General features: G+C 42.7%; 11 protein-coding genes and 1 long non-coding RNA gene across 35 annotated transcripts; 3 read left to right on the top strand and 9 right to left on the bottom strand.

Moving 5' to 3' along the window:
• Positions 1–32,601: 32,601 nt before the first annotated feature.
• Positions 32,602–123,659, bottom strand: LOC117602310 (uncharacterized). 4 transcript variants are annotated; one of them, XM_034320160.2, is made up of 5 exons: positions 123,238–123,659; positions 64,698–64,897; positions 42,607–42,801; positions 38,388–38,545; positions 32,602–35,601 (listed from the first exon to the last, which is right to left on the bottom strand). In XM_034320160.2, exons 2-5 carry the CDS (start codon positions 64,771–64,773, stop codon positions 35,056–35,058), a joined length of 975 nt encoding a protein of 324 aa, XP_034176051.1. In that variant the 5' UTR covers positions 64,774–64,897; positions 123,238–123,659; the 3' UTR covers positions 32,602–35,055. The 4 variants fall into 4 exon arrangements, with proteins under 4 accessions (XP_034176051.1, XP_076547883.1, XP_076547882.1 ...); XM_076691768.1 differs by lacking the exon at positions 123,238–123,659 and adding an exon at positions 117,231–117,356; XM_076691767.1 differs by lacking the exon at positions 123,238–123,659 and adding an exon at positions 51,683–51,948 and having other exon boundaries at positions 32,603–35,601; positions 64,698–64,885.
• A 5,114-nt stretch (positions 123,660–128,773) lies between these two features.
• Positions 128,774–138,778, bottom strand: LOC117602311 (uncharacterized). Its single transcript, XM_034320161.2, has one exon. It carries the CDS (start codon positions 132,125–132,127, stop codon positions 131,159–131,161), a length of 969 nt encoding a protein of 322 aa, XP_034176052.1. The 5' UTR covers positions 132,128–138,778; the 3' UTR covers positions 128,774–131,158.
• Positions 138,779–139,111: 333 nt separating this feature from the next.
• On the top strand, positions 139,112–141,618 carry LOC117602309 (galactose mutarotase). 2 transcript variants are annotated; one of them, XM_034320152.2, is made up of 7 exons: positions 139,112–139,938; positions 140,026–140,156; positions 140,239–140,432; positions 140,508–140,681; positions 140,770–141,014; positions 141,157–141,298; positions 141,370–141,618. In XM_034320152.2, the coding sequence occupies exons 1-7, from the start codon at positions 139,841–139,843 to the stop codon at positions 141,568–141,570; spliced, it is 1,185 nt and encodes a 394-aa protein (XP_034176043.1). In that variant the 5' UTR covers positions 139,112–139,840; the 3' UTR covers positions 141,571–141,618. The 2 variants fall into 2 exon arrangements, with proteins under 2 accessions (XP_034176043.1, XP_034176044.1); XM_034320153.2 differs by lacking the exon at positions 141,157–141,298.
• A 53-nt stretch (positions 141,619–141,671) lies between these two features.
• Positions 141,672–162,470, bottom strand: LOC117602305 (fibrillin-2). The gene is made up of 42 exons (XM_076691766.1): positions 162,113–162,470; positions 160,680–161,028; positions 155,033–155,115; positions 154,528–154,635; positions 154,319–154,453; positions 154,133–154,235; positions 153,874–154,058; positions 153,560–153,808; positions 153,335–153,490; positions 152,906–153,190; positions 152,687–152,809; positions 152,363–152,611; positions 152,164–152,283; positions 151,864–152,079; positions 151,599–151,798; positions 151,321–151,501; positions 150,945–151,250; positions 150,528–150,869; positions 150,083–150,208; positions 149,629–149,962; positions 149,381–149,547; positions 148,994–149,322; positions 148,083–148,509; positions 147,657–148,010; positions 147,482–147,595; positions 147,262–147,420; positions 146,986–147,200; positions 146,568–146,925; positions 146,329–146,474; positions 146,140–146,248; positions 145,792–146,079; positions 145,290–145,715; positions 144,912–145,160; positions 144,652–144,855; positions 144,466–144,591; positions 144,103–144,342; positions 143,869–144,041; positions 143,595–143,789; positions 143,413–143,517; positions 143,182–143,334; positions 142,911–143,114; positions 141,672–142,838 (listed from the first exon to the last, which is right to left on the bottom strand). The coding sequence occupies exons 2-42, from the start codon at positions 160,832–160,834 to the stop codon at positions 142,620–142,622; spliced, it is 8,616 nt and encodes a 2,871-aa protein (XP_076547881.1). The 5' UTR covers positions 160,835–161,028; positions 162,113–162,470; the 3' UTR covers positions 141,672–142,619.
• A 3,171-nt stretch (positions 162,471–165,641) lies between these two features.
• LOC117602306 (androglobin) lies at positions 165,642–171,264 on the bottom strand. Of its 2 annotated transcripts, none has more exons than XM_034320137.2 (9): positions 170,587–171,264; positions 170,425–170,525; positions 170,269–170,346; positions 169,882–170,071; positions 169,537–169,758; positions 169,351–169,470; positions 168,949–169,289; positions 166,385–168,877; positions 165,642–166,309 (listed from the first exon to the last, which is right to left on the bottom strand). In XM_034320137.2, exons 1-9 carry the CDS (start codon positions 170,711–170,713, stop codon positions 165,671–165,673), a joined length of 4,311 nt encoding a protein of 1,436 aa, XP_034176028.2. In that variant the 5' UTR covers positions 170,714–171,264; the 3' UTR covers positions 165,642–165,670. The 2 variants fall into 2 exon arrangements, with proteins under 2 accessions (XP_034176028.2, XP_034176029.2); XM_034320138.2 differs by having other exon boundaries at positions 169,351–169,449.
• A 149-nt stretch (positions 171,265–171,413) lies between these two features.
• On the bottom strand, positions 171,414–175,978 carry pins (G-protein-signaling modulator pins). Its single transcript, XM_034320151.2, has 8 exons — positions 175,585–175,978; positions 174,647–175,012; positions 174,428–174,570; positions 174,106–174,345; positions 173,557–174,028; positions 173,266–173,483; positions 173,049–173,193; positions 171,414–172,978 (listed from the first exon to the last, which is right to left on the bottom strand). Exons 1-8 carry the CDS (start codon positions 175,627–175,629, stop codon positions 172,775–172,777), a joined length of 1,833 nt encoding a protein of 610 aa, XP_034176042.1. The 5' UTR covers positions 175,630–175,978; the 3' UTR covers positions 171,414–172,774.
• Positions 175,979–177,031: 1,053 nt separating this feature from the next.
• LOC117602307 (uncharacterized) lies at positions 177,032–181,217 on the top strand. 9 transcript variants are annotated; one of them, XM_034320145.2, is made up of 8 exons: positions 177,034–177,655; positions 177,845–177,954; positions 178,268–178,919; positions 179,025–179,173; positions 179,247–179,454; positions 179,540–179,734; positions 179,799–179,928; positions 180,003–181,216. In XM_034320145.2, exons 3-8 carry the CDS (start codon positions 178,317–178,319, stop codon positions 180,908–180,910), a joined length of 2,193 nt encoding a protein of 730 aa, XP_034176036.1. In that variant the 5' UTR covers positions 177,034–177,655; positions 177,845–177,954; positions 178,268–178,316; the 3' UTR covers positions 180,911–181,216. The 9 variants fall into 9 exon arrangements, with proteins under 9 accessions (XP_034176030.1, XP_034176036.1, XP_034176040.1 ...); XM_034320144.2 differs by having other exon boundaries at positions 177,035–177,655; positions 178,258–178,919; XM_034320142.2 differs by having other exon boundaries at positions 177,035–177,655; positions 178,250–178,919.
• A 2,576-nt stretch (positions 181,218–183,793) lies between these two features.
• SK (small conductance calcium-activated potassium channel) lies at positions 183,794–310,086 on the bottom strand. Of its 6 annotated transcripts, none has more exons than XR_004580815.2 (12): positions 309,680–310,086; positions 275,953–276,467; positions 271,195–271,465; positions 223,425–223,841; positions 209,319–209,414; positions 199,447–199,868; positions 196,907–197,042; positions 195,586–195,696; positions 194,292–194,419; positions 194,143–194,212; positions 191,395–193,271; positions 183,794–191,324 (listed from the first exon to the last, which is right to left on the bottom strand). XR_004580815.2 is itself a non-coding variant. In XM_034319106.2 (12 exons), exons 2-12 carry the CDS (start codon positions 276,420–276,422, stop codon positions 192,645–192,647), a joined length of 2,973 nt encoding a protein of 990 aa, XP_034174997.1. In that variant the 5' UTR covers positions 276,423–276,467; positions 309,680–310,086; the 3' UTR covers positions 183,794–192,644. The 6 variants fall into 6 exon arrangements, 4 of the variants coding, with proteins under 4 accessions (XP_034174997.1, XP_034174992.1, XP_034174994.1 ...); XR_004580814.2 differs by having other exon boundaries at positions 183,794–191,541; positions 191,662–193,271; XM_034319106.2 differs by adding an exon at positions 262,567–262,791 and having other exon boundaries at positions 183,794–193,271.
• A 6,574-nt stretch (positions 310,087–316,660) lies between these two features.
• LOC117602068 (otoferlin) lies at positions 316,661–330,642 on the bottom strand. The gene is given in 27 exon segments (XM_076691747.1): positions 316,661–317,208; positions 318,461–318,561; positions 318,825–318,997; positions 319,062–319,297; positions 319,531–319,718; positions 319,956–320,086; positions 320,184–320,509; positions 320,770–320,899; positions 320,962–321,106; positions 321,695–321,822; positions 321,824–321,953; positions 322,020–322,249; positions 322,705–322,921; positions 323,030–323,299; positions 323,437–323,598; positions 323,671–323,805; positions 324,010–324,126; positions 324,920–325,249; positions 325,580–325,894; positions 326,460–326,647; positions 327,068–327,236; positions 327,730–327,932; positions 328,473–328,662; positions 328,738–328,906; positions 329,806–329,959; positions 330,027–330,168; positions 330,253–330,642. Coding segments are annotated over 27 exon segments (5,025 nt in total). The 5' UTR covers positions 330,418–330,642; the 3' UTR covers positions 316,661–317,027.
• An 18,987-nt stretch (positions 330,643–349,629) lies between these two features.
• Positions 349,630–361,466, bottom strand: LOC117601926 (LIM/homeobox protein Lhx9). Of its 2 annotated transcripts, none has more exons than XM_034319298.2 (5): positions 361,189–361,466; positions 358,097–358,270; positions 356,857–357,089; positions 353,105–353,355; positions 349,630–352,812 (listed from the first exon to the last, which is right to left on the bottom strand). In XM_034319298.2, the coding sequence occupies exons 1-5, from the start codon at positions 361,464–361,466 to the stop codon at positions 352,558–352,560; spliced, it is 1,191 nt and encodes a 396-aa protein (XP_034175189.1). In that variant the 3' UTR covers positions 349,630–352,557. The 2 variants fall into 2 exon arrangements, with proteins under 2 accessions (XP_034175189.1, XP_034175190.1); XM_034319299.2 differs by having other exon boundaries at positions 353,105–353,340.
• On the top strand, positions 358,181–372,393 carry LOC117601928 (uncharacterized). Its single transcript, XR_004580834.2, has 4 exons — positions 358,181–358,301; positions 361,210–361,581; positions 370,906–371,266; positions 371,329–372,393. It is a non-coding gene; the product is annotated as an uncharacterized LOC117601928 (long non-coding RNA).
• Positions 372,394–403,743: 31,350 nt separating this feature from the next.
• On the bottom strand, positions 403,744–437,475 carry LOC117601836 (LIM/homeobox protein Lhx9-like). Of its 5 annotated transcripts, none has more exons than XM_034319054.2 (6): positions 436,519–437,475; positions 426,534–426,846; positions 425,924–426,329; positions 409,939–410,468; positions 407,738–407,955; positions 403,744–404,542 (listed from the first exon to the last, which is right to left on the bottom strand). In XM_034319054.2, exons 1-6 carry the CDS (start codon positions 436,564–436,566, stop codon positions 404,327–404,329), a joined length of 1,731 nt encoding a protein of 576 aa, XP_034174945.1. In that variant the 5' UTR covers positions 436,567–437,475; the 3' UTR covers positions 403,744–404,326. The 5 variants fall into 5 exon arrangements, with proteins under 5 accessions (XP_034174945.1, XP_034174946.1, XP_034174947.1 ...); XM_034319055.2 differs by having other exon boundaries at positions 426,534–426,825; XM_034319056.2 differs by having other exon boundaries at positions 426,534–426,822.
• Positions 437,476–445,976: the final 8,501 nt, after the last annotated feature.

Genomic DNA, 445,976 nt, shown 5'->3' with positions numbered 1-445,976 from the left:
GCTTGGGGCGGTTCCGAACGAAATCGAGATCGGTCTACCTTCGATACTCGAAAGGGAAGGAACGCGTGTATAGACAATAATATCGGTTATAAATTCCGGGTCGTAAAGATGTCCGTAGTCTTGTAAGAAACGGGGTGAAAATGGGCCAGTCAGCAGGGAAATGAGACGATCGGTGCAACGACACGTTCGATTCATTGTCTGATCGCGATTTACGAGTTCTATCCCTTTATGCCCTTTCGATCATGCCCTCCTAGCCGTGGAATCGACGTTCGTGATGCCTGAGCTCTCTATTCGACTGGGTCATAAATACAAAGACGTATTGTGGAGAACACCGTGGGCAGAGCTTGCATCTCGCGAGAATAAATAAGGGTGAGTATCCTCGAGGATGTGGGAAATTAAGAGGCAACCTTCGAAATGAAGACGTAGAGCCATGTGACATTTGATAGAAAGTATATCGAAATTTTCGATACATCTCTTCTTGAATCTGTTAAAAAGTAAAAAAAATCCATTTTTCCGTCTTCTCGATTTCGAATTACCCCGTCGACATTAAACAGCTCTCAACGGATCCGCGGCTACAAAATACTACTGGTGGAAAAAGCTTACCCTCCTTCTTTCTCGCCCCTCTCAGCCGACGCGTCGAAAGGAGAACCGGTAAAAGGTGTATACTCCGAAATCGAGCCAATATTTATGTAACAGAATCGCGTTGCCTCGCGACACCAAAGCCTCCGAAGGTAAACACAAGAAAGAGATTCCGTCGTCGTTTCCGCGAGTCGGAACGAGAGACGTGGAAAAAAAAATGGAAGAAGAAGAAAGAGGGAGAGAGAAAGTAGAAGAAGGGTGGACTGGTTATTATGAAAACGACAAAGGGTGAGAGGGGCTCGAAACTGGTGCATTTCTAGGGACGAGGATCAAAATGACGGTGGTTGGTGTTGGTGGCACAATACCGCGTTCAAATTAAATTTAAAGTGTCATCCCCCAGCGTCATATGAGGTAGCCATTGTGTAGTCGAAGATACGAGGGATGGGCACACGGCGTTCGGGGGTTGTTCCTGATCGAACCGCGAACTTCGTGATTTAAGAGTCGAACGATATTCGATCGAGCTTCCCATGAGAAACAACCGAATAGAAATCTGTGTTATGTCTTCTATCGATAAATCGTTTCGATCCGAGGGCTGTTGCAATATCCGTTTTCCCAGAAGGGATTGTCGTTGGTCAGCCAACTTTCGTTTTCTAATTTATAACTAAAGTGCCATTTGATAGACTTTTCTGTTTCTTACCTTTATTTCAATAAATTCATATTACCCCTCCAATTTTACGATAAGAAAATATTTGTCAGCCTATCAACGACTTCCGGTAAATATAGTCCCAATTTGAAGCGTCACAATGCATTTATCAAGCGGCGTTCGCGAATAACACACGCGAGGAACGTTCGGGTCAATACGTCGAGCAATCTTGCGCAAAGAAAGCGATCGAGAAAGGGTCGTGGAGATAAAAGAACGGCCTCGAAGACAACGAAGAAAAGAGGACCAAAGGGGGTGGCAGAAGGTGAAGAACAGCGGAGAAGAGGAAAGTGGAAGAAAAGGCTGGAGAAGAAAGGACACCAGCTCGAAGAAGACATCGGGTCCGAGTTTCTTCTTCTTCTTATTTTAACGACGTTCCCGTTTCTACGAGTTTTCGCGACAAAGGGGAGGCCGGTTCGAGCCGGAAGCGCGAGAAGAACCGGCGATGCAACTACGATCTTTGGGAAAGGAGGCTGGTGGAAACGTGTTACGAGATTAAGTCGAGCATCCTTTGATCTTGCTACGATTACAGAACGCGTTTCTCGAAAGATTTGTATGGAAGAGTAGAAAAAAAAGAAGGGGTGAGGACGAGATTGTTTCTCGTTCTCTTGATTTCTTCCTCGGGAATAATAGTCAAGAAAAAGTGATTTAATTTAACGTTATTACTCGGAAGGGACTCGAGATGGTCTCGTAACGACGACTTCCGTTTCGAGTTGCTTGTAAATTAAAGAACTTCGTCGAAGGGATGAAAACAGGGTCGTTGAAAGTAGCAGTTGAGGATGCACGGGAGGAGAAAGCATATTAATTCTTTTGGAGCATAATTCTGCAGGGAAGAATTATGTTGGAAGAGATTGTGCTGTTACTTGGAAAACTTGGTCAACTTTTGTGATATTTACAGATCATTGTAAACAAGAATGTAATGCGAATGAAAATAAAATCTTACGTATAAACTCAAAGTGAAACGTATAATATAGAAGGGTTAATTGGAAAACTTGTGTTGGAGTTCTTTCTGCTCAAAAAGGCCATTCACCTTCTTAATCCCTTTATTCGCCTTTAATATGAAGGCAATGAGCATTTAGCTCGAACAGACGTAATCGCCGAGATAACGAACAGGCAAGGGGTTAAGAAACAAGAACGAGCCAATCAGTGAGTCAACATCGTTCCTCTGTCGTCCACGTTAGCAGAAGCACTTTTTCGTTCACAGCATTCGAAAGCGTGCTCCAGCAACGAGCCCTCCACTCCATCAGCTTTACATCGAATAAAAAAAAAAAAGAAGTAAAACCTCGAGAAACAATGTGCCATTCTGGCGTGACGTCTTTGCGATTACCGCTAACGAGCTGAAAACAACCCGTTACATCGTCACAATTCGACCGACAAAGGGTGCAACGATATTTGCACCGGTACACCCCTGTTTCGCCATTCTTCGTCTTCTACTTCCTCATTTTTTTATTTTTCATTTTCGTATGTGTGTATGTGTGTTAATTCTGCCTCGTTTTCAATTCCAACAGAGCGATGCATTGGCTACATCTACGTGCCGATTTCACGGGGCAACTGAGGATAGGGGGTGGGATACACGCTTTCTGTTCAGTGAAATTAGAAGTGCGCCCGTCCTCGTCTGAAAGCAAATAGCACTCGAGCCACGCTCCTTTTCAGGAACAATGGAAATGTTAAGCTAACAGCGACCGGCAATTGACACAAGTGCCGCCCGCGACTCGCTCTCTTTATCCGTGGAAAACTTTTTTCCAGTGCCTTTTCTTCCTTTTTTTCTCTCCATCCCCCTCGCCCGACCACTTTTCGTTTCCATGCCTTTCGTTCCTCCTTTCGTCCACGGTTTGCCTCTTCCTCTCTCTCTCCTAACCTTCTCGTGAAATCGTTCATTCGTACTTCTCTTTTGTCCTTCCTCCTTTTGTCTACCCTGGTCTTCTCCTTCTGTTTCCACGCTCGCGTGTAGGATTGCAATTTTTATTTCAACGTGATACGTGAAAAATCATTGAGAAAACGCAGTGTTTCGAGATTCCTTTCGAAATTTCTAAGCAGAACCGTTAGCAGAGGACCGTGTCTGGACTCGACGAGCCATGGTTCAATGCAAACACCAAGTTTCCCACCGTTATCCCAGAGAATCTCAAGATTTACAATTCGGATGACGGCAATATTAGCCGGAAGCTATTGGCAAATCCTCTCCTCTAACGATACAAACACGATCCTTGAGACATCCGCTCTGTTCCTCGTGGAACAGGAAACGGTCGGTTGCTTCCGAATCGAGATCCATTCGAATTCGTTCGAGATCGTCGAGTAACCGGAAGCGTTTCGAGCGTAAACAGGTCTCGAAAGACACGAAGCTTCGAATCAGGCTTCTATTGACACAATTGCGATTCCCAAAGAGGTTCAATGTACTCGATGCGAGAATTATAAGGAATGAGTACATTTTGATGAGTTTGAGTGAGTTGGGTGGCCTCGAGGGTGCTCTGCCCCTCTAACACCCTTGTTTTTCAGAATTAACGCATAAGTATATAAATTTCAAATTCACCAATTTTTGTTTCTTTGCATATTCGTTGCATCCTCAGAAATCCATTAAGTAAATCCACCCACGAGTCTTTCAAAGAGCAAACGTAATCAATGTATCTTTCACACCCTCTATTTAAACGTCTGCTATAGGCTCTAAGGCAAAAAAAAGAGATATGTCACCCCCGGTTACCCTTTAAAACAGGCCAAGTTCTTACGTCACCGCAGGAAAATACAATATGGACGAACACGTATGACTGAAGAGAGGGTAGCTGAGACTTCTATTTGCCATTCGTGCCTGAACAAATACTGGCCTTGCCACATGCCACGCATCCGGCACGCTCGGCTACATGTAAAATGCAAACATTTATTATCAATCGAATTAAAGGGCTCGTTCTCTAGCAACCACACTCTTATAAAACCTTCGTATGATCCCCTGTTTCGAAAATTGAATGTCTCTATTAACGCGACAATGTTTGATTTACCAATTTCTCTCAACGTTTATTCGATATATTCGAATTTTTATCTAAATAAATAAATAATTCTTCCTTTGATTATTATTAGTTATAGTCAGCCGTGAAAATGCTACATCCTAGTCCTATTTTTCAAACTCGTAAATTTGTTAGAAAGATTACTAGCTGTATGACAGGTCGGATCAACGCTGCCAATCCACCCTTCCGGTCCCTTCGTCATCTATCACACGAAATGCTCACCCTCGCCACTCGCCACAAGGAGGCTAACAGCGATCCGGCGTTTCACGGATGACAGAACCTCGTCGTCGTGGTCGTGTATTAAACGAGCGTACGTCGTGGCTCATTGCAAGACGATCTCGCTAATGGGGCTAGAAGTCACTCGTAGCCACGTGGCCAAGTAGTTTCGCGTACATCTCGTTGCGAGCTGAAAAATGTCGACTATATTTGCTGCTGATTTATCGAAGGGTTAATTGCCGATGAAAATATTCCCAGTATACCACGCGTCTTAAAATTCCAAATTGATCCCTAATTCAAACTACGCGTGTACATAATTTAAATTACAACTCGAGCTTATAAAAATAACGAGAAAAGAAAAAAGATTTGAAGAATCTTTGAAGTTATCGATAAGGCAAAGAGGGTAGGGTGATCCAGATGCGCCCACTGAACCGAGATCCTCCGATAGAACAGGTATTCAGGTGATTACAATCCACACCCACGCAGCGACACGCTGTGCCCATATTACACGTGCACACTAATCGGGATACGTGCATTATACAGGCGGGGAAGAGGTTGGAATAGGGACATTAGACACGTGCACGTGACCGTACTCATAGAACCGTGTGTTCGTTGTCCATGCTACACAATCGCGATATGAATTACACGAAGCAGCCGTGAAGAATGCGGATGCAACATCTTTATACGGATTCCCCTCACGGGACAGAGTCCACAGCGCGATTCATCATTCCCAATCTGGATTATTCATTGTACAGGGTGATCCTGACGGGCTTGAACACCGACTAAAATTGGATTCCTAAACGCGTAGAGCAAAGCTGGATATCAAACACGAATAACTATAGTCATTCTTCTTTTCCATTCTTACAGCGACTGATCAGTGGAAGTGTAATTGATTATTTATTAAAAATCGTGATATTTTTAAGTATTATAAAATGATGGGAACGATGCAGTTTATTGCTATATCGAATCTTCCGTTTCCATTTTCCGGTCTCGCAAGCGAGCACGATTTTCGACGACGAGAATATGTAATCCCCCTTCGTTCCTTTCCGCCGTGGCATCGTCAAGGTAACAGTACGGTTTCCTGTTCACTGATCGTCGACAAAAGTTGTACGTCGAGAGAACCCCTTTCCGACAACGATCCGGTAAACGACGAATCGGCTTTTTCAACAATTCGCTTGTCACCGGTTTCATGGGATTAACATTTGTTAATCTCGCGCGGTTTTCAGTAAAAAAAGAAAAAAGAAAAGGAGGGAAGAAAAGGTAGCACCGTCTGTTCCATAGAAATCCCCTTATTCCGTCGATACCTTCAACCCTGCTTTGCAAAGAAGCATAAATACAATGTATCGGTGGTGAGATACGAAAGGGTGTGTTGAAAATATTCTATACTTCATGGGAATTAATTTGGAAATTCGTAAAAACATTTAAGGAGGTGTTTGAAAATTTTGTAACGAACTAAATGTACGATCAGTAGAGAAGAAGTTTGATGAAAGTATAAAAAGAAGAAAGGATAGAAGCAACAGAGAGCTGTTTGAAAGCCGTTTCTTTCGTTCGATCGATTAAACAAACCTGATAAATTATGCGGAAGCTCTCTGGACAGCTTCGACCCCTCTCCTTTCGTTGTCTCTATACATATAGGACGGACGACAATCGACAAAAACTGACGGCGGAACGAGGCAGGCATTGTAGGTCGCGAAGTGGAGACAGTAAACAGCCATTGTACGAAGCACAATGTGTTACTCCGTCGGTTCGATTCCTTTTTGCGCCACAATCCTATACCTGCCCGTTTCGATCCACCCCCCCGCACACATCCCCTCCCACATCCTTCCTTCTACTTTGCTGATTTTGTCGCCGGACAAAACGATCCATTCTGATACGCGTGTTCCTCATTCCCCTTTTTCATCCTTCCACCAACGGAATTATTTGGACAAACGAGCTTCTAATGGAGCCAAAGTCCACTACCGTGCTTGTAATTAGAGTGTACGGGAATTCAAGCTGGCTTATAGGACGTTTGATTAATTGAAGAACCATCTGGAGAAATTCTAGCCAGATTTTCCATCGAAATGGTTGACGAAATATTATTTGTTTCATTTTCGAAAGCTTTTTGCTTAAAAATCTAAGCTTAATCTTGAAAATTCTAACTGCAAATTCTATTTATTTCGATCCAAACCACCCCTATTTCAACTTTTCTCAAATTTCTCGCTCCCTATTCTTAAAGTTTACATTTATAATTGAATAAAGATCAATTGAGTTTGGAATCGAATAGCATCACCGTCAATCTCAGAATGCTCTCCAAAAATGGCATGGAATTGAATTTTCGAGCGGAATGGGGGTAGCAACGGGTAGCCATAAAAATCAAAGGATCAAAACACTCGACGTAGACAGCGTGCGCCAGGCTGGTGGTGTCAGTGGCTCGCAAAGGATCACGAACAACCATTCGTTATCCTTGCACAATGGCCCGTACAATGGGGACCGGTTTTCGCGCACGCTTATGACGTATTATGGGAGAAAAGCGGAAACGTATGTTTTATCCCAGTTTTCCCCCGTTTAGTGGCATTTAGTTCGCTCCACTGGCTCGTATTTATTTTTCCTCCCTCCCTTTTTCCTCTTCACTCGTTCAGTCCCATTCTCTGTCTCTCGTCGACGCCTTTCTCGCTCCTCTCGACGCTGACATTTATCATTCGACCAGCGTCGTTCGGCGTCGTTGTCGCTCGATATTATGGCTGTTAACGTGGACGTAATGGCATTATCTGGCCATTGTTCGACGCACAACGTAAGGGAAAGGGAAGAGGATGATGCCTAGAGGGTTGCTAATTTGTGGAAATCGAACCGACGATGATGCAGGGTGGTGAGAACAAATTCTGGTTAAATCTTAAGAGCATTGCAATTTTTCTATTGCGATACTGAAAATGGGTACTTTTAATTTTCAAATTGGATCATAAGAAATAAGAGCCTTTCAAACTTTGATAAATATTCAGGGAGGTGTTTAAAGTTGAATAATCTTATCAAACAGCCACAAGTTCTGTCGTACGTATTTCAATCAAAATACGAGCGAAGGGGTACTGAAAATTTTCATTTGAAGAATTTCAATAAAATTTGCAAAACACCACAAAACTTTAACTTACATTCGTCTCGGAGTCCTTTCTAAAGGACACAAAGGTCGTCGAAGAGAAAATGAAGACAAATAGAGGCGAAGAAAAGTGGTCGTTCGAAAGGAAGAAATGTCTAACTATCATTCTAATGACCAGGATACAATGGCGGGAAAAGACTTCTTGCCGGTGTCAATTAACGCAACGGCGACGAAAGGCGCAGCACGAAAGAGTTTCGGCTCGTTTCAACGAACTTCGACGCGGAGCGGAGGCCAGCTTGGAAAACGGCCAGAAAAGACGCGGAACAATGGTAGCCAGCGCGGCGGTACAAGCCACTAATTATAAATCCATTGTTACGCCCATTTTTTCGCCTGGCGTCCTTCCTGTCCCGCTTCTGGAGACTCCGAGGGAACAAGAGAGAGAGAAAGAGGTACGACCATTCTCTGTGTCGCCTGGTGGCCGTCGTAATGCCGCCATTGTCTCGCTATTGTCGCGACATTGTCGCACGATAAAGCGCGAAGACAAAGCCGATCTACAAAGGTCCTGGCTCGCGTAACAAGCTGTCTTTGTCTTTTCTCCGCTACACCGTCTTCATCCATCCTTCCTTCTTTTCCATAGTCTTTCTCGATCCACGAACGCCCCTACTCGTCGAACCAGCCTATTTTCTACCACTTACTTCCGCCTCCGGTTCTTCTTTTCGTCGCGAGCGGACGTTCGACAGGCCGTTGTTCTCTTGCCGATCCGTCTGGGATAATGTTGAGGGGTTACTGTATTATTTCTTTGTTATCTACGGGTGTGTTACCATGGGAGGAAGTGTAATTAGCGGATATACAAGTGTTTTCTTATTTTCTTGTTCAGGAAATATCGTAGTTATTTCTGTACTGTTGTAATAGCCGTTCATCAACCCTTACACCTATGCTTTCCGAAGATCTACGAATCGTTCGTCAAAAAGTCAGCAACAAAGAGAACCGAGAAACTACGACAAAATGGTCCCCGGTTGTATTTGTAAAGCAGCCTCGCGAATCGATCATTCCAATAATAAAAGATAAGTTAACGGGACAGGAGACAGGAGGTGAGGAATATTGGTAGACATCGTTGCTACGAGAGAGCCAGCTATCCCCACGTCCCTATCAGCCCGATAACGAGTTACCGTTCGTAGTGTTGTATGCTTGGCTTCAATGTGCCACGACAATGTAGCCAACGTTCAGGCATTCAGCGGTGCACAATGCCAGGAACATAATGTCATAATGGAGCGGGGCGTCCGGCAGGACCCACCAAGAACAGAGCGAACAGAAGGAAACGAGAGAAGAGAGGGATGAACCGGAGGCAGAGAAACGTGGTAACGGAGCAGGCGAATCGAGTTGGTTCGGCCAAAATCGTCCAAAGTGAAGAAAAAAAAAAAATAAATAAATAAAGGGTTGCTCGAAGAATAGGAAAGAGAGGGTTGAAGCACTTCAGGGTTGGAAAAAATTGAGTTCCGTTAACTATCCATGATCGAGAACCACTCATCCTCGCCTTGTCAACGAGGGAAGAAACTTGAACCCTTCTCTACTCCTCCCCCGCTGTCTTCCCTGACAAGGGATGCGTTTCATAAATTGGGAATTTGTTAATAATAGAATACCTTGAATAATTCTACTAACAGAGTAGTTATCCCACTATTACCTCAAAGGCCCCTTGAGTCCTGACGATTCACTGACCGCACGGTTAATTATTTGCTTTGTCTAAGGTCCTCGATAACCCTGGAAACGATTCGGTATTAGAAGCTTTCCACGAACGCTATTGTCTAATTGTCATTGTCAGTCGTTAGGTAAACCACCCTCTGTCGAAGACCGATAAGAGGGTGCGAGCGACTGGTAGCGGCCATTAACGATAAACCCTGTTGCCGATCGTCGATGGAATCGGGCCAACTAAACCGATTGAAATCGTTCGATGTCAACCACGGATTCGTTTTACAGCTCTGTTTGGGGATTGTTATACAGGGTGACCCATACAAATAGGACAAGCTGTATCATTAAATATTATCAAGAGAAAATTGCAAACAGTGCAACTACAAGAAAACTGAAAAATTGTATGGGTTAATATTACCCAAAATATAGGATCTTATTAGAAACGAAGAAAGATGCAACTGCACTTTTACATATGCATGCACTAAAATGCATGCACTAAAAAATAGGACAAAAAATTAATTTAAAAGAAACTTTCCAATTAACGAAAAGGTGCTGGTCTTTCTTTTTTCATTTTTACACCATCTTAAAGGTGTAGCTCGTCCCAGTTACATGGGACACCCTGTACAGTCCGCGTGTTACGGGTATAAAATAGGGGATGATTAAAATAACGAGGCTGCGAGGAGGGTGTCCTCTAGAGAACCTCTCCCCTCTAGCCAGCAGGAGAAGAGAAAGGGGAGCCGCGTTGCGAATCACGATGGTGATGGGAATGGAAGAGGGTGCGGGGGTGATATTGTGCTGAAACAATGTGGCGCCCGACACCCCTGTCGCTGGTAACTCGTACTGGCGAGCACAACATCAATTGACGCCCTTGCACCGACTCGAAACCTTCAACCCCCCCACCCTTCATCCCTTCAACCACCGGCTAGACTCCGGCTGGAGAGGTTGGATAAGGAGGATGATGTTGCTTGCATCAATGGTCACCTTGCTGCAAGGACTTCGGGGGTGATTTAGCCCTTTCCGGACCAGACGTTTTTAACCGCACTCATTATGACTTTTCGGCTTTCTATCACGATGCTCCCTTAAATGCCTTTTGTCTTTTTAAATAAATGTATATCTTATTTTCTTAGGGTTGACCTGAATTTGATGAATTTGGCCCTAGTTGTTACTTATAATTTTAATTAAAAGTACCAAATCCGATTTGGAAATAAAAAAATTAGTACTTAATATCCTTGGGAACTTAAATTATCCCATGTCTGACTATAGATGATTGTTTCTACTGCGACTATTAAATGATTATCTATTGTTGCAAAGATTAATTTAAAAAAATAATCGTGTAATTACAGATTTTAACAACTTTTGCTAGTAAGCTCCCGGATAGGAATCACGTGTTTTTCGTCATCTCCCTCGAGTGTAAGCGAAGAGTAGGTATTCCCGAGCCATTTCTCTCGTGGAAAGTCTCATTACGTTCGGTGAGATGGATGAATCTCGTTACACGAACTGCGAAAACCATCTAGCCGGAAGCTCGTAAATAGATTAAATTCGACACCCGGAAATTCTCGGATATAATCCGTGAAAGCGCGTTGGCTTGTTAAGAGGATTACATTAATCGTTACGAAATTCTTACTGTTCCTAATTGACTTGACTGATTTAGTGACAGATTAAAAGAAGTTCGATGATCTTTATTCAACGCCGATGATAATTGATGCCCGTTAAGAAACCCCCGAAAATCTACCTGCAAATCCAAAGTAATCAAACGAAAGAAGCGTATCAACAAGATCCTCGACGGTGTCCACGCGTATTCCACAAACCGCAACACCATCAGTGGTCCGTTCAAAGGTTTTCAAAAACCACCCTCCGGTTGACGGTCGCGCGTCAAGCATCCGGGGTGCCATTTCTCTCCGGGGAACGTCTCATTACGCGCAGACGAGACGAATGGATCTCGTTACGATTACGAACGGGGGCGAGATCGTGGTGGTCGGTCGGCGTGGCGCACCGTCAACAGAGAATGGACGACGAGCGACGTAACCAACGTTATTTCTTTTTCTTCTTTTCTCTCTCCTACTCTCTTTTCTACCGCGGACAGAGGCGGCTGGTGGTTGCAGTGAGAAGAAGAGATCGGTCGAAGGGGTGAGCGAGGCGAGGTGAGGCGAGACGGGACGAGAGGAGGGGAGAAATAATTTAAAAGCTGAATTGAATTTTTCGTCCTCGGAGTCTTTCGTTCGGGCATTGGGAGGCGGACAATGGCTCAATGGCGATGTATCAAGGAAAGTCGACTCGCGGGAGAGGCCAGCATTGTATCGGCCTTTCCTCGTGCCTCCCTGCCTCTATCCCACCCGGCACACACTCACCCAAACATCGACGCTTTCACTCACATCGTTGCCTTCTTGCTCGCTTCCTCGATGCAGGTCCACTGCAACCCCTCGCTCAACCACCCATCGTTCCACACCGATCCCGTTGCTGTGCCACATTCAGATACCAGCTTTGTTTCCGGAAAATTTCGCAACGTTTCGAATCAAAATTTCACTCTAGATGCAAGGGTTAATTACGAACGTTTCATAAGAACTTGTCGTATGGTCGAAATCATCCTCTTTAAGCGAATCGACGTTAAAATTCAAGGATTCGAATAAATACTGCCAGTACATCCTGCGATTCTTCTTCGCGTAAGCTGACGGAACTTCGGCCCCGAGGACCAAGTCTCTCCCCCGGCTTGTTCCGCCCTTCCGTACGAGGGAGTAACAGCACGGGAACATCGGCCATTCGTCTTCGTAGAACAAAGTGCGGCGATCTACTTTCCTGACCGAATGCGAATCCAATGCAAATCCGTACGACGGATCCTGACAATAGGCGAGCTAGCGATATGGTAATGTCCTCCCACGTCGATTTCAACGATCGACCCTGTGTGCGTGTGCAACTCCAATGTAACCAACGGCACCCACACAACCATGGATTACCAGCTCGTGGTGAGAAGGGTTTGTGGAAGAGATTGTGGAACGCGATACGATGGTGGGCGTACGTGGATATTGCATTGGATAATGCAACGTTTGCGTACAGCTATGCAGATACGCGCGATGAAGATCTTTCGAGGCGCTCGACCGCGAACAAACGGTGAATGCGAGACGATTGGCGGCACGCAGGACTTTGCAATCGTTTTACCTTCTCTTTCTTTCTTTTCGACGCATTCGAACGTCCGTCTTTGAATATTCTTCACGATTTAGGTCGCGGTTTTTATGAAATGCAATAATTAATGAAACATATTTGCACGTCGTAAAAGAGAACAACCCCGTGGAGTAAGAGAAACGGCAGAAAATTCGTGCAATTTAATTAACAGTTTCTCGAATTACAGCCACGATTGGAAAACAAAAGGGAGCGAAAGAATTACAGGGGCATAACTTTTCATTCGATCCCTCAACCCTGTACGCGCACCCTGCTGTCCCGTTTATCTCTTTATCACCCTTATTCTCTTTCTCCGTCCGCTCATCTGTTCCTTTCCCTCTTCGCGATGTCGCCTCGCGCCCGCGCGAAGAGGCGAGAGATCCGGCCACGGAAAGGTACAAAGGGTGGAGACAAAAGGAAGCGCCGCCCTCGAGATACTAGAACAATGGAGGTCGAACAAAGGGCTGATGCTGGAAATTTAACCGATGATCGAAAGTGTCCCCTTGAACCAACTATTTTCCATCCAGCCTGTCCCCGCTCGATAATGCTCTTTCTTATTCGACCAACAACCCCTCGCCTCGCCTTTTGCCTCACGAATTAATTAATCCATGGAACTAATAGGTCTCTCTTCCCCTACAGGGGATGATCGTTAAATGGCAAACTTCCTTGGTATCTTAATCGTTAAGAAAACAAATGCGAGAGGCTTGTTTGTGATTTCTTTGAATTCGAAATTTCAATTAGACACTTTTTCATTTATTAAGATTAGGGTGGAAATATTTTAAGGAGTCATACCATCGGGTCACTATGACCAGATGGAGGAAAACATCAGGGTTAAAGTTGGGCTCAAGTTGAACGGTCCGTTCCGAAAGAGAAAGCGAACAAAGCTTTTTGCCAGCAGCCAACGCTTCTGAACGCTCGTTCACGCGGCTGTATACGTTCTCATGAGAGAGTTCGTAGTGGTTTGACAGTTTTTATCGGACTGGCTCGGACCAGCCGGTACACGAGCAACGGCAGTATGCTCTCGAGTTCCGGTTCGACGGCCAACTTTGCCATACGTATCCTCTTTCCTTCATCCGTTCTCTCGTTCTGTCTCTGTGCACCCTCTCGCGCGAGCCCTCTCATAAACACTCGATCTCCATTAAACTCGCTCTTTTCAAGGGACTGACCAGCTACCGATACTCGGTTATCGTAACATCCTACTGGACCTCCCTGTGTATTATTTTTTCCACGGATAAATTCGTCTTTTCGAGGAAACGTTCGAGGTCCTTGCGCGGGGCAATTTCACACCCTTTGAAATTGTCGCAGTAGAAACGAACAATTATGGGTATTTAATTTGAAGATTTAGCACGCGAACATGATAAGCTGTCGAACGAGTATAATCATCGACCCCTTCCCCATTTCGTGATAATTCCTTGGAAACCCCAGGCAGTTTGGAGGTAACGACAACCACCCCCAGGGAATCGGTTCGAAGAAAGCAACCTTCGAAATCAAGCTCAGTCTCGTGACTGGAAACATCGGGAAAAAGGAGCACCCCTTACGATTCCTAATCAGAGATCAGTCCGCCGTAACCGCAAGCGTGGTGCGTTGGCGGTAACGACAAAGCGGTGACAATGCCGGTCGGAAGACGACAGGTCGGGCCACCCCGTGACATCGCACAAAGAGGTTCGTTGTACAGGCGCGTTTGTACTTACAAATGCAAAAGCGGCCAGGCGAACACGTGAAATCGATTTCAAGCAAATAATCGGATACTCGCCGGCTCAGGGGCGGCTACGAGACTACCTAACGCTTTGCATGTGCCACGCGTACGAGTGTACAGCGAAGAGCAACAATCAACCAATAATACTGTTCTACTAGAAAATTCTTATGAAATAGATTGCTTCGCGAGGCGAGAGATTAATTAACTGCTATATTAGCCATTTGATAATTCGATGTTTGGGACTCTAGAGATGGACCTTTTTAAGAAATAGGGAATTATCGAGCTATTCTAATTAGCTAAATGTAACCAAGTTTAAATATTCAATTGTTTTTTAAGTTGAAACAGTCGCATATCTCTGTACCTACAGATGAAGGTTTTCTGTTCCGTTTCATCGATACGTACGGATGAAGAATAATTTTCTGAAAAATATGGTTTCATTGGTACAGTTTTGCTCGTTGGTGTACGCGGAGGAAGAAGTTGGAGTGGGAGAGCGTAGTAGGTGGTGGCGGAGAAGGTTGGAGGAAGTCGCCGGGTGGACGGGGTTGAAGAAGAAGTAGGAGGAGGAGGAGGAGCGTAGTCGCATAATTCAGAATCGACAAAGCGGCAGATTATGGAAATAGAGTCCCTGAGTCGTAGCCAGAGTTCTCTCTGTCCTCGTGTTTGCTTCTCCCTCTATCCACCTTTCTTCTCCTCCACCTACAAACTTCCTTCCTCTGTCGGTTCTCTTGCTCTTTCTAGCCGCGTTCGAACCCGTACGGTGTTACCATGACGACCATTGTGCCACACTCTCTTCCACCTCCACCTTCACTCCACCTTCTGGTTCAACCCAACCTTCAACAGCGCCTCCACCAACGCAATTTCCCCTTCCCTCGTCCACGACTACAGCGCCACCGTGCCCGCCCCCCTCTTAACCGCCCAACAACCGATCCACCAACCCCACCGTGTGTACCTCATCTCTCTAACGACTTGTTGTTAATGTTGTATCAACTCACCCTGCAAACAGCCTCACCCTTCCTCTCTCTCTTTCTCTCTCTCTCTTCAGATGTCTCTTACCCTCACCAGTGTCTTCCCTTTCTCGGTCTTGCTCGTGGTTCCCCTTCTGCCCTTCCGCCCTTCCGCCCTTGCACCCGCTGTCTGTAAAGCAACGAGTTCGTGTAAGTACGTTTGTGGATGTGGGCGAGCTAGGTGAAAGAGGGTGAACGAGGTGAGGGGGTGTGTTCTTTCGAAGGCGTAACTGGTGTTCGAATTTTTCACAGGCGTCAAGTTCTTCTGCTTCCCCTCAAGTTTTCGAGCTTTCATATATGTAGGTTGATTTTTCGCCTTCTGTTGGCTGTGTACTCGGTTTCCTTTTGTCGGACGGCTCGCTTTGTTTTCCCCGATAATCGGGGATGATTTTTTTTCTTCCGGGACGGTGTAAGCTCGCCGTAAATTCTCGGATGGAGGATATTTCGAAATTGGACTCGTCATCGATCGCGTCATTTCGTTGGAAATAATTTGTCAAGAGCGTCGAAAGGACGGGAAACGAATCTGCATGATTCTGCGGGACTTGGGTATCGGTTCCAGAAAATCGGTCACGAGAAAAAGGGGTCACGGCACGTCAATATAATTAATGACCCATCTGGTTGTTTCAGGTCCCACAAAAGGAAGACGGTTCTTGCGGATGGTCCTCCGGAAAAACATCGTTTACCGGCGTGACGTCGGCAAAGAGACTTCGATTCGCAATTACGCACGTGCGGCGTTGATGGACGTGCGAGGGTTGATGGATATTTATAAACAGGTATCAGTCGTCAAAGACCTGGCCCGTTGAATCAACTTTGCGATCGCCGATAATCAATAATCAGTGTCGCGACGGTGCCACCCCCGTGTTTCATCCATTTTCCAAAGGAACTTCGTCGTGCTGTGCCCGGATGAACGTAATCGCGACAGTAAGAGGCGACAATGAGCGCAGTTAGCGTACAAGGGTACAGCAGGATGCCGGTACAGAACGCAGAAGAGACGGACGCGTAACGCCGGCGTCGTCGTCGCGTTTCATTATATAACGACAGAGAACGGATTAATCCTAGCGGCGGCGTCGCGGCGGCAACTCGGCCAGCATAATAGATATGCTCTTTCTTTGTTTCGTCAGCTCATAATGGCCGCGCCTCGCAAGAAAACGCGAAACACGGAGCATTATGCAGCAAGTCCGTCGAGACGAACGAGAATAAACTGGGACTGAATAGCTTTCTGAGTTTGTTTCCTTTCCTATTCCCCTCTTTCTCGCCGCTCTTTCTTTTCCTTTCCCTTTCTTTTCTCTGTTCTTCTTTGTTTTTCCATTCTTTTTTTCTTTCGCAGAAGAAGGATACACCAGACTGACTCCAGCTTTTTCGAAGCTTTTGTCTCGCACGCCGAAGGGGATGATCGGTAAGATGCTTCGGTTCGATTCTTTCAGCTCCACTTTTACGGATCGAGCAGGTCTTTCGGTTTTCGTGTCATTTTCTTTGCAATCGAATACAATATTAAAGATACTTTGTATTGAAAAAAAAGGTAGAGAAATAAAGTAATCATTAGGCTCACCTGTTCCAAGTATTCGCAAAATGGACACAGGTTACACGCGATAAATCGTGAGTTCTAAAAACGAGAAGTATAAAAAGAAAGGGAAAAGGACGAGCAAAGGATCGAAAGTGGTCCCACATTGAAGTGGTGTCCCTGTTCCTTTGCACGCGTACCGTTCATGCGGATCTATGGTTCAAAGGAGGGTCGTCTTAACGACCGTATCAATTCGCATTTTCTCCCATTCATGGACCGCCTAATCCTCGACACGGCTGTGCACGGGCGTGCACAGTGTCCTGGCCCGCGTCGTGTCCTGCGGGAGGACCTTTATGCCTATTCCTGGACGAGCTATATCTACGACAACCGACATAAATCGTCGCGGGACTCGACTTACTTCGAAACGACCGGAATCGCCCTATCTTCTTCTTCCCCATTCGGTTGAAAATAAAGGGGGTTCGAGAAAAAGGAATTGCAACAGAGGATTCGATAAAAGATACTTAGATAATTATGCAGAATAGGGTTTACGTTGGCATACGATGAAATAGAAAGTCAGAAATAAAATTAGGTCTCAAGAATTTTTAATTACAACCCCATAAAAAGAGGCGGCTGGGTGATAGAGTCGTCGAGAGTTATTATAAAAATTGCCTCAGATTTTAATGCTTATTTTACAATCAAATGCCACGATATTTGAAACCTAATATCCTCTGCCAGGAAAGCAAGTCGTCGCGTTTTTAATTCGATGAAAGTATCACGAAAATCTTGGTTCGTCCACAATGAGCGTAATTTTGAAGAAACTTAAGTCGTGAAAACACTTTGTGACCCGTTTGTTCGGTTGAAAGGTATGCAGGGCTGAGAGCCAATTTCGACCACGCGAGTCGAATCGCTCATGGAAACGATCCGGAAGCTGGAAGCACGGAAAGCTTCTGCCAGTCGTTACATCGAACTTTCCGCTTGTGATCGCTTCGCTGGTCGAGACAGAGCGTCGCGAATGGAACGTTTCTCTGCTTCGCGAATCCTGCTCGAGACTCAAATGTCTCGTAAACTCCCTAATCGAGTGGCTTTGGGAAAGGATGGAAAATGTGATGCAAGTATATTTTTAAGCTTCCCTCTTGCACTTTTCAAACGATGGTCTTTGTGGATACTTGGAAATTTTAAACGAAAACTTTCGAAATCCTTTTATCTATTCTATTAAACTTTCTATTAGATATATTAAAAAGTGTCATAGATTCCACGTTGACCTCTGTTAAGAAATTCATCCTTTGTAAAAAGGACCAAACATTTCATTTTTTCCCTATCTTGAAAGCACTAATAGACATAAAAGAGCCGAGACAATTGAGAAAACACGAGCAAAGGATAATCAGAAGAAGGGAAAAATTCCGCAGGCAAAAAAGATGGTGGAGGACGACGACAGTCTCTAAACTGGAGCTTAGTGACGCAATGCCACCCTTTCGGGGAGCAAGTGGTAGGAAGGATGGTCGGCGGTTCAGGATAATGGGTAATTACACGTCTCCCTGGTGCTCCTGTGGCTCGACAACAGGACAGAGCCTTTAGAAGTAGAGAGGTCTGTGCACGTGCCAGTTTTCGGCTACGGCGGTGCTATTTAAACCGAGAAAATATGTAAATCTCGTCGCTTATAAAGCTGTACATCAAGCTCGCCGTTCTCTCGCGTGGAAAAGGAAGAATGCGAGGAAAGAAGGGAACGTAGGGGTAAAAGAACGAACCTATGAAGAGGAGAGCCTGAGGAACCTTCTGATGTTGTAGTACTTGTAGCCCCCAAAGGGATCGTCTGTGATATTAATTTTCTCGCAAGTACTCAGTTAACTACCTATCTAATCTGCATAATAATTCCCACTTAATTCTCAAACTGTAATTAGAACCAAAGGTACCAGAACTTACAATAAATCCTTAAGTGTGAAAATTTCTTCTTCGTCTTTTCTCTCACCCTACGCATAGCCTAACGACTATAATTCCTTTCTTACGCGGTTTTCCCCTGCCAAATATGTCCCCGTTCGCCTTGCAAGACTTTGTGTCTGGAAATGGGTTCGTTTGCGTTAACGCCGGCCCTCTGATAACGCGGCGAGCCATTGTACCCCTGCCAAAAGGGGGCAGAGACGTCGATACGAGGGTGCAATAAGACGAAAGGGTAAGGGAAGAATATGCTTACAACAAACGCGTCATAATACTACGACGAGACAATGGTCGTTTGTCGTGACGAATTGTTCGTTTGATGCACGACACAGATTTTATGTTATTTTATATACAATCGGCTTCGAGTTTCGCGCATGCAGATCCGCGCGAGGGATGGCGGTGGATTCGAGACAATGCGCATGAACGCCAGGGACAAAAGCTATTGAAATAAGAACGCGGTGGAACACAGGGTGGGGAGATTGTGTTACATTGAAAAATTACATCGTTGCGACGCGATTTCGAGCGTGTTCTCCCTTGTTACCCGCACAATCGTATCTCGCGGAGGGGGGTAAAAATGTAGACAAGCCTGGGAATTTATACCGTTCGCTGGATTGATTCTGTTTTGCTCGCTGGACTGAACGTTTTTAATATTTCTTTCTGTTTGAATAATTGCAAATATCAGGTGTTCCATAAGGATTTAGAGAAATAAATTCATTCGCGCTTATGTAAAATAAATTCTACTATAAGATACTTATAGTATTTTGATCAGAAACGAATCACCTGTACTTCGTTTATTAAAAAAAAGGCAATTTAAAAATTTCAAACTCGTGTTTTACAATTAAAGCCACAAATTTTTTGCAAAATTATTCTGAAAATACCTAGCAAGCGAGGGTTGGTCGCGAGAAGAATGACGTCTGTGTCGAAGGGGTGAAGAGAGAGAGATAGGGAAGAAGGGTGCAGGAAGGTAGACAAAGGCGAATTGAATCTGCATGCCAAAACCACGTCTCCCTTGGATGCCTGCGATGCTGAGTCCGATTCGTATCACGTGGTGGGTTTCTCTCCTTTAAATCGACGCACTCAGCCGAGTATCGCGTGTAAGGGACCAAGTTTGTCGCGTGCTCGATAGAGAATAATTCCATTCAACGAATTTTCCGACTGACCGATCGTTCGTCAAAGAGATCTGCTTGGAAAAGTATGGAAAATTCGAACGATCCGCGGCTCTACGCGTCTCTTAACCCTTTCGCGGACAATTGGGCTATTCGTTTCGTCAATTTTCAAATTTTTGCATGGTGTTATTCAAAAAAGAAAAAGGAGGAAAAGAGAAAAAAAGAAATCTTCATCCGTAACATCGGATCTCTGAATTTTTCAATTCCTCGACGTTTCCCTTGGAGGAAAATTCAGGCAGACTGGTTACGTAGCAGTTACCCGGGGCTGTCCTTTTGCCCGCGACTCGATTCACGTTCCGGGCGAGCAGCAAGGGGGAAAAAAATATCGGTCGCGGTCGCATCGGTGAGCAAGGAAGAGGAACATCTCTATACAGCGGGACGGGGGAGGGTGATAGGGGGTGAACGAGCTCGTTCGAGCAGAGTCAGCCACTTGGCATCCGTTCGCCTCGCTCGAAATGCTTTTTTATTAACTCGCACCTGAATGACTTTCCTCTCTCTTCCGTTCGCCTTGTCCCTTTCTTCTAGGACGATTCAGCCGCCGGCTGAATACATTCTCCGGCTCAATAAGGCGAGCTGCCGCGTACCGTTATTCGAAAACGCCGCGCCGACGAGCGAAGAGAAGAGAAGAGAAACGGAGAGGAGAAGAGAGGAGACGTCGCCGCTCCTCTTGTCGGTAATTATTTGCCGAGTGGTAATAAATTGAAAGCGAAGCAGCGATAAGGCGGCCAACCAGGCAACTTCAGCCCCTGCCTCGGCAACGCGCCAAGGGGTACGGGGGTGTACCGTACAACTTTTCAACTTAATAAGTCGAACGAGGGTAGAGGGGATGCTCTTTCTGCTTGTGGCGAAGGTGTCGAGCTTGCCCCGCGATGGATGCTCCTCTTGTTCCCCGGGTTTCCTTCGAATCTCGAGGAACATTTTAGGAGATCATCTTCCAGAATGAATTCTCTAACAGAGGGTGTATATATAGAAATTAGAAAATTGATATTTCTCTCCATCCCTTGTTTGATATTAATCGAAATTTTTAAGAATATCAAGTAGATCGATTCGAAGATTAAAAGGTACCGAGGTATAAATTTCAACTAAAGTATTATGTTTTTAAATACTCTTTCACGGTGAACGTCTAAAGAACAGGAGTTCTTTCGCACAATAACGCGTCGTCGGCACAGAATCCATCGTCATTTATCAAAAACTGTAAAGCAATACAAAAAGCATTATTAAATGTACACGTATTATTCTCGTTTTCATATGAAACGCTTAAAAGGTAGCCATTCAAGAAAGGTCTCGTTTCAAGCATCGAAAGAACATGCACACGAACCGCGCGAATACACGTCGAATCGTCGATGTCGATCAAGCATTTTTCTTTTCATTCGCCCATTCACCATACACCCGCGTTCTCCCATTTGAAAACGTAAACTACACTCTCCCTTAACAATTCCAACGCGAGCGTATTTCCATAATAAATCACGAATTCTAGAATCACAATACACGATGCGATACAATGCTCGTGTTCGAAGGGCGGCAACATTCGCGCAACCTGAACGCGGCCATTGTGCCGATCTCGTTTAATTATTATTATTATTATATTCTGGAAAAAATGCTTCTTTTTATTTTATATATATACACACTCGGCGATCGTTGAAAAACACGCCCTCCCCTATAAGGTCTCTGTTTCCTTCCGTGGCTTTTTCTTAAACAATCGTAATAGACGGAGCAGCCTGCAAATCCACGGAATTGTTTCCCTAATTGCTTTCTATACTCAACTTTTCTTTCGTCTACAGAATCACAATGGCTCGTTATTACACATTGAACATTATACCCCGATTCAAGCCGTTTTCGTCAGCGGGATTCAACATTGTTCCACACTGATGTCCTCGATAACGACATAGAAATAATATTAGAATGAACAGAGTGTTCTAATGTTTTTTTCTTTTAATAGTACTTGTTTAGATTGGAAATTATTATTTGTTGAATATCAACGAGCATAACGATGTTTAGTTTGTTCGAAGGAAAAAATGAGAGGTATATCTATTTCAGCCATGAGCATGATGTTTTTTCGAATACGTCTTCTCGCAACTGCGCGCACGAAAAATCGAGCAACGAAATAAAGAAAGGAAGGAAGGAAGGAAGGAAGAGGCTGATGAAAGGAAACAACGGGCTGAAAACAGCGGCTGAACAGGGGATTTTGCACGACTTGGCTGAGGCACGAGAAAAAAGGGAGAATCGGCGAGAAGGGCAACAGGAATTTCTCGTCGTCCCGGAAAAACGTGCATTATGTGCACGCACCGCTGCAACTTTGCTCGCAACCCCTTACCCCTCTAACCGTTGCGCCACGAGACGACTCAGAGAGGGTAAAATTCCGAATTTTCGTCCCTGTTTTCCTTCCTTTTTTCCCCCTTTCTTTTCGTCGTTGCACTCCACCTCGACGAACGCGGGGCTTGTCGTAATGCGTGTCGTTTGAACAATGAAATTCCACTCCTCTTGGAGCATCCATATAACTTATAAGCAAAGAGGGTGGCACTGTTCTCGAATAAACAGCAGCTCGTATTTCTGAGGTTTCATGGGATTACGAAGAAACGAATGGAAATTAAGTAAATTAAAAACAAACGTAGAAATCCTTAGAAGGGTTAAAGGTAACACAAATTTCAATTATGAAACAATGTCATAAATTTCATAATTTAAAATAAGAAACCTGAAACAAGTCATTTTCATCCCTTTGGCAGTTTCAGTGTTAATTCTTTACTTTGGCAGTTTTAATTGACACAAAAAGCCTTCCGTTTGAAATCGCTTTGTGAAAACAGAGTTCCATATTTAAAAATAAATATTCCATAACTATGCGTTGAAAGTATTGAAAAGGGCATCCAGAAAGAAGCAGTGGAATCGGTCGTTGCACGGGTTAGCCGCTCCCTGGCCCCGAAGGGTTCAGCAGGTTTCGTGGCCAACCTAATTTATTGAAATAACGCTAATTTATCGCGTATCCCGTGACCGGTCCGGTACGCCCTCCAGGTATCCACGAAATCTATCGAAAACGTATCCCCCAGGTCGCGTAATATCGTACAAGCTGCTCGTTCGCTCCACGAGAATTAACACGGCGTGACGCGCGCCCTTATCGCACCTCTATATAATTCTTTCCAAGTGGCCATTACGTGCTACAGGTGCCTCATGGTGTCCCGTACCACCATCGCCAGACGATGTACACGGTGGTCGATTCCGTTTGAGAGGAATTTTCAGATTTCAATATCAACAGTTCGTTGGAATCATTATTTTTAAAATTTTATCAATGTCACGTAGGTAGGTACTGGAATTATTAAAAACAAAAGAAATAAAATAAATGAGAAGGCAAAGACTTATTGAAAATTTGTTTCACGCAATAGAGTAGAAGATTCTAATAGCGTTTAAATTATTCCAATTATTACTTGACACCGATGGTCTAAAGAAATCAACCTTGTCCCAGGTGAAAAAGAAATGGAACAGAAAAGGGGATCCGTTGCACCTTTAACAGAATATGAAGTGAAGAAAAGGAAATTAAAGGAGTCCGATTGCATGGAAGCGAGAGGAGAGAATTAAAGACGAAGTGAACGGGTGGCTCGCAAAGGGTAGCGAAGCGACGGAGAAACGGAAGATAAGAAGAGAAGGAGAGATTTAATTTAGTGTCCGAGTGCACGCGGCCTCGGTATAAATATTTTTATTCATCCAACCGAGCAGTGTCCAGTGTGTGACGATGGTGGTGGTGTGTCCGCGGAAATAAGCTGGTAATTTACGTCCACGAGGCGGCCAGGGATACCCCCGGTGGGAATTTTCGGTCGATTTATGAGATTCCAGCGTCGGCCACGAAAGTGGAGAATTAAAGAACACATTGTGCTTGCTGGCTGCATACACGCGAGCGCATCGCTCGATAAAAACGCGGATTAGAGGAAAGACGAACAAACGATCTCTACCCTACAGGTTCGATCGATAGGTACGACTATTCCCATCTTTATCGCCGATCATCATCGATAATATACAATTTTTTTTTCTAAGGATTTAACTGTTTACAGTGACAGTGAAGTTAAAGTTACTCGATACTAGTTTCCGATTCTATTACACAAATTTTGCATGAATATAAAATAAAAATAAAATATGATCAATTAATTTTCCACGATATCATCTTCAAATATGATAGAAACTTTGACCGTTTCATTTTGTAAGATTCTGTACAATAAAATGAGAGTGATTAGCAAACATTTCTGTCGTCATTTTCCCCTGAAACGTTTCACGAAACTTGTTCAGTATTCGGTATAAACCAAAGAATCGCTACGAGCTGGTTATTCTAACCTGTCGGCGTACCCCAAACCCTGCTTCCACCCCCGTCTACCCCATTCTCCGCCTGTTAACCCCGTGTTCGACAGGGTTTCATTAGAATTTCCAGCTAATAACGCGCTCGGGCTCGTTATCGCGAGTCACACGTGCATTAGCACGAAGCTAAGGGAACTCGTGTACGCTCCACTCGGCGTGTTTCCTTTGACTTGTTCGTCGTTTCACTGGTTGAAAATTGTTTATAAGTGAAAAACGGAGAAATAGCAGGGGGGGCTTTGGGGAAGCGAGAGATCAGGGGAGGCGAATAATCCGAGCATGTTTCTGTCGTTAAACGCGGTCATTCGCTTCGCTAAAAAGGGGAAAGAAAACGAAAGGCTGCGAGTTTCAAACGTGTAAATTAGATCAATGTAAGTGGCAATAAAGCACTTGCATATACTAATCTAATTTGAAAATAGGATGGTTTTTAGAAAAGAAAAAGAATTTCAACTTCGTTTCTGGGGAACAGAAGGAAGTAGAACGTGGCGCTACTTGCACGACCGGGTGCCCTTTTCTCAGTCGAATTTCATTGTTACGATGAAAAAAAAAAAATGCTCGATGATTCTGTTTCGATCAATGACAACCCCCTGGCCACGATCGATTCTTTTCTTTCTTATTCGTTGCTCTGAATATGTGTCGAAGATAGAAAACGAAACGGGGTTTAGGGTTGCAAGGTGCACCGTCAGGCAGAATATTATTTTCTTCTTTAGCCGAGAGGAACCCTTTTCCGACAGAAGGGGTCGCGATTCTTCGGATAAACAATCCGTTCTCCGTTGCCTCGGGATTTATTTCGCTTTTGTGCGAAAAGAAGGCAACCCGGATTTCTCAATGCTTCGACACGCGTGATTGGATTTTAACGATCAACCCTTCTCAGTAACGATTGAATAATCGATTATGCGAAGCCGGTAAATTTCAAATTGTCTTTTCTTTTCAATTTCCAGTAAGAAATACTTTTGATACTTTCTCGATGATTCGAATCGGTATCAAATTTGAATCTTTCGAAGTTTCCTCGTGAAACAGGGCCGATCGGTGATAAAAGAGCCGTTAGAGCCTCTTTCGGAGCGGAAAAACGAAGTTAACGTTTCAGAAATCCCGTGAACGTCTGAACGAGGCTCCGCTATTGTTCGGGGACTCATTAGAAAGGGACGAAGCGACAAAAAACACGGCTCGAGAGAGAGAAAGAGAGAGGGAGAGTAAAGGGTAGAGGGAATAAGCGGGTGAAACCGATCGAAAGATTGTTCAGCAGAACGCGAAGAACGAGCGAATCGAGGATGGATGTAGCGCGCGAATAGGTTCGCCGGCTGCGTTCATTAATCAGTAAAGACCCTTTTGCATCCGCCAGTGCCATAGAGATATCGATTGCCTCGGTTCAACGGGCTCTATACAGCTACTTAGTTCGCGTAGCAGCACCTCGAGCACGCCGGATTTCCAATAAACGTCATTAACACTCGTCAGCTCGTGCAGGAATCCGCGAGCGCGACTCGATATCAACCGGATCAACGATGAAAATTAACTGCGAGCCTGAAGCGGAGCTCGAATTTCCAGATATTAGTCGCCTTTCATTCGTTTCGTTTCTTCGATTACGCAGAACCGATGGAAATTAGGGGATGAAGCTCCCTTAGCCATGCAAAAGAAATTTGTTTTTTTTTTTTAAATAAAAATACCAAGAGAAACGTATGAAAGTTTTTCGTCTGGGTCACCGTTGTTCGAGGGGTTAATTCATAAATTATATCGTCGCTTTGGGACTACCAGCCACCCCGTCCGGCCACAAACGTCGCTAATTGCAATTAATTCGAGGGTCCAGACGCGCGATGGCAAGACAAAAAGAGGAGTCCGCGAAGGACGAAAGGATCCAGGACGAAGACGCATATTATATCTGGTCGATGGGCTACGCTGGACCCGTCGTTTGTCATCCGGATCGCTCTTACGGGCCATTCGTGTTTTCTAAGCGCGAGAAAAAGAGACGAAGAAGAGACCCGTCCGCATTGTCGTGGTTCACAAAGCTCACAAAGGAGAACGTGTGAATCAGCAGTAATGGGGATAATGCAAAACTAGGAACGGGTGTGGGGTGGATTTTCGGGGACATCCAAGCGATTCGTGGAGAACCGTCTTCCAGAAGATCGTTCTGCCACTTTGCCGATCGATGGACACTCGCTTTCAATCTCGGACCTTTTAAATCTTTTTCATAGCACACGGTATTTTTCTTAATTTTGTGCAACTTGAAGAGCATCGCTTTAAAATAAAGCGAAACTTGATATTACGGATTTTAACCCTTCAAATGTCCCAAAAATTTTCAATTAAACCATGAGAAAATATTTACTAATTTTTAATTCAGCCCAGTCGACCGAAATTAAAAATCGATAGCCGATCGATCAGTTCTGTCGGTACTTTGAAGCGTTGCCCGTTGATTTTCGGATTCCGCTTGTCTCGGGGTGAAATGAAAGCCTCTCGAATAACACCGGTGGCCCCTGCTAGACACCCACTGGGACTTATTAAACGATCTACAATGATTGTTGCCGCGTCACCCATCTCTACCGGCACCCTCAGAAGCCGTAATCAAATTCGTCGGCCGGACAATTCGAAACGCAGAAGAATCGCTCGCTTCTCGCCCGGTCACGTTCGCTGCCGAGCCTTTTGTTGTACCGCGAAAATGAGCTTCTGTTTCTGCCCTGGGGCCACAATGAGAAGGGCCCCGATATAATATTGATAGCCGATCGATGGAATCACGCTTGGTAAATTAACGTTCGATCGACGTTGGAGATCTGTCTGCCGTCGTGATCGATTTTTTCTTTCGTTCCGAATGCTTGAAACATTCGGATCGAACTGAAATTTATTACAAAATCTCTAAACTCCCGCCTTTCATTATATCTCATCGAAACAATGTGTTTCATTTCTTAACAATATCTTTCACTCTCCGCCGTCTGGCCGACAATGTTCTCGTTCTGTTCTTTCAACGACGTGCCGGTGAAAAGGAGAAGAAACGAGAAATTAGTTTCGCGCGAGGTAGAAAAATGCTTCTCTGTCTATTCCGGTGTTTCATTACCCGGTGAGAGGAGGAAACGCGAACGAAAATTCGGAGGCCCGGTGTCTTTCTTCACGAATGTACCGGGTGTAATCGCGTAAACGCGTATCGTTCGTAGCCGACGGCCACCTGGGAGCGATCGAACATCGAACAATCGTAACGCAGAGTCACGATCGGCTCGAAGAAAATGAACGAACGAGAAGGAAACCAGCCGAGAATCGAATGAGAAAGAGAGAGACAGAGGGGGGTTGGGCTGTCATTATAGGGCGCGGGAGAGAACACAAAACGAGGCCGCCCGCTAAAGAAACGGAACTGCTGGGATGACGATCGAAACCAGCGTTTAACGATACTCGATTGTCGGGGATTCCGGCACCGAAATTGCCTCCTAGGACCACCTGTACTTTCAAACAACCGCGAGTATGTTGCCGGATCGACAGAAGATACATATTGTTTAGTCAACACTATAAGGGAAGATTGAGATCCATCCTGTGCTTTCTGCAATTTTATCAATCAACTTGTGTTAAAGATTTTCTTTCACCATTATATTCTCGATGAAAAATATAAAGTAGAACCTAGAAGATATTTTTCGAAGAAGAATCATTTTATATTTTTAAACACAGCAAATACAAGAAAACTAAAGTTACTATTTATGTTTTCAAGACGAGCTAAGTTTAAGTCTAATTGCAGAATTCTATTTGCCTTATGATACTGCGCAAATACGAGTCAAATTATTATACAATAATGATCCATCGTAATCGTCTGTTTTATAATTTTTAATACAATGGTTATAATAGACGACTATAATTGTTCGAAACGCGTTTATAAAAGAAACGTGCATCTGTAACAAGTGTTCCTATCGTGTTGTCCAATCCCTGTATAACAATACCTGTTACAGCAAACAGAATGTTTATTCGATGACACAAGATGTCTTATGAATTTTCAAGTAAATAATCCATCTCTGATGTAACTATGAATTCTTGATTACCCTTTCGCAAATTCGACATGGATTCTCAAGTTATTTCGAGTTAATGGAGCCAGATCGTTGAACGGTCACGTGCGACCGATCGGTCCTTACTTTTCAATCCTTCATCCCTCGAAGGATCCTCGGAGGATGAGTCACTAGGTAATCGACTCGACGATCGATCGTTTACGCGACAGAACGGCGATCAATAATCGAGCCGACAGGCGAAAAAAACTTCCTATAGAAACGTTGAACTGTGCGAAAATACGAGAAATAAAATATGTTATACGAATCGTGATAAAAGTAATAATAAATTTATGGAGTGAGTGAAATTTTGAAAAAGGAATTGAATTTGATGTTGAGAAACCGAGATCTCGGAAATAAATTAAATAAATCCCCTGAATAATATCTGAAAAAAAAAGTATCCATCAATTTTTTTACGCGAAATCATCGATATTTTATTAATCCCATTTCTTCGCGCGTTAATCCGCCCGTTAAAATAACGCCAGGTTCTGCTTCTAGCTCGATAAAAACGAGCCTAATCGTCTCGTAAATCTAGGGGGTAAATTTCTTTTCGAAACATTAATTTACATCTAAATGGACACCGAATTAAGATATGGAAGGATGCGGAGGTAGGCAGCGAATCAAAAGGGAAACTGGAGGATAGGAGGCTAACTCGAGGAGACTACCATGGAATGCAGCTGCACAATGCAGCAGGTTCACCCATCGACGCGCAACTTCTAGATCCATGGTTAAACGCGACACGTGTGTGGAAAAGGACCCACCTAAGTAGCGATAGATTTCATTCGATACGATCGATGGAATTGATTCTAGTTGCTGGAGAACGGTACTCATTGTACTAGAGGATTAGAAATCCTCTTTGATCATGGTGAAACGAATCGAAAATCGTGGACCGATCAGATTCATCTCGTCTTTCATTATTAATTTTCATTGAAACTACTTCGTCTTGCAGCTGCTCATCGAGGCCTTTTATAGCTTTTTTGAAAATTGCTTAAAAGAATTTTCAAATATATTTAATTCTGAATTTAGATTCTTGGAATATTGGGAATTTTTCTATCGTTTCTTTTTCAGATTTTCAAATTTAATTCCACGGTTCGTTTCCTGGAAACTTACAGTTTCGAGTTGGGTCAAAAACTGGAAGCATTTCGAGGCGGCTCGAATCCCACCGCTGCGTACGAGCGCGAGTGCAGCGGGAGGCCACGACCAGGTGTACGGGTGTGAATAGACCACCGGCTAATTTACATACACCGAAACCGGCGTGCAGGCTTCTCGATGGCCTGGAATTCCCGGCAACAAAGCTTCTACGTTTTATCCAGCCGGTGTATCTCGCCTGCCGCGTGGAAAATGAGAAATTCACTAGCTGCTGCTTTCGACGAAAAACTATCGCGGAAGAGGTTCATGGATCACCTTTACCCCATTTTTAGATCATTGAAAGTTTTAAAATAAAACTAAATAGAACTTTAATTGTTTCGCTTTAATCATTTTCCAAGTACCACTAACTCTTCCATTTTCAATTGTAATTAAAACAACTATTGTGTAAGAGATCAAATGATCCTTTGATACGGAGTAAGAAATACTGATTGAATACCTTTCCAAGAAATACGATTTCCTTGTGTTACGATTAAAAGAAATAAGGAAGGGGGAAATAATAAAGCGAGCAGAAGAACAGCGTGGTTAAAAAGCGTTGCACGGTGAAATTTCATACAAAAGCAGGGAATTTCAATCGGGCTGATTTTTTGTTCTGTCAACGAATAATGGGATTTCCTTTTGAATCAGGTGAACGTTGAAATTCGCGGCCATTGACACCCATTTTCACGGATGGTTCACGGTCTTTACTTAACTCGAATTGTCACGCACGTGCCCCGGGCGACGCCTTCGTAAACTGCAAGTTCAACATACTCGCATGCGAACACGAATGCAGGCATATGCAAATTAGTCGGAAAGATAAAAACACTTCGCTCTCGGTCGCGACGTTAATATGCTATTTCGAAATTTAATGGTTTCTGTTAAACGTTATTGAATTATTTATGATTCAATATCATTCGTTTCGATATTCTTTTTATAATGTACTTACATGTTTCTTATCTATTATTATTTAACCATAACGTATTTCCACATATCGGTTGATTTTGAAATTTAAACAAAATAATAATTTTGTTAATTGCTGAAGACACCCTAAGCTAAATACTAAATTTGGTATAGATGATTTTTCTAAATACGCTTGATTCGCAAAACTCTGAATAGAAAAAGCTGGAGGTAAAAAATAGAATGAAGAAACCAGCACACCATTTTATTTACCAACTTCTACACCATCAAGTGGATGTAATGTCTGGCAGTACGTGGCACGTTAAAAGAAATCGCAGAAAAGAGAAGCGCGAAGGAAGTAAACGATCGACTCGATCGAGGACTAGTTGGAGATTTCCGTCAGCCTTTCTGAACAATGATTAATTATACCGGTGGGATCGGGATCGTTCGTGTAAAACGTGCACTTCAGCCACCGCGAATCGCCAATCAAAGAATTACGCGAGAAAAAGGGGCGCACCTTTGTTGGCTTTGGGCGTTGGCTGCTCCAGGAGCGAATGAAAATACTTTGCCAATGAATTCTGGGCTCGGTCTTTAGCAAAAAAATGCTGTACGTAAAACTGGTGAAGGGATGCAATAGAATATTCGATGATAAGACAAGTAGAATTACTTTTATACTTTTCGCAAAGTATCAAAGTAACATTAACTAAAATTACTACAATTTATTCAGTATCTTTGAAAGTTAAAAAATTTCATTTAAAACATCGCTGATTATTTATATTGAAAGCTCCTACACCTCATATTAAATAGCATAAAATACTCGGTTAAAATATTTCACGAACTCTTGAAGCTAAATCCTGTATTTTTTCCTAAACGAATGTTGTTCCTTTCAATTTGCTACCAATGTATTTTAATTACGTTTCGAATTAACGCGACGGCGATTATGAATTTTCATCGAGCCCTATGCCTCTTCTCTACCACGAGCAATGAAACAACCCCCCATTTCTCCCCGACCGACTCGATCTCGAAACAGTAATTAATCCTTTAAACGTTCGGAATCCCGGTTGCAGAAAAATCATCGACCGGAAGTAGAGTCGCGCGAGCAGAGGGAACAGGAGATACCGTACGAGAGGCAGCTGCTTGCAGCCTCGAATATTTCCAACGACCTGAGCTACGCTAATGAAGCCATGGGGGTGGAGGAGGAACATCTAGCTACACGACCGATTTACATTCCGGTTAAGTGATTCAAGGCAACCGGCGAAAGCCACTCGTTCAGCCCGTAGTAGATTGCTCGTCGCTCTATAATGAATTTAATGAGAAAACGTCTGTAACGTCTTTTGAACGATGATGAAGAGACGCGACCTCCTGTCGGTTCGGCTTCGATCCACCGACTGACAGGACGTATAATTAGTAATTAAATTACGAGTCGGTTCGCGTTCCAAGTTGCTAGCCGAATTTCTAGACAATTACCATCGATCGACGAGCAGAAAAAGGAGATAATTCTACCACTGTTCTTCGAACGATGACGTTCTGGTTTGTTCATTTCTGGACGATGGACTTTAATGACCATGTGCCTTGTTTCACGCAATAACGACACGTAGTGTTAAAAATTTCATATAGATACACTATTATTAATAGCAAGTAAAACAAATTAATTTCCAGTAAAATGATACTTGAACAAAATAATGGCCCTAAATTTGGTAACTCAAAGAATGGTTGAAACGACCCATCGTAAACAAAAGCTATTACTATGAAAGCTTATCGCGTGTCTCTCTTTGCTTGTTCAGTGAGCCAGAAATTAGGAAGGGCATAAAAAACAAACGCCTAACACCTCGGTCAAGCGTAGGTTCTCTACACGGGGCATTCCAAAGTCAGCAGGTACTAATGAAGTCGTGAGAGGTTGGCAGGAACGGTGCAGCCCGGTTGAACGTCCGCTCAGGATCCCCGCAGGATGATTTAGATTTCACCTAAACGATCTGTCTAACCCAGAAGAGACTCAACTGACGGCCTCCCGTTCGTCTCGACTTCATCGTTGCTCACTCGCTATAATGGATTTAATGAGAAGGTAGCCAGCATCTCATCCAACGGCTCTTCTCCGGTCCGTGGGTAAGCAGCTAGCGTGTGTCGTCCCTTCGCTGCGAGTAAACGACAACATAATGGCCCTTCAGAGATCAGAAACAATGGCGGGCAACCCGAGTGGATAACGACGGTGAAAATTGTCGGTTTGTCGTGACGAGAGGCGTGCATAAGCTGGTTGATCACTGTTCTTGCGACAGACGTCTCATTATCTTTCGACTGCTACCGTGTATGATAATCTTTTTTTTCTTACTTTGCTGTATAAATTGTGGTAACAAATAGCTTGACTAACAGCTTGTTATTATCTTCAATCTTATGTCCATATAATCTTCTTCAACTTTTAAGTCCAAAAATTTTTAAGGTAATGATAGGATTTTGTCCAATAGCTTGATTTCTTCTTAAATTTTGGGTCCAAAAATTGTTAACGTAATGATAAGATTTGGTCCAATAGCTTGATTTCTTCTTAAATTTTGGGTCCAAAAATTGTTAACGTAATGATAAGATTTTGGATGCCTTGGAAACAGGAGTAGGTATCTCGTCTAAAAGATCAAGTATATTTGGTTCACTTGTTTCATTCGATAAATGAGAAAAGATTGCTGACCTCTTATTTGTCAGAAACAAAGAAACAAACCGAAATGTAAAGAAACGAGAAAAGTCGGGAAGTCGTCTGAGCGATTACACGGTGGTTCGATCACTTTTCGAAGGATAATACTTAACGTTTATTTTGCTTTCTCACTTACAGTACAATATTTATAGATTACTTTTTTTCTGCCGCTTGAAACTTCGTAATACTCGAATAATCGGGTATAGATTTAAGATTTATCGTAACGATACAAATACAAAGGTTACACGTCTTACAGCGGGTCGTGGACGTTTCACGAGAGCGATCCTCTTCTTCGCTATGCTCACACCTCCTATCGTTTATAATATAATCTCTGTTCTCTCGCGAAACGTCCTTAAAAGCTCTCTCTCTCTCTCTTTCACTCTTATTTTCAAGAAATCGATCAACAAAACGAACGAAAACAACGAAAAACCAACCAGGAGAGTACTATGTACTCTCTTTGTGGGAACAAACGAAAACAGCGAGGAAGAAAAGAAAATAAGAAATGCAACAGCGAATGGGAAAGGATATTTTAACGCGATTCTCGATAATCTCGAAACTCCTTCGATGATCAACTCGCGACAGGAAAAAAGAAACGTCGATAATAAATAGCTGAATATCGAGAACGAGGGATGAGAAACATTAGCTATAATCGAGGGGAAACGAGCGTTGCCGTCTCGAAGGACAGGGGACGAGATCGAGACGAACGATCGTTCGCGTTGAGAAGTACGAGAATCGGGAAAACATCGAAACAGGAGGCAAAATATTTTTTCAACGGAAACGGGAGGGATCTATGTACAGCGATTACGAATCGAACGATCGCACGGGAAAACGCGTTCTCCTTATTATTTACCTGGTTCCGTTGAACACCATCGTCCTGCTACTTTGATTAGTCAAAAAAGGATCAACTGAGGCTTTTATCGTGATCGTCAGTCGCGAGCACACTTGCAACAGATTAGAATAACAACATGTAACATTGATTAATCCTTTGATTTGTAACATCGAGTCATACTCGTGCGAATCACGATACAAATACAGGAAACACGAGTTACACTCGTGCCGTATACAATAATTTATTTAATCCTTGTTGCTTCTCAATTTGTTGAAAATAACGAGTAAATATCTACGTATAAATGTTTTTCAAAGTTTTGTACCATGTGTGTTAATGCACAAACGATACACTGTTAAGATATGGTACTATAATCCAAGACGCATCCGGTGCGTCGTGTGCAGGTAGTACAGGACGCACCAGGTGTGTCGTGTATAGACAGTACACTCCGAAACGTGTTAGTTTATTGCTCAAGGAGATTCGGAATTTTGATTCACATCGTTGCAAGCATAAACGCGAAAGGAAATAGAAAGGAATGTATGGACTTACTGTGCTTTCTGTGGTCGGAGGCAGCATGTCTGTGAAGGAAGAAGGAAGGTACGCCCTGGAATCGTCGTGCTCCTCTTGAACACGGTTTCGTGGATCCTGGATTAGGTGAAGGGGCGAAACTGGTCGGGAACAAGGGCGAAGGAAAACCGTTTTCGGGCGTCGTACGGTGATAATAATCCTTGCTACACTATTTACACAGGGACTATGTACAATTCTTCGTTATGCCGTCTTAAGCGACGGGAAACTATGTCTGATAAATAATCGTCGCGTCGATTAACTCGACGCGCTTGGAGATAGTTGGAACGCGGAGAGTATCGACGTTCGTTGTCGCTTTCAACGACCTGCACCAGCATTGCTGGCCCTGTCCACGTCTTCGATTTGCAGGTGGACATGTTCCTTCGGGTCGGTTTGGTCTCTTCATGGTTCTTTCATTTGGTGTACATCGAGAGGTTCTCGTCCTATGGCTCGAGGTTTGTATACTGACAGATAACACTGGAAGATTCGATGATTCCTGAATTTGTTTTGAATATATCTCTGTTTTCATTTTCATTTTTGTGTAACTGCATGATTCTAGTGTTCTGTGTAATTTATTCAGAGAAATTGTTTTTCATTTTCTTTATTGTAGTTCTTGACGAGTATTGTTTAAACTTTTGGAGCTCCTTTTTCAATTTATTTAAACAAATTTTTCGTATCTTTCGTGATTCTCCTTGTAATCTTGCGGAAAATCATTGGTAAAAATTTCAACAACAGCGTCACCTTTTCTTCCACTTTCCAAAACCTCAAAAACTTTTCCGAATCATTTTCAAACATTCCACCACAGCGAACCTCTCTGTCTTAACAACACCATCCACATCCGTCCCACCGTGAAACGTCTTCAGAACACGCTACTCTCGGACTAAATTCAGGGCATCTGTTGCTCAAAGATGGATCAGAGCTACGTTCTATCGGGTCAGAAGATGACAGTGAGCGGTCGCCTGAAGGATTCGTTACCAGGCGGAGGAGCAGTTTGGTATCCACTGTACTGGCTCATCTGAGGTCCTAAAAGACCGCTCGTTTGCACTGGACCAGGATAATAGGCTGGTAAACTTGCCCCAGGACTAGCAGCCGACGAAGTCGAGGTCGAACTAGCACTGGACGAACCTTGCTCGGTTCGTTCGTGTTGTTTGTTCATGTCTGGTGACTCTGCGGCAGGCGACCTCGTCGGTCCACCACCACCCACCACGCTACCAGGACTGGATTCGTCGTAGAGCTTGTGCTCGTAGCTGGGTCGGTTGTAGTCGCTTATCGTTGGTTTCTGATCCATGTACAACTTGGACTGTTCGAAGTACGCCTTCGCCGAGTCCAGATAGCTGCGATCCAAGTATGACTTTGGATTCGAGTCCAGGTACTTCGGGTCGGAGTACATGCTCATCGCTAATGTACTTGGTGGCATGTACGCGGCACGATACTTGTCTGCCTCCATCGAGTACTTCATCGCGTCCATCGAACTCACCACCTGCAACATTTAATGACAAGATGCTTTGAGACCGTGTACGTTGTCTGTAAGGTTCGAAAATTAATTATCTCTTAGAGAAAGTTCTGCGAGTTGTCTCCTTGTTGCATTTTGCAGGACTCAAATATAATTCGCCTGCGGTTGAACGCAACATGCAGAACAGCTGCCCTTTGCAACTGTGTGCATCGATTACACATAATGAGAACAATGTTGAAATAAAGAATTCTTATTGGTGTTAAAAATTATTGCTATTATACATTGTGATGTTAATTTCTATTGAATAAATTATTTCTTGAAACAAAAAATGTAGTGTTCATTTAAGAAAAAATATTCGCTCCTGTGAATTCCTGTTTGATTCTAGAAATTCCTATTATTCCTATTTCTTCACCAACCGTTTCTAATAAATCTGTGCGAGACCGATTCGTCTCGGTTGCGAGGAGGAATCGCGAAATCGGCGGATCCGCGACGGGGACCCAAGGCTCGAAGATTTGTTCTATCCGGAGGACAAAGCTGCCAATGGCTATAAATTTCGTAATATTCGGTCGACTGAAACGCAGCCGGACGATACGCCGCGTGAAACTACCACGGACGTTTCAGGAAAGAAGGAAAAAAAAAGGATGAGAAAGGGCGAAGAGGAGGGTGCGTATTCCCGATTCTATAATTCGTGGACGAGGATCGCGCGCGGGACCCTTTGTCGGATCGTTAAGCGGCTTTGTCCGGATGATTTACACGCAGTCTTAGCCGCCTCGCTCGTCTTCTCTTCTTGGCTACGTCCAATTGATTACCGCTCGGTTCCTCTCGTCTCAAAATCCGCCAGCGTGTCTCGCGAATCGGCCTCGCCGTTGCGCACGACTTCTCGTCCCTCGGATGGATCCGGAAATTAAGCGTTCCTCGAGTTCCAACTACCCTTTGTGGTAGACTAAGAACCGTGGCTGTTTATTGCATCGTGAACGCCATTGAGTTACCACGGCTTGATTTAGATTGAATTTAAGAAAATAGACCACATGTTTTTTGTATAAAATAATATTTTTCTGATCCTTCCCCTTAATCCCTATCAGTATATCAAACCGACGAGCACTTCTGTGTGCCATTGTAGCTCGCGTCGAGATTACCGGGGAAAGTTGGTTGGAACTAGAGTTTCGAGGACAGAATGCGCATAAATTCGCGTGGAACAAAATCGACTTCATCCTGGAATCTCCATGGTCGAGGAGAAATATCGACGAGCCGTCTCGACAATGCCCTCGGTTGACTTTCTCGCTGAACCTTTCTGGTCCCGGGAACAGAGAGGAGCCATTTGGAAAATAAAGTGCGTTCCTAGCAAAAGACATTTCACTCTGTACCTTTCTCTATACCTTCTCGGCTCTCTGTCACTTCGTGCTCCGTTCCGTTCATCTCTTTTCATCGTCGACGACACATGGCAGAACGCGAAGAATGGTTGCTTTTGTGAATGAAAAAACAGAAGAGAAACGGTACGACGTTATTGTACGCTCGAACGGTGACACCGTGCCGGTGCAGGATAATTAAGTCGTGCTTGGACGAAGAAGAACCCGATGGTATTTCTTTTTCTTTCTTTCAACGTTCCTCGAACCATGGAATTTTGATGGCAGCAAAGAAAAAAATAAATGAAAGGTAGTATGTATAGTGATTTGTTAATTAGATATAAAAAATTGGTTTCGCTCGAAGGAAGAGTTCGGCGACATTCTAGTGAAATGGTCAACGCAGTCCTCGGGACGGTGATGACGGTGATGACGGTGCCGTTTCGTCCAAGGGACGATAACGCTACGCGTTGGAATTCTTCGCTCGTGCTCGCCGGTCCGCCAATAATAGTCGGCTGTATCGCGTCGCTGCGTCGTTCCAGACGCGTCGGCCATTCAGCCGTTGAATGCAGAAATAACTAGCTATCTGTTTGTCTCCCGTAGCCAGCTGCGGAAATTCATACACAGACCACGGTCTCCGGTTTCTGTTTGCGAAGCTACCCGGGGGCCCCTTTGTTGCGACAACGAATGAAACGTACCTACGCTCGTCCTCCACCTCCATTCCCAACCTCATCCTCCTCCTCCTACTCTTCTTTCTTTCTTTCATCTCGTTCCCGTCGTTTCTCTCATCAGCGATCTGTCTCCCTATTTCTGCGACGTTTCCTCCTTTTCAGCCAGGACCCCGTGGACCATTCTACTCGTGACCGTTTTATTGGGGTGCACGGATACGATCGAGAAACTTTCATTTCGTTCCTCCGCCAGGGATGATTACGAGATATCCATCGAATTTAGAAAGCTACCTAACCCTTTCGTCATTTATTTACTTACGTTTCTAAACAGACCCGGCTGGATTCGCGAAAGAATACCAACACAACGTGCGTTGAATTCGGTCGAAACGCGAGCTGACGCGTGCCTTCCGCTTAACAATGCTTAGTTAAAATTCCACGCAACCGTATCCGCTTTGTTGCAATCTCTCAAAACAGTTATCCCGTCAGTGTATCGTTCCGTGTCGTTGTAAAGAGAAGAGAATTCTATCTATCGTTTCTCACGGAAGTGGCACGGAAATTATAGCGTGTCGATTTCACCTTAACGAATCGCTAACGACTATTCATAAAACAACTCTAAGAATGCTATATAGTAAATAATTTATACTAGAATTTTTCAATTAAAGTTTAGTCGAACCATTTTGTCACAGGTGCAAGGATGCGCTTAAGAAATGGAAGCGCATTTTTGGCTGGATATATAATTCATTTTTAATTATATGACACTTCCGGCTGATAAGTTTGAAGGTGTTTACATGAAACATGGACTCACCTGAGCAGGTGCAGCAAGGCCTGCGGACATCGCCGCTGCGGATTGCTGTGCAGCCGCAGCCGCTGCTGCAGCCATACTGGCCGCGGAAAGCGAACCATAAGCAGCCGCGGGACCATAATACGAGCCCATTCCCGCTTGTCCCATTCCGCCAGCCATTCCTGTAACAGATCGTTCAAAATACGTTAATCAGATTTTCCATGCCAGTTAACGAGTTTTCTTAATTCGTCGTATCTTACATATCAATCGATGATTTCGAAACATACTTAGCAACTCTGACACAATTTCATGAGATAAAAGTATCGCAAAATAGAAATTATTATACATCAATTTGAAGCTTAAGGCTTAAGGAAAATGACCATATAAATCTTTCGTTATTAGTCTTAACACAAAATGACTGATGTTCAGTTATAACGAGTAGCGACCGATTTCGAAAGATATAAAATCTAATACAGTTTCATGACATAAAAGTATTAGAAAATACCGCTTATGATACATCAATTTGAAGCTTAAACTTCAAAGAAAATGACTATATAAACGTTTCATTGATATTTCTATCACCAAATGTCTGATCCTTCGTTGGAGCAAACAATGGTTCGGTTAATTGTCTATTGTCAAATATTCAATTTACAATCGTTTATATTGTTAAACGATATTGAATTCTTTTATACCATGCGTTATGAAGAATTTGCAATTTTCTTAGACGACAATAGGGTGATCGAGCGAACCGATCCTTCCCCACAGCCTTCGATCCCGAACCTCTCGAACGATCGACAATGCCAATGATTAACCGTACGTTTTCGTTGAGATTAATATCGAGAGGCATCGCGTAACAGCGCCGGCTTATCGATCATCGATCGTTGTCGAACGACGGAAACGCGGCGAAAGAATAACCCCGGCAACGAAGCATCATTGTCGGAACGTCGTTGAATCACCCCGATGACGAAGAAACGTCGCTCGGATCGTAGTAAGAAGAACGGGGATGATTGGCGGCGAGATTTATGACCGGCAACGAAGAATTCACACGCGTTCGATTATTAATCGAGATTTTGTAATCCGCCGAGTGGAATTCATAGACGGTGGAGGATGAGATGTTGAAACGAGTTAGATTGTGAACAAAAACATTCGCTAACGTTTTGTAGTTTACTCAGGTAAAAATTGTAAGCACAATGTTTCGGTTAATTGGAGATTCATCGTTGACTACATTGCTTTTAGAAGTAAGTTCTGAAAGATAATTTTACCGTGATTTTATAGAATCTTCCACAATCGTGAAACGTTATTCGAAGAGAATCATTAGCTGCCTTAAAGGGGGTTCGCCGTTTGTGCGAAATACGATAAATAAATCTGGTACTAAATGGAAAATCCAAGAGCCGCCATCAACTTCTACACGCAACACGATCGTTTAGAGATAAATCCTGAAAGATCATTTTATTCTAATTCCATAGAAGCTCTTTTCGAATCAATGGCCCGAGGCAGGTCGTAACTTGTTTTACGTTCACAGACATTTTTCCATCAAGATGTCCTCGTTCATTCACAATCCCTCCTTCGCCACGATCTTGCAGCATAAACGAACAAAATTATTAATTCCGGCAATGGCAACGGACCGATTAAGGACAGAATTTATTCCGTCGCCCACGCGACACCTCGAAAGGTGATCGGTAATCCCCGATTTATCGCTCGTATTCCACGTTCCCTCTACTTATCCTTTTACTTCTTTCTTTAGTACCATCTTTCGACCGTCTCCTTCTTCTGCGAATACTTCTTCAACCTTTTCCTCTGTATTTTGTCCCATTAATTATACGGGCAAAAAAAAAAGGGAATGGCAAAAGAAATTTCAAGTTCTTCGGAGGAACAGGTGTTTCTTAACGCCAAGGTTTTCAAGATATTTTTCAAAGATTAACTTTCGTGTAATTATTTTTATCTATAACGGAAAGGATGCAATTTATTTAGTTAGTTAGAACAGAAATTCTGAAGTAAAGTTTTAATTATAATCACTGGAAGGAGGATTATCTTAATTAGAGCATCGATTATTTTTTCTAACGACTTTTACACAGTGCTATTATTCTCTCTGGTTTTAACTCACAATTAGATCGCTGGCGAACACGTTTCTGCACAGTGGCACGCGAATAAGACAAGTGCGTGGGTGGCTGGGATAAATTATCAGCTTAGGCTGGAATTTCTGACCAAAGTTTCCGCTCGTTCAGATAGCGAACTTAAGGACGTGAATTAAGGGTTAACCGTGCTGGCCGGAAATTTGCAATGTTTTCTTCTGTATTTCAAACAATGCCGAGGAAGATGTAATCAGTTATCGTAGGAACAAAAACGTTGACCAACTTAAGAATACTCTTGTACAAAATGTCAAATTTCTTTTCCTTATTTTCTGTTGAAATATATTTATAAACGTGTCTTCATCTAAAGGGTGCACGAAATTGAAACTCTACATGAAATATTAAACGATCACGCAACGACCACCGCGTTTGTTTTTGAAAACACACAGGTCGAAAGTTAACGCGACTCCTTTTTTTTTTTTTTATCTCGCAAGGATCGAGGCTGGAAGGGCCAGTAATGAATCGTCGCATAATTCCCTTTGGCGCGGAAGGTCCGTGCTTCGTGACCGCGATTCATTGAGCTTATGCACGCGAGAGCATAAACATGTCGCTGGCTCATTATTTATCGAATTGTCTTATAGTCGTGGTGCTGTTACGCGTACGATTGCTCTTGAGCGGAAGCGTGTGACCCCCTCGGGAGGATTATAAATCCGTCGCCAGGGAGAAGGTGGACGATCAAACGAGAGATTTGAAAAATTTACATTCATTGTGTTGCCTTCGCTATCGTGCTCGATTTCGATTGTAAAAGCGATATTAATTTATCTATGTGTGGTCCATCTTGATGAGACTCGATGCGATTTAACGGAGCGATTGTGTAACGAGTTACAGGGTAATTACTAATTGTTTAATATGGAAATGTTTCTAATTTAAGACGCGTTGATTATAGCAACAGCGATTTGACACGAAATCATGAGTTTTGTTTATGGAAATCACGCAGGTCTGTCGCACCCCTTTCGTTCACGATGATGATTTCGCGCGATTCTCCCATTCCGCTCGGTTTTCTTTGACCCCGCCAAGAGAAATTCAAAATTACGTAATCCGGTAGGAGACGGGAAACAATGGACACAATAGGGAGGCCGGAACGTCAAACAGATCTATGTAAACCGAGGGGAGCGACGGGCACGTATGTACGCGAGTCTCGATTCATCGAACATCTGTTCGTCGACGATCTCGCGGGGAAACTTTTACGACGATAAGGCGTGGATCGAGATCGACAGATGACGAATTCGTAATTAAACGCGACGATCGCGATCAACGGTGCCGAGAGAGAGTTAGCGAAAGGGTGAAGTGGGCGGGGGTTGAATAATGCGAAATTAGAATTGGCAATTAATTCGTGATTTTTTCTATATATCTTGCTTGGAATTCTAGAGCAGAATAAAGCAAAAATGAATTAACACAATTCATTAGCACAGTAGGCCTATCATGCTCGACACTGTACACTCTCTGTCTCTGTATTTACCAATGAATCAGCTAAACAAATTTTATCTCAGGTTATTCACTTCGGTCCGCGACAACAGGATCATAAATTATCAAAGAAGAAATTGATTAAATGCAACGTCGAGGAATAATAATGGTAACAAGGTGTTTCTGAAGCGACTGTTTGCGCAAGTGTATCGAGGAGCCACGATAATAACACGTTTGATGGCCGGCCAGCTGGTCTGTCTTTGACGCGAAAACGCGCGAGCCATTAACGGAGACGGCGAAGAAAATGACAGAGGAAACGAGGGCTCGGTGAACCTCGAAGAAATCGCCATTAGAAGACTTCCGACCATGGATCCCGAGGGCATCGCCGAACAACAATGCGGCTGAAAACGCGAGCCGAAAAGATAAGAATATCAAAGCCCTACCAGACGAACTGTTCTTTTCCTATTGTATTCTTGCCCGCGACTGGAGCAACGCACCTTCGAATCGATTCAACTTTGTCTCATAATCGTGTTGTTTTCTTGAAAGTGATCCCAGAGACTGGGAGGGTTCGTAATTGGAAAAAAGCATTCAAACCTTTTCTTTCTTTCATTTCTTTCTTGTCTCAATTTCGCATTTAATCGATATTGATTACCGTGATTTGCTAATGTGACCAGTATGTAACAAAGTTGAGAAAAAATATTTCTACTCACCAGCTCGAAGCGCATCCATGGGCACACTGGGGTATGGAATGCTATAGGGGTAGCCCTCCTTCCGCAAGGTTTTCGGCTTTCTTCTAGGTCTGTACTTGTAATCGGGGTGCTCCTTCATGTGCTGCGCCCTTAACCTTTTCGCCTGATCGATGAACGGTCGTTTCTCGTCCTCCGTCAGGAGTTTCCATTCAGCACCTGCAACAACGTATCTTTTCGTTAATTCAATTCGAAAATAAACAATTCATGTTAGGAAGTTATCAAGTGTAATTTGCCAAAATCTTTCCACGGTTTAATCGATAAATTTGCTAATCAAATATGCCAAAAGAAGTTCAATTGAGCGAATAATTTTGCCGGCAAACAAATTCGAGCAGATGTTGATAAAAAGAGAAAAAAGATCACATACATTAAAAGTTCTGACATGTATAGATACAAGAAAGGAAGAAACGATCGTGCCGGTTCTGTCGACCGCGTGTTTGCAGTTGGTATAAAGCAGTTTGTAAACGAGCGATAGGCACTTGGATAACGCGTTCGATCAATGAGTATAAAAGGCATTCGGACGCTCTGTGTTTACCCGATGAAAACGGCCCTGTTGTGTGCCACCACCGGCAGAACCAGCCGTTATGCTTGAATTATCGACGAGCCCGTAATCGCGCCTCATTTTAAATCCACCCCGTTCGCGATTGTCCAAGCGGAAAATTGCATTTTCATTTTTCACCGCGAAATTTCACCAAACTCTACATTCGCGTGGTAAAAGTTGAAAAATATCGTCGAATTAATAGTAGGATTATAGAAAATCTCGAACAGTAAAACACATCAGAGTAAAAGGTTTATTTTTCCAAACGTAATTTATGACTTTTACTTATAAATTCTTTAGGAACGTGATCTCTACAGACCCCGTTCGATCGGTACACGATATTTCAATTCAATTTATAACCTTCCATTAATCTACATAGTAGAAAGGAAAAGCAATTCGCAAACCTCCTAGCGAGGACAGAATAAATAATAACAGAAAATTTCATTGAACGCCCTAACGACGCATGGAGAACGCTAACAATATCTAGAAACTGTCGATACCGCGATGTTGCTTTGGAAAAGTAAATTCACTCGAGCATAGAGATACCCCCGCTACATAGTTAACATCCGTGAACCTGCAAATCTCTATCATTGCAGTGCATTTGTCATGTCCACGTTCGACAGAGCAATCGTAAATATGCTGCAAAGTGGATTATGTCACAAAGAAATACGAACGCGAAAGATTAAATCACTTTTCCACCCACTATCCTTCGTCTTCGTTAAATTCTAACAGGATACGCGTTCACCATCCAATCGTCGCATTGAAAAATGCCAGTTACCAAAATTGAAGTCCTAATCGTTTCGCAAATAAAACCGATATTTCCAAAACGAAACCCTTCCACCGTTCCTCTTCCGCCCTTCGTTCCTTCTGAACGGTACCGTACCGATTGTTCCGCGCTAGAATTAATTACCACTTGTTGTGGAGGCTGGTTGCGCCTGTGTAGACAAAGCGCGAAGCCCGGAAAGTGAGGCTGGCTCAAACGAGAAAACGACGCACCACGTCCGCGTCGCGCCGAGTCCGTTTTCTGCAGCCATGGGTGCAACAAAGGTCGCGCGGGTTGCCTGTGCGAATAATGGCCGCTGGCTGTCTTTCCACGTCGATCCTCGACGGTGAACGATGGATTAAAAAAAGAAAGGACGTCTTTGATTTATTTTCGAAGGCGACGATAAAGAATCAAAGAGTTAAGTTTGGGAATTTTTTGAAAAATTACTCGTTTGCGAAAGGAAATGAGAAAAGGAAATAAAATTTGAAGACAAGAGAACAGATGAATGAGAAGATATGAAAAACGGGGCCAAGGAGAGGCTGAGCGAGAGTAATATCAAGAACGAGCTGGTTCTAAGTGAATCGCTCAAGGGGGATGAAAGTTCTCGATACAGAGAGTAGATACACTAGCGGAAATTCGAGGCGCACCGGAGCAGATACGAGGCAGAGAGGATGGGGATCCGCGTAGCCCGATGGATCTTTTACTCTGCTCGTTATTGTTGCTGACAGCAGGCAACGACAATGGAAAGAGTTGCTCGCTATAGTTGCGAGCACACGAGGAAAGAGAACGGGGAGAAAAAGAGAGGATGAGCCGGCTAAACAATACGGACACGTGGTGGTTCACAATGTACCTCGAGGAACGTTGCGAGAAAGAGAGAAGCGGAAGAGGGAATCCGAGATTTTTGTCTTCCGGGACAATGTGGAACGCTGATAACGCATTCGAGCCGAGCGACTGGTGTCGAGCCATTCTTAATCCTTGTTCCAGCCATTCAGAGTGACTTGCCGGGGAAAGAATGAATATGTAGCGTTTCAGGATAATAGTTCGATGCAAAGCTCTCTTTGTTTATTTGTACCTTTCAATGATATACTGACTGTGGATTAGGTGTACAATGATTTTAACCCTTCCAACATTCACATTCCTACCAGTGGTACCGACACACGAATTTTCATAGACTGCAGAAACTTTGCCTCGTAAGATAATTTGATGGCTTATTATGTAAAGCTTAAGTAATTATTGGAAAGCATAGGGTCAAAAAGGGGTTGATTCAGCAATGGCTGTCAAACGAGTGAAATGTGATTTCTGGGAAGCCGAGCAAACCTACTACTCTTAGGTCCTCGCACCCCCTACAATTTATCATTCAAGTTTGATCGATTTTGAAGAATATCCAATAGATCGCATGATCGACCGAAATGATGCTTTTCCTTCGACTGTATTTACATTATAGCCTATCCCAATCGATACACGTTTCAGCCGATCTAAAAGGCAGGTGGCAGCGTCGAACAAGGGGTTAGAGACGGGTTTTGCTCGACGGGGGTGGTGTGTTTGTTTAGAACAAAGGCTTCCCGGCACCGACGGTATTAGTAGGTAGGTATTCTCGACCAGTACTCCTTCCATCTCTTTCCGTGCTTTTGGAGAGGACCACGACGACGACGATGACGACGACGACGACGACGACGACGAGGAGAACCGAAGTTCAAGCACAATGGCGCCTGCTTTTCAGTCCTTTCGTTGGCGAACAATGCCGTTTATTTAACATCGTTTAAAAGTACAAAGCCTGTTAATTAATAGACGGCGTCGAAGAAGAGGGACGCGGAAGCCAGAGAAGAGAAGAGGACGGACGGAGAGAGGACAGCCATGGCGACGGAGAACCATTGCTAGCACGGCTTTTACCACACCGACAACGAGCTATTGACTCGACATTACTATTTCTGAAGGCGGCTGGTATTAGTCGAGCCAACTACCAAGCCGCTGCTTTCTTCTCTTCTTCTTTCTTTCTTTCATTTTTTCTTTGCTCGTCTTCATTGTCGCTGGCAAAACTAGGCTACTACCGCCTGCACCCACTGCTGTTCTTATCGAGCTTTCTTGTCCTTTATTTCTCTTGTTATTTTGTTTTATTCCTCTACCCCCTAACGAATTCTTCCGATTGTCTTTCAAATTTTTCGCGGAAAGAATGGTACCTGCCGCGTGCCACTCTATCGCGCACCCTCTTCTTTCCGCACGGGTTCTTTCCTCGATAATTAATTGTGTTACTGTTATATTATAATTAAAATATATTTGCAAATGCAGAACGCAATTAAGTGATACTGAAAATTAAGTGAATATTCACTTCGTTTCCTTCTCCACGAGTTAAAATTTTGAATAACCCTAGTTTCGTGAAAACATAATACGTACAAGTCCCTGCTAAGTTGTTCGTTAAGCTGCTGAATAGATGTGAATTTTGACGACAGACAGTTCAGTCTGAAAACACTCTGAACGGAGAAAGAAGTCTGTTGCAAGCGTAGTTTTCCAGAAGAAGAATCTCTGCTTGGAAGACTAATTTTCTTAGCAGCATTTCCAAGAAGGAGAATCCCCTTTTAGAAAATATCCTCCACAGAAACACTTGCAACAAAAAGGATCGCTTAACACCGAGAACACTTTTCTGAGCTAACGCTTTTAAGAGAGAAAATTTCATTCAACGTATAATATTCGAGAGAACGGGTGTCTCTTTAGTTCTCGCTTAAATGTTATAAATCATCTCACGGGAAAGATAATGGGACGATTTTCAAAAGAACACCTCAACCAACACTCCCTGCAGGGAATTAAGAAATAAACGGTCAGCAAAGTGTGTTGCCGGAGCAGTTCCTACATCGTCGATCGATAGACACACTTTTCTTGACTACTAAACATAGAAACTAGAAAATTTTTAAACATAGATACTAAAATTCTTTAAAAATCAAATTTGCAAATTGAAAACAAGAATTTCTCTGAATTATTTGATCGTATCAATTTATGGTACCGGCCACCGTTAGCCCCTAAGGGTCTAAACCATTCAACGTGTTAACAATGGCCTAGAATGATAGAAATCGAATGATCAAATAAAAAAACACTATTTCTGTCCTTCCGATCTACCTCTTTCTTCTTATAGTAACAACAATCCGTTCGTCGAGCACAAAGTAATTTCCAAAGTCATCCGCGTGTCAGAAACGTATACTAGTAGCGTATAAATTAGCGCCTCCTCGAGCAACGTTATCTCGATGGATAGGTCCACGTGGTCCGCGCTGTTGGCGGGAAACAATGGCATGTTTATCGACCTTAACGATCTATTATTCCACGCGGAAGACTGCTGGACGCATTAACGAGCCGTGCACGAATTGCAGATTAATCGGCCGCGTTATTGTAATATTTCTTCGTGTCGCAAAGAATCAAAGCAAGGATGACGATGAAATATTAAAAATATCGAACATTAATTCTATTCAATTTCTCGATCCTTTAAAGAACCACCCTCGATCGTTACGCGTCGCAAGTTCTCTGAGTAAAGAAAACGAAGATAAAAAAAAAGAATTCGAGGACGCTTTCTCAGTAGCGCAAAATGAAAGCTTTCTCCCGCTCTGTCCACGCTTACGATCCGCGGGCAAGTTGCTCGCGATAGGCGTGTATCCGCGGTGCAATAGGAGGAGAGCTTTCATCCTCGAGAGCTTTAAGCTTGCTTGGGGACGATCATTTTTAATCACGCGGAGACGGTGAGCGAGATTCAGGGAGCGGTAGCAGAGAGGGGGCGGTGTAACGGCGCGTGTACCTGTGTGCAAGGGCGTTTTGTGCTTCCTCCTTTGTCGCAAGGGCGGCATTGTTCTCGCGATTCTATAGGATTCGCAGTGTCGGGGTCCTTCGCGGATTGTTTTCTTCTTCGCGAGTCTTCCTTCGCCAGCTATCCTCCTCGTGTCCTGGACACGATTAGGTCCACTTTCCTTCGGATTACCAAGCCCTGACAACCTTTCGACCCTTTTTGTTCCAACCCCAAACATTCGTCGAAATTTTTCGACTACAATTGAATTGCAAACAGAATGGAAACAAATGGTATGGCCCGCTGTTTGTCTGACTGATCGAAAATAGAATCTAAATAGAAGAGTGATTTCAATACATCTCGTATAAAGATTTTGAAAGGACTCGATGAGAAAAGACAATGGATTTTATTGCTGGTTATTACAAGGTTCAATGAGGAAATTTAATAGATAAGGGTCGCTCTGTTGATAGAAATTTACGCTCGGATTGGACACTGTTTGCTTGGTACTTTACAATTACATGAATTTAACAAGATTGAAAGATATCCAGCCAATCTGAACCTCGTAAAATTTTCACCTTCATTCGTTGTAAACATCCATCAAAGAACATGGAAAGAGAAAGAAGAAGAGTTAAGGTAAGAAAATAAGCGTTCGCGTTTAAACGGATAAGCGAGAAAACAGCGAACCAATTTGAGATAATCAGGTCTCCTAAGCGAGACGGGTAAAATCGTCGAAGGGAAGAAGAGAAAACGTTCCCGAGTCCGGAGCTCGGCTTGTTCCACAGCCTCGAAGGGTTAAATAGGGTTGTCCTTCGTCCGCGGGGGAGGATGAACTCCCTTCTGCTCGGCTCGCTTCAACGTCGATGAGCGAGCAAACCGACAAGTCGTTTCTTTGGCGAAAGAACTCCGTAGGACGAAACGAGAGAAAGAGAGGCTCTACCGGGAACCGGCAGAAATACTTCATTACGATGAAAGCTTTGCTTCTACCTTCTCAAGTCTCCTCCATACCCTTCCTCCTCCGTTCTCCGTCCTCTCTATCTACGAGTAACCGTGTGTTTCTCCATCCCTGTTTGTACGTAAAACGTGCACCTATACACACGTTGCAATCCACCACCTTCTCCTCTTTTTCTTTTTTTTTTTTTTTGTCGACTTTCCTTCACCCTCCTCCTACCGACCCCTTTCTTGCTCCATCTTCGTTTCGCGCACGCGAAAATGCGTGTCTTCGAGTGTGAGAGTGCGTGCCGTGTTCTCGTGCATTTTTTTCTCTCTTCCTTTTTTTACAGGGTAACAATGAGACCGGGTATTTTAGACGATGGGAAAAGGAGCGGAAACGCGAGGACACGAAGGGGAATTACGACGATCGATGCTCCTCGTCGGGACGACCGGATCGTCGCGACGAGCTTCTGAGTAATTGAGTCCGACGAACGGGACACGGAGGGTGTTTGTGGGAGGAAAGATTTTCAGATTGTTTCTTTATTCTAAGCAGCTTTATAAAATCTTTATTCTAGGATTGATTTTAATTATTTCATATTGGAAAGAGAGAATTAACAAGTTTGTTACTGTTTTGATTTTCAATCAGGTACTTTGGGTTTGTTAATACCGATAGTACAGGGTAGTTTTGTAAAATATAAATAAGTAAATATCAGTCATTTATGAACAATTACACACCTATTCCACGTTTTTTACCGCATAGAAAACGAAAAAAAAGGGATAACAGCACAATGCTGATCGAAAGAAACTCGAATCTCCTGAAGAAACTTCGCATCACCGTAGAGCCCGCCAGTCTAATCGATTCTCATTCAATTAACAATCCACCCCAGCCAGTCTCGCAGGAAATACGAGCGAAGAAGCAACCCCTTCCCAGTAGAGTCTAGCTCGGCAAGATGAGGAAGGGCCCCAGACGAGGAGAGAATCGAAAACTTTTCAAGCACGAACACTCACACGACTTACACGAACGTCCAATAACCAGATTAGCTTTGGCTATTTCCCGATGGACCGTTTGTTCGATACCACCCTCAATCCTGCTTCCGGTACAGTTTTGCGGAGGATCGTGAAACGTGTCCAACAGTCCGAGTGGAAGATAAACGGAGACGGTCATCTTGCTAATCGACGTCGTAAAATTGCCGTTCAAAATTTGTTTCGTTGTTCAAATGCAAGTCTAATCGCGAAATACTAAAAACTATAATGATTTAAAGAAGGTATAGCAAAATAGTTAATTACGAATAATAGGAAATTATCACCTTCCTGTAGTAAAAATATCTGCGACTGCAACGGGGTTAAAAGTTGACAACATTTTCTGTATTGAAATTACATTTGCAACCGCTTCAACTTCTAACTGGTTAACCATTCCGGTAAAGAGAAAAGTATGCATCTACGCGTATGCGAGACTGCAAGCGCACGCATGCATTCAACTGCATAGTTAGTTGGACAACTAAAAAGTTTGCACTCGGTCGCGAAGCAACTAAACGGTTGGTCAACTGCGGCACCAGCGGCTTAACGATTGACTACTTTGCGAGCTTTTTATCGTTCCATTACACGACTGTACTAATCGAGGTGGAAAATTGACGTCGCGGCGAACGCCAAGTGAAAATTAAGACGTTTACGTAAGCGGTAATATGTTTGCAACCCCCCGTGAGATATCAGTATTTCGCACTTACAATTTACAGTACTCTCGAATGCGTTATAATAAACAGTCGTACCAACACTCGAGCACTATTTCTCACCATGTTCCCCTTAACCTTCCCCCCCAAGAAAAAATGAACCCTTTAAGAAATTCCTGTCACGATCAAAATCCGATTTCCCTGACGACACATTACGCTTGCCGGCGTGCCAAATGGCACAGCAGGAAGTCGGCTCGCGAGTTAACATTTTCCCCGGAAGCCACGGGAAAGAGCACGACGAAGAAAACGGGTCCGCGGTTGCATTCCGCGCGAGATTCCAGCGAGCGAACGAGTCGAGGGTGCTCCTGCGGAGTACATCGGTTCCTCGAATCTTTTGTCGTGCCGATTGTGGGAAGGGGTGGCAGGTTGGCAGAGGGTGGTGCGGATCGTTCGGTGAGCATACGAAGGAAAAGAGACGAGGAACGGGCTGATGGTGGTGGTGGTTGCAGGATGAAATTTGCAAATGCTCCGACAAGCCAGCCACGAGAGTTCCAGCAGGCTGCGGGGGTGGGGGTTGTACATCAAGCAGAAATGTACGTGGTGCCAGGGATACGGCGGTAAAAGAGCGACGAAAAAGTGTCGCTTCGACAAAGGGTGCAAGCTGGAGAAGAGAACAAGGGACGAGAGGGGCGGACGAAGAAGAAGGGGTGTAGGAGGAGGAGGAGGAGGTGGAGGAGGAACGTAGAGAGAAGCAGAGGCAGAAGGGGGTGGTTCGAGCGTGCGCGCATCATTTTTGCCGAGGAACAGGCACTTCCCTTATTCGCCGTCGCCGGGGGAACGTGAAACGGGGGTAGAAGAACCGAGGCGAGGAAGAAAATGACGGATAAAGAAGCTTCGAGGGGAGCTGCGGGAAACGGGCTTTGTCGATTCCCGGGTATTTAACGGAAATACCAACCGGAATACCTTCGTCCCCATTCCTCTTTATCTCTTTTCTGCTCCTTCGGTACACACCCCGCATCCCTACAGGACCAGCTATACGAATCACCCGAGCGTGTGTCGAGGCTCGCCGGACCGACGACGAACCAAAGGGTACTACTTACGTTTTCGCGTAACATTAACTGCTGTGGCTTTTACTGCCGCGACGTTGTGACACTTTCGGATCGGAACTCATGACCGTTGGCTATCGTGACACTGACATGTTTTTCGAGTAACACATTCTTTGTAACTTAAAGTATTTACAAAATAAAATAAATAACAATTTAATTATATGTTCTTTACAACAATGAACCTAAAGAAACTCAACATTCCCCAACATCTTTCATAGAATATAAAGTATCTTCTACCTAAAGAATAAATTTTCTTTAAAAATGGAAAAAACTCACCAAGCCTCTTGGAGATCTCGCTGTTGTGCATTTTCGGGTTCTCCTGCGCGATCTTTCGTCGCTGCAACCGGGACCAGACCATGAACGCGTTCATCGGCCTCTTGATGTGCTCCACCTGCGCCTTCTTCGTGGTCGGGCCAAGAGGGCTGCCGAGGCCAACCCCCATGGGACCGACCCCCGCGCCGCCGGGAGGCGACGTACCCGACATACCCTGCATACCGCGCAGGGTCTCCGTGAAGGAGCCGTCGCACATGTTGCCGCCGGCTCTGTAATTAAACGCAGCCACCAATTAGTAACCCCAACGGCTACGTTAATGGAGGGACACGCCCACGTGAAAACAGCCTCGACGACCTCGAGTCCGACTGACCGAGGAGACCTCCAGCCCGTTCGGAGTAAGCCCTATTGTTTTCGACACCGGACAACACGACGAACCTCGACCCTACCGTGATTTACGATCTACGCGACGTTATCTCGGTTATTTAGACCGTTTCTGTGTGTACATCTTCGACTTTATGTTTCCCTAAATTCTATGACGAGGATGGACATTGAAATAGGATTATGGTACTTGAGAATTGCTGTCTTAAACCACTACCATACGAGTCCTTTGCAACAGGGTAACATTGAAAATCTAATAATCCTTGTGAATCGTTATTAAACATAAAAGAATATTTATTAATCGTACCGTTATTAAGTGTGTTAACTAATGTCATTCTGAAGAACTATAGCCCCTAGTGCAGATCATTTTATTTCCTAACAAAAACTGTAGTCACTTGTTAAAATTTTGCATTATTTAACGATAACATGATTTATTAACAGAGCACGCGAAAAGTTTCCAGTTTCACTCTTAATAAATTACAATGTTAATTTTGCGAATAGAGAGTAGAATGTTACGAAATAACTGGAGTCAATAAATACACCGTATTACGACACTCGTTTCAATTATAATCGAACAATTTTATGCTAAGCTAATCAAGAATAAAAAGCCAACAACCGCATCATTAGTTTCTGCTCTATCAATTTTCAAACGTACAATTTGATGCTTGTCACGTTGTATTGTTACTGTAACACGTTCACGACAAGTTTCCTCACGGACACGAACAAATTACCGAGTCCTAAATTGTAAAGAGTATGAAAAAGTTGAACACCGTCGCGAGGATAACGAAAGATCTCCGAAGCGAGCGAGTGATTCACCTGACGCTCCTTTTTTCTCCCTCATAAAAGGTGCGAATCTTAAGCGTCAAAAGCTACCAGAACGAGATTAAAGTCGTCAAGAAAGTGCTGAATAATCTTCTAAATTGAGGGACGCGTTGCTTCAATCGTCATTGCGTTCATTCTGGTGCAACAAGTTCTTCTACCAAACGTGTACATAAAAAAAAGAGAGACCTTCAATTACCTTATTTTGATAGAGTTGCAACTACTTCGAAATAGTGAATACGGTGAATAGTAACTTTGTTGCGAAAGAGCAATAAAAGCATTAAGAATAGTATCGAACACTTCATTTAACACTTTGATGGCCTTAAATTTCTGAAATCTTTCAGTTACGCATTCCTTTTTATACCTAATAGAAGATTGTTCATAAAATCGTATTTAGGAACCTCGTATTTAAGCGTACACTTTGAAATTTTAATTAGTATATCTAACCCTCATTGAGCAAAAAAAATGGCGAAATTACTGTTTTCTACGAATTCAATCGACTAATATTAATATTAACTAATATTAATCGACACATCGTTTCTGCAATCGAATTTCTCCAAGCATCTCGGGAGCAAATTTGAAACCCTCTAGAACCCCATCTCGCATACCGTCGCTTCTCGTGGCTTTTTTTTTTTTTTAATTGTGCACCAGCGACACGTGGAAGAACCGAGCGAGGGTACTCGTTGAACCACTCGTCACGGTCCCGGTAATTGCTTATTCGTTTGCTCTTTGATTCATAAGCAAATTAATCTTATCCTTTCCTCGTATCAAAGCCATTAACCAATCTCGGCGCGTTGCTGCCTCCGTTACGCTCTGCTCCGTCTTTTTTAACCCCTAAATGTCACCCTTCGGGTAGAGACTCTCTCTCTCTTTCGCACGGTTTCTCCTCTCGAACTAACACAATTACACGGGGATCTCCTTGAGCATTCATTAAGAAAGGAAGGAAAAATGAAAGAAGACGGAGAGAGAAAAATCTGTAGTGGTTGAGGGAGTTAACCCCGGGGGCGGTAGTTACGATTTCGCGGGGTTAGAATCACCCTCGGTCCGGGCCACCCTCGAGTGTCATTCAGGCCGGATTAATAGATACGTTGGTTAGAGACGTTCGAGTCGTGAAGGGATGCGAGAGACGGCAACGTGGTCGCTTTAGAGAGGCCCCAAGGGTGCTCGGGGGTGGTTCAACGGAGAAGATGCTGGAAGTAATGGCTGTTGACAACGAGCGACGGGGGATTAGGAAGTGCTAATTGAATGTTTAGGCTACGGACTCGAATACAGCAAGCGGCAATTTATTGCTCCGTATTCGGATATTTTCTGACGGCAGGACAAAAGTGTCGTCGAAGGATCCTCGAGGAGATCGCGGAACCGTGCTAAAGTCGATTTACATTTTAATAGAAATTTTTCAACGACCAGATTACCCGATGTCGATTGTGATTTCCTTGAGAGGGTCAGTGACAGAGGAAGCGACGAATATTTACTCAAGTGGATTTGAAGAGTTTCGAATAACGAGACTGGTTTTCTCTTGGCTTCCGAAATCGTAACTATGTACACCTTTTCGGAGCAACTAGGTCACCGTCGCTGTCGACAAAAACCTACCCAACTGTGTTTACATCTTCAAAATTCAATTGAACTGTTGAGATTTCGAGCGACCGTGTTGGAACGGAAACATTACAAGGTTTAATTTGATATTACGTTGTATAAGATTGAGAATATTTCTATTAGGCAACTGTGACTTATATACGAATATTTAAAGACATTTACCTATAGATTTGATATGTTTCTTTGGTAGAACATAATAGAACTTTATTAGTAATCCAAATTATTAGTTACCAAATTATCTTTCAAACGCTTTGGTACTTTTATACATTCTAACGGCGGATCAACGAAACGTGCACAACTCTACCTACATAGACAAAATTGTCTACCCAAATTTCGAAACGAAATATCTTAATGTATTGAAAATATAACGATTAGAATGAGAATTGCAATCAGATTCAGCATGGATTTAAACTTAGATTTATAGTCTATTCATTTAGATTAGCATAGATTCGGCTCGACGTTAAAATTCAATTTCTATCCTAAAGAAAATTACCTTACAATCTATAAATTACTCCTTGTTTTATTTGGTCCCAAAAACACCGACAACACAGAATCACAAAAAAGTCTTACAACCACGTCTAGACTCACCTCATAAAGTGGCCGGCGGCCCGTTGGTGCAAGTCCAGCTCAATTTTGCTGCCGTGGTTGAGACTTTCGTCTCACCTGGTGCTGGACGAAAGTGCTCTTCAGAAAATGGCCAAACAGGCAAACGTAAAACAACAATAACCAGCAAGTCACTGCACTGTCATATCAGATCATCCACTCGAGTCTCGATCACTGTGTCTCACTTTTCCTGATTACCGATCAGACGTTCGTGTCGCGACCCGGAATACGATTCGACGACGACATTTTCAAAATTTCTTTTAAATGTCAATGACGAACTGTTCGCGTTGGAAACGGAGCTTGAAACAACACACGAGGACGAGCGCACGACGTGAACGGCGTTCGGTGTGCCTTCGCGGACGATAGTTTGGGGAGTGTGCACGCACGATCCGACGCCTGGTGCCGATCCACGGAGTCCTCGCGTTCGTCTTCCCCCACCGCTCGAGTTCGAACGGAGAAAGAACGGACCGGCCAATGGCGAAGCTCGATGGGCGGTGACAACGAGGTAAACGCGGTATCGCTGAGTCTGCTGATTGGCTGGTGACTCGAGACCGTCGATAACCAAGTCGACCCGTATTTCCCGACTCCCCACTCCTTACTACGGATCTACACCGTCTCCCTCCGAATATACCTGATTTTCCCTCTTCGTACAATACGACGACGGTTCGCCCTACCGAGTTTTCCTCGTTTCGCCTTCCTTTTCGCGAACTACCGGCGAAATTTCGAGCCTGCTATCCCTGTTTCTTACCGCGGATAATTTCTGACTGATGCGCGCTTCAATGCTTTCCTTCTCGCGACACAGGTGGCACAGTTATGCGATTGATGCTTGGAGAAATGTATCGTACCTTAATCCTGAAGTAATCTTTCCTTAAGCTTTTGAAATTCTAGATAATAATATTCTGAAGAAGTGTTTTCGTGTCTACTTGTCAGCCCCTTAATTTGAATCAAAGACAGTTCGTATTATAAATAAACTCACAATTTCCCCTCGCACTTACTCTGATTTTAATCTACGACAATTTTCAGCTATTATCACGAAGCGAAGTTTATTAGTACCAGAAGATAATTTTCCGGCAATAATTTTTGGTTCCAAGCGATAATGAATACCTAGGCTGTTTACGTCTAGATAATACAGTATCGGGGGTGGATCAAGCGTTCGAGCAAGGGAGAAACACGAAGGGACACAGCACCCTTGGAATGAGGAGAAGCGACAGGGAGTGGGCGAGGAGACAGGTAGAGTTGCTACCGCCACCTCCACCTTCACCGACCACGGGTACCAACCGACCCAGCCCATGCGTGGTAGAGAAGTGGTGGAAGAAGGTGGGACGCTTCGAGATGGTGGCCGTTGGTATTGCCGCGTCGAATTCGAAATAACGCTGCTAAGAATGGAAATAAGAAAGTGACTTCTCTCCTCGATACTGTTCACTGCCTTTCCCTTCCCCTCTGCCACAGCTGAGGATCCCAAGCATTGCCTCCGCAGACCTCACTGCCGGCGAGGAGTCACTCTTTCCACCGGGTTCTGTCTCTCCGAGAAAGGAGGACATTGTGTGCTCGATCCACGAGGCGGCCCGCTCCCGTACAAAATGGTAGCTCCCGGCGTTTTGCTCTTTTAAACGACTCCTCAGGGTAGGTCTTCGCGTACCGCACCCCCTGATGAACGATGTCGATAGGTGGACCACCAGTAGTGCTAATTCGCATAGTTGCTTTTGTTTAATAGCTTTGAATTTTTATATCTTTGGACATATTAAATTTCTGAGAATATAATCCTGAAAGAATTCCTTGATACTCGACCAATTTAGGCATTTTCGAGAGGGTTATTCGGGGGAGCTTAGCGGTTGAAATGGAAAACAAGAAGCATTTTGTTGGGATATCGATCAACATCAGGCAGAGTGGTTTGAGTGACAGACGAGGAGAATCCAACGATTTCATCGTTTCCACGTAACGGTGAAAAGGTGGCAGCCCGAAGTGGCGTCGATTACAAAAGAATTTATAGACCGTCCGTTTTCTCTATAGACACTCGATTCAACCCTCCTAGCTCATCGATCGCCTCTTGTTTATTCCCAAGTGGGCGACGAGGGTGCGCGGGCCACGTTTCGGCACCCCCTTCGATGCTAATCTGATAATTTCCTCAGCTCTGATCGTTTTCTCTCCGATTGACAGTGAAAATAGACGTATCTACATGTTTTAACCCTTGGATGAGGGATGCTGGATCATTCAAGATCCAGTTTTAAAATGATATTATAATAAAACTGAACATTTTGCTGCCTCGATAATAAATCAGCACAGAAATAACTGTAAGGACTTTCTATTTTTCTACCAAGAAAAGCATCAAAGTTTAATACAACTCGCGTTATGGAAATGTTTGAAAGGTCAAGAAATGTTGAAAAATTGACTAGAGATTATCAAATAATTTCCAGTCGACTCGTCGAGTACTCGTCCAGTGTTTATCACATAGAAGATTTATTTCCCCTCGGTGGCCGTAGCACGTGCTGTCTCCCCGTGTACGCATCAGGGTAGCCTCCATATTGTTGTACGCGTCGTGGAACATGTAACATATGAATATCTAATGCACCCCGTCCACAATTAAATTCGGACAATATGTTTTGTTTCGCGAGGGTCCGGGACCGCCACCCTCGAGAACCGCTCCCCATTCGGGATCCTCGACATTGAATAACGCCCCAAGTGTAAATCTCACGCTGTACAACGCCGATACCAAGAGAGACGATAATAACTTTCGGGCTAAATCAGGCCAAACCGCAGCCTCTCCAACTTGTCGAGCGAATGAAATTCGACATGATGATCACTGAGGTCGAAGCACGGAACACCCTCCTTATTAATCACCCGGTTCGTCGTTTAAAGAATGTAATTTATCGCTTCGCGAATTTTTCCTCGAGTGGAACTATCCGAAGAATGGATACTCGTTAAGAATGTATCAGTCTCAGCCGAAAGAGTTTCCTCAAAACTTCTTCCCTTCTAAACAATTATCTCAAATTTTTGCATTAACCCTTGAACAGCGAGCCTAAATCAATAATAAAATAAATTCATATTTAAATTCATTTAAATGAATGAATTTTATATATAGGAGAACGAATAGTTTAAAATTTAGAGAATGAAAATAATATGAAATACGAAATTGAATTAAAATTGTGGATCTCTCCATGGTCCGCCGTCCGAGGGTTAATGATGAAACAATCAAACAATCTCAAGTGTCACAAGGACACTACCAGACTGCCTGTTCGAAAAATCATGGAATACGTCCTTCCAGGTTCCGTGCCATCACCTGGTGGAGTTGCATCGTCAAAGGTGGGAACAACCGTGTCATCCCAAGCCATTGTCTACCCCGAATCCCGCAGTTTTGTGGTGATGAGTCGAGTCGGATCGTAAACGCGAGCCAGCCGTTGGGACAAAAGACGGCCACCAGCTTTTGCAGCAGGCAGCCTGATTCTCCTTTAAACGAACCAGCCGGGACAGGGAACGAGGGGTGCTGTTTAGCGAAAATGAAAAGGAATTTTATTAGCCCCCGGTGTCGGGTCGATTTAAGAGGCGAAACGAACGGAGCCGAAAGAAGGTGTCAGCACCACCCGCGGAATGGTGGTTAGGCGTCCACCTTCGGTACCGAGCAGCTGATCTCCTTGGAAATCGAGGATCGTCTCTCGTCGACCTTACCGCCATTGTCTCGCCTCTGTTTTGCCAAGGTGCAGGTGTCGCGGAGATAAGCAACAATGGCGACAATGGGCAGCCACCGGTAAAACTGAGCTCGTCCAAAAGGCCGGTGAGAATTGTCGGCACACAGCGGGTCGTCCATTTTGCTCTATTGCCGGCCGGTGGCTTACTTGTTTCCTTCTTTTCATAGACCCTGGCCGAGTAACTTGGGTGTAACAGTTTAATAAAAATGACCGGCTTCGAGATCTCCCGGAGGACCATTCAAGCACCGAAGATACTTGAACATTGTTGGTGCTGGGAGATTAGCAGAGTACAGTGTTGAAATAAAAATTCTATTTGTTATTCAATCTTTTTCATTTATCCCTCTCAAATCTTTCCCTAAATATCTCATTTTTATCGACGCATCATTGTCCATGTTCTATAGCTGCGTATCATAATTAGTAATTTGTTTGTGTAAAACTCTTCCATCCTCGATTCCCTTATTAACACTTTCACCGATCCCTTTCGTTCGTCAGCGTGTAACAGTCCCTCGAAAGAGCCCGAGCGCCATATTGTTTGCCGAAAATCACCTCGTTGTTCCGGTAGCTGATTCGGCGGTTGTTCACGACGGTAGGATAATCGGTTCGCTCGTGGTCTACAGGTGTTCTACAGGCTCGTGGCCCTCCCGACCATGGGCAGGCCGCAAATAATTAATAACAGTCGAGCGACAAATCCCGGAAGCTACGTCGTGTAGGCATCAGGCTGGAACAAAGGGGAACAGGAGGGCTAATGCCCGGCTAATGCTCCCTCTAAGCCCTTTAAAAGCATCCGACGGCGAGCCAGGGATCCGTTGGGATCCATCCTTCTGCCACCTACTTACATGCGAATTTGCACCTACAAAAGCCCTCTTCCACGGGGTTAGGTTAACCCTACAGCCTTGAAAAACGTTCACGTGTTTTTCCCGAGCACACCACGGGTGTCGTTAAAGCGTTCGATCAACCGAAAAACACATTATTCGCCATTATACGATCGAATTCCGCACAATGGTTTCCGCAATGAGCGCACCAGTTTACTTGGTAATTTTACGATCAACTGTAGGTGGATTATTCGAATATCCTTGTCTCTCGGGGTTAAAAGACGTTGTTCACCATTGAATTGAGATTTAACTGCTTTTGGAGAATCGAAGAAGAAACGATGGGGTTGCGAGATTGTTTCCTCCGAACTTCAACGAGGACAGTCTTGGACCTGAATGCGTACATTCTCTGTTTGCTCATTGTTCGGTCACTTTGTCGTGAAACACAATGGGACAGTATAGCTGGCTTTTGTACGCTTTTCAATAAAAATACTCGGATTTATATTTGACAGATTATACCAAGCGTTTACCTGAAACTCCGTACAAACTACCGGCAATTATTCGTGAACAGGATCCAAGTGTGTCCTATGGAGTACAGTTAGACGCAAGTTTCAATTGTTCTATCGGCACAAACGCGAACGGTTACGTTGCATCAGAGATCGTATATCATTTCGAAATTTACTATTCGACACTTTCAACCGCGATATACATATGTAACGTGTTCGTTAAAATCTGATACTTATATTTAGCGTCGATGCCTAAAATTCACCAATTTTCACGATACGAAGGAAAGGTAGCGTGAAAAGGACTCGATACGAATAAACTGAACGAATGGCAAGGAATTACAACGACAACGAGCTCGACAATCAGGTAAAAGAAAAAAGAAAATCTTCGATCCAGCTATATACCACCTCGTCTTCAGCGTTCTCTTCTAGCGATACGTGGAATTGATGGATGAGAATACGACGACACGAATACTGAATACACCGCCGGTTGGTATTCCCAACGCGGAATACACGACGGCTCTCAAGCTTTTAGCCCGGGCAAATAAATCGCGGGTTGCGAGCACACGCGACATTCGTGGATAAATTTTCGTCTCTCTCTCTCACTCTTTCTCTTTCTCACCCCTGTGACACCTTACGGCGTTGACGTGTGTCGCCTACTCGAGAGAAGAATTCCACATTTGTGTACCAGCCTGACGGAATACATCCCAGTTGGTCCGTCGAATTTTCAGCCTGAAATGCTTCCAAACCGCGAGCGTTCTCTTTCAGCAAAGCTGAATTTCCAAACAGGCGCGCATTGATTATTATTTTAACTCTGAACGATAATTCTGAGGAAGTCTCAATAGGTGAAAGTTTGTTCCGGTCTTAGAAGCAGGTAGTACATTTAATTGGAGTTAATCGTTAGGGTTTTTGCTTTTCTTGTTCCAAGCACCTTGAAACGGTTCCAGGTTTTATGAATATCATAAAACTTGAACTTCAGAAATCGCTTTAGAAACGAAGGTCTTAGAAATATAAGAAATCTATTGAATTTCTAGCTGGAAGTAAACGATACTTATTATCTGCGAAAGATCAACTTTACAACGTATAATAAAGCTGCTTTCATACACCTTTGATGAATTCCATTAGTCTACAAAATAAGTGCCAGTAATCTTAACATTTTTCTCTATAGAAAATGGTTAAGGAAGGTATAAAATCAAACGTTCGGAAATAACCGGAAAATTATTTTATGGTTTATGAATTTTGCACAAAGACGAAATTAGTCGCATGGTGAGTTTGTGACTCAGGTAAGATGGCTAAGTTATACTGCTTTCAATTTTACAGTTACCCTATACAACTGTTCAAGCATACCTAGCGAATTCAGAACATTGAAATTTTCCTTTGTCATTTTTCGTTTTAAGGCGGTAACGCGACGAATGTAAGTCGCAAACTGACGAACGAGTGTATTCTCGCGGAGCGGACACGCGCGATGCGAGAAGGAAATCCGGGATAAGCCGAATTTAGGATCAAAAAGTGGATTCTCTTCATCGTGGCTAGAATGTCCATCGAGAATCGTGTGTGTCCGTCTTTTTTGTGCGCCGCGGCTTTCGAGGATCCGACCAAATTAAGCTGGTATCCTTTGGGATCCTCTTACGATATTATCGAACCCGCGCGATCCTGCTCTTCGTTTTCTCGCGGACCTTTGCCACCTTTTTGTCGCGACCAGATTTGAACCGGATCTACCCTTATTCCGAGACAGTGTTCACTTTACGATAGCAAGTAATCAATGAATTATTATCAAATTAATTAAAATTTCACCAAAAATTATATCAATCAACAAATAATTATCGATTCACCAATTTGATCGAGGGAAAATACGAAAAGTCTAATTTAATCCCAGTCATAGATGGAGCCACGAGGAAGGGATGGAAATGAATGCATTGAGCTGAAACTCCTTCCAAAAATGTCAATTTTTTTTCACGTACAATACCTATCCAAAAATATTCGAAACGCAAACGATGGAACTCGCGGTTTGGACTAAGTATTTCATCGCGGAAAAGCGCGGAACCCGATGCGAAACAAAACGTTTCGTCGTTCAACGTCCACGTATATCCACTATTTTTTCCGTGCATCAGGAAAAATCCGATTCTAGGGGTTGTTCCGGGTATACACACAGATGAAACGCGCGGGCACAGGCTCGTGTACATCTCGGGACATCTCATTACGCCCGAAGAAAGGAAAGTCGAAGCCACCGAGTGATCCGCATCGTGGCGGTGGCTGAAGGATCTCCTACTGTCATTTAGTCCTTGGCACAATGGACCGGGCCGTCTGCTATCCGATTGTTTGGCTACATTTTTTCCCACAAAAGGAGACGAGGGAGCCGCACACGCGGCCCCGAAAAACGAACGCGTACGAGGAACGGAGAAGGAGAGAGTCAAGCCGAGTCAGTCGATCGCCAATTGACTGACGTTATCGCTCCATCTTTCAGATTAGGAAGATTGCTTAGAAGAGAAGGCTGCCCACCGTGTATACGAGCATCGTGTGTCTCCTTTTATTCTTGGAAATCCTGGATATTGCCTCTCGATCGCGATTTCCAAGCTGACGAAGGGAGGAATAGACGCACGGATCAGGATTCGGGGTGAGTTGTTCTGGAAGTACTTAGGAGAAGATTCGATTACCAGAGACGGACCTTTACGAACAGCTGTTCCGAGGATCCCAGATCGCTTTCTAAAGTGTATACTTGCTGTTTGAATGCAGTTTCGGTGCAGTTTAATGGTCAAATCAGAGGACAGGTTTTATTGAAAAGAGAAATACTGCAAGAAATAATTCTGCATCCTTCTATGGCGCGTATTACTGTTTCGATTCAGATTTTTTAATAATTTTTCAGTTAATATTATTGTTTACGTATAAAATGGAATCCCAAGACTTTTGTTAAAAAATAAGTAAACAAAACTAACAAAAATCGTCGACAATATACGAAGACAGTTTCGATTCACCTTCATTCACCCTTAAGACACATCATCGATCAATTGATCCAATAAAATGAAAAAAAATTAGCATTCCCATGAAGGAACGATCGTCATGGCTTCGAATCGGAGGTAAATAAGATTATACAGAGAGTTGAAGAGAAAAAGGAATCGAAGGGGGAGGAAGAGAGCGCGGTTAGAGCCACAAAGGGCCGCCGCAAAAGAGAAGACTTTACCGGGTCGTTGCACGCTTTTCCGCGAGGATCGAAGCAGATAAGAGATCTACGAGAGAATAACTTCCCTATTGTGGCGGGTCGAGCGAGCGTGTTTGGCCCTGCTTACGGCCCTGTTCGACGATTTAAAGTTACACGTACGCGCAAAACGCGTGTACGCGCTGGATAATCCGATCGCAGACCCATTGTCGAGGATCCGCTCGACGCCCACCGGTTCTCCGCGCAAACTTTACCAGGCTTTTCTTTACCCTCCCCTTTGCCCCCTCTCGCCCTCTGTCTCACCTCTCGCTCCTTTATTCACGCTATTTAATCGGTAGCCACGGGGTTAACGTTCGCGATCCCGATCGCGTAATCCTTTTACTTCCGCGGATCTGAACCTGGCTGATTTGCGATACTCCTCTCGAGCCTTATCTTTCACAAACAATTAAGTATCTATAGAATTGATCTCGAATAAAAAATCATTTGATTCATGAAATTTCAATGATTATTGCAGGAAACTGAAATAATTAAATAGACCACGATGCAGTTAATTGAAAATCGAAAGATCGACTGCGAGAAATCAGGCTGTCGGACTCTCGAGATTCCAACCGGACTGGATCGTGAAATACGCTCGTGTCCGAAGCGTCCGTCAAATACCTGTTCCATCGAGGCATTAACAATCGCCTTCTGGATCGTCTGAATGGCCGTTGGTCGTTCCCGCCAAAAACTGAAAGCGGAGACGAGGGAGAGCGCGTAAGGCGCCCAGCGGTCTGGCCGACGGAATGCGCGTGGGTTCGGATTTTCAGGCCATTAGAGGCCGTTTCTACCCACGGACTCGTCTCGTTCGATCAACCACCCTCAATGAAACCTGACGCTTTCTTCCTACTTCTTCTCTCTTTCTTTGGGGAGGTCACCTTTGGGGTGCGTTCGTAGAACAGAGAGAAAAGGCGAGACTTTGCGCAGGTAGATGGACCAAGTTTCAAACGGAAAGGTGTTTCGTGACACGTCGAGAGGGCAGGTGTTGCTGCTCCGACACCCTCGCACGGAAGGTGGCTGAACGATTACTTTTCCCATAGTTTATATTAAAAATTATAGACCTATCAAACTTTGCTCCCGGGAGCTCCTATAATTTTGTAAAATTTTATACTTAGAAGTGACAGTTAATTCAGAATAATTGAAGTAATTAAAATTTGTTTCAGAAGATGAACAGTTCAAGTAAGAGGGTGGAAGGAGGGTAATAAAAACGAGATGCAGGAAGCTAAAATCAGGCTCGTTCGCGGTCGAACGGTAAGGAGAGAGATTTAGTTTCGTCTAACGGGGCAACAATAAATTCGTCGTGCTGTTAATAAATCCCATTGCCGGCGAGAAGAGAGATCCTGAGCCGCGGCACAAAGGCGCGGATGAACGAAGGATACAACACAGAGGGCGGACCCTTTTGCAGCATTTATTGTAGGAAGCGAGCTTAAGTATTGTTACCTGCTGCTACCGGCATCACTCCCTCTCCTGTTCGCCGTTTTTCTCCTCCTTTTCTTCCAGGATCTCCTACTGCCATCTCTGTTGCTCCTTCCAATCGGAATACCACTCTTTTCGTGCCTTGAAATTCGTTCAGAACGATTGCTGCTTTACTTTCACGTCACTATTCACTACTGTCGCGTGGGAATGCTCGGCTTATCCATCTAAAAACAAATTCAGAAGTTTGTTAATTATTAAGACTCGAAAATAATTATTTTTTATTCACTTTTAAAGCCTCTAACCAACAATCAAAAACAGAAGAGTGCCAGAAAAATCTACTACTCATCGTATAACCGTTCAAATTCAACCCATACGTCGAATTACCTATGGGGGAGAGGCGTTAACGGCCGATTAGAAATTTATTCATACCACCCGGAGGATCATGGTATCCCGGCGTCGCGACGCGTCGGTCGTAAGCGTGCGCGTATTACCTGCTCTCGTCGAAAGAATTCGTAACACCGGATCCCCTGTACGATTTTTTTCTCGTCACGACTTTCGCCACCCTTTCGTGGCACAAGGCAAGTGGCATATGCGTAGCAAGGATACCTTTTCTTCGGCAAGGAAGGAGGAAAGCGGTAGGTACGAGCGAGACGGAAGAAAACGCTGGAGGAGCACGCGGTTGGAAACATCGATTCGACTCGATGCGATTTCGCGTACCGCCAGCCGACACTCGCCAACCCCCTGCATCCCGTTCAATGGCAATCGGAATCTCGGCAACCGAGATTTGTGTCGCGGTTTTGCATGACAGTGGACCCGGGCCCCGGTGTAAGCGACGTCGAAATGGCACACGCTGCGCCAATCGTCGGAATAGACGATGTCAAATCGCTCGAATCGACGCGCGACGCCAATTTCCCGCTGATTTTACACTCCCAGCCACCATATTGTTCGACGAGCGTCTTCAGCCTGATCCTTCGGCTTAGTTAATCGCTTCGAAAAGATCCCTTTATCTAATTATCGAAATTTGCCATTTGGCTCTATGTAAAAAATCTGAGCAATAAAAAAAGATATCACAATTTTTAATCTTGCTTTTAATATTCCATTTACCGATTAACCCCTGAATCTATCATTCTCCATTTACACCCCTGAAAATTCATTTGCACCCTATGTATTCATATTTTATTCATACTATTAACAATAATAAAAACTACGGTGCCCCGTCGATAAATCGAAGAAGAAACGATCGTTTCACGTGCACAGAGGGAAATCGATATACCTTGCGGCTCGCATCTGGCTCCGATCGGTTCATATGAAATTCATAACCAATCGTTCGCGGTGGAATCGAGGATACAGGGTGGTGTTCGTTAAACGACAAGCAGCCAACGACTCAATCGATCTCGGCTGGCGAAACCCGCCCACCGATAAATAATCGTTTATTGCGATGCTGGCGACTCGAGATCGGCTGCCTTCTACGGGCCACGCCTCGATCCGAGACCCACAAAAACTTCACACAAACGCGTACGGTGTATGCGCGATTCAAGAGTAACCGGATCGATTTCGCATTCATTCGCCGGGTTAATAAATCCCGCGGCGGATCACCGCCCATCCAGCATCGTTCTTTCCTGCCCTCGGATTCGGATGTTAATTTTTCCCGGCTCGCAATAATAAGTCGCGACTTTGAATTTCAATGAGAGCAATTTTCCTTGCGAACCCGATAGATCTACACGGGCTTTGTGCCGGGCTCCGCCACCTATGTCTGCGTTTCGAGAGAAATGTAACGTAAAATTCGTTCGAATAACCGTACACACTCGAGTATAATGCTCGTATACGAAGGATTCGACGTTTAACAAACGGATACATCCTGCCGCCGTACGTTGAAAGTGGCCGTTTCTCTCGATGGGGTTGCCGAGTCTCGGGGATGAGTTTTGATTAATACATTTGCATCGACAAACGGAATATTTTGTATAATATAGAGTAACGTATACAGCTGAAGACTCTTATGCAGTGATTGGCCCCATTCCTAGAAAACTAAGAAATATAACAACACGTTTCCTAACCCTCGGACGGCGGACCATGAAAGAAGACACAATTTTAATTTAATTTTGCATCTCATGTTATTATTTTTGTATTATATTATATTTTATACATTTTTGGGAGCCAATCTCGAAAAAAATAAAACACCTGACAGAAATCTCTTAAATTGGAGACAGTAGAATTAACTGTGACTATAGTCTTATAATCACAGCTTAATACTTCGCTTCAATTTCCATTTCTCAATAATCCAAGTCTCAGCTCGAAGAACCTCGAATCTTTCCTGGTTAATTGTATCCTCGCGAAGAAGCCAATCTACCGGCGCCCGACAAAAAGGATATCAAGAAGGTACGAAAAGAGCAACCTCTTCGACGACGAACAGTCGAAAACGCGATATTATTACCTTCGTCCTGTTCCCATTCTCCAACCTTCCATTCACCGTTTTCCCGTCCGTGCTTCCATGAATGGGGAGGATCACGTCCCGAGGCAGCACAATTTCATCACCGATGACCGTCCATCCCTCTCTTTCACCCTGGAAATCGTTCCCGGTGTCGTTTCACTCAGGGTCTCGGCTCTTTTCTAACGGCATTGTCGGCTTCCTAGTGACAAGGCGCGCGACAATGTCCCTCTTCCACCCACAATGAACGCGTTTTCGGGAATTCGTCTCGGCGGTCGCAACAGAAACAGCTTTTTGTCGCGCGAGCACCTAGTTAACGTCTCGAAGGGACCACGGTCTTTTGGGCTTGGATAAGCATAATGGACGAGGTTTACGGACGGAACGAGATTTCGGCCGCACTGAAAGACGTCGAAAGTCAACGGGAAGTCGAGTGGTGGGCGGTATTCGACGAGCATAGACAGGAAGCTGCGAGGATGGTCCGAAAGTAGAAGCATAGTTTACCGGTCACTGGTTGTTTCATGCACCGTTTGTGAAAATTCAAAGAGAAAAAAAAGCATCTCGTTATATTTCTTTCGTAGCGAAACGTATCTGCCTTAACTAGCGGGATCGATGGCGCAACTGAGCTGCAATTTTCAAAATGCAATTGCACATGGCCGTGGCGGCATTGTACCGCGCATCGGTCGTCGACGTCACGTTGTTTCTGCCACTGGCCATTAAATATCTCCTGAAAAGCGTGGCTCGTCAAACGAGGCAAACAGACGATTCAATTAACGCTCGCATCGTGCACTTTTGCGAACGGATCACTCTTCTACCCGCGCACTCTCGACCGAGTTACGATAAATTTTCCCGTCCGGCTCGTTTGTCCGTCGCCTTCGTCGCGCGCGACACCTAGAAATTATAATCCGTCTGTTGAATTTCACGCGCGACGATGCTCGATTCGAGCGTGAACATGCTAGTTTTTAACTCGTTTCAATAATCTTTTATATTCGCTATTAAAACCGTACGATTAAGCGTGTATAATTCGTTTTCCATGAAATTCTAAAATCAAGATAATTGCTTCGTTCTTGCAATACAATTTATCAATTTCCTCGATTCCTTTCCAATCTTTCCTCGCATTTCCTTCGAGTCGAAACGATCGTCGAGGCGAAAAGCTGAAGAGGTTTCTCGGTAAGAGGAAAGACAAAGCTCGCGCGATTTAAGTATCGGGGCAAACAACATTTTAATTTAAATCCGCCGCGGTGGTCGAACGGTGTCGGTGATTGTCATGGTAGGATATGTAAATAGACTAGGAACCAAGCCCCGATAATTATCCGTTTTTCCGTGCTGGATCTGTTTGTCGGCCACTTGTCCTGCCTTCCCCTGGATATCACTTTTATCAACTGGATTGGATCGTCCGGGAGAGAAAACTCCACGGCATTGATTAAGATATCCCTGACGTCGAAGCCACCCTCGATATGCCGGATTATTTTCTCCTGTCAACGATCCGGCCCGTTGTTCGCTAGTGCTTGCCTGCCATCGCGAATTTGCATTACGGATTGATCGAACCGATTCCGCGAAAGAAGAAGAGGTTAGAAGATTGGAGGAAGCTTCTTCTTCTCGCGGTGCTTTCTCGCCCGTAAATCGCCTAAATTCGACGTTTAATTTACTCTGGAGGACGACGGTCTCCTTGAACGCGACACCTATTACCCTGGTGGTATACCAAGATTGCTGCTTCTTCAACAAGGAGAGCGATTCGATTCGATGACACCTTCCATCGTTCGAACAATCGACGGGGATGCCGGTGATTTCCAGCGATTCCGGCAAGGAAACAAGAATTTGTTTATTGGGGTGGTCTTCGAGTACCCAGATTTATCGTGACGCTTGATGGATTCCGACTTGATTCTATTTAAATTCCTATCGTCAGAGTCTAGACGCGTAAATGATCGGAGCCTCTTTTAAATATTTTCTTAAGAAAAATTTTATTCGCAAGTCAGGTGAACGAGAAGTATGCGAAAAGTGCAGGTGCAAGGCGACGCTGACCCATCTCCCTTTTCTTTCTTCGAGAAGGGAAATCTATCAATGGATTTACGGTGCTAATGGTCCGTGACACGCTCCGCACGGGCGTCAATGAAAATTGAAAAAGGGAGATCGGGAATGAATGGCGGACAGCTTATTAAAGGACACGTCCCCTTGGGAGAGACCAGCTCTGTGTCCCTTCGAAGATGACCCAGCATCGTTCTCGCCTCCAACGCGAAGCACACTGAGAGAAGATGCAAATTTTTCTTTCGAATTTCCTCGAAACCTTTGTGTCGATGAAAGCGAATTGTCCTGTCTGAACGGGAAAACGTTAAGAAAACTGGATAGACAGGAAGGCCATAAAGCTTTCTGTAAACAGATGACTATAGAGGATTTCTATTGACAATAAAGTGGTTTTCTGAATTTTTCTATGAAACTTCACAATTTCCACGAAAGCTTTAGAACGATATGAAGATCCACGTCTGAACGACGATTAGCAAGCAGATAACAGGAAATCCGCGTTAGATTATAAGGCGAACGTATCAGGACCAATTTCGGCGCGGTGACATCTTTAAAGTAGCGCTCGAGCACCGTGGTGACACGTGTTCCTGACACTTGTATACGTCCCTGCACCGTCGTACTCGTACGACCGACTCGACGGGTGAAAGGGGTGGGCGGGGGGGGATTGGTCGAGACTTTCGACACCCTTATTTCTCCCGAAGCTTTTTTCCCCGGCTTTCTTCGCGACACGATGCCCCTGACAGACGTTCCTCTTTCTCTCGTTCTCTTCGAAATCGGTCTGAATCGTGTGGAACGCTGGTAACGTTAGCAGTCGACGCCCCTCGACGCCCATTGCTTGCGACTACAGTCTGCATTGTGAAGATTTTTCACCGACACTTTATTTCACTCGCGATCCTGGCCACGATCTTTTCTCTTTTTTCAAAAACGTGGACAGTTAAAGAATCAAATTCGCCAGTAACGATGGTTTAAAAGATGATTGTGATTTCTGATCTTCAAACAGATCATCTTTAGAAATTTAAAAAAAAATACTCATCTTACTACTTAATTGACAAAGATTGTTTGGATGTGATTCATATGTAGCTTGTATGAATAGATTAATTTATGAATCTCTAATACTTTTCTGATAGTGAATGATGTGTCTAAGAAGATGATGTAAAGTCGGAGAAAGGAATCTTGAAACTTGTTGCAGATACAGCTATATTTTCTTTCATTATGAAATTTGATTAATTGTTTCCTTTCTACAGAACAAAATAGCTTGAATCAACGAACAGTTTGTTGCCAATGAAATAATACTGATTAACACATTGATTTCCACGGCGTTTAATATGGTATATAGAGTAACATGAATTATTAAAAACGTTTGCTACCACTATGATGATTCTCTATTTCTGATATTTAATATTCTTCTCTTGTTTAGGAATTATTTAATCATCAAGGCAATCAGTGTCTTAAGACTGAACTGTCCAATCTAATGGTTCAATTATTAGTATAATTGTATTTCTCATTTTCTAATTTCGAAATCACAGCACAACCATCAGAGATACCTATGATAAAGAGATATTTTATTCAAATGCTCTCAATCATCGACATGCATAAGCAAATCGAGCAGAAGCTCGAACCGAGATATCGCGTTCCCATTATGACCAAGATTTCTCGATGATGAATATCAATTAGCGATCAAGATTCGACTCCGGTGCCGTCTGTGACTGTTGGATTTCAATCGAATGTCCGCGATCGTTCTCACGGGGAAACGGTTCTGTAACACGACACCGGGTCTTCTTCAATAACCGATTTCCCTGCCTCGCGTTCCAGAAACAGTTTCCACGTATCGACATCTGTCCCATCGACGACGACGATCACCGTTCGATTTATGCAAAAATAATATTTTCTAATAATCAGACGCGAACGAGAACGGCACTTGGTTCACGGATCAACGATGCGACAATGTACGGAACAACGAAGAAATCGCATTGTCGCGAATAAAAGGGAAAAAAAGCGTGATAGTCGTTGCTCGGGAGGCTAGCGGCGGATCGAAGAGGAAGCGAAAAGGGGATGTTAAAGAAGGAAGAACCCTTCGACGGGACGACATTGTGACCCGTAAACGTTCTTATTGTGATCCACGTGTGTTACAAATTCCCTTTCGTGCCCTTTGGCCGGGAATAAACCCTTTCCTTAATTAGCATTGTATGGAATTCCTATCGGCGAATCGGTATCTGCCTTCGTTCGGCCGTTCGGTTTCTCTCTATAGACTCACCGATACCGGTGTATCGATAGGTTGATACCCAAGGACCTCGTTCCGATGTTATTTCAATCCACGGGGTAAGAAAAGTACATCGACGACGAGGGGTTCTTTTCTTCGATAAAAAGAACGGTGAATCGATGCTCGACAATTGTCACCGAAGAAATCATATATTCGAGATGTCGGAATTACGTGACTCGGATCGCAGTGAATTGAAATCGATACTTTTCGATGCCTTCGTAGAGCTCATCCGCCGAGGGAAATCGTTGTGATTTATATAAACGAGCCTAGCGAGTTTGGGAACATTTTAAATCAATGAAACTGACGTGGACTTATGCATCGAACCGATACGTTACAATCAACTACCACTTCTTCCACGTCCTCTCACGAGCTGTCGAGGTTCACGCGTTTCACTTCGAAAAGTAGAAAAAAGCAGAAGAAAGTACCGTATCGCGTGTAGCATGACCAAATCCGCTGGTACTCAGGGTCAGTTTGACGGGTTCGCTGGCTGTCAGATGTGTCAGGATAGTGGCAGATCGGATCTGACCGCGGGAGAAACGATAGCTGCTAATGTACGTACCGGTGAACAAAGGTGCCACCCAACGCGTCCGATAGGAAGCGTCTTTGATCGTTCCACGGCGATCACCGGTGTGTCCCATGTCTATCTAGTTAAAGGAACTCGACGCGGAGATTTCTGTCCAGCTGTCCATCCGTGGACGCGAACTCGTATAATCATGATGATTAGCTCGGACGCGAACGCGTATCGATGCCTGCTCGCGTTCCCATTGTGCGAGAAACGGATCTGGATGCTGGGACGGGCATTGGCTTCCTGGGTTTTGATTAAGAACCAGATTTTCCTCCTTGCGCTAAGGATACTTGTATATCTCTTCTGCCAGTCTGTTCTACTTATTGTTAGTTATCGAACTGGTACGATTTTGGACGCGTTTAGTCGCAGAAAATATTACAAATCATTCCGAATTTTAATACACGATTTCGAATCGATTTAAACTCTCGATCAATACCCTGAAAAAGCAGCCAAGTCAGAGCTCGATTTCCCACAACAGCTCGATCTGAAGATAGCCACGAGCACCGTGTAGACGGGAGAGATATCGCGGGGGGTCAATCGATGATCCGTACGACACGAGGAACACGTTTGACGTGACGGTGCGTGGCATCGAGTTCAAACAGCAAGAAACGGTGCCCGGTGAGCGAGCGAGCAACACCTGCGAGTACCAATCACGTACGTCGTCGTACGGGGTCTCCCGGTGATAAATCAACCGGCACCTTTTCCACGTACGAGTTGTACGTGTGCCCGCGTGCACGGGGTTATTATTTATGGGCGTTCGTTAGCGTGGCAACAGTTCCGAAACGTGTCGAGTCCGACACCTTCGGGACTCTGTGTGGCCCCTTTGGATCCGCGCGTCATCGCGATTGCAGCTCGTGGTAATCATCGTTGAAGGAGTCACGATTGCCCTTATGCACTGGGTTATCGATAACCAACGGTTAATTTATGAACGACGCCACGATTTGCCCGGTGATTGGAAATTGTTTGCTGCCGTCAACCGAACCGACCTTTACCTTCCGCCGGCTGAAATATGTATTGTTTTTAATTTGCTTCTTTTTCGGTAGAGAGGAAATGATGATGGGGTGTCTCTGCGACAAACGACGCGATAAAAGAATCATAAGACCCTTGAAGGTTTTGTTGGATTTTGAGATTCATGAAAAGCGATCCTTCATGATATAAAATGTTGATATCGAAATTTTTAATATCACCTTAAGTAACATGTATGCAATTATTTCGCTCACTGAAGGATATTATAATGAAAAAAATTCTTCGGATCCAATGATGAAAATAGTCCCCGCTACCTTGCACCCTTCGATCCACCCAACCGAAACGAAACAACTCTTTTTTCAGCGTCGCAGAAGGCATCGCGAATCAGTTTTCAGCAAGCAGCGAATTCATCAGCGTCATTGAAAGAAACGCAAACGCGTCAGAGGTGAATCGCGATGAAACCAGTGCCGTCGACAAGAGTGCCGTTTAATATAAATAATCCGTGGATCGTCAATGAGGAAGCGCGCGGATCTTGGAGTTTTCACGCCTTTTGCCGGGAGAAAAATTAGCGTGCAGCTTCGAAAGGCTCGCATTGGAAGCGTGGAAACGCTCGAGGTGGGTGAGGCGCGAGAAGAGAAAAGGAAAAGGGGCGAAACGAAGGTACAAAAGGAAATATTGAAATTGAAATCTAACGTTTCTATTGGTCTCTGTGCCGGTTTTCTCTGGCTGGTCGGTCTCGTTAGTCGCGTTTCTCGCGAGCACGTGACGAAGACAGAATCGTTATGTCGGCAGCGAGTCGCTTTTGTCCGTCGAACCGCGTCGCGACGCGACGCATCGCGACACGGGCAAAGCGCGAGGCCAGGTTGAACCTGGTGAAAAAGAAGGGAACAAACGAGCACGGAACGACGAAGAAAGAAAGAAACGGGGGTGGAGAAAGAAACGAGGCCTATGGGAGACGCAGGCTTCGCTATAATTACGATATATACGGGTATTACCGGTATTATCGTATTAATAACGCGGCGACGTATATACCCGTCGCATTATAACGCGAATCTATGGAACCGCTATGCAGCCTGATGAATATTACGAATAACATTTGCCTTTTTGTCCACCGACGCCTTTCTTTTCTAACATTTTACCCTCTCTGGCAGCCTGAAAACGCGTCTAACCGCTTCTACAGGGAATCCAAAAAATTAAGTTTCAAGAGTAATACTCGGTTAATAAACATGGGAATAAAAATCATTAATTTTACAAAGATATCACTTAAATCGGTAAAAAAAATGATCTTAAAAATATGCAAGTGAGCCTAATTTTTAATGAAATACATTATGTTGATAATTTTTTATTTTAGAATCTATTGATAATTGAGCACTCGTTGAATTTTATTTATAATATCTGATTGTTAGACTACCGACACACCCCATATATTCAACACCTCTTCCAAACCAACCAACCAAGCGTACAGTATCCATCTATCCATCCATATGCGACTGGATACGCAGAAATTCCAAGTCTACGGATTCTATGCGCGACACTCTCGTCTCTCTTACTTTGCACGAGTATGTGAGCGTGTGTAGCTCGCGACAAATACACGAACGGTTCCTCATAATACCAGCTTTATCCCTGGAGCTCATAATTAGACCGCGGCTCCGTGAATATCTTTCCTCTTCCTCGCAAAAGTTTCAATCCATTTCTACCCACCACCACTCGACTACCGTGCATCGACCAATGGCAACCGACTAAACAGTTGAAGTGTTAAATCTAAATTTTGCATTTTTTTCCTGCCAACTCATCTTCATCCTTATTCAATTTTCACACGATCCCATATTCACGTGATATTTTCCCATTGGTCGATGGATGTTTATTAAGGAGAAAAGTGTGAAAAAGAACGTGACTGTTCGGTTTTCTCACCCCCTGTCCAAGAGAACATGATTAGTCATAAATCCATTACAGGTAACAGATTCTTCTATAAAAAATTTAGAATACGTGTACGAATCCATAGTGTCCGACGAGATAAAGAAAAATTAAAAGAAACCAGCTTTATTGAAAGCTACCAATTTTTATCATCCCCGAATTAAAATGACCGTTCCCCTGAATCGAGTCTACTCTCCGTGGAAAAACATTTCATCCGTCCATATCGCGGGTCCATTTTCCAGCTGGAACGTTATTTTTCGAGGCACAGGCATCGAAAGGGATGGGGATGGAAACGTGAGAAAGAAGGTGAACAGGGATGACTATTAATTTCACTGGTGGGCACTTGGCCGTCGATGGCATGCATTAACGGACTGATTCGTGCCTTCGGACATCGAACATCCAGCGAATACCGAATGCTTATAGATAGCTTCTTCGAAGAGAGAAAAGGACGAGCATAGGCTGGCTCGAGCGAATAGAAAGAGAGGGTGGAAGGGTGGCGTTTGCAAAGATTGATAGGACGGAACTCTACCGGTGGATTCGTAATGGATAGCCCGTGTCCGAATTCACCGATAACCGAACTCCACTGTCCGCTTCCCTTGCACCCCCGAACTCCTTTCTCTATCTTTCTCCCGTGTACCCAATACCTTCTAATGGAATCCACGATTGTGTTCCTTATCAAAGGGAGCCGAGTAGTGCGCCTCTCGTTGGGGATAGCGATCCATTATTGAGCGGCGAGCTTCCGGGCGCGATATAACTTATTTTTACCCGGTTCCACGTGCATACGCGATTTTCAAAGGGAAATCAGGGAATCAAGAATCGGTAGAATTATTTGAGATCAAACCTGAAGACTTGTAGAAAGTTTTATTAGTATGTAACTTAATTAGCCTTGGGAGTTGACTAATTATTTTAAGTTAAATTGAAAGGAGGAATATTTCCAAGGGTTAATATAAAAAAAAAAATCTTAAATAATTCTCCCTGTATTAACTATAACTCGTACCTGCATGTTGCGACAGATTTTCCCTTTAGGAAAGCTTGACTCCCATCGCTACGGCAATTAGAGCAAAATATATATACCTAGACGCCTTTTTGTCGAATGGATAAACAGCTAGGGAGTAAAAGGCGAGCGATTCGCAACAGGCGATACGTTCCATGCTGTTTTGCATAATATGAATCCTATATAAGAAGGGGCAGCGGGCGTGCGTGTATGTACACCTCGTGCGAGGAACATCGCGGCTCTGAAATATCACGGCTGGACTACTTTCAATGGCAGCCTCCCGGTCTGATAGTTTACGAGCTTGCGAGTCGCCAAGCTTCTTTTCTCGTTCGGAACACCCGATAGAGGAAGGCACCTTTTGTCAGGGCCCTTTGCACGCCACTAAACTATTTCACTTTCAACTTTCGACGCGTTAAAGGGTTTACGGCCTCCACGGGGAGGGTGAACGTGCATTGGCTGCAAAAAAGCTCGAAGTCACCGAGGATGATTGGTGTACGGCGGCGTAACAAGGTGAAAGCGATTCGAGGATTCATTTCTTTCTTTTTTTTTTTTATTCTCTTGTTACTCTTGCACGTCGACTGTGAAGAATTTCGAATTTAATGGATTCCTTTTTGTTATTAATAATCATCTTTAATAGATAAGAAAGAATAGATAAATATGCATCCCAGTGCTTCATTTAAATAGCGTTTTCTGTAGAACGTCCGTTATAAAAATTCTTCAACACGAAACCGTTAAAAAATTCAACTCCTTTCCCGACGACACGCGCGACACCCGCCAACCACGAACTTCCGTCGACCGTTTCTCTGAAAAAAAAAAAAATTCGATATCCGTTGGCCTCTTTTCCACAATAATCCTCGTTCCATCTGTCGCGCAACGTTAACAGTCACCGAATTTCCTTGCGAACGTTTCTCAATCGGGGATCGATCGTTTTACGCGGCTTCTCTCGCGAGGGGAAAGGGTTCGACGCGGAGTCAGCCCTCGATGAGTCGCGTGGTCCTCGGTTCGGGACCCTTCGTTTTTCCCGCAGAAATCCCAGGAACCCTTTAATAACGGTCACTCACGAAGTTAGCAGGTGATCGTTACCCTTTTTTTTCCCGATCCGTGTGAAACTTCGCCGATCTCCTAACCCTTCGAGAACGGGCCTATTTTTATTTTCTCCTCCTTTCACCTCGCCCCGTTCCTTTCCACGAAATCAATTCTCGATCTTCGCTTCGCTTCGTTAACCGAAAGAATGAACATTTCCACGGAACGTTAAAAGGCGACACGCGCGATAATGTATTCTTTTCTGGGGAGAATGAAACGGAGAAACGAGAACCGTTCGCGGCATTCACCGTAAGAAAAGGCAGAAAATGAGAGACGTCGCGCGAGGGAAAGGTGCAAGGGACCCGCATAAATATTCCCTCGAGACTTGGAAGGAAGGAAGGAAGGAAGGTTTGTTACTGGACGAGGAAAAAGGAGATCGAAACACGAAGAAAGCGACAACACGGAGGCGAAGTAGGCAGAGTGGGACTCGATTTTATTCGCGGGAGGCCCCGTAGCCGCGGGTCCTTTTCGAACGATTAATTCGGTTTTATGGCCTGCTAAGAGTTACGACGGAAACCGTGTAAATCACGCGGCAACACGAAACCAGAATCTCTGTCGAACACCCACGTGCACCTATGGAATCGCGCGTAAACGTATACCTGTACCAAGGACCGGTACACGTGTCCGGTTGCGCACAACACTGCCAGTACGGCGACCTGTCGAGACAGCAATAAATTCCACTTAGCCATTTTTCTCAGCCTAGTGTTTCGACTCGCCAATGACAACAACAACTCGTCATTGATAACGTTAACCTTGCACAGTTTTAAGATCATTTACTGAAAATTTTAATTAAAAACAGAACTAATATTAATAATATGTCGCAACCGGTTGAACACCCTGGCCGAGAGTTTCGTCTGAGAAGATATAAGAAAACTCGGGGAATAATCGAACGTGGCAACCGTGCGGCTCGCTCGCTGCCACACTAGATTAATGTTATTTCAATGGGGATTCAGGGGTATCGCCATAACTGACCCCGATTTGCATTAGAATCGGGGTGAAATCGCGAAGGGACGGTGAGCTGAAACGCGTCGCCTTTGGGAACGCGCCAAACCGTGTGCGTGTTCCCCGAAACACATCCCTGTGTCCGGTTTCTCACCCCCTTAACCCCCTCGTACATCGTCTTTCTCTGCACCTTTAACGCGCGCGCCTTTCGACCAGATTAAAATCCACCTCGTGCTACGCGCATAGAAAGAAATTACTCGTTTGGAAGAGAGGATCTCTCGCAACCCTTTCGGAGAAGCATAATCAACGTTCAGAGATACATTGTTTCCTTGTATGTGGCTATTAGAGTCGAAGGGGTCGAAAAAGAGTTTGACATTGATACTGTGAATGAATAAAAACTAGGGTTGGAGTAAGAAAATATTTCCTTCTTGAAGAATTTATAATAAATTGCAGGAATTTATTTTGTAATAAAAGATTATTTGAAGCTACCGTAGGAAAGAAATGAAATTATTAAATGAAAGAGATAAGATATCCTCTGAAAACGAACGCAGGAAGTGAGTAGTAAAACAGCGGCCACTACGGTCGGCAGCACAATTAACGAGTTTAAGTGAGGCTCGATCGTTCGAAGCGCATCTTTATAGTTTCTCAGATAAATCTACGGGCTTTGTGGGAATCACGAGTCCATGAAAGTGACTAATTTCGACCGTCGATTCGGTCGTAAAGTCTTGAAAACACGCTGTAAACTGCGCTAAGATAAAGGGTCTAATGTGACTCTACCTACTGAAAGCCTTCCGAGATAAACAGGCTTTCACGTTTCGTTTAACGAATTGATTTTCACAAGAATGAAAAATGGACGATGACGATAATCTCGACAAACGAATTTTCATTCGTTAAACGAAAGTCGAAAGGATAAGCGAAAATTAATGTTCCAACGTTCGAACGTGTTAATTGACGAAACCTTAAGAAGCTGAAATAAAATGAGCAAATATATATAAAATTTGCGCCGTTTATAAAGCAGAAAACCATCAAACGTCTCACGATCGCTATTCCCTGCACCCCTATTCATCAGCAACCCCTCGATTTGTCTCTTTCCTTCGCCGTTGTTTCATCGAAGCTGGTGAAAAAGAAAAAAGTGCTCGCCATGACAAAGGCACAGGACGCGGTAGCAACGGCGGAAGTGACTAGTCGAAAAGCGGCATTATGCAAGCAAGTTCCCGTAAATTGGAAACATCAGTTTCAAGAGGGATCAGATCGTCGCGTAACGTTTGCACAAGCGAGTCGATCGATGGCGCGGAACCCAGCATCGTTAATATCCGGAAAATCACGTCCGGTGGACCATCTTCGCTCGACGACGCGCCTCGTCGAAGCTCGGAAGACGCCTCCGTTCATTTTTCATCCGCGAGGAAGAATGCGGAGCAGCGACGGGACAACGACGCCTCGTTAATTCACGTAGCAGTCTCAGCAAAGGAATAATGCGTGTCGACGACCGCTTGGCTGGGATCTCATTAACGATAGCAGACGCCTATTACCATCACACTGAATACTTTTCACCGGTTGCAAAATTATTAAGAACACGAAAATCGTTGATTTTCCATCGTTCAACGGAAGAAGTTGGACAAAATAAATAAGAAGGAATTTCTATGAAAAAGTTGAATAATTTAAAAGTTAAAATGCCAGTCGATCGGGATGAATTATTCCAAGCTTTCGAAGGTAGACAGACGTAACGGCAAACACTTAGGATCCCTCTTTATTTCTATTTATTTCTCTCTCCCCGTAGAAATTCGTGCGCGTGTGCGTGTCGGAGAGTTTAACGCTCGCAGCACGGGTCACACAATGCCGTGTATGGACACTATGGGCATTGTGCGAAGCGAGAGCGAATGAATATGCGCACGATGCATCAAAGAGTTAAGACTCAATGGCGGACCACACAGACCCCGGAATCGAGAGGACAGTCGGGCTTAACGGTTAACGTATTATTATACGGATCCACGTTGTAGCTGGCCATCGGAACGGTTATCATTGTCTATGATCCTTTCCTTCTGGAGGAGAGGTCAAACGCGACCCCGACCTCCGTACCGAGGGATCCCCGAAACGAATGCCTCGAGACATCAACCGTGATTCGATAATTAAACCGTGGACGCATGTGTTTGAAACGCGCTTTGTCGAGTTTGATATATCTGTCCAGCGGCGCCCTTTATGAAAGGGGTGAACGTTATAATTCTAATTGAAAATTATTGTCATCTGTGTGTTTGCGAGCGTGCGTATTATAGAATTAATAATAAAGAATTCATCTAATTAAAAATACTAATTCTTTGTTTTAAATTGTGACACATTCTATCGGACATGCTTTTGCAAGCAGAAAGTACATATTGAGAGTAACGAGAGGACAGAAAATATTATCCTACCCACTCGTTGCTTTTCCCAAACGTCCCCTTTGAATCCTTCATCCCGATGATCTTGCTCGTTACATTCCTCGATACACACCTTCGTTCGAGGTTCTTATGTTAGACCCTGGTACACATTGAATCGAAGAAAAGAGAATGTTTGCGCAGCCCGGTGCAGGACATCGAGTCTCGGTTTATCGTTTTCTTTGCCCCCTTTCTTTGGGCATCGAGGGTGGAACACTGTTATTATAAATGACGTCAAGAGGGAGCAGTAACAACAAAGTGACCGGTAGCTCGAACGATTCCTCTGTCGAAATGTCAGAATTATATTCTCTGAATGACCATAGATGGGTACAAGTTGCTCGTGTCTATTGAAAAAACGAGAGGAGTGCAAGTTTCGGGCAGAGATACTTAACGAGATGAATATAAGTTAGTGCTTTCAATTCGACAATGGGAGTTTCGTGGCAAGAAAACGATTGAAATTGGTATACTCCTTACTTATATTCAAAACAATTCTAGTTGCGTGTACCTGAATGTACCTGAAGGTTAAATAATTAAATAAGAAACCTATCCCAGTCACCATCAAACATTATCGAATATACATCCCTCCCTATCTCACAATTCAACAAAACATTTCTTCTATTTCGTTAAAGAATTCGAATGCGAAGAAAGAGAAACGTTATAATACCCACCACCCTTCGACCAGCACCCCTACCTTCTCATGGACGATTAAAAAGAGAAAGAGAACTGTTATCTAGAGATCCATCAAGGATTTCCTAAATTGAGTTTTCCAAGCCGTTTAACAATCTCGATATCAACTCGACTTCGCGTACGACTTCATACGAGCCCTCTGTTGGGAACAGAGGGGGTAAAAAAGGTCAGAAGGTGAGGTAGCCCCTGCGGTTGTGGCGCAACGGGGGGTGGGGATGCACACTCGACATAGGCACCAGGCTGTCTGCCTCGAAAAGCAAAGCAGCCGGACCATCCGGGGCGTTCTCGTGTTCGTGGACACCCATATACACCCATCAGGGTGTAGATAGTACGAAGAAGAAGAAGAAGAAGAAGAAGCACCTACCTCCACGAACGGTCCGGTGTAAAAATAGAAAAGCCAACCCGGGAACCCGTCCAACTGCATATTACTTCGGACATCGGAATGCACGGCCCTGTGAGATGAAACACACGTGTGTTTCACGCCTTCCTCTTGTACCTCGCGTCCTTTTCGAACGGTTCAAATCCGAAACAGAAAATGAAGACTCGCAGTTAGATTCGGCTAAACGATAGGTGTCGATTCGCACGGGGCATCGAAATACATGATCCTATATTTTTAAGAAATTCAAGCCAATCTCAATTCACTTCCTCAAAGGAAGGAACTTCCGAAAGAAGAAAGCGAACAAGGAACTCTATTTTCATCTTCGTTCGGCGATCGTGCCGCGAACGTTTCAAAAATCACCGACCAGGGCCATAAACGGTGCAGTAAAAATCAAGCCGTGCGTTTCGGCCGGCTTAATGGCTGATTCAGCAGGATCTCGTTTGTCGTCCATTATGGGGGCCAGCCGATCGACAGTATCTTCTCCGAGCAGCATTGTGCGGAATTCTTCACGCCTGCCAATCGTGCCTCACGGATGCTCCGCGGGACGGATCGTCCGTCAGCTACGAGGGAACATAATCCCACGAACCGAAAGAAGAAGAAGAAGAAAAAAAAGGGGGGGAAGGAAAAAGAAAACAGATCCATCGGTCCGCGGAGGGGATGCACCGATTATGCGGTACGAGGATCGGTGCATTCAGCGGAACCGCTCGAGCGCGAGATATTGGATGTTTTGGAAACATATACGCGTACAATGCGGAAGGGTGAGAGCGGAAAGTAGTTACCTTACGATCCTCCGCCCCGGTGGACCGGTTTCCTCGGACCCGAGGGATGAAAAGAGGACTCGAGATCCGCGTCGAAAGCACGCGTGAACGAAGCTTAAAGTGAGAGAGGCCCGTGGCATCTGGCTTAGCCTTGTAGGAAGCACGCCTCGGCGAGCCTGATACTCAGTTGCGGCTTTTTCGCTAAAGGAACCTCGCTTTTCCTTCGTCCGGCAAAAAATCCGTACGCTCTTTGTAGCGGGATTTGTAATTAAAATCGTTGCGATCTAACCTATTCTATTCGATTTTTTGCTGTTCCACGATCCAAAGCGAATTAGACGTTTCACGAGTGACCCTCTTCTGCGATCTTGATACGCGTCGCGACTGTTATTAACCCTCGATAACCCGGGTCAATCTCGGACCGAGGGCTACGATTTCTTTATGGAGAAAGATGATGTATCCCTTAGAAAAGTGAAAGTATCGTGATGCAGAGGTCCGAATTCTCACGGTGGTCAGAACAATGTAACACCGTTCGAATTTCGAGAGGCACCGCCACCCGGAGGAGGAATTTAATACGCTAGGTGGACCAGTTTCATCCGTAGAGGAGGAAAAATTCGGCAAAGGTAGGTAGCCGAGCACGATTCACGAGTACAATGTATCAAGCCACGTAGATGTTATCTGGCTTTGATCGTAGCAAGGGTATCCCGCAACCCCTTCCTCGAGTCTGGTAACGAGCCAAAGCAACCCTTTCCTCTGCTCCTTTTTCCCCGTTCCGATCGCAGACTGTGTAAAGAAGGTACGCGATGGCTTCTTCAGCCTCTTCTATCGTTACTTCACCCGGCATCCATGGTCCACTGGCCTCGATCTCTATTTCGCCAGGTACCCCTCGATTCGTGAAAGTATCGTGTATCGGTGGCCGCAAAAAACAACTCGACCCGTATTCATATACAGATCGTTACGTCGAGGATGTATCTCTTCTTTACTCGACCACTCTTGATCCGCGTAGGACGATCTCGAAAAGGATTAACAGGTACGGGGGACTCGTAACGAATTCAGGGCTCGACGATCAGAGTTTCATGGCTGACGAATTCTTTTCTTTCGAGGGATGAACGGTGTTATTATTAGAGGAGCTTGTAACCGGTGGAAGATCTTTAGATGTTATAAATTTTCTTTGGTAGAAATTTTACTAATTCTTGCACCCTTTCTTCTAGTGTGTTCTAATCACAGCATCAACGAATTTTTCAGGAATAGAAAAAAATGAAGGAGACACGGTTAATTGGTGTCTTTAATCGTCTCACTTGCGTCGAATAGAGGGATCGCTTTAAAGAGTTATTAGGTCTGCGGGATCGAAGAACGGGCTTCTGTGGAAAGCGAGGAGGCAAACCGCGGTCTACTCGAGAAAATCATGGATAAAAGGCCGCTTTGATGTGAAGCGGTACTTCAACTAGCCTCCTTTCAGGAATTCCACCGTGAAGCCGTTTCACCAATTACTTCATAATGTCGCTACCGGAAGAGGAAGAATTCCAGGGAAGAAATAATCGCGCACGCTTCGCGAGTTGGAAATACCATCCCCTATTTTCATCCGTTTTCTATTTCTTCCACGTTCGTATTTTGAATACTTTCTTTCCGAATAAATCAATAAAAATCCAAAGTTAATTCGCACAGTGATTTTATCCAAAGATTTTAAAACTTAGTCTTCTTCCCATCGATCAGAGAGAATCTGTATATCGAAACTCAGGCAGCGGATGCGTAATCCGGTCGGGCTCGAATCATCCCGTTTTTTTTTTTATTTCGAGCTCCTTTATTTATCTATATTATAATCCGCCATTGTGCGCGTCGCTTTTATCGAGTGAACAGCATTGAATCGTAATCTTGGTAGCGGCTACGCGGAATGAAAATAGAAGGAGGATCATTCCTTAAGCCCCGTGTGGAGCTGTCGGTCGTACAATGCGATCTAAGCACAAATCGATCGCCACGGACGAAAAAGATACATCGATCCCGTGGTCGATCTGTCCTTCTATTCTCTCAATGGGCCAACTCTAGCACAGCATCGTGGAGGGAAAATAAAAAGAGTGTCGCGGGGAACACCTTGAAAAGGAACGCCGCCACATAAATGTATTATATATTTATGCCACGTCCCTGTGGATACCTGGCATTGTGCCTCGACCTCGTCTTTCTCTTTTCTCCACCGTTCCTGACACCCTGTCGCCCCTTTTGTTTCGTGGATGATTCCACTGGCGCAGGACACGTCCGTGAGATAAGCCAGACAATGGCTGCTTTCTCGTCTAAAGGAGACAGTATCGCGATCTCATCTTGTCCGATCCGTGGGCAGAGTAGAAGAAAAAAAATAAAAGGAAATAAAGAAAGAAGAATCTCATTCGGCATGCTCTAGTCTCTTATTTTTGGGATTATTTCATCCCGCGATTGCCCGGCCAAAGATCTTACGTTTCAGACTGGCGGTTTCGGGCTCGATCGGAAGGTCCTTCGACCTGGAATTTCTATTTAGAAAGGTGGAACGACGCGATGATCAAGGTTCAAACGTAGAGCAATCGAACGCGTTCAGAAGGAATCAAAGTTTCGTTGTTGCTTAGCTAGTCGGTCGCGGTTACTTCTGGGCCGAGCAGAAGCTGATGTCCTTGGGGGACTCCCTGCTGGCAGCGTGCGTAAACCGAGCACGAAGGAAAGCAGGATGAAAGGGAGATAGAACGCGGCCCGAAAAGGGTGTTTGTCGAGACGAGAATCGAGAAAGGCGTTGCGGTGGGCTCGAACCGCGTCCGTACCTCCCACGAGGCACACCGACCAATTGTTTATCGGCAATTGCCATGAAAATCCTTGACCCTTCGGGTCTGACTATCCTGGAGCAAACCCTTCGAGGAATATTTAAGAGGCCGGCAATCCTTTATGAACGCAATTCACTTTCGCACCTTGACAATAGCCCGGGGGTGGATATCACTGTTTGTACAGCGATAATCGGTCTTCCGTTTTCGAATCTGCGACCAATGGGCGGGTGGGACCTGATCTTTTCATTCAAACGTCGACGAGTATTTGTTAATTGAATTAGAAAATTGACTACGGAAATGGAAAGGTTTATACCTAGTCGGGATGAAATTTATGATTGTTTGCTGATATTCATGTTTACAATATTAATAAAGTATAGTATTTGAATATAAATATACAGAGGTGTATGTATCAGAGGATGCATTGCAATTCAATGAATTTAAAATTAAAATTGACGAAAAGTAAGTAATAAATAACCTACTTATCAAGTTTCATGATTGCACTAACGTCGGCAAATAACGTCGGTAATATTGTGTCTGCCCTAGATAGAGGGTGAATACCACCCTGTGTGCTCGTCGTTGGTCGAACGATCACAAACTAATGTCACTTATCGCGGTTCACCCAAAGACCCCGTTCTCTCCTCCCTTGATTGGCTTTCATCCCTAACCAACGATTTGCGGACCCTTCGAAAACTGGCCGACCGCGAATCGCCACGCCACCGTGAACAAGAACGTATGCTGCGTGCACTTACCCCCTTGACTTTATGGGGACACATATGCGGTGGGTTGAAACGTTCAAAGCTTCAGAAGGGTTGCATTAGTGACTTGAAAAATGGACGAAACAATCATTTATTCAATTATTCGTTTAGAAATTGCAGTCAAAAGTTGTTCATCGTTTGGAAAAATGAAAGAGAAACAGCTGAATTTTAACGAATGCACTTTTCATTGCTTTCGAATTACTATCAAAATGAATAATTCGCATAATCGTTTTTCATTCGGTCGAAAAATCGGGTCCAGTTGTTTTCGAGTTAGCTCAGAAAAGTTTCTTCCCGATCCGAACGCGAGTTGACCTGTCCACGTTGAACAATGACCGATTCAACGTTGCGAATGCTGAAAATGTTGGCCCATTGTCCAGAACGGCGATACAAAGGAAAAATCCACGAATGGCATAGGAAGTACGGTTGCCAGTAACCTTTCTCACAAACGACGTTGCCTTGTGGGAAACTTACAAACTCCCTTCCCTAATTCTCCCGCACCGGTTTCATCTTTTGCCAAAACCTCTGCCGATTCTTCAATGAATTCTTCCGTTTTCAAAAAAACAACGACCACACTTGCGGTAATTCGAAATATTCTACTTAACCAAGATACTTCAGGCAAAGACGAAAGATAGCTTAGTATCGTGGTAAAAGGTGTTTCGAAAGGCTTACACCAATCCTCTCGGAATGCAAGTTGGAAAATACATACAAGATTGTCGTAGCCTGTTCATTGATAGTTTGGGTCGAGTAGAACGACGGTGGGAAATGGCGGGAAGAAAAGGGGACCCAGGGACTCGTTGGGGGTGGAGTCGTCTCACGACGGGGTGCCAGGAATTTTTAAGATGGCCTTCGTTACGTTTCCTTTGCTTTGGGTGGAAATCGTTTTCGAAGGGAGTGGGAGTCCTGTCTCGTCCAGACAGACTGGCACCAGCAACCACATAGGCGTAGGTTATTCAACTTTTTCATCCTAATAATTTCTTCCAATAAAAAGAAAAAAAATTCGAAATCAATATTACGGCAATATTAAGACTCGCATCCTATTTGCATATTGATCCCCATTCACCGAGTTCATTTTACGAATAAATTATTTGCCCTGAATATTTCAACGAAGAAAGGTGCATCCATGGAAACGGAAAAAGAGAAAGAGAGTTTGAACAGTAATGTTTGCCAGCATTCTTACCGCTCAATTGAACCAGCACAAGTTTGCTAGAGAACAGAACGCTTCGCAAAAGAGGATGAGTCGATGGATGGTGGAAGGGAATATCTCGTCGAGACGAGGCAACATCTGTCGGTCCTCACAAATCATTCCCGCGCCTTTAGAGATCGCATACTAGGCACGAGGACCGGGCTGCTGACCGCCGATTATTTATAAGTCCAAACTCGTCCGATCGGTCGTGTAAGAAACCCGTGACCGTGTCTCGTCGCGTGTGACCGGTAGGCACGCCGGCCATTAAATTTGCAACCATCGACCGTAAGTGTCGTAATAAACGGGGATTCTTTTAATGGGAGTATAAGTGTCGGCTGGCCGCCTCGAAACACGAGGGTGCGAACGGGTTTCTATCACCTAGAGTATGTTGCTCGCCACACGACTGGTATCTGGTTATGAATTTTTCAGACGATCCCTTGCCGATCGTTTGAAATTCTTTAATATTAATAAACGAGCGATATTTCTAGCCTATTTATATACGATCGATGAGTTGAAAGGATGGAAGGAAAGGAGCCAATGATCCCATGGAGAAATCCCGTAACGACGCGTATAGGTGCATCCCGTTTATCGATTGAAGCGACCGAAGACACGGATCGAAATGTACGTGGCACACCCATGAACGCATATCCGTGATAACAATAGGTGAACACACAGGGGCCGGTGCGGTGGCGCAACTCGCGTAATGTAATTATGGTACACGAAGCGCGGAAGGTAGTCACCGCCATAATGGGCAATTGTCCCCGTCGAATGGTGCCACAATGGCGGATTTCATTGCCGTTAACAACTGACTGCCCAAATACATACATCGTGGAGCCCGCGTCAGGACAATGAACGACCGCTGTCCGGATCAGGTTCTCTTTATAGCTCGGACGTTGTTTATCAGCATCGCCTGGACGAAGAGATCCTCTTCTACTCTCCCTTCGTTTGCTCCGAATCAGTTTCCAGCGATTCAAGTTTTTCCTTTCCTTTTCTTCAGATGCTACCTACCCCTCTTTGCGTGTCTTTGCTCGCCGAGAAACAACCCCTTGACAAGCCTTCAGATTTGTACGAGGATTATGTTGACCTTCTATTGCCTCCGAGGGGACGACAGGTTCTGGCGTCGAGCCTGGACCGGCGCTGGGACTTTGGGAATTCGAATGATCCAGGTCTGACGCTCGTTGATGTATCCGATCCTATCTCCTCGTATTTTCCATCCACGGTATTATAACGCGGCGCGAAAGTGAACTTGTGATTAATAATTTTTTCCGAAAGCTTTCCGGATTGTAGACGCCTTAAGCTATAAGGAATCTTAAGAATCAACGATCCCCGACCCCTCGAGGAACCACCCTCGAGAGGATCAACACGCGTTTGTTCCTGTTTTAATCAAGTTCCTTCGACGGAACAATGCTGGCCACCCCGTTCGCGAGCAATAATCAAGGAGAATGAAAGCAGCTTCTCGGTGTTCGAGATGCGAGTCTTATCGGGAATCGAAGCGATCGAGCCGAGGATAATTCGCACGGACGAACAAAACCGGGCGATATTCGAGCGTGGCATAGGTGAGCGTAATTATATCCTTTGAAATGACGCACAATAGGTCCGGGGCAGTCATTGAAAGTCGAGTACCTGTGCCTCTTGTGAAGTTCCACCGGTGCGGCCGTGTTCTCTCTCTCTGCAAGGCGGTTTCCAGCCGACGTCCAGGGAAAAGAGAGGGTGAGAAACGTCGAGAGGGATGTACGCTCGCGATCGTTTAATGCGTAATTAAATTCTGTTCGACACGGCTACCTCGGATTCGCGGCGATCTTCTTTTTCGCGCTAGATCGCCGATGACGAGCGAAGAATCGCGATTTTATTCTTTTCCATGAATGTTCCAAGCCTGGCACGGAATCCACGCGCGAGCCACGCGTTTTTATTTTCAACACGCCGAACTTCTCGCTCGGCGAATTTGTCTTGGATTCGTACATCCTTCGTTCCGCGCTTTAATTAATCCCGTGACTTCAAAATTTTTAATTAAACCGATTCGTCGTAACTTCAACGATTTCATCCCCTAACGATGGCTGGACTTCAAGAACGCTTCGTAGGAACGAAGATCGAAAGGACCGATACCTTTCTTTTTTTATGCTTATAACGCTTGAATTTGAGGAGAATTTCCGAGGAATTGCAACGAAGTAAAGACTTTAAAGAATAAATAAAAATTGAAAATTAAATGCCTCTAATTTCTCCCGAGTAGGTGTCAGGAAGCACAGTAAATTCTTCGATGACCCTTACGTTAAAAAATCAACGAGGTCTCATTTCTCACAAGAGAAAAGTTCAACACCATCGAGATCACAATAGATCGACGTACACTTCAATCGTCAACGATGAATGAACAATTCCAGGAACCCACTTTGCCCACCGAAAACCCGTACCACTTATAATTCATAACTCTTCGCCGATTGTTGAACATAGAAAGAAGAAAACAAAGGCGCTCCGCGAAAAGATCAGTATCGTTTGAGCTGTTTCTTAACCCTTTTCTTCTCTCGTAAAACATTCCTCTCCCTGCACTTGGCCCGTCGTAACGTGGACGATCGCGAACGATTCATTGTACACGGCAAATAAGGCTATTGTGATATCATTTAAACATCGAATACGTTAATGACCAGAGGAAGAGAGAGAGGTCCTGTGAAATCGAGCATATTGCACGTTATTTCTTTATTTCCTCTAGGAAGAGAGGGAGAGAGGAGAAAAGATGGAGAAGTCGAGTGGTGGCAGGCCCTCATACGGTTTAATAGAAGTCGAGAACAGCTTTGTCCATTGGTACGGACCTGGCTCTCCGACCAGCTCGACCATTGTTAGAGGAGTCGAGTTTGTTCTACTCTATTCGATCGTCCCAGATCGAGATCTTAATAATATTTTTCTTAGGGGTTGCTTTCGCTAGGGATTGATGAAGAACGTGCCCACCTTGGATTTCAATGTTCAAGATCATTCAAGGAACTTGTTTCATTTGGAAAATTTAAAAGTCTTGTTAAAGAGATGGAATTTGGAGCTTAGAATTTAAGTTTGTAAGGAGCCAACGTTAACCCTTTTAAATAAATCTGACCATAAACCACGAGACGACGATGCAACAGCGTTGGACCATAACCATGAAGAGACAGGACGCAAATTAACCATTTAGTCTCCTCGTACGAAATGTCTGCAGTGCGAAAAATGTGCGGAAAAAAGGGCAGAAAAAATCTGCTCGTAAATAACCAGGTGTTTATTTGCTATTACGTTTCTTAGAAGTCTCCCTCGTCCCTCCTTTAGGGATTGTCGTTCATTCTTGTCTTGGTCGACTAGAAGAAAGTCCGAGACTTTAAATTTAATTCATTTAATTCGAACGTAACAAATCATCGAAATACCTGATAAAAGTTCCGACCTACCTTTCATGGTTCTTATTTTCCCAAGATAAAGGATTCTTCGTTTTTATGGTTCGAGAATAAATTGCCCTTGGCCTCGAATAGAGCGATACGTTTCCACCGAAAAATTACAAGCACCCCCGTGTTAATCTCCATAAATAACGAAATAATACGTTCCACAGTGGCCTAATTCACCGATTTGGCTGGCCAAAAGTCAATTTCAAAAATTTTACGTAAATCATAAAATGTTGGTTATTTTAGATAGTTGAATATGTAAATAACAATGCACCAATATGATTTTTATCATTTGTACACTCATGAAGTGCTGACCTTTGTCGGAAGTGAAGAGTTTTTATAGTACACGTATCGCTTTTCAAATTCTCCGAAACATCGTTTACTTATAAGCAATGATTTTATGCTTTAAAGAAGTTGTACAAACTTCGTTGCGATACAAAAAATTTTCAGGAAGGTATGTTTTATATTCTTGGATAATCTGCAGCCTTCTACTATGTGTTGTTTTGCTTTTATTGATATTTGAAAATGACCAGGATATCAGTGATGTCTTCGATAATTTTAACATTTCGCAGATGATTTTGTTATACTTCCGGGTGAGTCCCGGCATTTGTTTGAGCATCATTACACTTGGCAAAGATTTACATTTACAATAAAAAAGGAATTGGGCGCCCAAACGCACCCCTTTAGTTTTTAAAGCATTTTCTTTATCGCGACACAAAGCGGTCGGAGCAGTAAAACATGTCGTGTGCAGTAGATTTTTGGGACTGTCTGCAACTCTGGCTGGCATTCACGCTTATTAATGCGTATTTGATGAAAAAGGTGAAAATCTTTTCAATAACTTTTCTCTTCGATAGATATACAGAATACAGACTGACTGTTTTCTAATACTTCGGAATTTCGATATACATTTAATTCGCTAATCATTTGTCATAAGAATATGCAAGGTTTCATTGCCTTGGTAACGTAACAAACGAAATGTATTGTTAATTTCTTTTGTCGAGTCTCATTGATCATTGTCGTGTCGAAAAATCATTAAAACGAGATATCTCGTAAACTGAAACGTGCAAATAATTACATTAACTTACAGTTATGGAATCTCCTGAAGCAGGTATGTAGCGTAGTACAATAATTGAACCTTTATTTTAGTTACCTTTTGGGTAATTTCACACCAAATCGATCACTTTGTTTATCGATGTTTCGGATTTTGTTCTAAATGATATATATTGTAGTGAATCTAATCTCTCGGAGACGCTTAGTGGACCTCATGTTGGACAGAGAAGATTTACAATTTTCTGACAAATTGGAGTATATTGAAAGTTACATTACAACCTATGATAATTATTCCAGTGAACAAGTCCAGGACATTAGGAAGAGATTTTCATATATTAAGTCTGAACTGAAACGAAGATGGTCGGAAGCTCAAAACACAAAAGATAGATTTTACAAAAAGAACAACAACTGGTTAAATGGAACATTTGAATTACCAGTGGTTACAGTACGATCTGGTCGGCCATCAAAATCATTCGAGGAATCAAGTGATAGAACAAAGAGGAGGAAAACGGCAGTCCTTCGAAGCACTACAAATACGGATGAATTAGTTTTTTCTGCTCAAATGAAATTGCAATCTTCAGGAAAAAGAAGTGCTTCGACAATATTGAAAGAAATTACTAATTCTCCTGAACGAGCAAAAAAGTATAAAACTGCTTATTCAATATTCCAGCACAGATCTAATGAAACATTGCAATTGTCGTCATTAAAAGCCTTGTCAATGTTTGTTGAAGCTGGTCTATCAAAACACCAATATTTAATTATCAGAAAGTCAAATCATTTATTCTATCCATCGTATAACAAATTACTAAAGGAAAAACTGAATTGCTACCCACAGAAAGAATCGTACCAAGTGACGTCCACATGTGCTGAAGTAAATCTTCAAGACTTGCTCAATCATACCGCCACCCGGTTGTTAACATATTTAGAACATGTTTTGATAAATCTAGATGAAGACGAGTGCAAATCATTGTCTTTAATATCAAAGTGGGGTTGTGATGGATCACAACAAAGTCATTTCAAACAGGCATTTGACAATGAATTCGAATCTGATGAAAATATATTTCAATCTTCATTTGTACCTCTACAATTGAATTGTGCTTTAAGTGGTAAGAAACTTGTATGGCAAAATCCAACGCCTTCGTCTCCACGCTATTGTCGCCCTATCAGAATTAGATTCGTAAAAGAGACATTTGATGTAATAACAAGCGAAATTGATTACATACGTAATGCAATAAATTCACTACAACCCACGAAATTGACACTTTTCGGAAGAGATTTTTCAATCCAACACAAAATGATTTTAACCATGGTTGATGGTAAAATATGCAATGCCATCACTCAAACATTGTCCACACGAAGGTGTTATATTTGCGGAGCAACGTCAACCGAATTCAATGATTTGACGAAACTGCAAGTGAAGGATATAAATCCAGATTCATTAGAATTCGGTTTATCCATTTTGCACGCTAGGATTCGATTATTTGAAAGCTTACTACATTTATCATACAAAGTTACCGTTAAAAAATGGATTATACGTAAGACAGATGTTCAACAAAAAAAAATAATTGAAGACCGTAAATTGAACATACAGAAAGAATTTAAAAGTAAACTAGGTTTACTCGTTGATATTCCAAAACCAGGATTTGGAAATACTAATAATGGCAATACTAGCAGAAAATTCTTTGCCAATCCTGATTTGTGTGCTGAAATAACGGGATTAGACCGTGATTTGATATACCGTTTTGCAGTAATTTTAGAATTAATTTCAAGTGGTCATAAAATAAATACCAAAAAATTCGATACATACACTCTAGATACTGCAAAATTATATATAAATTTGTATTCTTGGTATCCGATGACACCAACCATGCATAAGATTCTTCTTCACGGTTCAATTATAATTGAACACGCTTTACTGCCGATTGGTCAGTTATCGGAGGAAGCAGCTGAAGCTCGCAACAAACATTTTAGACTATATAGGCAAAATTATTCAAGAAAATTTTCCAGAGAATCATGTAACCTAGACGTAATTAACAGATTACTTTTAACATCAGACCCACTATTAACTGGTATACGAAAGATGCCGAGAAAAAGGACAAAGCAATTTCTGAAGGAGACTATTGAAATGTTCCTTCCAGCAGAAACTCCACGTACTGCAGAAGATTCTTCATCTGATGAACAACTTTCGGACGGAGATTTATAAACATGATCAAGTACCCTTATAATTGAAAAAAATGTACTATTTAAATATTAAAATTTTGTACTAGTTTTTATTGGTTATTTCAACAATTTATTTTTTTGTTTCATTTGATTAACATAATTCCTGTTTAACACATAAAAAAATAATTTTTTTGAAGGAAAACTGTATAAGGCATTATTGAGAAGCATCCTAAACCTATTAAGCATCATAAATAATTTTGGCCAGCCAAATCGGTAAATTGGACCACTGTGCGTTCGGTCGAAGAATTCCGGAAACAGTGAGATCATTCATCGCGTTTGAAAACGATGACTAGAGGGTCCATCGCTTGGTGCACACGAGGCGAGAGTCTGCCTGGCCAGACTGTTTGGCACCATCGAACAATACGTAGCTAGCGCCCCATGCCGTTGCGGCATGGGGTCCCATAAAGATTCTCGGAACGGGCCGAATTCCTTCGCTTTCCCAGAATAACAGGCGAACGGCTATCTTTCATTCTATTCGACAGTGGCCACTCACTAAAAACGTAGCCGTTCTCGACTCAGGCCAACATCAGATGTGTTACGTAGCGTTTCGAGAGTTGGACTGAGTTTCCGGTGTTCCAACGAGACACACCTGTGCGCCAGAGAACAGGTGACGCAACCAATTAGTTTCGTAACTTTCCACGGGATAATCAGATATGGTTTTGTCTTTGTAAGATTACGTGATAAGGTCTAAAGGGTTTGGGATCAACCCTTATTTTTTCACCCCTCTGTACTTCAATGTCACACATTATTTCGAAGATCCTGTTAGAATAATTAGTTTCTCAATTAATTTCTCTACTAATTTTCTTGAGCTTTTAGTCTTTTAGTCCTGGAAGTCTCTAAAGACTAAAATTCTATTCTTCTCCAGATTTCTGCCTTTTTTAAATCTGTTTTCGTACATCCAATCCCAATTAACTTTACAATCTTTCAACTCGATCAAGTCGATACCCGGCATCGTATGAACCGGGGAACAGCAAAGACCACCGTGTATCCGTCGAGGAGCGAACTTTGAAACAGACCGGTGTGTGCAACAATCGACATTTAACAAGTATCCTTCTGTAGCTGCTTACACCGGCGACCGAACGATAGCGACGAAACGTCGGACAAAAGGATTGATGGACAATGTAGTCCGGTCGACGTTGAATCGATGTAATTTCGTGAACGTATCGGCAGGAAGTGACTGAGCGCAAAATGATTCGGAAAACAAAAATATAGTCCGGCCGAAGAAAAACAGAGATCGGCTTCTGGCTTCTTTTTTAATTCACACATTGTGGGCCACGTTTGCTCGTCACAAAGACGTTCTCACGAGCGGCCAATGAGTTGGCAGATATAACAAAAACATTGGCCGAAAGCCGATGGTCCTTCGTTCGCCATCTTCCTTCTTTAATCTCGTCCTTTACGAAACGCTCTTCCTCTCTCAATTCGGTCGCCGAATTTACGGTGTAAACGGCGCAGTCGTTGCTTTCTTTTGTAACGAGAAAAGAAAGCAACCGATTTTCGTTGCCTCCATCAAAAGCACGTGGCTCGAATCTTCCAATCGTCTACCATTCTTGTTTTCAAAGGATCTTTCGAATCTCTTCCATCAATTTTTTCAAGGATGCGACAACTTTTACGATCTCGATAGGCTACCGAAAGGTTCATCAATTTTGATATAGAAATATTTTCAAGACGTTGCTTTTCTAGGAGCTAGATTAATATTCTGACGTTCGAATCAAATATTTTTCTTTCGAATCGAATGTCAATGGAATTGATAAATGATTGCAGATCAAATTAATTTGCATTTACAACTTCGTTAAATAATGACGCTCTACGTATAAGGTTAATTCGATATTTTAATCGTTTAGATTGTTTAACAAACAAAACGAGATTGATTTCATCGATTAAGGAGCGCGAGGTCGATAGAGGAAACGATTACTCGGTGTTCGCGGAACGATACCCGACAACAGGGACGTCCGGTAATCGATTTCAATCGAAAACGGTGCAACGGGGCGGTTTTGTCTCTGGTGTTCCGTGAACAATGAGACGACCTCGACCCACCTCATCCGTTCGGTTTTATTAGGTGTGGAATGCTACGAGCACGAGCCACAACGAGTTATTCCACCTTCAATCGACGCGATTTCTACCTTTCCATACAATCCAGACAACGCGTTCCTTCTATTCACTCTAATCGTGATTTCCTGTCATCAGATTTATTCAATTATTCATCTATATTAGGATTAGAAGATTTGATAATCTAGGAAATTATTCGTAATGAAGTGAAACCTAAGAAATTAGAAAACTAAGAATTTCAAGAATCTTTTGTGAAAATTTCAAGAGCAAAGCTTCAATTAAAAACTTAACCATTACCACTTCGTTAATCGGCGAACCCTTACTCCGCGTCGCGCGCGTGCTCTCGCGAGTTGTAAACGATTTTCGAGCGGAAAGTGCGGTTGTCCCGGGGTTCGGGCACCGAGTCGCTTAGAAATGCAACGAAATCGTCGGTCGAACGAGCTGGTACGGTGATCGACTCGCCACGGGTGGGCCGTGCGGCGAGCGAGAAAAAGAAAAGCGAACGAACGGCCAGCCCGGAAAGAAACAACAAGAAAAAGAGCAGCAACAGCGGCAGCGGAGCAGCAGCAACAACAACGGCAGCGCGAGCATTACTCGGTCGGACGCCCACGGGATTGTTCCAGTATTGTGCACCCTGGCAGGTGATCCTTTGTGCCGAATGGCACGTCATTTCTGTTACGACGAAGCGATTCGACGAGTAATTGAATTCTCTTTTTCGACGGGCCACGAAAAACCGGCTGCCGGGATACGCTGCTACGCTCCGCGAGACACCGGCTCACCTCGTCGATTCTACCTCTATTTCCTCTTTCTCTCTTGCAAACGCGCGAGCTTGCCGACCGACGAGAGAAGATCATTAATTTTACTTTCGCTGAATAAACATGTTGATGGTCCATGCTTGTGCCCGTGGAGCACGTACACACGCAAGCATTATCGATGCATTCAGGACCAATAGACACCCTCCTTCATCCTGAGGAATCCTGAAGGTGCATTGGTACACTTACGTAGATAAAATCGAATCTTATATTTGTAAAAAATATTTTACCTTCTGTTTGTAATAAACACATGAATTATTAATATATTTTGCAGTGTATTCTTCGATGGGTAATTAGCGCGTTCGTTGAATACCGAGGATATTGATGTAATTATGATGATATTAATTGGATTCGCATTGATTGTTTATTTTCAGCAATATAGAATTCCTGTGAAATATCACAGGAACAATAGTTTAGATTGATGAAAAGTAAAATGATCGACGAGACAGAGGATCGAGAAAACGTGGCGAGATGAACTTTCGAAGATGTCTGTACATAAACGTATGCACGAGGAGATGTGAAAAGGAAGGATGCGAAGTGATCGCGGCTGGACGAAGGTTCGCAGGTGAAGCGAAACAATAGAAGCTTGATGGTGTTTGATGGATACGACCCCATGACCCGGCTAATAAGCCGCGTGAAAATAAAGGATTGCGATACGAAGACCGCCCTCGGGTCCACGAGGATCGTTATGCAAGCGAAAATAACGAGAAGACAATTGGCATCGGATACCGACCATCATTTCTTCTCCGCCGCGGCTGATTGACAAAATAATTACGTTGTCTGCGCGGACAATTAATGAATATTAGATACATCCTCTGACAGTTCGCTTTCGACGATACGATTGATATATGCTCGAACGTGAGAGGTGTCAGCGTCCATGTGCATACACGTGTAAATAAGTTAACGAAATAATCGAAGAAAACTTTGAAACCTTTCAGCATCGACAGCTTGTGTGTTGTAATCAGCGGGAGTTTCATTTTTTTTCCAAACGATTCGTCAAGAGTAATAAATGATTACGGTCTTTTTTCTACCGGCAAAACGAGATTTTCCGTTTCTGAATGCAGTTCATTAACACATTCGTAATCAAATAAGTAAAAGATAAAATATTTCCTTCAAAAATTCTGTGTACCATTATTATTACTTATATTAATTTCGTAAGATAGCAAGTGAAATATTCAAATTAGAAAATGAAACGAGTTTCAGGTACGTGCCTCACCCTGTATATATTACAATCTCGATATAATTATAGCAAAGCAAAGTATCAAGGTACAATAGTAAAGCTAATCAATAAGAAAGTTGACATTTAACACGACATTTAACTTGACACTTCGGTATAATTATTATCGTCCAGGTTTCTACCATCAATTAAACAAACTCGCCAACAGCGAGTGTCGTAAACACGACGTGTCAAACTCTTTGAAACGAAAGCAACCTAACAAGTTTTGCTCGATAATTCGAACGGTAGACACTTAGACAGGATCTCGTAACGCGTAACAAACAGTCGGAGCAAAGAAAATTTCAGAAAATTCCGGCTGAGCGATTCTATCGCTTCAGCTGGCGCGCGATGTCGCATCCCGCGGCTGTATTTTGCAATATTATCTCCAAGTGCAAGCGCATCGATCCACTCCCTCTTTCTCTACCCTTTCTCTATCTCCCTCTGTGTTCCCCTTCTATCCTCTTCAGCGACGTTCCACAGCGTAGAATCGTGGCTTCGTACCTTAACCATTCAATCTTTGAATCACAATAACAGCCAGCGTGATGTATAGCAGCCGCGACTCGGCATTAACATAGGATCCAAATATGTAATCCCAGACATCGCTGGCGGCCATCTGATATGTTCATTATATATTATACCGCGAGAGAACGTGTACCTCGTGCACCGCCGCCGCGGAACAAGTAGGTGCACCGCACACCCTTCTACACCCCCTCCAACCATCTTGTATGCAACACGCTGCAACGCGTCTAGTTAGATGCATTTCAGGTGCGCACACGTGCACACGAATGCTCGAGCCTTGCCTCTACTCGTCGTACTTTCAGCGCGCAATAATAAAGGGAAAAGGCGGAGGAGAAAAGCGACGACGTCGGAGAAAGGGAAAGGGATTAATTATTGTCGCGTGGATAATGAAATTTCCGAATTTAATCGCGCGAACGCTTGTATTTACTTTTTATTTTAACAAATACCGTGAAGACTGTTCGAACCCTTTGTATGGAAATCGGATAGGATTTTTGGCAAAATTTATTTTAACATAACGCAAGCACGTTTTCCATGCAGCACGAACGGAAGAGGAATAAAAAAAGAAAAAAGCACGGTGGCGCGTCGAAGAAGGAACCTCCATCAGGGACAGATCGTCGAGTGTGGGCGCGAAATCGATCGCCCCACGTCCCTTTTATTATTAAATCTGTTTCATCGTCGAAATAGTAGGCACGAGGCTGCACTTTAGACATCTTTCGAGATCGTAGGATAAGGTTTGTCGACCGTGCCACCAGATTTCCATCGGGCGATCAGCACGGCTCGCGAAAAAAAATCAACAGCCTCTGGAATGCTTTTAAAATGCTAAAACGATCGACGCTCAGCGATCCACCATGGGACACACCTTCGTCCTAGTCGAAGAAACCCTCCAACAGACGTCATCGTTCATTTCGCGGTTTGACCAGAAAATTTCAGAATCAAAAGTAAGACGTAGCTTGCTCGTTGGACGAGAAAATGAATCCTAAAGGGTTAAACGAGTGATTGAACTTCAAAATTCGTGTAATATCGTAATTTTCCGAAACGAAATTCCGAGGATTCAACGTTACATCGAGGAAGTAACATTTTGACCCACCCTAAGACACGATTCGTTTCTAAATCGAGCGCGAAGCAGGGATCTCTCGAAGCCCTTAGTTCACACAGGTGGCATATACGTATTTGTAAAAGCCCGTATGAGCAGCTTCCTGTCTCTCTCGAACTTATACAGCCTGTTCCATCGGGAAGCATCATACGCCCACCTCGTGTCAGATAGGATCTTTTCAACAGCGAACAGCAGCCACAGCAGCGGCGATGGAACAGGGGCGAACCACCCGGTGCGAAGCACCACGGCCATCGTCCATTTCGATGGGATAAAAGTTTCACGGCGTCGGGATCGCGTTTTGTCCAGGCATCGACGAGGTGTTGGCTAACAACGTGACATCGACAAACCGACACGTTGCGTGAGCACCTGATTATGTGACCCAGGAAACAACGAGGATCGAATGTTTCTACGAAATCAGAAAAGATTTACCGGATAAAGAAACGAAAAACATCATCCCTCTAAAAGATACTCTAAAAGAGTATAAGATCAACGATGATCGTTGCCCGAGGAACGATCACCTCTTCCCAACAATGGGTACCAATCAGAGGAAAGCACGGTGTCAAGTCGCCTGTTAATTGTGGCATGCTGACAATAGAGAAAACGACATGGGCGTGCGATTCGCTTAAAACCGTGGCCTGTCCTCTGCCGAAGCTGGCGTCTAATGGGTTTTGTATTTCGTCGATTAACGTTTGCGAATGACATTCATAACCCTCCCCCTTTCCTGGCCACCCCGAAACGTCCCCCGTTTTGCAGCAGGAATATTCATGGCTCGAGGCCTTGATCGTTGGGGTCCACGTTGCGGTGTTCCACACTCTGTCGGTGAACACCGACGGGGTTCTTCCTGAGAAAAGAAGAAGCGAACGATCGAAAGAGAAGGAAGTCGGGAAAGAGAAGCCAGGACGCTCCTCCCAGATACACCGAGGAAACTGGTTTCATCCCTCTTTCCCCCTGGTTCACCTCTGTTTTCTTCTTTATCCCTTTTTTTTTTACGTCTTTCCCTTTCCCTGTCTCTGTTCCAGCGACGCCAATGGGTTACCTTTGGAAACTCGAAAGGCCAAAAAATAAGGGGGTCTGTGCGCGCCTCAGGAACGAGATTCACAATGAGAATTGAGTTTCATAAACGGGCCACGAGAGCACAATGAGACGAAATTGCGTTACAACGAGGGTCCGGATTTATTATATCGACGGTCCACGTGGTGCTGGGTTTCGCACCGGCACCATGGAACATGTGTTTCCTTCGTTGTTGCCACCGAAGGAATAATTAACCCTTTCGTTGCAGAAGAGGGCAAGGAGAAAGCTGTCGGGGTGTCGATAATGGCTCGGTAATTTTCAGAACATCGACCTCTATTTCCTCGCGAGTTACGGAATTTCATATTTGTCAAATATGCGAAAAAGTAATTATTACAATTTCACGATGGGCAGCTGTTCATCGAACCATTGTGCTGTTGGAAATTTCTATGCCGTGCTAATGACTATAATTTTCACGCCATCGATACAGATTTCATCCGAAGTTTCGGGAAATGTCGGGCGACTTCGAGAGAGAGAAAAAGAGACGAACGAGGGTGACAAATTATACCGTGCGAATCTGTTCCACGACCGAACAACAGACCGAAGGCTAGACCCACCTACTTCCCAAGCGGAACTATCGTCCATTCACAGCACAATGGTCATCCATTCACAGATACTGTCGCGATCAATGGTGTACCGTTACGAGTAACACTTCCTCGTGCGGTTAGATTGCGTGGGAAAACAAACTACCGTCGACTAATTGCGAACCTGTCGATCGTTTCAACAGTTTTCCTAATTAACTTCCTGTCTCTCGTTCGATTGTATCCCGTAATGAACTGAAACAATTTCTTGCTTCCATTCATAGTGGCTAACGCATTGACGACTGTACATTTTACAAAATCTATGATTCTTCTAATTTCACGTTCCTCTCGATCTCAAAGAAAACGAAAACTTTCATCCCCATCCACCGTCGTACAGTTCTCCCAGAAAACCGAACTCTAGAACCGCAGATCATCCCTTGTCGACGAAATAATCCGTGAAATCGGTCAATTAAAGGTCGCGAGTGCAGGGACACAGGGAATCGAACAAAGTCTGAAGAACAGTCGAACGACGATTCTGTGCTGGTCCTTTGACGGCATCGTCGAGGAGCAACGACGCGTGCAAGGATCCTCCTCGAATTCGTCTTCGTCTAGAAGAGGAGACGCGATGTCCTCGCGGTAAAACAGCGACGACAAACGATCGAATGGATGAACAGGAGCGGAATAAAGGAGAGAGAGAAAGAGTGGACTGATTCGAGGAGACAGTGATCGCGGTGACCTAGTGACTAGCATCGGTTCCTATCGTTCGTGTGCTACGCATCTGCGGATCATCCTACGAGCCGATGCATCCGGATCATCGAGGGTTTTCCGGTTAGACGGGGGAAAGGAAAGCCGGTAACAGCAATGAATGACATAATTGAATTTCACGGAGCTTTGGTTCGTGGCACAGGAGATGCGATCCTCTGTAACCGCGCACCAACTCCCATGGATCCTTTTAATGCCTGGGGATTTGACTTTCGGGATCGAGGAGGGATGATTGTTCCAGAATCTCTTCTACGATTGATCGATTTCTGCACTCATGTTATAATAAGATACGGTATAAATATTTTGGATTAGACGAAAATAAAAAGCGGCACAGTTTGTGGTTTAACAGAGGATAAAAGGGATGTTAATCGGAAAATAATAAAGAAGAAAATAGTATATTAATGTTATACTTTGGTTGATGAAGTTTTGGTTAACGGTACACGTAACTACCCCCTCGGCAGAGAATTTCGTAGATTTGCAAACAGGCGTCACTGGCAAAACCGTGGTTCGCAGAAACCAAGCTACACACTATACTTACACGATGTGTGTAAGGAACAAACGCGTCGGATGAATAGTGTTTCGTATGTTCCGTCATTGACTGTAATAGCGGGGTGGAACCCCCAATAGAAGCCGCTCGTATTCACCGGATTGAACGCGCACCGTGAGCATTTAGCGCTTTCCCATTGTCCGTTTGTCCGGATGTCAGCATCACTCTCTGATTGGCGGAGAGTGATGCTGACATCCAATCGCCATTGAAAATCGTTAACTGTTGACTGTGGGGTCAACCTGCCCGACATTCGAGCGTTTCTCCCTCTCGTTTCACCCTAAATAAAACCTAACCGTGGCTAGTCAAAACATTGTCGAATAAATTTTTCACCGATCTTAGAATTTATCGTATCGATCAATTAATATTACGACATAGTAGCAAAACGAGGTAATTAGACTACAGGTACCATCTTCCATCAGTACCTAAAAATTTCCAAACACCAAGGGTATCCCTGACCTTTTGCAGAATAACCCTTTAATCCGACGAAAGAAAAGGTAGAAAAGGTATATGAAAGAAAATACGAGGAAAGAATAAGCTGAGAATATTTATTCGAAGCTTTCAGATAATCAAAGAGCAATCGATAATCCACGGGAAGAGGTGTATCGATTCGACAGACAGGTCAGACTTCCTGTTCGCCGTGTACCTAGCAACAAGGGCGGATTACGCGCGCAATCGGTTCACCTGAAAGAGGAAAGGGTTGCACCCTGCTGAAAACTACCGCTTCTAAAACGTTCTGTTTCCATCGTCGTTCGCCCATACGTGTCAGACACGTCGTTCACCCTTGGTAGGGACAAGGGGTGCGTATCCACTCCCCTTCTTTTTTAATCTAGCCATTGTGATGGTAATGCACAGTGTTAGTTTCACGGAAAAGAGAAATAGGAGGGGGTTGAAGACATTGTATCGCGCGAGGAGGGGCACGCACCGTGTTTCCAGCCTGTGCATATACGAGTCTGACGAACGCTCGTGTATGAGTTTTGTAAGCTTGTATAGAGCCGCAAGGACTGCTCTAATTTCAAGGGAAGGGGGAAGGGGTTTGTTTTACGAGCACTTCAATCCCACGGAAAGCAATACGGCCTGAGTAGGACCTGACGTCGTTGTAAACAATTCGTTCGCGGCTCTCCCTCTGCGTGCCTCGTAATATCAAATAGGGAAAATTTCTTTTGACTTTTTTACGCGACCGTTACACGCACAATACGACGCAATGCTGTTCTCAAATATCGGCCCGCCACCAGACTCAGACGTTCCATCAATCTTGAAATTGCGCTACTTCGGATACCGGAAGAGGGTGATTAATAGGGTTGTTCAAGACGCAGCCAGGTCCCAAGTGTTTATTTCTATTGAACAAATAATTCTTCTGTTTTACACGAAATATCGAATTGGAAAGAAACTGAAATTGCAAGCAAAAAGTTTCGCAAATAGAAGGAGGAAGATCAAGTTTCCTCGGTAAGCGTTTCAAGCGTAAAATCCCTAGGCCCGATCAATTTTCGTATATTTCCATTGAGAATGCACAAAAGAAGAATCTCGAACAATATAAAACGTACCTGTCGCGAGGACGCTTTCGACAAAGAGCCAAGAATATCATCAGTTTCAGCGACACTCGAGACAAAGAGTGGAGGGTAAACGGGGTGGCGGCGAGGGCGAGAAAATTCCGGCGTTAAAAAGCACACCGGGCGTTATACGAGTCGCCACGACAATGGCCGGTGCGTGGAAATGTGTCCATAACCAAGCAGCCAGCCATGGGTAGCGACAATGGACGTTCGAAGAAACGTATGTTTGGGCCGCACAATGCTGGACAAAAGAACGATCTAAGTGCCTACATGTTGCACGCCGGTTCTGCTACAAATACCCGGATGTGTGCCCGATGGATCCTGACGGGAGTAGCATCAACCGCGCGTCTCGAGAACGTCTTCGATTGCGATGAAAGGAAACGCATCGCCACCAGATGACCGAACAACCGATCGCTTTTGTGATCGTCGAATCGTTCTTGCTACTGTGAGGTGAAGATTACGGGATTTAAGGCAAGGGAAATACGATGTATAACCTACATGACGGGCTCCCTTAGAGGGTTGCAACGAAACCTGAAGACTCTTCAACGAATACTTGATCGTCTAATTATTAACAGTACTCGAAAGCTTCAGCTCTAAACGTAATGAAATCCAATAGAATGGACAATTTAGTAGTAGCCTTCCATCGTTCAAAAGGACAGACTTCATCCCGTAATAGGTGCACAACTAACGCTCGTAAAAGTCTCTTTTGAAAATTTCACCCCGGATCACAGGGAAATTACCATCTCGTCCGTCGAGCCTCCCTCATTAGCAGCGAAATACGGAGAGGAACAAGACGAAAGAGAAAGAGGAGCCATTAGTGTAGAACGGTCGGTCGAGCCGAGAGAAAGGGAGAGTGGAAACGTTCACAGATTTATGGTGTTGACGGGACGAGATGAAGAAAGCGGCGTTTACTGACGCTTCGAGAATGGTGGCGAACGGGACCGCAATATGGAAAATATGGCTCGATCTACGGGGGTAGTAACGTTTAATGGTCAACGTTGTAAAAGCAAATGGTCGGTCCAAAAGATCTTCGCGTTGTAAACATTTGCTTTGAAAGCTGTAAACACCTATCTACCTAGTCGAGGTTCTCCTGTTGGTCGCAACCCCTAATAAACATCCGCGCGCGGACTTGGTACCCTCAATATCTTTTTCGTGACTTTTCGTCCGTTGACTTCTTGACTCTTGGACACACGCAGGCCACGTTTTACGAGGGGATTTTTTCACGATCATCGAGAATATGTCCCTCAACGAACGGAACGATCAGTTGGCATGGTGGTAAAACCTTTTTTCCAAAAGACAATAAAATGCATATTTTTGGCAGCAATCGAATTTTCTGTCGCGTGATTTTCCGACAGAATTCACAAACAAGGAAGAATTTTCCGCGTTCCTGTGCTTCGGTAGCACGCGCTGAAAAGAAATAGAAAGAGCGGGATGGTGAAAAGGGACGAGAGACGTAAGCGGGACGTTCGAGCCCGGTCACCGTTGATTCGCGCTAATTACAGCGTTTCATACCACTCGAGCTCAAAGAGGGTATTAGTTAAGGCGTTGTAAAAATTCCGTGTGTTCTCGCTACGGTCCGTTGTTCGAGGGAACAGACGAACGACCCAGCCTCTGAGTTCACCCGTCCAAGACCCGCTAGGCAATTGCGCCACGCAACAAAACGACCCTCGTCGCGTTCACGATGTTTATGTTCCTTTGACGTCGCCCGCGACCCTCGTTTTCTCCGCGGTAATTATTTATATATTAGGATCGAATTATATGTTAATCAGTTGTAAACGAAAATCCTTCTTCTTATACCGTCCAAAATATGTCCCATAATTTAATAAAAAATATACTCATTAAATCAAAAGTATTTCGCTTCATCCTGAATTTCCTTAATTTAATTATTAACGAATTGTCTCAATAATCGGTATAATAAGCTTTCGCAGCAAAGCAGTTTACCTTTCGTTCACGATTCTTGTCCTCGCGAGCCAGCTTTGAACCGGACGACCGGTCTGTATCCCATCTGTGTAACTACCCCCTTGGTACAGGGAATGCAAAAGGCAGCCCTTCTTCCGCGGAGTCGCTTTAATTAATTACTCGCTAGTTTTGTGCACCTTCTCTCGTTCCCGACACGCTTTGAGCGGTGCTGCGACTCGCGGATCGTCGAACAGACAGACCTTCAGGAGGCTGCCGGCTCTCTCGCCGCGAAGGAGAAGAAAGTACCAGCCGTGGGGTGGTTTAACGTGTACGTTAAACGGGTCGCGGGTATTTACAGAGGGTCGGGTACTTAGCTATCGTCACCACCTTTTTTCAATGCCAATTAGCGACGCCCACGCTCCGGTTGGTCCTACTGCGCGTAATCCCCGGAGACGAAAGGTGGGAAGAAAAAGAGAAAAAGGTGAAAGGGCGAGAAGCAGCGGGCCATTCAGAGAAAGGGCCGCCACTTCCGCCCAGCGGAATCGCCCGTCTCTTTGTTCCTTCGCTGATAATGACAAATTATGCTGGTAAATTATAGTTATTTACTCGAAAATCTATTGTCAAATTTTGGAAAGTTTTTAAGATGGTTTTTTTTAAGAACTTTGCCGGAAGATCGAATTGAATCAATACTGATTTATAAACTAATTACATACAGCGTAAAGACGAATAGCCAAAAACATGACCCAATCACTTTTCAATTATAAAATTTAATGTCTTCATTTTTGTAAAAAACGTCGAATAAACAAAGAAGTCTCTTGTCGTTGAAGAAACGGACTCGCGCGTCCTTTCAATTATCCACACTTCTTCCCAGTGATGATGTAATTCGCGAAACAAACGATCCAGAGGCAAGTGAGCCGCTTAACAAGTTAATAAGTCGGATCGCGCGCGCACGCGCGTACAGGCGTTCGCGCGAGTAAACGCCAATGGCAGCTCGCGTGAAAGCTTCCTTTCGCCCGTGCGAAACGGTTTTATGGCTCGTCGAAGAAGGGTTCGCCACGAAATTCCACCCTCTACCTCCGTCGCTTTTCACGTAATTGGCGTTGATCCCTTTGAAGTCTGGCGCTGGTGTTTTCGCTGTTTTCTGCGCGCATGGCGCGGCGCACACGCGGTTTTCTTTCCGCCTTTGGATTGTCGGCGATTACGCGGCAGGCGACAGAGGTTACACGCCAGGCGGAATTTTAAAATCAAGCCCCAGTTTCGAAAAAACACGCCCCTTGATAACGCTCGGCGCTCGTCTACCCGGAGGGTCGACCAGCGGTGCCGCGATCAAATTAGAGAAATTAACGACCCTTCTTTCAGCGGCAATTAAAAGAGGGGTCGATGATTGGATTGCGTAAGGCACTCACCGCGGATATACATATGTGTACTGTTTTCGGTCACATGGATAAAGGTTCGCGGCCACGGATGAGCGAAAATTAGTCGTTAGCCGCCACGCTCCTGAAACGTCCATAACAAGCAACGCGTTTTCAATGCCGAACCGGCTGAAACGGATTTCTTTTTCGCGAACAGAACAGAGCGCCGTTCATGGTTACCTGAATCCTATCAACCTGGCGAAACTTAATAAGCACGAAAAATTAACGGACTATGGATAGGCAAAATTAGTTGTAAATTTGAAAATCGAAGATTCGAAAAATTCTAAATATTATAGTAAATAAAAAATTTCACTTGGAAAATAAAACGATCCTACTTTATCTAATATTGAATGATCTTATCAAACAATGAAATCTATTTTCGACATCCCTATTACAACTTCAGTGTAACCCAACAAAACCGCAGATATATGAAGAAAGAATGCGACAAAACGCATCGACGCCTCCGTTACACCACAAAGAGATTGTTCGACGCTTTTCAGTGAACTTCTTTGCGCGAACGATTCTCGAGCCGACTAATAACCATCCCTGAACACGTACATAAGGACGCGGTTCGACAGTGGAACGCGGTCGCGTATTAACGAGCCGGCGTGAATTGTCGAGCGTGCGAGCAACGGGCGAAAAGAGGTGACGCGCGCGACGAGGGCGACAAAGTGGCAGGTCGCGTACAATTAGAGTTACACGGTTCTCGCCTGCTTTTAGACGTCTTGAACAGAGGCAGCCGCTTCAAGTGACAGAAAGAGAAGAGCAACCGCGGAGGCGAGCAGATAAAAGGAAGGGGTTAGAGGACGGGAAAGAAGGTGGCAAAAGGCAGACGCGTCAGGAATCCGCGTGCCTCTCTCTGATCTTCTCTTTTCCCTCTTCCCTTTTTTTTCTTCTCTCTCTCTCTCTCCGTCACCATCTCGTTTCTTCTCTTTCTTTCCGGCTGTGTGCCGCACACTGGGTTTCAAACTCTCTTTCTAGGTTGACACCTTGCGATTCTTGCGCTGCTTTCACGCGCTCGCTTCGCCTCGTGCAGCGGTTCGCTGGGCTCTGAAATCGCCCCGTTGAAAGCATTTAATTAAAACGAGCTACCCGCGACGATGGAACAGGGAAAAACTGGGCTCACGGGGCGCGAGAAAGCCGCGAGGAAAACGAGATGCCGGGTACGGGTCGAACGAGGAGAGGATGCGAGGGTGAAACGAAGACGAGAGACGAGCGTGTGTGCGGATGCGAGCCGCAATCACATCGACGACAACGGTGGCGAGAAACTGCTGAAAACATTGTCTCTCTACGTGGTGCGCGCAAGCTGCCAGGCATTTACTTAATTAGAGGCCAAACCGTACGTTCGCGGTTGCCGTTTAGAGGGTGGAAAATATTCAGGGAGAAGGGGAGAAAGAAAGGGTGAGAAAAGATGCGTCGCCGCGCTTCTCGTTTTTTTGTCCGCTGTTTCGCGTCGCGTTTCAAGGCAATTCCGTGGAACAACCGCCTTAAGATCACAGAGATTACTTCTCTTAAATCGTTCCTACGCGTCGGAAGCGTTTCAATTCAACTTGCACGATGCTTTTCTTAAGGTGAATAAAAAATTCAAATTTAGAAGACGAGAAGAAGAAACCCCTAAAGAGAATTATCTAAAATTTTAAACAAACACCTGATTGCTCTAAACATCCGAAATCGATTTGCTTTTCCTTTCAAGGTGTCCCGTTTGTACATCGTTCGAAGGATCTGTTGATCCAGGTATTTTCTCGATCGTTTGTTTGTCGCTTCGTGACAATGCATCAGGAACACCGAAATACACGAGAGTTTTTCGACGCCCGCAGCGAGTGGACACGGGGAACAGTCTAGCAGCGAGAGGAGGTGGAAGAAAAAGAAGAAGACTAAAAGGTAAGCGAAAAAGTGGAAGGGAAGCAGGCAACAGCACCTGGCGGAGATTCCGCCACCGAGACTGCGCGGCATTATATTTGGTGACAATGGATGAAAAACATGGCTTCGCACAACTCGCGCACTCTCCTTTTCTGGACCTTCTTTATTGCCGGGGATAATGTCCCTTTATCCCTTCACGGCACCTAGGACTCGTTTCGCCATTGTGAACGGGCACCTCGCTGCAGCCTCGAGACAGCATCTATCCATCGGTCACCATTTTTCTCTTTCCCTCTGTCCACCGGTCTTGTTCCACGAACTATCGTGGAACGCGCATCGAACGCGCGGATAATTCATCCCTTCTCATGGAAATCTTATTCCTTGTCTCGAAAATCATCGAACCTCTACGTAATTCTCCACCCACGTTTACTGTATAAGAGATTTTATTCCTAACCATATCCGAAGTCACCCAAATATATTATTGTAATATTAAAAATAAAGATTCTCAAAACGGCCGATGGAGAAATTTAGACTATCCAAAGGTTATAACTTTTACCCTGGGTCAAAAGCAAGAAACTCGCGAAGGGGTGAAGTATAACTGTTCTCAAGGGCACAACCCTTTCCAAGGTTCAAGAAAATTGCTTTACCTGCAATGTTTATAGCACAGACGTTTCAGACGATGGACAATTCGGCTCGTGAACGCTATTAAGCACAATAAAAGCGAACGGAAGATCGAACGGTATGGTTGGTGCATTGTAACTCGATGGGCTACAATCGACGAAACGAACTATGACTTCGTAGAAACATTTGCATTCTTCTCTATTGTCCGCGAAATTGACGGCAATTCGGTTTATTGTTCCGCGCAAGTGGATTAGGGTGAGCCGGCGTTTACGACTCTAGAAAGCTGCTGCTCTTTTTCGGACCCTGAGTCAAGCCGGTGGAAAGGAAAAAATCTATTGTGAGACGCGAAAATTGTTCGAACTTCGACGAATCGTTTGTCCATGCTGCTCGAGTGTTCAACCGAACCAGCAATTATTCACAGCTGGAACCCCTTAAGTTCAATAAACACTGACAACACTTGTTCCTTTGTAAAAATTCGATGAAGCGTTCTATGCAAAATTTCCATCTTAACATGGAATATTGTAACCAGCGAATAAATTGAAGAAAGGAAAGATAAACGCAATGACAAAAGGTTCGCCGAGTTTCGCGAACCGTGCGGCACGTGATCCGCCAACAACGATATTATTCGTGGCGATCGAACCGCGGCTAAAAATTGTTATTATGCCACGTACACGGTCGTACAACGAATACAAATTCCCGTAGAGAAAAGAACGCGAGCACGACGTCAGAGCGGCAATGAAACAACCGCGCGTGCATCCCCTTTTTCGCCGTCTGTCCTCTCCTCTTCGTCGAAGGAGAGGGTTGGCCGATAATGCCGTACAATGAGAGCCGCCCGCGTAACCACCCCTCTGTCCGCAGCGACGACTGCAGCAGCGTTCATAAACGGGAAAAAGTCGGGCTTCGTCAACGCCGGTAACCGTGCACGGCTGAAAAGCCACGTATCTTATCGTCGTCAATCCGCGTGCGAAGGCATTCACCGTACGCCATTCTGTCGCAGCGGCGGGAAAAAAAAAACGCTTGGACAATCCGCGCGGAACGGCCTGGCAGTTGGATACGCGACGACAAACCGGTGTAATTAAATACGCGGCGATATTTCAGATTCAACGCGTGAATACGCCGCGCCACACAGACAGCAGAAGGAGGGGGAGGAAAAATTTTCCGATGATTTTCTGAAAATGCTCGCCTGATTGTATGGCGTTTACACGGGCGAATTCTCGCCGCTGCGATTGTTCGATTCGAGACGTACGTTTCGTTCTGGGTTACATCGATGCAAACCGGAAACCGAGGAGGCTGATTTACGCTGCGCTTCGTTACGACTCTGTGACGTTTCAATAGCTCGGTAATTTGCACGCCAGAGGAAACAGAGAAACGAAGGAGAAAAAAGAAATAACTAATTCGTCCAAGTTCCCGTGTACAGCCATGCAAATTATCAGAGAGTACACCGGGACCATTTCAAACATGTCCCCGCTATTGGTCCCATCCACGAATCCAACCAACCCACCGCGTACTTATTCGAGCACGATTGCACGCGGCGCTTAGCTCGCGATAAATCCGAAACTGAAACTATCGACGGGAATAACGTGGAACAGGACGAATGGGTGGCTTTTGTAGGAGCGAACGAGGCAACCTCTGACCGAGAGGTACGTACAGGGGAGCCGGTGTACACCGTTGAAAGAAACGAACGCTGGTTCTTGAACCGGTTGTTTTGGACGTTCTCCAAAAATGCTGATATAGGCGTCGTGCGGGCCTTGGGCGGATCGGGCGCACGTGGATCGCGATGCCGTTAGATTCGAAAACGAAAACCGGGAGCCGACGAAGAGGGTGGTTGGACGGCGGTCGGAACGCAGAGGGTGGTGGTGGCATGACAAAAGCTACGGAGGCCTTCGATCGACCAGTCATCTAGGCAACAATGCAGCTGACAATGGGCAGCGGGCCAGCGGTGTTTCATTAAAACATGCATTGAATTCGAGAGAGCCGACGAATTGGCTGAAACCGAGAGAGCCGGACAGGACGGACCGACCGAACGGACCACCCATCCCCGAAAACTCTAAGCGACGTCCGCTCCTGGACCGGGCTATCAGCTTCGTTGGACTACGAACGACGGTCATGTCTGATTGAAATGTCGAAAAGTCCGTTTCTCTTCCTACCACCCTCCCGCCCTACCCCATGTTTCCCGCTTGTTGTTGCCGTTGTTGTTTCTGTCGGAGGGGGAGAGAAAGAGACTAGCCGGTAGGGCAGTGAAGAGATCGAGGTTCGAGAGAGGAGAGGTTAGCTTGTCCGGGTTAAATTGGAATTGTCATGTGAGGGAGAGCGAGGCGAATCAAAAGAAAAACAACTTGTATAGGATTGAGTTTAATTGTGACCCATCCATCCTATAGAACCAGCCCTCCGAAACCCCGCTAGCTACTGTCTACCCGGACCACCCGACCCCTTCTGGGTGGTATTCGCCACCGTCCTCCTAGCTAACCCACGAGTTGGCGGAAGCTAACGAAACAGACTCGGAACCGAGTTTAGTCGACTGTGGCTCGAAGAGAAAAAAGGAAGAATGAACGGAGAATAGACTGGTGGAGAATGCAAGGGAGAAGAGTTCAGTCGGGGTGGAACGAAGGTAATGGAAGACCTATCGGAAACTGTTCCCGATAAACTGGTAATTAGAAAACCGTTGTCTCGTTGCTCTAAGGAGCGCGACCATTCACGATCTTTTCGTGCATTTAACGCGCGGTCGGGGTTGACCATCTCGTAGTTCGATAAAGGAGCCCTTACAATTTTGAACGTTGGAAAAGTTACGAATCTTCTATTCTAAAAGGTAAATGTAATCAAGGAAATTTTATGGAACGGGAGAATGACATCTATACGTTTGATACTCGAAGAAAATAAAAAACAAAGAAAAATGGAATTGAAATTTTGTGAAAGCTTTTAAACCAGGATGGTGTTTCCCTTTAAGGAGCTCGGTTATTGAACTAACAATGAATCAACGCCTTTCTAAACGCGGCAGTGTAAAAATCATTTTCTGAAATCCCCGAGAGATTTATCGATAGAATCGATATTCCTCGATTGTTGACGGTTGATGTGGTCGCATTGGCCCCGTCTTTCTCTCTCTAAATGAAGTTCTTTGTTGGTTCGGTCCGCAAGGACAGCCCTCAAGACAGTTCAACAATGAGCACTCCCTGGACATAGCAACGCCGCCCTTTCCTTTCCAATCGGTACACTCTCCTTCTCTTTCTCTCGGTTACTCTGCCGATTTCACCAGCTCTTTCTACCGTTCTCTCTTGTATTTTCGACATAACGTACCCCCACTTATCCCGTCTCTATCGTTCTCCCGGTACAATCGGTTCTCTCCACTCTCGGCGCAATTTTGTTCTCAATTTTGTTCTACGTCGTCTTCGGCCCCGACAATCGCCAATAAGCCGCCCAACTGAGATCCAATTTAAACCGTTAATTACCACAGAGGCTGGCTCCTCTTTCCGGCCAGGCTCGTCGCCACCCTCTTCTCTTCGACCACCCACCAAACCACCCCAGCACATTCGTTCCCTTTTCGTGCTATCTCTTCTCTCCACCAGCCTCATTCTACGGCCACTGTATTTTTCCAATTTAAAATCCTATCTCTTAATTTCCTACGTGTCACCGCTACGTCTGGGGATTTTTATGGAAACGATCGTATCTCCTGCTCTCTTTCACTGTTCCTATGCAGCGCACCGATATCGTCCGCCATTCCGCCGATTTCATCGATGACTCTTTTTCTAACTCCCGTGTAACCGTGCTTTCACTCGCTCGCGGGATCGCGGCTCGTTCTGCCAGCACGAGGGAAATTGCACGCGCGAAACAGTCATTGGATACACCAGTGAAATCGACATCCCCGATGCTAGTCATCGCGTACTCTCGTCGCGACCGGAGTGTGTCGGTTAACCCGTTCGCTTGCAATATCAAATATTAGGACTTCTAACGTTTCGAGGAAAAAAAAGAATTGAAAGGAAGCATGGATAACCGTGTCTCCCTACGGTATCACCCTAGCCAAGCAGCATCAACGTGGTCCGGTGCTACCACCGTATTACCAGCACGAACGAGCCAGCCCTTGGTATCCGCCCGGTAATATCCACACCAGCAACAATCACGGATTAATGCCATTGTTCGCGCGTATCTACTCGAAATGTACGGGCGCGCAGCGCAGGTCTATGGGGTATATACGCTGCTGATGCATCGACAATGGCAGTGGGTCTGTTCGACGACCCAACGAGGTATTACCGACCGAACAAGCATGCAGTTTGTCCCCCATTGTCGCCTCTCGATACACTGGGAATAACGCCCACCCGCTGTATTTGCAGTATTCGGCACGGTTTCGTCCGGTTGCTGTTTGCCGTCGGTCCCGTCTTACTCGACATTATATCCGATTTGAAGGATGCCCATTGTACCAACCATTGTCCGCCCGGACGATCGGTAACGCGATCGCTGCAACCGCAACATCGAGAGAAAAAAGCAGAGGAGAAAAAAGGAACTTGGATCCGGAATTGTTGCGCCCTCCCGTCCTCGTGGGTGGAGATACGCGTTTCTCGGGGGAAAGAGATTGGTACAGCAGCGAAGAGGATCATCCGATGTTTATTAGGACTTTTCCTGCTTAAATCTTGAAATATAGCCGCGCAGGAATGGGAAGAGTATTGTATGGACCAACGGGGAAACGAGACATCGCTTCTTTTAATAGAATGTTTCAGTCTTTTGATGTTCCTAGATCGCATTAGGAGAGTTAGTTGGAGTTACTTGATCGCTAATACTGTTCTTTATGATTCTATGTAACTAAGAGAATATTCGAATGCAACTAATGTTCCTCGTTATTTGAATTTTCAATGAGAAGATAATAGCTGTTTCTCAGGTTTAATCGGAGAAACGTCGATTTCGTTGAATATAAAACCGGAAATCGGCGACGATAACCGCGCGCAGTCCAGCCGGCGAACAGGGGTGTCGAGAGGAGAAAACACGAGGACGATCGCGTGCAGTAGGTAGAGCGTGGATTTGACGCGGACCGAAGCGCATCTGCCTGTAATCCGTAGTGAGACCGTTCGTTGTTTCGCTGATCCCTGCATTATGACGTCGCTTGTATACTTCATTGTTCCGCATTCGGCGTCCATTGTTCGCAGATTGTGTACACCTACCACCGCCGAGCTCCTGCGCCATTGCACGCATCTACTCGCGTACAAACGCGTTTACTCTCTTCCTATCCGCCCCTAACTCATTTTCCTTTTCCCTCTGTCCAGACGTGTTTCTATATTTTCCGTCCTCCCCTATTCGATCCAAAAACTATACTTTTAAAATAATAAACAGATGCAAATAATTGAAGATTTCTAATAAACCACCCTGAAGGATCAACTCTGAAGTAATAAGACTACTTGAAGACCTTCGAAAGACAAGGTTTGAACTCAGAAGCATCCATCAGAAACAACTCTGAGATATCAGGTAATAAAAGTCTTAATCCTTAAGGATCAAGGGTTCATCTTGGGTCGTGAAGTCCGAAGCAAGTCAACGAAACCCTGTGAGTTAGGGTTATTTGTATCGGAAAGTGTTTGAATAATGCTAACAAGAGTAAGAAATATTCAACGAATAAGAAAATTTTATAACAGATGAAGCGTATCACGTACGTAGACAGAAGAAGGGAGGTAGTTTAACGTTCGAACGAGATTCATTCTTCGATTGGACAATAAAATTCTTGTGCTCCTCGGCTCCTTTCAGTCCGACAAACAAAAGTTTAATCTATCTGGCGATCTATTCATTTTGTACCTCCCCTTTCTGTCTTTTTCGTTTATCCTGCGCATCATCCGCGTTCGTTGGGATTAGTCAGAGGTGTTCCGATCCGAAACGAGTCGTCTCGAGGTGAGTGGATCAGCCAGGACTGTTTAGTGGCTGCTAATCGTGCCGAATTGGGCACAATAGACGGATGCACCGTACGACACATGCCCCTTTTGTGAACGCACGATAGAACACCCCCCTCTGATCCTCCACTGATTCCTAACGATGGGATAAGACAGCGCGATTCAATCGGCTGGAAATCCAACCAAGGGGACCCGTTCAACGATAGTTTATTCCTGTACACGACACAAAGCCCTGCTCAACGAGCTGTCCCGCGATCAGTTTGTAATTAGTTCGAATATTTCATGCGCTGTTGAATATGGACGATGGCTTTGTTCGTGAGAGAAGTTAGCAAAAATTTCGAGACAGAGAAAATGAATTTTTCCTAATCTATCATTTCCAACGAAACGAATCGTTACTTAATCGAACAACGAGGATATATCGTTCGTTCTCGATTTCCAGATCCTGCAGGAATATTGCTTGCGAGAGCAAATCACGCGGCGAGAATACATAGTATCGAACTTATCCAATTCCGAAAGAATTCAGCTCGGTGTCGTGAGTGGCCGCACAAAGACGGTCGCACCGACACGTGCACACACGCGTGTCTCCGATTCCATCGAATGGAAGGGCAACCTTGCCCTGTCTGTGCATAAACAAAATGGCCCATAAAACCTGGAGGCGCTAATCCGCGCAGAATGCCGCCGCGAGGATATTGTCAAACCCTCCTGCGGACCCGTTCACTCCGCAGGAAGACCAGCTGATTCATGCGGCCATATTTCACGTCTTTATGCATTCGCGAATATTTCAAGCCTCTCCGCGCCGGCCAGAAGGAGAGACAACGAAAAGAAAGAAAAAAAAAAGAAATGATGGAAAAGGAAACGGCAGAGAGCGAGACGAGAGGAGGGGGATTAGTTGCCATCGGGCCTCACGTCCGCGCGAAATTTCATATTAAGGGTCTATTGATCCGCCTATGGCGAAGAAGACGTTCGTGGTTTACGTCCTAACCGCGATCCCCTGTCTCGTTCCTTTTTATCCCTTGCCTTTTCTTTTTCATCGGCAACCCAACGGCGAGACACCGTAGGTCGTGACCAGCTCGTTTCAATTTCACTGGAACGGGTTAACACGTGAGATTTGAAGGTAATACGATCATTAACGGCATAAAAATGTTAGTTTCCCGAAAGCAGTCTAACAGCCTTAATGGCAACGTGAAATTCAAGATAACGATCTTTTATTAGATATACCTTGTGATCAAGAGCCTACTGTCGACAAATGCCCTCCAACTTTCATAAATTAGCATTATTAAATTATTAGCTGACTATTTCAATATTTCCAACTATCTACTATAAAATTAATATTACAATAAAGCTCGAAGATTTCGAAATAAGATCTAAGGACGTAATTGAATTGTTTGATACAAATTATCCACACCCACGCTCATGTGATGGACGATAATCTATTAGAAAACATAGGAACGAAGCGAGAAGAGATAAATTTCACAAAAGGTAAATAAAGCCGGTGGAAGAGTTTCGAACACACTTCTGGACAGGTGCGTAATTTCGTTTTAACGTAACCGATGAGGCAACGGTCGATTTAAAGCAGGGATCATCGGCGGGGCTTACGCGTAGATTTAAAACGTGATGTACGTCGTTAGGATAGCTTTTAGACTCGGATATAATCCACGCTGGATTTATTATTTGTCGTTGTAAACATCGCGCGACTACGTGGCTACTCGAAAAATGTCCCTTAAATGGCCACGGTATAGGGAGGTCGTTCGTTCTAATGTGATTCACACCAACGTGTAAAATTCGTCACATACCGAGGACCACGGGACAGTAACCATGGGATCTCGTGTGTCCGACCACCAAACACCGTATCGCCTGCCCGGTCTCTTGGTCGGATAGAAAAATTCGAGGAATCTCGTCCTCCGCTGGCAACGCAAACCTGAATCCCTCACAATCCCGTCTTCCGATGAAACATTTTAAAATAGCGGTGGAAGTTGCAATTTAAATTTTGAAAATTTCAAAATATACTAACTTGTCTTTCTGGTCCAATTAAAAAATTGTCCTTACGTAGATCGTAGAATAGGAATCGATGAACTCTGTTTATTCGGTGCGTTTCGTATCGCGCACTGATTCGAGGAAGACTCAAGAACGAATGAAGCTCACCGCCGCTCGCCGATAATCTGAGTGTTTACACAAAGGGATTATTTCTCGAACACAGTACGATACCAGCTCCGCCGATTTCGTCAGTAAAACTTCGTCTATCCGTGCATGTACCGAGCAGAATAAATTATATTTCGCGTCCGCGCATCGATGAAGATTCGCGGTCGATCCAACAACCCTGTTTTCTAAGATGTTCGCGTAACGAAACACCAAGGCCTACTCTTTGTCCTCTGGCAAACACAAGACAGGAGCTCTTCACGTCCGCCGATCGCTAAGTGGAAGAATCATCGCGATGGAAGGAAAGCTTCTCCTTGTAGCGGGCTACGACGTTCTAATGGTCATTATCATTTCCAAACATCACGGCCTGCCTTCTCCGGCCAAGGAATACGCCAGTTGTTTGCATAGGTTGCAAGTGTTCGCGTAGAGGCTCCTCCAGTGGCTAGTGCTTTGTAAACCTATCCTAGCTAACTAAGCCACTGTGTACCTAGTGTGTTCTATCGGTAATGCGATACGAACTCGCGTGTTGCGTGGACGCGTCACTTCCAGAGCACGATAAATATTCATTTTTGATATAAATATCGAGAGTTCGAAAAAGAAATGACTCACAGAAACGATGGAAAGTTTTCAAGAAACTCTAGTCGGATGAAAATAGAAATCTTTCAAGTATTAATTCTGGCAAACACGTCAACGAGACGCTAACGATTAATCACCCGATCGGTTGATTTTCCAGCTGGATGCCACCCAACGACCAGAATGTACGTAACAATGTTTCTCGTAATTACAATTGTACGAGGAGGATTCAAAAGATGAGTGATCGTCGCGTCTGTATTAGCGAGCAACGTAAAGCGAGCGTATTCACGTGAAAAGTTCGTCACGAGGCCGGTTTGTTAAAGAGTTAATGAGGCTTGTGTTTCTGACAAAGAGTATATGGCATGGAAATCAGTCACGCATTGTCCGCTAATACTTTACGAGGCAACCGAGCGTGGGCCTGGACTGACAGTCATGGCTGTTTCAAAACGACAGCTAAGGAGATTGCTTATCCATTCCCGGTTGCGTCCTCATCGGCCAGACTTTATCGCCTTGACGAACGGCTAACGCGAAATTACACAGGATCCTTTCGTTTATTCGAAACAACTACGTAACATCTCGTTTGCTGATAAGCTTCGTAAGAATAAAGGGTAAGTGATTTGATTTGTTGCGAATTGATCTGGGTTTGGTCCTCGAACGAATACACCTTTCTTTCTAATGGTATTAAGCGCGGACCAGGTAGAGAAGCGTACAAGATTGATCTTGTACCCACGAGTATTTAGATTTATAAATCCCTTGGCACGAATGGCCAAAGTCATAAGCAGCTGTACGACGTTACATATGTCATACGGTCCATTATATTCGGATAATACCCTGAAACGTTTGTTTCCGTAATCTGCCGACGATACGGTCCATGATCTCCCTCTGTACATACTCTATTTAACCGATACAATGGCTTACCAGGCATTTCTTTAATATACTCGAACGAATTAATCTCACGGATTGTTGGTGAATCAAATTTAATGCGATATTAGTCAACAATACACGTAGCAAATTTCAATGCAAACAAAAGGAGACACGGTTCGAGGACAGTCTTTATCTTCAAAATTACATTCTTTTTCTCCGTTTATTAGGAATAATTCTACTCATAGAGTTGACACGGCAAGTTGAAAGGAATACAAATTTTTTAAGTAAACTTAATTACTCGACATTGATTACCGACCACTTCGATCTCGTTAACGTCGTCAACGTCTACTGGAAGAAAGCGAAGGCTGTTCGAGGAAAACGGTAGCAGAGGGGTAACATTTGTCCTCTGACAGGAAAGTTTTGGTGCCGGTTTTAATAGAAGAATAAACACCGCCTGCTCCGACAGTTTTTCCATAGAGAGGATACGTCGGTGCTCGTACGCAAACAATGCCAGTCTAACTGGTGAACGTTGCTCGATAAACAAATACAGCCAGAAACCTGCATTTACACTTGGCCCCCGTGTCAATGGGACAGTTCGAAAGAATTCTGATCAACCGTGACGATCCTACCTTTATCTCAACAATCGAGCCTTTCTTTTATTATATTCTTCTGGCCGATGCATTATGTATTCACTAGAAATATCGTTAAACGAGGGTAAACAATATCTACTGTCGACGAAGAAAATAAATTACAGCCCATTACACGAAATATCGATAAACCATTTAACTATCTAAAGCTACAATAAATCTTGGGAACGATATTTAAAATTTCCAAAAAATATTTGAAATATACTAGCGTGAAAGAGAGAAAGAAAATGGTGATAGCGCAGAAGCAGTTGCAACCGACCGCAGACTAAATATGCATTAACACGAAACACGGCTCGAAAAATTGTCGCGAGAATCGGCTAATTAAATTAATTCGCTCGTCAAAGCCGGGCGAGAGAGCAGCGTAGAAAGCGTTGATTTTCCGAGTTGACGCGCGACCGCCATCGAACGATATCGTTCATTATTTCGCCTCACACTTTTTTCTTCCCGTTTTATTTTATTTACCCCCTTTTTTCTCCATTTCTCGTCTCCCTCCGCTTTGAACTTTGGATCAAACGTCGACTTTGTCGCGAGAAAAGTCGTACACGCGACGGGCGCGAAATAAAACGCGGAAGCCGCGGTTGCGGCAGACGAAACCGTCGCTCACAATCCGCAGATAATTACGACGTCCAATTAGTATTAATTACTGACCTCTTTCTAATTAGAGGCACCGGTTGAAATATCGCCGATATCGTTCCCTCCGCGCGATTCGAGTGGCCCTTTTTCGCAGCCAGCCTCTGATAGCGAGATTATCTGATACTCTAAAGCGTCAGATATCTCTTTTAATCGCACGTTATCCGTGTTTCCCTTTTTTATTTTTTTTATTTTGCACTCTTTTCCGCCCCACGATTTATCTCGTACGATTTAGTTTCGTTCGATCGCGAGCAAGGGTGTTAATAATTTGACTCGAGGCAAAACAGTTCGCTATTGTACGAGCAGCAGACACGTTTGATCGGTTGCCAACCAGGATGTTGAATAATTTGGTGATTAAAATCCGTGATACATCACAGATCGGGGGGTAATTACGAGAAAAAAAGTGTCTCTGTTATGATTTTCAGTAGAAATTCACGTTTAATGATATACCGCTTTCGATAAATTTCTTTTAATTATGAAACAAGATGTTCGTGCCTAATTCACCCCTCATTAATTATTATTAAATTGATTCCTTCGAAAATTTTTCTTTGAAACAGTCATTAGAATTCATCGTTAGAAAGGAAAGGACAGTAACAAAAAGTCCGAGTACCAAATGTTCGACTTGTCGACATTAGTACCATAAAGTTTGCAAGCTTTCTGTCACCCTTTGACGAGTGACCAGCCGAAGTGTCGTAAAGCCGAAAACTAAGGTCAGTTTATTAACCGGTGGGTTATTACCTCTGACCTTCGACAATGCCTGTCGAGAGGAAAAAAAAGGGACGGACAGTGACGTTGTTTGCAATATCGTGACCTCACAAGCTGAAAGGTACACGACAATGGATTGCCGCGTCGTATAACGACCCTTCGAGTAATGAGATTATTCGCAGAAAACAGTTACATTGGGAACGCAAACACCGGGGAAAGTTAGTCTGGCCGGTTTACTGCCCTTCTACCTTCTACCTGGCCCTCGAGCTTTCTGGAGTACACGTGGCATGAGGTATGCTTCGACTATATCGACTCAAAATGGTAATTCTCTTAGAAATTAATGAAGAACAATGAAACGCTAATAGGTTTGAGAATGCCAATTACATTATTCGGAAAAGCTAATTATATCAAGATAATTGAAACGTTTATCATTGAAAATAATAAAAGTAACGAAAGAAAGAAAGTATAAAAGAGTCGAAAGCATAAAAACGGAAGAAAATTGACCGATGCGCATGTCGTTCCCTTTCATTGTTCACGAATTAATCCAAGAAAGGATCGTCTCAAACAAATCTAGCCATTTCAGAGGTAATAGCCAATAAACCAGACGCGCTTGTAATAAGACAAACAGCCGTAAATGGACATTATATTAAAGGTCGCATCGGTGCAGGCCATAATCTTAACTGTAAGTTTATGGACGGCTAGTTGACTTTTCCCCGGTCGTAGTTAATTATAGCCAGCAATCCAAAAATCGTCGTCGAGAAATTCTCTTTCCAGCATCAGAATCAATAAATCAATAAATTTTTCCTATACAAAGATCCTACCAATTCCCGTGGAATCTCATTTGTTAAGAAACTTGAACATTCAAAGGAAACAGTAATCGTCGTGTCTACGATTCTCTGTTCGTAACGTTTCTATCGCGAAGCAACTTTCTTGTAATTCGTAGACGCATTAACGCGTTAATTATTCATGCAGACGGGTACGATGTACAATATCCGTCGGACAAATAAAGACAGCAGCAAGAGACGAGCAACAACGAGCACCCTAATGATCGGACCCGGACAGAAACAACGTCGCGGAGTAATCCTAATAAGTAACGCGGTAACAGAGTTATTATTCATCCGAGCCGTTGTCTATTGACCCTCCAAAGTGTCTCTAATAAAATACCATTAACCGCATCATCAATCATCGCCGCACAATCGGAGACAAAACATACGCTTTTACGTTCCGCTTGTCCTCTACTCTTTCGCTCGCACCCTGTCCCATTGTATCGCATTGTCTCCCTTTCTCTCTCTCTCGTTCATTCTAGTTGGACCCATTCACCGTAACCACCGCACCATCGTCATCATACAGCGCCATTTATTCGCATTCAAACGAGCGAGGAGACACACTGTCATATACATTTTTTTTTCCTTTTTTCATTCAGCCCGCAGGAAGGGGTGCAGGGTGGACGATGGCAGTAAATCCGCGCACTGATTCGATTAGTTTGTCCGACGTTGACAAGCGACTCATTGTTGCGCATCCCCGCCACCAAAACGGGGGTCGCGAATTTTCGAACGAAATGACGATTTTCGATAAATCATCGCTCGCCCCTGACTGACCGCGAACAATGCTATTGTAAATTGTGTAGGCTTATGGACAACTAGTCGCCAAATACACACCGGCCATTTTCTTTTTTTTCAACTGACGCGCCATCGTTTTTTTTGGCGGGTACTTTTTCTTCCGCGAGCTTTATTAATGCCTATCATGCGCGATTAATGGTGGTTCGGGTTTCTATCGTACATTATCTCTTGTTTTTATAAGAGAAGTTATCGAATTTCGAAAGATAAAAGTTGAATAATATGGTAATTGTTCAATGGGTATCAGGTCACTTTTATAAAAACGAGAGTAAGAAACATGACGTCAGTCGATGCAAGCGACACTTGCGATACTTGTAATTCGAACAATTACATTGTTAATTACTCGAACAAAAGTAACGTTTAATTTTATAACGGAGCATTCATTCCGAACAATACCTATTCTTTGTACTTAACCTCGATACTTAACCTATTAAGCTAAATTTCAACTCACCAATGGCAATTAAGATGGAAATATTGAAAAATAATGAAATATTTAATTGAAATTCGATCGGTACCAACTTTCTAATATCCTTCTTCAATTATATTTTCTCTTAATCGAATAATAAGATGCAATTTTCCATGCTAATATATTAATTTCTATGAAAATCGTCGAAAGATTCTCAAGTCACGAAGTACGGTCGCACGAATGAACCGTTCTAAAAGATACAAAGAGTCACGACGCGACCGTACTTTCTCACCGCGACAATATTTTCATTGTGTCGCGTTTTTGGCTAGCAGCTGCTAAATAAATGCAGGTTTACGTTGCCATTGGTGGTTATGACCGACATAACAATGCCGCCGGGTGTGAAAGAATACACGTACGATTATATGCATGAACTACACTTACCCGTACGCGTCCATGCCCTCCCGCAATCTCAGAGGCGGAGCGTGATTTTAACCGCAATGGATAAATCTGCTGCGAGCACAGGGGTCCCCTCTTTGTTCACCGGCGTCCCGTTGTTATTGTTCGAGAGTCTGCTGTCGCAAGAGCCACTTCTAATCACTATTGTCACCCGCACTCGCGCGTTAGAGAAGTAACACTCTTTACTGTTTGCTTTCACGAAACTAAATGACGCCACCCGCATGGCGTCACTCGGTCAGCTTCGCGAGAACACTGAGATCGATTTGAATCGATCGAAAATATCGAACTCGTGTGAAGTTAATCGCATATATGCGCGCGCATATTTTCGTGTCACATAAGTTAGTTCACATTGTTCGCGAGTCACTGTCAATGTTTCGTGTTTGTTTTGTCAAATGAAAGTGAAAATCATGTGGAAAAAGTGACCTAGGCTTGTTTTTCATCGCTGAAGACAGCTTCGCATCGTAACAGGTTAGAGCATACGTTTAATTTAGAAATATTGTTGCGTGAAAATATTGTAACGACTTATTGCACGATTAACCTCTTCATTGGAAAATGTTGGAAAATGAATCATGAACGATCAATGAATGATCACCATCTTTTGTATGAAAAAGCTTTACGAGTACAAGTTGAAAATCTGATAAATTAATTTGTAAAATATATCGTTTCGCTGACTCAGTATCTCGTTCGCGATAATGAAAATAGCAAACCGGCGGGTAGAAGTTGTGTTTAGCTTAAAAAGAAGGGACAAAAGGGTGGTATCAAGAACGATGGAACGGTGACTCTCGAATAGAGAATATGATCCACTCGAGGGTGAAAAAACGAAAGGACCCCATCGCGTTTTCATTCGTGGGGGCCAAAGGTCAATGCTTGCACGCACTCGACATCGCGAATCGTAAGAACGAGGTATAATGGCGTTCGAAAAGAAGGAAGGAATCAAAAAAGGAGACTTCGACCGGGGGTTGGGGGGCTGAAAGAGGGCAAGAACCCACGGCCCACTCGAAAACCCCGGTCATATTATGCCAAAGCTCGGTAGAATCTTGACTCGCGACGATATTTTTCAAGTGGCGAGAAACCAAGCTCTCCTCCGACTTCTCCCCTTCCTTCACCGAGCACCGATAATGCTGAAAGAAACATTTATGCGCGAACCCTCGAATGTTTTTCCAAAGCTTTATGCAGCTAAAGGGGCGTTCGTGGATGGTGCCGCCTCTTTCGAACGTTAAACGCTCGTCCCCCATAATTTTCGTCCTGCGTTAATTGCATGGACGATCGTTTGCCGATTTAACGCTAGTTCACCCTTTGTTTCGCATTATTTTTTTGTTAAACGCGTTTTAAAATAGTAATCGATCGAAAATCGAGTTCCGTTTTGAATGTCACGTTGATTTGATCCTTTGGGAGGGAAGAAGCGATTATAGTAAAATGCAGGAAAACGTTATAAACGCTTTCATCGTCGGGGCAAATGTTTATTAAACATCACCCAGGAAATCTATAAATATTAGATTGGCAAACATTTCTTTTCTTTAACTTCTTTGCTGTACATCATGTAAACTGAAGATTTAATGTGCCCGCTCTGAAGGAGATACTCAATCTACAGGGCGTGCAAAGGGTGCATTTTCTTCTTTTAATCATACGAAACATAAAAACATGTAAAAGTGTCCTATCCATTTTATCCCGGACTGAACGTCCTCTACGCGTACTCGCGAATGATACGTGGTACCGGTGGCATCAGTCGCGGTTATTCATCCTGAAAGAGAAAAAGAGAAACGAAATTCTTAAAAGGGTCCCGGACGCGCAGAGACCATTAAAAGGTTTTTACATTCACGAACTCCTTTTCTCTTCCCCGGTCGAGGGTCAAGGGATGCGTTTTCCCCGAAAGAGGAGAACCGCCAGTGTCCACAGAGAGTGGCATCTCGCTGCTTCTCCCCCCATCCCCCTTTTTACCTTTCTTTTCGCCTTCGCAACCCTTATTCACCGCACTGCAACCCCTCTATCCAAGAACCGTCTTCGGTGGTTTACGCACATCCACCGGTACCGCTGAAATTTCTATCCCTGCGTGTCGGTGATTGTCGGTGGAACCGACTGCCGAGGACTCGTGCATTCATCCGATGCACTTGATGCGGCCATTGCATCGGCCGACTTTTTTCGTGCAGTCGTTGCTACATGTCGGCTCTGAAAGGCTCTTCTCCTTGATGCGAGGCGGATATCCCGTAAATAACACGCACGAGGGTCCTCGTACAGGGAGAAACGTATCGTCGGGCGAGGGACCAACGATCCCTCGGCGTTGCAAAGAAATTAGTGAGGAAGAAATAATAATAAAAAAAAAGAAACATCCCTTTCTGTCGTGTAAGCGCTCGCGATACCTTAATATGGATACGCAACTGAGGATGTTATTAAGATCGTGTGCATTGTACTTAAGAAGAGGTTGAAGCATTCTTAATTATAGGGCGAGCGAAAACGATGTTTTAATAATAGTTAGGTTCTTTCTAAATTCTTTCAAGATGTAACATAATTTTATGTGTGTAAAACAAATAGAAAATGAGAAAATGTGTTGGACAGGCTTTCTTCTATTGTCAGGAAAATGAAAGAATATCGGGACGTAATGATGTTTCTTTCATCGAGGTACAGGCTCGAAAAGTCTTTAATCATTTGTTTCGAAAAGTTTTGTACGAATAAACTTGGGGTGGAAAAGTCTCGGTGAATTTTAAGGATTGTTCTCGACTGTGCCACCTCAGGCTCCGTTTCGTTACTATTTCACGAATCTATACCGTATCGTCGGGTTGAAAAGCCGCCGGCTGAGAATGCCGTCTTGCAACGTATCGGCACAAAAGTTGAATGCAATTTACCAACGTTCATTCGAGCGATTCTTCGAATTATGTTCAACACGATTCGAGCTCGTGGCTACGTTCTTGATTTTCAAAGGTCTTTCGCGGAGAGAGAGAGAAAAATATAATCCTTCGCGATATTGTTCCAAGGCACAACCGACTTCCTCGAGGAAAGCTTCTCGCCGCGGAAGAAATTCGCCCGGCCGATTGTCGTTTCGAGCGTCGCGGTGCTCGAGAAATAATTGTCGTGACGGTAACAACGGCGCAGGAAGTTCAGCGAAGGAAAGTAGCGCGGGAATAAGGCGACCGGTATTGTTCGAAATGGGAAAGGCTTGTTTTTCGAGGCTTGGTACTAAAAGTGGGCCAAGAACAGGGCCGAATGCCATCGGCGACGACTTTTCGCGCGTTTCCGACCCCCCTATGCCTTCGAACGAAAACAATCGCACCGATGGCAAAGGGACTTATCGCTTGATAAATGTTGAACCCTTTATACCCTCGACAGAGAAAGGGTAACTAAGTGGTTTTCTTAATTATTTAGTTCAGAAGTTCCCTTTAGAACTTCGAAAGTTTAAGCATTAAACTCACTTTTTACGAGTTGTATGCACATCAAAGTCGTCTTTAGATTGTTCTAAACATCCCTTGCGCGAATATTGCCAATTCCTTCCCCTGGAAGCAGTTACACAACCTTGCTCCGTTTCATCTTAACGGGAAAGGTTGAATTCATCCATTAGCAAGGAAAAAGGGGTGACGGAAAGGGTGAGCACGTGGCGTCGTCTGTTCCCTATTTTTCAATCAATCTCACCCGCATCCAAGAGGTTTCCGGTTTTCCCAGCAAACGACGCGGAGGAACGCCTTTGTGCTCGAACGGATTCCGTGGCGCGGTTTTGCGATCACTCCAGCGACGTTTAATTAACTAATCATCGCAAGGAGAACGGAATCCCCCCTCCCCCGCCACGGTTTCTGATAACCTTCTGAATCCACCGTCACCGTAAGCGCAATCGTTTACAATCTAGCCATAAGTCGCGGCATATGTTGTTATTCGTGAATTCATCGTAACGTTTCGTGGCCCGTTCTTGAACCAAATGTCCGGGAATACCATCAGAATGGTATTCAGAATGAAGTGACAAGGTTTCACAAAGAACGACGCTTTAATAATGCAACCGAGTCGAGAGGAAACGAATTCGTTTCTCGTAACCACCCCCTCGAGGCTGCTTTCCTCGGTTGGCGCTACTCGGGATGCCACTTTTCCATTTACGACAGCTACCTCGAGCACTCGACGTCCAGGCATTGCAAAACAGTTAAGTGCATTATATCATTCGAAGGAGAGCACTGCTGTGCCCCAAGTGGACATTGTTTCAACCCGTTCGACGCAAACAATGGCCGGAATCGAGTGCCGACTAGTACCTGGCTGTACATACGTTTGAAACACTTTTTTTTTTCTTGCCTACCAGTCAGCCTCGACAATGATCTCGTTAAAGAGCCCTGACCGGACCACTTTGACTACGATAATGCTTTTCTTTTCTGCCTCTTTCATTTTTTTATTTTTTTCACTCACCCCTCTCGATTGTTTCTCGACCGAGTCGAGCCACGGTTTGTCAGTTTCCTCTTTTGACTTCCCTGGGTCGTAAGTGTACTTATAGCAACGGACGTCAATCGAGGGGTTTCAATGTGAAGAGCAACTATGACTTTTGAATCAACTTTCGACGCGTATCCTGCGACGATTCGTTCGTTTATTTGATGTTTGCGAGTTTGAATCGTTACACGGTGAAAAGTTTTCGAAGAAATAAATCCAGAAAGGAATAGAAGCGTTCGAACAACCCTTATTCCTCTGCTTATTCGCGATACGTCTTCGGTTTCTCCCTCTTCGCGGAAGACCGTTTGAGAACGTGGAACCGTGACCGAAGGGTGGTCAAGAAGTCGGACCGGAAGCGGAGGGGTGAAAAGGGAATTCTCGCCCCGGAGGTTATCGGTACGCGAGAACGCATAAGAGTACGCGTATAATGTACACACGAGCTGAGCGAGTAAGGGCGGAAAGAAGAGAGAGAAAAGTGCGCACCCTACCGAGGAGACAGGCCAACAGAGCCAGCGGGGTTTCTTAGGGTGAAAAGAGTAAAAAGGTCCCCGCGCCGATACAATTGGCCTCTAAACAGAGGGTAGTTATAGCGAAACGCAATGCCCATTGGGGTGACGTGGTAAACGAAGAGAAGAGATCGTCTCTCTTGCTCGCTATTGCGCCCCATAATAGCAAAGGGTGGTCACCTTCTACGAAATCAGGGCGAGACTTTACAATGCACCGACCGAACGTGCATAGAAAAAAGAAATAATAATAAAAAAAAAAAAGAGTGTATACACGCGAGAAGGGTGCACGAGGAGAGGTGCCGTTTGACGAGAACCTGACGTCTCCTCTGCTGCTTCTTTCTCTCCTTTATTTTCCATTCTCTTTCCCTGCTGCACGGCTTTCAATGGTCGTCAGCTTCTCCAGTGTCGCGAAAGGAAATTCGAGGTTACGAATTTCGTCTCGGGACCTGCAGCTGGCGCGTTCTCCGTGCGAATCGCACCTCGCCCTTCCACCGATTTCGATCTTGATTCCCGATCGCTTTAGATTCATTCGATACCTGACACTCGATCGATCTCGCCTAGACCAAGAGGCTCGATGCGAATTCGAGCGAACGGTATCCATCTTAGCTGACATCGCGCAGCGGTTAGGGGTTGAAATGAGTTTCAAGGAACAATCACTCGATAGCTATAGTCGTTTCTTGTTCATTTTCGAGTGCTTTCGTTCGTTTCCTTTCTTCTTGGATCTTGGTGGAAATGATAGATAGAGGCGAATTAATGAAATTCATAGAGTCATTTATTACTTTGATTCGTCGATAATAATAAATATATGCACATATACGGTAAGAGACAATTGTTCCTTTCTGTTTCGTCGTTCTGTTCGGTCGCTTGGTGATTATCAGGATCATTCGATAATTGTAGAAACCAATAGATGTGATTCGGAAGAAAGGAGGGCTAATTTTTAAACGCTGATCCCTGTTCTGCTTGTATAAGAAAACTAAATAATTATAACGAAAGATTATTATTACATTTACTCGTGTCTGTCCCTTTATTTATCGAATGATCCCTCTATCCGGTGCTCAACAACAACGAGCATCATTTTTACAATAAAATTCGCTGACGTGAATTCAATGAACATCGTTCGCGTTACACGATCGCTACCAACAAATAATAACAATTTATTTATGAAAAACAAAACGCAACGTACAAAGCGACGCGTCGACAAAATTTTTTCACTCATTTCTACGGACTAGCGTGTTTCATGAATCCTCGGACGACAACATCGACGAGTGTGCACAAATATTGTATATACATATAAATACATGTCGTGTGTGTGGGTGTGCAAAAACAAGACGAAGAAAGTATACAAGAGAAAAATCGAACAGCGAGAAACAGCGATGAAAAAGAAGAAACAAATCATTCGCTGGACACGATCGTTCTTCATAAATAATAATCCTATACACGGTGCAACAATTTCGCGTACGCGCTTCTTGTGTGCTCTAAACGTTAATGTTACAACAAGAGGTACGTGGCGACTTTAAAATCTACGAAAAAAACGACACGTACACGTGGATTGGTTGCTTTGAAACCGCGAACGCTCTCGCGTGAACGCGCGCGCTTGTTACGACGTAACGAAATCACAGTTAACGATTTGGTCCATTTACATTCGGACCACGGCGACGAAAATGCTTTTCGGAGAAGAGCTTAGTAAAATAGCGTTGCGAAATTATGAGCGAGAAACGCTTTGTGAAATTTCAACTTCGCTCGAAGAAAAATTTGGAAATGATTCTACTAATGATAACGACCCGAAAACAAAATTGCAAGCGCATCAAGCAAAATTCCTCAAAGCGTTTCCTGTTCGTCGCTTGAAATTCTACCTTCTGGGACAGACTTGAACGACCTCGCGAAAACACGAACTCGCGAAATCATGGTTAAATCGTGAATCTCGAGTAACGCGGGCCACTCGGACGATCCGCGGATTAAACGCAGAGAGTATCACATACGAGTTTGCTCGCCGGCGAGTGCTTACCATCCTTCGGAGGTGTTGGACGAAACACGATCGTTCGCTAAAAAGAAAAATCTCCAGAGGTGTCCCCGAAATTCGATCATCGATGTACTATCGTTCCTCGGAACGAGCGTTGTTCGCGTGTTTGTGGGCGATGCAAGACTTAACCCAGACCGAACGAGCCGTCCCACGACAACTATTCCGTTCCTTAACCTACGCCGATTGTATATTACGATCTATTTACATCCGTATAAACGATATATTAAAACGAACGGTTAACGATGCCCAAGAGCCAACAATTTCGCCCTGACTACGGCACGAACATCGTCCACGTAGGTGACACAAGCCAGCTCGAAATCAAAGGAGCGGAACAATGGATCGTAAGGCGGTTCGAATGTTTCCTAAACCTCGACGAGTTTTTCCGAGGCTGGCTCTATTGATCTCGATGACCAGGCGACAGGTAAAAGGCACATCCGCAATTAGAAAACATTATTTGAAAACAATACCCTCCACCTCCCGAAGGGAGAGGACCGGGTTCCTGTTCCACGGGGCAGCGCGTCGCACAATGCAGCCCATTCAATAAAGCAAAACGAATCCGGTCCTAAACGGCTCTTTTGTTCCAACGCATTAATATGCTAATTCAATTATCCGCGTGGTTGCCGGCGAACCTTCCCCGAACGCCGCTTCGGTCGATTCGCAATCGGCCTGGGTCAACCTTGAAAATCTATCATACTTCCAACCGCCCCCTCGGAATTTGCCTAAAGAAACAACCAAGCGAAAAAGAATTCTCACGGTGAATGCCTCCTCTCTGTATCCGAATCCCTGTTGGCTCTCGAGCATCGCGATTATAAATACAATATCGTCGAGTTTCCCGCGCTTTAGAACGTACTTACACACGCTTGCGTGTGATTTTGAAAAAGTAAGCCTGCGCCCGCTGTTGCGTCCCACGGACGTGGTTCTCGATGCGCGTTTATCTATCAAACCCTGAACGAGACGCGTCTCGTTCCCTTTAGACGGATCTACGGGTCTAGAATATCACGGAGACCGGTCTGCGCAATTGTTCCAAGTCCAGCGTGGTCGACGTGGTCGGTGTGGACACCTGCTGATGGGACGACGGAATCGGAGTGGAGCCTGGGCTACTGCCCGGGCTGCTGGTGGTGGTTACGATACTCCCAGAGCCGGTCGTCGACGAGGATGAGAACATGAGGGGTGGATGCGGCCCTGTCGCAGCCATCGTGTGATGTCCGGTAGGAAACAGTGGTCCCAGGTGAGACGCCGTCGTCGGATACGGCTTACCTGCTGTCGTCGGCGACGAGTAGAATCCGGAGTAGAAGCTACTGACCACAGCAGCCGCGGATGCCGCGTTGTTGTTCGCCGCGTCGGCAGCCGCTGCTGCAGCGGCCGCTGCCGAGGAGGTCGATCCAGTACCGCTGCTGCCGGCCACCAGCTTGCTCAGGTGGACGGCGTCGAAGGCGGAGCCGAAATACGGTGGTAGTGGCGGATAATCGAGCGGATGTGGATGGTGATGGTGATGAGAGACCGGGGCGGCAGGTGCGGCGAAGTACGGCGGCAAAGGGAAGCTGGGGAAACCACCTGGACTCATGGAACCTCCCTTGCCTGGCACCACGGACACCGGCACCTTCGGTTTCCTTCGTGGACGGTACTTGTAGTCAGGATGTTCCTTCATGTGCATGGCGCGCAGACGCTTCGCCTCGTCGATGAACGGCCTCTTCTCACTGTCGGACAGCAACTTCCACTCGGCACCCAGTCGTTTCGATATCTCTGAATTGTGCATCTTTGGATTATCCAAGGCGATCTTCTTCCTTTGGATCCGCGACCACACCATGAACGCGTTCATCGGCCTCTTGATGTGCTGCTCCTGCGACGACACTGATTGTTGATTTACATTCATGTCCTGGCTCACGTGGTGCACCGAGTGCAGGTCCATGCCCGAGAGAAACCCGTAGCCGGGATGTTGTTGATGTGAGCTCATCATGGTCACAGCTGTGTGTATCGACGAATCGATTTTTATATAGTTTCACCCCGTCAAGCTTCTTCTATTTCAAACTTTTCACACACACGCGAGCGGACCTTCGTCGCGCTCGATGATCGTCTTTATCCTCGCGGGCATCCACTGATCAATCTTTTCTCGTCCTTCCTCGTTCGAAGGATCGCCGGAACGGAAGTAACACCGGATTCGAAGAGAAAAAAAAGAAATAAACTTATTAACAATGAGCAACGAGATCGACTGGACGTTAGAGAGCGCGGCAAACAGTCGAACGTGCTCGAATGGAGTGCCGGTGTCGACTGAGCGTGGACTGTCTGTAGGACCGGTCCACGACCTGCTGGAGGGATCCATTCTTTCTCTCTCTTTCTCTCTTCCTTTTTCCCCGATGGTTGTCCCTGTCTGGTTGGATTTCGAGGGCGGAACCGACGCAGCGCGTCGTACGCCGCGCCCACGAACCGACCCTCTTCACGCTATTCGTCCAAGTTGCTTCGGTGCACGCGTATACCTTTTCTACCCTTTCTCCCCACTAAGTAACACCAGCACACCGAACCAGCAACAGCAACCCCTCTGTACCACATCGAACTAAGGAGGGCTGCTACTGCTGCTGCTGCTGATGCTGCTGCTGCTGCTGCCTCGGAGACCGCGAGCTGCAATTATTATTATCGATTACCTCGATACGATGAAGTACAAATAGCGTATAGGCTACCCGTTATTGACTACTTCTGTTCCTCTACCGCTTTGCACGCCACCATCGGTGCGATTTCGCGCGATAATTGGTTACGCTCGCTCCCATCCCCTCAACCCTTCTGGTCCGTCGCGCCGTCTAGAGAACGCGAGGAGGATTCTTGGTCAACGAGCTCGAGGATCTTTCATTGAATTAAGTCCTTCTCTTGGATCTCCTTGCACCTGCGCTCTGCTGACCTCGATAGACCACGATTTCAATTGTTCCACAAGGGTGCGTGGAATGTTTGCTTGGGATAGAGTCAGACTTCCAAGCAAAACAACTTGTTATTTCTACTTCTCTTTTTTACATGCACATTTCGAGTGTAATATTTTTTCGAAGAAAGGGTAACAATTTGTTATTGTTGCAACGAGCAGTTTCAGCGAAGTTCCTTTCTTTTTATTTGCAGCACTGAAATACACAGTTTTTCGAGTGCTTCCCATTTTTAGGCGCATTTATGCAACGAACTCGAAGCAATTCGATGAAAATACTATTTTGTTGTTGAATTTTTAATTCGACGGAATCAATTCGGTTGGAAACGAAATGATCTGACACGATTACGGGATGAATCATTAACACCGTTTCTCTGAAGGGGATGAGTGACTAATCCGAGGTCGTTTCGTCGAGTAATTAATCAGAATTCGCATTCGTTCGCGTCCTTCTTTTCTTCGTAGAAACAATGATGGGCTGAAATCTGCCGGTTCCTTTCCTGTGGGAAATCTCAGGAACAATGCAAAAAATCTCTCGACGACAGGCACTTGGATTAGAATGGAAAGCAACAGCGGAGAAAGGAGCGAGCGGTGCCCCTTTCCCAATCTCGACTCACCGCGCCCTCGGCTCCCAAAGGACATTCAGCAATGCGAACGAATAAAAGCTCTCTCTATATCTTTCTCTCTACCTCTCTCCGTTGCTTGAACTGCATTAGTCGTTTATCCTTTTGTGTCGCGAAGGCGCGTACGCCTCGCTGCGGTGTCTCCTTACTTCGATTTCCAAATAATCGATTAAGCTTCCTGCGTTTTCGAACGGAATGCCATGCCTCGTCGTTTGACTGGCAACAGACGTTCCGTACACTGCACGCGCTAATATTTCTGTAATTTCACAGAATTGTTTATCGAATTAACAAAACCACCCCTTTCACTTTATACGGGTGAAGTTTTCATAACGCCGAAAAGGATTAAGGATAATTCCTTGATATAATTTTAAATTGAATTTTTAAATAGATATCGTATAATGTCGACGATCTATGGAATAAAATATCCTGGTTGAACAAAAGCCCGTTATCAAAATCTCTTCCCATTTAAAAAAATTCGTCTATGGCGTACGTTGAAGCCGAGGGGGTGAGAGCGTAGCCAATAAGAGAACGGTAAACAGAGGGAGGAAACGATTAGAGCGCGAAAAAAGAGGGAAAAAATGTGGAGCCGGACTCTTGCCGGGTAGGAGAGAAAAAAAAAAATCCCGTCGACGGATGGTCGCCATTCCGTTAGGTCGGATTCTGCGAAATACGTGCACGTCCGAGCGGGCGCACACAAGTCGCGCGGGCTACGAATACACCCCTACTTCTCTATGCAGTTGGGTGCAAATTGGTATTGAAAAATCTCGAAGTCAATTAAAACTCGAGATACAAAGGATTTGGCGAGACAAAATACCAATTATCTCGTGTCCTCCTCCTCCTACGTCGTCCCTTCGACTCCTACCGAGGGGTGCCACGGATTGGGCGGTGGGCGAACCGGGTGACTAGCTCGGGGGATGGCGACGGAGGGATTGAGGACGCTTACAAGAACTCAATTCCATTAAGCGTTGAACTGAGTAAAACGAGGCAGCTCCGTGTGAATGGACATCTACACTATTGCTCAAAAGTATTTACCCATCTTTGAAAATGAATTATTACTAAGTATTGCAAAATTAATTTAGAGCAGCGTTGTTTTCTTATACCTCCTTGAATGATATTTAAAGTATTTATTAAACGTTTATTTAACGTGCCAAAGTCTAGTTACCGAGGTGATACTTTGAACCTTCGAGGCATCAAAGGTGTTGCTATCAATAATCAATAATTTCCATTGATAATATCGTCAATATATCATTAAGGTTACTAAGAGTAACGGCTGCTTTATCGAAATGAAATATAACGCGTAAAAGAGGAAGAATCAGAAGCGTATTAGGTGAATACGAAAAAGTAGGGATGGACAAATACTTTTGAGGGTTAGTGTATATAACGTAGTTCGCATCTCGGTTATCTACCTAATAAAGGTCCGATTGCCGCCCCTCCGTACCTCGTCTCTCCGAGCCCCGCTACGACATAAAGCATATGCCAGTGGAGGTGTCTACGAGACAATCCCTCGGGATGACAATGCTTATCTCACGTATGAATGCCAGCGATGCTTCCTAGGTAATTTAAGTATAGACCCCCTCTTTCTCTTCGCGCGATAGATACACCCCAATCGTGGCAGCCTTCCTTTTCACTCATCTCGCGATCCACGAGGTCGCGGCATATCTTCGCGTTTGCACGTATGAAAACCCGTTGTCCTCGTTTAATGATTGCCATTAGCGACGAAATCTTTTCGCAGCCCTCGTCCTCTTCCGCAAAACCGACCGCTACCCTACCCCGGTTACTGTGAATTTCGAATGGCTCGGTGAAATCTGTCTGGGGACTCTGTGTCGACGTTTTTGTGCCCTATCGAGCTATTGCCAAGGTCGATCTCAATGGAAATGCCGCGAGAATCGTGGGGAACCGAACAATAACCAGCTTTGTTTCACCGGAGATTACGATTTCGAGAGTGCAAGCTCGCGAATACTTTTTCGCATCGCTCGCGGCTCATTTTTCTTCCTAGTTTCTTTTCATCCTCTATTTCGACCTCCATTTGCCCTACGATCTTTACTGAAGCATCCGGATGAAAAAGAAGATCAAATGCGATATACATAATTCCACCGATCTTCCGTCTTTCATTATAGGACGTACTCGATAAGCGCAAACGCTTGCGGTCGAACAGTATGACCGATTAATTAACGCCCGAACAATTAGTCAAACGCGTAACGTTAATTGATTGCCTATGCTATAGACGAACGTTGAAATCAATTCATCGTGCAACGATCAAACCATTTGGTAGAGAAACTTTGACGAACTTTAACTATACCTACTGGAAGATCTCGGAATTAGATGTACGGTACACGCACTCCATTCAAAATTTCTCAAATAAAATTACAAGATAATACTGCATCACTGAAAAAGAATCAGAGAACAATTAACAATTGAACGTCATTCAATTACTAAACAAGCCGAGAAAGCCAGTCTCATCCGAAAAGCGGATCCCGGTTGCACGAAGGATCTTCCCCCTTCGAGATCCCGTGTCTCGTATGGGTCGGTTCTCGTTCAGGTGGCAAAATCCCAGCTAATTAGTAATCATCCTCCTCTGTTAAATCCGCAGGTGCTCGGCGTATCCAGCCGGCACACCGAGCGTGTAATACGGATGCGACGGATTATCTGTGAGACGTTTCGACGTTGATCCTGCAAATTAAGTCGACTGCTCGACGCGAACGAGCTAGCAGAGGCAACCTCCTCGTCGACACCGGAGGACTAGGGAGAGGAAGGGATCGGAAGAGGAGGGGTGGTTTGTCCTGGAAGCAGGTGGGGCAGAACGGAACGTAATCGCAATGTGCTTTGGATGATTATAGGCAATCGTAAAAGTACCAGAAAGCGACGTGGTAAGAGGGAAGAAGATAGAGTTAGGGGCGGTAGAAAGGACGAGGGGGTGGACGAGGGATATACGGGCCCATGACGGTGCCACGTTGCCACCCCGACGTACACGCTCGAACGCGTTGCGTAATTAGCGACTGCCTCTCCGGTTTTGTGGGTGGATGAGGGGGGTCGTTGGGCGGCCTGGATGCCGAGGGTGAAGTAGGTGCACTGTTACCGTGCGTCGGGATTGGGGCACCCCCTGAAGAACACGTTCGAATAACCGGCAACCGGGCTGAAGCCCATCGCCATGCGTGAGCACACGTGCCATGTACTGGGTGGTTCTTCGTGTAAGATGCTAACTTTTCCAACGATTGTTTATTCGTTATTAAACCCTTTTGATGCTACGGATGATTAAACGCATCTAGTAATTATAGTAAGCACACACAAGCAATTTTCAATATCGAGACGAGCCAAAAATGATAGGGAGCTTGTTAGAAATATTTTAGTTAATCTCCTATACAATCGTGTAACTTTGATGTAACGTATAAAATCTCTGCTATAATCTTCCGCCATGACGTATCGAACAATTCGGTTCACCTTGTGTACGAGCCGCAGATTCGGTCGCGGTAGCTCAGCACTGCTTGAATCACTGCGTCGTCTCGCAGCTACTTCGAGGAAGCCTCTCATACAAACGGCTCGTAACGATCAATTATCGAGCATAACGCACGACTGGGAATCGTCACAAAGCCGCCAGCGGATTTTACTACGTAAACACCACCGTCTTGGAGGGCTTGATTATCGCGTTACTCGGTCGCAGATCTGATTTTCTCGAGGAGCGAAACGCGAACGAGAGGGGTTAGAGGGGGGCGAATTATGCGGTTCGTGGTGTCGACACTAATCCCTGTCGAAACACCCCCGTATCAGGCGACGAATCGACGAGCTGCCGGAGGTGGTGAGAGGGGTCCACATAGACCGACGTAGACGCAATTAATGCAGAAACCAGCCGCGGACGTCGAGGGAGTTTCGACGAGGGCATCGAAGCTATGCCGTGAGACGTAATGACTAATTGAGATTGGAAAAGAGAAGTGAATAATACGATCCGGGTGGTCACGGTAAAACGCACTTTTTCCTTCCTCCTTCATCCTTTCGTTCCCTATCCCTCCACTCTTCTCTTCGCTCCTCTAACCCTTTCTCGTGTCGATTACAAAGGATCTCTCGCCTGCAGGCACACCAATGGAATTACCGGCTGCGCGATAGCGTTCGCAGCCTCCGATAGGATCACTGGCTCGATTTTAATGCAATCAAAAATTTATCGACATCTAAGTATCTCGAACAGACGGATTTATCAACTTCCTACGTTTATTTTTCTTTTACGAGCGATAGCGAGGAAGTATTAGAAATCTTAAGACTCTGTAATCCCCGTTATTCCTATAACAAATTTGGAATTACACTTTTAACGTCAAACGAATTTCATTATAAAAGAAAACCTTTACACCCCGTTACAAATCTCAAAGAACTCCGGTACCATTCAACAAACTCTTTCTGAAGCATAAAAAAAAATCTACCCCGAGTCCACACTCGACCAAAGTTCTTCTCTTCGCAACAACAAGTTCACCTTTCTGCGAGCAATAAACCAAGACCCGCGTTTCAGTCGCTTACGAGACGCATTCATCAGCATTCACGAAGACAATTCCGCCGTGTGTTGTGACACGATTTGTCACGATATCGCGGCAACGGTTCGCAGCATCGATATTGTGCTACGTACAATCCGCATCCAAGAGTGAAACAACGAAGCTCTGGCAAGCAAGTAAGGCAGGCAGGAAGGAAGGAAGGTAGGAAGGAAGGAAGGAAGGAAGGAAGGATGGAAAGCAAAAGGAAAGGAACTGCGAGAAGGGGTAAAGCAGGCGAGTAACCAAGCCAGGAGGATACCTCTCACAAGGCAGCCAGAGTCGCGCGAGTGTTCTCCATTCGTCGCCGCTCAGCTCGTCGACATTAAGATAATTACTTTCCAGCAGGACGTGCGCGCTTATTGTTGCCGTTACCGCGGCAGAATGGCATTATGCATTGTCGAGAAGAAAGCTACGGGGTGTGTGTGTGTGTGTAGTTGGAGGGGGTTGACGTAGCGCGAGGTGCGACAGCAGCAAGCAACGGTAGGGGTGGGTGGGGTGCACCCACTCGTTGGTACAGTGCTTGCCAAAAGTTTCCAGCTAAACCAACGATTCATTTATTTATTTATAAGAAACGATCCTATAACGCGTAACAAAAAGAACGCGAGAAAACTAATTAGCTAATTTTTTAATGAGGTTGATGCAATCAAGGGGTTAAACTACCTTGATCAGTTCAAAATTACTGCGTCTTGGTAAATTTATTTCTAAACGATAAAAATATTTCTTTTAATCGAAATTGTTCAAAGATACTTCGTGGAATGGAATTATCGTTATTGGAGACTGATTTTTTAATAATCTGGTAAAAAACATAGTTGACCAGAAACTTTTGGAGATCACTGTATACCTTAGCCCGTGGGTGGAGCATTATTCCGTCAGTTCCATGTTTCGCCATTGAAACTAGCGGGAGCTTGCTTTCCTCGAGGAACACTGTCGTCAGAGGGTGGGCATCCATCGATGTATCCAACAGCTTTCTCCCGGCCCGACGCCATTAATGTAATTATTTCCAGCGAGTGTTTCACAGCCTCGAAACGTTTCGCGGGAATTGAGACTGATCAGCCGGGCCTGCTGGCAGAAAGAAAATCCACGTTCTCAAGGGATACCCTTCGCGGTTCTCCCGTTTTCCTTCCACCCTTCACCCATTGCTCGCTCGTTCCTCTTCTAGAGGATCGCTCGTCACAGCGGCGACGAAGCGTTAAAACGAGACACGCTTGTCGGATTTGTGTCGCTCGCTTGCAACCGCGATAATACCATGATTTCTTGTAATGGCTTTTACTCGCGGTCCGTTGCCTTCCGATTCTTATCTCAGCTGTTTCAAAGTTGACAGAGAATTAACAAACTTCATACTTAATTGTACCATGAGAGAATGGAAGAAAATTGTAAATCTCCCTTTTGAAAATCGACGGTTCGTTGTGTACACTCAATTTCATTTTTCCACGCGAAGTTGGCCTCCAATTTTGAACAGGTATGTCGAAATTTCGTAACCTCTTTGGCGGAAAAATTCTCGTGTAAACAGGTTCGGTGAATGGTGATCTGAAACCGGAAATTCAGTGAGATAGACATGCAAGGAAGGTAAATTCAGCGTGAAGAATTAAATCGTTCGGAAAAGGGGAGTGGGATAAATTTCTTGTTCACGTTGCATCATGTCCGCGGCGGATACCTTCATCGAGGAGGATGGTTTTGGATTTGTACCCAGGCCGATTCGCGACGAACAGAATAAACCGTACGAAATCGTTAAAAGGTATATTGCTGTTCGATATCACAGAGAAAGAAAAGTAAATATTTCCTTTAGTACTTTCTTCAATCGTTTTGTTACACGCTCGATCAGATATACAATGACCAATAAACACAAAGCATCGGTGCAATTGATATCTTGGGGTGCTGGTATTCAATCGATCAAGATTCCGAATAAACTGGGAATTCTGGGCGACGTTGTTTTAGGATTCGACGACATGAATGGTAAAAAGAAATTTTTTTATCTGAACGGGGTGTGTCTATCCTGGTCTCGAGGATTCTTGAACATTCATGAAAATATAATCAGGTTATTTGGAGCACAGGTACATAGGAAGCATAATCGGTCGGGTGGTGAATCGAATTTCGAATGGTAAAATGAACGTCGAAAACAAGGTTTACTCGTTATCGATCAACGACAAGGATTGTGCTACTCATTTTAACGGTGGTTTTGAAGGCTTCGACAATGTTAATTGGAATTCTTACATAATGAACAAACACGTGGTGCGAAAACGATTAAGTACTCGTATTTCGGCACCTAAGAAGGTTACATATTTTTTCAAATATTGTTCCGAGTAGGTGATGTCTCATTTAAGTCCAGCAAACAACGAAGGATATCCAGGAAGTATGCTAACGCAAATTAAATACTCTTGGACGGATGATAATCAGCTTCACATTAACATACGAGCGACAGCTACTAAATCAACACCTGCTAATATCACTGCTAATTGCTTGATGAATCTCGCTGGCCACGTAATCATTTACCAACGATTTCCATAAGGAAAAAAAAATAAAATTTAAAATAATTATTTTAATTGAGTATCCTTTGTATCTGTTACAGGCGACTGGACCAAATGAAATGAAGAAACACCTGGTATCGATGAACGCAGCAAGTTGGACCTTCGCGGACATCAAAGCCAACTATTTGCCGACAGGTGCTATACATCCGGTTGATCGTACAGTCTACGATCTACGTTTACCGACACGGTTAACCAGGAGGCAGCTTTACAACGTACCAGGGGGTGGTTACAATCAGAACCTCTGCATAACCGGTCCCAGTTGTTGGGTCTATCGATTCCATGCAAGGTAAGTGAAAATTAGATATTTCTCAAATTTCGAATTTCAATGAAAATAGATGTTTACGTTGAAAAATGTTACATCGTCAATTTTATAAGGGGTTGGTAATTATTTTTTATATCGGCTATGGTTCTCCGAAATTTTCATCCAGAATTCTGCATCCCGATTCGGGAAGAACTTTAGAGATATATTCGAATCAACCAGGCTTGCAATTTTACACTGGAAATGATCTACCAGACCCCGATCGCGTTTATCCTCCTGATTTCGAGGATTATTGTAACATCGAGGACGAAGTTAGACAATTTGAATTTTGATCAATTAGGATTTTTAAAGGTTCAGAAATGTCGAATAAAATCCATTACAGATACCGGAAATGTACGAAGAACAAAAAGAAATTTGGGGTAAGGATGGTGTTCGGTATCGAAGACACGGTGGATTCGTTATGTCACCCCAGAACTACCCCAATGCAATTAATATAAGCAATTTTCCTTGCTGCATACTTTACCCCGGTGAAGTTTATGCTCACGATATGACTTATAAATTTGGTTTATTGTCTGGGAAATAAATGAAAACTTCAGACTCGTTAATTAAAAAAAAAAACAAAAAAAAACAATATAAAACTAATTACTGTGCTCGTTATTCAGAGAGCTTGTATTTTATTTCACGCATCAATTTGCTGTTTCTTAATTTATTCATGGTAATACTTAGTCGAGAAATGAAAATTATAGATTTATAACACATATATTTGTGAATCGTCCCGGTTGGAATAATCCTCGCATTCGCGATTGATTGTACAAAATTATCCATCATAGTTTCTATTCACATATCTATCGTAAAGACAATCGTACAACTTTCCTCTGTGTTTTTAACTGACACGATTAAGGATGATTAACGATCGTCTCCTAAAATTGTACATATATTATCTGATCGATTATCGTTACTTGCCTTATATAAATTCTCTTTTAATCGTCCTGAAGGCACTTAAACGCGACGGTGCAAGACACGCGCAAACCAGGTACCCAGGTCTGCGAATTCTACACGAATTTCACTATCTTCTAGCCGTCTATAAACGTTATATAAATATATAAAGCTACGTCTGTGTATGTATACATTTCATCGTTAAACTTAGGTATAATAGAAATCTTCGTTTTTCGTTTGTACATTCCTAGAGTGTTCAATTTCTACGTGTAACATTTCAACAAATGACAGTAATTCTGCAGGCAGTTTCCGATCTGCATTTAGTCTTCTTTTTAAATTTCATAAGTTTCACGAGTATTTCGAGGCATTGTTGACGTAGATTATGGTTAGTTTCGAAAAAGATAAAAAATAAAAATGAAAAAGTTTTAAACACGAACAAGGCAGAGGCAGTGTTAAGGAATAATTAATGGTATACAGCAACGTTCTAGATACGCGAGAAAAGAAGAAAAATAATTATTTGGCAGTGAGTCGAGGCTACAAATGAACACAAATTAAAAAGCGTTTTAAGGCTTCACCTGCCCGAACGAATATCCGAAAGTTTCGTGCCATAATACTTCTAGCTCGGCTAATTTCTCTCGTTCCACGTGGCGACATGAAAAATTGACTAAAAGAACGGAAACACCGTTCCTCTAGGAATTACTCCGTCACTATTAAGTGCACTCTAAAGGTGAGTGGCCTTTCCCAGACTTCGTTCTCCTCGTTGGTGCCATTTCTCGAACGTCCATGAATCAACAGCCTGAATCGATCGGGTTTCTTCAATCGACTACGGAAGTGCAACGCGGATATTCCGTGCTCGTTCACAATCTCGAAATGATTATCTTCGTTTCCTTTAATAATCTTGTACTCTATGTCGTCCTACGAACATCGATAATCGTTTGTTACTTAAATTTTCATTAAAAGATGAAATATAAAAAAGATTTCTCTTACCTTGACAGCTGGCTGCAGTTTGATGATTCTCATCCGGTGCCTAGTCTGTCGCAAACTGATCTTAAGAATGTATTCCTCGCCGTGATGATGCCTCTTCGCAGCTCTGACGAATCGTTTCTTCATGAATTCATTTCGTCTCGCGGTCATCTCTGCGTCCATTGATTTCGTTCGAACACCCCTTCTGTGTCTTCCTTTCCCGTTGATCTATTAATTAAAAAACATTCAAATTTGAATGAGTATATAGCGAAAAAAGAGGTAGATTTTAGGGTACCTTGCAAGAGAAACAACCCTCCGTTGATATAGTCTTATCATCCGCTGGTGGTATGTGATAGGGATCAGGATTGATCACAAAAGTCGGTGCATTGCTGATATCCTCACCGTAGTACCCTTGCGATAAGGGATTTATCGTTGAAAGACAATGACCCTATTTAAAATTACATTATAAATCTTCCACATGTTTCCTTCGAATGAATTGACTTTTTTTAAAATTTTAATTACAAACCTGACCAATTCGCTGGTAACCACTCGGACATCCACAAATGAATCCATTCGCTCCATTAGGGGTGCATCCGAATGCACATGGACTTCCCATGCACCCAGCACTCACCTAGATCATCAATTTTTCTCTTTCTTTAATATCAACTACTGATTCATCTTACGATAGTGAAGGTGCAAATCTGTTACCTGAACACAAATCTGTAGATTATTGTCAAATTGATAGCCATCAGGGCAGCCACACTTGAAGCTACCAATTGTATTGATGCATGTATTGTCACCGCAAGGAGACGTGTTGCATTCGTTCTCGTCGATGCATTGATTGTAGTACAAGTGTTGGACGAAACCCTCTGGACAACCACACCGATAGCTTCCCATAAAATTCTGTGTAGAAAAATATCCATTTTCGCACAATTATAAATTTTGTTAAATTCGCGAATTTAATTGGTAGCTTAGTAATCACCTGACAGCCATGCTCGCAGGTGGAGTCCTCAGCACACTCGTTCTGATCGACACAAAATCTACCACTCTGATCGAGTTTGAATCCTCTCGGACAGATACACCGGAAGCTTCCAAGAGTATTAATACAAGTACCCGGTTTGGGACAAGTTCCATGCTGTTCGCATTCGTTTATATCTACATAGATAGGAAATAATTAGCACCAGTAAATTCTGGCTGCTCGATAATGATTACTTACCATGGCAAGCGTCTCCATCTTGGGTGTATCCTTCCTGGCAGCCACAAGTGTAGCTTCCTTGAGTGTTGATGCAGTTCTGTTGACACAGATGATTCCCGGTCGCACATTCATCCAGGTCCCTGCAGCTGACCCCGTCGGGATTCAGAATGAAACCCGCAGGACACGAACAAATGAAACTTCCTTCTGTGTTCTGGCAGTTGTACTTGCACGGTTTCGGTACCGTTTCGCACTCGTTTATGTCTACAATTTATTATTTAATATTTAACGTTTAAACGTGTAGGGCTGCTAGATCAGGGCTTCGATTCTTCATTTACAATCCAACCCATATCCAGATTATTTTTCTCCATCATTTTCATTACTTACCTACACACTGAGTACCAGATTTGTCGGGCTTGTAACCCTTGTTGCAAACGCATCTATAAGACCCCAAAGTGTTAATACACAGCCCGTTTCGGCACAAATCAGGAATCGTTCTACACTCGTCGATATCTGAAAAGAATTTCCGGTTACGTACCGATAAGAATAAAAAATTATTCATTATTTAAGTACCTTGACCGTCTACGGAGAAACCTTTGTCCAAACACAGTTCATTATAATTATCAGAATCTTTGGAAGGACATATTTCACAATGAGGACCCCAAGCTGCACCCATTGTGCAACAGCAGTCCGCTTTTGTTACTGTTTTCAAGTCGGAAGTCCTCGCTGTGCATCTACCACCGATCGTTTGCAGGAAACAGTATCCCACTCTTCGATCTAACGAAAGATTCGATCAATCTTTTGTTTATCTTTTATCTTTCTTTTCTACATACCTATGCAAGATTTTCCATCTGGGCTTTGCTCGAAACCATCGTAACAGTAGCATTGATAACTCCCTTCTAAGTTGACGCATTGACCATTTCGACATAGTCCTGAATTGATAGCACATTCATCGATGTCCTTGCACTCATCGGTCATGCCGATTTGTTGGAAACCAGGCGGACAGATGCACATGAAACTACCGATCAGGTTCTTGCATTGGTATTTGCAGTTGTTCGCTGGCGTTGCACACTCGTCGACGTCTGAAACAGTGATTAGCTTCTTATGTTTTAAATGTTCTTGGGTTTCGTTGCAATTTATTTGTCTAATGATGAAAAAGAATGAAAAGATAGTAATTCTACAGTCACCTCTGATTCTAAACATTCACCCACCTATGCAGTGTCGTCCATCAGGCGCCAAAGTGTACCCGTAAGGGCAAATGCACCTGAACGATCCCGGTGCATTGTGACACCTGAACGCACACTGGTTGCCCATCTCCAGGCACTCGTTCACGTCCTCGCAGACCTGGTTCACACCAGGTGTGAATCCTTCGTTGCAAGAGCATTCGAAACCACCGTCTATATTCGTGCACGTCCCATTACCGCATATATTCTGCACCGTCAGACACTCGTTGTTGTCTATGCAGCGTCTTCCAGTCGCGTCCAGCATGTATCCTGAGGGGCACTCGCACCTGAAGGAACCGTCGGTGTTTATGCACTCACCACCGGCACATGCATCCGGCATGAACAGGCACTCGTTCAGATCGATTCCTGTGTCGTCTCTGCCTGGTCCCTCAGGACACAGTCGTTTGAATTCCTCTGGAAACATTGGATTTTTCAAATTGCCTTGACACTCTTTAGTTGGTGTGAAATAATTTATAAATTAGATTCTCACCACTGTCCTCCGGAGGGCACTGTTCACAGTATTTGCCCCAAGCCTTCCCCATAGTGCAGCAGCAATGTTTCTTCGTCATGGCCCCTGTTCGAGGATAGGTACATCGTCCTCGCAGATGTGATACGTAACGATCGTAACAGAATTCCTCTCTAACATCGATACATCGCATCGAGTTTGGTTTGTCGCTTAATTTATATCCAACCGGACACTCGCAGATCACACCACCCTCCGTGTTGATGCAACGACCGTTCTCGCAAATTCCTTGAGTCTCCACGCATTCGTCGACATCTGTACAGATCAATTTCAATCGCATCTATGTTTTATCCGTTTGATTCTTTCTTCACTTACCGACACATCTTTTCTTCGTGTGATCCAATTCGTAACCCGGCGGGCAATTGCATATGTAAGACCCCATTAGATTCTGACACTTCCCGGGCGGTGGACAGAGACCGGGTACCTAACGTAGTTTTTCATTAATATTTTAGCTCATCAAGGTTTTCGGACAATTATTTGTATATTTATTCGTGGATTGCTCACTTCGCGACACTCGTCCACGTCTCTGCAATGTTGACCATCTTGGGCCAAAACATAGCCATCGGCACATTCGCAGATAAACGCGCCAACAGTGTTTCGGCATCTTCCGTTGCGGCACAGGAAAGGCATGATTCGACATTCGTCGATATCTGTCCCAAGATTTATTCGTTTCAATTACAAATTACTATTAACTTCTTCGAACCAACCTGATCGAGTATTTTTATTGAAAGTCTTTCACTCACCCGCGCAATCGTTATTAGGACTAAGCTTGAATCCTTGATAACATATACATTTATAGGAACCCAGGGTGTTGACGCATGTTCCATTATTGCAAATGTTCGGATTGCGTTGACACTCGTCTATGTCCACGCAATTGTCCCTGTCCCTGGTTAACGCGAAACCAGGATGGCAAACGCATTGGAAACTGCCTTGCAAGTTGTTACAGGCACCGCTATTGCAGATTCCAGCTCTCTCGTAGCATTCGTCGATGTCCACGCAGTCTCGTTGACTCAGTCCAAGTTTGTACCCTGCTGGACAAGTGCACTCGAAGTAGCCTTGCTTGTTTATGCACTGTGCGTTGCCACTGCAAGGATTTGGAATCTGTAACAAAAGAAGAGTTGAAATAACCTGTTATGAATTAATCGATTAAAATCATCGTACCTGTAGACACTCGTTTTCATCGATACATTGATGAGAATCCTGATCGTACACGTATCCACGATCGCACTGGCACTCGAAGCTGCCAGGAGTGTTCATGCAACGACCGTGAGTGCACATGGTCGGCATAAGCGAGCACTCGTCAATTTCTTCCGTGTGATTGGTTATGGGATTCATTATTTGACCGGGTACCATGCCGCAAAGAATTTCGTGTTCACCTTCAAGAATAACACATTCGTGATCTGTCTCTTTACGAAGAATTACGTTTTATACACTTACGAGTCCTTTCCGCGGGACACCGTTCGCAAGGACTTCCCCAAGCAGCTCCCATGGAACAACAACACAACATTTTCGTTTGCGGATGCATCATGGGATTGAAACACTGGCCATTGTCATAGTCGAGGTAACAGGATTCTTTTCTCATGTCGACGCATTCCTCTGAAAAAACGAGGCAGAAAAATAGAAAACTTTGTACCTTCTGATAAAATAATTCACTCACTTCCTCCTGGCATAGCCATGTATCCTTCCGGGCACTCGCAGTGGTATTTTCCTTGATCGTTGATACAGTAGCCCACCCCGCATATTTGTGGATGCAAGTCGCATTCGTTTATGTCTGCAAATGCCAGAGATTTAATTTCCTCGTTTGATAATTTCAAGTAAATCTTCGAGATTACCGATGCAACTGGTCTTGGTGTCATCCAGAATGAAACCCTCGTTGCAGGAACACATGAAGCTACCGAAGGTGTTGGTACAGTGTCCATTCTGACAGATATTCTCGTGTTCCTCACACTCGTTGATGTCCTCCAGGATAACAGTGACTCGATTAGGTCTGTATCCAGGTCCTCCAGGGCATAGTTCCTCGAATTCTCTCGTTCCTATCTGAGGGCACTCCTCGCAATTGTTGCCCCAAGCGTTGCCGATGCTGCAGCAGCACGTCGCCTTTGTCACCGCGGATGACAAGTCGAAGATGCATTGAGGTTTTCCGGTGCCGTGTTCGAAACCGGTGAAACAAAACGATTCTCTCCTATCTAGAATATTATCGTATTATAAAACTACAGTTTAAATAGTCCTGCAAGGATGAAAAATATGCAATTGCTCACCAACGCATGCGTTTCCAGCTTCCACCAGCTCGTGATGAGGCGGGCACTTGCATATATATTTCCCTTGCGTGTTTATACACGTGCCGTATTGGCAGGATTGCGGATTTTCACATTCGTCGATGTCCGTGCAATTCCCTCCCGAACCGTCCAGTTTGTAGCCCTCGTTGCACTCGCACCGGAACATGCCAAATATGTTCTCGCAACGACCGAACACGCAGAGATTACTGAACATCTCGCACTCGTTTATGTCCACGCACATTTGCTCGTTGTTCTCGTCGGGATGCATGAAGCCCATTTCGCATTCGCAACGAAAAGAGCCTGGATAATTGAGACAGTGTCCGTTCTCGCAGAGGGTGTTATCGTTCGCGCACTCGTCGATGTCTTTGCAGGTGTATCCATCGCCACGGAAGCCAGCATCGCAGACGCACTGAAATAATTGAATTTTTTTTTATAATTTAATTTAATAGAAAATTGATGATATAGAGAAATTTATTTAGTAGGATTTTCAAGTTTAGGGTAGGATTAGGTTTTTCCCAATTTGCACAGTGCTAGAACAAAATGTCAAATAATTATACAATAAGATCATTCAAGTTATGTCTTTTTAATTTCATATCTATGCGCGCTCTGGAAATAGTACCACTGGTACCATCTGACGGTAAGCGGGGAAATTAACTATACAGAAAATTACATACTTTTTATTAAATAAACGAGTTCTGTACTTCTGTGGTGCCGTTGCATCTTATCACCTCAACACAACTTAAATGATGGCAGGAAAATTCATTCGAAGCTTTGGAAAAGTAATTTTTCTTTAATTAGTTCCGACGCTGAAAGCTAGATAGTGCCAGCGGTACTGTGTTCAAAAGGATCTCGAGATCCTAAATAATTTTTCTTAAAAACGAAATTGATATTACCTTGAACGATCCTTCGGTATTGATGCACTGTGCATTAGAATCGCATCCTCCGTTATTCGTCAGGCACTCGTTGACATCCCTGCACTCGACCCCGTTGCCCACGAAGCCCTCGTGGCAGGTGCACTCGTAGGATCCTTGAGTGTTCTGGCACTCGGCGAATTCGCTGCAGGAATACGCGTTCAGTAGACACTCGTCGTCGTCGGTGCATCCGGGACCTGCATCCGGTTTCACGGAATATCCTTCTTCGCACCGACAGTTGAACGAACCGATGGTGTTGTAACATTCACCGTAGCCGCAGATCTGGGGCTGAGTGGTGCATTCGTCGACGTCTAAAAAAAAATGCATCGATAACAACGTTCAAAAAGAATCAGATTATCTTTTACATACCTACGCAAGATGCGCCATCCTTCCCTGGCAACAATCCATCGGTGCAGGTGCATATATAGCCACCTGGGATGTTGGCGCATTTGCCTCCGTTGCAAATTCGAGGATTCTCTTTGCATTCGTCCACGTCCACGCAGGATCGACCATCAAGATTCAGAGCGAAACCGGTGCTGTTGGGAAAAAATTCAAAAGCCATTGCGACGATGACGATAATCACGAACCAGCTTGTACATAAATACCAAAGTACATACCCGCAGGAGCAAGAGAAGCTGCCTGGCGTGTTCAAACAAATATCCTCGCATCCTCCATTGTTGGTCGCGCACTCGTTTATATCCTCGCAATGGGACTTCAATCCAGTCTGTTGATAACCATCGTCGCATATGCACTGATAAGTGCCCATCATGTTCTCGCAAACACCGTTCGAACAAATTCCACTGGTTCTCGAGCATTCGTCGATGTCCTTGCAAGATTGCTTGTCAGGACTTAATTCGTGTCCAGGAGGACAGTGGCACTTGAAACTGCCCTCCGTATTGATACACGTGCCTCCCAGACACAATCCTGTCGTTTCCTCGCACTCGTTTATATCTAAAATCAATGATCACGAGTTAATTACCATCGATCGATCGTGTACGTTTGTTCCATTCGATTCTTCTTAGCTTATCCAGTTGGTTAGTCTCGCGCGTAGTTCCGTCCGGTGCTACGTACCCATGCAAATTTTCATAATATCGCTGCTGCGATATCCAGGATTGCAGTCACACTGGAAATTGCCAGGCGTGTTCCTGCAGGTCCCGTTTCCGCACACTCCATGCATGATCTCGCACTCATCGATATCTGCGTACAAACGATAGAAATATTCACGCCATTGTCCCGTTTACGTGAAATCGAAGGACGCGTTAACGCGTCAAACGTCTCTAATAAACTTAAATCATAGTTGGCTTGGACCCACGGTTAATTCATTTTTTTTACCATAAGTTTCATTTGGAAATTCAATGATATTTCAAAGTAAAGTTAAACAAAAATATAATCCCTAATCGAATTAGAGTTACACAAATAGAGTTAGTAAATACCACAAATGTGTAGATCCTCCGAAACACGAAAGATCCCATTCGACCCAATAGCCCTCGACATCGAACGATTATCGATCACTCACCGTTACACTTGATCCCATGTTCGTCTAACGCGAAACCCTGGTTGCACTTGCAACCGAAACTACCAACTGTGTTCTTGCACCTTCCGTTCAGACACATGCTAGGAAACTCGATGCATTCGTTGATGTCCTGCCTGTCGGTGAAGCCCTGTCCCCTGGGGCACAGTTCTTGGTGAACGTGGGTGCCCGGTTTCGGGCAGGACTCGCATCTTTCGCTACCCCATGCGCGACCCACGGAACAGCAACAGAGACTCTTGGAAAATTGACCATCGATCGCGTTCGAGCACTGTCCGTGACGGTACTCCATGTAACAGGTCTCTTGTCTAGTGTCTATGCACGTGGTGTCTGAGGAAAATGTTTATAAATTTAAATATCGCGTTAGTTATGTTGTTAAAAATGATCATCGCGTACAGAACTTACGTGTTGCGTCTAAAGTCAAACCAGGTGGACATTCGCAGCGATAGGAACCATCGGTGTTAACGCAAGTACCGCCTCCCTTGCAAATTCCGCTGTTCAATTCGCATTCGTTCACGTCAACGCAATCTTTGCCACCGAATTTCGCGTATCCTTTCGAGCACTCGCAGAGGGAGTGATCGCAAAGTTCGCAGGGGCTTCCCCAAGCGACCCCTACCGAGCAACAGCACTCCGATTTGAGTGCCAGCCTTGGTAAATTGTACTCGCAACGACCGTCTATCATTTTCGTCCAGCAGGAACCTCTCCTATTATCTGAGAGAAATTTCAATTATACTTTCGTTTCTTTTACAAAGAATTCATTTGCTCAAATTTCTGCTTGTACCCATGCATATGTGCCCGGTATGATCGAGAACGTATCCGGGAGAACACTCGCACTCGTAGGAAGTCGGAGTGTTCGCACAGATCCCGTTTAAACACACATCCGGTCCGAGTTCCTCGCATTCGTCGATGTCCTCGCACATGTGGTTCTGCGTGTTGAACCTCGTTCCACTTGGACAGATACACTGTGTGAATATAGATTTGATAATTATCGCATTATTCGGAAGTTAAATTAATTCGCCAAGTGTCGAAATATAAAATCTGTGACGTTTGTTTATTTACCTGGAAGCTTCCGGGTGTGTTTCGACACTGACCACCGCTGCAAAGAGATTCCTCTAATTCGCATTCGCTTATGTCGGTGCAAATTTTTCCTGTCGAGTCCACCTCGTAACCACTGTCGCAGATGCAACGATAGGTTCCCATGAGATTCTCGCAGCCACCGTTCACGCAGATGTTGGGATTCTGTGCGCACTCGTTGATGTCTGTTTAGTCAAACAGAATAATTTTTTCAGTTTTATTGAATGATCTTCTATCTTCGATTAATTACCATCTCCATTGTAAGTCATCCCAGCTCCATGTGGGCAAAGAGCATCGAATTCGCTCGTGCCAGGAAGTGGACAGGCTTGACAGGTACTTCCCCAGCCCATAGGTTGTCCCAAAATCACGGTGCAACAACAGCAGCTCGATTTTGTCACTGCTGTTGACGTTGGGTTCGAACACTGTCCATCTTTGTATTGCGAATAGCACAGGTCTCTTCTTGTGTCTATTAGAAATAAAAATTTGTTAAATTTGTTCATTTTATGTATTAATTAATATCATAGAGTTAGGATTTTCATTAATGATAAACCTAAGCAGGATCTTCCATCCGGTCCTAAATTGAATCCAGGATGACACTCGCACCGGAAGCTACCAGGAGTGTTGATACAGCGACCACTTTGACAGGGTCCGCTTAGGCACTCGTCGATATCTGATTAATATAAAGATTTATCGTAAAATTTTCGATATGATAAATTAAAATTTGGAAAAAGTGCAAGTGCAACACGCACCGATGCAATGACTCTGATCTGGTCCAATCCGGAATCCAGAGTCGCAGACGCATTTGAAAGAGCCCTCCATGTTCACGCATTTCCCGTTTTCACACATACCACTGGTGGAACACTCGTCCATGTCCACGCAGAACGTATTATCTCGCGACGCCGTGAATCCAGATTGACAGATGCAGTGATACGATCCCGGTGTGTTCTCGCATCTTCCGTTTAAGCAGATACGAGGATTATCAGCGCATTCGTTGATATCTATGAACGGATATATTTGTTCGTTTAAATCAAAGTAGAAATATGTGTATTGTATCGTTGGAAGAATATTTTTACCTATGCAAGTATTCTTTGTCGGTGATAGAGCGTAACCATCGTTGCACTTGCATTTGAAGGATCCATTCATGTTGATGCAATGTCCGTTGTTGCACATCCCTGTATCCTGGCACTCGTCATGGTCTGCCAGAAAAAAAAGTGAAATATTTAAGAAATTGAAAGGTCGTTCGAAGATTAGAAAATTTGATAAATTAAAGGAACGAGGAAAATGAAAATTACCTGTACAATATCTTCCTTCACCCGACACGACGAATCCTGGCGGGCACTGACAAGTGAAACTGCCCTCGTAATTCTGACAAGTGCCACCCTGACAATATCCCAATAGACACTCGTCGATATCCTCGCATCTGCCTGCCTTCTTGGTGAAACCAGGATAACAATCGCACTCGTATCCATCCTTCGTGTCGATACACTTCCCGTTTCCGCATATATCCGGTCGTAGAGCGCACTCGTTTATGGCGGTGATGGGTTGCAGTTGTTGCAAGCATAGCCTGTTGTAATCGTCTATAATTGAGTAATAACACGGTTCCCGTTACTCGCAATTACCGTAAACATTGTCCGTGCCTTCTGGGCGACTTGATTTTAAACGAAGACCGTTCTACTTGCAGCTTCTCCCTTGCCAGAGGTATGTCTATTGTTTCTACGTACCACTTCCGGGATTGGGACAAATGTAGCACTCGTCGCCCCATCCTCGTCCCATGTTCTTTCCACAGCAACAGTCTTTCTTGCTCAATCTCATCGATAACCGATTTTTGCATTGACCATTTCTATTCACAGACGTGTAACATAAACCTTGTCTTCCATCTGCAAATATTTATATCAATGAAAAAAAGAAACTAATAATGATAGAAGAATTTTCAACCACTTTCGTACCGATACAGAATCTTCGATCCTGGCTTTGAATGAATCCTGGATTGCAGAGACAATAATAGCCACCGTTTGTGTTCACGCAACGTCCATCCTCGCAGATTCCCTCCTCCTGGCACTCGTCTCTATCCTTGCAAGCATTCGTCTCAGGATCTCTCGCCTGTCCGTCAGGACATTCGCAGGTGAACGAACCCGGTGTGTTCAGACACTTGCCACCCTCGCATAGCCCTGGTATCGCTTCGCACTCGTTGATATCTGATCAACGATAGATGAATTTTTATCGATTTCGTAATCAATAGCATTCATCGGTAATTACTCACCGACGCATTGGCCTTGATTGGTCTTCAAGTGTCCCAATTCGCAGTCCAGTCTAGCCGGACACCTCTCGCAGGGGTGACCCCAACCCTTGCCCACGGTGGCGCAACACAACTGTCGCGTACAAACGACGCCCTGAAGGTTCGCCAAACATTGTCCATTCTTTACTTTCGTGTAACAGGGACCGGTCCTTGAGAAATGATAAACGAAACACTAATTCACTTGGGGCGAATCAGAAGGTTAATTTGAAAAAATGCAGTTTACCTGTAATCAGTTTCACATCGTCTACCTGTGTACCCGTAGATGCAAGCGCAACGATCTGGACCGATGCATCTTCCTTGGTTCAAACATGGCTCTCGACAAATCGCTGTCACAGAAAATTTTTTAGAAACCTTTGGTTGGGCCTTGGATATTTTTATTATCGCGATGATTTCTAGGGTAGTAACTCACGTTCGTTACAGAATTCTCCTTGGTACCCACTGCGACATTGACACCTGCCATCCACGCAGTTCCCATTTATGCAATGCGCCCTGCATCTACCAGACTCACCCCTTTCTAACGCGCTACTACTATCGTGGCTGGCAGCTATTATAAAATTAATAATATATATTGTCGCGTGTTTGGAAAATGTATCTCTTAAATATTCAATGAGAGATTACCTTTGCTTTGACTGCTAGCACAAGACGAGGCCACCGTGCCACCCTCGCACAAACAAATGTTTGGTCTGATGCATCTGCCTGCCGTACCGCATCGTCTTGTGCACACAGCTATAAACGATATTAATCTAAAATATTTTATATAATATATACATGATAATTCGACAAACAAGCAATTTCCATATCAATCGATAAACTAACAAATCGTGATTAGAGGAGACAGTACGATCAGCAGGAAGCGTGTAACACACTCTATTAAAGCAATTTTCTTCGAGTACGGACATCCATTTATCCGCTGATTGCGTAACGTTACAATTATTTATCGTCGTGTAAAAGCGTGCTCGATCATCGCGATGTTACCTTCCAGGCTGCTCGATAATCGACGCTAAAATTGAACGTGCTCGAGAACGAACGACTTATGAGATCACGTCCAATTACGAGAGGGGGAGAATTCAGCAGGGATTATAATTGAACTTTTTAATTCCAAGTGCCGCTCGCTCTTACTTACGGATTACACAGAGACCGGTCTCGGGCTTCTTCGTCCATCCGGGGCAACAGTAATTCTTGTATCTTGACCTGCACACGTTCGGCCTGGAAAATGAAACCCTTCGCTAATGATGATTTACAATTGAAAGCTGGATAACGGAAGTATTTGCGAAAAAGTATATGTCAGCAGACGTATTTATATTTCAGATAAATAATCCTCTGCTCTAAATTATAGCCGCGAAATGGCTGGTCATGCGAATGGAAAATGAAAAAAAGGGGGTAGTGTTTACGGTCCTGTAAATACGCGTAAGCGCAGCAAGTTGCGGCGCCAAGGCGCGTAAGTGGAAGTACTCAGAGATTGGCTATATAGCAGCTGACGTTAATTACGAGCCGGGCCGTGTGAATGGCCGCCTTGTTCCGAGGTGGCACACCACGTTCGCTTCCCATTCTTTATTCTTGTCAGCGCGTGCCACGGCACCGCGTTACCGTCACGCTCGCTTTGCAAAAATTCCGTTTCCGCCTTTTGATAACGCAGCGACCTCGTTTCAAAGCGTTATCATCCGAATCGCAAGCGCGTTTAGTCTTTCTTCTATCAACGTTCGATATACCGATATTAGTAAAGAAAGTTAATCAAGCGTTTTGCAATAATTAGGCAATATTTGTAACTTTCACTTATCACTCTCACTGCGATCGATAGGTAATTGGTTAATGTTTAACACGATATTTATGCAACAGATTATACACCCGTTAAGAAAGGGTCTCGTTAGAGGCAGCTGTTCATTATTTCATAATTACAACCTACAAGGTACCGTTGTAACGACGTAATGAAACGATTTCTAATTTGATAATGAACCAATTTTTCGAAAGGGCAACCGATCTGCATACAAATTGCATGGTAGATTTACCTGTCGCAACGTTCGCGTGAACTATAATTTTCCAATTAATCGTGACGGATAAAAATCAATCATCGCGTCGACGACACATTTCTATACTTTGAATATATTCGTGAACAATTTATCTTTTGATGCAACGATATCGGTATGTTCTAACCGGGTGTTCAATAATATTAATGAGAAAAAGCGTATTTATCGCGATATGGAAATGATGTTGGAGGCAGCTGCTTGAATAATGTCACTTGATCAGGTAATCCTGTAATAAATTTAAACATCACTGTTTAATTATGGTTTGAGGTAATCGATTTGAGTTATTTAAGTGTTAAATGTCGTACTATCGAATATTACAAATTATAAATATTGAATATCGCTAAATCATTCTAAATAATATACCAAAGGTAAGAGAAGAAAAAAAATGGGGTTGCAAAATAATCGCTTGCTCGTCGATTTCATCGGTTTAATTCGTAAAGCGGTTCGCGGTATGCGTGCTCGCGCAATAATCCAATAAGCTAACAGCACAAACCCTGATGCGTGTCTAAACAGCCTTAGCAGCGGGTGTGGGTTTAAAAGTTCAATTGGAAAGTGCACTTAATGGATCTGAAACGGCCGCTGGAATGGCTCTGTCGAGATGGCGGATTATGGTCCATTAACGGTTAAAGCGATCAAAAGGCGACTAATAAAGTCGACCGTGTTGAGCTTCTAAGCTCGAGAAAATGAGTTAGTACGAACGAACAGAAAAAAAAGTGGGATGGGAAGAAAAATGAACGAGGTAGAACAAACAAACACTGACCACTAATTTATGGCCTCTTAAAGCACCATCGAGGGATTAAAGCAAGTTATTGAGGACAGTCGGTGTTGTTACGAAACAACCGACGATGTAATATCAACCGGTTACGATGAAAATTTATTGTATCGTTTATTACACTCTGCCATTGATAATTAGAGGAAAGACGAAAGGGTGCGTTCGACGCGGAATCGGTGAACCTTCGTTACGCACCCAATTGTCGTAATTGACGGACCTACGTATGTGTTCCATTTTCGAACAAACTATGATTACCGCCTTCAATGCACCTTGACTTTTAAATTAAAAATAAAATAAGCAAAATTCATTGTATAGGTATTTTAACAAAAATAGTTTAATAACTTTTATCATTTGAAATAAGAAACTTAAAACAATTCATTTTAACCCTAGTGTTAAAGACGTAACATTTTCTAATATAAATTTTTTCATATAAATTTGGAATATTTGAAAACGTAATTTTGAGACAGTAGACTCTACCATATCATTAAGTAGTTTATCACTATGAGAAATGTGTTTGTTTTACAACCATGAACCAACTTAAAGTCATCCCATAAATTAAGTAATAATTCCCTTCACGAACGATGAACACTTTAACACAGGAAGTTAAGAAGATACCAAGGGTGTTCCCACAAGTCGAGGATGGTCGAAAATAGGATAGGACCTATTTCACGGCTAATGGGATCATCGCTTATATAATTATCCACGGTTAGTCTGTCAGTTGGATTAGTCGAAACTAAACGAACTCCTTACGTAATAGAAAAGGAAGTGAAAAGAAGGAGGAACCCGGGGGGAGGAAAAGTGACGCCTTCGTTGCATACTGACACGTTTCGGTTGATATGGTCGGCAACGAGGATTGCTCGCCAATTAGAATCGATTCGTGAAACGGGGTCGGACGTAACTTAGATTCGGCGAAATCTCAATTTGAAGTGATAATGGTTCTCGGGCGCGATAAGAATAACGTCATGTACGAAATTTGTTCAAATGAATTTTGAGAATCAGCAGCAGTGCAACGGACCATTTAAATTTGAACTGTTCTAATTGTAAGTATAATACCGCGATAAATTCGCTCCGGAACATTGTTATCGTCGCGTTTAAAGAAGTACAAGCCGATAAATGACAAAGTTCATCGATTGTAGGGCACGAGTTATCTAACTAGCCGATTACACGCCTTCGACTAGCCAGCCTCTTTCTTCATTGCCATCATTTTTCTACGATCTTGGAAACGTCTTTCTCTTCGTTACGATGTTAACATCAACCCTTATTTTTCTTATTCTACAGTGATTCTAACTTCGAATATCAAGAGAGCGTGAAAGAATGTTAAAAACCTTGCTCGTTAGAAATTCATTAGAATTGATGAAATTAGAAGATCATTTTTACGAGCAACCTTCTACAAAGTAACTTGTTCAAGAGTATAGGCGTTAAGTATCACGAAACATCCTCCGCCCGGCAATTACACGATTTAATCGAGGAAAATTCGCGTCAATCATCCAGGATCGTGCGATAATCGACCCTGAGATAGAAGGCCATCGAAAATCGAGCGAATCCAACGTGCTTCACACTCTAGCTACTTTTTCATTAATAAAGACGCATTAGAGGGATGGTATCTTGTCACGGCCAATTAGAAACACGTTTCACGTGACTCCGCCTAACCGGTGGCGATCAATTGCGCCATTAATACGTCGCATCGATTATCGTTTCGCGGTTGAAACGCGTCTCGAACGGTCGATCAAAGTGGTCGATGAGAAAAGAAACGAGCGATCTCGGATTAAACGATCGAAATCATTGATTCTTTAAATTTTTTTCAACTTTCATAAGATTAATGTATTTTGCTGGAAAAATTCGAATGCGTACAATGAAGAAAGAGTTAAGTGGCAACAATCTCGACGACGTTCGCGAAACCGCCGACTGGATTGACGTTATCGCCTCGGCTAATGTCCCGTATTAAGTGAAATCACGAGATCGTCGTTATTCCGATTATACTTATTTTCCCTTCCCCGTATCGAGATTCACCGGCTACGACGTCGGGAGAGATCCCCGTGGTGCCACTATCGCGTGCAACGAGCTGCCAAGAATCTTTTACCGTAACAAACTAGTTCCTCTGCTCCCAGTTATACGATACCCCTTGCTAATGTCGATTACTTTTCCGCGGGACTAGCTAATACCGTCGGCTCTCCCGGCTTTTCTACAATAAACCGTCGCAACCTTCCATTTACACCGCATTCCAACCATCTATCCATAGTAGATTGATCCTTAAGCGTGTTCGAATTGAAACAATTCGTTTAACACACTTAACAAACGCTGGTTACTTGAAATTTTAATACAGTGTCAAAATATCGAATAATTAATTTCAAAATACAATATAAATCAATCTTTTGTGCCTTAAAAATGATCCACCAAAGAGATTACTCGAAAGCTGTGAGATTGAATCCCGTTTTCGATATTGGTGTCAATATTCCAATTAAGCAAGTAATTAAAGCGTCGGTTAAATTTACACGAATATACGTTAATCATGTTTTGGAGCTATTTAAGATACTCGAGGACATCAGGTATTGCGAAATCGCAGATTCTGTCTGATCTAGTAACTCGCAACGAAACAGCACCGATAACTCTTCAAATTGGGTTATCTGTTTGTTACGTTATACGTTGCTTTATTATTTTTTCTTCTTCTCTCGTCGTTTATCCAATTTCAAAGGGGAAGAAAGTACGAATTTGAACACCGTCACCGTGTCACGAAAATCAAACAGTCGACGAATCATTATTATTATCCGTCAATTACAGCCAATTGACCGTGGCGCGCGTTTCAAAGCGGAAACGTTTTCCGCGAATCGCCTGGGAACGCTTGATTCAGTCGCGCTTCTTACTTGACCTTCGCGACCAGCTTAACCCTTTGATTGCAACGGACGTATATATACGTCTGCTGATATACACAAACAGCGTGTGTAATCAAACGTCCATTGACATGTACTAAAGACGTATACGTACGCTTTAAAAATCGATAGAAAATCGATTGAAAATTGTCAACACGGTGTTGTTAGATTTCAAAGTATCGAGTAGACGCGGATATTAAATTTAGAATGTTTTTATTTGGAAAATTTCTGAATTCTAATGTATTATAATTTCAAACGCTTTTCCTTCTGCATCGTCTATGAAATAAATTTAAGCACCACATGTAACATCGAAGAATTCAGTTGAAGAAGTTAAAGAAACTGGAGGAGCTCTTTTCTTTTTTTATTTTTTTTCTTTGCTTTCCAGCAGTGTGCTCGAGGGCGAACACAACGAAATATTGGACACGTGATAAACATAACGCCGTTCCAAGACATGCGACATTACGTCACTCGGATGGGAAAAAAACGAAACTAGAGCAGAAAGTAAGTTGTTGAAGCGATTTCATTAGATTCCTGTCTCCCAGTCGGCAAGTAAAAATAGAAACGAGCTGAAAACAACTTTATCACTGGCATTCCCACGTCTGGAAGTGTTCGGGACCTGTCAAACGACTACCACTCGCAGCGTGAGAATTCGATCACGAATCTGCTTAATCGATTTTCCTTCACGATCGTTTCCGTTGCTGGAATACCAACACGTTCGTACTAAAATTAAAAAGATTAATCGTCTTTGGTATTTTAATCACTCTTATGATCACTGTTATACGGTCGAGATGACTTGGCATAAAATGAAAACGAAAATGAAAATGAAAGTAAAGAAAGTAACGAAAGTGAAATTAAAGAAAAATAAGTTTCCCTCGATCGCCGTGAAATAAAAATAAAATGTAAAATGTGAACATTGGACGGCTGATTATCCTCGAATTCCAAGCATACCGCGGCCTATCTTTTCCGATCACATGCCACGAAAATTACTGTCTCGTGCTCATCGCCGTGGTCTCGATCTCGATCTCGATCTCGATCTCGATCTCGATCTCGAGGCACAGATCGGCCCGTTTCACGGTACACGGATGTTCGATAAATCGATATACTCACCCAAGAGGTGGTACTGATTGCAGAGTATTGTCCAGATCTTGGGACGGGCTGGTGGTGTAACGTTGTCCCGTTGCCGTGATTCCTCGGGGAACGATCACCAGCAAACACGTCGCGAGAAACAACACTTGGTTCGGCATTTTCACGGCCGGTATCATCGATTCGTGCGACAAACTGTTCGAACACGATCTAGTTACTCGTTGCCTCGTATCACACTCATGATTCTAGATCACTCTTTACTTATGAACACTATCGAACGATTCAACGGTGCTTCGCGATCAACACCACCATCGGATCCTCGATCATGGTTCTTGATCGACCGAACGATGGGTAATCTGACACGCGAGGAATTCTGCAACGAACGAGAAAAGAGAGATCTTCTTCTGGTTCAGGGTGGCAAGAAATTGAGACTAGAAGGGCTTTTCAGTGAAGCTTCGATAGAGGTTGGTGTATTATATTACACTCGAAAGTGATTAAAATTACCTTAATTATCTCTAAATAGTATGCGGAACGATGAAAAAAAAATGCGAGTAGTTCTATTTCTTTTCCTAAGATTGAATATAATACATTTCTAAAATAACGTTTTATTTTCGATTATTTCAACGTGGCAAGAATTTCGCCACGTCAAACGAGTGGAAAGACAACGGGGTGATAATTGCGATTCCGAGCTGGCTATGACGCCTTTCCGGAAGCGCCAAATTAGTACGATGAGATAGATGGAACTATCTTCTGATATAAATATTCACAATAGCTGCTCCTCCGCCATGACGGAGGCCAGTCAGGAACTATGAAATTAATTTTTCAACTCTTTTATCATTTTTAGCAACTATCATTCTAATTTTCTTTATCTGAACATTCTTTTTGCTGATTTCATTATCTATCTCGAAAGGAATTCAATTCTTTTGACAAAAAGATCTGAAGAAGCTATATTTCTTTTGTATTAAAATTCATTTTCTCTCTTTTTAAATCTGAAGTCCAAGTTTTGGAAAAAGTTGTTCTTCGTAGGAAACAAAAATGATTTCTTTGGCAATTCGTCGTTCATCGATATACGCTCCGCTTTCACTCGTTATCATAACGCAAAAGCAAACCGAGCAGAGGCTATCATTAAAGCTTCCATAAAGTTGGTATATTCGTTAAAAACTCGCAGAAAAAGAGATCAGTTTTGTTCTATTACGACGATTTCTAATTGTCACATTTACGAGAGAAAAACAAGTGATCTGTTTGTCACTAATTAACCTACGGCTAATTAAGTGTTAACTTGTTATGACAACTTTACCTGTCCAGTAATGAACAAGCGTTTGAATTTTCTACAAATATTTCATTTTTCCATTTAAAAGAAACCAAACGTACCGTACCTCGGGGGCACCCTTAACGAAGCATCGCTCGACACCCTTCGAGTAACCGGCCCTAATTAGTCCATATTTAATCAGCCATACCTGTCAACGAAGGTAACATCACTCCACCACGATCCACCACTACTCCCGTACAATTTTACCAAACCAGATCTCATCCATGTGAACTCCAATGGTGTCCAATCACCACGCACCCTCCCGCGAGAAGAAAAATTCTACGCCCCTCAACGATTCACCCTATCCGACTGATAAATTGAAATTGAAACGATCAAACTTCACGATTGCTACGCGTATACCCTTCCGAAGAAGATTATCCAAGAAAAATGAAATGAAATGTTGTTCGGTTGAAACACGGCACGTTGTTCGACGAAGGGCGAAGAGGGAAGGAGCCCCGAAAAGATGCGCCTACGGGACTCGACGCGAGACTGGAGCAGCAGATTGTGGACGAGCCGCACCGAAAGAGAGCTCATCTGGAGAGAAGAGGCTCTCTCTTCTCTCGTCTTCCCGTCTCTCCTTCCCTCGTCGTTCTTCCCTCCCTTCTTTTCCAGCCCGTTTGCTCGCGGCCGTGTCCAGCTGACGAGCAAGAACGCCGCGCGAGAAGAAGAGCATCGATGGTCCCACCCCTTCCTTTTTCTCTTCTTCGATGCTGTCAACACGCTGCGCGTGTGTGGGACGCGTGTTGAGGCACGCGTGACGACTAGCTTCGGATACTTGCACGGGACATGGGTGGAAAACGCGGTTGTTTCGCCTTTAGAACCTGCAGTTACGATCTTTCTCTGAAAAGGGTGCGCCTAACCTTTCTACAACTAGCAATTAATAATTTTATTAAAATTATACGACCACCAAGTTATTATTTTGCATTATATTCATAGTGCATTGTTAATTACTTTCGCCTTTATTGCAAGCCATGAAACGAAACGCTCGTGTATGGAGTTTATCACGAAGCATGTTTCATTCTCTCCGTCCACAAAGAGGAAGCGTATTGTGCTACAAAATGCATATCACTCCGGAGTATTCCACACATCATTAGCGTGAAGAAGAAGGGGATTATGAGTCTCTGTAACACCATTAAGTCATTGTAATACAAAGAAAAAGGAAAGATAAGTTATGGTTAACAAAATAATAACAGACTTATTTTTTTATTTTCTTTTTTATTCGAATATGTATGTATATGCAATATTCAGAGCGTTTCAATTAAGGAAACTTTCGCAACAATGTATAGCCGAGCGTTATCAAACGAGGCTGAAGCATCGATTGAGAAACGCAAACGACATTGGCCTCTGTGTTCTGGACTAATAATCGTGTTAAGAAGTCATCACTTCCGCTCGTTTCGATTAAAAATATCTATTGTCAGCTGGCAATATCGATCACGTTGCATTTTCAAGCAAGAAGATAAATTTGTTTATCCAAAGTAACTTAAAATTGATTGCTTGCAATGAGGAGTAATTCCTCGTGAATTGAAACAATATTATCTATGCGAAACTTTTCAAATCCAAATTGACAGATTTCATTTTCCATGCAGATACGGTCGTCAATGAAACAACGTAATTTCATCGTTTCCCTTTATTATCATTGCGTAATCATTCCATTCTAGTGAAGTCATTCAATTCTTTTCAACGAGACTTCCTTTTGTTAGCCGTTGAAGTCATGCGGGTGGCAATGATAACGAGCAGATGCAGAGCAAACCGAGTTTCCTTGACACGTTTACTTCGGCACCAAGTATATCACTTCCTTGTTTTTCATCGCGACTGTGTTTGTCCGTCGATCGTTTATTCTCGGGGAATAATTAGAAAAATTTTCTTGCAAACGCGCATTTGTAATTAAAGCAGTGATTTATGGTAGGCGTGTACGAGGCTTGAGACGGACCGCAAAGGAAAGAATAAAGCAGAGATGGGACAAAGGTAACGGGGACGCATAAATCGTGTTGTAACTTTTGTCGAGGCACTGCGGCTTCGAAAAATGCCCGATAAAAGGATCGTAAAATGCGATTTTCCGTAACATTTCGCGACGACGAAAATTGTCGGCCGATTGAAACGCGGCTTCCAAGGGAAATCGACGGATGATTAACGACGTTTGACCTGTTCTCTTTTTCATCGGTGGCGGTAGTAAAACGAGATACGAGCCACGGAACGAGTACAGGGAAGTTTTACTGCGGCGGCTTCATTTGCCGCGAGTTATGTTTTATATCGTAGCGCGCTCTCTAACGTGTTTCGCAAAAAAATAGAGTTGAATTTGTTAATCATTCAAAGTCCATCAGAAAAAATTCGAATCATTCGAATTTTCCGTCATCAAATTTTCATTTCAAATAGAAATTTGCACCGTCCTTTGCAAGCTCTCTATGTTAAAATTATTTTGCTTGCGAAAGAAGGTTGCTGGGAACTTCGCTACCTTCGAATGACAGGAAATACGGGATTTCAAACTGAAAGTCACGATGATGCGGAGTAATCTACACTTGAATTCTATTTTCTGCATCGGACATCTTGAAGACTCGAGTAAAATCCTTGTGATAAAAATGAAAACATAAAAGCGAACTTATTAATTGTGTTCGTCGGTTGAAAATCGAAAATACTTTCTGAAATCACGAACATCAGTAACCCATTTATCAATTCTTTTCGCTACTGACAACGAAATCAAGCATCTCCCTCGATCCAACAAAAATCCCCGAGGGAACTAATAATCAGCGTCACGAAAAACGTGCAAAAAGCAGTGGAAAAGCAGGCAAAAAGATCGACATCCATTACGCGAAGGATAAAATCGACCTGTTCACCGTCCCTCGTTCGCGCTCTACCCGTTCTTGCGCTTAACCTAGACCTCTTCCTCAGTTTCTCGGGCAGTTTTGTAATAATCTTGCTAGACGACGAGGACTGGTCCCAGGTGAAAAATGAACGGAACGGATCGGCGTACTTTTCTCTTCCCGTCGCGAGTGAATAGGTGGGCACATTAACACGTTCCTCGCTAACGACGCACACGGTGCGTCGTGTGCAATCAGCAGCTGACGCACCCGGTGCGTTCTACATTAAATAATGCTCAACGCAACCATTGGCCATTCTCTACGATTCGTACTCGATAAAGTAAATGGAAATAAGGTTAAATTGTTAAAAAGTGACTTTAAAAATTCAAAAGTCTGCGTATGGGGACTTGGGTGCTGGAAATGTTCCTCGACCATAACGATGAAGAATTGGTTCCGCTTAAAAGCCCCGCATTGAATCATCGATCGTTATCGACTAATCCGATATTTCGCTGGAAGAGTGGTTCTACAGAGTTTCTTGACTGTAGAACCTCGTGGAATCTATTCCGAGGAATGTCGCTGTACCGGAATACGCGCCACGATTATTAAGGACAAGGTTCAGACGGTAATTAGAAACGTTTTTTGCCAGCTATTACGATAAACGTGATGTATGTAGTCGTTGGTGAATATTTCAGAGGGCTTTTTTTTTAGACAGGTTGGAAATGCTGCGGTGAAGTATCGGCCTTCGAGAGCGTAATTTCTACGAAGGGTTATTAATTAACAAATTAACGTTACATCAGAAATCTACAAACCTCAGCCACGATTATACTGAATTATTTTAATCACAGTTTCAGCTATTCGACGATTAATCAACTTACACTTCCATTAAAATCTACGAATTGCTAATTATTAACTTAAGTTTTCTTAGACTTCTTGCTCTTTCTACTGCTTGCTTTTTTACTAACTGGAATACGTTCTCTTTTCATATTACTGACATAAGAATTCCTTGCTTCGTGCGCTTCCTCCATCAAGATTTTATACTCCCAAAAGAGGTCTTTGTAATCGCTGAAGACCTGTTTGTATCTATCTTTGCGAGTCTGCAAAATGTCCTGCAAGTCCGCGACAAAATGGGCGTGATCTTCTTTTGCATAGATGATATTCATCACGCGACTGCTCCTCAACGTTTCCTCGTCCTGTTCCGTTCTGACCCACGGTATATCCTCTTCGTCTTCTTTCACTTCGTAGATGGTTAAATCCAACGGAGGAAGTCTTCGAAGAAACGAGGGTGGTTTCAAGGTTCTCGGCTCGTAATCGAGTAACGAAATCATTCTGCTATCCGTGATCGACGTTCGATGACACTTTGTCAGGGATTTCTCAGGGGTCGTTAAAGATCTTCTTTTCAACGATGCTAACGAATAATTGGATTTTATTTCATGCTTCTTCAAGAAAGCTGCTCTGAGTACTCTGCCTCGTGCTAAGCTGTCGGGATTCTCCTTCGCCCAATCCTCCTTCATCTGTGCTATTTCTTGTTCTTTCGTTCTGTCTTGAGATATCTGTTTAAAACAGAAAATACAAATTTTGGAATTTCCAATGAATTTCACGTTAATTAATCATCTATAAATCCATACTTCCAAGCCGCTACCAACATCGGTGACCACCTGCAGCACCCAGTAAGGTGGCTCTAGATTCTGACCATCCATCTGTTGCTTCGAACTTTTCTTCCCTTTCGCGAATTCAGACTTGATTAATTTGCTCACTTGCGAAACAGAGGACTGTTTCGATCTAATATCAGTCATCGCGGTGCCCTCCCTAATCTCCATTACAACAATCCACTCCGACTGCGTCAAAGGCCAACTATCGTCCAGTACCGTAGCCTGGACGTAATAAGTTTTATAATCCAACGATTCCCTGCTTCTACTTTCCATCGAATCCTCTTCGTTGTTGCGTCCATTTGGAAGCTTCTTATCGGCGTTATTCTCTATCTGATTGGATTCCTCGTCAAGTCCAAGATACACCATCGGCAGTATCACGACCGACGTACTCGTCACACGAGCAACTACGTTCCCTTGCTTATCGGTTACAGTAAATTTCATTCTCACGTTCTCGTAAGTCGTCTTCAATCTAAACGAGACGATACTAGGCTTGGCTACTCGAACGATCAGCTTTGAGATGTAATTTTGAGAATTGGGTACGTAATTGTTGGAGAACTCTTCGACCATCAGAATGGGTAGAGCAGTGGTCAAAGACAACGGGCTTTCCGTGTCCGTGGAGTAAAAAACGGGCTGCTGTTTCACGGTGATCACGTTCAAACTCCAAGGCAACTCTTTGAACGCGAATTCCTTGCTCCAACCGTAACAAACTATCGTATAGCCCAGCCTGGAATGCTGGTACCAGGTGGACACCACGTTGTTAACCACTCGTGACATTTCTCGACCGGTGTCGTTGTTGAATACCCGCACACTGTACCTGGGCAAATCGACGAACATGTCAATCCCTGCCAATACTGTCTCCGTGACACGACAGTTCACCACCAGCCTCGGCATGGGTAACCATTGGTTCGGTTTCACGTTCGTCAGGACCCCTTTCACCTCCTGCACCTGCAACGTGTGCTCGCAGTCCTTGGAAAAAGGATAAGCATCGCTGAGCCTATCGTGATGCTTCAGTATGTTCCTCAGCAATTGATTGGCTAAAGATTCTCGCTTATCGTAATTGAAAAGTTCGACAATCTTCGAAAGATTGTCCAAGACCCTTTGATGTTGTTTATGCTGAGGATCGTGTATTTGTTTATACTTCCTGATGATCAGCATCTTGAAGAACGATTGAATAATAGTCGCAGCTTGGTCCTCCTCAAGCTTTTCTTTGTCAGAGTTGTCGTTGTTACTTTCAAAGGGGTCTTTGGATTCGTTTAGATCCTGAAGACTCTCTATTAACCTGGAGATCACGTTGAAACGTTCCAAACCAATTGTAGGATTCAGGAAGAATATCCTCAGGGATCTGAGCACGTCTGGAACTTGTTCATCGGTGAAGGCCTTTCTTATTAATTGTACCTTTTCATCTAAGAAATAGTCGTGTATCTGATCATAGAACAGTTTGTTTCTCTCCTCGGGATCTTGGATAGGTGGCAAGTAGCTTCTATAGTAATTCTTCAAGGCTTCCTGGTACTTTTCAGTACCGAACGATTGATAAGCATTACTGACACAGTTGCTGATGTGCTTCGTTAAGTGATCGATCCTCTGAGATTCTCCGGACATCAATTGGTACATCTTTCTTCTGTCTCCAACGTGAAATATAGTGTCAGATGAAATTGTTATGAAACAATTCGATTCTGAACGACAGTACATTCGCAACAGGTGCCTTCCAGCATCCAATTCAATCACAACTGACTTGGTTCCAGCAGTCAACATGGACAACAAACGATTCGACTTCTCTGGTCTACGAAACCAGTTATGTTTCTCTAGGCTCAGATAATCCATATCCCCTGTTTGCATAGCTGGAGAATTTGTTTGGATATCATTTTCTTTCGGTGAGTTGACTACTTGAAACGTGGAAAAATCGATGAGGAAGAATTTCTCTTCCAGGGAATCAGTCAGAATATACAGTGGTTCGTTTCTGGTTCTCGACATTTTCTGAGGCCAATTGTATGTACCGATGACTTCTGGATCCTTGTACGTCGCTCTTGAAGGAGAACTCTTTCTGCTGTTCTTCTTCGTCTCCGATTTCTGTTCACTGGATTGATTGTTCTTAAAACGGTCTGAGAGTTTCACAGTGTACTGAAAGTAGTCTAACTTGTAAAAGAAATGGATGTCTCTGACGTGAGGTTCCATTTTGTTGAAGTCTGCCCAGAAACTTATCTCTTCTTCAGTTTCTTCTATAGAATTTTTCTCTGGTGGTTCTTTCGACGAGTTAATGAGTTTCGATTGTTGATTAAGCTCGTTCTGAAGATTTTGTTCCATGTTTAAGTCGTTGTACTTGTTGATCACGCTTTCCTTGCATTTCTTCAGGGGGCTAACTACTTTTAGAGAACGAATGGGTACGAAGTACTCGGCTGGGTCGATTATACCCTCGTTGATGGCCCATCTTAGCCAACGATACAGTTTCCATCTTGCCAATGGAGGTTTCACCTAATCATATATTTCAATAATTTTAGTATAAAACTTAAAAATTTATTTAACAATTTTGTAATTTAACATACGTCTTTTGGATCCAAAGGGATGTCACGAGACTGTTCGACGTAGATAAAATGGCCCCAGCAGGGGGATAATCCAGGCACAACTTCCAAAGGCACTTCCCTCATGTCTTCCAAACCCAGAAATAAAGTCACTGGTTGAGGTTTGCTTAACGCTTTCAATTTCCGAGCCTGTCCCGATTTTTTCGTCCCCTCGGTGTCCTTTGACTTTTTCGACCGCTCAGTGTCCTTAGATTTTTTGCTTCGACTCGTGTCCTTAGATTTTTTACTTCGACCCGTATCCTTCGACTTTTTTGAACGCACCGTATCCTTCGACCTCTTTCCTTTCTTATTTACTTCAGCAGCTTCTATTTACAAAGCGTCGAAATGTATCGTAGAAGATTGAAGAATAAGAAAAACGAAACTGACCTTGATTCTCTTGTTCCGGGGTTTCCGCCTGCCATTCGAAATGGTCAGCGTACTTCCTCAGGAAGTCCCATTTGTCTTGGGGAGACAGATACGCGATGTCTAAGCGCAAACAAACCCATCCTGGATTAAACATAGGAGGATGAATAACAGAAGCACTAGCCTTGACATACGAGGTTTCGTTTTTACCAGTTAAGCAAGTGACCGGATGAAAATCGACGATTTCACGGTGCTCGGTCCATGTTAGAGAGGCCAGTTTTAATAGTGCCTTTGAAAGAAGCATAGGCCATAGTTCGAAATCGTTAGAAGTACGAAGTAGAAGTGGTATCCCTTCTGTATTCACTGGTATCGTGTCATCTACCTCAACGTAACGCCAGCATCCCAAAAAATACACCCTTATCACGTATTTCCCTTTAAAAATTAATAATATTCATGGGATTCTTGAAATTTTATCCCACCAATTATAAGTAATGACCCCTTAATGAACTGATCGCTGATAATCAGATGAAATTAATCTAAACGTGGAATACACACCATTTAGATTTACACCAGGCTTATGCTGCACCCCTTTACCAGCTTTGTTCATTGAATACACGTTCATCCAACCACGCCAGCATTGGTACCGCCCATTCCAAATGAAATTGCTGTTCTCGCCACTTATTTCCAATCCATTCCGTCCGCAGTGCTCGAGATTTATTAGCGCGGAAACGAACCATCGCGCGAACTGAAAGTTGTTTCTAATTGAACCGCGTTCAATTGCCAACGAACGAACCTTCTTAATCAACAAGGAGTCCGTGGCAACAATTGTTCTCGCAACGGATCAATTTGTGAATTGGATTAATTATTTCTAGATCGGTTCCATTTCTTAAATGCTAGACTTTTGAAAAATGCATGAAACAGACGTTTTTATATTGTACGTACTTCACTGTGCAATAAATGTTTGTTGTTTGTGATTAGGTCCGAGTAGCCTGATCCGGGAACATACACCGTCAGCGGTTCCTAAATGATCATCAGTCATGAAAGTATTAAATTTTAATACTTTATTCATTTTCTGTTTAATGATATAAAAAAACCTACGATTAGATTTGGTAAATCCTTCGCCCTTATCCATTCATGAGGCACCAAGGATGGTGGTAATGGAACAGGCTGTGCGTCAAGAAACAAACTGTCCGGTCCGTCTACAAAATTATGTTATAAACTATATTTGAAATGAAAATTTTTATTCTTCTATAATGTTACTTTTAGAAGCTGCCCAGTTTTCCTTATTCAACGCCGCGTCAGACCATTCTGGCCATAAGAGTGCATCATCGTTAAATGAAAGCCTCAAGCTCTCAGGCTCCGTTACCTTTTTAGATCTTATGGACATGTTTGAAACTGTCTCTTATCGATTATACGCAATTGTCTTTTTTTTAATCAAAAATAATATAAACACACTTGAAAGAAAAGTAATACAGGTGGGAGGATAGGAAGGACTAAGAGAGATGTAAATAATTGAAGGCTACAAAAATTTATGGAAAAAGTATATATATTTATTGAATCTCTGTATTATACATAACTATATGAAAATGAGATGCGAATCTAAGTCAAGAAAAGACTGGATTAAAAAAAAATTACAATCCAAAGAAACTCGTTAGTACCTCCTAGTTCGCTAACGACCAGTATGGTCCGCGTTAAGAAATTAAAACTTACGTTAATGATATAGAATGTAGTAAAAATGTAACGTTCTACGAAAAAATAGCGTCATACGGATCTGTCGTTATATTATCAACTCGATAACAAATCAATAATATATCTCTTTTGAACAACGACGATGATGAGAGATGAAGTTGTACGTTAAAATTTGAACGAAGTTTAACTTGTTTGTTACGTTCACATAGTTACACAGGTTTTCCTCGATAACAAGAAAAATAATACTACGTTCGTACATTCAGAAGTTACAATTAGCTCTCATATCTTTTTTCTTTTCTCTCTTACTGTACGATACTAATATTCTTCCTTCAACAATATCCCTACAGCTATATAGTCGCTCGATCAGGCTCGGTTTTTATAGTCAGTTTCACAGTGAGTTATCAATTTTTTTCTTTTTTTCTTCTTTAGTATGTACATACATCTGAGTAGGCGTGAAACGCTTGTACATACATGTAGGTCGATAGAATTGCATTAACTTATTAAGGCAATTGATTCATTTACCATGTTTAGGGTGAAGATTGTTGACAGAAGCGTTTTATCGCGTATTTACAGACAAAACAACGCGAAGGATTAACAATAATTTAAGTTACTTATCGGATAGATACCCTTTATAAGGTATAAATATATCATAAAATATTCAATGGAATGTTGAAATGCGTTTTTCTTGTTGAGTTTACTTGTTCTTTCTTTAACATTGTTTGGAACACAAGGAGATCAGGCGATTACAGTTACGCTATACTGTATCAAGTTGTAAGTATCTTGGGAATAATTAAGTTTGTGGATAAGTTCCAGCACTTAACAGTACCGGTATTTACTAGACAAATGTTAATTAGGTACTATTGGAATTAGATATACGAATGATCGATCCAGTCTATCCACAAATACTGCCTTAACATTCCGTTTACTCAGAATGCGCAAAGTACAACGAAAATTGATTACGACACTGTAATCAATTAAACTGGTAACGTTCGTTGTAAATTAATATAATTGTACGCGTTAATGATTCTGTTCAACATACGTTTATCATAACGTACAATACACATATAACAATTAACAAATTTCTTTTTTAATACTTGATGTTTGAGATTCTAACGTATCAATTATTTTTGGCACCAATTTCATCATGCTATCGGAAAAATAATCGACGACTAAACAAATTGTGCAAGATCGGATATGCAAGACATAACGCCAGGATTAATAAATCCTTACCATTCAATGTTCATGATATAATAATCCGTCAAAGTGTTTGCAATATTTCCATTCTCAACCTGGCAGTGTTTATAATATTTTTTTATATTTCTTTTCGAACCATTTTCTTTTGCCATTTTCTAACTGTTAATAAATATCGTATTTAAAAAACAATAATACAAAATTATTTTGTACCTAACGCCACGAAACATGTGTCTGTCGAATAACTTAGGCTCATATATTTGGCACCATGTCTTGGATATTCAAGCGAATAAGAAAAAATTTAAAAAAGAAAATGATGTACCCATCGTTGTTGTAAAGTATACAGTGGGGAATTGATACCAGTGGACGGTATGATAGTATACAATTTTTTTAGAATGTGAATCATACTAATGATTTCATAGACTGTGAGTGGAATGCACTAATCGAATACGGCGAACGCTTCGTAATTCATAAAACGAGCCGACGAAAAATCGCGTGGAAGAATAGCTGCAAAATATCAAACAGTTTCATTACCATAGAACTTGACACAACTGTACATATTAATGTTTTAACAAGTTTTTCCGGGTCCGGAGGCTCTTTGATCTTCCATTCGACCAGCTTGAAGTCTTTGTATTAAAGCAAATAGATCCTCCTCTGGAACCGTCGATCCTGCTTGAGTAGCTCCGTTTGATCTTTGGCTGTGTTCCTCTTCGGCGTCGTGTACCGTGGATGCGGCTGGTAAAGGACTACGCTGATCTTCTAGACGAGAACCCTAAAGAATTTGTTCAAATAATATAGCGTATTTAATAAAATAGTACATACAAGGTAAATGTAATACATACCTGGCATCTCACAAGCATTTCAATGAAAGAATCATCGGCATCTTGATTACTGTTTAGGCCTGGTAAGTAAGGCAGTGTCACTCGCTGTTCGTCCATCCTTTTACTTTGCATTCCAGCTATTAAATCTAGTAGATCTTCTCCGTCTCTAAAAATGAAAACGATAAATTACAGTATGCAATATTAATGTACGGCATAATCTAGCATTAGAAATACATACTTCTCGTCGGAATCGCATACTTCAGGAGTAATAGTTCTAAATTTCTGGCTACGATTTGTGTTAAGCGCACAACGTTGGTCATCCATTCTACCAGATTGAAAACGAGACAGAAGATCAAAGAAACTATCTTCTTCTTTTTGAGTAAGTTGCGGGGTTACATTATTACTTTTATCGATTTGAGATTCAGCTTGTTCTTTCAATTTTGTATCTGGTGTAAGCTAAGCACAAATAATAATTGTTATTAAACTATAAAGTCGAATGCTAATTAATTGCATAAGATAATCAAGTTACCTTAATGAGATCCAAATTATCCATACTTTGTCGTCTAAGTCTATATCTACAGGGTGAAGATATATTTATGTTTGAGCTTGTATTGGTCAAAAGTTTTTGTGCAATATTTTCTTTATTATTCTCCTGTTGCCCCTTTTCTAAACCCAGAATTTTTTGTAAATCATCAACATTCATTTGTGCAGTAGCTTGTCCCATTGGATCCTCAAGCTCTTTTGAAATATTTAAGTGTAGATTTGCATAATGCAATGCCTTTTCATGATTGCCCATTGCAGCATACGCATTGCCCAGAGACCAGCAAGCTCTGCCTTCACCTACTTGATCTTTAAGTTGTTGAGCTATTTCAAGATGCCTCAAATGGTATTCTATTGCAGTTGGATAGTCTCGAAGGAGAGTGTATGTGTTTCCTAGAGAATAGCATGCTTGTGCTTCTACTTCTCTATCTCCTAATTCTTGTGCAAGGACTAGAGTTCTCCTATGATACAATGGGGATTAATGTTTACTTACACAATAACTGATTGGTCAGAAAAGAAAGGTAATGAAGATACACACTTGTAATGTTGTGCAGCTTTCTCAAATTCACCAAGGAATATGTGTGAATTTCCCAAATTGCTATTTGCTCTTCTCTCAGCAGCTTTGTCACCAAACTCCTTGGCAATCTTTAATCTTTCATTATGATAATAAATTGCTTGTTGAAAATCTCCCAGTAGGTAAAATGTATTCCCTAGGTTTCCACAGGCTCTGCCTTGGGCAGCAGAGTCCTCCAATTCCTTCATCAACTCCAGGTTTTCTCTACAAAAAGAATTCATGACATTTATGTACTCATCATGACCTATCTTCTAGCTTTGAAAACTTAATGTTTTTATCTTCTTACTCATAATAGCGAACAGCTTGTTGCAAACATTGTCTAACATCCTCAGAGAATTCTCCAGGATCTTGATGACCTACTCTACCAGCTTGTTTTCCTTTAGCATGATAAACATTTCCTAAATTGTACAAAGCCCTTCCTTCACTGAGCTGTGTAATAAAATGACTTATATAAATAACTGGATAATTGAAGGAAGTTGAAATAGTTCAATAGTCTTGCACACACCTTATCTCCAATTTCTCTAGAGATCTCCAAGTGTCTTTTGCAACATATCATAGCCTCATCAAACTTTCCCATAACTTTTAATGTATTTCCCAGGTTTCCACTGGACTTAGCTTCTCCTAACTTATCTCCCATATTACGTGCAAGACTTAAATCCAGTTTATGGTATTGCATTGCTTTTACATAATCTCCAAGATAAAAATATGCATTCCCTAGTTGGCTATAAATTGCACTTAATATCCTTAAGTCATCTGTGCCTGCTTGAATTGCAGCTTGAAAGAATGCCACACCAGATTTGCAATCTCCAGCCTTACAAAGGCGCTCACCCTCCAGTGCCAATTCAAGGCACATGTTCCACCTTTCACTATTCTGTCAAACATAACAAGTTTTTCCATCACATGCTTACCCATTGTTAATTCATATTATGTATTTGATGGTTTAAGATACATGAGAATCTTGTAATAGAATGATACAGGAAACAATTACAAAATAATTAATACATGATTACAATATGCTTCACTGAAAAAAATGTAGGAAGGCTAATGGAATGATCATGGGAGTGGCTGGATATGAAACTATAATAAACTAATTACATACAAGTGATCATAATATCATTTTACATTCTATTTTGCCATTGGTATAAAATGAGTAATATATTTATCGAAAATAAACGCTTCATTAAAAATAAACGTACATATCAATTAATAGATATATAAACATGTATGGTAGGCTAAATGAAAAAGCGCATGTAGTGTGTGATATTCTTTATTTCCGCTTCAATGTAACTTTTATTATGTACAGAAAGAGTTACAAATAAATGGTAACAAAAAATGAACCGAATGATTTGCGAATTAAAGTATTAATCGTACAGAGTAATGATGATCAGAGGACTGGTATGAGTCACGCATGGAAAAGTGTAGTAATTAATATGGTTCACTTACTTGCCCTTCCGACGATAAATTTTCCGCGCTCGCACTCAGAGACATCGTGTTCCTTTTCTTTTTCGTTCCCCTTGCAAATTAACAATCGATCCTTGCGACTTTTACGAGCATAAATAACGCGAATCTTTACGTATACGGTTGGCGATTATTTGGGTTGCAATAATAACTTGACTTGCACAATCTTTTATGCATCGTGATTCAAAAGTTTCCCGTCCGGCAATTTATTTTCTCACAGCATCATCTCCGCGTGCTTTTTACGAAGAATACCCGCGTCGCTTTTCCCTCCAACCTCACACTCGCCGCACTTTCTCAATGTAACTGATGAACAATTCCAGCGTCCAAACAAATGGCGCTCGATGCACTTTACTTGCATAACGTTCATTCAACAGTGACTACAGATCCAAAAGAGACTCGCCTTGCCTTTATTCTGAAGGTGATATCGGGGGTCCTAGACACCCCCAGGTAAAGATACGTGCTGCATGAGCACGTTTGGCAACCCTTTACAGAAAATGGCGGTTTAAGTCAGCAGAAGGGACGGTGTCCACGCCACAGGGGGATTAAACATACACATGCCCTTATTTTATTTTCTGCTTTGTTTTGCTGTATTTATCTTCTTAGCTTACTGAATAAACGCATTAGCAGAATGAACGTGTTGATTTCATTACTCCTGTGTACCCCGCCTACTATCTTATCCCTTTATTCATTACCTTACCCCTATTCGAAGGCCTTACAGGGCTCCTATATCTCCGCATCCCTTATATCCCTTAAACCTTTATAATAAATATATTATAAAAATTGGTTCGAGTAAAGGTAAGTAAAGGTAAGTAAAGTCTTGTGAGATCGCAACAATGTTGCAAAAATGCGAGGCCGGGGTTGCGCTTCGCAGCAATGTTGCAAACAACGTAAACGCCACTTGCAAAATCGCAGCATTGTTGCGAACGCACAACCGCGGCCTCACGTTTTGCAACATTGTTGGGTCCGCGACGATCGCTTGCCTCACAGCGAAATTCGAATTCTATGAGGCACTTTCGCTATTCGTGCGCCACAAGGTTGCAAAACGTGGGGCCGGGATTGCGCGCCTAGCAACATTGCTGCGGCCTCACAAGATGCGAAAAATTCTGTGAGGCAAGTGCTCGCCGTGTACCCGAAAATCTTGCATAACGCGAGGCCGGGGTTACGCGTTTGCAGCATTGCTGCGACCTCGCGGGCGCGTCTTGCGATTTGCAACATTGTGGCGAACGCGCAATCGTGGCCTCACGTTTTGCAACATTGTTGGGTACGCGGCAGGCACCCGCCTCACAGCTAAATCCGAATTCTGTGAGGCACTTTCGCTTTTTGTGCGCCACAAGGTTGCAGAACGCGAGGCCGGGATTACGCGGTTGCAACAATGTTGCGAGGCTTTACTTACCTTTACTTACCTTTACTTACCTTTACTCACCTTTACTCGAACCAGGTTTTATAATGTGTTATTATATTTATAATGTTTTCATTATAAGAATTGCAGGAATATAATGGTTGCAGGAATGAAAGGGATACAGAGATAATGGGTGCAGGAATATAAAGAATTCAAGGATATAAGAAATACAGAGATATGAGGGATCCAGAAACTTAAGTGATATAGGGATGTAATGAATGTTGGGATGTACGGGAAGAAGCGATGTAATGGTTGCGGGTTGAAAGGGGTACAGGAGCTGGTCAAACAGGCACGATTATACCGACTGTACTCTCTGCGTGCAGATCTAACTTCATCCAGGGGTATCCGGGACCCCTAAATAATGACCCTTTCGAGAACAGGCGTGTCCAGTCTTTTTGTATCTGTAGGCCACTGCTGCAAGAGTAGAGTTTGGTGTGTGGAGGGCTTGGTGTTCGATTGGTGAAATTTGACAGAACGTGAAAGCTGAAATGATTTTGCTTTCGTACATTTAATTGTTGGTGAATTAAGTCGGAAATAAATCGAGAAGAGTGAAACGAGCTAATTGAAATAAATATTCAGTGGTGAAGTGAAGGAAGGAACAACTCAACTTGGGAAGATTTCTCATTTCGAATGGATACACAACCTCTCTACTGAATGGTTTTCATCTCCTTGATTTGCTTTTTTGTAAAACTAAGATATTTAATAATAACTGTAGCTGTTCTTTGTTAACACGTATTTATAATTAACGCGTAGTTTAGTACATAAAAGGTATATTAGATTAATAATGAACGATGGTAAGAAGGTAGGTGAAAATTCCAGTAGTGAGGTTGTTAATCAATTTCGAAGCTGTAGGGATCTTAGCGATATCGTGCCTCTCTATATACCACGCGCACTTTATTTAAAACCAATTGCGAAAATAAATGTGTCCGTTAATCTTCCCCAATTAAAAGTTCCAGGTAAAATTCCTTAAAAAACCGTGATTATTTTGTTTTCCTCTGTATTGTTATTTTTCGGGAATGTTGTCAGTTTAATTCATTATCTTGTAAAATTTTATTAGCCATATGTATATATTCTTGAACTATCATTATTCAGTATTTAAACTATTGAGAATTCATCCCCATAACTTAATCCTCCGAGTTTTTCAGGCATGGTAGATATTGATAATAATAGTAATATTCATTTTTGTAACAGGGAATATATGCAGTTATGTTAAATTATGCGCAAATCTATAAATATATATAATATTTTTAGCATAGTAGGTTTTTACAGAAAATTAACTGCGATATAAACAGGAAAAACGATATCAACATGGGAAGTAATGGAGAAGATACGTGCCTTTATACTACCGGACGAGTTTGCATCTCTGAAGGTAGCGAAGAGTACGCTGGAATTTATCAGATTGGAAGGAGATTTACAAGACAGGTGCAGACTGCAGCGTGTACTAGCAAGATTGGATTCTCAGCGTTTGAATCTGTCCGGATTTCCGAATGTGTTAAAAGTCCGGGCAGCGGAGGCAAAGGATGACTTTCCCACCAGACATAGTTGGGATTCTTACTTCAGAGATGCCAAGCATATGAACGAATTGAAGCCTGGAGAAAGGCCTGACACTATTCATATGACAGGATTGCCTGTTAAATGGTTCATAGAGGATGGTGGAACACTCCCTAGCGAATCCTTGATCACTAAAATCTTTAAGAAATGGGGAACACTCAGAAGGATTGATGTACCTGCTGCTGATGCTTATAGATCTAGAATGCGTCTTGGCACAAATATTAACAAGTTTAGCTATGAGGATGGAATATTTTTTGATGCATACATTCAATATGTCGAATATATGGATTTTGTTAGAGCTATGGATGCTTTACGCGGGATGAAACTTCTTAAAAAAGAAGGAGAGAAAGCATTCACAGCTGCCATTAAGGTGTGTTTAATATGTGAGTTTGCTGCATGAATTGTGTAGATTGTAACTGTAACTTGTAATTGTTATAATAAAGAATATTATTCCCATTTTCGCTATTTCATCTAGATCGATTTTGATAAAACAAAACATATGAGCGATAGCTCTGTTGCTCACAGAGAATTCGAAAGAAAACGCCTTATAGCGCAGGATACATTAGCGGCAGAACGACTTCGTCGGAAAGAGGAAGCTGAAGAGAAGCGTCGCGAAGAACAAAAGTAATTAGAAGTAAAATATAGCAAAGAGTTGTGAACTTAACGCAAATTACATTGTATGCTTCTGTTTCTGTAGAAAGAAAGAAGAGGCTGATGCAGCAGCTAAAGAAATTAGACGACGAAAACGGGAAGAGAAAAGAAAACGTAAAGTTCTGACTAAATTTCGGAAAAAGGAAGAGGATAAAGTGTCTATGAAAATCGCGAGGGAGGGACAAAAATTAATAAAAGCACAAAGGCAACTCGAAAGTATTCGTCTTTTAGATGAATTATTTGATAGGATAAAGGTATAATTTAATGAAGCTCTGATTATTATAATCTACTGCTTTCTACTATGAAAATTAACCTGATATTCGTGTATATTATTTTAAGATAAAAGTAGAAAACAATGAAATTACAATAGAGGAAATATCGAATGCGGATTTAAAAAAGGATGAGAAGAAGAATAATAAAATAGATGATGGCACGGAGGCATTAAGTTCTGACGATAATTCGAAAGAAGGCAAGAAAGACAAGAAAGCGAAAAAATCGAAGAAGAAGAAGTCGAAAAAGGAGAAAAAGAAAAAGGTAGGAAGTTCTTTTTTCTTATATTTATACATTGTATTAACGAAATGTTTTCGCGTTTCTACAGAAAAAACGTAAAAAGGGAAAAGACTCTGAAAACACGGCAAGTCTGAGCGAAGATTCAGGTGCAGAGGAACAAGTGAAAAAATTAAAAAGCGTACTGAAACAGAATGTTGCATATCCATCCTCGTCTACAAGTAAGTATCACTAGCAGTAAGGACAAATATCAAATCATAAAATATATATGAACTAAATAATTTTAATGTTCCAGCTGCCACTTCTTTGGAACCTCTTTCTTACCCGACCCTTTATCCCCGATTTCCACAACCATGGTGTTACGAAGCAGCACTGCCTATGCTTTATCCTAGTTTTCCAAGAGGTATGCCCAGGGGTGGCCGTTTTCTGCGCGGAAGGGGTAGAGGATTTTCATGGCGTAACGCTGGAAATCCTCGCGCAGTACACACGTTTAATCCTCATCTATATAACGAGCAGTATTACAAGTACTTCGCTCATTTAGTAGGTCAGGATTATCATTCTTTCGACTACAGAAGTTCACGGTCGCGTAGCCGTAAGGGTTCGTTGAGTAGATCCAGGTCGAGAACAAGATCGAGGTCAAAATCGCGATCGAGGTCGAGATCCAAGTCCGGTTCAAGATCAAGATCCAGGTCGCCGAGTAAATCAAGATCGAAATCACGGTCGCGATCAAAGGTGCGAACCAAATCGAGATCGAGAAGCAAGAGACGTAGTAAAAGTAAAAGCAGATCACGATCATCTAGAAGAAGACGAGGCAGATCGAAAACGAGATCGAGATCTTCCTCGAGGGTAAGGTCTCGATCGCGTCGATCAAGGTCCAAGAAGAAATCTCGCTCGAGAAGTCGTTCTAAGGTCCGAAATAACATTAGGAGTCGCTACAGACGAAGAAGAGAAAGATCGATATCAAAAGTAAAGATCACCAGAGCTAAATCTCGCAGTACGTCGCCTAAGAGAAGATCTCGCAGCAGAACGTGGTCGATGCCAAAGTCTCCTGGAAGAAGAAGAAGAAGCTGTTCCTGGTCGAAAGGCGTTGACGCTGTTGATCGTAAAGCAGAGACTGACAAATCATTGCAGACGACAAAAGAAAAAACTGAGAACAAAGAAGCATCACAAGTATCTCATTTGGAGAACATAACTTCCGACTGACAAGAATTGATGACAATTCTTTCTTTTTTATGCCTCTGATCCCATCGCGTAAGAAGAACCGCGTCGTAAGAACTTGTACAAAGCTTGTAATCGTATTCATGCATACTAACATCTGTAGCATTTATTTCATATAGATATACCTTTAGAAGATATAGTTTTGTTCATGCCATTGTATTTTCCTTATTTCAAATGACAGTTTAGTCACGATAGGGTAATCATATGAGCAATTCATTGATCTCCGAAGCTTGTCGCATTAATTGATTTTGTATATACATTAAAGCAATCGACATTTAATAAATCAATTTATAACTATCTTGTTAAATTATTTATTGACCCAAATCTTATATATATAAAGCGCAAAGACGTCCGTTCGTATCACTTTTCAATTTGAGAATACTAGGGTTAGAGTTAGATAGGTGCGCAGAGAGTCACCGGGGTCTCTGACACCCCAAGATGATATTTTGTCGGTACGCAGAGTTGCCGGGGTTCCTGATACCCCAAGATGATATTTGGTGGTGCACAGAGGGAGTCACCGGGGTCCCTGACACCCCAAGATGATATTTTGTCGCTACGCAGAGAGAGTCACTGGGGTTCCTGATACCCCAAGATGAATTTGCCAGCGCGCAGAGACACTCACCGGGGTCCCCGACACCCCAAGATGATATTTTGTCGCTTCGCAGGGAGAGTCACTGGGGTTCCTGATACCCCAAGATGATATTTGGCGGTGCGCAGAGACAGTCACCGGGGTCCCTGACACCCCAAGATGATATTTTGTCGATGCGCAATCGCCGGGGTCCCCGACACCCCAAGATGGTATTAAATCGGTGCGTAGAGAGTCACCGGGGTCCCTGACACCCCAAATGATATCAGGTCGGTATACAGAGAGCACCATCGATGCATCGGGGTCGCTGACGCCCCGGATGCCATAATGTCGATATGCAAAGAGGATAACCCGTGCTTCGGGGTCGCTAACACCCCAAGCCGTGGCCATTGCGCCATCTATATAAAAGCGGCGTAAACTATTCGTTAACTTACCGACTATCGAAGGTTCGATTACCGACTGTCAGAAGTTTGGTTGATAAGTCGGTAATTTATTGACTAGTTTCCGCTGGTTTTGTATAGATGGCGCAGCGATCGAACTTTAATAATACTTAGTTTTAGGCGGTCTTTTCAAAATTTAAGTTTGTCAAATAATTATTCTAACAATTTTTCGTTCGTGTATATATATATACTGAAAGTTCATCTTACCGTTTAATATAATTATTCTTCAAGAGATCCTTTAGTTACAAGGGTTCTGAAAAACAAATTCAAAATTAAAAACACCTTCAGGGTAAGTAAAAAGATACTCAGATCCGACTTGCAAATTTTATTTGTTTTCGGCATGAAAATGCATTGGTTCATAAACATTGTTAGTCATTATACCCCTATCCCTTCGTAAGGTTCGAAGATCGTTTTTTTTTTCTTTTTAGCAGCGCTCCTCGGAGATACACGCTACGATTAGAGATTTACTTATCAACTGGTGCTTCGCTTGATATTAATTCGCCTATGATTAACAAGGATCGAAATTCATCGGTTCACATCTTTTTTTACTTTATATTAGTGCCATGATTAGCACCGCCTCTGTTTACTCGACGTTCTTCTTAAACACGCATGTTTTTCTCTTTAAAAATATCTGCTCGTTTGTCTATCATTCTAATCGCTCAGGATAAGTCAATGGGGCCCTTTATACAATAACAATATAAATAGAAACAGAATATTCTTATAAGTTACTTAATAATACAATTTTATAATAAAAAGAAATGCACGGCGTTGTTTAGATTAAATAATTCAGGATTATTTCGATATTTCGGCAAATGAAAATTATTCTATACGATTCAGCCCTTTCGAATAAGACTTTCTTGTAAAATCGAATAAACAGAAGATTATTTCAATTTTTATCGACTCATCCTGTACATTCAGTACCGTCTTTACCTGCTGTTCCTGTCATCGCTTTCTTTCACACTGGTTTCTCAATTACCTTCTCTTCTTTTATTTATTTTTTTCATTTTAAATCGTAACTACCGCTACGGTATCTTCGGAATTGATTAGATATTGACTACTTTCAAGATTCGTTGCGTGGGAATTGTTTCATATTTATTTTCTTCTTAGTTTCTCCTCTCAAAATTGAATCGTCGCGCGACGATAGCGTTCGCGAACGCTCGCGAGATTCGCGATCATATCGCGCATTTATCGAGGGCAGGAACGAGATCTAGCTGGCGACGAAATTACAAACATTTTCATAGTTTTTTGGTCTTGCTTGACCGGCGACGAGTAGTAGAACGAACGCTATCGTCTGCGTTCATTGAATCGGTAACTGGAGGAACGAACTCCTTGTTTCACGATCGACTATCATTTAATATGCAACAAACTAATTCTTTGAAATTCTAAGTAAGGAACCGATTTCTAAGTTAATAATTACCAATTTCATTCTTTTATCGTGCCATTTCTTAAAACTGTTTCGTAGAAAGATTCGAATACACAGCATGTAACTCGATATTGTAGTTCGTTAGGTTAAATACTCGTCCATAAAATGGGTGCAAAAATCCGCTTGTTCCTCGAGTCACCGAGGCAATTCTCCTCGAAATCGCTCTGGATCATTCGCACGCTCACAGAGGTACCACCATATCGTTTGCATCAATCTCGTTTCATTCGTCACGGTGTACACTCTAATAGTGAATCGTCCATTTTCCAATGGTAAAGCCTCTAAAGTTTACTCAGTCGTTGATACTACGTACAAAAAAAAGAAGTCCCGTGAGATACAAGGGAGAATGAAATGCGGGGCAAACAAGTTCGAACGAAACAGCTTAAATTTGTAGAGTACAGCTGCGCGATCGATTAAGCTCAATCCTTTGACTGTTTTTTTTTTTCACAAAAATTCGATTTCACTGATAGTCGAATATTAAAAGATTTCCAGAATGATGTTCCTCCAACGAAAGAAGGGTATTTTGTTAGAAACTTTATTTATGTACGTACGTACGGTTCCCTATGTTTCTAGAAATTAAATAATTTTGCAGGGTGTTGGATTGAAAACAGTCAAAGGGTTAATTCTTTAACGCGATGAACGATATTATATTTGGCTACGAGGTTTACTGGCCCTTTCGAATATACTATTTACTATTATTTCTCTATTAAAAAGTTTCTATCTAGCTCTCTTCGATTTATCTTTTTTTTTTTTACAATCTTTTCATCTGTGTATGCGCATGTATGTACGTGTGTTTTTATTTCTGTTTCTTATAATAATTATGGAACAGTTCAATAGAAAATTAGCGAAGATACAAATTTCTCTGGGTTCCTTTGAAATTCGACCGGCACGTCGAGCGTTTGGGAAATGAACGACCCAAAAGTACAATTTTATTATTTTTTTTTTTCACTTTGAGCAAGCATCACATGCTTTTCATCATCGCCAGACATTGTTCAATATCATTGAAGTGCTAATGCGACACCCTGTGGGCTATTTCCTTCGTAATCTACACCTCTTTAGACGGGCTGTGTTACATTGAACGGACACACGGAAGTTGCAACCTCTTTCTATTGTAAAAATAGTTATTAAAGTTTTTGCGAATTAAAGGTTTAGTAATAAATTAAAGATGGAACTTTGATTTTAATTCTTTTGCACCGAGTGTCATTGAAACGGGTTGATTTATTATAAATTATTGAATCCGCACGTAAATTGTTAAATTTTAATGTAAATCTAATTCTATAATACTCATTACAATTGTTGCAAGTGAATTAGACAGAGAATTATATTAATGACATCACAAATTTCAGTAGTACGAGTCAATCACTTGTTAGGCATCTCTGTATCACCGAATTTTGACACTGCAGGAACGTGATATTTGATAATGATTGCAATCACCATTTAAAATAATGATAAATAAAATTTCAGGATTGATGTATCACTGTTAAATCGTTCGTTTCCGATGACAGCCGATAGAATCCTTCTTTCTTATGAAATAAATGTCGCAGCAAAAATTTCAGTGATACGAGTCAATCATTTGTCAGACGTCCCCCTCTGAAACAGATTTTAATCACTAAATTTTGGAACACGATGTTCAATAACCCTCTAAAATAATAATAAATGAAATTTTATCACTGTTAAATCATTTATCTTCGTTGCATCTTCCGGGTCTTCCTTCAAAACTTACTAACAGAGAAGATAGATAGATAGAGAGAAAGAGAGAGCTCGTTAAAAAAGACTGTTTCCCCCTTAACACGTGGTCGACTAGATCATCCTATGTAGATTAATAGGTAGTACTTTACTTTAGTAATTTTTTGGTCATTTTACGTAACAAGTTACACGGCGACAGCCCGCTAGGTAATATTGGTAAAGATCTTAATAAAGTGTCTGAGAGTTAAAACCGTTTAAACGCTACCGTAACGTTATTCGTAATAATAGTAATGACGATGATGGTAATAATAATACGCGATAATAATAATAATCATTCGTAATAATGACAACAATAATAAACGATTAATACGTGGCAATAACATAGTAACGCTCGTATAAATCGCTCGGAAATATATTTTCCGGCATTAAATCGACTCCTTTCTTCTTCTTCATCATCTTTTTTTTTGTTGTTGTTACCTTTTACGCTGTTTCTCGTATAATTTACCACCGTTGCGCTCTTAAAGGAGGACCGATTGAACCGTTTGCGATCATTGAATGGCTCTTTCACGTCGTTTACCCACTTTCACGCTTCGCGTGTTTCTTTATTCTCCCTTAAAGCCTCCTCTTCTCTTTCAACATTTTACTCGAACGCAAATATTCGATCTGTCAGCCCATCGAATGGAAACTCGCGACATAAAGGAAGAAAGTATACGAGAATAACGTGGAAATAACATGTCTCTGTTCGCTATGCTTATGTACAAAGATAGTTGGATTTAGCCTACGCGTTTCGGTTACGATTTTTCCTTTTCTTCTCCCTCTTGTTCAGCGTTTACAACGTGCCCTATTTTTTTTTTTGCGTAATAAATTTCAAATCTTTTTTTTTTATTTCACACTTGATATTTCTGTTTCGAGCCACGGACGCGTTCTCGTGACCGACAACGCTAAGAATCCCGCGAAATAAAGGCCGCTGCATCGTTGCGCGCTGCAACCTGTCGTAAACGATAGTTTTCTTGTTTCCTTGGAACAAGAAACCCGTTCCATTATGGCAATGGGTTGAACGTGACGCAACCGCACGCTGGTGTAACACAGGCTCGTTCGAAACGCGGTTGCACGTCGATCGATCGAAATATACTGCAAATGTTTCGTCTAAAAATCAATTCAAACTTGGCAAATCATTTCCCTTCCATTTCTAATTTTCAGAGCGATTTTACAGAGTCCTTTCTCACCACCTCTTGATGGAGTATTCGAATGGGTGGTTTAGGTATTTATTTGTAATGACTATTAAGATACTAATAAAATTACGTGAAAAATACTTAGAAAAAAAGAAGAAATAATTGAACTAAAAAGACATTCTATGACATAGAACATTTTTCATTTATGGTGACTCGTTGAACACGTCCTCCTAATCGAGAGTGTTAAGGGCTGTAAACGAATATCCTCGCAAAACATTTGCATTGCTTGTATCGTCAACGTGCAAACTGAACGTCAAATGACCATTATTAACATTGTACATGAGAACGTTACGCAACAAAGGGGTAGGAGCACTCCCATTCTCAACAGCAGGGCGTCCGTGCACGCCGTTGTTCCCGTGTTTTCGAACCCATTGAGCGTACAAAATACCTATGTACACATATAAAGTACAACATTTAAACACACGCGAAACATTCGACGTGTTCGAAAACACAGTGACCGGACCGGCGTCGTTCGAACTCACCCCTGAACACAAAAGCGCCCCCCTTTGGATCCTTACAAGAGACGTGTATAAACTCTGCTCAAAACAAAGGCCATAATGCACGCTTCGATATAATATATATATATACACTATATACTATAATATCGGGTATATTACATAATATAGTATACACATATGTACAGGTATAAACATACAAATCAATCTCGGCATATTTATGATGGGACAGAGGATTCGTTCACCTGGAACCGTTCCATTTTTCTGAACAATAGGAATGAATAATTGTCAGCTAAGTGGTTGAACATTTTAGCAACTAAACGTTTGAAGGATTAATTCCTAACTGAATTGAAACAATGTTATTAGGCTTACAAATATTATTTGCAAATGGAAAAATGGCACTCCGTTAGGGGATTAATGTCGTTAATAGACAATATTGATAGCCGCGCTATTAGTAGGTATTTCTACTGATTTACCTACGTCGCGACGCGTCGTTCAGAATAATGGCAATACTTCAGACGAACGAATCGCAACGTCCCATGCACGCATACTGTATGATTCTTGATGGTATATGAACGCACGAAGGAGAGTCAATGAAGCAATTTCACTCGGGCAACGTACAGATCGCCAGTATAAGGTCCTTTCCGTGGGATATCACACTGTAAACCATCCCCTTTGTCCTGCTGATCCTTCAGCGTAAACGCGGATCGAACACCTTTCCTTTTATATACGTACATGTCTAGCTGCATCTGATGGAAAATCGATTTCCTTCAATTTTCTCTATCGTTCGATGTTTCGAAAGCTACTTTTACTTTAACATAATTATCGATTAAACGAGAAATCATGGAAACTTTGATCCAATTTAAACGAATCTTGTTTTCTTCTTTTTCTTTTAACTTTCCTCTCCACGATCGAACAGAATTCATTCTAATCGGGTTTCAATGTCTACGTAAGAGGCTAATTAATGACTCGAAGCAACAATGGTACCGATCAGTCCAATCGAAGCCACGCAAATCAAAATCATCGATTTAAATAACTGATGGTTAAAGATCATTTGGCTTCGAATCGTTTCTCATCCACGTTGAACATTTTTCTTTTTTAAACCTTTTCGTGATCAACTCATCGTCAATGATCTGGCTACTCGTATTTATACTATATAATACTTATAGAATCGTCTCCTCTATCGCCTAAATGCATCGATATCGAGATACGTGTACATGTATGTTTGTGTGTAGTTTTTTTTTAATTATCTATTTCTTTTCTTTTTTTTTTGTAACTTGGCGTGGTCTTCCTGGCACTATAATGCACTTTTAAGAAATCTATATAAAAATATCGTGTGGAGTTGTGTCCGGTATTTTGAGCCGCGACAGAAATAGGTAGAGATAGAGATAGTAAGAGAGACAATTAGAGGAAGAAAGAAATGGAAACGAAGAACAAGTTATTAGGAGATAGAAAGAGGCAGCTAGAGAGAGTAGAGGATAGAAGACAGAAGGGGAATGAGAACATTGTGACAATTGTGTCTTTTTGTTTCTTTTTTTTTTTTTCTTTGGTCCCGTTTCGCGTTTCGGAGTGGCCGCGAAACAACGCTTTCGAAATGAAACGATAAACGGACAAGACAAACCAGGTCCCAACATTTTCCGCCGGAAACGAACGTTCGATCATTTTTGAGGGCAGAAAAGTCTTCTGTCCACCCCTTCTGCTCGTATCTTCGATCCTGACTGTAGAGAAGTCTTCGGCTTTCTTCTCCGAGTCCTTTGTCTTGTTTCCTTTCATTGTCTTCACAGAGTGATGGCTCTTCGAGACGTGGTCGAATCTGCCCCCAAAAATCTCGATCTTCAGGTTCTCTTTTCCTGCGTGTCGATCGTGTGCAGTTTTATCGTTTTCTTTTTTTTTTTTTTTTGGTGTGGTTGCTTTTATTTGTCTCCTTTCGCTTTTCTCTTAACGTTATCCTCGTTTCACGGGTCGTCGCTGAGCGTACGGCTCGCTTTTCGGAGCAGTGAACATCTTCCGGGATCAATTTCCGCACGACGAACGCGTGTCAGCGACTCGCAAAATTAATAAACAACGTGTACACGATTAATTGTGACAGTATTTCTGAAAGGACACTAACGGAATTATTTCAAGAATTATTTTCAACATTTTTTTTCTAGCAATAATTATCATTAGAGAATGATTCGAATCTTTGAAATTTGTTAATTTATTCAACGATAGTCATACTTTAAAACGATTTCATTTAAATACATATTTTACCAGCTAATGTCCTTCCATCTGTCATATATCTCTGTATTTTCGTGTACACGCGTGTATATATGTATATATGTGTTTGTATAGAACGTATATATCCGATCGCGTCGAAGAAACGAATCGTCACATGGGGTGACATGATTCATTCCGTCGATGCGACTCGTTTTCCCCCAATCACCTAGTGAACCTCAACGTTTACTATCAATTAACGTAATTAACTCGATTCGCTCGCGCGTACGTAACGCGTTATCCGGCACGTTTCCGTATCGAGACATCGATGTGCCGTGGATCGTGTTTGCTAACGGATGGGAACGTCACGCGACCGGAAACTCGATCATTTGCAAAGATTAATCCTCGCAAAACTAGGTTTCAAGATTTACATTTAAAACTATGCGACGTACAAAATAGCCTAATTTCTTGTACATCACTTTAAATAAAAAATTATGTTTGCAAATTTATTTTAGAAAATAATTGATCCAATTTTCTAATCAAAATTTTGTTCATTTTATGGAAGAGCCAAGAAAATTCATTTGATTGCGTAAACTGTGGTTAGAAGGGAGGAAACAAAGAAAAGATTTATTTATGAAATTAGATTGAAAAGACCTCGTATAGTTCTATGACGGTTAATCGCGATAGGCTTGAATCACGGTCGCGTGTGCTTCCTGCCAAACCGTACACTTTTTACGACCACGAAGAATACGAACAAAGGGTTTCAGGACTGCCTCAGATGCTGCTCTTAACAGGAAGCGGTAAATTGAATATCCTGCTGAGGAAACGTGTCTCACAGGAGAAGGATAAAATGAAGTGTCGTGGAAAAAATTGATGGAGAACTGAAGGTAAGCTTGTCGCGACTGAAATTTAAGGAAACTTTTTATGCGACATAACAATCTAGAGGTTTATCATTAATTTGGCTTTCAAAGTTTATAATCTTTGGAATTTTAAGGATGTTCCGTGGAGGATCGAAAAATGCGGAAATATTCTATACGAAATTTATTATAGAAATTTATTATCTTCCAGTTTGAACAATTGAATACCAAATTTGTTCAAATCGGAATTGAAACTGTACCTATAGCTAATACAGGCTTGTATTAATTTTTATTTTTTTCAATATCAAAGTTTTTTCAAAGAAAATTCAATGCTATGATTTAGTTAACATAGTTTCCTATATTTTCACCCACCGCTTCCTGTTCGAGCTACTACATCACCCAGTCCTGTCGCGGATATTGAACGAAACATCGTTGACGAATTATTCCCCATTTATCTACTGTTATTTCGTTCGATTAAGCTTATCTCATAACAACAGCTTCGTACGTGTGCGTGCCGTTTGATCCAACCAATCGCGTAACACTGAATATTAATCTTCCAGGGGGGGGAAAAAATCATTGTACGCGAGAAACGATTCAAAGGAGATCATCCAACAACCGGCTCAGAATCCTTTTATGCTTCCTCTTTCATCTGGCTCCCTTTGGGATTTTTCGTAGAAACCGAATTCATTTCCATAATAAGAAACGTGGTATATTCCGAAACGACCTCGAAAGAAGTTCGTTCATATATGAAGACGCGTTCCTCGAGTGACCCAGGACCGACCTATATTTTAAGATTTCTAAGTGATCGCCAATATCTCATCCGCGCGAAAGTATTTCATCCTTAACAAGGAATATTTCCGAAATTTTCTAGTAAAAATTTTTGAAGACGCATTTTCGAAATTGCACGGTTGATTTTCTTGAAAGTAGAAGAAGTCGGGTCAGGGTCATAGGTAGATCGTTTTTCAATGAATGATCAAATTCGTAGGTAAGCACCGTTTGTGTTATCCATTACAAAAATAAATTCGTTCTCTGTTAACGAAACGCCAGAGAACTTTGACACGTTCCAGCGAACCTTACATGGTGCATCCCCTTTACGTCTATCTACAACATTTCGTTGGCAAGAAATTTTCGATAAAATCAATATTTACGAGTGGACCACACAGTGTGCACACGCGTACACTGTTGTGCTTAGACCGTTTATTAAATAAAAAAGAAAAAAGAATTTCCTCCCCCGTCGGTGGAAACGTAGCCTTTGTACCCGTGCACCGTGTACATACACCTTGTATACGCTAACAATATAATATCCTATGTAACCTACGGACGTTAAAGCGGATAAGATCACTTTGCATTCTCCTTCCGTCAGCCCCGGGGATTGTTTCGTGGTCTCTTGGTGGCCCTTGAAGCTCGTCCAGCGTCACTTGACTCGGGGGTGTGAGGGGCGGCGATTCAATGTTCGTGTCGATTCATCTTTGTTTCTTTGATGCGATCTTGCATGATGAAGTGTCTTCTGTGTGTTCGAACGATCGTTACCTGATAAACAATTTGCGATCACAAGGCGGAAAGAGTAAAAAAGAATAATGAACGATAAAATTTCATTTACCATCGATCGAGCTGATGCGACGTGTCGTTGATCGAACGATCGACAACGCGAAATTGCTTCGTGATCGCAATTTGTACACCGATATTCTGAATTCTCTCGGCGAAGAAATTCGGGAAGTGTGTAAAAATGATGTCACGTGTATCGAGGCTGAACAACGTAAAATTATAATGGATAATTCTAGGGTAATCGCGTGGCCAGAAGAGTACGCATTTAAAATATACCGCAGCCCGTTGCGCGCACGATTCGAAACGAAATTAAAATTCTTACCAAGGTACGCGACGTCTCGCAGGAAACGACTTAATCCTCTAGGAAACGCTTCCGGTGTGCGTTCGTCGTCAGTTCAAGAGCCACCGTTTTCTTCTCGCCGAGGCGAGACGTTCTCCGCGCGCATTGAATGCACACACAAGTGGTGCCTGTCCTTTTCATTTTTCTTTCTTTCTTGTTCACGAGGTATACAGCGATTAGATGGAGTTCGTGTGTGTGTGTGTGTGTGTGTGTCGAATATAATATTTAAATATTAAGAAAAAAGTTTTCAGGCACGCAAGTTGGGCAGGGGAGCAGCTCGCAGCGAGTGGAAGAGGACACTCGCGTCCCTTAGTCCCTCCCTTCGTTTCGCACGTTTCCGTGAATCTCCAACCGGGGATCGATCTCGTCCCCGAGCAAAGATTCTTCCTCTCGGCACGTGCGCGTCTTCCCTATCCCTTTTTATCCTTCTTCTCTTTCTCGTTTCGTTTAAATAAGAAGACACAGTCAATCGGGAAGAGGATTGGACCCGTTGTTTACGCAACTGCAGCAAGACTTTCGTTTGATCTGCGCTTAGAAAAGTAGGCGGCTTCTTCATCCCCGCGAATAATCGAAGGAAAACTCGAACCTTCAGGCAGTCTGTGCGTTTGTGTGTATGTGTTCTCTTTTCTTTTTCTTTTACATCGTTCTACTTCTTCGCCAGGAACGTATAATTCACCGTCAGGTCGACGTGAAAGCAGCACAAAACCGAACGACTCTATCCACTAGAGTCAACGAATTCACAGTACACCTGAACATGGACCTGAAGATACTTCCTATCCCCGAAAGAGAGAGACACACTGAGAGAGAGAGAGAGAGAGAGAGAGAGAAACGAGAGAAGGATTACAAGAGAGGTCGGATAAACGATCGTAGAGGAGGGACTTGAGGAGACGCGAGCGTCGTTGAGGTGACCGAACATCAACGGTTCGGTTCCCTTAATACGAATGCTGCGGCTGCAAAGACGAGACTCAGCTGTGTGCAGACGTGTCGGAGCCCTGACTGTTGCCCAGTCCTCCCATTCCGGGCTGCGAGGTGAGCCTGGTGGCCGACTGCGAGGTCGTGGTCGTGGCCACCGTGGAATGTGCCAGGCTGTGGTGCCTTCCGGTCTCTGGCACCAGGTGAGGCGTACGGCTCGAGACCGGTGGTAAGATCGAACTGGCCGGCCAAGGATGAAGGGACGCGGTGCTGGGTGCGCTTGGCACGCTCCTCGAGTGCGGCAGCGAGTTCGACAAGTTGGCCAGAGGATGATGAGCCGACACGGAGATGCCCATCGTCATACTGTTTACCATTGGCACACCGCCACCGCCGCCCCCACCGCCACCCCCGCCACCCCCGCCGCCACCGCCGCCGCTACCCGAAGACGCCATCGCGACCGCGGTGTCCGGGTGAAGGAAGTTGCGTCTCTGCTCCATCCTCTCGGCGTGCTGGGCCAGACACCTGGTCAACTCTTCCGGCAACAGCTCCAGCTGAGCCTGGAGACCGGTCAGTTTCTCTTCTAGGCCGATCAGCCGATCCTCCAGACCCACCAAACGTTCCTCCAGCCCGTCCTGACGGGTGCTCATGTCGGACACGATCTCGTACACTGTGTTCTGCGTCTGTGTGAAAAATAATTAGTCCTAGTTATGAGCCCGCCGAGGAGGCGACGCGAGTAGTACGGAACTACGAGTGGTCGGACGAGGGGAAAGGGATTGGTATAAGGTTGTACAGGCGGATATTTTCTCTGGAGTGAGGCAATGCGAGTGGAATAGGATCCTTCGTGTTCAGGCAAGTAGAGTAGGCCTGTATGTTGTCAGACAAGTGGCCTGGCTCTGTGTTTGGTCATATAAGTAGTATAGGCCTGTGTGCGGTCAGACAAGTAGTCTATGGACTGTAGTATAGGTGAGTGGAATAGGAGCGTATGTAGTAAGGCAAGTGGAGTAGGCCTGTGTGTTGTCAGACAAGTATCCTGGGTCTGTGTTTGGTTATGTAAGGGGTATAGGTCTGTATCTGGTCAGACAAGTATTCTATGGACAGTAGTATAGGTGGGTGGAATAGGGCCGTATGTTGTCAGACGAGTAGTGCTGGTCTGTAATTAGTCGGACAGGTAGAATAGGGATTTCATAGTCACCCAAGTAGAGTAATCAGTGATTAATGCTGTTTGGCGACTAGAAATCTTTGTACCAGTATAATAGTCCATTTTCAACGGTCGGATTAAACAAGACAAACCGGACGATTGAAGTTCCATTGAATTGAAGTTTCCGTGAATAGGTGTGACAATTGACGAACAATTCACTGGTATGGTCAGTGTTTCATCGCGGTCATCCAAAAAAAAGACAATATTTCTTCTGTGTCGAGAACGATCGATTCGCAAACGAAGAGCTTGTTCCCGACTATAAAGGACGTTTGACCGACACACGACAACGATGCTCCATCCATAAGGCGGATACGGAAGTTTAATTGGATTCAAAGTTACTTGCGTGCTGGTACCTTGGCCATATCTGTGATGGTGTTGGCATTGTCCATTAATTTTCGCTGATCCATTTTCACTTTCCTGAGCCTGAAAGTTCGTATTACGGATGAGGTTGTTAATTATCCCCGGTGCACAGGTGTCAATCAGAAGTCGCCTATTGACTTACGCGTAAATAGCCAATAAAAACTTCCGTTGATGCGTTCGAACACGACCCGGATTGACACGCTTCACCAGCCTAGTGTGCTTGTAAATTAGCCACGTCTCACGCAACACGTTCGCCGCTGCGTTTTTCAACTGAAATATAACGTCTCGTTAATTAGAATCTACACCTTTTCGTATTCTCAGCTTGACAACTACACTTGTCTCCCTTTTTCTCAAATTTACACCAATCGAAGATTTTCATTAATTTGTTCAATTTCAATTAACAGATTAACGCTGCCTCTTCGTTCATCACCATTCTAAAGTATTTGCATATTTTATAAAATTCAAGAATTAAAGAAAATTAGAAATATTCAAAAAATTTTCCCTCGCCTTCGAGTGGCAATAAAGCATCGTGAAATGGTTCAATTACAAGCATGTCAAAAGAAAGCGTGTCCATCCTGATAAAGTGAAAGCAACATATGTTCACGTACTTTGAGTACTTATAGAACAGCTGGAAGATACTGTGAACTTTTTCCTGAATGCCAGCAATCCTTTATCCCTAGCTATTTCCGAGCTTTATACATATCACAGGCTATTAATTAATTCAAAAGCCGAAGCGTTCGATCTAGAAGTAGAGACTGGACGGCTGTCGTTCACATGCCGTTTGTCCACTGAAACAAGTTAGATATGAATAGTTCATATCTAAGAAAATAGTCTCGATGAAAAATTTCACAATGACATGAACGACATCATATGCAAAGTTAATCAATAAATTATTAAATCATGAACCATTCGCTTATTATAATAATTTACTACATAATCGTATTATCTACGATAAAAATTGTTATTTTATCCATTTTAAGGAATAACAAATTGATCCCATAAAAAGAATTTCATATTTAGCGTTCTCAAATAACGTTGAGCGACTGGTCTATCGTTTCTTCCCTTCATTTTTCGAGTTTTTTTTTTTATTCCCCATCGGTGGAAGGTCGATGCAGTCTTTGTCTCTTAAAATGCGATTCTCTTGTTCGAGCAGCGACTATCGATCGCCACGCTTGGACCATCGGCGACAGAGAAAAATGATAATGACATATTGGACGAGCTAATTTTATAACGTGCTCTAAATCATCGAACGTCGAATTAGATGTTAGAAAAATTTCAAAAGTTACGCTATTCACACCCTTATTATCTTCTCTATAATTTTGAAGGGTTAACTTTTGTTAATTGATACATGTTTTTCATATTTTTCTATCAGTATCAATAACGATAGAGGCAGCGAATCGTGCACACTAGTTCACACCGTGACAAACGCGTCTTACCCTTTTCGTTAATTGTGTATCCATCATGAAGTTGTGAACGTGTTTCTCCGCTCTCGTTAACTCCAGCTTCCTGGAAACAACCGCTACCAACAAGGCTGTGCATCCGGCTCCCTAAAAGCACCATCAAACGTGCCTGTGAACTCAAAACAGCTTCAAATCGTATACTAATTATTATTATTAACACATCAGAAAAAAGAAAGACGTCGAGTTAATTCTTCATTGGAGTCACGTGAAGGTATCGTTGAAAAGTAAACTCTCTTCGAGCTTCAATGTCTCAAAGCGAACAAAATTACGTGTACCGTTAGCTTTTTCGTAAACTAACGTCAGACTCGTACTTTCATTGAGTTTATTTTCGCCAGGTTTCTAAGCATCACCGAACCTTTTTCAGCTCGTTAAAAGAAATTCTTGTTCGCCTTCGTACGATAACGAATTCCAGTCGCGAGCAGAGGGTAACTTTCGACTCAATTACAGACAAATTTCTTCTTTCCAAGTGACTGCTGACTGAAATTATATTCACTTTGGTCTACTCGTTCGGTCTCCCTTTTCTAACTGACACGTAATCTCCTTTTCTTCAATGGATTTCATCTCAAATGTCACGAGTAATACTTGCGAACCACGAGGAAAATCAACCGGATTTATCAAATTTCATGTTTTTCATTCGCTTAAACAAATAGCCTCTGTTACGAACTCGCGGTCATTAGCTCAAATTACTTCGAGTCATAAACTCCGTCGTTAATTAATAACGCAAACTAAAGATTGACAGCTAGTGAAAGATTGTGTAATTAACGAGACTGTTTGCGTTAAGAAATTGACCAATCAACGATGTCTTTCTCAAGTTTCCAAGCTCGGTTTCAAAACTTTCCCCGGGCAAAACGAAGATCGTCAACTTTTCAGTATACATCAATTAGGCTAGTTCTTCCTACACCGTTTCTGCCAAGGTTTTAGATTAACTTTCTACGCTTCGTTGATCCCTGTTCATAAATTTACCTTGAAACCATCCGTGAATATATTCGACTTTATTTGACACCGGGACCATCGTTAAAACGACAGCTTAACACCTTTATTGGTATAAGGCTGTTTCTTTCTTTCATCAAAAACAATTTAATAACGTTTTATATGCGGCGTGTGACCATTTTTTGGAGTAATAAACATAAAATGAAATTAACGGTTACTGTTCGGTATAGTATAAGATTGAACGGCAAAAGGTAGCGGGAATCTCTGAAAACACTTAATAAAGCTCGCTTTCGACGTGGCGTCTGTACGGGAATGGGCATGCAAATCTCGCGAGAATTTCCATATTAAACTTCGGGTCTGGTCTTACCATTATTCCAGTTGAAACTGCTATACCTCGACCGCAGTACGTGTTGGGTACGATGTCACCGAAACCGACGCTCAGGAACGTGATAGCTATGAGCCACATAGCATTAAGGAGATTCGCGTGCTCCTCGTCGTGAAACCTGCAGCCACACCAGAGAAAACAGGGTTGAAATATTGAAGAACCTTCGACCAGAATATTTGATTACACCCTCGGTCAATTTCTCCCGAATCTGAATTTCTTAATTATCCAGCATACTATCCCAATTATAAACCGAGATTCTTCGTGTATATTAATGAGATTCGATATCAGTCTTCTCCTTCGTTACCTTTTGGCCAACGCGTCTGACCAGGTATCGTCTTATACTACTTACAAGTTTCTCCCTGTACTCTTCTCGATATTTTTCTTAATCGCTACAAATATAAAAAGTGCCTCAGGTAAAAATTGTCAGAATGATCTTTACAGAGCTTTTTTATGTTTTCAAAAGCTTTTAAAATTTTTCCAAACAAATGCACCACATATTTTACACCGTAACACTCTGCGGAGTGTCAGACAAATTTATATTTCATGAAAAACACCGAATAACAGGCAAACACCTGTATTTAAATATAATCCAGTGACGTTAAAACACACTGAAATTCCCGGGATGAGATGAAAAGTGTTATGAATGAATATTTTTCTAAAAATATAAAACGATATCTGGAAAATTTCGAACGATCAACACCACTCGAGTTCTGACATGATAATGACGTCGCTTCGAATCTCGATCTCTCGTTCGTTATAAATAGGTGCACAAGTAAACGAGTGCTTTTTTCTACCTCATCGAGTCGACGAAATTCATTATCGGAAATCGTTAAACCGGTGGAACATCAAAATAACACGCGCAGACTGATCCAACTTGTTAAACCGTCCTGTTCTAATGGAACAGCTAATATTACAACGGATTCCTTTTACACAGAGATTTATTTTACCGCCGGTGAACTTCGTCGAAGATCGACTACGTCAATCAATTTAAACAGTTTCGTTAATCTGGATTTAAAGTGAACAAAATTGTGCAAATGTTGCACCGATTTTCGTTACTCCGGTAAATAAAAAATGTAATAACATCAATGGATATGGTTACAATACCAAAATAAGTGTTTTCTAGCAATATTAGCCTGTACGATTTTGTTGATCTCCTGAAATCCCCTTGGCAATTCAAAATTATCTGTTGCAATTCACAGTTACGCGTTCTCTTCTCTTATCTTGACGATTCTGTCGGCTTAGCCACGGCCGTGCTGTTAAACGCAATTAAAATTAATTTCGCTCGTTCCGCTTTATCAATTGCCGCACCTTTTTTAATTACGCGACGGCATTAAGCCATTTAATTGTGTTACACGGCGCAGAGTTTCCTTATGAAACTCCAAAAGTGCGATACCATTTCGGAATAATTGAAACGATGAAGGGAAGACGAGGAATCGCGGATGAAATCGTCGATGGACGGCAAGAAAAGAGAAGAAACTTGGCATAAAGAAACGAATCTTGCAACTTTTTGTATTTCGTTGTAATTACTATCGCTTGAAATTAGGATTCTTTCAAACAGACACGAATTGTTTTCGATTGTTAAAAATTCATATCATTTCGAATCTTCTTCTTATTTTTATCTTTCTTGAAAAATAGGACAAGATCCGATCTTCGGCATCGTGTGCAACCGATCGCGACGTGCACGGGCCGACGAAGATTCGAGCAAGCTTTTATCCGAACAAGAGCGAACGGAGTTCCGTGAACGTCTTGTTTAAGGGAAAAAGACCGGAAGAGGTCCATTCATTGAGGAGAGGAAGAGAAGAGGTCGAACGAAGGTTTTATCGAGGCCGTGAGAGGAAAGCAAAAGAAAGGTTCTCGAGAATCTGTACTTGCTTGAGCGTAACAACGACCAACTTCTCTACACGGTGTCATAAGAAGAACATAGTTGAAGACACCCTAAACTGAATCAGTGCTGTACTCTAATACTGTTTTATGTAAAAAAATTTTAAAGAATCGGTGTAAATAAAAAAATCTTGCAATTAGCCCTGTATAGATTTTATCACCAATACCTTTTGAATGCTATTCAACCTATCAACTATTGAACCCTTTCTCTTTTGACATCCATTATACAAGAAGATTGATCGTTCCTGTGCCCTCTATAGATTTCCTAAATCGACCGCGTTATTTACGGAGAATTTAATTATACGTGGTTCGAGCAATCTCGGCCCCGTAGTAAATCCTTCATTGCCATCTTAACTACGCGCCAGCCCCCTTGTCCGATACGAAGATTTACACCCTTGTCCCGCAACCGTCCTATTCTCGACGCTGTTAACGGGCTCAGGATCTTAGGGCGGCACACCTCAGATCCCCGGATCTCGGATTTTCGGGTGCTTAGAAAGCTGTTAGTCACGATCCTCGACTGATCTGAGGATGATTTTAAGAGGGCGAAGGAAAAAAGAAAACGAATGACGATGACAAGGACGATGATGATGGAAATTCGAAACTTTTTTCCATAGAATTTAATGAAATTTAATAAAGCTTACCTCTCACACTGGCGTAACGTCCACGAAGCGATGATCCACAGGGAGACCATGAAGACGAGCAACACGGTACCCGGGCAAATGGTCATCAGAGTCTTCAGGACGAATCTGGTGTTGAAGTTAATACGATTCAAGGCCCCTATGCTGCGCGACGAGGCGTCGGTGAACAGCTTCGAATGGAGCAGCATAACGCGACAGATGAGGTAGAGTCTGAAGAACATCGGTAGCGAGAGGGTGACGTCGTACGGCACCCATTTCGACCCGAAATCACCACCCTTGTTCGCCAGTTTGGTCGTCCACAGGAAGTAGTATTCCCCCGGGATCGGGTGGACCGCACAGATTACTAATTCGAGGGAAATCTGAGCGATCCTCTGCCAGGTCATCGCGATCCTCCAATCGTCCGCGCAGTTATCGATCATGAACAACTGTCGACAAAAATTCAACGTTAAAAAAAGAACATTATCGGATTTGTAATATTTATTTATCAAACGCGAAACTATAAATAAATCATAAATCTTCGTTTAGAACGATCAGTTTATTACTCCTCCACCTTAAGAATAACCCAACACCACGAGTTCACGAACTCGTAAAAACGTTCTGTAAATGAAAACTAGCCTCTGCGACTACCATTCGCCGAGGCCATAAATATTTATAGAGGGAACTCGTTATTACTGTCATTATACTTCGCTAAGTTTCATTTTCGCAACTCGTTCACCGGCTATTATCAAGTTTCGAAAGTGCATTATATCGGCGCGGCTAATCACGAACTCGCTGCTATAGGTAATAACCTTCCGGTATCGTAGTCTTTCGTTAATTTCATTAAAGTTATTTCACACACGGCTATTCCAAGTGTAATTTTGAAAATATGATACATAATTATCGTAAAACGCGGTGCATTAAATCGCGAACTCGTTTTATTGTCTGTTCTGGCTCGTATCGATAAAACGAATTATAGCAGCCCCGAAGAGATCCTGGAAGAAGTTACAAGAGCATCGACCAAGGCTTCACCCTCGATACGAACTGTCTTACACTTTACTGTCAATTTGTAGCGTACCACTGCAGCATCAACGTGGAAAAATATCTCGAACCTTCTCTGTTTTATATTTCACCCTGCTGTATAATTTCTTATAATTGCTCCCGTGCCCGAATAAAATGTGCGCTTTAATGTGTCTTCTGCTTTTAAAGAAATTGAAAAGGTTGATTTCATAATTTTTTACAATAAAAACTTCTACCCAGGAAGTTTGATCAAAAAATTTTCCAATCCTTTAATTTCGAGCATAAAAAGTACCACTTGAAACGGTGCTATTATTTCAAGTACGTTTTTGAAGTATTGAAGCTACCATCTCTATTTTAACGTCTTCGATGATCAATACTATCACTCGAAGAACTTTGTCGAGCTTCAGCTTCGTGAAGTGGAAGTTTGAAGGATTTCGTCGCGCTTCAACTTCTCCAAGTGGAAGGGAACAAAGAAAAGAAGATGATCGATACGAAAACGTCAGGGACTTTATAATCGTTTGAATTGTATTTTCGAAAAATTAACCCAGGATTTTCTGGGATTCTCGTACGAGTTCTAAATAATATTTCAGAAATTTCTAAACTTTTCCGTACCGCTTTCCACTAATTCGCTAATAACGAGGGAAAAGCCGGCCAGTGAAGCGGACTGGCACCAATCGAAAATCAATAAATCTGCCATGCTTCCGAACGGGACAACAATGCATCAACGTTTGGAATTCTGTCGGGGTTGGGGGATTGCTACGTCGATCAACGCACCCCTCGAGATACAACCCTTTCGTTTCGCGGGCCAGTCAGGTGATCCCGACGAATCTGCGCATGCAAATCGTTGATAAACGACAATCAACAGGTGTTGAAAGGTCAACGGGCCATTAGGCTGGTATCCAAGCGTCGTCGACGACGACACTGTGAAACCTGTGCTCGCGGATCTCCTCGTTTCTCTTCTCGTTCGTTTGCCAGAGGACTCGTACACTCTCAACTTCTGTTAGGTAAACGTTCGTCGAGAGCCGGTTAATTCGATGGGAATGTGTGCGTAAGTCGAATCGCGTGATTCGTTTCCATTTCACCTACATTCCGCTTCGAAACTTATAGGACGCTTATCATTTTATAATAAACAGGCTGAGATTATATTACGAAAATTTTTCATATTTCCATTTGCATAATTGACATCTACCCTTGAGAAATTTAATCTTAAACGCTTTCTCCTCTATCTAATAAAATAAATAAGGAACTTTTGAAAGCTGGTCAAGAATTTCTACAAATATTATATTAAACGTTAGATTTGCTCTCCTTCTCGAGTGTCATCGAAAACGTACCTCTCGGCCAACTTATTACACTGTCATCTCAGGTAACATATTTTTCGATGCGCTCGATGGTAACGGGGAATGGAGAAATATTTCTTCGTGACAGACGCCGTCTCGAATATCGATCAAAAATATCGAGAACGGGGTCGACGCGGTATTGCATCAAAATCGATCAAAGTGAGCACTGTCATTTTTCAACAGTGGAACGAGACAATAGTTTCGTTAATAGAATTCCAAGCAACACGAAAGAAACACTGAAAGCAGTTTACCTTGGTTCATTTTCTAGAAATGAAAAAGAAAAGTGTCCTGAAAAGTGAAACCGTTCATGGTCCATCTTCTGACGGTTAAAACCATAAAGATTAACTTATCGTTAGTAAATTATTTATGAAATACGATTATGATAATTTGTGATAATGAGATACAATTTTCCGGTCGCAACTCATTACTATTTATTACTATTCATTACACGGTAATTGGGTTTAACTGTTTATCCCGATTACACACGATTCCGAATGTAGAGATATCATCAACCGGTGACTCCATAATTTGCCCTTTATAATCAACGAACAATACTACACAAACGGCAATATTAAACATTGCACAGTAGCAGGAAATAGCAGTTTCCTGAACATCGATATCCTCTCATTGTCCGCATGCAATATACATGTAATAGCTAATCAATTTTACAACAGAGGAATTATTACCCAAAGATACCAGAGATTTGATCTGGTTCATTCCGATTCTCCTTTGTCCTTTATCAACGATTAATAGGAAACGAAGTCAAGGATGAATTCATCGGTGATTTCTTTGATGTAGAACCTTGTGTCCTTGGTCGAAAACTGGACACGACAGAAACACCGTTCTAAAAGTGATCGTCGAAATTAGAACCGACCGGGATTACAACGCGGACCACGTTCCCGGTTTTCCTTATGAATATACACCGTTTCTGGATAACTGGAGCCGTTTAGACGACCACGAACAAATCGGCTTTCCCGTACACGTGCCACGTTAAACATTCCGACGTCTTTCGCCGAGGATTACTGTCGTAGATCTGTACGACCATCCGAGTGTTACGTTTAATTAAACGGAGAACACTTAACCGCGATCCTCCGAGTACTCTTTGTTGTCTACATACGACTAAAGCCGGCTATCGGAAAGCTGTTTCGTGCTTCCCATTCGTTTCATTCCCTTTTGCTTTTGTTCTTTGGTTGTTAGAGTGTTCTACTTTCTATCAATAGGGTCATTCACCGTGTCATTGTAACAGATTCGGATTTTTTAAGAACGAAACTTTGTAACTTCGACGAATTGCGTGTTAGTTCATTCTTGCGCCGATAATTCGTACGAGGAGCTTCGGGACTGAATAATCAAAGCGAAGTGTTTATCAAATCGTCTGAATTATGCAGAAGACAATCGGAAGCGTGTCACGGTCATTCAATCAATTCCACTTCGAATTACTCGATATCGTTCCCCCTCGAAAGAATACCTTTCGGACGTAAGATGATTACATAAAATCCAGATAACAGTAAAATACTGTAGAATCAATGATTGAAAAAGGATCTGAATATTAATTACTGGATTTGTAATTCCAAAATAATATCTTATCGATTATAAACTCTGAATTTCATTGGAGAAGGAATTAAACTTAAAGACGAAGGTACATCGAACAAGTACGTCCCATGAGATTATCGTGATCTTCGAGGAATCGCGTGCCGTGGATCCATTAAAATTTGTAATACCGGTGATAGTTTACAGTTTACAACGCTCGTTTCCGAGGGATTAGCCGTTGTTACGCCGGTTCAAGAACGGGTTACGTAGCTAGTCACGGATCGCGGTTTATGACCGATGCTTATGTAAACTCGGCGAGCCGAACGTTCTGTTGGGAACGTGCCCTACGGAAGCATGCAAGCTGAGACCGTCGAGTATTGCAGAAACTCGATTGTTTTGCGGCAGTTTGAGAAATTCGCTTTCTTTGACGTTTCATCGATATCAATTAACGCGTTGATTGCGACGGGCTCACCGTTTCTTGCATCCCTTCGAGTTTTGCATAATTATATCATTTCCATAAACCTCGGACAGCTTTTCATAAATTTGCTGTTACGATTTATCGTTCCTTTTAAGAGCAAAATTTCACGATATCTGGAAACGAACGAGCGATCGTTCCTTGGATTATGATTGTGTAGAAAACTGGGACAAGAAAAGCCTACGAGGACATTTGCTGATAAGCGATGATCGATATGCAAATTATCGTGTTCCTGAACGCGCGTACCCAACAGCGTAATGTTAAAGAAAAAGCAGCATAAAGAAGCGATATATTGGCTGCTTTACATCGTCATTTTAGGACATCTTCAGGCTGTGTTTACAAGTTTATGTAGTAGTAAAGGCATGATTATTTGTTGTAACTCCCAGTACGCACTTGATGTAACAAGACTTCAAATCCTAAGTGTATATTCAAAGGAAAGGAAAGACTTGTTATGGGTACAGTAAAGTATTAAACGTCTTCCCTATTTGTGTTCCTCTCATTCTGAAACGACATCGACATCGACAGTCGCTCGTAAACGACGTAATCGATAAATTTACGTGCATCGCGAAAGCGATTCTTTGAAAGTAAAGAGTCGCTCGGTGTCCATAGGAACGCAAATGATTTTTCGAATGTCGATGAACCACCCTTTTTCCGTAGAACATGAATATTCTAACAGCGGTAGTGTTCTTATCGCAGAGAGGAGTTTCTCGTAATCCCCTTGAAAATTGAACGAAAACGCGCAATAATCAATCCAATTTCTGTGTCGAATCTAGTTTCCAATCTTTAAACAATTACCAGTTGTCGACGTAAGGAGCACTCGGCACAGAAGAAGAAAAAACACGTAGAATCACTTCTTTGCAGAAAAATGTTTTTACGCTCCTCGGTTCAAGATGCTAATCCCGGTGTCTCGTAAACTTTCTTGCCTAGACCCATTCAGTGCATGGGATTAAATAAAGCGGAGTTCGCGCGTATCTCTGCCCCTTTCCTCTTTCTCGTTCCTTAGAAAGCGTATTTCCCCAACAAGGATTCGCGGACTGCATTATTCGCGACCCTTTTTGCGAATCCGAGTCCCGCTTCTGCTCTGATATACGTAGCTTTTTCTGTCAAGATTTACGGAAAACGTCCCGCGCCCGTAAACCAACTTATTCTATAAAATTACCGTGAAATTCGGTTCGCCACGGAATGAATCAATTTTCTCGGTACTGAATATAATAAATTTAAAGCAGTTCGATCAAACAAACGAATTTCCACGAACAACACGAATTTCTAGAAAACAATAGACGTAGAAATATGCTGACATATTGTAGAGAATTGAATTAACAATATTGTAATGGAAGCATGGAAATACTTGTACGTATAATTAGTTAATAAGTTGATAAGTCTAAATAAAATCTATGAAACGAGTTTAAGGTCTTAATTATATCATAACATTTATGTGTAATGTAACATCTTCATTGAAATCATCTGAAATTAGATTCGTTTCTTCGTTTAATCATTCTTCTTCTGCTTTTTATATTACACCCTATGAATAAATCATGAGGGAGAAGCTAATAGACAAAAAGTGATCAGTATTCAGTATTTCAACAACATATCCACGGTTTCTTCTAATGTTTTATCAGGAATCTATCTGGAAGATTTATCGATTGCTTATATTACGTTTTTGGAGGAAGGAAAATAGAGGAGCGTTTGTTTTAATAATCGAAGCAAGTTTCCAAGGAAACTGCTCCTCCCTTTACGTTCGAAATCCCTCTTAATAAGTTAGCCACGGATAAAGGGATGTCGGATGCGTGTTACCTCACTTGGGCAGTTTCCGCTTGGCACATTTGAGAGCCAACTCAAATATTGATACCAAAGAAAGATGTTCGTTCGAGCGGTTCTCAAACTCGAAACGTCGGAGTCGTGTTTGCACGAGCTAACAGGCCGTTCTTGATTTCAAACTTTGATTTACCATCGGACGGTTGCGCATCCTGTTGCGAGCAAATACTATCGATCTATAAATCGTTCTCGTTTCTTTTTCATCGTTTCCCTCGAAACGTTGTTGGATTTATTATTGAACAAGAAACATTAGCGGTAAATGAGTTTACTATGGTGTATCGGGTAAATAACAGAAGAGGGTCGAGGTATGGTGTATACGTAATTAAATGTTATAAATTCTCTAATTAAGGGTAATGAAGTTTTTAACGTGAGTGTGTTATGGTATTATGGCGTTTATACGAAGCTTGTTACCGTGGAAATAGGACGCATACGGTTTCTCGAATGTCCTAATTAATCCTGTTAATTTTCGAAACTTCCAAGTGGATGTTATAATAACAGTGATATGGATATTAAAACTTGGGTATATGAAAATTGTTTTGGTGTTTGGGAGCTTAGAAATTTGAGAACTTAGCAGTTTGGAAACTTTGAAATTTGGGAACTTAGATACATAGAAACTTAGGTATTAGAAAGCTTAGAAATTTAGTAAACTTTGAACTTGGGAACTTAGACATTTAGAAACTTAGGTATTTGGGAACTTAGATACTTAGAAATGTAGGTAATTGGGAGCTTAGAAATTTTTAAACGTTGAACTTGGTAACTTGAACATTTAGAAACTTAGATATTTGAGAGATTAGATACTTAGAAACTTTGATATTTGGGAGCTAAGAATTTGGAAGCTTTGAAGTTGGGAAGCTGGATATTCAGAGACTAAGGTACTTAAGAACTTAGAAACTTGAATGTTAAGAAATTAAAAAGCTTAGAAATCTAATCAATTAAAAATGTAGAAACCTCGAAGTTTCGAATCGATCGAAATGCTGATAATTTAGAATTACCAGAGATCGAAATTAGAATAAAATTGCTACAATCCATAATTTTGGCGTGACCGTGAGTGTTAATCGCGTTTCGTCAGGATCGTCGATCAATGTAGGAGCTTAATTACACCGTAAGCGAATCCTACACAAGTGGTATCGTTTGACCAGCGATTCTCTGCTCGAGATATTTGACTCTCGTTCCGGCTCTAATGCAATTCATTCAGCTTGATATATGGTCCGGAGATTATCCCGATGGGAATTCGAAGAAACCGTCCCGTTATCGCTGTTGCAGCCCGAGCACGGATCCTCCCGTCTGACTTATGACGGTTCATACTACTGTGGATGAATCTACCAACGTACCGACCGGACCATTCGTGGTCCTATCATCAATTACGCTCTTCCATCGACCTGATACCTAGATAACGGGGGTAAATCGGTTTCGTTGGACAAATCAGATATCCGCTAGCAGCACTCTGTCACGTACTATACAAATGAGTTGGTAATTAATTCCTCTTATGAGAGAATCTTCACAGTTGTATGCTTAGCTACTGTGTCATGCTTAGAAGCGGCGAGATTTTGTATTTTCAAGAAGATGGACGATGTTTGAGGAAACTAAAAGGATCTTTTACCAGGGAACAATATGTTCAGAATTACTTGAGATGTAACTTTTTGGTTGTTCATAGTGCAACTATTAATTTCTATTTAATTTAGGACACTGTGTATCTCTTTTCAAGAAATTACTTTTTAAATACAAATTTTCAGAGAAGAGAATAATTTAGAAATACATTCGCTTTTTTCTATTTATGATGAGAGCTATTCACTTCACCGTGGTTCGAACAAAACCAGCCATCTTTTTTCGAAAGATTCGCTTTCACTGTTGGTCCATTGTTAGCGTTCCCAGTGGCTGATCACATTTGTCAGCCACAGAACAGACGCAGCTTCGTGGAAACCGTGTCGTTTTCGCGGTATTATGCAGTGGGTGTGCAACAGGGCACGGTAACGCAATTAGAACGCGCCGCGCCGCTCGCCATCGGTCCGTCATCGCGAACAATTCGCAATTTTCTCGCTGGTAGGGTGGCAATCGAATTACCGTACAATGCGATACGAAATTCAGGGACGCGAAACGCTCTGGTTGTCACGATTATGCTGCTCGTAATCGCGACATCAACGAGCATACCTAGCGAAATTCGCCAGCCGGTGACCGGCTTTCTTTCGACCATCAGACAGCCGAATCATGGATCTAAATCTAAATTCACGGTTGATCGAATTATTGATACGGCAATTGGTTCCGTTCGTTCGACAGAACATCGAATCTCTATTCCTCGCGAATATCGATTCTTTTGCAATATTTCGACGTTGCTTCTCCTCGTGATTTTATTAATTATTATATCGTATAGAATCACTGTACTTGAAAATAGTAATCAACCTCATCGATGATACCACTGAATCGATTAAGTCAATCTAACTCCGAAATTCGTCGGATAACAGCTTTTCGGAAGCTCGTTAAATCACTAGAGCCAGTGCCGTTCGTTCATTTGCGTTCGGGGAATTAAAATAAAATTGCCTTCATGAAAATTCAAGCGACGCTTAACGGTGGGTGAGGTAGAGATTTTAACGAGCAATTTACGCGTATTGTAATAAATGCGGATCGTTTTACTACGGGGCCAGAGATATCGGACAATGTCGATTTTAATGAGGTCGTGCCTATTTAACGACGAAATTCATGTATCTCTGACTTTTGTTTCCGCAATTTCGGTATTGAAATTTTAATAAAGTAGAAAATTAAATATCGTATATGAATTTTCATCTGTCGAGATTTCGATATTTCGATGGCTGTCTGGTCGACACGAAACATGAAAGGAAATCCGAGCCCGTGACGGGTACTCGTTAGATCGTCACTTACTTACTGGCCCGACAAATTATCTTGCTCACAATTCATTATTCACCGATCTCCCGTTAGTAGGGTATCACTTTTGTGCCGGCGTAACTTCACGGTCATTAATCAGATCTAATCAAGTGGTGGCGGAAAGTAACGGGAAACCGGTGAAATTAGTTTTCAATTACTCGATTAATCATCATTAGATATTCATTAAGGGGACGGTTCTAAGCATAATGTACGCTTAATAGGCGAGTCAATTCAACACAGGGGGAGAGAAAGAAGGGTTGGAAAAGAGGAAGGTAAAATAGGTGAGAACAGAGTTCAGAATTGTTCAAGTAATCTTCTGATACGTATTTTGAATAGAATGAAAATATTAAAATATTGTGTCAGAAGATTATTTAAAATAATCTAAATAATTATTTAGAATAATACAAACTGTGGTACGATTTGGTCGCCGTAACAAAAAATCTTTCAGATGAAAATTCATCACTATTAGGTAAAGAATATATTTTTTATAATAAATTAAATTTAATTTGAACGTTTTAATTTTAAAATAATTTTAGTCAAATCCCAAAAGAAAAAGGGAAGCAAAAATTAAATTTAAAAGAGTTACTAACTTTCCAAATCTTTCCATGACGTTTGAGCCACCCTGTGTTTCATTCATTCAATTGAGACTTCCCTATTGCCCGAAAGTACTATGTTCCGCTGAAATGAAACCTTGTAGCTAGAGATACACGGGTGCAAATGCCACAGGTTTATATCGTGCACTTTTCTCATGCTCGTACCATGGAATTTTTCCACGGGAAATTGTTTACATGCACGCTACAAGGACTTTGTATTGAGCCTATTGGAGTCTTTTCTTTTTTTATACGCACCTGAACTTCTAAGGCATGGTAAGCAAATATGAGGCCAAGCAGTATCACAGTAGACACAGAGATCAGGGTTTTCAGTGCTGTCGAGTAAAACGAGGCCTGCAACAAATAAAACGTCGTCCTCGTAAATCCCAGTTCCGTCATGGTACATCGTTTTTATTCTACGAGCGTCGAAATTTCCCTGCTCCCTATATTATACGAAGAGAAAACCACAGGAAAGAAAGAATATATTCACGGATATGCTTCTTTCTTTAAACTGCACAATTGTGTTCTAAAAATTCATCATTCCGCCAACTGAATCGAGACATGGTATTTAAAGTTAAATATCTTCATTTCGAAATGGGCAAAAGGTAATTATAAATTTCAAATTGAAACTGCGAAAAAATAATTCGAATCATTCGTTCGAAAGAACGAACACGCTGGTCGTTATAAAAGCGTTCTTTTAGTTTTCATAAAAGTTCCTAATGAGTCCACCGACCAACGAATTATTTAAAAAATTGTTTCTAACGTGTTAACACGATCGATACGCGGCACGTGAATAATTAAAATTGTGCTCGCGCGTTTGATGATGCAGCAACGATGGCCGTAATTTGAAAACACAGTAAAAATGGTATTTCTTACTAAAAAATTCATATCGTCACGTAGAAACGGACGGGCGACGATTAATCTTTCTGAATGTATTCAATTTTCACATTTTATCTGGGTATTAGTATCGTAAGATAAACAGCGCAACGCTTCAAATAATAATTCTGAATAGAATGATTGTGAACGAAGGAGATTTCACGATAGAAATGATTTGAAAAATTGAGACAATTGAAACTGCACCGAATGAACTTCTGTAGTAAAGTGTCACGATTACCACTTGTCCGAAACGAGTAAGGACAGTGCTCTGTTAAAATTCTCCCGAGTGCATTCCCTCTAAAAGACTAATTAAGACCGCGACGAAGAAAAAGGATGCACACTCGTAGATGCAGGATAATGAAAGATCGAGATGGTTGCCTAAGGACACTTATTGCCGGCTCGTAAAAGTCGAACGGGAGTCACGCTTTTACCGGTCACATTAAATCGTCTTGACCGCGTTTTCGAAGCTCGTAAAGTGGAGCTGACACTCCAACTATATCCACGGGAAAATAAAATATCACTGCCCCGTGTCCTTTGCTTTCTTTCGCGTCATTTCGTTAAAGGATCTTCGAGGATTACGAGTCTAGAAAGAACACTTTTATATCCTTTCCTTTCATGACTACTCGTATTATAAACATACAAATTATCCAATTTCCTCGATCACAGAAAATTCATTGGTGGTTCAAGAAAGCGGAAGTTCCAAAAGGGACACACGTCGAGGATTGTTAAACCTTGGATGAAGAGTCCTCGAATCGCTCGAAGCTCTTTGAGCAATGAATATTCTCTATGTAATTAATTGGCCAACATCGAACCGAAGTTATTTCTTAAACGAGTTTAAGTTCATTTCTTGCTGCTATTTGGATACATTGAAAAATGATTATAATCCTTCATTGCAGAGATCAGCGATATTAATGTTCTAATTTCACTGTTCAACAAGTAGTAGGTACTAGCATTTAGTGGCCAGTTTCCGGTTTCGTGGTAACGAATCTGTGGTTTTCATAATGGTCGCTAGTCGGTTAATTAATTACATGTAAGAGGAATATAAATTATCCACAAGAGGGTTGTGTAAAGCGTGCATTTCGGCTTCCTACGATCGGTGCTATTGGGATTCGAATTTAATTGAAATATCGCTTGCTGAATGAAGCTTGGTTGATGATCGATTCAATTATGGCAATCTTAATGATTCTCGCTTCTCTTTAAACGCTTCGAAGAAGGAGGAACACCTTGTCGTTGTGTAGTACGACGATAAGAGGAATCGCTTGCAAAGGCAGAGGCGACAGTTTTGGACGACGACCAAAAGGGTTCTCGTTCGTCTCGTTGACAATACCGCGAGACGTAATCCGGTACGTGCAGAAATCCGCTTCTCGAATGAACCAGCGAGCGGGGATTATTGATTTCAAATGAAATACAAGCCGGGGAAATGGAAGCTTTGTCGCTTGATAACTGCTTTCGCCGCGACTGTATTGTCGACGAACGGGGAATTATTTTTCAGTGAAACGCTTCGATTTCGGCTGACGTTGTAAGGAAACGCGAGGTCAGCGTATTTCGAACCGATTTTGGCAACATGAACAATGAGGAATTGTTGTTTTGCAATATTTTCCATCGAAACAATACCTAACAGCATTGTCATTCATTTTTCTAATTTATTTTCAATTGAAAATTGAGTAACACTCAACGTGGGTTATTTTAGTTCTGAACAATTCAATTCATACGTTACTATAACTGTACAAATTCAAGAATTACTCAGAACTCTGTCTACAGTTCTGCAACTCATATTTATGGTGTATACAGCCGGAGCACACACACATTGTGCAGACGGTTATTTTCAACGCTGGTGTTGCTTGTATATCACGTTTGCAGAAGGTTCAGGACCGAGATTAGTTATTGTTTCCTTCGACATTATTGTTTGCCATCGACGTGGCTCGAACGAGCCCGTCATTTGGCTTATTAAACGATCGTAAGTCCCTGAGTGGTTCGATATTAGTTCCGTCATTCCGAGGCGATCGTTTGGTAAACATGACGCGTTATTAATTGTTCTCCTTCTGATAGAAAAGACGTATTGACTGTATCTTAATTGAAATCTTGTCAATTTTAATTTCATACGAATCTTTTCGCAATTACCAGACTCTGTTAATTTGAAAAAAGATATTTCGGATAAAAGTATTATAAAACGTGTTTTATTGATTGTTAATCGGATTAATAGATAATGCGTTGGAAAATAGACCGCGATTCTGGGATTTTATTATATTAATTAGGTCGTTTACACTGGTCGGTTTCATTATCTTTGTTCTAACAGAAACAAGCACTGTATCTCATCGGAACACAATAACGAGCAATAATCGGGTTACAAATTTATTGTAAAATACCGAAAAGAGGTCGTTGCATAATTTTGACCGATGGAATCAGAATAATTTCAAACAATCTTTATTTTGCAGGGTTTTTTTTGAATTTAAAAACTCTCAAAAGTAAAAGGATTTTACCAGAAGTGATAAAATTCTTCTAAAAATGAAGATGCTTCTTTTTATATAGTAATGCAATTTCATCGAGATTTCATATTGAAAAAAGAACATTCAATTTCATCTAGATGGTAGGCAAATATTGGATGAACTTTGTCTGCGGAAATTCGGAATTCACTCGCCGATATTCATATTCCGGATATTTCGAAGGTTTAATTATAAAAGTGCAGGTGTGCCGATGATGTATCGTGGCCAAGTCGAGATTTAGTTAAAAAATGAAAGAAGAACTAGGAAAATTAAGTGCGAGAATACTTCACGAAGGCTTTAGTCGGGGGGAAAGTTGAACCGCTTCCAGGTAATTATCAACTCGTTAACATGGCCTGCGGCATATTCTTCATGAACTTTTACCTGGTCGTGCGCGATAATTGTAATTTACTTCCGAAATGTTGCTTCTTGCATCGGCGATGTTAAATTGAAAATAATTAAACCGGAAACTTGTGCTTTATTTCACTGAAATACAATTTGAAACTAATTATCAAAGGAAGTAACTATTTATTAAAAATTTTATTCTAAGTACTCATTTTATAAGTTATCTAACACTTTGTAAGTGACACTGTTTTATTTAATAAAAACTCTATTTAATAAAAGTAGAAAGTCTATTTATGCTTTTCCCTCAGTCCCAATTTCAGTTCCTTTAATCAGCTGATTTGTAATTCAGGTGGAAAAAATTAGATGGGTTATGGGTCATACGTGTCGCGTACGTGTCAACGTTTATAAATAAAGACATTTGACGATCTTCGGGATGCATGCCTTTAAGATTCACAACGTTTCTATGGCGACGGTATGATCTGTAGCTGCGCATGTCGGGTTCGACCGTAGCGTTCGGTTACGCCCTTGGAAATTAGTGGAATACGTCCATTTGGTCATTGTTTGTTCAGCCAGTATTCACGCCACGAAGACGAATCTCGATTGTTTGACACGCTGCTATGAGAGATCCTCTAATTACCTACCCTTCTTCGTTAATTTAAGAGGGGATGGTTAAAGGCATTCGTGTTTGCCTCGACAATTAACTCGATTCAATCGTCCTTTGATTAATAATTCGTGTACTAATTAGTGGAATGCAGCTACCAGTGGCTTATACAGTGTTCACGTTTATTTCCAGCTGTTAATTTAACACAGTTTTCTTTATTTCTTTTTTTACAAAAAATTGTTGTCTTCTCATGTATAGATGAGTTAAGTCCTACATTAAGTGGCATTTATTATTTTTTCTTTCTTAAACTATTTTAATTAAAAGTTTTTGTAATTTTACGAAAGATTACTCTCGTTTAAGAAATCTGTATTAATATTTAATTATAATAATTAGTGTGATTAAATGTCGTAAGAGCCACTGGTAGCTATCACTATGAATTCAATATGATTTATGCAAAGATTAAATTGAAAAATGGAACAATGGCATTTTAAATAATTGCAATTATGGTGTCCGACTATACACGGTCATTTCCACTTTCACATTCAACGCTGTTAATGCATACAGCTTAAATAGAGGGAGAAAACGAAACGCAAGTAGAATAGGTCCGCGTTTAGTCAGACACAGTTGTAATCAATATGACAGAAATCGTATACCCTTGTGGTTACTGATCCTCGAATTATCTCGAATGAAGATCATCAGATAAAAATAACTCGTTTCATATATAATCCCTTGAAAATGGTAGCAAATGAATGTGAAATATTTTATTCAATTTCAGAATAAAAATGTATATCTGTCACTTTGAAAGGGTTATTTTTCAAATGACTGTCTCGTTGTGGGGGGATTCAACGAGGGTAGGAAAATAAGTGTGCAGAACATGACATATTTAGATCAATTTTTTTTTTTGCTTCGAGCTGTTACAGGCAATCGCATGAAATATGATTCCCAGGGAAAATGCTATGAATAGTTTTGTCGCGGAAACGCAACGCCATGGAAACTTTAAATGATGGAGGACGTCGAATCCGGAATTTTGCGATCGGAGATTTATGCCTCGTGTTCGAATTGTAAATTGAGGTTCATCGAACACCGTTATTGTTAAATATTTATCGTACCCTTTACACTGGTAGCGTCATATTTTCCACTGTTGTAACCTTATTGAATCCCTGGAAAATGGATCGAGAATAATCTTCCGACATCGTGAGATCATTGTATCACGTTTTATCATGTAAAATAAAATTCAAATTACAATTCAACGATCCATTCTCCATCGTGTAGACGTAATTAACGTTAAGTACTATATTACGGTAAATGTTTAAATAGAGAATAATGCATTATGCGATTAATTAGAATATCGAAGATGATACGTATTTTTATCATGGCGTGGATCGGTTAATCTTGTTACACTGAAATAATTTCCCGCGGGGCTTCGATTCGAATCAAGGATCGTATTTTATCATCTTGTGTCAGCTCGAGCTTCAGGAACATGTTAATCCTGATATAAAAAGATCTTCTTGAACCAGAAAATTGTGCCGAGTGCTGGAGAAAACTAATGATTGATCGTGATGAGATTACTATCTTAAATATGCCAGTTTTATTTTTATCCTCTCTATCGAATACTAATTAAAATTTAAAAATCAGAAATTTTCCAACATTTATTACTAATTTTTTATCACGCATGACAAGGATTTCATGGAACGTGTAAAGAAAAACGTCAAAGTGTTAGGAAAAAACGCGGAAACACTTGAAAAGTTATTTCGCGGAAAGGAAATCGTAGCGATTCGATCTTCGTTCGGATATTACAATGCAGGGAGCAATTGCTTGCGACATCAAAGGGGCTGCTACGAAAGAGAAGTATGCAAATAAAAAACATGCACAGTCCCTTGCTGCCTTTTTCCCGGCGTAGGGGAGAGAGAAAAAAAAGCCGCCAGCTTATTTTCTTTGACATCGTGCCTCGGAGAGAATGCACGCACGCTGTGGGGTTATTGCATGAGATGAATGAGGAACTTCCAGTGGAAACTTGGTTGCACGAAAACTGGAAGAGTGGCTGCGTGTATGTCGAACGAAATAATAGCCTGGCATTTGAAAGGAATATCTTCCAGGATTGCTTTTGCAGAATTTATGGATGTGCATTAGGGAGTTCCTTCATCTGACGAAAATTACATCCCCGTTTTTATGAGAGTTCTATGTTGCAAAGGATATATTAGAGGTGCGCGATATACAAATAAAAATGTTACGTAAATTTTAGAAATTTACCGGCAAGAAATTTGTTAGCAGAAAATAATCGATTCAATCGGTCATTCGAGGAGAACAGAGAAAATTTCCTACCGGGGGATAAAAAGCATTTGCAGAAAGTTGGAGCCGGCAACGTTTTCTCCTCGAATCTACACGACGATTCGCCAGCTGAAAATTTATCGCCGCAAAAAGCTTTATCGCCGAGCTGGCTTAATCCTCTCCGATGACTGGCACACCGGAAAACACTCTGGCCTCGCGTACACGATAAGAAAGCGCTTCCGGCCGATTCCCTCAAGGACCATTTCCACGTTTGTCCAACCACTGAGACGAAGAAACGTTCCTAGAGGAGATTGAAACCCATGGAAGAGAACCTTTGTAATTCGACAACGAAGACCTATGGAGTGTATACAACCAGTTTTCTTTTTTATCTAGTTAACCCATTTAATCCATTTTCAAATAACATCATTAACAAAATAATTATCAATGATTACACAGTGATACGGGTGAAATATCGTCATTGGTAATCTACACTGATGCATAATTCAGGGAAGATTAAGTTGTATTAAATTTACAGATGTAATAGGAAGTTTAGAGGTTTAGAGAATTCCATTTCGTGTTGTTTCATTGAATTGCGGAACGTTTCGGATAATTAGTAGATGAAGTTCTAATTTGTATCCAAGCTTCATGATAACCGTGATAGATGGAATAAATTGATTTATGTTACAACTGGTCTTTATTTGTTAACGTTTATGAACGGTGGATACCGTGTGCGACTGAAAATTATAATTAATTTTAATTGAGCAGCTTAACTAGTCAAATTGAGTGAATTTCATTTGTGATTTTAATTGCACGCATTCGGAAATTTAGCAAATTCGTGTACATTGGTCTGTTTCGTTGGCTAGTAATTAATTAATTTAATCCATTAGTTGTTGACGGACATATTGTTCCAGGTGGGAATAGTTGATTTGTTTAAAAATTTTTTGGATTTGAGTGAAATCTAAATAATAAATATTTTATAAAACAATAAATTATTAAATGTCTAAAATTGTTTCCTGATTTCCTCTGAAAACAAAGCTTCTGTATTCTTTATTTCAGACATTCGTCTTTATAATCGGTTCCCGATGCGAGATAACGTTATGGAAACCAGACTTTAAATTACGAGAGGTTCGATTTGAAATTACATCGGACCAGAAAGCAATCCAAACGTTTTCTGAATTTCTTGAACGAGAATATACGCTCGCCATGGGAGACCGCCCAGTCTCGTTTTGCCGTCTCAGCTCTTCAATAGACGTACGATACACCCGGTATCCAAAATCGTAAATTGTGGACCACCCTTCGAGCCCTTCCAGGTCAGCACCGTTTAAATTGCAAAACAGAACGCCAAGTAATCGCAATGAAACACGGACACTGTGAAATCTGTTACAAAAGCCAGGGAAAATGTGAAAAAAGCGAACGGAAATTGGAACAGCTAAAAAAGATACGATTCTACCGTTTTTTACTTTTGTGTTTCATCGAATTCCTTTTTCACGTCAGTATTGTGCTCCTTGGGATAAAACTGTGTCCGAAAACACTTCTTTGTACATTTCAAAATTTCTATAATCGAACATTTTAATCATAGAAATTACAAGCTTGATATTTAGAAATATATGTGACAGAATATTCTACACTCTAAAATTAATGTAACTAATCTTAATTAAAAAGTTTGATCAAATTTTCGAAACATTTCATGAAACTACAGAAATTCTATTACGTTTCTAATCCAACCCCCAATGAATTGAAGCGTGATAATTATTTTTTCCATTTCTTATTTCAAACTGAAGATAGAAAAATAAAAAGAAGGGAAAAAGGAATCGTGTAATCTACACTTTAGACTACAATTTCAACAGTTTCATCGGTACGATCCATTTCGAAGCAAGGATTATCCTCTCGTATTCGCTTCTACTCTTTTTCCCCACGATACTCAGTATTGCGTTACGCGACAAAGAAGGGAAAAGGAAGAAAATAGGAGGGAAACCAACAGAGCTTTCTCATTTCGATTTCACGTCAGACACGTCGGTTACTGTGGTCGATACAAGCTCCGACTTTTCGCCAGGCTTCTCGTTCGATGGTCTACCCTTATAGACTTTGTACGTTATGCAAGGATTAGGATCGCCGGATGCCGGTGTCTTCGTTGTAGTGGCGTGATAAAAATGGGTCAGAGTGCTTTTACCTCCGGCTTCTGATACGGATTAAAGAACGGAGCCGATGCGACGACGTCTTATCTTCGACCTTTCTCGCGAAACTCTATCGAACGAAAATTCAGCATCACCCTAACGAGTGCTCGAGATTATTTTTTTACTATCAACCTTAATTAGATGAAAATTTACGAGACATTCGTGCAATGCCAATGTTAATTAAATTCACTCACAAGGTTTAGTTATTTTATAGAGGTATAACACAGAAATGAAAACCACAGTGTGAAAATATAATTTTAATTTCGAAGTTTCACGTTAAAATACGGATTCTCGGGCTCTGTTGTACTGAATAATTTAAGGGAACACCTTTTTTGAATTTATCGCTTCGACGAAATGAGATTCGTAACGTTGCCATTAATTCATAAGGCTGATATTGTTCCTCGAAATTAATGTCGCTTTTATTCGAATAATTTTCGACCAGTTACAATGCCTCGAAATGATCGTAATTAACCGTAGAGTATTACGAGTTCGGCTACAAACATTAAGAGGAAACCCCGTTAACACGTAGAATTGTCAACGTAAATCACTGATGTTTTATCTCAAGGTGTCAACTGAAATTTGTACTCTTACAGTAGCAAGAAGCAGCGACAAGAAAAGAATTGTTGCCCTGGTAGAAGTTAGCCGATGGGGTTGAAAAATCGTGGAATCGCGTAGAAACAAATAGAAAACCGTCTAGCTTGGCAACTCGTGCGATCCTGGCGCCAGAAGGAGATCGGAGAGATACACGCCAATGAGCATGAACTAGTTACTTAAATCTACCTCCACCCCGTTTGTCATTGGCAACGGTCCAACGATACGTACCGCATGTGGCTGCCACCAATCTACCGCGGTTATCTCAGGAATTCCGTATAATAATACGTGTTACCCGAACTTTCTGCCTGGGAAATCGAATTTCCTTTGATTCACTTCAGCCAGACGCAGCGAACGGGTTGAAACAATTTCTCACCGATCGATCTTTCGACTAATGCTGATTCCTCTTCTCCTCAACTTCAACTTCTTCGTAGCAAGAAGTGTCAATATAAATGGTATAAGAAATGAAAGTTACGAAGAATGTTACAACGGTGAGATATTAATCTTCGTTTCGTCAAACATTGTCACCGTGTTAATTGGCGAGCCTCTACTCTCAGATTACTCTGCAGCAATTAGCTAGTTTCTCCTTGGGGGATCTTCTTCACGCTTGCAGTTCGTTTGTCTGCCTTTCAGCCTCTGTTTTTCAACGTTTGTCAAAGTCGAGATACGAGTAGGGATTTTAGTGGTCCTCTCGCATCTGGGACAATGTCAAATAATTATTAAGCTACCTTAATGACAGTGTGAGTTTTTAAGCGAGATGATCCTTACGGTAGGTGTGAAAGCATTTTTCGGAGAGAAAAACAGAGGGTTTCTTCGTTGGCTCACTGTGTGGAACGACATTCTAATCTACTTCATCTTGAAAGGTTTCTTTCATAACTGACAAGCTTCAGTTTGTAATAACATTAGTCACCTGTCGTAATTATGAGGGTGTTAAACGAATTAGAGAGCCAACAGTCTTCGTGTTACCAGAATAGCGGAATTAAGAGAAGCCGCCTACTAAGATATTCGAATATTTGCATATATAAAATGATCGAATCGTTTCTCGTGAAAATTAAAATTGAAGATGTTTGTTAGACGTATATTAGATAAGGGTGGAATTGATTCTCCCGATTGCTAGTTCCATCCCTTCGAAACCTGTTAATTCTACTCTAACATGGCGCACGTGGAAGACCGATATTATCGTAGCATTTGAATATCGACATCGCCGTCCCGTATCACAAGTATTGGCTTATCTGGCAGAACGTAATATCGGGAACAATTGCATCGAATTCCGGTATTTAATTATACAACAGCTTCGTGCCAGTGAAACTGCACCAACAACGGATTCCACCAAAGTATTGTGCGACGCGAGCAACCCTTCGGTTCACCCTTTGTACAAAACGCGACGTACCGTAAATTAAAATTTCCTGTTACTAAATGAAACGTCAGCCTTATATAATCACCATACGAAACTCGTAACACGACCGTTAATTTTATAAAATTCCATAAACGATAAAATATTGCATAATTTTAGAAATTTTAATGTTGTGAACATTACTCGATACTTCACTTTGTATCATTATTAACTTACTTTTAATACTTTGAACAAAAGAAAGCAAGTATCATAAAAATTCGACGATCGTTGACTCCTTTTTACTTTTAGTTTTCCCTGTTTATACCCAGACGAAATCTGTGAGTGACATTGCAAAAAAGAGGGAAAAACTGGAGCCGAGTGAAACAGGACGCGGTAGAAATTCCGATACAGTGGAATCTTTCCAGCAAGAAAAATGATACATGGCGTTTTCTTTCCTCGACTTAATCGGTAAGGATGTATCGTTGAAATTCAGATGCATCTATGATGGCCACTCGAAAATAGTTTTGTACCGCACAGAACGAACATTTCAGTCGTTAAACAGATTGCCGTACACTGTTTTGCAATGTAAATCGAAGCGCAGAGAATTAGAACCATTGTGTTCAACGCGATATGGAAATTTCATAATTGCGTACTGATAAAAATTCATATGTTCCATAGTTTTGCTTCATGGTTCTCTATAGGGTGTTTCCAAATTTTTTTCTCTTCCGTTCAGTACAGCATCGAGTAAAGTAGATTTACGATTAATAAATTTATCTTTTGTTTTCAAGTATATAAATATAAAAGACGAAGAATATTGTTCCAATTTTCTTTAGTTTCTCTAGGAAACGCAAAGGAGCAACGATCCCCAAAGCAATGCATAAAGAATGAAGCTCGATGCGATCGACAAGTTGTCGATTTTCGGAATTTCCTTCTCAGAATATACTCCGCCGTCCCTCCCAATATTTGCAATTCGATTCGTTCAGTATATAACAGCGCAACAGCGAGAATTTTCGAATTCTTCGAAAAGCCACGCGTTGCCAACCAGCGAATCTGATAACCGAGAGCAGGCGTAAATATCTCGACACGTTACACGTACAAGATATTTTATCGGGGTTCTAGTTACGGTAACAGTACATTCTTCTTCACTGACACACTTTCTACATTGTGTTTCTTGACATTTTACCCTCTCATTGTTCCAGATTCGATCTATCTCTCGAATCTGAATTCGTTAATCCTTTTTCTTCTTCATCAAACACCGATACAAATCAACTAAAAGTCGAACTAATTAATTAAATTAATAGCGTGAGGAGCAAATTCTGTCGTTACTTAGAAACATGACACGTGATTGATTAGCCTATCGGAAACAAATTGAAAGATTATTTTAAGAAAGACACCCTGTATAAGGGTTGCACGTCGATCATGCTTCCCCGATATGTACGATTTGGCCCAGAATCCCGTCAGAACGTTCACGGTTTGAAAGAAAGGGAGCAATCGAATGCATCCCCTGGCCTTCTTTCCGGCGAGCACAGTCGACAGTCTGAAATATTTCTCCAAGCCCCGATATACAGGGTGCTTAACGATACAACAGAAAAAAGGCTAATATTCTTTGTTAAAAAGCGAAATAAAAATATAGAACGCAATTTTCCCATACGTGGCTCTGTTTTGGAGAAAATCAACTTTGAATGTACACTCGAAATTCGAGCCCTTACATTTTTTTATCAAAAATAAAATTTTAATCTTTCTGATCGCATCACCCTGTATACGAATATTGTTAATGTATTCGCTGCTTTCTTGGCACGATCTCAGAGAGAAGATTGCAATGGTCAACAACGTAATTTAGTCGTCAACCAAGGCGTTCCTCTGCTCACGCTAGATTTAACTAACCCGATGGGGAATGGGGTGATTAGGGGATGAATGGGCAGAGAGAAAACGGCTTCGTTAAGGTTCCTTTCGAGTGCTCGCTAAAGGGTACGTTTGAGCGGTACGAAAAGACGACTCAGGGGGGGAATAAACAGGGCAATAATTTCAGACGACCGATTCGAGGGACGTTTGTAAGCTGAATTATTCGTTTTCCGGTAGTTTGCAAACGAAATCAAGCGAGATAGTAAGAAACAAGATGTTCGGTGAAGATTGACCAAAACAGGAGGCGTTCGATCGCGAAATGATCGTTGGATGTAAGTTTTATCGGTTATGAAAAGCAAAACGTCATGTAAGAATAATGTTCAGCCAAGTGAAACGCTTAATTGATCATTTATAAACGATACTGTTTAATTCACGGTGTAATAGAAAATCTGTAGCTAGGTAAGAAAATGTCAACTCTAGAATAACGTCAGAAAATGAAACAATTTTCTCACCAGATGATCACGCGTGACATTTAATTACGATTCCAAGTTATGGCTTAATAGTAATTTTATTCTGCTCTCCATTCGCTTGTTGGCTGGTTAATCGAACGAAATGCGAACACCTTTGAATTAACACGGAAATTACGGGTCGTAGAGGAAAATGAAAGAACAAAGGTACCATTGTTGTCATCGACAAAAGGTATAAAGCAAGATGCCTTGGTAAAACCAACGATACTTCTGTTTAAATCTACTTTTCTACAAAAGTATACTGTCGTTCCGTGTTAATTGCAAACTTAAAAGGGGGAAGTTTCCTTTTTTCCCTAAAAAGGTAAAACTAACTTTGGAGCGTACTTTATAAACATTTGCAAAGTCATTAGCTTATTCCGCGTGCCTCGCAGTTATTACCTTTGCCAAAGACTCGGTCATTTTGTTTGCAGGGTTTATAACGTTGTTTGTTGATCATTCTGAAATGTTTTGCGGAGAGTTAACCACTCGAATGCAATTAAAAGATTCAATGTTTTGTTCGAGGACGTGATGGGAAAAATGTACCGACTACTGTTTCGAAATTCATTTTTCATGCACTCGCCTGTTAAACGGTAGATAAACATTTATATTTTATTAGAAAGGATCAGCTAACTCTAATTCGTTTATAAAATCTCAATTAGTGCAGAGCTATTGAAATTCTATTTTTTAGAACAACTCTATCTATCTAACGTGTCAGGTCGTTCTATAAACTATGATGTTTCTAATTTTCTTTACGTTGTCACCATTTAATGTGTCTCCAATGTAGGTCATTTTGTAATTGGTTCAATTTAAATTCAGTGTTCGCACAATCCTAGCGTGTTTTGTGCTTCCGACGAATTGTTGAAACGAACTTCCACGAAACTCATTTATGAATTTACATCAAAAAAAAAAAAAAACAGAATGTAACCGTACGATCACTGTAACGATCAATTGGTCACAGTTTACTACGTGATTTATATTCGGATCTTATCGATCGCTATCGATGTACTCGTAATTAGCCAAGGATCGATTCGAATAGAATCGAATTTGCTTAATGTTGGAAGCGTACATAAACAGGGGTGGTTTTCGTTTCGTAACGTAGGGAGAAATGGGTGTTTAAGCCGTCGTTCGCTGCAGGCTGTATGCTAATGTACTTGACTGTTGTGCTTTCTATGATAATTTTACGCGAGAAGGGCACATTAGGGTGGATAAAAGTAAACGGTCTAGGAATTTCGCGGAGTTCTTTCGCTTGATTGTCTTTGATTTCTTTTAAAAGAATTAATGCTGTGGATTTGAGATACGAATCTCAGAAAATGATATTCCTACTAAGGGAGAGGGTTGTTCAACTCACCTTGGTGTAGACACCGGCGCTGGACAGTTCGTTCTCGATGACCATCACGATGATACCGAACATGCCCATTACGAGCGCGTAGTCACTGATACGTTTCCTCTTCTCGAACAGGGCCTTCCGTCTGCCCAGCCGGTAGCCGACGTTCGGTTTGTGTTTCGAGCCCGGCCCTATGCTGCCCGAATGGCCCTTCACTTGACCACCGCCGGCAAGCAGGCGGTCGTCCATGTACCGTGGGTATTCGGAATGGACGCCAACGAGGGCGATTCCGGCGTCCTCACCGGTTCCGGTAGCAGTCGCGCTACCGCAACCAGCACCCCCGCCAACGCCCCCGGCGATCACCACGCCACCCCCACCGGCCACGCCGCCGCTGTTCTTCATCGCCCCCGGGATCGAGAGTGTCGACACTGGCTTCCGCAGCTGCAACAACAAATAACACCTTTAGCACTTCCACTCGACTTTGCAGGACCTTTTTTTTAGGGATGCAGGGGAACATTTCCTGAACAGATGCGATTTATTACATAGAATTTGATAAAGTTTCTTATATGGTCGAGTTGAACTACTTATAACAGTTAACTTGTATTTCTGCCGACTGTAGGAATCCAAGATATCTCTATCTGGGTTTCTCTTATTTTTCTTGGTAAATTTCTGGGACAAACGCACAAAGAACGCAGTTTTCATGGCACGTTTTAATCTTTGTTGTTCTACTTTCTAGGACGATTGCGAGTAGAATCTCTCCCTTATGGAACTTAGTCGCGGCGATTGTAGAGTAGAGATTTTCTGCTGCATTTTCAGTGCATTTGAAGTTTTCGAATACGGGAATGTTTTAATATAGAGTAACTAGAAGAAACGTAGAATACAGTCTACCTGATAGGATTCAATTTTCGTCGCTTCATTTGCAAGGCTAATCATCAAGACGTTCTATCTTTGCAATTAACAGGTTATAGCAATTTTCTTCAAAGTACGAAGTTCCCCTTCCTGGTACATTTTAATTTTCTCTGCTCCACTTTCAAAAGCGATCGTAGAACGAAAAAGTTAATGGTTCCTTCTATCATTGACCTGTACTACTTCCGATAACATCAGATAACGTTCCTTTTGATCTGCTCGAGCTTTTGAATTCTAACGAGAAAATTTCGGTATAAACAAGCAGGTGCCTGTATAAATACGATGCGCGCGGGACAGTATTCAGTAAAGGCACAATTTCAAAGGAATTATTCCGAGGGGCGGCTGATAAAACGGAGCGAAGTCGTTTCGACAAAAGGATTCGATACGTCTCGTCGACGTTGGGGATAACGTTTCGCAGAAACGAGGATCGCGCTGAACGAGAACACGGTTATTTCAACGGCATCAAACCGAACGAAGCTTTTCTAGGTTAATACCGCCACGGTTTGTTTGAGTGGAGGCATAAAGTACCGATATCCCGAAGGATGTAGGAACGTGTGGCGGAAGAATGTTTAGTACGACGTAACTGGTAGCAGTAAGCGTTTAAAAAAGCTTCGAAGTAGACGTTTTGACATTAACGAGACTGCACAAACTACGTGAAACGTCATAAAATGAACAGCCAAATATAGGCCACCCTTGAAAATTAATCCCTAACCATATCATTTCTTTTTGTTGACTGCCGTTCGTTTCGGGAGCCTTAAAACTTGACAGTAAAACTCGAGCCAGTCTTTCGATACTGGTCAATAAAATTATCAGATTCTTATGGAAACAGAATATGCATCGTGCTAGTGTTTATCGAAGTATAATTTTGTTTGTTTTCTAAAAATAATCTATAAAATTTAATAAAAGCTTCTTAGATAAATCTGCTGTGATCCAATGAAACACGTAACCAAGGATGATTTGATCCTGGACCGTTGAAAATTCGAACGACCAAAACTTACCAATTGCTGGCTATAAAAATATTTCAGTCTATACCAGCCGTGCAGCATTCGATCTCGTTTAAAAGCGAAACAGCACCGAACGTGAAATTTACGAGAGAATAGAACAGAAATTCCAGATTTCACCGGGCCGTTGAAACGTTAAAGGAAAACGATTTCCTGGGAAAGTGGAAAACCGTGGAACTTAGGCAGCAAGTAAGTTGACGAGGGGATACATTGTTCACGAGCGATTCTTCATTCGGGTTGGCCGGAAATCCGGTCAAGGAGACGGTGATCAGTATCGTTATGCCTCGTGGAATCTCGATTGACGAAGATCGATCGTGGTCACGGCAAATGACGAATAAAACCGAAAGTTAACGGTTCAATTTAGATCCAGATTTTCTTTTAATGTACCAGTAAAATGAAAGTAATAAAACGAGGCAATTTGGAAAAGGTCAAAAGTTTGACTACAACGAAAATAATCAGGAAACTTATATGTAATTTTATGTCATCGAATCGAATTATGTCGAAACACGAAGTCATAAATATTAATTCAAGCAATTTCCCGCAAACCATAAACGAACGGAAAGATTCATTTCACAGGACGTACGATGAAAAATTGGTTAAAATTAGGAAGACCTTGCTCGTTCTCGTATCAAGATTTATAGCCTAAATTAATTTCATTACACGTTCGAGTAAGCTCGTAACTTTCCCGAATTTCTAGCCAGTTTAAAAAGTATATCCCTTCCGGCCACTGTTCGCAACACGTGGAACGAAATATTTAACGCGACTCGCGAAAGCATCGTTGGCCTTTTAGCAGAGGGTGACATCGTCGTGCACAAAGGAGCTTTCGTGGCACAATAACGAAGGCCGAAACCCGGCTCCGTTCGTGACAACGAAATCGACCAACAAAGGGCGCTCTACCCGCTAAATTGCATCTCTGCATGGTTAAAATGTCGACGCGTGGCGGGAACGCGTTTAACGGTGGCACCGCGACGCGACGCGGCTTATTCATCGGCGGAAATTGCGTGACTCCGATATGTTCCGGGCGCGCCGTCTAACGGGGTTGATTCATCGAACGATATATCGCGACTTTCGCCGCGAAAATCTACGGGTAACACAGGCGAGGCGAAAAATTCCGTCTAAAAGCGTGCCGGAAATACGAACTGGAAATAGAAATACAATCTGAAAGCGTGCTACCAGAGAAAATTATAGATGTCGGGAAACGTGGCTGGAGTAAAAATGGTAGGAAAAACTACGAGTTGTGACCGAAAAGTGTTGACATCATGCCTCGAAAATCTGTATCCATATCAACATACGTTATTTGTCTAACCAAGGGAAGAAGGTTGACTGACGTTGATAATATTCATAAACGTCGCGATAGAAGAGGGCAGCATTTATCTAAAATAAACCTGGAGTCGTTTGATGACGGATGGTTCACAATGCAAATTGCTCGGCGAGTAATCCAAGTTTTAAACGTACGACGCACGGAAGTAAAAACTTAATTCCCGGTGATGAATTTTCATTCGGAAAGTAGCGCAACAGGAGCACTTAAACCCTCTCGTCTGTCCCCCTCTGTTCCTCCCTGTTTCCCGCTAACGAGTACCAGATGCAGCTGCGACTGCACCAAACCACGCCCCGCAGATGAAACTTCATTTAGTCCGAAGAATATCAAGCTGTTCCTTTTAATTTCGCGCGTTTCAATTACACTTCTACAGGAGAATCGTAAACGTCGCGACGATGGACGCCCGTGCAAATAGCGCGTCACGTTTCCTTGAAAATTTGACGCGCGAAAAAGTACCGCGACTCGCCAGGGAATTACGTTCCGAGCTTAACTTTCTTACCGAGACGGTAAAATTTCCTTCTCCGGGTTCCCGCCTTTTAAAACATTTTCCAGCTGCGAAAGCGGCAAACCGTAAGAGAAAAAAAATATACATCAGTGTGCTATTATCGTAGAACGTTGCCTAGAATTTTTAGAAATAACCAAATTTTCGAGTAGTACTTTTTGTTTGGACCAATTGTTGAGCGTGGAATTGAATTTTCAAATTTATCTCAACGTTGCCGGATAAAACTGTTTACGTACGGTGCTGGAAACCGCTGGAAATACTAGAATGCTCTTTCAATTTGAACCGTCGGTGATCCGTTTGAATTCAGAGAAATAAAACGAAGCCACGAAACGAACAATTCGATCCAACGTTTAATCCCGACTTTTCGCAGCATGATTAACGTAGTTTCGAGTTACGGGAACCTACTCTCGGTTATTAAATCGAGGAACTGTACATTCGGTGAATCGTAGTGATCCCGGAACAACATCGCTGAAACTTTCTTCTTTCATTCGAGAACACGCAATTTCATCGAATGCGATTCTCGTTCGCAACGAACGAATATTTGAGATTGAATTTCTCACTTCTCGCCGTTTATCGGAGTAGAAATAGAAACATCCGTGTCGCGTCGCGAGGTCCCCTTTTCTTTGCTGCGAAATTTAAGGAAACATTGTTTTGATCGTATTCGCGCTAGGTTGAGAAACACTTTCAAAATCATGCTCGCGTGCTACATAGAATCTCGCATCAAGTTGTGCTTATATAAATAACGAATTAATTATTACGTAGATAAAGGCGCTTGATATAAACTTTGCTGATGGAAACTTTTTTAATCTGTTTGGGATTAGAAAAAAAAGAACACGTTATTTATAACGAAGGTTGCATGATTTGCAATCATTTTCATCGATATTTTCGTAGTTTCAATGTTGCAACATGTAAACCTTTTGAAAGTTGAAAGAAGTTAATTATACAAGAGTTACAAGAAGTTGTCTAAAAAAAATTTTGGAAAATATTGATGTTTATAAGCGTAAAGACAAGTAGAACAAGAATATAAGTGTTCAGTGAAGTAGTATAAATCCATAGATAGTCAGACAAGTAACTCGAAATTGAACAAGAAAATATTTCTGACTTTCGTGAAACTTATAATCGTATCAGGTGATCACGAAATGCAAGTGAAATGATTTTACATTAGTCGACCTGGTGACCTTTCCCTTTGAGCAGAGAGGGAAGAGGTAAGATGAGTGGTGATATTGGGAAAGGACAGAAAGGAGGATACAGAAATGGGGATGGTAGTCATGGTAACCGTCCCTAGAGACTACATCTGCCTTAATCTAAACCTTGATTGGCTAAGGTGATCTTAAACTTGTCCTCTCGATAAAGTTTCTCACCTTAACTCCAATTTCGAGCGGTTCACGGTTTCGCGAGTCGAACGACGCGATGGTACGCGAGAACGTTTGCGACAATTTGAAGAAACGACAAGCAACCCTTAATCGATCCCGGTAGCAAAGGTTGCCCTCGATTCCGTGGGGTATCGAGTTTCATTGACGAATAAAACTTAGTGGAACGTTTCTACACGGAATTTCGTGAGGACGTAGAATTTTCAAGGGGTTTCCTTCCAAGAAACTGCGACCTCGTTCGGCCTCTGCCAAGTTTCGATGACATTTGTCGGCCCGTTATCGTTTCACAGAATCGAGCGAAGATTCGGCTGAAGAATTGAATTTGATAGCGCGCCACTGCGGTCGTAAGTTTCTCGATAATGAATAAGGTTAATTTGTTGGAAGGAAGGAAGTTATGGTAAAGCTTCAACGATGTCGAATTTCCTGATAAGGGTTTAATTTCTCTGAACCGATACTTCGCACGTCTAACTGAAGTTCGTTACGTATAAACTATCGTAGCTTTAAGGGTAACTTTAATATCGAGTTGAAATTGTTCTGTAAGAAAAATGATTCCAATTGAACGCCAGTGATAAACGTGTTAAACTTGCTCGAGTATTAGGAGAAGGAAGAAAGAGAGAAAGGTATCGTAAATTTAACGCCACAACATTAAGTCAATCGCCGCTCAAATATGCCACCCATTTATCGGCAGCATCCGCGAGTTTCACAACTTCTTCCCTGACCGAAATTTCCGTCCCACTTTCAGTAAGGGTAATAAAAGGCAAACTCCGGGTAAGCGTTGGAAATCCGGTTAGAACGATGCCTGAATATTGTGAAGATTATATTAACAGTTTGACTGGTAATGTCAGGTACACGTGACGGTAATTAATCTTTCTATAACGAACGAAGTACGTGTCGTCATCTGTAAAGAAAAATAAATTGAAGTGAAATTGTGTCTATGGTATTAATGGGGACACGAGAAGAGTCAACTGTAATTTTTCTAGGTGAAGTTTGTAAATTGTCAGGCAAATGGGATAACACCACGTGTCATCAGGCAAGTAGAACAAAACCGTATATGATTAAACAAATGTATAAAACCGTAAGTCATTAAAGAAAAGACGAATAAATCGGTATGCGGCGAGACAGGCGCATTAGAGGGTAGATAAGTATAATAAGTACATACATGATTAGACATGGTTACATTACAAACTACATAAAAGTAAATGGTACATACAGAGTGTTCGACTAGAGGTGAGCATCCTTGGAAGGGGTGGTAGCTGGGGTAATTCTGAACAACGTTTCCTTCACCAAAATGTTCGTTAAGGGTTAGTGTTTCAATTATTAAATTATTAAATAATAAAATAATAATAATAAATAATAATAAAATAATAATATTAAATGAATAATTATGAAATAATGTAATCAGAGCATGCAGCCGCGAGAGTATTAGCTACAACAACCGTGCTCGACCGTGGTTGTAAACAAACTACTCGATTGCGTCGCGCTCGACTCGTAACCGACACTCCCGAGGCTGAGCCTGCGCGATCAAATTGCTCGGCCTTTCTTATTAATAATTCAAAAATTAAGCCTTAACGAGCATTTTGGTAAAGGAGGAAGTTGTTCCGAATCATTCCAGCTACACCCTTTGCAAAAATACCGACCCCTAGTCGAACACCCTCTATATAAAATACTCTAATATAAACTTGGATTCTAAATAGTCATTACACGACTGCAAATTATCCAATAAAAATTCTGCACAATATTTATAGCAGCAGATGGTTCAAAAATTCATAACATGGCTGATTAAAACAGCGATAAATTAATGATATACTTTATGAAGCTTATAAAAAGAAAAGATTTAGTATCATTCCACTCCATGAATAATTAACACCTAGCAAAAAACGACTGAAGCTAATTATCATTCGACAAAGATGTAGCGCTTCGCGATATCGCGATGCAAAATATCAAGATATAAACTTATTAGAATATTCGTTCTGTGGTTGATTAAGTTTCGTTAATTATGCACCACGAACGTGGTTTCGTGGTCGATTCCAAGACGTAGCAACTTTTAAGAGAAAATCACTCTAACCAGTTTCAGGAAACGTTGGTTAATTCACTTGGTTGCTTCATTGAATTAGTTTCAAGGAGCGAGGTTCATCGTGTTAATCATCCAGCGATTGTACCACCTTCCCGTCGTGCGTTCTCGAGAACCTTTTTAGCTTCGCACCAAACAGATAATGGAGGGGTTAAATAGAATTTATGGTATCACGTTTGCGAACAACTCGCCCTCAGAATTTATACCACTGTTGGTGCGGATCGTGAGAGAGTCAGGGTAATTTGTCAGGGATTAAATAAATAAATAGATGTTAGTTTAATCGAGAAAGATGTTGTTCATTGGTTTCCAATTTCTTTTAAACGATCTCCAAAGGATTCAAATATTAAACTCTACTTCTTTATACATTTATTTTGTTGTAATTGAAATATTTGACTTCTCTGCCGCTTCATCATTTGGAACTTTTCCTTATCCCCATCAATTTCTTCGGCTCGAATGATAGAAACGGAGATCCCAGGGATCGAGCTACAAGACAAAGTCGGCGCCTGGCAGAAATTCTTTCAATTCACACAACATTAAACATTCAACCACGACCCGCTGAGAGGTATCAGTACGCCAAGGCACGTACTGGCGATTTCTATTCAATTTCATTCCGTTGCACGACGATCAACCTCTCGAGCCGCGAGGATAATCTCGCTAATGGAAACGAAATGTTCCAGAAGGACAATGCTCTGTCTCTAGGAAGACAGAGAAGTATCCTCGATGACTAATTATTCAGGTGATAGGCTCGAGTCGATACGATTTGTAAACATCGTTGACCAAAATTATGGATCCATTTTCTTCGAGAACAAATTTTATAATATACACGAGTGTGAAGTCCTAAAATTATTATCTGTTCCTCGTTAATGATACAAAAATTCCGCTTCTAAACACGATGAGATATGATATTAAATTTCGTACTCGTGAATTAAACGCACGTTAAATACGATCAAGAGTTGGATATTTAACATCGTTTCGATAAATAAGGCGGAAAATCGAGGTCGGCGCACGTCAAGGCGGAATATTAACGCGATACGTTAATACCTCTCATTTGAAGAGGAATTCCAATTTCTATCACGCGTTGAACAACGAGATTCACGAGCGAGTGTCGCGAGCGATATCGGATTATTTCCGTTGGAATCGTTCGACTGAAATTCCGCTTCGATCTAGGATGTCTCAATAAACGACAGGATTTCGCGAAGGTTCGCGTCCGTGAATATCGTCTCGGGGATTAAGGGGTTCTCTTCGTCTAATTTTATGTATATATTCCATAACCCATACCGAATCCCTTTTGCATTTTAACGCCGGCAAACCAAGTTCCGGCTCATTGAATTTTGACAGGCTTTTAGAGGGTACCTTTAGAACGACGTTCTTCTACGACTCGTGGAACCGCGATTATTAAGTTTCCTCTCTTCACCGAATCCACGGAGACCATGTTTTTTTCATTATCGATGCTGCACACGTCGAACACGTATCCGTTTGCAAATTTTTACCCAGATATTTACGACTCATAGAGGGTTAAAAATATTAAAAATTAACTCCCATGATACGTGTATCGACTAAAATTAGCTATTGGAATTTCCAAACGAGATTTTTGTATACCGAAATTATAATATTTAAACGATCCGAATGAGAATCCATTTAAAATTAATTTATTCCCGGTAGAAATAAAATGAATGAGAACCAGCATCGGAAAATTGAATCCAGTATTCGAGTAAACGAGTTCAGAACGATCCATCTGTCGCGAATTCAATTTATAAAAGTTCGATTCCCATGAGTTGTGCCTGAAGTTTTCGAAAATGTTACCGAATTTTGTCTGTAAAATTCGGTGAAAAATGTAGCCGACATTTCCGAGTGGAAAATATTTTCAAATCGATCAGAGAAATTACTGTTGAATATGGTGGTTGATTAACGAATGTTCAACCGAGTGAAATTAACAGGTAAATAGCAATTTCACGAATTTCGATTGATTTGCGAAGATACGCGAAACCGGGTATTCAATCTCTGACACTCGGGTCGTTTTTCAATCGGAAAATTCGCTACTGTTAACTGGTATTTTCGTTCGAACGTTTTCCAATTACCGGCTTCGCGTTCGAATTACCCCCGATTATTTCAAATATTTTCGCGCGTGAAAAATCAATGCAGCCAGGTGCGATATTGTCCGTCGAATAATTCCCCAATATTAACAGCGTCTATAGATTAAACCAATCTATCAGTGTCTGTGTACAACTTGCAATTTTTTCGCAACGTATCCTTTTTTTACACAAAAATATATTTGATTACCATTTAATCATCAAATATAAGATAGGAAACAACTCTTTCGTGAAAGTCATTAATTAAAACAATTAATTAGCATGAAATTCATGCTCCACATAATTCGACGGGAAAAAGAATTTCAGCATCGAAACGAATTCTTTCTAGCAGAAACGTTAAACACCGCGTATCGCGAACGACTTTCTCTACGTGGTATTTCATGAATCTCGCGAACACCGCGAGAATTCATTCTGCGAATAATTTAATTAGGGATGGTTTTAAAGCATCCTAGAGTACACGTACGATATTATATCCGCAAATTATAATAAAACACAGACTGTAAAAATCATGCCCCACGATATTACAATCCTTGTGCTTTATAATTGAGAATGAAAAGGTTGAATAATGAGAAATTGTTTAGTTAATTATCATAACATTATATCCAATTATAAATTATCATGGTTAATTATGCAATAAATTTAAATTAATAACAATATGGACTGAATACAGTGAGAAAGAGAGGTGTTTAAATATCGTAACTGTCCGAATTTATAATGAAGGATAGACTGCTGGTGCAGTCTGATTTATTTCTGACCTATACTACTTGCACAGAGAATTCTATACTACTAAATGTTGTATTCGAGTATCTAACTTTTATGTTGTCGCGTTCAGTTTCTTTACTTTCAGTGATCAGTGTACTACAATAAGTGCCATTAAAAGTGTAATAAAATACAAAACAGATGTTTTTCATCTTCTTACACGGTATTTATCATATTCAGAGCAGCGGGGTGGGCAGAAACTTTTGTTCGAAACTCGACTTAACAAGAAACTCATTTCGCAAGAAGTTGAATGTGAGACGAAGCAACATGTACAATACCGATAAAAAGTAGAGAATCATTTATCAAGAAAGATGTCGAGCGAAATCCTTTCAAACCTATCCACTTTTCCCTACGTTCGAAATCTACCGAGAAATAATTATTATTCATCGCGACTGGTGTCACAAAATATAATCTCGAATAAAATGGTTTCATATTTTTCACCGACAGCCAATTCGTTTATATTTCCGAACTCGTGCCGAATCGTTCCTACACACCATAAACAAAAGGAAACCGATGCAGACATCTTTATTTCTTCTGGCATAGAAGCGAAAAAGCAATTAAAAAGGTAGATCTAAAAGCTACTGTGCCATGATACCGTCAATATTTGCCTTCAAAACCGACGTTTCATCTGATATATCGTTGCGAATTTAATCTTGCAGCAAGTTTTCGATATTCCCGGCACGAATCAAAGAAAAGCCGGAACAAAGATAAAACTATTCGTGTTTTGGCTATCGGTTCGCGCTTCCCTTCGCTCTGAAGTGTATTCGCGATGGGATTATTTCACCTTTTATTCTTACAATCGAGAAACTACTTGATGGATCTGAACGTTAGACGAAACATTATTGTTACTCCTCGAATAATGATGGATAGAGGAACGCTTTCTTCGCGTTCTTTCACATTTTACACGATTCACCATCGTTAATAGTCTGATGCGTGTGCTCGGTGAAAAATTCATCCGATAGCTTTCTTTTCTTTTCGAGTGAGAAACAGTATCCATTGTTACATGCAAGTATCCCTCTTTTCTATCGAAGGAAAGATCGTCTAGTCACTTTATCATGCTCACAGTTCGACTATTCTTCTTTTTCAATTATTCCCTTTAAGGGGGATTTCATTTCCTTTTATTCTATTTCTTTGAAAAAAAATTTCAAATAATATATAAATATAAACGAACAAAGTTGTACGGTTCCTTTGTGAAAAAATTGCAAAGGGAGACTGAAAAAGTCAGGTCCATGCTAGAATAGCTTTTCAATGAATGAACCCGTTACATCGGGTCGAGTCAACATTGCCAATTTCGAGGGTAAATAATTAAATTGAGTAAGCTCTAGTTTGACAGCGAGAATGCTCTACGTAAAGATCTCGCGGAGGTTGAGTCACTTTCATCGAAATCGGACGGGTGCTCTTTTCACAGGAAAGCGTTCTTTGATACTGGCAACGGGCTGACGAATCGTCGAGCTGCTCGCGAGTTAATTAAGTTTGTTCGGTACGGCGACGATGAGGTAATCCACGAGCTCGGGAAATCGTTTTAATAACTAACCACGGCCAATTAAACGCAGAATAGCCCGAGGGTTTCGTTGGATTTTTGTCCAGAATTTCACGCGATCTTTCGCGCACGATCAATCGTCGAAATCGTAGTTCGATCATGCTTCAAACGGCATCTCTCTTCCCCGTCACTTTCGAGCAAATGGTTTAAGGTCTAAGAGCGGATAAGACAATACAAAGAGGGTCCCTTCCTGAAACATCTGCTGCTTTTGCCAACGAAGGCTTCAAGTGGATTTTTCAGTGGCCTTTGTCTACTGTTCACGAATCTATTGATCCTGCTACTTCAGCCTGCATCGATCCTCGTTATTTTAGTATTGATATCAAGGTAATATGTATGAATGAAGTTATTCATATTTACTTAGACGTGTGCGCCTTTCAATGAATAATAGATTATTAGAAACATTTGTTTCTCCAACAATTTACTCGGTCAATACTGTGTTAAAATTGAATGGAGCTGCCGTTTGAAGGTTGCTTATTTATTGTTAATTGATAAACGATCATTTATTAAACGTATTTCAGGTAATGTGGATTTAGCGACGGTGGTTCAACATAAATGATAAAATAACGAGAATCAAAGTCTACGGAAAGAATAATTATACTACTGCGACTAACGCGTAGTATATCTTCTCCTTATTAACTTTTTCTTCCTTCATTTTTCATTCTTATTAACTCCGACTATATTTTCTCATTAGACTCGAGAATCCATCCTGATAACCAACGTGTTCTTAAATGAACTTAACGTGACACAAGAATTTCATAAAAAAATTTTCACCGGAAAAAATCTGTCCCCTTTGATTATGTATGTATGTTGCTCTAGAAATACCTTAGAGAATTAAACAGACAACATACCTAATATTTCGGCGATTAATTTTATTCGTGATGCACTTCGCTAAAAATCCTGCGATTTACGTTTCCTGAAAGAATTGATTCCCAGAAACACTTTCGAACTCACCCCTTTCACGATCTACTCTCCAGAACACATTGTTCGCGTTTCGAGCGATTGCCGTTTTCGAAGGAAACGAAAAAGCATTTTCACGAAACAATACGCGGTAAAAGTAAGGCGCCAGGTTGTTATCGCGTTGCACGAAACAGACGTTACCATCGGCGGCCGTTTTTCCGCTGACTTTTTCCGCACGAGTTGGCCGCCACACAATCGGCAAAGGCCAGTCCCAGCACGGTTATTGTGCCAGGGAATATTGTGCGAGTCCCAGGCCAGCCTCTAATCTGCATACGAATGAAATCCGTTAGCCACGAAAGCAAGCAGCCCCGCGAAAAGGGTAAATAAGAAGAAGGCCTCGTTTCTCTTTGCATCTCTTTGTAACCGACCCTTGTCTGCAACCCCTTCGTGTTGCACTTGGAATATTTAAAATGTTCTGACAATTTCTTCCGTGTAATTTCGTGCGCGTGCCGAAAACGATGAAAAAGTTTATCATGGCTGTGGTAAACTATCATCCGATCACAGCAATGTAACAAATAAAGCGTTCTAGTTGATCAGAAATTCAGAATTTTTAAGAGAAAGACTCGTAATCCTACGTTATACGCGTGATCAGCCCAGAGCAGTGAAAAGAGTCAACGCTTTGTCAGACATAGATTAAGATTCCTAACAAAGGTTTGATATCGACAAATTTTTCATCCAGTCTTGATATTTTCTCTATTGTAATGTTAACATTACATCGAAGAACGTCTTCTTCGTGTTCAATAACAATTTTATACACCTAATCAGTCTAGAGCAGTGAAAAGGGTCAACGCTTTGTCAGACATAGACCAAAATTCTTAACAAAAGTTTGATATCGACATATCCAGTCTCGATATTTTCTCTATTATAATGTTAAAGTTACATCGAAGAACGTCTTTTTCGTGTTCAATAACAATTTTATACACCTACTCAGTCTAGAGCAGTGAAAAGGGTCAACGCTTTGTCAGACATAGACCAAAATTCTTAACAAAAGTTTGATATCGATAAATTTTACATAAAGTGTTAATATTTTCTCTATTGTAATGTTAAAGTTACATGATAGAACGTCCTTCTTCATGTTCAACGATAATTTTCTATTCCTCATCAGCTAAGTTAATAAAAGTTTAAATTAAAGTAGTGTATCCCGCGAATATCAAGAGAGCGTCAATGTTCTTTAAGAACCGCATCCACCAAGTTTACTTTAAAGATTGATCAAAGATGTTGCTTAAACTTCTGTCGAGGCAAGCATTCAGAAACTTCGGTGAACATTGGTCGTTTGCGGTTTTGCAGAAGTATTTCCAGAATTCAGAGAATTTTCATATCTTAACTCGAGTTAATCGTAGGAACGGTATACAAACTTAAGGATGCGATTAAAAATAAGAAAAAGAAAAGACTTGGATGAAGAATATCGTAGAAGCATTTCCCTATTTAATATGTCGTTTGATATGGCTGTTCGACAAGAATGTTCCAAGCTGTCGCGGAGTTTGTGTATTGTCCTCTTTGCGGTTTGACTACACGGACAGAAGTTTTCTCATAAAAAAGTTTCGGGTTGACCCCCTCTGAATCTACCAAACAGGGGCGGGGTATTGGTTTTGAGCAAGATCGAGACGTTCAAGAATATCTGATAACGATGTAAGAGGGTGTGCTGTTGACTCTTGACTACATGAATTTTTTTGCATAAGCTTCTGAAGGTACGAAACAGTGTTGAATTTTATTATATAAGGGTGATGTGGTAACTCTTTCTCAGAAAACTCACCCTTACGCCTGATGGGCTCTCAATCTCGGTATCGTTCGTCGAAGATCAAAGGAAGCCGCGATAAAAGGGAGGCAATAAGCTTTAATATCCTCGAATCCCTTTCTAAATGCTCGTATCCAAAGTAACCGAGGGAAGATTCCGTAGAACGATCGCGAAGTTTGACCGAGGGCGGAAGCTGAACGAACTTCTGTCTAACTGTCGTCAGCGAGATCTCGTCGATAAGAGGTAGACATTGTTCCCGCGACCCGGTTCGTATCTCGAGCACCAGTGAAAATGATAAAACGTCCCAGTTGTCCGTTAAACGTGCGCGAAACTTCGTTCCACGAGCTACCGTCGAGCCGGGACGTGATCGGACTCAGGATTTTAGGCCTGGCTCGCAGAATCGAGGCAAATTACTAAAAAAACCTTGGCACACCACGCGATTCCTCTTTAAGACACTGACGATTCATCGCGGGAACCAATCCTGTACCGAGAACGTGGAGGAAATTCGGAACGATCGTTCCAACGAGAAAATTGAACCAGAGGGACGACGGACAATTTTGGCTGGATTCGAGGATTTCCAATCAATTTTTTGAAACAGATTGATAATTAAAAGAACGATGCCAAAGATTTTTCCTTCAAACAAGAATGTACAGAGAGGAGTGTTGGGTGACACCAGGGTGCTGGTCGATTTAAGCGGAATGCGTGAAATTGAAGGAATTTCATGTAAAACTGGGAAATATTTTCCAAATATTTTCAAGAAGAATGCAGCTGATAAATTCTGTGCTTGTAATTGAATACAATTGCGAGCAACCGTTGTAGTTGAAATTTTCAAGAAAATCTTTATTCTATTTCGAAATTTCTACTTCATTGGCGATAGGACACAAGGGTGCAGAAAGGAAGCTGAAATGAAAAGTGGAAAAGTTGGGTAAACACTTCGGAGGAAGCATCCAATAGGTCTGGCAATTTTGAACGCCGCTCTTTTTCCACGGACACTCGATTCTTTTTGATGAAACCTTCTCTTTTCGCTAGCTGATGACATCTCGGGAAATGGACTTTCCCTACGATCGCGTCGGCTAACTTTGCATTGCCAATCTTTTTTCCCTCCTCGAATTTAATACTAGAAACACCAACGTTGTATATCCTATCTTTCAATTACTATAAAAGTATTACTGTTCACTTTCATTTGATTCAATTTATAAGCATAATTCTGTCCACTGGTTATCATAATTCTTTATTTCGCCTTGTTTCGCAGCTCCTAAACCCCGAATATTTTATTATCTCGCTTGACGTTCCTAATTTCTCAACATTTCTCCCCTCAAATATTTCAATTTCCAATTTTTCACCCCACGTATCTCGAGACCTTTCATCTCCTCCCTTTTATACAATCTTTAGAAAACGAGACACTTAACATTTCTTCAAGGGAGCATTCATTTTTTAAGAAAAAACAATAAAACAGATTAAAATGAGAAACGAACAATTACTTGAATTAATTAGTTACTGAACCGACAGTGATATAATTACAAGCGTAAAAGACTCAAATTGAATTGTCCACGTCGACAGTTTGTATTTTCCACAAATTTCTGCATCTTATAATTAAACTAATTGCAACAGTGGAAACGTAACACAGACCTTCTCAGTGACATTTACGTCTGTCCGCGTAGCTGCTCAAGTCAGGTCGGCCACGGCCGGGACGTCGCTGGCACGGTTATGCAACTTTGTTTGTTTATCGCCAGGATGCACTTCACTAAACGTACCGCGTCCCGTCAGCTGCATCGCGGCGTGTAATCGTTCGTCACGGTTTACTGAATCACTCATGTTTAAAAGGTGTGTTCCTCACCGTTCGTAGCTCGATCGAACGGCCGCGCGGACGATGGCGCGCGGTTCATCGAACGGTCGATCAATTTTCTGGTCGATAACGATTTTCGTACCGTTCGAACGCGTCCAACGTTACAAGATACCCTAACGTACATCACTTCTCCTCGAAGCCGATGAAAGCTTGCGAGCTTTGTTTCTTCATCGCGAATCACTCGCGAGCTTCTCTTTCCTCTTCGTCGCAGGCTGACTTTCAATGTCAGCTTTTCGAATCGATCACCAAGCTCGTTATCTACCTCGGCATTTTATTAATCGTCGACATGAATGATGAAAAGCTTTTTTTTCTTCCACCCTCCTTCGCCTCTTCTGACTTTAATTTATATTTTTTCTTCGAGCAAAATTTATTTCTGTCAGACCAGACGAGCCAAGAGAGTCGGTGACGACCGTGATAGACGCCTTTTTATCTTGTGCCACTCTAGTTATTGATCGACGATGTTTGATACAGAGCTCGTACGGATAACACGTGTTCTGATTATATTACCCGGGCTGGTTTACGAGAGAAATAGAAAATATGGACAGGATTGTCAAACGATCGCACAAATTCTGACGTATGATTTATGGAGAACGATTGGCAGGTGATTTATCGTGACATATGTACGGAGGACGATGTGTATGCTCGTCATTTGAATACTTTCGTTGCTTCCGATGATCGAAGGCAACGTTTCAGAAATAATTGCTTTGCAACTTTGTAAATAATTTCCGTGTATTAATCAAATTACTATCACTGTCGCTTAGCCAAAACATTATTCACGGTTGATACATTTTTAAAAAGATATCGAGCAACATTTTTCATTTAAGATGAAAAAATAATAATAACAGATATTCGTTGATCAACGAGAATGAAGAATATAGTTCGCGAATTCGTTTCTTTTTTTTTTTCAAACGTGTGCGAAAATAAAGCTTTTTCTTCGTCGCCACCGTTTTTTATAGTATCAATGCTCGAACGGAAAATTGCGTGATACGGACATAAATTGCCTTTCAACGTGTCGTTCTCTCTTTCGTGTGTCGGATCGAAACGCTATCACACGTTGCACACACTCGCAGCCACGTATGTGACACCCTGGCCAGAAGATTCCACGGATTAAACGGGAACCGCTTTTAAAATGTGTAGTCACGCGTTCGACGAACGATGAAAAATTTACACCCGGGGAAATCGTTACTTGCGTATCGGAAAATGATCCTTCCGTGAACTGCAATGTTCATTTCGCGCGATTTTTCCACCCCTATATTGCGTGCCTCTTCATTTTCAAAAATTATTACAATTTTCGTTTCACGCAATTTCATATCGCTCCTTCGCCGTTGCAATATATCAATTTACGTTCAAATAAAATTTTGATATATAATTTCTTTGAATATTCAAACTCGATACACGGCTCGCAGTTTTTTACTAACAGATATTGGATATTTTATCAGAGTTAATTCAGTGGCGGATGTGTGATCAGTTATTTAGGAGAAATAATATGTCCAAGAGTTTTTAAACGTGTATCCCCTTTTTTAAAATAAAATATTCAAGTTAAATTATATTAAATTGAAGGTTTGTTGAAAATTCTACCTTCAGAGGTATTGTTATTTGAATAATTCCGTTTCGTTTATCCGAGCATAGAAATGCAAATGTAAAAATAAAAACGTAACTGTTCCAACGATTTTGAAAGAGGAGAGAAAATACAGTTACAAAGCCACAATTATTCTGGCATTTAATTAAAAGGAAAAAAAGTAACAATAATAAATCATCAGGTACAAATCACAAGCAAACAATAATATCCAATGAACGCAATCATCAATATGTTTCAAAATATAAACAATAAATTATCTCAGTGCTGTATCCTATTTTGTTTCTTTCTTTCGATATAAGTTAATCATCTCTGAACAATATTTCATCCGGCTGATGAAATCACGGCGCGAAAATAATGGATGAAAGGAGGAACGATCAATCCGTCGTTCGTTCCCGAAATGTGGGGGCTGTCGGTCGTTGCACGTCGCCCGTAAAAACGGTTTTTTGAATTTTTGATCAGCCTTACGAATTTTACTATCGTCGCCAGTGCGACGATATCAAACCGTTTTCAGGCGACGCGCTCGTAAATTCGTTTCTGTCCGACCGACGATTCCTCTTAATCCGTCGTGGTTTGCTCGACCATGCAGTCATCTACAAACGAACCAACAACTTGGCTTATCGATTTCACGCGACGCTGTGCAAGGACCGTTAAAGAAGCTTTTAACTTTGCATAGATGGTTGAAAATACAAGTGCACCGAGATACCTTCCTTTATTCTATATTTTCAACCGATGCTAGTTAACACTTTGACCTTACTCTATTTTGTATTTCAAGTCCGTGAATTTTTGAAAAATTTTATACAACACAGAAACAATATATCTTCGACGTTTTCCAATTGGCAAGTTTGACGAGCTCTTATTGATTACTTAAAAATTTACAGTCTCGTTTCGGGTGGAGAAAGAACGATGAAACGACGAAAATCGTGAAAGTATTAAGAGCAAAAACTTTCTCTGTTGTATGAAACAAAGGGAGAAAAAAGCGGTGGGAAAAGTCAGAGTTCAACAAGGGTGAACAGCAGAATGCCACGGAGGCGGATTTTTTGTACGTCTGCCTATTTTTGTCGAGTAAATCAAACTGTTTGTCGTAGGCGTTAACAGGGCTGGACTTCCCTTCGTACGTTTCAATCGCTTTGAAGAATCGACGTGAATCATTGGTGAACAACATCCTTACTGGAATCGGGAATCAACGCTTCTCCTTCGGGGGAGCGTAAGAATCCATGCAAGAGAAGGATTCGAATCGAATATTTTATTGGATGAAAAGCGAATTGTCCGCGAGAGACGCCGAAGGGATTTCCCGAGGCACGACCACTCGTTTTTATCCCAATGGATATACATATATACCGGCAGAGTTCTTTGCGCCATCCCTTTTTCGTTGAACTCTTCCCGAGGAATCCCGGGGACCATTGTCGTACCAGAGCTTCCCGTGTTATTTTCAGTATTGACGTTTTTCTCTTGTGCTCGGATTATTACCTCGCAACTTTTTCTATCAGATATTTCACGGATACGTAATGTTTCTTCCACTTTTATTGCTCCGATATGCGTTTTCATTATCGTTCCTATCTCAATCAGCGATGTTTCTCTGGGGATTCTTTGAAAATTTTAAAACAATTCTTCATTTGTTCCTCCATCTTCTGCTAGTATCTTTTAAATTGCTTCCTTTCGTTTGATTCTATATACAAGTTTCATGCGAATTTTGGTATTATTTCTACTGAAATATTACTGAATATCATGATACTGATAATTAGTAAGAAACTACTAGAATCTAGTAATTTATACAGAGGAGAAACTGGAAGATTCTAGGGATTTGAATCTAGGGAGCATTCGAATAGAAAGCGAACACCTTAACCATTACGCTAACGAGGCTTCGTTGTTGCCTCCTTCGGTTTTCTGCTATATAAATAAGTAAGCAAGAACTCCCGGCAAGCTTCTTCTTATTTAACTGAGAGATTCTAAAATCCAGCGAGCTTCAATTGCTAATAAAAAGTGGAAGACATACTTCTTTGTAATCTGGTTAAGTAATGAGAGGAAAGCCACCTTTCCTATTTCAACGGAAACATCGCAACTAATGAAGGGTTAGCCAGAGCATCTTGGTGCGTCTGCCTCCTAGAAATTAGGTCACTGATTAGAATGTATATCTCCTGTAATCGCTTCGCTAATATTAACCTACTGAAAACTCATTAGGATTTTCCGTTACTCTGCAACGACCGTACAATCTCAAACATTTGTAAGTACATCTCCTGAAACTCTTGTAAATACAGAGAATTGTATTTCCCTCCAGAGTGCAGGAGGACTTAAAGAACACTCGTTCCCCGTGTACATTTAACTAATTAAAGGACAATCAGATAATTGGTTTAAAGAATTTAGTTAATCCCTGAATCCTCCTAAGGAAGATTCTTAATAAAACAATAAAAAAGAGGATTGAATTTATCTTACAGGAAATGATATCTTAATATGCATTTCTTAAAGAAATTAAATACACTCATTTTTAATTGTTTCATTAAATAATCGTTATATCAAACACCTATGAAATAATGTAAGATAGACCACTGTAAAGTCAATTTAATTTCAGAATTCAACCTCGATGTTAATCAGTGACATAATCAGGAGGAGCAGACATATCGGTCCTACTTAAACAAATTACCTTCGTTACCAACGGTATTTTGTCGATCGGAAGCATAAATGATTATCCAGCGTTAACTTAGTCATTTTTCCAGAGTCTGGCTTAGAAAATGTTTAAAATATAGGGTGTCACGCGATGAAAAACGTATCGGTAACTCGTTCGAATCGTTGCACTCGTCTCGGTTCGTTAAAGTTAATGTATCTTCGATACATCGATATCGAGCGACCGCCACAAGAGGAAGCCCGCGACCATTAGCAACGACGGTAATTTTACTAAAATCAGCTCGAGCTTGACGTTGAATAAACATACCCATACCGTCCTACCATGTACACACACGGGACAGAGAGTTGCAATATCGCCGAAGGCCAGTTACGGTTCAGCAATTAAGTTATGTAATGCAATGACGCGGCCAGTCTTGATTTCCTCTAAATCACAGGATTTCGAGACCTTTATTCCAGACGTTCAGCGGCCGAATTTAAACGACCCGTCAACCTTGATCGAGCTTTAAATCAATTCGCTAAACGAATTCGCGATCGTTGTGGTTTTACAGGTAAATCTGGGGTTCACTGAAATAATACCCGTCGTTCGAGGCCGATAATTAAATAAAAATAAGAAAAAGAAAGAAGGAAAATAGAATACATTCAGGGTAACTGGATCATGGAAATTTCGCTGATCTTCCCTTCAGCTATTATTATATGGTATCTCAGGGTACGAGTAACGCTTAGATTATCTTCGAAATTTTCCACCATTCGATTTTGTTGTAAATTTACGTCCACTATGATGTAAATGTATGAAAATTTTTATTTATTAAGCGGATAAACTCGAAGCGAAAAGAAATCAGAAACATTATTAGTGGAACATTGCAATAATTCGATAAATCTGAGCACAACTAATTGAAAACATAAATAAATATAATATTAACTTGAATTCTTGGAAAAATGACAGGAAGAAAGGTTTGAAGAACAACCATCCTTCTCTGAGTGACATTTTTCAAGGACCCTTGGCAGCAGTTAAAACACAGCTCGTTAAAGAAATGGCTAGTTAAGCAAGTTCATCAGGAAATCATATTAATTATTCAATAAAGGCCGGTTGATCTTGACTTTCCTGGTTGCCGCCGAGAATAAAGCTTCTTTCAACCAGTTTATTAATACCCTCGAGCGAACAGCGTGTCATTTCAAGGTTCCGATCGAAACGAATCGAACTTTCGTGTCCCCGCGAATAATTGATGCACTTCTGGCGCCCGAATTCCTCGCTTTGTCTTTTAATCGTCACTCGGCAACGAATCTGACTTTACTAATTCATTCGATTAATTCTTAAAACACCTCGGCATCGTCCGATATTCATTTTTCTCTCTGTAACATTTCGACGAAATTAGATACAATCGAGGGTGGCATCAAGCGTGAAATTCTCCTTCCCCTTTTTTATAACTTTTTTACATGGTCGACTCTAGAAATTTCTGATCAACCATCGCCGGTGTGTAGCGTTCGAAAATCATTATCGTCCTTTAACTTTGTCACTCTCATTAACACGACAGACGAGACGTCGTACCAAACATCGTCTCGGTTCTATCACGGTTGTCACGTTTCGGAAACTAGCAAAATTCCGGCGGGAGCAGTTACCCTCCAGGGAATCGCTTCTCCGACGAGCCTGTCGCCGATTTTGATCTACCTCTCCCGTTAACAGGATGGGTATCGAGAATCGGTACCGAGCATCTTGTCAGTTCTTCGCGCGTGTGAGGCTTCAACACGGTCCGACCACATGTCCGAACATCGAGAAACGAAACGTGGTCGCGTAGGAACCGGAAACGGCACCGAGACACTGGTCCTCCCCGTCACTGATGGTCGATCTCCAACGGTTCGTGCTTCCGCAAGCCGATATTCCCTTCATCTTTTCACTGACCGATCGTTGCACAAGTTCACTGATAACATCTGACCGGAAGTGATTTCGCGCATCTGTCGACGGGGTAACAGGGAACGGGGTATTGGAAGAGAAAGAGCAACGTAACGAAGAAACGTAGAATATGAAAAAGGGCCGCGCAGGAGGCGGCAAGGATGGATGGAAAGGATGATAAGAAAAAGTATGCGCCCTTTGAGGAGAACACGCACGCAGTTGTCGGAGTAACCGAGAGGGTGAGGCTGATGCTACGTCTCGCGAGCGACTCGGCTGTTGCTGGATGTGGAGATGACGACGCGATGCTGGCTAAAAGAGCGAAGGGAGAGGGTGGAGGGTAGGGAGGGAGAGAGAATGAGCGAGGCGAGGCAGCGAGGCGAGGCGGCGAGGCGAGGCGAGCGAGAGAAGCGTCGGTGATGAGCGTCCGCCCGCTGTGACGCTCCCGACAGGACTGCGTCGCTCCCCATTTATTCCTCCTTTCCCTTCCTCTGCCCCGACTCGCCGACGCTTACCGAACCAGCCACCCTCGCCCGACCATACCCCGTCAACTACTTTGCCCCTTGCTCGCCCTCCTCCCAGCTACCCCTTCTTTGTGTTCCTGCCCTCTGTGTACCACGTACGTACACCCATGCAACCCCTCTATCACTCTCGGCTCATTCTGTCTTTCGTCTACGAATCGCTCTGCTCCCTTCCGCTTACCATCTTCTCGCTACGCTGTCGCCCGCGTGTAAACACATCTGCGTGCCGGCTAATTTCGGTTATCGCTCCTCGCGGCGTCCGAATTCATCGGTTCAACTCTGTCCATATGACTGTTCAACCCTCGGAGGGTTGATTAAAAGCGCGCGACAAGCCGCTACACCGTTTGACTTTTCGTTCATATTTCAGTTTTCTGTTATAAAAGTTTTCTATGGGAAGATAATCACATTTGGCAGCAAAATAGTAAATGAATAAATGAGTAATCGTGGAATTGCCAAGAGTATTATTTCCATGGTTTTTAGTTTGTCTTTGTACCCTTCGTTGGGGAATGCCAGAGGGTGTGGTGCGTCTGAAGAGATTTCCTTAGCACCGCGGGGACTCTCGATTATTGGAATTAGAATCTAGGGGATGCTCTGTCTCCGTTAATGAGACGAAGCCCCTTTTATTTTCTTTCGGTAGTCGCTGCAGGGCTCGACGGTGAATCTTCTACGACGAAAAATCGACGGGGTAATTCGTGGATCTAAGGGGTGGTTGGAATTGTACAAGCAGTCGAGGGGATTCGATGAAATTATTGGATTCGAGGGTAAGCTCTTGTAAATTTGTTTCGTACACTCTTCTCGGCTGGATGCTGATTTAATCTTTCGTACCCCGAACAAATTCAATCTCATACAAAGCATTTTTCTTTTTCTTTCAGTTCGAGTAACTTCGACAGAATTGGAGTATTATCTTATAAACCCCATAGAAGGATTATGATTAATGAATCATCCAATTGATACCATGTGGTATTTCAATAAATACTCGAAATCCATTTGATAAGCTTATATAAATCAACAACTTTGTTCCTTTTACTCTTCGAATGTTTCGAATCCAATGCCATGTTCGTTCGATAAATTAACACGTAAAAACTTGCCTTCCCTATTCCCGGTGCAGTTCCAAACACCACCGAAAACTTTTCTCCGATATCGTAGTCGAAGCACGAAGGAATCCAGCGACAAGAACCGAGCATCGATCGTCGCCAGCATCAACATTCGAATCAGGATCCTTTCTATTTAATCCTCTTCCCATTTAACTTTCATCCGCTCTCTACCTTTCTCGATCAGTCGACAGGTAAAACAAATCGAAGGATTATAAAAACGTTCTTAATTAATAGAGCATCATTGGCAGACTGTGTTTTGCTACCAGAAGGTCAAATTTATATTTAAGACATTAATCATCCCCATCGCTCTTCTTTGAAACATTACACCAAGACATTTATCAAGGACTCGATGCATCACCCGTTCGGGGTCCATTGTTTCAAAAGTAAGATGCATCCTCGAGGAGGTCGTAAACGATCGGCTCTACGTCGATTATGTGTCTTGACGTGGCAGTTTGCTTATCGAAAATCGCTACACGTTGATCGTAACTACTTACGAAGACGTAGTTACCCACGTCTATGTCGTAAGAACTGATCGATATTAGAAGAGATTCCGGATAATCGCGACCACAGGAATTTGATAAGGTGACCAGTGGACGATACTCCATCGATTTTGGCTGGACAGGGGTCCGGGATTTACGTAAGCGATCAAATTAGCCTTTCAGTGTATTTAGGCTGTGTATAATTTTTATAAGGGTGCGTTTGAATAGTGATTCATCCTCTTTCTTTCATAAATGACAGTGGGAAATCTTTATTTTCAAATTGACAAATTATAAATTTAAAAAATGCTACTTTTAATTTTCTTCTCGTTTATAAAGACGAACAGAATCGAGCCAACAACCTGCAGAACGTCCGAACGTGCAAACGACGTTGGACGTAAATTCGCGTATCAGGAAATCCGGCGGAAGTTCGTGACGACAGCGTGAAAGGAGTAGAATTTTCGGAAGATGTAAGCTCCGAGCACAAAAGGGAAGTATAAAGAAGAAATAAATGTGACTCTGGCTATCACTGATGGAATTCCTGCTAATCTACTATGGCAAAAGTTTACCCTTCAAAAGATTTGCGTTTCTCAACGTGTGCACAGGCTGCATTTTCGGATATCCAGACAAAGGAACGATGAAGAAGTTCCAGACGAACGTCAGCAGCAATATTTCACGATGAAACTTTCGCCAAGATAGATCCTCGGTACTTCGTCAATGACTATAATGGCCAGCCATTTTCCTCCCGAGGAATGTTTGCTCTGTCGGTTTTTCAAGAAGAATCTCCTTCACCACACTGTTTCCCTGCGACCGAATCGCTTAGGGGATGAAATTGGAAATTGGAAACTCGTGATAAATAAGAATGGAACAAAATCTGGGTAATGTATTGGATCGAATTAAAAAGAAACAAAAAGAAGCTACAAATGCTTTCTTTTACGAATGATAAATGTTGATTGCTCGATGTAAAAAATAGAGGGTTTTACAGTTCGAGAAAATCTCAAGTGAAATGCAGGCTTCAGAGACGCAATAAATTCTTTTTAATTTATTCTCTTGGCTTTGTCGAAAGAGAAAGGTGTTAAACGACGGTAATTTATGAGCGTAGAAAACGTCACGCGACGAAACAAAGGAGATTTCACGTTTCCCCTCCGAGCTACGAGTTACCAGCCATTTCTCGATCGATCTTTCAATCTGCCTTCCTATGGCCACCGCGTGAAATGGTAATTCACGGTTAGGCTAACATCACGCGATCAAGGGATGGGGGAAAAAGGTTTCGCGATACTGTTGAACATCAAATTACCGTTTCCACTCCCCCTCTTTAAATAAGCTTAACCCAAAACATTTCAACGGTCGTGTGATAATATACTCTTTACCATGGTTTACCGATTTCATTTCGTGACTTCTACGACAAAAAGATTCATGATATTTCGTGAGTAAAGGTCGCCATTTACTGTCACGTGAAAACGTACCTTAAACGAATATAACGTACGTTCAAAAAATGAAAACGATATCAAAGGAGAAATATTTCCCTTGAAAATTTCAATTAATATATTTTGCACTTCGACAAATTTCTGTGGAGTAAACAGGGGTATTAATTAACTTGACATAGCAATTATCTATTAATGAAAAAAGATTCTGTGGCTTGTCGATGAAAATTATTATTTACTTTTTGTTCGAAATTAACGAATTTATAGGTCGTAAAATCTCCGGGCATCAATCATGATTCGCTACATAGAAGATTACAATTCCTCGTAAAAAGACCCCAATATTCCATATATTCACCACCCCTGCTGTCCGCCCTCTACAGCTTAATCCTTTCCCATATGTTGACCATACGACGCCTCCTCGTAAACTTGAAATCGTTATAGGGGATGATTTTCTTCCTTTCGGGCAGTTTGCAAAAATCTGTTCTCATCTTTATAGTCAGAAATGTAAATTTAATATTAGTACAATTTGGAACTTGTAGCAAGGAAATCAAAGGGATAGTTTTAATTCTAAAAAATTTTCCACGTGAAATTTGATCCGAGCTTCATAAATGATCTGTTCAGATGGCGGAAATGAAAAGGGAGGGCGAGTGAAATTAATGTACCATGCTGCCCTTTGTCACTTTTTCTCACTCTGTAACTCGTTTTGTCGGGTGCAATACATTAATTGCATTATTCGTGCAATAATCGACCCTTTAATGTGTACAGGTATCAAAGCTCGATTTTGCTCTTCAAAAAAAAATTCATCCACGAATCCTTTTAATTTACTGCAACCACCCAATTAACTTTTAAGCTCCATTTCATCCTGGTTCCTTTAGAATCAAGCTAATTTTTCTTGAAAAATAAACTAAATAAGTTTCTAACTAACCCGACTTCTGTTCCATTTAAGTATTTCAGACTCTAGTCCGCAGGAAATATTTCTCTTTCGTCCTTAGTCGCAAAAAAATTCATATTTTCTTGCGTATTTTCGTACACAGCCATAGTTTCCGTTCTTTCCTGGCAAATCTCGCGCTATCTCGACTTCACTTCCGTCTTTACCCCGTTTCATCGACCATTCCCCGTTCTCCAGCGTAAATATTGAATCGACGGATGCGAGTTCTCGCAGTTGCGTTTCTGGATCACGAAGGGAAGTCTTGAAAATGGTAGCAACGTTTGCCAGAGGAAAAGGGCAAAGAAAATTTGCCGGACATAGATCTATAAATCTTGGGACACGGAAACTTTTGGGCGTTCAGGGTCTGACGATAAGCGATAGTCGCCCATGAATTGATAAGAAAACAAGGAGATAATGTATCGTGACCACTGATGATATTCTTTGACTTAGATATATCGTAATCGAGGGAAGGATGTGCGTAGACAGCAGAAAAAAATTGTCCAAATCGAGATTAGAACTTTGATTAATTTTGTTTCTGGATCCCAAAGATTAATAGCAGATTGAGTACAAGGTAAAAGATTCATAGATAAACCCTATAATTTAACGTGGAATTATATTTTAAAGATCGAAGGATAAAAAGTATTTCTATTAAAGCACCCTTTCCTATTTTATTTCAGCCTGGGGTAATCCTGCTAAGGAACGTTACCAACATCGCTATTATTTGCAATTTTGATCAAATTTGGCAGCTTTATACAGTCATCAAAGATAAAAAACAGCGTATTTCTTCTTTTAAACGTGGTAACTCATATTTAAGGGGTGAATTCTTGGAGGGTAGTGTCCAAGATGCTATCAGCAAAGTAAAACAACCCCCACAGGATTATGCTTTCTAACCTAGTCTTAAGAAATTTAGTCCATTCTAAATAAAATTTCATAACTAAATACAGCTACGCGGTCGAAACGAAGTTATCAAATTAGGTCGATTTGCACCTCATCCGTGCTCTGAATACTTAGATGATTATTACAGAATATTGCAGCTAAGAAATTGAACGATAGCACCAACTAGAAAAGTGTTAACGATAAGATCGTGTCGCTATTGTCATTAACATTGACTCGTGGGTTTGTTGAAAAGTGATTGCGAAGCGTGTAATTTTTCTTCGTAATCGCAATTCTAACCCGATGGACTGATTCTGCCAATAAAAGCGACCGCGTTAAAGCAGTGTCGATCGACCGGTCTGATAAAAATCGCGACTCGCATTGTATCCCTGAGACGTGTTTCACTGGTCCGAACGTTTTCAGTGAAAATAACTAGCGAGAAAGCGAGCTGTCGTTCCTCTGAATCGACAATTGGCAGGTTAAATTGGTGACAAGATGCATTGTGTCAGCAAAGAGACTGCAATACGGATGATAAGGGTAGCTTTGAAAAAGAACAAGTTCCTGATGCGAAGTGAATTTTCCAAATATTTTATATTCCCTTACGGTTTTCGTCCGAAGGATCGATAAAGAACAAAAATTCCTCGAAATCATATGCCAGTCAGACACCCGTCTGACCGTTCACGGACCCATATCACTTGTCTGACCACCCACGGTACTATTCTACTCGGGACAAACTTTACTGTTCTGCTCCATTTTTTTGTGGACACACCGTGTACAAAATATGATTCGGAATGAAATTCCAGTTAGATATTTGTCTACCCACTCGCGACCTTATCGAGCGTCTGATTATTTACAGTGTTATTCTACTTATTCGGTCGCCCACGGTCGGATTTCTCCGTTTTACAATATCGGCTACAGAGAATACAGTTCGAAATGAAATTCTGGCCAGACTCGCGGGCAGGTTCAATCGTATTTTCAGCAAATGTTTAACCGGGAATCACTTTGAAGTTTGAACAAACATCCCTATCACATGTACCAATATACATTCGGATCAAACGTTAGACACGTATCGGAGGGAAATCGCTTTCGAGTAGATATCCTTCCCTTTGAAAATAAGCATCACTCGACCCGCACCAAGGTAAATCTACCGTTGTGGACATAATTGGACGTGGTGGCCGCGTCCTTGGCCAATTAGCGTCACTCTTAACTAAAAAACAACAAGGAGAAAACAATAGGAGAATACTGAAGAAGCTGGAGTGTAAAAAAGTTCTCTAGTATGTTCTAGTATTCGACGAGTGGCTTATTGTGTCGTGTCCTCTGACAAGAACACTGGTCATATCCTTCTCTTCTTTTTTTCTTGGTAATATATGCTTCTTTATGTAAGCTGATACTGTGGAAGCTGGATGAAAAGAATGTAGGTTATGATGATAATTTGATACAACGTGACAAGATTTATGACACGTTCAGAAACTCGAAAAGTTACAAATGCCAGAGAAATGATGTAATATCAAGTACGGTTTAAATAGTGGTCGTTAAACAATGTTTATTTCTTCGCTCCAACGACGAAAGAAAGATTGCATTATGTTGCGCTGAGTTTTAAGTTTATATATGAAACTTCCGAGAAGAACTTTGAAAGCATCCCGAAGGAAACTTGAACAAAGGTAACAAGCTATATTAAAAACAACCTATCCAACTGTCAAACGCAAAGGAATTCAACGATCGGTGGGTCCACTGTGAATTGTACGTCCGGCAGGAACGCGAAGAATTTCCGAAACTTTCATGAAGCTTCTGAGGAAAGGAGGGCAAATTTTATTCTCCCCTTTTTTCTCATTTTAACTCGTCGAATCCTTGTATCACCGGAGAGAAAACTCGTAAGCATTTAAAATATTTATTTTTACTGAGAAGTGAAAGAATTCGAGTAGACCATAATCTACGTAACAAATAGAAAACACTCGATCGAAAGCACGACAAAAACATAAAAGGATCTTCATTATAATCTTCGACGAGTCAGCAAACTTTATCCAACCCCTACGCCCACGCAAAACATTTACTCGCAATCTCCGAACGAGAGGTTCCATTAAATCAAGAGAAATGTCCGAATACATTCGAAAAATAACAGTACACTTATTTCCATAAAATGTTTACCTTCCTTTCTATTCAGCGCCCCTCTTGCATATATCCATTTCCCCGAAACACGATTCTCCACGCCCTGAAATAGCTACTTTTATAAAACACCTTTCTCCCTCTATGAACGCCGTAAATACCAATTCCCGAGACGGCCCTTCATTATTTCCCCTTCGGCCATTGAATTGTCTCTCTAACGGGCAAAATTTTTCGCAGAGACCCTCTTACGTTACCCCCGAAAACAAACAAAAAAGTCTCACAAATTTCTAGCACGTTTTATTCGATAGATTTGGTAATTGGTAGAAACAACTTGAATATTCCCCGAAGCATCGTAAGGAGTTTGTACCAATTCAAAAATTCCATCGCTCTTCCGAAGAACTCGAGGACAGGGGTCAAGGAGCGACGAAAGTTGGACGAAAGTTAATTCCAACAACGCTGGAACGTTTACGACCCTCGAGACAAGGTGAAAAACGTAGCTGTCGTTATCGCGGAGATGATAAGCCGAGCCACGAAGGGTGCGTGCTCTCTCTTAATGGGCAACGTGATAACCGAATTCTATGGAATGGAGGAAACAGGACGATCGTTTTCGCTTGCGTTCAACTCGTAAACTCGTACAAGGTTAATTCGAGAGTGAGAGAGGCTAGGGTGCCGCGTGAATTTCGGGTGTTTTTCAATTTTACGAGGATATACGCCGTAAATAGCCGACTTTCGGACCTGCTGGATACCTGGCCGCAGATTTATGTCGGCTCCACGTGTCCGCGAGGCTAAAGTAAACCTAATGGGCCGAATGGCGTGACCCATTCATGGGTTTCGCGAGGTACGACCGGTTGTTAGCGTGATTAATATCTCGTTGCTCTGCTATATGTATGTCGTAGGCGAGATGAATCGCGTGTTACCACTATGTTTGTTTGTTTTTAAGAAAGCACCTGGATCAGTCCTTCACGAATAAATCAAGATTACGTATTAAAATAAACGAATCTCTCTTGTAAATTTATTTGGTAAATACCTTAAAAGTATACAACCTTTGTATTCCTCCCTTTTGAAAATATCAAATTTTTATATATCATCCATCTCTTATCATAAATAATCATATAAGAACAGTTTTTTGAACGAAGCTTCTCGGTTTGAAAAATTTCCGAATCTCCGGGAAGGAAATATCAGGAGGTTGAAAAAATCGAGACCTTCGGCATGAGTTATACGATTCAAATCGTGGGGTTAACGCGACGGGTCAACCGTGACCGACGAAATCGCTAAAGCTTCTTTGCAGCTCGACGTATAGCAGGGAAAAGGAAGGAGGATAGAAAAGAGCGCGGGAAACGAAGTTCGCGAAACAAGGATCGAGGAAATCGGTCGTGAGGGAGAAACCGATTCGAAGGGAAATTCGCTCGCGTCGTGGGACGAATTATTTTCTTGCAAGCACCGCACGGTTCATCAGTTTCCGATCGATCGATTCGATAGGCGAACAGCAAGCAACGCGGAACGATGATGCATCTCCGAGTAATATATCATCGAGGCTTCGCGTGACACAAGTTGCAGATGTAACGATTTCGCGCTGGTTACATTTGTCGCGCATCACAGCTGCACGGTGAAAGAATTAATTGGCCGTCGTGGCGTTTCCGCTCGACTATCTTGACAGGTCGCGTCGCTTACGCGGTGACACGTTTCGCTTGTAAGCTGCGAAGTTTTCGCGTTGCGTTCACCTTGCGGTCTTGTTTGAATTCTGACGCCGGAAAGCTGTCGGAACGACGAATCCCACGTTTCTTCCTTCACAATTATTAACACCGCATGTTGCAGGTATTTTGTAAGGGTGCGCGAGTACCCGAAAGTTTGTCGAGTTTGAGTCCCGAGTTCTTGATATTCTATTCTATTAGGATGATCAGTCAGATAGAATTGAAATACATCGTTATTCCTGTCGCAAATAACCGTACATCGGTACGGAGACTAGTCGAAATTGGTGAGGTCGGGTTTCCTTGTTAGTCAACGAAAAGAAATTGATTTCCTTGAAAGCCTGCGGGCCATCGAAGGAGCCCTGCCGCGGAATGGAAAAACTTTTTTAATAGAGCAACTTCGTCGAGCCCGCTCCGTGCAAAAGCTGGATCGAGTAAATTGTTAGGGATTATAACGACACGTGAAGATGTTTCGAAAGTTTCCCCGCGAACCAGTTGATACGTAGCGCATTTTAACGAACCGTTTCGTTTCTGATCCTTCGGCAAGTGATAGATATCAACGATCAACGAAACAGGCTAGTTTCTTAATCTACGATAGAATTTTTATCTCTTTCTAATCGAACGAAATAAAAGTATACGATTGACAAGGACTATTATACTGCAGTATTTAAAAAGAAAGGAATACTTTTGTACTTATGAAAAGGACGAAAAATGAACTTTGATACGGTCCACCTAAAGAGCATTAAAACTCGACACGACATTCGAACAAAACGGGTGCAACACGTGGGATAGAATACAGGCTATTATATCTGATCAGTGACTCGGAAAAATCAGTGAATTCATTGATTTAAAGAATTACTTTGGTATCTGTTGATTCCAAAGTTTTTCCACATTTTTATCCGTTCAAATGAATCCTGAGACTTCTATTTTTCAAGAAGGTTCAATATAGAAGCTTAGTAAAGTGTGTTATTTCATTTTCAATTTTTAGCCACAGCCGGGATATCATCCGTAATGGAATCTCACTCTGAATACGGATTTCAAGATCTCTTAAGAAAATAACAGCAATTCCGTATATTTCCACGTCGCAGGAGGAAACGTCGATTCTGCGAGCACAATTATCCTAGCAGGGTACGTGTTAGAAGTAGCTGAGATTTTCGCAGGCCCAGGCGGAATCAATCTTACTGAATAATTTCCAGCAAAATGGTCGCGTTTCGATTATACTCCGTCCGGGGTGGTGAACTGCCGTAATCGCGATCCCCTCCATCGATTTCGTCGTTGAATATTTCACGCTGGATATGCCAGCCACTTTGTTGAATTCCCATCGATCAGCTCGCCTAGCTGGTATTATAGGTAATACCGAACTCGACTTTAAGGCACATCCACTTAATAATTCATCATCCAGCTACTTCAATCGGCGACTTCGATAAATCCCTCGCCAGAGGTTTTCTACGTTGCAACCTTGTTTTCCATAATCGAAGTTTTCTCTGAAATCTTGGTCGCTCGAGTAATCAACTTGATTAATTTTTTTAATTCAATGCGATCAACAGAGAGAGTTCCAAAAATAGATCTAAAATTCGGTTGATTATTTGAACGTGACTTGATACGAAGGTGGATAAGAAACTCTCTCCCAAGTGAATCGTGCCGTTCCTAGTCAGACCGTAATACACGGTACATTGGTTTTGACGAATGCTAGGGAACACGATTTAAGATGTTCGCTTAGATATACCGAGTTCTATAGCTTCTTACTGTATGCTAATATAGCTATGTGAGCAGCCTTGTAATTTTCAATACAGCTGTAAAAAGGTACAGCCGTTAGTAGATAAATCAACGCTTAGTCAGACAGCTGCAAGGTACGGTTGTGGCTGTTCGAAAGACAAGATTAAACCCTGATAAAATACTGCTACCTACATTAGTTTACTATATTAGTATCCTACATTCTCGCTGTTTACAGAATAACTATTTATTTATACTTCTGAAAAAGTAATCCTAAAAGTTGGAAATATTAGTTGTAATTAAGAACTGACGTTTTAAAATAAATGAACTAACCATAATTCCCTTGAAATATAAATTAAGAGATATTTTTTTAAACTGCAGAACTGCCACCTCAAAGGGATTCAGTGAAAAGAAATTTTTCCTTTCGAAATCAACAAGTACCCTTCAAAATACTTGAAACCTCTCGAAAGTCCATTTGAAATTACACCGGAACATTTTCCCACCCGGCTGTGCAAAGTTAAACCAATTAACAAGTGCAGACCGCTACAAAGGGTTAGAAATACGCGGTCGGAGTGTTGTTTCCCAGCTTCCTGCAATAAGAATGTTAAATTGCCCGTTAAAAATACGAGCAGCTTTCGCGCGAGCAACCAGCTACAGAGATTTATTCGATTCATGGGACGCTCGGATGTATTTTAACTACAAGTGTCGCGTTCACGTTGGAATGCAGAGCGGAATACAGGGCGAGCATTATCCAGCGTGCATGTAATGGAACCTGATGCAACCGACGTCGTGTTCAGTCGTTTCAGTACCCCCATAACCGTGGCATTCGCTGACCAAACAGCCGACATATTGCGTGTACTTTACGGGATGATCGGGACATCCGGTGTTAATTTTTAATCCCTAAGCATTTGCGGCTACGCTCTCGCCGAGAATAAAGGACCTGCTGTTTCGCAGCTGATACAAGCTTCATTTTCACAACGATTACTTCGTTTTCCAATTTAACCATTTAAATATTGAATTCTACTAACGACGTAACAGTATTCACGGTATTTCGAATCTTCTCTCTCTCTCTCTCTTACATTTTTATTTTTATTTTTCGGTTGTATTATTTTATAACGAGGAGCACGTGATCGGTACAATGGCAAGGGTGTTAATAATCATCGGAAACACGGGACTGTGAACGACGCACGCGTTTCTACGCGCACAATAGTGTTGTGTTTTCCGGTCAGCCGATAATATATCAGAGGACGTGTCAGACCCAGGCCAGCCTTCTATCATCGGTGCAACAATAATGCGAACAGACGAACGATAATAACGAACCGTGTCTCCATTATCCACGCGAGTTGCCTGACAATTTTCTAAAACAATTTGGATTTCTAATCAACCCTGCAACGAGGAAAAGGGGGATGTTTTCATTGCAATTAATTCTGTTCGGTATCACTTTTTGACAGGGAACTTTACGAATTAATTTGACCAGAAAGACGAGAAATTGAATCAGCAATCGAAATGATCGAACAGAATCAATTAATTTACCACCCTGAAGCGAGCAGACAAAAAAGAACGAACAAAGTTAGTCCCTGATAAAGTGTTCGAGTTCCGGCGGATGATGCCGGGAGAAATCGTTTCCACGATGCCTCTGTCGTCGTGGCATCGTTCCCTGAGGTAATAATCGTGGAGTAACTGCAACGACGCGACGAAAAAATAAAGATGGTCCGCGGCCAAGAGATTAAGCGAGCAGAAACGGACGACTGCGAGCGGAGAGGAAGAAAGATGAGGGATAAAGCGAGAACCGTGAATCCTCCTAGCAAATAAAGGAACACTGAAGAGACGGGTCGTCGCTCGATCAGCTAGAATTTCGTCGCGCAACTTGAAACGGAAATGGAGCCTCCCTTTTCAGACACTTGTCTCTGATTCTCTCTTCTCGACCGACCTATCATACTATTCCTTTGACAATTTTCTAAAGGAAAAATATAATTTTGTTTTATAAATACGTAGAAAAATATCTTCTGTATCTTTTACAATTTTCAAGGGGACTTTCCTTAAAGTGACTTATTTTATGCTTTTACTCCAAAGGGGATTGAAACCGTATTGAGTCAAAAATGAAATGCTACACCATGATACCTTGGAGAAATAATAGCGGAAGAGAAATTCTAGGAAAGAAGTATCCTATATCTTTGATTCTATTCAACTCTATTTTTTCCACCCTCGCAAGACCGCCAATTGCAACATTAACCCTCTGAGTGCGGCTGTTCGCGATCTTCTATCGTTGCTTTCAAACGCCACCCCTATTAAGCAACCGCACCCTCATCCCCCCTCGTTTTTTGCTTCGATCCACCGACGGATGCCTCTGAAAAGTTTTTTATTTCTCGGCTCGAACACGGAACACTGGATTTTATCCATCATCCCACACCCTTCTTCGTCTTATTCTTCCCTTTTTTCCCCCGGTTTAAGCATTTCCACAAATTCCCTTAAGCAGCGCGGACCTCGAAGTTTGTCCAGCGTAAAATTAGGTGCCAACGAGAGAGATCAAACGTCCTTTACAAATTATTGTTTAAACATATTCTCGTAGGAAATTACTAATTTTCAAACTTGCAGTTGGTCGGAGTGAAGAAGAGAAAAAAGGAGAGAAGATATACAAACGAGAAGTTCAGTTTACACGAAATTATAATGAGGTATATTACCGGCTTCTCTAACGCAGCATGCACGTTTATTGCACGCTAGACGGGCGGTAATTTCAGTAATAGACTGGGAACACAGATTTTATAGAGCAATAACTTCCCTTGATAGAATTATCGAGATACCGAGCGTGATGCGCAGCTAGGGGCTGCATATTTGTGGTGCATTTTGCAAGCAGCACGCATCAGCACTGATTTGAATGGAAAGTTATGAGATTGCTGCTCGTAATATTCGCAAGAAAGTCGACCGCAATTCTTGCTTCATTTCTACCGTTAGTTACAAGATACTCTGTAGAAATTTGAATACGCGATCAGTCCATGAAATGTTTAATTTATTTAAACAATACGTGCCAGTGATTGCGAGCATAGCAACAAGGACACGACAGGAAATGATGCTCCTCCGGTTACCCTAGAAAAATGATCCTGAAACGTGCTTCAGCAATGAAACGAGTACGAGACGTGTCCTGAAAGCCTACACCTGTTCAGATACGTGTCGTCTTCGTTCACCTGAAGATCCACGAAATATTCCATTTCATAACTTCAATCTTCGATGAAAATTAATGATCCTGTTAAATTTACCCGCGATAACACGTCCATGAAATATCTGGCCGACTGGGCCAGGTGTTAATTGGCCGATAAAAGTGTGTTTCTAGAACGACACTTCGTTGATGGACAATCGTAATTCTCTTATCACGTTCCATGGTTCGTTGTTTTATGATCCATATTTGGATCGTGAAATCGTAAAGATCAGCGAGAGGAACGGGAATTACCTTAACGTTGACCTCTGAAAATTTTGGAAATGTACAAAATATTTGGTATTGGAGTAATTTGGAAAAAGAGAGAGAGAGAAATTGCTTGACTGCGATGTCTCTAACGGCATTCAATTGGGGAACAAACCAGCGCCGAGTTTGTCCTGTTTTTCTTAAAATATTTGTTCAAATGTCGCGCAGCTGATTTGCCCTCCTCATTTACCGTCGATGGAGGGCTGAAAAACTTTTGTTTGACCGAATTTACAGTTGCTTTACGAGGAAACACAGTTTTCGAACAGTAATGCTTGTTACATTTTCGTGGAGAACTTTTCTTGATAAATGGACCAATTGTTTCAGACTTTCTGGATAAATCTTACCTCCCATAATTTCGGAGTATATAATACCGTGTGCTTGGCGTAGTAGTAAATCATCATTTTGCAATTATCATGTTTGCAAAATTTTCTTCCATTCAATCTGGAATTGCCGAGAAAATTCGAAAGAATAAGCACTGATATTTTGTGACCGACGCGTTGACAAATTGACTTTGAATACGCGAGCCATTACTCCCAGCTGTTTTCGTTGACACGTCGACTTTTAAATGGCCATCCGGGGAACAAAATGCTGGGAGTAAAAGAGCCGGACCCCCTTCGTCCTGGAAAAGCTTTATCCAGGTAATCTCTCTCGTTATGTCCAGGAACTTTACGATGTCCTTTTCGCGTCGGTGGAATAAAAATTCTCGATCGTAAAGCCGACGGTCGCGGATGGCGAAGTCGGTCGCACAAAGCGCGAGCAGAAAAGGTGGCACAAAGGAAGCGTGTTCGAGCAAGCGTGGCATTAAATTTCTCAGTTCCTGCCGTTGCGCTCGAAGAACGAGTTTCGCGATTTTCCTACGCGTAGAAGACACGCTGTTCTGTCTGTAAAACTAATTACGGATCCACGTGGAACTGGCGCGAGCAAGCGTTTCACGATAGATCTCGAGCGGAAGATGAGACGAGACGGCTTGGAACAATAGACTTTTCCTACGAATGAGGAATATATTATTTCTTCCGAGTACTTTGAATATTTCTTGTACTCTACTTTGCAATTCTTGCTGTTCAAACTTTTCCGCGAGTCTTCTGTTTTGCATAAATAATTTAAAAATACTTTTTCAACACAAGTATTTAACAAAATTATAGGGTGTTTCATGCAATTGGACGAAGCTACATTCTGAAAAACAGCAAAGTGCAATTGCACTTAAAAAAAAAAATCAAAATACATAATTTAATTTTGCATAAGTCGATTGCTTGCTTTTGTGCCCGCTGTAATAAACAATATTAACACTTTAAAAAAAAAATATATAAAAAGTATCTTTCGAATACCTTTTGTAATTTAAAAACTGCACGAAAGCGTGAATAAAGCCGTAGAGATAAGAGGGTGCTTAAAGGTAGGTGTTATTAAAAAAGTTAAAATATCCCATAAACTATATCGTTTTTTTTTAATATAACCGTACCACTTTTATACGTAGGATAATCCAAGCAAACGATTTATGCAAAAGAAAAAAAAATTATATAATTCCATTAATAAAAGGGGTGCATTTGCACCTTGCATACGATGCGAATTCAATATTAGTCTAATCTGCACGATCCTGAAAATTCTAATAATGAACATCGCGAACTTTGATCATTTTTTTTTTGTTAATCCAGAATGCAAATTATGTGATTGGTGATAGAATTATGTTCACGAATTAGTGACAATACTTTCTAGCGTGATGGTGTGAGGCTAGTTCTATAGGTCAGTGACTCTAACTACATGGTTCGAACATAACCGCAAGTACGCACGATAAAATGCGTACTGCATTTATATCGCGAGTACATCGACTGTCGAGGGTAAAGTTCGAAACGACGACACAATTCGAGAACGATTTCAAACGAGAAGAGGGTAATAAACACGGAATCGATCCTCCGATCGACCAGTCACCTTTTCTCATCGAAACGAAAGATCGTAACGTTTTATTCCCCGTCGCTTTTGATTCTGCACGAATAGAGATCGTATGGAAATTGAACGTGTCGTTGTTTCCATCTCACCGAGGCTTAATTCTTTTGGAACAGTAATTTCAATTTGAATTGATTGACTGAAAGAAACGATTCAGGGATTAAACAATGAAATACTAAAGTAATCGAATTTCCGATCTGCTCTTCTCTAAGAATCGAGTTTTAAACTGAATAATTCTGAAGAATTAGAGTTTCAGTTAACTCGTACTTGGAGCAAACCCAATTTCAAGTTGTCCGATATTCTTAATTAATTAAGTCTTCAATCGCCTAGACTACAGGTCGTTCAATTAAAGTTTAACTTGATTAACTAGTTTGATTCAGTTTGCTTAAAAAATGAACTTGACCGGTTATAGCATATTGGATCCCTCGATTAGTATTATAGATACTGGCTAATATTTTGAAGGCTATACTTGACACATCACCATTATTACAAAAAATATTAAAAATGAATTCTATTATAATGTTTTGAACGACTGAGACTCGCTTTTGCACCCTTTACCTAAAATTCAATATGCATCTCATATGAATCATCCTGTATAAATCTGAAAGAAATAAAAAAGGAAGGTTCCAAAAGAACTGAGCTCTCAACAGGGTATGCGGTAAATGTCCGTGCTTGTGTACGATGCAGAATATAATAATAATAATAATAATAATAATAATAATCGTGTAAGGGTGGTTTAAATAGATCAGGCATATCGTAAGTATCGTGCCCACCGTCTTGACGTAGTTGACGGTCTCGGCAGTCGCCTCGGTGAGGGCTCTTCGTAACCGTGATCGTCGGACCTGCGACAGCGTACGTGGACAGAGAACGACGCCTTGGGCGCCCTGCATACCGGAACCAGACCCAGAACCGGAAACGGCGCCGAGTATCGTGGCCGTGGGCGGCGGAGGTGTCGTCGGTGGCATTGTCGTCGACGACGATTTGCACCACCACGGGAACTGGGCGTGGTTTTAGCACGTTGTTATTCCACATAGTATTCTTAGCATACAGGAGGCGCGAGGGTGGTTACGAGTGCAGTGGTTCACAAGTGAAAACACTATCTATGGTGGAGGGTTACGTTGAAATCACCAGGGAAAAACCTTCGACACTGTTTTACCGATACTAACGTTCAGAATATCCCCAAGTATCATAACCATTGCCCGTTCGTTAGACTCTTGTTATATTGCCTTTTCACCATCGTACCATACAGCCTTACCCGCGGCGATATAACGAGAGTCTACTGTATTCACGCGGAAAATTTTGGTCTCAGTACCGATAAAATAGTATCGGTAGCACGTTTTTCCGGTGATCTCGATGAAACCCATTGATGGTTCGAATGAGACGAGACAAGGTGTTTGTAACGAAGGATTCGTGAAGGTGATCGATACTTTGGAAGAGGAGAGAAAGCGTTCGTGCGAAAGTGATTGTAAGTCTGTGTAGTTATGGAGATATAATTTAATTTGAATTCATTCACTGATTGCTTTGGTTCGTTGATTCCGGATCAATCATTTCTCGAAATAGTAACACACTGGCTACAGGATTCTCCATAATCATCGATCAGAATTACAAACACCTTCTTCTGGACCTTGTAGTTTCATGATGATCAATCTATCATCTACCAGAGTACCGAGTTGTCCTTGTGAATCATTGATGTACAAGGCGATTCGTCAACAGACATGACTTCAAGCAACTTGTGAACTACTTGAAAGATATTTCCAACAAAAGTGGAAACATTCTTCATATAAAGTATCCTCTATATATGAAAATTTATAAAAGAAAAAGATACTTAAATAAAAAATAAAGAAACCAAAATTGAACAAAAAATAAAGCAATCACCCCTTAAAACGGTACAACATTTCTGTTCAAAATTTGCCACGAAAACAAGCAATGTTACAAGTAATTAAAAAGAAAAAAAAAATCATTCGCTTTTCAACGAATCGCCTTGCAGGGTCGTGAAAGCCAGAGCCAGCAAGATACATAGACAGCCAAGAAACGAATCCGAAAAACGAGAAAATCTAAACTCGATTATCTCGTTCCTGAAGGAATCATTCTCTCGGCCAGTCTTTCTTTACTCTTCGAACCCGGGATAAGGGTGGTGTCCACGTAAGCGATGGCACTCGATGATTCTTTCTAAATCATCTAAGCCTAGCACTACGTTCGGCGCAAAACTACCAAACTAGACTAAAAGGGACACGGTTTCGGCTAGAACTAAAGATCACTCGGGCTGAATTCTGGGGCGGAGCCAGGGGGGTTGGAGGGAGAGTGTTGGCGAACAATCGAATGAGAAGCTAGTCGAGGGTGGTTCGCGGTTGTTTTTCCGGGGGGGTGCAAGGTGGACTCCGGTGGGGTTGACCCGGTCTGCCAGCAGCTCGACGATGCAAAAGAACTCTGCTAATGGATGATGCGAGCAGATGGCGCGGCAGATTGATGATGTTATTCCTATCGCGTTCTACTTAATGCTCTACCTTGCTATCTAAGGTTGCTGCGGTTATTAGAGATGGGATCCTCAATACTTTCGAATTTAAGGTAATGAGATACCTTCGCATTGAAATTTCCTGGAATTGGAGTTCGATTTTAATCTTCCCTTGAATAAAAAACAATACAAGAAAAGGAGGTCCTCATTTGCCTTAATATTTCTAAGTTACTACACCTACTTCAAACGACAAGAATATTAGTGTTACTTTCAAAACGAGTTAATTCATTCAGAAATTAGTCAATTAGGTGAGTAACCATCGAGTATTAAGACGAACAGAGTGTCTCCATTTCCATTGCTATTTCTCTTAAGGAAGCCTACCATATTGAAATTCATCCCATTTCTAGTGGACACTTGCTGGTACAGACGGATACATGGGAAGAGAATGAAAGAAATTTTCTACTCTGGGATAGAAGAAAGTTTATGGACTAACGGTGCTGTTAAAAGGATGACTGTGTCGTGTGGAAAGTTGTATCGTTGTTGAACATTCGCTGGTTGATCGTGGATACCTAACTCTAATCTGGTCGAGCTGGTCTGTCGGACCACCAACTCGATAGATGCTAAGCCGATTGGCTACTACTAGCTATGGCTTAATCATCGTTGTCGAGAAGCTTTCGCTATTTGCTAGAAGTGTTTGTATCGTTTCGAGAGCGTTCGATCGATGGATTATTAGAGTTTCCATGGGGAATTTGTTTCGAGAGAGAGCAATATTAACTATCGTATCTGTGTCGAGTGGAATTTTAACCATAATTCTCCTGTGGCGTTTTCTGTAAATACGATTTGTTACATACGATGGATTAAATTCTATATTTTGTTAGATATTTGGAGAACCTATCGTTCAGAGATTTTATTACTTTTTCTATTAAAAATCATCTTCAGTAATATTCCTCGCAATTAGGGTTATAAATCAAAATATTCTGCACCAGAATTGTAGATTTTCTTCTTTTTTTTTTTAATTAACCATTAAGAGCGTCATGAAAGCTGTTCGAATTTTATTCTCACTCATAAAGAAAAATCTCATCTAATCAATTACCGAAGAGAAAACAGAAGGGAAAGTACCTTAACCAGGAAGGATTCATCAAGTTTGACAAACATAGGAACACTTCGTCGAGTTTAATCTCCTAAAGTCAACTGGAAGGTCGTCCCCGCCCCAGGAAGTCAACCAAAGAGATAAGCATCGTTGTTTCAGATACGTCAACATGACGAATCGAGAGAAAACGAAAAGAGGGTTCGCACCGATAGACCACTCAAGTGATAAAGGGGACGGAAAGGTTTCTCTTGCGGCTACGACTCGACTTTTTCCTCTGACAGCTGACTGTTCGAAACGATATTACTTCAGCTCTCTCTTTTTTTCACCTGAGATCCTGTATAATCGAGGGCAATCGAGGTTAACGACTTACCAGACACTGATATCACCTTTCTAACGAATAGCTATCGAAAATAAAAGTTTTTGCAAACCCGAATTCCAAGGGTGTTCTTTTCTATCCCTCTGTCTTCAAGATATTTCAGCTTTTAGCGAAGAAGAGGAATTGTGAAAAGAAAATTTAGAAAAGCTCTAGACATCATTAATTTTTCTCAAATTCTAAGCATTTGACTCGCGAAGATTGTAAATCTGGGAATCAAAGTATTTTGCACACTAGGAAGAATCGTAGGAATACGAGAAGGAGCAGCGTGTTTGGAAAATGGTGAAAAGTTTTCATACACAGTTTTCCTGACCCAGCTCGAATCCTAAATATTTGAAACTGATGCTCGCCCGTTCCTGGAAGTGCAATACACGCGGAAGTTTCGCAAACACGACGACGTTTGCCGATGATTTTTGCGATGAAACATGTACGAGAACGTTCGCCAGCTGACTATGCGAAAAGTTGAAATGTTAAAAAGAATCGGACGAATGTCTGTGTATCTCGTTCGACTCTTTTCAATCAGTCTAACTTTTGAACTTGTGATTCAATTTTCTTTTTACAACGACAACATAAAAATCTTTTCTTTCTAAGCCACAGCCTCTTCGTTTACATTTTTTTCTTTTATAAACTAAGTACCCGACAAATTCCATCAACGAGAACATAAAAATCCCTTTTACACGAGCTGGTGTGCTCTCGAAAAATCCTATGCAACGAGCCGCGCTGTTCGAGGGGTATAAAAATGGCTTGAGAATTAATTATTAACAGCTACAGGGGAATACAATTTCACCGGCAAGGCTCGATCGAAAGTAGTCTTCGTCGGTAACCTTCGACGCTGAATTATTTCTCGAAGCAAGGATCGTTTCACGAACCTTTAAGTTTGTTAACGCGTTGGGTCATCGATGAACGATGTCTCGAATCATTAGACAAAGTAATTTTAACCTGAACAACGGATGAAAAGAAATTTCGAAAAGCTTCGGGTCAACATTTCAAGTGAAAGTAATCGTTCCTTTCTTTTGATTGTTTTTCATTGACGATTAAACGACTCCTTTCGTTTTTTGTTTCTCTTTGTCCGTCGATGAATGCCTATCGGGACGCCCGAGGATAAAAGAACCAACTGGATGGAACTGCCATTTATTTTTCTCCGATCCCTTTTAATGAGAGACATTCAGCCGGGGAAAGGGAAATTGATATCGACTTCCTCGTCGTCAGCAAATTGCCAATTCTCGCTCGTTATATTACCTTGGCAGTAAACGAACGTTTACACAAACGAATTATGCTGTTGATACAAAACCCTGTACATTCCTCGCTCATTTTATTCGATAAAATGGTAATTCGCAGGGAATTAAGTAGATTAATTGTTGATACACTGAGTGGTAATCAGGTTTAACGCTGGAACGACGATATCTTTTAAAACGACGATTTCATCTCATTAAGTATCAACATAATATTTCATTTTCAATTTATCTTCAGTCGATGCGATTTCAAACATAGTCCATTTTTGTAACATCAATATACTTAAGTATCAGTCTTAAATTAAACACGATTGACATCGAGAAAATTTAATAACATTTAAAAAGACAGCATAAAGAAAGGGTTGCTGGCATCTCAAAATTATCGTACAAGGAACATCAAGAAGGTACATTGATATTTCTTATAAAAAGGGCGCAAACGAGTATGTGTATGTATATTGTGTGTGTTTCTGGAGAATTTTGTGAATATGGGAATAATCGGTAAAATGTACTTTTAGGTGTTTAACTCGCGGTCGTCATTAGTGAAGGGTAGTGTTCAGTTCTTGAAAGTAGTAAATTGGAATTGCTTGTTGTAACTTTATTAGAAAAAGAGTTGGGGACTACCTTGAAACGTTTTTGTCCGACCTCTATACGACGTAAAGTTTCTTCACGTTCTCAAACTTTACAACATCGTTTATCAAAAAAGAAAAAAGAAATATATAAAACTTTTTGATCTGGCGAAGTTCGATTAAAAGTAATTATAAAAAAATATACTTCTCAGATTTTGTAAATTTGTTAGGTGTTGAAAGTATTTTTTATACAATTTACATGAGATCTTTACTCTATTCTTAAAACAATTTCATAGTTTCATAGTTCTTTTGAAGCATAGGTACCGACATTATCGAGACACGTCGTTTGCGTTTTTCATCACGAACGAAGGCGACTCGAATAAAAATCCAATCGGGATCTTATCGCGCCTAGGATACGCCTAGGAGTCGCCTTTAAAAATATCCCGATAGATTTCACGGCGAAGACGAAAAAGAAGTTGGCCGATGTGGGGCGTGCTTGAGATCGTCTGCACGCGATAAAAGCGTAAAAACCGCTGTCCTTGCTTTTAAAATCCCGGATCCCATTCGCTTCATTTCCCAGGATGCGCTTACACGGACAGGAAACACGTGTAACGTTCCAGATTTACAAGGCGGATGCTCGTTATGGTCGCGTCACACGAAAACCAACCGGAGATTCTTTTACTTTCACGCACCGAAACCTTCGCGATTCCATGTCGACGTACAATTTAGCTTTGTTATTTGAAGGCAAGCTTTAAGAAAGCGTCGAAATGAGTTTGATACGCGGTCGAAACTTTTTTAACTGAGTTATTGCGGTTCAAGTTTTTCTTTCAAAGCTTTATTTAAAAAAAAGAAGGAAGTTTTCCCTGAACTCACAGTCCATAGTGTAAAGCTGTCTATCCGATATTAGTTTTTTAAAACAATACAAAATTTGTAATTCCTGTTTGATATGTTTGATTTCATCCAAAATTTTGTTTATGAAATGCAATGATTATTATGATAACGATGTAATAATCATTTTTATTAACTTTAGAAATTGATTTTTATGGTTGGTAGATTGCATTAGTAGTGCACTATCGAGAACAATTGAAATTATTGAAATAGAAAAGGTAATATATCCATTAATCAGTCAAAACGATTTTAAGTAGAATAGGTCACTCATAAGTCAGACGAGAGGTTCGAATACAATAAAGTGATCGATAACCTTCCTTATGAAAGTCATAATTAATTACCTCTGACATTTTGAACGAGATAAACCCTAAAATTAGCTCCACATAATTATTAACAATTAATTAATGAATTATTTAACAATTTAATAATTAGAGATTGATCAATTTCAAAGACTAACTCTAACATTTAGTAGATTATATCAGCAGCACAATATAAGAATACTGAAATTTAGGAAACAGCTTTCCAAGAACAATTTTAAGTAGAATAGGTCAGCCATAATTCAAGCCAGACGTTGGAATGCGTGAAAAAAATCAATAACCATCCATTCAAAATTGAAAATGAAAAATTCTTGACTGCTCTAACAAGACAAACTACAAATGAGCTCTATATAATTACTAAAAACATGACAGTCTCATCAGCCTCGGGAAGATTGAACGTCCTAGCCAATTCATCTCGAGATAAAGCAAAATTAACAGACACCACCCGGGCTCTAGTTGATTCAAGCCACTCTAGAAAGCCTCTTTCGACCATCAACTAGAAACAGGGATAAAAAAAGAAGTAGAAGAAGAGAGCCATTCGTTGCAGAAAGGAAAAAAGTTCCCAATTACCCCTCGTGTCACGGCTGCACGTCGCGAACCTTGATTCCATGCACGACATGTCGGAGCATGATTATAATCCGTTGGCTTCCGGCCAAAATCGCGTACAAAGCACAGAGCCCCTCTTCCATCCCTTCGGGCATCTATACGAGATACGAGGAGGTTTCGTCGCGCCAAGGAGAGATAATTAAACTAACAATGTCGAGATCTCACTTGCTCGCTGCTTCCTGCCTGCCTCCTCTTCGCTTCTTTTGCTCGCGCCTCTATTTTTTTCTCCTTTTTTGTCCCGGATCTCGTTTAATGACGACGGGAGATCCGTTTCGTGCTCGTCAAGGATCCCCACTCGGGAATAAGCAAATTACCACTTTTTTATTTCGGGACAGCCGGAACAGCCGGACGTACACGGACAAAAATTTTCTCGTCACTTTAGACTTTTCTCACTATTCCAAACTGATCTAATTTTTCTCTTTCCTATTCCATATTTTAGCAAAAATATATTCACAAATTCTAGTAAGTCGAGAGACAAAAAATTAAGAGATAGTTTGAAAATCATTTGTCAGAAATATTTTCTAATTAAGCAGAATTTTGAATGGCGCCAAAGCGCTTGATTTTAAATAGCTTTCTATCTATCCCAATTAATTGTCTCGAGTAGCTACGTACAACGACTAATCTCATTAATTAAACCATGATTAAGTCTTGTACAAAGTTCTGGTGTTTCCCTGTGATCGATCACTCGTGCAAATCTCTACGGAACTCGTGTGGATTTTGCGATTTCTAGGTGCACATTCCTCTCACGATTATCTTTCAGAAGCGAATCATTCTCTACACACGGTGCCATCTACAACGAGGAACGTTACTAGAAGCATTGTCGTCGAGTCTGATAAGCTTCTTATCATAAGGGGTTGCTTCTAACCCTCTTTATACGCGTCTGTCGGTATCGAGCTTCTATTCTTCAAGGGTAGCTTCCAACTGATACTTCAACCCCTTGTTAGGTGGCAGCACCGGTTTTACTTCGACGATAAATAAGTTTGTTCGTGAAACGAAATTTTTCAAACTTCTACATTCGAGAGAGGAAGATTCTTTCTAGTAATAATTAAATAGAGGACCACTGGTTATACGCGTAAATGTCTTCAATGGCATTAATATTTATAATAGTGATATAAGGAAGGCTTCTAGATCTACCCTTGGTACAAAATATAATATTCTAGAAGCATGAAATCTATATTTTACCCAATTTTAGAAATTTTAGAAATGGACCTACGTCTTAGTTCTGAACTTCCAAATTCTATATCCTAACCCGACGAACGGTCGTTCGATCGCACGAAAAGTCTGTACTCAGGGAGGAAGGTAACGGAAACGAAAGAGTAAAGAAAGGAAAGGGAAGAAACACCGACGGTTGTTCGAGCGAGCACGCGTGCGAAGCAGACAACCAAGAACACCAGGATGCCGGTGTTTCGACGGGCTGTTCAAACACGGAGGAAAACACGGAATGCAACCCGAGTTGGTGCAGCAGGTACGAAACGTGTTCTGGAACACCGATCGTATAGATCATCAACGATACAAGCAAGATAGGCAACGACACAGCTGAGCCTAACAACAGTACGTTTTTCGCTTTCTTCCTTACCGATTTCGTGAACTCGCTCGCGCGAGGAAAAACCTGGACGCTGAGATGAACATTCGATATTTAATTTTCTTGAATTTTAATTTTCAAAGTAAACGAATGAATAACTTTGTAGTAAATTAAAGGAAACTGTTAGCGTCCAGGTTCTGGTAGTATGCACATCGCGATAAGCTTGTACAAAGTGGAAACGGACATTGAACACAGATCCAAGGCGAAGGGTTGCTTGTTTGAACGCAGTGGAGCGTGTGTGGAATGGGCGAAGGGTGCATGACAAATCCATTGTTTGATCGGTAACGGGGCTTACCTGTCGGAATTGTCGAATGCCGCCATTGATCCGCAATGAATCCGCGGCGATGCCAGCAATTCCATCTCCTGGCTCGCGTAGCTGCCGCAGGGAGGCAGCACTCGGCGTGGTGCCTGCGTGTAGAGGGCAACAACATCCGGAACAACAGCACGCGGACGCTTCCGGTTGCGAGCTTTGCCGTATTATACGAGCGCTCGGCGACGTCGTGACGAGAACCGGCGGCGGGGGTGCCTGACAAGGGCAACAGTGGTGGCCGCTTTTCACGCTTTCTCTGTAACATAAATCGACAAACAGCTGTTATCGACAATTGTCGATCAACAGGAATTCCGCGTGTCGCCGAAACATTTCCTTTTTGCCGTGTTTCGGAGAAAATAACATTTCCAGTAATTCAAGATCCTTGAAATTTCAGCCAATTATTTGTTGCAGTGATTAATTAATTTTTGAATTCCAGTTAACGTCTAATAAACTAAGTAATATATAAGGATAAAGTATTCTCGTCCGAATTATAATTTAAAATAATAAAATTAATTGCCTTTGACCTTCTTGATAGTATGCAATAACGAGACTATGGAAAGGTGCATCAAAGTAAATTTAATACGAATATTAGTGCTCGATGACGCGACGACATTATCGCGGACACATCGATCGCGTTTGGTCGCTAATGAAATTTCGTCTAGCAAACAGAAGACGGCATTATCGATTCCGGCATTGGTAGTTAATTATCTTATAGAACCGGTAAACACGTCGAATGTCAATAGAACTATCGCCAACAATACACGGAGCATGTAGGTAAACTTGCACAATAGCCAGTAACTCTATATCGACGAGTTTCATTGCGATATATCATATAGCCAGGTGTATTACGTATTAACAGGTAACTTAACGAAAAAAATGGTCTCTTCGAAGTATACTTAGAAATGCAATATCATCAAATTCGCGTGTCACCTTCTTTTGCATCTGAGAGAACTTTTCAAACACTCCGCAAGAAAACTTCCGTTTCTCTCAACTTCCTCTAGAATCATGAGAAAACCGAGACACTTCGTTTACCCAGGCTGCTTCAATCCGTGTCTAAACACTCAATTTACGAAGCAGACGTTGCCCAAAGGTAAAACCAGACGTACAAGAGAGACCATGAACGGAACAAAGGGGAAAAGAAGTGGAGTAGCTCAACGGTAGAGAAAGGCTTAGTGTGAGCCCCGACGGAAGTACTTAACTAATTCGATTTTACTCGCGGAATGTGCTCGTCTATTGTGACGGCGATGCTCTTTGTTCAACGTCTTTGTCGAACCGAGTGCTCTTGACTTAGAACGTTGCTAATGCAGAGAAAGAGAAAGATGGATGAGAGGGAGAGGTTGAGGTCGTTGGCAGTTGGTTTCGTCGGTAATAACGCAATTAACGCCAGCTAGTTGGCCTTTCAACCGAGGTCTTCGAACGATTAACCGGAAATCACTGACTTGCTACTTCTGAGGAAGAGTTCGTTGCTTCGTACTTTGTTCATCGATCGCAATTCACTCTTCTACCAGAGCGTATTTGCACGATTTAAGCGCTGTCGTAGGTGTTTTGCATGGTCGTCGATTTAAATGTAATCGAAACTGCAATCATCTGTAACGTTTACTTCCTACGCGTCACCTATTTTCTCTTACGAGCTGTGCGGGTGTACTGTGTACTCTCTATTTCATTTTTTGCTCGGTTTTATAGGAAATACAACATACGTGGGTGGTGTGAAACCATTTGTTCGTTTATTCTGAATGAACTGATGCGATCGATCTTTCATCCGGATCAGTTTGTTTGCACACGATTCAATTATAATCGCTTCGTCACGTGGAACGTATAACGAAGTGAAGCTATGAAAAATTACAACATTGGAATAATAATTTTTGTAGAGGTGAAAAATGTTCTGGGATTTGCACGGGTCAACTGTGCTTTTTGACAAATTTGAAATATTTGACACTTCGGTGTCAGTAGAGTTAATACTCTACTATTGTCAAACGTTCAATTCGTAAATCAAGCTGTAGATCTCAGTATATCACGGATGGTTTGCCTCGTACGTTTCAGGGACAATTCGGCTCCAATTAAAGCGGCATTCGCTGGTCGTTTCGTTAACGAACTAACGGCGATTGCCTGGAAATATTCGCGTCCCTTGTTCGTTACCTTGCATAGTTACCCAGTGGATCTGTAACTGGGAGCAATGGAAAACGCGGAAACATTTGAGAAGCTAGACAGCAGGGAACGTTTCGATTTATGTAACTGGCGAAGTTTCAAAGTTCAGACAGAATTTCGAGGAATCTCAAAGAAGGATCGCAACAGAATGAACTGTACTTTAATTGTACCTACTTGCGATACAGCCTTTGAAACAGAAGAGGTTATTTAATAAGAGCAATTTAGTCTAGTTCCATCAAATTTGCTTGCACTCGCCTCCTTTTTCATTGGTAGTCCCTGGAATTATTATTGCTAAATGGAGATTGTGTTCTGTCGAGGTTGGATTATATTTGAAGGTAGGAGATGAGAGGGATTAACCTTATTATATTTTGTATAATACCATTGTATAATACCACTATTAAAATGAAAAAGCTTACTAAAAATATTAACAAATAGGTAATTTACTTTGTACGTAACATTTATGTAGACTAATTTTCAGTCTCGTTCAGAATTCTCTTCATAAAATACTATTAACTGACTTAAACCGGATTTTATGTAATTAAACTTTGCAGTCTACGAAATCCCTGAAAATTTTCATGTACATTCTTATGCACATTATATTAAAAGGACACGAAAAGGGTATTAAGGACATACTTCCACTTTGAAAGACTACAAGGAAAATCAATTGGGAACTATGCTTAAAAAGCTTTTGAACTTTGATAAAAAATTTTAATTTTGCAACCGAAAAACGCATGAACAATTTTTCAATGATTAGTGCAGCAACAATCAGATTTTGATTCACCTCCTTTGTGTTTAATAGTTCGACCGAATTTCATGCATCCAAAAAGGGCTTCGTGCACAGTTTTCAACGCAAAGTGTTAAGCTCCGACCCCGTTTCGAGATCCAGCAGGATCTAGCAACCCCTATTGCAGATACTGCCAGTTATTTCCTATTTCCAAATCCGTGGCAACCCCTATTTCCTTGTATATCGCGAAACAAAATGCCACGCCATCGGAAGAAACTATGCTTCGAGATATTTCGGGTGAAAGCGGTTGTATTACAGCTGACACTTCCTATACCGTGAGAAATTTGCAAGATGTAATTAATAACGTAGAAGAGGGGTTGATGGATGAAGGGTAAATGAGATATTTGGATAGCAAGTGCTTCTGAATATACGAGGTAATGCTTCGTAAGGTTGAATAGAAACGTATGTTGTACTAAATAATCGCTTTTACAACTTCCTGAAGATGCTGTTTCACGTCTGAGAATATTCAAGTTAAGCTGACGTTTCTGAATATAACTTCCCGTTTCCTATTGAAAAATATTAAAATTTTCTTTTCTACGAGCTTTAACGAAATATTTAATCGCGTTTGTCGTTAAAAATAGAAACCAAAAGACTACCAGCAATAAGAAAGTTTTTCATTTCTTGCATACGAGAACAAACATCCTCGAGGCGTAATAACTGTCAAGCGTAAAGATCATAAAGTTTCCACGCGGTGGTAAAACTGTTCGAAGAACAACGAGCTAACGTTATTTAATCTCTGGTGATTTACGCCCGGCCAATAATTTATCCGGTCGTCGTAGTTGGGTTCGTTCGAAGTCACCGATGCGACACGCTACAACTCGTCGGTATATACAAAATATCCTAGGCCCTATTCTTGGTTACATTGCCTCCATATATCCTTCAAGGGTCATCTCACGCGGCCAACCGAGTGAACTTCTATTTACGCCACTGTATCTCCCGATTCATTCTCTTACATTACTTTTCACCCTTCGCCGAGGAGTCATCCTCGACACGACAAAGTTGGGTAGAAATTTTTAAACATAAGACCGACCTGCACGGCACGAAGGTGCAGAATTCTTTATTTCCAGAATTCTTCTTGCACGTCTGGTTTGTATGTTTTCAGAATTCACGGCTTAAGAATGCTGCTTGGAAATGGTACTCTCAACGATAGAATCGTAAATCTGGCGGGAGAGCTAATACAGTAACAATGAGACGTAAAAATGAAAGGTACAATCCAGTGCCTTAAGACGCGATAAATCAGTGACATTTAGTATAGTGTCTAGACACGTACGATCCGTCAGGATTATTCTTCTGACAACGATGCAACCACTCGTCGAGCTTAATGCTTCGTCAAAGATTTATGGCCGGAGCGTATTCAGGGTGAGTTAGAACGCAGAAACTAGCATGGAGTTTTCATGAAATAACATGGCTATATTACAAATATAGCAATCAAAACAGAAACCAAAGTAGCCTAATGAATTAGGATCTTCTGTAAGAAGACAACGACAGAGAAGGGTTAGATTAGATTTCCCTAGGAAATGAGAGGCTAGATTTAAGGTCCCCCGAGACAGGGCACGTTATGCATGGCGGGGGAGGTTCCGGTGTAATATGTACAAGATCCCGGAACTTCTTTTCAACGCCCAAGTAGATTGCCGTGAGATTTTAATCAGTAAGAATCTGACATCTCCTCCCCTGGGGTATGTCAGGGGTCTTATACAAAACTTTCCCACATTAGAAAAAAAAAGATTTCTCCTACAAGAAATTGCTACATAACGAAAGAGAACCCCGTCATTTGTTATTTTCAAAATTTAGATCTTCGAAAAAATGCCACTTACCTAGAGACGCTCCTTGCCAGGTGCAGCGCCGAGGATGGCGCCAAAGAGTCCCTGCGATCGCAACGACACCTGTGCTGGTGGGAAGTTTGCCTGGACCGATAACCAGCGGGTACAATCGGTTGTTGGACTTGCGTTTGCGGCTGAGGTTGCGGTTGTAGCGGCTGTAATTGAGGCTGGACCTCACCGTCGAGTCTGCAATGTAGCTCGATGTCCGGTACCGATCTGGTCGCCGGATCCTCGGTGGTGCCGCTCTCCTCGGAGCCGCCGAGGCCCGAGACGGACAACTGGGGCGAGGCAACCAGAAAGGTTGCTCGATCCTGTCGCGTGAGCACCGGCTTGCCCTGAGACGCCGCGGCAACCACGACCGGAGGGGGTGGCGCCCTGCTTAGCAGGGCTGCCGTCTCCTCGCTGGAACCGTAATCGGTACCGTTCCCACCCTCCTGAGAGCCGACATTGCCGTTCGTGTTCATCTTGCGGCCGGGTTCTCTTCTTCTGTCGCGTCACGTGGCCATTTCCTGGAACAAACACGATACCAGTGGATTTATTTACTTTCATCCTTGCAGAGAAGATTAACGAAGATGAATTTTCGGTCTTCTAAGGTTCGAATGGTGGTTGAAATAATTTAGAGTAGAAACTTTGGAAGAAGGAGACTTATTTAGATTAATGATAATCTTCTTTGAAAACTAGAGACTAACTCTATTTATAATTAACGAAATTACCAATTTCTATGAATAAACGACCTCGAACCCAGTTCGTGAATACCGCAAACATTTTTCCAACTTCAATTCCTCTACCTTTCACACGCGTTTCCCGAATGTGTTGCTGTTGAAAAGCTGCTCAATAAGCATCGCTCGTTCGACCAGAACACCCACGAAGTTTGAATAGGTTGCTATTTACATACAACCCCGTTTTACTTAGCTTTGTATCTGGATTCGACACGTTCGCACATCCTGGTAAATAATTGAACGAGTTCGCCAACGTTGTTCGCTCGGAAATGTCAAGACTTCTAACCTTTGGTACGTGCGACACCCTGTTTATTCATAATTAAATTACAATAACTATCATTCCGATAGAAGATCATAAATCTGTCGACATTTATTTGTTAGTGGATGAAAATGATAGACTGGAAAGTCGCGTCGCTGTCTGATACGAAATTTCTACATGCAAAAGTTTTAAGCTTCCACATAGCAGCATTTGCATTTTCTCGACGAGGAAAGTTATTTTCGTTCTCGATGGAAAAGTAGACGCAACACGGGACGGTCACAATGCGGATAAAACATTCCCTGCTTGTTTCTTCGAAACGATCGGAGAATTCTGCCTCGTTGTACACATTAATTCTTTAATGTCCGGATTTCCTCTTTGCCTCTTAGGAAATGATCGATTCTGATTGCGTATAAAATACCACTAACACAAGTTTCATTCGATCGAGTCATTAATCAATTTTCCTTTATCACTGCCATATTTTTGGTGTTCTATTTTACGACCGATAAGATTTTCACGTTTTCCCTGATTTCTTTCAAGATATACAACTATAGGAAAACTTCCTGGAAAACTTCCTAGATTACTTTCTTGCAAAATACGACCTCTCATATATCCATTGGAAGCGTACAAAAGCTCACGCGATCTTATAAAACTACACGAACCTCTTTAAAGCAAGGAATGTAGACAGTTTGGACTAGAGGACGTCTGCTCGAACTTTTTTCTTCCTAAATCTACAGAGAAGTAGATGTCGTTGGAAACAGAACACGTTGTTTCACGGTGGTTTAACAAAGCTGAGAAAAGAAGAACTTCGTCTGCTGTAACTTCGTTACGAGCTTTTATCTTGCAACCGAGTGCAATGTCGTCCCTAATGTTCCTGAATTTTTCAAACGAATTCCCGATTGTGAAAATATTCTCCCGATATGAGAATTCACAGCGGGGACGAAATAAAGAAGACGAGGCACGATCGCGTTCCAATTTTTCGTCAATTCCATCGCGTTCGAAATTCGCGTGCGGTTAGCAATCGGCAGCGGCGCAAATTGCGCCCGGTTTGAATCGTGCCAGCCATTTCGAAATAGCTAACTGTATTTTTTTTATTCAGCCTGTGGAAACGAAAAAGACCAGCGGGCTGGCCGTCTGTTCATCCATTATTCCTCATTTACGTTCCGTGAATTGAAGGCAAACACGAATTTCATTTCCATGATTCTATGACGTTGTTCGCGCCCGTAGTTAGAAGCGACCATTTTATTCCTTCCCTTTCGCATGTCTCGTGTAGAATATCAAAACAAATAGTGAATCGTTATATGAATCAAGAATATATACTTTCGTTTAAAAAAACGCCATAACTTTACTATGGCGGAGGAAATAAAAAATGGTAATGGTACGCATCCACAAGTGTTTTATTGAAATAAAAGCTCTCAATTTTTTCCCTACTGTAGCCATCTCTTTGGTGTTTAAAAAGTTCTATTAATCATACAAAATATCGTCACTTTTGATTTTTCTATAGAAATCAACGTTAAGAATAGAATAGAAATCTTCCTATCGTCGAATACGACATACGGTGTTCGACAAAGGAAGAAAAGATGAGCGTAACGAAAGAAGCCCCGCATTCACCGAGACAATTTCCTCACCTTTTATCGCGCACGGCTTCGCAGCAAAGCCCCGGAAAAACGGTTACGCGCAGGAATGCTTCTCCTCTGTTTATAATATTGTCACGACGAAGCCGTACGCATTAGCGTCCGGGTACTACCAAAGCGTGTCGCTCGTTTGCTTTCGAGCCTATCCCGTCACCAAAATAGGTTCCCGTGTATTTGCTCAAGTGTTCCAGCTTATACTCGAGCAACTTCGTTAAATGGCTCGTGGAAAGCTCGCCACGGACCGTCTTTGATCAGACTTTATCGGTAACAGATGTTTCTACACCTCCTTTCTGATCTTCAACTGAACTGATCGATTCATTCCTTTATAGAACAATTTCGTTTCTATTCCTTTGGAAGAAAGGATAGTATGTTGGACGAGATGGTCAGACTATTTTTGAAAACTTTAATGCTACCCTAACAATTGAAATTTACAGATTAAAATAAGGATCCTCCGGTAAGGAATCTGACGCGAAAATTCAAGTCGTTAGAAGCCTCAGCCTCCTAAGGAGGCTCGTTCGTAGCCATGGGTGACAAATTAATCGTTGAACCAGAGAATCGGCGCCGCTTTGATTCGCCTCGAAGCCAATGGCAAGAGTATTCTTGGAGGGTGCTCTTGCAAGGCATTATGGAACTGGGACACGTAAACGCGAAGGACAAGCGTGCCGGTACACCCGGTTTATTCGTTCGTTGTCCATTAATTAAAAAGCTTAAAGCGCGGCCTTCGTTTTCGAGCGGTTTCGAGAGACGTTGATCCGCAGTCATTAGCAACTTTCACGTTTCACCTTCTTTGTAAATAGACTTGAAAAGTACGAATGATCCTTTGCAATACAATTTCGTAGCTTTCGTAAACAAATGAAGGTAAGAAGAATTTCGAAACAGAACATCGAAAGTTTATAATTAGATTTAAAAATTAACCTTAAGATAATAATTAGTGCCTCGATGTGACTTACAATAAAGAGGTAGGTATGGTGGTTGAAGGAAACCTAATGAACGAGTTCAAATTTCTCGCAAAGAAGATTTATATCCTCAAGTATGCTGTTTGAAGCTCTGTAGAGATTAACTTTCCACCGTTGGAAATGGAACAATTCCTTGAACTCGGCGCTCAAAGATCCGTGACAGAGCTACGAACACAAGGTTTGGCAAAGAACGAAACGTGCCGGTAATACGGCTAATGAGCACATTCCACTGGCTTTCAGAACTACTAATTAGGTATCATTGCTTTCGTGCCCGTGTCACGTTTCGGTATAATAAAGATTCGATACGTTGATGAATGCACATGTCCCATACATACGTGACTTGGGAATTTTCAAAAAATTTCAAATCTCTGCTTTTTTCGATCGACCGGCTCGTTCCGTTCGAACTATCGAAATAAAATCCTTTTCAGCCATTCATGGACAATAAAGAGAGCATTGTTCCAGGGGTAGATAACGGCAGTCACGATCGTAAAGTAGCCGTAGACGAGGAACCGGAAGTAAGGGCAACGGAATTTCAAGCGATAGCACGCAACACAGGTGTTGCTGTAACAACAGATGCCTCTGACCGAGTCTCGTGATTAGATAACAGACCTCGCCTCTGTAATATGTTCCATCCGATCAATAGGAAATCGACGATTGTCAATTGGAAATAGAGGTTTTTTTCGAGCCATTCGGGTCATTGAATCTATAGACGTCCTTGCTATCGAAAGAATTCAATTTTCATTGGAAACACCTTTTTCCATCTCTTCTATCTTAACAGTTAAATAAATATAATTCTACAAGTTAAAATATCATTGCAACTGGTGAACAAAGGTTCACGAAGCAAGTACCGCAACAATTAAACCGATCAAATATCACCGTTTCTATTGTTCACCATAGTGGAGGCAATTTCGAGCAAACACCATCTGGAAAGATACCGATTTCAATCTCCGTATGGAAGTTCGGTTCTATGGAATTTCGAATGTGCAATTTAGCGAGCATCTGCCGCTACAGGAATTTGCTCTAATTAACGTTCGCCACTATCAAGGATCAGTGGCACCTAATTAATGCGTTCTAATACCGCGAATCGCTTGCAGCCTCGAATGTTACGTGTTCCAACGGTAAATAACAATTTCAATTAATCGACGACGAAAATATTCGTGGGAAAATTTTATTTCGATTTTATAAAACGTATCGGATGTAAGGAAAAGCGAGGGATTTTTGAAATTAATTTCGCGTGGGAGTTTGTCTCGATTGAAATAGTACGTTTCCTAATTCCAATGATTAAACTTGGAACGAAGCTTGACTTATAAATCAGATTGTATTAATTGTAAGTTAGATTTAGTTTCCGTTCCTGTGCAGCGAACTATAAGGAAACTCCTATGGATCCTTGTGCTTCCAAGTTGCAAACTTTTGTATTTGCATATCGATGTTTCGAGAATATATTTCATCTGTTTCTCGACCGTCTATCCATACGAGTATCTGTTTCTAATAATTAGCGACTTTGTTTCATTTTGAGTATAATAAAATTTTGGTTGTTTTATCATTATGCTCGTACTTACTTCTATCTCCATAATTTTCCATGTTTTAACACGCTGAAAGCACTCTAACGTGGCTTGATTATTTAATTTGGAAACGTTCCGTACGAGTTTCCGGTCGAGACGAATCTTCGGCAACTCGTGCCATGGAAGCTAACTATTCGCCGGAGCATATCAGGGTATTAATATTTCCCGGTCGTTTAAAGTTTCCGCCTGTCGATACGCGACCAGCGTTCTGGTAAATTTGCAATTTAATTTCGAGCTGATTTGAATTTACCGCGAGCGGCGCGAACCCCAATTTCACCCTTTTTCAACCCGCGAGAAGATCGTTCTTGCGTGAATTTTGTAGAAAAGACACGTTCGAAGCTAGGATTTCGCAGATTCATCGGCCGTGAATTCGAGTGTTATCAAAGGTTGATTCGATTTCTACGTACCGATTTCTACGGATGAAAAGCTGTTACAATAAAAGAGCTTAGCCAGCTCTTATAGAGTGTGTAAAGAACGGTTACAGGAAGCACGTACTTGTGCGCACACGCCGATCGAATCTGAATAAAGTATACTATTCTCGTTACGTTTATGGATGAACGGATTAATCTATCAAAAGATATCGATCTGTCGGTAGCAGCGCGATTCGATTCGACGTTTATTGGCCAATTGACAAAATAAAGTTAATTGCAACATTTCTCGACATTTTATTAATATTAATAATAAAACAGATATGTTAATTATTCGAAATTCCATAACGTAATAATTAGATGCTGCGTTCATTATTACTGAAAATGCTAACAAGAGATGATATTTAACACGCATCATTAATCCTCCAGTGACACGATTCTCACATCGGCGTGTCGCGTTTAATCATGCGGCCAATTAAGCCGCTCAATTAGACAATAAAATAATAAGGGGACAGTATGGTCGAACTTTCACCTAATTTGAACTAACGCCCTAGAAAAGCTCTCACGGTCAGCAAAGTTGCAAATCAAGCGGAAGTAACAGGTCGATCGATGACTCGGTCGAGATGAGAAGTATTCCCGTCAAACCGTGCATAATCAGCGTCCATTAACTTAATTAAGTGACACGGCGGACATAAAACGAAGCCCCTTCTCACTTGCGCTTTATGAAGCAACGAGGCAGCCTGGCCCGCCTCTAACCAAATTGCGTCATTATTTTCAACGGTGCCTGTTATTCAGTAGAACGAGCTCGTAAAAATTCATCGATCCTTTGTCACCACGGAACAAATATTTCCGGTTCGATCAATTTTTATGACGCAAAGTTAAGGATGCATCCGCCGATGGTGAGGTTGCTAACATTATTCACGGAGACCATAAGTGCTCCAGAAAGTGAAATAGGATCGTGTATTACCGGCAGGGTGGAATATGATTACACGGATGGTTAGGCAAGTAGATTAGCACCATAGATGGGGAGAAAGTAGAATAGGCCCATAAGTGGTCAGAGGATTGGAAGGGAACTGTAGGTGGCTGGGCAAGTGGAATAGGACCATAGGTGGTCAGACCATTAAAAGAAGATCGTAAGTGGTTTTGCAAGCGGGTAATACCATGAGTGGGCAGATAATTGGGACTACGGAATGTAAGAGAAATACGTATGATAAAACAGTAGGTGGTCGGACAAGTAGAATAGGGCAGACCAGTAACGATACTAAAAATAAGGAAAATAAAAGATAAATCTCTGACTTTGAATTTCAGTTAAATTCTAAAGCGTCGATTGGAAAATTGTCCCCCATAAAATACCACTCGCAAATTGAAAAAAAAAAGACGTAAACCAATAATCTATCAAAGTTGTCCAATCAAATTGTCAAGCTGTCAAACAAGCATGGAAGGTGAAGAAATAAACGCGATTTTTATTTGATCGCCGACCATCTGGAATAAGAAAGGTCCGATTTAGATCCAAGCTTAATAAACCATGCGTCAAAGCGGGCCAGGAGACGGCTGCCGCCGAAAATACGTCGGTGAACGAATCTTAATCGAATCAACGTCTGTCAAGCGTTGTGGAGCATCGTACGGCGCGAGAAACGAGGCTGCATAATGCAACGTCGTGCCGGATGACCCGGTCGATCATTTCGTGCTTCCGTTTAATTGGAAACACCGAAAAGCTTTCCGTGATAATATTCCCGTGACATCTTGGCACGCGATATCAAAAGAAGGATTGTTATCCGTGGAATTTCACGCTCGAAATTTCTTGCTTGCCTTCCTGGAAAGTCCCTCATTAACGAGTTGCCAGTTCATTCATGATTCAACGGAAGACTTTGATGAAGTAATGCGGTAACAAAACCGCCATTGCAAATTCCACTCTTCCTTCGAGACGAAAGAAATAATACGAAATTCGCGTTTAATTAAAGAAATCACTGTGGACCATCTTTTCAATTATCCACGTCGATCCTCTACATTCTTTCCTATGTACCTCAGGGGACTTTAATTAAACGTTTTTCGTTCGATTCGAATGCATTTAACGCTCTTCGACGATGCTCTCTGTTATTACAAGACCGTTCTACTCTTCCTGTTTTTATTAAAATATCCAGTATTTGTAATTACTCCGCCGAGGGTAATGTTCCAACGGAGAAGGAGAATATTCGGTTTCATTTTCGAGCTCGGTGAAACTGAATCGGACCGAGTGTGCATTCGCAATATTGGATCGAAAAATGAGCAAGGTATCCGTGACAAAGCTATTCTGCTCATGGAACACGGTGCTTTAGTTGGTTTATTTTGCACGATGCAATAAAGCAAATGCAGCTGTTCCACTGATAATCCAGTATCGATTGGCCGTCTCCGAAATTTTATCTATTTGTTCCAGAGTATTATTCATATTATTTTTGTCTGACAATTTAGCGTCCCTGCTCTACTTGTCTGACCACCCACTGTTTCTATTTTACTTATCTCGTCAAATATTGACTATTCTACTTATCCGTTCAGAACTTCAATCCGCTTCGAACGAAAAGCGATAAAAATATTCATGCAAAACGAAACACGATAATTGCATAGTAAATAATATGACTACTCTAACAAGGTGTAACCTAAATACACACGTTTTTTTTTCTCTCGATTCGTTAGACGTGAAAGTAAAATATTATACTCTACTGTTTTTATCGAGAAATCCATTAGCAAACAGAATCCTCGAGGACTTCAACGTCGACAAAAAGGTTCTCCATCTTCTGCGTACAGCGAAACTACTCTTTCAAGATTACTAAACGAAAGAGACAAGAAAAATGTTCAAGTATCGTGAAAATTGCGACGACACGGATATCTTTTAATTCAGCCGTTTCTGTTTAATGATCGAAATCCTTGTAGCTAGTTTTTAACCGAAGTAAAAAGGTTAAGCAGCTTCTGTGCCTTTAGAAATTAATTATACCTTTTCAATCGACGACCAAGTCTGCCCGCTGTACTCTACAACTTCTCTTATCAAAACTAATAAAAATCTGAAAAATTCACTGATTTCAAAGAATTTTCAAGCTTTCCATTATTAAGAATTTCCATTAGCCCCGTGTTACATATAAAATGACCAAATTTTACATAATAAATGCATCAGCAGAAATTGCAAAATGTCCAAGAAATGCAACCTTTTGCATTTTACATGGCCCTTTAATAAAAGAAAAGAAGGAATTGAGCAATATCGATTCAGTTTCTCAGGAAACTTGCGAAACTGATGTTTCCTCGTTACAAACATTACAGTTGCATTACGGGCACGATATTTTCCAAAGCTTTCCACGAACCGAACCAGACAGCAGCCACTCGTCTCGCGACTACAATGTGTATGCGCACTTTCCGACGAAACTATACCAAGCCTCCTCGTCGAGAGCGGAGAAAGAAGAAGAAAAAAAAGAAAAAGGGAGCAGGGAAAAAAGTAGGAAAGAGGACGCGCGTGAAGGGACCGCGAAGAAAGAAGGCTGGAACAGCACGAGTGCCACTCCTGCCGTGAAGAACTTGGAATTCCTCTCTACGGGGTTGCAATTTCGACGCAGTCAGACAGTATCGTTGCCATTGTGGAGAGAAAAATGAGGAAACAGCGATATCGTTACTGGCTGATGTCGTTGCACCGCAGGAACTTGTATAAGAAACACTCTGATAAGAAAACTTCCGGTCAATTTAAAAATAATACACAAATTAATTCGTATTATTCAAGCTCTAATCTGTCTGTTTTCTTCCATAATACAGGATATCGCGGTAATCATCGTGCATTCGGGGAGGAGTTGATTTCTCTTGAGAAAACAGATCTCTATTGTAAAATGAGACTTCCATTCTCACGAGCACACAACTCTGCTCGTAAATATATTCCAAGTAATCTGTTCGTTTCCTTAATACTTTAAGAACGTCGGGAATGAAAGTTGCAAGAGTACCGACGTACGAACGAATCTCATTAACCCATTAACTGCCAAATTTTTATTTTTGATATTTTTATTTAACATTTTATTTAATATAATCCTATGGCAAGTGATAAAAGAAATATATATATTCAAATCCCCATTTGGGGATCGCGGTAGCTAATGGGTTAATAATGATAATGAAGTAAATCTAATGAAGAAATTATTTATATTTTCTACCATTTATATTATATTCTCTACCTTTGGAAAACCCATTTTTTGTTATCTTTTTTACTCTAACATAAGTTACACCCTTATTACAGTCGGAAAATAAATTGTTCCGAGAGAAAAATCTTCATCGAGGTACAGAAAGGATAAAGCAACAACAAATTATCTCCCCCTTAACAAATATAGAGCCGCGGTTCAGCCACGGTTAAGCAGCGTACCATACGACTCCCAAGCCGCATTATTTCATTTGAAAAGCCTTCTTCTCGGACGTTTCGCTTCGGTTCGTTTCCATCGGACGAACGAACGGAAACTATCCACGGGCGGCGCGGTTCACTGGTCGATAAAGTGTTTGCAGCACGTTGCCTTCGCTGGTAATCGATCGAGGTGGCCATAGGGCGTTGCAGAACTTCGCTTCTTTTCCAGCCGCGACGAAAGTGGAAAAAAAGCACCGCTTGAAAGGGTTTGCTAGTGAGAAAAAGATTCCAAGAAACGTCTGCGTTATTCATCATGCGACGGAAGCTTGTTCATCAAGAAGAAATTGATAAACTTTTGTTCTACGACGAAATTAGGTAGATGATTGTTTAGAAATTCCGCAATTCGTTGAAATTTATACAATTGGAGCGTTTCATAAATCGTCGCGCTTTTACGACGGAAATCTCGCCGAGAGAAGACATTTAGGAAGGGACTGTGATTAAATCATCGCGAAACTAGCGTGATTTAATTGCCTACGGAATAATTCTACACCGAGAGGCGATATCAGAACAGTCTGAAGAGTTATGAAAACTTGAAAATTCTCTGCAACGAGTGAATTTTTCAGATTTTTATTAGTTTCGATTAGGGAAGTTATAGAGTACAGCGGACAGAATTGGTCGTCGATCGAAAAGCAACGACGAAAGTTCACGGAGATTTGTGATGGTCGGTTCGCGCGTCACGTAATTCGTATGTCGTTATTTCAGGAGCGCAACGAGGCAAAGTCTTTAAATAACAATCGAAGTGGAATGACGCAAGTCAAACTGACTTGATGACACCGTGCACTTGCTACGTTTCGCACCAACGATCGCGAGCGAACGGCTTTCGGGCAAACGACCCTCTTATTTCGATCCATTAATCTGGAATCCAAGAAGTCACTGTTCTGTTACCGCTTCCTCGTATCCTGATAAATCTCTCTCTGTTCTTGCCGATGAAACACCATCAACTGACTCGAAATCCCACGATAAACTAAGTCGTTCGAGGCGAGTGTAATTTTTCCGGGTATTTGAAACACAGCAAACGATGTATAAATCATTCCGGATTTATCATGAATGATTATATCGTGGAATACACGATAATACACAGAAGCGCAGGAAAATATTCAAATTTGCAGTAGTAATTAAGAAGGCGTAATAGCATACATATTTCTATTATTTTAAACTATCATTTTTCTATAAAGTGCAATTACAGGAAGGATACTTTGTCTCTGAACATTTCGGTGGAAGTTTATCTTATCGAAATGGGATATTGCATATTGTCTGGTCTAAACGAGTTAATCGAGTCCTTGAATTCGCGATTCTTTGGTAACATCTGGAACCAATGGCTTCGTGCAAAAAGATTGTTTCAATGTTTATAAAACGCAAATCGCTGGTTTTACGAGCGTTTCATTCAAAGACTCATTCATTCCTCCGAATTTCTCAACACGACCAAGTACCCTCTCGAGCATTTGGCACGAGTTCAACACGGTTGAAATCTCATTTTTCAAAGTTTACCGCATCGACGATCGCATGTAGAATCCGCTTCGTTTATTGATTCTACTGGAACGAGCGTGCTTTCTCAACTTGATGATCTTTCGAGGCCTAATGTAGCGAGAGTCGTTGCACTTTCGATGCAATCGCGAGAATGAAAAATTATTTTTTATAAATGAAAACAAAAATATTATACATCATTAACGTAACACGTTCCGATCAATAATTCTAATAATAAATAAATAGTAAGCGTAATAATAACCCTTTTCCTAGCAGAATTGATTTATGAAACGAAAAGGTATTTCGGCTATGCAAAACTGCAATCGTTTGTGACAATGTTAACGCAAGAATAATCCAAAACTGTTCTCCTTTCACAGCTTGTGTTTCATTTCGATGCGACGAATCAATTGAAGCGATGCATCGAAATAGGTGAACGAGCTCGAATCCTCGATGGAGAAATCGATCGTAGAACTCGTCCACCTTGTATACACAACATGCACTACACAGAGACACGTCTACTTTATTGACTAATTAATGTCTAGGATTCCGTTGTCCATGTCCATGATGCACAGCGTTCCGTCAGAGTCTATCTGGAGACCGACTATGGAATTAACCATCGAAGGTTATTTCGATATTATCTCAATGAAATGACGAATTGAATTGCAAACAAAGTTTGTGCAAATTTTCACGTTGCAATCGATCCATCGATCATCCAAAGCCTCGCGGGAGCTTAACATTTGCTTTTACAATCCTGAGCGTTACTCTCTCGAGTTTATAAATAGGGACAGGGATGAAATTTCCGAGAATGCTTTATCATCCGGATCCTGGGCCCGGCTCTAAAAATATACCGCCTCTTGGCTATGCGACGCTTTTATTCGCTGTAATAACGTTTCCGTCGTCGGATCTGTGCGCGTATCACAGTCAGAAGAGCGTTTCTTGCTTGCAGAATCGCAGCTAGTACGGTACGTGTCCTAGACATCGCGTTTCGCTCGTTCAACGACAAACGCCATTCCGATAAAGCCAACTTTTCCATCGACCATTTCTTTCTTTTCTTAACTTCGACTTAGCTTTTCCTTTGAAAGGAATCAAGTTGAAGAAATTCAGCAGAACGTCCAGGCTTTCTGATACTCATCGAAATAAAAGGGAACTATTCTATTAAATTACTGAAGCCTTTTGTCTTTTTAACCGAAAGCTCTCTGATCGCAAGGTTATATAAACTTTCAATTGCTTGCATCATTCATGGTCATGAGATTTGTCAAACATGTGACTAAGAACAGGTGGCAGGAAAAACTTCGCAGCTGTTGGCAAGCAATCCGACAAAGTTTTCCGAACAAATTCTCTTTTATCCGATTCAATTATAGAACCGTTTAACATTTCTAGGAACGTTTAAAACGGAAAAAGCAACGAGTGTTCAACGAGTAGATGAAATACTAATTAGGTTTAACATTATACACCCTGTACAACGCAACGCGTCATCGTGAAACATTTCAGGACGAAAACGTCCCTCTAAAATTGACCTAACAACGTCCAAAGAGCTTCCATGCCCAAATTCGGCCATGCAACAAGCTTCCAACTGAAGTGCACTCATCCACGAGGCTCAGCTGGCTAAAGGTCAATTCCGACGAAACCAACGAGCACTTCATTTTCGAGAGCCACGTGTCTACCGGGTCAGAAAAGCCATCTCCTAAAAGAGGAACCAGAAGGTAACCATAAACGAGCGTTCCATCGGTAAACACCATCGAAAATCTGATCCGAGGACATTTATATCGACTGTACGCTTTTCCTTGAAAATCTTCTCGTTTCTAAAGGTGTTCGTAGGAATCGATCTCAGAGAAAAGGTCAAATTATATAGAGTATCATCCTTCAAGCTATGTTCTGTGGATTTTCACAGAAGACCGTGAAATCAGCACTCGACACCTTTTCTTTTCAGCAACATCTTGTCCAGACGACAGAAGGGGGTTGCGCGGATTCTCCAGGACAAGCAAACGGAAACGAGAACACAGTTGGTAAATCCCAGTGAAATGGATCAGAAATAAGTTCGCGGAGGATCCGGATGGACGTTTATCGAGATTTAGGTGGATCAAAGAAGACGAACGTCTACCGACGTCGAATCCAGGTCGTACGATGGAATGTGAAGCAACGACCTCGTTGGTCAAATCTCATTTTTCTTCGTGCCTTCGAATTTCCTTTCGACTTTCCTTTGACCTTCCCGCTTTGGCGGATACTTTACGACGACACTCGAAGCAATACAATTGCTAGCAAAATGTGAAAGTAATAAAGATTGAAGAGGACTGTCAAGTTGACCGACACGTTACAGAAAAGGTGAAATGAAAAATGGACAAGGTTAAACTGGTATTCCGTTAACTTTTAGGGATACTCGAGGGTCGGTTGAACGGTTGGTGGTCAGAAAGTGTTCGAAGGGACGAGGGATTAAAACGCCAAGTCATGTCGACGCTTCGTTTGCCGATTCGAATGCGAAGATCTCGTTTCGATGGTTCTCTGGAGATTCTGGACCGTCCGTCCGTTCGATATTCAAATTCCTTCGACGAAGCTGGTCATCTAGGCTACCAAGAAAAATAAAGGACTTTCCAGAGAATGGAGAGCTACGTTTCCCGCGGGACGAAATGTAAAGAGACGTCCCAGGACGACGAATTTCGTCGATGTTACCAAGAAAATTAAAATCTCTGCGATGGCTACTCTCAACTAAACTATTTGCAATTTCCACGAAGGATATTCTTTTATACTTCTCAATTAATTTTCTTTTTTAATTAATCGATTCTTTTACTATCCTTCATGATAACAAAAATTGAATAATAAATCAAACACGACGGGGTACTTAAAATTTGGTCTCTTTGTTATCAGTTTTACGATCCTGTGAACGAAATTCGATCTTATCACCATAGACCAATTTCACGCGTTCGTATTTGATCTGGCTACGGATAAATAGAACGATCGTCCCCTCGAAGGGACTGGCAATAAGCCTTTTCAAGAAGTTACCTGCCTCTCGGATCGAACGCGACGAGATTAATGCAATGAAGCGGTCGGCTCAATTGCCAAGAACTAAATCCAATCAAGCCTCCATCTCTTTCTCTGTTGATCGATCGGGAAAAAAGCTCGATAACTAGAGAGAGGGGATGAGGGGGTGAATCGGGGGATGATGATCGTTGCCTAGGACACGATTGAGAATAAGCAATCGCCCGATCACAATTGGTAATCACGTTTTCTGTTAATGTATCAAATGACCATCCGGCTAATTGCTACGATCATGTAGCTTATTATAAAACTCGTTAGAACATTCTCTTCTTTTTTTACATTACGATTTTTTTTCTTTTTATAGCATCAATATCGCAAGTTTTTTTACAAGAATCATGAAAACTTTTATTCTGACATACTTGTCAGTGTAGTGTGAAATTTATATACAGCTACCTCATATTTTCTTATAAAAGAAATCCACTCCTTTTTAACATTTCACCTTTGTTGCCCGACGTAAACTGCATTTATTCTCCTAGTATTTATAACGTTGTTTCGCATCAACATCGGCTGCAAGCTCGCCAAAGCTCGCTGAACCGAGTTTCGCGATAAAACACGGGATGAATTAATCATCCACCAAGGAGCGTTCGATAATCGATACGGTGCGAAATTTTTTTTCTCGCATATTAGTATAATGAGCTTCCATGGAATCGAAAATTAACGAACAACCGACGCGTTAACGGAAGGAAATATTCAACGGACGATTAATTTCGGCATCGGGCGGGGACTGATCGAATTTCTTCATCGATAAATCGATGGAAATTGCTTCGTACTTGTTGAAAATTTCATGGAACTTCTTTCCGCCGTTGGAAAGAATCGCTTGGAATCATGAGAATTCAATCCAACACTCACGTGTCTCGTCCATTCGATCAATAGTGCCTTGTCGTTTTCACGAAAGCTTTCAAAAAGTCACCGTTTATTTATTTATTTATTTATTTATTCGACTGACTGTCCTCTTACATACATGAATATATAATATCTCATACGAAGTTATTTATTTGATTCACCCTATGTATACGATCAAAATGGTCATACATCACGGATACGGTTTTCACGCTCCAAAGAAATTGAAAGTTTCTTTACCATTTTGCAACCGCGGAATCCAGGTTTTTGCAACACACCCGACAATGTTATACGAGAAATGAAAAGACATTACTCTGTCGTCCATCGCATATCCCCGTTGCGTTTTTCCTCTGGCACGGGGACAAAAAGGTACGCGTGGAAAAAAAGGGGCGAAGAGGAACGAGCCAGCCGTTCGTTTACGACGTCTGCCGGCATTTTCGCGCCGCCCTCTTCCTGGTCCGCGTCTTTTGTGCCTTTGACTCTTTTCGCGAGCACGAGGGTGTGCTTAAACGCCGGCCGTATGAAGCGTTGCTCGCCCTTGCCGGGCGAAAAATCGCGTTAAGAAGGGGTGGAAAGAACCGCGCGTGTTTTCGCGACCAGCCGTTCCACTGTCTGCTTGCTCGGCCAACCGTTTCGTGGAAATTTCACGGGTCGGCTGAAATATTTATATTCTCGTTTGCTTGGCTCGCGTGGCACAGCGCGCGGACCAACGAAATTTTTTATAACGCGACCGGAGCTAAGGCGGACTGAAAAGAAGAGGCAAACACCCTTAGTTTCGCGAGCAAAGCGTCTGCTTCATGAATCTTTTACGCGCTAGTTAGGAATTATATCGCGTTCAATTCCTGCTGGAGAGAATAATTGAAAGAGAAAAAGATGGCACCAGGGAGAGCGATCGATACGATGATGGATCTTATTTTGGATGCTTTTTGCGATACGCTAACTCGTTTCAGAGCTGTGATGCATTTTTTTAGAGAGTATTTTTGTTAACTTATTTTGGTAATTAATATGATTATTTAGTATATTTCTCTTGAAAATACATCGGGATGGAGACGTCAATAACACGGATAAGGGTTGCATCTCCACGGTACACGCGTGTGTGGTTCGAGAATAATAATGCGAGTACGGTCAATCTACTTCCGCCACTCGTGACCCCAATAATCCGGAAAATACGTTTCGATTGAACGAACCCAAGTACCGACCACTTTCGATCAGCCAAAAGGACAGATACCGGACGAGTTAAAGAAGATCCGTTGAATTAAAGTGGCTCAACAATCCTTGACACATTTAAACCATTTATTTTCACCTATGCTGCTCGCGTTGGTCTAGTGAAATAAATAAAAAAAGAATTGAAACGAATTTTTTTTTAACTCGTTGAATTAAAAAAATATATTGCACTCGTACGTCCGGTTGTACGAAACGTTTGGAAAACTTTAACGACAAAGAAACTTTCACCTATTCCGAAGTAACGTCAAAATCGCTCAGCACGAAATACTGTAGAACGATGTTCAAACTACGAAATGTGATTACGGTAGGAAGTACGTTAGGTAACTCGCAGCGAAGCAAAGTTAAAGAGCTGAACTTAATTTCTCGACGCAACACACTGCAACCAGAAGAAATCCAAAAAGAGACTCGTTGAAAATCCACCCAGCCAGGAATTTCAGCGAAAATATGAAACGAAAATGGGAAACAAATAGCAGGATCTTTATTTGTTCGTTACATTCCCTTCTATCCGATACAAGTTTTTGCAAAGAAGACGAATGTATACCGAAAATCTCTTGGTTTCATAAATTCTTATTAGTAGCGACCTTCTGGTTTTCTTTAAACCGGAAATAAAAATTTCACGTGAAATAATGAGAGTGCAAGAAAATCCAGGTCAGAACGGTGAAGCGACCGCCTCGTCGAATTAAAAGCTTTTGAATATACGATAAAAGGAAGCTGAATAAGAATCAGAAGTGATCGTAAAGCAGAGTAAATAAGTTAAACGAGACCTCGGACCCTTGATGAAATAATCATTTCCATAATTAACGCGGACGTTTATTATTAGTAATACGATCACTTGATTTTTAATTTAAGCTATCGATATACTATGGTTATTATAGATGTCTAATTAGCAATCGATATGTTAATTACTCCAGCAAATTTTGGAAAAAAGAATTCATCCTCGAACCCGAATTATTGTCGTTCCCGTAGTATAAATTCAAAAGAGAAGAAATCAGCTTTGTTTCCTCTTTTTCTGCTCGATTTTCGTGTTAATAAGCGACGTTAATAAACGAACAAACCTTTGATGTTTCAAGATGATTGGATTGTATCGCCTGTGGAAATCATTAACATTGATTGCCTGCTGTCTTTTAATTCAAACATTCCTTACTTTCATTCAGGTGATTGTACATTGAATCATGAACTTTCGATAATTAAATTTTTCATTTAAATTAATTTGTCTTCTCAATATCTTGCCTTACTTATTTTCCAACACAAAAATGGCACAGAAGTTCGTTAAAACTAATGAAAACGCCTGTGCTGGTGCGTCGCTCTGAATTAAACACGGACCACAAAGATGACATTGTTTAGAGAAAAAGCGTGAACCGTTTGTTCGCGGAGAAAGCAGCGTCGCGTTGAAATCACCGAGCGCAAACACTCGCGTTTCTACGGCTGAAAATATGGTAGGAATTGCCGGTAATAAAGCAAATTACGCGAAACGTTCAATGGCGAGTTAACGCGGACAATGCACACGTCCGGCGACGGAATTTCAAAGCTGCCAACGTGTTTTCTCGTGAATTCATGACGAGGATAAAGCAACTCCCTCGCGCGAAATTGCTTCAACCCCGACACGTTAAGTTTGGATATTAAACTCTTCGCGAACGTGAATGACGAAGTTACGTGACCAAGGACTATCTGTAACTTCGTGGATTACATACTTTTATCGTGAGGAATTATTCATTAAAATAGCTTCAATTATTTACGCACAAGGTGTATTGGTTTGGATGATTTTATATTCTAATAATTATACATCAGAATTTATTTTTCATTTATTCGATTATATATTTCCGCGGGGTAATTAAAATTAGAAAATTAATCGTAGATCACGACACGAGGATTTCACGCTAAAATTGCATTTCTCCTTCGAGCTAATTTTATTACCACCAATATTTTCTCTGCACAGAGACGCCTTATTGTTTGTCAAAAGAAAGAAAAAATCCATACTCCGCGAAGCCCAATTAAACCACTTGAGAGGCGATCAGATTATTAACACGATTTATTGATTTAGTTTAATGTGGATCACGAGCTATTCGAAGAAAAGCGGTTCTCTGGCAAGAAAAATTTGGTTGTTGCGTCTCTTAAAAGAAAGGATGAATAAATGAAATTCACAATGTACCTCGAGCAATGGTTTTACATCCAGGAACATGCACCAGAAACAAGCTACCACTTGCATAGTAATGGTCCGGCAAAAATTTAATTCAGTTACCGGAGTACGGAAGACTGTGTTCGTAAATTTTTTATTTTCCAGGCTGAATGACAGCTGAATTTTTAATAAACATACATAAGAAACTTTGAAAAAAAAGTCATACATCTCATTGCACTAGAAATAAAATAAATTCGTGTCAAAGGTCAAGCCTAGTATTTTATCCTTTGACACGTGTTTAATTTTTGTAACAAAAATTAAATTAAAAATAAAATTTCTTTTTCTCGAGCCCAGAATTGAAAAGACCGAAAGCGAATTAGTTAATCGAGCGTTTCCGTTCGTAATTTGTCCGATTCAAGTGTCTAAATGCAAGAGAACAAATAAATTCTCTACCTAATCATCTCTGATGGTTGACAATTACATTTAATGCGCAAAGAGACATTTACTGTCATTTTGTTCGCGTAACATCGAGCAAGGACAAACGATTAGTCAGATAAAAGTAAAATGGATCGATAGAACGAACGGTGGCAATCGTCGCTCTTGTTCGCTTTTCTTCTCGCTTCTTGCTCCGTTGAAAGACGAAATGAATAATAGAGAAGGGAAAGAGAGAGGAATAGAGTGAAAATCGTCGAATTTCAGGACGGAATGTTTGCAGTGACGAGGCAAACACGCGATAGACGAACTCGAATTCGATAGACCCTTTGCTTTTGTTACTCTGTTTTCATTGAACGCTCTCTGAATCACGACGAGGGATTCGTTCCCGACGTTTGCACGAATCTCAGCCTTTTATTGCTTTTCTTCATTTATTCTTGAATTTTTAACACCTCACCCGGCTAAGTTTTCGATTGGAATTGAATTACTTCTTGCCTGTTGGATAGAAAGTGAAAGAAACGAGAATCGATACTAAAAATGGCAATATAATGGTTTATTTTTCTAACGATACTTTAGTGTACACTCGCGATTAAATCACGCTTTTCCAGATAGAATGGTGATGAAATCGCATCCATGATATTTATTTATGTTTTTGGATTGATGCCGAAAGGTTCGAAAGAGTTTCGCATCGTGTAAACGCGTAATTAGAACGGGAAGGGTGGTAATGAAGAGCTCCGGTCACGAAGAAACACCAACACGCGACACCGTGAAAATTGACTTTCATAATTAACACTAGTCATCCGTAATTTGCGTCACGAGGTTAAATAATGGAAACACGAGCGCACAACCACGGAATTGTTTGGCTCGTAGGTAACCAAGTCTGCGATCGTAATTCGCATCCGTGCAACGTTTCCTCGCTGCTAGAGCAAACAAAAACTACTTTCCTTGTTCTAAGCCAACGTTAACACTGATTTTGCATAATTCATGCGAGCAATCGATACTGATTGCTCATTATATAAAATGACACGACGTTACGACATAACAATAAAACATTTATCGTGAATTCATTCCTTTATGCAAACCTTCATGCGAACTATAAGTGAAAGATTTATACGGTTCTGCATTTTCTTTAATTTTTTAATGGGTGCTTCTGCTTTTGTATTTCATTATAGATTATTTATGAGCCTATTTATCCTATTCATTGGCTGCTTAGAATTCGAACAGTGGAAATATTGGAACTTGACCATCTTTTTCTTTTTATTAGCCGCAGGGGAAATACAGTTACGTACGCGCAGGTTGATCCCTTTCGCATTATTCGGCTAGGGAACGCCCGGGCAGTGTAGGACTTGTACCACCCACGCCAAAAAATTCGAGGTAGCACTCTATTCACTAAAACCCCTCCCTCGTATGGACCGCCGGTATCCTTTCAACGCTACAGTTATCCCAGGAATACCGGCGTAGGAACTTGACCATCTACTAATATTAAAACACCAATTACTATCCATAAGCTTAATTATCGTTCATATTAAAACTTTAAATCAAGTTTGAGGCGGCAATCATCGATAAACCCCAGCGAGCGTGTTATTGACATTATGTAAAAACGAGGAACAAGTTTCCACCCCTTTGAGAACAAGCGTCTTGATAAAAGGAAGCGCAACAACTTTCGCACGATAAATCTATCGGCATTCCAAAGTTACATACCGCGAGATTGACGTTGCTAAGGGGAATTGAGATTAACGAGGTCTGATAACAAATGGGGTTAGCGGTGATATAGCTCGAACCGGACGAGAGACGACGAAATACGAGGGTTGAAGAGGGTGCGCAGCGTTTAGAGACAGCGAAGAGAGACGGCAAGTTAGATAGCATGTGGGAGAGATAGAGTGAGACTAATGATAACAGGCAGGAAGGACATACCGAACGGGAAATTTCAACAGAATGAAACCGACTGAAAAAGCGACTACGATAAAAGGTAGGTAAATATAAATCTCCTCGAGGAATAGTGAAGTTGAGAAAAAGAGGGTGCTGAAAAGTAACGAATAGGGAGATAAAATCTGGAATACAGTTTTCAGACTGTTGCAAGAAATGTAAGATTCAAAGAACACTAAAATTATGATAAATTACAGAAAAACGTAATCTTTGTTACGAACTCTATTGGCACGAATTTCACGTCTAATCTACTTTGACTTAAGACTGAACGATAAGGGTGGTTATCGACGCACAGATCATCGATTCGTTCTCATTTTTTTTTCGTTCGACATCGTCGATACGCTCGATCGGTTCTTTGCTCGACAAAATCACGTTCTCCGCTACTCGTACGAGTTCGTAAAGGTAACTTCGAGGTTGTTGAAACGATCCACGTGAAGAGATAAAAGAGCCGATTCGAGTTAATTTTCTGATAATCCTGTTATCGACAGCCGTTTCGTTAAGCCGAAAAAATATCAACCCCCGAGGAAAGGATACAAATATCTTCTTCGATTTTCTTCTTGATTACTTGTCACAGTAAAATTTCGAAAGTATCTTTTGAACAGCGCTTCAATAAACATCGTGGAGTACCTTTGCGTCAGACGATACACGCTGAAAGCTCTCTGAAAGTTTCTTTGGCCTGGTTCTTTGAAATCAGAGAATCCACGGACGTGACCGGAATCGCTTCTTAAACAACACTCCTTTATCTTTACAACGATCGCATTATCTTCAACAACCTTGTGCACGCCGTTGTAGCTTCAATTTCATTTCGCGACACCAGATTACATCCGTACAATCCACGATACTGTGCGTTCAATTACATCGAACGAAATCAAGTTTCCCGCGGCGAGTTAAGCAACGAACAAACGAATGTTGTTTCATCCGCATCGTTCGCAACCATCTTAACCCGTTTATCCTCGGTCGCCCGAGTTCCCGTGTAATTCCGTGGAAACGCGGTCTCTGCTTTTGTTGCACGTACACAAATTTGTGGATAAATTGTTTAAACGAGTTGGAAACCGTGTTCTGTGGTTGACGAGTCGCTTGGTTGAATTAGAGAACCGAGTTAACGCGATTCTTCTTTAAACGTTAAACTATGAATAATTAATTTCCACGTTTAAGACTTCGATTAGTTACTTAACGTTACGTAAAGCTAGTCTCCTCTGCTGTCTCATAAAATTTGACGAAATTGGTAGCATGGGTCATCGATGACCCCCACGGTGCAGTGAACGTTCACAGGCAAGACGGAAATAGAAAGTTTACGAAATAGAGGGATGCATCGACGCTCGGTTATGTAACTGAATATCCGCTTTCGCTAAAGTTTCAACGTTAGGTCCGTTAACACGCTGGCATGCATCGTCCGGTTTATTTGCCGGAGTCAGCATTCTGCAAGCTGTTGCGCTCTGCAGAAGTGGAACTCGGATCGTACTATAATCGCAATTGAACACGGTTAAAAGGAAAATGAACAGCGCGTATGAGTAGCGAAAGTTGTACGATTGAAAATTGATAATTCTCCGAACAACCTCCTCGTCGATATAAAAAGAAATCAAAACTTCCTTGAAATATGTGATCATCGGAGTGTTAATAACGGACAATTTGGAATTTTCGCAAAAATTGCGGATTGATGGCAGCTGTTCTAGGAATTACCGTACACTGGACTGCACGTATCAGATGGACGAGTTTAGACAAGTTGGAATCGGTCCATCTTGGACTAAATAACTTTCATTGATTGACGCTGACGTCTTCAGAATGTTAAACAGTCGGCCAGCAAAGAGGCCTCAGATTCTGAAATATCGAATTTGCTTCGATCTTGTCTCTGATTCTACGCTCCGTCTACCTCATTACGGATTCCACGGTCGAGATAAGTGGTGAGAAATACTGCTTCTCGTTAACATAATTTAAAACGGCGTCACATAATTCTAAGCTTTCTTGACTTTCGCGAAGAAAATATAACTCTAACTCTCATCACTCGATTCGATTGGCTAAAAAAAGATTTACGCGATGAAAGAATAGGGGTTGGTGCAGGGAAAATAAATTCAAAGGTACGTCTCTCAGAAAAGAATAAAGGTTTATAAAATTGAAAAAGCACAGAGAATGTCAGCTTTTTGCTTTTGCGTTCAATTTCTGCGGTCAGCTGTTTTATTGTGAACAACGATTACAGCTCTTTGAGCCGAGTTCCAAATGGAAAGTTTCATTCGAATTGGAGTTTCCAATATTCAAGAATAAATTTAATCCATTTAGCGATTAACGAATATTCGTTTTCTTTTCGTGTTTCCCTTTGGAACAGTTTCGATCACCGTTCAAGGGTGAATTTACGTTCTGTAAACGTTCATCGGATAGATTCGTTAAAAGGCATTACTCAGGAATTCGTTCTACCTACGAAGGCGTGGGATCGTACTCTTTTATTGGACGACCTATATAACCTGACGACCTTAAAATACTCCTCCACAATGTTTTAATCTACCGATATGCCAATAACTTGATGAAGTTTCTACGTTTTGAGTACTCGTTCCGTACGATTTCACGATTCTGCGAACTGCATTGAACATGAATTTCACAGCTCCGTTGCTTTTGAAATGCAACAAATTTGAGAGATCGGCTACGCTTCAGCATCAACGATATAAAATTGCACATAATTTGCCCTGAAGAAAAACTGATGGTGTCGTAAATTCTATCGTTGAGACGATAAAGTTAGATGAAGTACCTTTTATAATACAACAGAAACTAACAGGAAAATATTTAATCGAAAAGTTGATTAGATTCTATAGTATCTTGAGGTGAACTTGAAGGGTTCGGAAAAAAAAAATGTGTCAGAATGCTTGAGCATGACGGTGGGAGTGAATGATCCGTGGAAAATTCTCATTACATAGCATAATTGAAAAAAGGGTATAAAAGATGTGGGATTTCTAAAGATATCCCGTCGACACGTCGCGTAAAAGCTGGTTTTTACTCGCCTCGTTTCGCGACCGCTGATATTTTGACGCTGAAATCGTGATCCCCCGGAGAAATAAATGGAATTTTACTGAAAGTGTTGTGCGAGCCACAAGAATCTCTTCCATCGTGTCTGTCCCTGTCGTTTCACGACAATCTTGGAGGATCTTACATCCAAATTTGTTTACCCAGACCGTAGACAAACATCCCTGTCGTTGGGTCGCGCGATAATATTTTCTTTAAATCATCGATTTATTTTCAATGAAAACAACGAACGCTGAATATTTCGAAATCGAGTTTTTCCACGATAAAAAATATGAAATAGATTGATGGTTTTCAGAATGATGTAGTTTCACTGGATAGCAGAGTATAATTGGTCGAAAATTCTCACTGTTTTTCAATGGATCGTATTTGTTTTTTATTACCTTTGTACTCTGTATTTGGAAAAATTGGTTGAAAATATTTCCAAAGCGCCGCGTATACAAATTTTGATCGCTCGAACGATTTACGGATTATGCAGCTTCGGATATGACATTTTGTCCTCCGTCTCCCCAATAATTTATCCATCCCCTTCCAAAAAGAAGCGGATAAACAAGCAGGTAAAAAACAACCGACACAACTTTCTCATCATCCCGGACCAATGAAGCGTACAAAAATATCACGGAAACTTTGATCGTTCAAACAGCGTCGATTCTAACATTCCCCGAGGCTCGTTAGCCGACCGCAGGTTACAACTAACGAGTTTCAAGGTTTCCCTCACAAATCATGAACGCGACCTCGCTGGCAGGCCTTATTAAAGCCGCTAATAAGGTCATTCGTTAGCCCTGGGACGGGAACAAGCGTGCTGAAGACGTTTTCTCGGGAAACTTCAGCCGTCTTTACGCGACATCGAGGCTTCTTCTTTTTGCAAAGGATCTCGAGGGTACGTCGATGGTCCCCTCGTAAAATACCACGAAGAGACGCATATATTTTTACGATGTATCTCCCTTGCCACCGGATCTGATGATTCTGATCGACGGAAATGAGTCCGCATTCCAGAGGAAACGGAGAAGAATCATGAGAAAAAAATAGGTAAAAAAAGGATCGTTCATTCTCGAACATGACTTCCAGACTTCCTTCCGACGATATCTTGCGAGAAACTTCCTAATATTTTATCGGGAGACGTGCGGCAAACTGCACGATGAATATGGAAAAAGGGAAAAGTATTCGCGGAACGGGAGACAAATTATTTTCAGTTCAAATAGAAAAGAGGTAAAAAGCAGGAGGCAAACGGCGAAGTAAATTTCCGAGTTTTTGTTAGCCTTTAAACGAGGTGAAAATTTTCCTCGCTGAGTCGAGGAAAATTATAATTAAAGCCTTTTAGTCGTGTTCCTTTGCGAATTAAGAGTCAACAGCTTACGGACGTATCGCTTTAAAGAGGTGCGTTGCCTCCTACTTATCATCAACTTTCATGAATGCTTATTTGCGCTACCTGTTAATCCTCCAGGGATGATATTAGGTTAGACATTGAAATTTCTAAAAGAATGGCTTTGGAAATAATAGCTGAACAAGTATCTCTTACCACTAACCCCTATTCAAAGGAGAAATCTAATTAATTCAACATGGATGCAGAAAGCACGTTATATAAACAGCCATCTAATTACGAAACGTTTGAACGCATATATATATATATATATATATCTAGAAATGAATGAAATATGTATGTTCTGATCGCGCTATCTCTCATTTGCATCGTCTTTAGACACGTAAAATTCGTTTCGAGCTGTTTCAGCAGAAACACGAAATTAACTGTACATATTACGAAAATATTCGCAGCTGAATACATGTAGGTTTACCTCGTTGCAATTCTACCAGGTGAGAACAATAGCCTTAGAGATGAGAAATTACAATTTACACGACAGAACGGGGATTAGTCGTGTTTTGGAAGAGAATTTCGCGAGCGATGTTCGTGAATCATCTGGCAAGATACAAGGGTATCGATCGTGGAAGAACGGAAACGGATGCTGCGAATTCCGGTCGCGGTATAGTGATCTTGAACTCGACCACGGTTGTTCGAATTCACGATGGAACTTTTCACTCATCGATTTATCCGTTTTTACCCCAAGGCCTACCCTGCGTTCGTTTATTTATAATTCCCTCGACTCCCGATGCAGATTCCACGCGAGACTTTCGCGGATATTTTTCTTAAATGATATGATCGATGATATCATTTGTTGCTGGTAATTTTAAATAAATTATCAAATAACTCGAAGGTGGTTGCAAATGACAATACAAATTAGGATTATGTAGATAGAATTACAGGAGAACTAAATAATTTTAGTATGGTATTAAAATTGAAAAAAAATAGACAATTTGAAATTTAATATTTTAGTTGAAATTCACAAAAATTAATGTTTCAGATTATGACTCTGGGAACAAAAATACGAGCCTCCCTGATAATAATTAATAAACGAACGAAACGTATATTGGTATCTGTTTCATCCTCGTTATTAATTTACGCGTACCGGCTGGTATTAATAAGCATGGCACAGGCATCGACGCTCTTTCAGCTCGAATGAACCCAGAATTGCACTATTTTACCTGAAACACGATATTCCCTTGTAACGTTTCCATAACGTTATCGTGCAAATAAGTCGTATATTACAAAGTTAATCGAAGCGCCATGTAAGTACAAACCTGCAACACTTGTCAAGTGGAATAAACACGTTGCAGTAGATAATTAATAAGCCGATATTTATTGAATGAATTCAAAGTAACATCATCTCTCAGAAGAATGTATTTTTTTAAATTCATAAAAAATACCAAACGTTTCATTTTGATATATTTACAACAATTAACTCTATAAATGTAGATACAACATTTAATCGATTAAACGTTTGTAATATAACAAAAATCTCATTGTGCGAGTTTCCTTTTTGACTTTAATTCGCGAACTAACCACTTGCAAGTTAGTACTCGAGAGACGAAGAGAAGAAAGAACGGAACAGGAAACAAAAGGTTTATGTATAATTCAGACAACCTGCTATTTTTCCACGACTCATTTGCACGTTTATATTCCTAACCGTAGAAACCTAATAAATTTAATTCGAAACGAGGAACACGGTAGTGCTCTGCGCAACAAAGCTTCTCCTTGATTTACATGTTCTGCTCTAAATAACGAATCCACTACGTCTCTTGTTCACTTTCTCGGAGTTTCGTTTACGACATGTTTATTTATTTCTATGTAGATCAATTTCAACAGAATACCGAAGTTAAACATACGTTAAATTTCAAGCAGACGTTTAAACGAACTATGTCTTTGAAAAAGAAGTTTCGTTTGCATACGACGTTCCAATACCTTCGAGCGCATATTAAAGATTATGGATAACTCATCGCTCCAAATTGAAAAAAAAGAATAAGAAGCAAAAACTTGGAAAATTCCACGATAGGCCTGGCCGAGCTTGATCGAGGATTTAATTCCTAACTTTCCCAACGACTTTATTGTCATCCCGGTCCACTTCAAGCGTTCCCTTTTAGCTGAAATTCAATCGCACGCGATCCTTTCAACCGCGAGCAAAAGATCTGCAAAGGGCTTCGGAAACCGCTGAAATCTAATCAATTTTCAAGAAAAACGAGAAAAGTGCTGCTCCGACGAGAATCGAATGGATTATTAATTTTGATAGAACATGTACTCTTTAATCCTTTTCTCGTTCACTTACATTCTGCTCCAAAAGATTCGTGATCTGTTTCAACCTATTTGAAACTTTTGCGGGGAAAATTAGCAGGATTTTCAAAATTATCATATATTGGAAATTCAATTCACGACCTCTTCGCATATTTTACTCCGAAATCGTGGAAATTATATCGCAAAGAAATTATCATAAAAATGATTAGATTATTGATCGAAAAGGTACATCATACCATTGAAAATTTTTACTTTATTATTTTAATAACTGTTATTCATGAATATAAACTGTAAAAGCAGAATGACCTCAATTTTTAGATTACAGATTATACTTTGTATTGCAAGTAGCAGAGCTCAAGATAGTAGAGTGCATAAGCCACATCGTGTTACAATGATATCTTCAACTGTGATTAATGATCACTTCCACCTTCTAAATCGTAAATTTCAATTCGTGGGACTAATGAATCGCGGGTTCATTAAGATTTTTCGATACGTCCTTGGACATTGGACGAATCGCGTGAAACGACATTAACGATTCGAGGCGTTAAACATGAGCAAGGTTTTAACAAGTATCATTAATCAATGAGATTTTATCGAGTTACGATGAAATGCAAATTTAATGGGGATGCTATTACAACGTCCCGTTGAATTAGATTGACGTTGATCGAAATGCAACAATGAAATGGCAATAGAGTATTCTCCATATCAATGCCCTGATAGACGTAATTTAAAATTATTTCAAATAGTCAATTATCCTCTCGATCGTTCTGATCGTGATTAAAATTTTTAATCACTTCCTTCTAGTAGATTTATAAAATTATTTCTATCGATGCAATAGGAAATATTACAAAAACAGGCTGGAAGTTTCGAAGAACTCTCTTCAACTATCGCAAACGAACCTTTGGAAGTAAGTTGAGAAGTCGAGGAGCATTGATTATTTCTTATCTCGTTAGAACTCACAAAGAAACCCTTAAATAATTCTACTGATAATTAGAGAAATTCATTTACTTTCAAATTGATAGACCCTTTCAAATGAAAGTCCGATTCCTTTCATACCCGAACGAAGATCGATCTAGCTAAAATGTAGAGCCTGTAATTTCCGCGAGAAGAAAGCTCTGAAAGTTCAAAGAGTCAAGTTAAAAGAATCAAGAGCTTCTTTTCGTCTCGACGTACGCAATTTTTAGGGCTGAAACAACAGAAACCCTCGAAACTTGTAGCATCAAAGCGATGCTATGTTTCTCGAGGATAAGACTAGAGGCACTTTGAACTTTCTTCTATAGGATCAGCGACATTCTCGCTCTCATCTGCTCTTCAGGGTGCTTCGAAAGTCCTCAGCAATAGCGGAGACCTTCTGCATTCAGCAAAAAACCATAGCTACCAGTGCTGGGTAAAAATAAATCGTCCCATCTTAAGCTCTGCACCCTTGCTCTCTTATTCTTTCTCTCAGACGTTAGCAAAATTCAATTTCTTCCATAAGACGAACACAGAGTTGACTGACAAAAACGTCATACTTTCTTTTCCTTTTCTTTTTTTTTTTTTTTTTAAGAGAGGAAGAAGAAAATCAAAAGTCGAGTCACCGAAGAGGACGTGATTTTTCAGTTTTCTTATTGCAAATAGAAAATTCCTATTCCCAAAAGGCTACTTCTTTTCCCGATCAAAGACTTCAAAAATGATAAAAATTCCTTCTACTTAAAAGCAAAAAGATCTTTCTCTTGCTTAATAATATAGCTAGTAATTTTGTTTATTTTTAGTATACCTGAACCATACAACAGCGATTGAAATTCTGTAAATTTCAATTCGTTCTCCGTTTGATCCTCACTTTTTCCTTAGTCAAACGTCACAGAAGTTGTTGGGCCGTTCTCATAAATCCAATGCAATGGATTTCCATAAATCTTGCCGCTTTCTATTTGCTTAGAAACGCACAAAGGGACACTCGATCCTATCAATCCTAAATGGATCGAACCGTAAATATCGTTTCCATTACAAACATTTCAGGAATCCTATTGGATTTTCCAAAGACTTTTCTCTAAGCAAATGTTGGGAACAATAGAAGCGTTCTTTTATTATAAAGGGTAATTCGTAGAAAAATCAACCCAGGGTAAATTTGATTTGAGATTTCTCTGTTTGCATTTGGTTTATCGGTAACCTAATAATAATCGATGATACTCGTTATGCTAGGGCACGATTTCGCGATTAAAAGTCAGCTTCCATTTCGCCGGACGTCTCTCCGGATGAATAAAGTGAGCCACGTTTCTGTCAGCTTTGCTCGCGAATGCCACGTTTACACGCATCCCGTGGGATCCGCTTAAAATTGTTGCTCTCGAAGCTCTTGTCTGACGTTCATAAATTCAACCTGGTTCAATTTAAATGCATACGCGTGTTTGCATCTATTACTTTTCATTATTTGATCTGCTGCATACCGTAATTCGTGTTTGCGGAACGTTCGTTTCGAAATTCGGACGGCTCGTTTAAAAATCTAATTTAGAGACCGGATTCTATCAAAATAAGTGATTTATGATCTAACGATTAACATTTTAAATGAAAATATTACCGAAATATGGTAACTCTTTCATTATCTACATCTCTTCCGTCCTTTATACGTACATATTACGCTTATAACAGGGCGTATCTCATTTGCACGAGATACGTGGCTCGATTTTTGAAAGCACTTTTAAACTTTACGGCCCGGTCAGCAATAAATTCTGTTCTGGAGGTTGGAATAGTAAATTATAAAACTCGCTTTTATCTCGCGGAAGGAGGATGATTCTCTAGCAGAAGCATCGAGAATTTACCTATGTTACGCAATGTAAAGTTCTATCCATCAACGAATTCAATGATTCATCCACGTTCGAAATTTATTTTTAACCGGGGGAAGAAAAATTAACTCCGTTGTTCGCTTAGCTTGCTTTCATTCTACGACGCTTGAAATATGCGATATTTTTTTCATATTGTAAAATGATTTATTTCTGTAGAATATTAAATACTAAATTAGTAAATTCCATCTGTGAATTCAGAATAATCGAGAGTATAGAAAATTTTTGTGCTATTTATAAGAATAATAAACCAAACGTCGAATGGGCGGTGTGAGAGCATATTTTTGAAATACATATGTTATCCTATTTGGTTTTGTTTGAAAAGCAAGCAATATGTCGTGACGCACGGCGTATTGCAGCCATACCGCGATTATCTCGCCACAGTTACAATGTGCTTTCGCTTCTTTTCCAAAGATAAACAGAGCTTTCAACGTTCGTTGAAGAACGAGTGCGCGTGTTAACATCATTTCCCGCGCGATCGTGTTCGAAACGTAAAAAACATTGAAGCGTGTTTACAGAATGCTTAAACTCAATTTCGAGGTCTACCGATGAACCGTGGTTAAAAAAGAAAGAAAAAAAAATAGAAAAAAAGAACAGAATCGATTGGCGAATAAATCACGACATTTCAATACAGAAATAGAACACGCCGAAGTGGTTGAAAATAACTTCGAATGTTCATTACAATATTTCATACCACTTTTACGGTGAGTAGGTATCGCAAAAGTTGGTTGAATAAAAAAAAACAAATAAAAACATAATTAAAAATATCGATATTCTTTTTAATCCTGGAACGCTAGTGGCCGGGTCAACCATAAGTCAGACTTAAGGAAAATTTCAACTTTAACTTGCGATCCAAGGGTGAAAAAAAAAGAAACAGTGTTTCTAACAGGAGCCACAAATAGCCCTTTTCATTCTACAGGACATAAATCATTTTTAACGATATCGAATCTCGCCGGTTATTAAAATATATTATAAATTGTAAACTTTGACAGGGTCGTTTTTGTTACAAACCCTTCGATTCGATGTAAGAAATAATTTTTCTTTTAATGGAATATCGAAGTTCCCTCGTAGAAAAAAGAAAGTTTATTGTTCGAGTATTTGTTATTATTAACCTACGAGATATCTTTGATTGGTCTAAAGGGAAAACTTGAGAAAGTTGAAAAGTTCGATCAATGCTGAGAGGATGTTTCCCGTAAAGAGAGAAGCCGAGGGAAAAACGAATTACAGGGTGACACAATGAACGAAGGAAACAACAAAAGATCGGAAGTTCCTTATTTTAATAAACAGGAATTTTGAATTCTATTCCGATGCATCGGTAACTTTATTAGCTTCACTCTTTTATACTAAAATCCATCGGTTTACTTGATTAGGATATAACAGACCGATTCTTAGAGAATAATTTCTGCGAACAACTTCTTTTGTACTTTTATCTCCACCTTTTCCCTGGTATAATGATGCGTTCAACTTCAATTCGCGCGAGTTTATGTCCGCGATTAGTAATTCAACGTTCGTCAATTTTCTCCTCGTTTGGTAGTCTCGATAACTCATCCCTGCACCTTTATATCTACCCTCTCCCCCTGTATCAAGAATAAATTTCCTGGGAGCAGGTCATTTCTTTCTTACGGCCAACGTTCTTGGGAGAAATGTATTTCGTTCGCTTTATCGTTATCACGTCCCCTTTTAGGGGCTGTAATCCAACGAATAAAAAGTTCATTCGTTTCACTTATCAATATATCTTCCTCTCTTTCTCTCTCGTCGAGTAGCGCGTAAAAGTTGCTTCACGTTGAATTATCCTATTTCTGTTCTATTGTATTACCATCAATCCCCCCTTGGAATCTGTTAATCCATCACGACTGTTTTCGCACCGTTTCGTATCTTTTGTATTATGATAACGATGCTTTAACTGTTCGTAACTTCTACGAGACTGATACAAGAAAGCGACAATAAAGGAAACACGATTTTCATTTATCATTCGCAATTGAAAAATGATATCCATATTCTCTGTGTAACTATAAAGGTTAGCTATAAAATCTCTGTTATAATAGGGCCGAGCGGTGAAACGTTAAATAATGCATTTCTTCGCCTTACGTTCGTGCAGCTGGATAAATGACATGTTTTCAAGATCGTTTGCACTCTTTTCAGCGTTAACCACGCTACATGCTACGCGCAGTATTTCATTGCTAGTTGCATACGTGGCGCAAAAGCCTTATCTATCCGTGGCGGTCGTTAATAAATTCCAGCCTCTTTTCCAACCACTCTTGAAGGACATTAACCCGAAAACTGGCCGCGATAAATTATCCCCAACTAAACGGTTCTTAATTAACCCACCCTCGAACCCCGAAACAGAGGGGCGCGTGTGACTGACAGACATGTGTACAAGGTGGTCCATTTTAATCTAAAGATCATCGATTTAAGCATCAAATTTCCATGAGAATTTTCATTACTGCGCTGGAAACCTATGAGAATTTAACAATTGTTACGCAAATTTTAATTATTATTTCAATCAATTGAATAGATAGTTTTTGTGATGGATTTAAATTTCATTTGTTTTGGAATGTATATGTATACAAATGATTAGATATGTCGTTAATGGACCACCCTATATACTTTCCTATTTTGTAGGAATGTATTGATTCGCCTAGCAATTTTATCTAGCTCGGTATCTGCTATCAGATGTAGATTATCACAACATACAGTGTGTTTTATTTCTACTGAGTATTTGCTTTCCTTAAAATAGTTTACAAATAAAATTGGAAATCATAAAAACGATGCAGTTTTGAGATCTGACCAGAAATATTACATGACCAACTGGACTACACAACGTGAACTGGACCAACATTCATCCTCTTATCGTTAGTCTATGCAAAGTGAATATGTTAAAATTTAATTGCACCTTCCTCTGGTGAGATGCAATAATATGCAAATGAAAAGCTACTCATTCCAATTTTGAAACGCGTCAGAACGATTGAAGGCGCATTTCCATCGATCAGTTTAGCCAATTAAAAGAACCAAGCTTAGTATGACGTTCTAGAACGCATCAAAACTGCACGCCAACGCGAGCACACACGAAGGTGCGTGTTTTCGTCTGCGAAAACAAACGCGGAAATTAATTTCATGCAAAGTAACGCGGCTCGAGTACGCCACGAGGTGGTGATCGCACGAAACGAAGGATCAAGAATCGAGCGCGACCGATAGTGCGAGTAGACTGGGGGGAGGGGGGAGTTAAGGCGGGTAAGAGGTACCAACGTAACGCTCCAAAAAGAAAAATCTGTCATGCGACCCGACGCGGTTTATTTTTCCGGGCAAAGTCTCGCGTGCCAACGATGCCGTTGGCGTACATTGAACTCTTACCTTAGCGTCCCTCTGCATCGAGTCAACTGCCAGCCACGTTCATCGGTCCGCGAAACAACGTTTCTCCGGATGCATCTCCACTCCTTCGTCGTGACGCTCAAGTCCTTTGGGAGAACGATCCTTTTCGTGGTCGTCTGTCACTCGGTTCTCACGAATTACGCGGCAAGATACAACTTTCTGACAACGCGTACGCACATGAAAACTCACAACACTGTTCGCCGGCTTTCCACTAGAACGCGTATCTCCATCGAATGGCCTCTCCCTCCCGGCGTGTATGCAACGACAATTTGCCACGTGAAACGAATCGCGCAGTGTGTTTGGATCGCGATAGAATAAAACACCGACGAGAAACAAACGGAGAGGGAGAGCGAGAGAAGAGCACGCGTTTTACTAAACCAACCGGCCGACAGGACACACCACGATAAACTGAAGACGAGGGTGGAAAACGTGGTTGCCGTCGCGACCGCCTCGTGCGTAGTCGGCCGGCTTCGGTATGTTTCGTGTAACGCCATCTCGCTCGGCCTTTCAGGGCCTTCGCACTCGTGTCGGCGCCATTCGGGTCACGTGGCATCTGTGGGGTGAACGACGCGTCATTGTCTCTCTGCTGCTCGCTGTCTGCTTCTACTTATTTTGTTCTTGTGTGTGATAAAAGTGAACGAATTGACTTGGAAAATCGTGACAGTTGGAAGGAACTATCAACGAAGATATGTACAGGTACTGTGTTACGTTAGAACTTATATTAATTAGTGGTAAATACGATTTGTTTGTGTACATTGCGTGCACGTGCGTATGTGCCAACCTACCAATTTATAAATCAAGATTTCACGCGATTTTTACACGAATCTATTACCAGTGTCAGATTGACATTGATGTTGATTGATCTTGTTACTTTAAACGCAATGTGGTACAAGTTATACATCATATTAAGACAGTTTGGTGTATTGGCAAGGAGTTTCGAATCGTCCATGTTTGTATACCGACTATACGCATGCGCGCCAATATTTGAAATGAAAGAATTCGCTTAACACGTTGCGGATAAATACGCGATTTTATACTTGATATTAAATTACAAATATGACAATACTGAATTTTATTAATGAACAATACTGTAGTTTATTAATTATTAACGTGAATATTGGTTAGGTAACTTCGAATTAGATATATCATACTACACCCGTCATGAGTAGTCATAAAGATTATTAATCATAAAAATTGCATTAACCACTTAACGTCCAGGTACGTAATATTACGTTCACATGCTTTTAAATAGGGATCTTAAGTGGTTAAATTACGAATTAAGACTTTCTTATTTCTCTTTACGAACCGTATTAGCTAATCGAGTTTCTACTTTTAAACCCATGTCATAAAAACTTCCGCCATAATTTACGGTTCTCGTAAAAATGCTATCCCGTAATATAGATAAAATATGAACAAATTTAAACAATACTAGCAAACTAATGATCTTTGCACCTTTCGATAGTTGCCGATATTTTGCAAATCTATCGTTATGCAATGGGAAAAAACATTTGAAAGCGATGCACTAGACGTGTACTTTTTACCGTTTCGGTTTTATGGAAATGAATCGCCGTATTTTGAGGCACGCGTCACGTATGCTTTGCTCTAACGGCTATTAATATTCGTTGGAAAACTCATGTTAGAAATATTAACTAGAGTAGCATTATATCAGATTTAAGAGCCACTCTGAACGATCGTGTTTCACGGTTATTCGTGGGCTATATTCTTCTCTTTTCATCGCGAATTATTCGAATAAATAACATTTTGGGATGAAACAAGACCGGAAGTCACGTGATACCGAAAGATTTCCCGATAAACTAAGGAAAGCAGCATCTGTGCGAAACGAGGTTTGCCAGGATTTCTGAATATACTAAATCTGTTAAATCAACTCGTGTATATCTACATTGAATTCCAAACACATCACTTTGGGATAAAGTTCCATACGTTTAATACTATAAACCGCTTGTATAACAAAGCGATTAGAATAATCTGGTTTCTTGTAATCCTCGACAAGATGATTCGCTCAGATTTGTCGTGTATCTGAATACGCATACGGACTGTTGTTGCAATAATGATAAAGCTGGAAATTTCTCTTGTGCGAGACCAAATCGTTTCTGTGCGAGCTATTGTTCTCGTAAAAATCTATTTTCAGAATTAATTAACACGTTGAACGACGAGCCAGTTTTGTGTAAATTGTTCTCGGTATTGGAATGAAAATTTTATTACGTGATGAGCATTCTGATGAAATATTATATAAAATGATTTTATGTTGCAACGCATAATTGCAGAAATATTAATTTAGATTTGTTTCGCGTAATTTTTCTAAAATTGGTATCGTCGGTTAACGATAACTCCTATGGCGTTTAACGTGTGAATAGATATCTGTAATCCAAATTTGTAAACACGAACGGCGTGCCAGAACTTCCGAGAAATTAGAAATGTTGACAAAATTGAAATATCAATACGAAGGTTCGTGTCGTCACGCGATGTTCTTCGCGATATTACTTTTCATATAAACATGTACATCTTCTCGCAACTCTCATGATTTAAGATTTTAACGTGAAAGATATATAGAGAACACTTTCATGAAAGATGATAAAATTGTGTATTAATGCAATTTTGTATCGAACAATCTAGCGGTGTATACTCGAAACTTGCTGTTTAAACGATGAAAGTGAGAAACAACCATCCCGGGAGTAATTCACGGGTGTTAGCTAGTAAACTGTGAACTAATCGTTTATAATAACTACAACTTTTCCGTGGTGAAAGAATAAACGCGAAACGACGTCGGGAATAATTGAAGATAAAGCGTCATACCGAGGAAGCTTTTATCTTTGAAACGGCATCGAGTTTCATTAAAGCAACAACATTCTCGTTAGAACGCAAGAACTGTCGTGAAGAGCACTCAAAGCACTCTCCTTGGAACCGCTTGTAAACAAATTATAAGCTTACCGTTTTCTTGACTACGAGCACACCGGGACGATATATCTGTTTGAACGAAGTTTCTGTAATGATTAAAAACTTTTTCTAATTACTTGGCCTACAAGACGTTCTTGTTTCTGAAATATTTATCAGAAGTTGAAGGTAGATATTTGCAAAGAAGTATAAATCCAAGTTTCGTTTGATAATGACTATGAATTATGCCAGGTAATCGGATTTCACTTCTGGAAAAAAAGGGTTGATGATAACTTCATGATCAACTTCCGATATTATTATTTCATTTAAATATTTTCTATTTCTTTTGTTTAAGAACTGATAGGTTCTAGAATTTAGTTAGAAAAATATCAGGGATTAACACCCCCTCTTAAGACAATCGTAATTTCCAGTAAAAAATAATTTTTCTCCGTGAACTATGGCCAGTCAGACATGCTAGAGTCGAGAAGGGATAAAAGACAGGTATTCCATGAAATCCGTGAGCAAGTTTTATCGATATCACGAAACACGATCGTCAAACTTCGAAGCGACCTCGTTTACAGGCTGTGTACGCGGGACTCCCCTTTCGTGACAAGAGGAAGGCGTGCGAGTGCTTGGAAATTTGTCTTGCGACGGAAGCTTTTTCAGGACGAAGACTCGTCACGACCCGGATGTCAGGCTTCGTACAGGGCGAACCTTGCTCTGCTAGATTGTCAGAGACGCGAAACTTGTGCCATTCTAACGATCAGCTTGCACACTCGTCTTTATTTACATTGCCATTGTCTTTAGTTACAGTCAAATATTACCAGATAATCTTCCAAATTTCTTTATTAGCCAACCTGTATCTAAAATTGAAAATCTTGAGAAGGGGGCTATAGCATTTAGACTTTCTGTCACTTTTGTACAGGCCAAACGGTAAAAGTTATCCAAAAAATGCTTACGCCATTTATTTAATGGGTCAAAATCTCAACGAATGGCCGAAACTCTTTTTTTTTTTTTACCACTTCCGGTCTGACCGGAAATGGCCGAAAAAGGGTTGGCTCTAGAGCGAATCTCGCTTTAGTTCACTTTAGCTTGTTTTTTAAACAAATTCTGTTTCCTGTTAATCGTTTGATTAAATTCATAGGCAGGTGATTAATTGTGACTGTCTAATATTTTTCTGTTCGAACCACATAAAGATGTCCGCTGTCGTGGGGCATTTAGCCAGGTGTTGTAAGGCAAGCTCAAAGAGAGTCGTCGTGGTTGCACAAAAGTCGTGGTTGTCGAGAAGTAGCACGGAAGAAGGGACGATTTATGGTCATTAAATAATGCACCGAAATTTATTCGGTGGCTGTCGTTCCAGGAACTCTAGGCGTTAAATTTTCGAGGCACGAACGTGTGTCTGCGATTGCGATATTAATGGGCAGCGTGTAATAGGGATCCAATAGCTGGCCGTTCGCCAAGCATCGACTCGCCGCCTCGTTTCATCGCGAAATTCCTCGACCCAAGAAATTGCACGAGCTTCGTATCATCGTGTGTTGGCCAGGCTCGATAGTTTTCACGCTACGCGCGATTTTCACGCGAACCAAACGTTCCCGAGAAAAGGATGTTGTCGGAATGGTTCGCCTCTTATCGTTAATCTTTGCGCATCGGTTCAATTTTTCTTACACCCTTATGCTTCGGTTCACGAAGGATGAAAGTAGGTAATACCTTCCTCTTTTATCGCGTTAGCTACCGTACACTCCTCCCGCAAGAAGTTTCTCAAATTCTTTGAGGTGGTCTGTCTAAAATTTTCCCCATAAATTAAAAGCGAGGATCCCAGGCAAAGTAGTGGCATAAATTCTACACGGGCTATCAACGACTCGCTCACTGATAATTCTGTCATAAATCCAGACCGTGGTTCTGTTTGAGGAGGCGAAACGAGGGGGTAGGAAGATTTCTGGTAGAATCGTAGGCGAAATCTCGACGTTATCGCGGAACAGGGGGTGAAACTTTTCATCGGGCCAGGTCATTGGCCGACAATCGGGAGATACTTGGTCGGATAAAGCACGCGATGGCATTAGGAGCGAATTTAGTCGACGTTGCAGCGCATGCATTCTCCGCTTGCATTCGCGTGACTCTCTGGCTCTGTAATAAGTGAATTCGCTCGGTTGGCCCGAAAACTTGGCTGACAAACTCGTGGCAACGGGTGGTGGGCTCGTTCAACCCCGAAGTATGACCGTTTAACGGTACTATTTTCCCCCCAAGAAACCCGGTTTTTCGACAAAACCGCATGCAACTATGGATTCGGTAGCGGGACCGCATGCAGGTTCGCGTGTATTAACTTCTTCGAGCTCGTCCAATCATTGATTCGACGCCGGCCATTTATTCGATCCACCTTGCCCGCTGTTTGAATTTAATACGCACGAGCTTGATGCTCGCCTAATGAGATTCGACTAATCTAGAGACGTTGCTAATTGCTTAACACTAGTGTTTTGTATTTATTTTAGAGATAGATGAATTTTTTGTGTGATTTTAAATGGAGAATGGAATACTCTGAACGCTTTATATTTAGATTTAAAATTCCAGTAAATTTCGCACATTTCTATCTCGTTAGGGAAGACAGGCCTATTGACAGGAATAACGGGGATCTATAGACCTACAGCACATCTGTTTCCCGCGTTTATACGTCAGTTGGACCTGATGGATTCGTCAAGAATGTCGGATAAAAATAATAGAGTACCGTGGCGGAGCAGGCTGTTACTTCTCGATTTTTTATATGTATAGCAAAATTCAAAGACGTATTTCGATGTCATTGGCTCGCGATATCGATAACCAATAATGCTGATTAAAGAGCCGCTCCGAAAGGAAATATAGATACGTAATACACGTTTCATGAAGATATACACTTCCTATCGTTTCTACTACCATAATCGATCAAACTATATACCGTCCAAGAAATTGTCAGAGGGTTGCAAATAAATGAAATATCAACTGTGCGAAACATTTTTCATTATTTCATGGAAATCTAGCCACTTTGTTTCGCATTGCCGCTCGTTGTGCCTCTTTTTCTCAATGTTAATACACCCTTCGTAAAACCTTCCCCCGCGAACGACGGATTTGTTTCAAAGTTAATACGAAAGTTAGGTTTGTCTTCTTGTCTTCTCGTTTCGTCGTCGGAGTTGCGTCTCTATGACAGCAAAGAAGATTAAACTATACTTAGAACCGTTTGCTCGAGTTTAGCCGTAAAAAGGCTTATGTCACGACGTGACAGAGATACAGGGCGGCGCGGAACGTTCCATGGCTTGCTCGTCGATATCGTAAAAGTGACTGGATTCGTTTGAAACGGGTACAGACCCTTCGGTCTAAGAGAAATAAAGATACACCGAAGGTATAAATGTTTTCTAATCGGTACTCTGTGCTCCACTGAAAGGCTAATACCTTCGAAATTAGAAGAGATTTAATCGCCAAAATATGTAAGGGTGAATGCACCCAAGCATCGTTTTATTCGCACTAGAGTTAAGAAAAGTTGAGTTCAATAAACTTTCGACCGAAACGGTTGAGTTATTGATCTTTCCATTGCGTCACGTTACCTCTTTTCCACCTGGTCGCTCGTTTATTGAACTCGCGGTTTCCATCACACGGATCAGCTAAAAGAGAAGAAGCGTTTGCGGTGTCAGAAAGAAACAGAAGCGTTTTCGTTACGATCACGTTCCAGTTTCTTTTATTTCGAAAACGGGATCGCGGGACGAGAAAATTTATGTCGACTGGCGATAACCAGAAGCTTTTGTTATAATCTGATTAATACCGGAGCAGCTAGACGATTCGTATTCGCTAAAAGAGTTTAACGCGATTTGATAAATGGGGCCGATTTTGTCGAGCGATTTAAAAAAAATAAAATGGAACAAAAGCTGTTCGCTTGTGCACACGAAATCACGATAGACGTCCGTGTAGATTTTCAAAGGAAGCATTCGTGTCATTCGAAGCGAATATTTTATTTCACTTGACAGTTTTCAAAAGTTTCTTTTGTTACGAATTCGTAACAATCTCGTTTCAACGTAAACAATACATTTCATTTTACAATGTTAAGCTGTTGTAAACTAAAATAATGAGGTTTCGTTATCGGAGAATTTTTCTTGTCGCTTCGTAATCTACGAAACAATATATATTATTTTATGACCGTACAATCAGAACATTAAATTATACGCTTCTTCGACACCCTTACCGCAATCGTTGGAGAACAGGGTGACCTATTAGTCAGGCTTACAATAAACAGCAGCCGTTAATTGGCGAAATTGGTCGTTAACCAAGCGACTCCATTGCGTTGTCGCGCAATTAACGGTGGCCAAATGGCGTCGGTGTTATCGCGCGAAGTGTTCACAATCGATAAATTCTTCTATGGAACGACCCAATTCTCTTATCTGCGATCATTTTTCATCCCGTCGAACCGTGGCCGTTTTCTTCAAACGCCGACGATACGTTTCACTATGTAGCCAGGGAACGCGTAGATTCCGCACGCGAATAACACCAGCAGCAACACGCATATCAAACAACATATCACTCTCCATTTGTAGTAACGGCAGACCACGAAACGAAAGGCTTTCCACGGATTCCGGAACCAGGAGTACGACGTATCCGGTCGGCTATAAATTAAACGAAATAGGATTCACCTGTCTGTTTTGTTACCGTGAAAAATATTCGTCGATGGTGTTCGAACCAGGATTAGCGAAAACAACGTACATACCGGCTTAATTATGTAATAGTGATTTAACAGTGGTTAATGTGTTTTGCTTTAATTACACCCTCGTTCGAACAACGATTATTCCGTTTGCGGGTCAACGTATTTACGTGGGTGTGAGTGAGTACAAGCAAAATGCTTTGAAATGGATGCACCGAGCTTTGGAGTTAATGAAATTCTTGGAATATTGATGATGAATCACATTTTGCGTTCGATGTTGTTAAATTATAGATAGAAGTAAAACTCTGATAATTATTGCAAACGAATTTCGTGCATTGTGTTCAATTTTATTTTGTTTATTTAACGACCTTAATCGTTTGTACACGGGATAAAATATAAAAAAAATCAAATATGAATATAAAACATAATATTTTATTTTCTGAATTGAAAGAGTTAAAGATTGTTTTATAGTTCATCACGTTCAATATCTGTAAATGAACAACACCGTGCACATCACCGAAAACCAGACACGACTAACATGTGCAACGTGTACGTATCGTTGCACAATGGCACACGGGTTAATTTTATCCTTCGACCTTTCCTTGCTCTGAAAACGTTGAGCATGTAATCTAAGCAGACAATTTGATCATTCAAATATTGCCCGAAAATACGACTGGTACGACGAACAGTTCGAATTAACTCGTCCAGACTCGAACGAAATTATCTGATTATTACCGAAGCTACTCGTAGTTATACAGATTGACGATCAAAATCGGGAATTAATCCATTTAAGCTCGATGGCGAACGATATCCACGCTAATTTCATTTGCGGCGGAATATGGTATCAAGCTACGCCGAGTTCATCCTGTTCGGGTTTTATTTCGATCGCACCACGATAACCTCATGGAGAACGTTGAATAAATAATATTACGCTCTTGAAATATGCACCTGTAAGTCACTTAGAGATAATTGAATTTCGCGATTGATTAGTTGGTTAAAATTCGAAAAACCCCAGACGCGGTAATGAATGAATTGATAAAGAAGATTTAGCGAAACTCAACGTCAGACATTTCCTCCTGAATTAATTAAACTGATTCCATATTTATGGAAGTAAAGGATTAATAGATTGTATGCATATAGAAATGCTTCCATTGTTAGGTCTTTATAGTGCTTTCTCGTTTAATATGCTGACGTAGAGCTTCCTTTAATTAACGTACTTGGGTGGAGGAAGATTTTGGGGTGATTCTCTTCCTTTTCCTGCTGGCTGCTCGTCCGCTTCCTTCGCTCGCAGTACTGATATTTCTAGTTCAACTTTGCCCTGAATAGATACATTTGCATCACGTGAGTCTATTTCAGTGTTTCACGAGCCTTTTTGTGAAGAAAGAAAAGAAATTCTGTTTGAAACGTACAGATGGTACCCGTTCGCGTGGTACCAGACATCATTCTAATTACGATCATAAATTTTTGCTCGAACGAGAAGCTGTTTCTTGAATAATTTGTGAAATCTATTCAATTTAACGTACACAGAGGCTGCAAACAGAAGTTGTCGGAAATTGAATGGAACATTCGTTCAATACTCACCGCCTGAACGTAATTTCCGGTGGCAACGCTAAGAGCAAACGGCCACCAAGCTTTGATCCGGGTCATTTTAAACAAATCGATCGTTGGCAGATTGGGATCGAGCAGTTTCAAAGTGCAGTTCTTCGAATTCGAGCTTCCCCGTGGCATTCTCGCCAAGTCTAACGTTAATGCGCCTAAAATCGATGGACCGTTGGATTCAATGAACATTTAATTAACTTGGAAAGTTTAACCACACACCGAGAAAGTCGTCCGAACTGAAATGGTCGCTGTCCCAAACTTGTAGATTCAATTTACATGGCATCTTCTCCTCGATTTCATTACCGACTAATATGGATGTTTTTCTACGAACGATCATAACGCGTTCACGCTTCGAATACGAGACTCGAAACACGAATCTCCAGTTAAAATTACCCTCTCCGTTTAGGGAACTATAATGGATATCGGTTTTCTGGTAATCGTCGTAGAGGAACCAGCTAGAATTAACCATTAGTAAAGGTGGTTTTAGTTTTGCCAACTGTAAATATTTCATTGGAGGGGGTGTGAATTTTATGTGTGTGCTCTTTCTTGCATTATTAAAGAGTAGAAATGTAAGAAGAAGCTTTTCAAATGTCAAAATTCGTAAGAAATCTTTGAATTCATCCTACAGAATATTCTCGTGGGAGTTAAGGAATAAGACTCTATTTGCCGATGCCATTTTCGTACGTACCCTTTCACGTAAATATCCGAGCACTTTTCCCCCGTAAGAAATTGACTTTCAACGAGTGGCACATCCTCGGTATTCCAAACGATCACGCGAATTTCATATTCCTCCGGTACCGGGGCGGTAATGTCTACCGGTGGCTTCGCTGGAAGTTCGTCGAATTGAAACATGTCGATCCAAAGTTCCAATTTACCCTGAAACATCGATCGAAAACGTGGATCGTGGTTGGAGAACAACCGATAAATATATAGACAACTGAAGGTGCTTTCAACTTAGTCGAAACCGACGATGCAAAATTCCATTTATCATTCTTCTTTGCATATTTTTTGATGGAAATATAGATAGAATCTTGATGCATACAAATGTGCAGTTCCGCGAAAATATTTATCAATTGAAAAATTGCAAATTTCAAGCAAATCATGTTTCGACACCTGCTCGAGACCGTATTTCGCGGTGTTGAAAAGTGGTCGTCTCTCGAGATGCTCAGGCACCAAGGCGCATCCGCAAATAGGAAAATCTTGCCATTGATGAAGCACCCTTAGCGCCATGCGTTCTTCCCTGCCTGAATAAGAGTCATCAATCACCGATAAGGTATAAATAGACCTTGCATCCAGGTGATTTCTCATTCAAGTTCGAACTATTTATTTAAAAAAACGTACTTGTCGCGTCCTGATCCTCGACAAAGGGGAATCTTTTTCGTCCGATTTTCACGTAATCTTTGCCGAACTCCGGCGAGGGAAGATTATTTTTCTTACAGAGTTGTTGAAGTATCTGCGTCGGTTTCTCGCGATCTCTCCATGCGTTATAACCACCGATACTGTAGCTGTTCGATATACCACAGGCAGCACGATGTCTACTATAAAATCGATTCTCCAGATCGATTTTAGTTTCTCCTATCAGATCATCGCTCGAAGTCACGTCGTAATCCCATACTTGTATGGTCAACAGGTAATCCCGAGGAAATGTGGCTTCTATCTCGAACAGTCTGTAAATATTCGGATATTATCAAATTAAAACCACTGGTAATTAAATCTGTTCGATTCTTCCCTCGTAATTTCAGACTGTAATTTATTTAATTCAAAACATTTTAATCACGAAACTTTATATTTCCATGAACAAACTCTCCAAACCTTTTTCTCGTCTCAAAAATACAGATAAGAGGATTACTTTGTAACGCATTTGCAAAATACAGCACTTTCGTATCTGCTAGTAAAAAGCAATAATAATAGAATGAATAATCCGTACCTTCCGAAAGTAGGATTCAGTTGGTTAGCTATGTAGTTCTTCTTATCGTTGATAAAAGTTTTCCCCAGATTGATGCACAAATAAGGATCTGACTTTCTGGTGAGCGGATCGCTAGGCTGCAAATTGATACCTGGAAAGAGAATCGATCCAGCGATCGGTTTCACACGCGTATGAACGCTATGAAACTCTTACCCTTTACCACGTATAACCTAACCAGAAGTCTGATGAGCTCGGGTGGCGGATAATCGTCGCACAAACCATTAACCGCGTTTCTACCGCTTCTCGTTTTGCACGGTAAATTATCCGGATGCGGCCAACGATACACGGCGATGCGTCCCTGTGAAAAAAGGAAGTGTACAATTTTTCATCGAGGAGAGGAAAAAGTAACATGGTTTTAAAAAACGAACATGTAGTGGGTCGGAAAAAGCATTAAGAGCGTTCATCGTGGCAATTGGAGGGAAATTATTTGGCCTGCCAGGAGATGCGCGGAGATTCTATTTTCTCGAATGGAGAGAAGACTGTCTTTGCGTTACAATAGCGACGTTTAATTGTTTGGAAAGCGGACGCTAGCTTCCTGGCTGTCTGCCAGATGACAGCAACTCGTTGAATAAAGTTTGAAATTAGGAAGGATTCAGAGTTATTTCGAATGTAGTTAACTTTGTTCCGAGCGTTCCTTTTAAGCGACGGATGCACTTCAATGGGGGGGGATTTTTGTTGGACGTGGGATCGTTAGGGAGCTGATAATTACTGTCTCGCTGATAAATTGAAGATACAAAGGATGCTTCGTTTCTATAGAAATTTATTTTCTTACCGATTACCGCAATCATCGGATTTATGCTATTTTCATAGCTGTTCCAATTTCGCAAACATTCATATTACCCGAGTAACAAAATTATTCTCTGGAAACGACAAGTTGATGGCAAACCTTGAATTTCCCAACATAATTGTCTCTATCGTAAGCAGGATCTCCGCTCTTCTTCCCACGCCAAAGCTCGAACGTTCTCAGACGATCCTGAAAGCCTGCAAACTCTGGTTGCATCTCCAGTTCACCGTCGTACACCTGTTTCCCGTCCAATGAGAGACAGCTGAGCTGGTGAAAATTCTCTAAAGCGTCGTACCTTGAACGTCGCCGGGAGCTCGCGATCCTCCCGAATAAAGATGCCTAACTGTCTGCTTTTCTCCTTCTGCAAACGTTTCGTTTCGCTTACATGTTCCGGAACAGTTTTCCTCTATTACATGCTTCTTCCTACCTCTACAGAAGCATAATATTTGCTCCACCAATCGAGCGACTCGTCTTCATTCTCCGAATGCGATTGAAATTTTTCTTTCTTTCTCTTCTTCTTTCTACAAAGTAGTAATTCTTTCAGGGATCTTAAAACTTTACGAAATTTTGACGACTCGTCGTTTGCGGTCATTTTCTTGTAGGGGATCAATTCTTGGTTCTCGTCCTTTGATAGGTGATAGTCGATCGGTAATCGTTCTTGAAAAATGAAAATTGCTTTTGTGGTGAGGAAAACCGAGTCTACGCGTAACATCTTAATCGATGAATTCATTATTATGATTATAAGATCATAATAGAGCGTCAATCGTCAGAAAAATTCATCGATAAATCAACGCCTGTTAATTTTAGCCCAGATTCTAAACCATACAGGAAGGCTAGCACATAAGTACGTGTTTTTCGGTCGTTAAAAAATGTTTATATCAAACCGAAACTGATATACGAACTTTAATTACCAAACTTCACGGTTACACGCTGAATGAAACCGTATTTTCCATGGCGTTATTAACTCTTAAACGAGGCACTTGAAACATTCGTGGAACGTTCGTTTTTGTGCGAAATAGTAGTTCGTGAGAATGAAATAAAATAATTGTTAAACCGGTCGAAATATAATCTTCGAATGAAAAATCAGAAATGAAATCTACGTTGAGACTTACCTATCGCAGCGGACTGTTTCTTCGATCGTCGGCACTTCATGATCGATTTCGACTCGTATATCTGCTCGTCGTAATGCTCCTCGGTTATTAATTGCTCCAGGAACACATGGATGCTCGGCACGATGCAAATCCCAGCGTATTTGAAACATCCAAATCCTCGCGAGTCGTACGCTTTTATTGTGATTGAAGGATAATAGATATCGAGCTCCGGCATGTCCTTTATATTCGGTCGCAACGAAAAAAACTTGATAAAACATTCTATTGCCTTCAACTTTTTATTTCCCTGCAAAGTTTTTTCAAAAGTTTCAAGAAAAATAATCATTACCAAGCTGACAATGATGTGGGGCTCTTCGAAGTTATCGAATTTCTTAGCATTTTCCATCACTTCCGATTTTACATTCACTCCTGCGCAATCTATAATAATCCGAGGTTTCATAACCGGCCAATAATAAATCTTCTTCATGTCACGTACACCCCAAAATATAACTTCCAGTCTGTAGTTCGCCATTTTTGGCCTGATATCCGTTGGTATGTTGTAAATAACATCCTGTTCCGAGGAGTCCATTGACCTATCTACCGATTCATCGTCTTCTACCTACAATAACGACGACAAAGAAATGTAGAAAGTCAGAATTAATCTGCGCAGAAGATGTCAGATTGATTCTAGTTAAGGTGAGGGACGTAAAAGGCTGTTTTCCGAGAGGAAATATTGATCAGTATCGCCTGTCTCACCTCTATGAGCTCGAATGCAGCGAGCACTGAGCCGCTGCAATCCCTTTGCGATTTAAATTTGTACCACTCGAGTTTCGGAGGGAAATCAGGCGGCGAGTAAGTTTCCTCCGCGAGTTTGACTAATGGGATGGCTATGCATCTTCCGCAGAACTCCTTGTTGCCCTGTCAATTTTAGAATCGCGAACGTTTTCAGGGCGATACGTTAATCCACTTTTCGGAAATCTCGTTACTCACGCATATGTCCTGATCAAAAGTCTGCAAAACCACCCTGGGAGGATTTAATTTAATATGCTCTTTTGTTCCGTGCACGGTCCTCGGTGGCAGTATTAATGTTTGATCCCAGAACGGATCGAGAGTTTGTTTAACAACCTGAAATATTTTTTTAGAAATGTACAAATAAATGATTGTTCATTCAGTCAGAGATTACGATTTGGAAGATAATCATTGATAAGGTAATTTGTTTGTCTCGTTATTTTTAAAACGTTCCATGCAGAAAAGGAAAGAAGAAGTTCTAGTAGCTAGTTGCAGCACTTGTTGGTGATCGAAGGTGAATTATCGACATATGATGCTTACCCTGGTCGTGGCCGTGTAACCGTGAAACGCGACGCGTACCAGCGGATCCAATAAGCCGGATGCATCCATCCCAGGATCAAAGCGACCTTGGAATATGTGAGCTCGTAATCGAAATGCCTGCAACGCAAGATATCGTGTTCTCGACAAACTGACACCGTTTCGTTTCAAGTACTTTGTCCAGGATTACTCTGATCTCTGTATCTCTGGATACTTCCATTCTGGGTTACTAATGTTAGCCCGATTGTTCGAGTTAGCTAGATCATTAGACTTGATTAGACTTGGATAGGTCGTTAACATTGAACTGGTCGATTAGAAGGTCAATACTATTGCAATTGCTATTATTGGCTTTAATAACCCTAGTTTAGGATCTTAACGTTGGAGTTGCTGATCAAAGGATCAGTGCTATTGACAGGGCAGGTTCCGATGTAATTATAATTCAATATTATTGAATTAATTAAAATAACTTAGTTTCATTTCTCGTGACGAAATTCCCAAATTGCAAAATTAATGTTAAATGAAACGACGACTGAGAATGGTACGCGTTTAATTGCATTTAGGAAGGTGTGTTCGCTCAGGGACTACTTTGCCATAGTTTCAAATTACGTTTCGCATTAATGTTATCATAAACACGCGTTTGTTTTTCTTCGAATTCCAATCCCAGGTGAATGTTAATATAATTAACTATTTGAAACCACGAATTTCTATATGGTTTACGAAAAATCTATAAAGAATATCCAATGCCAGGTTCAGTTCGCATTCAAACATCAGAAGTACCTGACTAGTTAAAGAAAAAAAATCCCCGGAAAAATACACCCTCGTTTCTGCCCTGTATCTCTCGAATGCGTGTTAATTAAAGTCGAGTATCTCGACCTTGCCCCGAAATTTCAGCAGTAGTGGAAATTGTCGTTACCGTGGATCGAGTGTACTCGAAATATTTCGGGAACGAGTCGACGTAACTTTCGTGGTCCACCTCGTATCCTGGGGGGATCGACGACCAACATGCACCGATGTATTTCGCGTTGCCAAGCCATAGAAATGTTTCCAGTTTGCAGGCTACGTAATCTGCCTCATCTTCGTCCCACGGATTCCTCATGAACACGTCCACTTTCCTGCCACACTTGTTCCCTCTCTCCGTCTCCTGTTCTGAATAAATGATCTCCTCTGGCGAGAATCTGGCGTACGCCACTCGCTTCGAGCCGGCTATCATCCAAATGAAAACGTCTGGCAGACTGTGCTGAGGCTGGTAAATTTGTAAAAGCTCTGTATAACAGTTGAAGAGATAGACACGTGCAAAGATTGATGTATGTTCGCGATCAAATCAGACTACCTAGGAAAAATAACGATTTAAAGGAAGCAAGAAATCTGCGAAAATAAATGTAAACTTAAAGCACAGCGTTATTTAATTTTTTCTTGCTTCATAAATGTTAAAATGAAAAACTTCTGGAAGTTAGTGAAATTTGAAGGAAACTTGAATCATAATTAAGTCAAAAGTTGGATCGTTTAGCCTGTAATTTTTTATCTATTATTGAGAGAGAAAAAAAGAACGCAAAGTTGGTTAAATTCGACTTACGTCTTCCTGAATCTTCTTCAGTTTCTTGAGGTACTGGTACGCGTGCGACATCGCGATCCTCGTGTAACGATTGTTCGGAAGCTCTCCGTTGATCTTGATCCTCATCAGGATATCCTCGATCTCTTTACGGCAGAGATTCACGCGATGTCGATCGAGCTTCGTGGTGCCACCCTGGTCGCCGTACCGTTCCGTGTCCAACGTATGCAAATAACGGATGCAATGATTCTCCAGGGTACGAATCGTTTCGTTGTACAGTTTATAAACGTCCGGTTGTTCCAATGTTACCAAACCATCCAGTCTCTCCAACTTCTGTTCCTGTCGACGTTCTACTTTGAGCAAGAAACTCTCTTATTTCCTTGCGCTCGGTGAAAATTCACGAGTTTGCAGGATCTATGAAATATTTCTTCGAAATTGGTGAAAGTTAAGCTGGTCCGTGTAACGATTTCGCGTTAACGACCGGCTTGGAATTTTAACGCGTCATTTATCGAATTTCCGACGAGTTCTTGGCTAGCTGATGTAGACGAGTTTGCGCGCCGTGAAATGTCTGTTTAAATTTTAAATACTGCAACCAGCCGCCTCGGGATGAAGTTGGAAACATTGGATCGCCGGAAATTGTTAACTCCGATGAGTTTTAGATTGCAAATAACATTTTACGTTGAAGCGAATTTATGTTTATGAGGTATAAAATGCTATTGCTAGAGAAATTAACAAAATACGATGTTAAACGTTAAATTTTTGATTGTGCACCTTCGAAGGAAGTTTAGAACGTTTGTTTCGGAACTTTTCAACTCTCAATACGAAATAGCATTTGAAGTAGCAAGGCCTGTTTTCCAAGCCACTCGATATTGCAATTGGTAAACGCGAAATTGGTTGAACTTACAAGAAATTCAACGATGAAAGCCAAACTGTTACTATTGTGCATCCTCCACTCGAGATTGGGCCACCAAGATCTGACGTACAAGCACGGCTTTCTCGAGCCAAGAGGCAGATAATTATATTTGCCATCCAGGGACCCTGTAGTTCGTGACACGGTCTCGCTGTCGAACTCTGCTATCGTTCTGTTTCCAGCTGAAAATTAATCGCGTGTTAATTAGGGTAACCGCCTACTCCGTGAACTTTGTTAACCCTTTGAACTCGTGTGCTTATTTCCAATTGTCACAGATTCACGTTCATTGTACGCTCGCGATCAAATTGAGCTTTCTTAGGGAAAATGGAGATATAGGGGCAACAGGAATTTTCAAAATTTTATTTTTCTGATCTTCCTCCTACTTCACGAGTTAGGAAGCCTGATTCAATCACGAGTATACAGGTGATGAAATTTATTAGAAGCCAATCAATACGATACAAATGATCACCAGTGCAAAGTGTTAACAAGCGATCGACAATTGGAGGCTAGTTTGAGAGGAAGTTCAAGTGGAAGTAGGGGTTCCGAAATTTTCGACTACTTGAATGGAATTGTTAAGGATGGTATCCAGGAGAATCCAATACCGTCGTTATTGTCGTCGAAGCGTTGGCTGTGCGAGAATTGTCTATTACCGGCGTTCCCAAGGCTAACCTCGAAGCTTATTGATTTCCATGAAAATCTTCGCCGATCGATCATACTCGCATCGTAGAGAACAGCGACCAGGTAATATTCCTCTGTTCTCCATAAGCTTTTCTTTGAAAAAAAAAAAAGAATCATTAGGCGGTATTAATGGTCGTGGGATCGATCCGAGGGTTGGGTTCGCTTGTTCCTTGACCAAAGGGGCGGAGATTTGACCCCTTTCTTTAGTGTTCAACGTTTAATAAGTTTCACTCGGCGATTTTAGCGAACTTAAGAAATTTCTCATATAAAAGTTTCATTTCGACAAAATTTCAAAAATTAAAAAGTATCCGAAAGCGAAAGTAAAAAAAAATAGAATCCAGGGTACCTCGATGTTATATTAAAATAAATCGTCAAACGAATTTCAGATTTCTAATAAAAATCGTTCGAACGAAATGGTCGAATATAAAACGAAAAACACCTCTGAAATTTTATCATAACTCAGATTTTCTCTCGTGCAATAAATTTCATCTACAAACGCAGTGGCACATGGGAAATTGTCAAAACGATAAAGGCAATCGTGCAACGAATTGATGTTCAAAAAGGAAATTGATCGCGATAGACGTACCTCGATGATGGGAGGGGTAGGCTCTGTTTCGGCGCTGATTCCGGACGACGCTTCTGGGTCATCCATTTCAGTTTTTAGCGAGAGAAGAAGTCTACCGCGATAAAATGGCAGGCTTGTGGAACACTTGCCGAAACAGCTGTTCTTCTCCGATGATCCAATACCGTAAAAATGAAGGAACGATGGTCCGTAAGTTGGCAGGAAACCTGAAGGAATTGATGTAATACGTCAGAATATCTTACACCTTACATCCTACATCAGTTTCGTGGTCTTTTAGTTTTCTTTATCGTTTAACCAAAATAATTCTTACTATAAATTGCTAACAAAATCGAATCTCAATATTTGAGGATCAGAATGATGATCCTTTGATAATATTGAACTGGGAATATAAAAGAATGTATATTCTTCGCTTTACGTGAAGGGGGTAGCTCGAAGCGATCATAGAACGGAGGAAAAAGAAGATAAATCGGATTCGATAGGATCGAATCAACGTTACACAACGTTAGTTGCATTAAACACGGACGAGCTGTAGAGGAAATAATTTAAAGTCTAAATAGAACGGAACAAACAAGGCTGGTTAATCAACGTTTCGTTTGCAGCTGCCTGTTTGAGTTTCAGTTTACCAACCGTGTTTCTATCTTTTAATTTATCCTGTCCTTTCATATTTTTTTTATCTGCAATTTCGCCGCACTTTCGGTACATTTTCGTTCCTTCTTTTATTATTAGCAATGCTGGGTAGAAATTACCGTATTCCCCAGAATTTGATAGGTGGCTGAGATTCAAAATGCAGGAAGCCACGACGCAGGTTCGACAACTGTTGACACGATGCTTGATGGCGATTCTGACGCGTTGACAGAGGGATGGAAACATTTCTCTGAATGTTATTTTCTCGTTGAATCTCGGCTCATAAGTTTGCCAGGCCTCGCTGGTCCATCCCTGCGATAATTAGTCATTCATCCCGACTCTCGATCATCGAGGGTTAAAAATTTCTTTCTTTTTTTTTCAACTTACTTTCATTCCCGCGAACGAAATCTGCACGTACGGATTAATATTTTGGAAGTCGTTTTTCACGCAGACGCTGCTCATGTCCGGTAAACCATCAGCCCGATAAATGGAAAAAATATAGCGAGCTCGTTGCCGGAACGGCATAGATTCACCGCCGATCGGCAACAAGAGATTCCTGTAATTGGTCGAATCTCGATTAATCGAGCGGTTCGCTCGCAATTTCGCCGGGTACCGAATCGATTTAGCCCGACACGCGCCACGAGCACCATGTGTTAGCATTAAAATGGATACCGGAAATCTACCTACGTTATTACCCTTCAACTAAGGACGCAATATGTATGTAGATGAACGGTTACGCGACGGTAGTACCTCGAAGATTAAAGACGAACGCTGCGGTTCGCGGATTCTGATGCGACCAACGACGAGTTTCGATGAATTATTCTTAGAGACATTAGTTTGGTACTCGTAAAGAGACCCTCGGGTAATGCTATCTTGCGATCAAAGTTAACTGCCGCGTGATTATTCAATTTTCTATGCTGATCTTCTGATTCAACTCGAATTTTCCAAAGTTTGATGCGAAAGTTAAAACGAAGTTGCCAGTCTTTGAAACAACGTTCAGTAATAATAATTAGTGTCATTTTTGTTGATAGATCGATAAATTTATTTTAAACGCGAATCTTCTGCAGCTATTTAATATTTAGGAAATGACTTTGTGACAGATTTTTTCGAAGGAAATAGCGCATAAGTATTTATTTAATGAACCACTAACTGAATTTCTTAAAATAAATTTATGAGAGTCTCTGATAATTCTACAGTTTTATATTAAATATTGAACATCGGAGTTAAAATAGAAGTTGAATTTGATAAATATTTTCTAAGAGTTTGATGGGAATGATTATTCTTCGAATATCGGATTAATTCTGGCTCGACTGATGTAGAGGTAGATTTTAATCGAGTTTGCAAGGATTTATAACTAGCTTGTCAAGTGCTTATATCGATCTCGAAGACAGAGAGTATAATTTAAGCGTTATACCGAAAGTTCTTAACGGTCTACTTCTATATTTTAGATATTACCCTTCGATGTCATCCTCACCCTCCGTGTCAGGATGTACTCTCAGCTTCTCCCCTTTCACGTTAATTGCTATATTGCATTTAACGTAACCTTTTGGCCCTGCTGCTAGATCCTTTGGATTCGTCAACATCGCCCATTTATGGTAATATTGACGATCTATTGAAAACCATTAGCAGATTTGAGAATCAAAGAGGAATGTTAAACATTGACGACCCCTAATTACCTGGCTGCTCCCACACGAGCGCTACTTCAAAACTTGTGCTGCCATGAAATTTCAGCCGTACGAAATGCTTTAAATATACAGCTATCACGATTTTCGTGCTCAAAAGTTCTTCCAAATTGCAGAATAAATCAAACACATAGTACTGAAAATTAGGGTTACGATTATTTGAATTGGAAGTGGAGAATTTATAAAATTTTCAATTAGAATAATTATTCTATAACGTTACTTCTTTATAAATTGGTGCATCAGTTCTTTGTCGAATCATGGTTTTTCTTTTTCGATTGCCCACTTTAATCACAATAGTAGGGTTTGCATTTTGGGGTAAATGTTTTGCCCCCAGGATAGTTATGCAAACTTGATAAGTGCTTGGCCGAAATTTCCTGGGACCCATCGTGTTACGATAGGCTCGATGGCTTATATTTAATGCACTACGCTTTTGTGCGACGTGTTGCCCGCTTGTTCGACAAAATTCTCGAGGTTATCGGTCTATAATTAATTAATCGTCGTTTGATTACTCGATTAATTCATAATCGATAAACAGCTACGAATATATATTCATAGGATGTAATTTTTATTTAATAATAATAATCGTCTCATTAGTTACAATGATTTCTTGAAAGTAATCTAATTTACACTGAAACTTCCAGTGATATTTTCGTGATTATTATTAAAAATACACGTTTGTTTATAACTTTATGTGCGCGTTTTGAAAATAATATCAGTAGCGCCGTCTAGTATTTTACTGGAAGACTAACGATACATGCAGTTCCATTTCTTCTTTTCTTTTTTTTCTAAAAGTATAATGCAATTTAAATAATACCAACTCGCATCGTAAAAGCGTTAAATAAAATTGGTTGCAAACTTTGCATTTTGAAAACGTGTAACAATGTTGGCTACATCGTATTCTGTTTTGCCCGCGTCGGAAATTCAGGATGCTGCTCTAAAGAGAACTATTTTAGCTGCCTCGGGACACGAAGAAAATCAATTAATCGATTAAATATAATGTTCCTGAATTCTATTGTGTTCGAAAAGTCAGGTACTATAGGAAAAATAAGGAAAATTTATTTTTGAATGCTTTATTTTTATCAGTAAAGACTAAAAATCACTCATTTTCCAGAAGAAGAGATTCCTCTGTTGGATTAATTTCATCGCATTCCGTTAGATAGAGGTAGCAGTACTTTTCTCAAAACGCGTACCAATATTTAATAAAAACATAGAGAAATAAGATTTTCAGCTTGTTAAATTAACATGTTGAATGCCGTGAGGGTCACCGATGACCAGCATCGCAAATTACACATACCTGAATAATTAAAAAAAAAACGATAGAAAAGCATTATTTGAAATAATATTGCTATCGTACAAATAATATAAAATAGCAAATAGAAAGCTTGAAATTTTGACATTTTTAAATTAATTGTTCCTATTCTTAAAAATTAAAACTTTAGTAGGTTTCACAATAGATGTCCACTGCGGCATTCAAGTGTTAATCACTTTATATTGACACGATGTTTTATTTTACTATCATGAAAATTAAGTAATTATAGAATTTAAAAGTTGTATAGTCGGGGAAGGAATTTAACCATAAAAGAGCAGTAATTAATACCAATTTAACGCAGGAGTAAATTAACTTCTGAAAAGCTCGTCTACTTTTTTATATAGTAAATTAATATCATTTAACAGTTTCAATTAACGTAAAAATCTGAACATTCCAATGTCTATAAATCGAAAATAATCGCAATCTGGAGGATCATAGTGGCCACGAGTATTCATCGGGTCGAATTTAATGCTGAATTCTCGAAAATGATTTTTCCGATTTATTGAACCGGATAACCGAATGAATCCAATTAAACCGGCCCCAGGGAATTTTCCAGGAATCGTGTCTGTCTGGTGCGCAAAAATCAGAGAAATTCATCGAATTTATTTCTGTCTCGCGTTAAAAGTGTCACCTGACAATTTCGTTGCTGTAATAAACTTACAAGTGTAGTAAAAAACAATAACATGTGATTTTCAATTTTTATTTTCTACGTGATTTCCTTGGAACGATAAAGAACGGATGTAATGGTTGTTTTCACCCTCTATTTTGCGTCATCATCCCGACTGTCAGGCACAAGTGTGTGCTTCACATGTCAATTTGCGTAGCGCCGTGTAAATAAAAAAAGAAGAACGGTGAACGCGATGACGGGTCTCAACAACGTTGCTCCATGATTGTCACAACAACGACTATCGATCGACTATCGAAATTAGTGCACGAGTATCGCGACTGCACCCTTATATTTAGTCAGCCACAGTTTCGCTCGATGAATTATTCATTATGTGTTGGGTTGACTTCCCTAGCGTTCGATTGCATTAAAAAATTACAAAACAATAATATGTTATTGAATGAAACACGCGATTTTCTCGAATACACTCCTGATAGCTGAACATATTATTTTTTCACGATGACTTTTCTTTCAACCGTACATCGTTCTTTAAAGGACGCCTAATGAGCGTACAATTTTTCTCATTAATTTAATTCAACCCTCTCATTAGATAAATATCTATAATAATTTACTAAAACCCCGTATTTTGATAATTTATAGATTTAATAATTCAGAGTATTACACTCTAAAATTATTGATTAACTTGTAGAATTTTCGATAGGTGTCACGAGATTTCTTCAGACATATCCTCTAAAAAAATGAAAGAAAAAGGAAACGGAGTTAAAGTGTTTTACAAGTGTTGATCTGAAAGGAGACATTTGACGTGTTGCAATTTGGATAATCGTGTCGGTCGCGTGTCACACTCGATTACCGCCATTTGCAGGCCAGATTTCGATCGTCACGGAAACGTTTTTCCATAATGATGTCAAGAATCATGGTGTATCGGTGACACGCGTCGTTGATATCGCGGCCAGATAAAAACATCTCGCTCCACCCCCTCTGTTGGCTAGGCTTTCCTATAGGGTTCTGCAGGAAACATACGGCCAGAATAACGAAGGGCGGGCGTGCAATTCAGAAGCTATTATAGGCACGCGGTTTATTTCGACACGTGTCCTTACGGGGCTGAAATTGCCGTCGTTTGGTATCCTAAGTGCGGACTTCCGACGTGTAAGCCGCAAATCGCGTAGCACGTTTTCACTAATTGCGACGCTGATTTATCGTAAATTCCCCACTCCTCGTCTTTCCACGATTCAGATTCCTTGGAATGAAAATGTGGTTCTTCCAAGATTTTTTATTTCAGTTTTATTTAGTCAGCACCTAGCTTTTTTTTTATTATCAAAGCATCATTCTAAGAAATATAATTCATGAATTCTTGTTAAAAAGACAAGTATTCCTCGCTAACTATGTACATATGTGACGTTTTTAAAAGGAAATGTACTTTGCATTTAATTCTGTGCCCAAATGCACGAGCGTGTGAATCCATTCCAAAATGACGAAAATTATTACCTAAGCATCAGTAGCCAGTAACAACGTCGTGAAAAAAAAAACTATCCTACCGAGGGGATGGGGTAGATGCAAAAGAAAAAAGCACGAAGAAAGAGAGAAATCGTGTACCAGCACGTATTAGCGGTGGTGGGCATGTAAGTTAACCCCGGTAACTGGTGGAGGACACGAGCGAGGAGCGTGGCCCCTGTGGGGGGTTACGCCATTGGGGGTGTTCGTTATATTCCGAGTCCTTTTGAAAGGGTCACGTGCCCGTGGCGTTCCCCTCGAGCCGATATCGTATTTGTACAACACGCATCCATTATTGCAATCCGGCTGTTTGTGTGTTTAGCGCGTCCTTTGTACGACGATCCATCGGCTTTGCTGCCCTTCGCGTACGATTTCTTTCGCTGGTACACCACCCTCGCAGCTTTTCGCACACTTGTCCCGGCTTGTGTACGAGCGAAACGCGCTCGGGCCCGGCCCGTTATATTGTGCCGTGAAACAATGAGAGTACTCGCGATCGGCGGACCACTCGACGGAAGAGTAGAAAACGAGTCGGCTCTTTCGTTTCGCCAGATCACGTGGGAAAAAATATCCTCTCTTTGGAGGGAATATGGATACGGTATGGTGCTTCAGAACGAGCATGAGAGAAGTCATGTTTCATGGGTCTTTGAGAATTTTTCTGGGATCAAACTTAATTTCATGAGATATTCGGGTTGGTCCATATGGGTTAATAAGTTATGCTTCATAGAAAGGATTGTATAAAGAAAATTTGATGACGATTTTTATAATACATTTTATTCAACTGCCCACTACTTTAAATGGATAGACAAAAAAACAAATCTTAACACTATAAACTTCTTAACTAAAAGAAACTAGTGCAAAGTTTGATTCGGCTGGCAGATCGGAGCAAAGTAATTCGAACGATGCGCTCGAGTTGCGCTCACCATGGGTGGCTGCGGGCATTTCGAAGCAAGCTCGATCCTCTAAATAGCGGAACATTATCCTATCTGGCGCGGTGGAGGAGGTGCGGTGTGTACCTGCTCGGTCGGTCGGATATCATCCAACTTGGGTGCACGAGGGCCAAGCCACGGCGCGCGGTGTCGTGTCGAGGTTCGAGCGTGGATGATGGGATGACGGACCGCGGGCGTGTCCGAGTAGCCGATAGCAGGCGCGTGATCGGGAGACCTCCCGGGGCCGACCACCCTCGAGGGGCCACGAGGGTCGACTTGTTAGCCAGACACAACGGGCTCTCGAACTAACGGACCGCTTCTCCGGCGACGACAGCTCCGTGCCGACAATGTTTCTGCCAGAGACCCACAACCGGGTTCTGCTGGACGCTTTGCATCGGCCGTCTGCTCGCCACTTCTCTTCGTATTCCACGGCCTCGTGACTCTGCCGGAAGATCGCCGATTCGTTCCTCTCGTATTCCAACTGGCGAACGAGACTTCGTTGGCGACGTTTTGCTCGCTTCCGCGGATCTTTGCTGCCGATCGAGCCAGCCTTTCGTTCGATGGCTATTCAATACGAATCAGATCAACTTCAAGGTACACTTACGAATCCGAGTTTTACGTACCTGGTCCTTGAATGTCAGGCCATGAATGTCATTTTCCTCGGTGTCAAGTTTATTTCCAACTCAACTGTTTTTCATCTGACTGAGAAATAAGATTTTCGATCGATCAGCTGATCAACCCAGACGTTGGGAAAGGACGAAATTCAGCGCGGCATACCGCAACGACGATCGCGTCGATCGAGGTTCTCTAATCGAGATCGTACTCCGGTAGTATTTTTCTTTTTTTCTTTTCGACTACCGCACCGCTTGATTGAGCTTCGGTGAAAAGCATTCAATTTATACGAGAGATATCTTGATCGGAGGGCGAGCGAAGAATGTACCTTCATTAAGCCCGGGTTCGACGAACACGGTTTCGCTTTCGCTCGAAACCTCGAATAATAACATTTTTTCGTAGAGGGCCTAGAAGCCCACGGAATACCTCGAAAATTTGTTTAACGACGCCGGGCCCCTTTGAAAACACTGGGACCGATCAATGACGACCAGATAGTAATACATCTACCGGTGGCATCTTGAAACTTCACCGCCGCTTCTGAAACTTGTATGTAGTTCACATCCTATTCAAAAATCGAGCTAACGACCGCATTAAATTATTTTGAAAACCTTCGTTCATCAACCGATGGTTAGGTTTCTGATTGAGGCAAAATAGCGACAGGGAACGGACGAAGATCTCAAAAGGACCATCTTACCTTCATTTTGATAACTCTTCATGTTCTGGTAAACGGTTAGGATTCGAACGCTCGATTTCGACGATGAATTCGATTCAGACATCGAATACCGTACCGAACGGAATATCTTAGGACACCGCCCACAGGCATGCTAACGAAGTTTAAGGTCATTATCCTCGTTTTAATTAATGACCACTCTCGTCTTCTTCCGTCCGGCCTTACTCTCGCTCTCTGTCGTTTCTGATGGTAATCGCCACCTCCTGTCTTCCTTTTTCCTTTCGTTCAAGTACACGAGACGTGGGTCTTCTTTTCCTTCGTTTGTATTTGCAACAGAATAGATTCTAGCAAAACTTAGCAGAACTTAGAAATGTTAGAAGATGAAAAAATTATACGAACGAGTCGCCTCTTCACGGAAGGCGACTGGTCCGAAAGCTGATTCGCACGATGGTGAGTGTTCGGTTTCCGGTTGAGGCCGCATTTCACCGGGGGCCGGAGCGGTCTAAGCGTAATCAGCGCAAGCACGCAAATTAAAGTCTCTCCCGTCAGTCCCGACCTCCCTTCGCGCGTCCCACTGACCTGATTTCGTTTCCACGCGAAAAAGAAAGGAAAAAAGGAAACAAGAAGCCGACGAGCATCGAGCAGGGCCACGTCCGGACAAGCAGCGAGAAAGAGGATGATGATAGAGAGCGAGTAAGAGAGGAGGCGAAGGGCAGGAAGAAAGATGACAGAGGGAGAGAGAAGAAGGAAGAGCCAAGGAGAAAAGAGAGAATACTCGAATGAGCCCTGAACGAAGAAGGAAAAAGGAGCGAGAAGAGAGTAGAAGGGGTTCAGAAAGAGACGGAGAGTTTTAAGGGAGCGAGTCGAACGTAGAGCGGGAAAGAGAGAAAAAAGGGTCAAACTCGTTTTCGTTTTCGTCGCTAATTAGACTCGTTAACCGCCTCTCTTGTGGCGTAGCAGGCGTAGCCATAACCGGGCGACTTCTCTTCGGCTCTCTCTGAGAGGCCGCCTTGAAGCGAACGGAACGGCCACCAATGTGCTCGGAGGCTAGTTTGTTCTCGTCGCCCAGTCCTCCAGGGTGCGTTCGCCTTGATCGCCCCTCTTGGCTATTCGACATGCGTGCTGCACGCGAAATTGCAGCTGCAACACTCGGCTCCGACCCCTTTCCGCCTCCCTCGTCCTCTTGCTGGTGGTGACCGATTGCTTGTGTGCAACACGCGTGTCAGGGAAAAGCTTTGAGCTACGACGCGACCCTGGTGCTCTCTGCTGCTGGTGGTAGTGGTGGTGGTGGTGGTGGTGTTGATGGTCACGGTGGAGTTCGCACAGGATAGCCGGTTATCCGCTGATACTTGTAACGCCGAAATTACGTCGGCAATATGTCGTTGCGATAACGACACAGGTGGTCGAGTTACGTGTGGTACACTTAGGTCTCATTACGTCCCGGAGGACCGATTCGACGTCCCGATGACACCCATGATTGTATCTGTAGGTACATACGCTTTCGGGATCACGGTTATCCCCTCGCTTGGTGACGTTGACACGGGTGTCTCGTCGGTTCGGTGACGATCCCTTTCGAGCCACACTGACGATACCTGCTGGTACACTTGACCTTGTTACACCTGGAAAACTCCAGCTCGATGTAAATCATTGGACGTACACTGGTATCGCTATGATCCAGGACATCTTGATCCTCGTCAGAGCCGAATAGATGCAAAAATGACGATACACAGAAAAAGACTTGTACGATCGAGGGAAAACGTCAGTCGCCGGCTGTCTCGACGACGATGATGATTCTGAACGGCCTCTGTCACGGACGGTTGATCGAGTCCCGTAGACTCGTTCGTGAAACGACTCGATAACGATCTCGTCAGGACGCACGAGCTCGTTATCTTGGACAGAGTAACCGGTACCCGTGAAGAATCCCGCGAATTAACTTTTCAAACGGTCGTATTCGATGCGTCCGGCCAGTCGTTCGGTGCACGCGGTTGCAGCAACGCGTAATTGTCGCCTCTTGCCAGCTCCTTAGGCAACAATCGCGCCCACCTCGCGGCCGTTGTTGATCGCATCGCGATTTGAATTTCGCGGATTCCACGAACGGTTGAATCTGGTCGGTGGCTCTGGTAGAACGAGGATTCCTCGCGATCCTACCGATCGTACGATAGCGGAGAGGAATGAAGCACGCTTCGATTGACTCTGGACGTGGACCGAAATCGATGATCATCGAGAGAAAGATTACGAGCAAAAGTGGCCCTCCCGTGCGGGACGGAGACGAAGAAACGCGGGGATGATGAAGCGAAGAGGGAAAAAAGAAAGGTCGTCGAGGTAGCGTCGCTTGCACCGTGACAATAATTAATCACGTCGCCGATAAGACGTCGATGCTGACAGACGCGGATTGCTTTCACGAAGGGAACGGCCCTGTATCGTCTACCTCGAGGGAAATGGTTATGCCAGATCGGCATGCCGGTTCGTCGTGAATATGGCGAGACTAATGGTGGTGGCTACCTGACGGAGAAAAGGAAACGTACGAGCGGAAAGTCGACGGATCGGCGTTACCGATCTGGAAAAGTGACGGGTCACGCGTACGTCCTGGCAGTAGCCTGCTGTCTCTTGTGCTCTCGAACAAAGAGGAGATGTTTCTCTTCTCTTTACAGAGGATTGAGACGCTCGCGGGCTACCTGATCGCGCGGATACAGGAACGATAGAAAAGGAGGAACGATGGAACAGCGTACCGGAGGCTAGCCAACCTCGGTCAGATAAGAATCATTTTTCGAAAGGGAGCCAACGCGTATGATAAATGAACGGCAAGCCGATTTTCCAGCGGGACGTCCTTCAGCGAATCGATGGATATGAAAAATGAACGTCCACGCGTCGCACGACGCCGCACCGTATGTATGTGTGTGTGTGTGTGTGTGTGTGTCGGTCAGATTTTTGCCCGGAAACCGAGCGAGGTAAGATGGAGCTGCGTTTATCTGGAATACGATCTTCGCTTAAGCGTAGATTACATTGTATCTTTGGTCGCGGATGAATGATCTACTGCAAATGGAATCGCGTTTTTCGAGCTTCTGAAATTGCATCTATCCGACGTATCGATAAATTATACCGGAGAAATGATAATTTACGACGGACGAGTCTGCTTTTTCATTCGGATATTCTTCAATTACTCGGTCGAAGACGTTTCTGGTACGATCTGGAATAATAATGTCCAGTCTGGCTGATTTCAGTCGCGACAACCATGAACTATAATTTCAGCTGTCCTTGACGGTTGGTACGCGATCCACACGATACACCTTATGTGTTTCTTACATAAAGCGGACATTGACGTTCGCCATGGGGTCTAATACTCGCGGTGGGCGGCCATATTGGATCGTGATATGGGCCCGCAATTAAGGCCGAGTAGGCCACCCGGACGAAGGAGCGCGATAAGCTCAGGTTCAACGTCTCAGGGCTAAGCTTGACCTTCTTGGACCCCTGTTCGCTCGTTGCGCTTCCCAAAGCGGTCCGAGCTCGAGGTTAGGTCACGATTAAGCGCTGATTGGGTGGGCCTAATAACCGGGGACCGTGCTGTATGCAGAACTTTCACCGAGAATACTTCTCTCTTTCTCTCTTCCTTTCTGCTGCTTTTAAAGAATGACTTCGCGTGGCCGACCCTTTTACAAGCAACGACCAACCGTTTCGAGATTAATCTTATTATAAATTATGCAACGATTGCGACATATGAACAACTCAATTTTGAGCCCATTCGTTAGGGATCTTATTTATCAGTAGGAGAGGGATGATTTTGATTTGTTCAATTTTTTTGAGTAATTTCGAATCATTGACAATACGACACCCATAGAAACGCTACCTGGCTTACCCGAAACTCTATCGGACCCAAATCAACTTACTGTCGTCGAGTCAAGTAGAAAATCTCAGAGTTCCAAAACGACACACCCCCGTTGATCAGTTTTTGACGGCAAGGAAAAGAGCGAAGGATGGCTCCTTGGTCGGGTCCAGGATCGCGACACGGGACAAGGACAACGGCGAAGCTCACGGGTCCTTCAACCGTTGTCGCTGGCTGCGATCAGATAAACGAGCGAGCCTCCGCTATGCAAATTCTAAGCTTACTAATGAAGATTAAGAACGCTCCCGGCCAACGTAGAGTTCGCCTCGTTTCGAAAACACGCCGCCCCCTCTCGCTGTTTTTTAACGAACCCTCTGGACCCTCTCGATCACCGTGATTCCCGCAAACCGACCTACGGTTGCCCCATTGTCCCTGCGTATCGTTTTAATAGCGTCAAACCGGCGGACCTCCTACGGTGAAATTTCAACGACTATGAGGTAAAAATCTATCGGTCGAACGGCGCGATCCGTGAAATCCTGGGATCTCCTGTGGGGTTACGGTAGCCAGCCGAGATTATCATCTGTGGAACGGTAGCGGTGCTATGAGGGATTCCCTCTTAATAGCTGGTTGAATATTTCGGGCGTAACTGCTCGGTGCCGGGCATGCTCGACCGTGTCCCTTTCGTGGAAACAGCCGGTGGATCCGATCATTTAGCAATATTTCAACCACGTCCCCCGCTTCCACCCGTACGGGACCCTAATTTCGTGGCGCGAATAGGGACGTTCCTGCTTCCAGGACCCGTAAGGCTCGGTGTTTTTTTCACTTAATGAGAGGGAAGTAGAAAGATTTAAGGGACCGATCTAGCTGCTCGGAAATATGGGAAGCTTGAAAGGCCTCGAACAGGTGACCGCTAAGGTGGTCGATCTATTAGCGGCGGACAGAAAGGAATTTGATAGAAATACGGAGAGATTTAGAGGATGATTTCGTTGCTTCTTTTTTTCAGATTTAATAGCTACGATTATAGAAACGAAGTTTTTCTCGTTTCATTTTGGACATGATTTTTTTTATCTTTTAATCCTCGTAGTTCGAGAATATATATTTTCGAGAAAGAAAAGTTTCATTCTTCGTTCGCGATCCTTTCTAACGCACCGAGCGAAAGTGAAAGGGTCAAGTTGATCGACGCGCGGTTCAGGCAATTTCTCTACCGCCCACGCAACGGGCCCAATTAAAAAACGTCGATAATTCAAAGCGTGGAGAGTGTCTGTTACGAAGAAACGAGCTCACTCGTGCTGCTGCACCGACGATGAGACGTTACTTTACTACGGGCCGAGTCCGCAGCTGGAAGGGATCAGGCTAATCCTGGCGCAATAATTACACCCACGATGGAATTTATTCGCGGTTATCGCGAAACAAATGCAGCATCGTCGAGCAAGAGGGTTGGCTTGGTCCTTCTTCTAAGCGGCGCTAAAACCGCATCGAGAAATTCAGCCGCAGGCTGCTCCGCCATCGATTCGTTCCCCTGCGCCAGATGAATCACCATAGCTGAACTTATTTCCACCGGACCCATCCCATTCTCCTCTTCTGATCCTCTCTGGTTTTCGCTCTCTGTCTTTGTCTCTGCGTCCGGTCTGACCGTTTCGCTAGCGGGCCCGGTGGAGGCGCGCGAGGTGATAAATCACCGCGCCATAAACAACCAATATTTCTCGTCGAATGTTTACCGAGTACGCTTTAAATGCCTTGTTAAAACAAACCTACGCCCGCGCCAGCAAGCTGGACCCTTTTTGCCCTTCTTCGGGGCCCCTCTAACGTGGCCAAACCCGGACGGGTATATATCACGTGGCCGGCGTAAACTCTCTGACCCCGCGCGAAACCTCTCGGCGTCGATGGAAAAAGTCGACAGGGTCCACCGGCCACCTCGGTCGCGTCCTCTTTCGCTTCCCACGACCGATTTCTTTTTTCGCGTTACCTTCTTAAACTCCTTTTCACTTTAAACCGTCTATTTATAGGTAAAATATAGAAATTCGTTTTTATACGGTCGATCTCGATTCCAAAGAAACGTGTAAAATACACATCATTCATCTCTCGCTCCTCTGGCAGCATCCATTTAAGATTCTATTACTAAATTAAAATGTGGACGGTTATCTTGACTCATAAATAATCTCACCCCACGCGAAGGGAATTCATTCTTCGACTTCCATTCACTTAATCGTCGGGGAACCGCGTAATAATCGAAACTATTACGTTGAAAAACATGGACGACCCCCGCCACTTTGTACAAGACCACGACCAGCGCAAGCAATTTGAATGTTAATCGAGCCTGTCGGCTCCGTTCGGGCCTCGTTTACGAGCTGTTTAGAGGTCGATGATCGTAGATCGAGGCGTCCTTCGTGGAAAGTTCGAAAGCTGTTAGGAAAAGGGAGTCGATAGCTGGGCGTATCCCGTAGCTCAGTGGTTGATTGAGTTATTGCGCGTTAGAAAGGAGCCGAGTCGAAAGTCTCGTGGCCGTGCGCGGAGCCGGTTCAGAATGAATTTCGGGCCTGACCACGAAAGGCAAAGGCGAGATGAAATTAGCGATGAATAGCCTGCTCGTTGATGACCTACCGCTGAACGAGGACCTCGTTGGGCGAAAGGTTCGTTTCGCTACGCTACATTAAGTATCCTGAAATTTGTGCATTCGTGAAAGCTTTAATCCACGAAATTTTCGAAGTAGAATGAATTAAGGATCAGGCTGGACAGTCGGCGACGCACGGACCTTAAAACGGCAATCGTTCCAATTGCTATTCAATAAGATTTGAGTTTTACGTGTAGTGGTTTCAAGAATTCCATCGACCCGATCTGAAACGAAACATTTCCAACCTAACGCTCCCATCAAAAAGCATTTATATATCTATCAGTTTCGTCAGCTACGATTGCGGTTGCTAGTCTAAAAGAATTGTTAAGGTTTCACGTATTGCCCGAAGAATTTCGTGGGTATCTGATTTTCGAGCCGCGCGTAGAACAGGCGATAACCGAACGACACCCACGTGATTTATTTCGCGTTTCACGCGGCAATAAACGGCTGATTAAAAAATGAGAAAGATTTATCAAGCTCGTCCGCGGGTGTACCGGTCGCCTAGAGGCACGCACTCGTGGCCGGCGAGCTTCGAGACCAGATACAAGTTCGCTTGAAAAACACACTGTAGACACAGCGGACATGGCCACTGGCGGGTTATCAACCGATCAGAAGTAAATCTCTCGACCACTGTCAGCCAGCGTTCGACAGGCGCGATAGTGAATTAACTCCCGGAATAAATGGTGAGTGCCTCCTAGGACGGGATTCCATTCACGAAATTTCTCGCCGTTCGTTGCGATAAGAAAAAAATCCGCCTACTTCGTGGAAACATTTTGCACGCCTTCTTTTCCTTTCCTTTCTTCTTGCTCCTTTGTTTTTCCTTTTTCTGCCCACTTCGACGCTGAGCTTCGCTCCTCGTACCCGGGATCAGTGATCTTGATAAACGTGGACAGGAAAGGCGGGACTTTGCTCGTTCACCGTTCCCTCCTTTGCTTTACCTTCTTGGGTCGCCAGAGCTTCGGAACTGTGACGATTAATTTTGTAGGCGCAAGTTTGACGAGCCGACAATGTCTTAGAATGCTTCGCAGGTGAATGGTCGGGTCGATGGGAACGAATTTTAGCCTCTTCGCGCTAATGAATGAATATTCTTCGATACTAGGGTTTATTGATGATGAAATTCAAAATGAAAGGGGAATTTTCTTTAGCATCGCAAAAAGTAACTAATTTCAAACTATCATGTTTATGAGTCAGGCGACACTTATGATGATATTGAATTAATTTACACGTCTGATAGTATCAGTGAAAAGTTGGCAGGCACGGTAGCCACGTACGAGAGAAAAACTTCAATTTGCATCGGCCGCCATTCTTCAGCTCCTTTGAATTCCGTCGCTATAGCGACCTTTGTCCGGATCGTGCCACAATGGCCACTATCTTCTCCCTCGGCTCTCCAGTCTTCCTGGAGAAACCGTCGCAAACAAAGAATCCTCCCTGCACCCCCGGGGAGAAAAAGGGCAAAACGGCGAAAAAGGTCGATACACGAATAAGCGATGCGCCGCTTGGATAATCCGAGAAAAAAGACCGCGAAACGTGAACTCGCAGTGTGCCGCAACCAACCAACCAACCAACCCCCTTTTCTCCTCCTCCTCGCCCTCTTCGATCGTTCTGATACCATTTGCATGTGTATGTACAGGGTGGATCGAAGTGTAGCACGTTTTTGGAAAACCGAGACTGTTGCTTCGAACTTTGTCTACTCGATTCTTTTATTCATTAACCGTTTTTCAAAATCTAAAGCTACTTAGAATTTTCTTAATAATTAACATTCGATGCAGAACGCTTTTCTGAACACTATAAGGAACCTCGACTAGAAAAATGATTGCACAGGTGTTCAAGCATTAAACCATAACTGCCATTGCGATTATTCCCTACGAATAACAAGTAGCTGTGTACCAGTTATCTACAACATCTACACAGCTGATTGTCACGTGGAATACTGTATGCAAAACTTGGTCCATTCACACTTTCCACGCAAGTGATATCGTTCTTGATCCTTTACTTAAGATTACATGTCGCTTCGAAACAGTTGCTTGGGAGATTTTATTCGACAGCTTGATGTAGTTTTCTAGATGACACCTGAGAAATATTTTAGGATCAGTTATCCTTCGAATTCCATCGTTGAATTTGCTTTCGAATCAGCATCGAGAAACGTTTCACTGTTGATGAAAAGGCAAAAATGAAAAAGGTAAAGGATATTCAGACGCTTTTGAAAAGCTCGAACGAGCTAGAAAGCGGATAGCTTTGGTAGGACGGGGTGAGCAAACGAGTGGTTAGCCAAGGGAGAGCGCACCCTTGGGTTGAATCGCGTCGCGGGCTGAATTTACGCGGCCGATAAACCGTCTGTCCGTGATGCCGCGTAACTTTCGCGAAATATTCGGCGGTTCCAGTGGAGAGAGGGTGGTCGAAAAAGGTGGTTGGGATGAGCGGGACGCGAGGATCGGTAGAGACGACAAAGGAAACAAAGCGAACGGCGTGACTGCGGTGGCCAATGGGAGTCCCGTGCGAGGGGACATCGGGACCGAATCAGTTTATGCGCGACAGGTTCTGGAAAGAGAGAAAAAGAAGCGGAAAGGAGAAAGGTGGTGAGACGTCGGGGACGTCGAGGGGGATAAAGAAGAAGATAGAGGAAGAGAGAGCCCAGGGGCCAACCAGACCGTATAGTTTGCCAACTCTCCAACCTTCTGGTTCGCCGCCATGGAGAGACATTATTTACAACGGTGCCTTTGGTAGACAATGCTGGCTACCCGCGGCCATCTTTCGTTCCTTTTCTGTTCTCCATATGCAACAGCATCTGCTCCGGCCATCCCATCGGCTTCTCTTCACGGTCCGTGAAGAGAGAACGAACAACTCCACCTCTGCACGCTCTCACTGGCTGATCTCCTCGTCGTCTGCGCTCTGTTTTGCTTGGAAATAGCGTCAGTAGACAGGAGAAACTTGCGCGGCTCGCTATCATTATCATAAACTCGCGGCCGAACATCGGCCGACCGTGAAATATATCGGGAGACCGAGCTTCAATTTCCCATAGAATCGGGGACCAGCCCCTAGCGTTACCTTGGTTCCGCCAACTTTCGACGAACCCTATTGTCCTACCTCCCCTTCGCTCTAACTCTCCGAATCTATGGACACGCTCGACTTCTACGTACGTTCCCTGATCTCCGCCTGGTTCTACCTTCTTTTGTCCATCGAGAGACTCGCAGACTGTCGTTGACGAAGCTTTAACGAGGCGATTGCGCGACGAGACCGAACGCCAGACTACCAGCTCCCGTCGAGCGTTATCCTTGGAGCGTGCAAGCTGCGACGACGAGTCGGACGGGTTTCTTTGGCCGACTCTCCTTCCGACCGAACGGATACGCTATGATTAGCCAGGACATGGCCGAGACACGCATCATGCTTCCTGTCCTGTCCGCGTATTGCAGATCTTATCGATCGGTCTATCCTTCAGCGCGAGGCGCTGGTGTCGTTCGTTCGGCAGGTGCATCATCCTTGGGGACTTTTTTGCCCCTGGTGAAAGCTCGGCCAGCCGCGTTCCGTGCGATTCCTCTGGATCACCTGGTCGCCGCGACGCGACTCGGCCGACTTGTTCACCCGTTGTCCAACGTAATTCGTCCCCTCTAATTAAAATGCAATTTCTCATTCGGCTGGGCGCAAAAGGAGGGCGAGTCGGTATCAAAGCAGCCTTCAGCTGTAACCGCCCCTTTTTACCATTTAACCAGAGGTTAAGGATGGGGAGGGAGGACTTCCGCTGCCGGTAGGTCCATCTCACGACACACCGATGGAACAGCGGCCCGGAATACTGGTTTTCTTGCGGGGCCAATATACACAGGTAACGCGTGCCTCTGTCACCCTGCCGGCAGCCATCTGCTGTGTCCCAGTCAGCTTCCAACCAGGCGGGACAAGACGGGACGAGGCAATCGAATCTACCGCGGGACTTATCGCGAACTAAGTCGGAACGGAGCAAAGCGGACAAGAAGGAAAGGAAGAAAACCAGATACAGAGCGAAGACGCGGTGGACGGGTACCCTTGGCTATCGGCGGAAGCGTAGGGTCCAATGCAATGGCGGTAGATGCAGCGGTAGCAGCTGGCTGGCTGGTTGCCCTTCTTGCAGTCAGAAAACGAGAAGCGGTTTCTTCTCTCGCGGAGGCCAGTCTGCGACATTCTTAGTTGAAGTATAAATTCGAAGTTGTTTCTTGAAAATTTTCATTCCTATCAAAGGATGTCTTTGTATTTTTTGAAGCAATTTTAAATTCAGTATATCTATAATAGGGTGTTTTTTCATAGATGATGAACGTACAAAGGCTTATTAAAATCCAAGTGAATAGATACTTTGGGTGGTACTAATTGAATTTTAAAATTTATCCACATTGTAGTATGGTTATGTCTAGTGTAAATGGTCAACATCTTAAAGGGTTAAAGGTTTCTGAAATTTGATTTTTAATCTTCAATAGCGTATCCATAGTTGACAAGTCTAAATTAGAATCCAAGTTTCGACTTGGCGTGCCTGTGTGTCGAATGCACTTCTGCTTGCCGGAGACAGTCGCGTATATATCGAGTTGGCAAGAGACGATTGCCGGACCCTGGTTGCAAGAGCAGCCGCCCCAATAAAAACTCTGCTGCTCGAGGGCCTCTCGTTGTCTCATCTTCTCTTCTAGCCCTCCTCGTCCTCGCGACGGCGACCGCGTTACGACGAAGGGCGACTAAGAGGAAGGTGGAGGAGAGAAACCTCTCTTCGTTGCCTCAGCCCTCCCGTTTCGTTCTCCCTACTCGGGCAACCGGGCGCGGTCCACGTTCCGACGTTTGACAGAACAAAAGACTATCGACCGTGCCCGTGAACACTGCCGAGACCAGGCTTCCTCTTCCCTCGAAAATAGCCTTCTGCTAGCCGATTCTCCTTTCCTCTCCCCGTCGAAACGTTTCAACAGGGTCCTTGCTTTTGCGCCCTTTGAGGGTACGTTGAAAATCATGGATTTTGACTGACATATTTTTAGGAGGACCTGTATTCTTTGCGAGGCAGTTCAAGTACCTCGACGTTGAATTCGCGATAGGGAATTTACTGTCGCTTGAAAACGTACCCTTATACCTTGTCTAGGTGGTGGTACGCGCGCGTGCGCTACCATCATCTTCGATCGGCGCGTGAACAAGTTGGCGATCCATCCACAGAGAAACCATGATGACTTCCAGCACGAACGGGTACGCGCGCATCGACCGCGTACAAATTACCGAAAATTGGTCCACTTTTTAACCAGGTTCGACCGCTTCGACACCGGATACCGACCGGCTACCGTTCGAGATGTCTTGCGGCTCGGTCTTTCCAACGATCCCTCTGCTGTACCGTTCTCCTGACAGTCGTCCTTTCGTTCTTGTTTCAACCGGCTCCTCGTCGACTGATCCGGGAATGCGACGATTTGCGGACAGCTCGAGCCCGCACCGGGACTCCTCGGTCCTCGGTTTTTACGTTTTGCCGAATCATTTCGATGATCGTCGACCAATTTAATTGTAGGCCAGCCACCAGTTACGAGCTGGGCTAATTGGAAATCCGTCGGTCTAGTCTCTCGAGTTTCTTAGGAACGTGTTAGAATACCTATCGAAATGCTCACTTTTCAGTGATTTGTTTCATTACCCGGTAAACATTCTCACGGGGAACGAGGTCCGTGGCTCCCATGACCAAATTGCCATTTCTTGCTACGCGAGAACGCCCCCTGAATGGCGGCCTTGATCGTCAGAATGGTAGTAATCAAACGGTAACCGATTTAAATCTGGGCGGGCAAATTTATTAAAGGACCTTTTGCTAAGTTAATTCATCAACTCTGTAATAAACCATTGTAATTAATTAAAATTTTGTATTTTCCAAAGGAACATCTTTCCAGAAATCAGTTTTTGATCGCATTCTCTTCGTTTTGTCCCAGTATGCCTACACACGAGTAAGTGCACCGGGTTGCTTCATTACACTTGGACGCCCTCGCGTGCGACTTAACGACGCTTAACTAATTAACGTAAAATTCGATCGGTCATGGGACACGAGAGAGAGCCCCTCCTTTGCTTTCCCTCCGCCACTCTCTCAAGTTGATTGTGTGTACCGGTGGACACGGACAACCTGTTACTTGATCCTTTCTCTCTCCGTTTCGCCGTCTCTGTTCTCCATCGAAGCAGATATCACAGCGCTATCTCGTCGAGGTAGCTGGTGTTAAAGGTCGTCCGATTTCCACGGACAAATGAAGTTGGCTCGGCCGTGTAAAACACCTGTAAGAGATTGTGTAACCGTGGGCCAGGCAAATTAACCGTGCCAACACGCTGTCAACGATATTTTTGCGATTCATCGTCACTACACCAACTGTCGTTCGATCACCTTGCGAACGTGTCCGCGCGCGGAAACATAAATTTCCGGTTTGTAAAGTGTCGATTTTAAGGGGCAATCGAACGAACGAGCTTTCAGATCGTAACACGAAAGGTGTTCGTTATGCGGCGGGCATATAATACAAGTAAGAAGCGAGTGTATCACTAACGAAGTAAATTGACTCGATTAAAGTAATCTGTGATTATTTTTCATCGCTCGATTATTGTATTTATATGGTGGCGATCTCGAGATCGAGAACATAGGTGAACGATAAGGAAATTCGCATTGATATTTTTAATTTGATATTCGACTTGTGTTTTAATCGTTCCCTTCGTACCGAATCAATTTATACGTCTCTTCCATTCTTTGCTTGGTTTACAAGTAATTTGCGACTGGAGCCCGTTCGTATGTGTGCGGACAGAGAAGAAGAGACGTGCACGTCCATGAATTTCGTGTATTTCCTTACCTGTCGAAAAGCAGTCGCCGTTCGGGCTGCCTTTTACAGAGGCGACAGCTGCTTCCAGATTCAGCTACTTCGCTTTTATTAACGATCACGAATCGCGAGCAATCGTTCTGCGCGCTTTATCTCGTGACACTGTTCGAAAACGAGACGTCAATTCGATTCGACTCGATCCCCTTTTTCCAACTGATTAACCCGATTTCTCGAGATATTGAATAAAATGTTTCTTCTTCGAATCTTCTTTGGTACGTGATGTTTTTAAGAATAATGGCCTGACAGCGGTGGTAGCAGATTTTACATCGAGGTTTTTTAAATACTTTTACATTTATCGTCTGAAACTTTCCCTTTATTTGTCGAAATATCGACTGGTTAAGGGGTAATAGGCATATCAAGAATTTTCTTTGATCCGTAGAAAATATTTGCTTAAACATACGCTCATGAAACTCGCAGGGACTAAGGTGATATTTCGAGGTCTTGGCGGGTACGGTGGGGCCATTGTATCCTCTCTGGCGCTCATTAAATATTAACGAGAGCCTCAATTTCTTCATTTCGTTGATGAGTCGCCGCGCGCCATCCGAGAACCCGCATATAGATTGAAAATTAACTTATATGAGCGCCGACAAAATATATATATACGGCGTACGGTGAAGGAGCCGTATATACCGCGTGTTGCTGCACTTATACGACTTCAGGGCCTACAATTTACACGAGAGGTTCCTATGTTGGTATAACCCCTAAGTAGAAGATCTTATTTCTCCTTTTTCTTCCGCCTCTCGACCTTCCTCCTCCATCGCCGCCACTTCTTCTTCTTCTTCTTTGAATCTCTTCTTCGACGAGATTCACCACCACGCTTGTTCACGCACGAACGCGAAATCCTTAAATACCTAATTCGATGCTAATTAGAAGTCGCACTTGCTGTTGGTGGACGATTTCAAAGCTGTTTGCTCGCGTGTGGCGGAAACAGCAACGATATCCCTGCTGGTAACTCGGTTATTATTGATGCTTTAAGAGGAACACAGTCTTGAATGAATGCGAGGATATTCGAAAGGGTGATCCCTCGACGCGGAAGATGTTTGGTGAAATTCTGCAGGACGAATAAAATTCACGTTTCATGGGGATACCGGTCAAAGATTACTGTCAGAGGATTTTTAACTTTGTCGAATAGATAGAACCGAGGCGGTCTCGTTTTCATGCCGCTCTATGGGGTCTCTTTTTGGCTGGCTCCTTGGACGGAACTTAATTTGCGATTCAATTAAGAACGGCGAATGGACAGGACGCGTGGGATCGACCATCCTCCTGTTTTCAACTTCGATTTTCGAGAAAATGATTACTTTTCTAATTTTTAAATGTTTCTCGTAGCGATATGTATTTAATGATTTATGATAGGAATGGAAATAATGCGGTCAGGTGGTTCGCAATAAAATTCATCGTTTCCAAAGTCCAGATGTACGTAACTATTTATTATACGATAATAGTCGCACTTCGAATGCAGCACATTAATTTTTATCTATACAGTTTTACATAATTGGTTCACTTCTTTGTTTTTTAATCGCTTTATTATTCTTAAGACGCTGACGTACATTGAATCATCGCTATGCTACACATGCCTAACACGCGACTGTTTCGCCACTCGCCGACTAAATGCTGACTATTTTCAACTATCGACTCGATCGTCGTCGTCGTCGTCGTCGTGGCTGTTTTCTCGGGGTGTCATGTCGCAAAACGTGGAAAGAAGTACGAAAAACTCTTGCTCTGTTCTTTAATTGACGAAATCTCGGATCTGTTCACCGGTCTGATAGGAATTTCACGGTGTACACGGAATTCCATCGTGGAAAGGGTGAACGATCTATTCGAACCTGTCTCATCGCGAATAAATATTCATTTCTAAATACGATGTATATAAAAAATTATAGGTTCTCGTTCGTTACAAATAAATTTCTTCTTTTCATCGTAGGAATCCTCATTTCCTATCGCGCGCACAAAGAACGTGTCGCAATTAGAAAGCAGATTGATCGTGTTCGTTTCGTTCGATTCGCTGTCCATCACTTTGCTACACATCGTTTCGTTCTTAAGAAATCGTTTCAAGCACCAAAGGTAGATCCAGAGAGAGGCGACGATGGGGATCGGCCTTCTCTTAATTCAGAAAATTAATTTCTGTTTTTATCGAGGTACTTTTCTTCGGATATAGTCAAATAATCGCTACTAAAATTTCGATTTGTTCTACTTGTTCTAAGCAAAACATCTGGATCCGCCCCTGTCATGCATCATTAAGAGTTCTGCGTGTTCTTTCGCTGATATACACTTTTTGTGTCCGTCAGTGGTCGAATATGCGTATTCCATGCCGATCGAATCCAAAGATCGTGGTGTTAAACCTAATAACAAGCGTTGGAAAATGAAATTCATGTTTATAAATTAGCAACGAGTCGATTGTAGGATAAGAAAATTGTTCGTAAGTAAATATAGTCATCGACTTTGGATTCGCTAGGCATCGTAGAAAGAAAGAAAAGAAAGGAATCTCGCATCTTAGCTACGTATGTACGTACGTTTTTGGCACGAGGAGAGGAACGCCGTTTTACCACACACCTGTCGCAATCGTTCGTTCGCCATTTTCTAGTCTGTATATCGTTACTCGCGTTATCAAAAAATGTCTTCGTAACTCGATCTCGACTAAAGAGAAGGAGCGAAGCAGCTCGCGAGCTCGTTGCCGCATGGCAAATGCTCTGTTACACCTTGGTAACTTTCGTGGAAATGAATTTTCCTCCGTTCCAATGGCTCATACGTTACGTTACATTTGGCCATATCGCGTTACAGAAGGAAATCAATTGTTTCCTCTCGTTGGTCCGTACGGCAAACGGGCTCGCGGTCTCGCTAACGAGACAAACTATCGCCTAGTACCTTTGGTAATTCGGATGTGCATGGAACTATGATTATTATCACCGATCGCTTAAACATAATCCGTCGCAGCTGAAACGCTGTCTTACTAGCTTACGCCTGGTCGTAGAGATTTAGAGCCTCGAGATCTACTTCCTGCTGAGCATTTTCTCGCCTCCCGTATTCCTTTTTCTCTCGGAATAAATTTAATTCCAGCAATTCGGTAAAAAGCTATTTGACATATTAAATAACGCGATGAAAACAGCCTACAATTATAATAATTCAAATCTTGACTGTTTCATTTTCCAATTTCAACCTTCCATTAAGTATCTTACGAAATGAACCCTTCTTCGAATTACAAGTGGCCTTCGAAATCTTTCAATTAAACATGAAATGCTGTTTAAACAAAATAATAGCCTCCTGGAACGATCTATTCGAAGAAGGATGAAAACGCAAAGTTTCACCTTGATTCATCGGTCATGAATCAGTTGATTACTCACCAGGAAAATGATCGGACGCTCTACGAGTATCTTCTACGCGCTGTCCAAGAGAGGAACCGCTCTGAATGCAACGCGAAAGGAAAACGCGAGACAGAAGCTGGATCGGGTGTTCTCGAACGATCAACGTAGGAAACGCGAAGGAAGATGATCAGAAACAAAAGAGAAACAAACGGATCCTAGGAGAGCAGGATCTTCCCTGAAGGACAGCGCGTCGAATGTCGATCCCAAAGAAGGACACGGGTGATCCTTCATGCAAGATGGCTGGAAAGGCTGCTGTAGCTGTCTTCCTCCATCTCAAGCCGTCGTCAGTAAAGATCGGAGAAGGAAACCTGAGAGGAAACGCCGGAATGTAGGTGGTGAAGAGCGTGCAGCTCCTCCATCGAGGTCGACGGCATACTGTTGCTGTCCCCTAGGATGCTAGCAGCCGGTCCCACGTTTGGTGAACCAGCCGTGTTCGACGGTACAGGTGTACCTGGACACCCTACGTTGCTACTCGTCGTGTTACCCTCCTGCCTCATCATGTTCCGTCGCCATTTCGCGCGAGCGTTTTGGAACCACACCTGGCACACGAGAACCGTGTCTTTCAGAAGCTGATGATTCTGAATTATCTTAGCCATTCGGGGAGATGGTTTGTAATATTATACTTAAATTTAACTATGAACGACGTTAGCCAAGTATCGTGAAAATAGTAATAATTCATTGAAAAATTAATAAGCTATTTCTAGCGAAGAAGCAAAAAGAAAAAAGTTTTCAATATAAAAGAATAAATGATCTCGTTATCGATTTAAACGATGTTGGAGTCGAGCTCGGACCAGGGGGGGAAGGAAATCGAGAACGAAATTTATTTCCCACCTGAAGCACCCTCTTCGAGAGTCCCGTCTTCTGCGCCAGTTGCTTGAGGTCCTTCGCGTCGGGATTCTGATTTATAGCAAAATAATTCTTCATCGTTCGCAACTGATGGTGCTTGAAGCTCGTTCTCATGCGCTTCGTTCGTTGGCTCTGATGCACAGGCCCTGGTGAACCAACAGACGCTTCGTACGCTGCCAACGATTCCATGGACGAAGACAGTTCGGTAGGATGAAGGAGTTCTGAAACAAAGTACCCTATTTCATCGAGTACTACTATTTCTTTTCAACTTGATACTTGATTAAAAAAAAAAAAAAATACAGAATAGACAAGTGAGAATTGCAAGAATATTCTATTATCCATTACTCTATTCAAAATCTATTTCAAGCAACTTGAGAATCTCCCAATTTCAATAATCAACGAAATACATCTGAATCGTGAACTTTATTATCGAAAAGTCGCGTCTTCGATCGACCACCATCGACGAGTAGAATCGTGTTTCGATCCCGAACGATCGATCCAATCCAGCGAGTCGTTCGTCAAACGAATTTCCGGGCACGTAATCGCGTAACGTCGTTGGTCGAATAAGAGGAGGCAAGTCGCGTCGAGGGAAGGAGATCGGTGCAAGCGTTCGGTGCCGTTGCAAGTTGCAGTTGTTGCGCGCCGGCGGAGCGAAGGAACGCATCCAATAAATAAGACGACGAGGGTAACCATTGAATTCAATCGAGAGAAAGAACGGGTTCCAGCGACGTTCGTGGACAGCCGGCGGCGGCGACGACGGTGCCGTGGAAGGGAACGGGGCAACCGAAGCCAGAAGTAAATCCCCGAGCACGTATCCGCCATTACTGTTTATTGTCCCGAACTTCCATTCCCTACGGACGACGACGGGCTGTTCTCTCTGTCCATGGTTCGCGATCCAGAAAAGAGAAGAACCGATTCCCGTGGACGGCCACACCGCCGTTGGAATTCGTTTTGCCGGGGTGAACGACACGGCCATTTTTCTTTCCCTCGGATCGCCGGAAAAACGATCGCTCCGTTACGATTCCGCGGAACCGGACGACACTTTTGGATGTTCTTTGATGAACATCCAAAGCGCCAGTCTTCAATTTTACTGATCCTTGAAATAATTTTCATTTACTTAAAATAATACTGTGGCAGTAATCACATTTTCCCTCGAAAGGTTGCTGAAACTCGGGTTCGTTCGATTGAGAAACGTAACGCTTTCCACGGGAAGCAGCTCTATCAATAAACGCGAGCAGAGCGGATCGTCTCTGCAAAAGGAATACGCAAGTTTTTTCACGAGGATGGCCTGGTTCCCAAGCGAACCCGCCGCACGGAACGAGGCCGATAGAAGGATACTTTGGGTAGGGAGCAGATTGGGAGACGTGGTTTTCGTGGTTCAAGAATGAGATTACAATTTGTCAGGTCCAGGCTAGAGGAGGAAATCGCGCGGATGGCTCGGCTGTTCGAGGCGAGGATCGTCCTCGTTCCGGCAAGAAACTCACGCAGGCGGCATTACAGTGTTCCGCCGGCCATTTCTGTTGCCAGTGGCCACGTATTGGCCACGGCAGCATTCTTTTCCGGCCAGATCGGCCAATCGATGCATCTCGCCACCGATACCCATCTGTCACTGTCCGTTGGGCCCCTAGCCTTTTCTCCGCTCGCGACCGCCGCGCTGGTTACACGGCACGTCCGGTGAATTCGCTCGAATCGACTTTCGTCCGCCTCTCTTCCGGGGGCTTCGGTGGATTCTGGCTAACCTTTTGTCTTGTCACTCGCGTTCGCTTCGATCAGTTTTGGATTTGAGTAGAATTTGGTAGAATTCGGGGGGTGAGTTTCGTTTGCAATTTTTGGAATTTACAGTGCCTTTTGAAATATTTTATAGCATATCAATTGAATTTTAACTAAAATCATATTTTTAGCTTTGAAATCTTCTTTTTAAGCAAAGCGAAAATACTTTTGAACGGAGAAACGACGGGCTGTTATCGAGTTCGCAATTCCAGCGATTCATCGAACGCGTCGCTCCAGCGGACGTCCAGACGGAATAGTTCGAAGGGAATCGTCGGTCGGGACAAAAAGTGTCCCAATTATATATAAAGACAATAAAAGGCGAGCCAGTCGGCTGGTTCCCAGACTGAACAGACAACGCAGCGCCCAACAAGCATCTCTTGGACGATTTTATGGCTGTTGATCGTAAATTCTTGCCGCTAGTCTAAAACTCATCCCCTCTTGGTCGATTATAAAATAACCGAGTCGTTAAACATCAGGAAACAAATCAGAAGAGAATAGAACGAGACTAATAATCCACCCTTTTCATTGTAAATTATGTATGGTGTATGATTGATCATCCACCTTCCCACCCTCGGTTCCCTTTATTTCCTTCATGGTTCGATTTCGTTGGAAAGGAACCATGGAACGTCTTCCGGCATGTTTAAACGTGGGCCAATTAAAAGCAAGCCGCGATACGACATTTGCCAACGCAAGGACAGACGCGTTCGACGGAGCGTATTTATTCAGCTCTCGAAAAGGAAAACCGTTTGACCGGCTGGCACATGTCCAACCGAACAGGACAAAGAGGCGCGGCAAAGTCCGCGTGGCCCTTGTCGAGGATCAATTATAGACAGCCGGCGAAATTTCGCCGTGGAATTCCGCCGTGAGTCGATGAGAGAACGGTTTAACGAGGCTAAGGCCGCGTGTTACATTGAAACGATGACAAAAATTCTCTCTAACTAACGCGTTTCCATAGTTGCGTTCACATTCCGTTGTTGCGAGTCCTGATCTCGGGCGAAACTAAATACTTGAATCATAATCTATTGCCTTTTAAGTTTGCTCAAAATTGTTTATAGCTTAGAAGAAGCCGTGATGTATCAGTGCTCTTTAATGTGGGTGCTATATTGCTTTAGAATCCATCGTACGGGTATTTCGCTTTTTAGCACCCATCGCTCTAACATCTTGCGCTTTGACACCCATCGCTCTATCATTCATCGTTTTAGTATTCTGCGTTGTAGCACCCATTGCTCTAGTATTTCGCGCCCTTACAGGCATCACCCTAGCACCCATCGCTCTAGCATCCATTACTCGCTGCTTACATGCACGCGATCTGAAGCCGATTCGCATCTAAACCCGCGATCCCTGAAAGCTTTAGTAAATATTTGCACACCGAACGAACCAGCTATTATGCTCATTGCTCGACAAATAATACAACTCCCTTGATTCGCGGAATGGAAAGTAGAAAAGAGAAGTTTGAGAGAGAGAGAGAGAAAGAGGGTGATTCGCACGTTGATAGGTGCAGTCTCGAAGAGGAAAGAAAGAGAAGAGCGAGCAGGGAGCACCACGTGTTCCCATGGTTTTAAGAACCGTGTTTGAAAGTGCACCAAGCACACCCCCGTTTACCATCCGGCCCAATTATCCCTCTGCCAACCCCTTCCATCCCTCTCTTACGTTCCGCGTTCTTTCACCACTGCCAATTACACGTATTTGCGTATACGGGGACGCGGAGAGGCGAGACTGGATTCTTGTGAATTCTTTATTGTTTCGACTACACGACGGAAAGAACAAAGGCACCTGGCCGCGTTTTTTCTTCCTTTCTCCCCTGGTTTTTCTTCTCCTCGTCGTCGCGGAATCGATACACGGACTACGATATATTACGGATCAATATTTCATTTAGCCTGGATCGATCGTCGCCCGTATTCGTTAATGGTTTAAATTCATAATTAAAAGAAAAAAAATAAAGGAAAATAATGTAAGAATTTACTCACCAAGAGCACCAGCAGCGAGCCTCATCGTGACGGGTAATTCGGAACCGGTGACCTCCGATAGCTTCCTCTTTCTGGGTCGACCCTTCTGCACCGTTGCGGAAGATGCGATAGGGCTCTGCTCCGCGGCGCTGTAATAAGCCGGAAGCGGCGACACCCCCGGGGATCCGATGTCCTCGATGTTGCTGGCTGCGTTCCCATAATCACCCGCGCAGCACAGCAACTCATAGTGGGGTCTTGGGACCGACCAGCTCGTCATTCGTGAACCTTGCTGTCGAGTATTTCAGTGGCGACCCTGCGTTATCCTCCGAGTTCGATGAACGCGCGAACGCGGCGGTCTCGCTCGCGAGAGGAGACAGACGATTGGCCACGCCGGTTTCCGCTCGATCGGATCGATCGGATCGATGGAGTCGGCTGAATCCAAGCGTTCATCGCGGATGCTTTTCGGTCTTCGTTTCGCTCGATTTTTTTTTTCTTCTCTTTTTTTCGTTGCTTTTACGGAGTGCGCGGAATGGAGTCTCTGCCCTTATTTAACGTTTGCTACTCTTTTCTTTTTTATTTTAACCCTCTCACCACTTTAAAGTCACATATATTTTTTATTTGAAATAAAGTGTTATCTACCTGATCAGAAGGAATAAAATAATGCTTCGTTTCAAATAATATTTCTGTAATTATTAAAGTTGGTATTTCAACGCTAAAAGGATTAATATGATCGAATTCACGTAGTTTAGAAACTTTCATTAGTAATTGACGTGATTAGAAAGTAATTACTCGAAATTTCTAAATATCTTTCCTGGTATCTCTTCTGATAGCAAACCGTAGCTACTGTCCGTTTGATATCTCTTTCCACGGACATAAATCTCATTGGCAATCGAAGTTACTTTAGATCGAATCCTCTCGACTCACCTCCGCTCGTCCCATGATTCGCACGATTCCCGTGTTGATCGATAAACGCCGTGGATCAATGATAAATCGACGATCGAATCGATCGAGCGGAGAGGCACCGCGACGTCTTTCCCTTTTACGAGAACGCGCGTCGAGCCCTCGACTCGATCCTATTTCACAAAATAAACCGGACATTGAAGACGCGAGAGTATGGTCGTTAGTCGATGATCGCGCGGAAGGAATGATTGAATGCCCTAAACGTCGACGCGCCTCGCGTTTCTGTCACTCTCGTCATCAAACTCGTTGATAACAAAGAGACGGCCTTCGAAGGATGGTAATTCGGGCTGGTGTTTCTCACCTACAGTAGACCAGACCGTCCCTCTGCCCGAAATGGTCGCCCTTGTTCAATGGGGTGCCACAGGAGGCGCACGTGAAACAGGCCACATGGTAGACCAGATCCCTAGCACGCATCACCAGCTCCGAGGCGGAAATTCCGGCCCGGCATCGAGAACATCGCGACACGGCGAACAACCTGAAGACAGAATTCACCAAGAAATCCACTGGTTAACCCTTTATACCGTACAATTTATGTAGAATGATGTTTCCTTAAATTATCATCGGGGGGGTGGTAATTACAAAATTTTCATTCTAATATTCATACACTTCAGAATTCAAATACTTGAAACGTTCGAGTGATTTAAATTCAATTTCTAATCGAAAGAAATCCTGAAAAATCACCTTCCATCCTCTAACTAGCTACCGATAGAACGACTCAACTACATCACGCTGGTATCTGTCCACCAATCAACCCTCTTAATACCGCGAAATCGCTTCGATTCCCTCCGGCCCTTCTAACCGAGGCGAGTATGCATGTTCCGGGTTCCTCGGAGGAGCTGTAACCCGTTCTCGATCACGCGTTCTTCGTAGAAATCCCCTAATTACAAAATCAACGATCCCGATCGTCTCTCGAATTCATCGATCCTTGCCTCTCCGGAGGCACACGTGACCCCCGTTGTTCGTGACTATCGGCTCGGACCAAAATCGGAGAACAATGCCGTTCCCCTCAGCGAGTTTTTTCTTCCTTCGATACTACCATAACGTACCGGAACAGGGTGTTACAGAAGGAATACGCGGATAGGTAGGGATCCCTTACGTACTCTGGTATCGGCGGGCGACGATCGAGGCAACGTTACAGTTTCCGAAGCGCGAAAACCAAATAGAGACAAAGGGGTTTGGCCTGGATATGGATCGTTGCATATTGCATGGGGGAGCTGCTTGTATTCTTCTCTAACGAACCAACAGCCTGCAGGATCAACGGGTCTGGGGATAGGTCTACCGTGTTCCACCCTCGCTTGGAATCCCTAGCTCCTCTGTCATTCGATATATCGACGTAGTAAAAAAAGATGCTCGCCATATTGGTATTTCAAGATTATACGTGCTGGTAGCTAGAATCACTTTGATAACTATATTTCTTACACTGAATTCTAACAATGAAATTTTTCTATGACGTTAAAGTAACGCTTCTGGTGAATTCCAAGATTTAAAATGACAATTTGAATTGTCAAAGGTCCCTTTGTAAACGGGACAGCACCTATCCATTATTTCCTCGATCTTCCTTCAACGTGCTGTCAGAAAATGGTTTCAAAGCACTGTCTTCGCTCGAAGAATTTGACAGCGGGCCAAAATCTGATCTGTCAGACATTTGCGTCAGACTTCGAGCTAATTGTAACGTTTCAACAAAACCAGCGCGACGTTATTTCCTACGCGAGTCAAAAATATAACGAAATAAAAGACTTTGACAGGGTTGCAATTTTTTTGTATGCAAATGTCACGGTGCGACAGGTTTTTGTTTCAATTTAAACGACAATGTAATTATATCGCGTTCTACGTTTAAAAGTGAGAATTGAGATATTAAAATGAGAATTTATAAGGAATGAAATTAAACGTGGTCGTTACATGAAATGGTAATCAGATGCAGGGGATCTGTTACTGTGTTTTTGTCTATGAAAACCGCATTCTCGTTGCAATTCAAAGGGCTAAGTTACGAAGCTACTAACCAATGCGACAAAGAAACTATTCGTTGCATAATTCTCTGTATCGTCGAAAGCGTGAGAAGGTGGTTTCTTGTCTGTTTTTTCTTTCATTGGAATCGTTAAATCGACGAGCTTCGACCAGCGACAAGCGTTAAATATTCAATCCTTTATGAATTATTCGTTACAGAAGCATTCTTGCACAACTTCTCCAAAGCTCGACTGGTCTCGTGAATTAATCGATGAGAAAAGTGGAAACTCTTGGAGTTTCAATCTTGGGCAAACTTGTTGTTAAAATATTAATTCTTACTATAAGTACGCTTTGAGTCATTCTGACCTGGTACCTAAAGAATTGTTATATAATTTCACTGCACTAAGGTCTTATTGTGTTTCTGCTGTTCTTGAGCATTAGTTTCCTATTTCTTTTAGAAAAATGAGAGACGATCGAATTTCTAATTTGTCCTGTTTCAATCCTATGATCATTGTCCTTGTCCTTCATCAACCTACGACCGAGAGACTCGATGGAACGAAATAATTAAAGGGAACAGAAGGAAGGGGTGTTCGGTCTAATATGAGACATTTTTCTGGCTCGTTACAGCGAGAAAGATGAAACTAAAGACACGTGCCATAACGAATGTAGTGTTTTGTGATCGAAACGTTGCGAACACTATCATCGGTTTGTCTTTCTTCGAAGATTATATGTTCTCGATTACTCTTATCGGTGAGACTAAGTATATCAGGAATTTTTCATCGCTAAAATTACCTACAGAGAAAAAATGAAATCTTTCGGACTTAAAATCAATTAACGCGAATATCGTAATTACGATCGGCGTGTTGCGAAGAAGCAAAGAACGGAAACAGCCGCGCAAAGGAACGATCCAGCGAAATCGATCGATCGAAACGCCGTACCGGCACGAAGAAAAACGAAGTGTCATCCGGTGGCTCTGGAAATCGTGACCGCGTGTTTTTATCGCGGCGAGTATATCACCGTGTGGAATTTCAGATCCCGGTTCGGGTGCCTAGCCAGCGGGGCTCAGAGTTGGCCATTAGTAGACATTTTGTGTGGTCCGGGCGAAGTTTTGAGCCGACCGGGCGCTCCTATGCAAATTCGCGGATACCCCAATAAATACTGGAAACGGGAAGCCGTACACCCGTTCCGGAGAACCGGGACCAAAGAATCTTGCATTAATCCCTAGCGTCATCCTGGTAATTCGACATGAAACTACCTGACGAATAGCTACATCCGCTTTGTTTCGTACGGTGATAGGGTTGAAAATCAAAAGAACGTAGAAAAAGTAAGTGAAGGGGTTGAAATAGCGAAAAGACACCACAGAAATGATCCGCGGAAAGCAAAAGTCTCGAGATACGGTACAACCCTCCCCGGTACGTTTCTAATCCTCTTACAACTACTACCACTAACCTATAATAATCCTCTTTGCAGTAGATGTTGCCATCCCTGGCGAAACAGGTCAACTCGGCAGCCAATGGTACCCGACAGTGGCAGCAACGTAAGCAACCACAATGCCACGCACGATCCGCGGCCCTTAAGTACCATCGTTCGGCTATCTCTCTGCCGCAACCACCGCAGCCAAGACTTCCGTCGCTGTTGTTGTTGTCACCGGTGGCAATCTGCCGATTGCTGATCGCACCATCCCCTGGAGGGGGTGTGCTGCTACCACAGCCGACTTCCTTCAGCATCTCGACTCGAACCGCCTCTGCCACCTACGCATTCTGTCACCAAGAAACAACCTGACAGTTTATATCACGATGGGTGCATCTTTCGGGCACATCGGACAGAGCAGATTTCCATAAGGTATCGTGTTATTAAAATTATGTTATAAATAGGAGAATTCATTAACGCGAGGTAACAATGGAACACTTTCCAAATCTCCCAATAGTTTGTCCCCGAATATCACGGTGAAAATTCAGTAAACTCTAAACTTTTTTCTCGACAATTGGGAGTCCTGAAGAACGAAGGACTCGTCTACTCGGGAGCAAAGGCTCCGCATTCATTCAGGGCACTTCTCGGTGGCGGCGCACGCAAGAACCGATGAATGAAAACAATTCGTGACTGCTGTCCCGTTAATGAATGACTCCCAGTGGTGGTGGTGGCGATGGTGGTGGTGGTGGCTCTCTTGGTTTCGAATCGGCCGCGAGCTAATTAGTAGAAGCTTGCGGATCGCCACAATAACTCAACGTCCTTTACGAGCACGGGCCGCACGTGATTTCCGTAAGTTAAATGGAGAAGGTGACGTCGTCTGGAATCAACTGTACACCTCGTTCTACCAAGGTGACGCCGTTTTGCTGGCGCGCTTGTCACCGGACGTATTAGGCCGAACGTGTGCCAGCTGATTTACAACTATTCTCCTCTTGTTCTTTCTTTTCTTTTCCTTCTTTTCTTGTTCACCTTTCTTCCGTCCTTTTTTCACGGAGATTTTGGTCGAGCCACAGAAGGGTGGTTTATGGGGTCGCTCGAACGCGAGCCCGGAGAAGAGCTGCGAACGAGATCGAAACGCGAGGTATACGCGGATCGTGATCGAGTTGTTTCTACACCGATGGAAATAATTAGAGGATCAGATTCTTGAACGATTTCAATGAAATTATCAACGAATGCAGCTGGATACGTTAAATGCCACACGTATATGCCATTTGAATTTTCATAAGAGTCTAATCAGAAATATTGGTATTGAAATAATAGCAACAATGAAATATTAGGGAAATTATTGGGAAGCCATTGGTGCAAATGATCCTCCAATTATATTCAGTAATTTCAATTCTTGTTAGGGGTGGTGTTCTATTTATTTAGGAATAAAGAGGTGAAATTTGATTAAATAGAAATGAGATTCATAGTCGTGTCAAAACAGAGCACACTATGAAATTTGATAATCCAAATTCCTCGACACTTCGAAGTTCTAATTGTGTCAATCAACAAACACAGCGCGAACAATTTACAGAATATGGTGGCGGATAATTTCATGGATGTTTTACCGTGAAAATCTTAACGATCACCTACCTGAGTGTTCAGTTAATCAGCTGGAAATTCGCCGGGGAATACCAGCGACTCCGTCGACGTCTTTAACGTTCTTTTCTACTGTTTTCTGTCGGCCGTCGCTCGTTCGTTGCCGTCGCAGCGATCCTGCACCGTGAGTTTATTGCACCTCGAATCCGATTATTTCCATCCGAACGATTGCAACGACCCTGAACCACCGGTAACAAGGTTTTCCAGATTGTGAATATGGGTGATGGTCGATCGCAAGATCGAGCTGTTTTGAGATCCGTCGGAGAGCGTCGCGACGTTGAATGCTTGAGACGAGAAATATTGGACGATCAAAGCGGATTGTCTGTCTCTAATTGCGAAGAGATTACTAATTTCAACTCCTCCCTTGTAACTTTGCTAAGAATATTTAAATGAAAAGAAGAGGTAAACGTGTACGTACACAAATTCAGAAGTGATGAAGCACTTTACCATTTCAAAATGATTAATTATCGTTACAGTAAATTTTATACACAAATCATCCTAATTATCCCTGGCCTAGTGATAGATACAGTGTCTAATTAATGTGCATGAATATCCTTTAAAGAACACTCGAAATTCACACAGTTCTAAACGTCTTCATATTCTACAAAAACCAACCATAAGCAATTGAAACACCTTTAAAGAAAGTCTAAAATCATTGACTCGAAGACCCCATTGCGGTTAACCACTACCATCGATACTTCTCAACTAAACGACCACACTCCACTACTTTCGAGGAACCATCGGATCACAATGTTTCCACTCGAAGAACACTTTCATCCTCGATCGTCCAATGTTTCTCGTTTCAACCCTTTTCGAATGTACCTGTCTGCTCCGGTTCCCGATCGCGGTGCTCCGTTAAGTATCTTATCAGCTGGTACCGTTGCAGCACGTTCTCGCGCGAGTCGAGCGACGGAAGCGGCGCGGCGCGATGCCGAATCGTATCGAACCGGAAGACGCCGCGAGACGCTCCTCTTTTTTCGCCGGCGAGGGTAAAATTGTGCGCGCCACTGGAAGCGGATAAGCTCGTTGGAGAGTGGCAGGCAAGGGAAGCTGTTCTCCGTCGGCGTAATAGTACGATCCTGGGCTGGCCATCCAGCGCCAGGGGCGGACGTCGTCGAGGCAGAATAGAGGGGTTGGCCCCCGCGTGTACATCGCACGGGGTGGGGTTTTCCACGGCTGCCCTCGAGGGGTAGAGACGTCGCGTCGCGTCGCGTCGGCACGTCGGCGTTTGCGCGTTCACGAGCCGCACGTCCGTCCTCGTTCCTCGTCGACGGCGACGCCTGCCCACAGTCGAGCTGACGCATCGACGCTGTAACCGACGCTCGATTGGGGATGATGGAACGTCTTGAGTGTTTTCGGGTTGTTCAGAATTCTAATGGACTTGAAAATTTTTATAGAAATTGCAAAACATTTCAGATTGTTATGTTGATCACCCATTATCGAGCTCCTTCTTTACCTTAAGCAATTAACATGGTATTATTGAAGAAAATTCTCAAATTTTACCTATATAGTTGAGTCTCGGAGCAACCGAATGACAAATAATCAGCGATATTAAAATCATCGCGAGGACACGTTTTTCGTCTGGGAATCGTGGACGGGATCGTTGCTGGCCCGTTTCAGTAACAATTTGTAACAGTATGCGTGAGTGACACGTGACTAACCGTTCGCGTGTCACGTCATTTCTCTTTTGCGCTCGCGAGTGCCTCTTCCCATTGAGAGGCACCGATTACAAATTAATTGAGAGTGAAACGCAAACGCACGACGAACGCTTTGAAAACGACGTCGCGTCGCGACGAGACGCTAATCATGAATAATGAACACCGGCCCGCAGTGGAACGCTTAGGAACATTTCCAGAGGTTCGTACGATAATTTTCCCTGATTCTCGCTGATTTCTGAAAGTTTCATCGAACTCGTCCAGTCACGCGACGAGAGAAAATTAATTATTGCTTTGTGATCAAGAATGTTGCATCTTCGTGAAAGTGAAAATCGGAAAATCGTGGTAAAGAGGATCTGAAATGAAATGAAGTTGAAACACAATGAATAACGATTTCTATTAGACGTATAAAGCGTCAGCTAAAAGGGGTTAACTTGAAGTGAAACTTCAAGTAACGAACACGCTCTCGCCAAGTCATCTCGCCTTTCTGCTCTAAAAACAGCTTCTGCCGAAAGTAGCAGTAACGACCGAAATCGCGCACCAAGTTCGGAGCGGAACCGAGCCGATGCACCTGTTTTTGTTCTGCTTCTCGCAGAATTCAGGAACAGATTTTCTCTTCCGTTTGCCCCTCTCGATCACGATCGAATCGCGACAGTTAGACGCATTGTCCCCCGCGACCAGTTCTGGATTCGCCTCTCCACGAACGACCGACTATATTTGGCACGGTGCAACGCGACGGAAATTCATCGTCCACCGCGACAGAATCGTGTCTCTGGAGTGCTGCTACTCTTTCTCCCTCGCTCTCGATATATCCCATCAGGTTCGTTAACCGCCTTCCCGGCACAATCGCAAGGTTTCTACAAATCGAGCCTCGCTTTTTATGTGCTCTTATTGCGAAGAGAGTTGTCGTGATTGTTAGTGGACAGATAGGAAATCATAAAGCGTACTAAAAACACGAAACAATAGAAAATTAGTTGCGTCCTGCGAGTCTGAGTAGATCCAGAAGTCATCGTCTAACCGAAACGTCATCGTTTCAAGAATGACAAAAGATTCTCAGAATAAACAAATATTTTTCGCGAATCGTGTTGGTCGCCTAAATGTCGAGCTTAAAGGAGGTCTGTCAGAGCCGTTCGATAAAAAGCAATCATCCAATAATTCGAGCCGAGTGAAATTCAATTGAAGGCAACGAGACAACGCGGCGCAGTGGTCGCAACCCCGTTTCTCCCTGGTAAGGAGCAAAAAACCAGCCAAGACCTCTCAATCAACGTGCTCTTCATCCCCCTAGTCCGCAATGTTCGAGAAGTAGGAGCAAGAGAAACGTAAGACGCTCGAAGCAACCCTATCACGCGGAAGGGTGGCCAAGGAAAGGCCTGTCCCGCTCGAAGACTTTAGGGATGCGGCGTCATATCGATCAGGGACTTTCGAAACAGCCTAGCAGAGGGACGGCTGAAAGCAATATTAACGAAGAAGAAGACGAGTACTAGGTCTATCTTCTCTCCCTCTCCTACAATATCCCTCTCTCTCTCTCTCTCTCTCTCTCCTCCATTCCCTCTCCCTGTGTCCTTGTTCGATCTACTGGAGGGGAACACGAAGGTACACTAACCCCAGGTCCAAAGCAGCAACCTCTCTCCGCTAGGCGCGGCCTTGCGACGCCCGCTCGATAGAAACCCAACCGGTTTCAGCCAATGGGGAGACCGGACGAAGATAAAGCCGTCGTCCGATTGGTCGACACGCTATTCAGACTGACACCGTGCTGATGGGAAGCGGCGAGCCACGCCGTTTGGAGATGGAACTGGTCCCGCCAGCATCCGTGGATCTGGCATCCGTGCCGAGAACGAGAGTCATCTGGTGGATGCTACAACACACCGTCTTCGATGCCGATGCGTCCCGACGAGGATCCTATCGAAATTGCTGACCGGACATAGATGTCGAATCGACTTTAGATCTTGAAAAAGTTTTACATGTCTTGGAGTTGCCCGCAAGTTGATTAAAAATTTAAGTCCATCCTTCATCCAGATTGCACTTGGTATAATACCAAGATTCTCCTTTCGAATCGCAACCCAGAATTTGGCTACCAACACGAGTTATCGAGACGAGCGATCGAATGAGTCAGCAGGACAGGGACTACCTCGTCAAAGTCATCATCGACAACCCCCGTCAAAGTTTCCCCAACGCGTCATCTCCCTACCGGACCCTATAATCCCAGCGGAACAGAAGATTAAACCCGATCCTCTTCAACTACCTACGGAACAACGATCGTGTCCCTGCGACTAAGGAATCGGGAAACTTGTAGCTAGGTCACAGAGCCGAGGTCTACTGGTCGTTGTGCTGAGCCGATCGCATTATGTAAAATACGGTGCGCCGTTCGCTAGGTTATCTGCCGTTGTAAGAGTAAATAAGTGCAAAGATATAACGGTTAATTTCCGTGTTAACCGCGTTTTATCGCGACGTCTATCCGCGGCGAGCCGCCCAAGCAGCAGGATACCCCGGCTCTCTCTTGCAGTGTGAATCTGCCGCGGTCGTCGTTCCACGCGTGTCTCTACCGTGTGCCCGCACACCGGTGCATCCGTGGCTCGTGTGCGTGGTGTACGAACACACGAACACACGTCACTTCGAGTGGTCCCTGTTTGATCAGGGAACGTGTGTTCCACGCGGTCTCGCGTGTTACTCTGCGTTTGTAAGCTGCTCGAGCTTGCATCTCGCGCTGAACGAGGACGCGACGAGAGCGGACACGAGCTGCGGATCGGCTGAGAAAGGGTGGGACGGAACGAGGACAGGGAGGAAGAGAGAAAAGGTGCGGTGCGTGTGCGCGTGCATCAAGTATATTTATGTGCGGCACCGTCACGTGGGTAAGGATCGTAGATTGCGGCCGGGACAGCGGTGTTGGTGAATGAGGCTGACGTGGATAAATGGTGCGTTTCCCCGCGGGAGACGTATACCCGGTGATCTTCCGGGGCCCCTTGGACTCGGTACAACGGCCGATCGGTGGTGCCAGGGCAACTCGAGGAAGCGAACCGCCTCGAATGCAATCGTCGGACCGATTGCTACCGCGTGTGCGCCGCCGCTCATGCCTGACCGTGACGGTGAAACCGCCTTGGTCGTCGATGGGTGGCGGGTCTCCGACCGCTCGTCGGAACTTGTGGGAAAACGCGAGGATCTGGTCCATAGAGCAAAAACCGTCGGTACTTGAAAGAAAAAGAAATACGGAAGCGCAGAAAAAGTCTGTCAAACGGTTGGTCCTGTTAGACGTGACAGTTTTCAAATTTATCTTTCTTCCTTGATTCAAGGAAAAATAGAAGAATGTCCTTTGTAAAGTATGACGAAGATACTTTCTAACAATCGTAACGCAAAATATTGCCCCTCTTCGCTAGTAAATCACATTATCCTTCACATCTGTATTATCTCCCAACAAAGTAACAAACCGTTACACGTGGCAACGAGAAGGGAACGTCTTAATTAGAAATTCTTGAGCAACCTAGGAGACTACGTATATCAGATGCTGGAGTACTTAATTTATCTTCCAAAAATGTCCCCTTCGAGAGAACCGTCAAAGTCTAAATCACTTTTACAGAAGGAAAGGAAACAGATGGAAGTATAGTTGTTAATTTTGTATGATGTCTTTGATGAGAAGTTGAGAATGTTCACCGGTTCTCCCGAAACGTGTCCATGTGATCCGAGCAGGTGGTACTGGAACGATGTTGGCCGAGATATCGCGGCGCGAACACGCATCGTCCGACACGAAAGCCGTAGGGAACTATGCTTCTCTTCTAGAGTGTGAGATGCATTTTTCAGCTTCCATTTGCAGACAATCGACGCCGGTAATCACGGGTTGGGCGCCGGAAGCCGAGAAGATATTCGCGCGCTCGCGATCAGATAACCCTGCACTGCCTTCGCCTGACCTGGCTGCCTACCTTGCTTTCTTATTCCTCCTCTAACCGCTCGTCCCGGCCTCCGTTTCGCCTGACAGGCCGGCATATCGCCAGAACAATGAGGCGACGAACTTAACAGGATCCGTAAACCGCGAACTAAGGGGCCGAACGCGGAACTGATCGCTATTCTGCTGGATGTTATTCGTTGTTCCAACAAGATGATCGCGTTTATAAAGCGACAGCTTTAATTAGATTTTAAGGATCGCGGTGGTGAACACTACTCCTCGTCAAGATTTAAAGAAGACTCACTAAAATTTCATTTATTTCTTTTTTTTTTTCAATTATTCAATTGCATTGAACTTGTAGTGTTTCGTTGCTCGTTTCCGGTCTTTGAAATCGAGCCATACGTTAACTATGCCGACGCAACGCATTAATTATCCAGTGGTAACCGTAAACCAGCCTGAATGTTTCCGAATTTCCTTCCCTCGAGATGCAACAACCGCTAAAACGCGATGTATTTTAATGAAATTTTTAAGTCCCCTTGGAACACGTGTCTTCCGCTTGTTATTTATGCAGGAAATTGCGGCAGATTTCGGTAGCTTAATGATCAACAGTGGTGCAAAATCGAGGGCACAGAATTAATTTGAAGGAAATTGAAACTTGAAATTATGCTGTTGTCTGTATTAATTTGGTGTTCATACAATTTTCTCTACAATTCTCTGCAAAAAGTTATAAGCAACAAATCATTCGGTAAATAACGTCCGAACTCCCAAACCAGAACATCACACCAATTACCCTCCTCGTCAGAGAGATAAAAACACGAGGAATCATTGGCGAACATCATTGTATACACTTACAATATTACGGCAACGCTTCCGAAGCGGAAACGGGACGAGCAAATGAAATTATAAAAATTCCATAAACAGACAACACACGCTTTTTTTCCTCCTGCTCGTAACTCAACGGCATGCCTTGTCTTTCTGTACGACCGGCGCCGTTAACCAGCCGCCATTTATCAGCAGAACGTAACGCAGCTTGGCATCGACTATATTTCCTACTCTTCCGTTTAAGAGAACACGATCCTCCCCCGTTGCTTTTCTTTTTCCCGCATTTTCCTCGACGTAGAGAGCAACCCTGAGCCTTGTTTCTCGCCGACAATGTTCCTTTTTTTCTTCCTGAAGACGCGCGAAAAATCGTGCGGCTAACGCGTTTCCTAGCCCATAAAATACGCGCTCTTCCTCCGTTTTTTTTCCCGCCCTTTTCCCGGCATGAAAACGCGATCCGGCCGAAGAATGAAATTCTCGTTACTCTTACGATGGGTAGGTTCGGTGTCGAGCATCCGGCGTCGGCGCGATTTATTTCAGCTTCCGTCTTTATCGTCGGCTAGGATCACCAGGTGAAAGAGGATATAGACCATAACCGCTTCGCGTTGGCTGGCTGCTTTGCTCGCCTCGCCTCTTGTATCCTATTATACGAATACGCGAAAAGCATCGCGGACAGGATAGGAGAAGGGAAAAAAAAAGATAGAATGACGAAAAGGGAATAAACGCGAGGACTCATTAAGAGGCTCGATGATAAAGTGAGTTATGGCACTCGCGGGGAATCGAGCCGTTCTACCAAGTGTGATTGCAACAGTGTTTCCGCCTTGTTGAGTCCGTTGCTTCGTTATTTATGCGAGCATCTTGTTTCGAGTAATATCTAGCTGACCCTTGAACGAGAGCTTGTGCAAAGTAACCCTTTCTAAACGCTTCGAACAGAAAATCTAGAAACGAGAATAGAATAACACGAGTGATTGGGGATAAAATTTTTGTTATTGTTATTTTTCTCAACAATTTGGATAATTTCAAGAAGTCGAGCGACGCGATAGCCGTCGTTAATGGCGCGAAACAGTAGGAAGGGATGAATCGAACGTCTTAGGAATCGACGAGTAGGAAGGCTTGGATAAACAAGTCGAAGCCACCCCGTTAAGCGGGTCGTCAAAGAGGACAAACGAGGATGTCGTGTGGAGGAAAGTTGACGCGAGCCAGGGTGAGAGGCGGCGTTTCTCTGATGTGTCGCCACGAGCCTCGTTTCACGTCTCTGGGCAAACAATATCCTGACTTACACGTATTTTTGGTCGTTCGAAGACTCGTGGCACCGTGTTATTTCTGCGACGAGGGAAAACGATTTCGAACAGGCTTCCGCTATTTTCTCGTTTCGTTGACCGTCCCAGTGGAAACGGACGTGTGTAGTCAGACAAGCCGTAATTGCAGTCATTCTTATATAAGGAAGCATCGTAGACAGATGAAAAATTTGCATGTTCCTGTTTAGCCACTTTGGTAAAACTTGAGTCGATAATCGTTAAAACAAAAATTCGGATATTCGATTAATATCGTGTTTAAATAATAGCGTGTATACACTGAAATCAAGTAGGCTTTATATTTCTATAGAATATTGATATCGAGGAACATCCGAAAAGTAAATTTCAGCAAATGGAAGTTTTAATTACGCGCAGGAAACAACGTAACTATTTTCCAAACAGTCAACCCTTCCGCGTTTATCCCATCAGAAATCGCACTGGACATTTTTCAAGTGTGTTTACGTTCCACTGGCAGGTCCCGATGCATAATCCTGGTCGCAGAATGGTTCCGGAGCGTCATATCCTTCGGCACGATTAAAGGACCGACGACTTTAATCCTGGACGAGCGTCCACGGGCAAGGCTGGAATACGATTCCAGCATAAAGCGACGACTTTATGGTTATTCGACGTACGATTCGCTGACGGGTTCACTTTGTGGAAGACAACGGGAGGAGAAAAGGGGAATAGGGAGGAAGACGATGACGAGGAGGAGAACGAGGACGACTCACGAACGACGACAAAACGCAGCAGCCACGCCGGTTTTGCTACCTGAATGCTTGCCCCTTGTGCGAGCTTTCTTTCCTCTAACGGGTGGCTCGATACGAATCTACTATCTGGTATTATATCTAAGACTTTCTAATGAAATACAATTGAATTTTAATAACTTGAATTTTTACAGATAAATTGCAAATACAATGCTTATTCTAAGATAGCTTACATATTTATTACGAGATTTCATGCAGTGCACATTGTTTGCTAATAGAAAGAAAAATAGCATTGCTAGTTTGAATAGATTTATTAGAAGGTTCCTAGGTGAGTTAACTGCGCGTTAATGAAACGCAACGTGTGGTTGAAGTATATCTTAGAAATGAACATCTAACTTCAGCAACTGGTGTAGCCATGAATCAAGTGAAACTTCACCATTTGTCCGTTCGTTCCTTGAACGAACTTCTCCTCGTTCAATGATCCAATCTTTCTAAATATATTATTGTTACTTTCCAACTTGATTTCCTCCTGCCTTCAAACTCGTTCTTAATGTTTCAACGGGTAATTGAATATTTATTAACTCGGTGCTTCGATGCAACCTACACTTCGAACAGTTTTAATATGATTGCATTTGAATTTATACATTGTACAGTTAATCATCCCTTTTGCAATTCCATTGTCTAAAAGTCTAAACCATCGAAAACTGTTCTTTGTCTGCAGAAATCCTCGGCCAATTTTCCTCTTCCAAGCAAAACCAAAAAATCCTTACTAACAAATGGAGTGCAAAGATTTTCAATAATGAAGGAATTTTGTGATTAATCGGAAGAATCGAAGGAATATCAATGATATTGAGATGGTACACCCTGTAGAAGGGTCTGAGAAGGGCCCTGGGTGCGAGAGGCGTAGGCCACGAAGGAACCTGGCGCGCTGGCAGTTGATGTGTGGCCATTGTGACGGAATTTTGATAACGACAGAGAACGCCATGGGGTATCCCGCGGCGCTACCCGCGATTCGGACGTCGGACATAATTCTCGTAAAATTCTCGGCTTTATGGTAATGCCCTTGTCTACGTATCGCCGTGGCGCACCGCGTCAGCTTCGAATTTTCTCCCTGAACCGCTCGATGATTTTTTCTTATCGCGATCGACCGAACTGCTGGATGATCTTCTCACCGGTATCTTCGCTTTGTGATCGTCAGGGTAAGTACTGAACTTTACAGTCTTTCGATATGACAAATTTTTACTTCCAATAATTTTTTTATTTTTTATCTCCACAAAATTTATTTTGAAATATGAAAAATTAAATTTTTTTCGTCGCATCATTGCAAATATCTGAAAACTCGTACAGAACTCGTTCTAATTAACACCTTGTACGTATATTTGAAGTGAACCCAAGTTAAATTGGGAAGAAATCGTAAACAACAGATGTGTAATCTTTCGTAAGAGAAACACGAGTACTTATGCTTGATTTTTTATTAGAGTATCAATGCCGTCACGACATTTTCACACGAGTTACCAAATTTCTCACAAGGTCCCGTCCGTGAACAGAGTCGTAAGACGGCAGATAAAAATCTCACGCAACGCCGGAAAGTCCGCGTTCCTAGCTGTCTTGATTCTCGGTTTAACCGCGAGTATCAACCTCATCTTTATCATCGTGGTTATGGCGTCGCCACGGGACGCCGTCCCATTCGAGTTCTAGCCTCGAAGCCGGGCTAAACGAGTTAAAGGCTAAAGATAAGCGCGACTGAGGTTAAAGATCGCCATTCCCTTGTGTTTCCATTTTTCCGACCGAAAAAAAAGAGTCAAATGGAAATCTATGATTCTTCTTGATCAGTTTATTAATTACAATAATTACCATTTTTCAATATTCGACCAAACGACTGAAAATATAACAAAACACAATGATAATTTACCTACTAAAATATATCCGCAATTGTACCAACTATATGTATCGATTCGAAGATGAAGAAAAAAAAAGAAGTTGATTGATTTTCAATGAAGACGTTTAGACGATAATCCAGCCGGGCTTTTTGCTACCCCGTAAACCCTGTCGATGTTTCCACGATCGTTTCCCCTTGCTCTTTTCAACGCTGGAAAAATCGTTGGCTGATTAAAGGGTCGCTTAGTATGCGTGGTGCAGGGCCACTGATAAATAGCTCTGCTTCTTTCGTGTTCGCAAAAAGCCCTCTAGCGCCACGACCCATTCATGCCGCATACGAAACCATATGTAGCGTTGTCCTCGCCGTTACACTTGCACGAGATTCCAGACCCAGCAGTCTGTTGCTCGTGCAGAAATTTACATTCCTGGTCGGATACTCTGAGCCCGTGATAAATACCATTTTCTTCCTCCTCGTTTCCTTTTTTTCTTCGGGCGTACACCGCTTGCATCTTTATTTTTCATTGCCACGATAGCTCGAGGGGTGAAGTTGAAATTTATTGGTCGATGGAAACGAAGGAAATTGTATTACTCCATTTGAGTCGGTTGAAAAACGTTCGATGTGGGATTCTTCAAGTTTTCTGAAGAACTTTGTTAAGGGGGATGTTATTCGAGCGTTTAACATCGATTTTGCTTGTTTTCTGGGAAATTCCTACGTTAAATGATCATTCGAAGATCGTTATTCCTTAAACGGTAAATTTCTTCTTGATGAATCCGCAGATATATAGAAAAGAATGTGTATGAAAAGCATTTCAATGACATTGACTTTGATAGACACTATATTTATCGACACATTTCTACATTTTATTTCACGAAGCGATTGCATTCACTCGCGTTTGCCACCACGCATAATGAAATGCCATTGATGAATACAATGTCAGGAATTTCAAGGTGTCAAGGGGTAAATAAATTTTCTGAAAAAAAAATACTACCAAAAGAGCTTCTAATAACGTCGAGTGGTTCATTTCTCAGCGACGAGTGAATGTTCGCTGATAACCAACGATGCGAGGAGCTTCAAAACGTGGAAACAAGGCGGTGAACAAAAATAGTGTTCTCCTCTCGTATTTTCTCAAAGCATCGTGTCGTTGGTGCTGCGGCACTTTGAAAAAAACGGCTGGAAAGTCGTAGCGGCTGGTTGAAAAATCTATGCTTCTCGCGGAGATGAAAAAACAGAGGGTGAGGCGGAGATACAAAGACACGGACGATGAGGGGGAAGAAAAGTATCGTTTTCTTTTTCATCTTCGTTTCGTTTACGATGCGATTGAAACCGGTGTCCCTTTTAGACAGGGCTAGACCGTTATAGTGCAAAGTGGTTGCGAAAAGGGGTCGAGGGGTATGGTGAGGTATCATCGAGACTAATAATTAAAATGCATCCGGTCGAGTAATAAAGCTTTTAACGATGTGCGTGCGCGACCGATTTTTTGTCTACGTATTTGTCGGCCTTTTACGATACAGTTTACTGCTTATTTAATTCGTCCCTTCTGCGCGATCGATTTAGTTTTGTTCGGTGCTCGACACCCTAGACGCGACGACCAGCGTCGCTCTACGGTTCTGGGAAATACCGTAGGGGTTGAAAGTTGATTCGTGAGCGAATAAAACTTTCTGTTACAAATATTAAATTCTGGCATGAATGGCGGTATGTAACTTCTGCATATTATATTTCAATTCAATTCGAATGTAATACCTTCCATGAAGCTATGTAAAATAAGCATGCCTCGCATAGCCTAGGGCGGTAATAACCCGTGTTACTAGAAATATCATCGATTAATTTATTTTAATCTCCATCAATTCCATTCGCTACTTTAACCTACCGTAATTGAAAATTCTTTTCATTTCTTCATTTTCTAATCGTATAATCAAGTTTCTGAAAGCTACATCGCGCTCAGCATGTTGTAATCAGTTTGTTCAGAGAAAATGAATTCCTCTTACTTACCTGGCTACGCGGTTTAATACATTTCTTTATTTTGCCAGTCCTGTGAACGATGCTGCTGCTACTGCATCGCGATTATATTCGTTCCTGTTCGCGTAAAAAGATCAGGGTGAGTCCGGTACGGCTCGCGAGGGATCTCTCGGTTCCCTTAACGACCGAACGTCGTCCATCGACGATGCGATTTCTAGCTAAACGGCGGGATAATTCGTTCCACGTAGAGATAAAAGTTGGCGAAATCGTTGGACGAGGCTTGGCTCGAACGATTTCCAACAAACTCCGAGAGAACAGTCACCGTCGATAATCTCGTTCGGCGAGTCGTCTTTTTTCAACATCCTCTCCTCTACCTTCCACTCGTGGCGCAGCCTCTGCGCGATTTCTTACCGACGCGTCTCGAAGGATACGATAAATCATCTCGTTTCTCTCGAGCATTTTTATTTGACAGCAACAGCCATGCAACGACTTTCCAAAGGCTACGTGCGCGGTGAATCAATACCCGTGCACCGTATCCGCCCTCGAGAGCTTGTCAGGTGTTCCCGATAGAGCAGCTTATTAAAAAGCTGCTCTCTACACGCTGATAGAAAGAAATCGATTCGTTCAGTCTTTCGTGGGAAGTATTTTTGTTTTCGCTGGAAATTCTCCTTTTCTTTCGTTTCTTTTTTCTTTTTCAAGGGGATGAAACGAAAACTTTGTCACGCATGCGACAGATTTCGAAACGTCTAAAGTCTGAGACTAAAAATGGCACTCGATTATATTTCATAGTACAAGGAAGAAACACGCGGAGTCAGCGAATTAAGTTGCCAGAAATTTCGCCGTGTAATTCTAGCGAAATTCAATCGCGCGATAAGCAGCGTGTTGATCAATCAGCATCGCTCGAAATCATCAAGAACGACCCTTTGATGATCTCGCGAGAAGATCACCGGGCTATGCAGACGCGTTTCCGTGGCGCTAGTTCTCGCCCTTTAATTAAAACGAGCCCGAGCGCGCTAGCCTGAGAAAGAGGGTGCGAGATCGAGCGAGAGGCGGATAGATGAAGAGAAGAAGGGAAAAAAACAGAACGAGACGGAGAAAGGGAGCGAAAGGAGAAAAAAAAAAATGAAGTAGAAGGAAGAGGGGGAGGGGCCGAGCAATAATTACTACTGGGCTCACAGTTTCCAGGCCCGATGCCGGCGAACGGTCGTGTAAAAAATCTCAACGCCACCCACACCGCGAGTCAGAGGTTAGTTATTCATGCGTCAAGGCGCCACCGTAGAAGTTATTCGAACCAGAAGAGTGCCTAATGCGAGGCCACGAAATCCTGAACACATCGTGTACCGTATGGTTTATCAATATGGCGGTGAAGAAATAAAAAGAAGTCTAATGAATCTTACGAAATTATTGGAACTGTCATAATATACAGAATGTTTGAAACAACTGGGCAAAAGTACACGTACAGTTGAAAATTGTAGCGACAGTGAAAAAATTGAAGGGGTGGATCGAATCACACGTGCACCTCCCCTGTTCCGATAGGGAAGAGCGTGCAAGACTCATACATGGCGACACATTGAACGTGCACACGCGATGCACCGCACTGTAATTGAACGTATCGCCGTGTATCATTAGCGGAGGACAGGTTCTCTCTCTTTCTGTTCTTCGTGTCCACGGCTGCCACCCAATTACACAATTGCGTATTCCGGGAAACTGTACGACGGAACCGTAGAAACCGACCTACAGCGACTACAGATTTTCGGGAAGCACGATCCGTGGCCCGGCATTTTGGTCAAAGACACGCAACGACGATTTTCGAGTCGCCTACAGTCCCAACGGGCTCGCAAATCAGTAAACAAACGGCCAGAGGGGATTTTTTAAGAAGCAGTTGAAACAAAGTCGGCGAGATAAGAACAGGGTGCGGCTGTGAAATTGACTAGGTCGAATTGGTGAGACTTGTCAGGAGCCCTTTTGCGGGTCACGCAATGTGGGTCACGGTTCTTTTTTCTTTCCGATTCTCGAATCTGTCCGTTCGGACTTCTTGGATCGAGCGTTTCCGGAATTTTCGTTCGTGACTTTGCAACAACGGTTCGATTATCTTTGAATTTGGTTATTCAGCTTCTGAAATTTTTCTACAACATCCTAGCAATTAATTCCATCGAACAAATTACTTCAAGCTTATATATCCATCTCTTCGAGGTTGTTCTTTCATCCCCGCTATCCGCCTAACGAATCCTGAAGCTACCCTGGTAGCAAGGACAATCAGCGTACGTCGAGGTCCCCGGACGAAAAGCCTGATCAGAATTACCTCAACGAACATAAATAATCGTCGGTTGGTTCGAACAGGTTATTTACCATGGCCGATTCTTCTCCGATCGTTTAACCATGCCCATTCCCGCGTCCTGCCATCAATATTAACCATCGAACACTCGAAGCTAGACCGTTCCGTACGCTTTCCATACTACTATTCCCTCGCAAACGTTGGTCACACACGTGTTCGACCGGCAACAACACGACGGTATTCCGTACGTGTGTACACAGGATACGCGTTCAACCCCTGTCAGCATCCTCGCAAACAGGAATATTTAGTGATAGTCGCCCGGAGCAAAAGCAACGGACGTTAACTAATACACGAGGCCGACTGTGGGACATAGTGACGTATGGGCCTCGGTAAATAAACTATTAATATTATGGTAACGTCACGCATTCCTATCCATATTGGTTGGCTACGGGTCTGCGAGTTGCTTGGCGCCTGCAACCCTGGAAAGAGAGAAGCAACGGAGACAGAAGGAACGGGGAGAAGGAACAGGGCCGAGAAGATTTACAAGCCGAAGAACAAATACGTAAATTACGGGCCGGGGCTAATGGCCAGACGAGTACAGAAAGAGACGGACCGATCCAGTTAAACGGCGAATGGGACTTGGGTCCGGATATCGACGCGGCGAACCGATCGACCGATACAAATGTCGTGAGTGTTAATTAATTGGAAATTCAAAATCAGAAGCGACGGGTCAGTCAGAATTTCACTTGGTCACCAGCTGGATATTGTTGTAAATGTTTGATGCTCGAGTAAGCAGCAGTGGCAGGACAGTAGGACATACCGATGACTGGTGACCGATTGCTGGACCCAGCAAGGAACCAACCTCCGGTCGAAGGAATTTGCCGAGTAATAGCTTCGAGCCTCCGACTATTAAACTGCCCGGTTTATCGTCAACTTTTCTCCAGCCGTCTCTGTTCCCTCCTCTCGTTTCACAGGCTGGTCAACGGGGCAGGTAGTCGTGGTTACAATCAACGTGCGTGCCCTCTCACCTCCTTTCGTGTCACCACGGAACCGAGTCGAGGTATTAAAAGGCAGTTTAAGAATGACTGGACGATGACTCATGACGCTTCTGGCATCGACGAGGATTCCTCCTTTTTCCTACCGCGTCCTTTTCAACCTGGCGAAGAGTGGCGTCCGGAGGTGGACCTATACGGTACCCGTTGACATCCTCGCCAGTATTCGCCAGTCATCGCAGGACCTGTACGATGACGGTTGCGATTTCAGCGTCGTGAGAGAGGAATCTCTGCGCACGGAAGCTCGAGATTGCCGATTTTCAGTCGCGAACAAGACTCTTATCGAAGATCGAGCTCTTTTCGTCTCGCTTCCATTCCCTTTTCTCTTTTAACGAAGGGAAGAAGGTAATAATTTATGTTTGCCGAGTGATGAGATAAATGCCTTTTCGGGATTCTCTTTTCTATCTTGTTTCTTTTTCACCTTGGTGGACCTTGCTACCTTCGTGAATACGATGATTTTCAGTTCGAAATAGAAGGGATGGAAATATCAATCAAAGAGATAAAAGAGTGTACGAGTGCAATGACTCTGCATTTTTTGCAATCTTAACGTTATAACAAATGTTATTGAACGATTGGAATACAACGATAATTCCGAAGCATGATAAAACCGATAACTCGTATCACTCTTGTAAAGCGATCCAACAGTTCCAGAGATTCGATCGGTTATCGCTGGTCCGAATCAGTATCGGTACCTGCAAGTAAGTGTCCATGCTGGTAAATGACCGAATCGAAAGGTCCATTTGTAACTCGGCCGGATCGTCTTCGGCTTCTCTGTCCGATGATCCACATCGGGCTCCCTTTCTCCATGAGAATCAAAGAGAGCCGACTTCCCTTATCTCGCTGCGGGGTCAAAACGTCCTGGGTAGACTCGAAACGAGCTTCACGACGGAACAATGACAGACTATCCGCTTTGGCCACCGTGTACCATTGTTCTTTGATCCAACATCCCTTCATTTAAAATCAAGCCTTGTTCTTGCTCCTCGTACGTTTCAATTGTTTCAACTTCCTTACTTGTGAATTTATTCTCTGTTCACAAAAGAAGTATATTTATCGAATAGTCACGCGATAGTTCAGAAATGGTATCCATTCTATTCTAGACAATCACGGTCCACAAAACACCATAAGTTAATTAATCAAATTATCGTTAGCAATGAATCAGATGGAAGCATATTTGGCGAATCGATCACCGTTTACCGAAAGTATTTCAGCGAGGTACGAAAGTGACATCGCGGGACCAGAATCGTCGTTAATGCCGATCGGCATCGCGTTGCAGCGAATCCGGTCGCGTTCCTCTCACCGTTCAACAATGTGGCTACCTTTCATCGCCAAACGGGGCACCACCTCTGGGTGCCCATCGATTCGAGGCTTGTCACGGTGTCCCATCGTTGCTCGTACCTGTTTCGAGCGGATATCGGTCCCCTTGTTCGATCACGGATGCCGCGAGCGTTCTCTCTAACGTCACTCCGCCTCGGTCCAGTTTCCTTAGAGCCGCGCTGATTCATTTGGAATCGTAGGGTTAGCTCGTTTTCTCTCTTCTCTTTTTTTTTTACTTTTTCTTGTCCACGGTTCGTTTCGGAATTGCCGGGAATTTAGAACGTTCTCTCGACGCATATAGGAATCGTGGTACGTGACGTGCTTTACGCTGTCACGAGTTACGCGCTCGCGTGTTGCGAGGCTGACAGGTGAAACCGTGCCTTTGAAGGATTTCCAGATAGAAAACGCTCGAATACTTTGTTTCCTCGTTACTCCACGCAATCGAGAGTTCTGATTCTTAATATTTTTCTACGACCATCGTGAGTTTTGAAAATACAAGTAGATTAAAACTTCCCTTATCATAATATTCGAATAATTTATAATTGAAGTAATCGAGTTACAAATTCAACAAACATGATTATGAAAAAAGCTTCCCCCAAGGGTTTAATGTAGTTCAAAAGAGAAAATGTAAAAAAAAAGAGAACAGATTGAGGTAGAAAAAAGCGTAGCACCGAAATCTCGCAACGTAACCGCGACAAGAGGAGGCTAACGAACGACACGCCTCCGCTTTCCTCTCCGTCGGCGACGGGATCTACGCTCCCGTCAGCTCGACCGGGACCGAATCGTTAAGGCCATTATGTCGCGGAATTAAGACGTGAACGCGCGGATCCGCCGCGTGAACATTAATCATTTCGAGACACCGGTGATTCTTGCTGCGCGGAGGCAACCGAACCCGTCCATTGTGTTGATCGCGTCGCTATCAATGCCCGTGTGATTACCTGCCGCAAGAAGACATTATTATCCCGCGAATCGGTCCTACGAGCTTCGTCGATTGCGCAATGAGGATCAGCAGGTGGTGCGTAAAAATGAATCGATGATTTACTTGCCGGTAAGAAAGAGGAAGAACAAGGAGACGGGTTGATGAGAGGAAAGTCGAAGTGAAAAGTCGTTCCATTTATTTTTTAAAAATAAAATTTATTCAAGTATTCGGCAGAATGACTAATTTGGAATGAAAATTTTTTGAAAAAATTGCTTCCAGTTTTGGTATAACAGTTAGAAAGGGAGCAATAAGTGGGCACAGGTAAATGGAAAAAAATGGGGGCTCGACACAAGGCAGAGGGCTGATGGTGCAGGTGAGGTAGCGAGCCAGGCTAGGCTGATTAATGATGCGCAATCAAAGTCAGCGTCAGAGGATCAGCAGCGGGTCATAAAGGCAGCGTTTAACATCGCGCAATGCCTCATCATTCCATTGCTATAAATCAGTCTAAGCGGCCCTCGGCTCTAGAGAGAATGATATTTTATTCTTTTTTCTTCACTCTTTTTTCTCTTCACGTTTCACAGTCGTCTACACTTTCCATACCGAACGTCAAACCGTTCGGTGTATTACATCACCTCGTTCTCACGAGTTTAGAAATAATAATATTGTTGTAACTTGGTGTTCGTCGGTGACGAACGGTTCATTCGAGATCCTCTATCGAAACTGGTAGCTCGTTAACCGTGAATTGGCCAATTTCGGCGCTTCTGTTCGTTCGTTAAAAATGTACGCAGTCGATACACGATTTATTATGGTGACAATTAAGTTACATTGATAAGTTTTACAGTATGCTGCTCAGTGATTAACGAAAAAAACGAGAGAACGTTGAGTGGGCTGCTAGAGAAAAGACAAATTGAAGTGTTTCTATAATTTTTTAACTAATAATAAAATCTGCCCATCTCGATTGACCCTCTCGATTATTCCCGTTCACTTCTTAAACAAATCACCCTTCTCTCGTACCACGAGTCTGTTTACTCGACGGATTGAAACGTGTTTGGCGAAATACTTAATCGCACGCGAGTAGTCGTCCCGCTAGCGTTAGTAGATTCACGGGTGCCCCATGTTTGTTTGTTGATTTTGCGATCGCCCGTCATTCGTGTTCGTCAGGGTGACGATAATCCGCTTTCATCGAGATCAAAAGTCATCTGTAATTCGAAGACATCGATGTTTCATTTTAAATCCATCAAAAATGGTCGTAATCAAGAAACTTCCAGATTCCAAATCTTATTTATTTCTATGAAATCCAGATCCATCATTCCGGTCGAAAAATTCCCTGTACATCCAATTAGATCCGTAAGAACAATTCCAACTGGTATTCGTCCAATGAAAGCCTCGCATTGTTCCTCGAATCAACACGTCTGGGGAGCGTTCATCGTTAACGACGATCCTTGGTGACACTTCCCGGCAGGTGTTCCCATCCTTCGAGTCAGAAGAAGAAGCTCGCGAAGAAATACAGCATCGAGAAAAAAAGGCGAGAACGAGGAGAAGCGCGTTTCCGAGGAAAACGGTATCGTCTTGGTCGGTTTCAACAGCACCAGGGTAAAAAGCAGTCGAACGAAAAGGAGGGGGTTGTTCGGAGGGAGGTAGAAGAGCCAAGCGATTCGTCACAGATATTATTTGAAGGGGCACTCTATTCCTCTCTTTTTCTCGAAACACGGTACAATACAAGTCAACACGGCTGTCTGCGTAATGAAGTACTTTTCTCGAGGGTCGATTCCGCCCTAACAGAAGAGGAAGGGGTCACGGAAGAGGGCAAAGGGGAGCTGGTAATTGGGGGGTAGCCCGGTCTAACCCGCAAGCCCCAGTAGGGGCCACGAGAAAACCCCTAACATATGCTACCCTTCGCGATTCCACTATCCACCTTTTGTCCCCCTCCTTTTTTCTTGCTCCTTGTTCGCTACCGCGCTAATCCTGTCGATCTCGACGTCGAGGCCCGTGTAATAGATAAATAAAGGCTCAGCGAGTATGGTAGTGTTGGAGGAACAAAAACGGACGGGCAAAATCTGTTCCAGCCACGAGTGGGTATCCGAAGTGAGCATCGTCGAACGGTGTCAAGGGTTTTCAAGATTTCCAGCTGCTTTTCAGCGGGGATCTTTCACGATCTCGATCGCCGTACTCGAGAGGATATTTCGTAGGGTTTTCAATTTCTTTTTACCTTTTTTCGAAACGAATAGGTTTGTTTGTATTCGATATCGATTTATAGAATCACGGATTCAGCTGCGCTACCCTTTACCCGGCAATTTATCGCCGCGTTTAAACTCGCCCCAACCCTTCACCGCTTCGTGATCGCCGCCATATGAAGACATCCAGAAAATTTATATGCACCGCAATCAATTTTCATCCAGCCACCCTGTGTGTGCTTTTTTTTAACACTTTTAACACGCCGTCTGTCGTGGATCGTGATCCTTGACTCCTTCAATTATCGTCCATTGTGCGGCTGGATGGCTTAATTGCGCGAAGGGATTTGTTTCGGTGACGGGGATGGGATTTAAACGTTATTTCGAGTACTTTTCATCGAAGTGTTTGTATTTGACGTACAGTTTTTTCTTTTTAATTGAATGTTTCAATTGTAATTTAGTAATTGTAATTGTTCATTACTTCTTCCATTGAAATTAATAGATATCTTATTAATCAAAATTAAAAAATTCCAAATTCACCCAAGTATGACATACGTTACTTAACATTTACCACGTTAATTACGCCCACACGGGAAACTAGAAATCTGAAAAAGAAGGAACCGATCGATCCCGTGACCGGAAACGGGTCTTATCAGCCCGAGGAGCCGGTGCACAGTTTCCAATGGAAGTCGCGTTCACCTGTCACATCCACGTGACTGTCAGGACTTTTCTACGCGACAGCGAACCTCCTCACACCCGTTTCGTCCCGTTTTTCCTGGCCACCCTCCCTCCGGCTACGTCCACGTCGCGTTTCCACGTGACTTCCATGTGCTCGTTAGCGTCGGCTTTACGTGAAATCGAGAGCGTCGACGTCAGAGAGGGCTGCGCCACGACGAACAGGAGGGTTGCACGGGCTAGAGTGTGGGGGAGAAGAGGAGGGTGAAAACGGGGCGAGAAAGAGAGGGGAACGTCGGCGAAGTTCCTCTCTAATTGGGGTGAAACGACGACGACTACGACGACGACGAGGACGAGGAGGAGGAGGAGGAGGACGACTGGTGGCCGGGGATAAAATCGGAGCTGGCGTCCTCTTCAAGCGCAGACCCTCTTCTTTGTGACCGATTGCGTGGCTCGGCGAACGGGATTTTCAATTCTAGCTGCCACCACTGTTGGGCACGGAAGAGGCACTTCGATCTCCGACAGGATGGAACGCTTGTTTCCACGAACATCCGCTCGAGGATCGAACGCTATCACACTGGCGACGTTCGCTTTACAAGCGGGACAGGGCGTACGTATCTGGAACGATGGACGAAACAAGAGGATTGGGGAGATTGAATGGAAAAAAAATACTTAGGATTTTCTTTTATCGATCTTATTTATTTTATATGAACGGTACATTCGCTTGGTAACTTCCATTGGAAATTCGTAATAACTTAAAGTCGCAATATTTCCATAGAGAAAAAAATACTCGTAGGTTTGCGAAGATCGATCCTGTCTGTCTATGTTTACGCGTTCAATTTTTCAGCAAGGAAAAAAATGAATAGATCGATGTTGATTCGATAACGCTGTTTTTTTCGTAGTAGCAGAATCTACAAAAGGGATGCACAAAGTCAGTAGCGATTTACGATGTTCAGCGGCGGATGTTTGCACAGCCGAGCGAAGCGAGCCGACGCGAAAATGAGCATAATATTTGGCCGCGTAATCAATCAATTAGCACGAGCAGCGAGCATCACTGACGCGCATTAGTTTACCGCTGACTGGCCACCCTGGTTGCGATCAATCGAATAAACAACCCCTCGTACGATCCGCTTCACCGATGCTCCGAGAATCCTGCAAACACGCTGAAACGTTGCCGGTGGTAACCACCAGATCCTCCAATCAACTGTTGCAATATCGTTTCTGTACACAAGGTGAGAAAATTTCATTGAGAAATTGATAGAAAGTAGTCGGCATTGTCCCCGACTTTGACAGCGGGGGTTGTTAAATTTCAATTTTTCATAAATACCTGGTACAAAAAGGAAGATCTATAAAACTGTCAGCAATATTTATCACTTAGCTCATCGCTTTCATCAAATGTCAACATGTTTATAGTTAGCTGCCGGAGCTCGATGACCGGGCAATAATTGCGAATCGGGGTGCAAATCGTTACGGATGAAGGAATATACTCACGACCCCTACAGAGATTCGGCCGCCTATTTATAAACACACGTCACCCCGTGTTACCCGACGGTGCACCTTTTGTGGAGGCCGGCCTCTTGCTACAGAAAATCGCTGTAATACCTGAACCCGTCTCGTGATCCTCAGGCGTTTCGAGGATGCCTGATTTGCGGCGGTTAACACGTGGACCTAATGCGATCACTTCCGCTATTTATGTTAAATAAGGCTCGCTGGTAACGGTGGTTGATTCCTTCTTTTTCTTTCCTACGATCCCTGTGGTCGTAACAAACGAGCCGAATTCAATGAATGGAAGGGGTTGAATAATGCTATTCCTTTTCTTTTTTTAATTTCGTTTTGATTCTGTGACACATACATGGTATCGACGTACCATAAACTGCTCATTAAGGATTGGAACATTGTAAATGTACATTTGATCTCATCCTCAGATATGCGGCTGTCCGAACGCAATCATTGACCTGTACTACTATTTCCTTCTGCATACGGTCAGTTAACTTGTAATTTATACCATCATCTATCTCTCTTCCAATAGGAAAGATTATTTTCAATCATATTTCATTCTTTAATTGGAATTTTAAAATACCTAAACCTTAAAATTCTTTTGTCTTAAATTTTCTGATATAAATGAAGGGAAGTTTTACGAAACATTATTACCTAATTTAACAAACAAACAAAAGCATCGCGAACACTTTGTAAGTCCACCCCATGATACTTTAGCAGACATCACGTCCATATTGTAAACCCCGAAACACCATAGTAACCACCCCGGGGATGATCCCTACCCATTCGTCCAGTTTTCTTTCTTTCTCTCTTTCTTCACCCCGAGCTCCTCTAAAATGTTAATTCACGGCGTTTGTTTCTCACGCACGCAGCGTGGTGCAACCGACGTAGGTCGTATCCTTTGAAATGCTCCGGTTGGGTGTCCCGCTGGGACATAATAAGGCGTGTATCCATTATTTCCACGGCCGATAACCCAGCCAGCCACCTACGAAAGCTTCGCGAATCGTCGAGGGTTAACAGCGAAGTCTGTGCCACCCTCGTCCCCTTTCAAGGCTTTCCTTCCATTTTCCTCGCAGTTTGTTATTCTGAAGGTCTCTTTTTAGCCGTGGAAACTCGACACAGCCTGGTAGTCTTCTCCCCTTGTCCCTCTACCCCTTCGAGTAACCTCTTTCCTCCTGTTCACCCCTCTTCTTCGTCGTCTTCTTCTTCTTGTGTATATGTTTGTCTCCTTTCGCACTCGTTCTCGCTCCAGCACGGTGGCTCTTCAAATCCACTCACTCCTTTTTTTTGCTGTGTAGATTTCTGCCCCGCTTCTACCCACCCTGGCTACGGTAGTTCTCACCCTTCGCTCCGTACAGGCTAACCTTCCTTACGAAGAATGAAATTACCTTCGTTACGCGAAACTCCGTTCGCTCTCAACCCCCGAGACCGATTCCTCGCCTCCCTTTCTGTCCTTCGTACCCCCGAACACACCCCCGTCACGAACCTCCTTCACGACCCGACCGAACGCTATATACAGCGTTGTACATACGTCTACAGGGTGTCCCACGCAATTCAGATGAATTTGAAATGGAAAAAATGTTACAAGGGAAAATTAAGTAGCTTCGAACGGTTTAATGAATCCTTTCAAAATTTTCGAATAACAATAAGCGTGTTTCGATACAAATATATTGGTGAATTTAATGAAATTTTGAAATGTTGCAAAGAAAATTATTTTCCACTTGTCGATTTAATAAGCTGGTGCTTAAAGTAAATAATAGCCCGAAGAAATCGTCTTTGAAAATTTTAGAAATTGAAAGTGAGACACCCTGTGTACACCAATACGTATCAGGACACGCGGTATTATGTATACATGGCCTCGTACACGTCAGAGGGACGATTTTATTGCGCCATTTTTCCCACCCCTCTTGACTAGAACTCTCCTCGGGGATGCTACGAAAGTAATGGCTCCTTCAGAGACCCGCAACTCAACGCCACGTGACGCTTTGGATTTATGGTCACTCGTATACTGTCAGCGTCGTTTTCCTTCCCGTTTTCTTTCCCCTCTTTTCTTCTTCCGTGTTTCACGGTTTTAAGAGCAATCATCATTTTAAGATTATCTTTTCCAGACGTTCTATGAACGTCCACTGACTCACGCCCCTGACAAACTGTGTTCTGTACATGCAGATCTAACCGCACCTGGGGGTGTCCGGAACCCCTGAAATCATGACCCCTCGAGAACAAAGGCATGTCCAGTATTCTATTATTATAGATTCTATTATTATGATCGTGTATCAATGAACTCCATTCATCTTGTCGGCGAACAGATAATAATTCTGTTGCTGGTATATTTACCAGCAACAGAATTATTATCTGTTCGCCGACAAGATGAATGGAGTTCATTGATACACGATCAATTGTGTTTCGAGGGGGGAAATCGCAACAGCATTGTCCGACGAAAGGTACCTTGTCAAATCTGTTGCACAGAGATTCGCTACGCGATGCTTCTCTCGTATTAGGGTGAGCTGACGTAACGAGGGGGTGATAATCGTTTCCTACTCATCCACGAAGTGTATGGGTTTCTTGTCTACCTATCGATGATCAGGCTCATCAATGAATTATCCTTGCTATTTATTCTGCTTCACTTGCAACGGAGACATCGAAAATATTTTATTTAAAAAGAATTCAATTTCCGAATTATAAGAAACATCTTCGTGAAAGAAAATATTCAAAACATAAGTCTTCGTGTCTCTCCCCTTCATCTTATCTTAATTGAAACCCCTAAAAAAAGCAATTATAGCTAAATTTCCCTACATATCAATTCCTCTTCCCATACGAAACCGACAGAAAAAGAATGGTAAGGCCAGAAATAGCTGGCCATAAAGCGCCTAATCGTTCTGAGAAACGGGTGTCGGTCGCGGGGGTGTAACGTTTACAAGGACGCCGGCGATGCTCGCCGCTTTTGAAAATAGCTCGAATTCCGCAACGTGGGCCGGTTCCTTCCTCCACGCGTCATTAGACGTCATAGTTGAAGAGGGCAGAACAGAGGAGGAAAAAAGAGGCGGAGGATAACTCGTGCTCGGTGCTTGCACGACGGTTCACACCCCTGCAGACGTATCACGTGTCAACCACGCAACGATCTGGCGCCAGGGCTCCTCGGCTTCGTTTTCGGGCCCCTTTCAGGACCGACCGCAAAAATCATCGACACCCTGTGAAACCCAATGCACTGTGCAGAACCTTCGTCGCACACGTGCTCCAGATTTGACACCGTTTCCTTGATCGGAGTCGGCTTTCCTTGTTGACCCGGAGAAAGACGAGGGCGTGTAGGGAACGAGACGGAAACAGGAGGAACATTGCTTTTCGTGTTCCGAACGACGTGAAACGGGATGCTGAAGATCGGCTTGCGATGACGAATGGACTCATTGATGACTCTGTTTGAAGATTTTTCTTTAGCCTTTGTTCATTTATTTTGTTCAAGGCTGGTAATTCGAGGTCATTTTCTTGATTACCGAAGATTTAAATGATTCATCAAGAATTACAAGTAATTTTCGATAAACTCCAGAAGATCCAAGGTATTTTAGAAGCGAGGGAAATTTGTCAGATGATAATGAAAGGGGTGTAAGAACCATTCGTTCGACGTTAGACGAAGTATTTGATCGCAGGAAATCGTTAGAACCCGGACGCGGATCGTTGCGTCTGTTGACTTGATGCCCGCCGGACGTACGGCGCCTCCACCTCTGGCCAGCGAACGGATCGTAAAAGTGAAACACGGAAAGAAAAAAGAAAAATAACGAAGAAACGCCCACTGTACGGCTTGCGTCGAGGAACGTTTCTTGCGACCATTATTCATAAAATGCTGGATGCCTCCTCGCCATTTACTGCGCTTCCTTCCTACGACTCGGACTTTCTACGACCCTGTCGTTTCGTTGAGTTTCTTCACTAGCTCGCGGTTTATTCAACATTTATTTTACACGCTTTGAATTTATTAGATACTTGCGGGGAGAATTTGACGTTTAACACTTTGACTCGCAATTCTTCAGTTATAAACCATTTTAATATTAATTTCAATCGTCAAACCTTCTACCTCTGTTCAATTTTCTTTAATACTCAACGTTCACTAATAATTCTCTTCTATTATCAGTAGTAACTAAATTGGCAACAAAACATTGACTACTAGTGATAGTGTACGAATTCTTTCTACACCCACTGCAGTCGTATACTGCGCGAGTCATAAATCATGGCGCAGAGATGTCACAAATCATACACTGTGCGTATAGAAGCCCATCAAAACGATACAAGAAGTGTTTCTCGACAAGACAGCAAAAACATACTTGGGTATCACCTACTCGTAACTCATCGGGCAGCTTACTAGGGATCGTTTCGCGCGATGGGTGAAAAACTATCATGAAAATCAGCGAAACGGACAGGGGTTTCGAGAGGGGTCAGCGATCGAGAAGGGCGCAGCAGGTGTTCCGGGTTGATTTTACGACATCCTTTGACCCGGGCTAAGCCGATCGGAATAAGTTTTCCGGTCGGCGAACGATATATTCCTTGGTCACGGCACATAGGTGCTATTTCGACCGCTGACCAACCGTCTTCCTCTTCTTCTTCCTCCTGCTGCCTAAACCCTTTCTTCTTCGGCATCCGATTTATGTGTGGCCTCGATCGAACGAATAACGATCTGTAAAGAGGTTTGTAAAGTTGGCGGGTAGCAAGAACCCCGTGGTGTGTCGGCCTCGGCCCTCCCTGTGTGAGATCCAACCATCGGGCAGGCTCGCGCCTTGTCTGAAACTTTGTTGAGACTCGTTCGTCTGGATTCATTTCGCGCCTCGCCTTCCAACACGCTTCGACGTGCTTTTGTTAAATCTTTTAATCCACGAAGGATTTTTATACGGGGCTATTGATGTATTCCACGATCGTAAAAGCTTTGGATAGTGTAAGTATAATAATACAGGGAGGTGAAGAAAATTTGGAAAAAGTGGAAATTATAAATCTCCGCGTCGTACGTCGTCCAATTAGAAGAAACGTGCCGTTCTTTTTCCCTTCGCCCAGTGCCGTTTGGGAGACAGAAAACAAGGGGCTCCGTAGACAGCGCGAGGGTGATAAGGAGCAGATCAGCCGCGATAGCGCGACGGCTTTGTGTCGTCGAAAAGCGACGGGAGATCATCGATCAAAGCCTGGCGAATATGAATGGTTGCTTCGTGTATACTCGTTGCCAACGTTTCTCTCTCGTACATAGAAATTTGCAAGTCTCTCTAGAAAGAGAGGGCGGAGAGGGTTCGAGACCACACGCAACTCGAATATTCTCAATTCCGCTCGACTCGTGTTCGCCTGAAGATGATAAGGTACGAAAATTTGCTTTCCGAAAGGATTTCACGATGCTTGTTCGTTTATCTTCGATTTTTAAACGAATGAAAAATGAATGAAATTTTCCGTTCGAAGGGATCGGTAGTCAACGATGGTGATAATTTCTCAACAACCACGCGATACTGCGTTTAGAGGAGAACAATCGAAAGGGAAGCTTAACCCAGTTCGATCGTTTCTCAAACGGTGACGTGCAAAGTGCAGGTCTGACGCGAATTCGCGCGGAGGCGAGCCGAAGATTCGCGTGAAAAATCGTTGGTAACCCCTGAAAAGGTGGAGGTGCCGGGCCATTTTCTGCACACCCACGCCGCGTGGGCCACGAGACAATCGCCACCTACGAGGCCATTCTTCCGTGGCGGGCCCGCATGAGCGAGATCGAAGATTTACGATTTTCTTGCCTTATGGCCAATTAATTAAACCGAGACGAAGAAGGATCGCCGACCCGGTTGATCGTAATGATCCCCAAAGACGGTTTCCAAGCCTTCGCTAATCGAGGGGACGTTTTCGTTTCGCAATCTCGAAGTTCCTTTAACGCGTAATACTTACTTGTATCTAAAATTCGAAATAATTAAAAAAAAGGAAAGCGAATGATGAATATTTTTCAAAATGAAATTTCCTCCCTTATTCCGATGTCTCGAGCAAAAACTGTCCATAATAAATCTCGTAGCAACCATCCATTCTCGACACGAACACCGATGTTAATTACAACGACCAATGAAGAAACACTACACCCAATATATCCGTCTGTTCTTAGAAAGAAGAAAAAAAAGGAGAACGCTCTAGATCAGGATAGTTCGGTTAAATCACGGTCGACGAGTTATTTCGTCCGGCCTTGTGGATATCAGACTGGTGGTATGATCGCTAACTGGGTGGTCCCCTAGGAGCCGGGTATTCCTGTAACTTCCTCAATGGAGCGGCTCCTTGTAGCCGAGCTACATCGTTTTCGGGGATCGTCGAATTTCGGATGTAGGCGCGACCACGTCTAAGCGAAGTGCGAAAGGTCCGGTGACGACCTAATGAGCAACAAACCCGGTGCCATCTGGTCACCAGCTTCGCCTAGCTTCGACGTTGCTCGCGCTCGCGGGAAATTAATGTACCCCGAGGATTAATGATCCGACCCTGTTCCCGGAATGGGAGCACCGGGTCCCGGAGATACGATCGTGTCGAGTGAACCAGTGATTTCTGTTTTCAGACACCAAGTTGAATTCTCCAAAGTAATAATTTAACGAGTGTCCTTAATAATTGTCTGACTAGCTGGGTCCAGTTAAATAATCCCAAAACAAACAGGGGTTTGTAAAATAAAAGAAGAAAAAGATCAGCACAACCATTAGTTGTCGATTTAGAACGAAACAATAAACGTTCGGTCGAAAAGTAATAATTCCTGAATGGTTTTGCTCGATTTTCAGGATCATCTTCGAGCGGAATGAATCGCGGCACACCAGAAACTGACCGTATGCATATATGTATGCAGTGTGTAACGAGTTTCGCGATGATTTACGTTCCCCTGACCCCGTGAAACTAATCTGTATTTGTTTATTTAGTCAAACACAGTCCGTGGAAGAGTACCAGGCACCCAAGTCCGCTCCTCTGTCCTCCCTCATCCCGGCTGTCTCTCTGTTCTTCTTCTATCCCTTGACTCGTTTCCTTTCGTCTGTGTGTGCTTTTTTTCTCTTTTTCGCAGATCTACACCGTGATTTAGGGTTTCGGGTTTCGATGCACTCGCCGGTCCGTTGTGTTTACCATTCCGTTGAATTTATTGCCAGCACACGAAGAAGATAGCCGGCGAACGAGCGAGAAAGCAATTGGATTCGCACTCCGATTTCGCGGCCGACTTGCGATACACCCTCGACACGCTTCGTTCGCCAAATTAGAACCCCTCGATTCGTGAACCGACTGGACAAATTCCTTTTATGTTTAACGAACATCGAATTTTTTCAAAAGCGTTTTCGAAGAAATTTTTCACCTCTCATAGAAGAGCTACCAGCGGTTCCGTCTACCAGGTGCAGCTAATTGATCACCAAATAATTCCAGATGAAGAAATCTGAAGGGTTGAATCGTGGAAAAACGAGATGGGGTATTCACGGTTCGATGATCCTTAAGCATTGATACGCGACACTTGGATTCTCTAATAATCACGTAATTACCTCTGTATCTTCTACGGAAGTGCTAGGTACACTGTTGCGAAGCAAACAACGATCCAAGATAGAAGTAATTTATTTTTGGAATAATTCGATTACTAGACGGGGGGGATACAAAGAATTTTAGTCGATCGAATTTGCCGGAGGAATATTCATCGATATTCTGATCACGTGTGCCGCATCCCTGAGCACGCATCAAAGCTCGTGTTGCGCGCGAGCCAGGCAGCAGGGTGCACGACGAGGGGGTGGGATTACGTCGTTAAAGCGGTTACAGTTCAGCGAACTGTCATCGAGGATCGAGCAGGTCGCTCGCTACCGATGGTTGTCGCACCTGTGTCGTACCCGTTGTTATCCTCGCTTTGTTGCGTCGCACACCGGCTGAAATAACACATCCGAAAACACCACGTGCGTCCACGCACATACACGCGCGATACTCCGCTTACTAACGAGCCACGCTCGGCCTATAAGCTGCCAATTAACGGCCCATGAGAGTCCCGCTACGAGATTGGCCATCAATTAATTTGAATACTGCTCCCCCTCAGACACCACCCCTTTTGAAACCTGCGTCATCCTCGTTGACCATGTAGACTCCTGTTGTTCGCGAAACAGGTGGTCCCGTGCCAATGGACCCCCTCTCCGATAACCATCTATTTGAATTTAGAACGAATTTGAAAAATTAAGGACTATTATCTTTTTCACCCTTAAAAATTAAAAGCGACTGCTTTCGTTTGTTACCTTTGCGAATAAATCTTCGTCGCTTATACACCAGAACAATGCAAATCCAAGTCGATGATGAAGTTATTACTCATCGGAGAGTATCGATTTATGCAAAGGAACTTTAATTTCAAAGGTATCATTCATCTTCCAACCTCATCACCTATCAATCATCCGACGAGACTCCCATTGGCCATTCTTCTCGCCCACGATTCACCTCGCGAGAAAACAGCGCATTCAGCGTGGAACGAGATGGAATATTTGAGCGGTTACGTGGTCGGAATTATCGGGCGAAGGAAAGAATGGTCTCGCCTTGATGGCGACAGTCGACGGTTCCTCGGAATAATGCATTTCAATTAATTAGCTAATAAGCTGCCTCATTAGGAATAAATGGCATCAGCGTTGGTGGCGATGCTTGGTTACGTCACCTGCATTGATTTTGATTAACTATTATTGGAAAAGACGCGTTCACATAAATATTGCTTATCTGAATAATATTCGGTCGTGTGACACGTATCAAGTTGTATCTTAAAAACGATTAAAGACAGTAATAAAAAAAACGGAAGATGAAAAGTTCTGTCTTGATCTTATTAAAAATAAGAAACATACTATTTCAGGATTGAAAATACCACGTTCTTTCCTCGATTTAATTTTGATTTCATTTTAAAGGGTATTTAAAGCGGATCGAAAAATATTTTCATCGAAGATATTCAATTTCGTTTCGCATAATCCATAAGCAAACAGCGTCGAACCGCTTAGCTGACCGTTGTCGGCGCTTCGTTTTCTCCCTTTACAGCAATTAACACGTTAATTTGACTGGCAGAGGCGTGCTGAACCCCGGACCGTGATAAAGGAGAAACAAACGAGTAGCGTCCGGTCGCTCGAGTTCCTGTTATAATCCTTGTTACGGTATCTCGGGATTCAGCGACCGGTTTCTCAACGAATCCATTTCGATTTTCATACGTTTCTATTGCCCTGACTTCGCTTATCGGACGAGCCTCGAGTACTCGTAAAACCCTGTATTTACGTAACGACCCGGCGAATATTATTAATCGTTAATTAAACCGGTACAAAGCGGCTCGATAAGATATCGTTGAACAGTGCTGAACTCACAGGGGGCTCGAGTGTGCCAAAACGATTGGATTCATTGAAATTTATCCGCTAAAACATCTAACCACCGGCAATTTTTATACGGAAATAGTTTGTCAGCTTTTGAATGGAAAAATAATGTAACGCGGACGTATGATCTATTGTATCTATCTAAATGAATCAATTGAAATGTTAGTTTTTCGGTACGTTGCTTTTTCCTTCATTTGTTAAGTAAATCGTTGTTTGTAGATCGATTAGAGCTGAAGAAGATGAAAAGATTCTCGTTTGAGAAAGCATGTAGATAGTCACGAGGGCGATCCTTCTAACAAATACGCGAGGAACGAAACAACCATGTGTGTTCATTCGGGACTCCGCCTACCGACTTTGCTGTGCAATGACGCGAATATGCATCCTCGTGTTATCGTGTAAGAATTCCGAACGAATATCCACTTTGAAAGTGAACTTTGAACTTTGGTCTTAGCTTGAATTTCGAATTTCTCCTCGACAGTCCTCGAATCGTATACCTTCAATATAAAATCGTCAAAGTGAAATACTTCAAACAGTCGCCTTTGGAAGACAAACGCCGGACACAAATTATCTCAACTTACCCATGCGAATTCCTGAGGAAGACGTCCCATTGCGTCCACCCACCCCGACGTGTAACGCAACTCAGCCAGCTAATCGTCCATCCGGAGCGACGCGTTCCCCGACGTATCTTTCGAAATAAAAAGAAAAGAGAAAAAAAGGTAAGAAATAACCAGCTCGATGTAGCAGGCACGAGTTTTGCTCGCACATGTACCGTGGCGTGACATCTCGCAGCTATTACGATGACTCGTGGCGGCAGGTGCAACATCGCTCACTGTCCCACGCCGATATATTCAAATAGCCCGCTCTCCGGGCTACCATCTTGAGCGATGTTTCTCCTTTTTCCTCCGCCTTTTCGTACACACTTGTTCTTCTTATTCCTTTCTTACTTTCCATTCCTTTCTTTCTAGTTGTCCCCTCCCGCGATACGCCGTTCGTCGCGCGTCGCCTCTTTTTCGGCACGCTCGTGAACCGCTAATTAGCGCGGACTTTGCGCGCCGCGTGGATCCGTGGAATCCGCTCGGTTGTTTGTCACCCGCGTCGCGCCCCCTCGACCAACCTTCCACCCTTTTCTCTCGCCTTCCGTCCCCGGGACCTTCTCTTCCTCCCGTTCGGTTTCTTTGCTCCCCTTCTACGCTTTCGACACGATCAAACTTCCGACATCTTCCTTCCTTGAAAATTTTCAGTCCGCAAATTCGCAGGAACAACCCCCTGTCGATTCTGTACACAAATCTTCTTACGGAAGGAGTTAACGTTTCCTTTGTTCAAGTAGAATTAATTATGGTTATTTCTAATCATTACGATTAAATATGTGAGACACCTTTCGTTTCGTCGCTATTCTGCCTCGTTAAAAGTTTAACGAATCAACAATGGAAGGATACTTTTTAATTTAATTTTGAAACAGAACGAGGAAAGATAATTAATTTTGTGCAATCACTGTCTTCCATGATTAAAAATTGCTGGACCTGTTCATTAGCAACCATGAATTCAATTAAATAATTGCAAAAGCAGATAGATCCTTTTTTCTTTCTATCAAAGTATATGCGCGTTTTGATTTTTTCACGGAAAACAGTTGGTTCGCAGACAAAGAGCGAGCTCTTTGAACGTGAAACGAAAGTGGAATAGGGTGAAAGAGGAAGCGAGCGTGGCTTTTGATATTCCGTCAGGGCGATCTTCACGCCCGCGCCTTGAAGTCTGAATTATTGGCCACGAAGAGCGGCACCCCTTGTCGAATGGTATCCGAGCGTGACGCAGGGCGTCGAAAGTGCTCGGTGGCAAAGAGAACCGGCGCCTGGATAAATCTTACGAGACTCTAAGGACGGTTCTTCTCCGGAAGACGGAAACTGTTCGTTCGCACTACTACAAAATCTGTCTATTTTAAACCAATTTTCGATACTTTGATCCAAAGAATACATCACAACCCCGTGCTGTATTTTAATTTTTATAAATAACTAGTAAACCGGTGCGCAAATTGAGCACCGTGTCCAATAAATATTTTTGGTATATAAATGATTTTGTCTATACAATTAACGAAATTAGTCGATTTCTTGATTGCAAATATTCATGGCGTATACATTGTTGCTTTAAATATGTGCATCATAAATCCTACTCCTCATTGATGACCTTTGACCTTTTTCACTTTCGATGACACATTGATGAAAATGTTTATTTTTTATTTATCACCCTATCGGGACGACATTGGGGTTATCATTTGGTATTATTATATAGGATGAAACAAATCTTCCTCGCCGTCGCAGCGACAAAATTCAGATAAAGTACCTCTGTAAGCCCTTCTCATCTCTCCCGACATCCTTTCGAGTCCATTCGCGTAGTTGACTGTTTCGGATGGAAAGCGGACGAGAAGAAAGAGGAAGGACAGAGCCGTAGGATTCAGCGAGGGAAAAAACTTCGTCGCCTGCCGAATCCTCTTGTCGAACGGTATTCGAGCGTATCGCGGGGCGTCAAAAGTCCTCGGCGAAAGGGTTGCGGGTGCTCGGCGTGTTCAGAGGAAGCGTTTCTGAAGGAGGACCACGGAAACCGTAGACGAGTGAGTACCCGGACTTCTCCAACCGAGTCGTGATAACCTCGTGAACGCGAGAGCAACGGAGACACAGCGAGAAATCGAGAAAGAGAGTGGTTCACCGGGGCGTGGACGAGGAGGCTCGGTAGACTCGGTGTGGCAGTGAAAGAAAAATAAAAAAAAAAAAAAAAGAAAATCAAGGAGAGGAGTTTAATGAGCGAGTAGCGGCGAGAAATAATAACGTGACGAGGTTTATATACAAAAATGGGGACGCGAGGAAAAGGGTGGAAGGGAAAATCTCGCGTTGTCGCGCTTCGTATTTTCGTTTCCGGTGAAATGCGACCTACCCGATAAATTGGGAACGAAACTCGACGATGTCGTTCCCTGACTTCTCGTTACCTACGTTTCCCAGCCGACGACACTGGAAATAGAGAGTATACCACGAGATTGCCGTCGTCGAGAGCCTTCTTCCCGATTCTCAACCACCCAGATACTCGTGCCACCCTCGAAACAGACATTGTTCGATTGTCACACGATTTTGCTTCTCTTCGCGATGTCACTGTTTCCGTGTAATTTTAATGAAAAATTGAAATTCAAGTGCGTCGATATTGAGGAAGCTGATAGGTAGTCATACTTTGGATTTTGTTACCAATTGATCATAGTGTAACCAACTCATTCAGTTAGAAATAATAGATTAATTAGAAAGTACGCCAACGGCCTTAGCCACTTAGGCTATACCGGTACCCGTAAGATCACCGAAGTCAAGCTAAGTTGGACACGGTTTCGCTAAAAGATGGCTGACCGTGTGCTGTTGGCGACAAAGGAACAAATAGCGAACAAAAAAGGCTATAAACTCTCCAAAAGAAAATAAAACTGTCACTATCAAAATAGATAATTTTAAAGGCCCTAAAAGGAAATAGGACTGTCATTATAAAAATAGAGATAGTTTAGAGACTTTGATACATAAGAGAGTTGTAATGTTCTAATAGCGCAACAAACGAAACAAAATAACAATTGCTCCTCTTATTTATGTGTACATTCCTGAATCTTTTCCTTCGGTACCTTATGCTAAATTTGATGCGATTTGAAATAATACGCCTGGTCGCGTCAACAGAACTCGTTAAAGTGGAAACGAAAAGGAAGAAAATGAGAGTAAAATCGTCGGAAGTTTTCCATTACGATTTGAAAACACACCAAAAGAATGGTTGTTCATAGTCGTAAATCTTGTCGAACAAAAAGTCGAAGCATTTAAATAATATGCAAAGAATAAGCGCGCACAGACTGGACACGAAATGATCGTTTCTCGTCGCGATGATCATCGCTAACACGGAAGATATAAAGATTTGTATACGAAGATACAAGAGAAGATAAGGCTGGTATATTTGCATATTGCCTATGAATATTTATCAACCGACATATGAATTTGTTATTCTCCCGAGGCATCCTTTTTTCGGAATAATGAAAATCGTACGCTGTTTCGGCATTCTATTCACGAGTGAATTTGATTCTTTTGCAAGTTGACTTGCGCTAGAAGGAAATTTTCAAAGATTTTTTATCAGCCTTCTAGTATAGAAAGCTCCAGTAGAAATGGCCGTACATGGTCTGACACCTTGTAACTGTATGACTAACTGCACTAGTGAAATTGGAGTTAAGTAGCAAGACGTATAATGAAAAAGTTTTGAAAAGCGTACCTAATTAGAAATTATTAAAAATATGGCCACTTCAAATTACTAAGAAAATAATATTTCAAAGCTCTAATTTTACAGTTTCTAAAATAAAAATATTCTATTTTCAAATTATAATTAGTTCATAATGTAATAAATAGAAATGCGGTGTAGAGGCTAAAGTCAGGAAGCAAATGGCGCTCAAAAGTTTGTTATTTTAAGTTTTTTAAATCCGTCGAAAAACTTGGTCGTTGCAACGTATACCATCGATAGGCCAAGGTTAACGAAGCCGCAGGCAACAGTCGAGGGTTCTCACATTTTGTTCTCACGTGGAAAACAATGCCGGGAATCGTGGCAGGAATCGTCGAACGATAAAACGTGAACACAGCTCTCCGTTCCGTTCGCATTCGAGGACCGTTCGTTCTCGGGCCCGATCAGGCGTGATCGAGAGACGACCAAAAGATTCCTAGATCCTTCGTGGCTGATGTCAGCTCTGCTCACTGTCCTCTGACCGGTTCGAGGATCGAGATGTCGATAAAGCGAATGATCGATGTTGGCCAGCGAACGACACCACTAGTGGCTACACATACGAAAGACTGGACATGCCTTTGTTTTCGAGAAAATCAATTTCTCTGGCGCGCGCAACAATGTTGCAAAACGCGCAAACCGGATCGCGCATTTTGCAACAATCGAGGAATACGCCAGGGATGTATTGTTGACCGGGCTGAGGATAAAGGCGTCGCCCCTGACACGGAGGTCATGGAGGAGGACACATTAATTACTTCTCAATATGAGAAGTTACGCCTAGAACGAGGTGCGAACTCCTCAGTCTTATAGCGGCCGCCGTGGGGTAAGGATCAAACTATCAAACGTACATATACTTCTAATTTCCATTCGGAGATTTCATCCCTCTTTTGGACATTGTCCGACTACTCCCTTATTATTTTACCTTTCCTTATGAACCCCGTCTCACTTTTTCCAGTTATTTATTATATTATCCTTCTTTCTGAGCGAAACCCACGCACCCTAACTATTTATTATCCTACTCCTCTTTATGGACCAAGGCCTCCCTTCGTAGATATTTATTTCTTCATTCTTTTTATGATCCTTACGAGAATTACCACTAAATCACTATATCTCCGTATTCCTTGTATCCTTATAGCACTGCATCCCTCATATCACTGCCTTCCTTACATCTCCGTATCCTTTACATCCCTGAATTCTTTATATCTCTCCATCCTTTACATCTCTACATTCCTTACATCCCCGAATCCCTTATATCACTGCATCGTTTACACCCCTGCTTTCCTTACATGCATCTCTGGTATCCCTGCATCACAGAGAAAGAAATCGTGCAAAATTTAGTTCAAATTTTCGCCACGAGGGGACGCTGCTTTTTCGGGAAAATTTTAGTTCAAATTGTGTCCACCAGGGAGCGCTAAATTTATTCGTACTTTAGTTCCATTTTTTGGCACTAGGGGGCGCTGTTGTCGATAAGGGAAACAGGGTTGCAAGAGGGATGTAAAGGATGCACACGGGAGTAATAAATCAACCCGTTCGTCCTCCTGATGAGTTTATTCAATAAGCTAAGAAGATGAATACAGCAAATTAAATGAACGTAGAAAATTAAATGTATGTTTAGGAGGTAGATCTGCACCCCTCGGCGGTCGCTATAAGACTGAAGGTGTTTCACTTCACTCTAGATGGAACGGTTAACAACGATGCCGCAGCCAGCTACCTTTCCTGGAATCGATGCCTGCAGATTTTTTTTTTTTTAACGTGGGGAAATCTTGTATAAGACCCCCCACCGACATCTGGGGGAGGGCGGCGGGGGAGTGTCAGATTCCTACTGACTAAAACCCCACGGCAACCGACACTGACGCTAAAGAAAGGCTCCGTAATCTTATGTGTATTACTCCGGAGCCTTCAACGCCTGGCACACAGGTGCCCATCTCGGGGGAGGTCCAAATTGAGACCTCCCCTTGCTGCCTACCCTGTAGCCGACACCGGGGGTCGCACCCGGTACCGGCTTTTCCTTGGGCTGCGTACAAAGGCGCCTGGAGCCCCCACTCCCGACGCCAGCGGCCCTGATGGCCCCACCGGTTTTAGTGGTGAAACCATCATTTCTAATGTTGAGAGAAGGGCTGGATCACCCCTTCAAAACAAAGACATATCTAGGCTTGTTGGATTTGTAGTCATTTTACTTCGTGAAACACCTTTCGACGAGCCTGTCCATCAAAAGCTCTTTCAACTTTCTTTGAAATTTAGTCGATTATCATGAGCTTTTGCATTTTTCTCCCAGCAGCTTATGTGTTATAATTAAAGTATGAAATTTGTTTAGTATTTGCAATTATTAAATAGCCTCAAGGTATTTGAAAATAATTCTAATGCAGGTATTTTAACCAAAACATTCAGATGAATTTGAAGGATAAACGCTACAAGAAATATCTACGATCTTCCCTTTGCTCTTGTTCCACAAGAACAACTCTTGTTGATTCAGGATTTCGAATAATCTCAGGAGGAAATCGTGCACGCTGGAAACATGTCTGAGAACAGAGAACATGATTCGAGTCTTATGTGGGTGTGTTAACGACTTCCTATAGTCTTTTTATCCTCAAATACTCTACGATAGAAATTAAACCTTTAATTTTTCATTTCAGATTATTCTATTATTCCCTACTTCGTGAATTAAAACACCTTCGGAATATTAGCGTAGATACTAAACTTTCACAAAATTGCATTCTTTCGTCCAAAATGCAACTGCAATTCTTTCCTCCCATTGATCTAAGATCTGTATCAATTCAGAAACGCAACGAAATAATCTCCTTTCGAAATCGCAATTTGTTCCGTGCGTCAGCCGCTTACTCAGCGGCCATCATAATGCAGGTAAATGCATATTGTATGCAACTTGCATTCTATCTTTTTTTTATACCTTGCATTTCCGTTATCCTTCTCCGCTTATTTCGTTATCCTGTTGCCAGCAATTAATATTTCTTCGATCTTTCATCATCCGATGAAAAATTCTTGAGAATTCTCGGCGACGTGAAATTTAAACAGAGATATAAAAGTTCTATATGTAAATAATGCAGCTATAAATTTAGCATACGCATATTCTCGGAATATTAAAACCGAAGGATATTCAGCGTTGAAATGGGACATAACTCGTTCTTCAAAAATATTCAACAGTTTAAGGATTAAATAGTCATATTCCGGTTCATTGATTATCAATCACAGTTACTTGAAATATAAAGCATTTCTTTGCAAGATACGAATCTACCGACTCGTATGATTTAATTAACATAACTCGATTCCAGTTCTCAATCTATATTAATCCCACTAACCAGATGGTACTTCTTTAAGAACCAGTATGTTCGCTCCTGAAACTTTGAATATCGAATATCAAATATCTCGATGATGGTAAACATCGACATACATATATATGTATTACATTACGATCAACTAATAATTAACATAGTTCCCGAGTAAATATTTCCGTTTTGATTTTCAATTAACCAAGCATAGTGAAAATTTATCGGTGAACGAGCGAACGATCCGTTATCAACGATGGGGCAGATTTAATAAGACTAAAATGACAGAACAGGTGTTGAAAGCGTATCCAGGCTGCTCTTGAAGAGTCTCTTCAGCGACGTACTGTCATTAAGCCCCGTTAGAAAGTCTGCTAGTAGAAAAATAATGAAAAATAAAGGAAAAGAAAGGAGATCGACAGTTGGCGTACTTGAGAAATTTCTTTCTTTCCGCGAATGATAAGTCGAGCGGAACGACGATCCAGAATAACGTAATTCGGATTGGCGTGCGACTCGTAATTTTAATTTTAACGTCCACGCTGGTTATGCGTAACAGGCTCGTTAAATTATTACCAACCTTGCTAGCCGAACCCTCGTCCCGTCGCTTTCATCACGGACCTACTTTTACGAGCCTGTATGTACGCTCTTGGAAGTTTCATTCTTTTATTGCACTTTGAATTTTTAGCATGCACTTTTATCACTCTTATTCGTGAAACGAGATCAACTTTACGATTGGATCAGACTGTGTGGAAAATGAACACGTTCTCGACCGTGTCATTGATGTACCGTTTCGTTCCTATGCATTCAGGTGACAAATTTTTATTCTAGACCCATTAGAGTCTATATTTTCTTAATTAGTCTTACCACTCATTTTTTACGATGAATCATGTAGGTAGTTCATAAAATTATTTATTTCTTAAGTGTATCACGAACGTGACATTACGTTACGAAGCAATGGTGGAGAAGGTGTTAAAAATTAGACAGAAGGATGATCGAGTCAGATGGGAGGTGCCTAAGAAAAAAGTCGACAGAGGCAGCGTGTATATTGTCAAAATATATTCAATGAAAAAATCATCTTGTAAAATTAGACAATCCGTTCCGTTCGTTACAAGGATATCGATAATAGGAGTGATAATAATAATAATAATCGTCGTCATCATCATCATCATTATTACCTTGCCTAACAGAACCGCTACCGAATGCAATTAGAATCCCTACAACCTATAGCGGTGCCTTAAGAAACTCGAGGAACGTCCTTTATTTACAAACAAGTACGTGAAATTACGTCAAGGATTCGCTTTCGGGCGCGATTCGAGCCTATCACTTGTCATCTTCTATCCTCTTCAATCCGATTTCTCGTTTCTTTCATTGAGCAATAATTAATAATAATTACACGTCCTTTTCGCGATCGACGCGCCCGAATTTATTTATAAATAATATATATATATATTTATTTATTTATATATTTATATTCATATATTTAACTCGACGTTAAAACCCAACGTTTCGCGCGATACGAAACACCGTTAAAGTATCCACTTTTTTCATTAACGATTTCAATGACTCTTCGTTGACGAACGCGACACTCGAACACGCACGTACCACCAGCTCGTTGAGACACGCTGGCAATCAAATTAATCGAATCGTGTCGAGACTCTCGATACGATTTTTCGTCATCCAATTCGTCCGACGACAATAATCATCCGCGTGTTATTTCATTCGGCTGTAACGTAGGCTTCTCCTGATTAAGGGTGAGCGTAGAGGCAGGAGCCCATCGTTTGTCTGAGCTCTTGGAACTTCATGTTTTTACAAATAAAAAGCATGGATAAACGAGTCGAGTGACGGAACACTTCTTCCTCTACGCTTGTTTTTAACTAAGAGAAACTTAAGTTGCATCCACGATGATAAGGATTTATATTCCCCTCGGCCCAATCGACCTGAAACGTTGGATTTTCACACAGCACTGGTAAAGTTTGTAACCCTTAGCTAGGCTTACCTCAGAACGCTTATAACCAATAAATAGACATCGACAACTAATTACAAACGCATTCGTGATGGGCGACATCGGAGCACCCTGTCATCTTCTCTCGTTCCTGTGTGTGTGTGTGTACGTGTACGTGTACGTGTGTGGTTGATGTATCATCAAAGTACCGTCTTCATCGTGTGTCGCTTACAATAAATACAACGATTCCTATTCTTTCAACTAATCATCCGTTATGGTACATCCACTCTTCGCCGCGATCGATACGAAGAACACTTTTCACCTTTGATCGTTTAGCACTGGGTGCTTGTCGCGACGAAACCCGACGCGGTCGACGAGCTTTGCCGACGATGAAAGGCCTCACTTCAGGAACCGAGGCTCTCGTCGTGAAACAACCGAAGGCTCGCGAAGAAAACGTTTCGTCGCTGTTCGCGACGACGCTACTTCTGCGATTTGAAATTAATCACAGCTACGCGACCCACCTTTTTCGAGAGGAACGTTGAAACGCGGATTCACCGGATTCGAACAGTTCATCGTGTCGCGGTTCCCGTTTTCGCGGCGTGTCTCTCAGCGAATTCACTCGATCGTTCTGGCCCGGAAACGGAAGTTCAGGGATCACGCGCAGTCCAAGGACGCCAAGGATGCAGGACTGTGCGGTCCGCCCAACATGAATGGAGGGCTCATCGGTGGACCACCGCTTCCGGTGCTGTTCCCATAAAGCTCAAGGTCGCCAAGGGAACCGCCGTCCACGCTGCCGTCGCACTTGTCCGATTTCCCCTCCTGCTTCAACACCATGCGCCGCCATTTTGCGCGGGCGTTCTGGAACCAGACCTGCGAACACACGACCGGACGACACGGATTAATACGACGGGAGGAAAGGCTCGCGATGTCTGCAAGGGAGGATTCGTAGTTTCGAGCTCAGTTTTTTTTTCCTTTTTCAAGTGTTGTTAATGTTTGTGTAATGTTATTGAGATTTTTATCAGCGAGCCCACTGCGTGGATGCACTTGAAGAATCATTGCGATGCTTTTTTGAAGTAGAACTTGTGCACCTTTTAGGATTGCAATTTTCAAACCGTATAATTTCACTTTTCGGTCCTTAGAATTAATTCGCAATAGATAATATCCGAACGAAGAAGGCATTCGAAAAAGAAAGGATCTTTCTGAAAAACAAACTCTTCCTCGTCAAAAAACGCATCGTTTTTTCCTCCCAAAGAATCGCGACGAGGGTAGAATGGAAAGAAAGAAAAAGAAAGATGAAGGACGACAGGAGAGTGGACGAAGGACCAAAAAGCTCCTATGCATCTTCATCGACAGGCTGGCAGGGCGCGGCGCGGCGTGGCGGGGCGAGAAGAGGATGAGGTGGAGAATAATTTAAATGCAACAGAGCACGCGTAACCGGCCCCGTCAGCCTGGACCCGCTAGGATAGCTACATCGTCCGCACAATGCAACGATATATAATGCGACGACACACGGTCGACCACTCTGTCCCCTCTGTCACCGCTTTACCCCTGTTCAACGATAGATAAAAGATGGTCCCGATGCACGGATCCCTGGCGTCGCCATTTTCAAGACAGTCTCCTCCCCCGCGGACTGAAAAGCACCGCAGGCTTCCAACCGACACAACGCGGGCCTCCCCTTCGCGGTACGAGCGTGCACCAGTGTTCTTTCCCTCCGATGAACGAGCGCGGGCGCGCGCGTACCTAGGTGGCTTCTCGGTTTAGGTAGGTGTGTGTTTCTGTTTCTGTATAGGTTGGTAAAGGTGGTGGTGGCGAGAGGAGAGGAGAGGATAGCGACGACGAACGCAGCCGCGGCGAATGAGCGAGTATTCGTGCGTTTCGCGATCAATATCAAGCAAGATGGCGACCAAGAACCCTACGCCGCACCGAATACAATAGGCAGCCTCTGTCTCTCTCTTTCTCTTCCTCTTTCTCCCTCTGGCCCACCAGACGACCCCAGCCTTTCCTCTTTCTCTGCATCTTCTTTGGCTGCTACCGGCGCCATTGAGTCAACGCGTCTGCATGGACCCTGATGAGACGGTCTCCACTTTCGAACGGAGCAACAGCGAAGATTTTTCGGGATTTTATTATTTTGAAAAAGAACAGTCAATTCGATGGAGGTCTTTCGTGAAGAATGAAAGAACAACCTAATTGGTCGTTCGATAATTAACCCTTTCTTGGAAATTCTAAGACAGCACTCTAATGAAATATCCGAGAAAAAGAATTTTAATTCTCCATAAAAGAACTAACCACGCAGCTCGGGACAAGAAACAATTGTTACTTGTAACAACGTGATCAGAGGCGAAAAGACCGGTAGCAGTCATCGAAAGCTAACTGATTCGCCCCTGGGCCGATGATGATCGTCCAGATCGAACGTCGGTCCAAGATCGAATTAAAGCGCGCGAACGCGAGATGTGAACACGCAAGCGGTTCCTAGGCCGTGTAATTTAACGATAGTGGGTTAACGAGGGCGTCCAACGGTGGCAATGGTGGGTGCTCGTTACGACAAAACTTCCACAGCCGGGATTTTGAGTAGCGGCGGATTGACGGAGGGCCATAATTACGGGGAAAGGCCACAGAGGCTCGTCGACGGAAATATCACCGTGGCCCACGCGGTTCTTTTACCTCAACGCGCCGCCGGCAGCACGCACTAATTGGGAGAAGAGCGCGCGAACGCAAGCAACCGTGCACCCGCGTCCGCGCGTTTCGACCGCACGTGAATATTTTTATAGGAGCTGCCAAGCGGCGGCACGGTGCGAGAAAAAAGGAACAACTATCGAACCACCACCGGCTATCCATCTTCCAGCCGCGATTTTTCTCGGTGTCTATGGTCTTTTTTTACCCAACACTGGAAACCTCTATGCTGTGGGGTGGCTTCTCTGTCTGCCCGCGCCTCGACACCCGGTGCATGGTTCCTTGCTACGTTGAGACGATGAATATCTACGAAAGACATCTTCCAAGAAACGTTGATCGAGCTGGACCATTTGCAAAACCGATGGGATTGGAAATATTGAAGATCGATGATCGGTTTTGATTTTAGTTCCTTTGCACGAGTACTTTATAATTATTTCTGTGTTATTTAAAAATGTATAATAATTTTAGAAGTGTACAATAATTTCTAATGAAGGATCAAAAGAAAATTATGAATTTATCAATGACAAACGTCCCTAAGAAAGATCCCTTTGATTAACGATCTCGTGGAATGCTAAACGGAGTTAAGAAAACAATCGACCCATTTATCAGGAAACTGTCTGAAAAACGATTCATCGTGCGGACGGAATCGAAAGGCAGGATCTCGGGAAAGCACGACGGGAAGAAGGATTTTTCCCGGGCTTTTCGCGCGCTAACAACCCCTTCTATCTTTAACCCGCGACCGAGTTGTCTGAGTGTTTGGAGGGCCGCCGAAATAAACGTAACACGGTCGCATAAATTCCAAAGGCACCGCCCGAATCGAACAACACGACCGAGCGCAACGATACAATCTGTCCGAAACGGCGTCCCAAAGGTCTTGGGGACACTTTTAGCGTCTATGAAGGGCGTCATGCGTCATTGACGCCGAGCACTAATTGGAGGATGCTGGTGCAACAGTATGCACACGGCTACATTATTTCTTTCTCTACCAAAAGTCGGGAAAATTTTATTTTAATTCGCTACGATTAATAATCGGTAGATATTTAATTATATTTTATCTTAATTTAACATCGTTCACAATCCCAAATTACTAAACGATAAATTATAAAACCATCCCAGGATAACAAAAGAAGTTGACACTTAAGAGAAGAAAAACAGAGATTACAAATTAGCGAACATCGAATTTCCATTGAAAAGCGATTCGAAGCGAGCGCACATTAATTCCTCAGCTAATTTTCCATGAAAGAAAAACGCTGGTGCGGCCAAAGGAGGGAAAGCATAAAGTTAGCGCGTATCGTCGTGAAACCATATCGGATAGAAAACAAGCCGGTCAATTTAAAGTCTGAAACGAAGAGAGAGAAACTGGCACGATTGGTGATCGAAGGAATCGATGCTTACCTGTAGCACCCTTTTTGGCAAGCCAGTTTTCTGGGAAAGTTGCTTCAGATCCTTCGCGTCCGGATTGTGATTGATCGCGAAGTAACTCTTCATCGTCCTTAACTGGTGATGTTTGAAACTCGTTCTCATTCGTTTTGTTCTGCTGTTGGAACCAGGTATGCCGGGAGTCGCTGGCCCCCCTCTACCAAACGGCATATCTATGTAGTCCGCGTTCAAATCTGCAACATAAATCCCCAACATCCGGATTATGCGTCTTAATTAAACACCGGTGTCGCGGGTATTTTTGAAGCCGCCCGTATCGGACTCTGTATCAGCCTGGGGGATCTTTTCTCTCGTCGAGGGTTGGACCCGGCTGGATTTATACCTCGCCTCGAACACCGTTCGTCTTTTCGATACCACCAGCGTCAATAACGTGGTAGCATTGTTACCAAAATTCCTGAAGAAATTATTTCGGTATTTCGAGCTGATTCGGGACGATTACATTCAGAGTTATAAGGTAAGAATTGAAAATTCAAGAGTGGCCACCGTTCTTTGTTAAGAATTCAAAGTCGACACTTCTCGAGTTTCATTGAAACTTTCGAATCAAGGATCAGTGATTCGAAATCACAGATATCCTCGTCAATGACGGAGTTATCTCGGCAACAATTGCAAACTCTCAAGACGAGTACGAAGAAGCGACGGATGCGGCAATGCGGCTGGACGTGAGTCTAACGTTGTTTGATGTGTATCACAGCTCATTAGCTCCTCGAGTGCAAACAAGAAGGGTGATAGCGTATGCGAAAGACCAGTGGATACACGGCCAATTACAACTCTATGCAGCAAATAGTTTGTAGGCACGATACCTCATTCCGGCATATACCTATCTTGTCCTCGAGACTTTGCCGTCCTACAGGATAAAGGGACGCCCGATAGCCGATGCCCGGCTCGATAAGATCGAGATCGATACGGTATCGCGTAAAAATCTGGGATAAGCGGCCTTTTTTTAAACGTCCTCTAAAGTATCCATGAACTTGCTGAATAAATAGCATCAGAAAATTTCAAGAAATTTTAAATTAATACTTCGTATATAACCCTCGAGGATCTTTGAGAATGAAAATTTTCTGGAAGCAAGAAGAAACGACTTGAAAGGAAAATAAGAAGCTGAGGAAAGCATCGAGAACTCGAATGGTACAAGAAGCCTGACGACCTTGCCGACGAAACGGTCCAATCGTCGAAGCAGCCCCTATCAAATTATTTTATTCCCGACGATAAATTCTCGCGCCTCCTTCGGCCAGCCTCCATCGAGCAACGCGAAAAAGAAGAAATAATCTCTAGTCATCCGAGGATCCGTGGCGTCGGGACATCATCGTCCGCGTACGCAAGCGAGCCGAGGCGAGGCACGATCTTTTTCACCGAAAAGGGAAAAAGAAGAAGAGAGGACTGGTCAGGGTAGACACGGCCGGTGGTTCGTCGTGGCTCGTTTCGTCCTGCGTGGCCCTGTGTTCCCACGGTCGGTCAACAATCGAAATGAAGTTCTCGAAGTGGTAGATGGAAGCTGCCGCGATTCGGCCTGGCTCCGCTCACTCGCCCACGCGCGACACGTACACGCTTTGTTGGAATTGGATTCGTGAATTTATGTCGCGGCGACAAATTTTATCAGGGTTCGGTGGCAAACACCGAGCGCCCACGCGCGCCCGTAAATCACCCTCGGGCGTAGCGGGCCTGCTCGCTTGCATTCGTGTATCCGGGACACGCGTACGCGCGGAGGATCTCTGACGGGACCGCGGTCCGTCGTGTAGGAATTTTCGTGCTGGATCGCGATCGCCCCATCGTGTCGGTCCAGCCGGTGCGCTGGAATAACGAAAAATCCTCGCGAAAACGATCCAGCTGCGAAAGGGTACGGTCGATAATTCACCGCTTGGCTTCCTGCGAGTTCGCGCCGCTAAATCAACCGCGTTACGCGGATATCTCGTCGCGCGATATAATTAGAAGGAACGCAGGCGATATCTGAACACGAGCGGACAACTTCTTTCAGGTAGCCGACTGTTCTCGGGAACGAGAAGGTGCTGTGCGCCTTAGTTGTTACATTGGGATGCGATTCAAACCCGCGAGGTACAACCCTCCATCAAAACCATCAACTTTAAAATACCCTCTTTGCCTGATACGTAGAATGTCGAGCAATTTCATGAATAAAAATTTTAAACTTTGTCTTTTTCACTCACCTATATTCGCGGTCATAGCCTCCAGGTCCTTAGGCTTCCTCTTTCTAGGCCTGCCCTTTTGTCTGGGCGGCGGCACGACTGCGGCGCCATTGAAGTACGGTACTTTGGGGGGTGAACCGGCGTCGGGTACCGACGGCGTCGACGGTTGAAGCGGTACGGGGCTCACGTGACTGTGAGGATGTTGCGGATGCATCGAGTGATGGGGATGAGGGGGATGCGTGGGGTGATGATGATGATGATGAAGGAATTCCGGCGAGGGAAACGGTTGACCAGGATAATGGGGACCTGGCGGATAAACCGGAACAGGTGGACTTTGGGATGGATGTAACTCCGCGCCCATTTCGTAGTGCAATCGACAGAGCACCGCGCCGTCCCTCATGCCAAAATGGTCGCCTTTGGTCAACGGAACGGCACAGGCCGCGCAGGAGAAGCAACGGACATGGAAGACCAGGTCTCTGGCTCGCATCACCAGCTCGGAGGCTAAGATCGCCGCTTGACATCGGGCACATCGTTTCATGCTGCCGAACATTCTGAAACAAAAATAGTTAACAATTAGTAATGGTTAATAATCGAACAATTTCAAAGTTATAGAAACTCGTGAGAAACAGTGCCTCTTGAGAATTGAATTTAAGACACTGACTACCTGACGTCTCTTTTATTCTTCCGATTCTTCTTTTTTGAAATTACCTTGATCTGGAGAGTCCAAGTTGCAAGACTATCGTGGATGTTAAAAAATCCTAAGCAAAAGACGTCGTTCCTCGAACGTTCTCGCGGAACGGTGTCCACGAACGACGGAGGAGGTGTATTTTTTGAATCAGACCAATTAACGAATCGAAGAAATCGAGCAACACTCGCCGACACCGGGATACGCACGGGTGGAATCGAACGAGCCGACGCGACGCGACGGCCATAACAAAAATAACCAAGAAATTATCGTAACCGCGGGATGCAACAGGCGGCGCCCATTTTTCCATTCACTTTAAACGATACAAACACATCCGCGCGGAGAATGTTTCCCATCGTCCGAGATATCCTCCGTGTCTCCCCAGATACGGTGGTTCCGTTAAATCGAGAAAAAAAGGCCACGGAGTCAGATAAACCCGGCGACCGACAGAGAGATGTCCGCTCGTAGCCGCGGAAAGAAGAACAGAGACACGTTAGAGGAGCCGGTTGATATCGCAAAGGTAAGAAGGGACACGTATGGTAACCGCGGAGAAGCAAAAGGGCGGAAAGGGAAGGAATATACCGATGCAACGGGCGCCGTGACATCGCTACTGCATTAGCGGCACCCTGCAGTCTCCATTACCGAAGCCGGTCGACTATCTACCCGACATCCACCACGGCTACCTACCTAACCACCTATCTCACTCTCCACCTACCAAATATATTGCGTCCCCTCGCAGCCGTACTAAAGAACCTAGATAGAGACGTGGCCGATCTTATAACCCTGATGTCGTGTTGCATCCACTCCTGGCTAGCTGGCGTGCCGCCTTTAAATATGTGCCATCCCCGTTTCTTTTGACGCTCGAAACTGTCGAACGAAACCTAGCCATCCTCTCTAAAACGTTTGAAAAATTTCACCACCGACGTTCAGAGATAAATAGTTCGTTAACCGTTGCGATCCGTGCCGGCATACAAAGGGATGAACGTAAAAATGTCGAACTTTGTAAAAGGAAATGTTTTTCCGGATAAATTGATTCTCTTAAATCATGTCGGATGAAGCAGATATCGATCGAGCTAACGGGGGAAATGATGGAAAACAAAAGGAGGATGTGGTTACACGAAATCGTACACGCACCGTGGAACAACGATCTCAGCAATTGGAAAACGAGAAAATGCTGAATAAGGATCAGATATCGCGAACGGGAATACAAGCCGCGAAGCCTCCCCGGCATAACGAGTTTCGTTGTTGCAGGATGAAATAACGATTCCGTTCGTTTATGCTGTTCTAGAATTTCTCGTGTTTCAGTATGCATACGCTCGAAAAGGAGTAATATGCGATCGATTTTAATACAGGAATTCTATTAACCTTCGAGGGCCATAAAAATATTTTCTGATGCACAGCAACCTAATTTCTTCCACCTCTCTCACAGCCTTATCGATATCAGGACTACAGGCGCCTGTCTAAATTGATTCTCTCCCTTCGCGTCACGTCCGACAAGCATCTCCGATCGAATTAGAAAAATATTCCATTTTAAAAGCATCATCGACAAGCAAACGGTCCCATTCAAGTGTCCAGAAGAGTTAGCGTGAAAGCTTGTCGACACCTCTTCAGCAGGACACAAACGAAACAACCTGAGCAAAGTAGCCAGTCATTCGGCACCCTGTCCTCGAGCACTGGGTGTCGAGGGTCCACAACGAAACAGAGCCATCAAACTCGAAGGGATTCGACCAGGTCCCTGTAAAACCTAAACCTAATCTAATGGATTAGCCACGGCTACGAGTCTACAGACTGCCGAGGGTCTCTTGACTCGGGACACATTGTTATCGGATGTTGATCCTATTGACAGGACCCGATTCTGGTACACACAATGGTTGCGGTAGTCTGGTTTGCGCCCAGCAGGATAAGACCTCGTACTTTCACCTAATCGGATCCGTTGAACCGTGTTGGGTAATGGACTTGTGGCCTTCTTTCATATTTACACGGCAATAGAATACTTTTATGGAAACTTTTCGATTTAACAGTACTCGGTATTATATGTAATTTTCGAACACTTGTTGCTCAACACTAAATGAAATGCTATATACTTGTTTCCATCCTTGCTTATCTTATCTCAAGTTGTTTGGTAACTCGATCCCGCAATTGTTTCGAGCGTTCTATAACCAAAGATCAAATTACACCGGCAATATCAACAGGGAACCCATCGTAAAACCATTGGAAACAGCATCATCGAAGGTCCTGGCAGCAAGTTTCTCGCTTCGTTAACCCATCACGAGTTGGGGTTAGGCCCGAACGCCTCGGTGAAGGGTCCCCCGGGACCAGGATCCTCTCCTTTGGAGAGGGGGAAAAAAAATTCGAGCCTGAAGAAAGGCTGGCTAAAGAGGGGTGCAAACGTTGTATTTCGGCAATTCCTTACTCGTCGACCGTGTCTTCGTAGCCCGTAAAATAGAGGGCTGCCCGTCGATGGATGAATGAACGAGCTTCGCACGACCGGGAATAACCTCATTCACGTTTCCATCCGTCCTTCCTCGCACATCCGTGCTCGCAGGAGGGGCGGGAGGACGCCCGCAGAGTTTTACAAGATGCGCCATATGCGATACATTATTATACAATACGAGCCGCGTATTCTAAGCGCGACCGGCCAGCCAGGCTTTTCAGTTCGCTGTACCAGTTCGCCACAAAGAGTCGGAAATCTTTTATACGCGCGACTACTCGCGGCGCGGAGGACCGCTTGCCGCGCGTTCGCACACTCGGGCACCCGTGGAGCACGTGGATTGCCCCGCTCTTTCCTCTTTTCTTTCCTTCGTCCGTGAGCTTCTTCTCGCCGTGGACCAGAGCTCGCTGCTTTCTTTCGTGCTCCCTACGCTTTCTTTCCTACGCTCCTGCTCGCGAGGAACCCACCGACACGCGAGACACCACACGAATTCTCACGTCTCCCCTCGAGAACTCCTGCGGGTTCGCGCGTCTTCATCCACGACCGTTGGATCAGCGATTTTTCATTTTGAAATAAAACATTTCCGAACATCTTCCTAAGTCGGCATCAGTGAAGACATAAGCGGATCGTTTATCGGTGCCTCACATTAATTAACCCATTCACGGGCATCTCAGCCGGGAAGGACAAGCTTTTATCGTGGAAATAATAATTTACAGCATCGCGAGGCCGCTCCGGTTAATCCCGCCACGGCGCGGCGAGGACACCGGTTTAATATACGACACAGAACGAACCTTTAGGACATGCGCTGGTTGACTAATGCAGTAAGAACACGACACGAGGAACCGACACGCATCCCGAATATTTTGAGCGATTTTGAACAGGTTCTGATTTCATATTTTCACAGAGCTTGATTTTGAACCCGTATAACATAGGGTGGTGCTGGTATCAGACATGTTAATATTTGAACTTCCGTTCACCATATATTCCATTCAACTAAGTGTTTCTACAATGTTAAACCCTTTCTTAGAGCGAAGTACGTAGGAATATAATTTTTCAACGTCTCTGGTCACGGAAGACCGATCTAACGTATCGCTTTATTAAAACCAGCAGCCGGAAGCGCCGGTGAGGTCCGCTGAATGATCGCGCAATCTCGTAACACAGCTCGCTCACTCGCCTCGGCTCGCTGCATTTTCTCGTCGATTTTCTCGTCTGCTCGCTGGTCAGCGTCCGCGCGTTTCTTTCCTTCCCTTATTTCTTTCTTTCTCTTTTTTTTTCTTCATTTTATGAATAATGTAGCTACCGGCGGATACGCTCGCTCTTCGCGGAGGACACCGGTGCGCGTGGGACGGTGCCGGCAGCGTTACCATTAATCTAGATCACGGCATTACATTATCGTTCGCCTTCCACGGTGGCGTTCCCTGTCCGCTGGACAGGCCAATCCGATTTTCTCCGCGTTACTGTCATTCCCAGCTTTGTCGCTTCGCGCCTTTCTCCCGGCTTTGCCATCCCGGGAAATTGTCAGCCATATCGGTATCCATTTTAGCGATATCCACGGTTCGCTTTCTTATTTATTTTTCAAATATCTCGACAAAATTCTGGAACGTCATCGCGGAAACGTGTATCCGTTTATTAACGCACAGGTTAATAAGAATCCTTGAATCTTTTTAGAGGAGCAAACAGCGGTCGGAAGTTCCCTCGAGCAGCTGGACTGAACGAATGATTTCGCATCCAGTCGATGATGGATGCTTGAACGTTAATCAAAGCTCGCTCGAGGCTATTGGTTCGCTCGAAAATTCAAACCGTGCGGCTCGAGACTAATATTTCCTAAAGGGAATAAAACCGGGGACATAAATTTGCCGTTGTGCACGTATACGGACGTGTCTGGCCATTTTCAGCCGAGTATCAATTCGTAATCCGCTCTTGTTCCACTTGTACCCTACGAACGTGACGTTCGGACGATTCGTTAGGCCGCGAAACGACAATCTGGATGAACAAATTTTCCATCGACGGTCGCTAGTACTGGTCGAAGCGACGATATTGCAATTATACCTCTACCTAACACGGCACACTTGCGATTATATGGACTGTGAGATATATACTATGTATATACATTACGTAACATGACTGGCTGGTTAAAGTTTTCTCAACGATTGTTTGCTGCACCGGTGTTGGTGCTCGATTAACATTTAAAAAGCATTTTATCAGAACATCAAGCGTGACTTTTTCCTTTGGATAGACTTCGGTTGAGACACCCTGCTAATAGGCGACACTTGTTTCGATTCTTAAAATTGGTGTTAATAAGGAGAAAAAGACAGGATAAGGATAATCTTGGAATAAAGTTTCAAACGTAAAACATAAACCTTAAATTTCATATGACAGGAAACGTGTTAAAATTGAAAAGAAAAGATTGTCTTCGGACAAAATTCACCTGATCTAAAACGAGAAGAAAAATAATAAGACGACCTTCGGAACGTGCTACTCTTAAAAGCAATCTCGCAGCAGAGACTGGTTATCTTGGTTGAAATCAAAGTTTAATCGAACCGCCGCATCACGTCCTGTTCAAGATTCGCTCCCGAAGAATTTCAATCTGTACGTTTTCCAACGAGCGACTGACCACCAGCCTCTGACCATCGACCATAAAATCCTTCCCCACGATGTAATAATCACGGAATCGCCTCGCGAGCCACGGCTATGCCTATCTAGCCGAACCGTCTAATCTGAATATTGATCTACGAAGAAGAAGTAGAAAACGGGAAAGAGAAGCGGCCAAGGAAATATAAACTCGACGGGAAGACACACTGCGTCCTGTGATATGTGGGGTATCTAGCCAGAGGGTACGTAGCTCATCTCCGCCGACGCAATAAATATGGACGATTACAATGTTGCATGCTTGTTAGGGTGTATAGCCGCTTCGGGACATGCAGGGACACTTCAAATTTACGATTAAGCCTTGTGTGTTTATAATACTAAAGGTATTTATTAATTGAGAGAATAGTGTATCGTTCTGATTAGTACGTGAAAACAGAGAATTAATGTCGTTTTCAATAAGGACCAGTATCAGGGGAGAGAATATTTGCTGTTGAAAGCTGGAAGATCGTTCTAAGCTTAGAAATCATTTCTCACACCTACTGAAATATACTTAGAACCAACTAAAATTGAGATAATATGACAGGGATGATTGAAAAATTACAGCATCCCTTAGAAATCACCATTGAAACCCGTCCAAATTTCCTCATACCTCATTAGAATCGATTGAACAATTAAATTATTGTCGCAATGGGATTGAGTAAAAATGTCGAGTTAGAATACTCAACCGATTGCAGCAAGTACGTGTAGAAATGTATGGAGCCAACGAGCGGCCCGACAATCTAACCATTCATCAGACCAGGACCAAGGAGGTCCGCGATCCGTGGAACAGGAAGGAGAAGGCGAAAGGGTTGCGGAGGGCCGAGGATCGCAGTAACCCGATACTTTTGCAGGGATGGTTTATGTGGTGACACTCGCGATTCCGTGGTAGACACACGACTCGCAGCGACCTTGCGGGCCCTGCAAGATAGACCCCCTGCCGAGCTACGCCGAATCCTCTTACCGAGTAACGATGAGCAACGGCCGGGACACTCGTAAAAACCCCATACGAATACCCGGACAGGCGTATGGAGAACGGGGTTTATATGCGCGAACGTGTCGCTGGCATGCGTACGAATTAAAGTCCATGGAATTTTGATCTTAACCTGGAACGAGTTCTTCCAACCAATCGAAGTACATTCTGAAATTACCCTGACACTGGTCCACGGGATGACATTATGTTTTTCTTTAACGGATTTCAAGAAATTTAACTTTCTTTGTGTCGTAAGAAAAGATTCTTAAAATTACTGCTTGATTATTTAATTTTTCAAGCGTTGCTTTAAATTCAAACCTACTCCACAATCAAAATACGAATAAATTTCCTGAGTGACTGTATGTCCACTTCAATTAATTACCTTCTCAATCACCGAACATTGTCCAACGCGATAAAAGGGATAAAAGGACACGATCGAACGATGTACTCGATCCTGCATACAAATTCGAACGCGACAAACAGAATTATCGTTATCGCGGTCGGTGCCTTGTGCGAAGAATTATCAGGAATTAATACCAGCCGGCAACGACGGTTGAGCAAGAAAAGAAAAAAGATTGAGGTGACGGTAGTTGTAACACGAAGAGTGGAGTGACTCCTAGCGGGGCGCCGTTGCCAGCGAATCTGATAATAGTGAGAAGGTTTATCGCCTCAGCGAGAAGCTATCATTCGTGTTCTCGCTGCGTTCGGTCGCGTCCTGCGGCTGATACATGAAGTGTCCTGCGCGCAGGTGTCGCAGGACAAATACGGCTGGTCGTGCTCTATCTCACGCAGGATCTACAACATCGTGATATCGCGGAGATCTCTTTTTTAAGATCCACCGAACGTATGATTTATTTACATCGCTCGCGTATTTGTTTTCTTCGACTTGCCGACAGGATTGATAACTCTTTGAAGAAAATTTGGTTAATTTTCCTTTAAAAGATTGATCAAATTGCAAAAGAAAAAGAAGAGACACCTCAAACGGATCGACTTATCCTATCATCGATCCTCTCCAAATTCCCTAACCGACAAGTAGTCGAAAATCGTTCACGCGACACTTCCTTTTACCAGAAAAAAGCTCTCGTTTAACGAGCCTTAAAGCTGATAAACCCGACAGAGAAGCAGCTGCTATTACGTCGATGGAATGTGGTGGTCCCCGAGGGGTATCTTGAAAATCGCCCCTTAAAGCACGCCGACCGACGTCCGTTTCTTCTTCATAGCCTCTCTAATCAGCCCTCCCCTTGTCCCTCCCGGCGTCGGACAGAGGTTGATTAGACTCGTAGCAGAGATAACTGAACGTCCATCGAAGATCCTCTCTTATCTGGCCTCGCATCTACTCCGCGTACCCCGGAATTTCGACGAGTTCCCGGGGAACAGCCGAGTCAGGGACATAAATATGATAGAGTCATGACCTGGACCCGGTATCCACGCACGGTAGACGACACACGGAGCCGCTGGTGTCTCGCACCGGGTAACATAATACGCGAGAGCACAGGCCTCTCCTCGCACTTCTCGGACATGCATCATCGGTAGCCATCCCGATGTCGCAGTATTTTCTCGGTCCCTTTCTTAGATCGTAACACGGTTGAGGCACCGAGTTATGTCCCCCGGTTCGTTATCCTTGCCAGTTCACCACTCGCGTCCTGATTAAACCACGGACGGTGGGTCGCTAAAATAGCGATTAAAATGAAAAATGAAACGATGGAACTAGCTTCTATTAGATGCGATTTACTGTTAACTGTTTATTTTCAAAAAGAAATTGCCATTGCTCTGTTAACCCGCTGACAACTTCAACTCGAAACTCGTAAAACGAAGGAACAAAAGTAAAAATCAATTGAAAAGTGATCAAAAAGCATGGGACACGATCTGAGGAGCAGGTTGCATCTATTTTCGTGAGAATCTTTCGTACGGACCGGTCGTGGTCTCGTGCTCGTCCTTTTTCGAGCAAGGATTCTCGCGCGTACGACGCGAGCAGGGGGTTCCAGAAGGGCCGAGAGTCTGCGCGGCGCATCTTAATTATGAGGGCTAAATTATGAGCGAGCTCCCGGCGCTGAAATATTTGTGTGTTCGCCGGTCGAGGGTTATGGCTCAATTACCACTCGCTATTTCCTTTGCGAGCCGTTGATTTAAGGCGACCACTTCCTGCGCCCGAAACACCGACTCCGTCCTTCGCGAGAAACTCGTTCGATTCACGGGAACTTTTTAAACGAGACACCGTCACCAGCGTTTGATCTCGCTCGATCTTTGAGAAATTCGACCCTCTTTTTCCAACAATTTTAAATCATTCGCGACGATTTTCCGCTTCCTGTAGCTTTAACAGTTGATTGACTTGCTCTTTAAAGAAAACTCAATGAAAATGGGCTATTTTCAAATTTGAACCAAAAAATTGACATAACAAAGGATGCGATACAAGCCTTTACTTTAAACATTTCGTTATCTTGAAAGATTACATTGTCATTTTTCGTGACAACTTTACGCTTTTTATTTTCGAACGATGGTTACCGGTCCGGTAACGAGCCCCGAAGGAGGACCAGCTCTTCTCGCGAGTTTATCATCGACGAATTGAGACGTTAAGCGGGAGATCGTAATCGAAACTTAATGCGATCAGATAGCGGCTAATTGCAGTCAGACCACTTCGGTAGTCGCATCGAGAGGAAATCGTAAAACTTGAGCGCACGGTGTCGAGCTACACGCACTCTCCTCCTAGTATCGTAATCTAAGCTCTGCGATCTTGTCTTTGGCTGGCCGTCGCGCGAACGGAAAATTTTACGGTCTTCGAGAGATTTTCATTTCCTTAAAGAGGATGCTGTGCACCTCGGGGATTCCAACGAGGATCGTGGTGAAAAATATATGTTGCTAACGCTTCTAGTAATCTTACTAAACTTGCTCTCCGGATTAACTTAACTGCAAATTGCAATAAATATAAGTATCCTCGATGTACTCGCTATTGGGTCTAATATTGTTTACGACAAAAAATTCAATTCTCATGTTTTTGAAAGAAAAGATTAAAGGATAATTAATAAAATCGTCGCGTTCTAATTGAGGAACCAACAGGCTTTTAAAGGTGTAGCCATCGAAATTATGGGGTTTGCAGAATTCTGAGACGATCGGAATCCCGAGAGGGTAAAATGAAATCCAAGAGGTGACATTAAGTCGTTAGACTTGTGGAAGTCGCCGGATGCTCCGGCGAACCGGTTCAAACGAACATCGCCATTTCTACAACGAATAAGTGAATTTTATGCACTCATACATCTTCAATCGGGAAAATATAAACACATTCCGTTTCGTGTTGATTAATTTTCAGATGTTAAACGTTGATTTACTAGCGGCATAAAGAGTCGATCACAAATGTAATGCTCTTACACGATGCATTACTGCACATTTTATTTAAATATCTATCATTCGTTCAATGGAATTAGAAAACGTCCAGTTGATGACTTTTGCAATTTTATATTCCTTATTATATTTGACAATACACTTAATAATTTCATTTCTCATAGGATCGTGACAGTGACTGTCAAAGTGTTAATCCATTCTTTAGGAATTATTTTTCAATCCACAAGACAGATTCATACGAAACCACGTATGAAGTTCATATGCAAAGGCTCGACGATAAATTATGCGTGTCCAGCGTCCCACGTGGCGAGTTTACTCGATAAATACCGAGTTCTTGGGCCTCGAAAAGCATCCAAGGTAAGAGAGAGACGAAAGACCAGGTTCCAGCAATGATTTCGACTACCAATAGCGAAAATAAACCTGTAGGAACATACGTTCCGGCAAATCCGATCCGACGTACCCTTCGGTACTCGGAAAACGCTGGTAAATTTAACGACCCCTCTTTCGTCAACCCTCGTATCACGCTTGAAAACACGCAGACGCGTCTCCGGATATAAGACGACTTCAATGCCAACTTAGACATTTCTATTTATCACATTTCTAGCGAGCTCTAATACCTGAAGACACTTCGAAGTTACCTATACCTTTCTCGATATTTTACCTCAAACACCGCATACATTTGCTTTGAAAGAATCTCTTCGGAAGAGACTCGTTTCAATTCTGAAGCTTAACAGGTCAAATGGTCGGCGCCCACGTAACGAATTCGCAACGAAATTGCCCGGCGTGGGCACGAAATTCCAAACGGCCCCCGAAGCGAGACGGGTCCCGAATTAATTACCATCCGGCATTGAACTTGTCCGGGTGTTCTCGCGTGTGCGAGCTCAGTGGCGCCCCCGTGGAAGCATCGGCGGATGCTCAGCCGAGCTCGGATCTTGTTGCGGGTAGTTCATTAGTCGCATTAGAGCAATTTATCAGCGATCAGGGGTCTGGACACGCTTCGATTGCCGACACCGTTCATATTAACAACGAATGGAAGGCCGAACAACGCGTCCGACTTAGAAACAACCAGCGATCCTTCAACTGGGAGTAAAAAAGGAACGGAACAATCCAGGAAGCTCTTACGTGCAACGATCTCTTTACGCGCAAGCAACTTTTACAACGGAGCCACCGGTCCGGGCCGAACTAGCACGCAAGCTGACCGTCCATTTTCGACGTTGCATACGTTCCCATTTACCTGGAAAGTGGGCTCATTAGGACCCTCTCCTCCTGGTTGACACTGCGTTTGCAAATGAATACCGGAGCACCTGTGCCGACTTAAGTCGCCGTTGCTTCCCCCTACCCCATCCTCTTTTCGCTAATTACATCCTGTTCGATGTCAAAATATCAAGATCCACCGAGGGGACAGATAAGTGGAGCCCTCTTTGTTTCTTCTTTTGCCGAGACCGCCATCAAGGGACGAACGCTGATAAAGGAAGATAACGGGGAAAGCGAGACTGTGTCCCTGTAGATGGGACCGATTCCGTTCGATCTGCTCTCAACTGCTACGATTCTGATACGATGGGAGAAAGTATATCCGAGGAGGAGGTGGGATGCTGCGAGTATACGAGTTGATAAAATGAACAGTGTAAATATTAGGACAGTAGTTACTTAATGAGATTACAGAGAGAATCTGCATATGTCCATTTAAAATCATGAAAATTCAAAGGAATTCAGCCATCGCATCTACGATAACTCTACTAGAGCCCTCAGCCTCTATTACCATCTCTATTACCACTGGATATTCCCAATTTCTCTGAGCCAGCTAACGTGTTAACCGAAAGCACACCTTTTCGCAACCAGACATCTCCAGCCATCATCATCAATTGCCCAGGACAGGCATTGATCGCTTTGGTAATTCGATACAAGAGATACTGGACGCATGAACGGGTCGTCCAGTTGAATCAGTCGGGCGAAGTGCAGGCGTTAGAAGAAGCAAACTTTCCATCCAGCTTCGTCGCTGCTGGAAATAATTCCTTCGGAACGAGTGGCGGGAGTTACGAAAGGGTGTCACGCGAACGCAGGCTGTCTAATAACCAGCGGCGACAACAGCAACAACAGGAGATCGCGCATGCGAAGCAAAGAGATAAGGGTTTTCTGGGCCTGAACCAGTGTCGTGACGGGATGTCTGCGTTATTCCGTCTTGCCCGTCACTCTTGTATGACGAGGAGAACGACTGTACAGAGACCGGTACCGGTTCGACAAGGGAACCATGCGACTCGCGTGCAAGGGCTGCTCGACGTGTGAACACGAGCTCCGCCACGCCTTCTGCTTCGACACTGCGCCACGTCGCGTAGTTTCCAACAGACGAAACGTCGCGGTTGCGATCTTGAGGAATGCCGTGACGCTTAGTTCTGGGTTGAAGTTCGCGTTCTATGCTCTTTTTGCTGAACGATAGCTCTGAAAGCTTCGCGGCTCAGGTGAATCCCCTTGGAGCTTTTCACCGACGTCAAAGAGCGAAAATAGAAGAAGAGAAAATTCCACCCTTCCGCCTCTGTTTCAAAAGAGCTTCGTGTAATCGTGGAGCGCGGCATTTGCATCTCGGGCACGAAACGACGAAATCATCGTGAACCGAGCGCTCGCAAAAGCTTGTGGGGGGCTCGTCTTACACAATCGCATCAACGGGAAATCTAGGCTCTCAAATTTCAAGGTTTAATTTACAGGTACCGGGCGAGTAAATCACGGGAATCGCGTAAGCGCATCGCACCAGCGACAAATTTATTCCTTTTCCTAGTTGGATATCGCGTAACGCCGACACACTATCCGCCGTGAACAAAGTTCCTGGTTGAACGACAATAGAAAACACGGGTCACTTTGTAGGGAGACACAAATTTCATTCTTGGGTAATTCAAAACGGTTTCTTAGTTCGATGGTTTCTCTCCGACACCCTGAACAGTATTAAGAGAATTAAGAAAAAGAATTTCTTTTAACGTTCTTTCAATCCCACTTTCCATAGTTTCATGTAGAAATCTCTGTCGCGAATTCTAATCTTGTCGCAGTCGAGAGGGTGTCTTGACTGGCGCGTCCATGTTCGCGCGATAAAACCAGCCCCTTATCCCGAGGGATCTCGAGCGTGGCCTACGAGATCGGCTGACGCGATTTTCGAGGCATACCATCGCGTCCGAGGGCGAGTTGAAAACCGCGCGGACCAGAAAGAAAGAGTGCAAAAAGAACAAAAGAGGCCTCTGTTTGCCATCCAGCTACCGAAATCGTAAGAGTTAAATCGTCGGCTGGCAAGTTAAATATCTAAGCTACCAGAGAAATTGAAACGAGAACGATCTACAGAAGCGAGGTCAGAGGTTAAAGAGTAGGAAAATGAAAAAGAAGAAGAAGAATAGAGAGAAGCAAGTGCAGGGGGAGAAACATCCGGGGATGACGCCGCGCCGGTCTACCATCGAATGACGTCCGTAGCTCTCTGCAACGTGTATATCGTCCGTCGCTCGTGAAATGTAGATCGACGGTGATTTACTTATCAAGAATCGACGCTTCGCCGGAGGTAAATGGTCGAGTCGTGACCATTAGTCCACGGACTGGCCAGTCCCGTACGTAGCAAGTAGCCGTGTGTGCGAATCGACCGGCGGGGGAGTACGCTAATATCCGCGCCGTGTGAGGCCTTCCATGACCCAACACGATGTTCCCCTGTCCCTCTGCCGACCACCATCCAGATATTCCCTGGCGAAGCTTTAAATTATTTCGCTCCACCGATCGGCTACAGACGATCGCAGGGACGAGCGATCGCGATGACTAGAGGAGGCTTGATAGTTTCATTCCCGTGCTGAGTCGGTGCTGGATGATTTATGGGATTCGCTCGATCACCGAGTTGGATAGTGTTGTTCAGATCGAATGTATGCTTTTCTCATCTTTCTTTTTAAAGCGTTGAATCGATAACGAATGAACGACGGTAGCTTAATACTCGGGCATCCTTCAAATTTTTATTATACTCTGACAATAAAAACTGGTAAGGTACCTATAATCTAAAGTCCGTTTGTCGCCGACTCTCCGGCTACTTCTTATCGAAATACCTATTAGAGAAAATTCGGAAGTTTCGCTGCAAGAATGAAAAACTTGAAGAGCCCGTAGCTAAGTCCTTGCAAATTTCAACTGAAAGTACCGAGAACTCCCTGCGTCAGGGAGCTCTCCATCATAATTCAGCCTGTTTCTCAACGAAGTGTAAACACGTCGCGGAAGTTTCGTTCGAAAGCGCGCACTGGCTCGCCAGCTATTTTCATTCTAAAGGATTACGTCTTGGTAGACTGTTGAACGCGATGCCAGCGGAATTATTGCCTGTTCGTTTGGGATTAAAGTCTAAACCGGGCGCGAAATATGGCAAGACAGGTGATTTCCGCGTACCGGAGCCTGCGCGGAGGGCGCGATTGTTTCTAGGAATGGAAATCACTAGCCGTGGACGAGACGTGAGAGAATTCTTCAAGTTTCGCCTAAAGGTAAACCGAGGTGTCAACTTAGAGTTTCCTTAACGGAAGGTAAAAATCATGTTCAATCTACCATCGGAAAATGCATCGATGCACGTGCATCTATGGTTGAACTTCGCATTTGGTAAAAAAAAAGGGAGAATCCCAAAAATGATACGTCTGCTTGCAGACTAAAAACTTGGAATCAAATTGTTGCATAACTCATTACGGTTACTTGATCGCCCATAACCGCGGGGAAAGTTGATTAATCGAGGAATCGGTGATGTAGAAATCTGGGGAAAGGTCTGACAGAGGATGATGATCGCTCCAGTAAACGTTTTCCTCCTTGTTATGATCGATGAGAATGTTGATTATGCACCAAGAAAGATATAATAGTTGCGTTTAACATTGTTGACCGGTTAGGCATCTCGATTTTATAATACCTCGTTAAAGGAACAAAAGAGATTCATCGGCAAACATTGGAGATTTCAAATTTTATTTATTATTCATTTAGTCCGTTCAGTTTATCCACTTTTCAGATATCATTTTATTTGATACAACGTGATCTTTTGAGGAAAGTCTGAATGACTTACATAAATGGACCCATATCGCATTGTTTTCCACGCGTCAAGCCATTGTGTCAACGATAATTTTTTGTTATTCCACGCGCGATTCGTTTGTCGAGTCTCGATTAGCAGTTAATTTATTGTCAATCGCGTGGAAACGTCGTTAAAACGGACCCTTATCGTCGTGGCCGAACAGGCTGCTCGAGGTCTCGACATAGTTGCACGAAATGGTTTCAGACGACGAGCAAGCCTCTCCGAATGGCCGCTGGAATTACAGAAATTGCTGCTTCGCGCTTGACTTGTCGTCCTGACGAGCCAGACTATTCTCGGACCAACTTGTTACCAGTTGACCCCGTTACTCGAATTGTTATTCAGATTCTGCGACACGTTGCAACAAGGATAAAACATTTGGTAAGCGAAGAATAATGTCCTTCGATAAAGGAAATTTTCGAGAAATAATTATGTTAACGTTGAAACGACGTTAATAAAGTTGCGAGAAGAATTTGATATTGAAAATCATCAAGGTTGTACGGATATAGTTATTCCGAGTTAACGATATAAAGTTCAACCACAAACCACGGATATCCTCGGCAAGCATTGCCGATAAACGCCAGAGACACTTTACTTTGCGGTTTTGTTTAATTGCTTTAGCGTGGAGCATTATCAGCTGGCGTTATGAAGATTCATATAAATGCAATTATTAAACATTTTCCTGTTGTACAAAAAATTAGTATCTATATTACCCAGAATAAAGATTATAACAAAACTGTACCACTCTGTGTACAGTGTCACAGCGCTACAACCCCTCACATCCCACCCTCTGAATCTTGAAATTAACTCAATATCTAATTTTTTAAAGAAAAATCAAATTGACAATTTGTTGCTTAAATAACAACCCTAATGGTCGATGGTTAATCAGCGTAAGAAATATTGCAATCCACTCACCGATAGTAGTCCTTCTTGCAGTAAATATTTCCGTCCCTGCTGAAGCAAGTCACTTCACCGTCTAAACCCTGACGACAGTGGGAGCACTGAAGACACGCCGCATGCCACCTCCTGTCCACAGCTTGCAGGTAAAACCTGTCGGATATCCGGAGGCCACATCCGGCGCACACCACTCCAGGAACATCCTCGGACTGTGCCGGAGGGGTGGGTGGTGGTTCCAGTTTAGGAATGGCGTGCAAGTGTTCCGTGGTTTGTTGTTCTTGCGAATGAGTCTGCGGATGCAGGTGGGAGTGATGATGGTGATGATGGTGATGGTGATGGTGGGTCGTTTGCGGCGGCATGCTCAGGTCGCTTGGGTTCTCGAAATTGCTGTTGTTGTTGTTGTTGTTCCTGTACTCATGTCCACCTGGTTGACATTTAAACGATTGATCGAATGACTGGATGAACAATTTCTGTTTGAAGGATAGTGAAGGGATGATAATGGCGAAAGTATCGAAAGGAACAATTAAGAGTTTATAGGAAATTATTTTTGAAGAGATAGAGAAAGTTTCGAAAGTTTGGACCAGCCGGTTTATGGTGTGTCTTGTTAGCAAAGTGGAAAGCAACCAACCTCCAGGAGAATCGTAGTCCCTGGAGTCGTAGGGGGTGGTGGGTCCGTCGTAGCAGTTGTTGTTAGTGCCACAGTGGGTCTGGTGCAGGGGCGTATGATGGGGCCCGTGATGGTGGGCGGCAGGAGGACTACACGGTAAGGTGGTGGGTCGTGCAGCGTCACCCATAGACGCGGGGAGGCAGGGACTTAGGTCCCTCGCCTGGTCCACTGCTCCGGGCCCCCCCGCGCTGCCGGGCCCCCCTTGACGCCCCACAGCCAAGCCGCTGCCACGATCCTGCGAGCTGGCCGGCTGCTGGAACAAACATTCAATCGACTGCTTCAGAAATTTTTCTCTGCCGGATACCCTAATCACACTTTCATTACCTTGACTTTCAATGACCAACTCTAAACGAGAACAATAGTTAGATTGGGACCTACTTACTTTAAAATGAGTGGATGATGTATGTAACGTAGAACTGAAAGTACTTCTCCTGATCTTGTAATCACACAGAACACCCTTATATTAAGAACCGAGTATCAGGCTACTCGTTACACACAACTATCATTGGTTGTAATCATGATATCTAAGCGCCAGTATGTCAATTCCTTCGATCAAACCATGGACACGTTATAGGGGGAAAAAACAGAGTAAAGAACGCGATTAATTTGTTGGAACAAAATCCTCGCACCTTCGCCCCATAGCCACGAGAAGATGAAAAAGTCGGATCACGAGAAACCAACGACCAAAGTGAATCACGCGGTGAAAGTAATCAAGGAGTATCCAATTAAAGGATCGAGTAGAGACAAAAGCCGTCTAAAAACGTCGCGTCAACGGACACCATAGGCTATCCGCTGAAAACCTGTAATCCCGAACGATCGAGGTGAAGAAAAAAGGCAGCTCGGTAAAAGTAACCGACGACAGGCTCGAACCGAACAAGGAGAAGACACTTTCCACGGCAGTCCACGAGGAGAGACTGTAAAGGACATCGTCGGAAGACGTAGCCGCGCGAGGATACCTCCTAGTCCGTCACAGGCAACCGGAATAGGCGAAATAGGACAACAACCTAACAGGCACGAAGACCAAGACGAAGACGAAGACGGGGACGGTATCCAAAGTGACAGCGGATTACGGCTCGGTTGACATCGGCAAAGGGCAAGAGGGCTGGCTAGAGGAAAGGAGAAAGATAAAAGAGTGGCATGCTGACGGCAGTAGCCGCTCGCCTCTGATGGATGTCGTAAGGCGGTGTGCGCATGCGCGCCACCCTATAAGGTGCCCGGAGCCGACCAATCCGAGTCGCCGCCGTGTTTCAACTGTCAACGCGGTTGCGGCGTACCGCGGTGTGCTGGAGACATAAATTACGTGGCGAGCTGCCCTGGTCCTTTCCTTCTTCTCCCTCTTTCCGCCTCCCTTTTTTCCACTAACCTTCTTTCTCTTTCTTCGCTACGATATATACCTCTTTTCTTCCTCTTCGTCGTCTTCTTCCTCCTCTTCTTCTTCTTCTTCTTTACTTACAACCCTTTCTTCTTCACTCCCTTCACTCCCTTCTCTCTCTCTCGTGAAAAACCAATGCTGTACTTTACGGCACCAGATACCGGTATTTACTGCGCCTTAGCCGAAGCGGCACGTTTGCGATCGGCCCCAAAGGACGGTAAACTTTCTGTTGCCCGATTGTCGTAAATATCGTTCGACGGTGATGTTACTGCTGACGAATTTAAACTTGAATTCCATCGTACAACCCGGAATTAATTGTTCCTGCGTTGCGTCGTGTTGTGCTTTGGGCAGCCATCATTTTGTACACCCCTGATGTCACAAACTTCTCAGATGTAACATGACTTAACCAGATTTTACTGCATTCGATACGAACCGATTCGAATCAATCCCGATTCGAATCATTTCTCAGATGTCTGTAATTTGAACGGCCCGACCCGAATCCTAACTCAGGAACCCATAATTTCGAGAATTCGAACCACCGCAACCCGATGTAATTTGATCCCAGCCGAACTGAAACTAAGGTACCCGTAATTTCGGTAATCCAACACGACATGACGCGACCCGAACCCGAACCTGCCCCAAACTGGACTCGAAACCAAACCCGACCCAAATCCGACCCAATCTGATCCGAGTCTACCCTAAGGTAGTTGTAACTTCAGGAACCCTTGCGCTTCTGATTGGAATGAAATTTTTGGACGATGCAATTTGAAATAAATTTTATTCGTCACAGAAAAATGTCCCTAGCATGTGAACCATCTTTTCCCTAGTATTAAGTACATACATTCGCTTAAGCAATTCATCGATAACGCGTAATGCAGTGGCAAGCTGTTCTCCACCGTGTGAAACAGAAAAAGAACTTATCGATACAACGATCTTCGCATTAAATTCGCATTTCGGTTGCGACACAAATACCAACTCTCTGACCATCTAGTGTGCGTTTTTTTTTTTTTTTATTTATTCCATCGACATCGTTCGATTCATTCAGCGATAATGATGCGCGCGAGCCGCGTAAAAGAGATCGATATCACAGTAAACGTGGCGGTTGTCGAGTTCTTTAGCGCGAGGGAAAACTAATAGAAATTGCAAAGAATCTCTCTTGTTTGTTTGCTACGATGGATTTTCACTGTTACGCGAACGATCGGCCGTTGTCTGTTATGTAATAAACCGGGTCGTTGAAAAGAATCCTAAGAACGCGCGTTTCGTCGTGTGTCGACGGTGCTCCTGGCGTGCAACCTATCGGGAAACCGTGGCTCGTTTCCTTCGAAGATCATTGATTAAGCTTCGATTGGAACTTTGATTGGGCGACTTTCTTGCCGCTCGTATCTAGCTGAGACACCCCGCGGTGGTGAACTCGATTCAACGTACGAACGTGTGATTTTTGAACGAGCTGACTCAATCCGGCTAATTGGTGTACAGGTGAATTAATATCGTGAACAACGACGATCTCGTTCGGTTTTATTTGGTGTTAAACGTTAATATTATATTAATGCTTATTCGGATATGCAGATATTTCCTGAGGCCATTATTTTAAATACCATTTCATCGAATTTACTTTCCAACGTTTAAAATCTTGGGATTACATAAATTTTCAAGTAATTACGTATAATAACAGGGATTCGAGCGCCCTTAATTTAAAGATTTGCGGGTTCGCTGTAGCCCCAGAATCTGGAGAAGGGTTAATTATGCAAAGTGGAAAACTTTAATGGAAAAATAAAACATCCGTATTCTGATTAATCTTCGCTACGGTGGTCAACGTGTTAAATACTTAACACAAGCTTTAAACCTATCTTTTGTTAAAGAATTCCAATTACCATTATGAAAATCATCACAACAGACGGTTTTTATCTATTTACCCGTACGATTCTCGTTCAGAATTTACTTTAAGATGCATCATGCGCTCGCGTTCTAAAAGAAAGGGTGGCAAAAACGTTCGTGAGAAACGCTCGTTCCGATGGAAAAATGGAGGCACAATTTCCATTCGTGACTCGAAGAAATATCTCTTGTTCGCATTCGCGGCTGGAGTTTCTTCTTTCGTTGATGCTCGATACGGGAGGGAAAGGTTGGGAAATCTCATTGAACGACGTCGAAAAAAAAAACGAGAAGCGAAGAAGAAACGGCGACCATGGAACAAACTCGAGGAACATCTTCGCTAGCCACAATGGAGTGTTAAGAAATGCACCTTGCCGTTGGAAAAAACTTACATTGTTCCAGTGATTCACGGCGGTTAATAATGACATTAGGCTGAGAAGAATAAATGAAAATACGGTTCACTTTCTGCACGATGGATCGACGAGCCCTTATCTTTTAACCGGTGAACGGTTAAAGGGTCAAGAAATTAACCTTCAGAGGGCGGACCATGGAGAGAGCCGGAATTTTCCCTGAGAAACTATTCTTCTCTTTATTTCCAGGAACAAGAAGAGCAACGTACAGCATCCCAATCAAAGGAGAAGGAGCGTTCATTTCCAGAATTTTTCCGCGGTTTCGTAAGCGTGGCCTGACGATCGATACGGGTATCCCATAAATTTCCCACGAAACCCCGATCGATCTTCAACGAGTCGAGCCGCGGTAGAGATCCTTATCCATCTCGAGAGTGGACCTGCCAGGGGGCCGGTGCTCGGACTGCAAAACCGACTTTCACCGCGGCGAACTTGCACAAGACTCCGCCTTTTTCATTTTCGCGAAACGCGAGGTAAATAACGAGCGCGGAATCCGCCTGTCGCGCGGGATGCCAGCACGAAAACTCGTAGAATGCCGTCAGAAATGTCGCTCGACGGCCGGTCTAGCCGATTGTACCACCCGTCAACGCTCGAAACTCTTGCGAGATATCGAACATCGAATTCCACTATCTCCTTCTATCGTTCACCCTACGTGTTTCTCTCTCCCTTTTTCTTTCTTTCATTCATTTGTCTTCTTTATTTTCGTCGCGTGGACGCGTTGCGGCGAGCGATAACCGCGTGATTCGCGCCGCGACTTTGGGACTCTGATAAGCAATCGGTGATTCATCATTGCGGCGGTTGTTGATTAGAAAATTCGTGTACAGAGCTGATGACTGGAGCTGTCGTGTCGAGATAGGACCATTTTTAACACGTTCGCAACTGATCGTGAGCGTGTGTGCATTAGGGTGAAATGAAATGTAAAGGCGGAGTTCTTTTTTATTTATGACTTCTATAGGAATGGACGACAAGTTGTCTTTTATAATGATATTTAAGAGGCTGAACCACCTTAATCAGTTCAGAAATATTACATTTTTTGTGAATTTATTTGAGAAAAATTTTGAAAATAAATCAATGAAAAACCAGTCACACAATTTTGATCTTTTCATTCCACCCTCGGGCTCTCGCGAAAAGAACACATCCATATAAATGTTGAACTTTCCGCAAACTTCTTTTTACCGTAAATAACCATATATTTCTATCGTCTTCGGAACGGTTGCATTAAAAAAAAAAAAAAAAAAAAAAAGAGCAGGAAATTCGCGGAGATCGAGCGTCCACGAGTCTCGGATCCTAATAAACACGCGCGTCCCATGCTGACCGCGTATCAGCTTCCCTTGGCCAGCCATGATAGTGATAACAATAAACAGCCTCGTCCACTCGGCTGCAGCCTGTGGTTTTCTCTCTTAAAACGCGTGGGCGACGCTTAACACCGCAGAGAACCGATAAACTTGCTCGCTATCTGCACTTCTCCGCGACGACCGGCTACTACCAACCGGCTCGACAAAATATTGGAACCTCGGCTACTTCAGTGCTACTGTGCCACCTCGATTATTTGGCGACGATCCGATAGAAAAAAAGAAATGTAAAAATATCATTGAAAAAGTACTGTCGAGATTTTCTTTGCAAAGAAACTTTGAAATATATTATCATAAGTGAGAAAATTGTTTGATATTTTTAAATTTGCATTTTTATTAGTCGATGATCGTTACAATTATACGTAACACTCCAATCGTTACGAATAACAATTTTCGTGTACCTAGTGCAATTTTGCATGTCATCGAAGCCCACACACGTGCTGCTAATTCGATGAATCGGCAAGATTTCAAGGAAAATTGCAAATTTTTCTGATTGATACCTCGCAAACAAGTCTGATGAAAAAAATCGGTGGAATCGAGGCGAAATTGACGTATTTCTTGGCTATGGAAACGAATACATGGTTGTCCTTGCTGCACATCCGGTGCATTATTGCATAATCATCAAAGGATCGAGCTGCAGCGAAGGGAAGCGATTCGATTGCTTTGAAACGAGAAGAAGATAACTGATAATTGGAAAAAAATGACGAATTTCTTGAATCTTGACTTCCGGGCAATTGGAAGAAAATAATCTTAGCTGCCTTGAGATTTTTCTTATCGTTCCTCACGATGAACCCGTCTTTTTTCTCCATAAAACGCTTCAAATTGAATAACTTTGAGGTAATGACGTCGCATCGTGTTCTGATATAATATCATTGCTACGTTTTATTTTTTAACGACGTATCACATCTTGAAATAAGAGTATGATTCCTTTTCTTCAACCGTAAGACCAGCAAGACCGTAAGGCAGCGTGAACGAAACGCGATTATTCTATTTTTAGTGATTCACAAATTTCGGAGTTGGGATATCTACGGAATGTTATAAACTATAAACGTGAAATTTGATTACAAATTTGAAAATATTTCCTTCTTATAATTCTCACTGCGGACAAACTCCAAAACAGTTTTCCCCAAAATCTAAATAAAAATGCAAAACCTTTGATCTTTTACAAAATTAAAATAAAAATTCATCTTAATTACACAGTTCAAGGTAGCGTGTATTGCTCCAAATTTATTTCTAAAGATCAGCAGTTTGAAGAAAATGGAGGATGATAAAACGAAACGTTTCAAAGGAAAATGCTGAGCATCTCCCTGTAATGAATCAGTGTAGAGGCACATGGAAAGCGGCAGCCACGAGAAAATAATTATTCGAACGCTAAAAAGCGAGGCGATGCAGAGACACAGATCAGTCGCATGCCGGGCAGGCCAAGAATCGCGACCTGACCCCGAGATATTGGTTTCCCTCCTTCGACGGCCACTTTGCGTTCCGCGAAAATTCAGATCTCTGCCAGCGTTGCGATTCCGTCGCAATTAATCGTGTCCGAAACGCGTTGGACCCGCTGAAAGAATGAATAAACGTCTCAGGGTGTCGCAACCGAAGGATATTTTCAATATTCCCTACCCAAGAAAAGATAAAACGGAGCAGCGAATATTTTAATATCCAAAACTCAATTTTCTTTTTTAATTTTTCATGAAACTGAGCTTTCTGTTGCACCTTGTGCGCTTCACAAATAATCGCGGTAACCTTGAATGACGGTGACTGTACCAACTATGACCCAGACCGTCGGCTCGGAATATGAACAGTCGAAGGTTAAAATATGGACAGTTTTCCATGAAGAAAGTATCGCGGTGCAATAAATAATACAAAGAGCGAGGCGGTCAGTCGCGTATTAAACATTCGGGCCGCGATGACCGCCGCGACGGCGGATATATCTTGGCAGGGCCTGCTAATAAATAACGCTCTGCACAAACGGACCACTATCACGGACAGACACGTTCGTGCCACGACGCCCTTATCTCATCGAAGTTACAATAATCACACTCTTCGGACGACCGAGTCCTCGGCTCCACGCTGACGCACGCGTCCGCACCGCGCCGTGTGTATGGAAAAAGATTGAAAAGCGTCGTGAGACTAAACGACGCCGTATCGTGCCGTGACGTCGGTAATCGAACGTGATTGAATAGTCAACAGATTCGAGTAGCTTGCTGTGTTATGGTTCGAGCGAAACGTCAAGCTGTCAAACGGAGTAGTCGGAATGATGGTTCGAGTTGATTATACTAAATGACAGAAGAGAGAATTAGAGTAATCAGAGAAAAGTTTCAGTAAATTGAATTCCTGTGGAGAAGGATGGAAGGAATTTAAGTAGATTGTGCTGGTGATAGGAGAAAATTGAATAGTAGATTATAAGAGCAGACTTCGCATGGTGATTCGAGAAGAATTTGAAGTTCAATTTTATGAAGTTTTAACTAGCTAACTAGAAGCTAAATATTTTTTTTAAATTCCTACAACTGTCATAAGTGAATCGTGTCATTATCAAGCTCTCTAAAGATAAGAGATTAAAGAAACGTCTGAAAAATCTTGCTACTCGCAATTCACCCAAAACTATCTTGAGAGATTGTTATTTATTTTCGTTTGGCAGTGTGCAGACACCGTCGCGAGATGAATTATTCGCGCCCAAAGGCGGTGACGGCGGGAAAAATTAGTTGCGCAAGGAAATCGGTGCCGTGCCGGTTCCGTTCGGATGACACGCTCGAAAAAGCCGCGAAATATCATTCTAGTCGGGTACGTACCGTTTCACGCGATAATATAATCGCGCCAGCACCGAACAGCAGAGATTACAGAACGCACGGCGCCTCTGGACTTTACACGACAGCTTTTAATCGGCCACCATTGCCTCGGTAAACAAAATATTTACGTCGTGATTTTTCACGAAAATTGTATGGACAGCCTGAATCCCTTGCCATAGGATTTTTCTAGCAACCGTGTCCGTCAGAGCTAACTATCCGCTGCTGCAATGTTAAGATAAATAGGGAAAGTTGAAATATGCATACTTTGTATTTAACGAACCTTGACCGTGCAAATTGTAATTAGAACTGAACTTATAATTCAACTGTATCACAAATACGATCCAGCAATATTGCATCACGACCTCGATATTATAAATCAGATAATTACTTTTAAGAAATATTTAAAAATTGATACTTTCACATGTTTCAAGAGATATTAATAACCGAAATGATCGAATATGATCGCTTGAATTACTTAATTACATAGAATTAAGTACAGGTTACATTTTTTAGTATCCAATATCACTGATCATTTAAATATTTATAATATCACCGTATCGAGAATAAATTTGTTTCTCATAAAATGCTAATTGATATTGAAATAATCGATTCTTCATTGGAAGAAAAGAAAATGATGACGGTCGTTGAAATTCTGGTTTAAAAATTCAACAGGGCGGGTTCAATTTCATACGAGATCGCGTGAAAAGCAGCCTTGAAACGGAGCACCGTGCGTTTGCATGTAGCCGTAGTTAATGCATCGGTTCAATTAGCAGCCGACGCGGTGACACGGAACAATCAATTACGTTTGTTTACAAGGTGTACCCGTTAACGGCGCGACCATTGAACGGTCGTTTAAAACGAAATTAACATTCCTCGAAGATGAACGCCGCGCTCGGTGATCGTACATTGCTCGACGACGCTCGAAACGCTCGCGGAATGGAAACGAACGTAGCCACTGAAAATCGCGAAAGCACGTTCCATCGTTTCATTCTACAAGATATCTCCTTGAGGAAGTAACAGCTTCACTATTGTTAATTCTGATAAATTCTCTGTATTTTTGTTTATAAATCGCGTCTTTGTTTTCTCTTTTAAGCATCACTGCCACGGCTTTTTATTTACGGAGTAGATAATAATTTTAATAGGTATCTGAGCATGGCGGACAGTATGAATTTTAATTTTTATTCTTGCTTTTAACTTTAACTGGACTCATTTTGAATCAACATAAGAATCGTCGCGACGGGGAGCAATGCAAGAAACGATTGAAAATACACTCTCCGGGGGTGAAACGAACCCTCGCGTGTCGCCGTCCATTACACCATAAATAACAATATTCAAAAGTTTACCAACTTCACAGCAATTCATCAAATCGTACACCCCGTTCGCACGCAGCCTGTCATCAACAAGCCCTTTTTCTATCGCCCCGCGGTTCGCGATCGAGGAACTCGTTTCAATCGTGCCGGCGAGAATATATCAGCCGGGCGTTACGACGCTGATAAGAGTCGCAGTCGTAGAGACCGGTCGCGGCTAGCAATATCCCAATTAAAGTATCACGAGCAATAAAATAATCGTATAATCTAATCGGAATTTGTTTCCGTTAACAGTTATAATCCGACTACGCGTCGAAATTAATTTTCAATTTGAAATGTAGTCCATTGATAAATTCAGATCTACCTCGTGAAATATTACTCGAGGATCCCTTACATTGTCGTCAGAGATGTCGATAAGGTCATTCAAGTGACCCTATCCTTCGTTACCTTGAGGCATTCTAAGAAAGAAGAAGTCTACTCCAAACGAAAGTGTCTCATCGTGAGAATACAAAGGAGCAAAGAGATCAAAGTGTTCGGCAAGGATCGCAACGTATCGCGTGGAGGAACCCTTACGTCAGAAACGTCGATAACTCTAATTGTAAGAATGAAGGCAGCGGAGACGGTCGAAATGACCCCGCCTTTCGTTACTTTGCGACATTCTGAAAAAGAAGCCCCCTTGAAATGGAAGAGTGTCAGGTGGCGAGAGTAGAGACGCGGAGAAGATGAAAGGGGTCGGGCAAGGATCATCATCCACGGATCATCGAGGACATCACAAAGGGACGTAGGGCTGTTGGACGGTTCGTCGTGGGTACACGGCCAATGAGCAAAGAACAGAGAACAGAGGGATGACACTCACCCAGTGCATGCCGGTAGTAGGAGGGGCGCGCTCCTCATACACTCCCATCAGGGTGGCTGCTGTCGCGGGGTAGTTCCCGCCGAGGGTGCGCGACGCCGAAGCTGCTTGGGGGGGAGTCCCGGGGGATCCGCTTGCCGATAACGCGGAGATGGCGTCCGCTGCGCAGGTTCTCTTCTTCTGCCTCCTCTTCTTCCTGCTCCACCACTAAGCGGCTCGCTCGACCCTCTCTCGCAGTCTCCTCGACCCGACAACTTTTCCGCACTCAACAACGTCACTAGCAACTCCCTTTCCCGTCTACCTTTTTTCCCTCGGTCTACTCTGCCGCGAGGATACCGGTAATAGCGATCGTTGTCCGGCACCAGGGTGACCGGCGCCCTCGCGGGCACATTACGCTAAAAGAAAAAAAAAAAAAGAAACAGCCACTCCAAAGGCTCCAAGTTACTTCCTCCCTGCGTGGAACGGTACCGAAACCCCTGTCAATGTCACGCTGCTCCGAAACAAAGTACACCCCTCACTGCACAATCACTGACAGAACGGACAGGGTTCATCGAAATGGATCGGGCACAGTCCGGGATACAGAATCCGGTCGCGAAATTCCTGGTCCCATCGTCGGAGCCGGTTGGAACTGCTATCACCATGCACTCTAAGGTAGTCGGACGATCGGAACAAGCAACACCCGGCTAGTCCGCGCACCTGCACTCAAATAGCACTGTTGAGGTGTCTGTCCTTGGAGTAGCGACAGAACACGAGGATCGATCTCAGTTCGTACCGCTTCGTAAAGAACGACCGGACGCGCATCAGGCCCGTTTCATGGCGCATGTGCCCCGTGTGACGGAGAACTCGACGAGACCCGATCCGACCCGACGCTAGAAAACGAGGTACGCGCGACCACGGTGCGCCACAGTAAATACAGACCCGTCTGTCGAGCCGAAGCCGCGATGCGGAGTGAGGGAACCGGCACAGCTGCAACTGGTTCCAACCAGAGACAGCGCCGCGTCGCGGTGGAACCGTGAAAACCTGGCGTCACAAGGTGGGGCGGACACGATTCCTCGTAGGACGGCCCACCGACACCCCCTCCTAGTTCCACCGAAGAACAACAGGCACCGCCCATGTACAGAACCCAAAGCTGTCTCTCCTTCTCTGGCTCGTGTAATCTGTCTCGCCGTGCCTTGTCTGGATACCGTGACTACTTGCGTGCTCCACGCTGCTGCTCCAAGGAACCCGTCTGCACCAGCGAACAGCGGCTCCTCTGCGGTGCACACTGGCGTAGGCAGTCACCGATCGTCCTGCAGTAGGTGATTCGAGGTGCACGCACGTTTTTTTTACGCGTCATCGAGATGCGTGTCAACCCTCAGATGACATCGCTCACCTACCGCATAAGACATACGGTGTATGGGAGGCGGTGGCAAGATCGAGTAAATTGAAATGCGTTGATTAAGGTTTAATCAGAATCTCGACAGGCAAGAAAGTCGGATTGTTTTAAATACCAGATAGATAATCCATCTAACCCAATGATCTACATTTTGTAATCCAGATAACTCGACTAACCTATTTAATCCACCAGCGGAAATGTAACAGAATTCACTTAAGGAAATATGATACCAATTATAATGTCTCTTAACAGCAAATCGATCAACCGCAAAATGACAGGACACCAAAAAAAAACGTGCTAAACGGTCTAACCATGTATTGTTGCGTCAAATTGACAGAATATGTTCGTACCCGGTCATTACCCTTATTACGTGCATATTTCAACGGAGGGAAAAAATCAAGCTACTTAACCATCTGGCATTTGCATGAACAACCAATTTGCACGGAGGCGTTGTGCCTTTCGTCACGCAAATGCCGTGGGTCCGTCGTTTAGCGAGGAACCTTCTCATCACGAAAATGTCGAAAGGGTTGCGCTGTCAACGGTAGTAAGGAAAGGTGCGGAAGGGAAAAAGAGGTTCGATTTGTCGATAAAAATCGCGTGGTGAACGATAGCCCCAAGGAGAATCCAGAAGTCAGCGAAGCGGTCAGTTGCATCCGGCCACGCTTTCTGCGGTCTCCAACGGGCCCTGGGCCTTTTTATTTCACTCTCTGGAAAGTCGATTCGGTGGAACAGTGGCGGCCTTCATCTTTTTGCCCCGTGCCAAGCCGATGCCTTTGTACACGACATTGTTCGCTCGGCCTTTCTGTCCGAGCTCAGAACTTTTTGGTCGGGATTTTCTTCTTGCTGTTACACAATACCATTGTCTCGCTCTGGTGTCCACGACGGCCAGAGATCGTGCGTTCTTTTGTTACTCGATCGAATCGAAGGATTAGTCGAGTTTCTATTTCGTTTAACCTTTTTCGAATATTTTTTCCCTCTCGAATTGGAAATTGACTACAGTGTATCGCAAATTTTCCTACGTTATTTCCTTCTTTAACCCTTCTTCGAATGGATGATTGGTCTCTGAGAAAATCACAAAGAAGACTCGATGATGGGGAAAGAGATCGTCGAAACAGTATGGAAAGGGAAAAAAAGAAAAAGAGTGATACGACAGGGAGGGATGCTGTTAACTTGACGTGTGAGTATTAAACACGCAGTGACGGTACAATGAATATCGGCGCCCTATGGAGAATGGGGCCCCGCCCGTTGAGAACCCCCCATGAGAGTGGGACTCGTCGAGACCCCGTGAAAAGCCCCATAGAAACACGGAACCTTGCGTCTCTGGGGTTGTTCCGTGAAACCGCTTATACCTACGGGATCAACGTAACCGGATGAACTGTTAAAATTTGTGTTTCGTTCATTGATAGGTACACAATACGTTGCAGGAGCGTTAGAACGCGTTCTCAGTGTCCCCTGCCGATCTATTTGTCTCGTTTGAGAATAAATTGACCGATCACCGTGGAGCGGTAATGGTGTCACTGATATTTTTCGTTGAACAACGAATATTGTAACGATTCGAAGGGATAACAAAGGCTATACAAGGTTTTCAATAATAATAACTTGGTTGGAGATGTTTTTAATAACGTGCTATCGAGTTGTGGAATTCTTCTAACACATTGTTTGCTCTCTGTGAAATTTGAGAGCTTAAACTTGAAATTTTCTTAGAGATATTTAAATATGTGTGGACAAAGTATTTGAAGAGTTAACCGAACAACTTTCCCATCGCGCTGGATAGATGATTTTAGATCAATAATAAATGCGCGTTATAATTTTACGAAATTACTTCCAAGACCCTTTATAATTATGTAACGGTTAAATCCAATTTGTATTCCACAAAAAAGTAGGTAAACGTGTTAACAAGAGTGTAACGGCTGGAACAAAATTCCACGAGTCAAATATCAAAGCGAAAAACAACGTTACACTTATCTTACTCTGAACAGCTGTTAAACAAATTTAAATCAAAAAAAGCAGCAACAAACCTTGACCAACATTTGAGCCGCTCTCTGAATTCACGGACTGTGAGTCGCGATTTTCATCGAATCATTCAGCTCGAACATCAAAGCTTGTCGAGTAGCATAATGGTGGGAGGAGCGTAACAATTTCGCCGTGAAAATCCGCTCGCGACTTCTGTTTCCAGTAAAGGCAGCGCTCGAGCACGGCGAAGAAACGGGAGAGGAGAATAGAAGGGTTGGCGAAGGGAAGGTGGTGGTAGATGAAATTAAACGGTGCTCGAAACGAACACCGAGTCACAAGTTTCCTCGTGCTCACAGGAAACTGCATTCCTGTTCAAAACCTCGTGCAACGTCGGCACGCGAACGAAATAGAAAAGCGTTTTTCCAACCCCTTTGTCCCGGAATTATTCGAGTTGGCTCGCGATTCAGTACACACGCGGCTCTCTTTCCGTTTTCTTTCTGCCGCGTCGTCATTTCCTTTTCTTCGGGAAAACGAGCCAAAGACCGAGGAAACACTTGCCAGCCGGATTGAAACCCTTCAGTTTGGAAATTTAAACGTGCTGGAATGGCAAACAAGCGTATTGTGGCGTGGCTGAAACGTGGCTGTTGGAAAAGTGATTTTGTACGCGCGCTTGTTTTCAAGAGGGTGGATGGGATAGTCATTTTGTACGCTTGAAATAATTTTCCCGCTCCTCAGAGATGCGTGGAAATATTGTTCGCAAAAGTTACGCAATTATTATAGATATGTTATAATTTTTGTTGGAATGGAATTTGATTTTACAGATTTCATTTTCGAAACAACAGAATCTACTTTACGAAACTTACTATAACAACGGAATCAAAGTCGAAACGTGAAAACGAGACTTAACATCTTGCTAACGAGACCAACGATCCCAGCATGAAACTGGTCGAAAAGAAAACGGACAGAGGGTTGTCCGAGGGTGAGTTCTGACAGAGAGATCGTAAACAAAAGAGCGAGAAAGGGAGTAGAGGAGCTACGAAATGCGGCAATTTTCGATCGGAGGCGGTCGTTTTTCACAAAGCTGCAGGGGTGCAAACCCCTAAACGATCCACCCCGTGCTCATTGTACGCATTGTCGGGGGTCGTGTCTCGCCCACAAGCACGCGTCCAACATGAATGAGCAAAACGGGCTGGTTACAGGCGTACGATCGACAACGAGCTTACAATGAAGGGGCCTGTTCCTTCGTTCTCGGTCCCAGGCTCTGCTGGAAAATGTTTCTTCATTGTGCCAGCCGGAAATCCGTGTCGTTCCACTGGACAGAGGAGGTTAGGAAACACGCGCTGATCAATGGTCACCGTGGGGATTACAGGATTTCGTTGATTCTCCGAGTGGTCAGTCTTGGATGGAAAACGAAAAGTGGTGATTCCTTTGTGGAATGAACATTTTCCAGATGTTGGCCATTCAACAAATTCGAGCATTTGCTATCCCCGCTACATCGTATAGCTTGCCATAATCCCTGAAATTTAATGGATTTTATAATGTTTCGTACCTTTTGCTTCCCCTTTTTAATGAGACTTCGTTCAAAATCGTGGAAATTTGGCCAAAAATTCACAGCAGCAAATGCGTACACGCGAGATGTTCGCGGTCGTCGAAGCGGCAACGACACGAGCTCTTTCCCTTCTTTTATTTTCGGCCCTTTCTCTTTCTCTTTCTCTTTCTCTCTCCGTTCAGGATTACACGTTGGCGGAGAGAACGCAGGGAGAAATGAAGAAGCCAAGGCACCTGAGACCCAACGGCAACGATGCCAGTGCCCCTCGTTTTCCGTCCTTCTCCCTTGAAGGCGGTTGCTTAGGGTAGCACCGACGGATATCCTCTTACCGACACGTGGCCAGCACGTGCCCCTTTGCCGACCAGTCCTGCGAGCTACGCGGAGAGGGCCCTTCGGGGCAAGCCTGCCCTATAAGGCTATTAATTAAGCGAGATTCGGGACACGTCAGATTTTTCGAGTCTCCACTTGCGCGAAAGAGTCTTTGAAATTCGGCACGGGGGATTGTGCCGTGGGTCACGATTGTCTTCTCTTCTCGATGCCCTTGTACCATTTTTCGATCATTCTTCCGTGCTCCTTGGCTCGTGATAAAATCGTTTCGATGCGCGTTGTAGGAAGAATCACATAGGGTTACTTATGGAAGATCTTATCAAAGGCTGATTTCTTTCTTTTTTCTATACAAAGAAACAATTGAAAATTTTGATTTAAAAGGTTCTGCGTGTTAATTTTCAGAGTTTCTTAGTCCAATAAAAATTCGACTAGAATAAACTTTAATTCCGGTTGGAAGATTAAAAGGATTAAAGTAAAGGGGAAATAACATTGAAAATCTGATGAACCGTGTCTGTTGCAAGTCGAGCATTGGCGAGCTTGACGGTTTAATCCTCCGTGCAAAGCAATACTAGACGTTGACGAGAGTCGTTCTGACGTGTAAGGGATACCCTGTAAAAAAAGCTTCACTCTACACCCTGCAACGAGCTCACGTGTGCCCTTTATTGTGGGAAACTCTCTGAAAGCTATCGCCCACCCGTTGCACTACGTCTCTATATTTTTCTAAAAAAGAAGAAACAGCAATCCAATTTGTTCTCGGAAAAATGGAAAAGAGTTTGTAAAATAAATTTTGGAAATCCTACATATCTTTCCAAAAAATCTGTCTTATCAAGGAAAACAAGAACGAGAAATCACGACTCACTAATTATGAACCCTCGAGGAAGAGAGGGTAAAAACAACCCCGTGATTGCTCGACATTTTATTATCCGGCTTATCGCTAGAGGGTGGCCGTTTTCCCAACGTGTTTCGCCTCCATAAAAATCTCATAAACAATGCGATCAACCCCCGTTGACGCGGCTCCCTCCTGCCCTCAACCCCTCCTGCTCTCGGGTTACAGACTTCCAGAGTTCATCCATCAAGGCAGAAAAAGCCGGTCTAATAGAAGCAACATCACTGGCAGCTCGTGATTGATAAAATGTCATAGTCGTTGAACGAAATCCAACGATGACTTTAAGCTCGCCATATAAAAAGCAATATTTAATCCTTAGCGAATGATGACGCCAATGACGATGCGATATACAGTAAAGCCTAGAATTTGATAATTTCTATAGTAATTTAATAGAAATTATAACTGACGAATTACGACAAAAGGAGTGGTTAAAAAGTTCACCCGCTTCCACTAACGATAAAACCCATTTAACGCCGTTTATTAGCGGGTAATGACGAAGCATTGTACTCGACCGAGGTCCAAGAAATGCTCTTTCGACAACAAAACGAATGCTTTCGACGCTTCCGTCGATGAGGGTGCTTAATGGCAGGGATTTGACAAATTTTCCACGAGTGTTTAAGCCGTCGCTGACACCTGGATCCTAGGATTGCAGGTGTTCCCTCGGGAAGACCTCCTAGAGATCACCGGATTCAATGGTTCCGAGGGTACAAAAGGGCGTGACGACACACTGAGCGTGTCAAGGGTAAACGGCTGATTTCACACAAATTAACCAAAGCGTGCCCACTGTGTCCCTTCGAGTTTGCTCGGATAATGACGAATCTACGAGCTGTGTAAAAGGTTCCGGCGACGAAGACACGACTGAAACGCTCGATTTCTATTGCTCCTTTTAAGTGCGTTTAACGCTTTGGCTGCCATAATTTTGTACTTATAGGAAATTCCTTCTTCGTATACGATTTGTTTAATTATTTAACTAAATTAGGTTTTCAGGATCTTCATGGCAGTCGGTGTTTTTACGTAGGTATATTTACTCGAATTAATTTGTACTGACGATTCATAGATTCCTCGATTCTTGATTTAAGCGGCATGCCGCAAGATAGATGCTTCCGGGAAACGAAGCAAAGTCAGAATTCAGTCAAAGCACGGCTATCTGTACGGCCCAGATGTTCGGGAGTCTGTAGTCAATGGCCCGTGAACCAGGAGACGACTCAGATAAGGCTTAACAGCGATTCAACCGCGAGATAAACGCAGCTCGCTTCTAATCCCTCGTGAAAGACCCGACGAGTTATTGTTGGTATCTTCTTGGTTAAATCCAACAGACCTTTAGAGAATTCTATCCCATCAGAGTATCGAAAGGATTGCAACTTAGAACTATGCTAGGAATTTTACCTAACCATAGCACGTGTTTCTATCTCAAATAATCATTTTATACCAATTCATAGTATCACGACGTAGGAATTGCAGTTCTCGAATAATAGAATCAGAAGTAATTCAAACGTGGCCAACCTTGTTAAATGTTAACATCCCAGTTATTTATCCATTTCGTAGCATGCGACAACTTTTTCAATTACCGTCATAGTTATCCCATAAATATTTTCCACATTCGCGCTTGCAAAACGCCCTTTAAAACAGAACGTTAATTGAAAATTAACGCAATCGTCATGAAATTTGAAGTTGATTTAACTAGATAACAGTTGTCCCGGTAATTGGACGTTTTCAGCGAAAATATTATCGATCTTCTGGCGCCTTTTACGTTTCACGGCGTTGGCAAAAATTTTCGTTTACCTGTAGGAGGAAAGGCAAAGGGTAATTCGATGTTTGTTCGACCATTGTCTCCGTTACGAAGTTGAAGAGGGTGAAACGTGCATCCTGACCTAAGAAAATATTTAGACGGCGCCTAGGTCGGTCTACTAATTTTTGACGAAAGAAAAGCGCGAAATGAATGACGGGGACTGAAAGTTTTTCTAAGATCTTCTTCAAGAATCGCGATAAACCATGATGCTGTGACAGCGCACAGGTTAATCTTTTCGAAATTTGTCACAGCTGTCAAAAACTGAAGGGAACTCGGTAGCTTGTCTGAAGCGATAAAAAAAATCACGCGATTCCGCTGTCAGCGAACCGCGTAGATCTCAAGCACTATGTTGCCGCGATAACCTCGGATTTTTTCTTCGCTCTTCAAGGATTCGAACACCGCCTCATGCTTTCTCTGCATTTAATTTACTGGATCGTAAACGTCGCCGAGGGAACAGAGGTGGCTTCCTCGGTTCGAGAATTTTTCGAAAGTAATGGACCTCGTGCGATGACCGTATGACATCGGGTGAAGAAAAGTAACTATCGCACTGACACAATTTTCTTAAGATTCGACACACACGCCGCACTTTGTCGCAAAGAGGATTCAAATTAATTCGAAAGTCTTCTAGAAAATAGAAAAATACTTCGAGAAAGTAAAAGGAGATAAAATGGATGTTGTACTAAGGCAGCTGTTGGCGCCACCTGTACAAGCATCTCCACCTCGCGACATTGTCGATTAATTAAAATAAAACAGAAACATGAAGTAAGTTAGTCAAATGATACAAATGAAGAGTGAATGTGAAGAATACACGTAGTATATTCCTTTTTCTTAAAATAATTCATAATCCCTCAAACGAACCGTATGGTAATATTCAAATTGGCCATCTTGGTATGGCAAACTAGCTATTCATCCATCAATTAACACAGCAAGGTTAAACATTAATTCAATACAAATTCATCTTATTTTGCCGTGCAAAATCTCAGTTTTTCCTGTCGTGCCAACAGTTACGCGACATTGTATACTTAAATGATTTATTGCCACGTTAGACAAGCATCTACCACGATTCATCAATTGTCAACGCTTGTAACAAAATATCCGAACGCAAGTGTACAATATTCAATTATCCCGGTAGCGCATGTCAGCCCAATAAAAGCAACAAGGCGAAAACGGCTCGTCCTAAAACACGACCGACAAGAGTCGTGCTTCTGAGACTCTTCCGCACGAGAAGCGTTCCAGATCGAGTTCCAATCGTCCCCTATCAATGGTATAAAACCTCGGTAGCAAGATACGCGGCTCCCTCTCTCGATCGATCATATCGGGTCGGTCGACAACGAAGAATTTCCGTGGTATCACCGAGCGGCTCGTTGGCCGTTGGCGAAGATCTCCAAGGGGCCGCCGAAAGGAGGAACGATCGGGACAAGCCGTCGTCGCAGCTGTGCTCGCGATGCGGTCGCATAATTTATAGCATCGGTTGGGTCGCGCGCGCGCGCTCTCTGGAGGGCAGAGGGGAAAGGATGCGTTCACGCTGAACCGATGAGACGCAATAAAAAAAGGAGCGAGAGGAAAGAGGATAGAGAAGAAC

Source organism: Osmia lignaria, chromosome 13 (assembly GCF_051020975.1).
Source record: "Osmia lignaria lignaria isolate PbOS001 chromosome 13, iyOsmLign1, whole genome shotgun sequence".
NCBI classification, from domain to species: Eukaryota; Metazoa; Arthropoda; class Insecta; order Hymenoptera; family Megachilidae; genus Osmia; species Osmia lignaria.
Note: the sequence above shows the minus strand (reverse complement) of the source record. Positions and strands in the feature narration are given on the sequence as shown.

Coding starts and splice junctions, on each gene's coding strand:
- LOC117602310 (XM_034320158.2), bottom strand. Junction 38,546..42,606: donor CATGGATGCGCTTCGAGCTG/GTGAGTAGAAAT, acceptor GATCTGTTACAG/GAATGGCTGGCGGAATGGGA. Junction 35,602..38,387: donor GCCTTGCTGCACCTGCTCAG/GTGAGTCCATGT, acceptor TAAATGTTGCAG/GTGGTGAGTTCGATGGACGC.
- LOC117602311 (XM_034320161.2), bottom strand. CDS start 132,127: ATGATGAGCTCACATCAACAACATCCCGGCTACGGGTTTCTCTCGGGC.
- LOC117602309 (XM_034320152.2), top strand. CDS start 139,841: ATGTCCGCGGCGGATACCTTCATCGAGGAGGATGGTTTTGGATTTGTA. Junction 140,433..140,507: donor ACATAATGAACAAACACGTG/GTGCGAAAACGA, acceptor TGTTCCGAGTAG/GTGATGTCTCATTTAAGTCC. Junction 140,682..140,769: donor TGATGAATCTCGCTGGCCAC/GTAATCATTTAC, acceptor TATCTGTTACAG/GCGACTGGACCAAATGAAAT.
- LOC117602305 (XM_076691766.1), bottom strand. CDS start 160,834: ATGATACCGGCCGTGAAAATGCCGAACCAAGTGTTGTTTCTCGCGACG. Junction 146,926..146,985: donor ATGAAAACGAGTGTCTACAG/GTACGATGATTT, acceptor CTTTTGTTACAG/ATTCCAAATCCTTGCAGTGG. Junction 144,042..144,102: donor AGATGGAGACGCTTGCCATG/GTAAGTAATCAT, acceptor CTATCTATGTAG/ATATAAACGAATGCGAACAG.
- LOC117602306 (XM_034320137.2), bottom strand. CDS start 170,713: ATGTCCATAAGATCTAAAAAGGTAACGGAGCCTGAGAGCTTGAGGCTT. Junction 169,290..169,350: donor CCCGGAACAAGAGAATCAAG/GTCAGTTTCGTT, acceptor CTTTGTAAATAG/AAGCTGCTGAAGTAAATAAG. Junction 168,878..168,948: donor TCCCTTTGGATCCAAAAGAC/GTATGTTAAATT, acceptor ATATATGATTAG/GTGAAACCTCCATTGGCAAG.
- pins (XM_034320151.2), bottom strand. CDS start 175,629: ATGTCTCTGAGTGCGAGCGCGGAAAATTTATCGTCGGAAGGGCAA. Junction 174,346..174,427: donor CAAGCTGTTCGCTATTATGA/GTAAGAAGATAA, acceptor TTCTTTTTGTAG/AGAAAACCTGGAGTTGATGA. Junction 173,484..173,556: donor ATAATTTGGATCTCATTAAG/GTAACTTGATTA, acceptor ATTTGTGCTTAG/CTTACACCAGATACAAAATT.
- LOC117602307 (XM_034320139.2), top strand. CDS start 177,783: ATGAACGATGGTAAGAAGGTAGGTGAAAATTCCAGTAGTGAGGTTGTT. Junction 179,455..179,539: donor AATTATTTGATAGGATAAAG/GTATAATTTAAT, acceptor TATTATTTTAAG/ATAAAAGTAGAAAACAATGA. Junction 179,929..180,002: donor ATATCCATCCTCGTCTACAA/GTAAGTATCACT, acceptor TTAATGTTCCAG/CTGCCACTTCTTTGGAACCT.
- SK (XM_034319106.2), bottom strand. CDS start 276,422: ATGAACACGAACGGCAATGTCGGCTCTCAGGAGGGTGGGAACGGTACC. Junction 262,792..271,194: donor GCATTCGACAATTCCGACAG/GTAAGCCCCGTT, acceptor AACCACGCCCAG/TTCCCGTGGTGGTGCAAATC. Junction 194,213..194,291: donor TTTTTATTGGCTATTTACGC/GTAAGTCAATAG, acceptor ACGAACTTTCAG/GCTCAGGAAAGTGAAAATGG.
- LOC117601926 (XM_034319298.2), bottom strand. CDS start 361,466: ATGCTGAAGGAAGTCGGCTGTGGTAGCAGCACACCCCCTCCAGGGGAT. Junction 357,090..358,096: donor GACGGTCTGGTCTACTGTAG/GTGAGAAACACC, acceptor GTCGGTCCCAAG/ACCCCACTATGAGTTGCTGT. Junction 353,356..356,856: donor GCTCGCTGCTGGTGCTCTTG/GTGAGTAAATTC, acceptor TCGATGAAATAG/GGTACTTTGTTTCAGAACTC.
- LOC117601836 (XM_034319054.2), bottom strand. CDS start 436,566: ATGGGAGTGTATGAGGAGCGCGCCCCTCCTACTACCGGCATGCACTGG. Junction 410,469..425,923: donor TGCAAGAAGGACTACTATCG/GTGAGTGGATTG, acceptor TTTTTGTTTCAG/AATGTTCGGCAGCATGAAAC. Junction 407,956..409,938: donor GGCTATGACCGCGAATATAG/GTGAGTGAAAAA, acceptor TTTATGTTGCAG/ATTTGAACGCGGACTACATA.